Source organism: Bos indicus, chromosome 22 (assembly GCF_029378745.1).
Source record: "Bos indicus isolate NIAB-ARS_2022 breed Sahiwal x Tharparkar chromosome 22, NIAB-ARS_B.indTharparkar_mat_pri_1.0, whole genome shotgun sequence".
Classification (NCBI taxonomy): domain Eukaryota; kingdom Metazoa; phylum Chordata; class Mammalia; order Artiodactyla; family Bovidae; genus Bos; species Bos indicus.
The window spans coordinates 54,238,469-54,811,357 of NC_091781.1; the positions used below are offsets into that span (position 1 = coordinate 54,238,469).

The following is a 572,889-nucleotide window of genomic DNA, read 5'->3' on the forward strand; positions in this document are numbered from 1 at the left end:
CCACATGGCTTGCTGGATAACCATCTTATTTATTCAAATGTCACTTGCTCAGGGCCTTTATGGTTTCCTCTATGTTTGAAAATACAGGGAATTCCCTAGTGGTCCAGTGGTTAGGACTTGGTGCTTTCACTGTTGGGACCCAGCCTTGATCCCTGGTCAGGGAATTAGGTCTTCCCGAAGGAAATGGCAACCCACTCCAGTATTCTTGCCTGGAGAATCCCATGGACAGAGGAGCCTGGTGGGCTACAGTCCATGGGGTCGCAAAGAGTCAGACATGACTGAGTGACTTCACTTTCACTTTTCCTCATTTAGTTTTTCTTCTCACCATTATCACTTTCTAAATACACATTTTATTTTAATTTTGCTTGTTATCCGTTCTCTTGTTTAATTTTCCGCACTAGAATGTAAGGATATACGCTGCAAAAATTTATGAATTTTTTTTTTTTTTGCTGTGGTTTCCCTGGAGCCTAGATCTGTATCAGTCATATAGTAGGTACACAGTAATATTTGTTGAATGAATGAATGAACAGCTATAAAACAGATACAAAGAGACAATGCACAGGGTTTTGATGCTGTACTGTGTGTGGTGAGATTGTTGGAACTAGAGTTTAGGGCCAAGAAGAAACCGGGACCTAAATATTCATCAATAGTAAAAAATTGGTTAGTGTTTTTAAAGTTATTGACAGAGACCATAATAGTAACCATTTTTTCCCCTTGCTTAATGTTTGCCTTTCTTAACATTATGTTGTGTGTATTAAAAAGGGGGTTATGATACTTTAAAGGAGGGTCAGGTTAGAATGCGCTTCCATCATGAGTTCAAGAAAGAAAGGTCTGGAACACTGCTATAGGACAAGACTGAAGGATTTGTTTTTAGAAAGAGAGAGAAAGGAAGGGAGGAAGGCAGGCAGGAAGGAAGTGATAGGGACAGAGTAAGGGATGAGGTCATTGTTTTGTCATCGTTCGTGCGCGTGCTCAGTCGCGTCCGACACCTTATGACCCCGTGGACTGTAACCCGCCAGGCTTCTCTGTCTGTGGAGTTTCCCAGGCAAGAATACGGGAGTGGGTTGCCTTTTCCTTCTCCAGGAGATGTTCCCAACCCAGGATTGAACACATGTATCCTACATCTCCTGCATTGGCAGGCGAGTTCTTTACCACTAGCGCCACTTGGGAAGTCCAGGTAATTATTAATAAATAGTTGATTCCACTAGGGGATTCTAGTAAAGAAAAAAGTACGGGAGACCCCTGTAAGTTACTGATCACTGAAGAAAGCAGGCTTGTTCAGCAACAAAACTGTGCACCATCAGCATGAGACATGCCCGAAAACAATCAGACAATTGTGGCCTGAGACCCACATCCTGCCCCGTGAGCTCAGTAAATTAATGATTCCTCTGCGCACACTAAAAACAAACATATAAGGGAAAGGTGATATACTAAAACGTGAGACGATTTACCGTTTCAGTCATGTGCCGCTGCCTTTTCACTCATTTCCATTGCGCAGTGACAGTCCTGGCTTGACATGTAGGGACAAGGAAACTCCTCCTCTCACCCGCCTGTCTGTAAGCCTCACAAGCGTCCTATTGTAGTAAATCACTTCTTATCTATCGCTTTGCCTCTTGTAGACATGGATTTGATTCCTGGTCCGGGAAGATCCCACATGCCGCGCAGCAGCTAAGCCTGTGTGACATAGTTATTGAGCCTGTGCCCTAGAGCCTGGGAGCCGCAACTGAAGCCCACGCCCCAGAGCCCGTGCTCCACAAGAGAGACCACTGCGACGAGTAGCCCCTGCCTGCCGCAGTTAGGGAAAAGGCCGAGCAGCAATGGAAACCCAGCACAGCCAAAAATAACTAAATAACAGTATTTAAAAAACAAACAAACAGAAAGCCAGGAGTCCGAGCAGATGGCAGACAAGGGTTGTAGAGAAGCATCTTACTGGGGTCTGCATTTGTTTATTTTTTTTATTTATTATAGAACAAAGAAAAAGCGGGCTGAGGAGCCGAAGAAGACCAGTGAAAGTGGTTGCAAAGATGCCCTGGTTTAGGCCTGACACCGCGAGGGAGTGTGTTAAATTCTTCTTGCTGTCAGCCATTCCCAGGTGAACTGAATAAAGGTATTGTAGTTTAATCTTCAGGCACATCGGGGGAAGGGTTCCCAGAGAGGAGCCGCTAGGAACTTATATATTTTAAGCTTATATATTTTAAGCTATAGGCAACATCCCTTTAATGACTAACTTGTCGCAAAAGCAATAGAGAACAAAGGCTAAAGTAAAAGAAGCAGACCTATTACAGAGGCAGATTTATGGATTACCTAATCCAGCCTAATTCATTTCATGAACTTTTCCTTAGGTAAAGGTTATTCTGCTGGCCTGGATGTAAATAACCATCAGTTTGTCTTCAGAATCATGTCTGAATTACCACAATATATTGAGGCTTTTCTTGCTGCATCAGAGGAGCTAATGAAAGGCAGTTCTGATCAGGCCAAAGATAAAACTGGGAAACTCACTATCATATGGAAAATACGGGGGCACCATAACTGAACTTGGTTTCATGGATTTAAGAACAGCGAGCTGCAGGATATTCTGATAGAGAGGCATGTTGTAAGAGATGAAGGGAAATTCTGGCTCTGAGGAAGGAAGGGCCCTGTCCAGAGTCTGTCAGGATAGACTCAGCAGAGCTTGAACCAAAGTGATTGTAAGAGGGTCCTAGATCCGGTGTTTGTATGCTATTTATTTTTATTACTTCATGCTTCTATTCAGCTACTGTTTTTGAAGCCCTACTATGAGCCAGTTACCGTTCTAAGCACTGTGCATATATCGCATTAAAAACAATCCCTGCTTTCTTCCCTTCTAAGGAGGGGAGACTGATATTAAGAAATAATTTACACGTGCAGAGCTGGGCTGATAGATTGAGAGCAGCTGCGGTGTAGGTGGGACTCGGCGAAGGGTTGGCTCCGAAGCTCAAATCTGCAGGGGAAGGAGGGGTGAGGAGACCAGAGGAAAGAAGACTCTAGACTCAAGAGCGAGCGAGTGTGAGTCTCCAAGGAGGGGCCACCTGATCTGTTTGAGGAACGCTGGGAGGTCAGTGTGGTCAGAGTCCAAGAAGCAACAGGGAGATTAGCAGGGCGGCGAGGAGGAGCCCAGACTTAGAGGGCCTTCGGCTGCTTGAATTGTGGACAAGGCCTGATGCCACGTGAAGACCTTGAATGGTGTATCTGAGAAGGCCCAGCCCGGCTCCTGTGTTCATGGTAGGCATCAGGGTATGAGGGTGGAAAGAAGGGGCTTGTTTGAGGTTCCTGTGGGAAGCAGGCAAGGGAGGCTGGGGGATTTGACCAGAGCATCAGTGAAGGGTCGTGTGAGGGGTACTCAGAGTTACTGACTGGATGCTTGCTGAGTTGGAGGAAAGGAAAGAGTTAAAGGCGTTTCCATAGCTTTTGTCTTGAGAACTAGAGGAATGAAGCTGGCGTTTCCTGAAATGTGTGTTGTGCTCAGTCACGGCTGACTCTTTCCGACCCCTTGGCCTGTAGCCCTCGGAGCTTCTCTGTCCATGGGATTTTCCAGGCAAGAGTACTGGAGTGGGTTGCCATCTCCTTCCAGGGGATCTTCCCGACCCAGGGATCGACCCTGCGTCTCCTCCATTGGCAGGCAGGTTCTTTATCGCTATGCCACCTGGGAAGCCTTCCTGAAATAGGAAGACCCCATGAAAGGCAAGTTCAAGTCATCTCTTTTAATATAGAGTTCCGTGTGTGTGTGTCTTCCCTTTGTAATTTATTGCTTACCTGTTGAAAAACTAGATTGTATGATGTATATGGTTTTCCACAATGTGGATTTTGCTGATTATTTCCCTGTGGTGCCGTTTAACATGTTCCCCTTTCCTCTGTTTTCTAGAAGTTGCCAGGTGGGGACGCTTGATGAAGTTCATGTCTGGTTTGTGTCCATTTCACCGTAGTGCTGTGTGTGGCCTTCCGCTCTCAGGCTTCTCAGTTCACGTGTGGCTGTGTTAGCAGCCGTGGATGTCCTCCCTGCTGTGTTCAGTCACTCAGTTGTGTCCGACTCTTCACAACCCTGTGGACTGTAGCCCTCTGTCTGTGGCATTCTCCAGGCAAGGATACTGGAGTGAGGTGCCATTTCCTTCTCCAGGATAATCCTCCTTCAGTTCAGTTCAGTTGCTCAATCATGTCCAACTCTTTGCGACCCCATGAATCGCAGCACGCCAGGCCTCCCTGTCCATCACCAACTCCCAGAGTTCACTCAGACTCACGTCCATCGAGTGAGTGATGCCATCCAGCCATCTCATTCTCTGTTGTCCCCTTCTCCTCCTGCCCCCAATCCCTCCCAGCATCAGAGTCTTTTCCAATGAGTCAACTCTTTGCATGAGGTGGCCAAAGTACTGGAGTTTCAGCTTTAGCATCATTCCCTCCAAAGAAATCCCAGGGCTGATCTCCTTTAGGATGGACTGGTTGGATCTCCTTGCAGTCCAAGGGACTCTCAAGAGTCTTCTCCAACACCACAGTTCAAAAGCATCAATTCTTCAGTGCTCAGCTTTCTTTATAGTCCAGCTCTCACATCCATATATGACTACTGGAAAAACCATAGCTTTGACTAGATGGATGTTTGTCTGTAAAGTAATGTCTCTGCTTCTTAGTATGCTCTCTAGGTTGGTCATAGCTTTTCTTCCAAGGAGCAAGAGTCTTTTAATTTCATGGCTGCTGTCACCATCTGCAGTGATTTTGGAGTCCCCAAAAATAAAGTCTCTCATTGTTTCCATTGTTTCCCCATCTATTTGCCATGAAATGATGGGACCGAATGCCATGATCTTAGTTTTCTGAATGTTGAGATTTAAGCCAACTTCTCCACTCTCCTCTTGCGCTTTCACCAAGAGGCTCTTCAGTTCTTCTCTTTCTGCCATAAGGGTGGTGTTATCTGCATATCTGAAGTTATTGACATTTCTCCTGGCAATCTTGATTCCAGCTTGTGCTTCATCCAGCCTGGCATGTTGCATGATGTCCTCTGCATAGAAGTTAAATAAGCAGGGTGACAATATACAGCCTTGATGTTCCCCTTTCCCGATTTGGAACCGGCCTGTTGTTCCATGTCCAGTTTTAACTGTTGCTTCTTGACCTGCATTCAGATTTCTCAGGAGGCAGGTAAGGTGGTCTGATATTCCCATCTCTTGAAGAATTTTCCACAGTTTGTTGTGATCCACACAGTCAAAGGCTTTGGCATAGTCAATAAAGCAGAAGTAGATGTTTTTCTGGAACTCTCTTGCTTTTTCAATGATCCAGCAGATGTTGGCAATTTGATCTCTGGTTCCTCTGCCTTTTCTAAATCCAACTTGAACATCTGGAAGTTCATGGTTCATGTACTGTTGAAGTCTGGCTTGGAGAATTTTGAGCATTACTTTGCTAGCGTTTGAGTTGAGTGCAATTGTGCGGTAGTTTGAACATTCTTCGGCTTTGCCTTTCTTTGGAATTGAAATGAAAACTGACCTTTTCAGTTCTGTGGCCACTGCTGAGTTTTCCAAATGTGCTGGCATATTGAGTGCAGCACTTTAATAGCATCATCTTTTAGGATTTGAAATAGCTCAACTGGAATTCTGTCACCTCCACTAGCTTTGTTCATAGTGATGTCCTTTTCATCATAGGGGACTGGAATGCAAAAATAGGAAGTCAAGATACCTGCAGTAACAGGAAAATTTGGCCTTGGAGTACAAAATGAAGCAGGGCAAAGGCTAACAGAGTTTTGCAAAGAGAACACACTGGTCATAGCAAACACCCTCTTCCAGCAACACAAGAGAAGACTCGACACATGGACATCACCAGATGGTCAATACCAAAATGAGATTGATTATATTCTTTGCAGCCAAAGATGGAGAAGCTGTCTATAGTCAGCAAAAATGAGACTGGAAGCTGACTCAGATCATGAACTCCTTATTGCAAAATTCAGACTTAAATTGAAGAAAGTAGGGAAAACCACTAGACCAGGTATGACCTAAATCAAATCCCTTATGATTATACAGTGGAAGTGACAAATAGATTCAAGGCATTAGACCTGATAGAAGTGCCTGAAGAACTATGAGCGGAGGTTCATGACATTGTACAGGAGGCAGTGATCAAGACATCCCCAAGAAAAGAAATGCGAAAAGGCAAAATGGTTGTCTGAGGAGGTCTTACAAATAGCTTAGAAAAGAAGAGAAGCCAGAGGCAAAGGAGAAAAGGAAAGATACACCCATCTGAATGCAGAGTTCCAAAGAATAGCAAGAAGAGATAAGAAAGCCTTCCTCCGTGATCAATGCAAAGAAATAGAGGAAAACAATAGAACGGGAAAGGCTAGAGATGTCTTCAAGAAAATGAGAGATACCAAGGGAACATTTTATGCAAAGATGGGCACAATAAAGGACAGCAATGGAATGGACCTAACAGAAGCAGAAGATATTAAGAAAAGGTGGCAAGAATACACAGGAAAAAAAAAAAAAGTCCAGTGGTGTGGTTAATTACCCTAATAGTCCAGTCTGCAAAGTGCAGGCAGCTCTGAAAGTAAAATGCAACCACTTGGTTTTCTGGGAAAGGAAGCTAAGAATGCATGATTTTAAAAAATTCCACTGTTTCTATAGATTTGTTTTCAATTTTCTATGCGTGTGTGTGTGAGTGTGTGTGTGTGTGAGTGTGTGTGTGAGTGAGTGTGTGTGTGAGTGTGTGTGTATGAGTGTGTGTGTGAGTGTGTGTGTGTGTGTGAGTGAGTGTGTCTATGCTTCTGGTAGTTGTTTTGGGCAAAAATTTACCAGAGTTCCTTGTGAACCTTCAAGTAATTCCCTTTGAGTTATTCATTTCTAATTCATGTCTTTGGCAGATGAAAGAATTCCAGAGCTGTCTGCAGGTAAACAAATAGCACACAGAATAGAGAGTTTAGAGCTCTTTGTTTGTTTGTTTAAGTGTTTATTTGTCTGCATCGAGCCTGTGCCATCTCCCTTGTGTCATGTGGGATCTTTGGGCTCCGCAGTTGAGGCTCTCGGGCTTAGCTGCTCTGTGGCGTGTGAGATATGAGTTCCTGACCAGGGGTCGAACTCAAGTCCCCTGCATTGAAAGGAGGATTCTTAACCACTGGATAAGCAGAGAATTCCCCGGGCAGTTGATTTTAAGCAAGTGTGAATGTCAGAATTTGCATGTTGCTTGTCACAATGCTCATTGCTGTGATTCTGACTTGGTAGAACCTGGTTGAGGCACAGGAATGTTTGCTTTTAACAAACATTCTGTGACCATACACTGAAAAATGCCATCTTGGGTTCACGGCGTGAGGTCTCTCATGTTGGATTTTAAGGTGGCAGTCCTGCATGTAGGACAAGGTTAAAGGGAACAGTAGAACTTGTCTGACCAATTGAAATAAAATGGCATATGTAACTACCTGTCCCTTCAGCTAAAATATAGTGGCGTAGCGGTATTTTTAAAATCCTTTTCAGAAACTAACTATTGTGCAGTGAATTTCAGCCTCCCCTTCTGAGTCATTTTTCACATCCCAATTCTTCTTTCCAGGCTAATTAATCAGTAGAAACCAGCTGAGACCACAAGGCGTGGTTGATACATCAAGTTTTCCTGTATTATTGTATTCTATATGTGTCATGGGGCTTTCCTGGTGGCTTAGATGGTAAAGAATCTGCCAGCAATGCAGGAGACCTGGGTTTGATCCCTGTATCTAAGTGGGACGGAACATGATTTAATATAAATCTTTAATTTGCTGTTTTAAGGAGCTAATGTTTGCTGTGATTGCTTTTCTCCCCCTCTTTCCTGGTAACATGCAATTTTAAACATCCATTTACTTGTTCTTGAAACTGCTGTGGTAGTACTTGTGACATGTGTTTGAATACAAAGTATATTTATCAGCATTGTGGCAATTAAAGTGAATATCAAATGGGTTTGTAATAGCACTTAAAATGTTATTGTTTTAAGAGTGTTACCATCAGGACTTCATTTGGGGTCTATAGTTTCTCTCGATGCTAATGATAAAGACTAGATTTTGTATGTATATGGACTTCATTTTTATTTTGATAAGTGTGTGGTTGTATCATACCATTAGCTAACAAATGTAGATTTACTCATTCATAGTTTCTCACAGCTTTTACAAGGATGGTAATACATGCCCTACAGTGTATTTCTTCTTCTTGTTCAGTCGCTAAGTCATGTCCAGCTCTTTGTAACCCTGTGGACTACAGCACGCCGGGCTCCCCTGTCCACCACTCTTTTTATTACTACAAAATTTTTAAAAAGAATCAATCTTACACTAATGATTTTGTCATTCTTAATGGTCATATCTAGTCTTGCAATGTAACTGTGCATTCCATTGTCCTTAATCAACTTTATAAAAGACATAGAAACAAGACAAAGTTATTTGACTTCATATTAGTTTGAAAATAAATCGGTTCTTCTTAAACAAACAGAAAAACATTAATAGCTGCCCCAAACCATAGGATATCAACATGTTTTATGTTTCTATCCCTAGGACTGCAGATATACTGATACCTAAACTTAATAAGGAAATGGCAACCCACTCCAGTGTTCTTGCCTGGAGAATCCCAGGGCCGGGGGAGCCTGGCAGGCTGCCGTCTATGGGGTCGCACAGAGTCGGACACGACTAAAGCGACTTAGCAGCAGCAGCAGCAGACTTAATGAAAGGCAGAAACAATGAAATTCTCTAAATAATTCTTTATAGAATGAGATCTACTTCTGAAATAAATACCTTAATGACTTGAATTTGATAAAGTAGACACCAGGAGAAAGTTTCCTGTAGATCCTACCTGAGTCAAATCTTAGTCAATCACCCTCATGCTTTTAGATGGCAAAATTATTTCTGTGTGTTTGGACAAGACCTCTTAGCCTGATTTAAAATGCTTATCTGTGTTTCTTAGATGCACTGTTGCTGTGTATTTGTTCTATGAAACATTATTCTTTTTAATTAACAGTTTTCTGCTGAAGTATTTATTCCCTACATATATAAATATTTATTTAATTGCAGAGGTATAAAGTTGATATGTTTTCTATTTTTCTGACTATACTTAGTGTTGTTTTCATTGGTTCCCAGTGTTTTATGTCTTTTAATTTCTCCCTGTACTCTTGTTCTCATAAGTCATAGTTTTATTACTACATCTGTTAAAAGAAGCAATATAAATTTTCCACCCCTTTGGGTAGTTTACTATTAGATTTTGTGTCTATTGAAAAGGAGTTATGTTCACAGTTTTTGCCTGTAAAGTAAGCTGCATAAAATTCAATATACATTAATAATACCAACTGTGATTTATTGTCATCCAGAAGAGATGAAAACATGACTGTGACATTGTATATTTTTTTTGTCATTCCACTTCCTGGCCTTGTAGTTTTAGCAAAAAATTTTAGCAAAAAATTCTAAACTTTGGTGAAGCGATCAAGAAAGTGAATGTTCTGTTTTTCATATGCATTTTAAGAAACTATGATGTTTACCTCTTGAAAGAACATAGATAAAACATTGATCAACTGCACCTAAAGACTGGCATTTTCTGTGAGATCTATTATGACTAAATAGTATGTTAATCAAAAGATTATTTATCTAATTATTTGTTAAATCATTGTACTGAGATTGGAGGGTACAAAGAAATGGGACAAGCCAACAAGAGAGTAATAACTACAAGATAATATTAGAGAATAAAATCTAGTAATATTCCACACCCAGGCAACTAGCATCTTCGTAGAGGATACCGCAGTTAAAAGAGACAGCACAGAGGAGAATAGAGGCTGTTATAGAAGTTGATGAATGTCTCAGCTGGAATAATGGATGAATCAGTCCACAAATATTTTTTGTTTCTTGTGTATCAGGAATTGTGATGTCCCTGGAGAGAAAAGAGAGTATGAAGTTTGCAAAGAATGAACACCTGCTTGGAGAAAGGAGAAAAAGGAAAGGGTGTAGATTTTCATTAAATTCTATTGATCAATGCCATCCTTCACATTTTATCTCATTTAACTCTAAAAGTTATGCAAGTGGATTTTCTTATCTCCATTTCGCAAAATGGCTTCCTTGTTGGCTCAGATGGTAAAGAATCTGCCTCAGTGCAAGAGACTCGGGTTTGAGCCTTGGTTTGGGAAGATCGCCTGGAGAAGGGAATGGCTACCCGCTCCAGTATTCTTCTTTCTTGGAGAATTCCATGGACAGAGGAGATGTTGCAGAGTCTGGCATGACTGAGTGACTAGTGCTTCTGCAAAAACAGTGCTTGAGGGGAGAATAAACTCACGGAAAGTCACTAGGTCTTAAAGAGGGAAAGCTGCGATTCCAATGTAAATTGATCTTATTATAAATATTTCTTTCTGGAACGTTAGGAAAGTATGAACACAGGTCCGTGTCCCGCCATCAAAGTGAGAGTTGAGCTAATCGCTGAAGTAATTGTACTCACCCCATCTCTTCAGCAGTCCCTGGTTTGGGAAGATCCTGGAGGAGGGCGTGGTGACCCACTCCAGTATTCTTGCCTGGAGAATCCCCGTATACCGAGGAGCCTGGCGGGCTACGGCCATGGGGTCAGACACGACTGAGCGACTAACAGCACAGCGCGTCTCTTCAACCACCATAAAAGTACATTTTCTCTCGTGTCACTTAGTTTTTCTGCCTGTGATTAGAAATAGTCCATTTCAAGTGACCTTTGGTCTAGTCCAGTGTTTCTGAATAAAAAATTAAATCTTAAGGTAAGATTGTGATAGACTGCAGTTGCCAGGGGAAAGGGATGGAGGCAGGCCGAAGGGCTGAGGGTTGTTGTTACAGCAGGTGTCCACTGGAGGGCGCCAGAGCACTGGCGAACTCAACCTGCGGGTCCAGGGCGAGACCTCAGGGCTAGGTGATGAGCTTGAAGGAACCCAAGGATGCGCCCCGAGGAGACAGGTTGTTTAGGGCGCACTTCTAAATCCCTGGCCCAAAGTGCCTGCCCTCCACAAGGGAGCAGGGATGGGCCTTCCGCACGCACTGGGGGCTCTTCCAGCCTGGTTGGGTGGCCTCATGGTCTGACTATGGATTGTTTCTCCAGAGGCAGAAAAAACCTGCCTTAGACTTTCCTGGTGGCACAGTGGATGCGAACCCGCCTGTTACTGCAGGGGATGTGGGTTCAATCCCTGGTCCGGGGAGATTCCACATACTTCAGTGCATCTCAGCCCAGGTGCCACAGCTGCTGAGCCCACGCTCTAGAGCCTGCAGCCTGCGAGTACTGAGCCTGTGTCCCACGACTACTGAAGCCCGTGGGCCCTCGAGTCTGTGCGCCACAAGAAGGGAAGCCACCTCTGTGAGGGGCCCGCGCCCCACAGCTGGGGAAAGCCCAAGGGCCCTCGAGTCTGTCCACAAGAAGGGAGGCACCTCCGTGAGGGGCCCACGCCCCACAGAGAAGAGTAGCCCCGCACACCACAGCTGTGGAAAGCCCATGCAACAACGAAGGGCCTGCAGAGCCAAACATAATTTAAAAAAAGACATACCTGCCTTGACTTCTTGTGAACGCACAGTAGAGGCTCAGTAGTCATAGGGTTAATGACTATGTGCATCATTTTCCAAATAGAGACTCAAATGTTACAGTCTTTGTTCCATAAACCTTACTGTGCTAGCCAGACATGGGATCCTTCAGGACAGGATGGTGGTCTTTAATGGAACCAACAGTAGGTGTCGTGCGATTAGGTGTTTGGTGGAAGGAGCTGAGGTGTGGCATGTCTGCTTTCTCTAGTGCTATTAAAAGTGGTCCTAGGGGAGCAGCATCTGCACAAGGAAGAAGCTTGTTAAAGATGCCAGTTCACGGGCCCCACACCAAAGCTGCAGACTCATAGCTTCTTCCTTGTGTGCTAGAATGCTTTGTATGCATGTTAAAGTTTGAGGGGCAAGATTTAAAGACGTGCTTTTCACTCTAGGCTTGCCACAGAGATGACACAGTGAGTTTTAAATACTATCACCTGTGACCTCCTTCACACATTCTGTGTATTGATCCGGATATGTAGTTGAAAATGGATAACCAACAAAGACCTGTTGTATAGCACGTGGAACTCTACTTACTGTTATGTGCCAGCCCAGGTGGGATGGACGTCTGGGAGAGAATGGATACATGTATATGTGTGGCTGAGTCCCTTGGCTGTTCACCTGGAACTATTGCAACATTGTTAATTGGCTGTATCCCAGTACTACATAACGGAGAAGGCAATGGCTCCCCACTCCAGTACTCTGCCTGGAAAATCCCATGGACGGAGGAGTCTGGTGGGTTGCAGTCCATGGGGTCGCTAAGAGTCAGACACAACTGAGCAACTTCACTTTCAGTTTTCACTTTCATGCATTGGACAAGGAAATGGCAACCCACTCCAGTGTTCTTGCCTGGAGAATCCCAGGGATGAGGGAGCCTAGTGGGCTGCCGTTTGTGGGGTCGCACAGAGTTGGACATGACTGAAGTGACTTAGCAGCAGCAGCAGCAATACAAAATAAAAAGTTTAAAGTCTGAAAAAAAACCGTAGTTGACACACAATGTTGTATTTGAGATGTATAACCTAATTTCCTGTGAGCGACATAGTTTATAGAGAATGAAAATAAATTTGTTTTCATCACATTTTCCAGGCAATTCCAGGGTGAAACCAGGGTTATGCAAGAGGGCTCTCAGATGTTTTTGTGGTGTGAGACTTGAGTCCAGCCTTTGGTTCAAGGAAAGGTAAGAGTCTGCGTGGGTGGGTCAGTTCCGTGCAAAGCACACGGCCCATTGCTGCAGCCTTAGTGGCTGACTGTGAGAGGGAAGGGCATATGAAAACAGGGAAGCAGAATATCATGTTTTGGTCTCCATGCAGGAGCTCATTTCTTCATGCCTCTGTCATGTGACAAAGGATAGGGTGCTCCACTCACGTCCATTGAGTCGGTGATGCCATCCAACCATCTCATCCTCTGTCATCCCCTTCTCCTGCCCCCAGTCTTTCCCAGCATCAGGGTCTTTTCCAGTGAGGTCTTCGCATCAGGTGGCCAAAGTATTGGAGCTTCAATTTCAGCATCAGTCCTTCCAATGAATATTCAGGGTTGATTTCTAAAGGATTGACTGGTTTGATCTCCTTGCAGTCCAAGGGACTCTCAAGAGCCTTCTCTGACACCACAGTTGAAAAGCATCAATTTTTTGGTGCTTAGCCTTCTTTATGGTCCAACTCTCACATCCGTGCGTGACTCCTGGAAAAACCACAGCTTTGACTAGACAGACTTTTGTTGGCAAAGTGATGTCTCTGCTTTTTAATACACTGTCTAGGTTGGTCATAGCTTTTCTTCCAAGGAGCAAGCATCTTTTAATTTCATGGCTGCAGTCACCATCTGCAGTGATTTTGGAGCCCAAGAAAATGAAGTCTGTTGCTGTTTTCATTTTTTTACCCATCTATTTGCCATGAAGTGATGATGGCATGATCTTTGTTTTTTGAATGTTGAGCTTTAAGCCAGCTTTTTCACTCTCCTTTTTCACCTACATCAAGAGGCTCTCTAGTTCCTCTTCACTTCCTGCCATTAGGGTGGTATCATCTGCATATCTGAAGTTGTTGATATTTCTCCCAGTAATCTTGAATAAAGCATAACTCTCAAATTTTAGGTTGCCTGCATTTTTTTAGTTTACAAGGTGAAAGTGCTGTGCTGATGCCTTCAAAGATGTACTGGTGTGGGGCTTCCCTGGTGGTCCAGGGACTAAGACTCCACACTTTGAATGCGGTGGGCACAGGTTCAATCCCTGGTCAGAGAACTGGATCATACACACCGCAACTAAGTGTGAATGCCAGAACTAAAAACAGAAGATCTCCCGTGCCAAAACTAAGACTGGGCACAGCCATATACATAAAAAAAATTGTTTTTAGTATTAAGTTAAAAAAAAACATGTACAGGTGTGATAATATCACCTGAGAGAGAGACCTAGGAATGGAGGAGGGAGGGGAAGAAACAGTAGGTTCTCATGTAACATTTGCGATTCAGATCAGCAGCTCCGTCCCCATTTCTTCGTGAAATCCCATGCATTTAGAACTGGTATAAACATTTACTTTTCTAGCTCTGGTGGTCCTGCCTAACAAATTCTTTTTTAAAATATAATCTCTTTATTATCGTGCATTTATTTATTTAAAATAGTGGTGCAGTGAAATCTTGGGGTGCATGTGTTTTTTTTTTCAAAATAGGGTTTCCTCCAGATATATACCCTGGAGTGGGACTGCTAGATCATAGGGTAGCCCTATTTTTAGAGTAAAAATTTTTGCAGATTGTTCTCCATGGTGGCTATTACCAGTTTCCATTCCCACCAACAGTGCAGGGCAGTTTCCTCTTCTCCTGCCCCCCTTACCAGGATTTATTTTTCGTAGGTGTGGACCTACTTGCTCCCTGACTTTCTAGATGCTGGTCTCTTCAAAAGGGCTTTGCATCGCAAGCTCCATGGCAGCCCGTCATAGCCCAAGAAGCTCTCTGACACCCCAAAGCAGCTCTGGGCAAACAAGCGCTTGGTAGCTGTGGAAGCAGTGTGGGCCTGAACTTGTCCCAAGTGCTTTGGCAACTCTGAAACCTTCAGTGGAAAAAAGGGGGAAAGGTGAGTGAAGCCAGCCTCTGACCTACTGGCCTGCCCTTCCCCAGGGAGTCCCAGGATGGCCGGAGGCTGAGGAAGGACAGTCAGGAGGGGTGATGATGGACTCCCGGCCCTTCCGTACCTTGCAGGTGGTCAGCGCAGCACAGGGTCAGGTACCCCTGGAGCAGCGTCCAGGGCAGAGTTCCCCCGGCGCAGCTGGCTCTGGGAGCGCAGTGATGTCTACCCTGCCCCCCAGTCAGCTCCCCGTGCTGTGTCAGGTTCAGGACGCACCAGCAGCCCCAGGCTCCTGGAAATCCAGAATGAGGACCTGTGTCCTGGGGCTCCCGCTGCAGTCGTTCCTCCTCCCCCTCCAAAGGAGGCCTGGTTCGGAGCTTCCGGGGGCTGCTTTCCTCATGGGGATCCCCTCTGTGCCCTGCCAGACCCCTGGAACAAACGGTGTGTTTCGGGGAGGGCGCCTGCAGCCTTAAGAGGCACCCAGTCCGCTTTACGGACTGCGAAGCCCTTTCCCCTTGGCTTGAGAGGTTGGATGTGGGTATTTTGGTGAGAGGATAGTTAAAAAAAAAAAAAAAAAGATCTCAAGATCTCTGGGGGCTTCCCAGATGTCTTCATGCAAGCTGGAAGACGCTAGGGGATGACCTGAAGTTCCAGACGGGCAGTGTTCCAACTGGGCAGCGCTTTGAGGTACTTTAAGATCCTTGCGCTGACATTCCGCTCCACCCAGGTGACTTGAGATGTCGGTGGGGCTTCGAAGTCTTTAAATAAACCCCAGGTGCTTGCGATCAGCAGTCAGGCTGCAGACTCCTTGCCAGAGAAGGTGGATGGTGTGCCCCAGAAACAAAACCATATGTATTTTATTGTAAATTTAAGGAATTGGGACTTGAACGTTGAAGCACAGAACCAGGAAAAAGAATTTGGTTCCTGGTGTGACTTTTCACCAGGGTTACGGCTGCCAGGGCGCTGGGGTCTTGTGTAGTGGGTTTGTTTTGGAGGGTCCCCTTTAGTTCCCCAGGGGGAACACAGAGGAGGTCTTCATGTTTACTGGGAGCAGACTGAGGGGTGCTTCGCGGAGAAGGTGCATTTCATCCATTTGGTTTACTTTAACTTTAAAAAGGGGGTTAATTAAAATTTCTCAGTGCGGGAGTGTGTGTGTGTGTGTGTATGTGTGCGAAAGATGATCATGAGTTTGGAAAGGTTGAGTCTCTTGCACTCAGTTAACACTTTGCTGGTTCCACACAGGAGAAGAGCCCTAGCTTACGTTGCCGGTTACTGTGTGAGCGTCATCCACCTGTTTAGTCAGGTTTTGGAGAAATAGTTACGGAAGGCCTAGTCTGTGCCACGCAGACTTTCTGGTGGTTTGGGATTTGCTCTTTAGGTTTTGGAGGTCTGGGCTTTAGAGGTGAGGAGGTCTGTATGTCGGGGAGGGGAGGCGGAGTCTTATTTGGGTGGGGCCGGCGGCTCCTGATAAAGTCATCAGAAATAAAAGCAGCGGGGAGGAAAGTGGTCTGTCCTTAAGCCTCTGCTCAGCGGTGTCTCACCTTGTCACCAAGGAGTGCGGCTGTGTTTGGCTCTGCATCTTGGCTGGCAGGCTCTTTCCTTAGGGGAAGCGTTCCAGGTGTTCCAGTGCGGACTTCACCGTCAGAACCTTTGAGTGGGCACGCTGACGTACTAAAGAAGTAATGGTGAGCTGAAAACCTTTGAAAAAGAATAATGAGTATGACCGAAATATAAATCAGGCAGCCAGAGGCTGCTTTGATGTTGCCATCTGTCCTCGCTGCAGTTTCAGTGGTCTCGGGTGCCCACGGGTAGAAGGATCAGTTGGTTAAACTTCAGTAAGAGGGTCCAGAGATGTGGAGGGGTCTTACTTAGCCTTTCAGGTGTGCTGCTGTTGCGGAAAGGTTGGGGGTCCTGCTGCTCAAAACCAATAAACAGGCCAGGGTGGTGGAAAGGAAAGTTTGCTTTATTTCGGATGCTGGCAACGGGTGGGGGGCAGTGACGGGGGACATCAGCTCCCCACAACGGACAAGCAGTGGGGTAAGAGATTTTTTAGGCTGAGAGAGGCGCTCCATGCAGAAGCGGCATGGTCAGCTCTGTAGGTCGTCTTCAATTGGTCATCTTGTTTTAGGTACAGTTAATCTTCAGTTCCCGGAGAAGGCAATGGCACCCCACTCCAGTATTCTTGCCTGGAAAATCCCATGGATGGAGGAGCCTGGTGGGCTGCCGTCCATGGGGCCTCTAAGAGTCAGACACGACTGAGCGACTTCCCTTTCACTTTTCACTTTCATGCATTGGAGAAGGAAATGGTAGCCTACTCCAGTGTTCTTGCTTGGAGAATCCCAGGGATGGGGGAGCCTGCTGGCTGCCATCTATGGGGTCTCACAGAGTCGGACACGACTGAATCGACTCAGCAGCAGCAGCAGCAGCAATCTTCAGTTCCAGAGTTAGTTTGTTTCTATCTCTTGAAGCCAGTTGTCAGAATGGTGGCTGCATATGTCATGGGTACCATCTGGTCATCACCTAGTTAATTTCTTCCACCTGGTGGGCATTTCCATATCTACAAGACAGCTCACAGGGCATGGCTCAGAATATTGTCTGTTAGCCATTGAGAAGGAACTAAAGGAGCTTGACTATGCGCTTAATGAGTACGTTATTACTGTTTGGTCTCCTTTGACTGTTCTCCTTTGTTTTTGCACGTTCTCACTTCTCTGATAAACGTATTCTTTGCCTAAAGTTTTTCATAGACAAAAGTCAGGCAGAGCACATGTGGGTGAGGGCCCTAGGGTCCTGCTGTTTCACTGTGTCCTCGGCTCGAGGTGTCAGGTGTGGCTGAATAGAGAGGTGAGGGTGTGGCCTCTGTTCGGGGTCTGATCCAATGGCAGAGACCCTTGTCTGTATCTCAGGCCTAAAGGTTCTTGTTTCTCACAGTTGGCTTACTGGCAGCCACAGAGAGATGAGGAGCCTGGTCCCGTCTCGGGAGTCCTAGGGTTCTGCCCCCTCTTGCTCTGCATCCTAAGCGCGTGCGTGAGGACTGTGTGCTGAGCACTGCGTCTGAGGTGGAGCCGTGAGATGGCTTCTGAGGAGCATCCAGTCTGGAGGGAGGGCTGAGAGGTCACAGGACTGACTCAGGATGTGGTTTGGTGGAGCGGAGTCCAGAATGGAGCTGAGGAGCCTGGTCAGACCCGTGGGTTCTTACAGAATGTTGAGTGTAGTGTCCCCTGCTGCACAGGAGGGCCTTGTTGATTAGCTGTTCTATAGATGTGAGTGTGTCTGTGTCAGTCCCAACATCCTCATGTATTGCCACCCCTTCCCTTTCCCCTTTGGTGACCTTGGGAGTGGGATTTCCAGACCCTATGGTAGCTCTAGTCTCCAGGACGTAGTGCTGTGCAAGCGAAAGCACTGGGCAATTGTGGAAGCAGGTTGTGGACTTGGAAGCTCAGTGGAACAAAGGCTTTGGTCAATCTTGGGATCTTCTGGACTTGTCCCATGTGCTTTGGGAATCCAGACATTTGGGGTGCTTTGGCATCTCTGAAACCATGAGACATGTGATGGATAATGGAAAGGAGGGGGGAAGTGAGTGAAGCCAGCCTCTGGCCTGCCCTCCTCCAGGGAGCCCCAGGATGGCTGGAAGTGGACGAAGGGCAGCAGGCAGGGGCAGCGGTGAACTGCTGGCCCCTTCTTTACCCTGCAGGTGCTCGAGGCAGCCAAGGTCAGGTCCTCTGGGAGCAGCTCATGAGGTGGCCAAAGTACTGGAGTTTCAGCTTTAGCATCATTCCTTCCAAAGAAATCCCAGGGCTGATCTCCTTCAGAATGGACTGGTTGGATCTCCTTGCAGTCCAAGGGACTCTCAAGAGTCTTCTCCAACACCACAGTTCAAAAGCATCAATTCTTCGGCATTCAGCCTTCTTCACAGTCCGACTCTCACATCCATACATGACCACAGGAAAAACCATAGCCTTGACTAGACGGACCTTTGTTGGCAAAGTAATGTCTCTGCTTTTGAATATGCTATCTAGGTTGGTCATAACTTCCTTCCAAGGAGTAAGCGTCTTTTAATTTCATGGCTGCAGTCACCATCTGTAGTGATTTTGGAGCCCAGAAAAAGAAAGTCTGACACTGTTTCCACTGTTTCCCCATCTATTTGCCATGAAGTGGTGGGACCGGATGCCATGATCTTCATTTTCTGAATGTTGCGCTTTAAGCCAACTTTTTCACTCTCCACTTTCACTTTCATCAAGAGGCTTTTGAGTTCCTCTTCACTTTCTGCCATAAGGGTGGTGTCATCTGCATATCTGAGGTTATTGAGATTTCTCCCGGCAATCTTGATTCCAGCTTGTGTTTCTTCCAGTCCAGCGTTTCTCATGATATACTCTGCATAGAAGTTACATAAGCAGGGTGACAATATACAGCCTTGACGAACTCCTTTTCCTATTTGGAACCAGTCTGTTGTTCCATGTCCAGTTCTAACTGTTGCTTCCTGACCTGCATACAGATTTCTCAAGAGGAAGATCAGGTGTTCTGGTATTCCCATTTCTTTCAGAATTTTCCACAGTTTATTGTGATCCACACAGTCAAAGGCTTTGGCATAGTCAATAAAGCAGAAATAGATGTTTTTCTGGAACTCTCTTGCTTTTCCCATGATCCAGCAGATGTTGGCAATTTGATCTCTGGTTCCTCTGCCTTTTCTAAAACCAGCTTGAACATTAGGAAGTTCACGGTTCACATATTGCTGAAGCCTGGCTTGGAGAATTTTGAGCATTACTGTACTAGCGTGTGAGATGAGTGCAATTGTGCGGTAGTTTGAGCATTCTTTTGCATTGTCTTTCTTTGGGATTGGAATGAAAACTGACCTTTTCCAGTCCTGTGGCCACTGCTGAGTTTCCCAAATTTGCTGGCATATTGAGTGCAGCACTATCACAGCATCATCTTTCAGGATTTGGAATAGCTCAACTTGGAATTCTGTCACCTCCACTAGCTTTGTTCGTAGTGATGCTTTCTAAGGCCCACTTGACTTCCCATTCCAGGATGTCTGGCTCTAGGTCAGTGATCACACCATCGTGATTATCTGGGTCGTGAAGATCTTTTTTGTACAGTTCTTCTGTGTGTTCTTGCCATCTCTTCTTAATATCTTCTGCTTCTGTTAGGTCCATACCATTTCTGTCCTTTATCAAGCCCATCTTTGCATGAAATGTTCCTTTGGTATCTCTGATTTTCTTGAAGAGATCTCTAGTCTTTCCCATTCTGTTGTTTTCCTCTATTTCTTTGCAATGATTGCTGAAAAAGGCTTTCTTATCTCTTCTTGCTATTCTTTGGAACTCTGCATTCAGATGTTTATATCTTTCCTTTTCTCCTTTGCTTTTCGCGTCTCTTCTTTTCACAGCTATTTGTAAGACCTCCCCAGACAGCCATTTTGCTTTTTTGCATTTCTTTTCCATGGGGATGGTCTTGATCCCTGTCTCCTGTACAATGTCACAAACCTCATTCCATAGCTCATCAGGCACTCTATCTGTCAGATCTAGGCCCTTAAATCTATTTCTCACTTCCACTGTATAATCATAAGTGATTTGATTTAGGTCATACCTGAATGGTCTAGTGGTTTTCCCTACTTTCTTCAATTTAAGTCTGAATTTGGCAATAAGGAGTTCATGGTCTGAGCCACAGTCAGCTCCTGGTCTTGTTTTTGCTGACTGTATAGAGCTTCTCCATCTTTGGCTGCAAAGAATATAATCAGTCTGATTTCGGTGTTGACCATCTGGTGATGTCCATGTTTAGAGTCTTCTCTTGTGTTGTTATAGTTTATATTTTATAACTTATATATAATTATTTATAACTTATATAAAATATATTTTATAACTTAGTGTGCCCGTTGCAAAATATTTGAAAAGTAGACAAATGTGTACAGATCGTTTCCTGTTCCATCAGGATGGTGACCATGACCATCAGGAGACCTTTTCCTCCCAGTAAGCTTCATTTACTCCTGTGCTTTTTCAGCTGGCTTCCTGGGGAGGACAAATTCTCCAGCCCAGCCACAGTTTCTGTCCCCTAAAAATTCTTCCTTCTTAACAGTTTTGAAATTCAGATGTGTTTTGAAATTCATATTTTTAATGTTGCTGTGCCTTGGAAAATTGCAAGGAACAGTTGGAGGCATGTCTTTCAAACACCTGCCATAGAATCAGGAACATGTGGGCTGTCTCTACATGGTTTTTAGAAAACTAGGAAAATTAAAATGAAAAAGTAGTAGTCACAAACCTTTTTTCTACTGTGAAAGTGTTCCTGCTTCATTAAATATGCTTTGAAAAATAGGCTTTTTAACAGCTATGTAATATTCCACCTCAAGGCTGTACTAGTTTGATTACTTAAGGAAAGATTTTTTAGACGTAAAAATTAAATGTAGGAATTAGAATCCTTTGCTACCTCTTGCCTCTGGAGGGGCCCAGGGCGGGTGGCTGTGTTGGTGGGGGGTTCCCACCAGCTCTAGATACTGGATCTAGCTTGTCTAGACTTGGCGAGCAGTCTATGCTCTTGGTTCCCTTAGTTGGAATCACAGATTCAGCATGAGTTACATCGGAATTGGTATTGGCTCACTGCCACCGCTCTGAGGGGAGGGAGTGTAAGTGTTGGATCTGAAGGTCTTGTCAGGTGAGCACCCCGGACTCAAAGTACCCAAAGCATCTTTTTATTTGATGCAGTGATTCAAACACGAATTATATTCCACAATTGAAAAAAAATCCATGGAAACATTAAGTTGAAGATGACATAATTTGTTTGTAAATGAATTAGTGTTTTCTTTTTTTCCTTAAACTGATCTTGTTAAAGGAAAGAATAAGTTCTAGCCCTATTTTTTCATTACAGTTACTAGCAACTTGTATATTTTACTACTGACGACTTTTAAGGTAACTAGAACTTTTAAAAATGTAATACATCTGTAGGTGTCCACCTGGAAGAAGACCTGATTTTGGTTAGGAAAGCAACTTGGAGGAAATGTGTGTAGTACTCTTTCCACACACACACGCACACCTTCCCAGAGTCGGGCGTTGTGCAGATGCGTGTATGGATGGCAGCGTATGTGTAGGAAAAGCTGTGCAGGGTGATGGATTACCTCTTGGGAGTGGGGGTAGAGGAGGGGGCAGTGAAAGGGAGGACACTCAGCTGGTAGTGGTGGGCGCCGCCCTGGCCCTGGAGCCCCAGATGCTGTGAGCACAGCCTGGGTTCAGGTTTCAGTCGTGGTGCTGGAGCTCACCAGCTGCAAGTTACATGACCTCGTTTGGAGCCTCGGTTTCTTTGCAGGATGGGCTAAGAGCAGGATCGCTCCTAAGGTGCTCGTGAGCATTGCACGTTATAATACATCTAAATACTGCTACCACCTAGGAGGGCTGTCCCTGGTGGCTCAGCTGGTAAAGAATCCGCCTGCAATGTGGGAGACCTGGGTTCGATCCCTGGGTTGGGAAGATCCCCTGGAGAAGGAAATGGCAACCCACTCCAGTATTCTTGCCTGAGAATCCCATGGACAGAGGAGCCTGGCAGGCTACAGTCCATGGGGTCGCAAGAGTGGGACATGACTTAGTGACTAAAGCACCACCATCACCACCACCTAGGAAGCGCACAGCGTTAGCTATTACTATTCTGCCTGCAATTCGCGAGACCTGGGTATGATCCCAGGGCTGGAAAGATCCCCTGGAGAAGGGAAAGGCTACCCACTCAGGTATTCTGGGCTGGAGAATTCCATGGACTGTATAGGCCATGGGATCGCAAGGAGTCAGACACGACTGAGAGACTTTCATTTTCATGCATTATAAAGTTTAAGAACAAAGAATCGGACGCAGTGGGGGTTGCCCACTGCACTGGCTGCTCTGGGGGTAACCAGAGTGACCCTGACCCACAGGCATTGTCCCCCTGTCTCCTCCCAGGTTTTCGAGAGGCCGCTGCAGCTGGCCGTGTCTCTAAGGAAGCCCTTGGTGATCCACTGCTGAGATGCGGAGGACGATCTGCTGAAAATCATAAAAAAATGAGTGACTCCAGACTATAAGATTCACAGGTGAGAGCCTAGAACTTCAGCAGGCAAGTGAAGTGAACAGGCTCCTCAAGCTAGGATGTTACTGGGAAGAAGAAGCTGAGCGAGGAGAGCATTGATAATGTCACATCTTTATATAGAATCTTTTCCCAAGATTAACTATCAGCTTGATCCATGCAAAATTTAAGGTATTTGATTCTTTTTAAATCTAAAAAAATGGCAACTTCATTTGGTTTGAGCTGATATGCTAAATCATTGTGATCCCCATCCAATGAAAGTGTGAAAAAGGGAAAGTGTTAGTTGCTCAGTCGTGTCTGACGCTTTGTGACCCTGTGGACTTGTAGCCATGCCGTGAAGCAGGCTGAAATGGGGGCTCGGTTCCCAGAGATGAGAACTGTTGCTCTTGGGAGAGGCTGGCTTCAGGGCACCTGAAAAGAAACTTTGTCTCCTACTTTGAATTGAAAAAACTCATCCTTCCCTCTTTCCCCCCTTGAAGTCCAGGATGTCTCTTCTCTAAATGGTATTTCAGTTCAGTTGCTCAGTTGTGTCCGACTCTTTGCGACCCCATGCACCACAGCGCACCAGGGCTCCCTGTCCATCACCAACTCCCGGAGTTTACCCAAACACATGTCCATCGAGTCCGTGATGCCATCCAAACATCTCATCCTCTGTCGTCCCCCTCTCCTCCCGCCCTCAATCTTTCCCAGCATCAGGGTCTTCTCAAATGAGTCAGCTCTTCACACGAGGTGGCCAAAGTATTGGAGTTTCAGCTTCAGCATCATTCCTTCCAGTGAACACCCAGGACTGATTTCCTTTAGGATGGACTGGTTGGATCTCCTTGCAGTCCAAGGGACTCTCAAGAGTTCTCCAACACCACAGTTCAAAAGCATCAATTCTTCCACACTCAGCTTTCTTTATGGTCCAACTCTTACATCCATACATGACCACTGGGAAAACCATAGCCTTGACTAGATGGACCTTTGTTGACAAAGTAATGTCTCTGCTTTTTAATTTGCTATCTAGGTTGGTCATAATTTTCCTTCCAAGGAGCAAGCATCTTTTAATTTCATGGCTGCAGTCACCATCTGTAGTGATTTTGGAGCCCCCCAAAATAACATCAGCCACTGTTTCCACATCTATTTGCCATGAAGTGATGGGACCGGGTGCCATGATCTTCATTTTTTGAATGTTGAGCTTTAAGCCAACTTTTTCACTCTCCTCTCTCACTTTCATCAAGAGGCTTTTGAGTTCCTCTTCACTTTCTGCCGTAAGGGTGGTGTCATCTGTATATCTGAGGTTATTGACACTTCTCCCAGCAATCTTGATTCCAGCTTGTGCTTCATCCAGCCCAGCATTCACATGGTGTGCTCACATATGAGTTAAATAAGCAGGGTGACAATGTACAAAATGGTGCTTAGGGGTCTTTAGTTTGGTAAAGTCACCGACCCCCGCATCGTGTGCCTGTTTTAGGTGTGGGCTGGGCTTGGGGAGGAGGGGCCCCGGAGGAGCTGTGAGAGACGGTCAGCTGGTCCCTGTCCCAAGGACGTGGGGCTGATGTGGACACTGGGTGCTCTGGGAGCCAGAGGAGGGGCCCTTAGCTGTGGCTGGCTACAGTAAGGTCAGGAGTGATGCCCAATTGGTGCTTTCAGGAGGGGTGAGAATGGGTTAACTGAGGAAACAGGGAGTCTGGATCTCAGGCCGGGTCATGACAGGTGGCTGAAGCGGGTGGGGCTGTCCGGTCACTAGACGCCTGCCTCCAGGGTCCCTGGGCCGGGAAAGTGTTGCCTCTGACCGGAGCCTCCATCAGAGACACGAGGCGTGGGCACTCAGCCCTTGTGGGCTGACGTGTGTTGTACTAAGAGTGCAGACGGGTCAGTTCAGAGAAGAGAATTCACCTGTAGGCCAGCCCCCCGTGTTCAGCTTTATTTCCTTCTCGTTCACTTGACCACGTGGACATAGTGTTTCCCTGCTGTCGTGATCCCGAGGGACTCGGGTCGTCCACTCTGCCCCTGACTGCGTGGACTAAGAGTCCGTCCCTGGGATGCGGTCTTTCTGTGTCTGACAGTTTACCCACCGGCAGTCCCATAAGCGAGGTGACGGGTCTGGAGGAAGTTGGGGCTCTGCAGAGCGGGTTAGGAGGGAGCCCCAATCTGGAAGTGTCCTTCTGCAGGCACTGCTTCACCAGCACTACCGGGTCGTCAAGCCGCTCCTGGAGCTCTTTCCCAACATGTCTGTGGGCTTCACGGCCATCCTGACCTGCTCCTCTGCCAGCGAGAGCCGGCAGGCTGTGAGAGAGGTCCCGCTGGAGAGGATCGTCATGGAAAGTGACGCCCCCCATTTCCTGCCATGATAGGTAGGGCCGTCTTCAGGCTGAGCTGAGGCTCTGAGGGGAGAGGGTGGGAGGCGGGCGGTCACCACGCGGGGCCGGCAGGACCCGGGCCACAGTACCTTTCCAGGTGCCCCGCCCCCACACCTTGGCTGTGTAGACGCCGCCTCTGTGTTGCTTTTCAGAATCAGAGTCTGGGGGACCGAGAAACTGAAGCATAGCTACTCTGTTCCAGGCGGTGCAGAGCCCCACCCTATAGAGGGTCGACCAGGGAAGCGTGGGACCTGCTCACTGGTGCTCCCATGACTGGACTCTCTGCACCTGCAGACAGGGGCGTCTACACAGTGTCAGAGAGGCCCTGCTGGGGGAGGACCGGGGAGGGGGTCGGACGTGATGGTCATGCCCGGAAGGTGGAGCGGTGTCCTGAAGGCTTGGTGTCTTCCAGGTTCTCAGGAGCGTCTGCCAGTGCGCCCACCCCGGCCTGGCTTTGGCCACAGTTCGAGAGATCGCCAGGGTCAAGGTCCTGTCACTCAGCCACACCCTGGCCACCCTCCGCGAGAACGCCTGCCGCCTCTACAGCCTCTAAGCCCAGACGTGCCATCAGGAGTCTCCCAGAAAAGGTGACGAAGGTCACGTTGCTAGGTTTTAAAATCCAAGACAAAGTGGCTGGGGCTCGACGTTTGAAATGGAGAGTGTGTAAACAGAGGGTGAGCAGCGAGCCCGGGGTGTCTTGAGTGACCTCGAGGCTGACCCTTGTCCCCATCTCTTCCCCGACCAGCGGCCTGACGAGAGGAAGGCCGTGTGAGCTAGGCCTGCGTGTCCCCCTCGAGGGTGTGTGAGAGCTCCCCGGACGGGGTGCTTCCTGAGACCTCGGTGGGCGCTCCCCTTCAGGCTGGCAGGGGTGGGGGGCGGGCAAGGGGTGCTTGCGGGGCTCCAGGGCCCTGGAAGAAGAGGGGAGGATGTGAGGATGTGGCGAGCTCGCCCGCCAGCGGTGTCTCTGCAGCTGGTGGTGTGAGTGGTCTGTGGATAAAGTCACAGCCCTTCTCAGCTAAGCGTGTGGGGGCGTGTAGCGTGGTTCCTGGTTTCTCCACTCTAAACACACCTCCCCGGTGGAACTCTCCTTTGGGGGACATTTGCCGGAGACCACTCAGGCGGAGAAGGAGCCCCTCATTTCCCTGGATGACCCTTCGGTCCGATCCTCAGTGTTACCATGTCAGCTCCCAGTCAGCACTGGCAAAAGGACCTCAGCCACTGGCCTCACTGGTTCCACTGCCGTCGATTCAGTGGGGCCAACGGGCGCTCATCATCCAGGGCACGTCCTGGCCGAGGGAGCTCCCGACAGACTGGGGGACCTGAGGAAAGCCTGCTTGAGCAAGAGGACCTCAGGGAAGGTGCTCCTACTCACAGATCCCCCAGGACTGCAGCCTACCAGGGAAAACCAACCGGGCCTGCGTGCCAGGATGAAGAGTGAGGCTCCAGTGGAGGTCTCTGCGCCCCTGCAGGCTTCCCGCAGAGTAAAGCTCACGAGGCTGCACACTTGTGTCTCCGGGTTTAGGCTCCTCGTTCCTGTTACACAGTGCACATGACCTGTGAGTGTGAAAGCTGGTTGGTGTTGGTTCTGATCTAGTTTTTGTGTGGCTGACTGGGTTGTTTTTGCTGTGCTGCCGGAATGCCTCTGTGTCTCTGCCCCCTCGCCCCCTTTGACCACCACTTTCTGAAGATAAAGTGATGGACCCATGGCCTCCACGTTTGTGCATCTTACTCAGGGTGTTACCAGTGGTTTGGTCATCGACTAGCTCAAGAATCCAAAGGTCTGGAGGCATTCTTGAATATGTATGTGCCTTAGCACAGTAAACAAGCATTCCTGGTCCCTTCTTCAAAGTTCTGCTGCTGGACTTACCTAGTGGCCCAGTGGCTAAGACTCCATGTTCCTGTTGCAGGAGGCCCGGGTTCGATCCTTGGTCGGGGATCTAAGGTCCCACATGCTGCAGAGCAGCTAAGCCCACGGGCCACAACTCCTGAGCCCATGTGCTGGAACTACTGAAGCCCGCGTGCTTTGGAGTGTGCTCGCCACGTCTGAGGAGAGTCTGTGCAGTGCAGCGAAAGATCCTGCTTGATGTGATGAAGATACCATGCGTTGCAACGAGACCCAGAGCAGCCAAATAAATAAATTTTATTTTAAAAAGAAAGTTCTGCTGCCTTTGAGCATTAACTCTCAATTTACTGCCTGGGAACACCCAGATATACTTGTGCTTCTTGGCCGTGAGAAATAGATACTTTCTTTGTTCCAGAACGGTGCAATAGGAGGAAAAAAAATTGAGGGCCCAAGGGTGTCGTTGATGACTCAGTTGTTCTGTGGGCTTTGGACTGTGAGCTCTGATGCTTCTGGGCAAACTGACTGCAGGCCCTGAAACAGAACTTCCTCCCGTCTGCCAGTGCTGCCCTGAGGTACCCTTGGACACGAGTGCTCAAGCCAGAAGTGAACGTGCCAGAGGGAGGCTCTGTTCCAGGAACAGCGAACACATTTGAAATCTGTGGCGGCCTCCTCTCGGACGCACAGCCGTTGGTTTCTGTATTTCCAGGACGTTCTTCACTCAGTCACAGCCAGACACACGGCAGCTGCATCCACCTGACGCAGCGCCAGCCTCTGTGTCTCGGGAAATCTGCTCTCGGCCTTTCTGAGGTTTCACATCCTTCTCTCTGTGTTAAGTTTGGGACCAACAGTAATCACGCTCTACTGCAAGCTCTTAGTAATGCAGGCATTTTGGTCTTTGTTTTGTTTTCAGTTAATTTATTTTTCTATTGAAGGATAATTGCTTTACAGAATTTTGTTGTTTTGTGTCAAACCTCAACATGAATCAGCCATAAGTATACATATATCCCCTCCCTTTTGAACCTCCCATCTCCCTCCCCATCCCAGCCCTCTAGGTTGATCAGATCAGATCAGATCAGTCGCTCAGTCATGTCCGACTCTGCGACCCCATGAATCGCAGCACGCCAGGCCTCCCTGTCCATCACCAACTCCCAGAGTTCACTCAGACTCACGTCTATCGAGTCAGTGATGCCATCCAGCCATCTCATCCTCTGTCGTCCCCTTCTCCTCCTGCCCCCAATCCCTCCCAGCATCAGAGTCTTTTCCAATGAGTCAACTCTTCGCATGAGGTGGCCAAAGTACTGGAGTTTTAGCTTTAGCATCATTCCTTCCAAAGAAATCCCAGGGCTGATCTCCTTCAGAATGGACTGGTTGGATCTCCTTGCAGTCCAAGGGACTCTCAAGAGTCTTCTCCAACACCACAGTTCAAAAGCATCAATTCTTCGGCACTCAGCCTTCTTCACAGTCCAACCCTCACATCCATACATGACCACAGGAAAAACCATAGCCTTGACTAGACGAACCTTTGTTGGCAAAGTAATGTCTCTGCTTTTGAATATGCTATCTAGGTTGGTCATAACTTTCCTTCCAAGGAGTAAGCGTCTTTTAATTTCATGGCTGCAGTCACCATCTGTAGTGATTTTGGAGCCCAGAAAAATAAAGTCTGACACTGTTTCCACTGTTTCCCCATCGATTTCCCATGAAGTGGTGGGACCGGATGCCATGATCTTCATTTTCTGAATGTTGCGCTTTAAGCCAACTTTTTCACTCTGCACTTTCACTTTCATCAAGAGGCTTTTGAGTTCCTCTTCACTTTCTGCCATAAGGGTGGTGTCATCTGCATATCTGAGGTTATTGATATTTCTCCCGGCAGTCTTGATTCCAGCTTGTGTTTCTTCCAGTCCAGCGTTTCTCATGATGTACTCTGCATATAAGTTAAATAAACAAGGTGACAATATACAGCCTTGACGAACTCCTTTTCCTATTTGGAACCAGTCTGTTGTTCCATGTCCAGTTCTAACTGTTGCTTCCTGACCTGCATACAAATTTCTCAAGAGGCAGATCAGGTGGTCTGGTATTCCCATCCCTTTCAGAATTTTCCACAGTTTATTGTGATCCACACAGTCAAAGGCTTTGGCATAGTCAGTAAAGCAGAAATAGATGTTTTTCTGGAACTCTCTTGCTTTTTCTATGGTCCAGCGCTTGTTAGCAATTTGATCTCTGGTTCCTCTGCCTTGAGCTCCTATTTGAGTTTCCAGAGCCATACAGCAAATTCCCGTTGGCAATCTATTTTACATATGGTGATGTAAGTTTCCATGTTACTCTTTCCATACATCTCACCCTCTCCTCCCCTCTCCCCATGCCCATAAGTCTATTCTCTGTGTCTGTTTCTCCATTGCTGCCCTGCAAATAAATTCTTCAGTACCATTTTTCTAGATTCTGAATATAGGCGTTAGAATACAATATTTATCTTTTTCTTTCTGACTTACTTCACTCTTTATAGTAGGTTCTAGGTTCATCCACCTCATTAGAATGTGTTCCTTTTCATGGCTGAGTAATACTGTATTTGTGTGTATGTACCACAACTTCTATATCCATTCATCTGTCAGTGGATATCTGGGTTGCTTCCGTGTTCTAGCTGTTGTAAGTAGTGCTGCAGTGAGCAGTGGGATACATGTGTCTTTTTCAGTTTTGGTTTCCTCAGGGTATGTGCCTAGGAGTGGGATTGCTGGGTCATATGGTGGTTTTATTCCTAGTGTTTTAAGGAATATCTATACTGTCTTCCATAGTGGCTGTATCAATTTACATTCCCACCAACAGTGCAAGAGCGTTCCCTTTTCTCCACACCCTCTCCAGCATTTATTGTTTGTAGACTTCTTGATCATGGCCATTTGGACCGGTGTGAGGTGATATCTCATTGTGGTTTTGATTTGCGTTTCTCATAATGAGCAATGTTGAGCATCTTTTCATGTGTTTGTTAGCCATCTGTATATCTTCTTTGGAGAAATGTCTGTTTAGGTCTTTTCCCCACTTTTTGATTGGGTTGTTTGTTTTTCTGGTATTGAGTTGTATGAGCTGCTTGTATATTTCAGAAAGTAATCCTTTGTCAGTTGTTTCATTTGCTATTATTTTCTCCAGACAACATTCTGAGGGTTGTCTTTTCAGCTTGCTTAGTGTTTCCTTTGCTGAGCAAAAGCTTTTCAGTTTAGTCAGGTCCCACTTGATTACTTTTGTTTTTATTTCCGTTTCTCTAGGAGGATCTTGCTTTGATTTATGTCGTCGAGTGTTCTGTCTATGTTTTCCTCTATGTTTTATAGTTTCTGGTCTTACATTTAGGTGTTTAGTCCAATTTGAATTTATCTTTGTATATGGTATTAGGAAGTGTCCAGATTTCATTCATTTACATGTAGCTGTCCAGTTTTCCCAGCACCATTTATCAAAGAGGCTGTCTTTGCCCCATTGTATATTCTTGCCTCCTTTGTCAAAAATAAGGTACCCATAGGTGCATGGGTTTATTTCTGGGCTTTCTATCTTGTTCCATTGGTCTATATTTCTGTTTTTGTGCCAGTACCATACTGTCTTGATGACTGTAGCTTTGTAGTATAATCTGAAGTCAGGAAGGTTGATTCCTCCAGCTCCATTCTTCTTTCTCAAGACTACTTTGGCTATTCGGGGTCTTCTGTGTTTCCATATGAATTGTGAAATTTTCTGTTCAAATTCTGTGAAAAATGCCTTTGGTAATTTGATAGGGATTGCATTGGATCTGTATATTGCATTTGGTAGTATAGTCATTTTCACAATATTGATTCTTCCTGCCCAGGAACATGCAATGTCTCTCCATCTGTTTATGTTGTCTTTGATTTCTTTCATTAGTGTTTTATAATTTTCTGTGTACAGTTCTTTCATCTCCTTATGTAAGTTTATTCCTAGATATTCAATTCTTTTTTTGTTGCAATGGTGAATGGGATTGACTCCTTAATTTCTCTTTCTGATTTTTCATTGTTAGTATATAGAAATGCAAGTGATTTCTGTGTTTTGATTTTGTATCGTGCAACTTTGCTAAATTCACTGATTAGCTCTAGTAATTTTCTGATACTATCTTTAGGGTTTTCTATGTACAGTTTCATGTCATCTGCAAACAGTGAGAGCTTTCCTTCTTTTCCGATCTGGATTCCTTTTATTTCTTTTTCTTCTCTGATTGCTGTAGCTTGGACTTCCAGAACTATGTTGAATAATAGTGGTGAAAGTGGACACCCTTGTCTTGTTCCTGATCTTAGTGGGGATGCTTTCAGTTTTTCACCATTGAGAATAATGTTTGCTGTAGGCTTATCATATATGGCCTTTACTATTTGAGGTAGGTTCCTTCTATGCCCATTTTTTGAAGACTTTTAATCATAAATGGGTGCTGAATTTTGTCAAAGGCTTTTTCTACATCTATTGAGATTATCATATGGTTTTTATGTTTCAATTTGTTAATATGGTTTATCACATTGATTTATTTGTGTATATTGAAGAATCCTTGCTTCCCTGGAATAAACCCCACTTGATCATGGTGTATGAGCTTTTTTGTGTGTTGCTGAATCCTGTTTGCTAGAATTTTGTTGAGGATTTTTGCATCTATGTTCATCAGTGACATTGGCTTGTAGTTTTCTTTTTGTGTGTTGTCTCTGTCTGGTTTTGGTATCAGGATGACAGTGGCCTCATAGAATGAGCTTGGAAGTGTTCCTTCCTCTGCAGTTTTTTGAAAGAGTTTTAGAAGGATAGTTATTAGCTCTTCTCTAAATGTTTGATAGAATTCTCCTGTGAAGCCATCTGGTCCTGGGCTTTTGCTTTTGGGGAGATTTTTGATCATAGCTTCAATTTCAGTGCTTGTAATTGGGTTGTTCATAATTTCTATTTCTCCTTGGTTCAGTCTTGGAAGAGTGAACTTTTTAAAGAATCTGTTCATTTCCTCCAGATTATCCATTTTATTGCCATATAGTTGTTCATAATAGTCTCATAATCCTTTGTATTTCTGCATTGTCTGTCGTAACCTCTCCTTTTTCATTTCTAATTTTGCTGATTTGATTCTTCTCTCTCTTTTTTTTTTTTGTGATGAGTCTGGCTAAAGGTTTGTCAATTTTGTTTATCTCCTCAAAGAACCAGCTTTTAGTTTTATTAATCTTTATCATTGTTTCCTTCATTTCTTTTTCAATTATTTCTGCTCTGCACTTTATGATTTCTTTCCTTCTACCAATTTTGGGGTTCTTTTTGTTATTCTTTTTCCAGTTGTTTTAGGTGTAAAGTTAGGTTGTCTGCTCGATGTTTTTCTTGTTTCTTGAGGTAGGATTGTATTGTTATAAACTTCCCTCTTAGACCTGCTTTTGCTGCATTTCACAGGTTTTGAGTTGTTGTGTTTTCATTGTCATTTGTTTCTAGAAATTTTTTGATTTCCCTTTTAATTTCTTCAATAACCTGTTGGTTATTTAGAAACGTGTTGTTTAATCTCCATGTGTTTGTGTTTTTTTTTTCAGTTTTTTTCTTGTAATTGATATCTAGTCTCATAGCTTTGTGGTCAGAGAAGATGCTTGATACGATTTCAGTTTTCTTAAATTTACTGATGTTTGATTTGTGACCCAAGATGTGGTCTGTCCTGGAGAATGTTCCATGTGTACTTAAGAAGAAGGTGTATTCTTCTGCATTTGGATGGAATGTCCTGAAGATGTCAAGCGTTTTCATTTTTGCATCAGTGATTTCTGTTAGATCTGGGCCAGTGTCCACTGAAGTGTGCGATGCTTGAGTGAAGTTTCCAAGACGGCAGGAGAGCCGTTGGTCTGTAGCCAGGCAGGCTCCTTGCTTGCTGTCCACGCTCATCTGTCAACACCGTGTGGACGTGGATTCAGACCAGAGGGCGGTAACTAAGCTTGGGTCTCTCCTGTTGTGTCTGTTCACCATCGTGAGAGAATTTCTGACACCCCGTCAGCGTGCAAGAGGTTAAGTTTATGTGCTATTATGCTAATGTACCTGGTGTATTAGTTATAAAACACAAAAGTTTGGGTTTTTTAAAGTCTTTTTTTAAAGGAGGTTGTTTTCTCCTATGTGGCAAATACCTTGCTCAGCCTGGGGATAAGTTCACCAGCTTCAGAGCACCGGAGTTGGTGTCGAGGAGGGACGTGTGCAGGAGCAGGTGTGAGCAGGCTGACGTGGGACCAGGCTAGAAATGCTGTGTATTCTCAAGTGTGTTCCCTGTGATCAGTTTTTCTGCCAGTTATTGACTTGAAATTGTCCTCAGCCCACCCCAAGCTGACCCCATGTATTGTGAAGGAAAATGAGAAATAGAAACAAAAGGAACCCCTGGGACCTCAGGCAGCAGGGTCAGGCAGTGATGTTGGTCACCGAGTGTGCAGCTGAGTGTGCCAGTGTGGCCTGAGCCTGTAGCTCTGGGTGAGTCAGAAACTTGTTTGCTCTGTGGCCTTGGGAAGTCGCTTAATGCCTCTAGACTTCAGTTTTCTCCCTCATAAGTGGTTTTTTTGTGTGAAAATAACTTAAAGTACACTAAATTCATGTAAGCAGTAAGTGAAAGTGTTGGTCGTTCAGTCGTGTCTGACTCTGCAAGTGAGTCATGTCTGACTCTTTGTGACCTGAGACTGTAGCCGCCAGGCTCCTTTATCTACGGGATTCTCCAGGCAAGAATACCGGAGTGGGCAGCCATTCCCTTCTCTAGGGGATCTTCTCCAACCCAGGGGTCGAACCTGGGTCTCCTGCATTGCAGGCAGATTCTTTACCATCCGAGCGCCAGGGCTGCCCAGGAAGAATGCAGCAAACGCGGCCGTTAAGACAGTGTGCGGGTGTCCCACCGGGAGATGCTTGGATCATTCTTGACAGTGGCCAGTGGGGGTGGCGTTGCACGTGGGGAGAGCCTGCACAGGTCAGCGTCGTGGGTGGATCCGGCAGCTGGTGTTCACGTTCAAGCCTGAAGCCTGTAGCTTTCCAGCCCACCATGCTGCCTGGGCCGGTGAGAGCGCCCAGGGCAGAGTAGGTGCTTATCATCTGTGTGTGGGGTGAATGACCTGGGCGAGTGGGAGAGAAGGCTGGTGTGGCCCTTGAGGAAGGAGTAAGGCCTTGTCTCTGAGGAGGGGGCAGCCGGTGACCAGCGTTCCCTGGGGCCTGACACCCGTCCTCCCCTGAGCCCCATCTGGCTGCTTGTCCATCAGGTCAGGAGTGGGTTTCTTGGGCCCTTTGAACATGTTCAGGACTTAGGTCCTCCTCTGGGTGTTGAGAAGAGGGCGGTGGGCTAGGGTGGCACCCCTGCTCAACTTTGGAGCTGGGATGTGACTCAGCTCCAGGCCCGCATGTTGGTCTCTGAATCAGAGCGAGGGGCTGGAGGCTCCAGCTTCCTCCCTGCCTCCCCCAACCCAAGCCGTTCACCTGCTTTCCAGTACCTTAGATTCCTCCTGTGGGGACAAAGCTTTTCAAACTGTGATCACCACTTGGATGCAGATGCTTTCATAAGCAAGGGCTCGTTGAGCTGTTACTGGGCGGTCAGATCGTCAGTGTGGGGTGCTCTGAGAGATGGAGAAGTATGTGTGTTGCCCGCCCGATGGACAGGCCTGGCGTTGACATCAGAGCTGAGGCTTAGAGGGCTGGGGGGCGGGGGGAGGTGAATCAGAGAGGAGGCAGGACAGCTGTTTCCCGTGCGCTCAGTTTTGTTGAGGTCCACTGGCCAGGCCTGCATTTTCTTGTCACAGGAGAGTCGACACTTGCTCCAAGCCAGGTGGGGGACTGGGCTCTGCTCGTGAATAGGACCCTGTGGCCTCTAAACCACTTTATATGCACCTGGGGGTCTTGTTAGAAAGCAGATCCTTACCTGTCCTGGGGTGGGGGCGGGGCCCCAGACTGTTTCTAAGAGGCTTTCTGACACAGTGATGTTCCTCAGACCACAAGTGGCTCTTCGCTGAGGGATGATGGGATGGGTTCTGGGTGCCCACCAAGTGTGATCAGTGGTTAGTGCTTTGTCTTGAGTGCCTGGGGGGTTCCCTGGTGGTGCTAGTGGTAAAGAACTCACCTGCCAATGCAGAAGATGTAAGAGAGGCGGGTTCAATCCCTGGGTCGGGAAGATCCCGTGGAGTCAGGCATGGCAACCTACTCTAGTATTCTTGCCTGGAGTAAGTACAGTCCATAGGGTTGCAGTGAGTCAGACAAGACTGAAGTGACTTAGCATGCACACATGCTTGATTGCCGGGTGGGCAGAGCTTCACTGGAGAAGGTACTTGGCTCCTAGAGGGAGTTCTCTGTGACCAAGGTTTTTCCCAAGTGTGGCTGTGGCCCTGGCTCCACAGAGGGGTGTCCTGCATGTTGGTGATGGGTGTGCATGTCAGGTGGGTGGCTGGGTGGTGCTCCTCCCCCGTGATTGCCCACCCATCGCCACCGGCTCTTGAGTCAGCTCACATGTTTGCACCGAAGTGCAAGTGAGTGCTAAGTGACATCCCTTCCATGAAGACTGGGTCTTCGCTGGAATTAAGTTGTGTGCTTAACGATCAAGGCTCATTCAGCCCTGAGCTGGGGTCACAAGTGTGTTTGGACATCAACTTCATGTCCCAGATCAACAAAGGGACCAAGGCAGTGGTCAGTCTCAGCCACAGGAGGTGGCATCCGCTGCGCATTGGGTGAGGAGGAGGGAGGGGTTAGGTCAGCCATGTCCAGCAGTGGCCGTCACCATTGTTAGTGCCCCACTTAGGTCCAGCCTCAAAGTCAGGCTTTCCCTTTCCCAGCATCCTGTCTGCGTGAATGTCAGTTCAGGGACACTGGCTCTGATGGCGTCACCAGAAGTTTCCCTGTGCACACAGCCCTTGCTGGTTGTTAATAAGAAGCCCCCATTGCAGCTTTGCCCCTGGGAAGCTCTGCTATTTAAAGGAACTTTTGTCTTTTTCTTTTCCTCCTTCTTGCCCCTCCTTTCCCCTTCCTGTTCCGCTGTCTCCTCCACCTCCGCTCCTACAATCCCCCAGCAGCCGTATCTGCTTGTAGGAGTGGATCTGGTTTGGTTTTCTCAGCATTCACACCTCCTTGCTTTATGCTTTTCCTCAGCCTTCTTCTCTCTATTGACCACAGACCAGGAATTGCGGGGGCGCGTTGGTTTTCATTGAAATGTGAAATTTCTGTCTTTGGTGAAATAAACATTTTGAACCTTTGCATCCATCTGAGCATTTATTCACTGCCTACTCTAGTACCCCTCAGAGCCCCACGTGGTCTCGGAAGTGTCCCGGAAGCCAGGTGAGAGCTTCTGAGGGTGGGAGAACGGACAGGTGGTTGGTCCCAGGGCCACTCACTCGTTAGCCAGGGTTTCTGAAACGCAAGAGGTCAAGTCAAAGAGCTGTGTCCGGGACTTCCCTGGCGGTCCACTGGTTAAGACTCCATGCTTCCACTACAGGGGCACGGGTTTGATCCCTGGTTGGGGAACTTAAGATCCCCACGCTTTACAGTGTAGCCAAAAAAAGAAAAACCACCAAAAAAACCTCAACTGTGTCTGCTCTCCTCCCGTTGCCCTCCGGTTTGGCTTCCCTTCCACAGGGGGCGGAGGAGATGTGCTGTAACGGCGAGAGGAGCGGCCCAGAGTTGGACTGTGCCACTTCGGCCCGTCCCCTAAAAGCTGGGGCCCTGGACCCAATCCCCCACGGGTACTGAGTGACGACTCTTTGGGAAAGAGGAATTAGAAGCTCTTTTGAGAGGCAGGGTGGGGAATGAAACCTGTTTTGTTACTCATGGGCAGGCTCCCACTGGGACTCAGGCGAAGCTTGGAATTGAGCTGAGCTGGGCAAGGACTTACCTTCAGCTTCTTCCCAAAGGATGTCCTGAAGAAACTTCCCCAACGTCTGGCCATGCTGGAGGGACTGAGCCCCTGCTAGCTTGATCCCAATGTTAAAGGGGGCGTTGAACTAGGAGGAGGACCACCCAGGAATTGTCAGAGGTCACCTGCACCCTCCCACCCCTGCCCCCTGCACCCCCACCCCAGAAGAGGCCCTGTGCTCTCAGGAGGGGAAGAAGGAAAGGCCTGGGGTCTGACAGGCCCCCCGAGGGGTGGCTTAGCCAGTTTGCTGTCCGTCCCGGGCCTGATCTTACCACTCCACGATCCTTAGGAGGCTCACCTTGTACCCTCTTTACCTGGCTCTGAAGAGGTTACTGATAAAAGCTGTAGGGTCCCCTAGATCGGAAGACGTCAGACGGAATGGCCAGTGATGGAGGTACAGCTGGGAGCATGATGTGGGGTCAGGGCTCTCCCCGGTGGACGCAGCTCCGGCCCGGGGGACGGTCTCTGCACCGCCTCCCTCCCTTCCCAGGAGCTCTTCCTCTCGACTGCACTGGCCCTTCCTTGTTCCGTGTTGGACCAGATAGGATGTTGACCTCTTCCTCGATCGATGCTCCGAGCCAAGGCTGTACTTTCTGTGCCTCTGTCTCTTCCCTTCTACAGGGGGATCAGCCCACATCTCCTAGTTTCTCGGCAGCCTATGAGACGACTTGTTGAAGCTCAAAGATTTGGGTGACCAGGAAGGAACTCTGTTTGCAGCCACATGGTTGTTTCTCTCCAGAGGAGTGGAGACCGTGCGCGCCTCCGCTCATCCAGTTCCTGGCCATGTTGGTGACAGAGCTCCTGGGTGAGTCCACGAAGGGATCTTGGGGCCGAAAGGGAGCCCTCGGTCCTCCTGCCCCCAGCAGGGGTGCAGCCCTTGCCCTGCTCAGGCCCGGGCTGAGTGCCTTTCTCTCTGCCTCCCGTTTCACAGGTGAGCAGGGGTGCTCTGAGGTGTTGTTACAACAACAATAAAATGTGGGTTCCCTTTTAAAATCTGCCTCCCCCTCTTGCCTCCACCGTGAAGATGGAGCTGTGGAGATGACGTAATTAATTCGGGGGGAACTGAGGCCCCTCTGTTCTCTACCTTCAGTAAATATTCATTTCCTCTCCAGCCCTGTGGCCGATGCGAGTGGTCAGGTGACCCTAGCAGACTTTGGGGTTCCGTGGACACTGAGCTGGGGACCTGCTGGGCTGGTCTTCACCCTGGAGCCGGGCGAGGGGCAGCTGACAGGAGGTGAGGCAGCTGTCGGATGGGAGAGAGCGCGGCTTCGAGGGGCTGGAAACGGGCCCCTTGGCCCCAGTGTCTAACTAGTCCATGGGTGACCGGTGGGGCGGGACAGGACTTGGTCTGTAAGGCGTTCTGCTCTGAGACTCCATTTCAGGAAAACGTTTGGAGCGAGTGGAGGGGCCTGCGGTGCCTGAGGTGGGACCCCGGGACTGGAGGCTTTGGGGCACGCAGCCCACACTGTGTGGCCTGTGTCTCAGGCTTCCCCCACATCTGGTGGGACCCCCCAACTCTGGACATCACGCACTCCTGGTTCCAGCTGAGGCAGGGCCTGCTGTTGCCTCTGTGGAAACTGGACAGTCCCAGCCAAGAGTGGGACAGTTGCCCCATCTGAGCGGTCCCAGGGCTTCCCTTGCCCCGCTGGGCCTGGCAGTCTCATCAGGAAAGTTCCCTGGTTTTAATCTAAGAATCTGCAGGCCGCCGTGAAGTAGGAACATGACGGGTGGGGTCTCACACGTGGTGGGGGCGGCGCCTGGGGAGAGTCAGGGGCTGGGGGCTGGGGATTTGACCTCTGACCGGAGCAGAGGTGGGCAGAGGAGACTTCCCGGCACTTGCTCTCTCTGCCAGACCGGCGGTGGAGACCGAGGGCTTGGGGACCCGAGCCCCCCAGGCCGTGGGTCCCACCTCGGCACCTGCAGGCGGTGACCTCTTGGGCCAGCGGGTTCCCCTGGCTGAACCTCTGTTCCTCAACTCTACACGAGGCCACAGAGACCAGCTGTACTGACCCCACCAGTGGCTGTAGAGATTCAGTGCCAAGCAGGGTAGAAGGGCTTCCCAGGTGGTGCCAGTTGTAGAGAACCCACCTGGCAATGCAGGTGATGTAAGAGACATGGGTTCAATCCCTGGTCGGGAAGACCCCCTGGAGGAGGGCATGGCAACCCACTCCGGTATTCTTGCCTGGAGAATCCCATGGGCAGGGGAGCCTGGTGGGCTACAGTCCATGGGGTTGCAAGGAGTCGGAACAACTGAAGCGACGGAGTACGCTCACGTGCAGGAGGGCGGAGCCGTGGAAAGTGAGGCCGAGAGGGTGCGGCAGCTCGGTGGTGACTGGGCACCTTGGGGGACACTGGTCGCCCTGCACGGAGATGCCCATCTCCACCTAAACCCTTGTCAGTCCTTTCCCAGGACCACAGCCAGGCCCCCCGGCAGGAAGGTCACGTGGCGGGGGGCCCATAAAACGCCTTCATGCCCTGTCTCTCCTGGCCCTCCCGTTCTCTCCCAATGGCGCCCTTGCCCTGTGCAGGATTCCTGAGCCCAAGCAAGCCTGCAGGGCTCCATCCTGGCCTGCAGGTGGGGTTTCCCCATCCAGGGTGCCGCCCTGCCAAGATAGGGTAAGGTCAGGTCCGAGAGGGCCCTGAGCCCATCGGAAGGTTTTCTGCGGGGAGACACCTGCAGCCTGTGAGCAGCTCCTCCTTCCTGACTATCTGTGAATACTCGCTGGCAGGCCCCCTCCCCTCTGCTGGGGCTCATCCTTGTGCAGCAGATTTCCTTAGACATTGGCCTGTTGATGGCAGAGACCTAGCAGAGCCAGGGGTGTGGAGCCTGCTGTTGTCCTGCTGTTTGATGTCCCTTGAGTAGCTGCTAAGTGGGTGTCTGTGGGTAGCCGCCCTCCCCACCCCACCTCCTACTGCAGAGGAACCCACCCGGATTTCCAGCTCGTCCTCTGCACCTTCCGCCTGACTTCCCACCTCCGGGTCAAACTGGCCTTCCAGGGTCCGGGGCTTCAGTCTGCCTGATGGCTTCTTAGCTTCCTTTCTCTGCAGGAAAGAGGAGGTGCTCCCCTCAGGCCCTGAATCCCCGCTCTCCTCCGAGAAGCAAGGTGAGGTGTGGACTCACGGTCAGACCCAGAGCCCTCCTTCGGGCTCGGGGAGAAAGCTGAAGCTCAGACAGGGCGAGCCACTGCCCAGCTCACACGGCTCGGGGCATTCAGGACATGGGGCTCCTGGGGTGGCGTCTCACCTGCAGTTTCTGATGTTCGGGGCTCAGAAAGCTGGAGCCCGCCATGGCCAAGTCCATGCAGAGCACGCTGAGCAGCAGCAGGCTGCAGATGGTCCACGGGGCGGGCATGGCTCCCTGGCTGGAGGCAGATGGACCTGGAGGAGAGAGGGTCTCTGGGCCGGGCAGAGAGATGGTGGCTGGTGGACCCGGGGTGCCTGCTGTCTGGAGCAGCTCTCCCCCAGAAATGCCATCTGCCCACCTCCCCAGGTAGGAGCATGAGGGCTCCTTCCCAAGACTTCTCTCTCGGGGGCGGATGCTTGGCAGTGGGACTGTCCACATCCTTTGTCCCCAGCCCTGAGAACCTTGCACCAAGTTTCTGGAGGAGGGCTGAGGAAGGCGAACTGGCCTCCCAGGAGACACGGGGGCACCGGGGCCGCTCCCAAGTCCAGCTGGGAGCAGCCGGGTAGCACGGGGCCCTGTGACCTCCCCGTGTTCAGAAGGGCCTGCGGGTGTTGCCGTGAGTTAGACCCGTAAACAGAACCCCCATATGCAAGCGTCCCCAGAGTGCCTACCTGGGGTTCCGGGCGGAGGTGGCGCCTGGCGGCCGTCTGGTTCTTATATAGGGCAGTCTGTGTTTGTCTGAAACCAGCAGCCGTCTCTCAGGGCAGCTTGGCATCTGGGGGCTGAGTGCCATTCCTTGGGAACTAAAAATGCTTGCATCACCCACCTGGGAGACGTCACCAGCAGAGGTCAAATGCCCTGAGAGATGGCTGAGTTGGCTGGGGCGGCCCCGTGGGGCCACCTGCCCCTCCTGTGCCCAGGAGTGCCCGCCTCGGCTTGGGCGGGAGGAAGGAGAGTGTGCCCTGGGGCCAGCCCGGCGTTGCTGCTCAGCAGCTGTGACCTGCTGGCCTTTCTGCTCCCCTCCTCCTCCTGGGATAGAACCAGGTCGGTTGCTGTTGTTCAGTTGCCAAGTCGTGTCCGACTCTGTGACCCCATAGACTGCAGACCTCCAGGCGTCCCCATCCCTCATCCTCTCCCCGAGTTTGCCCAAGTTCATGTCCACGGAATCGGTGATGAACCAGGCACCGTCGCTTGATCTTGGGGGCTTGTGCTGCCTCGGGCCTCGTGAGGGACGCTGCTCTGGCTCCCATGGCCTCGAGCACGTGAGAGCCTGCCTCCTGGCATTCTCAGGCCGCCCGGAGGGAAGCCCCGTTTTTCAGATGAGGAAACTGGAGGAGCGGGGCAGGGACCGTCTCCAGCAGGGGCTGAAGGCCCGTCCTCGCCTCTGGGAGGAAGGGGGTGATGGCTCCGCTCTGCATGGTCTTTCTTAACACATGGGCTTGTCTCTCCTCCCCCGGCCAGGCCCTGAGAGGCAGCAGAGTGGCCCCAGGGGTGGGAAAGCCAGGACCCAGTGCTGCCAAGGGTGACCACATGCACGCTGGCCTCAGCAAGGTCACTGAGCGTCCCCTGCACATGGCTGCTTCTCAGAGTGCCTTTGAGGATGGACCGAGGTGACTGATGTCACATCCTTTGTAAGCTGTCAAGTATCAGACGGTAGCTGTTCTTCGTACCTTGGCCAGCCTCAGCCACATCCCATGTTCCCCAATGACGAGCTGCTCAACCACACGGGGGCTTCCTAACCTGCCCGGAGCCCTTCGTCCCACTGGATGCCCAGGCGGTGACTCCTGAGGGCTCGGTGTGTGGTCTGCGTAGACGTTCTAGTGTCAGTCAGAGCAGGAACTTGCTTCTGGCCGCGCTCGAGCTGGGAGGGTGGGAAGGCCGCCCCCGTTGGGGCTGCAGCAGCGGGGCCAGGCTGTGAAGGGAGGCCCGCTGCGGGCAGAGGGCCGGAGCGGAGGTGAGCGGCAGGCGCGGCTGTGAACCGTGTGCAGCCGCCGGCCAGGAGCTGGGGTGCTTGGAGGACGGCGGCGGGGTGGGGAGGAGTGGGTTGTGAGGAAAGGCCTGGAGGGAGGGGCGGGGTGAGGACGAGCACCCTTGGGAAGCTCCTGGCACCAGGCATCTGGGCTTTGATCTGGAGGAGGGAAGACGTTGAAGGCTCGTGGGCAGTGGAGTGAGCGGTTGACCTTGAAGACTTGGGAGGCTGCACCTCTTGTTTCATGGGGAGAACTGACTGTTTAAAGGGGCCACCCTTGCCCCAAAGCCACGCCGCCCTCAGTGGCTGTGTGGGCTGCCAGCGGGCTCCGAATCAGGAAGGGGCTGGGGCCGCCAGCAGACCTTTGGCCGTCAGATGCTGACCGGATGTAGATGGACCTCAGGGAGATGGACCTTGTGCAGACTCTAGGGACGGGGGACCTGGGAGGGGCCGGACTGAGCCCCACAGTGCAGTGTGGGGACCAAGTACCTTCTGCTGGAAAACTTCTACCAGGAGGCTCCATCAGTCCCAGGAGAGTGTAAGCGTGTCCCCTGGAGACCTTCCCCTTGTGAGCCCCCTGAGCACAGGGCTCCTGACCTTGGGCGCCCAGAAGGGCTGAAGGTGGAGTGAGGTGGGGAGATGTTCGAGACAGCCGGCAGCTTTTCCAGAGCCTCTCCTTGCCAACCCCAGCAAAAAAACAAAAAACAAAACCCAAAGCGTCTATGGTGACCAGGCCCCTGCTGCGACATGAGGCCTCCCTCCACCGTGGAGACGGGAGCTGCGGGTGTTGATCTTAGATAACAGCCCCCGCGAGCAAACAGAACACCCTTGCTCCCTGGTCCCCTCGCCCTCTGATCCTGGGAACAGGAAAGTGCAGAAAGGAGGCCTGCGGGTGCAGAGCCCAGGCGAGCTGGGGAAGGAAGGGAGGGCGGAGGGGCCGGGGAGGCTGCGCCCGGGAAGTACCCCGCCGCCCACCCCCTGCTGTGGAAGGGGGCGCGGACTGGGCAGGGCACACGCAGACCCGGCCCCAGAGTTCTCCGGAGGAGGACTGTGTCTCCAGGGAAGGACTGGCCTTCCCAGCTCATGATTCCCGTCGGAGTGCGGATGACGCTGAGGCCAGCCTGCACCTGTCTGTCTGCCCCGCAGAGCGTTCCCTGCCCGCTGGGTGGTGCTTCCCTTCCTGCCGCACGGCCTTGAGGGCCCGGCCTCGTGAACAGACAGGGACGCGGCGTCACCCAAGTACCTGCCGTGTGTAAATGGCATCTGAGAACAAAGTGTGTACACGGTCCACGGTCTTTTGTTTGTACCAATGGTTAGCTGGCTTATCAGGCACTTTTTGCATCAGTGTAGCCCAACCTTGGTGTGACCGAGGCAGAGTTTGGGGTCTAGAAACAGGTTTATTTTGTGAGATAGGGCTCTTTGGGCCAGCTTCTTCTTTCTCTCCTTCTGGCTTCTGAAATAGAAGTATCATGCAAGCCATGAGATGGAAAATTCCTTCGAAGTCACATTAAAGAATGCAGAAAGAAAGAGGTAAAATCAATTTTAATAATACACTTTAATGTACCCCAAACACTGTCAATTTGGCACGCAGTCAACATGAAAATGATTTACATGGTTGGTACTGGTTTTCTTTTTACTAAATCCTCAGAGTCTGGTGGGTATTATATTTCTGCAGCATTTTTCAGTTCAGACTTGCTGCATTTCTGGTGCTTAGTAGGGACCCATGGCTCCCAGCTACTGTACAGGGTGAGTATTAGGTCAACATGGGTGTCGCTTTTTTTTTTTCATTTTTTATTTCTATTTCTTTATTTACAGTCCATAGTAAAGTCACAGCTGTAAAATAAATGCATTTAAAAAAAAAAAAACAGAAGATACATCTGGATGACAAAAAATAGACGAAGATTGAAAATCTATGGGATTCCCCAATAGCTCGGTTGGTAAAAAATCAGCCTGCAATGCAGGAGACCCTGGTTTGATTCCTGGGCCAGGAAGATCCGCTGAAGAAGGGATAGGCTACCCTCTCCAGCATTCTTGGGCTTCCCTGTGGCTCAGCTGGTAAAGAATCCACCTTCAATGCGGGAGACCAGGGATCAGTCCCTGGGTTGGGAACATCCCCTGTAGAAGGGAAAGGCTGCCCGGTCCAGTATTCTGGCCTGGAGAATTCCATGGACTACATAGTCCATGGGGTTGCACAGAGTCGGACATGACTGAGTGGCTTTCACTTTTCACGAAAATCTACGGTATACTTTGCCAAGGGCAGCAGAATGCAACATGATAGGAAAAACTCAATATTCAAGTATATCCTTAACAAAAACTTCCCTCATGAATAGTAAAATCATCTAAGAAAATGGTATGTTTACATAAGTGGACACTTTTTTAAAAAGTGGGGTACGGGGTGCTCGATAAAAATATGTGGGCACCAGGAACTCAAGATTAATCTTCTAAAATGAAGGTTTATTTAAGAATAAAATGACCGTTTCTAACATGATAATCATATGAAACCCTTTTTTTTTTCCTTTATAGAAGTGAGATGGGCACTTAACAGGAAGAGCTTGGTAGTCATGAAGAAGAATGGAGACACCACAGGTGTTGCTCTTAACACATCACCTTAGCCAAGCGCTCTCGCCGCTCCTTTCCCACTGGGGCGTCCCTGCTCTCCTGCCATCGTGGGGCTGGAGCCCCAGATGCTAGTCTTCTGTCTCCAGTCTTTCTGTCCAGCAGCTTCCACCCTCAGCCTTCAAACACGCCCAGGTCTCTCACCCTGGGAAGGTCTGTCAATGCCCCCTTGCCCTCACGCTGCCGTGTCCAGGCAGAATTTCCTTTCCCTGTATCCTGTTCCTCACTGGATAGGCCAAATTGTCTAGCTCACACCTGCTCACCACTGTGCTGAAACGGCTCTCGGAGCTGCAGGTGGCGCAGCCTTAGTCTAGGGGTCACGAAGAGCCGTGGGACCTCGGTGAGGCCCGTGGGGTCACCTGATCGCAACTGCTGGGCGCAGACTTGCGCTGCGCTGCAGTGGGTTCACAGGGGAGGCTGTAAGAAAGCCGACTTCCTTACGCTTCATCTTCCGACTCTGATCGAGTAAGTCTGCCGTGGGGCCGAGAATGTGTATGTTCACGAGGGTCTCAGGTACTTCCTTTCTGATTACAAAGTCATGTTTCCAACGGAAAACTTGGCCAAAAGTTTTCCAACAGAAACCTGTGTAAGCTAAACTCTCTCCAGATATATTTGAACTTATTCTTCTAGAAAATTTCAAACATACAAAGAAAGCAGAGAGAGTAATCCCACGAGTCTCCAAGCACCTGTCATCAGTTTCAACATATATTTGCATCCTCTTTCATGCACTCATCTCTCATGTTGGTTTTCACTGGAGGGGAATGAAGAGCAAATCTCAGCAATCACGTGATCTCAGTCTTAAAAGCTTCAGTTTGTATTTTCACAGATGAAACACGCTTTCTTGGTCGACCACAGCCCCCTTTCGTTGTCCTTGTTTAGTTGCTAAGTCGTGTCCAGGCTTCCCTGTCCTTCACTGTCTCCTGGAGTTTGCTCAGATTCATGTCCATTGAGTCACTGATGCCGCCCCTTCTCTTTTTGCTTTCGGTCTCTACCAGCATCAGGGTCTTTTCCAATGAGTCAGCTCTTTCCATCAGGTGGCGAAAGAATTATGACTTCGGCTTCAACAATTTTGTTTCATGGCAAATAGAAGGGAAAAGTGGAAGCAGTGAAAGATTTTATTTTCTTGGGCTCCAAAAATCACTTCTGATGGTGACTTCAGCCATGAAATGAAAAAACACTTGCTCCTTGGAAGGAAAGCTTTCACAGAGCTAGACAGCAGGACAGCTGTTTGGGGTCCAGACATCAGCCCATTTTGGTGAGTGTTTTAGACGCACTTGATGCGCTTTAAGAAGAATGTTCTGTGAATGCCAGTCAGGTCCAGCTGACTGACAGTATCCATCACTTGGCTGTTTCTCAGGGCTCTGCGTGTTCTACTGCTAAAGGACGGGCGCTGAGATCACCAGCCAGAACTGGAAAAGACTTCTCTTCACTTCTGTGAGTTTTTGTTTCACATATTTTGAAGTTTTTCCTCACCATAAACACATCCAGATGTATATGAACCCAAATAAACGACTATGCTAAGGGGTTGTTCTTAACAAAGAGGATGACTCTAAGCTTAGAGAATGTAGGTAGGAAGCTGAACACCAGAGAATGCAGAGGCCATTTCACTTTGAAACTATTTCTGGTGGATGGTCACTTATCTTTGGGGTCCTTGAGGCTGGGGTTAGATTTAAGAGAGTGGCATGTGGGACTAAAATAAAAGACCGAAGCAGAAGTGGGAGGCCCTAGGGTACAAGGGGGGATCATTTCTGCCAAAACCTCTACAGCACGCTTGGATCCAGGATAGTCTAGGCTAGGGAACCAAGCCTGCTTAGGCCTGGGACACCAAGCCAGGGGACCCAGGCTGCGGGGAATATAATAGACACTTTTAAAAATACTTCAGTACTCAAGTGTATAAAGACAGACTTGATCTCCACGTGCATGCTGTAGATGCACTGTTCAGGGGTACACGTCTGCACAGCTCTCCGTGCGTAGACTCTTCCCCCGGGAGGATTTTAGAGTGCTGGGTGGACTGCATGTGCCGTGTAGTGATGGAGGGTTGATGTTTTATGTAGCAGTGTGAACTGCTCGTACCTTTTGTCCCTGCTGCACGCACATTTTGTTTCCAGGACTCTAAGACTGTTTCTGTTTTCTCAGAGGGTTTATTTCTGTCCAGTTTGAGACGACAGCACTACACCATCCTTTGGCTGCAGCCCTTACGTAAGTTCCCGAGTCCAGAGATCTCTAGGTCCGTCCTTGTTGCCAGGCATGGTTTTCTTCTTCACTTCACAGCGGAGTCAGTTCCTGCGGCATACGTGTCCCAGGTCGGTTTTCCGTGTGCAGGTGGTCCTGGCCGCTGGCTTCAGTTCCGTATTGAGTACTGTCCATACTCCCGCAGCGTGCGTCTTGATGCCCGTGTCACTTCAGCCCCTAGTTTCTCATGTATGTCCGGGAGCATGTACTGGGCTCACATGGAGCTGTGATGTCCCTTTCAGAAGCCTGAGTGTTCTTTTCCAGAGTGGCCCGTGCCTGTGTGCAGTGCCAGCATCAGCATGGAGGTTCCCTCTGTCCTCGATCTGCAGCAGTTACTGTTTGCAGACCTTTGTGCTGGACATTCTGACTCAGGGCAGATGGCAAAGGGTGTAGTTTTGACAGTCTGTGTGTGAGGGATCTGCACATTTAATGTGCCTTATTTCTTGTAAATATCTGAGGAAACTTTCCTTTTGAATAGGACTTGTTGAAAGTCCCCCTGTTTATGGGTTTTGAAGTTTTTACTTACTGACCTGTGCCGGGGTGCTTCTAGCTAAGTGTTCCTCATTTAAGGCCCCGCAGCCCTTTGATTGTGCAGTGCCTTGAAGCACGTCTGTATGTTGTAATAACAGGAAATGGCCACAAGGTGGCACTACTTTTCCATGCCCAACCCAGGTCAGTGGGGAGGCCAGAGCTTTAGGAGTGCGGGCTTTGGGTGGTCCATGTCCTTGGAGCACGCCCCACAGACCACAAAGGCTTGTGTCTCATTCCTCCTCCTGCTTCACCCTTGACCCGCAGGTACTCAGAAAGCCCTGGGAAACTGCTATGCTGCATTCCTGTCCTTTGGAAGTTAGGGGGCTTGAAGCTAAGGGGCTGCAGGTGAGCCTGTGCAGGCCGTATGAAAGTCTGAAGTGCTTTTCCCCCCGATCGTGCGGAAGTGAAAATTACTCCGTCGTATCTGACTTTTTGCAACGTCCGTGGCATTCTCTAGGCTGGGATACTGGAATGAATAGCCTTTCCCTTTTCCAAGGGATCTTCCCAACCCAGGGATTAAACCCAGGTCTCCCAGGTTGCAGGCGGATTCATTACCACTTGAGCCACAAGGGAAGCCCATTTCTAGGGTAAGTGTTTGTTATTTAAGGCCCCACAGGAGAAGGCAGTGGCACCCACTCCAGTACTCTTGCCTGGAAAATCCATGGACAGAGGAGCCTGGTAGGCTGCAGTCCATGGGGTCGCTAAGAGTTGGACACGACTGAGCGACTTCACTTTCACTTTTCACTTTCATGCACTGGAGAAGGAAATGGCAACCCACTCCAGTGTTGTTGCCTGGAGAATCCCAGGGACGGGGGAGCCTGGTGGGCTGCCGTCTATGGGGTCGGACAGAGTCGGACACGACAGCAGCGACTTAGCAGCAGCAGCCCTTTGATCGTGCAGTGCCTTGAAGCACCAGTTTGTACGTTGTAATAACAGGAAATGGCCACAAGGCGGCACTACTTTTCCACGCCCAACCCAGGTCAGTGGGGAGACCGGGGGCTTTGGGTGCCAACGTCTCTGGAACATGGAAGCACAAACCCCAAAGGCCTGTGTCCTGTCCCTCCTCCTGCTTCGCTGCTGACCTGCAGATATTCGGACACCCCTGCCAAACTGCATGCTGCAGTCTTGTCCTTTGGAAGTTAGGGGGCTTGAAGCTAAGGGGCTGCAGGGAGCCTGTGGAGGCTTTTCTCCCGTTAATGCAGTATCTCTTGGGTCCTTTGGCTGAGATTAGCGTTCAGGGTAGGTCTCCTGAGTAAAACTGAGGCCCAGTCTGGAGGTGAGGAGGCACCAGAATTCTACTCCAGGGGAGGAGCGCTTATGCCAAAGCCTTACAGCAGCCTCGGACCAGGTGGGTCGGCCTGGGGCCAAGCCCGCTCAGGCATGGGGACAGCGACCCTCTTCACGCTGTTGTTTCTTGCCCTGGATTTTAGTAGTTACGGGCTGCACACAGCACAAGGCAGTTTCTCCCCTTCCTGCGGATTCCCTCCGTGGTAATTCCGGATTTTCTGCCTCCAGAGGCGTGACATGCAGCCTGAAGAGATCTCAGTCATCGCAGTGAGGGGTATGAATGCTCATTCCATTCGTGGTCACAGGCGCTTTGAGGTGCTCCTCCGTGAGGGTGAGTAAGGCCCTCTGCCCGCAAATGGGTGTAACTGGAGAGGGCAGGCTTTATCAGCCCGTCCAGAGCGCAGGGTATATACGCAGGGGACACAGCCCAGCCCTGAAGGTCCAGGCCTGGCGCTCTGAATCGCAGAGCTCTGCAGGTGCCTGACAGCTGCGTGCGGCTCGGCAGGCCCCCGGCCACCTGGCCTGCATCTGTGCTCTTCCAGGACAACTATTGTGAAAAGCTCGGTTTTAGGTGGGTTAGGAAAATGCAGGGAGAGTTATAAGCAATACGTGTTTATTTAATTACTCTGGAAACAAGCCCCACAAATGACGCCTGAACATAAAGGTACGTAAAAATGACCAAAATATCTTAAAACCACCACCTTCGGATCTTTTCGTAGTTTTTCCCTCAGAACAAGTGTGTGTTCAGCTGGACGGTAAGTCACAAACCATATCAGCTCACGTCGAGGCACACGATGACCCTGTTGTGTCTGGGGCCCCAAGGGGGCGCGGGGCCTCTTCCTCGCCGTCCGGGCTGCTGGCCCAGGGTCTGTGTGGGTGGAGAAGCGGGCCCGTGTGCTCACTGGTCGTTCTGCTGGCCCTCCGTGACAGACGTGGACACGGGTCCCTGGCCCTTGTTGACGTCGCTGATGCACACCCACTGCCCATCGACCGACTCCTTCCACAGGGTCACCTGCAAGCAGAGGGCGGCACCCACTGGAGGCGGCACCCCGCCCTCCTCGCCCGCGTCTCCAGGAGGGGCGCACACCCACCTCCTCAGAGAGCACCGCTCCCCATCAAGGGCTAAACCGAGCACTTACGTCCTGGTGGTTTCAGTGGAGGAACCAAGGTAAGTAAAGGAATAAACACACACACAGGAAGACAGGGGTGGGGAGAGTGATGTCAAGAAGAGGATGACTCCAGCTGCTCCTGGATTCATCTCCCTCAGATGAAGAACTGAGAACTTTTCATGGACATGATGTGCCTGAACAAATCCTACACCACAGCACTGAGGCTGAAGTGCCCCTCCAGCCAAGACAGCCTGACTCCATGACACGGTAAGAGGTGTGGCCAACGTTTAGCCCAGGGCCCCTTTCCAGGGCTGGCAGAGCACCACGCAGAGAGGCTTCTCCTGAGGCTCTGCATTGGAGTGAGAAGAGAGCCCTCTGCTTGCAAAGAAGTTATTACTTTGCAGATCGGCTACTCTGGTTTGGCTCCACAGAGATGAGGCTCTGCTGCTGAGACACTAGCTGTGCAGGGTAAGGCCCACCACAGCCAGCGCCGGATCTTGGGGCAGGAGTCTGTTCCTACAGGGAACGTGGACACACTGAAGGCTCGAGATGAGGTCACAAGTAAGTCATTAGTAACCTACAGCACTACTTGCCTGATGGCTCAGTGAGTAAAGAATCTGCCTGCAATGCAGGAGATGCAACTTCGATCCCTGGGTGAGGAAAATCCCCTGGAGAAGGAAATGGCAACCCACTCCAGTATTCTTGCCTGGAAAATGCCATGGTCAGAGGAGCGTGGCAGGATATAGTCCATGGGTTCGCAAAGAGCTGGACATGACTTAGTAGGTAAGAAACCTTGGAGCTGCTTCCCAGGCCAGGGACCACTTCCGACCACCCAAACTACACTGGCACTGTGTAGAAAAAAGCGAGTAGCCTCACGTACCCAGAAGTGCACACTCTTGCTCGGAAGCTCACCAGAGCGAGAGCCAAGCATCCTTTGGACCCTGTCCTGCTGCAATGCCAGGACAGGGACGTTGCAGGGTGAGCTGGGGGAAGGAGCAGGTAGGCAGTGCTATCCACATGCTCTAAAACTGTGCCACAAGGAAGTGCTTCAACAGAAAAAAGGTGTAAATAGAAAGTACTATGTTGAGAGGCTCCCAGGTACAGAATCTGAAGTAATGAGTGCTAGAATTGAACCCAAATGTTACCAGATATAGCACAGAAATACATGGTCTAATACATAGTTAAAGGACAAAAGAAACAGGAAATTAAGGAAGAATCCCTCGCAATTAATAAAAAGGGCAATAGTAACCTAATGTAAAAAAAACAATCTCAAGAGTATCCTAGGCGGGTAAATCAGGAGGTTGGGATTCAGACAAACTTCTATTAATAAAACAGATCATCAAAAAGACCCTATCGTAGCTCAGCAGATCTCTACTGAACACTGCCCCTCAGCTAACCAGGTAAAGAGCTGGAGAAGGAACAGGTGTGTGCATGGACAGGTGCCCAGCACAGTGTTCTGAAACTGACACGACACTGTAAATCGACAATACTCCCCGATAAAATGAAGAGGAAAAAAGGAAAACCTGAGAGACTGCTGTCTACTGTGCTGCGATGAGGGCTCTGGAACCGGGGCTAACGTCCATCCCTGGAGCCTGAGCTGGCCGGGAAACAAGGCTGGAGAATGCAGGGGTGGAGAAGCCGGCAGGGAGGGACCCGCGACGAGGCCCTCCTGGACCTGGAGTCCCTGGCGCCTCTGGAAGGCACCACAGTCACAGGCTTGGTGGGTGATGAGGAGGATACACACGCCCCGTGCACCCGAGAGGGAGAGGTTTGAAAAGCCCACGAATCCACAGGCCTGGCTTCTGTGGAGGGCTCCCCCACCTACACGGGCAGCACCTGTGCACTGCGGCTTCCGGGTTTGAGTCTATTCGTGTGAAGGGTAAGGAAGGAGACAGGAAGCCTGGGGTGTTGGTTCTGCACCCTCCAGTCTCAGTGAGAACCCAGGAACCCGCTGTTCCCTGCGGTGTGGAGGCCGCATTAACCACAGTCAGGCAGAAGAAACGCTGCCGCCCTGTGGCCATTGCCCAAAACAGCACTAAAACCGCCGCTTCAGGGCTCTCAGACTCGCCAGGCCTGTTGGGTTGTAAAAGGCACCCGCCTTTAAGAAACATGCTCTGGCATCTCATGGATAATAATCTGAAACAGAGGCCGCTTTCCCAAAGCAAGTTGCAGAGATACATTTTCCTCACACGGCTTTCAACAGTAGTAGCTAAACACATACTCTAAATCTCCAATTAGTAGAAAGAATCAACAGGAAACTGAAAGACTCAGTCCCAGCAGGAGCCTGGAAAGAAGGAACCTCCTAGTCTGTTGGTGGAAGTGTAACCTGGTAGACCTACTACGCAGAACATGATGGAGGTTGGTGAAAAACTGAGAAGGAAGCACAGTCACGTGAGAAAGAGCCCTTCGCATACAGGGCCTGCAGACAACCGAACTCAAAAGATAACTGTACCCCCAACTCCTCCGCATCATTTATAAACAGGAAAATGATAAATACCAAAGACAGATGAACTGGTAAAAATCGTGGTACAGATATAATGAAATTACTTCCTCATCCATGGAAACAAAGGAAAAATGTTCATTGCAGCTATGTGGATGGACCCAGAGGATCCCACGAACCATCTAATACAGATACAGACAGACAAATATTTCGTGATTTTCGTAACATGTGTGATCTAAATAGTGTGAAATGTGAACTTCAAAGAGAAACAGGCTCAGTGAGGGAGAAAGAAAACGAAAGGAAGTATAGTACAATACAGTGGGCGGGTACCTGAAAAGGTTGGGATTCACATACATAAACTATTAGATTCTCTAATCAACAAGAACCCACCGTAGGCAGCGAGAGAACGCCAGTGAACACGGTGCCCCAAGCTATCCCGCTGAAGACCCTGAGAAACCACAGGTTGTGCGTGTGTACAGGTGACGAGCACCCAGTATTCTGAAGCTGACACGACACCGTACACCAAGGATACTTCCAGATAAAGAGGGAAAAAGGGAAACCTAAAAGAGTATTACCTAGTGTATTGCGATGAGGCTTCTGAAACAGGGGCTAATGTCCATTCCTAAAGCCTGAGCTGGCTGGGAAACAAGGCTGGAGTGTCCAGGGCTGAAGGAGCTGGGGGGAGGGACCAGCAATGGCCCACTCCTGGACCTGCGTGCCTGTTCCCTGGAAGGCCGCACAATCATCAGACACGGGTGGGTCACGCAGAGGCTAAAGCACACCCAGCTCACCCAAGAGCTGAGTCCTCTGGGCCCGACAGGTATGGAAAGAGCCCGAGTCTCCACAGACGGCTTCCGTGGAGGGCTCCCCTCCTCTAGCCTCAGTCCAGGGGCCCAACCCCACGTATGTCGGGCACCAGGGCTGAGGTTTCCCGGGTCGGCACCTCTTGGAGTGAGGGGTAAGGGGAAGGGAGGAGACAGGAACCCTGGGGTGTCTGTGCCGCACCCTTCAGTCTCCTGACAGCCCAGGAACATGTAGTCCCCCAGGGTTCTGGAGGCTGGAGTGACTACAGCCAGGCAAAGAAACCTGCCACCTTGTGGCCACGTCCCCAAAGAATTAATTAAAACCGTGGTTTCAGGGCAGTTCAAACTGACCAGGCCCTTGGAGCCGTTAAAGACAGTTACCTTCAAGAAATATTGCCCTAGTATCTCATGGATAAAGAATTCGTAACGACCCATTTTCCAGAAGTGGGTTGCAGAGAAAGATTTTCCTCCACTGCTGTCAACCTTAGTACAGAAAGACATGGTCTGCATTCCCAACTGGCAGAAAGAAGTCACCCCAAACACCAACCTGGAATCCCATCACACCCACAGAAGGACAATCCTTACAGTGTGAAAGGCAACCCCAGAGAGCACCTGGGAGGAAGGGAACCTGCCTACTCTGTCGGGGGGAACGGAACTGGTAGACCTACTCGGCAGAGCACTATGGAGGCTGGTCAAAAATTCAGAAAGAGATCTACTACAGTCAACTTGGAAAAAGACCTGCTGTCACAGGGCCTGTAGACACCAAATACGAAAAGATTTCCTGCACTCCAGTGTTCACTGCACCATTATTTACAAACAGAAAAGCGACAAATACTGATGACAGACGAACCAGTAAAAAATAAATGTAGTGCAGGCGTACACTGGAGTACCGACTCATCTGTAGGAACAAAGGAGTAATGCCAGTTGCAACAATGTGGATAAACCCAGAGATGATCCCAGGAATGATCTAATCCAGACAGAGACACACAGATATTTTACGATTTCAGTAATAGGTGGACTCTAAACACTGTTACAGGTGAACTTGAAAGAGCGTGTCAGTGAAGAACAAAGAAGAACAAGGAGATGTTAGTGCAGGGTATGGTGGGCAGATAAATGAGAGGGCTGGGATTCACATATATAAACTCCCATCACTGAGAGAGATGATCAGCAAGACTCTACTGCAGCGCAGAGAGAACCCCAGTGAACCTGTGTCCTAAGCTATCCAGGTAAAGAATTCAAGAGGAGGGATGTGCATAAGCATAGGTGACCAGCACCCAGCATTCTGAAACCGACACGACACTGTAAATCAACAAAACGTCCAGATAAAATAGAGGAGAAAAGAAAAACCTCAGAGAGTATTATCTACTGTGTCGCGATGAGGCCTCTGAAGCCTGGGGTAAAGTCCATCCCTGGAGCCCGAGCTGGCTGGGAACCAAGGCTGGGGTGGCGGGGGGCCAAGGGAGCTGGGAGGGAGGGGCCGGCAACAATGCCATCTTGGACCTGAGTGTCTGGTCCCTCTGGAAGGCACGGCATCACCAGATGTGCGTGGGACATGCAGAGCGTTAAGCGCACTGAGTGTGCCGAGAAGAGGTGAGTCCTCGGGGCGGGAAGAGGTCTTGATGGAGGGCTTCCCATCTCTAGTGTCTGTCCAGAGACTCAACCCCACCCACGTCAGTCAGCCACCTGTGTGCTGGGGATCGGCAGGGGTTGGTATTTTGGGTGCTGAAGGGTGAGGAGGAGGAAGAAAGGAGGAGGAAGCCCTTCAGTGTGTGTGTTGGCGCATACTGTCCCCTTGACAGCCCGGGAATACGGCTTTTCCTGAGCTTCTGGAAGCTGCAGTAACCGCAGTTGGTCAGGAAGGGAGGTTGCTTCCTTGTTATCGTTTTCTATAACAAGAACTTTAAATCCACTGCTTAAGGAAGGGTCATATTCCAAAGACATGTTTGCTTCTAAATGATACCTGCTGTCAATTAATGACTTTGGGTAGGTAATGTAATAACCATGAAAACAGGGCCCACTTTTAATAAGGAAATTTCAAAAGGTACATTTTACTCACACTGTGAAAAAAAAAAAAGATATTCAACCTAATATCAGACATTTAAATCAAGGTGTGGAAATAACAAATACAGGAAGAGTGTTCAGAGAAAATGGAGCCCTTGTAAGATGCTGACAGCAGTGCAATTGGTAACAGCCTCTACAGAGAACAGAACGTGGTTCCTCAGAGTCAAGACAGACCCACTGCTGGGCCGTTTCAGGCTCTGGCGAATAGGCACGTGCATGACTACTGCCTCATCTGTGCAACGGCCTCCCAGAGACAGAGAATACGCTCCTGGTTGCCAAGATGGACGGGGTCTACAGGAGCGATGGATGGGGATTTACCATTAGCAGATGGAAGCTATTATACACAGAATGGATTAACAACAAGGTCCTACCACAGAACCGAGGGAACTACATTCAGTATTTTGTAACAAACCACCATGGAAAGGAACATGAAAGAAACATGTGTAACTGAATGACTCTGCTGTGCAGCAGAGATTAATACAACATTGCAAATCAGCTATATGCCTCAATTCACAACAGCAACAACACAGACACCACGCTAAGTGAAACAAGCCACTCACAACATCAAATCCTTTATAACTCTACTTCTAGGAGGTGCCTAAATGCTCCATTCATAGAGACAGAGAGCAAAATGAGGGCTGCTAGGTGCTGGTGCAGAGGTGGGGGGTCTGAATACCACAGAGGATGAGATGGTTGGAAGGTATCACCGACTCGATGGGCATGAGTTTGAGTGCGCTCCGGCAGTCGGTGATGGACAGGGAGGCCTGGCATGCTGCAGTCCACGGGGTCACAAGGAGTTGGACGCGACTGAGCGACTGAACTGACCTTATTGTCTCCACCAGAGACCGCCAGGATGTTGGCTGTGATGGACCAGCTGACATGCCACACAACGTCGTTGAACTTGTGCAGCAGTTTGGGAGACCACGTGTTGCCCGAGGCATCGTCACAGGTCCAGACGAACACCCGACCGTCCTGGGAAAAGAAGGCTCGAGTCAGGAGGTGGGGGCGGCAGGCCTCCCCGGTGACGTCTTCTCCATCTGCATCTGTGCTGGGCCTTTTCAGGGACGGGGAGGGAACCAGGGCAAACCACAGCCAAAGACCTCCTGGCTGTTTCCAGCTTTGACAACCGATTTCCAGCCCGGCACCCCTGCCTGTATCCCTTCAGCCCAGGAACACGCCTCAGGCTGGGCAGGAGTCTCCCAGGTCCCTTTCCTCATACCGGTTTCAGGGATGGGCTTTGTCAACACTGCTGTTTCTCAAATGTTCCCTGGGACTTTCCCACATGTGCCAAGTCACCTCCTGGTTTTGGTTTCCAGTAGCCCCGTACTTTCTCAATGGAATGGGTATAGGTGTTTAAAAAGCCAAGCTCAGAGAATGAGAAGCGACCAAAAAACCACACAAAAATACACACACACAACAAACCAAAACAAAACCATCTTTTACATCATTTGAACCTCTTATACCTGGTCCTCTCAAATTTAGGACCAAGTAGAACAGGCTCGGAGGAGGGCACGGCAAACCCACTGCAGCCTTCTTGCCCGGAGAATTCCATGGACAGAGGAGCCTGGCACATTGCAGTCCACAGGTCACACCAGAGGACACAAGTGAAGCGACTTAGAACACGTGCACGCACAAGAACAGGCTCCAGTGATGTAAAAGGCCTGGCTTAACTCGCATCTTTGGTCAAAGTGTTAGTCACTTCAGTCCTGACTCTGCGACTCCATGGACTGCAACCTGCCAGGCTCCTCTGTCCATGGGATTCTCCAGGTAAAAAGACTGGAGTGGGTTGCCATGCCATTTTCCAAGGCATCTTCCTGACCCAGGGATCAAACTCAGGGTCTCTCGTATTGCAGGCTGATTCTTTACCATCTGAGCCACCAGGGAAGCCCCCTCATCTTGGATGAGTGAAGTGAAAGTCGCTCAGTTGTGTTTAACTTTTTTGTGACCCCATGGACTCTACAGTCCATGGAATTCTCCAGGCCAGAATACTGGAGTGGGTAGCCTTTCCCTTCTCCAGCGGATCTTCCCAACCCAGGGATCAAACCCAGGTCTCCCGCATTGCAGGTGGATTATCAGCTAAGCTATCAAGGAAGCCTCATCTTGGGTGGTTGCATATAATTAAAGGCTTGTCCTGGGTCTTTTCTGTCTGGGAAGCATGAGCAAGGAGATGAGCCCAAGGTCTTAGGATTTCCCACTGATCCTAGTCCTTGCTTGGGAACACTCTTAATGCCCAGGTAGCTCCAATCCCTTTCCATAAAAGGGTCAGGAGGGGAACTAGTCCTGAGTCTGGTCTTGCTCTTGGCTCAGTGGAAGAAAGCCACTGTGGCTTCTGGTCAAGACCTCACTGGGAGGCGAGCGGGCTCCAGAAGCGCTTACCTGCAGTGGTCCACAGGGGCCAGCCTCCTGCCCCTCCAAGCACTTTCCCCAGGGGACTGTGAGGGCCGACGGGACTGCCCGAGATTAACTAACGTGGGCCGCCTGCATGGCTCTGAACTGACCTGAGAGCAGCTGGCGATGGTGCTGGTAGGCAGGCCGATGGAGGGGGCCCAGGCCACATCTCGAACCCAGTCACTGTGGGCTTCCAGCTTCTGCTCTTCCTTCCACTGGCCGTCCTCCTCCTCCCTAGCAGGGGAGACGGGAGGGAGAACCCAGCAGGCAGAGTCCAGGCACCATTGCCTCACCTCCCTTCCTCCCCCGCCCCAAAGGCTCCACAGGGGTGGAGAAGCTACTCCATCTTTCTGATAGCATTTGTTGAGCCAAATAACAGCAGTTAGGAAGAGTCAAAGCGCCCGAGGAAAGGGCAAGATTTTGACTTTTTTTTAAAATAAAGGATGTCCTCTGACAGACTGAAGACAGTATTCAATGGGCAGAAGGGGAAAAGGTGATTCTGTTTCTGGTGAACTGAGGTTGAGTCACGATGGACAGTAGACAGGGTAGAAGACTCCCCTTAAAAAGGTCGCCAGCTCCACTCACTTCCACAGTTTGATGAGGTTGTCACAGCCGCCTGACGCAAACTTCTTGATGTAGTTGGGCTTCTGCCCGGATGGCTGGTCTATGAGGCTTCCGGGTACGACAGCAGGGGCCCAGCTGACAGCATTGCAGCCGATCTGCAGAGAGAGGGTCTCGTGCTGACTCTGCCCCTTGGCCCAGCGACAGGACACTGCTTCTGCAGACCCAAGGCTGGTGATCATCTCCTCTCCAATTCTCAGGACTGGATTATGCAGGACAGCTCTTTTAATGAACTAAGGATTAGCCACCCAGAACTCTGCTTCAAGGATTCCTTACAGTGCACGTCTTTCTCAGCAACATGCATTTAAAGTAGGAAGCAGGGACTCTCAGGAATTTAAAAGACAGAACATATTCCAAATATACGAAGGGAGGGCACAGATTTCAGAAAACCACACAAAGTAAATACATGGATTCATCAATCACTCTGAAGTACTCCTGCAGTCACTCCCAGGTCAAAAAATAAAATGACCATTTGCCCAAGAAGCTCTGTCGTTCGTGTCCTACTTGAATCACAGCTCCTCTTCCCCGTAAGTAAACATTATTCTGATTTCTATTTATTTTAGCACATTCATCACCCAAACGCGCATTCCGAGGCACCAGTGTAGTTGTGCCATTAAAAATATATATTTGAATTGCAGTATCTCTTTTTTATTGAAAGGTAGTTGATTTGCAAGACTTGTGTTAGTTTCAGGTGTAGCAAAGGGATAGTTACATATATGTTTTTTCAGATTTTTGTCCACTTTAAGTTATTAATATTACAAGATACTGAATAGAGTTCCCTGTGCTATACAGTAATTCCTTGTTGGCTATTATTTTTATATAGCAGTTGGTACATGTTAATCACAAATTCCTAATCTATCCTCGCCCTTTTTCCCTTTGGTAACCATAAGTTTGTTTTCCTTTTTTGGGTCACGCTGTGCCGCATACGGGATCTTAGTTCCCCAACCAGGGATCACACCCACGCCCCCCGCACTGGGAGCACAGTCTTAACCAACGGGCCACCAGGGAAGTCCCGTAAGTCTGCTTTCTATGTCTGTGAGGCTGTGTTTTACACCAATCTTTAAATATGAGAGATATCATATGGTGTTTGTCTTTCTCTGACTTTATTTTTATAATAATCTCTAGGTCCATCCACGTTGCCGCATATGGCATCATTTTGTTCTCCGTATGGCTGAGTAATATCCCACTGTATGTGTGTGTATATGTGCGTGCCGCATCATCTTCATCCGTTCCTCTCTTTACGGACGTTGACGCTGTTTCCACGTCTCGGCTAATACAGTGCTGCTATGAGCAATGAGGTGCGTGTATCTTTTCAGAGGAGAGTTCTCACTTTTTCTGGATACATGCCCAGGAATGGGACATATATCCCCCACACGGTAGCTCTAGTCTTAGTTTTAAAGGAGTCTCCACACTGTTTTCCATACTGGCTGCATCAATTTGTATTCCCAGCAACAGTGCAGGATGCTTCTCTCCTTTTCTCCACATCCTCCCTAGCATTTATTTTTTTTGTAGACTTTTTGATGATGTTTATTCTGACCAGTGTGAGTAAAAACATTTTTTTGATGTTTCTTGCATCTCTCATTTATGGATTCTCCCTATGATCTTACTGATCAGATTCAGGTTTGTTTCCTTTTGCCAGGACTACAGAGTATGGTGTACTCCTTCAGCAGGAGGCACACGACCTCAGACTGTCTCTCTCTCTGTGTTATTACCACGTCAATAATTTATGCCTCTTTTAACTCACTGGGCATTCCAAAATGGCGATACTGTCATTCTATCCTTTGTCATTTATTACATGGAATACTCCACACAGGGGCTATTTCATTCACTAATGTTTGCTTCCCCCCAGGGGTGCAGATCAGGTAGGAAAGGCAGCATAAACACTTAATCCCTTCTGAACCAGTTTCTTGTTATTCTTCAAAGATGACTGATTCTTTTTTATTAAATAACTATCAGGATGAAGGCATGGATTTAAGCATATTTGATGGCTTTTGGTTCATTGCAATCATTCTCACTTTTTACACTCAAACTGCCCATCTTCGGCACTTTGAGCCTGTTCAAGGTGGCTCCTTTGACATAACCTTAGTATGTCTAAGTATGTCACTGATTTCTTTTCTATCTGGCATAACAAGATGTTTGTTCCTTTCCTGCCTCAAAACCTGGGATTGGCCATTTCCAGAAGAGCTCTGGATTCTTTCAGTGAGAAACTAATTCAAGTGTACTTCTGGTGCTAAGGATGTTCACTGACAGATGATTATTCATTTTATTTCATTTGACACACAGCAGGATGGTCTCAGAATAATAATGCCATCAACATGATACCTAGTAGTATTTGTATCAGTCCATGGGGTCGCCAAGAGTCAGACACGACTCAGCAACGTAAGAACTCCATTCTCCCACTGTTTTGTTTTTTGGTGAGGGGGTGTTTTTGTGTGGATGGTACCAACATGAAGAAGTCTAGATCTCCAGTTGCTTGTGCTGCACACCATTTTTAAATAGTTATACTCTACCTATCTTAGCCGAGCACATGACCAGGACTCATTCAGTTTAATACTGAACGGTCTTCACAACTAACTGTATATTTATATGGATGTCTTTCTAGCCATTTTTGTTGTCTAAAACTTATTCTCTCTAGTAGATACCTCAGAATGGCTTATGAAAACAACAGTCCCTGAGTTTTTGCATACTGATAACACTTTGCATTCCTTACACTCCAACCTGTAAAGACAGCTTTGAGATCTAACTGCTGTTAACAGCACATAAACTGCACAAGCTGATTAACTTTGACATCAGCATATCCTGTAAAGCCATCACTACAATCAAGATATCAAATGAATTCAAAGTGCTGAAAGAAAAAACCCTTCCAACCAAGAATACTCTACCTTGCAAAGTTACTGTTCAGAAGTAAAGGAGAGACGGTTTTCCACACAAGCAAAAGTGAAAGGATTTCATCACCACTAAAGCGGCCTTACAAGAAATGTTAAGGGACTTTTTTAAGCTGAAAAGAAAGGGTGCTAATTAGTAACAAGAAAACATATAAAAGTATAAGTCTTCCATGTTTTATGCTCATAATATAAAAATATATTAAAGGTAGTGGATTAATTGCTTATGACGCTATTATGAAGGTTAAAAAAGTAATAAAAATCTGTGACTACAGTAATTAAAAGGATACACAAAATAAAAAGATGTAAAATGTGACATCAAACAAAAAGTGGGTGGGGGAGGGTAAAAATATAGAGCTTTAGAATGGGAACAAATTTAAGTTATCAACTTAAAATAGGCTGTTATTAATATGAGCTGTTCTATGCAAACTCCATAGTAATGACAAAGCAAAAATGTATAGAGCAGATACACAAGAGACAATGACAGAGGAACCTGAACGTGAGAGTGACGGCGTTAGTCACTCAGTCGTGTCCAACTCCTTGTGACCCCATGGACTGCAGCCCACCAGGCTGCTCTGTTCACGGAATTCTCCAGGCCAGAAAACTGGAGTGGGTTAGCCATTCCCTTCTCCAGGGGATCTTCCTGACATGATCAAACCTGCGTCTCTTGCACTGCAGGGGGATTCTGTACTGTCCGAGTCATCATGGAAGCCCAAGGATAAAGGTCATCAAACTACAGAGTAAGAGAGCTAAAGAAGTAGAAAAGCCACAAAAAACAGTAACACAGCATGAAGTACATACCTATCAATAATTACTTTAAATGTAAGTGGACTAAATTCTCCAACTAGACATGGAAGGATGGCTGACAGGAGAAAAAAACAAGATCATCTGTATGCTGCCTGTAAGAGGCTCACTCCAGACTGAAAGACACACACAGCCTGAAAAAGAAGGGATGGAAAAAGATGTTCCATGCGAATGGAAACCAAGAGAGCTGACTTTAATACAGAGCCCACACTAAAAGACAAAGAAGGGCATTAGATAATGACAAAGGAGACAATCCAAAAAGAGGATGTAACATTTGTAAACATTTACGCACTCAACATAGGAGAACCAAAATACATAAAGCAAATATTAACAGACTTGAAGGGAGACATAGGCAGTATTACAGTAACAGTAGGGTTATGTCAATGGCAGATCATCCAGAAAATGGCCTTATGGGACACATTAGACCAGAGGAACTTTACAGAGATATAGAGAATGTTCCACCCAAAGCAGCAGAATACAGGCATGTCTCACTTTACTGTATCTTGTTTCAAGTTGAGTTCTTCACAAACTGAAGGCTGTGGCAACCATAAGTCGAGCAATTCAATTGGCACCATTTTCCCAATAGCATTTACTCACTTCCCATCTATGTGTCACACTTTGGTAACTTTGCAATATTTCAAACTTTTTCATTATTACACTGGTCTTGGTGATCTGTGCTGAGTGATCTTTGATGTTACTAACGCTAATGTTATTTATGACTTGCTAAAGGCTCATATGATGGTTAGTTTTTTTAGCAGTAAAGTGTTTTTTAAAGTATGTACATTGTTTTAGACATAATGCTATTATTGCATACTTCAGAGAACGAGATGGCACCCCACTCTAGTACTCTTGCCTGGAAAATCCCATGGATCGAGGAGCCTGGTGGGCTGCAGTCCAGGGGGTCGCTAAGAGTCGGACATGACTGAGCGACTTCTCTTTCACTTTTCCCTTTCGTGCATTGGAGAAGGAAATGGCAACCCACTCCAGTGTTCTTGCCTGGAGAACCCCAGGGATGGGGTAGCCTGGTGGGCTGCCGTCTATGGGGTCGCACAGAGTCGGACACGACTGAAGTGACTTAGCAGTAGCAGCAGACTAGTATAGTTTACATATAACTTTTATGTGCACTGGGAATCCAAAAATTCAGGCGACTCCTTTTATTGTATTATTTGCTTTATTGTGGTGGTCTGGGACCAAACCCACACTATCTCTGTGGGACAGTCTTCTCAAGTGCACATGAAACATTATCCAGGACAGATCTTATGTTAGGCCACAAAAAAGTCTTCATAAATTTAAGATGACTGAGTTACTGGTTCCAAATAGGAAAAGGAGTACATCAAGGCTGTATATTGTCACCCTGTTTATTTAACTTATATGCAGAGTACATCATGAGAAACACTGGGCTGGAAGAAAGACAAGCTGGAATCAAGATTGCTGGGAGAAATATCAATAACCTCAGATATGCAGATGACACCACCCTTATGGCAGAAAGTGAAGAGGAACTAAAAAGCCTCTTGATGAAGGTGCAAGTGGAGAGTGAAAAAGTTGGCTTAAAGCTCAACATTCAGAAAATGAAGATCATGGCATCCAGTCCCAACACTTCATGGGAAATACATGGGGAACAGTGGAAACAGTGTCAGACTTTATTTTTGGGGGCTCCAAAATCACTGCAGATGGTGACTGCAGCCATGAAATTAAAAGACGCTTACTCCTTGGAAGGAAAGTTATGACCAACCTAGATAGCATATTGAAAAGCAGAGACATTACTTTGCCAACAAAGGTCCGTCTAGTCAAGGCTATGGTTTTTCCTGTGGTCATGTATGGATATGAGAGTTGGACTGTGAAGAAGGCTGAGCGCCAAAGAATTGATGCTTTTGAACTGTGGTGTTGGAGAAGACTCTTGAGAGTCCCTTGGACTGCAAGGAGATCCAACCAGTCCATTCTGAAGGAGATCAGCCCTGGGATTTCTTTGGAAGGAATGATGTTAAAGCTGAAACTCCAGTACTTTGGCCACTTCATGCAAAGAGTTGACTCATTGGAAAAGACTCTGATGCTGGGAGGGATTGGGGGCAGGAGAGGGGGACAACAGAGGATGAGATGGCTGGATGGCATCACTGACTCCATGGATGTGAGTCTGAGTGAACTCTGGGAGTTGGTGACAGACAGGGGGGCCTGGGTGCTGCGATTCATGGGGTCGCAAAGAGTCAGACACGACTGAGCAACTGTGATCTGAAGTCCAGGAGTCTCTGGTGGAGGCGTCGGTTGACAGTGGCCTGCCGCGGGGCCAGGGGCACTGAATACAACTGTGATGGCATAAGTCCTTTTGAAGGAGGTTGCCATTATCACCACTGTTTGCCACCATAGTTTGGCCTCAGTCCAAACAACAGGGAGGGAACACAGCCCCGCCCATCAACAGAAAACAGGATTAAAGATCTACTGACACAGGAGGGCCAACAGGAGCTACTCCACGTTCTTCCACGTTCAAGGTCAGGAGGAGCGGCCATGAGGAGATACTCCTTGTCCAAGGTAAGGAGCAGTGGCTGCGCTTTGCTGGAGCAGCCGTGAAGAGATACCCCACGTCCAGGGTAAGAGAAACCCAAGTAAGACAGTAGGTGTTGCGAGAGGGCATAAGAGCACAGACACACTGAAACCATAATCACAGAAAACTAGCCAATCTGATCACACGGACCACAGCCTTGTCTAACTCAATGAAACTAAGCCATGCCCATGGGGCCACCCAAGACGGGAGGGTCATGGTGGAGAGGTCTGACAGAATGTGGTCCACTGGAGAAGGGAATTGAAAACTACTTCAGTATTCTTGCCTTGAGAACCCCATGAATAGTATGAAAAGGCAAAATGATAGGATACTGAAAGAGGAACTCCCCAGGTCAGTAGGTGCCCAATATGCTACTGGAGGTCAGTGGAGAAATAACTCCAGAAAGATTGAAGCAATGGAGCCAAAGCAAAAACAATACCTAGTTGTGGATGTGACTGGTGATAGAAGCAAGGTCCGATGCTGTAAAGAGCAATATTGTATAGGAACCAGGAATGTTAGGTCCACGAATCAAGGCAAATTGGAAGTGGTCAAACAGGAGATGGCAAGAGTGAATGTCAACATTCTAGGAATCAGTGAACTAAAATGGACTGGAATGGGTGAATTTAACTCAGATGACCATTATATCTACTACTGCGGGCAGGAATCCCTTAGAAGAAATGGAGTAGTCATCATGGTCAACAAGAGAGTCTGAAATGCAGTACTTGGATGCAATCTCAAAAACGACAGAATGATCTCTGTTTGTTTCCAAGGCAAAACCATTTAATATCACAGTAATCCAAGCCTATGTCCCAACCAGTAACGCTGAAGAAGCTGAAGTTGAACAGCTCTATGAAGACCTACAAGACCTTTTAGAATGAACACCCAAAAAAGATGTCCTTTTCATTATAGGGGACTGGAATGCAGAAGTAGGAAGTCAAGAAACACCTGGGGTAACAGGCAAATTTGGCCTTGGAGTACGGAATGAAGCAGGGCAAAGGCTAATAGAGTTTTGCCAAGAGAACACACTGGTCATAGCAAACACCCTCTTCCAACAACATAAGAGAAGACTCTACACATGGACATCACCAGATGGTCAACACTGAAATCAGACTGATTATATTCTTTGCAGCCAAAGATGGAGAAGCTCTATACAATCAGCAAAAACAAGACCAGGAGCTGACTGTGGCTCAGATCATGAACACCTTATTGCGAAATTTAGACTTAAACTGAAGAAAGTAGGGAAAACGAATAGACCATTCAGGTATGACCTAAATCAAATCCCTTATGATTATACAGTGGAAGTGACAAATAGATTTAAGGGACTAGATTTGATAGAGTGCCTGATGAACTATGGATGGAGGTTCATGACATTGTACAGGAGACAGGGATCAAGACCATCTCCATGGAAAAGAAATGTAAAAAAGCAAAATGGCTGTCTGAGGAGGCCTTGCAAATAGCTGTGAAAAGAAGAGAAGCAAAAAGCAAAGGAGAAAAGGAAAGATAAAAGCATCTGAATGCAGAGTTCCAAAGAATAGCAAGAAGAGATAAGAAAGCCTTCCTCAGCGATCAATGCAAAGAAATAGAGGAAAACAACAGAATGGGAAAGACTAGAGATCTCTTCAAGAAAATTAGAGATACCAAGGGAACATTTCATGCAAAGATGGGCTCGATAAAGGACAGAAATGGTATGGATCTAACAGAAGCAGAAGATATTAAGAAGAGGTGGCAAGAATACACAGAAGAACTGTACAAAAAAGATCTTCACGATCCAGATAATCACGATGGTGTGATCACTGACCTAGAGCCAGACATCCTGGAATGGGAAGTCAAGCGGGCCTTAGAAAGCATCACTACGAACAAAGCTAGTGGAGGTGATGGAATTCCAGTTGAGCTATTCCAAATCCTGAAAGATGATGCTGTGAAAATGCTGTACTCAATATGCCAGCACATTTGGAAAACTCAGCAGTGGCCACAGGACTGGAAAAGGTCAGTTTTCATTCCAATCCCAAAGAAAGGCAATGCCAAAGAATGCTCAAACTACTGCACAATTGCACTCATCTCACACACTAGTAAAGTAATGCTCAAAATTCTCCAAGCCAGGCTTAAACAGTACATGAAATGAGAACTTCCAGATGTCCAAGCTGGATTTACAAAAGGCAGAGGAACCAGAGATCAAGTTGCCAACATCTGCTGGATCACAGAAAAAGCAAGAGAATTCCAGAAAAACCTCTGCTTTATTGACTACGCCAAAGCCTTTGACTGTGTGGATCACAACAAACTGGTAAATTCTTCAAGAGATGGGAATACCAGACCACCTTACCTGCCTCCTGAGAAATCTGTATGCAGGTCAAGAAGCAACAGTTGGAACCAGACATGGAACAATGGACTGTTCCAAATTGGGAAAGGAATACGTCAAGACTGTATATTGTCACCCTGCTTATTTAACTTATATGCAGAGTACATCATGCAAAATGCTGGGCTTGATGAAGTATAAGCTGGAATCAAGTTTGCCAGGAGAAATATCAATCACCTCAGATATGCAGATGACACCACCTTTATGGCAGAAAGCGAAGAGGAACTAAAGAGCCTCTTGATAAAAGTGTAAGAGGAGAGTGAAAAAGCTGGCTTAAAACTCAAAATTAAAAAAATGAAGATCATGGCATCCTGTTCCATCACTTCACGGCAAACTGATGGGGAAACAATGGGAACAGTGACAGACTGTCTTTTCTTGGGCTCCAAAATCACTGCAGATGGTAACTGCAAGCATGAGATTAAAAGACATTTGCTCCTTGGAAGAAAAGCTAGGACAAATCCAGACAGCATATTAAGAAGCAGAGACATTACTTTGCTGACAAAGGTCCGTCTAGTCAAAGCTGTGGTTTTTCCAACGGTCATGTATGGATGTGAGAGTTGGACCATAAAGAAAACTGAGCACTGAAAAGTTGATGCTTCTGAACTGTGGTGTTGGAGAAGACTCTTGAGAGTCCCTTGGACTGCAAGGAGATCAAATCAGTCAATCCTAAAGGAGATCAGTCCTGACTATTGACTGGAAGAACTGATGCTGGAGCTCCAATGCTCTGGCCACCTGATGCGAAGACCTGACTCACTGGAAAGGACCCTGATGCTGGGAAAGACTGAAGGCGGGAGGAGAAGGGGACAAAAGAGGATGATATGGTTGGATGGCATCACCGACTCGATGGACATGAGTTTGAGCAACTTCCCAGAGCTGGTGAAGGGCAGGGAAGCCTGGCATGCTGCAGTCCATGGGGTCACAAAGAGCCAGACATTACTGAGCGACTGAACTGAAGTCCTATTAAGCATCTTTTCTGACTACAATGATATGAAACTAGAAATAACAAGGAGAAAACTGGAAAATCCACAAATACGTGAAGAATAGACAACATGCTACTGAACAGCCAGTGGATGAACAAAGATATTAAAAGAGTAGTAACAAAAACACCATCGGACAAATGGAAGCAGAAATACAACACACCAAACTTTGTGGAATGCAGTAAAAGCGGTTTTAAGAGGGATGGTCACAGCAATAAATACCTAAAGGAAAAAAAGTCTCAAAAAACCCCAAACTTTATACCTCAAGATACCAGTAAAAGAACAACAAATGAAGACCAAAGTTAGTGGAAGGAAGGAAGGAACAAGAATCAGAGTAGATATAAATGAAGTAGAGACTAAAAAGACAACAAAAAGATAAATGAAACTAAGAAGTGGTTCTTTGAAACTATAAATAAAACAGACAAATGTTTAGCTATACTCACCAAGAAAAAAAAGAGGGCTCAAATTTCATTTGATAAATGAAAGAGGGGTAACTGACACCACAGAAGTACAAAAGCTCATCAGAGTAACCAAGAAAAATAATAATGCAAACAAACGGTAGCAGAAGTAATGGATACATTCCTAGAAACATACTGCAAGACTGATTCACGAAGAAACAGAAAATAAAATTAGACCATTAACTATGAACACAGATGATAAAATCCTCAACAAAATAATCAGCAAACCAAGTTCAACAACATAATAAAGGATCACACACAGGATGAAGTGAGATTTATTCCAGGGATTCAAGGCTGGTTTAACAGCCAATCAGTACAGGTGTTTACACGAGGTTAACAAAATGAAGGAAGAAAAAAAAAACCACATAATCATCTCAGTAGATGCAAAAGAAGCATCTGATAAAATTCAATACCCATTTATGACAAAACTCTCAACAAAATGGGTATGGAAGGCATGTCCCTCAACATAATAAAGGCCATACAGGACAAGCCTATAGCTAACATTATTCTCAATGGTGAAAAGCTGAAAGCTTTTCCTTTAAGATCAGGAAGAAGACAAAGATGCCCATGCTTGCCACTTTCATGCATCAAAGTATCAGAAGTCCCAGCGAGAGCAATCAGACAAGAAAAAGAAATAAAAGGCATCCAAACTGGAAAGGAAACAGTGGAACTGTCAGTATTTGGAAATGGTATATTATATACAGAAAATCCTCAAGATCCACCAAAAAATTATTAGCAACAATAAAAGAATTTAGTAAAACTGAAGGATACAAAATCAATATACAAAAATCTCTTTACATTTCCATATACCAATATGAACTATCAGAAAAGAAATTATGAAAACAATCCATTCACAGGTGCATCAAGAAGAATAAAATACCTAGGCACAAATTTAACCACTGAGGTGAAAGACTGGTACACTGAGAACAACGATGAGAGAAACACAGATGAAAGGTATCTGTGCAGATGGACTGAAGAACACTGCTGGAGCGTCAATTCTCCTCAGCAATCTACGGATCTGATGCGATTCCTATCAAAATTCCAATGCCATTTTTCACAGAAACAGAACAAACATCCTAAAATCTGTATGGAATCACAAAAGACCCCGCAATTCAAAAATGCAGTGATCAAAACAGTGTGCTCCGTCACTTCAGTCATGTCCAACTTCTTGTGACCCCACGGACTGTAGCCCAGCAGACTCCTCTGTCCATGGGATTCTCCAGGCAAGAACGCTGGAGTGGGCTGCCATTTCCCTCTCCAAAACAGTATGGTTCAGTTCAGTTCAGTTCAGTCACTCAGTCGTGTCCGACTCTTTGCGACCCCATGAATTGCAGCACGCCAGGCCTCCCTGTCCATCACCAACTCCCGGAGTTCACCCAGACTCATGTCCATCAAGTCAGTGATGCCATCCAGCCATCTTATCCTCTGTTGTCCCCTTCTCCTCTTGCCCCCAATCCCTCCCAGCATCAGAGTCTTTTCCAGTGAGTCAACTCTTCCCATGAGGTGGCCAAAGTACTGGAGTTTCAGCTTTAACATCATTCCTTCCAAAGAAATCCCAGGGCTGATCTCCTTCAGAATGGACTGGTTGGATCTCCTTGCAGTCCAAGGGACTCTCAAGAGTCTTCTCCAACACCACAGTTCAAAAGCATCAATTCTTTGGCGCTCAGCCTTCTTCACAGTCCAACTCTCACATCCATACATGACCACTGGAAAAACCATAGCCTTGACTAAACGGACCTTTGTTGGCAAAGTAATGTCTCTGCTTTTGAATATGCTACCTAGGTTGGTCATAACTTTCCTTCCAAGGAGTAAGCGTCTTTTAATTTCATGGCTGCAGTTACTATCTGCAGTGATTTTGGAGCCCCCAAAAATAGTCTGACACTGTTTCCACTGTTTCCCCATCTATTTCCCATGAAGTGATGGTACTGGCATTAAAAATAGACAGACAGTACTTATAACACTGCTCCTGTCTACATTTACTTATGTACCTGATACTTTCTACCCTTACTAAAATGTAAACTCCAAATAAATAAAACCCAACCAGACACATAGATCAATGGAGCAGAACAGAGAACCCAGAAATAAACCCATGCCTACGTGGGCAATTAATTTATGACAAAGAAGCCAGGACTATACAATGGGAAAAGGACAGTCTCTCCAATAGACAGTGTTGGGAAAACTTGGCGGCCACGTCAGGATGGAACTGAACCACCACCTTACACCATACGTAAAAATTACTTCAGAATGGATTAAAGAAGGTGAGCCCTGAAGCTATAAAACGCGTAGAGAAAAACTCAGGCGCTCAGCTCCTTGACACTGATGTTGGTGTTGATTTTCTGCACCTGATTCCAAAAGCGAAGGCAACAAAGAAGACGGAAACAAGAGGGAGCACGTCAAACAGAAGCACAGCGAGAGAGATCAGCGACAAGGTGAGAAGGCACTGTACAGAACGGGAAAAAATATCTGCAAACCGTGTACCTAGTAAGCAGTCAGTATCCAAAATAGAAAAGAACTCATAGAACTCAACAGTAAAAAGCAAATAATTGAACTCAAAAATGGCAGAGGATGTGAATATATGGTTTTCCAAAGAAGATACACAGACGCTCAGGTACCTGAAGACGCTCAACATCACCAGTCATGAGGGAAATGCAAATCAAAACCACAGTGGAGAGCACCGCACAGCTGTCAGAAGAGACACTATCGAACAGACAAGTGCTGGTGAGCACGCAGAGGGAAGGGCACCCCTCGTGCCCGGCTGGTGACGACGTAAGCTGGTGCAGCCACTGTGGAACACAGCAGGGAGGAGCCTCAAAAAATTAGAAGTAAAACTACCTAGATACAGCAGTTCCACTTCTGGCTATTTATACCAAAAAACAAACAAACAACAAGGAAACCCTCCATTAATTTGAAATATATCTGCACCCCCCATGCTCACTGTAACATTTATAAGAGCCAAGAATGTAAGCAAGCAAAATGTCCATCAACAGATGAATGGATAAACAGGTGGGGTATGTACACACACACAGAATATTATTCAGCCAAAAACAAGAATGAAATCCTTCCATCTTCAGCAGCATGGATGGACCTTGAGGCTATCATGCTAAGTGAAGAAAGAAAGAAAGAGAAAGACAAATAGTGTATGATCTCACTTCAACACGACACTAATAAAAAAAAAAACCCCAAGCTCACAGATACAAAGAACACATTGGTGGTTTCCAGAGGTGCTGATGAGGGATTAGCAAAACGGGTGAAAAGAGGTCAAAAGGTACAAACTTTCACTTATAACAGCCTGCAGGCTCCAATGCTGGGACATCTGAGGCCAACCAACCAGCAGGGCAGGAATACAGCCCCACTTATCAGCAGACAGGCTGCCTCAAGCCTTCCTGAGCCCACAGCTGACCCTGCCCACCAGGGGGACAAGACCCAGTTCCATCCACCAGTGAGTAGGAGCCAGTCCCTCCCACCAAGAGGTCTGCAGAAGTCTGTGAGACCAGCCTCCTCCAGCAGGGGCAAACAGAAGAAGAACCTGCACCCTGCAGCACAGAAACCAGTCACAGAGAGCTGGGCAGAATGAGACAGCAGGGCATGTTCCAGACGGAGAAACACGACACAGCCCCAGAGCCACAGCTAAGCGAAGTAGAGACAGGCAATCCACTCCAAAAAGAACTCAGGGTAATGACAGTAAAAATGTCTTAAGGTCTTGGAAAAAGAATGGAGGCACAGACTAAGACGACACAAGAAATGTTTAATAAAAAGCTAGAGAATCTAAAGAACAAAGAGAGATGAAAAACACAATAAGTGAAGGGAAAAACACACTAGCAGGACTCAGCAGCAGAATCAGGAATGCAGAAGACTGGACAAGTGAGCTGCGAGACGGAATGGGGGGAGTCACGGCCGTGAAAAAGAATGAAAAGAAAGGAAGACCTTCATCATAACATTAAACACACAACAGTCACATTATAGGGGTCCCAGAAGCAAAGAGAAAGGACCTGAGAAAATATTTGAAAAGATAATAGTTGAAACTTCCCTAATATGGGAAAGGAAATAGTTACTGAAGTGCAGGAAGCAGAATCCCAGGCAGGATAACCCAAGGGGGAAAAGGCTGAGACACGTAGGAATCAAATTGACAAAGAGTAAACACAGAGAAAATATTAAAAGCAGCAAGGGAAAAGCAACAAGTAGCGTACTGGAATTTCCATAAGGTTAGCAGCTGGTTTCTCAGCAGAAACTCTACAGGCCAGAAGGGGGCGGCACAATATATTTCAAGTGATGGAAGGGAAGAACCTGCATCCAATAATAACCAGCAAGGCTCCATTTAGAGGCTCGAAGGAGAAATCAAAAGCTTTACAGACAAGCAAAAGCTGAGAGAATTCAGCACCATGAGACCAGCTTTGCAACAAATGTTAAAGGACTTTTTCCAGGCAGGGCGAAAAAAGGTCCCATCTAGAAACAAGAAAACTATGAATGGAAAAACTCACTGGTAAAGGGAAACATAAAGGTAGGAAATCATCCACAGAAATATGGTATCAAAATCAACAATCGTGAGAGTACAAATGCAAAATATTGGAAATGCATTTAAAATGAAAAGACCAGCAATTTAAAACAATCTTTTTCTATATAGACTACTATATCAAAACCTCATCGTAACCACAAACTGAAAATCTACAGTAGATGCACAATATAAATAAGAAAAAGGAATCCAAACACAGCACTAAAGTTAGTCATCAAATCCCAAGAGATCGAAAGAGGAAAGCCCTACAAAAACAAGCCCACAACAATGAGCAAAATGGCAGTAACAACATACATATCAATAATTACGGTAGACGTACACAGATTAAACGCTCCAACCAAGACAGACTGGCCGAATGGACACAAATCTTCAGGTGTAAAATAAGTATCTGACGGGGACGTGATGCACAGCGTGGTGACTAGTTAACACCTCCACTAAAAAGTGATTAAAAACAGTAAATTATCGGTAAAAAGAGAATGAATGCATCTGCCATCTCCAAGCTTACAGTCCGCCTCTGCCCCGCCAAGCTCAGCAACCACCAGCCTGCCGTCACTGGAGTTCGCTTCTGCGTACTGTGGAATCAGAGTATGTACCTTTTGACTAAGTTTTCTCCACTCAGCATTTTAAAATTCATTTATCTTGTATCAGTAGTCATTTCTTTTAATTGCTAGGTAACATTTCTACTGCCTCACAGTTTGTTGGCCCACTCACCTGCCGATTCACATTTGGGTTATTTCCTAAAATCTGGCGAGTAAAGCTGCTGAGTCTGTGTGAACTTGAAAGTCAGTTTCGCTAAGTTAAATCCTTGGCTCGCACACTCTTTCGAGCGTTGTAAATGCGTTCTCCATTTTCTCTTGCATGATCATTGCTGTTGAGAAGTCTGATGATGTTCTGTTTCCCCTGTAAATCACATGGTCCTTTTGCCTAGATGCCTGAAGGATTTGTTTTAAAAGCCAGTAATTTCACTATTCTTAGGTCTTTGGCTTGTGATTCTGGGTTGATATTCTTAAATATAAGGTATACTCTCTCAAGATGTAGTTTCAAAGAGAGTTTTTGAATTTTAAAGTAGTTTTTCTTTAATCAATTTTTAGTATTTGTTCTGACTTCTTCTGGACTCCTAATATTCACATTTGATCTTGGCCTGTCTTCACTTTTTGTTAAAATCTATTTATAGCTTCATCTTGGGGGGATTTCCCCTTCTTTTCACTGTTTATCTTAAGGCATTATCTGTTGTTTATTTGTTCTTACACTCTTAAATTTAGTCTTTATTTATAATTTTAAATTTCTTGAGTCCTGTCACTTCATTTTTTCTGAATTTTTCTAATTTTCATTTATGCTATTTTTTGTCTTTTGTCATTTTAAAAGAAGTCTTTTCAGCTTGATTTGAAATAGATGACAACTGGTTCAATTTTTGTGGGCGTGTCTTTCTCTCACTGTCTGTAAGGGTCTATTCCACATATTCTTTGTTTCTTAAAGGAAAATTTTGTATGTGATTCACTTAAATACTTCTCTGGTATTTTTATGTGAAATTAGTTTTCCTGATGGTGAGGTTCAGGAAAGCCTCCCTAAGTTCAGAAGTCTCTTTCTGTGTCGTGTTAACAAACGTGACACTTGCTTTGGGGATTTCAAGGCTGTGTTCCTCTCGCCCACTCTGGTCTACATGCTTCATTCTGTGTCTCTCTCTGGCTCTGTGTCCCTCTGCTCAAGAGGGGCACTGCCGTGGAAGCAAGCCCAGCGGGTCGCGAGGGCCGGATTTCCCCAAGCCCCTTTTTAGTCTTTCTTCTTGTGGGTTCCCTCTACTCACATAGTATGAGACAGTGCAAGCCCACTCCCCCGATCAGTTCTCCAAAGAAGATACACAAATGGCCAGTAACATGTGAAAAGGTGCCTAACGTCATTAGTCATTGGGGAAATGCAAATGAAAACCACAAGGAGGTACTACTTTACAGCCACTGGGATGGCTATCATCAAAAAGAAAAGGAATGTTGGCAAGGATGTAGAGAAACTGAAGCCCTCATACACTGCTAGCAGGAATGTAAAATGGTGCAGTTAATTTGGATAACAGTTTAGCAGTACTTCAAAAAATTAAACAGAGCTTCCCTTACTTGGCAGTTTCACACCCAGGTAGTTACCCAAAAAAATTAAAACCACAAACTTATACACAAATGTTTGTAAGTGTTATTCATAATGACTGCTAAATGATGAATAAAAATGAAATAAATGCAAAATAAAATGTGTGTGTGTATATATATATATTCACACAATAGAATATTATTCAGTCATAAAAAAGGAACGAAGCAGTGATATATGCTATGATGTGGATGAAACTTGGATAAACCTTGAAAACAAGCTAAGTGAGAGAAGTCAGTCTTCTGTGGACTGTACTGCATAATTCCATTTACAGGCAATGTCCATAGGCAATATGCAATATCCATTGGCAATGTCCAGTGGGCAAATTCACAGTTAGAAGGTAGACTAGGGTTGCTTAGGGCTGGGGGTAGGGTGGGGTGGAGAGTGACTGCTAATGGGGTTTCTTATTGGGGTAATGATGATGGTCTGGGTATTAGTGGTGAGAGTTGTACAACTTTGTGAGTATAGTAAAAACTATTGAACTCTATTTTTTAAAAGGGTGAATTTTCTTGAGTTTAAAATGTTACGAACAGTGAGCACCTCCTGCTCTTTGTGGGTACTCCGCAGGTGCCACTGGAAGGCGCTGCTCACCACTTACCTCCTCTCTTGCTCGCATGCCAATACCACGCAGTCTTGGTGCTGTATTTATTGGGTCCATCCCTCTTCACTTGTATTTTTGAGTTCATGGAAATACCTTTTTACCAGTTCTGCTGTTAACTACTGCTCAGAAAATTTTGGTTTTGCTACCTAAGTTGCTCGGTTGGTTTCTATGCAGAGATGTGGAAGAGACTCAAGCACTATGATGTCATTCCCTGCCATCTTTCCAGAAGCCTCTAGGCCTATTCAATTTTATGTTAGTCAGCAGATGTGGGTCACAGGGTCCCAAGTAACAAGAGCCACAGACAGGCTCTTGGGGCCCTGAAGGCTGGGCAGGCTGTGGATTCCCAGGATCTGAGAACTGTGAAAGTACAGGGTTAGACTTGGGGCTGCTGGCTTCCGTCTGGATAGCTTTCAGAAGCGCTAGGGCCATCAAGGCTGGACGGCTGTGTAGACAAGAGGTACACGGATTCCAGTGGTCTAACCCAGCATAGTACCTCCTCTAATACAGTTATCTGAGCCTCACGTATCTATTCACAAAATGAGAACAGGACTGGTGACCTCAGGCATCTGTACATTTGTTAGTTTTTTGATTCACAAACATCTGTGAGGATTACATGACATACACTAGAGGCTCAAGAAATGTGAGCCCTCCCACCCCTGTTCAGTGCTTCCGTGACTGTTTCAACTTTACACAGGAAGCAGAGAACTACTTCCTATGATGCTTTTTGTAACACCAATCAGTTCCAGGGCTCCCAATGGTCACTGCAGGCCATGTCAACTTGCGGTGTGCACAGCAAGGGTGGCAGGTGGGCAGGCTACTGCTGCCACCCTGCCAGTGCCCTGGCCCTCCCTGACTTGAAGGAACCAGTGCCAGCACTGCCCTGGGCTGAATGAGGCAGGTGCAGCCTGGCCTCCCTGGATGTAGCCTCTGTCTGGCTTTGGCACAAAGAGGCTCAGACCTGCTCTCCCAACAGTGTCTGCTCAGCAGCCCTCCTGTGGCCCACCGCACAGCAGGGACACCGCTCCTGCCCTTCTCTAAGGAGTGAATAGCAGACACGTGGTGAGGCCGCAGAGCGGCCCCTACCCGCAGGCAGGGTGTGGACTTACGGTGTGAGCATTGTTGATCTTCTTTACTTCCCACTGGCCCAGCCCGGTGTAGGTCAGCAGGGAGATGGCCCCGTCCGAGCTGCCGCAGGCCAGGATGAGGCCATAGTCGTGGGGAGCCCAGCATACGGAGTTTACTGCAGGGAGGAAGGAGGCACAGTGAGCAGACTTTCATGTCTGAGACTTACTGTTTAACTAAATTTCTTAAAAAAAAAAAAAAAAAGGAAAATCGTAGGGATCACCATGGGGAAAGTTGAAAAACCCATCACCTACTAATATCATCGTCACCATAAACTAAAGCCTATCTTATAGTCTCAGAACAAAGACCAGCACTTAAAATGAATAAACCTTAAAGAAAAAACCAACCCACCAAGCTTACTACCTTGTCTTTGCTGTCCTTGTTGCGCTCTGTGCTGGCTTTAGCCTTAGGACCTTGCCTGCGCTGTGGACAGACCCTCCCGCCGCGGCCCCTGCCCCACCCGCCCGCACTGTACCTGACGAGTCGTGTCCTGTGTGCTCGTGGGTCTTCTCCCAGGTGCCATTCTCCTCTTTCCAGATGATGACTTTCCGGTCGTAGGAGCAGGACGCGAGTATATTGCCATACATGGGGTGGGCCCAGGCCACCTGCCACACAGGACCCTCATGGCTGCAGGCGAGAGGGCCAGAGGCTGTTCAGATGGGCAAAGGAAGGCAGGGCACTCTGCCGGCTGTTCAGATGGGTAAAGGAAGGCAGGGCACTCTGCCGGCTGTTCAGATGGGCAAAAGGAAGGCAGGGCGCTCTGCCGGCTGGTCAGATGGGCAAAAGGAAGGCAGGGTGCTCTGCTGGCCACTACTTTGGACAGAAGTGAATGGCTTCTCAGGAGAGAACTGCTGAAGAATTTCAAAAGGGATAGAGGTGAATAATGTCACTCCAAAAGGGAGTTTCACTGGACAGTGAGGACCCTGAGGCTGAAAGCAAGTCAGCCCCTCTGTCCTGAGCCAGCAGAGCCCTTGAGGAGGCTGTGCTCTTGAGCAGGCAGTAAATGTTTCATCTTAGTACTTTCAACTACTCTTTAACTTTTTCAAAAGGCAGGTCTCTCTCTTCCCTTCCCATCTCTGTGCGTTCACCTGGTCACTACTGTTTGAGCATGTGCCCTGTGCCAGGCTCTGTACTGGGTCTGTTGCTCAGAAGAGAGGGCATCCAGCACACAAGAGGTGGGTAGCACAGAGCAGATGGGACGGGCTCTTTCACACCCATTCCCTACTCACTAGCTGCCTGACTTTGGGTCAGGGCCGTTATCCTCTCTTTGGCTTGGTCTCTTGAGAGAGATGTCAGCGGGACTTCTTTCACATGGTGGTCATGAGGGAAATGTCTGTGATAACTCATTTAAAAGTCTGCAACAGTGCTTGGTAAAAAAAAAAAAGGAAAAAACACAGGTTCGACGCCTGTGTGCTGCTCCCTGCTCATCCATTCACCCGGGGCTGCGGACACTCAAGAGTCCACCTCCCTTAGCTGGGATGATGGTCCAGGCGCAGTCTCCACAAAGGAGCTGCTAATGCAACTCCTGGAGACTCATCGTCCTACAACTAGCATAGTGTTAACTGAGGGAGCAAAGAATGGGGGCACGAATTTACCCTCCAGTCTTTTACGTACTTTGAGCAGAAAGGACCAAGTGACAGTGGACAGTGTGTCCAAGCCAGTACTGGCGGCCAGGCCTCGCCCTGTGAGCTCTCAGCCAGCGGCCGTGGGGCGGGGAAGGCGGCACTGGGCTCCTCAGGCACGCGACTCCTGACACCCACGAGGAGGGGAATGTCTAGGCCTGTCTTCCTAAACGGCTACTGACTTAGCTGTGTTTTCTTTAATCCATTCACAGACATGCAGTGAGTACCCACTTGTCAGGGATTCTTACCCTCTCCTGTGTAGTCTGGTGAAGGCTAAGGTCCCTTCTCAGGATAATCAATAAAATACATAGAGTGAGGATTATACACGAAATCCATTTATACTGAAATCGTCATCAAAAGGTTAAAGAACAATTTATGTTATTAGTGATATATGTGCTTCTTTGTTAATACATTAAGTAACAAACTCCAGTGGCAAGTCTAATACCCATTCTAATTTCACAGGAGCGATGAGCACCAGTGCTTGAGAAAGCTACAACTGTAATGTGATATAAAAAATATCTGTGACTTCTTCTGGTAACAAAGTGACAGGTACTGGGGACTCTCCTGGTGGTCTAGTGGCCAAGACTCCGAGCTCCCACTGCAGGGGGCCTGGGTTCAATCCCTTGTCAGGCAACTAGATCCCACATGCCACAACTAAAGATCTGCATGTCTAAACAAAACAGAAGATCTCAAGTGGCACAACTAAGACCCAGTGAAGACAAATAAATATTAAAAAAAAAGTGACAGGTACCATGCATACTACTGTGATTCCTGGCCTATAGCCGTAATTGAAGCAAATGCTGCACATCAGAGTCACTGAAAATAAAGATGTGATTTTTCCCCTTCCCGAGTTCACCATCCCCTGAATTCTACCCACAGAACCCTTGGAGATTCATGGAACCTGGATTAAGAACACTATCCATCTGAGGTAGTGAACTGAGAGGGAAAAACACAGTGTGGCCACAAAAAAGAAAACTAGGATCTCAAGAATCTCCACAGGGAGAAGGGTAAACCAAACATCTGTAAATACTCACTGAGTACCTGCTGGGGCAAACAGGCCAAACAGTGGGATCCACATAATTACGATTATACTCTGCGTCACTTTAGATCATGTGTGCTGAACGTGTTTAAAAAGGAAAAGAAAAGGTCGTTTCCCACTTTTGAACACAGCAGTAGCCACTAAAGACCTGTGAGCGGACACTGCCCAGGCGGACACTGCCCAGGCCTGGGTCGGGGGTGAGCAGGTGAAGATGGAGGGGTAACCTGACTCTCACCCCAGGGCTGTCTGTGGGCATCTGGGCGGCAGAGGTGGGATTGGCTCCTGGCCCATTAGCCCAGGACGCCTGCTGAGGCAGTCAGGTGGCCGGGACCAGGAATCCTCTCCGCCAGCCACCCCAGGGGCTGTGCTGATCTGGGCTCTCAGCCCTTCCTGCCACGTCTGCGGCTTTGTCCAGGGTCGGGGGCACTTACCCCCTGAGGTCGGCGACGAGGATCTGCCCCCCGTTGCGCACATCGAATATCTTGACGGACCTGTCTGACGAGCAGGTTGCCAGGCGGGTGCCGTAGTAGTCCATCTGGGCGTCATGCTGCAGAGGGAGGACAGGACCTGAGATTAACTGAACCTCAGAGAATCATCACTATCCGGCAGGAACCTAGCTTGGTGACATTCTCACTTCTCTCACAGGCAACTTCCTTCTGAAAGGGACAAGAGAAACCACACCCAGCTGCTTTCAGACCCTTCACAGCACGGGGAAAGGCCTCCCAATCCCCATCGGCAGGGGGGTGTGGGAGGAAAGCTCGCGCAGCTTCTCTCTCCTTCCTCCCGCCCCACTGTGTTGAGGCTTCCTATGCTACCAGGGAGGTTCAGCTCAGTGCCAGAACCCGGGGCTAACACTGACTCAGAGAAGCAGGCCTCTGACCACCAGCGGGCCCCAGTGAGGTCCTCCACAAGGCACATCTAGCCAGGACACAGGGTTCCATTCGGCCATTTAGGCCCCTTCCTCCACCCATGGCCCTGGATCCTCTGTGGACCTTTGTTCCTGGGTTTTTAGCTGACCTTTTCCCCAGTAGTGTGCCCAGGACCCCGAACTCTCCACCCAGCACTTCAGCGTCCTTGTCCATCTGGGCGATGGCTCCTCTGAGTCCACCTGCCTGCTGCCTCGCTGAACTTACTGGCCCTCCCGTTTGCTGGCCCTGCTATTCCAACGGATAACATGTCTTCCTCATTGTACCTTTGGGGTTTCAACTATCAGCTGTCATGCTGTGGTCATCAGGAGCAATTACATCCTTTCAAAGGGAAGCAATTATTCTGTCTGCTTAGACATTCCTTCCTCATCTCTCTACCCAAGGACGACATCCTGATTCCTCTTGGGAAGTCAAGCGTCCCCGCCACTCCAGGTCTTGGCTCCTCAGAAGGCAGGCAGGGCGGTGCTGAGACAGAGCTTCTAGGTAAGTGTGCTTCTGAAGCACTATTCCTGCAGGCTGCCACACACTTTGGGAGGAAGTAGGGCACAGCACCAAGACTCCAATCCTATCTCAAGTTGCCTGCCGTGCAACCTCGGGAAAATGTCCTAATGCCCTGGAACCTTAGTTTCCTTTAAACGGAGCTGATAATGGCCTCAACTTCATGAAGGTTAAACGAGACACTGAAGAAGCAGAATTCAGCCGGGGGTGGGATGTGCCATGAGCATGCAGATGCTCCCCATTACTACCCTGTCTCATCTGTTCCCCAAGATGAACCCGCCCAGAGAGGGGGCACACCCATGGCATTTCCCATCTCAGCTACGAGAAAATCAAGGCTGGCTCAGAAAAGTTAACAGGTTGACGAGGGACCTCACATTGGATCATCTTAAAGTTAACAGATTGATTGGGGACCTCAGATTTGACGGTTTTACCCAGGTGCCACGCTGTCTCCAAAGATGACCACATCCAAGCAACCACTCGGAAGCCCAAAGGCAACAGCTGGAGGGAGGTGGTGAGCGCAGGACGCCTGGGACGCAGTGCTGTGGGCTGACTGACCTGGGTCTTGCTCAGGCTTCCTGCACTCCCTGCCCTGCATGAAGCAGAGTCTGCATCCTTTGCTGGAGACTGTAACCTCTGGACCTTCTCCCACAGCCCGGTCCTCGTACACTAAGCAGGTGTTCACCTCTCAGGACACACCCTGAGTTAATGCTTCTGGTTCAAAGGGCACCGTCTGGCCCGCCGTCTGTGGTGGTCCTACCTGGCTCTGCCTTTTTATTGAGTCATCTTCCTATTTCTTTCCTTCTTTTTTTTTTTGATCACCTCACACAGCAGGCAGAACCTTTCCAACTAGGGATCAAACCTGTGTTCCCTGCATTGGAAGCATAGTCTTATGCTTCCAATGCAGGGAAGACTATGCTTCCAATAAGCCTAAGTCTGGACCACGAGAGAAGTCCTTATTTTTCCTTCTTTAATCCCCTTTTCAATGGGGCTAAGAAGTGACAGCAGGAGGAAGATAGGTGGGAAGACTATTTCAAACCTCTGCACCCACTTCCATCCCATTCCAGAGCCAGTTACTTTTCTGGCCAGGAGACTAAGTACCTTGAGCTGCAAACTGTTTCTGGGTTTCTCCTGACTTCGAGTGATCAGACTGTCACAGCCCTGTCAATTCAGAGGGCCTGCTTGGAGACTGACCATACCCCTGAGGTTACAGCCTGACTGGCAAAGGCTGCAGGGCCACACTGGATTAATAAATCATCAACAGAGATGCCCACGTCCTCAGCATGTGAGGAAGGGCTAAAGGAATACTTACAATCATGTCCTCATGGGAAGTGTCCACAGTGTTAATTACTGACACCTAAAACCAAAGATATTGTTGGTAAATGAACTGATGGTAGTTAGAATGCAATCATTGCATTAAATCCACCACTTTTAAAGTTCTTGATAGCATCTGATCATTCATTCATTCAGTAAAGATTCACTCTAAGTGCCTTCGTTGTGCCAAGCACTGTGCCAGGGACTGGAGATGTAGACCTAGAAAAGAGGTACTTCTTTCCCAGAGAAGTCTGTATGGAAGTAACTCCAACAAGGCAGGATGAATATTTTAATGGGGTTAGTACGGGCTATAGCAGTCTGAGGGGCTGGTGGTGGTGGACAAAAACGGGCTCAGATGAGGAGGAATTTGGCAGGTGGCTTCCCTGGTGGCTCAGACGGTAAAGAATCTGCCTGCAACGCAGGAGACCCGGGTTCGATCCCTGGACCAGGGAAGATACTCTGGAGAAGGGCATGGCAACCCACTCCAGTATTCTAGCCTGGACAATTCCATGGACAGAGGAGCTGCGGCCTATAGTCCATAGAGTTGCAAAGAGTTGGACAAGACTCGAGTGACCAACACATGGGAAAAAAAGTACAGTCCAAGCAGAGGGAATAACATGAGCAAAGATGGGGGTAGTGGCACAGGAGGTCCTGGCTACGTGTGGGGGTGAAGAGGGACTCCGAGGGGCTACAGCTGGACTATGGAGCAGCCTTCCTCAGGGACAGAGCCTCTGATGTTCCAGGCAGTTTTCTGCATAACAGGATTTTCACCTGAAGACTTTGATTGACTGATTCAATTGATTCTCTTGAGGCTGCTCCCTGGTTCACCACCTGTGACAGAGTCCAGTTCGCAGGGCTGGCTGGAGTACAGTTACCACACCTTCATATCCATTCTCTGAGGCTCAGCTCAAATTATGACCACACCCCGCCCCCAACACCGGGGCTTGAAGATTCCCAGATGTCCTGACTGGCCAGACTCCTCTGAATATCAACGCTGAATGTCTACACTTCAGACGCTTCCTTCTCCCAACTAGAAGGCGAGCTCCCCAGAGCCAGGGCTGGTGTCATCGACAGTTCTGCATCCTCTCACATCACCCAGCAGTGTTTTGCAACCAGAAGGAACTCAGTGACTATCTGCTGAATGAATAAGTCAATGAACAAAAATGGACAATTTGACTATGTTCCACCACTAGTCTCTCAAAACTCTTGGGATAGAAGAGAGACTGAAAAGGAGGTTTCAGACTGGAAACGATACTCTTCTTACCGTCTCCCCCATTTCTTTTCCCAGCACGAGTCCTGCAGGTTTAAAACCTGACCCGACTTTTCAGAAAGGAGAACGCCGGGAGAGGATGGTTGCAAAGCAGTGCAAAAGGGGCGCATCAAGCAAACGCAATTTCTCTCATCAAAGCCTAGACGCCCGGCAAAGCAGGCCCCCACGATCCGCAAAGGCAAGAAAGGAAGAGAAAGAGAAGCATACCTGCAGCAAGCTGCCTGGGCTATAAAGTGCTTTCATGTGTGCACTAGGAAAGCCAAAGGGCAGAGTTCACAGGAGCTGACTGAGGATATGAAGCCCAGAGAAAGGAAAACACCTGCTCCAGGGCTAGTCAAAAGTGGCGCTGGGAGAAGAGCCCCCACCTGCTATTAGTAATGCCTACCCCACAAAGCTTTCCACCCCACTAGGGTGCCTATCCAGGCGTCACATCCAGTTGCCTAAGTTAATGGCCCGATGCTGAGTACACAAGAAGATAACTTCCTGGTAGTTTCATACTAGTTCATCAGAGAACCCTGCAGATTACCAGCCTTTATTTTGAACCCACTTTCTGTCACCAACCAGGACTGATGAATAAGTGCGTGGTGTTTTTTTTTTTTTTTTTTTTAAGCTACTTAAAAAAAAAAAGTTCATCCTTCCGAGCACCTCAAGTTGTCTGGTCTTCACTGGGTAGTAAAAGACAGCCCTCAAAATAAGTCACCTCTTCAGAACTGCTGAGTTAAAAACTCAGTTTTAACAAAAGCTGAATGTCACGGCATAAGGACCCCAACTCTACTCAGTACCTACTCAGTAAGAGGCCAAGAAAAAACCCCAAGAAACTTAAAACCCAGTCTCCTGCAGAGCAAGGACCAAACCCAGCGTCCTGACTTGTGGGCTCACCCAGCTTTCCTCAAAAACCTAGGCACAGACATTTCCCCGAGAACACTGGCTTAACGGAATCGACTGCACGGGGCTGTGGGCAGGCTGAGATTAGGAACAATGCTTGGAACCCGCTAAGGGCTCAGAATACAGCGGCTCCTACGGTGTTTAGGATTTTGTTTTCCATTGTTGCGGGAGGAGAAGGAAAGGAAGGAGCAGGAGACGCGGCAGCTAGGCTGTCCGCAGAGTTCTGAGAGGTTCGCGGCCTCCCTCTGACCACCCCCCAGAGCCACCCCACTTCAAATCCGAAGCGGTGCGGGAGAACTGTACGGCCCCAGAATGGGGCTTGAACTTCAGCGCGGCGAGGACCCGGGAGGGCCGCGACCCCGACCCCAACACTTACCATGGTTGTAGCAGCAGCAGCGACTTCAGGACTCAGACGTGGCAAGACCCGGCGTCGCTTCGGAACAGCTCACTTCCGGCGTCGGGCTGGAAGCCCGTCGGGTCCCGACGCGGAGCCTCCGGGCAGCAGCAAGCTCCACTCGCACAAACGTTCCGTCCTCTTCTGAGCGCCACGGCTCCTCCCCTTCTCCGTGCGTAGCGCGCGAGACCAGAGCGGGGTGGGACTCTCGTTTCCATGGCGACCCAGACCCGGGACTTGTAATCTGAAGCTTTAGCCCGTCTTCCCTCGCGACCCAACCCTTCCCTTTTCCTGAGAGCCCACACAGGAAAAAAAGGGACTCCTAAGGAACGTTTCTGGAGAAGGCAATGGCACCCGACTCCAGTACTCTTGTCTGGAAAATCCATGGACAGAGGCGCCTGGTAGGCTGCAGTCCATGGGGTCGCTAAGAGTCGGAAACGACTGAGCGACTTCACTTTCACTTTTCACTTTTATGCATTGGAGAAGGAAATGGCCACCCACTCCAGTGTTCTTGGCTGGAGAATCCCAGGGACGGGGGAGCCTGGTGGGCTGCCGTCTATGGGGTCGCACAGAGTCGGACACAACTGAAGCGACTTAGCAGTAAGGAACGTTTCTGCGGTTCTGGGTGCGACGGGCCTTACAATGAACATTTTAGGATGATTAATTTGGGGGTAGTGGCCAGAATGGTCCTTGTTCTTCCTTGTTAGTGTCTCCTCAGGACCCAAGCTGGGACCAGGGGCAAAGAAGCCTAGCAAATAAGCCCCTTGCCAGGAGCTGAGCCTGTCTCTCTTCCTGCCCTCTCCAAGCCGGAGGATCCATGCCTCCGAAACTGCCTTTTCCATCACGGCTCTGGGACCCTGTGAATCTGGCCCACCGGCTAGATGCCCCAGGCAAGGAGGGATCTCAGCTCGACTCCTACAGCTAGAGCCCAGGACCCAATCGCCAGTTTCCCCAACCCTTAGGTCCCTGGCTTCTCACCTGCACAGCGAGAATGCTGTAGCTGGACAGAGCCCCTGGTGGGGGTTGCCCTCAGCCTCACATGGTCTGGCAACCCTGAGCTTCTCATGGCTTTTTAGAACTTCAGTGACCCAGGATGGAACCTAGACTCCCCTTGGATGAGTCAGAATCCCTGTTTCCTCTCTTGAAACTGGAGGGAAGTGTCCTAGCAGAAGATGGTTCCTGCTGGAGGGATAATGTTAAGACCCAGAGAGTGTGACAGGCCATCAAGGAGCTGGGAGAGGGGGCCGGAGAGTGGGGTCTTACAGAACTCAGGGCTGGACCTGCAGATTGCAACTCACACTCCACTCCCACCCCAGCTTTCAAGACCTCCAATTTCCCTCTAATGGGAAAATATTCCAGAGGTTTGAGGACTGGTGTTTATGATGGAAAAAAAATGTTGCAGGGAGCAAAGGGGGAGGGGCTCTTGGGTCTCCTGTTGTTCCAGGGACAGGCCCTGATCTTAGATCTGTAGATGATTCTCTGAGCGATAAAATCATGTCGCTTCTTTCTGAGCCCGACTTTCCTTGAGTATAAGATGAGGACAATGACACACCAGATATAAACGCAATGCATGGGGCATAAGGAACTCCCTAGTGTTGGCACTGCAGTTGGAGAGACTGAGGATTTGGGAGAAACGGTGCAACTGTATCCTATTCATTAAGGTATTTGCTGGTGGAACTGAAGTTTTGAGTGCCGACCCTGGCATCAAGATTGCCAGGTATCAATACTGTATCTCCTGCTTACTAGGTGGGCACACCCTTCACCTCTCTGAACTGCTGTCTCTTCTTCTGTTAGGTGGAAACTGTAATAAAACCTCTACAAGGTTGATGCTGGGAGTAAATGGACTTTGGATGCGAAACTGGGTTTGGGTTTGGAAGCTGACTGGGCCTGTGGTGCTTGTTCTGGGAGTCCCCTGAGAAGAGCTGGGATTGTGTGTGCGTGTGTGTGCACGTGGGACCCTCAGCTTTTGAACCAACACTGGACTGTCTCTTGACCTGGGCACGTTCCTGTTCTTTGCTAATGTTCACCAGAGGTGTGCAAAGCTCAGACTCTTAGTGAGCCAGGCTCCCTTCTGCATCCCCCTGTCCCCAGGAGGGGATGATACCTACATCCTTTGTCCATATCTCCCATCACCTCCCTCTGGTTAATCCCAGACCCCAAGTCAGGCCACTGTTAGCTTTCCTTCCTTGGTGCCCCTAGAACCTGAATCTCTACCTCTTTGTCCTCCCGAGGTCTCTTCCCCCAAAAGTCTGGCCGTCTGGGCTTGTCAGCTATTCCTCATGGAGGTTTAATGACTCACGGAACACTGAACTTGCCTCCCTCAAATGGTACAGGAAGGCATGACTCAGTGGAAGGAGAGAGACTGCCCCGGCCCTGTGCACCCTCAGGCAAACTGCCTTTCCCTTCCAGGCACTCAGTTTCCCTCTGAGTTCAAGTCCACGGAGGGCGGGGACCCAGCCATCCCGCGGAAAAAGGCCTTGTGATGTGTACTGTGTCTACATTTCCACGTGTGCATTTATTGTTATTGCTCAGTATAGTGTTGAAAAGGCAGACAAATCCCATTAGTTACAAAGAGCACAAGCCAGAGATACAGAGAAATCGAGAGTGTACAATAAGAGCACAGTCACTTCCCAGCCCCGATTGTCCCAGAGCCCCCCAGAGCCCGGGCAGCTCAGGAAGCTGGAGGCGGCACCATTTCCTTGCTTACTCTGGTATAAAATATGTGCACACAAGAGTTAGCAAAGTGTGGCGACCGACCCTCCCGAGAGGAAAGGTCGGGAGGGAGAGCACCACAGGCGTTACAAGACTTGGGGGAGCCGAGATGGGCGGTCCCAAAGCAGCCTTAAATATCTTGTTTTCATTGGAGGGGGTGATGGCTGATGCCCAGGGCTTGGGATTCCCCCTCCCCTACTTGGGCAGACAGGATCTTTATGTCAAAATCAGGAGAGCTCGCTTTGGGACTTGAGAAAGACCTGGGGATTTTCCGCTATTGTTTGATTTTGGCCTTGGCTCTGGAGGACCCAAAAACCTTCAGAGAAATGCAGCCCGTCCCATCCTCTCCCCACACCTTCTAATGGTGGGATCTTGGGGCCCCTTGGAGAGAGTCTGGGGCTGGGAGGCATGTCACAGTGTACTGATCTGACAGCCTCCTGCAAGTAGAGCAAGAACCACTAGGGGGAGTCAGGGTGGTGAGACGGTCCAGGCAAGAAACGGCTACATCCCGGAGGACCTATCACGGACCTGCTGAAAACTGTCAATAAAGAGCAAGGGGTGACCCCCTCCCCACAAAAACAGCTCAGGAAAAGGAGCCAGGAATAAACATTTCTCCATGAGGAGAATTGGCAAGTGGGGTACACGTTCTGGTAGCTCTGAGTCTGGGAGAGAACCTTCTATCTCACCTGGACTGGGGCGGATGGAGGGTCCACCCCATCACAGGCAAGGTGGGTGATTTGGGGGCCCACACTGATATTGGGTGGGGGCTCAGTGGCCTCTCCTGACAACACCCTGGCTCAGGGGACAGGTGAGATGATGGGAGGAGTATCAGGCTTCCCTCAAGAGCTAGGATGCCCTTCTTATTTCTCCTTAAAGGGCTATTTAGTGAGCCGGAGTGGACAGTGCTTACAATGGCAGCATGACGTTTGCACCTGTGATGAAAGGGCCCAATATTTGGGGTGAGAGGAGGGCAGAAGGATGCAGGACTTGGCAACATTTTAAATTTACTTGGAAGAATAGACGTGAGAGAATAACCAGGAAATTTTGCTTAAAAAAAAAAAAAGCACGAAGGGTATTTGTCCCACCACATAATAAAAACATCATATAAAGTGACAATAATCAAAACTAGGTGGCTGGTCAGATGAGACACCCTGATGAGGAAACAGAGGGGAAATTCTAGAAATAGACGCAAGTCTCTCTAAGCTGCCAGCGTGTGGGAAAGGGGCGATTTCAATGTGGTAGAAGGGTGGCTGTTCAATCACTGGGCTGCCTGGGCTGAGACAGGCCCAGGATCCTCGCCCCACCGTAGTCACCGCCGTTGGTCTGTGCTCAGAAGCAGGGATCCCTCTTTCTTGTCCGCTCTCTGCTCTGGTTGGGACATGGGCACAAGGGGCCATGGGACGGGGGGTGGGGGCTGGTGGGAGCAACCCAGGCTGCTGCTGAGTTAGGAAGGAAAGTCTTCAGTTTCCTCCCTGTCCACCTCCAAAGGTGGGTGGCTCACTGAATGGGCCCCCTGCTCGTCCCTCACCTGTGGAGGGGTAGACAAATTGGTGAGCTTAGACCTCAGAACCGAGTCTGCTACCTCCTTCTGGAACCTGTCCAGAGAGCAGACAGGAATCTAAGAGGATGGTGCAGTCCCTGACCAGTTAAAAAAAAAGTATATATTACAGAGTGTATAGTCACTGTGTTCTGTTTGATGTTGTTTTTTGCCTTTTTTTTTTTTAAGACCACAGACATTTCAGAACCACACTGCAGGAGTAGGAAGAGTCAGCAATCGAAAGCATCACCATTGCATAGTATTAAATGAACAGAGATGGTGAGTTCTTTATTTACAATTATTGTCTAGATTAAAAAAATTCATAAAAACAGATGAATGGTCATAAATTATTTACCCCCTAATGGGGTGAACTGCCAAACGTACCCCATGCTGCTAGATATAGGACGCCGAGTGCAAGCTTTATGTACTACAGTGAGTTCTGACAAACCAGTCATTTCCTCTGTGTGTGGGTGCAAGTGTGAGGGTGAGGGTATGAGTGTGTATGTGTGTGTGGGCATCCATCATTCCTGACAAGAAAAGACCAGCACCGACATGGGGGCAGTCTAACTTCCATGGCTCCCTATTCTCCCTGGAGCTGAGCCCCGCTCTGGGAGACCCCTCCTGCTTCCCTTGCGTCCTGGCTGAAAATGAGCAGGAGGCCTCATGTGCAAGCCGGGCTTTCCTGGCGTCATGGAATGAGGTCATGGACACACGGTGGGAACACAGGGGGAGATGGAGAACCTCAAAAAAGGAAACTACAAAAAACAACAGAGACGAAAAAAACACACCACGTTCCAAAGCTGCCCCAGGTTCTACAGGAGCAGGTCTTTCTCGAAGGAGAGCAGTGGGCGGTGTGGGCGGTGTTGGTCTTGGAATCCAATAAACACGTCTGAGGGCTGGTCACCCCTTCAGGGGACGCAGTTCCCTCTGCTGGCTACATTCAGAGATGCTGCTTCTCGACATTCAGGAGATGCTCTTGCTCAAAAAAGGTCCTCCTTCCAGGAAGGTCTTGCTAGGTGGGATGGGCTGTCTTGGGATCCCAAACCCTCGGGTTTCTCCACAGCCGTCCAGACACATGCCCTCCCAGCTGACTATGGCTCTTTTCCCGAGTGGCTCTCAATCTTGTTTGTGGAAGAATTCTCTGGGCCTGGAGAAGGGAAGGGCCCGGGCTGACACAGAGCAACCGTGGGAAGGGTCAGTATGAAGAATGCATTTTGCAAGCGAGGCGGGAAGCGTTTTGGTTTTCCTTGAAGCATGGGACATCATCGGTCATGGTATTCAAAATGTCTTTTGCACTGTACAAGTTTATGGAAAAAGATCGTATGCTGAAAAGTCTCAAAGCAAACTTTGTATTCAATACAAAAGTTCTTTTATGAAAAAAGCTGATACCCACAAAGTGCTTAGCAGTTAAGAGGCTGACATACAATTAAATAAGCTCTTATTAAGTGGGATTACTAGTGCTGTTATTGTCTCAGGGGCGGGGGAGAAATAACCACCTTTTCTCACCTGTGATACTGCAGGGTTTCAGAATGGCTTTCTGTCTGGGAAAGCAAGACTTGCTGTTCAAAGGCTACAGTATATATTGTGACTACAGGAAGACGATTTGGTTTAAAAAAAATCACACTGAATACATCTCAATATACACATCATAAGGTTCTTTCGGATCTAAGTAGTGCAGAGCAAAAGGCTATTCTTCTTCAAAAATAAAAATAAAAGCAGCAAGCCTTAAGATCCTCATCCAATCGGCCATCAGCACATTTGCTGCAATCTATGAGGAAATAAGCCTCTAAATTACTAACTGAAAAGAAAATCAACACAACAGCATTTATAATATTGCCGCACTACCTCAGTCTCTGCACAGACAGCGCCAGAGAGAACCTCTGTCGGAAGTGCTCTCAGTAAACTCAAGTGAGTTTCATTGAGAGAAAGTCTTCACTCAGTGCTTGCGGACCCCGCGGCCCTGCGGCCGGCCGGCCATCAGTGCGTGGAGCCCACGAGGACTTCTCTCCGCCTCCCGCTTTGTCTACCGAGCGCGCTGATGGACCCCTCGGGATGGATACCCGCTCACACTTGACTCCTGCCTCCCACGGTAGTGACATTATCGAACGGAAATAGCAGGCAAAAGAAAATCAGAGCATGGCTATCGTAAAACATCGAGGGGTGCAATCCAGGGAGGTGTCTGCCAGGCTGAGCTGTTTTTACAGCATCTCAGCCCCCAGTGTTCTTAAACCATACAAATAGCCGAAGACGTTATCTACAGGTTTGTAAACAAATTACATTCTTCTTTTAGGACATAAATAAGTTAAAATAGAGCAATTTAAGCGGAAACAAGGCAACATGCCGGCAAAAAAATTTTATATATCCATGTATATATATTTATATATATATATGTCTACCTATCTATATGGACGCATACAGTCTCAGAGAAGTATACGTTGATATAGATACAAAGAAATGGATATAACCTTGTGAGTGTCTGAAGTTCTTCGGTTCCATTGGTGCAAATTTACCAGGCGAGTTAAGCTCTGCAATTTCAAAAAGTTGTGAAATTAACCTGTACAACTGAGACCATGCTATGCAAGCATCTCAAAAACTTCACAGACCAGTGGATTGGATAAATAGTCTCAGAAAAGAGTCTGTTTTGCAGTTCCCGCCTAAGAAAAGAAACAAAACAAAACAAAACAAAACCCCTCCCCAACCCCCCAAAAACCAAACCAGGGGAGGACCGGAAGTATGCAGTACATTCATGCAGGGATGTGGCTGGCGCTGGGCAGGGGGCATGGTTGGTCCATGTCAGGCGGGAGCCAGGAAGGGCTAGTTCTGGGAAAACCCCCGCTCACTCCCTTAAGCCCCGCTCCCCACGAGATCCCGCCCTCGCCTCAAGGTGAAAAAGAGTTCAAACAGCATCGCAGCCAGAAAAAAAAAGGGTCTGCTGGGTGGAATCGGTGTTCTCGCCAGTATTTTTTTGTTGGTTTTTGTTTTTTTTTCCTGCTGTTGCTCGCTGCTGCTTGGGTCAGTCAGGTGCCTGGATGGGTGGCTGCCCGGGTAGGGGGTGGGTGTGGTGTGGCGGCGGGGTTGGGGTGGGGGGGTTCCTCAGCTAAAGCGACGTCTCCAGGCTGTGGATGGGGCTCCCTGGACTTGAAGAGGTAGCTGATTTGCTTGTGTCGGTCGTCAGGTTGATCCCGCTGTCGATGGCGCTGTTGTTTTTGTTGAGCGACGAGGGCGGGCTCGAGTTCTGCTTGAGCGCGGCATCTTCTTCCAGGTCGGTGTCGTCGATGAGGGGGATGTGGGGCTGCGAATCTTCGATCCGGAACTCAGGATGAGCCATGAAGTTATGGATGGAGGTTCGAGACTCAGGCTTTTCTAGACCTTCATAGAGAGAGCTACGAAACGCCTTCACGACGCGGATCTGCAAGGGAAGGGCGGGGGTGAGGCGCACCACCGGGCGGGCGGTGGTCAAGCTCTGGGGGTCGGGGGTGGGCTCAGGGGAGGGGGGTGGGGAGGCAGAGGGGGCGGGGCACAGCCGGCGGCTGGAATCCACGGGACGGGAGCCGGAAGAATGGAGGAGGGAGGGGGCTCAGGTTATGTGCATCCGAGAGGTCTTTTTTGTTTGTTTGATTTTAATTGATCGGTTTGGGGACAGACTACAGTATTAGCACAGAAGGAAGGAAGCCCCGCCGTAGAGACGACGGGGAACAGTGGTTAGAGGAAGCTTAGTCCACTCCATTGGGCACCCAGACCTAGTGAGAGACTGAGCCTTGTTAACTGGAAAGCAGAGCTTCGACCATGCAGAAGGGTAGCGGGGCCAGGTGGGAATCAAGGAGGAAGAAGGAGAGGCTATTTGTTAAAAAAAAAAAAAAAAGAAGAATTCATCTTAGAAAAACCACACACCGTTAAGGAACCACACGACATGGAACAGATAACGCGTCACACACACAAAAGGAACAGAGAGGACAGATGGCTGGGTGAGCCGGGATGAGAGGGGGGACACATGAGGGCCAAACAGAGAAGGGGACATCGAACCAAAGCAGCAAAGCAAACCGAAGCCAACTCAGGGCTTTCTGGGGTGCAGCAGAGGCAGCCAGAAAGCGCAGAGGAGCCGGCGGCCGATGACATTCGGGGCTCGGGAGCATGCTGCGGTGGGGGGACGGGAACCACACGGCACACACAGACAGACACACGGCTACACTTGGAAGCCTGCACAATGTGAACGGAGGTCGTTTGTACCCAACGCTTCTTTCCTTCATGCATTTGGGAGGTAAACACTCGAGTATAGACTCAAAGCTCTGGCCAGTCATTGGAGTTGGCTTTGGGGTCCCTGATTTCCTGGTTTTTTTTTTTTCCCTCTTTCTTTATTTGTGCTTTGAAAACACAAAACCCCAAAATGAGGCCAGAATCAGAGGGGCCGACTCAGCCCCTGGGTAGGATGCTAAGAGGGTTCGGAACTAAGCCACAGAACAGCCAAGATCTTTTATTGTCTGGGTCTCAGTTGGAAGCTGGGTTCCCTGCTGAACGGAAGGAGGCCGGACACGGAGGCGTCCGGACCAGCGGACAGAACAGTGGACACGGAGTCAGGAAGGCCCGAGTCTGCGTCTCGGCTCCCCCACTTCTGGCGCCTTGACTGCAGGCGAGCCAGGCCACCAGGCTGGCAGCCCCGTCCCGCCTCACAGAGGGCACAGGAACGGAACCCTCGCTTTGAAGAGAGGGTCCCGTCCCTGAACTCCTGGGAGGGGAGCCCTGCCTGCCATAGTGAGGGGCCGAAGGGACAAAAGCGCCTCCTCCTCTCTTCCCAGCCCCCACTCAGAGCAGAGCCAGCAGGCGGAGGGAAAAACAGGCATCGATGATGCCTCGGGGGAGCAGACCCTCAGCAGAGGAGGTAGGGGTGCTGACCCGGAGAGCTCGGCCTTCCTGCCCCACATCACAGGCCTGGGGGTGGGGGGCAGAGGACCGGACAGGGTGGGTGTGGGAAGGCCCTCGCAATCCCGGGATTTGTGGCACTAAACCCAGGTTGGTGGGGTGCGTGGCGGGAAAGCCCTGTCCATGGAAGTGATTTTTCATGATGACTGTGGCTGATGGTTTTAAGTGTCACAGCTCAGGGTTTACTCGACTATTGCAGAGAGGAGTCTTTGCAAAGCACATCATAAGCTCCTCTGCCTTCTAATTTAGAGAACACAGAGAATTTAAGTTTGTCAGTGAGCCCTCTTGGTATTATGTAAGACTCCAAAGTTTTGATTTTTTTTTTTTAATTTTTCTCCTCTGCTGCCAGCCATCACTTACTAGTTCTGACTCTTCCTCATCTTCTCAAAACCACCTCTGTCTCTGGTCCTTCTTATGTGCTGTTGGGCTGGGGATTCTGGGGAAATCTGCCTGGTGGGATCCTGCTTTCAATAAGGCGTTGGGTGCTAAGCAAGAGCCAGACACCATGTGCTAGCACTGGCCCTCCGTGATGGCCATGTGGCTGTTCAGAGACGTCCTTCTCCCTGGACACCCTATCTGTGGCCTGTAGAGATTATGCAGTATTCTGACCTCCTGATAACTGGGCCATTACTCCCTTGGTTAAGTGAAAACAACAAAAAAGATGTTGTAGGCCTCAGTCTTCCCAACTGTAAAAGGGGGACACTAATGACCACTGTAGCTGCTCAGCCCCGTGCCCAGAGTGTTCGGAGGCTGAGCTGCAATGAGACGGCAGCCGGGGAGCGCCTGGTGGAGGAGGGGGGATGGTGGCAGGACCCTGTCGTGTGACTGACAACGCGGAGGGGACGACACACAATGAGATGCAGGCCCCTCGCCCTCCCCCTGGAATGGAGACGACAGAAAGAATGGACTGCTCTGGACAAAGACTGTGGGGACAAGACTTTCCGGGACACCCCGCCACGGCCGTTTCAAGTCTCCACTGCGGATCTCTCGCGGCTGAAATGGAAAACAGTATGGGAAGAAAAAAAGCTCTTCCGTCTCCCCTTCCCTGCCTGCCCTGGGGATGGGCCTGTGCTGGCGTGAGCCGCCCTGGGACGTGGGGTGAGGGGGGAAGAGAGGAAGGGTCTGGGGTCTTCAGGTGTTTTGGTTTCATCAGCACACGGGGCGGGGAGGCGGGGTGCTCTAAGGGGGGTGCACAGGTCCCGGTCTGGGGTGGGTTGGACATACTCGAATGTTTACCCGGCTTCAAGGAAGCCAAGAGTCTGGGGTTGATTCACATTCATTTCAGGCTCAAGGTTAAAGACTCACAACCTCTTTTAATTTCACTCTCTCTTGCTGAACTCTGTGTCCAGGGTTCTCTAGCCCTCTAGGGAAACAAACACATGGAATATTCAGACAGCGGAGAGGTCTGGCTCCCCCCCACCACCAACCAGAAGCAAGCCATTTCCTCGCCAACCCAAGTTGCACTAAATTAGTTACCAGGATACTAATGAGAGCTCTGGCTTCCTTTCCTTCTCTTCTCCATATCCCGCCTAAGAGACACAGACTCCTCATCCTAGTGGTCCTCTGAACCTGGAATCTGCAGGGGGCTGGGAGGGGGCATGCCCTCTCTAGACTGGGAAGGCATGGGGAAAGTGGCCCGTCTGGGGTTAGGAGTCTGATGCTCTGGGCCTGGTTGGTTTGAAGGAACAGGAACTTCACTCATGAACATGGAGCATGCTACGAACTTGCTGAATATGAAGACGGCCTGAGATGGGTTAGGAATTTGTGGGAGTAAGAGAGAGAGGAGCCGTGGAGGTTGGCCTCAGATCCTAGAGCTGAAAGCTAACTCTTCCTGATCGCTGATGGGAGGACACCCCCACCCCAGTCGCTGCCAGGCTGATGGAAATCTCAAGAGGAGGAATGGCTTCCCTGGCTCCCTGGCCCCCAGAGCACTGGCTGCTTTTCACTGGATGTGGCTGTGGGCGTGGGCACTGGTTCCACGGTGGAAACTCAACCTCTGTGGGCTTGTCTGGCAAGTGGTGTGGGTGGTGGGTAAAACGCGGGACTCTGGAGTCAGATCTCTTGTCACTTACGTGCTGTGTGATCTTGGCCAAGTCAGGCCACTTCTCTGAGCCTCAGAGACTTGCTCACTTAAATGGAGGTATTGGCAGATCCTCCGTCTTTGCATTTCAGTTGTGAGGTACATGTGGAGTGGAGGATGTGGGCAAGTGCTTTGGAAAATGGTGGGTTAGGCTCAAGTATCAGGGGCGTGCCATTAAGTTTCTAGGTGAAAAACTCGCTTTTGAGTGAATCGGAAGAGGAAAGCGAGGTCGTGGGCCAGAGTCTCCTTCTGATCATTTGAATGTCAGTCTGACCACACTCTCCGGTCACTGCAGGGCATCTGTCTGCTGGGGCCCCTCTGTCTCACAGTGGTGCTGGGGGAGGGACATGGGACTTGCTGGGGGTGTTCCAGAAGTCAGCTTCACAGACACAGCCCTTCCCTAGGTCTCTGTGGTCACTTCTGATAGCCCAGGGGACCGTGGTTGGACTCCTTCCAAGATTGGATGGTGTCACCGACTCAATGGACATGAGTCTGAGCAAAATCCGGGAGGTGGTGAAGGACAGGAAAGCCTGGGGTGCTGCAGTCCGTGGGGTCGCAAAGAGTCGGACACGACTGAGCGACTGAACAGCAACAAAGGTACAGAAAGCCCAGGTGTTCTTTGCCTCAGCAGGCAGCCCTCCTTTACCCAGAGTCCTGGGAGGGAGATCCTGCTCGGCGGAGGCAGGGGCAGCCCATGTCTCCATCCACCCCATGTGGGGCCCTGCTTCCTGGCCACCTGCTTCACAACCTGTGCCAAGAAAGCCTCTGGGCTTCTGGAGGGAACTGCCTGGTACCCAGAGGGCTCCTGGAGTCCCTGGAGACCAGAGGCGGCGACATGGCTATAGAAACTATTCAAGCAAAGGAGAAACTAAGGGGTATATGTTTAGAGTTCACGTCATGACTATGTTGACCCAAATCTGTGTGTTGAGACCACAAAGGCTTTGATCCCTTTTGGAACAAGTACCCTCGTGCAGGGGGATGCTCAGGCTCTTTTTGGAGACCTGATGCCCAAGAAAAGGTCCTAGTAGGACCCAGAGTCACAGGCTGGATTCTGCAATCACAGGTAGGAATGCAAGATCCCTAAGGAGGCGTGATGCCTGGAGAGATGCAGGATGGTGCTTGGGCAAGGGAGTCATGCTTAAGAAGCCCCTTTAGGGTCCTCTGAGAAAATGACGGGTCATGGGCAAGACCTGTAGGCTCCTTCTCAAATGCTGTTCCAAAGCTGGGTCACCTCATGGGATAAAGGGATCAACTTGGCCTGAAAGGAAGCTGCCTTAGAGAAAGGGAGCGAAAGGCAGGTGGAGATGGGCATTTCTCTGAAGGAAGAGTGTTGAGAACCAATTGGCCCAGGACTAGCCTTACTGAGTGGTTTTATAAAGAACAGAAGAAAGGACTCGAGACGACTGCGCTCTTTCCTCGAGACCGTGAGAGCTAAGATGTGAGGTCGAACAAGGGAGAGGCTGCGGGGTGGCCAGGAGCGCAGTGAGCTCTGTGCTGGCCAGGACGAGTGGGGCCCCACGCTTCAAGAAAGAGACCGAGCCAGGGAGGACAAAGGACTGGACCTGGAGATGACCTCCTGGGAGTCAGACCAGCTGGAGGGATGCAGGAGGGATGTGGGAACGGAGAGAAAGGGACTCTTCCCCACTGGCTGTCCAGCCCCGAGCACTTCTGGTCTCCATGCTTGGAGGTAGGAGGCACCGCTGAGCAAGGCCACGGCTTAGCTGATGTGGGAGTAAGGCCGATGGGTGCGGGCCTCCTGCTGAGGAGGGGCCTCTCTGGTGTGAAGGGAGAAGAGGGTGGGATCAAAGTGCCTCCTGCCCAGAGAGAGCCTGGCACTGACTTCCGGTGACAAGGCCTCCTGGAAACGAGGCTCAGGCACCATCTGCTCAAACGGCCCCACTTCACCTTGGCTCCTCTGGTTTCCCCATCGCTGTGTTTTCATGCTGATGAACCAGTACAGGGTTTTGCCACGTTTCTGCATGCCTCCTGTCATCTCACATACCTGGTGGGACTGTACCCACGGAAGGGTTCATGGGACGCACCACCAACAGCGCCCTGTGACTTGTGCCTCCTGCCTGAGGGCTCGGGCAGCATCGTGCCCACCCAGCACATGGTCCTTTCTTGCCTGGTGGCAGAGGATGTGTGTTTGGGTCTTCTGTGCTTAGAAGAGGACAGAGGTCCCTTATAAACTACAAGAGATGAGGCCTGGAGTCTCATGAAAGAAGCCCGAGGGCTGGGAGTGAGCACACAGCTGGGAGAGAGGGGACCAGACTACAGCTCCCCCATTGTTTGGGAGGGGCTGACTAGAGACCAGGGAAGGGAGGCAGGTGGTAAACAGAATCTTCTCATGCCCTCTGGGGCCCGAGGCCATTAGGGGGTTCAGAAAGATCTAGACAAGGCCAGAGATGAGTGACCTTGGGCGGAAGCCACGGTATAAGGAGATGAGCTCGTGGGAGGAGTTCAGAGTCCTAGGCTGCCCCTTTGATGAGGAAGGAGGAAGCTGAGGCTTGGACCAGGTCCACAAGCCTGCCGGCAGCCAGCCCAGATAAGACCCCGCCGGGTCAAGGGGAATGGGGTCAGGAGCCTTGACCCTTCCAGGGAGGGCTCAGGCCTTCACTGTGCTCCAAGCCCTGCTGCAGGGAGAAGAGTATACGAGGCAGCCGGGGCTGTCAGAGGCACAGGGCAGAGGATGGAGGGTCTGCACGACGGGGCACAGGGCCTCGGGCTGCGATCCCCGTGGGGGCCTGGGTCCCCTGACCGACTGTGATCCCTAACCTCCAGTGCGCCCTCTGGGTGGGTCTCGCTGTGGCCGACCGTGACCCCGAGAGCCTTTTCTCCCTTGACCCACAGTGACCCTCGGCCTGACTTTGACTGCAAGATTGTGATCTGCTGGCCAACTCTGACCCTCGTAAGCCAGGCTTTTCCTGACCCTACACTGATTGGGATACCTCATACCCCTTAGCTGACTGCATCCCCACTTGGCCTCCGTGACCCTGTGGGGGACTGTGACCATTCGATCACTGAAACCTCCCTGAGTGACGGTGCTCCTTTGACTGACCCAGACTTTCTGACCACTCATGACCCTCCCGACCCCACAACGGCCTGGTCCATAACCCCTAACTCTGACTCCAGACGCCTCTGACCCACCAAGGGACTGCCACCCCGTGCCTGGCTGTGGTCGGCTGATCATCTGGGACCCTCCTCCTCAATGGCCGGGGCCCCTCAGCTCCCTGGGCCTAACCATGAGCGGCTGGCTGCCCCCCAGCCCCTGCCCGCCTGCCCCCCGCGGCGCTGGCAGTGGCGGCTCCCGAGGCGGTAAGGGGGTCACACTCACGCCCAGCTGCAGCAGGAGGAAGGCTGGTCGGAGAGGAAAGAGCATTGGACAACGACACGCGACTAGGGCTAGAGAGATTGGCTACGTCCTGGCTCTGGCTGGTGACGGAGGATTGTCTCCGCAGGGCCCCCTGAAAGGAGGCTCCGCTCTTGAAAGTATTGACTACTTCAATCTGCAACGGAGGAGAGAATGAGACAAGTTGCAAAGAGAATGGACACGACAGCTTCACGACTGACAGGTGCCACGCCACGAGGACAGCCGCAGCCACGGCAAGACGACACGCCACTTACACCAAGACGACAATACCAGACACGTCCAAGGCTCTGAGAGACGTCTGCTCAGTCGGGCACCTGGGCTTCCGGGGCCCGGGGACAGCGGGGAGACCCAGGGCCCGGCAGCAGCACCGATCTAGTGGCCTGGGGGCTGGTGGGCTGGGGGATGTTAAACGTGGGGTTTGCAGGCAGAGGGGGTGCTCAGCCCCTGGGACCAGGCGTGGAGCCGGAGTGGTGAGGAGGGGACTCCGGGGAGGACCGACATTGGCCCAGATACCTGCTCTGTCATGTACGAGCTAGGTGCCCTTGGACAGGTCACTGCCCGGAGGCAGTTTCTTGTCCTTCAGAAGGGGCAGTGCCACCAACCTACCTGGCAGGGCTAAGCTGTGAGGGACAAAGCACTGACCCACTTAGTGGTCCGAAAGAGTCAGGCTGGACGGGACTCGTGCCTGCTCAAGAAACTACAGTCCTTGGAATCCTCCTGAAGGGCTTGGCGGCCGGGCTGGGTGTCAGCAGGTGGGTGTCTCAGGGCTCTGTGTGGCAGCTGCCAGCCCTCGAGGGCAGTGGGGGGTGGGGAGGTGGCCAGGGGCCACCGGGAGGGCTAGTTCCAGCGCCCACAATGCTGGCCGTCAGGAGGCTCTGGGTTTGCAAGCTGCTCCCTGCACCCAGCGCTCACAAAGGGCTGTCTCCCAAGCGTCAGTTACCCCTAAAGCTAGGTGGGGGGCTGGAAAGGCCCAGGAGATGTTTGGGACAGCGCCCTGTGCAGGGTGAGGCAGCCCAGGTGATCTGTTTGTGTTGCGAATGGGTGGAAATGCAGTGGTCTGCCACGTGGGGCTGCGCACCCAAGGTTGGGGGCCCCTGACGTGCTTCCCAGAGGGTGTGGGGTGGGATGGGGCGCCATGACCTTCCCAGGCCGGCTGGGCAGGAGACTGCCCCACTCTTGGTCTCTGGGTCTTTTTGTTCTTCACCACACAGGGCTGTGAAAGCACCCTGGGAACTGTAACGCTGACCCAGGGAGAGGGATGCTGTGAGTGTGGGGGCCCCACCTTCTTGGTGTGTGTCGCCTGGTGGCAGGCTCTGTTCTGTGGGGAAGAAATCTGCTCTTGGCTGAACACACATCCTGCACCGGTGCTCTACGTCTGTGTCCTTGCAGTGTGTGTTTTAAAACCGAACTTTGTTCCCCAAAACTGACTCAACGCCCCAGTGGGGGCTGGGGGAGTGCCTGAAGCACCCGCCCCACCCCCCCACCCCCAGGAGGAAGCTGTGTGCAGAAGAGCCTCAGGGCTGACCCCCTGGCTGGGAGAATCTGGGGCCCACTCTGGCCTCAAGCCGCCATCGTGGCCTCCTGGTAGCCACCCGGCAGCCCTGATCCACCGCCCCCCAACAGCCCTGAAGGGAGCCCCCCCCTCCTCGGCCCTCAGAGCCACCCCTCCCCACAAAGTCCACTGTGGGCGTGACCCTGGTGTGACCCCCCTCGCCCAGTGGACGGGGAGGTGGGACATCCCCTGGCACAGCCAGGGAGAGCGCACGCGGGGAGCGTCGGTGCGCCCGAGGCTGATCAGAGGGTGGGCTCTAGGCCCGCCCCTCATCTCCGTCACCGCCCACCCGGCCCCCGGGAGCTGCCAGTACCTGCGTCTGGATCCGGTTCAGACCTCGGAACCACAGGATCTGGCCCCGCCGCAGCTCGCGCTCGGCGTGGTCTATCTCCTCCACGTCCTCGTTGAGCTCCTCCTCGGGGATCTCCTCCTTCTGCGTGAGCCTGCCCGCCTCCTTGAGGAACTTGAGCCTGCTGGTCGGGATGGTGGCGATGACCTGCGGAGGGGCCCAGCCATTAGCGTCAGCATCCGTGGAGGGGTCGGCTCCTGTCACTCACTCACCTAGTTACCGTCAACTCACCTCCCCTCTTCCCCAACCCAATCTTTAGATTTCTTTCTAATTCCCTCGCTTATCCAGAGTCAGCAGGACATGGTGGGAAATCTTGGGAGTTGGACATACACGTGACTTTGACTACCCCAGACTTCACTGGTCACGTGACCTTGGGCAAGTCATGTAACCTCTCTGAGCTCTAGCTTTCCCTTCTGGAAAGCTTGGGGGCCAGTTCTCAGAGTTGGACATGGTGTGTCTAAGTCACTGGCTTAATTCTTCCTGAGGTCCCTGGGGTGCCCAACCCTGGGCAACAGGGGCTCGGAGCTTAGGTGCCTGGGGGCAGTCAATGCTGGGAGACTCTTGGAATGTCTGCCCTCCTGGAAGGGAAGGCAATAGGGGAAGGGGCTATGTCTTCCTTCTTACTCTTCCTCCAAACGGCTTGTCCGTAGGGCTGAGGCCTGAGTGCAGGCCCCATGGGGTAACTGAGGTGGCTGGGGTCAGAGGCCGCTTACATCTTCTCTAGGGACAGATAGGGGCTGGCCTGGACACTCTCAGGGGTTCCCTGGGAGTCTGAGGTGGCATCGTCCTTAGGGGTCAGGAACCATCTTGTCCAGATGCCAAGGGCTCCCTGAGGGAGCAGGCCCCCATGAGACAAAGATGTCCAGGCTCAAGGGTGCCCGGGGAATGGGCTTGCTAAGTCAAATCTAGTTTATCAACTCTCCAAAGACACTCTGAAGTTTAAAGAAGGTTATTTTGAGTGAAACTAAAGTTCCTTCTTGACCTTCTAGTTAATTTCTGTCACTGGAGTTTCCCACTTTAGCCTGGAAACAGCTTGAAGGCAAGACCAATGTCTTAGGTCTGCCGAGGCCCTCTGCCTAGATCCAGCTCCAGACACCATGTCCTCTGAGCTGCAAGCTGTGAGCTCGAGATGGTGCACGTGTGTGTGTGCGTGTGGCTTGGTGGGGGGACGTTCTGGAGAGGAGCCAGCCCAGGGTTCCCCAGAGCCTCGGAGGGTCACAGATGGCTGCAGACAGCACCACGATGCAGCGGAGGTCACCCCTCTTACATTCCCTCGGAGCTCTCTGCAGGACCTTCTGCTGGGTGCCACAACCCCTGTGACACCCTTTACAGCTGGCCGCCTCGGGCTCTGAGCCTTGGCTGGTCATGACATCTAGTTAGAGTTTAATAACATTGATCATGTTACTTTTTTTTTTATCAGTTTCTGTTTATGGCAAATAATACTTATTTTCCTATCAGTAATGTAAGTTGCCTTTTGAAATAAATTTCAGTTAAAAAACCAGACAGGATTAAAAGAAAATATCAAACAACAGGATCAGTGGTGTATGTGTGCACGCGTGTGTGCTCAGCCGCTTCAGTCGTGTGTGACTCTTTGAGACCCCATGGACTGTATGTGGCCCACTGGCCTGGTTTCTCTGTCCATGGGATTCTCCAGGCAAGAATACTAGAATGGGCTGCCATGCCCTTCTCCAAGAGACCTTCCCGACCCAGGGACTGCACCCTCGACTCTGGCATCTATCTGCGTCAGCAGGTGTGTTCTTTGCCACCAGCGCCACCTGGGAAGCCCCTCGGCAGCGTATAGCTGGAAGCAAAAGTCATAGTGGCGATACCCACGTGACCATCATGTGAGACCAGGGTCAACCCCCGTTGCTCCAGCCCCCAGAAATGGGGGCCAGACAGCTAGTCCTTGCAGGAGCCAGGACCTATGGGTGAGGATCCTGGACTCCCCCAGCCAGTGCTCTCTCCAGGGCGTCCCTGCTGAGGGGCCCCTCGCGCTGCCCACCTGCAGTACTCACCTGGCCCCAGACAAGCTCTCCTAACCCGATGAATATGCACCACATCCACTGGTCCAGCTGCAGCGGGGAGCAGCTGAAGGGCTTCCCCCCAAACTGCACGATCACTATCTGGAGAGAAAGGGGGCAGAGAGAGACAGAAAGGCCATCAGGGGCCAGCTCAGAGGTCTGGGCTCCCAGGGCATTGCTGAGGGGCTCCGGCTGCCTGATGCTGCCCCCGCCAGCCAGGCCAGCATGGGGGCCTGGTACCTGGATGGCAAAGGTGCTCAGCCCCCCACCAGCCAGGCCAGCATGGGGGCCTGGTACCTGGATGGCAAAGGTGCCCAGCCCCCCACCAGCCAGGCCAGCATGGGGGCCTGGTACCTGGATGGCAAAGGTGCCCAGTACGATGGTGCAGAAGATGGGGTTCCGGAAGATGCCGTCGAAAACATTGCGCTCGCCGTGGATCTTGCGGGCATTGATTTCGTTGAAGAGCTGCATCATGACGAAGGTGTTGAAGATGATGGTATAGTGCTCAGAGGGCGGCGAGTGCAGGGGTGCGTTCCTCCCGCTGTCGATCTGGAACATCTTCTCGCCTGCCAAGTCAAGAGGGCGGGAGCTGGGCTGAGGGTCGGGACTGGGAGGGACGCCTGGCCCTGTGTGGAGGCCTCTTCTGAGCAGCCAGGAGGGTCACCCAGATGCGGGAGGCACTCTCTGGACACTGGGGGGCTAGGTGGGCCTGCGCCATGGGGTGTAAGTGAAGGGGTAACAGCACCCTTTCTTTAGGGGCCAAGTGCCTTGGGTGAACTTTCTTCCAGTGTTTTGAGGAAATCTAATAAAGGCGGGAGGCCAGCTGTGCTTCCAGGCAACAGGGCTTATAAAAAGCGGCCCCTGGTTGGCAAACTCCTCTGGACTGGGAGGACAGGGCGTGGCCTTGGAACGTTTGGCGGGAGGCCTTGGCTTTCTGCACTTGTGTTGTTTCTCAGTTACTCAGTTGTCTGACGCTCTGAGACCCCATGGACTATAGCCCTCCAGGCTCCTCTGTCCTTGGAATTCTCCAGGCAAGAATACTGGAGAGGGTAGCCATTCCCTTCTCTAGGCGACCTCCTTTACCCAGGGATTGAACCCAGATCTCCTGCATTGCAGGCAGATTCTTTATTGTCTGAGCCACCACGGAAGCTGTAGCTTTGGGTTCCCCCAAAAGTGTGGCTGCCTGTAACTGAGCATGTCCTTGCGGAGACCTCTGGGAGCTCAAGGGGCTGTTACAAGACAGACCAGTTCCGATATGGATGGTGAGCCTTCCAGGCCAGGCTGGCTCCAGACCCACCCAGGTGGCCTCCCTCATTCTTTGTGAGGGCTCAAAGAATGACACCACGGGGGCTGTCACGTGGTGGGGCAACACAGCTCCCGGCTGCTCTGCGGACACCGCCCATGGCATGCCTGATGCCATCCCATGTCCTTTTGCAGCGCCGCACAAGCTGGTGCTGGGAGGGCTTGTGGGGTTTTCTGACGGTGAGAGTCTAGCTGAATCCAGAAGCACCCAGAGCAGATGCTCAAGTGGGGAAGCCAGTGAGTCAACCAGGGGCCTCCTCCTCCTTTCTTCCCCAACTGACAGCTTTCTCTGTGAGTCTCTGCTGCTCTGCATTCCCGAACATCCTCTAAGGCTTCTCACGATCATCCTTACAACTATCCTGCCGGCACAACGAAGAAGAACTGCCCTTTGAGAAATGGGTTCCTGCCCCAACCCCATCCAGGCTTGCTGGCGTCGAAAGCCCAGCTCAGGGATCTGAGGGAATCCCACTGGCCCCAGTTTGTTGTGTGACCCTGGGCCACCATCTGCCTGCCTCTGGGCACCTCCAGGTGCCAGGGGTCGGATTACCTTGGAAGCACCCTGGAAGCCAGGCCAGTCTGAGTTCCAGCCAGGTCTCTTCTCAGCCCAGGTGCCCCCTCAGGCTGGCTGCATGTCCTTGGGCAAGTCACCTCCCCTCTCTGTCCCTGGTGCCTCATTGTCATGGGGGTGGTGGCACAGGTGCCCAAGAAAAGTGTGGAAACAGCTGGCTTGTAGGCAGGTGTGTGGCTCTTTTCCAGGAGGCCTTGGTGAGGAGCCTTCTACCGGGCAAGGGTCACGTGTGGGAGTGCTGAGAACAGGGGCCGGTCACTCCCCCTAGTGTCTCGGGCTCCTGGGGGGGCTGGCATGATGCCCTGCCTTGCACAATGTGTACGCAGTGTCCAGAGTTGTCATCAGTGGGAAAAGCCCAGTCTTTGGGGTTGCCAGACCTGGGCCAGGGCCTGGCTCTACCCAAGATTTGCTGTGTGACCCCAAGCCACTAACTTCACCTCTCTGGGCCTCCATTACTTCCTCAGCAAACAGGCGGGTGACTGGGAGTCCAGAGCGGCCGGGTCTGGGCCATGGAGTCCTGGGTGGGCAAGGCAGGGGACTCACCGACGAAGAGCAGGGTGAAGATGAGGGTGAGCTGGTAGACGGCATGGCCCAGGATATTCTTCATCATGGTCCGAGAGATGAGGGGCTTGTTGCGGCCATACGGCTTCCTCAGGAGCAGGGTCTCGGTGGGCGGCTCAGTGGCCAGCGCCAAGGAGGCGAACGTGTCCATGATGAGGTTCACCCAGAGCATCTGCACGGCCTTCAGGGGGGAGTCCTGGGGACCGTGGGTGAGACGGTAGTGATGAATACCTCCTAGATATTTATCACGGGAGGTTGGCCATCCACTGCCCTGATGTGCCTTGCGTGGGGCTCATCGCCAGAGTGTAAGCTGCTCCCCTTGAGGCCAGCTCTGCCAGTGTGTCTCCCTTGGCTGGCCAGCCCAGCCCAGGGTTCCAGAGTGGGTGCTGAGAAGGTTTGTCAGGCCTTCCGTGGAGAACTACCCAGCCCTATTCACCTCAGCGCTGTCTTTTCCCCCAGGGAGAAAATCAAGCCCCAGGCATCACGGCCACCACTTCCACACCCTGTGCTTTGTAAATATAGCCACACCCCCGCCATCTTCACTCCTCCCCTCCAGCCCCCATTGGCCATGTCTCGTCCAGGCTCAGGTCAAGTGCCCCCACAAGCATCTTCCACACAGACCCCAGCTCCCCTGCTTCCTGCTGCCTCTTTCCCCTTGACCATCAGTGAATCAATGACTCGGGCTTCTCCTTCTCACAAACAACGCCTGGCACCCTGTCCCCTTTTCACTACCATCCAATTTCTCCTTCAGTTCAGTTCAGTTCAGTCGCTCAGTCGTGTCTGACTCTTTCTGACCCCATGAATTGCAGCACACCAGGCCTCCCTGTCCATCACCAACTCCCACAGTTCACCCAAACTCATGTCCATCAAGTCGGTGATGCCATCCAGCCATCTCATCCTCTGTCGTCCCCTTCTCCTCCTGCCCCCAATCCCTCCCAGCATCAGAGTCTCTTCCAATGAGTCAACTCTTCGCATGAGGTGGCCAAAGTATTTCATTCCTTCCAAAGAACACCCAGGACTGATCTTTAGAATGGACTGGTTGGATCTCCTTGCAGTCCAAGGGACTCTCAAGAGTCTTCTCCAACACCACAGTTTAAAAGCATCAATTCTTCGGTGCTCAGCTTTCTTCACAGTCCAACTCTCACATCCACACATGACCACTGGAAAAACCATAGCCTTGACTAGACGGACCTTTGTTGGCAAAGTAATGTCTCTGCTTTTGAATATGCTATCTAGGTTGGTCATAACTTTCCTTCCAAGGAGTAAACGTCTTTTAATTTCATGGCTGCAATCACCATTTTGGATTTTTTTTTGATTTTTGATTTTGGAGCCCCCGAAAATAAAGTCTGACACTGTTTCCACTATTTCCCCATCTATTTTCCATGAAGTGATGGGACCAGATGCCATGATCTTCTTTTTCTGAATGTTGAGCTTTAAGCCAACTTTTTCACTCTCCTCTTTCACTTTCATCAGGAGGCTTTTTAGTTCCTCTTCACTTTCTGCCATAAGGGTGGTGTTATCTGCATATCTGAGGTTATTGATATTTCTGCCGGCAATCTTGATTCCAGCTTGTGCTTCTTCCAGTCCAGTGTTTCTCATGATGTACTCTGCATATAAGTTAAATAAGCAGGGTGACAATATACAGCCTTGATGCACTCCTTTTCCTATTTGGAACCAGTCTGTTGTTCCATGTCCAGTTCTAACTGTTGCTTCCTGACCTGCATACAAATTTCTCAAGAGGCAGGTCAGGTGGTCTGATATTCCCATCTCTTTCAGAATTTTCCACAGTTTATTGTGATCCACACAGTCAAAGGCTTTGGTATGGTCAATAAAGCAGAAATAGATGTTTTTCTGGAACTCTCTTGCTTTTTCCATGATCCAGCGGATGTTGGCAATTTGATCTCTTGTTCCTCTGCCTTTTCTAAAACCAGCTTGAACATCAGGAAGTTCACGGTTCACATATTGCTGAAGCCTGGCTTGGAGAATTTTGAGCATTACCGTACTAGCGTGTGAGATGAGTGTAATTGTGTGGTAGTTTGAGCATTCTTTGGCATTGCTTTTGTTTGGGATTGGAATGAACACTGACCTTTTCCAGTCCTGTGGCCACTGCTGAGTTTTCCAACTTTGCTGGCATATTGAGTGCAGCACTTTCACAGCATCATCTTCCAGGATTTGAAATAGCTCAACTGGAATTCCATCACCTCCACTAGCTTTGTTCATAGTGATGCTTTCTAAGGCCCACTTGACTTCCCATTCCAGGATGTCTGGCTCTAGGTGAGTGATCACACCATCATGATTATCTGGGTCGTGAAGATCTTTTTTGTACAGTTCTTCTGTGTATTCTTGCCACCTCTTCTTAATATCTTCTGCTTCTGTTAGGTCCACACCATTTCTCTTTACCACCACCCGATTTCTCTTCACCTTTTTTGTTTACATGAAGCAAGTACCGTGTGTCTCAATAAGTCCACTGCTGCTGCCAAGTCGCTTCAGTCGTGTCCGACTCTGTGCGACCACATAGACGGCAGCCCACCAGGCTCTGCCATCCCTGGGATTCTCCAGGCAAGATCACTGGAGTGGGTTGCCATTTCCTCCTCCAATGCATGAAAGTGAAAAGTGAAAGTGAAGTCGCTCAGTAGTGTCCGACTCTTAGCGACCCCATGGACTGCAGCCCACCAGGCTCCTCCGTCCATGGGATTTTCTAGGCAAGAGTACTGGAGTGGGTTGCCATTGCCTTCTCCTAACTCCACACACACACACAAAAATGTTGTCCTGGTAGAAACTTTGGGCAAGTAAGGGACAGAGGAAGCCAAACCTCATCAAGGATCTCCCCACTTATGGGTTTCCTGCCCTCCACATTCTGGGGTGGGTCCTTCCCCATGTCTCCCTGGCTGAGACCGGGATCACGTATTCCTACACGTCTGTGCACAGTCGTCTCCTGTGGTCTGTGCTGCCTGAAGGTGTGTAGACCCCATCCTTTGTCCCCCATCCTATCCTCACACCTCCACACCCCCCAAAATGCCTTTCCCCAAGGGCTGCACCACCTTTCTTGTCACAGACTGAGGCATTCTTTTCCAGGCCCGTCTCACTGAACCTCGAGGAATCTGACTGCACCCTGACCCCTCTCTGGGCGCCCTTCTCTCTGACTCCTTCTCCAGCTCCTTCCCTTACCTTTTGAATTTGTGTTCCCTGTGACCCATTCCTCGGTCCTACCCCCGGATGCAGTTGCTTACCTCTCCCCACATCACCCTCCCTCCAGCCCAGACCTGGCCCTGTGGCCGCAGCCTCGCCCACAGGTGGACACCTCCTCCAGGAAGGTCACAGGCCCTGTACACCTAACAGCCTGGGGTGGGCTGTTCCTTGCCCCTGGTCCTCTCAGTGTGGCTCCTGAGGCCCCACCGCCTACACCTCACACCCTCATTCACCTCCTAGATGTTTATCACCTCCCCTCCCCCAGGCCACCCCTCCCACCTCCACCCCAGCTCAGTCACGCTCCCCACTCCCCTCAGCTTCTTCCTGTCCATCAGCCTCCTCTGATTACATGCACCTTGGGGTCAGGGCCCCTCTATCCTCACCAAGGCCTTCACAGCCCTCAACTCAATCCAAGACCTCAGGCAAACCGTCCCTTCGGCACCTCAGTTTCCCAGTGTGGCTCCAGCTGGTCTCCAAGAAACTTGGCGTGAGTTTCCCTAAACCATCACTAGAGGGAGCCTCTTGTCCACAGAGCAGGAGAGAAGGGCCTGGTGAGCAGAAGGGACACCACCTCCCCACCTCCGCTCCAGCCCAGGGCTCTCACTCTCAGGGCTGGGGTGTTGGGAGCTGCCATATGCGTCCTCAAGAGCCCAGAATACAACAGAGGGAACAGTATTCCCTGGGCTACACAGCTCTTCAGGACAGAGGTACCGGTACCAACAAAGGTCCGTCTAGTCAAAGCTATGGGGTTTCCAGTGTTCCAGTGGTCATGTATGGATGTGAGAGCTGGACAATAAAGACAGCTGAGCACCGAAGAACTGATGCTTTTGAACTGTGGTGTTGGAGAAGACTCTTGAGAGTCCCTTGGACTGCAAGGAGATCCAACCAGTCCATCCTAAAGGAAATCCTGAATATTCTTTGGAAGGACTGATGCTGAAGCTGAAACTCCAATTCTTTGGCCACCTGATGCAAAGAACTGACTCATTAGAAAAGACCCTGATGCTGGGAAAGATTGAAAGCAGGAGAAGGGGACGACAGAGGATGAGATGGTTGGATGGCATCACCAACTCGATGGACATGAGTTTGAGTAAACTCTGGGAGTTGGCGATGGACAGGGAGGCCTGGCGTTCTGAAGTCCATGGGGTCGCAAAGAGTCAGACACAACTGAGCGACTGAACTGAACTGGGCAGGTACCCCACGGGCCCCTCTGTCCTCCAGAGCCTCTGGGCTTCTGAGGGCTCCTGTGGGCAGGAGCTTGTCTGCCCACATGGTTGCTGGGAGACGCCTTCCCTCTCCTCCCCAAGCGAGGCTGGTCAGCCCTTGGCCACAGGCAGGCAGGAGGCTGCGGGAGGAATGGCAGGCACCTGGCTGGTCCATCCTCTGAGGCTCAGTTTCTGCCTCTGTGAAATGGGGATCAACACAGTTCCTATCGCACGAGGGGGGTGAGGAGGCAGTGAGGCTGCAGGGGCTGGGCCTGCCTGTCAGCTCCACAGGGCCCAGGACACGGGGCTGCTACAGACCTGGCTGTAAAGGTGGGGCCGACTCCTGCTCTCCCAGTGACCAAGTCCACCCAGCCCAGGAACCCAGGCACTCAGGCCTTCCCTGATGCACTCCACGCCACGGCTGGGGCTCCCAGGGCCGCACCAGCTCCGTGATGCCAGCTGGCTGCCTGTCTGGTGCCGGCCTCTCTCTGCCCCTTTACGTGGCCAGGGGCCCTGCCTTCCTGGAGGGGGTCCCTCTCCTGCCTCCTGGAACAAGGGCCGGTATCTCCACTGGCTGGCTGACCTTGGGGTAGTCCTGCCACCTCTCTGAACCTCCTTTCCTGCACTCTGTGCGGCTGGTGCCTACGTGGGTGGCTCTGTGATGCGGTTCCTGGCCCTCGGCATGGAGCTGTGACAGCCTGGGACAGCCCCTGTGCGTGGTGCCCGTCCTCCCCCGAGCTTCAGCTGCCCCACCCCGCCCACCCCTGGAGGACCCACCTGCGTGATGCAGGCGCCCGTGAAGGCCACGATCACGGCCACCACGTTGACGGTCAGCTGGAACTGCAGGAACTTGGAGATGCTGTCGTAGACGTTGCGGCCCCACATCACCGCCTTGACGATGCTGCTGAAGTTGTCGTCCGTCAGGATGATGTCCGAGGCCTCCTTGGCCACGTCTGTGCCTGCGATGCCCTGTGAGGATGGGGACAGGAGCCTGGCTGGGGCGACCGGAGAGGCGAGCAGCTCTAGCAGCACCATCCTCACCCCCTGACCACCGCCCACATACACACACGAATCCCCAGCACTGCAGACCACACGGGAGCGTGTCTGCCCACGTGGTTGCTGGGAGAGGCCAGGCCTCAGAACATGTGCCCTCTCCTCCCCAAGTGAGGCTGGTCAGCCCTTGGCTGTGGGGAGACAGGAGGCTGCCTGTCCCAGTGGCAGAGTCCAGCTGGCCCAGGAACCCAGGCACCACACCAAACACACACATGTACGTGCATGTGCGTGCACACACACACACACACACACACACCCCACCCCTACTCTTCAAGACCCAGCCTTGAGGCCAACCTCTGCCTTCAGAAAGGGGGCCCTTCCACTCTGTCCCTTCCCTTTCCTAGACCCATCACTGCAGGAAGCTCTCTCCTCCCTTCTTGAAGCCAAGCTGAGCGTCAAGACCTCTGGGAGCATCAGGTGGACAGAGGGTGGGCGGCGTGAGCACCGGGGTTCCTGCATCCCCCCGCTGGAGGCTGGTGGTCCGTGCGTCCCCCTTAGCCCCTGCCTGCGGGCTCCTGCCAGCTGCCGCCCCAGCCCCCGTGCGCTCCTACCATGGCGAAGCCCACGTCGGCCTTCTTGAGCGCAGGCCCGTCGTTGGTGCCGTCCCCCGTCACGGCCACCACCTGCCGCTGCTCCGTGTGCGTGCTGTCGATGATGCCTGTGGGCGGGGCGGGCGTGTGCTCAGGGCCCTGGGACCCCCCCGGGGCCGGGGGCCCAGGCTGGCACAGCCTCCTCTCTGGCCCCTGCCCCGCCACCCCCCTGACTCTGTCAAGCTTCATCCTAGCTCCCAGCACCTGCAGGGGACATGGGGCCCTTTAGCCCAGTGCTGGCTGCAACTAACACCCTCTCGTCGGGGCCTGCTGCCTCTCCAGCGTCCTCTTTGCTCTCTGCAGCCCATGGCCACTGCAGTGACCACCCTGGCCGAACTCACCTTCCCTGTCCAAACTCAAATCCCCTGTCCGAACCACAGGGGCCTCTCTGTTCTCCAGGGGAGCCAGGTTTGGCTGGGGGGCCACCCATCTGCTCCGCCAGCATCTTGTGCTTGGGGAGCCAGTCACACCTGAGGAGGCCTGGGCTCTGCCATCTGCTAATGACCACTCTCTAGATACTCATCCTTAATAAAACCTTCAGCAAGTAGCAGTGACAGATGACATGTGGCTCGCATCACTGAGTGAGTGAGGGCCAGAGGAGCAGGACGAGTGAAAGAAGTCACCTCTGCCCACCGCTCAGGTGGGAGTTACTGGGGTTTGGCAGCTCCTCTAGTTCCACCCCCATGGGGCATACAGACACCACCTTTGCCTTCAGCGGGGCCGGGCCTCTCTCCTGAGCCCTGAATCCATGGACACCTCCCCTGGGATGTCAGAGGGCCTCCAGCCCAGCCTCCTAAACCACGTGCATCCATTTCCCCTCAAATCTGTCCCTTCTTGTGCGACTCCAGACACCCAGCTGCCCCCTGTAAACTTCGCAGCAGGCTCTCAGGCAGGAACACACTGAGCAGTCCTGGACTCCCATCTCCCCTCTTCCTCCACCCCATCTGGGCCAGGCCTGACCCCCACAGAGAGCTCTCAGACCTGTCCACTCCCAGCGCACCTGCTCTGTCCCCAGCCCGCCCCCAGCATCCCCTCTCGCAGCTGGACTATCCCAGCGGTCCCTCCATTTCCAGGCCGCTCTCCACTCAGCAGCAGGGAGGGAGATTTCTAAAACACCGCTTCTCCATCGAGGCCCTCCTGCAGCTCACCACCTGGGCTAGCAGTACAGGTCACCACCGCGTGTTCAAGGCCCCGTGTGATCTGAGGATGAGACTCCCTTCTCCAGCCCTTCCTCTCGTCTCCCTCTCTCACTGGAGGCCCCGGGCCAGCCAATGAACTTCCTCCCACCCCTTGAAAGCGCCTGGAGACCTTTTCCTCTGGACTTCCACAGTGTGGTTCCCTGTCCTGCCTGAAACACAGGTCCGCCCCCTGGACCCCATCCCTCAGCCTGCGATCTGACAGCACCGCCAGGTGGAGTGAGAGGCCAGCAGGGGGCCCCAGGAAGCCTCCTCTTCCACTGCTGTGGCCTCTGTGCAGGGCAACGACCTATTCAATGTCTACTGGGTGAGACCTGGCCATGAAATCCAAGAGGGAAGGGTCATGTCGGCCAAGAGATGGGCCTGACACACAGTAGATACTCAGTAAACATTTGTCAAGAGAATGAGTGAATGAATGAATAAGTGATTGAATAAAAAATGGAGCTGGGTTGGGGGTCTCCTGCAGTTCAGGGGCTCAGTGTTTCTAAGGCCAGGTCTGCCTCCATTGAAGTCTTTGGGCAGCACCTTTGGAAGACGAATCTAAGATGCCCTGTGGCTGACCTCAGTCAGAAAACTTCCCCTTATGGCCATTCAACAGACGGAAAAATTGAGTCCTGGGGCTGGACACTTGCCAAAGGCCACAGAGCAGGACAGGGGGCAGAGCCAGGGTTTTAACTCAGGCCTGTGTGACTCTGCAAGTGCCCCGCATCTGGCCAGTGAGATGGGCTCAGTGAGGGGTGTGTCCTCCCCCTGGAAGGAGTCAGGGAAGAAGGACACTGGCTTTGGGCCTCATGTCTCAGATCGCTGTTCCCAGGGCAGCTCATGCCTGGGGTCCTGGTCACACACATGGGACAGCGTCCTTAGAGACCAGGCAGGCCAAGGCTCTCAGACTCACAAGGTGCGGGCCAGACTGGGAACATACGCAAAGGAAGTGGGCTGAGTGTCAGACCTAGTGGTTAAGACAGCATCACATGGGAACAGCAGGGTCTGTGTCCAGTCATTCAACCTGAACATTAACCAAGATACACCACCCAAATCAGCTTGTCGGTGGGCTCCTCAGCCCTCAGTCCCATTGCTGCCCATGGGAGGGGGGACCTAGGCCAAAGGCCCACCACCTCCTCATGCCGCTGTGGCCCTTGGCAGGCCTCCTAGGGCATCCCCAGGTATGGGGCGTCCCCAGGTATGAGGAATCCCAGGCGGGAGCCGCTGTCATCCTGGAAAGAAGCTGAAAGCGCTAGGTCAGGAAAGCCCCAGAGGCCTGGTGCCTGGACCTCAGCACTGCCTGGGCCCACCCAGGTCTTACCTTTGACCAGGGTATGCTTGTCCGTGGGTGAGGAGCGAGCCAGCACCCGCAGCTTTGGCCAGATCTTATCGATCCGCTCCTGCTCAATCTGGAAAGGGATGCGGGAGGGGCAGGTGAGTGGGGTTGAGGAGAGAAACCGAGGCCCAGGTAAGGGAGGGGACTTTCCTAGACCACTGGGCTCTGAGCGGCATACTGGCTGGCTACCATGCACGCCCGTGCCTCCTGGGCCCCCATTTGGGCCCAACCCTCCAAGGACCCTTTGCACTGGGCCACGTACCTCCCCTTTCTCGTTGCGGATCCTTCGGTTGAACTCCTTGCCCTCAAGGCACAGGAAGTCCTCCCCGGGGTGGATGATGCCACACTTGATGGCGATGGCCCGCGCTGTGTTGATGTTGTCACCGGTGACCATGCGGACCGTGATGCCTGCTCGCTGGCACTTGCGGATGGCTTCCGGGACCTGGGAGGGAGGGCAGGAGCCATGGAGTGGACGGCACCTAGGGTAGGCCCTCCCTGCCTTTATGGATTCCAGAGCCTGTTCACAGGCAGCACTACGATAAGGGGGTCTAGATGACTGGGAGACCCTGATGGCACGCAGACCATCTCCTCCCTTCCTGTGCCCATGGCAGGCATTGCTAATCAATCCCAGCACACTCTGATTAAACCCTGATGTGGTCTCACAATTCTTTCCTGCAGTGTCCCTGACAGCCATCACCTATCGACAGTGACCGTGCATTCTAAGATAAGACCGTTGACTATTCTGACCTGGACAAGAACTTTAAGAAACACTGCAGTAAACACCTTCTTGGATATGGTCCCAGGCAGGAGTACAGAACACTGCATTACTGCACAGGATATTGTCCCTGCTTTATCCACATGCACATTTCCTGCAAATGCAATGTTAAATACATTTGTGTACTTTGGGGTTTTTTTTTGGGGGGGGGTGGGCAGTGGAAAAACATTGCATTTTAGGGCATATTATTTACATAGTGTTACACTGCCTTAGATAAATGCAAATGACTAGGCTTCAGGTAAAACATGACATCTCCCTGGGAGAATAAGGACTTCCTACTGCCCTTGTTGTAATGATAGACTGACATCTGGACCAATTAGGACAGAGCAGACCCAGCCAACCAGGAGCCAGCAAATCCCCCAACTCTGCCCTCTAATCCCTACTCCACCCCTACTCCCCACCCCACCTATGCAGAGCTCTGGATCTGTCTAGCAATTAGGATGCAAAAGCCAGCCTGGGAGCTTCCCCGGTGGTCCAGTGGTTAAGAATCTGCCTTGTAACGCAGGGGTCATGGGTTCGACTCCTGGTCCAGTAAAATTCCACATGCCATAGAGCAGCTAAACCCCTGCACCACAGCCACTGAGCCAGCACTCTAGAGCCCTCAGGTCTCAACTACTGAACCCACACACCTAGAACCCGTGCTCGGCAACAAGAGAAGCCACGGCAATGAGAAGCCAGCACACCACAACCAGAGAGCGGCCCCACTCGCCACAACTAGCAAAGCAAGCAGCAGTGAAGACTCAGTGCAGACAAAAATAAAGTAAATATACAAGTATTTTAAAAAACCAGCCTGGAGCTGCTGTGGCCCTTTATACACAGCACAGATCAACTGAACAAGTGATTCTTACCCACGGGCAGTGACAAATCGCACAACAGTAAAGCAATATTTGCTGCCAAACGTCCTTCAGTGGGAGAGGACATGTCGAGGGCAGAAAACCCAGTTCTACTGAACGACAGAAGTACTTTCGAATCTTAGACCTGGCGATTGAATCCCACGCCCCCTCCTCTTGCACATTCTGGGTCTAAGAACTCACTTTCATCCCTGCCTACCCTGACAAGTCACTGCTGAGAGAATTCAAATATGTTGTTGTTGCTGTTCAGTTGCTCAGTCATGCCTCTTTGCGACTCCATGGACTATAGCCCACCAGGCTCCCCTGTCCATGGGATTTCCCAGGCAAGGGATATAGAGTGGGCGGCCATTTCCTCCTCCAGGGGATCTTCCCAACCCAGGGATTGAACCCGTGTCTCTGGCATGGGCAGGCGGATTCTTTACCCCTGAGCCACCTGGGAAGCCCCCATCCTGCAGTGGAGGGAGAAACAAACATTCGGGAGAGGCAGGGCCCGGGTCAAGGCTGGGGAGGCCTCTCCAGCTCCCTGAGTTCTCTAAGAAGCCCGTGGTGACAGGGAGTGCTCTCTGTCCTTTGAAGGGCTGGAGCGGGACACGCTGACCAGGGGCCGCCTCTGGGTGTATTCCCAGGGTATGAGGAGGAGCCTTTTGGTGCCCACGCAGGGCTTGGGACCCCGTGAGCAAGGCCTCTGCTTTGCGCCACGGCGCCTGCTCACATGAGCAGACGTGACCTCTTTTTACAGAGCTGGAGGGAGTGGGGATGTGGGAGGTCCGAGATCCCGTTTACATAATTTACCAATGTCCTCACGATGGCTGTAACCCGGCTGCGGCCCCCCACTGTCTCCTGCCCCAGAGGACACGAAAGAGCCACTGTTCTTCTGGGAAAACATACCTTTATCTGTTTCCTGCCCGGAAAGGAGTAATTTAGGTTTTGTGCTTCAGAGGCACTTGGAGTTGGAAGGGACTCTAGGTGGTGACTCTGACCCTCTGCTAATTGCCTAGATCCCCTCCCAGGCATCCCCTCTGTTCCATGCCTCTGTTGACAGGGTGCTCACCCCTCTAAGGCTGACTGCCCAATGGTAGAGCAAGTCTATCGTATCCTTTCACATAATCCTTTTTTCAAATAAAAGAGAAGTTACACACTCCAGTATTCTTGCCTGAGAAATCTCATGGACAGAGAAACCTGGTTGGCTACAGTCCATGGGGTCACAAAAGAGTCAGATACAAACAACTGAGTGACTAAATAACAACTCTGGGTCAGACCCACTCTCTTGTACAGAGATAGACTCTTCAGTAAAGATCTGTACAGAGGGCTTGGGGAGCACAGAGGAGGACACAGCTGCTTAAGAAGGGCGTGTGTGGGGAGGAGAAATCTGGGAGGGCTTCCGGAGGAGGGGATGCTCAAACTCCCTCTTTTTAGCCAACACTAACTAAGGCTTGGATGCCTGGCTCTGTGCCCATGCTGGGGCTGCAGAGATGACCACTTCATTGTGGTCCTGGCTTCAGAGAACTGCCCATGAGGTGCGCAGGCAGAGAAAGGGAGGATGCTGCAGACACTGCTGCAGGTGATGTGGGGGGACCTTACGCCCAGGGAGGGTGAGAGGTAGGGGCTGGCTGCTGGCCATGGAGCCAGAGACGGGCTGGAGGCCCAGAGGTCTGGGACCCAGGGCCTCGCTCCTTCAGGCCTGGAAGCCATGGCAAGTTCTGAACTGGGAATGAGGTGATGGATACCACGTTTTAGAAGGACTTCTGCTTTCAAGATGGTCTCAGGGAGCTGAAATTTGCCTGCGTGTAATCCCTACCATCTGAGCTTCACCCCAACAAGCCAGACTGGGACAAAAGGAGGAGGTTAATTCTTATGGCCCCCACACTTGGCTCTGTACAGTGAAGGCACCTCTGCTTTGGGGAGAGACGGCTCAGGGACCAAAAGGCTGAGCTGGGCTTTGCCCAGGCTCCCCGTTGAGCCTTGGTTTCCTCATCTATAAAATGGGACGGTAGTTTCCACCCTTCACTGCTGCTGCAGAAATCTGTGACCTGCAAACGGCACCAAGCTCAGGGCCAGTGCCTGCTGGTGATGAGGGGGTGGGGGAGGCTGGCGAGACGCCTCACCTCAGGCTCCCTTGTCTGCTCTTTCTGCTCCAGAGCGGTGAAGGGGGTGCAGAGCGGGGGTGCAGATGTGGGGGTGGGGTGCCGCGGGCACCTGGAGCACACATGGGAACAGGTGCTTGGGGTGGTGGGACAGGGTGGGCGCCGCACCACGGCTTTTGGGTCAGGTATATTAGGAGTCTTTGACCTGCCTTGACTGGGGGCGGGGACCGGGGGCAGATCTGGAAACCCCTGGCCACTGCGAGATATACTCTGCTTCCTTTCTGAGCAGTGCCCCCCACCTTGGACATCCTTGCCGTGTTCTCTTATAAACTCAACCTGAGGGGGGCTTCTGTGGTGGTCCAGTGGTTAAGACTTGGCCTTCCAATGCAGGGGATGTGGGTCCAATCTCTGGTTGGGGAGCTAGGATCCCACATGCCTCGTGGCCAAAAAAACCCACCCCAATCATAAAACAGAACCAATATTGTAACAATCAATAAAGACCTTAAAAATGGTCTACCTAAAAAAAAGATTTTTTTTTAAAAGGAAAAGCAACCCATCTGGGGTTTTCAGGAGTCTCCAAACACCCAGCATCCCATCCCACCTCCCTGCCTTTGCCTGTGGTGTCCCCTCCACCAGGGATACCCTCTCTCCCTGAATCTCTGTGCCCACAGATCTGTGCCATCCTGCACATGAAACGTTCTCCACTCAGGAGCCACCCTTGGCCCCTCCAGCTCAATGCTCTGCCTCCTGCAGCTGCTTAGCCCTTCCTTTTACCACCTCACTCATTCATTTATGTGACGCACAGCTAAGGAACATCTTACTGTTCTGGGCAGGGACGATGCAGAGAGGATAAAGACTCAAGCCCCAGAGGCATCGATCTGGTTGAAGTGTGCTTTCCCCATAGATACAATAGCTGTAAAAAAAAAACAAAAAAAATTCCTTCTTCCACTAAAATTATCCTCGATATTTCTCGCTGAGGAAAACCAGCCAGGAAACGGGCGCTTCCTGTTTTCATTAAATAAAGGCTTTAAAACATCTGTTGTTTCTGGTGACAGCAGTCGTCTGTGACTCCAAGGGCTCCAAACACCCCCGGATAACACGGCAAATCTCCAGCCGTGGCTCTCCTGACGGCTTTATCCTCGCTGGCTTCCATCAGCCTTGGAAAATGCACTGCGGTGGTGTCTTGGGGGTGGGAGTCGGGTGGTTGGCAAGCCTGTTTTAACCTGTTCTGCCCTTTGTCTTTTCAAGGGAGGAAGGTAATGAGAGTTTCTCCCCCTGACAGATGGGGAAACTGAGGGACACAGAGTTTCTTTTCCTGCAGCAGCTGCATACGAATCTGACCAGGCTTGTAGGACCCTAGATGTGGTCCAGGTGGGGCCATTCACTCCGGCCGGCCTCACGGCTGTCCTGGGAACTTTCACAAACATTCTCCCTGTAGGCAGAGACACTCCTCCCAAAGGTTAGGGTGAGGGCTTCCCAGGAGAAGCTAGTGGTAAAGAACCCACCTGCCAATGCAGGAGGCATAAGAGACGTGGGTTTGATCCCTGGGTTGGGAAGATCCCCTGGAGGAGGGCACGGCAACCCACCCCAGTATTCTTGCCTGGGAAATCCAATGGACAGAGGAGTCTGGCGGGCTATAGTCCATGGGGTTGCAAACAGTTGGAGATGACTGGAGTGACTGAGCATGCACGCACGTGACCCTAACCTGAGACACCGGTGACCGTGGCTGCCTTTGTGGTGGGGACTGCGGGTCTGGGGCTGGCATGGGGGCTACTTCACCCTGTCCATGCCGTTTAACCTGTTGAATTTGCCTCCATAAATCACCTAGCCTAAAGTACCCAAATAAATCAAAACACATACTTGCCAGTCTCCTCAGGCCCTGCATCCCACCCCCGCCTCACGGGAGATGCTGAGTCAACAGGTGAAGAGGTTCAACACTTTCACAAGCATCGCCAGGAACCCCACCGTGCCCCTCACATGAGGATGTCTAACTTCCTCATTGTTCAGATGGGGAAACTGAGGCCCGGGGCAGCGATGTACAGGAGGTCTTATGGGAAGGAGGAGCAGGGGCGGGATGAGAACCCACTTCCCTCCAGTAAGCCCCCTCCCTCCAGCACAGTTCCAGCTTCTAAATTCACATCCCAGGGTGAGCCCTGGGGAGACGGAAGGTCGCCACAGGATGTGTTGACTGAAGGTAAGCCTCCCAGGCTGCTGGCTCAGACGGGGACCTGGGGAGTCCCCAGGCCAACCGCTCATTTTACAGATGAGGGGACTGAGGCATGAAGCGGAGAAGTGTCTTGCTAGTGTTCGAGCTGGGGTTGGGATCAGGCCCCCTTTCTCCAGTGCGGGCTGACTGTGCACCCAGCCCTGCAGGGTGGACAGCGTGCATGCGTGCATGCTAAGTAGCTTCAGCTGCATTCTATTTTTTTGCAACATGGACTATAGCCGGCCAGGCTCCTCTGTCCATGGGATTTTCCAGGCCAGAATACCGGAATGGGTTGCATGCCCTCCTCCAGGGGATCTTCTCAAACATAGGGATCGAACCTGAGTCTCTTAGGTCTCCTGCATTGGCAGGTGGGTTCTTTACCACTGGCGTCACCCTGGGAAGCCCACACCCCCTCCCAGTGTCTGCGCCTGAAGCCAGCTTCTCTGGATACAGAAAACAGCAGGGACCCCGCTCAGCCCTCTCGGGCCCTCTCTCCTCTTCTCAGCCCCCTGACCCACAGCTACCTGCCCTCTCATTTTTGTGGCCCCCAGGCGCAGGCTCCAGGCAGGAGACCTGGATTCACTCAGCGAGACTGTGGGCCCCTCACTGGCCCTGCTTGGGTCTCCGTGTTTCTTCTGCAAATTGGGAGAGTGGGAAGGTGTCTGGACTAGATCAGCCTTTCAGACCTTGAGTCTCGGCCCTTTAGTGGATTGTGAAATCAGTTCTGTGGGTGGTGACCAGTGTTTAAAAAAATGAAGGAAGAGATAGGAGAGAACAGAAAATACTTTAGTGCATCACATTACTCTGTGAGAGTCGTATCTTGGTTTAGTGTGTGTGTTTGCTGAGTCCTGACGTAAGATACATTTCTCATCACTGGGGGTCACGACCAGGAAACAGCATATTGTGTGTGCAATGCTGCTTTCCACTCTGCTTCAGGGTGACAAGGCAGGAGCTCGGGCATGGGGGTTGGAGGGGGCTCTGGGGACGGGAAGGCCCGGGGAGCCGCAGGCCAGCTTCGTGCACTGTGCATCTCAGTCACCTGTAAGGGTATAACACATTACAGCAAAGCCCAATCCCATTAGTAGCTGGTAATGAACAGGCACTCCCCCAGGGAGACTGGTAAATGGCTGTGTGTCCAGGGAGAGGTACAGGCTGTAGGCAAAAGCATACAGCTCTGGTGCCAAGCCCCAGGGGCACTAACTGCCTTTGCTGTTTTAGGCTCTGGGTGGGAGGAAGGAGGCATGTGTGTGTGTGTTTAGAATACTATTCTTATCCCCAGTCTTCGGATGAAGAAATGGAGGCTCAGAGATGTTATGTAACTGGACCGAGGTCACACAGCTGAGGGACTCAGAAGCCCAGGTCTGTCTGATGCCCAAACTCACAGTTTTGACCCATCTCCCTGTTGCCTAAATGTGAAAGGCCACGTCTGTGACCTTCAGGTTTCACTTGGTCTTTAGAATGCAGAATCTTACAACACAGAGGCCAGGAGCTTGGAATTCAGCCGGGGATTGGCAGGGTTGGGGGGCAGGAGCTTCTTTGTTCCCCCTTCACTTGAAAGAAAGGAACATGGAGGCTCCAAGAAGAGCAGGGAACAGCCAGAGACGCCCCCGAGGACGGTGACAGGGTAAGTGGGGCACCCTGAAGTTGCCCTCAGTGGAGGAAGGTGGCCCCGAGACAGGCTGCAGCCTGGGACCCTTTACTGCAGGGCTAGCACCTGGGCAGTCATCTCCTCAAGCAACAGAATATAAAGAAACCATAAAGGTACTTCCCTGGTGGTCCAGTGGTTAAGAATTTGCCTGCCAATGCAGGGCACCCTGGTTCGATCCCTGGTCCAGGAAGATTCCACATGCCACAGGACCACTAAGCCCGTGTGCCACAACTACTGAGCCCACGTGCCTAGAGCCCATGCTCCACAGCAAGAGAAGCCACCACAATGAGAGGCCTGCACGCCACAACTGGAGAGTGAGCCCTGCTTGCACGCAACTAGAGAAAAGCCTGCACGCAGCAACAAAGATCCAGGGCAGCCAAAAATACATAAAACAAATTAAGAAGAAACTGTAAGGGACAACAAATGACTGCATGCATGCCCAGTTGGGACAAATTATAGACAACAAGATACAAAAAAGACCAGGAGAACCCTATTGCCACTTGGAAGAGTTGGGAGCAAAAGCAGGGTGCTGTGCATGCGCCCTGTTCACAAGACCACCCACGGGGTGGGCGATCCCCTAAAGAAACCTGTTACTTGTTCTTGCTCCCCTCTGCTGCATCAGGGGCCCCAACAAAGCCTTGCCTGAATGCCTTGTCTGGTCTCGTATCAATTTCTATTGATTAAGGGGGCCGAGAACCCTGGTCTGTAACACTCCCAAGAGGCCATCACCAAATCCCACAATCAAAGCCCTTCCGGCCCAGCAGTTGCGTTAGTCCTCAAGGAAGCAGAGGCCACCCGCTCCTGTGTCCTGCCCCCACTTCCAGCTCCCAGGGTGAGTGAGTGCGCTCTGCCTGCCCACAGTGGTGTGTTAGAGATTCAAGGCTGCTCTCTCGTCGTCTCACACCCCCCTTCCAGCCTGGGCAGCCCAACTGATCATGCACGTCCCGTCTTCCCCCAACCCTGCAAATCTCCAGCTGAATTCAGATTCAGCTAAAGAAGACGGAAGACCCACTGTGTCAGCCGAGTGCCCCGACAGATGCACGTGTTACATCACTTCCCTCGGCCTTTGAGGGGAGGGGACACAGTCATGCCTCCTCCTTCCCTTCGGCTTGAGAATGTGACCTTCAGTTAACTTTCCCGCTCTGTTGCCCTGGAAACCTGATGAAGGCAGACTGCCCGATGCATCACTAGGGAAAACTAACTGGGAACCTCGGTCTGCATGCAGAGAACTCTAAACTGCTGACGGGGATGCCCATGTTTGGGGTCTTCTTGAGTGCGGTGACCTTTGTTAGTGGGCATCTCCTTTGCAGGGACCTTGGAATTGGGGCCTGTGGATTTTTGACAGGAAATCCTGACTCCTCTGAGGCTTCCAGGGCAAGGCAGGCCCCATGCCTGTCCCCAGAGCCCCGGAGAGAAGGTCTCTGGGTGATCGAGTGGACTGTTCCAGGATAGACCCCACGGCAGAGTGACACTGCCTGCCAGGCTGTGGGCTCTGCCCTGGGGCCCAAGCAGACAAGTGTGGCTTTGCTGGTCTCAGCAGTCTGAAAGTGTAGGAGAAGGTCCAGAGGAGACCAGCGGGCCTTGCAGGGACACTGAGGCTCAGAGCGGTCAGGTGGTGTATGCCAGGTCATCCAGCAGCAGGCTGGATGCCCCGCCTCACCCCCTCCCTGGGGTGCCACGGTGGGGCACCTACCTCAGGCCGCACGGGATCCTCAATGCCCACCACGCAGATGCAGGTGAGCTCATTGAGGATGTCGTTCTCGTTGTCCCAGTCAGGCTCAGGGCTGCTGGGGAAGTCGCGGTAAGCCACGCAGATGGTGCGGAGCCCGTCGCAGGCCATGGGCTCGATCACCTTCTTCACCATCTCGTCCCGGTCGCGGGGCCGGAAGACCCGAGGCTCACCTACCCCGTTGAGGATTTTGCAGCACCTGGAGGAGGCGGGAGGGGGGTCGGTAAGGTGCAGCCAAGGGCCCAAGGACCCTCCCGCCGATGGGCTTGGCGCGCACCCCCACATCCCAAGTGACGCCCTGCACTGGCCGGGGTCGGTCATCCAGGGCCCGTCCAGTCCCTCTCTCATAACGCTTGGGGTGGTCCTGGCCACTGGGCCCCAGGCAGGTTTGAAATCTGCTGCTGCTGATTGCTGCTTCAGTCGTGTCTGACTCTGCGACTCTATCGACTGTAGCCTGTGAGGCTCCTCTGTCCATGGGATTCTTTAGGCAAGAATACTGGAGTGGGTTGCCATGCCTTCCTCCAGGGGAAATTCCCAACCCAAGAATTGAACTGGGATCTCCTGCATTGCAGGCAGATTCTTTACCAGCTTGGCTACCAGGGAAGAACTTGAAATCAGGACCAACTAAAAAGAAATCAGGTGGCCTGGTTGCTGTATCTGCCCTCAGGCCATCCACCAAGAACCTATCTACTTTGTTTCATTTTCACAAGATATCATCTGAAAAGGTAGTTTCACAGCTAAAATGGTTTTCAGAGGGCATAAAACCTAGGTGAGGGGTTTCTGACCTCACCAGTCACATCAAGATGGCTCGGGGGAGCACTGAACAAATCCCCACCTTTGAGCCTCAGGTCAGAGGTTCCAATTCAGTTTGTCTGGGGCGAGTCCAGGAATCAGCGTTTGTTTGTTTAGAAATCTCCTTGGGGCTATTCCAATGTGTAACAAGGGTTGATTCCCTTTCAAGGTACAAATGGGAAAACGGGTGCAGAGATGGGGCCTGACTTGCTTAGTTCTCCGAGTTTATTTCTGACACCTGGAGTCAGATGAGACTGGCTAACAGTGAAAATCGTGTTGTCAACCAACTCCACACTCAGAGAAGTGACAGGAGGGGGCTCCAACAGTGATAATAGGGAGAATTTCCCGATGAGACAGTGACTTAGGGGGGAAAGGGAGAATTCTCTGCATGAACATTTAAGAGGTTGTTCATTGCTCAGTTGTGTCCGACTCTTTGTGACCCCATGGACTGCAGCACACAGGCTTCCCTGTCCCTCACCCTCTCCCAGAGTTTGCTCAAACTCATGTCCATTGAGTCGATGATGCCATCCAACCATCTCATCATCTGTCGCCCCCTTCTCCTCCTGCCCTCCCTCTGTCCAAGCACCAGTGTCTTTTCCATTTAAGAGGAAATAGCAGCAAAAGCTGGAGAAGGCAATGGCACCCCACTCCAGTACTCTTGCCAGGGAAATCCCATGGACGGAGGAGTCTGATGGGCTGCAGTCCATGGGGTCACTAAGAGTCGGACACTACTGAGCGACTTCACTTTCACTTTTCACTTTCATGCTTTGGAGAAGGAAATGGCAACCCACTCCAGTGTTCTTGCCTGGAGAATTCCAGGGACGGGGGAGCCTGGTGGGCTGCCGTCTATGGGGTCGCACAGAGTCGGACACGACTGAAGTGACTTAGCAGCAGCAGCAGCAGCAGCAGCAGCAGCAGCAGCAGCAGCAGCAGCAGCAAAAGCCCTGGGCGTCCCGGCCCCGCCCACAGCACCGCCCCCGGCCTGCGCCAGGCCCCTGCGTAGACCGCGGCTCCCTTACTCACTTCTTGAGCACGATCTCCGAAGCGCCCTTGCTGTACATGCGGAAGCTCTCGTCCGGCAGCTTGATGACGGTGCTCATGGACTTGCGCACGGAGTTGAAGGTGTAGACCTTGTACAGCTTCTCCTCGGGCATCTGAGCGCGCACGGGCTCGTAGTCTTGCTTCAGGTCCAGCACGAAGCCCAGCAGGCCGCACTCCGTCTTGTTGCCCACCTGCCGGGGCAGGGCGCCCTCCTTCTCCGGGGGCTGCGGGGAGAGGCGGGGCGGCTCGCTGGGATGGCCACCTGGGCACTACGGGGCGGCGGGGCTGGGTGGGGCTGCTCCTACGCACTCCCGCACTCGGGCCTCTGCATCCCACCTCTCGGATGATGGGAATTAACCAAGATCGGCTTTTCAAGACTTACGATTTCAAACATAAATCGGTGACAGAATAAAAAAAAAAAATTGTGCTCAGACCACCCAGCTCTGCAGAACCTGAGGCCTTGTTCGCTTCAGAGTTTTCTTTTTTTTTAAGAAGTCAAGCCTAACAGATAAAGTTGAGTCCCCCGTGTAGCCCTCTGCATCTGTATAACCCACTCCTTGTCCCACAAGGAAACTCTTAAATTTGGTATTCATCCTTGCCCTCTGTGTTTTAACTTTTTGTTTCGAGATTCATGCTAGATTCACAGGCGACAAGAAATAATACAGAGAGGTGTCCTATGCCCTTCATCCTGTTTCCCCAAGTGCTCACTTCCCGAGCAACTGGACCACGCGAGAACACAACCAAGGTGTTGACGATGGTAGAACCGACCCGGCGGGATTCAGATCTCACCAGTACTAAAGCACTTCTATGTGTGTTTAGGTCTGAACAACAGCATCATGTGTAGATTCCTGTGACAACCATCATCAAGGTGCACAGCTGTTCACCACAACACTCCCCTGTGCCATTGTTTTTTTTTTTTTCTGGAGATAACCATTGTAAAAAATTTAGTGCCTTTTTCTATGTGGATATAAATTTTAATAAAATTTAAAATTTACTGTCTATGGTTTGTTTTCCTAATTTATTATAATGAATTTTTACTGGAGTCTAGTTGCTTAACAATGCCGTGTTAGCTTCTGCTGGACAGCAAAGTGAATCAGCTAGACGTATACGTGTGATTCTTGTTGTTTAGTTGCTAAGTCCTGTCTGACTCCTTGTGAAGCCATGCACCGTAGCCCGCCAGGCTCCTCTGTCCATGGGATTTCCCAGGCAAGAATACTGGAGTGGGCTGCCGTTTCCTTCTCCAGGGGATCTTCCGTACACATACATTCCCTCTTTTTTGAACTTCCTTCCCAGTTAGGTGACCACAGAGCCCTGAGTGGGACTCCCTGTGCGATACAACAGGTTCTCACCAGGTATCTATTTTGCGCATAGATCAACAGCATAGATGTATCAATCCCAGTCTCCCAATTCTTCCCACTCCCTGCCCCTTGGTGTCCATATATTTGTTTTCTGTGTCTGTGTCTCTGTTTCTGCTTTGCAAATAAGATCATCTATACCATTTTTCCAGATTCCACATATATGCACGAATCCATATTTTCTGACTCACTTCCCATGCTGCCCTTTCATGACTGCGGTCATCTCTGTCCCTTCCCCCTCCCTGCCACCTGGCAACGCCTAATCTGTGCTCCAGCTCCGTAATTCTGCCATGTTGTGCAAGTTATATGGATGGAACTGTACAGTATGTAACCTTCAGAGGTTGGCTTCTTTTCACTCAGCACAGTCCCCTGCTGTCCAGGCAAGTTGTTCCATGCCTCAACAGTGTGATCCTTTTCACGGCTGGGTGGTATTCTATGCTCTGAATGTAACATCCTTTGTGACTTCAGCTGAGGTTGAACCAAACGCAACAGCTAATTTTGTGTCACAGGGGCCAACCATCGGCAATTTCATGTAGTTTAACTTACGGTATATATGTGCAGTGCTGTTTTACATGTTGCAAAGGTCAGGTAAGGAGGCTGTACACGTTCTTCTGTAACTTGCTTCATTCTCAAAAATATTCAGTTTTTGAGTTATCCCCATTTAGGGCACTAGTTTGTTCTTTTTTAAAACTTGGAATATAATTGTTTTACAATGTTGTGTTAGTTTCTGCCATACATGAATGGAATCAGCTATACGCATACATATATCCCCACTCTCTTGAAATTTCCTCCCACCCCCACCCCCATCCCACCCCTCTTGGTCATCATGGAGCACCGAGTTGAGCTCCCCATGCTACATAACAGCTTCTCACTAGCTATTTATTCTACATATAGCAGTGGACATGTGTGGATGGATCTAGAGCCTACCATGTAGAGTGACGTTAAGCCAGAAAAAGAAAAACAAGTATCGTATATAAACGCATGTATGTGGAATCTAGAAAAATGGTACCAATGAAGTTATTTGCAGGGCAGGAATGGGGACGCAGACGTCGAGAACGGATGTGTAGACACAGCGGGGGAAGAGGCGGGTCGGATGAAATGGGGGGTTGCTCCTTTCTAACTGGGCTGCAAGGACACCACAGCCTCTGCCCTGAACCTCAGTGAAACCACCACCCACATCTCCCCAGTGCCTCTCACTTCCTCGCGTGGCTGCCGGGACAGAGGCTGTTGTTTCTCCACCCTGTCCCTTCAGCCCTGCAGTTCCTGCCTCCTTTCCCTGCCAGGCAAACTCCCCTCGCCCTTTAAGGACCAGCACAGGTATCTCCTTGTCTTTGATGACTTTGTCACCCCCTGAGTAGGAGCTGTATTCTTCCATCCCCTGCCCAGGTTGTCAGGGCCAGCACAGAGACCGGCACACAGTAGGTATTTACTCATTGTTTGCAAGATGGCTCAATGCAGACCAGCCCTGGGGGCGGGGGGTGAGAGGCACAGGTGGCCAGGTAAGCACAAGGTGCTCCACGTGAGCGCTGACGGCAGCTTTAGCAGGTGGCTGTGGGAAGTTCACGTGGCAGGCAGGCTCACCTCCCACAGCTGCCCCCCCCCGCCCCCACCCACCACACATGCAGACCACTTGTATAAAATCAGTGTGCAGCAACCCGGGTGGAGGTGGCTTTGGGAGCGGTGAGAGCCACCATGGACAAACGCAGACCCCAGAGAGACACTGAAGAGGAACACTGTCTGTGAACATGCTGTGTCCCTCTCCTACCCCACGGGTGGGTCTCTGCGGGTCTCAGACCAGCCTCGCACAGGAGCCCTCCAAACCCTCACTCTCAGCCTTGTTGGTGGTGTTCATACGAGCAGCCAGGTAAGAGGAAGGCAGACCCCAGAGGATGCTGGCATGGATGGGCTGGCAGTGCGGGGGGAAGGATGGCAACAGGACCTGTCCCTGGCCGGCCCCCTCTGCCCCACAGTCAGGGCTCAGGCCCCAGGAGCAGACCTGAGACACGGCGGGTCACGGGCACTGACCTCGCCATATATAGCCGTGGACCCTAAGTCGTCAGCCTCAGGGTCCCCACGTGTCACATGGAAAGGCTGGAGCAAATGATTTCCAGCTGAGAAAAAAAAATCAACCCACTCCTTCAGCTGCATCGTGGGCCGTAGTGAAGGATGGCAGAACAAGGCGGAGCTGCGGGTTCCTCCGAGGGTTCTGGGGGCCGTGGGTCCAGCTTGAGAATACCCTCCCTGCTCCATGCCACGTCCGACTAGGTCCCAGCACTGTGGGCCTCGGAAGGCTCCCCACTCCCACACTGTGTGGATGTGACTTGAAAGCAGAAGAATCTGACAGCTCCCTCTTCCTGATGTTTGGGAAAAGAGACATTAAGCACTCCTCTTAGTCTCTGCAGCATGTGGTTATGTGTGCTTTGAAAATTTACATATTTATTTACTTTTTTTTTTTTACAATTTTATAATTAACCTTCTGGTGATTTCCAGAGTTTTATGTGTCTTCCACACGGTTCCCCCCACACCCTGCTTATGAAAGAAGATGATGATACAGAGGACCGAAATAAAAATGGCTAATTACTTATTTGCCCAAGAGAGCTGAGCAGTTATGCCTGCAAACACACGGCATTTTATTACCCTCTATGAAATATTTTAATTTTCCCCTAAAAGGATTTCAAACAATCCATGGCTGCAAAAGGCAGAGCTGGCTCCTCCATAATTCAATTTGTTTCCGTGAACTTGAGCTCTGAAATCGCCTACGTGTATTATTAAGAAGTAGGGACTCGCCCCTTTTTTCTTTAGGCTTTTTTTTTTTTTTTTTTAAATCTCAACAAACCCATAGGTTTTGTTATAACTGTAGACTTCCCAAGAGCCTTTGCTCTCCAGGGCTCTAAGTCTGTAAGAGAGTTAAGGCATTGGTTTTGAGGGGAAGCAGGCAGGCCTGGGGGGAAGTGATTTGCTACTGGTCAAAGACCTCCTGCAAAGACTGGTCAAAGGCCTGGGGCTGCCTCCAGTTCCTTTCATTCCCAATGCAGTGCTGTTTACTGCACATGTCCCTGTATGAGCACTAAGCCCTTTGGGGGTGCTGGGTGCAGCTAACTTTGGGTGAGCTGGGTAAGCATAACTTTGATAGGGCAATTCATGCTCCTGTTTTGGGATGCTTGGAAGTGACTGGAGCTCAGACACAAGGAATGATGACCCGAAGAGCAGCAAGTTATAAATAACATCTGAAAAAATGAGATTTAAAAACATACAGCGAGCAGGTACCACCTCACCCCCATGAGGACGCCGTTATCCAAAATAAAATAGGAAACAAGTGTCGGCAAGGATGTGGAGAAACTGGAAACCTTGGCGGGAATGCAGAATGGCGCAGCTACTGTGGAAACCAGCAGGGAGGTCCCTCAAAAATTAAACACGGAATTACCATACAATCCAGCAATGTTACCTCTGGGTATATACCCAAAAGAACTGAAAGCAGAGACTCGAGAAGACATTTGTATACCCACGTTCACTGCAGCGCTGTTCACAGCAGCCAGAAAGATGGAAGCAACCCAACTGTGCGTCAACAGGCGAGTAGATAAGGAAGATGCGATCTACACACACAGTGGAATGGTATTCAGCCTTAAAAACGAAGGAAACGCTGACACATGTTCCAGCGTGGATGAACCTTGAGGACATTATGCTAAGTGAAATAAGCCAGATACAAAAGGACAGATACTGTGTGATTCCACTTATTCGAGGTCCCTAGAGCAGTCACCTTCATCCAGACAGAAAGTAGGGGCGGGGGGAGGGGGATGGGGAGAGTGTAAAGGGAACAGAGTTGCAGTTGGGGAAGATGGTAAGTTCTGGATGCAGGTGGTGGGGACGGTTGTACAATGTGACTGGACTTAATGACACTGATGTGTACACCAAAATGGTTACGGTGATCAATTTTAAGTTATATGTCTTTTACTGAAATATTAAAATACCCTCAATACCCCCTCTCTGTCCCTCAAAACCCAACAGACATAGCACGGTAAACTTCAGCCATGGCCACAGGACGACACTTGTGAAAGCACATTAGAAAATGACTTTTCACTCTCTGATGGGCTCTGGCAGTTGAGCCCACTCTTCTCACCCCTTGAGGATGGGCACTGGCAGTGGAGCCTCCCCAAGGCCTGAATGGACCACCAGGAGCCTCGGCAGCTGCAGCAAGGACTGTGTGCCAGATGCCAACTCCGCTTGCCCCTTGCTAAACTCTTCGCTAAGCATGCATCTTCAGTTACATCCTCATGGCTTCCTAGGGGACAGACTGTTACTATTCCCAGGTGCATGCGGAGGCCTGGAGAGACCGGGTCTCACAGCTCGTGAGTGGCTGAGATAGTAGGATTTGACCCTTGCTGGTCTCAGCTCTGTGTCCACACAGAACGCTTTCCCAGCAGCCCTGCCTGTCTTCCCTAGCATTTCAGATGGTTGGTTAACGAGGTTACTGGTGGGTGACTGGTTTAGAGCCCATGGTGGGGGCGGTGGGGAGGGCTGTCTTGCTTATCTCTGCTTCCCACTGTGGGTAACCAATGAATATGTGTTGAATGAATAAATGAATAATTTGGTGTTTGTGGGTGTGGAGCGCTGCCAAGGGGAGGCCAGATGGGATGGGATTTCGTCAGAATGTTGGTCTCCAGAACTGTTATCTGAGGCTCTGCCTCCCCAGGAGCTTCTCAGGAGCTAGGCCTTGAGGGGCAGGAGGGCAGAGCCAGGACCTTCACGAAGGCTACAGAGGCCCAGGTCAGTGTGTGTGTCCTGGATGACAGCTGGACAGGCTGAAGCACGCTGGGGAGACACACCCGTGAGAGCAGACTCCCCGGGGGCCTTCTTGAGCTCGCCACTGCACTGTGTATGCGTGTGTGTGGGTGTGTGTGCATGCATGGACGTGGTACGTGTGTGTACACACGCCTGTGTGTGCACTGTGTGTAGTGCAGTATATGTGCATGCAGGGTGTGTGTGTGTGTGTGTGCAGGCACCTGTGTGGGCATGGTGTACGTGCTGTGTGGTACGTGTGTGTGCACATGTACAGTGAGAAGATAGGATACATGGATTAACAGTTCTGTTAAAAATTAGACTCCCCCATCCAGGGTTACTCGCTTTAAATTGTTCTCCTAGGGACAGTGTTTTCAAAAAGAACAAAAACAAAACCAATGAACAGAACCAGAACAGCTGTTGAATTCAACACAAAGGCACCGTCACTTCACAGACCAGGACGAAGAGCAATCCCACCTCCCCGTCTGAATGCCCTGGTAAGTCACTTCCAGGGTCTTCTGTGCCTTCTGGAACCACTGTCCTGGCCAGAGTCCCTTGCAGAACTGGCTTGACTCAGGGGGTTTGAGGCTCCTTGGAACATTCAGTTGCACCCTGGGTTTGGAGCTAGATCTGAGTTAAAGGGCTGACTCTCTGCTTTCCAGAGTTAGCGCCCCACTTCACCCTCCTCCCAGGAGCTCTAGCTCTAAGATTGATGAGACATGCAATCAAGCAGATCCTTCCTGCCTTTTAGGTTTTACTGGGGCTCTTGGGGGTATAGAGGCACCTCAATTTGGTAATGGGGTAGCACCTGTAATTTCTAACTAGGTGAGTGCATGTTCAGTCGTGTCCAGCTCTTGTGACCCCTATACACTACAGCCCGCCAGGCTCCTCTGTCTGTGGGATTCTCCAGGCAAGAATACTGGAGTGGGTAGCCATTCCCTTCTCCAGGGGATCATCCCGAACCAGGGATCAAACCTGGGTCTCCTGCATTGGCAGGCAGATTCTCTACCACTGCGCCACCTAGGAAGTCTCTACGTGGTGAAGTTTGCCTTATTTATTCAGGAAAACCATCCTGCCAGGAAAATCCTTCCTGCTCCTTCCCTGAAGTGAAAACCACTTCAGGGACTCCAAGGAGATTTGTTCTTCTTTCAATAGTTTATGTTACCAGAATATATGCCATAAACTTCCAACAGTTTGACTCCACAAGTGCCCATGTTCATTTTAATAATTCAAATGTTAACTGTAATGTCAACCTACTTTAAAAGAGGTCTCATAAAATAAAAAAAAATTAAAGTCCGCTTGGGTGGTTTCAGAGCGCAGAATAAACGTGGGCGGAAAAGGAGAACGTTCTCCCAAAAGAAAGCACACTTCTAAAGTCTGAGGAAGGAGCTATTTCCATCTGAGAGCTCAGCTGCGGCTCTGGGAAGCAGAAGGGCGACAGGAAGAAGCAGCTAGTAGAAGTCTCAACACTCAGAGAGTTAGAGGCGACAAAGCCAATCTGAGGGTGCGCCAGGATTTCTGAGGCAGGGAAGCCATATCTGACTAAAAGATGATTCATGTCGCTTGCCTCAGAGGGCAAGTTTAGTTGCCAGTGATTAGAAACAGGAGTGGAAAGAAGAGAATTCCGGCGTCCTCAGAAGGGATGGGGCATGTGGTTGAGGCTGGCCCCCTGAGAGGGACCTCCTGGTCCCATTTCCTGGTCTCCCCCAGCAGCCTCCACTCTCACACCCAGTGCCTGGGTGATTCTGAGCATTGTGAGGAGAAAGGCCATGAAGGGCGTAACTGCTACTGCCCCAACTCGCCCTCAGCCTTCTCAGCCTGAGCCTTCTCAGCCTCACCTCTCATCACTCTGACCCTGGGAAATGCCCAGGCCACAGACTGTCTCATCTCTAAAAGGTCTCTGGGCCTTGGAAAGGCTGTGTGGCCCTGCCCAGAACGCCTCCTCACCCGCCTGGTCAACTCCGCCACAATTCTCTGGGCTCAACTCTGTCACCTGGTGTCCAGAGCAACCTGGGTCAGGACACCTGCTGTTTATGCAGCTCTGTTGTCTCAGCTGCAAGATGAAAATGGTCATATGCCTTGATTACCTGGAAGGGATGTGGAGGGTCAAGCTAGACAGTGGCCGGAAGAGCAGGCTATGGAGGCTAAGGCTCAGAAATAATAAAGGAGGTAATAAGAGCAATAACTGACATGGATGGAGTAGCTGCTACATGTCGGGCGCTACACTGGAAACCACACATACATCCTCTTATCTGATCTCACAGCAGCCCTGGAACTTCTTACAGCAGCCCTGGGAACTGCCTCAAGGCATGTATACAGCCAGAGGAGCTGGACATGGAGCGGTGGTGGTGGTGAGCTGTGCAGGCTCTGGACTGGACAGACGTGGGTTTGAAACCTGGCCCTGTTCTTTAGCTTCTCTGGACACGCTCTTTAATTCCTCCCAGCTTCGTTGTCCTTATTTACGAGTTGGAGATGTGACATTGCCTATTTCATGGAGTCTTCATACAAGCCAACATGGGTTAAGCACTCAGCATTCTGTCTGGCTAAGTGAATACTAGCAATTATGATTAACTCTACACTCATTTAACAGATTGGAAAGCAAAAGCTTAGAGAGGTTAGGTAACTGGTTCAGGGTCACATGGGTGGTAAGTGCTGGAGCTGAAGTTTGAACCTTGGTCTGTTGGACTTCAGAGCCAAAGCTCCTAAACTGCTTACTGGATTGGGAGTCAGGAGACATGGATTCTAATGGCACAAACCCACAGGGTGACTTGGCCCATGTCCTTTCCCATTTCTGGGCCTCAGAGTAAAGTGAGGGGGCTGGACCAGGTGGTCCCTAAGGTCTGTGAATCCATGCAGATTACACCTATACAAACTACCCTTGCAAATATGCATCTAGTTTTTTTTTTTTTTTTTTAATCTTTTAGAATAACAGCCATTAGTTACTTTGGAAGTCTCTGGATCAATGGAGAGTAGAGAGTTGAGGGCACTTTCAGAAAAGATTTCCTCGGCATGCTGGAGGTACCAAGAGAGCCTGGGTGTTGGCCTTAGACTGGGGCCAGGGCCAACTCCTACTTCTTGCTGCCACAAAAATAGGAAAATAGACCATGGAGGTAGCCCTATCCTGAGCCTCTTATCAATTCAGACTCGTCCATTCACCACCCACTCATTCATCCATCTGCCTGCTCATCCATTTACTCATCTATCAGCCATCCTTCCATCCATCTTCCATCTGTCCATCCATCCCTCTCCCTACCTAGTCCCCATCTCACTGATTACATGTGCATATATTTATTCACCAGTCAATTCACGTACGTCACCCGCCCAACTAGTACTTCCCAAGAGCCTACACTGGAGGGAGCAGAGATAACTCAGCTGTGTCCCAGAGCACACAGCCTGCAATCAGACCACATGAGACACAGAAGAATCGGCACCCTCCTGCAGGGGGAAACACAACCTTGGCCAGGATCTGTTTCCCAGGCCAGGCTCATTTCCCAGTCTAGCCTGGTAGATATTGTGGGGACACTGTGCACCTTTCCTGTCCATCTCCTTTTGCGTGGTAAAGATATTCCACATCTAGATTTCCCAGCCTGATCTGGAGGGTGGCTGGACTTCTACTTGGACCGAGAAGCCCATGATGCTTCTCAAAATTCCTCTAGGACTACAAGGGCAGGTCCTGGGAGCCCCTTCTCTCCATATGGCTGACAGTCCTGGCTGTGAATCTGACTCTCTGAGTTCCAGGCCTTCCTTCCTGAGACCAACCAGTACTAAAGATGCTGCATGACTGGTTTCAAGGACCAAGAACCTAATCTGGGCACCCTACTTAATAGCTGGTTTTAGGGTGTCTGCAAGTTGGCTTTGCCACCAACTTTGAGCAAAACCCTTTCTTCTGTAACCTTGATGTCTCTGCTGTCTATTCATTTATTGATTAGCCTCTGCATGGCTACAAATGGGTGATTTTACTGCTAACAACAACAAAAAATGCTAATCACTCTGAGTGCTGAATATGTGCTAAACACTTTCCACTTAGTAACTCATTTCATCCTCACAATAATCCTATCATTTCCCCTAGGAAACTGAGGCACAGAGAGGCTTAGTAACTTGTTCACAGTTACACAGCTAGTGAGGGATTTGAACCCAGGCTGTCTGGCTCCAGGGTGTGGGCTTTAACCACCATCCAGTCATGCCAGGCGCCTCTGCTGTCCCTTCCACACTGATTGGCTATTAGCTCACAGAAAGGAGAACAGCCAGGGTTCTTTCAAGGAAGCCCCAGAAAGAGAGGCGCAAGGTTTCAAGGCACAGAAGGGGACACTGGTGCTTGAGAGGTCAGAGACTTGGTCTATTTACAAACCAAGAATCCCAGTTCCCGGGTCCCTGAGCTCTCTCCAGTCTTGGCAGTTAATACCCCTTTCCCCTAGGTGGACTTGAGGACCCCTGTCCTTGAAGCCACTGGATACCATCTAGTTAACCACATCTGGAAATGAACTGTGGCTCTGCCACTGGCACTGTGAAACACTGCCTAATAGAGCCTTCTTGCTGCAGAGATGTTCTGTGGCCCCTCCTGGCAGATCCCAGAACTCCTTTTTTAACTGTAATTGCATAACATACATCTTCATCCAAGCCCATTTTGCAGGGCTCTGCCCACACAGCCGCCCCCACCACCCGAAGCCTGCTCTGGGAATTGCCCTGTTCCCTTCTCTGCAACATCTACAGGACGAGATCATTAACGGCATCTTGGTTATTTTAGGAAGGCCTGAGGAACAGAATAAAGCCTCGCCCCACCTCCCTTGATTCCCAGATCTGGGCTGGGAGGTGGGGGGAGGGGTGGAAGGAGACAAAAACGCCGTCATCTCTGGCATCCCCCCCCCTCCCCCGCCCCCAGCATTCTCTGTCACCCATCTGCACGCTTTCTCCCGACCTACTTTCTCCTCCTGTCAGGGCTGCTTCCCCAGCCCTCCTGCAGCTCTGGGCTGATGGGGCAGCTGCTCAGCCACAGTGGACGGGACAGTTCTTGCAGCCCCAGTGTCTGGAGGCAGAATCTGCCTCCCTCCAGCAAACGCACCCCCACCCCCTCCGCCCCCAGCCCTCGGCCCTCGGCCGGCCGCTGACTCACTCTCTGGCACTCTGCAACCCAGTCTGATCCAGAAGGTTCAGGCTGGCTCAGGGGCAGAAGGAGGGGTCAGGGCCAGGGCACATTGGCAGGGCAGGCAAAAAAGCTCAGCTGTCCTCTCAGACACTCGCTCTGCAGGAATGTCCTGCATCTGGGAGCCGACAGAACTCTGGATGGACTGGTCTGTATTTCTCTTCACTCAAATGTTGGTTAATTACAAAACAGCAACCTGTGCTTCTGAACCAAACAGGGATTCTAGCATGATGACTCTAGGTGGCTGAGACAGGAATATGAGCGTTTTTTTTTTTTCTTATTAAAACTAGTAATGCCCCTACTATCACTAATAACTACACTGTCGCTGGTGGTAGGCTCTGTAAATGGCCACAGTGAGTCCCCTCTCTGAATCCATGCCCTTTGCAATGTGACACTGGGGTCTATTTCCCTGCTCCTTGAATCTGGACAGGGCTCTCGACGTGTGTTGGCCAATAGTACGCGGCAAAATGACGTGAAGTGCCCAGCCGAGCCTGATGGAGGAGGTGGGACCACACAGGGCAGAGATGAGCCATGCCAGCTGAGGTCATCCCAGATCAGCCTACAGTCCTGCCAAGATCAGCAGAGCCGTGCACGTGACCCAGGGTGGATGCACAAGGGAATGCGTCCGCCAGCTGAGCCCGGCCTGAGCTCCCACCTCACAGAACTGTGAGCTACAGACACAGCTTGCTTTTGAGCCACTATGTTTTGGAGTCATTATATAGCAGAAACTAACTAATAAAAAGATTTTTTTTTTTTTTGTAGAGAGGGAAATGATAGGATCTAAAAAACACAATTAACAGTCATCTCCGCCACCACCCCCCATGGGTGGCTCAGATGGTAATGAATCTTCTTGTAATGCAGGAGACCTGGGTTTGATCCCTGGGTCAGGAAGATCCCCTGAAGAAGGCAATGGCTACCCCCTCCAGTATTCTTGCCTGGAGAATCCCATGGACTGAAGAGCCTGGTGGGTTAACAGTCCTTGGAGCCACAAAGAGTCAGACACCACTGAGTGACTAACACTTTCACTTTTGGGGCTTCAGGCGGTGTTAGTGGCAAAGAACTCGCCTGCCAACTTCAGAGACATAAGAGAAGTGGATTTGATCCCTGGGTCAGGAAGATCCCCTGGAGGAAGGCATGGCAACCCACTCCAGTATTCTTGCCTGGAGAATCCCATGGACAGAGGAGCCTGGCACGCTACAGTCCATAGGGTTGCAAAGAGTCAGACACGACTAAAGTGACTTAGCACACGCACACACAAGCATCATAGCTGGGTCAAAGAGAAACAACTGCTTACTATCTGACCACCCAAAATACATCAGCAGGATTTAAAATTACGAATCGCTCTGCTCTGCCAGCCAGGTGCTCCTGCATCACCCCCTGGATGCCTCCCCACTCACCAGGATCTTGGTGGTGTAGGCGCTGTTGATGGCGATGGCATGGACCAGCAGCTCCATGGTCTTGGCATTGATGGAGCTGGGGTCGGGGATCTCCTTGTAGTGGATGTCGCCCACGTAGGCCTGCACCACCGTCATGCGATTGGTGGTGAGGGTGCCTGTCTTGTCCGAGCAGATGGCCGTGGCGTTGCCCATGGTCTCGCAGGCGTCCAGGTGGCGGACCAGGTTGTTGTCTTTCATCATTTTCTGCAGGAGGGGGCAGGGGAGACGGGACAGTGAGGAGAGGGAGCTGGGGGCTGGGAGTGAGGGCACCGTGTAAACACTCAGTAAATGAGGCGCAACTGCCCCTCTGCTTCACTCCTGGGCAAAGGATCTGGGTTTCAAGAGCGTCTGGCATCTGGGTTCCTTTTTTGTGTACAGCACTTTCTCTTTCTCCTTTTACATTACTTGAGCCATTTAAAAGAGCTGATTAGTTGACTTTATTAATTTGAATTACGGATGTAGTCTGTATTCTTTATGGAAAAGATAGTGAAAAGGATGATAAATGAAGGCTGGGTCCTCTTTGAGCACTTCAGATACTTTCCTTTTACATCCTAACATAAATAAGTTCTTAATTTGATTATGGGTTTTTTCTTTTCCAAAGGTACCATCTTTCACTGGTGCGTGGTTTTCACGGTCACTTTGGTTTCATGAGAAGTGAAGAAGTGTAAGTTATATATGTGTTAATAGACATAGGAGACTATGGGGAAAAAACAAAATTATTAGTGTCATCGTTTCTGAGAGAGACATTTATAGGAGATTGTTATTGCCTCCTTTGAAAAATCTACAGCTTCCATTTTCCTACAATGACTACATACTATAACTTGCATAATAAAAATCACAAATTTCTTTTAAATATAGATACGCATGAAAAAACAAGTCAGTCATAATTCTACCATCGAGCACTGAAGTATCTTACATAACAATATCTTTTCTCTTTAAATTTAGAACAAAAATGAAATCCTACTCTACAACTATTAATTGCCTTATATTCACCTTCTTTTCTCTCCTCCCAGCATCACACTCCTAGCTTCTTCCAGGTTCTCAAGCAAATAATGCAAATAAAGTGATTCTTAAGGAACCACCACTCTTAACTGCAGGTCCTCCTGACACAGTGACCCTACTGGCAAGAACACATGTGAAAAGGCGGATTTAGCTGAAGGCTGAGTCAGATGTTCTAGCCTGAGCCTAGGGATCTGATTCCATTTTTCTTGCTCCTCATTATAACTGTTTATAACAAGGGTAAAAAAGAGTGCAATTAGAATAATTAAAAAAATGTTTTTGGCTATGCGACGTGTGGGATCTTATTTTCCTGACCAAGGATTCGAACCTTCGCCTCTGCATTGGAAGCACAGAGTCTTAACCACTGAGCTGCCAGGGAAGTCCCTAGAATAATTTTAATAGCAGGTCATGTTCCTAAAAAATGAATATTGGTAGAATTCAGTGCTCCTGCAGCTTCTCTTATCATTTGCTGCTGTTGTTTAGTTGCTAAGTCGTGTCTGACTCTTTGCGACCCCACAGACTGTAAACTACCAGGCTCCGCTGTCCAGGGGATTTTCCAGGTGAGAATACTGGAGTGGGTTGCCATTTCCTTATCCAGGGTATCTTCCGAACCCAGGGATCAAACCCTGGTCCTCTGCATTGTAGGCAGATTCTTTACTATCTGAGCTACCAGGGAAGCCCGTGAAATGTGCTACAAGAGTAAATTTCACATCCAGGTTTGAAGGCTGATTATGAAAAGAAATGTAAAAATCTCACCAATCATTTGTGTATTATTAAATATTACATGTAGGCTTGATAATAACTTGGACATATTAGGTTCAATAATGTACAGTATTAAAATGATTTCTACCTGTTTCTTTCTGTTTTGTCTTTTTCATGCAGCTGCTAGGAAGTTTAACCTCATCCATATGTCACGTCTCTATTGCACAGTGAGGGTCTAAGTGTCACCACTGTTCTTTGGACGGTGGACCCTGGATAGCTCAGTCAGTAGAGCATCAGACTTTTAATCTGAGGGTCCAGGGTTCAAGTCCTTGTTCTGGCACTTGCTTTTGTGGGGATTCCCTGGTGGCTCAGTGGTAAAGAATCCATCTCCCCAGATAAGGAAGACCCCCTCTGTATTCTTGCCTGAGAGACATCCCATGGACAGAGGAGCCTGGTGGGCTACAGTCCATGGGGTCACAAAGAGTCAGACACGACTGAGCACACACGGCCAAGGGGTAGGTCCAGGCTCAGAAAGTGGAGAGTTTGCCTCTCTCCTGGGTGGCGGGCGGGGGCTGTACTCAGTTTATCAAGTGACTGTATAAGTAACACTACCTAAGGCAGCTGAAGGCACAGGTGCTGGAGACACAGACCACAGGTGTAGAGGCAACAAGGTCTCTAAGTGGACCCCCCGACACCATTTATGACCTTTAAGGGGACCTGGGTCCCCACTGGGTGGGGTGGGGTCCAGACTCATAGCAGCACGAGGTCTCCATCCTCAGGCCCCCGGATCAGCCTTGTGTTGTGATCTGTTTGGGCTTTGGTTTGTGGGATGGAGTTTCTTAGAGAACCCCAAAACAAGGAGACGATAAGGACGGTGTCCTTTTACACAGACCTGCCACTTCCTGGCACTGCCCTGAGAGCTCTTTTCTGTATGAAATTACATCGGCCAGCCAAGCCCAAATTCCAACTTGGAAACTGACCATGCCCTCGGTCGGCTCTGCCAACGACTCAGAGTGAATGCCTTGTTTATAAACAGCCCTGGCCTCTGCTCTCGCAGGCACATCCTGGCCTAGGGGCCCTGGGAAACAGGAGCACAGGGCCCTGCCCATCGAGGTGGGGCAATCATTGGGCTGAGGCAAGATGAGGAATGAGGTGTGGGGATCTGGGGATGAGCCTGGCTTGCAAGTGCCCCCAAGAGGGTCAGACACCTGTGCTCACGAGATGATGCCAGCCCCCACACCCCCGTGTTTGGGCTCTGCCCATGGCCACGGGCCTGGGAGCAGGGGAACGTGGGGCTCTGTTATCAGGGTGGCACTCAGGAGCACCCCCAGACCCAAGGCACTCCTGGGCCCACTTGCCCTTTATTGGCTTCCCTGCTGGCTCAGTGGTAAAGAATCCGCCTGCCAGGAGACATGAGTCCAATCCCTGGGTTAGGAAGATCCCCTGGAGCAGGAAATGGCAACCCACTCCAGTATTCCTCCCTGGGAAATCCCATGGACAGAGGAGACAGGCGGGCTTCAGTCCAGGGGGCTGCAAAAGACTTGGGCACAATTGAACGACTAAGCACGAGCCCTTTATTGAACTACTTTTAAGACCTCCTATTTTTAGCCCATCTCTTGAGAGGAGGGGCTTTCTTAAAACCAGACATCCTTTTTATTTTAGGCTTATCTCTTTCGAACTTGAGGAAGCAAACTCCAAGCTTAGTCCCACAAGTACTGTGGCTAAGTGGGGCCTACAGCTGTGTGATGACCACACTCCAGCCAACATTTGATGGGAAGGGATGAGTGTGGGTCTGGCTTCCCTGGTGGCTCAGATGGTAAAGACTCTGCCTGCAATGCAGGAGACCCGGGTTCCATCTCTGGGTGGGGAAGATCCCCTGGAGAAGGAAATGGCTACCCACTCCAGTATTCTTGCCTGGAGAATCCCATATAGACAGAGGAGTCTGGCGGGCTACAGTTTATGGGGTCGCAAACAGTCGGACACAACCGTACAGGGAATACCTGCGTCTAATTTACTGTTCAGACCTGAGTTGATTGTCAGTGTTTAAAAGTCAGGAGGGCTTATATGAAGTCCAGCTTTCTGGCTTCTCTTAGAAAAATGTGAATATCTGGCAACACTGGGCCCCATCACTACAAGGGGACACCTGGCTGGGCTGAATAACGGCTGTCCCCTTGGCCAGGGTGCGGCTCTCCTGGAGGCCTGTGAGTTTGGGGCTCCCAGATGCAGCCTCTCTCTCTGAGCTTCCAACGTGCCCACTCCTTTCTGTTTAGCTCTCCTCGCAGCCCCCGGCACTGGCCCTGCCAGCCACCCCTCAGACTCCCAGCTAGGTGGCATCAGCCGGCCTGTCCTGCTCCCCACTCCTCACCTTCACCGAGTAGGCCAGGGAGATGGTGACGGCCAGAGGGAGCCCCTCGGGCACGGCGACCACCAGCACCGTCACACCGATGATGAAGAACTTGACGAAGTACTGCACGTAGACAGGTGTGCACTCAGGGAGCCACGGCTTCTTGTTGACCACGAAGGTGTCCACGGTGAAGTAGAGCACCAGGATGATCACCGTGATGGCTGACATCACCAGGCCTGTGACACGGCGGGGAGGAAGCCTGTCAGGGGCCCTCCTGGGGGCAAGGGGCCCTGGGAAGGGAGATGTGGACCCAGCCAACCCTTGGCTCCAAGGGCTCTGGGGTCAGACAGGCCCTAGCTCACATGCCAGCTCAACCTGGTGGCCTTGGGGCAAGTGCTTGATCCTCAAAGAGCCTCAGTTTCCTCCTCTGTACAGTGGGGATGTGTATTTATCCCATGTGGTTTTATAAGAATCAAATACAATGAATGGATGTAAATTGCCGGGTACAGTGTTGAACATACAACAGGTGCTGAGTGAGCATGCGAATAAGGAATGCTAGCACAGAGTCGGACACGACTGAAGCGACTTGGCAGCAGCAGCAGTAGCACGGTGCTCTCGCACTGCAGGATGTACAGAGAGCACCACCTATTTCCTCCTTCATTCAGGCACACACTGTTTCCTATTCTAGGAACAAGGGACGAGGTAGTAAAGAGACAGAGTCCCTGCCCTTGGGAAGCTGAGATTCTAGAGGAGGACACAAACAAGAAACAAACAAATACACTAAGAGGATAACTCCCGTGGTCACGTATGGATGTGAGAGCTGGACCGTAAAGAAGGCTGAGCACCGAAGGATTTATGCTTTCGAATTGTGGTGCTGGAGAAGACTCTTGAGAGTCCCTTGGACTGCAAGGAGATCAAACCAGTAAATCCTACAGGAAATCAGTCCTGAATATTCATTGGAAGGACTGATGCTAAAGCTCCAATACTTTGGTAACCTGACGCGAAGAGCCGAATCATTGGAAAAGATCACCATGCTGGGAAAGATTGAAGGCAGGAGGAGAAGGGGCAACAGAGGATGAGATGTTTGGATGGCATCACTGACTCAATGGACATGAGTCTGAGCAAACTCCGGGAGATAGTGAAGGACAGGGAAGCCTGGCGTGCTGCAGTCCATGGAGTCACAGAGTTGGACACAACTGGGTGACTGAACAACAGCAGGGAAGGGAAGTGATGTGCCCGAGGCCACAGGCCAGGGAGGCACTGTCGAATTAGTACCTGCAGGTAGCTATTCACCCAGATCCCTCTTGCCAGCCCCATGTGCCCAACCACCCCCATCCACCTCAGTGCTGTGCAGGTGTAGCTGAAGCTGCCCACACCTGCAGCCTCTGCCAGAGGAGACTGGCGTCTCCTTGTCAAAAAGTGCGTGGCAGTTCCACCCAGCCCAATCTGATGGCCAATGCCCAGGGGCTGACGTGGGGGTCCAGAAGCCCAGCCGCCTTGCTGCAGTGCGGGTTGGGCCCTGTAGAGGTTTTCATGCTCCAGAGCTCCCTGTGGGATCAGGTGGGGACTGGGATTTCTCCGGAAACCTCGGCTCAGTCTGAGTCTTCCTAGGCTCTGTGGCATTCCAGACCCTTTCCAGGTCTCCCCGTGAGAGCACCCCTCCCCAAACCCTGTGCCCACCCATCTCAGGCTCTGCTTGCAGGGAATCCATCCCAGGAGAGGAGCAGAAGTGGGATGTGAACCAGAAGGGTGCGACTCTGTGCCCCACGCCTGGCAGGGCTGACTGAGTGGCGGAGGGGATGAACCAGGACAGGGAAGGCCATGGGATGCTTCTCACGGCTCTGCTCCCTGCCCTCCAGCACCACGCTGCCGTGGAGCCTTCCCTGTGGTGGGGATGGAGGAAATCCCCAGACCCATTGCCGCCCGCCCCCACTGCCAGCTGTGGAGTTGAAGAGCCAGCTCGAGCCCCGTCTGACAGTCGCAGGGGCGGGATGCCAAGCTCCCGGCAGCCGGGAGCTGTCACCAGGCCCCTGAGTTTAAATATAGACAGCCAAGCCTGCAATTTGCCTCTCTTCTCCACACTGCGGTGCCTATAATTAGAGCTGGGAGACAGCCGTGGAAGAGCAGGCAGCCAGGTGGGGAGGCCGTGGTGTTTGCCATATCCTTACCCAGGAGGAGAGGCCAAGACCATGTCGGGCGGGCAGGGCTCACCGTGTAGCCGGGCTCGGCTTTGGGGGCCAGAACGGCCGTCATCAGCTGTCAACTGTAGCTATCAACTCGGTTGGGAAACCTGGCTCGTGTTGTTGTTCAGTCGTGTCTGAGTCTTTGCGACCCCATGGACTGCAGCACACCGGGCTCCTCTGTCCTTCACTACCTCCCGGAGTTTGCTCAAACTCGTGTCCATTGAGTTGGCAATGCCATCCAACCATCTTATGTTGGGGCTCAGACAAGGGGCTTCTCCCTGGGCTCCTAGCACTGCCCTCGATCTTCCCAATCTTTCCTGTGCATGGCAGCTGGGGGTGGTCATCATAGAGCTCAACTCCATCCTTGCTCACACCTCCTCCAGGGCTCCCAATGTCCTCAGGATAAAGCCTGCCTGGCCAACTCCTACAGGGTCTGCCCACATCCAGCCACCACCCTTGCCTGTACATGTAAATAATCTCCTTTACTCCTCACAGCAACCTGTGAAGTGGGGGCTACAGGAGCCCAAGTCCACAGACTGGGAGTGGAGGCTCAGAGCTTGGTGAAGGTACTTGCTCAAGACCTCAGAGCTGGAGCTCAACGAGAATGCAGGCAGGCTGCCCCCAGAGCCCACGCTTCACTCTTGCGCCTAAGTGCCAGCTGAGGTGCCTGCTATATCAGGACTCAGACTGGTTGCCATGGCTGACAAGGGTGGGTCTCCTGCAAGCCCCTCTTTGCAGATGAGGTAGCCAAGGCCCAGCCAGGGGCAGGGCTCTGCCCTGGGGATCCCCCTGCATGCCCTGTGTCCCCCCAGCCCCATGCCATCCGCCAGGGCGCACGCTCACCCGCCTTGCCGATCTGCACGGCCAGCTTGGTGAGCTTGCCCTGCAGCACCGACTTCTCCTTCTTGTGCATGTTGGCCTTCTTCTTGTCATCAGCGTCTCCCCCCTCGGCACTCTTGAGGGGCTGCATCTCCATGGCGGCCGCCCCGTCCTGCTGTTTGGCTGCAGGGAGCAGATCACACACATATGTACACACGCACACACACGCACACACAGACACGTGCACACACACAGACATGCACACCCACAGGTTAGCCTGCAGGGTGCGGGTGTCGGCACCCAGCCCCCTGCCCAGGGGAGCACGGTGAGAGCCTCACTCCCCCGCCTGAGCCCCCCTGCATGGCCGGCACAGATTCTGTGTGATGAGGGGGTCGGCCTCTCTCTGCTGGAGACCCTGGACCCAGGGCCACAGAACACAGCACGGAGTGACACGGCTCCACCCTGGATTTGCAGCATGAAGGGGCTGGGGGCGTCTCTGGGCCTGAACAAGTCTACCAGCCCTTTCCCAAAGGGCTCTTCAGCTTTTCCGCATCAGACAAGACACAGGCTTGGGCTCTGCCCAGTTGGTCCTTGGGCCGTGTTGCTGGAATATTGAGTAGTCACTAGACAGAAGGGACAAAAGCGGCTTGAAAAGTGGAGGAGTGTGTCCTCATCCACGGGTTCCAAGACCCTGCTCCTTCAGCACAGCCCTGACTGGTGGGCTTGGAGCCCGACCCCTTGGCCCCTGAAGATCCTGAAGAACCAGCTTCAAGCCTTCAGCTGAACGGGGATACAGCTCAAAGCAGGGGAGACACTGGCTTGCGGGTGGACTGTCGTGAGGACAGTGCCACTTCCATTTGTCCTGGTACCACGAGATCACAGCTACCCCCCCGCCCAGAGACGTCAGGCGCCCACAGGTGTAGACGTCTGTCTCTGCTGTGGCCCCTAGAACCGGCAGGGAGGGGCCGCAGGGACCAGGTTAATACAAAAGGGTTACCTTTGCTCTGGCTGGCGTCCGCATTGCCATCCTGCATTTTACCTACACGACAAAGAATTTGAACAGACGACAGAGAACAGACAACACACATCGGTCACCATGAAGACGCAACAGGGCCACGGACGTTCATGTCAGTTGGGGGGTGGGGAGGGCCGAGCCGGCTCTGCCCTCAGTACGGGGATGCCGGGGAGGCCCCCCAGGCAAGAGCAAACCTGCGGGGACTGCAGGGTCTCTCTTGATTCTCTGAGGGTGTAGAGCGGGGGCTTCCGTGGGGATTATGTTGGCCATGAGTATTTTACAGATTAGACAGCAGCCTTTAGGGTAAAGGGACCACACAAGCAGAAGGAATAAGAGATCTCAGGTTCCCAGTGATGAATTTGGAATTTGGTTGGTGCTTTATGTGGGCTGAGAAGAGGCAAAAGGAAACAGAGAGAGAGAGAGAGAGGTTGATTCTAGAACAGGGAGGCGTTTGGTCAATGTGCTCCTTAGCTTCTGGCTCCGGGAGAGATGATTCCAGCTCCTCTTCCTCCTGGTGGTGGAGGACGAAGCCACGACATGGACAACCCTCCCCCCGACCCTCAGCCTCACTGAGAGTGATTCAGGCAAAGGGTGTGCAGAGGTTCCCAGCAGTGGGCTCGGAGGCACCCACAGGTGTTTGGGGCCATGCCGTAGCGCCCGAGGGGAAGCTACCCCACCACACCCCTCCACTAAAGTGTGTGCTCGTCACTCGAGGTTGCCTAGTTCGGGCCACAGCAGAGAGGTGAAGTTGGCTTGGTGGGAACCCCTGGGTGCCCCCTACCCTCAGCTCCATCAGTCAGATGGTGTCTAGTGCTGAGTCTGGGGCTCCCCACCCTGTAAACGGGCCACGTGGGAGACTGCCTCCCCAAGTCAGCCCAGAGCATGTGGGCTGCATTCACAGGGCGGGAGGTATTGGTGACTGCTACCTGGTAATGAGACACCTACCCGCACCTGCTGGTCCTGCAAGGATGGGGGCATCCTCCTGTCCCCTGGCTCACCCTGGGCTTCGCCCGATGGCTGGCCACCTCAGGAGGACTCAGAGAAGGTCGCTGAACCCCTCACCACTCCTGGATAATCACCGTGAAGGACGTCCTCACAGTCCGTGGGCCAGGCCCATACATGACCTCCGTGATTTCAGCTGGTCCTCACCACATGCCTACTGGGGCGCTCCGGATCATACCCACAGATAAAAAGCTGCGGCTTGGGGAGGGACGCTCAGCGGGGGCTCTGCCAGCTCTCTGCAGGTGAGCGGACAGCTGGCCCCAAAGTGTATGCACATTTTTGCCCCCCCTTGGGAGAAAGCAGCTACCCACCATCCCCTGAGCCTGAGGTAGGGTGGGCACTGACGTGGCACTGGTGGGACTGGGCTCCTGAAGCTGCTGTTTCAGGAGCAGCTAGCCCTGTGACTTCACTGCTCCCAGCTTGGCTTCCACCTCCGTGACAAGGGGCTGTCATCTTGCCTCCCGGAGCACCTAAAAGTTACCTTTTAGTGAGAACCACCCGCCCAGCAGTGTTTGGCCGTTTGCAAGTGTCTCACGTCTTGTCAGTTTTCCTGGTACCCTGTAGGGTGGGGCGGGAGGGGCTTTCATCCCTCTCATTTTACAACGAGGAAACTGGGGCTGAGGGAGGTTCAGAGGCAGCTGTCATTTACAGAGCATCCTGACGACCCTCTAAACACTGTGGTCCCTACACCACATCCACGTTACACCGACTGCCTCAGAGGGAAGCAGCAGCTTGCTGGGTGCCAGCTCCATACGGTCTCTGCAACAGTGCTGGGCTGTTCCCATTGAGCCTGCTAGCAAAGGGTCAGTGACCTGCCCTGGGGTTGAAAGAGAAAGGCCCTCATCCCTCTATTCTAAAATCCTTTCTACCAGATTAAGAAACAACACAGAAGAAGGCTTCTCGGAGCCGAATGGAATGAACTACAACAGTTGTTTTTATTTTTAAACGTAATTTTACTAACTGGGCTAAAAGGCACCAGAGGACTCGGCTTCAGTAGCTGGTGTGCGAGGGCACAGAGGGACCTTTGTTTGCACTGCACATTATCAGATGCAATAGCCCACGTGCGCCCATTAACCAAGCTAGCAATTTCCTCTTTTATTTCCATAGCGATCATGTGGCCAGAAAAATAATCAACAATGCATATGTTTGAGGGAGGGAGCCGTGTCCTGGGGGCACTTGGGCGCAGCTGGCCCGGTTTCTTAGAAGCAAGGGCTCATTTGGGGGCTCTCCTTAGCCAAATCGGTGCTTGCCTGGCCCTGGAACGGTGGTGGGGTGCTGCTCTGGCCCCCCATGGGACCTGGAAGATGGGCTGATTCAGAGGAGTTGGGATGGAGGACAGGACCCAGGATGGGGGACCGGGGTGGAGACCCAGAGGCCTCTCTGCATCAGATGCCAGATACATTTCTACCAAATGGATCGGTCCTCTCTGTGCACTGTGAGGGTCATGGGCGCAGAAAGCCTCGACGTGGAGGGTCCATGGAGATCCCATAAACAAGCTTTGAGGAGACAGACTGCTAACTAGGAGAACTGGGAGGCGTCACTTCTCTTACCTGTGCCTACATTTGTGCCCCTGTGAAATGCAAAAATTTCAACCAAGGTGATGCTTATGAAAAGCACTGCAAAGTACCCTGTAAGTGTCCAGTGTTAAGAGCAACGTGTCACTTAAAATCATGATTAAAAGTGATGTATTCAATAGTGATATATCAATAAATGGGTTTCCCAGCTGGCGTTAGTGGTAAAGGACCCGCCTGCCAATGCAGGAGACACAAGAGATGCTCATTCTATCCCTGGGTCAGGAAGATCCCTTGGAGGAGGGCATGGCAAACCACTCCAGTGTTTTTGCCTGGAGAATCCCATGGACAGAGGAGCCTGATGGGCTGTAGTCCATGGGGTTGCAAAGAGTCAGACATGACTGAAGCGACTTAGCACGCACGCACGCATGTCAATAAATATAAAATAAATAATAAAATTAAAATGGCAATTATAATGCCTCCAAAATGAATGGGACACCCCTTAGTGCTCAGTTGGGAGGGGCTTGGGGGGAGTGGAGCGAGGAGGGGGCATCCTGCCAGCTGAGTGTGTCTTCCACATCCAGGGCATCTTGACTGGGCTCAGATCAAAGAGTGGAAAGGAATGGTCCATTCTCTCACTCACAAAGCTCAGCTTAGCCCCCTCAGCCTTCAGTGCCCTCTACCTGGAGCCTGGAGGGTGCGTCAGAAGGCAGGTTCTCATTCGCTAGGTCTGGGTGGGGCCTGAGAGTCTGCATTTCTAACGAGCTCCTGGGAGATGCCCAGGAGCATGCGGGCCTCCGGTCACAATTCGAGTAACAACAGCTTAGAGCACCGGCTGCACCGGCTCCAAAGTATTTTGGGGGGGTCTACCAATCCCACGACATTCAGCCAGGAAGGGTCCTGCAGCCACGTCAGTCTGGGAAGCCCTGTGTGACTCTAACTCTATCCCACAGCACGATAGAGGCTGTCTTTCTGCAACAAGAAGGAAACCAATTCTACCCAGTGGTTCTCAAAACAGTTTTGACCACAGGATCCTTTCCTTGCAGGGGAGACTTCTTAATGTGCTTGTGAAGTTTATTTATTTATTTTTTAAAGCTTTTCTTTTTTTGAGGATGTGGACCATTTTAAAAGTCCTTATTGAATCTGGAACAGTACTGCTTATGTTTTGGTTTTTCTGGGCGCGAGGCACATGGGAATCTTAGCTCTCTGACCGGGAATTGGACTCGCACCCCCTGCATTGGAAGCTGAAGTCTTAACCCCGGGACCGCCAGGGAAAGTCCCTACATCATGTGAAATTTACACCAGGAAGAGCGGCACACACTTTAGAGCCAGGTAGGCCTGGCTTCACGTCGCAGCTTTGCCACTGCCTAGCTCTGTGAACTTGGACTAGTGTCTTGATCTCCATGAGACTCAGTTTCCTCATTTTAAAGTGGGGACAAAACACTGACCCATAGGGTTATCATGAGGATTAAATGAGACGCTTGCAAGTGCCTGGTGCACAGAAAGTGGGTAAGAAATGATGTTTCCCCATCTTTTCCTACAGTTTTTCTTGGGAATATATGGACGTTTTTGGCTTGAACTGGAAGTGAGGCTCCTGCCTTTTTGAGACCCACCAGTCTGGATGTGGTCCCAGCAGATTCATCACCCAGGAGGGGTGGGGGGAAGCAGGACGTCACTTCCTGTTTCCTCCTTCCCCTCTCCCTCCCCCACATGGATTTGCCTATATTATTTCTCCCTGTTAGGGCTTCTCTGGTGGCTCAGTCTTCAATGCGGGAGACCCGGGTTTTATCCCTGGGTTGAAAAGATCCCCTGGAGAGGGGAATGGCAACCCACTCCAGTACTCTTGCCGGGAAAATCTCACGGACAGAGGAGCCTGGCAGGCTACAGTCCATGGGGCGGCAAGAGTCGGAGAAGACTTAGCAGCTAAAGCACCAGCACCGCCCCTCCCTCACATGTGACACCTCCCACGCCCCAGGCTGTCCTCTTTTCTCTTCCTGTGCCTGAAACAGACCCACACCCGAATTAGCCCTTCCTGGCCAGGTGCTGCTCACAGAGGGGTGTTGCCCAGCCCCTGACATCTGCTAGCTGCTTCCAGCTTGGGTCACTTTGAATCCGAGTGGCTCGGCCAGAGGCGTGGGACAGGGGAGGCAGAACCACAGCTCCATGTTTTCTGGGAGTGGTGAGGAGTAAATGACATGATGGATGCTCAGTTCCTGGGATGAGCGACACTGGGGAAAGAAAGAGCTTTCCCTTCCCTTCAATTCTCGGGGGCAATGGTTTCATGACCGAGCCCTAAAAGCTCTTAGGAGCAGACCAGGTAACTTTATGCCACCTGACTTGGGGACGGGGATGACCAGAGAAGATGGGAGGGTATAGAGGTGTGAAATCTTCCAAAGGTGCGGAGGCCAGTGAAAGGAGTTCCTTCCTGCCTGTGTGTAAGGAGGGTGAGATGCAGACCCAAGCTACAGGGGCAGCCCTTACCCCCATTGCCCATCCCCGAGAGGGCCGGTAAGAATGCAGAGACTCAGGACAGATGCTCCAGCGCAGGCAACAGCAAGAAATACCAGTCCACACCCGAGGGACAGAACTGGGCCCAAGCCCAAGCGAACCCCCTGCCCGTTCACTCCACGAAAGAAGAGAAGAACGTGTCCTAGTGGCTCAGCCATGCTACAGGGCGGGGCCCAGGAGCTGAACGCAGGCCTGGGTCCCCCTGCCTCGAGGGAATGGTTAGAGTCGAGGATGGGAGCCTGCACTGGGGACCCAGAGGCCAGCCTCAGCCCGGGTCCTGACCCCGGGCCTTCTTCCCCCAAGCCGGGACCAGGAATGTGCTTAGGAGAGGGCCACGCAGGGAGGGACGCTGCTTCCAGGGAGGGAGAGGGGACCAGATCTGAAGCCAAGGTCACGTCCCTCTTCCGGGCTCACCGGGGATCAAGGCCCCAACGGTGACCACTGCTGGTGGGAGCCGAGCTGGTTGCCCGGGGGTGGCTTCTCTCTTAAGCACCTGCCCTGTGTGTGAGAGGACGACCGTCCCCGAGCTGCCCATGCACATCCAAGTCTGGGCCATCCCGAACAGGGAGAGCAAAGCCCAGAGCTGAGGGTGGGGAGGCGCCCATCGCCCAAGACCGAGAGCTCCCCGGGGGCGGGGTGGGAGACGTACCATTGACTAGGCTGGTATTTGCACTATCTGCAGCATTTGAACCTGCCGCACCATCGGCCGCTGTGGGGGTGGGAGGGATGAAAAATGCAGCGGTCAAAATGGAGGAGAGCAGCAGTGCAGACAGCAGCAACAGTAGACGCGAACCAACGTGCGGGGAGTGACGTGACTGTGGTCAGAAACACACATCTCTGCCGGAAATCAAGAAACTCAAATGTGGGGGTGGGTGGTGGGTGGGTGAAACGTTCCCGTGGAGATGACACACAAGTCGGTGGGGAGAAACTCAGACATGGAGGGTCTTTGAAATAAAATATGGAGGATGATCAATGTGGGTAGGTGGGATGGTCGGTGTGAGGTCTGGACCCAGGCGTCCCGTTGGCCCAACCAACAGGGCAGGTCTCTCTGTCAGTGAGGGTTCTATGAAGGTGCGGGAGGGCACTGGCTGACCATCACGGCCAGAGGGACCCATGGCCAGGAGTCGATTCGGCACGGGTGCAGTAATAGCACTGACCGTTCCGAATGGGCATTTGTTGTGATGGTTGCTGTGTCCTGGAAGGACATCTTTCACTGCAGTGACCTCGGATGCGTGCGTCTGACTCAGGCCACTGCCCGTGGCCAACTCCTCCTTTCCTGACTGATGCTCAAAAGGCTGCCTTGGTCTTGCCCGTAGGAGATGTCCCACCACTTAAAATATGACATCAGGCATGTTGCATCTTGTGCACGAGACAGAAAGGGTACTAGTGAGATTTCCTTAATTTAGAAATCAAAAATGATATGAGATGCTCAAATTCGCTCTGGCTGTTTGCTCTTGGGGTGGGGGGAGACGGGTTCTGTGGGAAGGAGAGGGAATAGATGCTGGGTGAGTTGGCCGTGCTGTGGGGCGAGGGGCTCTGTGGGGTCACGTGGGGCTGAGCGCACATGGCGTGCGGCTGTCTGGGATTTGGAGGCAGTGGGGGCACCATCTGCCCTGGAAGCACTGGAAGGGCAGCGTGGGGTGCTGGCCTGTCCTGTGAGGCTGGCAGCACATGGGGCCACAGAGGAGTTTTGGGGTTGGGGGCAGAGCCCCCAGCCATCGGGTACCCTTCTAGCTGTGTGCTGGGGGTCTGGGGCCAGGGCTCAGGGGTCAATGGCTGCTGCTACTTCTAAAAGCCCCTTCTACCCTGGGGGGTGTCTTACTGTACCTGGTAGCTGAAGGCCATCCCCCTTCTTCACACCTGTGTGATGATTTTTGAGACATGTTAATGAAGGAGAAGCATGTACAGCCACATACACGCCCGCCCACACATGCACACACACACACACACACACACACACACACACACACTCTGACATGCCCAGAGTCATCCTGAAATGGAGGGCTGTAAGCAGTGTCCCTGGTGGGGGTGATGGGATGGAAGTGCTAAGGGGGTCCAGCCCTGGGAACCCCCCGGGTCTGCTCTCAGGGGCCTGAGAGGCTGGGCTGCCCCTCATCTTCCTCTGCCGTGTCCCCTCCATATCCCACCTCTTCCTTCTGCACTGCTGTCCGCATCTCGTCGATGGGGCAACATTCAGCGAGGGACTCTGACCCATGACGGGCAGAAGAGGCCTGTTTTCTTATCGGCATTTTAAAAAACACCAGTCTGGCCTGTGGGAGCTTCTGGGCATTTCTGGCCCTCACCCGGGCCCCAGCGAGGCCAAGGGAGTGGGCACAACTGCTACATCCTGCCCAACTGCCTGTACCGGGGGCCGCTGGTGGCCACAGCTGCCACCTCACTGTGTGGACGCTGTCCTGACGCGCTCTGTGCCTCAGGGCCAAGACTTGTCCTCAGTTTCAACCTCAGCTCGCACAGATCACAGCTTACTGCCATTGTTCCTGCTGCTGCGGCAGCCATAATCTTAGGAGGACCCCAGTAGGAAACAGGTTTTGGCCCTGGGAACAAGTAACCTTTGATTGTGTCCCAGGCCAAGACTGGCTGACCTCTGAGAGCTGGAGGTTAGTCCTGTTGTCCCTAAAACCAAAAGCGGGGTCTTCTACTATCTCATCTCCTTCCCCTGGGTTCCAGAAGGTCTGGATGTTGGGGACCCTCCTGTGGGGCTTGGGGAAGGAGACAAAGGACTGAAGACTTTGTGAGAGGGGGAGGGTCCCCAAGACCGAGTGTGAATGTCGGGTAAGTAGCTAGCTGTTTTGGACCAGAGGCTGGATGTTAGATTTGGGCCTGGTCTGATGGGATTGGGGCTCACGTCTCCCAACCAGCCCTCCTATGCTCTGAGAGGCACTTCTAGCCCAAGATGCCAACCTGCTGCACCAAGGGGAGCCCATGGAGTGAGGACATTTGCTTCTGGGAGAGGAGGAGACAGAACTCAGCTGAGATGGCAGCTCCAGGGGCATCAGAGAGGGGCTCACAACAGATGGTTTGGAGGCACCTTCCCCAGAAGCTCCCCTATCATTTCTGGATAGAGTCTCCACTGAGTGTGCAGCTCTGCCCAGTGGAATTGAGAGTAGTGAAGGAATGTGCCCAGGTGGGGTTTTCTACTCAATATCAGGGCTGATGATGGGACCAGGTCACACTTGAGGCTGGAGACTGAAGAAAAGGCTCCGCACCCTTGGCCTGGCTCGGAGGGGAAGGGGAGCCCCCCCATGACATGACTCGACAAGACAGAGACTGGGACAAGACCCTGGAGATGGAACAGACAGAGCCTCCTGGCCCAAGCAGGGCCTCGAGGATGCAGGAGGCAACTGTTGGCACAGGGTGTGGACATAAAAGGCACTCAATAACTCACTTGTTGAGTGAAAGAATCAACAAAAAAAAATGTGGCCTTAAGAGCTCCTCTCCTGGTCCATGAGGGGGCTGGGCTTACCTTTCTTGTCTTTCTTCTCTTCCTCTTCACCACCGGCCCCCAGCAGGGTAAAGATAATGCCAGTCTGAGAGTTCACACCCACGGCAGTCACCACCATCCGTCCAGAGCCCTCCATCACGTGGGTACCTAGGGATGGGGATGAAAGCCAAGTTACCATTGCACAGCCCAGACCCCCTCCCCCAAGGAGTGGGAGGAATCTGGTCCCAGTCTGCTCCTGGCAATCTGCCTGTTGAGGTCCTGGGGCACCACCTGCAGTGAAGTTTTAATGTGTATCATCGTAGTGGGTCCTTTAAAGATGACTATACCTTGGGACAGTGCTATGATCAGCCAGGTTCTCAAACACTGCTGTACTCAGCTCTTAGGCCCCTGGAAAGCTCAGGCTTATTCTCTCCTACCCATTCCTGGTGAGTTCCTTCCTCTCTCTTCTCTCTCCCCATTCCTCCTCTCCCTGCCTTACAGGTCAAGCAGGGACCACCCTTGTCTTTTCCTTTATTGATATATCTAGAACCATACCTCATTCTACTTAATTCTGCAACTGGCAAGAAAAATGCCAATTAAGCCCTGGGCAGGACTGCCTAAAATGAAGTCCACTTCCTCCCCAAAGATCTGAGGAAAGAATTCAGCGCTCCGAGAACTTGGATGAGGAAACAATGAAATCTTTATTTTCACAGACATCAAACTGAAATTTAGCATTTTTCCTCCATTAAGAACAAAGGCAATAAACTCCAGGAGTGTCAGTGGTGCCCACAACACCATTACACATGTTACAAAAATCACAGTTTTTAAAAATATCTCTTTATTTTTGAAATAAAGAAAAATATCTCTTACTTTTTGAAAGTGAAAGTGGAAGTTGCTCAGTCATGTCCAACTCTTTGTGACCCCATGGACTATACAGTCCATGGAATTCTCCAGGCCAAAATACTGGAGTGGGTAGCCTTTCCCTTCTCCAGTGGATCTTCCCAACCCAGGGATCGAACTGGGGTCTCCTGCATTGCAAGTGGATTCATTACCAGCTGAGCTATCAGAGGTGCCAGCAAGATAAGATACTTTTTAGGCTTATGCTTATTTTATAACTAAGGCTGTTATTATATTGATTGCTGGATCTCGTTATTCAGTATACTAATAAAGAAACACATATGTTACTATAGCACACATTTATTCTTTTAAAATTACTTTAGCTATTTCAATATAATTGACTTCCTTTGTGATCCAAGGTATTTCATGTATTTCAAAGCTTTATTCTGAATAGGGGTGGCCGACCCCTGGCTTCATCTCAGAGGAACCAGAGATCAAATTGCCAACATCCGCTGGATCATGGAAAAAGCAAGAGAGTTCCAGAAAGACATCTATTTCTGCTTTATTGACTATGCCAAAGCCTTTGACTGTGTGGATCACAATCAACTGTGGAAAATTCTGAAAGAGATGGGAATACCAGACCACCTGATCTGCCTCTTGAGAAATTTGTATGCAGGTCAGGAAGCAACAGTTAGAACTGGACATGGAACAACAGACTGGTTCCAAATAGGAAAAGGAGTATGTCAAGGCTGTATATTGTCACCCTGTTTATTTAACTTATATGCAGAGTACATCATGAGAAACGCTGGACTGGAAGAAACACAAGCTGGAGTCAAGATAGCCAGGAGAAATATCAATAACCTCAGATATGCAGATGACACCACCCTTATGGCAGAAAGTGAAGAGGAACTAAAAAGCCTCTTGATGAAAGTGAAAGTGGAGAGTGAAAAAGTTGGCTTAAAGCTCAACATTCAGAAAAAGAAGATCATGGCATCTGGTCCCATCACTTCATGGAAAATAGATGGGGAAACAGTGGAAGCAGTGTCAGACTTTATTTTTCTGGGCTCCAAAATCACTGCAGATGGTGACTGCAGCCATGAAATTAAAAGACGCTTACTCCTTGGAAGGAAAGTTATGACCAACCTAGATAGCATATTCAAAAGCAGAGACATTACTTTGCCAACAAAGGTCCGTCTAGTCAAGGCTGTGGTTTTTCCTGTGGTCATGTATGGATGTGAGAGTTGGACTGTGAAGAAGGCTGAGCGCCGAAGAATTGATGCTTTTGAACTGTGGTGTTGGAGAAGACTCTTGAGAGTCCCTTGGACTGCAAGGAGATCCAACCAGTCCATTCTGAAGGAGATCAGCCCTGGGATTTCTTTGGAAGGAATGATGCTGAAGCTGAAACTCCAGTACTTTGGCCACCTCATGCAAAGAGTTGACTCATTGGAAAAGACCCTGATGCTGGGAGGGATTGGGGGCAGGAGGAGAAGGGGACGACAGAGGATGAGATGGCTGGATGGCATCACTGACTCAATGGACATGAGTCTGAGTGAACTCCAGGAGTTTGTGATGGACAGGGAGGCCTGGCGTGCTGCGATTCATGGGGTCGCAAAGAGTCGGACACGACTGAGCGACTGAACTGAACTGATGATGACCCCGGACCTTCCCAGGAGTCCATGGTACAAGAAAAGTTACAAACTCCCTTCCTAGAATTTTAGATTTTTCAAACTGGGTTCCAAAGGGTCCTGGAATTCTTCCAGGGGCCTGAGGGGAGCTGTGGGGAAGGAGGGAGGGAGGCCTTTGAGCAGAGTAGCTCCACTTTTACTCATCTTCGGGGTCTTTGTTGTCAACTTCTTCTTGACAAGTGGGCACTCTGCTTAGTAAAGAACCTAGGGAAGTGAAGTTTGGCCTGTCAAGCGCTTGTCTTTTTGTGATTTTTCCTTTTTACTGCTCTGGCTAGAAAATCCTCCATACGAGCATGTAGCTCCTCCTCCAGCAGAGAGGTAAGAATCCAGTCCTGCATGGTATAGGGTCTCCAGCCGTCCTCAGGCCGCACAGGAAGAATTATATCTGGTCTATCAGACAGGCGGCCATGACCACCAAGCCCAGACACCAAACACCCCTGAATACTTGTTTCTCAAACTCCTTCTGCTGTTTTCAGATTTTCCTTGTTTCCACTTACGATCAATGGTCGTTTCTTCCTGTTTTCAGGGTCACTTGTCACTAAAGGCCTTCTCCTTGTTCTCCCAATTTGCTTCAGACTTGAAGTCTAGGTGGACAGACTCATTAGAATTGCATGTAAAATAAGAGTCAACAGGTTCTAAGTCGGGGCAGAAAGCACTTTCCTTAAAGCAAGGAATCTATTTTCACGTTTCAAGAGGTTTTGTCCACTCCTTTCCTTTTTCTCCTAGGACCTGAGCCATGTTTTGAGATGGTGTCTGTGCGTGTATATGTTTGCACACATGTCTGGTTGTGTGTGTGTGTGCGTGTTTGTGGGGCTCCAGCCATTTGGCCTCTAGGATGTCAGGATCTTAAAGTGCTTTACAGACAGACAGATATCCTCCAGTAAGTTCCTTTGAGGTGGTAAAAGTTGGTTTGTCCATCCATGAAGGGCAAACGAAGTCATGAAGACTCCCAGAGGCAGCCTGGAGCTTAGCAAGCCGTACCAGAATCCAGGCTCTCAGGTGATGCCCTCTGCGACTGGCTCCATGCCCATCCCCAGGCTCCACACCCATCCCCAGGCTCCGTGCCCATCCCCAGGCTCTGCGCCCATCCCCAGGCTCCACGCCCATTGCCAGGCAGGGGAACAGTGGGGACCACAGAAAGCTCTCGAACACTGACTCCAGCTGGAAGGCCCAGGCCTGGTGTCTTCCCATCACAGGCAGACGCCGGAGCGCACTCTCCTCACGAGGGGCACACGCACGACCTGGGCCCCATTATGGGGCTTTGGGAACTACAGTGACTTGCTGACAAAAAGCTTTCTCAAGCGCGGGCTCAGCTTGTGTGGGGGCTGGCAGGATGGACTATTACGTATCAGCTATATTAGATGAGGAACTAAGGCGCAGAGAGGTCACCTGTGGGTGGTGTGAGGTCACTGCAGATCTTTAAAGGTGAGGGGTGAGCACACTTCAGTGCACTCACAGGGCGTAGACGGCAGGGACGGAATCAGCACGACCTTCTGCAGGACACCTACTCCACGCCAGGCCCCGTGCCCTCACCCCGATCCTAACCCCAACCTTAACCCTGACCCTTCACGTGCAATCATCTCGTCAGCTCTCACGCTGGCCCTCAGCTGGCAGAGGAGAAACCCGGGGCTCTGGGAGGAGTGGCCCGTCCAGGGTCCCTGGCTGGTGAGGGACAGAGCCCCCTGCCGGGTTGGTCAGATGCTGCACTTCCTCAGAAACAAGGCCACACACTGGTCCCAAACACGTTCGTGAAAAAGTTGGCTCGGCCTGGGTGTCGACAGAGAAGCCGCTCCCCACCTCCCCGGCCCTGGGCGGGATGGAAAAAGACACAGGGGGCCAATTTCCACCCAAGATAATCAGACCCCAAATCACCTTCTGATCTAATCACTCCCAGCTCAGCAGGGAGCTGGCAGCTCTGCACCAGGAGGCAGGGAGGAGGGGGGGAAGGAAGAGGAAGCCAGAGAGGCGGCCTCCGGACACGGGGACACGGGGACACAGGGAGGTCGGGGAGAAGGGCTGGCCACCTCCCACCCAGCCCCGGGGGTCCTCCAGGCCTCCGCATTGGAGGGGCCAGAGGAGTCGGGGGCATCACCTCCCCCTCTGGTCCCCCCTCCCTCCACACCTCAGCAGCACGCCCAGCCTCAGCTCTGACTACCGTCCCCCAGCTCAGACACCTTCCATAGCTCCCCAAAGTCCAGACGCCTTCATTAGCAACCCTTGGGTCAGCTCTCACCCTTCTCTGAGCCCTGGACCACCGACTCCAGCCATGCGCCTCCTCCCTGGGGGCAGCACTGGGAGCGGCCCTTCCGTCCCGCCGCCGACCCCAGCCCCACGCCCATCTCTGCTCACACAGTTATCACCGCCTGAATGCCCTTCTTCCACTTCTTGTCCAAAACCTCCTCTTCAAGGCTCAGGACAAACGCCCCTCCTCTCAGGCGACTTCCTTGACCCCCACAGAAGGATGTCACCTCTCTGGTCTCCTCTGCCGGCAGTCTCCCCAGGGGCTGCCTCCTGGCCCCTGAGCCCCTGGGGGCAGGATCGAGCGCATTTCCTCTCTGCCTCCCACAGCTCTGTTGCCACTGCTGCCTCATATTCTGTATTTTTCTTGGTGGGCACGTGTTACATTCACAATGGAGGACCCACAGCCCCTCCATAAGCCACTTCATGGTTTTACAAAGGGTCGACTTCATCCAGCCCAGCCCTCCTCCCCACAGCTCCCTGGACTGCCCACCCGCCTCCCCTGCGAGGACCTCAGAGCCTGGCTGCCCCTTCCTGCCAGAGGAAGAACCAAGTGGACCGGGCCACCCAGCTCCAGGATCTCCTGCAGGGGACGAGGTTTAAGCCCAAGGGCCGAAGCTCCAACAGTAGAACCAGAGGCATATAAGCCACAGGTCTGTGGGTGTGGACAGAGACCCTTTTAGGGAGGGGCATCCTGACTAGGCTGTGCACCAAGCTCCCATGTCCACGGTCCTCTGGACACCATCCTGTGGCCCCCACCTCCTCTAAGTCCCCAAGGAGCCCCTCAGAATACACTGCTCAGGAGATGGTCGATGGAGAGGCCCTGGGCTGAGGAGGGAGGGCCCTGGGAATCAGTCTGGGTCTGCTTCTGGTTTGCTGAGTGACCTGAGGCCAGCCCTCTCCTTGGTGGACCTCAGTTTTGTCCTCTGTTAGAGGTCTGGCTTCAGTCATCGCCTCTCAGCAGTGAAGTCTGGGAACCCAGGTCTCCTGGAGATGAGGGTCCCTCCCGGCTGGAGGAGGGCAACCTCTATTAAAAGCAGCATCTCGGGGACTCTGGAGGGGCGGGCGGAGGCTGAGCGGACAGACTGACCACGAGTCGCTCCCTGTCCGGGCTGCGCTTGTTCACTCGACGGATGGGTGTGGTGGGGTCCCGCTCTGTGCCAAGGGGCTCCCGGTGGTCCCTGTCCTCCACCGGCTCACAGTGTAGTTGGGGGAGCAGACAGGCACACAGATGAGCAACAACACAAGACAACAGAGACCCAAGGGCCTCTAGACCAGCGGGAGCAGGGAAGGCTGGGGCCCCGCTCAGGCAAAGGCAGGAGACGGCCACGGATCAGCTGGGCTGAAGCTCAGGGCTCATGAAGGGAGCGGCGGCCTGAGCAGAGGAGGGCTGCAGGGTTGGGTGTCTGTTTGGGGTTCACTGGGGAGCCACTGGAGGTGTGCTGAGGGAGGGAAGAGGAGAACCACTATGCACAGAGGGTCTCTCTGTGCCCCACACTCTGTGGCCTGCTCTTCCCTCTCGGTGGCCATGGACCCTGGTGAGGTCACCATCGTCACCCGCATTTCAAAGCACGTTGCTCGGGCAGCCGGGAGGCTCAGGCTCCTATTCTCTCCCCCTTGCTGGGGGTGGTGGGGGGTGGGGCTTGTGCACAAAATCCGAGGCAGGGCTCTTTGGGGACACGGCCCCGAGGAGTGAGAGGGAAGCAGGTGAGTCAGGGGGAGCCGTGTCAGCACCCGTCTGTCCGTCCATCGGTGAGTCAGAAAGGAGCCTGGACCGCGAGAACTCTGCAGGCTCTAGCCAACAGGATGGCCTATCCAGGCCCCCCACCTGAACCTTCATCTCGTCCCCCTGGAGGTGATTTCTGAGCTGGCAGCAGAGTGTGGGCCAGAACCTACCCGACTGCAGGCTCAAAGCCCACCTCTGCCTCAGACTTGCCCCAGACCTGGTCCAGATGGCATCTCAGGGCACAGGCTCTGGAGATGACAAGTGGGGTGCACTGAGGCCCTGCGGGCAGGCCTAGTGAAGCCTAGCTTTATGAAATGAAGCTTCTGAGCACAGAGAGGTCAAATGGCTGAGAGGCTGCACAGCACACGAGGCACAGAGCTCCTCACCCTCCAGGCTTTGACTTCCGAAGCCTCTCTCCGGACAGGGAGAGTGGAGAGGCCGGGCCGTCTCAGAGGCCTTTTCCTGAGAGTAGAGATGTGAAGAAGGATGGAGGCCCTGTCTGGGAGTTATCACCTGCCTCCAGCAGAGCACCAGGCCAAGCCCATGCGGTTCCCGGCCCAGATGTGGTGCTGTCGCCGTTACTGTTACCGACGCGGTTAACAACAGCAATAACTCAGGCCCACGAGCACTCCAAGTCGGCAGAGCGTTGCAGCACCCACGAGCCCGTCCCCCTCACAACAACCCAGTGAGGCAGGCCTTGGTGCGAGTGCCAGCCCCGGCCCCTCCGCCCACCTGTGGCCTCCCTGGCTCAGAGAGGTTGAGCGATGGCCCAGGGTCACAGCTGTGAGAGGTGAGCCGGGACTTGAACCCGTGCTCTATCCACTACACCCCGCTGCCTCTCGTGGAGAAGAGGCAGGGTAGTGTAATGGAGAGAGCGCGGGCCGCGTGGCAGACGGGGCCTCCCTGCGGTCACGGTGTCGTCCTAGGCTCCCTGGCGGCGGCAGTGGCGGCAGGTCCGGCTCCCCGTGCCTGGCCTTGCGCTCGGCGGGCAGGGTGGGCAGCGGGCCCCAGAGGGTTGTCGAGGTCCTGGGTTACCTCGTGCCGTTCGGGCTCTGGTTCCAGGGGTAAGGGAGGAGGGAGAGGGGGGTCCTTCAGGGGGCTGAGCCGAGGGTCTGCTGGGGGTGGGCGCCGCGGCTTTTGAGGACAGCGTGCTGGTCCTGCCTAGTCTTCGGTTTCCTGTGGCATTCACTGTGTGTGTGTGTGTGTGTGTGTGTGTGTGTGTGTGTGCGCGCGCGCGCGCTTGTGGGTGTGTGTGTCGGTGTGTTCATCAGTCCTTTCTGACTCTTTGTGACTCCATGGACTGTAGCCCACCAGGTTCTTCAGTCCATGGGATTTTCCTGGGAAGGATACTGGAGCGGGTTCCCATTTCCTTCTAAAGGGGATCTTCCCGACCCAGAGACTGAACCTGTGCCTCTTACATCTCTTACACTGGCAGGTGGGTTCTTTACCTCTAGCGCCACGTGGAAAGCCAGGCTGCAAAGAGGCAAGTCTGGGCATTTATTTCTAATAGGAGGGATCACTGCTTTCATGGGGGTTCATGACCCAGAAGGGCTAAAAACCACTGGCTTTCCAGGAAACGCTGCAGATCTGCTCGGTGTTAAGGGAGTCTGAAGAAGCAGGATGTCTAAAGGCTGCAGGGCATCTGCGCCGGGCCCCAGCCTGGGGGATGCTGTGGGGACTGGCAGTACACGTGAACGAGGATGGTATGTCTGGTGTGCTTCCTGAGTTGACAACTGTGCTGTTGTTACTCATGAAAATACCTTTTCTCGGGAGACACACCTGAAGGAGGAAGGGGTCCTTGCAAGAAGAGCGTATGGCTCCTGAGAGCGAGGGCAGCGGAAGGCCATAGCAGTTTTATCAGAGGGAGGGCATGCAGGCGTTCATTATGCTACTCCTGCAACTTTTCTGAAAGTTTGAAATTATTTTAAAATACAAAACTAGAAAAAAAAATAGGCTGAGTTCATGGGCCCCTGCACTCCAGGGCCCATTTGCATGCTGTCTGACCCACACAGACTTTTAAAGAATTGAAATTTCCCCCCAACATCTTAACCAATTGTACGTGAAGTGTCTGAAACTCTGGGTCACCTTGCAGAGTGGACATCACAGCCACACTGGTGGCATGTGGGCGGGCAGTAGGGGGAGAAGGTGACACTGGGTTTGTTGCCCACCACCACCCCCACCCGGCCCCGTGGACAGAGGATCGCCCTGAGATTCCTGCTCGTCTGCTCTGCCCAGGTAGAAGACACTGCAGACACAGGCCTGCGTCCTCCTGTCTGTGCTCGGGGCTTTAGGATTTCCTTTGTGCCCTGAGTGCTAGAGATACAGCTGAATCTTCCTGAAGGCTGGTCTGCCCCCATTTGTCAGATGGGGAGACTGAGGCCCCAAGGGGCCGAGGTCATAGCGGGAGCTGATGCAGAGCAGGAACTGGGGGGTTCTGCCTCTGTGTCTGATCCACATCACACAGCGTCTCACAAGCACACCATTCACAAAGGATAGTCCCACTGGTTTAGGCATGTGGTCCCCAAAACAGCCCTGTGCCTAGGCAGATGTGGGGGGGCCCGGTGACTACACAGACGTGGACCTGGAGGCTCAGAGACAAAGCAACCTGGCCAGGGTCACGGGCTGGGCCACTGGACCCAGAACCAAGCATTATTTGCCTTCCTCAAGGCTGAGCCGGGAGGAGGAAATGGCAACCCACTCCAGTATTCTTGCCCGGAGAGTCCCGTGGACAGAGGAGCCTGGTGGGCTGCTGTCCACGGGGTTGCACGGAGTCGGCCATGACTGAAGTGACTTAGCATGCATGCATGCATTGGAGAAGGAAATGGTAACCCACTCCAGTGTTCTTGCCTGGAGAATCCCAGAGACAGAGGAGCCTGGTGGGCTGCCGTCTATGGCGTCGCACAGAGTCGGACATGACTGAAGCGACTTAGCAGCAGCAGCAGCAGCAGGCTGAGCCAATGTGCTCGATGCGATGTGTGTGTGTGTGGGGTGGGGGTGGTTCCTCAACTACCATGAGGACCCTGCAGGTGCCCCCAGGCTGGTCTCTCTGTATTTTCTGAGGGTCATCTGACCAGAAGGCCCAGCAAAGCCTCTAGCACAGGGGAAGGGTGTGAGAAGTCTAGTCATGTTCCCACTCCCCAAAAAAGAGTGCCCAAAGGACAGTTATGCAGAGTTGAGAGCATTGGGGAAGACAGCAAGCCAGGGGGACTCCCTGGAGAAGGCAGGCTCATGCAGGCTGTAGGTGGGGAGGGGTTACACGATGGAGAGACAGGGCCAGCCCAGAGAGGGGGAACGGTGACACATTCAAGATGAAGGAAGAGGTGGGAAAAGGACACATAAGCTGGAGTTGTTCTCCCATTTTACAAGTGAGGGAACACAGGCTCAGAAAGAAGCTTGTCCAGGGTCTCCCAGCCAGTGAAGGGCAGAGTTGGGATTTGAACCCAGGCCTAAGTCACTCCCAAGTCCAGGCTCCTTGGGAGGAGCAGGGAAGGGACCCAGCCCACCATGGGCATCCCTCTGGCTGCACCATGCTAGGTAAGGGCCTCACCTACGTCACACACCAGGATATCGCTATTGTCCTCACAGGTAAACCGAGGCTCAGAGAAGTGAAGCGACGTGCCCAAGGCCACAGAGTGAGTTCACTCCAGAGCCCAGATCTGGCTCAGCCTGGCTGAACTCTGCTCTTTCTATTACGCAGTGCAGCCTCCCTCTTCACTCTCACACACACTGCCTGAACCCTAAGGGGTGCAGGGCCTGGGGTGGAGCTGGGCAGACCTCCTGGCAGCCTCAGGCCTGGGCTCCCACACACTTGGACCGGCCAAGGATGGAAGAGCCCATAAATGTGAGACCTGTTAGATTTGTTTGGGTGGCGGGACTGTGGATAGTCTCGCTGTTTATCTGAGATGCTCTGCGCAGCACAAAACTCAATCAGCATGACAGCCTGTGCCCAAATGGCCGAGTGTTGTGTGATGTCGCGGGCCAACACAAGGGTCCCAGGCGGTGCTGGGGTGCAGGCCAAAGGTGCAGACTTCGTGGAGGAGGGGGCACTGAGCAGATGGGCAGGAGTTAAATGTGCAACGAGAAAGGAAAAGGGCCACCTGGGAGGAGCAAACGGCCCCAGTAGAGGCAGGGCAGAGGAAAGGAAGTAAGGCGGGTCTGTAGCAGAGGTGCGGGTGAGGACGGGTGCACTGAATCTGTGACTCTCACCACAGGGAGGGGCATTGAAGGCAGTGTCTGCTCAGGGCTCTGGCCTCCTCTACAACCACCCCACCCCCAGTCTGTCCAGGCCCTACATACATACAATCAGTGGCGGGGAACTCACTACCACACAGGCAGCCTCTTTTGTTCCTAGAATGGTTCTGACTGTCACAGAATTCTCTCCCCAATAAGCTTGCTTTCCATCGGGCTGACTACGCCCCTCTCTCACCGTCTTTCCCCCGGAACTTGGGCTGAGCCGCCGCCCTCCCTCCCCCTCACATTTCAGGGTGTCGGCTGCAGCTCAGAGTCCATTGCATTTTCTCGAGTCTAGTTCGCCCTGCACTCTGGCCACCTTTCATGGGTCCTGACCCTCCCTGGGTGTGTGGGCTCTGCAAACTTGATGGGCACACTTTCCGTACTGCAACAGGACAGAGCTCGAGGAAGCCTGCTAGAAACCTCCCATCAGATTGCCAGCAACGAAGTGTCAGCACAAACCGACCGAGATCCCCTGGCCTCGGCACACCCTCTCTGTTCTGCCCACAAAAGACATCACAGGAGACCCTGGCTCCTGTTTCCTGACACCCAGAGGCCCAGGGTCTCCTCCATTTGTCTTGACTTCCCTCCAGGTGGATAGATTGAGACTAGAGTGGCTGACCCTACTTGGGCTGGCCAGCCGACTTCCCATCCACCTCTACCCTATTGCTCTTTTCCAGGGTCTCCACATCTGTCCACCCTCATGGCTGCGTGCTGATGCTTCGTTCAGGTCAGTGATCCTGAACATTTTCTCTCCCCAGCCTCCTGCCAGGGAACTACCTCTCCTCTCCTCCAAACTGTCTGGAACCTTCATTTCCCATCCACTCATGCCCAGCACCTCCCTTCGACTTGCACTGAGCCTCATAACCCACGGAGTCACTTCTCTCAAGGGTAACCACCTCTCTGACAATCACTTCAGCTCAGAGGTCAGAACCAAGGCCATAGGGCGATGACCATTTACTGAGCTCCCACGTGGCCCTGAGTTCCCAGAGGGCATTTATGGCTTTCCATGATCACTCGGCCAGACCCCCGGCCCTTTGCACTTACTGTCCCTCTTTCTGGAATGCTCTTTCTCTCACTGCTCTGCCTTTAGCTCAAATGCAACCTCTTCACACACGCTTTTCCCTGATCAACTAAGATTCCCATCCCCTTCCTCAGGGTCTCTTTCTCACTACAATGATGTAATGTCTTCACCTGACTTATCCCTATCCGAAACTGTGGTACATATCTGCTTGTTTGTTCCTTTCTTGTCAGTCTCTTTTACCAGATTCTAAGCTTCAGGAGGGCAGGAACCTTGCTTGTTCCATGAACCACTGGCACACAGTAGGTGCTCCATAAGTGAATAATTGAATAAGTTCTTGATAAATAAATGCCCCAGACCCGATTCTCAGTTCTTTTCACCATCATACCCTGTAGACATGCTCCTCTTCCTCTTTGTAATATTTCTAGGAAATTCCACCCTCCTTTAGACCGCTGTGCCTCTGCTAGGAGGACCCTTTCTCCACAACTCTGCTTGGTGGGCTCCTACTGATCCTTTAAAACCCCGCTCAATTCTACCTCTTCTAGATGGTTCTGTTCCCTTGGTTTCCTCACACCTTCCTCACTCCTCTTCTATGGACTTAGCTGTTTGCAAGTCTACTCCCTGCCTCCATGCTCCTGCTTACTCAGGTTGGAGGCCTCCAAGGGTGGAGGGTGAGTCTGGATCATCGTGGGGTCAGGGAGGGAGGTATCTCACTGCTCAGCCTGGCTCAGAGCAGCTGCTCAGATGATGTGTGCTGAGCACTGCTGGACAGGAATGCCTTTTTGGTGTCCTGTTCGGAGAAGGTATTTCACCTGACTGGTACCTCGCCTCTGCAGGGTCACCCCTCCTCTCTTGCCATCCCCACTGCAGCAGTCAGACCAAGATCTTAAAAATGTAAACGGGATCAGCTTACTGCTAATTCTAGAGAGCACTCATAACATTCAGAACATTTATGAACTCTTGAGCACGGCACACCAGGCCTGACATCTGACCCCTCCATCTTGCTCCCAGTCCTGCCTCAGGGCCTCTCCACTTCCCATTCCTGCTGCCGGTATACTCATCCTCTGGAAAGTTGGAAGACCAGCTCTGTGTCATCATTCACACCTCAGCTTACAGGCCTCCTCGACCTCCCCAGCCAGCTGTACTCCATTGTCCTGTTTTATTTTCATCAAGTATCTATCGTTGCTGTTATTCAGTTGTTCAGTCATGTCTGACTCTTTGCTACTCCATGTACTGCAGCACGCCAGGCTTCCCTGTTCTTCACCATCTCCCAGAGTTTGCTCAAAGTGATGTCATTGAGTTGGTGATGCCATCCAACTATCTCATCCTCTGTCATCTCCTTCTTCTGCCCTCAATCTTTTCCAGCATCAGGGTCTATTCCAATGAGTTGGCTCTTCACATCAGGTGGCCAAAGTACTGGAGCGTCAGCTTCAGCATCAGTCCTTCCGATGACTGTTCAGGGTTGATTTCCTTTAGGATTGACTGGTTGGCTATCCTTGCTGTCCAAGGGACTCTCAAGAGTATATCTATTACTCTCTGGAATTTTCACACTGTCTGACTCCTAACGATACCACAAGCTCCTCAAGGCCGGGGCCTCATCTGTCTTAGGTCCCAGCCCCCAGACCAGTGCCTGGCACACAGTATGCCTCTAAAACAATGGTCACCAGACTGGTTCTTTCTTGTCCCTAATGGGAATAGACTTCCATGTTCAACTTTCAGAAAACCAATTCGCTAGAAGGTAAGTTCCATGGTGGCGGGGAGGGCAGGAATTCATTGTCAGTTTTATTCACTGGGCTCACCCCAGGGCCTGGAGAAGTACTGAGTACACAGTAGACTTAATGTATGTGTTCTGGGGAAAAGGAGGGAATTCTTGATTGGGGCCGAGCTGGCCAGAGATTTGGAGCCAAAGACCAAAGGCTCTGAGACCCTCCAGCCTCATCAAGGGGATACGGGCGCCCCCGGGGAACGGGGGCAGGAAGCGGCGACGGGAGTGACCCACGGCGGCCGCAGCTCACCTGACAGCAGCATGGGGTCCTTGTCCACCGACTTGCGCACCTGGTCAGACTCCCCCGTCAGGGAGCTCTCATCGATCTTGAGGTCGTTGCCCTGGATGAAGAGGCCATCAGCAGGGAGGAGGTCGCCTGGTGGGAGGAAGGGCAAGGGGGGCCGTCAGCAGGGTCTCAAGGGCTGGAGAGGCTGGAATATTCCCTTCAAGCAGGATTGCAAGGAGGAGTCGCCTTCTGGAACAGGCTGCCTGGCGCTCCCAGGGTGCAGGAACCAAGGTGGCATCCATCACAGGCCAATGGGTAGCTGAAGCCTGGGGCCTGGGTGAAGGGCAGGGGGCCTGGAGCGCTGAGGTCGGGTCCTGCCTCTATCTGAGCTCAAGTGGGCATGTCCCTCAGTTTCTAAGGTGCTTCTCTTGGCATGGCATGGATTTGGGGCCCAGTTTTCTCAATGACTCATTCTTCTTTGGCCTCAACTATGGTTTGGGGAAATTCTTTGGGAAGGGCCTGTCTTGACTAGGCTGAATAGACCCCAAGACAGGAATATTATCGGAGGATAATACGGCTGGTGAGAAGGGGTCCTCCAACCTTTCCCCCTTCTCTTACCTCTACTTACCTAGGACATATCTCAGCTAAATCCCCTTTGGCACCAGCCTGCTCACTTTCTCCATGGCAGCATCACGGGCCTAGAATGTTTGCTCATTCGTGTCCACTCCTTATAACACCTTCTCTAGCACAACAACCATCCACCAACAGCCAAATCAGAGAAGGGAAAGGGAGTTCCCTTCATCAACCCACTCTGAGTGTTAGTGTTCCTTGGAGTGCTGGGCTGAGAAGTCATCTGATGATGTTATCTCAGCTTTGAGCTGAGATCAACTAGTAATGTCTGCTAAGGGTAGCCGTTTGGAGAGTGGTGGTACATGTGTCATGCATTTGCCATTTTATGGTTTAAATACATTCTGGAATCCTACCTCCTCCAGAAATGAGCCTTCCACCTCTCCAAGAAGCTCAGAAAATATTTTAGCTTGGGGTCAGCCTTCAGGAATCCACCCTCTGCCCTGGGCCTGCTTCTCTGGGTCTGCCTGGCCCATTCCCACCCCTGCCTGGACTCCAGTTCTAGCACCCAGCTCAACAGTGGGGTCACTTACCATATTTTACCTGGGCGATGTCCCCAACCACGATCTCAGCCACAGGGATCTGGACCACCTGGCCGGCCCGGACCACAGTGAACTTCTGCTCCTGCTCAATGCGGCTCTGCAGGCCCCGGAACTGCTTCTCTTTGCTCCAGTCATTGAAGGCGGTGACCAGGACCACGCAGATGACCGACAGGAGGATGGCAGCCCCCTCGATCCAGCCCGCCTCTGCCTCCCCTTCATCCTCTGCCCCGCCCTGGGCCGTCGCACATCCTGCACAGAGCGGAAGGAAGCAGGCAGGGCGGGTGAGCCAGGCAGAAGGGGCCTCATGGTAATCTACAGTGCAAGTGCTTTAGGGTCTAAAAGGCAGCTTTGCTGACATCCTTTCCTTCCATTCTTCCAGCAACTGTGAGGCAGGCCTCTAGGCTGGGGCGGGACCTGCTCTCCAACAAGCTGGGTCCGAACCCTGCTGCTGCCCCTTTCTGGTCCTGGGTAAGTCCCTGCCCTCCCTGAGCTGCAGTGTGCTCGTCTGCAAAGCGGGAGTCACTGAGGCCAGGCTCCAGGGGAGGAAGGTAAACCTCCAGGCAGCGCTCGGCACACAGGAGGGTCTTACTGGATCTGAGCCTCCAATACACAGTGAGGATACTGATACCCTGAGCCACTTGTGTGACCTACAGTCTGATGACTACATGGTACCTACAAGGGCAAGAAAGTAGAGGTGTGGGTTCCTTTCACCACTCGGAGCCACCAGACCCTGAGAACACCTCCTGCTGCTCTGGGGCAATCGGGGGAAAGAGAAGAGGAAGGGGAAGAAAGAGAGGTGTGGGTGGGTCCTGCTGAGGTCACCTCTGGGCTCCCTTGGACTGGGGCAGGGACAGGATCTGGGGATTGTGACCACAGGATCTGGGGAAACTGCAACTGCCCTCCTCAGACCCAGGGCTTTCTAAGGTGTGTCTGCTCACTGTCTGTGTGACTTTGGGGAACCCACTTGGCCTTCCCTCTAACTGTTGATCAGTAAACTGGAGAAACTACTTCTGAGGTGGTTACCAGGGCCTGGCATCAAATACGGACTCTCAAAACTGGTCAAGTCACAAACATTTTCTAAGCACCTATTATGTGCTGGGCACTCTGCTGGCTCTCTGGCACTAAGGGAGCTGTCACGGCAGGGAGCTGGGAGCAGGGGTTATGCCTATCCTAGCCCTGCCATGAAAGTGCTTTGTGACCTCCAACAAGTGTCTAGAGGTCTCTGAGCCAAGAAAGCAGACAGGGAGGGGTTCTGGGTACTGCAGGGCAGTCTAGTGTTAGTCCGTCACCAGCACTGTTTTACGGCTTCCCAGGTGGCACTAGGGGTCAGGAACCTGCCTGCTAATGCAGGAGACATAAGAGATGCGGGTTTGACTCCTGGGTTGGGAAGGTCCCCTGGAGAAGGGCATGGCAACCCACTCCAGTATTCTTGCCTGAAGAATCCCATGGACAGAGGAGCCTGGGGGGGTGCTGCAGTTCATAGGGTTGCACAGAGCTGGACATGACTGAGCAACTTAGTACACAGCATCACTTTACACGTAACTGATGCAGCCTACGTCTGCCATGGTGGGGGTGGTCCAGGCACCATGGAAGGTTCAGAGCGCAGGCTGGGGCCTGGGTGTCAGGGAGGAGTGAGTCACAAAGTTCAAGAACTCCGTTCTGTAGGAGAAGAGTGTATTCAGCTGCCCTTGTCAACCCACTGTGGCCTAAGCTGGTGTCTCAGCCAGAAGAAGTGAAGGGCAGTAGAAACAACCAGAAGCTTGGCGTTCCAAACCCAGCCCTCCTGCCACCAATCTGTGTGACCTTAGGCAAGTCCTTCCCCTCTCTGGGCCTTGGTTCCCATCTCGCTAGGATGGAGGCGACTCCAGGCATCTGAGAGCAGGGTTGTGGGGCACCACTCCGGGAGCCTGATCTGTGTTCCCACTGACCCCCTCTCCCCGCTGCCCGCTGAGTTCTAAGCTTGCACTACACAGGGTCACCTGAGGTCACTTATCCGGGTGGCACTGACTCAACCTGGTCCCTTTCTGAGGAAAGGCAGCCGACGGACAGGCACGCGGGCTCGGGGGCCAGAACGCCTTGGTCTGAGTCACGGTTCTGCCGGTTCCCGGAGTCTGCCCTCGCAAGTCATTTAGCAGCTCGGGGCCTCGGTTTCCTGGGTAATAAGAGTATCTGCCCACAGGGCTGTTGTGAGGGTCAAGTGAGTATCAAATGAACTTTTACCCTAAAAGCTCCCAACTAGAGGTGGCTCTAAAAACAGTAAGAATTACCCTCCTTATCATGCTTTTGTGTTGCGCCCTTAGCTTTGTTCGAACCTTATGCAAGAAGCAGTGTACCATCTTCTTCTCTATTTTCTACAAAATTTCTGCAAAGAATGCTGCCCATTATGCATCTCTCATAATGGCCTGGGCTTCCCAGGTGGCACGTGGTAAAGAATCCACCTGCCAATTCAGGAGATGTAGGAGACACCGGTTCAATCCCCTGGATGGGGGAAGATCCCCTGGAGGAGGACGTGGCAACCCACTCCAGTATTCTCGCCTGGACAATCCCATGGACAGAGGAGCCTGGTGGGCTACAGTCCATGGGGTCGCAAAGAGTCGGACACGACTGAAACAACACAGCACGCTCGCACATAAGGTCCTGTGTGTAAGTTCATCCCACAGTTCATTGTCAGGGGGTGTACTATCTTCTCAAAGAACTACCTTTCCTCCTAACTGATAACTTGAGCTATGCAAATCACCCCAATTCACTTTCTGCTTTGGTTGCCAGGCAGTTCAAAGTCAAATTTATATCTCAATCAAGGGAGCAAACTTATTTGCTTTAAATCCTCTTTGGAAAGAGGTGATGCAGAAAAAAGGAATCAACTAGTAATATTCAGTTCAGTTCAGTTCAGTTCAGTTGCTCAGTCATGTCTGACTCTTTGTGACCCCATGAATTGCAGCACGCCAGGCCTCCCTGTCCATCACCAACTCCTGGAGTTCACTCAAACTCATGTCCATCGAGTTGGTGATGCCATCCAGCCATCTCATCCTCTGTCGTCCCCTTCTCCTCCTGCCCCCCATCCCTCCCAGCATCAGAGTCTTTTCCAATGAGTCAACTCTTTGTATGAGGTGGCCAGAGTACTGGAGTTTCAGCTTCAGCATCATTCCCTCCAAAGAAATCCCAGGGCTGATCTCCTTCAGAACGGACTGGTTGGATCTCCTTGCAGTCCAAGGGACTCTCAAGAGTCTTCTCCAACACCACAGTTCAAAAGCATCAATTCTTTGGCGCTCAGCCTTCTTCACAGTCCAACTCTCACATCCATACATGACCACAGGAAAAACCATAGCCTTAACTAGACGGACCTTTGTTGGCAAAGTAACGTCTCTGCTTTTGAATATGCTGTCTAGGTTGGTCATAACTTTCCTTCCAAGGAGTAAGCATCTTTTAATTTCATGGCTGCAACTAGTAATATTAGGTAAAAAAAAAAATTAAAGGCAGCTGACCAGATAGACTTGGTTATCCAGTTTTTCAGGAAATTTTGGCATGGGAGAGAGTGGGGTAGCAGCTGTACAAGGAACCTCAGGGACCACCTCCTCGTTTGGGCAAATGAGGCCCATAAAGACTATTTCCTATATTTAGTTCTCACTTTTTATTTGCTTGCCTGAAGCAGTGAACCTAGAAGGATCATCTATTTATGAAGCACATTAAGATGCCTAATAATAATTAATAACAAAGTATTTGTACTTTTCTACTAATGCAAATCAGATTATAAAAATCTAACAGCAAAACAATATATCTTATGTAATCCTACATAGCCCGTGGCTTATGTGTATATATTTATCAGTCTGCCTGTCTTTCTATTTACGTATAGATGTGTAGAGGGATTCAGGCTTAAAAACCTTCGCCATGATAAAGGGAAGCTGCATGGAGTTGGTGAAGTCTAGCCCTTGGCAGGTGCTCAGTATTTGGAATGAAAGGAAGAATGGAGGCTGAGGTTTTCTTTTCTTAAAATAGAAGTCTAGTTGATTTACAATGTCATGTTAGTTTCCGGTGTATAGCCCGGTGATTCAGTTATATGTACATATCTATTCTTTTTCAGATTCTGTTTCCTTATATGTTATTACAAAATATTGAGCGGCGTTCCCTGTGCTGTACAGCAGGTCCTGGTTGGTTATCTATTTTAATGTCTATTAGTGTGTATATATTAATCCCAACCTCCTCACTTATTTATGAGGTTTTCCATTAGGGCTCCCAAGTCCTGACTGAGAAAGTAGGTTTACTCCAGAACCCTCCCTGGGTGAGTGGGGCAGTACTTCTTCCACCCACCAAGCAATGGCCCCATTCAGAACCCAGGGCACATTTCAGGATGTCCTCTCAAGCCCGAGATGCGTCACGTGGCCAAGCGTGCTCAGCATCAGCCCCACCAGGGTGTGCTGGCCCTGAACCAAGCAAAGGATCGTGGCTGAGAGTCCTCCTCCTGCAAGGCACCGAGTGTGAGATCCCCGCCTCACACTTGCAGGGAAGGAAGCCCAGGGTGGTCCCCCGACAGCGGCAGCAGGCCCAGCATCTTTGGGCGCCCTCTGTGTGCCAGGCTGTCCACATGCCCCTCCACCACCTCCTTGTTAGAGCCCCTCCAGGTGAGGTCTGTTGCCCTGTTTAGCAGATGGGGAAACTGAGATTCACAGAAGGAAAGTGACTTGCTTAAGGGCCACACACAAACAGGATGTGGCCGTGCTCTGAAGTTTGCGATCCCTGTTCCAGAATATCAGCTGCACAGGGCTCTGACGTCATCATGGCTTTTCTCACAGTTGGGGGCCTCTGGGAGCCCAGTGTCGGAGCTGAAACAGGATCACTCAGAAGCTAGAGCACCCAGAGGGCAAGGGGCCCGAGGCTGACACCGTGTCCGATGGAGCATGGATGCTGCCCATAGGTGGGCGATTCGGAGGGTCTGTCGTCAGCTGTGAGAGTGAGGAGCCCACAGAGAGCAGCTGGATAGAAGTTTGGGGTCACTCTTCCTTGGATTCCATTCAACATAACCAGAGAGTGGCCATAAAGAAAGGCTGAGCGCCAAAGAATTGATGCTTTCAGAACTGTGGTGCTGGGGAAGACTCTTGAGAGTCCCTTGGACAGTAAAGAGATCAAACCAGACAGTCCTAAAGGAAATCAACCCTGAATATTCACTGGAAGGACTGAAGCTGAAGCTCCAATACTTTAACCACCTGATGTGAAGAGCTGACTCATTGGAAAAGACCCTGATGCTGGGAAAGATTGAAGGCAGGAGGAGAAGGGGACGACAGAGGATGAGATGGTTGGATGGCATCACTGACTCGATGGACATGAGCCTGAGCAAGCTCTGGGGGATGGTGAAGGACGGGGAAGCCCGGGGTGCTGCAGCCACGGGCCGCAAGGGCAAGGAATGGGACACGACTGAACGACTGAACAAGAGCGTGGTCTGGGCAGTGGTGTCTTTAACAAGCCCCACCGCAAAATCTCGGGGCTCTTTCTTAGCTGGGTGACCTGGAGCAAGTTAATGCACTTCCCTGTGCCCAAGGCACATCTTTAAAATGGGCGTAATCATGGCCCCTATGTCATGGGGTTGTTAGGAGGACGGTATCTCGGCCTGGAGTTCGGCACACTAAGTGCTCGACAAACGCTCACCCTGACGTGACCGTGGTTGACCAACCTCTGTGTTTCCCACATGGGAGAAGGGGGGCCAGGCACTCTCAGCCCCGGTCCAGCTCAGCCACCCACTGCCCCTTGGCCTCAGTTTCCCAGCCTGGAGGGAACGGTGGCCTTGAGCCCCCAGGTCCCCCGAGGTGTGGCCGGGCATGCGTGCTTCAGGCCAGGAGCGGGAGGTCCCAGGTGCCGTCTTACCTTCGTTGCTCTCGCCGGGCGGGTGGTAGAAGGAGAGCCCCAGGGAGATGATGGCGGCGATTTCCAGAATGATCAGCGTCACGTCCTGCAGGGCCTCCCACACGAGCTGCAGGAAGGTTTTTGGCTTCTTTGGAGGTATAAAGTTTTGCCCAAAAATTTGCTTTCTCTTCTCCAGGTCTGGAGCAGTGCCCGGCAAACCTGAGGACAGAGTGCAGAGAGGTTGGCCTGGGGGTCCTGGAGAGACACACATGCCCAGGAATCACTCCGAGGGGGGCGGCCACGTGGCAGGGGGAGAGAGGCAAAAACAAGGCAGGAAACCAGCAGGAACCCACCAGGAGCCGGCGCCCAATGCTAGCTTCCACCCAGAAGATCTCCTGAATGGCATCACAGCGTGCTGGAGTTGGAGGACTGGGGCATTCTGCTGTTCAAGTTGCAGGGGCCCCAGGGTCCAATATCTACCATCATAGACAAGCTATCACATCACAGGGCCTAGGACTCCAATAGTCTTTTGTTCATCCCGTTATTCATTCAACCCGTGTTTCTCTGCACGCCTGCCCCATGCGGGTGCTGGGGGAGTCCTGCGAAGGGAAGAGCCCCTTGCTCAGGAATATAGGAGCTTGGTGGTCCTGGGATCCTACAGTCTGTGGTTCAGGGGTACAGGAGATGGACATGCCTCCGAAATGGGGTTCTGGGTGCTGAGCCTCTTCTGATGTTCATAGTAAGACACCCACCTACTGCCTCCAAGAGCCAGACTGGCTGAGAGCTGCAGAAGAGCCTGAGGGTGTCCTGTTCCCAAGGAGACCTTCCCCCATCCCACTGGCCTTGCCTATCCGTACAGGAAGTGCTGAAGATCCACTGTCCTGCCTGTGCAGTGGGAGGAAGGGAGCTTGAGCTGGGTTATGCTTCTTTCATAGATGGGGAGATGGAGGCCTTCATGAGACCCAGCCATGGCACACTCTTGGGACCGGAGGACCCAGGCTGGCCCTGTTCTAAGCACATGGAAAAGTTGCCCCCAGCCTCCCATGCTGGAATGGCTAATATGTGTTCACAGTGAAAAGCATTGGTCTGTCAGGCACGTCCAACTCTTTTGCGACCCCATGGACTGTAGCCTGTCCATGGATTCTCCAGGCATGAATACTGGAGTGGTTTGCCATTTCCTTCTCTAGAGGATCTTCCCGACCCAGGGATCGAAGCTGCATCTCCTGCACTGCAGGTGGGTTCTTCACCACTGAGCCCCCAGGGAAGCCCTCAGGTGAGGATATTGGGTCATTGTTGTTCAGTTAAGACAGTGGTGTCATTAATCACGACATCCTGGAGGAGTAAGACTGAAGAGATGAGTTTTCAGTGAGAAGGAGAGGAGGCTGGTCAAGGAGAGGACAGGCACAGCGGAAGGGCTGTGTGACTGCAGACAACCCACTTCTCTCTGGACCTCAGTTTCCTCATATACAACATGAAGGATGGACTTGGCTGAAGGGCTGAAAGTGGGGACTGGTGGCTGTGGCAACCTTATATCCAAAGACAGTTGTTATGGAGACCTACAGGTAGGAAAGTCCACCTGGCCCAGGCCACTGGTCATGCCCTCCCCAGGAGCAGAAATTTAAAGTCTCCTCAGCCTCAGGCTGAAAATTAACAGTGCCTATTTTGGGAGGAAAACTACCAGGCTGGTGTGAGAGATGAATGGTGCTGGAGATTCAATTTAGATTAAAGGGCATCTCACCATTTAGTATATTAAAAATTAAAATACTGTGTCAAATATCCGCGGGACAAAGCCAGGAAGGCCTTGAAAATTCAGAGACCCAAATGCAGTTGATAGCAGACACTGTGTGGAACCATAGATTTTCGAACCTGAGTTTCTCTTTGTACAAGGGTGAGGAGTCAGGTTTGCGGATGAACTTGGGCTGGTTGTTTCATCCCCTGGAAACTCAGTGTTCTCATCATTAAAATGGGAGCAAAATAAGCCCGAGGCTATGGTAAGCTGTACTCCACAGAGGAAGGGGCGTGGAAGCTCTCTGTGAACAGTATAGGTGAGGGAAGTGTGTCCTCACGGTGAAGAAATTAAAAAATGCCCCAGCACGTGGCTCAAGTCTTCTGCTGGAGTCAGAATTTGTATTCTATTAATTATGTACAAGAAGAGAGCTGAGTGCAGAACGTGGGTTCTTGCGCTGAACAGGAATGATTTGTTGTATCGGCCGCTTGTGTCATTGGCTACCTGAGGAAGCTTTGCCCCCAAAGTGCATCTCTGTCCAGCTGTACTGGACACACACTGGCTTTTCCCCCAGGCTCTGAGGCTTTGCCCTGGCCAGGTTCTTGGTCACATGCGGAAGCAGCGCCCCTAGTGTGTGTGCGCACATGTAGACATGGCCCATGATGAGATCAGCCGCTCGTGAGCACCCACAGACACTGTGTCCCTCCAGCCTTCGTGATACACACGGACATACATCTCTCCACGGATTTAAGTCCCTGAGTTCAGCTGCATCTCCACCCCTATCTCTGCTGTAGGAATTCCTAGACCCATGAAACCTCTCAGCTCACGGCTCTAGAATTTCTATGTGAACAGGAAAGTGGGTGTTGGTGGGAAGGTTGGGATTGGGTGGTGAGGATCTGGTGGGAAGGTGGGTGGCCAGGAGTTGATCTAGTAGCTGTGAAGATATCAATTATCTGCATCAAAGAATTGAGGGGTCCGGTGGAGGTGAAGGTGCTGAATGGGGTTGCCGGACAAAATACAGGATGACCAGTGAAATTTGAATTCCAGATAAATAGCAAATAACTTTTAAGTTATGTCTCCTATAATATTGGGGACACGCTAATAAAAATTATTTTTTTATCTGGAATTCAAATTTCACTGGATATCCTATACTTTTCTTTGTTAAATCTGGCAACCCTATACCAAAAGCACTCCACCCTCTCCATCCCCTGCCCCAGGTTCCCCCTTTGCTGGAGCAGGACAAGTCCTGTGGTCAGCCAGTCTCATTCTTCCATTTGGCAGGTGGAAAAGTGAGGCCCAGGGATGGGGAAGTATCTTGACTCAGATACAGTGATTCAGCTGCAAAGCTGGGGTTGGACTCCTGACTCCTGGCCCAGGCCCTTTTCACCAAAAGGTTCTCATCTTGCTCATTAGCTTAAAAAAAAAAAAAAAACTGAGCCTTAATGTACACACAAAATTATGGACATTTCACATTCTCTCTCCATCAGCATCGTTTAAGAGATTTGATTCAAACTGTCCTTTGGTGACCTCCGAGTAGCCTTTATCTCATCCTTTTGGCAGAGAAGACAAAGGCTCCCCACTCCAGTCCTCTTGCCTGGAAAATCCCATGGACGGAGGAGCCTGGTAGGCTGCAGTCCATGGGGTCGCTAAGAGTCGGACACGACTGAGCGACTTCACTTTCACGCATTGGAGAAGGAAATGGCAACCTGCTCCAGTGTTTCTGCCTGGAGTATCCCAGGGACGGGGGAGCCTGATGGGCTGTCGTCTATGGGGTTGCACAGAGCCGGACACGACTGAAGCGACTTAGCAGCAGCAGCAGCAGCATCCTTTTGGAAAAAAGGAGGCCAGAAAAGCCGCTGTTCTGTCCGTCTGTGAAGGGGTCTTGATGGTTGAACGCAGACATCCGCGATGTCATCACGAGAGGTGCGACATCCCTGTTGGTCCAGGACGGGGCGCTCTGCTGAGCAGCTGCCTGCAGCCTCAGGGAAGCTTCCAGAAGCAGAGGGACCAAATTCTAGCCTCAACCTGCCACTTGGGCAAGTGACACTCCCTCAGAACCTCAGTCTCTTCAGCTGTAAGTTGGGGCAGAGGGGAGACTCGCTGTTTCTGCCTGCTGGGGTGCAAATGAAAGGCGCACAACTATACGAGAAGTGCCTGGCACACCAAGGGGCCCAGAATCCGGGCAGAAAGCCTCTGAGCTCAAATGCACCCTCACACGACACTGACAGCAGCGACAGAGTATTCACGTCTTTTCATTGTCTGTGACCTCGAGTGACCCCTTTAGAGATGCAGGACGAACTCGTCTGCCCCACCCCACACCATCACCCCATTCCCTCCAGTATGCTGGGGCTGCAGACAGAGGGGGGCTAAGTGCACACATCTGTGCTCTGGGGGATCATCACTTAGCACATGGAGCTTGCATTCACCTCTGGCCAGTCTGTAAGACAAGGATTACAAACTCCATTTTGTGGATGGGAACACTGAGGCTCAGAGAGCTCAAGTGACTTGCTCAAGGCCACACAGCTCAGCCGGGACTGGACCCCAGGTCTTTGAGAATCCACAGCTGGGCTATTTCTATGTCATGCCAGGGCGCCTATTTCAGGGCCCAGCAGCTAAAAGTCAACAACTCCACCATTTCCCCTGTTCTGGACACAGCCTTGAGCTATAAACACAGACTTGGCAAACAGACAAGAGCTAACTCCCAGGGATTCCAGGCACCTGAAGAAAATGGGAAAATTTAGTCACCAGGCTCGGAGTTGTTAAATATTTGTGTTGTCACTGCAGTGTGGGTACCTCCATTAGCATAAATAAAAGTCTTACATTTTGAAAGGAAAAAAAAAAAAAACACGAGTCCTTCAAAAGCTATAACATTTATAGAAAAATGCATTTCCGTCTTTGGAAAGTGAGTGGGCTAAATCCACTGTGGTGCATCCAGTCCATTAAATATTATGCAACAATTAGAAAACACAATCCATTTATATGCACTAATATAGCAAAACTGAGTGAAAAAGGCAAGTTGCAGAGCAATGTGTACAGTTTGATTCCATTTATGCGAAACAGAAAACTCAGTAAAGCCATAGTTTATATTTCCTATAGGTACACATATATGTAAATATGTAGCAAAGGTTCTTTAAGGATCTGCTCCAAACTTATGATGGTGGAACTTCTGGGGAAGAAAAAGGCAATCTGATTGGTTGCAGTGGCTGGGACTCTAACTTGGACTAAAATATTTTTATTTTAACCCAGGAGAATGTATTCATGTTTTATTTGAACGATTCAAAGTTTAATTTACAGGGAGAAATCAATACGTACTATAAGAAAATGTACACTTATTTCCACACAACCTTTTGATATGAGGGGCTTTCCAGGTGGTGCTCGTGGTAAAGAATATGCCTGCAAAGCAGGAGACAGAGTTTGAAGATCCCCTGGAGAGGAAATGGCCCTCCTTTTAGATATGAGCTTGGAGACAAATATTCCTGGGTTAAAAACTTGGCTTCATCACTACTACCTGTGTGTCCCTCCACTCAAAGGAATACTTAACTCTGATCCGACCACTCCCCTTCACTGCCTGCACATCAGTCCAGGAGGACTTCGGTTAGGCACCTTCAACCGATTCTCCACCTAGTGGTCAGAGGGATGTTTTAAAAGCATGAAGTGCACTGTGTGAATGTCAAGCCCTTGTTGAAGATGCTCCAGGGGCTTCCGTTGCACAGACAGACATCTACTCTCCTTGCCAAGATCTGGAAGGCCCTGGACAGTGTGACCCCTTATTTCTTCTTAAGTCTTATTCCCTCACCCTGCCAACACACCCCAGCGCCACCAGCCTCTCTAGTACAGCTTCAATACAGGTGCTCTCCTGCCTCAGGGCCTTCGCACATGCTGTTCCTGCTGCCTGGACTGCGCTTCCCTCTCATTCACATTGAACTCAGCTAAACCTGTCTCTCTGTCCCCTTCAGATTGAACCTGTTTCTGAATGTTCTCATAGCTCACCGAACATCCCTTTCATTTTTATTACTTTAATCATTAATAGTGTGAAAGTGAAAGTTGCTAAGTCATGTCTGACTCTGCGACCCCATGAACTATACAATCAAAAGAATTCTCTAGGCCAGAATACTGGAGTGGGTAGCTTTTCCCTTCTTCGGGGATCTTCCCAACCCAGGGATCAAGCCCAGGTCTCCCACATTGCAGGCAGATTCTTTACCAGCTGAGCCACAAGGGAAGCCCAAGAATACTGGAGTGGGTAGCCTAACCCTTCTCCAGTGGATCTTCCTGACCCAGGAATTGAACTGGGGTCTCCTGCATTGCAGGCGGATTCTTTACCAACTCAGCTATCAGGGAAGCCCCATTAATAGTGTAATTGAGTGCTAAGTCACTTCAATTGTGTCTGACCTTTGCAACCCTATGGACTATAGCCCGCTGGGCTCCTCTGTCCATAGTATTCTCCAGGCAAGAATACTGGAGTAAGTTGCCATTCCCTCCTCCAGGGAATCTTTCTGATCCAGGGATCAAACCTGCGTCTCCTGCATTGCAGGCAGATTCTTTGCTACTGAGCCCCCTGGGAATCCTCCAAGGGGATAACTGGTCCCTATTTCCTCAGGTGATGAACATAATGGATGCAGCATTGCACTTGGTGCAGGGAACATCTCGAGGAATGAAAACCATTGCTGGCACTATTATTATCTCATAAGGAACTGTGGCAAGAGTTTTTGTGCCCCAGCCCCTTGGTCCTCTATGACTCCACACTGCAGCCAATGGCAGGCAGCTCCGGAGCACGCTGGCCACACCCTTCACGTGTCCTCCAAATCTGTCTTCAGCTTCAGGGCTCTTCCTGCAGCTGGGGGTTCATCGGGTGCCACTAAGCAGGGGGCCCAGAAGTGACGAGAATTACCCCAGACTCCAGTGGGACTGGGAGTCAGGATAGATGCTCCTGTACCCTTGGAGGGACAGTTCTCAGGTGCTTCCCACATGCTCCCTGCCAAGGTCAAGTGGGCCATAGCCCTGGTCCCCTGCAGCGTAATCAGGTCACCAGCACACCCCCAATGGCATTTCTCTCTTCCCTGCTTTCTTGCTCTCTCACTCCCGAGATGACTCCTAAACATACCACCTGCATCCCACCCTTGGCTCACACTCTGCTTTTGGGGAACCCAAACTAAAAACTTTCCCTGGTGGCTCAGATGGCAAAGAATCCACCTGTGATGTGGGAGACCTGGGTTCGCTCCCTGGGTTGGAAAGATCCCCTGGAGAAGGGCATGGCAACCCACTCCAGTATCCTTGCCTGGAGAATCCCCATGGACAGAGGAGCCAGGTGGGCCACAGTTCACGGGGTCGTAAAGAGTTGGACCTGACTGAGCGATTAATACACACAAAAACAGGTCGTGAGGAGTGAGTATGTGAGGCTGGGGCCTGGCGTCCCATCTTGATCTTCCTCTAATCACTCACTGGCCATGTGACCCCGCTGGGCCTCTCCTTCCTCTCGACCAAGGAGCTTGGACTAGTCCTCTAAGGGCCCTTGTTGCTCAGAAATTCTGAGATCCACTTCTCCTGTAATTGTATCATTCATTCATAAAGCCATTAAGCTTCCATGAGGGGCCTTCTAAGCCTGCCGGGTGAGCCTGTGGCCCGACAGAGGTGCTGCCCACTGTCGGAGGGGGCGAGCCTGCCCTGCGTGAGGGGGCAGGACAGCTACAGGGCAGCCAACTGAGGAGGCCACTTTGACGGCAAGCCTCTCATCTCGTCTCGCTGCCTCCAGCGTGCCTGCGCTCCCTCGGCCTGGCCGTCTGCATGCCTGGCTGCCTTTCTGGCCTCACCCTCCTGGGACGGGTCACAGCACCTTCCTCAGGAAGCTGCCCCTGGCTGGCCTTACTCTCATCTAATGGCCCTTCCATGCAGCTTACCTCCCCCACCACCCCCCTTACGGAAGTTATTAAGTGGTATTTCAACTGACTCCTGGGATTACTTAATTTTGAGCTCCTGAAAGGCAAGATCTGCATCAGTTCATTTTGTGTCCTTGGTTATGGCTGGCAGGCAGGAACCACTCACCGTGTGCCCGTGGAGGAGGGAGCGGGGGAGGAGGGAAAGGGGGAAGGAGGGAGAGGGGGGAGGAGGGAGGGGGGGAAGAGGGGGAGGGGCGGGGGTCCCAGCTGGACCCACACTTGGTACTAGCAGAGAGCAAACAGCACGGAGCAACAACTCTAATGCTAAATAACAACACAGACGCGAAACCCTCTGGCTAAACCACTGGTCCTCGCCATCCTCACAGGCCACACTTAGTGCTTACTCCATGCCAGGCTCTAGGCTAACAGTGTTCATGTGTGCAGACTCACTTAATCCCCAGCGTGGCCCCTTGAAGGGGACACTATTATCATCCCGTCTTACACACAGGTAGGAAGCGGCAGAGTGGGAAGGGACCCCAGGGAAGCTGGCCCGAGTCCCGTCCTGAACAAGAGCGTGTGTGGCCTGACTCCTTCCTTCATTCGCTTGCCGGTTCCTTCGCTCGCTGAACGGTGGCTGTGCACCCGCCCGCACCGGCATCTCAGCAAGCACCAGTCACACACTAGTGGAGCAGGAATGGCACTCCCACCCTCCCTGGCTCTTCTACACCCACGTGGTCGTCTAACCGTGCAATGCTGTTGCCACACACAGACTCAAGCTCTTCTGGCAGTGGGTGAGACACGCACTTATTCATTTTGACCCTCTGGGCACTGAGTTGTGTGGTCACGGCCTCAAATGACTAACAGTGGCTCCAGCTGTTCCCCTTTCCGCAGCTGTGTGACCTGGGACAAGTCACGCACCTTCTCTGGGCCACTTGGGCTATAAAACAGGGAGATCCCGCAGGCCCCCAGAGACCTGAGGAGAGGGCTATCTAAGGCGATGCCTGGCCCACAGTGCTTGGCATAGAGTAGGCACTGGTGACATAGTGGTAAAGAATCCACCTGCCAATGCAGGAGGCACAAGACATGGGCCTGGCCCCTGGGTCAGAAGATCCTCTTGGGTAGTAAACGGCAACCCACTCCAGTATTCTTGCCTGGAAAATTCCATGGACAGAGGAGCCTGGCGGGCTACAGTTCTGGCTTACAGTCAGACAAGACCGAACATACACACACACACACACACACACACACACACGTGTACGGGTTAAAGGACTTCAGCTGCAGAAGCTGATAGCCTTGTAACACCCCATGGAGGAGGGAGATGATGAAGAGGCCTGACTGAGTGCATGCAGCCATCAGAGGCATGAGTAGGACAGTAGGACTGGAACCCCAGTCTGGAGATGCCAAGACCCCACGCCCCTGTTGCTCTGCGACACAGGCTTCTTCAGGACAGCCTAAGCATTTGCACCGGGAACCTATCATTGATGCTGTTGCTTCCCCACACTGTCGGGCATTCTTTTATACTTTAAATGTTCTGTGTGTCTCTCCAATAACTTGACAAAGGCCACCTCTGTCACTGCCCGTGCAACAGAAGAAGGGTCAGCATCACTGTTGTTTCGGGGGCCGGGTACTTCCTGTCCCTTTGCTCAGGGGACTGGTGTGTGGTGCCAGGTGCAGCCTCGAGCTGGATAAAGATGCTGGACTGACCAAGTGTTAGTTGCTTGGTTGTGTCTAACTTTGCAATCCCATGGATTGTGGCCTGTCAGGCTCCTCTGTCCATGGGATTCTCCAGGCAAGAATACTGGAGTGGGTTGCCATTCCCTTCTCCAACAGATCTTCCTGACCCAGGAATTGAACCTGGGTCTCCCGCACTGCAGGCAGATTCTTTACCATCTGAGCTACCAGGAAAGCCCATGCTGGACTGACCAAGGCTCAAGCTAATACTGAGAGCAAGGGGACAGCTGTGAAAACACACCCAGTGACTTCAACTGGAGCAGCCATAGTGATCGTCACACCATTTACTGAGTCCTGGCAAAACCCAGTGAAGTTTCTCTCTAGACATGCGCCATGTTCTCTATGAAGTGTGTTCTTATTTAGAAGTGTGTTGTTTTGGGAGCATGTGCTTCCCTTAGCAAGCCTTTCTGCAGTTGTGCTAACCCCAAGCCCGGGAGAAGTCACTTGTGTCTGCTTTTGGGAACCTCATTCCTGTGATGCTTGAGGGCGGCCAGGTCCTCGGCCAGCCCTGCCATGCCAGTCCTGCTGGGGGGTGAGTCCGCCCTCCTCTGGGGGAGAAGGGGCAGTTGCTCTGCTGACCAGCCATGCAGAGTCGGGAGCAGGCATGCTGGCAGGTTGACTACAATGTTTTCTTGGAAGATAACAGAACACACTCTTTTTCCAGCTGTTAAGCTGGCTGTGAAAGAGGAAGGGTCACCGGGGCTGGTCACTGGTGAGACCATAGCTGGCTCTGAGGCTGGCTCTTGCCCTAATTTGCTGGGAGCTCCATGGTGAAGACTGTCCTGTTACCTCGAATAGAGCCCAACACATAGTAGGTGCTCATGAAGCAGGTGCGGCATGAAAGGCTGGCAGGCTACAGAGTCCACGGTAGGAGAAAAGTATGTTCCTTAGGACCTTTACCAAACAATAAAACTGAAGTCGATTGAGACTAGTCAGGCTTCTCAGGAAAGCTGTCAAACTGTACCTTCAGAATATTATTCTTCATAAGAATGGATGCATTGTCACTACTTGGGACAAATGAATAATAATAGCTGGGTGTGTGATGCGTGCTAAGATGTTTCAATCATATCCAACTCTGTGACCCATGGACTATAGCCTGCTAAGCTCCTCTGTCCATGGGATTCTCCAGGTAAGAATACTGGAGTGGGTTGCCATGCCGCCCTTCAGGAGATCTTCCCAACCCAGGGATTGAACCCATGTCTCTTAAGTCGCCTGCATTGGCAGGAGGGTTCTTTACCACTAGCTCCACCTGGGAAGCCCAAGAGCTGGGTGATTTTGCTTAAAAAAAGAGTTCCTTTAATACAGATGGTAATAAACACATGAAAAGATGCTCAACATCGCTCATTGTTAGAGAAATGCAAATCAAAACTACAGTGAGATACCGCCTCACACTGGTCAGAATGGTCATCATCAAAAACTCCACAAAGAAGTGCTGGAGAGGGAGTGGAGAAAAGGGAACCCTCCTGCGCTGCGGGGGGGAATGTAAATCGATATAACCACTATGGAAGACAGTATAGAGACTCTTTAAAAAACTAGGAACAATAATAAAATGTTGGTGCTGTTCAGTCGCCCAGCCGTGCCTGACTCCTTTGCAAAACCACCATTCAACCCAGCAATCCCACTTCTAGGCACATACTCTGAGGAAACCCAAACTGAAGAAGACACATGTGCCCCATCGTTTGCCGCGGTTCTAGTTACAGCAGCCAGGACATGGAAGCAGCCTAGATGCCCATCGACAGATGGACGGATACAGAAACGATGGCACACATATGCAATGCAATACCACTCAGCCATGAAAAGGAACGCACCTGAGTCAGGTCTAGTGAGGTAGGTGAACTGAGAGCCTATTATACAGACTGAGGTAAGTCAGAAAGAGAAAGACAAATATCGTGTATTAATGCATATATGTGGAATCTAGAAAGATGGTACTGATGAGCCTATTTGCAGGGCAGCGGTGGAGATACAGACATAGAGAACAGATTTATGAACAAGGGTGGGGGAGAGGAAGGGGAGGGTGAGATGAATGGAGAGAGTAGCACGGAAGCATACACACTGCCATATGTAAAATAGATCGCCAATGGAAATCTGCTGCATGACTCAGGGAACTCAAGCCGGGGCACTGTGACAACCTAGCAGGGAGGGAGGGGACATAGGGGACACCTGTGGCTAATTTATATTGACGTATGGAAGAAATGAAACCAATATTGTAATGCAATCATCAATCAATCAAAAATAACTAAATACAGAAAGCAAAACAAAGTTCTTTAAAAACGAAAACCTCTTCGAGAGTTTAACTGTTTAAACTCTGTAAGCCTTCAGAGTCTTTCTTACAGAGGGAAAATGTCATGATTCTTACCTGGACCTCGGGTGGCTTATATCTGACCTTAACTTTCAGGCCTCACTGCTCCCTCATTACCCCTTTCCCTCTTCTGATTCGGCTTTCAGAGAATAGTCAAATCTGAGGGCTATCCTTGCCACCTCTCAGACAGGAGCCACAAACTAATTTCATCTTGCAAGTCAACTGTGACTTATTAGCAAGGGCTACCTGGAGTTGAGTTTGAAGAGTCTGCGTATCAGGATTGATTAGTGATGTCTGCCCCAGATTTGTTGGAAGAGGGTGTTTGCTATGACCAGTGCATTTTCTTGGCAAAACTCTATTAGTCTTTGCCCTGCTTCATTCTGTATTTCAAGGCCAAATTTGCCTGTTAGTCCAGGTGTTTCTTGACTTCCTACTTTTGCATTCCAGTCCCCTATAACGAAAAGGACATCTTTTTTGGGTGTTCTAAAAGGTCTTGTAGGTCTTCATAGAACCGTTCAACTTCAGCTTTTTCAGCGTTACTGGTTGGGGCATAGACTTGGATTACTGTGATACTGAATGGTTTGCCTTGGAAACGAACAGAGATCATTCTGTCGTTTTTGAGATTGCATCCAAGTACTGCATTTCGGACTCTTTTGTTGACAATGAAGGCCACTCCATTTCTTCTGAGGGATTCCTGCCCGCAGTAGTAGATATAATGGTCATCTGAGTTAAATTCACCCATTCCAGTGCATTTCAGTTTGCTGATTCCTAGAATGTCAACATTCACTCTTGCCATTTCTTGTTTGACCACTTCCAATGGAGAAGACTCTATACATGGACATTACCAGATGGTCAACACCGAAATCAGATTGATTATATTCTTTGCAGCCAAAGATGGAGAAGCTCTATACAGTCAGCTAAAACAAGACCAGGAGCTGACTGTGGCTCAGACCATGAACTCCTTATTGCCAAATTCAGACTTATATTGAAGAAAGTAGGGAAAACCACTAGACCATTCAGGTATGACCTAAATCAAATCCCTTATGATTATACAGTGGGAGTGAGAAATAGATTTAAGGGCCTAGATCTGATAGATAGAGTGCCTGATGAACTATGGAATGAGGTTCATGACATTGTACAGGAGACAGGGATCAAGACCATGCCCATGCAAAAGAAATGCAAAAAAGCAAAATGGCTGTCTGGGGAGACCTTACAAATAGCTGTGAAAAGAAGAGAAGTGAAAAGCAAAGGAGAAAAGGAAAGATATAAACATCTGAATGCAGAGTTCCAAAGAATAGCAAGAAGAGATAAGAAAGCCTTCTTCAGCGATCAATGCAAAGAAATAGAGGAAAACAACAGAATGGGAAAGACTAGGGATCTCTTCAAGAAAATCAGAGATACCAAAGGAACATTTCATGCAAAGATGAGCTCGATAAAGGACAGAAATGGTATGGACCTAACAGAAGCAGAAGATATTAAGAAGAGATGGCAAGAATACACAAAAGAACTGTACAAAAAAGATCTTCATGACCCAGATAATCACGATGGTGTGATCACTGACCTAGAGCCAGACATCCTGGAATGTGAAGTCAAGTGGGCCTTAGAAAGCATTACTACGAACAAAGCTAGTGGAGGTGATGGAATTCCAGTTGAGTTATTCCAAATCCTGAAAGATGATGCTGTGAGAGTGCTACACTCAATATGCCAGCAAATATGGAAAACTCAGAAGTGGCCACAGGACTGGAAAAGGTCAGTTTTCATTCCAATCCCAAAGAAAGGCAATGCCAAAGAATGCTCAAACTACCACACAATTGCACTCATCTCACACGCTAGTAAAGTGATGCTCAAAATTCTCCAAGCCAGGCTTCAGCAATATGTGAACCGTAAACTTCCTGATGTTCAAGCTGGTTTTAGAAAAGGCAGAGGAACCAGAGATCAAATTGCCAACATCCGCTGTGTTCATGGATCATGTGTCCATGATCCGCTGGATCATGGAAAAAGCAAGAGAGTTCCAGAAAAACATCTATTTCTGCTTTATTGACTATGCCAAAGCCTTTGATGGTGTGGATCACAATAAACTGTGGAAAATTCTTCAAGAGATGGGAATACCAGAACACCTGATCTGCCTCTTGAGAAATTTGTATGCAGGTCAGGAAGCAACAGTTAGAACTGGACATGGAACAACAGACTGGTTCCAAATAGGAAAAGGAGTTCGTCAAGGCTGTATATTGTCACCCTGTTTATTTAACTTATATGCAGAGTACATCATGAGAAATGCTGGACTGGCAGAAACACAAGCTGGAATCAAGATTGCCGGGAGAAATATCAATAACCTCAGATATTCAGATGACACCACCCTTATGGCAGAAAGTGAAGAGGAACTAAAAAGCCTCTTGATGAAAGTGAAAGTGGAGAGTGAAAAAATTGGCTTAAAGCTCAACATTCAGAAAACGAAGATCATGGCATCCAGTCCCATCACTTCATGGGAAATAGATGGGGAAACAGTGGAAACAGTGTCAGACTTTATTTTTCTGGGCTCCAAAATCACTGCAGATGGTGACTGCAGCCATGAAATTAAAAGATGCTTACCCCTTGGACGGAAAGTTATGGCCAACCTAGATAGCATATTCAAAAGCAGAGACATTACTTTGCCAACAAAGGTTCGTCTAGTCAAGGCTATGGTTTTTCCTGTGGTCATGTATGGATGTGAGAGTTGGACTGTGAAGAAGGCTGAGCGCCAAAGAATTGATGCTTTTGAACTGTGGTGTTGGAGAAGACTCTTGAGAGTCCCTTGGACTGCAAGGAGATCCAACCAGTCCATTCTGAAGGAGATCAGCCCTGGGATTTCTTTGGAAGGAATGATGCTAAAGCTGAAACTCCAGAACTTTGGCCACCTCATGCAAAGAGTTGACTCATTGGAAAAGCCTCTGATGCTGGGAGGGATTGGGGGCAAGAGGAGAAGGGGATGACAGAGGATGAGATGGCTGGATGGCATCACTGACTCGATGAACGTGAGTCTGAGTGAACTCTGGGAGTTGGTGATGGACAGGGAGGCCTGGCTTGCTGCGATTCATGGGGTCGCAAAGAGTCGGACATAACTGAGTGACTGATCTGATCTGCCCCAGATTTGGGTCTGGAAGTGGGGGCTTGTGTTTCAGGAATTTGCTGTCCTGTCCTCTTTCTCTTTCAACCCCTGGCTCAGGATGTCAAGAGGCCCACAAGTTAGACCCACCTGGATGTCTTATTTATTAATGCATCTCCAACTTGGGAGGTCTAAGACCAAGCTCTTCATTTCGTTGAAATCTATCCCCCCTTCTGACCATACTGGCCAGCCCCCCTGGGATTTCCTGGATCTGACCTTTCTTCTTCAGACCTGAGATCAACATCTGATTCTGGGGTCCTGGCATCTCTCATTTGGCTGTCCCTGCAATGGCTCCTTAGTGGATCTCCCTTCCTGAACCGTCATCCTCTGACTCACAGTGAATGATGCTCTGATCTCTCCTAAGTGCCCCTCAGACCCGTATGTCCCCACCCTGGAAAGTGCATTGGCTCTAAATGCTCAGCAGTGTCTAATATCCCCTCTTCAACAATTAAAACCAATCCCTTTCTCTCACTCACTAATCCATTCATTCTTAGATTCCCTTTTACTCTCTGTTCACATATTTGTTAAACAAACATTTCACGATTGCTGCATCCACAATGTCAGGTATGCATTGTCTCGTAAGGACACAGAAGTGAATTCTTTCCTCCACTTCAAATTCTGCGGGTGCTGATGCAGTCCTGCTTTCCTTTGAGAAATAAGTCCAGTCCAAGGTATGTGAAACTCACAACCCTTCCCAGGTTATTACGTCCCTTAATGAGGAGCTTGCAGTCTAGGGTGGAGACAGATGTGTAAAAATTCACTCTAATCCCAGGTGAAATGCCTCTCCTTCCAACTTTGGTTCCTTTTCCAGGTCTGGGTCTGTCTCCTTTCCTCTGGGGTCTTCCTCAACACCATCCTCTCCCAGCATCTTTCTCTTCTCTCACAGTAGCCACCACTCTAGTAAATAGTTCGATGGCCAGCTTGGGTCTATCTGCCTCCACTCCTTTTCCTCCAGTTCTTCACCTCATTTCTGTATAAGGGAAACTGTCCAGTGCACAGTAGGGCCACGATAAGAACTGAATTGATTCAACTCCAGTTTTTGAGTAAATCTCTCCTGTGTTCCATTTCTCCCTGCTGACCCCCAGTCAGGTCTCAGGCCCACCCATTTGTTTTGGTGCTGGACTTGGGGCCAGATCACCTGCTTCTGACGCTTTTTGTTGCTGTTGTTGAGTCACGCTAAGTCATGTCCGACTCTTTGTGACCCCATGGATCACAGCATGCCAGGCTCCTCCGTCCTTCACTATCTCCCGGAGTTTGCCATTGAGTTGGTGATGCTATCTAACCATCTTATCCTCTGCCGCCCTCTTCTCCTCTTGCCTTCAATCTTTCCCAGCATCAGGGTCTTTTCCAACAAGTCATCTCTTTGCACTGATCCATGAAGGGGTTCTGCCACTTACAGGCTGGACACAACCCCCAGGTGCTTCAGTTTTCCTGTCTCTAAAATGGGAATTTTGACAGTACCTCCCTCCTAGGCTTGCTGTGAAGATACAATGAGTCGATACTTGTTAATGTGCTTATGTCGAGGTTGTATATTGCCACTCTGGTTATTTAAGTTATATGCAGAGTACATCATGTGAAATGCTGGGCTGGATGAAGCACAAGCTGGAATCAAGATTTCCAGGAGAAATATCAATAACCTCAGATATGCAGATGACACCACCCTTATGGCAGAAAGCAAAGAGGAACTAAAGAGCCTCTTGATGAAAGTGAAAAGAAGAGAGTGAAAAAGCTGGCTTAAAACTCAACATTCTAAACATGGCATCTGGTCCCATGACTTCATGGCAAATAGATGGGGAAACAATGGAAACAGTGAGAGACTTTATTTTCTTGTGTTCCAAAATCACTGCAGATGGTGACTGCAGCCATGAAATTAAAAGATGCTTTCTCCTTGGAAGAAAAACAATAACAAACCTAGACAGTATATTAAAAAGTACAGACATTACTTTTCCAACAAAGGTCCATCTAGTCAAAGCTATGGTTTTTCCAGTGGTCATGTATGGATGTGAGAGTTGGACCATAAAGAAGGCTGAGCACCAAAGTATTGATGGTTTTGAACTGTGGTGTTGGAGAAGACTCTTGAGAGTCCATTGAACTGCAAGGAGATCAAACCAGTCAATCCTAAAGGCAATCAATCCTGAATATTCATTGGAAGGACTGATGTTGAAGCTGAGTCTCCAATACTTTGGCCACCTGATGCGAAGAGCCAACTCAATAGAAAGACCCGGATGCTGAGGAAGACTGAAGGCATGAGGAGAAGGGGACGACAGAGGATGAGATGGTTGGATGGCATCACCGACTCGATGGACATGAGTTTGAGCAAGCGCTGGGAGATGGTGATGGACAGGGAGGCCTGGTGTGCTGCAGTCCATGGAATCACAGAGAATCGGCCACATCTGAGTGACTGAACAACAACAGCAACAATATGCTTAGAGAAGGAAGAATGGCAAGAAAGGAGAGGGGATTGGCACCCCACTCCAGTATTCTCGCCTGGAGAATTCCATGGACAGAGGAGCCCAGTGGGCTACAGTCCACGGGGTCGCAAAGAGTCAGACACAACTGAGTGTCTAACACTACACTAATGTGCTCAAAACAGTGTTTGGTACATGGTAAGAGTGAGGGCTGACCTTTCCTGCATATTGGGATAGGTCCTCCACTTTAGTTTTCCTTTAGGCCTGAACCTATTTACTGTTGGTTTGGAATTCTCACCCTCTCCTGTTTACACTTACTTTGCATTCTGTCCCCCTCATCATTGAGTCCCTGGAGTTCACTTGCCTGGCTGACAGGGTCTGGATTCAGGGGGCACTGCAGAAAGGGGAGGGTGGGTGGACCTGCCACTTCTGTCTGGGAAGAATCATCACCCCCAGCATTCACTGGGTCACACCTGGTTGCCTAGCAACCAGCAACACACATCTCTGCCTTGGCTCACAATTATATGGAGAAACAAAATGTTCCAGATGAACCCTCAAATCACACATCATTAAGTTCTGTTCAGCCTGGGGCTCAGCAACAAAGCCATAAGGAACAGAACAAAGCAGCAAGAGCTTTGGGGGATGGAGTACCGTGCTAGGAGACTGGGGCTGGGCTTCCAGCCATGCTGACCCCTGGTTGGCTAGGTGATACCGAGATCCTCACCCAGGTCCAGGTTCAAAAAGTGGCCCTGTCACCTCCTCACTGGCTGAGCCATACCCAGTCAGTGCCCTGGTATCTCCTCACCTGCTGGAGTTCAGATTTGGTCCCTGCTCTGCAGGGCATGGTGAGAATGGATGAGATAACACACTATGTCCTTCGCCTGTTCTCAGCTCTCCAGCATCCACCCCACTAGGGAGGAAACCCCACAGTTCTGGTGCTCCCCTGGTCGTCCAGCCCCTGCTGACTTCCCCTCAGGCCCCACCTCCAAGCCTTTGTCCACGCTTCCCCCTCATTCCATGGCGCAGCCTCCCTTTCATTCTGCAGGTCCTCTCCGCCTCCTGATCTCAGGATCTCCAATGACTGTTCTGTTCTTCCTCCCCCGGCCCTTGCGTGTTTCCCCTAGAGCCGTAATGACAATGGACGATCTCAATTATTTCTCCATTTTCTTAGCTTTTTTTCTTGCCACCCATACTCAAACACAAGCCCCATAAGAGCGGTGACATTTTTTATTCTGTTCACTGCTGCATCAATTCCTGGGGCCCAGAACTATGTCTAGCACATGATAGGTGCTTAAGGACCATCTGCTGCATGAATCGATGAACAAATGAAGGAATGGTTCCAATGCCTGGCACTTAGTAGGTGCTTGGGACCTTCTTGCCTTTTGTTTCACTTTAGGCTTTTCTACAAAAGGAGTTCGCCGACACCCTTAAACCCTGTATGCTTGGCCCTGCATTTACTGGAGGCAATTCTTTCTTAGATATTTACAGCAAAAGGTAAAGATATCCATTAACCAAGAAACACGCTAGCATGAAATCATCATTCTGTGCACTTTTCAGGGACAAAACTTCAGGACCTGTCATGAAGGACTCTGAAATTTAAATACACAAAACAGGGAGAGGAAATAACATCTAAGATTTGCCGGCCTCTAGAACACACTGGAGAGAGGGGACTTGGGCCAGGCTGGCTTGGGTTCAGATGTTACTTCTGCAACCTGTTGGTGAGTGACCTTGGCCTTGACACTGTGTCTCAGTTTCTTTGTCTGTGAAACGGTGATAATACTAGAAAGAGATACCATATAAACCGCAAGTCCCCCCCAACCACTCTCCACTGTTCAGAATTAAACCTGGGGGCTGGGACTCACTGCAGCCCCATGGGTGGTCTCCATCAGCCTCCCACATGGCGGCTGCATTTTCTTTGCTACTGTGCTGAGGCCGGAAACACAGCTGGCTCCCCAAGATGGTAATTGTTCGGACAATTTAGGAAACCTCTGGGGGAGACAGAGAAGCTGGCAGTTCCAAATCAAACAGCCAGCTTTCCCGGGAGCCCGTTGTCAGAACATCAGAGGGACGGTTTTGCAGCCTGGCCTCATATTAACTGCGGCAGTCAGAAAATGGATTATTCCAAACCCCGGCGTTCACTCACTCGACACTTTCTCCTTGTCTGGGTAATTAGATCTCCCAGGACTTCAAGAGGATGCTGGCGGCTTCATGCCAGCTCACATGTCCTTGAGGCTGGCAAGGGGGCAGCAGGGTGTGTGTCTCTGTTAGATCGCAGCCCCTCTGGGGCCGGCCCCCTCCCCCCAGGTCCTAAGCTGAGCGGGCTGTGGGTTCCGTTTGGGGCAAGTGGACTAGGGAGCCCTCAGCATGCCCACACATATCATCATCACTCGTATTTTCATTTATGTAGAATCTTTGTTAGGTGCTAACTTTTCAGAGGTGCATGAGACTGCCCTTGTCCTCAGGAAGCATGAAATCCAAAAGTCTAGATAACTAATGAGAACCTACTGTATAGCTCTGTATACAGTACTCCCTACTGTATACAGTAGGGAGCCCTACTCAATGCTCTGCATTGACCCAAACAGGAAGGAAATCCAAAAATGGGAGGATATATGTATGTGTAGTGGATTTACTTGGCAGTACAGCAGAAACTAATACAACATTGGGAAGCAACCAGGCTGCTGTTGGTTAGTCGCTAAACTGTGTCTGACTCTTTGTAACCCCATGGACTGGAGCCCGCCAGGCTCCTCAACCCATAGGATTTCCCAAGTAAGAATACTGGAATGGGTTGTCATTTCCTCCTACAGGGGATCTTCCCAAACCAGGGATCAAACCCACGTCTCCTGTGTCTCTGCACTGGCAGGCGGATTCTTTACCACTGAGCAACATAGGGGATCAGAAAACTCCAGAGAGCCGGAGGCCTACCAGAACTCAACCTTAGCCAATCTTGGCAAGTGATTCATAGGCGGCCACTCCAGACTCCCAAGGGTCCCCATGCAGCCTCTTCTACCTGCAGGGCTGCTTGGGAAGACTCTGCCCTGAGATACTCTCCCACTGGGATTTCTGTTCTCTTGGGAGAATCTCTAGGGTGGGCTCAGCAGGGTGACGGGGAGCTGAGTTCATTTCCCTCCCTCCCTGAAGAAGGTAGGGGCCAGCTGGGGCAGGGTGTACATGGTGTAACTGTTTTAAGCCCCTATACAGGGTGGCTGGTTCCTTTCATTCACTGTTCTCACAGTTAAGCCCTGGATCCTCTTTACAGGGTTTCCCTGGTGGCTCAGATGGTAAAGAATCTGCCTTCAACGTAGGAGACGCAGGTTCGACTCCTGGGTTGGGAAGATCCCTTGGCGAAGGAAATGGGAGCCCACTCCGGTACTCCTGCCTGGGAAATCACATGGGCGGAGGAGCCTGGCGGGCGACAACCCCTGTGTTGCTCCGTGTTTCAGGCCAGGCCATCCACAAGCTCTCTCCTTGGACCCGGAGTCAGCAATGCAGTGGGATCAGCTCCCATCTTCTTGTGAGACCCTGTTGCTAAGTATTCAGGCACTTTTGTGAGCTGGCTGTTAGAGGCAGCCGTCATGAGGAGTCAATGATACAGAGTTCCAATTTCTATAAATCATATTTAAAGGGGGAACAAGTGGCCCATGCTTTAAAAGGGGAACAAGTGGCCCCTTCCTAACTATTTTCCTGCCTGTCACTATGCTCTGTTCTCTGGAGCCCACCGAGTCTACCCACAGAAACGCCACGTAATGGTGTGGACTGTGGGTCGTCTCCCAGTCTCACATTTTGTGCCATCGTGTTCGTGACGCTGTAGGAACACTTACGCCATGGAAATCAGCATGCGCCACAAACGAGGACTCCTTACCACCCCAGAGGGCTGTGTGCTAACCACCCACCAGCCCAGCGCTGCCCGAAATAGGGAACAACGCAAGGACCCGAAACAGCGGGAGTGGATTTCTCCCAGCCTGCGTGCCCCCCAGGGGCATATATTCCTGGTGTCAGTCCCGCCATCCAGCCCCTCGCATCCCAATTTCCCTCCAGAAAACCGAGCTCGGTTTTCCAGCCTCTGGTCTGACTTCGGGGGACCATGCCCGTTCTTCCCTCGGATCTGCCCCACCACTCCTGTTGCTCATGACCAACGCACCTCAGCTGACCTGCCTTAGGACAACGTCCCCACCAACGCAGAAGGACAAGTGGAGAGAGAAACCATCACCCTGAATCTTACCCATAACCCCAACACTGGCACTTGCCTCCCATCTGTTTCTACGGAGTTGCTGCAATGTACCATGCTGAACACGGCTTTTTCACACTGCACCGCATCACGAGCCCCATACACGTTGCTTCATGCTCTTTGCAACAACAATTTCCCACGATGTTCCATCAGGCATGTGGAGAAGCTGAAGGCGGCTTAATTGCTCTCCTAATGTTAGGCATTTAGGAATTACTTAACATCACACAGGGAAACGGTTAAGAAAAAAAAAAAAAAAACTGGGACTTTGGGTCAGGAGAAGAGTTCTCATGTGGTTTTAGGCCAGAAGGCTGTGTGAGTTTGGGGCAAGATCTTTCCCTCTCTGTGCCTCAGCATCTTAAACCTATAATATGTAAATAATGATGATGATAGTAATAAGAGTAATGGCAGTTTCCGTTCCCTGCAGGCTTCCTGTACTGAGCTGTGTGTTCTTACAGCAGCTCATTTATTCCTTACCATGGATCACGAACAAGTACTATTTCACAGATGAGTAAACAGGTTCTGAGAGGTGAAGTCATTTGCTTGGCACAACACGGCGAGTAAGTAAGTGCACAGCTGGGATCAGACCCAGGACGCCCGCTGCTTAACGCGTAGGCTGCCTCACTGCTTCCTAACGCCCACTGGGATGGGCGCTCGGAGACGCATGCATCCGCACGGTAGAGAGCTCGTCAGCTCTCACCACAGTCCTCCTCTGTCCCCCCGTGCACCCCCACTTTACAGGAGAGAAACTGGGGCTTCAAGCACAGAAAGGATCGTCTCAAGTGAGAATGTTCTGGGTGGATTGTGCCCCCGCCCAAGTCATAAGGCCTGGAAACTCAGGGTGGGACCATATAGAGCCACCACAGAGGGGAGCAGTTGCTCAGTTAGGATGAGGTCTTGCGGGTGGGCCCTGTTCGAGGATGACCTGTGTCCTTACGTGGAGGAAATCTGCAGTCAGAGACAGACACACACAGAAGGAAGATGGTGTGAAGATACGGGGAGGACGGCCACCTACAAGGTGAATACCAACGAGGCCTGACCGGTCTACTGTGCCATTTAAAGCCTGTGCTTCCTTATTACTTTTCTACCCGGGTGATCTGTCCGCTGGTGGAAGTGCGATGCTCAAGCCCCCCAGTACTGTTGTGTTACTGTCGATGTCCCCTTCTCTGTCTGCTACCATTTACCTTGTGGATTGAGGCACTCTTACGTTGGGTGCATAGATATTTACAATTGTCACGCCTTCTTCACCGACACGGTGAAGGAGAGAGACCTGGGACAGATCCTCCCCTCACAGCCCTCGGAAGGAACTGGCTCTGCCGACATCTCGATCCCAGACTTCCAGCCTCCAGAAAGGTGAGACAACACGTTTCTGCTGTTTAAGCCACTCAGTTTGTGGTCCTCGGTTATGGCAGACCCTGGAAATGTACACATCCATGCAGCAAGGCGGGGATGGATGAGAGCTGAGGTTGTGTGGGGAGGTGGGGAGCCTGCACGAGGCAGGGGGCGGGGAAGACGAACATCTGCCCCCTTCACCACGTGCAGGGATGCCTTGGGGCCCCTGGTCCTGGGTGAGGACCTCACCCACCGCACACCTGGGCAGGTCCCTTCCCTCCTGGGCCTCAGTGCATTCTGGGATTGCTGGATGAGATGGGCCCTGAGAGCCACTCCAGACCTGTGGTCCCCACGGGTCTGAGAGTCCCTCCGGCTCTTGTCCCAACCACCCTGGCCCGACTGAGCTGGTGTGTGTGGGGGCAGCCCCAGGGAAAACACCATTCTGCTGTTTTGTCCAACAGAGGTTTCCCAAGAGCTCGGGAAGCAGCCTGTGCCCCGGGCTGTTACTCCTTCACTGTCCTCTCTGGACCCTTCCTGGCAGCCTTTATGTCTGATTGCCTCTCCAGTGTCAGACACCTTGATCACACCCTGCCTGCAGGTGACTCTCTCCTCTCCTCTCTGACTTCTCCTGCTTTGCTGGTTGCCTTCTCCCTTACCAGCTGCAGCTGCACTTGATGAGCACCGCAGGAGAGTTCATTCCTGTATGCTCATGGAGTGTACTCTGTGCCCAGCACTGCTCCAGGCACTAGAATACGGCAGTGAACAGCACAGGCCCAGACCTCTGCCCCACTCCCCCATGCAGCTTTGGGACTTCTTAGCAGAGTCCCCGGAGAAGGCAATGGCACCCCACTCCAGTACTCTTGCCTGGAAAATCCCATGGACAGAGGAGCCTGGTAGGCTGCAGTCCATGGGGTCGCTAGGAGTCAGACACGACTCAGCGACTTCCCTTTCACTTTTCACTTTCATGCATTGGAGAAGGAAATGGCAACCCACTCCACTGTTCTTGCCTGGGGAATCCCAGGGACAGGGGAGCCTGATAGGCTGCCGTCTATGGGGTCGCACAGAGTCAGACACGACTGAAGTGACTTAGCAGCAGCAGCAGTAGCAGCAGCAGAGTCCCAAACTTCTCTGTTGTCCCAGGCTTCTCTGTAGGCATCTTTGTCATCTAGCTGCTCCGCCTCCAGGCCTGCCATCCCATTCCTCAGGGCCCAGCAGAAACCTCTCATTTCACCACAGCCTTGTTCCTCTCCTCGCTGTACAGTCTCTACCGCAAGCAGCCAGCTCTGTCTTGAAAACCGAGTCTGCACGACCCTCTCTTGCCCTTGACTGTCCAGTGCAGCCTGGGTCCTCCTCTCCGCCACCGGTCCAGCCAGGTCCAGCTGTCACCTCTCTTTCAGATGCCTTTTCCTCCCTCCCCGCTGGCTTTATTTCATGGGTTATCTCCCCATCCAACCCAAACCCACGGCTGCCAGCTGTTCCAGCTGCACTGTTCCTCTGCTTGAGGACCGTCACGGCCTCCCTCCTGCCTCTTCATTTAAGCACAGAGGTTGTGGCTGAATATGTGGAGTCCTGGCGTGGACTCTCGAATTGCTGGGTTTGACTGTCACGCCTGGTTTGGATTCCTCCACCCGTTCGCTGCGTGACCATGGGCAAGTGATTTGCTGTCTCTGTGCTTCGGTGTCTTATGAAAATGGGACTACTACCAGTGCCTACTCTGTAGGGTTGTTGGGAGGATCAAATGAGGTGACGACGCGTGCAAAGCTCTGGAAGAATGTCTGGAGCATCTACACTGCTCTGCTCCTCTTAATTATTATCACTGCTGCTGTGGTTCCCTTCTCTAAGCCCCAACCAAAACAGAATAATTGGCTCTTCGTTTTACATAGCCTTCTGCTCTGCCTCTGTCCACACTTTTCCCTCCACATGGAGTGCCCTGCTCCAATGCAAACCTTGCATATCCCTCAACGTCTTGCTCAAATACCACCTCCTCCATGCAGCCCTCCAAGATCCCCCCAGCTGGAAGGGTTCACTTCTGCTTCTCCGTTCTCTGGCGTCTTGTCCAAAGCTATCCTAGAGAAAGAGCAGAATCTTCTCTGCTCAGAAACGGTCCCTTGGAACATTTTCTGGGACCACAGAAATTTGTAAGGGGCCTCCCTTTGGGGTGGAGGTTGATGCTGGCAGGTGGGTATGAGAGAACCATCTGTGGAGGCCCTAATTTCCACTAACTATAATAACTACAGATCTGAAACCACAGCAGGGCTTGCAGTGTGCCAGGAGGAGTAAGATAATCATTGTGGAGGTGAAGGGGAGGCTGTTTAAGTAACTCACCTGCCCCACTGAGGCCTTCCCTGTGACAGGCAGGCCCAGAGGGACAGGTGGCTTTAGACCTCTTGAGTTTTGTGGGACCCAGGCCAGGTGGACACCTGACATTGCCCTAATGCTAAGACAGCCCAGCCTGTGGTTGCTGAGCAGCATCTCTCATCCCTCAGCCCACTTTACAGACGAGGAAACTGAGGCTCAAGAAGGCAAAGTAACCAGAGACTGGTGTCCAGGGCTCTGGGCTTCTGAAGCCAGAGGCAGACTGCCCGGGACCACCCATGGAGCCAGTGTGAGCAGGACTCTGAGATTGCCTGGTGGAGACGCTGGGGGCGGGCTTGGTGCAGGGCCAAGGGCACTGCCCCATCAGGGCTATGGTGGGCCTGCCACACCCTAAGGATGGACGTTACAGTCTGTCAAAGGGAGAGGGATCTGGGGACTGGCTCTGAGCCACTCACCCTTTGGCCAGTGTGACGTCTGCACCACTGGGGGTAGGTGTTGGCCCCAAGGACCTGGAAGAACCTGAGACCACTAGACTTGCTGTCTTCATTGGCACTCGGGCTTTATCAATTGGTAGTCTCAGTCAACAGGGGCCAGAGTGAGGCTGGTCCCCACTCCAGGCCTTCCAGCCCTGTGAGTTTCTTACACAGGTGAGAGGGCTACACACAGGAGCCCAGGCTGTGGTCAGTGGGGCGGGTGCAAGACGAACCTCCCAAGGTCCCACTGTGGGCCAGGCTCTCTCCGTGCATTTTCTCTTTCAATCCAGAGACCAGTATGGATTCCGGGGGCTGGAGATTACCCATTCCACTTAACAGATGTAAAAACCAAGGCACTGAGAGTTTATAGAGCCAGAGCTCCCACCCAGGCTTTAAGATACTGCAGTTTAGTATCTTTCTATAATATTAGAGGTTTTCAAATTTTTTTCTTTTCTTTTTAAAAAAAAGTATCCCCCACCTTTTTTTTTTTTTTTTTAAAAGAAAACTTACTAGATGCTTCACAATGCAAAACAGATTTTTAAAAAAAGAAGAAGCTGCTCTGGAACACAGTGGGCAGGAAGGCCAGAGCCCCAGCCACTCAGCATCTGCCTGTCCCCTGGGGCACTTCCATGGAACCCCAGGGAAACCAGTGTGAGAACCGCCTCATCCAAATCTCAGTCCCCCTGCCTTTAGCGGGCTTTTTGGCTTCCCAGGCCCCTGGAGAGGAGCTGTTCTCAGGCCTCTCTCATGGAGCTCATGGCCCACTTCACATTCATGTGGACAGCACAGCATAGACAAACGTAGCCACGATCAGCAGGCTGACATTCTGCACACACGGCATGAACACACCGGCTAAAACCCAGTCCGTGGACCGGTCCTCTCCCCTTGAGACACATGCTAGGTCCCAGCCGCGATGAGTCCCTCATCTCTCCCTGGGCACGTTCTGGCCCTTTGCTCAAGCGGCCCCTCTCGCTGAGAACACGCTCCCTCTCTGGTCACTGCGTGCTCAACTCCCCCCACCCTGCCTGGGAGGAGACCCAGTTCAAAGGACGCCTCTCCTCACTCATCTCCAGTCGGGCAGGGATCACCCCCGCCTTTGTCTGGAAGTGCCCTCCCTCTTGCCATAGAGTTATTCTCAACAGCAGCCAGAAGATGAAGGGGGCTACCTGGGTACATTTGGGTGCCAGCCTGTCTGGGCACCCATCCTGGCTGGGCCCCTTGCTAGCGGTGGGGCCCTGAGCCCCAATTTTCTCATTGGAAAGCTGGGGATATAAGTAGTTCCTGCTTCACATGGGTTTGAGAGGATTAACGAATATACTGTCACGAAGCCTCAGCAGACGGGCTGGCCCTCTATGAGCAGTCAATATGCGTTAAGGAGTCTCTGGGGCCACAGCTGAACCATGTATCACAGCTGGACCTGGAATCACAGCTGTACCTGGAATCACAGCTGGAACTGGAACCACAGCTGTGCCCATGACCACACCTACACCTGGAATCACAGCTGGACCTGGGACTACAACTGTGCCTGAAATCCCAGCTCTATCACAACTGGACCCGGGGTCACAGCTGGACCTGGGATCACAGCTGGACCTGGAGTCCCAGCTGGAACTGGGATCACAGCTGGACCTGGAACCACAGCCGTACCTGAAATCACAGCTGTATCACAACTGGACCTGGGATCACAGCTGGACCTGGGATCTCAGCTGGACCTGGGATCACAGCTGGAACTGGAACCACAGCTGGACCTGGAACCACAGCTGGACCTGGAACCACAGCTGCACCTGGAATCCCAGCTGGAACTGGAATCTCAGCTGCACCTGGAATCCCAGCTGGACCTGGAATCAGCTGGCAGTTTTATCACAGCTAGACTGGAAGAGTCCTCAAGGCAGAGGGATTAACAACCCAGCTCTGCACCTCCATTTCCAGGAACTCTTTGGGCAGCTCTGGAGCAGAAGGAGGTCAAGAAGGGGCTCCTCCATCCCAGACCCTGGACCAATAGGGAATGGAAGGCTGCCCCACCCCGGCCCTGCCCACCTGACTTAGATAGAGACGCTGCCCGAGCAGCAGACAGAACCCAGAGGAGCCACGTGGCCCACGCTGGCGCACAGTAGGTGCACAGCACACATCTTTTCAGTGCATGCCTGTGTGTTAGCTTCCACCTCTGCTCAGTACGACAGATGCGGGGTAAGAATTGGACAACCTTGAATAGTACCTGTATCCATTGGTTCTGGAAGGTGGGTGTTCTTGTCACATCATTTACAGACAGGAAAACTGTGGCCCTGGATCAAGGGCCCCCGGGTGAAGCTCTTCCCCTTCCTTCTCTTTTCTGAGGACAGAGTAGGCACTCAGTGTTTAGGGCACATTCATTCTATAAATCAAAGGTGCCTTCAGAGTACAAATCAGGACCACCTTCCTCTGTACGCCGTGGTTTCCTGCACACAGGGCTGCTGGGAGGCCCCAGTAAGAAAGACTGGCCCTGAGAAGTCTGCACCCAGTAAATTACAGCCACTGGTTGGCCTAGGGACGCAGGCTTTTTGGATGGTGGGCCCACCTGATGAGAGGCCCACCTGCAATGCGGCCCCTACCCCGTATCCTCCCTGCCCCTTCTCTTTGCCTGATTACGAAGCACTGACCAGGCCAAGCAGTACTGGTCAAGGTCAAGGAACATGCAGTTCCTGGAAACCCACCCCCTCACACCCCACCCCGACCCCCCCATTCACCACCCCAGCCAGGAGCCCCCAGGAGTGACAGGTCAGGCCCCTTCTCTAACTGTTCTGCACTCTCCTGGCCTCCCCTGAGCCTATACAACTGTCTGTCCAGCATCGACTCTGCTGCCCCAGCCTGGGAAGACAGAGAGCACCACGTATTAATCAACACATGGGTTTATCTCATGGATGATTCAGAAGGATGTGCAGGTGGCATTCTGGAAGGCGTCTACAGGAGATTCATCAGACTTTCACGGAAAACTGTGCTTCTAGGGGATTTGTTTTTCCTGATGGTACTGGGAGTGAGGGGAGGGGATAGAAGCATTGCAAGTCAAATACAGGGCTCACTTTTGGAAACCCACAGACTCACATGTGTTGCTTAGGCCCCTCACCTGCCCAGAAAAGCTGCCTCTCTCTTCTCTACCCATGTGAACCCAACCTGTCCCTTAAAGTCACCCAGAGCCCCAGGCTGACGCTGAGATCGCACCTGCCATGTGCCAGGCACTCGGCTCTTGACACACTTTACCCCGACGCTGGGAAGGACTGGACGCAAAAGCAGAAGCGGGCGGCAGAGGATGAGGTGGCTGGATGGCATCACCGACTCAATGGACGTGAGTTTGAGTAGACTCTGGGAGATAGTGAAGGACAGGGAGGCCTGGCATGCTGCAGTCCATGCGGTCACAGACTCAGACACAACTTAGCAACTGCACGACAATGCTCTGATCCTCCCAGCAACCCCGTGAAAGAGGCCCTGTTATTTCCTCCGGTCACAGATGAAGCAACGAAGGTACAGAGAGGTTAGACAACGGCCCAGTGTTCCACAGCTGGATGAAAATGGAGCTGGGACTTGACCCTGACACTGAGTCAGCCCCTTCACTTCTGGGACACTGGCCAGAGACTCCCGCCCCCCAGCCTGGATGCAGCCAGCTTCCACCTGCTTCCCAGGTGTAATTATTAGCAGTGTGTGGTTTGGCTGTGATCACTCCCCAATTGGTGCTCCCAATCCTGCCTTCACTCCTCAGCTGCCTCCTTGAGTCTATCTGTTCTCCCCATCCTCCAGGGCGTGGAGCATGCCTGCCATTCCTCTATACCTCCCCTGCACACAGTAGGACTGCACCCTTCTGGGGTGAGCATGTGACCGGATCTGACCAATCAGACTATTCCCACCTCCAGCCACAGGGATTGGTTCAAGAGCAGCTCCAGGTGGCCCTTGAGGGAGTCTGTTCTGATACTTCATGGAGTGGTGGGGGGGCCCTGAGAAAGAGGTGACTTTGGCTGCTGGGGCCCTCATGGGGTGAGGGCCTGTCTGAGAAGGAAGCCAACACAGAGGACAGTGGAGGCAGAAGACAGCAGGAGAGGGATGAACAAGCCCTTCTCAGCATCAGAGGCCCTGGGTCCACCCATGCCTGAGGCCGGGACAATCCCTGGACTTCTCAGTTGCACAAGCCAGAAAAAAATCCTTTTTTTGCATAAGCCAGTTTGAGACACATTTCTATCAAATAGAATCCTCTGTCCGTGGGATTCTCCAGGCAAGAATAGGGGAGTGGGTTGCCATTCCCTCCTCCAGGGGATCTTCCCAACCTAGGGATAGAACCTGGGTCTCCTGCGTCTCCTGCATTGCAGGCAGCTTCTTTCACAGCTGAGCCACTGGGAAAGCCCCAAATCGAATCCTAATAGATAGAAATACTCAGTAAATACTGAAAGATGATGACTTCTTTGGTAGAAAACCTTCAAAGCACTTCCAACTCAGTGTCTCCAAACGGTGGGAGAGGGAAGTAGCACAGTCCCATTTTACAGGTGAGAAAACAGGTCTGGAGAGTCTAAATATCTTGCCTAAAGTCACGATAGCAGTGAGGCCAGAACACCTCCCAGGGTGTCATGCCGGCCCCTCCTCTGCCCCTGGAGGTATTCAGAAAGTGGTTACATTTCCTCAGCCTCTTACATACTTGGGTGAGCTCTGCTCCTCCAGGCCTTGCAGCTGACAGAGTCCCGGGCAGCTTTGCGTGAAGACCAGGGGTGGGGGTGGGGGAGTGAAGGGGTGTTAGTGGGTCGGGGCAGGGAGATGTTTCCCCTTCTCTCTGGCCAGGCTGTGAATTCCCCGAGTGGATCCTGTGTCTGCCTGGGACTCTGCTGCAGCTGGGTCTGCCTCAGGTTCCCTGGGGTCCCTGGGGAGACAGAGTGTCACGGTGGCAAACAGGAGACCCCCCCCCCCTGCCTTCCTGCTCTCCCCCGTGCCCAGTGGGCGGCGGCCCCGTGGGCAATGTGGGCCCCAGCGGGTCCGAGGGGCGTCTTGTCCATCACCGCGTTCAGTCCACGTGGGGTCCCATCCCTCACCGTCTGTCCTCCTGTCCTTCTCTCAGCCCCTGTCTCTCCCCAACTCGGGCAGGGCCGCAGGATTCATACAAAATTAACTGGAGGTTCCGTCTCACAGCACCCCGCCGGATCCAGTTCCCAACGCACCCCGCGGCTGCCCAGTCTCCTCGGTCCCCTTTCTCCCCCACCATGAAATATGCAACGCGGGGAGCACCGTGCGGGGCCTCTCTGGCCGCCCCAGCTGACAGCCGGTGGTGCAGGATCCAGAGTGAAGGACAGCGCCAGGCGAGCTGAGTGGCTCCGAGCACTGCCGCCCGGGGCTCTGCAGACTGAAGCCGAGTGTCCCCTCAGGGAGGTCCTGTCCCCGGTCTGCAGCCTTCCACACCCCACAGAGAGGGACACAGAACATCCACTGCTACTTCCTCCTTCCCTTCATTCTGCCAATATTTTTGACCCTCCAACTGCTGGAGCAGGCGCTGGGGACACTGGAGAATGACAAGCAGCTCCTGCACCCCAGGGCTCACAGACCACCCCAATACCCACTACCCAACTTTCTGGATAATTCGAAGCCACCTCCTCTGGGAAGCCTCCTCTGATAGCACGTTGACTCGATGCTGGGCACCATCTCATTTGATTGCCTAATTCTTGCACAGGGATGGGGCCAGAGCATGTTGTTTTTTAAAAAAGAGACTATTTGGGTATGATAATAACAATGACAGTGATCATCATTTTGTGTCTAGGGGCTGCCACACACAGGGCTAAACCCTTCAGATAGGTGATCTGATTTAATCCTCACACATTCCATAAGGAAGGTAGTGTTATTATGCCTATTTCACAGACATGACAACTGAGGCTCAGAGAGGATTCACTGAGCTCTCCCAGTGTCTCTCAAAGAGTAAGCCAGCCAGGAGTCAAACCTGAGCATCAGGGGCTTTACTGCCCTAGGCTGGATGGGTGTGCAAGGAGGGGGAGGGTGGAGGGCACCAAGGGAGGGGCATCACCAGGATGGAAGAGGACCCACAGTGGGAGAGGAGAGCAGGGGTGCTCGGTGGCCCAGAGAAATATCCAGTATTGCCAGGCTGTGGGCTCTGAGCTCGTGGTTAGGGTGGGCGGCAGGTGGTGCCCTGGGTGGAAGTTGACCTCTATGGTTTCAAATCCCCTCGATCGCCCTCAGCAATCTTTTTGTCTAAAAGTAGCTCGATTTTCGGGAGGACTGGGGCACTTTCCCAGGTTTTGACTCAGAAGCTACCCCCTGCTGACGTCAGCAGATGAGGACAGAGGGTGTCGGGAATGGCCCACCTGGGCCTCTGTCTGGAGCCAGGGCAGCCCCGGATCACGGGGCTTTGGAGCCAGAGGCTGGGGTGGGAGGCCAAGCGTTGCTCTGAGTCAGAAGAGAGCCACCCAGGGCAGGACAAAGGCTGCAGGGGAGAGAGAAGACGGAAAGTGCCCTGGCGGCTCCCCTGGCAGACAGAGGGCACCTTTGCAGGACGGTACCCAGGTTACACACGCGTGGCTTGGGGCTGAGGCATGGCTGGGCGTGGAGCCTCACACAGTTGTGTTCAAAGTCGGCTCTGCTGTGAGCCGTGGTGATGACTTCAGCCCTCTTGCTTCCCATCTGTGAAATGGGTGACATCACCTGCATGCAGGAAGGTGGGTGATAAGGATGCAGAAGAGCCTGGGAAAACATGTGTAACACCAGCTGGGACACGGGCCAGGGTCCCGGAAGAGTCGGATTCTAGCCTTTCTGGAAATCACTGCTACTTCTTCCAAAGTAGTGACAATCATACTGGAAACAACGAGAGCTGATGCTGGCTGAGAAGGACGCACACGCTGGGCCTCACTCGTGTGCCCGACCTCACTCGGTGTTCAAAATCTGTGTAACTGACGGGGAAACGGAGGGGTTCAGTCTCTGGGGCTGAACCCTAACACAGCGCTGTCCTTGCGCCTGGTGGATGCTGTGTTAAACTATTTCACTTTATCCTCATCACAGCCCTGTGAGGTAGTCACTAGTACTTTCCCATTTTTTCAGACGAGAAAACTAAGGCACAGAGAGGCTGGGTAACTTGCCCAGAAACACACAGCTGTCAAATGGCCCAGCTGGGATTTGAATCCCCGTCATCCAAGTCCAAGGGTGGCATTACATGCGTTAGTCCTTCCTCAAACCTCCCCCAGCCCCGTCTGCAACCTGGGAGATCCCTCAGGGCAGCGACGCAGCCCTGGTTAATCCCACTATGGGCGGCTTTCCCCCTCCTCAGGGACCTTTCAACCATCAACCATCTCACTTGATGCTCACGAAATATTAGGAAAGCTGGCAAAGTCAGATAAGTCTCAAAGGCATACAAATGACAGGTGGCAGAGCTATAGCCATTATCGCTTCCATTTTACAGATGAGAAAACGAAGTCTCCTTTATTTTTCTTTTCACATAATGGCTCACTTCTTGCAGCGCACCAGCAGTCTGGGGAATTCCACCTAACAAATGCTGCTCTGTGCCACATCACGCGCTTTCCCTTTCCTTTCCTCCTCCTTCAAATACCAGGAAGTCCACCCACCTCACTTCTCTGATCCCTGGGGCCCTTGGCTGCAGTAGCTCTGGGATTTGCTGTTGTGGCTTGCTCAGCCACTTGAGAGCTGCTCTCTGTGGGCCGGGGACTCAGTGGCCACATCTCAGGGTTATCAGGGACAGTTACCCACCCTTCTCTATGCCAGGCACCAGGCTGGGAGTGGGGTGTCCAGAAAAGGGCAGGACGGGGCTCCTGTCCTTAGGCACGCACCTGCTGCCCCGCCCTGGAGTGTGGCTGTGAGCCACTCAGCATCCCAGAGCCTGTCAGCTGGGAGGGGAGGCTGGGTTTCTTAACCCGGGGTCCAGGGCCCGGCTTTGAAGAGCTCTGCGAACCTGCTGGCAGTGTAGACCACACTGCGGCACGCTGTTGGCTGTTTTTCTGGGCAGGGGACGGGCCATAGCTTCCATTGGGTTTCTACAGAGTCTGGGGGTCCAGAGACACTTAAGAATTTCTGACTCAAGAGAATCTCCTGGTCCCACTCAAAAGGCAAAACCATTGGGACAACCCTGTCTCCTAGCAGGCTAGTTGCGCCAACCTGATGGTGGAGGACAGCACAGACCATTCTGCCATGGGTAGGTGTTCACAGGAGGCTGGGGCCAGGAGCCCCCCAGGCCAAGCCCACTCTCAAGCCCTGAGCTAGAGTCACACAGCGAAGAAAGGATGCTTCCTCTGTTTCTACTCTCCCCACCAAAACCAAACCAAACAACATCAAAGAAGAAAAAGGTGTTTCTACACTTCTGCCTAGACTCAGCAACATGGGCAAAACGTCAGCGACAGGAGCCAACCTGGGAAGAAGGACTCATCTGAGCTTTGCCTCCTGACCTGAGAGAGGCGGGCCCCAGACCAAGAGAGACACTGAACCCCAGCACCGCTGGGCACATGGATGCCGGTACAGTGAGGGACCGCCTGGCCCCAGCAGAGCGGCGAGGCCCACGGGCAGCCTCTGCAGGGAGCGGGTTCAGGGTTAGTGCCCAGCAGTGCCCAGGGCACGGGGGCTGGAGTTGGGAGATGGTGTGGGAGTGATCTCCGGCCTCAAATTTGTCGCCTGTCAGTAGGGGTGAGATTTCAGACACTGCCTGCCTCCCAGATTGTGGCCTATCCCTGGAGGAGGATTGTCGTCCACTCTCTTTAGAATAACAATGCCTGCCACACATTGAGCACCTACTGTATGCATGCTCGGGCTTCCACTAGGCACTGTAAGATAAGCATTAGCCCCATTTTCCAGAGGAAGAAACTCAGGCAGCCTCTTTGTGCAAAACTGCAGCACCAGGGCAGAGTGCCTCACACCTGAGCCTGAGGGGTGTATGTCGCGAACGCTTCTCTCTCGTGGTGAGGGGAAGGTGACTGAGGGGAGGGGACCCAAACTCAGAGCTCTGGTGCCCAGGCTAGGCTGCTGTCTTTCCTCTCTGCCCTGCAGCAGACAACCTGGCCTTGGTCCCCTCCAGGGGAGCCCCCAGGAGGCTGAAACCTCCGCTCTCTGGAGATCACAGGCCTGCTCATTGGTAGCGCTAGTGGTAAAGAATCCATTCACCAATGCAGGAGACATAAAAGATGGGGGTTCGATCCCTGGGTTGGGAAGATCCCCTGGAGAAGGAAAAGGCAACGCGCTCCGGTATTCATGCCTGGGAAATCCCATGGACAGAGGAGCCTGGTGGGCTACAGTCCATAGAGTTGCAGAGAGTTGCCCACGACTAAAGCGACTTAACACGCATACACAAGAAGGCCCCATGCCATCTTCGAGGTATGACACACACGGGCGTCGTCACCTTGCCCATGATGGCCCAACTTCCTGCCTATCTGTCATCCTAGAAGCTTCATGGCTGCCCCAGACTGAGGGATCCCCAATCAGGGTCTGGACATGCGAGAGTCGGACATGACCAAGCCCAGTGGCAGGGGGCTGGGGAGCTGGAATCGGCTCATTGGTTGCATGCTGAAGCCTGGATACAGAGATTCCTGGGGCCCGAAGCAGGGAGCCCAGGGTCTCATTGACCCCTGAACCCAAACCCCAGGTGGGAGCCTTCCGCACCTACCTTCGACAGGAGAGGTTTTGAGGCGTCGGCAGATGGCGTCAGTGTCCCCGTAGGTCTCCTTGATCTTGACCACGGCCTCGGTGCCCCGCAGCTCCATGAGGGAGCGCAGCTCCTCCATCGTGCACCCAAACTCGCCCCCATGGCTCGACTCGTTTCTTTGGTTTTTGGAGTAAAAGTCGCTGTTGGTCATGTCACCCATGTCTGCTGCAGTCCCCGCTCGGGGCGGGCCCAAGGGTCAGCGCTGCACAGGAGGCCGCTGGCTGATGGCTCTGCGTGTCTGTCCCCGGCACAGCCTCACTGGACAGCTGTGGCTCCGGGCGGCCAGCTCCAGGGGGCGGCCGAGGTGGGCTGGCGACAGTGGCGGTGGGCTCCGAGGGGCGTCCCCAGGCGCGGGGCGAGGTCCAGGGGCCGGAGGGGCTCAGGGCTGCAGACCCAGGAGTCTCCATTCAGTGGGGCCCATGCTGCTTCCGGGAGCCGGCATCTACATGGTCAGGGGTGGGGGCTCCTGCAGGGACAAGCACAGAGAGTAATGAGGGTCAGGCACTGGAGGCCTCAGGGGACAGGTGCTCAGGAAGGTACTCATGTGCCAAACACACACACACACACCCTACCCCAGATTAACACCCACTACACGTACACACACCTGGATACTGATGTTCATATAACACCCCACCGTGCACCAGCACACACCGTAACCCAAACGCACTGATGCCCACCGGGCACTCCACGCTATCCCTCCCCCAGGTACAGCCTTATGCATCCTCATAACACACTCTACACCCCCAACAGCCCACTGTGCACACACTGACCTCATGACACGAACCCCGGTATACACACAGCCTTCGACATACAGCTCAGGGTGCAACACCCAACCCGCCTACTTTAGGACCTAACCAAAGCCACACACACTCCCCAACACAGGGCCCCCCTTCGCACACACCCTGGTGGACACCCCTCCCCACATGCACACTGTCACACGTAGTCACATCTACAGGCATCATCTTAGCCCCACCTCCTCCCCTCAGAAACACCCGTGCTCACAACCCTGTTTGCACACATGCCATGCCCACACAATCGGGGCACAACCCCTTCCCCCAAAGTTCACAGCTCCCAGGCTCCTTCCCCCAGCACAGATGTTTTCCCCATCCAGGTCTCCTGTGTCTGCTGATACGCACTGTTCTCCCCATAGGCATGGGGATGGAAGAAAGCCCCCCGCCTCCACCCGCAGTCCGCAAAGCACACTGATCAAGGCCCTCGTGTCCTGGTGAGAGGATCCAGCTCACGTACATTCAACAGGATGTCACCGTGGCCGTCAGCATGAGCTGGGCGCCACAGAACCCTCACCTGGGGGCCCCGCAGTCCAGCACCACGGACAGCGGCTGCCACGTCCCTCGGGGAGCGCCGAGCACGGGCGGCTTCTCCCTGCCCGCCCGGCCACCCTTGCAGGAGTGTGGCATCTGTGAGGCTGCCAGGAGAGAACCCAATCCACCCAGACACCCAACACCGGTGGCCAAGGCCCCGGCAAGCGTTGGGTGACAAAGGGCCTCTGCTGAGCTCGGCCGGGCCTGGCACGGGGACTGGCCCCGCCCAGCAGGGATGGACAGCTGGCCATCCGAGGCCCAGGACAATGAGGGTGAGGTGGCGGCAGGCAGATGGGACCAAGCCCCCACCCGGGCCCCAACCCCAGCCCCAACGTGTCCCTTCCCCTGCCCCTTCTCTTTCCTTCACAGTCCTTTCCTGTTGCACAGGATTTTAGAGCTGGAGGTGATTTCAGGGTTCCTCTCATTTTCCTAGGGAAGAACCTGAAGCTCAGAAAGGGAAAAGAACTTGTCCAGGGACACAGAGCAAAGGTGGATGTAGCCCAGAGGTGGCCTGGATCTCCCGGCTCCCAGCCCGTTGCTCTTTCCCCTCCCACTAGGGGGCGCTCCCTCCTTTCTCGCTGAAGACCAGGACCGATGGCGGAGGAGCAACACAGGATTCCAAATCACAGCAATCCGGGTTCAAACCCGGGCTCTCTCACGTCCTGGCTGTGGGGTCCTGGGTGAGTCCCTTCACTTTTGCGAGGCTCGGTTTCTTCGTCTATAAAAGAAGTCAGTCTGCCCTGGCCCCTGTGACCTCTCAGTGTACTGGAAACTAATTATGAACCCTGTTCAAATCCAGTGCGTGTCCACTGGGGGTGCAGGGCTTCCCAGCCTGGGGCAGGGGGTGCTGGAGCCACAGGAGAAGCCTGTCATGCCTCAGAGGGGGGCCCTTCACTCAGGGATGCCGTGGAAGCCTGGTTTTTGCACTGGGGCTGACCCGTGTCACGTGGAGTAGAACTTACAATGGAGCCGATGCCTTAAGCAGAGGCACGAGGCACCCAAGTGTGTGCTTGGGGCTCCCGCCCACAGTCCTGCAGGAGCGCTCAGGGTCCTCGGCCACCCAAGCACACCCCGCCCCCAAACCCATGAGTTTGGACCCCAGTGATACATCTCTGAGAGGAGCAGGTGAGGCAAGGACCAAGCAGGGCTGTGTGCAGAGATGCTGTAGAGGTTAACTGGAGGGGCTCTGGAAGACACAGCCTCTGGGTTCAAGTTCTGCCATCTCTCAGCAGAATGGGAGGCAAATTAACTTCAGTTTCATTATCTTTAAAAAAAAAAAAAAAAGCAGGGAGGGTAATAGTATCTACCTCGTAGGTATTATGAGGCTTACATGCATTATTTAATGCAGAATATTTAGAATCAAGACAAGCACATGGTAAGCACTAATGATCATAACTATCCACAAGCACTTTTTGCGACAGATAGTCTTCTTATTCCCTAGAACACACACAGCGACTGAGACCAAGAGAGGTGAAGTCACTCATCCAAGGTCACAGAGTTAGTGAGTGGCAGAGCTGGGATTTGAACCCAGGAGATCTGGATCCAGAGACATATTCTTAATCAGGAGGCGATGCTGCCTTCCCTGGTAGTATCTCCCTCACGGGGCACTTAGGATGCTTAAATGAAGTGCCATATGTGAACAACAGTGCTTCGCAAACCATGAGGGACTCTCTAACCCCGAGGTGCTGTTTTCTCTCTGTCCTCTTGCTACCTGCGGCGTGGCTTACAGGCACCGATAATTACCTCTCTGACACCACGAGCTACGAGAACCGTTAGCAGTAATTATATCTGTGACAACAACAGTAGGCATCAGTTAATGGGCGACTGGTGATTTTAATGGCTGTTGTGTGAAGAGGAACAATGATCTTCAACCATTTATGCATCCACCCTCCCATCCATCCATCCATCCATCCAATCATCCATTCATTAACTGTGCTGTGGGCACCTACTTTGTGCCAGGCAGTGGATAATCCAGACATGGGTCCTGCCCTCCAGGAGCTGACAAGGGGCAAGAGAGACAATCAAAAGACCTGTTATAACATGATGGGTTTGCCACAGCAGGCAGTCAGCCCCAGATGCTGTGGATATCTAGAGCAGGAAGATGTGATCGGGCCCAGGGTATCAGGGAAGATTTTTCTCTTAATATGAGCAGGGAATATAGTCTTCCCCTGCAGGAAAATGGGCTGTGTGACTTTGGAGAAGTCACCTAACCTCTCTGGGGCTCATGTGCCTGGTGAGGTTGGCCCATCTGCCTTACTGGCTGCTGTAAGAACCCACAGAGACCCGGTGTATGGGTCTTTCTGCAGCTCCTGGCCCCTGGAGCAGACGCTCTGCAGTAAACTGGCTTCTGTGCCTCCTCCCACCTCCCTCCTACCTACCCCTCCTGTTGCTGGTAAGTGTACCTCCCTCAAGGTTGCAACGAGGTTCATTTGCAGCCAGCTCTCAACAGCACACTGACAGTGCCCCTGTCCTAAGTAATGGGCACACAGGCTGCTGTGGACTGAATGTGTCCCCCTGCCCCAAGTTCATGTGTTGAAGGTCCTAATCCCCAGTGTGATGGTGTTTGGAGGTGGGGCATTTGGGAGGCAATTAGGTCATGAGGGTGGAGCCCTCATGAATGGGACTAGTCTTCTTATAAAAAGAGACTTGGGAGAGACGATCTTTCTGGACTGTGTGAGGACAGTGAAGAGACAGCCATCTGTAAGTCAGGAAGTGGGTTCTCACCAGGAACTGAATCTGCCGGTAACTTGATCTTGGACTTCCCAGCCTCCAGCACTATGAGGAAAACAACTTCTGTTGTCTAAGCTGCTCAGTCTATGGTATTTTGTTCTATAGCAACCCAAACTAAGGCATGGGCCTGGGCAGGGTAGAGAGCCAGTCCTAGGCCCAGAGAGGTTAAGCAACACACTAGGGGTCACACAGCCAACTGGGGCCACAGCCCCTTGAAAAGCTCCTCCCCGTTTTCCAAGCTCCTGCTGGGTGACCAAGCCTCTTTTCTGCCTGGGCCTGTTTCCCATGTGGAAAGTGAAGAGACTGGAGCAGTGTTCTCTGGGGTCCCTTCTGGCTCTGATACAACAGCCCCTTTGGACTCCAGGAGAACGTTCTGACAATATTGGGTTTGTGCATTTCAGTTTCATCTTCTTAGCATTTAAATAACTCTGTACTGTTATACTTCAATGACTCAAGAGTAGGTTAGGGGCACCTTAATAAAAAATCTTTGCCAGGAGAGACTGGCAGAGGAAGGAGCAATTTTTTTTTTTTTTTGGAGTTAATTTAACAAAAAAGAAATCCATCTTTCAAATGAAGGATTTTATTTTTTTAAAAAAACACTCCCAAACCTAAACCAACAGCTTTTCAAACCCTAACTGAAGGATGGTAGCTGGGACACTGCAAATGAATTAGGCGCTAAAAATAACTTTCGGATGCCGAATCCTTCTGTTTTCAGATGTGCTGAATTTAAATGCCACCTTAATATGTATTTATAAAGTCACTCTTTAGTTTGAATCTTCCTCGGCACCAATGAGTGAGCCATGTGGGGACACAGACCCCATCTGGAGATCCCTGATGACGAGGCCTGACGCTGACAGGTGGGGGTTCTGAGATTTGGGGTGAGGTGGGGGCAAGGCTCTTCACCCCTCCCTGTGCATCCGTCTCATCTTCCTGGAACAGAGCCAGCCCCACAGCCTCCCTCTTAAGGCCGGGTGAGGACTCAACTGAGATGGAACTTGGCCCAGTGAGAGGGAGACTCGTTAAACAGTGACTGTTCTGACGACGCTAACTTAACTCACTCCCCTCCTCTAGCTGCTCAACCAGACTGTCCCCACGCTGCTGTCCTTAACACAGGTCTCAGGCTGACGGTGCCCGCAAGCCTCCCAGCACAGCTCGGAAGGCTGGGGAGGGCCCCCGCTTGTAGGCACAGGTCAAAGGGCTAGTCTCCCTTCTGCTCTGGTCTTGACTGATCCCCACAGGCATCCCCTCTCCTGGATGGAAATTCTGGCCTCTCTGTAGCCCCTCCCCACACTCCACTCCAGCCAAGGGGACCCTCCTGCTGGGTGCTGACCAGGGTGAGACAGGGGAACTCAGCTGGCAGCTGGGGACAGAGGGACAGCCTCACGGGACAGTCAGGGGAGGGGCTGTAGTTCTCGCCTCAGCCGCCCCTCTCTGAGAGGTTTGTCCTTTAGGTTTGCGTGTGCGCGCGCATCAAAGCTCACAATGACGGTCTCGGCTCTGAATTCTCACAGTCAAGGAGAGAGAACAGGGAAAGAGGAAGGGAACTGAAAATGAATGCCTCAGAAGCCAGTTTAGTGCTATTTTTAGAAAACTCCTATCCTGTTAACCAGAAAAGGAAGATCTAAAAAAAAAAAAACCCCACAGAAACAGCCACGCATCGGCCTCAAAGGCACAGATGGCAGAAGCAGGGACGGGGGTGGGTTGTTAGGGACTTGGGGTTTCTCACATAGCTTCCCAGCCTCCTGCCTGAACTGAGGGAGGGTGGATCCCCTGACCACCAGGGTCAACTCTCTCCACTGCCCCCTGCTCTCCACAGGAGTTTCCAGTGTTAGATGGTAGGGGAAACCCCGCATTCCTGGTCCTCTAAGTGCCTCACATACCCACTCATCCATCCATCCATCTACCTACTCAATAAAAAGCTGCATCTCAGGCCCTGCCTCAGGCACTGGGATTCTGGAGAGAGCAAGGGAGGTGCACAGACCACCTTTCTAGCTGAGGGTCTGCTTACTCTGCCACAGAGAGCCCCCCCAAACCCCATGGTCAGGGTCTGTTGACCAAGTTGAATGATTCCTGCACCACTCTTGCTTCAGGTTTTGGGGCAATGTAATCCAAATGGCATCCCTCAGTTGGTAAAGAATCTGCCTGCAATGCAAGAGACCCCGGTTTGATTCCTGGGTTGGGAAGATCCACTGGAGAAGGGGAAGGCTACCCACTCCAGTATTCTGGCTTGGAGAATTCCATGGATTGTATAGTCCATGGGGGTCACAAAGAGCCGGACGTGACTGAGCACCTTTCACTTTCAATCCAAATGGCACTTGCCTGGGAACTGCATCTGCGGAGCTCCAATCCCGTCTTCGCCTCCACTATTAACATGGATTGCTTAGCACACGCTTGCATGGGCTGTTCAGTATCACTGTTCCCACCTTCCAGGAGAGAGAGCTGGGCTCGGAGGGTTACAGACGGCCAGTGCCTTACAGATGGGTGCCTGCTTGAGTCCAAAGCCTCTGTGTCCCATTGCCTTTCACCAACTCACAGAATAGCCTCAGACCACTGCCTTCTTCCCTGTGCCTCAGTTTCCTTCCCTATAAAGTGAGGGGGGATTGGACAGATCTCAGTCTCAGAGAGCCACTTTAGCACCATCCTCAAGGATTCTCCCATCACCAGATACTTGCTGCTCAGGACAGAGGCACTTCCTGAGCCTCTTGCTGCCCTGCTGTGCCCAGCAGGAACATCATCCTAGCTCTAAGCCAAGTCCTGCTTGGCTGGAGGCTGGAGGAAGGAGAAACATCCTAGAACCTAGGGATCACAAGCAGACAAGAATTCACCTGGTGCCTTTGACACCCACTGGCCTCTGCATGGAAGTGCCTGCCTTCCAAGATTCGTACCCTTTATGTGCTCCCTGTTATACACCTTCCCTTAAAAAAAAAAAAAACTTGGAGGGTTTTCTGATGAAAGAAAAACAGTAAAGTTTAAAAAAAAACTTAGGAGGGTTTTCTGATGAAGGAAAAACAGTAAAATCATCAGCAGATAGAGGTAAGAAAGCTTAGCTGAGGCAGAAAAGTGTTGGGAGAGACCTCATCTTACCTCCAAGAGAGGGTACATGCAGTTCGAGGGCTCGGCCTAAGATGGATCAGCTACTCTGTTCAGCATCCTCTGCGTGCGTGTGTGCATACTAAGTCACTCAGTCATTTCCAGCTCGTTATGACCCCACGGACTGTGGCCTGTCAGGCTCCTCTGTCCATAGGATTCTCCAGGCAAGAATACTGGAGTGGGTTGCTGTGCCCTCCTCCAGGGGAGCTTTCTGACCCAGAGATCGAACCCGAGTCTCACGTCTCCTGCACTGGCAGGAGAGCTCTTTACCGCTAGGGCCACCTGCAAAGCCCACAGTGTCCTCTGGTTTCAGTCAAATGTCTTGGCCGCTTCCCCAGTCTCATCTCTCACCCTGCCCAACTCTCCCTACAGGTGCACTGACTTCCCTGGCTGTCCCCAGCCTCCAGATCCTAACTAGCTGGAGTGACACCATCCCCTTCGGGCTTCATCTGCCTCCCTCTCTCCTGCCCCCAGCTTTGTCCTCACAGATTACAAGCGGAGGGCTGAAAGGACAAGAACAAACAAACAAACAATAAGGGGGACACTTGGATCACATGTGTCCAGCACCATTGCATCCACTCCACCTTTGTTATCTCATTTAATCCTTCACGACAACCCTATGACACAGGTACTGCCACACTCTTATTTTACAGAGGAGGAAACAGGAAGACTGCAGGGACTGCATGAGGTCTTTGGTTTGGGGGCGGGAGGCAGTCAGTTCTCAGACACATGCACACAGAAACTCTTAAGGGCCCAGTTACATCCTTCTTTCCACCAGACCAGGCTCCTGCCTGTTTTTCTGATCTCTGTAATGATACACGGGGTTCTGCCATGTCAGTGCTCTGACCATAAACAACAGGTCACTGGGTCCTTGGGGCTCAGGGAACCGTCTCCAGGGATGACGTGCTGATGGATGGATGCAGGTGGGTGCTAGGGAGGGATTGGGTAGCTAAGGCCAGGGAACCTGATAACCGTAGGGCCCCCTCTCTCCCCTTGCCGGCTGACCAGCAGAGGCTGGGCGTGAGTGCTGTCCATGTGGTTGTGGTGCTGACAGCCCCCCTGGGGAGGACAAAGAAACAGGCACTGGGGAACTGTCTCCACTGGGAGCTGTCCCCAAGGCCACAGTACTGATTTGGGATCTGGGGTGTGTATAGGGACCGCGTGTCAAGGAGCTGTCCGTGTTCTGTGGTGCTGACATAGGGCAAAGGGTTATAAGTGCCCCTAGAGCTATCCAGGATAGCAGTGCTGACTGACAGAGCACAGGCTTGGGAAGTCTGAGGAGCTGGGTGTGGGTGGAGTAGGGAGGGCACAGGGCATTTTTCATGAGTTCTGTGATCAAGCATGGGTAGCTGACCCCAGGTATTTGGTGCTGTCGCTCAAAGCCAGGTTGTCAGGCAATGGGGTGTCCCTGTGAGTAGGCTTGAGCCAAGAAAATGGGACTAAGCAAAAGTCGTTTGGGGCCAACTGCATGATTATAGAGAAGACTCACTTTGACCCATCAGTGCCATCTGTCACCAATGCCAGAAACCCCACCTTTACTGATCCATTCTCTTGTTCTGTGCTTTATCCTTTCCCTCTGGTTCCTGCTGTATTTACGTGGCTGCAACTCAGTGTGTCTGAGTTTATAAAATTCATTCCTCCATGGGATGGGGAAGGAAAATTCACCCACAGAAGTGCCAAAGAATTAGTTTAAGTTGGGAGACTACTTTTGAATCGCTAAGTTCTTTGGGGTCCAAATCAGGGAAGCAGGCAGATAAGGCTTGAGGAAAAGTCATTCTATGCAGCCTGAGCACACAGAGGCCAAGAAATAGAACTAAATAGAAAATAGGGAAAGGCAGAAAAGCAGGATACCCAGATTCAGAGGAGGAGGGGAGTCAGGCTGATGCGGGCACTGGCAGGAGGTGGTATTTGTATGTGTTGGTATTTGTATGTGTTGAAAATGTTTTTCAGATTTTATTTCTCACTACTGAAGTGAGTCTTCTGGGCTCAAGAAGAACTATCCCTGGTTGGTGGCTGTGCACCCATTGCCTTTCATGCTCCACCCCAGGTCACCTCCCTCCGTGACTCCTTGGTGGATAGCTAGCGATCTCTGTCTGGACGCTGACTTGGCCTCAGACCTAAAGGCAATGGATCAGAAGGCCTGGAAGCCAGAGGAGGAGCCGAGAGTAGGAGCAGGAGTTTCCTCTCCTTCCTCTCTTGATAAACGCTTCTCTGAGTGGAGCTCAGGACCCCAGGGCAGGGCTGCTCAAAGTGTGGTTGCCCAGGCATCACCTGGGGATTGGCTGAAACATAGAGTTCCAGGCTCAGGCCTGCAGAAATGAGTCAACCTCTGGTACTGGGGCTGGGAATTTTTAAACAGGCAGAACCACTGCCCTAGAGTTCGAGGGGATTCCATTGCAGTCCTTCTTTGGGGCTTTCTTCCTCTTGTAGCCAACATTCCACTGGTTCTGGGTTCTAGACTCCTGTCTTGCTCTTGTAACCCAGTCTATGGCTCAAAATCACCTCCAGCTCCTGCTTTCTCAAATGTCACATTCTACTGGGTTAGGCGGTAGGATCTTCTGGGAATGACTCCCACCAGCCACTCCAGGGTCCTTCTGTCTCTACACTCTTGCTCACACCTGATGACCCGATCCCTTCTTCCCACTCTATGATAGCTTCTCTGAACAATTCTGCCCAGGGGTCCATACCGCTTCTCTGTTCTGGGCGAACTCTGGGCTTTTCCCACAGTCCTGCCCTTGACCCCCTTAATGCCTCACCTCTCCCTGGCAAAGCCACCCAACTGACATCAACTTGCATCCTAACGTGAGTGGTTCCCAAACTGACATTTCCACCCGGCCCTTTCTCCTAAGCTCTAGAACCAAACTCCCCATGACTACCAAATGTCACCTCTGAAGGTCGTCCAGGCTCTCAGACTCTCCCAAATGTCCCCATCCTTCTGTGACCTCTGTGTCAATAAAAAGCATCCCCCCAGGGTTGGACCATTCAGTTCACTCCATTCAGTTGCTCAGTCGTGTCCGACTATTTGCTACCCCATGGACTGCAGCACGCCAGGCTTCCCTGTCCATCACCAACTCCCGAAGCTGGCTCAAACTCATGTCCATCGAGTCAGGAGTTGGACCATTAGGGTTGCTCTTGACTCTGTTCCCTCTTTGTACTCAATCAGGTGCCCGAGCCAGGGGGCGGTGGGGTAAGAGCTCAGGCTTCATCATCTTCCTCCCTGGCCTGGGCTCCTGACCCTGCTCGGGTTCCTCATTCACAGCCTCTTGACTGGCTCCTCACCCCCTTCACAGTCCCCAGTGTGATGCTGGGAGGGACTCCTACTTACTGAACGGCTCTGAAAACATCTGATTCCACAATAAGCCCATGACGGAGGCATTCTTATGCCTAGTTTACAGATGAGGAAACCAAGACTCAAAGAGGTGAAATAACACCATGTCCAGGTCACATAGTTAATGAGCGGCTGAGCCAGGAGTAGAGTTGGGACCTGTCTGACTCTAAAACCTTTCAGATTTGAGCATGCCATGCTTTGCATTAAAAACATCACTGGCTCCTTGGTGCCTGTTTAAAAAAAACAAAACAAAACATTTTCACGACCACTGCATCCAAGATCCTGCTTCACTGGCTCAGAGCCAACTTCCCTGGGCTCTGGTGTGAGTGAACTCCTTGCGTTTCCTAAACAACAAACATGTGCTCCTCCTCCTCCCCCCCACCACCCTCTGTACACACTGTCTCCTCTCTCCAGGATTGTCTACACCCACTTCGCCACTATTCAAAACCTTCCTTGCAGGGACTTCTCTGGCAGTCTGGTGGTTAAGACTCTGCCTTCCAACGCAGGGGGTGTGGGTTCCATCCCTGGTCAGGGAGTTAAGATCCCACATGTCTTGTGGCCAAAACACCCCACACATAAAACAGAAGCAATAGTGTAACAAATTCAATAAAGACTTAAAAAATGGTCCACATCAAAAGCCAGTTTTTTAAAAAGGACAACAATAACAAAAACATCCCTTCCTCTCTAAGGTCCAGCCTTAACGCTAACTTCGCTGTGATGTATCACTTGTTCAGTTGCTCAGTCGTGTCTGACTCTCTGCAACCCCACTGACTGTAGCCCGCCAGGCTCCTTTGTCCATGGGATTTCCCAGGCAAGAATACAGAGTGGGTTGCCATTTCCTTCTCCAAGAGATCTTCCCAACCCAGAGATCAAACCACGTTTTCTGAGGCTCCCGCATTGTCAGGCATTCTCTAATGCCTCTGTTAAACATTTGAACCCCCCTTCCCTCTTCCAGCCCATCACATGTGGCTCATTCCTTGATTTTGCACCCTCCACCCTCAGTCTTGGGGTGGGTTCTGCCAGCTTGCCTCCCCTACTAGATTAAACTCCCTGAGAACAGAGCTTCCCTAGCACCCAGCACAAGACCTGTTTCCACCAGTGCTGGTTCCGTGGCTGAGGAAACAACCTGCCTGGAAAGACAACAGATCTGGGGTGCAGTCTGCATTTGGAAAGTGGAAACTGGTCGGCTGAGTGGTCGCACAAGTGGATGCTGAATGCAGTCGGGGGAAGGGGGGAAGCGTTACAGCCAGCAAGCTGGCAAATTGGCACCTAAGACTTGGGAAGCAGATACTCCAGTATCCCATTTCACAGACGGGCAAATGGAGGCTTTGCCAGGTTAAGGAAGTTGTCTAGGGTCACATCACCGTTGGATTTGAGCCCAAGCAATGTGCCATCAGAAGCCTTGCCTAAGTCCCTTCTGCGATGACTCAGAAGCTGGGCAGGTGGTGGCAAAGGCAGCGGGACACGCTGGGGTGTCCCGGGTCCAGTGGGGAGACGCCTCCGCCCGTGTGGAGCACACGGTCAGGTCCGCGTCTTCGGCCACGCCCAGTGTTACATCCCACCAGGGATCCTCGCGGTCTGGCCCTCATACTGTCCTCCACCCCCACGCGTCTCTGTTCTCTACCCAAAGCTGGAGGGCAGGGGTAAGGTCAGGGCAGGGCACTCAGAATCCGTCAGGAGGTAGATCCAGGCTCAGGCCCAGGGACCTGGTGGGGTGCTGGGAACACAGGGCACCCCCACACCTAGCCTGTCCTCCACGCTGACTGCCCTGGCCCCAGAGCCATGGCCCTGGCGGTCCAGACCCCAGACCCCAGAATCCCGTGCCTCGTGCGCCCGCGGCCTCTCTTTGGCTCCCGCACAGGGCAGGTTGGCTCTGCAGCCCTTCCCCTGACACAGCATGGCTGTCCCGGCCACTGCGGAGACAAACAGAATCTGCCCGGCACCTTGAACAGATGGTGCTGCTTCTAAAAATAACGCTCCCCTGCGCAGCCGGTCCCGGCGACAGAAGGGGGTGCGGGTGGGGGTGGGGGGCGCGAGTTGCGCTCACCAGCCATCTGCACAGAGACAGATGCGAATGCAGCCTCCCCAGGGACGCGGGCCCGGGGGACCCCAGCCTCATGGAAGCTGTTGCAGAGCCTCGGGCCTGCTGCCGAGGTGCGGCCCTGAAGTGAACGCAAGGAGGCTAGGCGGGGGTGTGCCGCCTGGCATTCCCACTCGGAACACCGCTCTTCTTCGCCTGTCACCTTCGACCCCATGTCTCGGTCCCTATGCCCACAATCCCTAGTGCCATCTTCTCTAGGGAATTTCCTTCCACTCCCAGGAAGCTTCTCCTTCCATCCATAGAGTCTTTAACCACTTTTCACTGGACTCACAACCTAGCCGGGTCAGAACCCCTTTGTTTGAGGCTGAGCACCAAATAATTGATTCTTTCGAACTGTGGTGCTGGAAAAGATTCTTGAGAGTCCTTTGGACTGCAAGAAGATCCAACTGGTCAATGCTAAAGGAACTCAACCCTGAATATTCGTTGGAAGAACTGATGGAAGCTGAAGCTACAATACTTTGGCCACGTGATCCAAAGAGCTGACTCAATGGCAAACACCTTGATGCTGGGAAAGACTGAGGGCAGGAGGAGAAGGGGGTGACAGAGGATGAGATGGTTGGATGGCATCACTGACTCGATGCACATGAGTTTGAGCAAACTCTGGGAGATAGTGAAGGACAGGGAAGCCTGGTGTGGTGCAGTCCAGGGGGTTTCAGAGTCGGACACGACTCAGCAACTGAACAACTACTCTTTTCCCAGCCCCTTGTCACTAAACAAGAGAGTAAGAGAGATCTGGGTGAGCACCCTCAATCTGCCAGCCCTGAGTGATCATGGGTAAATCAGGGCAGCTCTCTGGCCTCAGTTGCCACATCTGTAAAATGGACACAATAATCGTCCCTACCTTGCAGGGTGGCTAAGGAGATAGCATGAGTTGATACCGGGTACAGGGTTCAGGCCAGGGCCTGGCCAGCGAGAGACACACAATCAACAGGAATGATAGCGATTTCTAGATGAGGAAACAGAAACCCTGAATGGAAGACACTGGCCCAAGGCCACAGAGCAGGTGTTGGCAGAGCCAGGTTCAGGCCCAAGGCCTCTGCCAGGGCTTTCACCCCCTGAAACAGCCCTCTCTAATGTTCCAGGGATGTGCCTCACCTTCATGTTTGTGCAGGATTTTCCCTGAGTGCTAGTCCATCTCCAGTCCCAGGAGCTGGCCAGGAGGCCTAAGGGACTCCTTGAAAACACCTCCTCCCCATATCTTGCAAAGAACCAGCCCTGAACCGCAGCCTGACCCTTCCAGCTTCTCAAGGAAGTTCAAGTCCTGCCAGAAAGTTTAAGAGCTCAAAATCTAAAGTGCTCCCAAGGCCCCAGGAGACCCCAATCCTTGGACCCTGGAAGTACCCACCTAGGCAGACTTCTCACGACGGCCCCCGATGGCTCTGCCCCCTCTGATTTCCCAGCCTTGCAGGGGCTCTCCTCCTCCTCCCAAGTCTGGTGATGAGGCTACCTGGCAGTGGTGGGGGTGAGGGGCTCTGTCTACTTCCTTTTCCCTGGGCATGGCCCAGCACTCCCATCACCATGAATCTGCTTTCCAAAGGTCCTCCTCCAGCCATGGCTGCCCTTCCCCTCTCTGCTGGGGTTCCCCATGGCTCTGGAAGCCTCCCAGAAAAGGAGGGATACAGGGACTCCTGGAGGTACTAATGTCTCCTAGATTCCAGGCCTCATGTCACACTGCCTCTAGGGCCTGCTTTCTGTGGGGTGTACCGCAGGGCAGTTTACGTTTGGGGTCTCAGATGCAGTCAAAACTCATGTTCAAATCGCGTACAACTCCAAGTCCCGGAAGCTTTCTCCAGGCCCCCTCACTGACTCCCTGCCTCTCTAGACACTTCAGTCCCTGCCACCTACTGCTAATCAGGGCCTTCCTTTCCCCAGACTCCTTGTTACAACCGACTGACCAGCCCAGAGCTGCCGCCTCTCTCTCCCTCTCCAGGGTCAGGCCTGGCATGAAACAGGTGCCGGGTTTTTTGGGGGGGCTTCTACGTGTGCATCTTTAGAGGGGGTTCACAGACCCCAATGACATCAGACCTGCTCAGAGCCGGTTCTTGTCCACCACATCCTGGACTCTCCACTCCAGGAAGCCGCTCCCCAGAAGAGGTTGTTGTTGTTCAGCAGCTCAGTCGTGTCTGACTCTTTGTGACCCCATGGACTGCAGTCTGCCAGGCTCCTCTGTCCATGGGATTTCCCAGACAAGAGTACTGGAATGGGTTGCCATTTCCTTCTCCAGGGGCTCTTCCTAACCCAGGGATCAAACCTGCAAAACCCGTGTCTCCTGCCTTGCAGGCAGATTCCTTACCACCGAGCCACCTGGGAAGCCACTGTTTGTAAACCTCGAGCGAAAGCCGGAAGAGGCTCTGATTCCCCAGGCTTACTTGAATCCAGAGACCAGAGGGCCCTCAGCGGTCAAAATCCCTGTGACACCCAAGCCCCTCCATAGCACCTATGTATAGTCCTGCTTGTGCTCGCGTGCCTCCCTCGACAGGGGTTTCACTCTCTCCTTCCAGCTGGGGCTTCCCGCATGGCTCAGTAGGAAAGAACCCACCTGCCAACCAGGAGACCCAGGTTCGATCCTTGGGTCGGGAAAAATTCCCCGCAGGAGGAAATGGCAACCCATTCCAGTATTCTTATCTGGGAAATCCCATGGACAGAGGAGCCAATGGACTACAGTCCGTGGGGGTCACAGAGACTGATTCGATTTAGTGACGCAACACCACCAATGCTGGTAATTCCTAAATTCTTTCGGTCGAGCTGAAATCTTGCTAACATTCTTTGTTTGTCTGTTTCACGGTTAATGGACTCACACACAGTAACCCCGCTCCCTCTTCTCCTTTGGATATTCATAACTGTGGGCGCGTACCTGTGTGTGTGCCAGGGCAGACTGTGTGACTGGCCATGCAATCCTGAATGTACACACAGGCGTGTGTCCATGTATGTCAGGGAGGGGGAGCACACATGCGGGCTGCATCTCGGTATGTATAAACTTGCTTTAACATGTCTGAGTGCGGGCTGTGCTGGGACGTGCAGAAATGTGTGCATTTTGGAAAAAACAAGACTTTAGGTATAAGGGGCTGTTAGGGAGTCATGAGTCATGGCAAAGAGTTTTATCACTACCTTGAGATTACCTTAGCCTCCCAGCTTGGGAGATGGGTGGGTGGTGAGAGGGGGCACCCACAAAGGCTCCAGAACAGAACAGAAGGCCAGGCTGTAGCAGAGGCCTTGTCACTGCCTCAACGGCCAACTGCAAGGTGGCCCTGAACCTCTGAACCCCACAGCACGTCACCAGATGACTTTACCTCTCAGGGAACTCTGCCATTAGGGCTTGCCCTGAACAAAATGACAGTGACCACAAAATGCCATTTATATAAGAGCGGTCGTAAAATGCTTTCCAGCTTGAAGTTCACAAAGGATCCACCAATTATTTATATTTCACGAATAAAGAGGAGAAAGACACAGGGGCCTGTGGTGGGGGGCCCGGCAGAGAGTGACGTCTCTGGGGGGAACCTAGGGGCTCAGAATCCTGCACAGAACATACAGCTCCAGGGCTGGTCACCCCAGCCATGGTGGATGGGCCGCGGGAGGTCTGCCCTTAGCTGAAACTGTGCCACTGGTCTTACCTCTTTGAAGCTGAGTTTCTCCATCTGTAAAATGAGGAGGTCAGACTAGACGGCGTCTAAGAGACCCTCGCGTGCTGGCTTGTGCTAAGTCTTGGACACTGGATCAGGCCCAGGGAGGGGGCCCTCTGTGGTTCTGGAATCCGCTCCCCAAGGGGCATGTTTGCCTTCAGCTTGGCCAGAGTCATCTCTGGACCCTGGGACATCTATGGGGGTGGGGAAACTTTCTGCTTTAAAAAATAAAAAAAATCAACTCAATGCTGCCGTGTGAAAAATCCATCCTGGTTTAGCACAAGCTCTTCCCTCCCACTTGCTTCTTCTCCGTCTGCTAGACTCCTATTCACCCTGCAGGGCCCCACTCAAGAGAGCCCCCTCCTCAGTGAACACTATGCTGAGCCCACTCTCCAGGCAGAATCAGTTGATCCCTCCACCAGGCTTGACCGTTCACACCAGGGGACTATGTCCACCCCTCTCCGGGTCCCCAGGGTATCTGACAGGGTCAGTGTCTAACAGAGGCTTGCTGACTGACCACAGAAACCCGCAGCTTGACCTCAGAAACAGAGAACCAGAGTGCCTGGGACCTGGGCTCATCCACTCCTTCCACAGGGGCTTGCTTTTGAACACAAAGGCAGAGAGCATGCACTGAGAACCTACTGTGTGCCTGGCCCTGGATGGTGCCTCCAGGAAGGATGGCTCCTGCAGCCCAACTAGAGGAAATGAGATCACCTCCCTGGTGGGGAGGTGGTCACAGTAATCATGGCATCAGAGCAGCAGTAACAGCAATGGAAGGAATCATGTGTGTGCCAGTCATGTCTGACTCTTTGTGACCCCATGGCCTACAGCCCATCCATGGGATTCTCCAGGCAAGAATACTGGATCGGGTGGCCATTTCTTCCTTTAGGGGATCTTCCTGACCCAGGGATTGAACGTGGGTCTCCTGCACTGCAGGTGGATTCTTTACCATCTGAGCCACCAGGGAAGCCTAATTTTATTACAAGTGAGTGCTGCTCTTTATATTTAATTTTTTCTATGCACAACCTTGTTCACACCCACAACAGCCCCCAAGGTCAGAATTCTGATTTTCTTTCCTCTACAGAGGAGGACACTGAGGTTCAGATGGTGGGGTGTCTGGCCAAGGTCACACTGGGTTTTGCACTAGGGTCTGACTCCCAAGGCTATACTCTTGACCTTGGCACGCAACAGATTCCCAGACCTGGACCCAGTGGATGTCACAGGAGTGGAATGTGTTGTTCTGCAGGAGAGAGAAAGCCAGGACCACCCTGTTCCCCTGCCTCAAGGAGGAGGATACAGTGCCTGGCCTCCAGGTGGGCTGCGGGCTGAGGGCTGGGAGGAGGCCCCTAGGCTTGGCCAACTTCAGCATCTGTAAGGAAATCCCCAGTGGGATTCTGGTCCATTCCATTGCTGACAGGTGCGAGGCAGGGTCTTTGGCTGACCCGGCAGGCTGAGTATGAGGGGCTGGTAAGCAGATGGCAGTCCCTTCCTGTGTTTGGAAGAAGTCAAGGGTGAAATCCTGGAGCCGCCAGCCTGGCCGCGTCACCTGCTGTTAGAAACCGCCCCCGGGCCTGGGGGCTGGCGGCCACCCAATGTGGGTCTGCTGACAAATGGGAGGCCTGGGGAGGCACCAGCCCAGCCCTTTTCCATGCATAGCATCACTATTTTATAATTCAGGACTGTTGCTGGAAGGAGTTCTTCATCGTACAACCCCCTTGGTCTCACCCGTGACCCTGGGGCAGAGGAAGCAGGCTGCCCATTTTAAAGATGAGGAGACTGAGGCTCAAGAAGACAAGCAAGTTCTTACACAGGCCCCTAAGACACAGTGCTGGGGTGGTGGCGAGGCAGGGGAGGCCCCCAGGGTACAAAGTGCAAGGCCGTGCTTGTGGGTTCCCACTGCTCTGCTAGCTGTCTGCCCTGCAGTTCAAGTCCACCTGAATTAGCCATGCATCTCCCTGCCCTACCCCCACAGCAAACACAGGGCAGAGACTGAAAATCCACAGAGGGACTTCAAACCCACTTTGGCAACTTTGCGGATGATGCAGCCAAACATAACAGATTCTAAGAAGCACCCAGAATTATAGAAGAAGTTTAAAGCCGATGTCGCAGCAATCAGTTTGCTGAGCAGCAGGGGATTTGGGGGCAAACAGTTCATTTCTCACTTCCACTCATTTAGCAAACTTTTGCTCTGGGTCCGCTATGTGCCTGGACCTGTGAGATGTGACGTGGATGGTGAGGAATAGGACACAGCCCTGTTCTCAGAAAAGTTGGTGGTGTTCTCCCCCTGTGCAGCAGGGTGCCTGCACAATTTCTTACAAATAATCATGATAAATTAGCATTTATGCAGCATTTTCTATGTGCCAAGCTCTGTGCTAAGTATTTTATACACATCATCTCATTGGGCTCCAAAATCACTGTGGATGGTGACTGCATCCACGAAATTAAAAGACACTTACTCCTTGGAAGCAAAGCTATGACAAACCTAGACAGTGTATCAAAAAGCAGAGACATCAGTTTGCTGACAAAAAAAGGTCCGTATAATCAAAGCTATGGTTTTTCCAGTAGTCATGTACGGATGTAAGAGTTGGACCATAAAGAAAGCTGAGCACCAAAGAAATGATGCTTTTGAATCGTGGTGCTGGAGAAGACTCTTGAGAGTTCCTTGGATAGCAAAGAGATGAAACCAGCCAATACTAAAGGAAATTAGCCCTGAATATTTATTGGAAGGACTGATGCTGAAGCAGAAGTTCCAATACTTTGTCCCCCTGATGCGAAGAGCCTACTCATTGGAATAGACCTGATGCTGGGAAAGATTAAGGGCAGGAGGAGAAGGGGACGACAGAGGATAAGATAGTTGGATGATATCATTGACTCAACGGACATGAGTTTGAGCAAACTCTGGAAGACAGTGAAGGACAGGGAGGTCTGGTATGGTGCCGTCCATGAGGTCGCAAAGTTGGACACACCTTAGCGACTGAACAGCAACATCTCATTGGATCCCCATCACAACTCTGAGGCAGGTACTCTCATTATCCCATTTTGCAGAAAAGAAAACTGAAGCAAAGAGAGGTAGAGTAACCTGCCCAAGGTCACTTGGGCAGAACACAGCAGAGCTGGGATGCAAGTTCAGTGAAATGTTTGGTGGGTGAATGAACGAAGACACAGGGGAGGCCATGCGGGAGGCCTGACGACAGACGGGCGATGTGCTTGGCTAAACGTGACCCTGCAAAGTGCCCTCAGAGCTCCAGGAAGCAGCATCAGGCCTCCTGAGGGCGGGGCTCGGAGCAGGTCAGGGAATCAACTGTGCTTTTGGGCAAACTTGGGCTGCAGGCTTCCAAGCAGAGGGTGACAGTGACAGCCGCCGTATCAGTTAGCAGAGCAAGGAAGCTCCGATTTCTCCCTTTCTGAGTCTGACCACGTGACCTGCCTATAAAAATATCCCAGGCCCATGGCCCCTTTTACCCCGAGAAAAGTGGGCTCTGAGACAGGCTGGCCCTGGGCAGGTATGAGAGGAACGGGAGGCCGCTCCCAGACTGCCCTGGTTCAAGTTCCCATCCCTGAGTCCTCCTGCTTCCCGGACACACAGTGACCACAGTGACGGGGCTCCAGTCCCTCAGGGAGGGGGCTGCAGCTGGACACCCTGACACCCAAGCCTCCCCGGCTCGCGCCTTGGTTGCCAGGCAACTAGGCAGCTTAGGTTTCGGGGGCTGAGGACAAGGCTCGGGTGAGGGTGTCAGTTAGTAATAATAGATATGGCCCAGCCCAGTGGGGCCGCTTGAGATACACAAATCTCAGACCTGGGCAGGACTGGGGTAGTCCTGTGGCCATTTTGCAGATGGAGAGACTGAACCCTGGGAGGGAAAGGGAGTTGTCTGAAGTGAGCAGTGAGTTAGTGAAGAAGGCAGGATCGTCTCGCTGAGAAGACTGGAAGACAAGTAACAATTCAGAAAGTGATGGCAAATGCAGCTGCCGTGTGCAGGGCACTGGCTGTGCACCTGGCACCATGCCAGTGGCTTCTCCCGCCGCAGCCCAACTCAACCTCAACACAACAGTGAGGGGCAGATGCTTGTTTTCATGCCCATTTTGCAGATGGAGAAAACGAGGCTCAGAGAGACTGTGCAGCCTGCTGGAAACCGTCAAGCTGGTGAATGACAGAGGCCAGTCAGAGTGACTCTGAAGCCTGCAGGCTCTGCTCCCACTGGTGCTGAGGAGGACGAAGGAGAGGACAGGTAAGGACTGAGGGACCCGCCTCCAGAGGGTGGTCTCTGATCTCTGCAGCAGACCCCGGAGAGAGAGGCGTAACAGTCTTCCCGACCCAACTCTGAGGATGCTGAACCCAGAGGATTAAGTGATGGTCCCCAGGTGACCTAAGTAGTAGGCAGACATGCAGGATTTGAACCCACGTCTCTCTGGCTTCAAGGCCTCGGCTGACCTACTTTGCCCAGTTCACTGGCAGCACCCTGCTTCCAGGCCTCCCAGCCTCAGCCATCTCTGCCCCACCCCTCCCCGGCAGCGTGAGATTTCTGGGGGACAGGACCCCATTTTCCAGCCCGCAAGAGAGCCAGCAAGCCCCAGCACTGAGCCATGACCTTTGATTCCAGCAGACCTCTTTTTTCAGTGGCCCATACCCCCCACCTCCAGCAACCTGAGCCTGGGCTGGATGGAGACAGGCGGGTTGCCATGGCGACAGCACATGGATACTGACCTGGGGACCCGCCGGCAGCGCACGGGAGGGGGAGGCCTGGCCTCAGAGGGATGGCTGGAGGGCGGAGGACGACGGGGGGCCCGGGGGCCCTGTGGCGGCCGGGGCTGCTCTGTGGGCCAGTCCCGGCACACGCTGCTATTTATAATTCTGCTGAATGGGCCCAATGACTTGACCCGCCGTCCAAGGGCCGGGAAGCCCACAGCTGCACAGAGGGGAGGAAACAGCTCAGGAACCTCTCCACCCCACTACCCCACCTCCGGCCCCCAGCTCTGAGTGCAGGGCTGAGGGAAGTGGAGGAGGCCGGGACCTCTCCCCTACTGCCTCCGTTAGCCTCGACACCCACACGTCTGGGCAGCCCTGCCCCATCTCTGTGTGCTGCACCAGGCTTGGCCAGCGTGGGAGACTGCGGGAGAATGCTGGGCTCAAGAGCATGTGTACAAGTGCGTGTGCGTGTGCAAGTGGGTGTGTGTGTGCATGTGCGTGTGCGTGTGTGTGTATGTTCCAGGATGCCTCCCACTGGAGGGGGAGGAGGGGCGTGGAGGGGGAAGAAAGGGGAGAAAGAGAAGCTGTAAGGCAGAGAGGAACTTGAGAGGCTGGGGTGGGAGGGGAGGAGGGGGAGGAGGGGAGGAGGGGGAGGAGGGGAGGAGGGGGAGGAGGGGAGGAGGGGGAGGAGGGGAGGAGGGGGAGGAACAGAGGTGGACTTAAGAGCAGATAAGGAGAGAGAGTGAGAGAGAGAGGAAGGAGGGGGCCGGGAGGTGGCCAGGAGGAGGAAGGAAGAGAAGGAGAGAGAGAGAGGGAGGGAGGGACACGGACAGACGGACACGGAGCCAAAAGGACCGACGCAGAGACACAGAGAAACTGGGACGCCGGGTGACACAGCGCGGAAGGAGACGGAGGAGCGGGCCTGCGTCCTCTCCGCCCCGGTGGCTGAGCGGCCGGACCAGAAGGCGAAACGCAGACATGTCCGCTCTCACGGGGCGGCTCCGGGTCCTGTATCGGAGAGAGGGGGCCTGGGCCATGTGCCCGCACTAACTCCCCAGCCCCCTCGGCCGGGGGCCCCCGTCTCTGGCGTGGGCATCCCTCCCTCCAGCCCCTGGCCAGCTGGGGGCCCAGGGCAGGGCAAGGACTGCTCCAAGGTCGCCGGAGCCCAGCCAGGAGAGGGCTGGTAGCGGCTCCCGGGGCTTGCCGGGCTGTCCGCCCTCGGATCCGGGTTATTTTGGGAGCTGAGGAGCCAGAACCCACCCCCTCCTCCCTTGTTCACGGGCCAGTGGCTGCTGACTCAAAAATATTCTCTCAAGGAAACTGTCTCCCCAAAATCCAATGTCACTTCTGCCGGGAGGCCTTCCCTGACCTCCGAGATTAAATTCTCTGCTCACACAGGCCCTGGCTGGTCCATCCGGTCCAGCGCTCATCCTGGGGACCCACGGTCGGGGTGTATCTGTCGATCTCCCCCATCAGACTGTGAGCTCCATGTCTACTGAGCAAGAAAACATGTACACGCGCCCTCCCATGGAGCCTCTCGGCTGCTGGACACGGAGGCTTCAGGAAGAGGCCCTGGTTTATAGAGGAAGAAACCGAGGCACAGGGAGGCTGAGGGGGTTTGCTGTGGTTTCACGTCTGGAAGTTGCAGAACCAAGGTTTGAGCCCAGGCAGCCTGATTTCAGAACCCAGTCACGTGGCCACCTGGCACACGGCCTCCCCGCTCCAGGGATCACTCCACTCCCAGGGTTCGGCTCCGGATCCTTCCATGGCTCCCCAGTGCCTCTCAGGTCGAGTCTACACATCCCCCGGGGAGCTAGTTCCTTCCTCTACTTGTCCTTTAACCACCCTCTCAGGTTCTCTCCCCTGACCTCCTGCTTCTAGGCCCGCTTCTGCTCTGGCCTTCTCTCATTTACTAACTCAAGATTTATTTAATGAGCACCTACTGTGTGCCAGGCACATCATAACTTGCTTCTGTAGGAAAAGACAGGTTGTGAAAAGCACTATGAAGTGACGACCACATTACGACCAACTGCCGGGGGAACTTGTTTTGCCAAGTAGACAGGCAAAGGGCTGGGGCCAGCAGGTGCCAGGCAGAGGGGACAGTGGAGGCAAAGACCCTGAGGCAGCAAGTGGGGTGGGACACGCTTTTAATAACCCAAAGCATGACTGAGACTTGTGAGAGAGGCGAGTTCAGAAAAGGGCAGGGGCTAGACTGTGTGAAGCTTCACGGCGATGGTGAAGAGGCTGAATTTTATTCCAGGTGCAGAGGAATACCTCTGAAGACTTTTAGGTGGCAGGTTAGCACAAGCCTTTGCTTTTTGTAAAACCCATCATCCTTTGGAGGCGACAACGTCGGGGTGAGAGCGGGAAGAAAGAGCAGCTACTGCGTCATCCAGGCGGGCGGGGATGGGGCGCCGGCTGTAGGGGCGGCAGAGCTGCTGAGGACACGTGGGCAGGTGGCAGATAGGAAGCAGAACCCAGAGGACGAGCCGGGGAGACGGAGGCGGAGGAGCCTGGCCGATAAGGGCTCTGCCTGTAGGAGGAGGCAGGGTGACGGTGCCATTTACTGGGATGTGAAGCTGGGGAAGGAGTGAGTTTTTGGGGGGTGGGGGAGGGTGAGTGGGCACGATCAAGAATTCTTTTTGGACTTGTTAACTTTGAGATGCTTGTGAGATGTCCAAGTAGAGGTGCCAAGTGGCCAGTTGGATGATGAGCTGGGAGTGCAGAAGAGAGACGCGGGCTGAAGATAGAAATATGGGCATCAGCAGCTTAAAAGATGGTATTTAAAGCCATGGGGCTGGATGAGATCACCAAGGGAGGAGGACAGAGCCACGAAGCCTCCTGGCTGACCCGTCGGGTGACTCCCTGCTCAAAGCCGTCAGTGGGTCCCTACTGCCCTCAGGACAAGGCTCGTCACCTGTAGCTTGACACACGTGGGTCCTGCCAACTTCTCCGGTCTCACGTCCTTCGGCTGCTCACTCAGATCCTTCCTCCCATCATAAGAAGCACCCTGTGAAGTTTCACACCTCCAGGCTTTAGTTCGGGCAGCTCCCCCGCCTAAGTCCTCCTTTAGGCAAAGGCTAATTCTAACTCTGGCTCTTCTAAAGCGTTCTCTAACCCCCCGGGCAGACTTCTTTGCCACCCTGCCTCTGTGCTTCTGTGGCCTTCTGGACACACTATATTATCACTGTCTTTCTGGGAGCCCCTTGGGCAAGGGGGCGGAGGCCGGTCCATCTTGCGTCTCTGGGGCTCAGCACGCCCGAGGCTCACAGAGAGCCGCCCTGCACTAAGCACCCATCCCTGCATCACCCATGAGTCGCAGGAGTGCATCTGATCTATGGCGGTGGAGATGGGGGTGGGGTGCTGAGAAAGTGGACTTCATCCCATCCTTTCCACCCTGAGCCTGGGCTGCGGCTCTGAACAGACTCACAGGAAGGAAGCTGCACACAGGGAGGAGGTGAGTGGGCGTGAGAATGAGGGGCGGCTGCTGGGCACTCCCCGGGCCTCTCACCTGCTGTTGCGGCAGCAAAGGGAAAAAGTGAAAAGACAAAATCGGAGCGAGGTGCAATCAGGTTCTCTGTCCTCACTGCTGCCTCGCCCCAGGACTAGAGACTCAACTGTGCAGGAAATCAGAGAGGCCTTGGGGGCGGGGCGTGTCTGGAGGGGTCACAACAAAGCTTCCGCACACTCCCAAGCAGCCGCACAGTCAAGTCTGATGCTTTGCGACCCTGTGGACTGTAGCCGCCAGGCTCCTCTGGCCGTGGGATTCTCCAGACAAGAATACTGGAGTGGTATTCTGGAGTTACCATGCTCTCCTCCAGGGGATCTTCCCAACCCAGGGATCGAACCCGAGTCTCCTGAATCTCCTGTACTGCAGGCAGATCCGTTACTGCTGAGCCACCAGGGAAGCCCCCTGCGTGCTCCGAGGTCATTTTTATTCTGTCTTGTGTCTGATGTTACCACCCACAGACTCCTGCAGAAAGCCCCCTCTAGCTGGTGGGCTGGGGTCGGGGGGAGGCACCTTGGCCATTTAATGACCGCCTCGTAGGTGTCAGGCACCATGCGTTTGTTCAAGGGCACAGACCTGGACTCTTGATTCGAGACCAGCTACTTCTACGTGGCCTTGGGCACATCGCTGCCTTGCTCTGGGCCTCCGTTTCTTCATCTACAAGATGGGGACATTTTCATGTGTGTGCCCAGGCTTTGGGGGAGGCAACGTGTGACAACGGCTGTGACACATCGTGCAGAGTCCCTGTCCCACAGCTGTCTCCTTTCATCTTCCCAACAGCTGTCAGAGGAGTGTCGATGTTCCCATTTTACAGACAGGGAAACTAAGGCTGGGAGAGGCCCAGATCACAGAGCTAGGATGGACAGCACTGATGACTAGGAGCATCTCTGTCTCCAAGGGCCAAAGGCCCCTCTCTCTGCAACGCCCCATGCATTCTCTTACTTGTCATTCAGTCAGTAGGTTCTGGGGCCGTGAGTTGGATGCTGGGGACTCAAAGGTTATTCAGGCAAAAGCTCCACACTCTGGGGGTCAAGCCTCTCACCACCAACCACTTTATACCCCTTCCTCTCGCTCAGAGAAACTGGGGATGAGAGGGTGGGGTAGGAACTCTCAACTGTACCGAGAAGAAACAGTCTGGGAATTCCCAGCTCACAAGCCCAGTTACTCCTTCCAGGACCAGGCAAGCAGTTAGGGTTACTCCTCTGAATCTCAGTTTCTCCATCTGCTAAATTTGCATGAATTATGTGTCCCCCTGAAGATAATCAGAGGGCAAAGCAGAAAAGCATTAGGGTAGCCTTGGCACCCTTGCAGGGAGCCGCAATCAGGCTGCCTTTAGCTGAGGTCCATGTAAAGGTCGTTTGTAAAGGTCTGTGTAGATTTACATTTTTTTCCCCTAAGAGGAAGCCTGCGGCCTTCACCAGCTTCTCAAAGCAGTCCCTGACCCCTCTGTCCCACAAATACCCCGCTGGAATCACTATATGGTGGGGCCAAGTCAACTCCCTGCTTTGCCAATGAATGCCATGTAGGAACAGTATCAAGATGGCAGAGCCAGGAAATCCAGGGGCCTGGGCATGGTTAGAGAGAGCAAGATTTGAGGCTGCAACCCCAGGTTTGGGGGCCCTCAGCAAGGCAAGGCTACTTGAGAATCACGCCAGAGTGCATTGAGCAGAAATAGCTCAGATACTGGTCTTACCCAAGACCAGTATCTAATTCTTCCAGATCAGCAAGTTCCTGTCGCCTTAATTGATCAGCCTCTAGTTCGAGGAAATGAGATTTCATCTGACTCCTCCATCAGCCCCGGGGATGGGCGTGAAGGCAGCAGTGCAGTGCAGAGAGCTCTTGTCACAAATGCACCCTAATGGCCCGAGAAGCAGACGGACGGTGTAAGCCACAGCCCAGTGAGATGGCACTCAGAGAAGATACCTTGAGAAAACACGCAGGGGTTCATCTGCTTGGACATCCACAGCTAGACCCATTCTAGAAGTGGCCCGAAGGCACTTATTCTAGACTGGCGGGTCATGTGGGTGACCCCACTGGGGGCCCCGAGGGCAGACTGTGGCTGGAAATATCAGCTGACTGCGGGGGTCTCACGTGTGGGTCCTCCCGCCCAGGTCTCACTACAATCGACAACCAGCTTCGTACCTGGCCCCGCTACCCCGATGTCCCCACACGTCACGCTCAACCCATCTCGAGTCCAACTTGTCTGTTTCTTCTCTTATGATAAACACTTTTCTGTGTCTTTTCTGAAAATTATGTTTTATTCCGAGGTGGTGAAGAGGTCCTCCTGCGTCTCCTTCTAGAGGCTTTAGAGTTGCAGCGTTTACGTTCAGATCTACGTGTCGCCTCAACGTTTCTCACCTACTCCTCCTCCTATCGCGGTGAAAACAAAAGTTTTCATTTTAACCATTTTGAACTGTACAGCTCAGTGGCACTGACATTCACACTCTTGTACAACCATCACCACCATCTGTTTCTAGAACTTTTTCATCTTCCCCAGCTGCAACTCTGTGCCCATCAAATACTGTCTCCCCACTCCCTCCTCCCCGCCAGCCCCTGGCACCACCATTCAAGTTTCTGTCTCTACGATTTTGACTATGCTAGGGACCTCATGCCTGTGGAATTGCACAGTATTTGTCTTTTTGTGCTATATTCCACTTGGCATCTTCAGGGTTCATCCATGGTCCAGCATGTGTCAGACTTTCCTTCCTTTTTAAGGCTGAATAATATTCCATCATATGTATAAACAATATTTTGTTTATCCTTTCTTCTGTTGGTGGACATGTGGGCAGCTTCCCCAATAATGCTGCTATGGACATGGATGTGAAAATATCAGTTTTCAGTTCTTTGGGGTATATATCCAGGAGCAGAATTGTTGGATTGTCCGGCTACTCTAGGTTTAATTTTTTGAGGAACCACCATACAATTTCTTATAGCAGTTATACAACTTTACATTCCCACCAAGAATGCACAAGGGTCCCGATTTCTCTACATCCTTGCCAATACTTGTAATTTTCTGTTTTGTTTTAATAGCCATCCTAATGGGTGCGAAGTGAAACCTCATGGTGGTTTTGAGTTGCGTTTCCCTAATGATTAGTGATGTTGAGCATCTTTTCGTGTGTTTATTGGCCATGTGCATATCATCTTTGGAGAAATGTCTGTTCAAGTTCTTTGCTCATTTTCGATTTGGGTTGTTTGGCTTTATTTTTTTGGTTGAGATGCAAGAGTTCTTGATATAAGTCCCTTATCAGAGATATGATTTGCAGGTATCTTCTCTTATTCCATGGATCATCTTTTCACTCTGTTGATAGTATCCTTTGCTGCATAAAACTTTTTGAGTTTGGTGAAGTCCAGTTTAACCAGTTTTTCTTTTGTTGCTTATCCTTTTGTTTTGGGATGAAGAAATAATTGCCAACCCCACCCCCCCCCCCCACACACACACTCTGTTTTCTTCTCCCTCAGTTCAGTGTGTGCATGGTGTGAGATAGGAGGTCCTATCTGAAATCCAAGCCTTAACCTTCTCTACCCCCACCTCATTCTCCCGTGGGGTTCACTGTCCCCATGAAAGGCCTTGTCCTCTCTCCAGGTGGGCAGCTCAGAACACAAGAGTCACCCTGTCCCTTTCCTCTCCATCATCCAAGTCCTGTTGGTTTTGCCCCTTCCAGTATTCTTGCCTGGAGAATCCCTTGGACAGAGGAGCTTGGGGGTCTACAGTCCATGGGGTCGCAAAGAGTCGGACACGACTGAAGCAACTTAGCATGCACATTTCCTTGAAGCCACTCCCCGCACTGCGTCTCCACAGCCCCTGCTCTAAGTCTTTCTCATCTCTTGCTTGGGTGAGTGCAGGAGCCCCTTAACTGACCTGTCCCCTTCCACTTGGAAAAGCAAGTCTGTTTATACCACATCCTCCTCATCTTGTTCTTAGGATAAAGACAAAAGTCCTCACTGTGACCTTCGAAGCCCCAGGTGGCCCACCCCAGGTCCACCAGCCCCACCCAACACCGCATTCCCTCACTGTCTCATTCTCCAGCCACGCTGCTCACTCTCCCCACCAGGCCTTTGTCTGTTCTGCTCCCGGGCCTGAATGCTAATGCTGCTCCCGCCCCAGAAGCACCCAGCAAACTCCTACTCACCCTCCTATACTCTGCTCAATCCCACCTCCTCGTGGGGCCCTTCCCGGACTCACCTACTATGTACTCTGGTTGTGTTTCATACGCATTCGCGTGAGTGTTGGATTAATGTTCGACACTAGACCACTGAGAGCAGGGCCCGTGTCTGTTTTTTAATCACTGTTACACATTCCTAAGGCCTCACACAGTGTGAGTATGTAGTAGATCATCTGTAAATCATTCAGGAATAAAGGAAAGAAAGAAGGAAGGGAGGGAGGGAGGGAGGGTGGATGCTTGGAGTGAAAAGATTGATTGCCTTGCTTTACAAGATTCTTTCTAAGATGGGAAGCTGTGATACTCATCATTTCTGGAGGGCAGGGGGGAGCACTCATTTTGAACTTATTATGCATGACAAACACAGGCAGGCCCTTTCTCAGGCTCAGTTTCCTCATCCATAGAGTGGGGATTACAACATTCCCTTCTAAGACTGTCATATTAGAAGAGATGATGTATGTGAAAGTGCTGAGCCCCAAACAAGCGCTCTGGAGACGACCCTGAGCCCAGCCATGCCCCCAGATCCAGCCACTCTCCTAGCTTCTCTGTGCCTTAGTCTCTTCAGTTCATTAGTTGCCAGGTTTGGGCACAGACACATCCCTAGAATGATACATGGAGACCCAAGCCCCCTTTGAGGCATGCAGTCTTTGGGAATTGCCCTCAGGTACATGCCTGGGAGGCTTAACTCAGATATACTTTGATCTAGCCATACCTGAAGCCCAGTAAGAGCAGAAACCTTAGAAAAAATGCTCATGACTTATCTGCTTGAACATTTGTTTTTTTTCTTGTTGAAAGTTTGGAAATGGCATGAGACTTACTCTAGCCTGGTGAGTCAGAGGTGGGTGGGCCCACACTGGGCCCACTTCCCACTACAAGCCTAGATCCTAGGCAACTCTTATCTTGCATGAGACTTGAGTAAGTCCCCCTGGGAGGCAGGGCAGACCCCCTGAGCTGCCCTTAGGCACCAAGAGGAGGCCAGGCCAGGTCCTGAGAAGCTCTGGGGCCTACCTAGGACCCTGATGTTGCTTCACAGGGGATATGTCCTGCCATGGACCCAGCAGTGAAGGAAGGGGCAATGAATGGCCATGGCTGAAGGAGGGTCTTCCTCAATTCTGGGCTTCCTGCTGTCTGCTGGGTGGGCTGCCTGCCCCCCTCAACTCTCCTTTCCTCAAGCTGAGGAAGGGGGCTCCAGGCTCCAGGCTCAGTGGGCCCCTAACTGGGAGAGGAGTCCAGAAGGACTCCTCCTGCTAAGGGGGCTCATGCAATCTGGGCAAACAGGCCCTACCTCTAGGGGCTGCCTGTCGTCTTGTCCCTGACACAGAGCTCCCTCCCACACCCCAGTCCCTTCAGGGCTGAGACTCTTCCAAGTCTCTCCCAGTGACCCTACTCCCATCTCAACCCCAGGTTTGTCCAGGCTCTCTTCCCAGTGCTCCCCAACTCCTGGTCCATCTCCTTCCCTCCACCTCTACATCCATCATGAAAGCCCACCTGAGTGACCACACTAGCCTCCTCATCGATTTCTCTGCTAATCCCTCGCTCTGACAATTGCTTCACCACACAACGAGACTGACAATTCCTAAAACATAAACTGGATTAGGTCACTTCCCTGTTTAAAACCTTCTATGGCTTCCAGCACACTCAGAATGAAGTTCAAAGTCCAGACTCTACAAGACTGGACCCAAGTGCTCTGGCTCTGCAGATGGCTCCCTTCCCCTCCCACATATTTCTCTCTCATGATCTCTGCCCAGCCTGCTCCCATCTGCCATGCTGGATCTTACAGCAGAGCATCTTTTTTTTTTTTTGCAGTTACAGACACATAGGTCACCTAGCTGGGGCTGCTGTGACCTTCTTGAGAATGACGATAACACAGATGCAAGCAGAGATGACGAATGAGAAAAGTCGTTTGAGCGCCAGGATACAGCCATGCCTGAAGTCAACACGTCTATTTTTCTTAAGTTAACTTGAGTTGACATTTATACTACTTGCTTCTGAAAGGAGCCCCGATTAATTCAAGGCCAGCCCTTCCTCGCCCCACTCTCCATCTCCTCTTCTGCTCCTCTGACACGCCAGCACCCCCACCTCAGGGCTTCTGCCCATGTAGCTCCCCATTCTCCCAGATATCACACGCCCCAGGTCCCTGCTCAAATGTCACCTCCTTAGAGAGGCCTGCCCTTCCCACCCCATCAACAGTGACAAGCCTGATCATCACCCCCTACTCCCTTACTCTGGCTTATTTTAAAAAAATAACTGCTTCAACCATCATGAACAGTATGTGTTTACTTACTGTCCATCTCCGTCCACTAGGGTAGAGATTGTGTTAGGATGCCCCACTGTCCTGATTAGCTTGAGAATGGGCGGTGGGGTGGGGTTGGTTTCTGAGATGCAGGACTTCTATTTCTAAGGCCAGAACGCCCTGGACGATTTGATCACCCGTGACTGCTCAGTTGGTTTACTATAAAACCCCATTTCTCAGACCAGGGCTGGTGCACAGCAGGTAACCAGTGCCCGGCTGAGTGGGTAAATGAGTGCCAGCCCTGGGCCAGGCGGGGCCACCCTGTGTTTACGCGGACTGTTTTGTTTCCCCCTCATGAGCAGCCTGGGAGCTGGGCTCTATTATCCCCATTTTACGGACGAGGAGCCTGAGGCTTGGGCACCTTGCCCAGGCCACACGGCTGGGGAAGCAGGACTGGAATCCATCTGAAAGTCAAGCCCGTCACTGTACCGCTGTGCACACGCCCCAGTCACAGCTCGCTCTGCTGATGCCAACTGACCCTCAGCCTCGGCCGTGTCTGGGCCCAGAGCAGCTCAACCCCTCACCTCACCCTACCCAGAGGGGTGAGAACTAACCCAAGAGCAACCTGCTCTCGGCCAGGCTGGTGGTGAGAGGAAGGAGAGAGTGGGCGGTGCAGGGGCTGGACTCGAGGTGCGCTGAGACCAGAACCCCCAGCGTGTGGCGACTGCTGCCCCGACCTGTGCGTCCCCAGGCATTTCCGGTCCAGACCCCCCTGGCTTTCTGCAGGCCTGTCAATCACAGCTGCCTTTGCAGCTGGTCCTCAGCCCTGTGACTGAGCTGGAAAAGCCTGTCTTCTGCCCACCCACTGGGGCCTAACTGAAGCCTCCTTCCCCCCACAGTCAATAGAAAGGCCCCTCTGCCATCACAGACTTGCTGCCTTCCCTGCCCCCCAAGTCACTATCAGAATCAGCGGAACAACAGTGCGGGGTGGGGTGATGCTTTCCCCAGGCCAAGGACTCTCATCCGGCCCCTGCAGGCAACCCTGGTGACGGGAGCTCTTTCTCATCTCCATTGCATGCGTGAAGAAACTGAGGCCCAGAGAGGCGAAGTCGCCTGCCCCAGGCGACACAGCTCAGAGAGACAGAGTCAGGGCTGTCTCTGCTGTTCACAGAGCCTGGAATTTCCCACACGCTAGTTCTCATTCCCACTTTGCACGGTAGGTATGTCTGCTATTTAGTTGCTCAGTTGTGTGTGACTCTTCATGACCCCATGGACTGTAGCCCGCCAGACTCCTCTGTCCATGGAGTCCTCCAGGCAAGAGTACTGGAGTGGGTTGCCATGATCCACTTCTCCAGGAGTGGTAGGTACAATCGTGTCCATGTTTTGGAAGTCAGACAGCACCGGAGTGAGGGGACTGACCAAGGTCCCATGGTCCGGATGTTTCCTAGGGAAGCCCGTCCTATCGAATGGCTTCCCTTCCTCCTTTCCTTCTACACTACCCACCCACCTATCTACCTGTCTCACCACCAATCAGCATTCACTGACCGACAGTGATGTCGACACCAACCCCAGCTCCTGGTGCAGAACAGCTGGAAACCCCTTCCGGAGAGGCTGCCGGGACTTTGAACCACCATCTCCTGGGTCCTCCCAGTGATCTACTCGGGAGTCTCTCGCTGGGGAGTTCTTCATTCTGGGATCTAATCTGCTCTCCCCCTGCCTGGCCACCAAGGAGTTGTTTTTTCATAACAAAGTGGGGCGGCAGAAGGGCCACAGGAGGTTTTCATAATTCCATCGTTGGAAATTTCCACGGTGGTGGAAAAGACCTGCTGGCCACTCTCCAAACACCTCTCCTGAAAAGACTTCCAAACCCAAATGGCTGGACTGGGCCCGCTGCAGTCCTGGCAGACGCTGGAGCCGCCCACGGTAGGGCCCCGGGCCAGCGTGTGGGCATCGGCCCCCCAGCATGGAGCTGGGCACCAGAGGCCCAGGGCTCAAGGAAAAATGGGGAGCTTTTCCTCTCTTGGAGGGATGTGTGGAAGAACAAAGCAGTCACTTCCCCGGACGCCCGTCACAAGCCTGGAGTCCGTTTCCTCTGCCACCCACTCGCTGTGTGACCTTGAGCAGTTACTAGACCTCTCTGAGCCCAGTTCCTCCCCTGGGAAAGGAGGCAGGGGGTGGGCAGCTCTTTAAGGTCTGAAACACGTGGTGATGTGTGGCTGGCTTTGACACTGGGTCTCCTGAGTTCTGAGGCCAGGAAGGGAGCAGAGAGACTGAGCCCATGGGAACTCTTGAGCAATCTAAAGGGCCCAGAGGGAGAAAAAGGACCCACAGGTCCTAGAGGGTGGGAGCGTGTGGGTGAGATCGCAGCCTCCTCACCACCCAGCCACTCTCTGCCTCTTCCACGGGCACGCGGTTCGCCCAGCTGCCTTCTGGGAAAGGAAGGGACAGACAGCGGGGTCTGGACAAAGGTGAGGAACTTGGGGAGGCGACCCCCGCCCACAGCCATCCCTGGGGGTCTCGGTGGCAGTCTGAGCTCTACACACCCACCCACTGCACCCGCTACCCGCTGCTGCCTTGGTGGTTCCTGCCCACTGTCCCCAGGTGCCCCACTCCCCGCTCAGACCTCACGCCTTTGCTGGGCTGACCAGGCCCTCACCCTGTCCTGCAGAGGCACCCAGGGCCCCAACTCCCTGCTACGTATGGTAGGAGAGGGCGCAATGACCCAGAGGATCACCTCTCCCTCCCACTGCCTGCAACCTCTCCTCCCAATGCTGGAAACTCCCTTATACATCAAGGCCCATTGGAGACCACAGCCTCCAAGATAGCCTAGGAAGAAACCCTGCAGGTTAGGGACAGTGGCGACTTCCTGAGCAGACCTGGGTTTCTGCCCCCTTAGGCAGATGCCTTCACAGCTCAGAGTCTATTTCCTCAGCCATGCAGTGGGGGTGGCAGCCCCGGCCCTTCTACTGTCGTCCTGAGGGTGGGAATGAGAATGAGCTAGGAGCGCTGGGCCCAGAGGCTGGCCTGGAGCAGACCCTAGGCAGACCCGACCCGGGTGGACCCCCTCTGTGAAAGCGCCTGGGTCAGGACCCAGTCAGACGAGGCGGTGGGGCGGTGAGGTGAGGCGGTGAGGTGTTAGGAGGCTGGGTGGCCATTATCATCCCTGCCATCAGAGAAGCACTGTCTACTTTTTAAACTGAGCACTTGGTATGTGCTGGGCTTCCAGGTGGCGGTAGCGGTAAAGAACCCACCTGCCAATGCAGGAGATGCAAAAGACACAGGTTCAGTCCCTGGGTCGGGAAGATCCCCTGGAGGAGGAGATGGCTCCCCACTCCAATGTGCTTGCCTGGAGAATCCCATGGACAGAGGAGCCTGGCGGGCTGCAGTCCACGGGGCCGCATACATGCCAGGCTCTGAGGTTAGGGCCTCTTGCAGCTCCCTCACTAAAGTCCTGCCTGGAAAGGTTTATCAGCTCATTTTACAGCTGCTGAAACTAGGTTCAGAGTGGTGAGGCCACCTGGCTGGTGGGTGACACGGCCAGGGCCTTTACCCCTGAGCTGTGCACTGAGGAGGGTGCAGGTGGGGAGCAATGGGGTGGCAGGGGGCTTAAAAGAGGAGGCAAGGGATGGTTTTGTGCCCCCTTCCCCGGCGGCTGCTCAGGGCAAGCTGAGTGCACCTGGCACAGCCCCTCCTGGCTGGGTGAACCCTCAGCAGGCTCCTCTCCTGCCTCCAGCCACTTTTGCTTTCAGCTTGTCTCCTTGTGTCTAAAGCAGGCCCTTGTGATTACAGCAAAGAAACCAAATTTACTCTGCCTGTCTCCACATTTTCTCCAGGGGTGGACAGGGATGAGGGTGAAGTGGGGTTGGGAAGAAAAGGGCTGCCCATCCCCACTGCCCACTCCATAGAGTCACAGAGGCTGGCTTGTGGACCCCCTGTCTTGGCCTGCTTGCTCCCCTGGTCCCGGGCCAGTCCCTCAGCCCAGGATCAGCTCTCAGAGCCTGGGAGTTGGACAATCAGTCTGCAAGGCTGCTGTGTGCCAGTGGCGGGGGAAGGCCTTTGCAGAAGTTTCTGGCAGAATCTGCTACCTCTGGAAATGGGGCTGAGAGGTGGTGAATGAGATGAGGGGGACACAAAGATGCACAGGGCAGGGGCCACATCAGCACCCTGCAATCCCACCTGCATCCCACCGTCCCCCCATCCAGGGGCCTTGTGTGAGTGCCCGCTGATCACGTGCAGGACTTGGTCATGCAGATGCGGGTTCGGAACCTGCTCTGTCACTTACTAGCTGGGCAACTCAGTTTCTCTGTCTGCAAAATGGGAATTTCCTCAACAACTGCTCAGAACTGTTGCAAGGATTGAATCAAATGAGAACCTCTTCCCACACAGCAGCCAAAGGGGCCTGTATGTGAGTCTCACCCCTGCTTAAGGCCCTTCAGCTGTCGTTCAGTCTCTAAGTTGTGTCCGACTGTTTGTGACTCCATGGACTGCAACACGCCAGACTTCCCTGTCCAACACCATCTCTTGGAGTTTGCTCAGACTCATGTCCATTGAGTCGATGATGCCATCCAACCATCTCATCTTCTGCCCTCTTCTGTCCTCAATCTTTCCCATTCTCAGGGTCTTTTCCAATGAGTTGGCTCTTTGCATGATGTTGCCAAAGTATTGTAGCTTCAGCATCAGTCCTTCCAATGAATATTCAGGACTGATTTTCTTTGGGGTTGACTGGTTTGATCTCCTTGCTCTCCAAGGGACTCTCAAGAGTCTTCTCCAACACCACAGTTCAAAAGCATCCATTCTTTGGCATTCAGCTTTCTTTATGGTCCAACTCTCACATCCATACATGACTACTGGAAAAATCATAGCTTTGACTATAAGGACCTTTGTCAGCAAAGTAATGTCTCTGCTTTTTAATATGCTTTCTAGATTGATTATAGCTTTTCTTCCAAGGAGCAAGCATCTTTTAATTTCACGGCTACAGTCACCATCTGCAGTGATTTTGGAGCCCAAGAAAATAAAGCCTCTCACTGTTTCCACTGTTTTCCCATCTATTTGCCATGAAGTGATGCGACCAGGTGCCATGATCTTAGTTTTTCGAATGTTGAGTTTTAAGACAGGTTTTTAACTCTCCTCTTTCACCATCAAGAGGCTCTTTGGTTCCTCTTTGCTTTCAGGGCAAGGATCAAATTCAAAACCCGTTCCATGAACTATAAAGCCCCTAGATCCGGTCCCCTTACTTTTCCTTCTGCCTCACCCACCTCTCTGCCCTCTGAACACTCTACCGCAGCCATGTGGCCTCAGTCTCTGAACACGCCTAGCTCCTTCCTGCCTCAGGGCCTTTGCACATGCTGGCTCCTTTGTTGGGATTGCTCCTCCCCCTGATGGTGGCACGGCCAGGTATTTATCATCTCAAATGTCACCTCCTCAGTGAAGGTCTCCCTGACCATCCTACTCAAGCTGCCCCCGTGGCCCCTTCAACTGCCTGGTTAATTTTGTTTGTAACACTCACTGCTGTATGGAATTCTTTATTTACTAGTGAGAGCTTCCCTGTATCATTCACCACTGTATTCCCATTGCCTCAAACAGTGCTTGGCATGGCGCAGAAGTCCAAGAAATACTTGTTAAGTGAATGAATGTGTAATGAGCCTGAAACACCGTGGGCATTAAATGCTGGTTCCCTTCCTTTTACCCATTCCCAGCATAGCCTTTCCTCCCAGGCAAGTGCATGTTCAGTCACGACACACACCCCCGGCGTGCTGCAGTCCATGGGGTCTCAAACAGTCAGGCACAACCCCCCAACCCCAAGTAAATATCCAGATGAAACCAAAGAACACAATTCTCAAACAAGAAAACTCTGAGCTGGAAGGAGGATGCTAAGGTCTTGTCTGGCTTACTGGAGGGTCCCCACTGAGGCTACAGGAAGCCCAGGTCTCCGGAAAGAGCGGAGAGCAGCCCTTTCCTTCTCAGCATGAAGCTGGGGGGCCACTGAGCCCCAAGAGTAACTGCATCCTCTCTCTGGGTCTGAGACACTCCCTCCCCACCCCGTGCAGGCTGAAAATGTGTGCTGTGGGCAGAGACCATGTCTGGTTCATTCACACCAGGCCCCCAGTGCCCTCACGGAGCAGATGCGCATAGAACACCTGTAAGTATAAATGAATGAAGACAGAGGGTTGGGCAGCAGGCGACAGAAAGGATTGATAAATCGGCGTCCACAGAGGTTACCAGCTTGGGACATGGTGCAAACACTGCCCAGAGCCGCCATCTGATGGTGCCTCCAACAGTCCTCACGTTCCGTCACGCCCCTGCTCAAGAACCTGCGGTGGCTCCCACTGCCTCGGAGAAAGTTCAGATTTCTTAGTCTGGCATTCGAGGCCTGCCTCCTTTCCTCTCTCCCTGCTTGCATGCGTGCATCCATCCATCCTCCCCTCTAGCTGCCCATCTATCCAGCTGCCTGCCTGTCTACCCATCCATCCCTCTGTCCTTCCACCTACCCACCCACCTACCTGTACTCTTTCCTCCCTCTCTCCATTCCTCCACCCAGACCTCCACCCACCCATCCATCCTTTCATGCAACGTTGACTAAGTGGTTCCCAGGTTCTAGACAGCGTGCTAAGTGCTGGGGTTAACCTAGATCTTCAACTCTTTAATAAACCTGTTTCACCAAATATCGATCTGCAGATCCTATCTGCTTTACCTTCAAAACACACCCATGTGACCACGTCTCATCACCGTCACAGTCCCTAGCCTGGGCTGAGCCACTGTCTTCTCGCAGAGTGCTCACTGAGGAGGACTCCTCCCTGATCTCCCTGCTTCTCATCCCCTCATCCCACCCCAGCCTGTTCTAGACACATGGTCAGAGATGAATCAAGTCCTCTTGTATTCAGAACCTTCCTGTGGTTCCTGCCACTCTCTGAGGAAAACCCGAAGTCCCTGAACGGCCCACGAGGCCCTACATGATCTGTACCCCTCCCCTACCCATTACCTCTCCAACCACATCCCCCCACTCCCCCTCACTCACTCCCCTCCACCCCACTGGCTTCCTCCCTGTCTCTGAATCCACTGAGCATGCACCCACCTCAGCGCCTTTGCACTGGCTACTCCCGCTTCCCCAGACAGCCACAGAACTCCCTCAGGTCTCTGCCCAAATGCCACCTTCTCAGGGAGGCCTTCCCTGGCCCCATCCTTGAAGCCACCCTCTTTATCTTCCTCCCTTTGCCTTATTTCTCTCCATCCATGGACCACTCCCCGACGCGCCGCCCACTCACATCTTTGTTTACCGTCTATCTCTGCCCCCTCGAGTACAAACCATGGGGCAGTGAACGGGTCCGTGTTGTCCCAGTGTGGCCTCTGCAGTGCCTGGCACACAGCACGCCCTGCACGGTGTTTGTGGATGGAAGGAAAGCCCACCTTTAGGTACGGGTGGGGGCTGCCATTTTATGAAGGACTTTTGCATTCTTCTCATCAGTGGTCAGAATCTGATGATTGTCTCTGTTCATAACCAACCCTCTGAGCGCTCATTAAACAGATCCACAGGTTCTCCCTGACCTGCTTGCCCTCTCACCATCGGCCCCAGTGACCCCACTGTCAGCAGGGACCCAGCGTGACCTCCCATTTCTGCCCCCTGAAGTCCCCAAGCCTTGTCAGCTCACCCTGCCTCCTCCCCCCAGAACCTGCCCCTTATTTGCCCAATGCCTGTCCGGCCTCCAGCCTCCTGGGCCTCCAGCCTCCTCTCTGCAACCCGTTATCCTCAGTAGGGCCATGGGATTTCCCCAAGGGGCCCGTCTGGCCACACCACTCCCCAGCTTAACACCTGCCCTCAGCCTGGCCCCGCCGCCTCTTGTGCTCCCCACCCCACCCGCTGCCTTTGGCTGTGGCCTCTGCTGGCGTCTCTGCCGGCTCAGGCTGCGCCTTCGCCTGGGGCACCCTCCCCACCACCTACCTTCCTTCCAGCTGGCTGGCTCTCGTTTACCCTTCTGCTCGGTTGCGACTGGCCGTGTGGGGCCCTCTCGGGGCTGTTCCCCGACAGCACCGGCAAGTGGCTGCCTTCCCTGGGCCCGCATCCCTGAGGCTGCCCTCTCGCCGGGCTGTGAGCACACACTCACTGGTCTGCAATGACTGGTGTCCCTGCGAGGCCGAGCGCTCGGGGACTGGAGGCCACTGGCCTCCCGGTCAGGCTCAGAGCGCTGGAGCCAGCCTGCTGGCTTGGCGCCCTTGGGCAGGTCACTGTATGTCTGGGGACCTCACTCCCTGTTTTGTAAAGTGGGGGTAATGATTGCCAGAAGGATGCTGTATTCAGCAAATCCCCCCCAGCACTTAGAGCAGAGTCTAGATGTGAGTCAGTTGACAGCACTCAGATGCAGAAACTAGAGGAGGGAAGGAGCCCAGGGCCCTGGCACCTGGCTGCCATGGTGGGGGCTGGGACTGGACCAGAGGATCACCTTGACCTGTACCTGCCCTCAGAGGATCACCTTCTTCTTACTAAGAAGCCTCTACTTGCTTCAGCTGACTTTTTAAAATGAGCCTTATTTGCTTTGGGGGTGAGAAGCTCTTTGCAGGTTTGTGGTTAATGCCCTTCATTCTTCTCTCCTTCTGACCTTTGTGCCTGTTATTCTGATTTCACCTCCTGCCTTTGTTTGCATGTGGCTTTTTTTAGCTGACCTTTTGCATCCAGCCTTTTTGTTTGAGCTCAGGCTCCCTGCCCCTCCTCTGGGTCTCAGGGCAACGATGTCTCTGGTTGGGGCAGGAGCGATGATGCCAGTCCACACTGTCCACATCGTGGGGGCAGAGGAGGGGGAAGCACAATCCCCGGGCACCCACTTGGTGCCAGCTTGTGCTGGGCACTATGTGTGAGGCGCTGGGGGCACAGAGATGCGGCACCACAGTGGGTGGATGGCAGGGTGAGCGGCTGCCAAGCCCCTGTCACCTGCACTAGCCTCTGTGCCCCTCAGAGACTGCCCAGCCACCAGGAGGGCCACAGCACCCTAAGGGACACAGCAAAGCCACGGTACAAACAATACGACTCCAAAGAAAAGAAGCAAATTCCCTCCAAACTTGTATCTACCAGTATGTGAATATATAAGCAAGGGAAGGAGATAGCAAATTGCCAGATTTCCTCAAACCTAAGTCAAATTGTAAGGTGCACCCCAATCTTATGTACCACTAAGGGGGGGTGCTTCCCAGGTGGCTAAGCGATAAAGAATCCGCCTGCCAGTGCAGGAGATGCAGGTTTGATCCCTGGGGCAGGGAGATCCCCTGGAGGAAGACATGGCAACCCACTCCAATATCCTTGCCTGGAGAATCCCACGGACAGAGAAGCCTGGAGGGCTACAGTCCATAGGGTCCCAAAGAGTTAGATAGACTGAACAACTGAGCACACACACACAAGTCAAATTGTAAGCTGTACCACAATCTTATGTACCAGTAAAGAGGGCTTCCCAGGTGGCTCAGCAGTAAAGAATCCACCTGCCAATGCAGGAGAGGCAGGTTCAACACCTGGATCAGGAAGATCCCTCTGGAGAAGGAAATGTCAACTCACTCCAGTGTTCTTGCCTGGGAAATCCCATGGACAGAAGAGCCTGGTGGGCTACAGTCCAAGGGGTCACAAAGAGTTGGATGGGACTTAGTGACTAAGCAGCAACAAAGAAAGGAAAAGAACTTCCAGCATAAAACTATACCATGATTCAGGTTTTTTGTTTTTGTTTTTGTTTTTAGGTTACGGTGTATACCTGAAACCAGCGCAATACGGTAAATCAACTATACTTGAAAGACAGCAACAAAACTATAAGGTGTTATCAACTCTCTATGTACAACATGTATCCCTTTCTCAGGGCCGTGAAACCATGCATCCTAAAAGCTACAAAACAGGGTTCGGACCGAGGTTACATCTGGTGACTGTGGGATGTGTAGATACAGACCACTCTGTATCTTTCTGTCTGTTTCAGTAAGCAAACCATTATTTTTGTAATGCAAATGACTGAAGTTTAAGAAAAGGAAATCGGTTTTCGGAGCAGTTGCTGCCTGGTTTCTTTTCGGGCACCTCATGGGTTGGGGACACATTAATTAGCAGCTCTGGGTTCCCTGCTGGGGGGAGAAGGTTGGAAGGGGGCAGGTGAGCGTCAGGCACGCACTTTCCAGAGCTTGTCCTAGGCGGGTCTAATCAGCAGAAATTTCCCTTTATTAAGGCCTGGGCCCCAAACCCATCATTAAAGGCTCTTCAAGTCTGATCGTACACAGTGGAGCCACCAACAATGCGACAAAGCCTAATTTCTCAGAGCAGGGGGCAGCCGGGGGCTCTTCCTCCCGCACCGTCCTCTGCTGTGTCTGCCTCGCACCATCACTGCTACCTGGCGTCAGACCATTCCAAGGCCTGGCGGTCTGCGTACTGCCCTCTCTCCAGCAAAACGCAAACAGAAGGAGGCTACACGTTGCACTTGTCTCGTTTGGGGCTACACCTCTCGCTCACTCTCTCTCTCTCTGCCCCCTCCCTGTTCAATCGACTAAAGGCAGGCAGGGTGAGCATGAGGTTCCCAGGCAACCCCCACGATCACGTCTGCTATATCGAGGGTCAAGAGTGATTCTAAGTAAGGACACTGTTTTCCCCTTCGAAACAGCCGATCAAAACAGGAGCCCTCCCCCACTGAATGGGACGGATGCACCTCCCGTCTGCCGTGGGTGGGGGAGCCAGACGACAAACAGGAGAATAAACACTGAAAAGACTACGAATTGTGACAAATGCTATTAAAAGACAAGGGCCATGACCGGGAACACTCCCTTTAATAGATCAGGGAGGATCTCAGTGGGGGTGCCTATGAGATGGAGCCTATAATAGAAAGAGAAGGGTTTTGGGCAGTCTAGATCGGGGAAACAAGTGCAAAGGCCCTGAGGCGGGAAAGAGGCCGAAGAGCTTGAGGACTGGAAAGACGACCGGTGAGCTAGAGGAGGCGAGTGAGGGGCGAGGGGTGTGACGAGGGGCCCACAGGCCGTGGGACGAGTCTGGGTTTGATCCTGTGCAGCATGGCGGAGGACTGCAGAGACTGAAGCAGAAAGCACCACAGTCTGGTCGGCATCATTAAAAGCATCCATCTGGCCACTTAGGGAGAACAGATGATTTGGGGTGGTGGGGGGGAGCAAGAGAGGATACGGGGGACCAGTGAGGCAGGTCATCCTTTCACTTGTTCCACACGTGTTTATTCAACAACGTTCTGACGAAATCTCAGACAAACACACAGATGGAAACAAACAAGACTCATTAGCTGGGGCCTGACTCCAGAGGTGCAGGAGCTTACAGGAGGAGCGTACAACAAACGGAGAGGCAGGAAGTCTTCCTGCATTTCAGGAGGCCCTGAAGGATGGCTGAAGGGTGTTCAGGGATGGACACCGTCCGGGCAAAGGCTCAGAGGTGGGGAAAGGTTGGTGTGAACAGGAGCTGTACTCCTATCTGTACTGAATGACTCGTGTACTTAGTGGATGAAATAACTAACTGAGGAGAGAGGAATGGGAAGAAGGTGAAGCTGGAGGGAGGTGCTGGAAGGGTAGATGGGGATAAATCATGGTAGCGCTGAACAGGGGCCAAGGAGTCTGAGCTCCGTCTGCTTGGCAACAGGGAGCACTGAGCCCTTGCCCACAGAGTGGCTGGCCAGATGGACGTTCTGAGCAGGGCCCCCTGGTGGCCATGCACGGCCAGGGAGGAGGCTGGAGGCAAGACTGAGGGAGAGACGGCAAAGCCTGGCTCCCCCGTCCCATTCTGATGATATGATTAATAATAATAAATAGCTGACACTTTATAGAGCTTCCTAGGAGGCAGGCATTGTTCTAAGCTCTTTATACCCATTAACTCATTGAACCAGCAGGACTCCAGAAAAGTTGGCGCTACACTGTACTCTGGTGTGCAGGGAAGGCGACTGAGGCAGAGAGAGGTTACGTCACTTGCTCAAGATCACACAGCAAGGAAGCACTCGGGCTGGGAAGCAAGCCCATGTGCTCAGACTCCAGGGCCCACTCTTAACCACTGTCCTTGGCTGTCTTCTCCACCTAGGATCCCACAACTCTACATTCGGGTAGAGAAAACCCTCACACGATGCCCCTGACTGCCTGCTGAGGCCTCAAGAATATGCCAACGAGCCCCTCAAAGCACGAGAACTGACCAGCTCCTGCTCATGGCTCTACTGCTGATCTGCCAGACCAGAGTGAGTCCCTGGACATCTCTGAGGGACACCTGTGTCTGGTCTGCAAAGCGAGGACGAGAACGCCTTCTTCACAGGATGGACAGGAGAACCGCGTGTTTCGAGCCAGGGTGATACCCACATTAGTGAGGAGGCAGCCGGCAGGAGATGCACAGGGCCTGCGAGTCACGCCTACCCTCTCCACGATGGCTGTGGTCACTTCCCCATTTCAGAGGCGAAAACTACGAGGCTCAGAAAGCAACAGCCCACCCAGGGGACGCAGCCCCTCAGTGGCAAAGCTGGGGTCTGAAGTGCCCAGGAGGCACTTAAGGAAAGTAGTCACCGCTCTGGCCCAAGGGTGGCCCCATTGTGGCTCCGACCCTACCAGGGTCACCAGGCATCCTAGAGGGTGAGAATGAAGAGCAGGCCGCGCTTGACTCCTGGGGCCCAGGCCTGGCATTGCCGAAGTGTCAGCGCGCAGGGTCTCCTGAATGTCCTCTGCACCAGTGGGCAGCTGTGTTGGGTGCACAGGCTGTGTGTAAGTGACCCTGTTCTTGGCTTGATGTCTGGCCCGAGGCCTCACCCTTTCCCCTGGAGGATTGGGGTGGTCTTATGACCTTTGGGGGTGGCGGCCAGTACCATGGACAGAGTCCTGGTGTTCTGGCTGTCACTGGGCAACCTTGGGCGACTCTGCCCTGGGCCCCGGTCCTCCGAGTCCAATGCACACAGTAGGATGATGGGGGCGGGGAGGGGGCTGGCTTCCTCCCAGGGGTGCCCTTCTCAGCTGGGAGAGCTGGCTGGAACTGCCACACTCCCCCCAGCCCGGGTGTCCCTCTGTAAAGGGGTCCAGTCACGGCCACGAGGGGTGAAGGGACACATGTGGACGGCGCTGCGCACAGAAGCCCTTGGTTAATGACGCTGTTACCGGTAATCTGGTTACCATGGGGGCTGTGGTGAGGCTCGAGGAGGTCCCCAGGGGAAAGCTCTCGGGTCACTGGTCAGCACCAGCCTCCATTCACCTTTACTTGCCGTGGTCCCACTGTCTAGCTCTGACCCTGGAGCTCAGAGATTTCTGGAGAAGCTTCTGAAGGTCCCAGGGTGAGGGAAGCTGTTCCCTCTGCCTGCAGATGTCTGGGCAGACCCTGGCCTCCGAGAGGGCAAAGAAACACCCACAACCAGCCTGGACCTCAACCCCCAGTCACCCTATATTCTATTCCGACTGACTGAGTGTGGGTGGCTACAGCCATGGCTCCTCCCAACACTGGCCGCATTTCATAGATGAGGAAACTGAGGCCCACTGAGGCGCAAGGACCATGGTCGGCGAGGCCACACCTTGGGCACAGCAGTTACTCGTGGTCCAGCCAACAGCTGGGCGTCTGCTCTCACCTACCGCCTTCTACCTGGGGCTGCACCTGGCCTGACACATGCTAAGTCCTCAGCCAATATTGGTTTTATCGATTTCTATTCTCTTCCCTTTTCAAGATCCTCCCTCTGAGCTTGGAAACTTGAAATTGGCTGGGGGTGGGAATGGGGAGAAGGGCCTGGTTTTAATCTGAAGTGAGTCATGTAAGTTGATAAATTTAGAAGTGGCCTTAAGAGTTCTTAATCTCCTGCCTTCAGATAGTTGCTAGGAAGAGGCTGGTTCTCAGCGACCTCCGCATCGCAAATATACAGGACTGCAGGGCCGCAGTTGGTGCCCCCGCCCCCTACCAGCAGACCCTGCTCCCCAGTGCTGGGCTGTTAGACCTTCGGCCTGCCTCCTCCTCTGGAATCATCCTGGGGTGAACAGGAGCGACTGCTGTCTCAGGCTTGCTCCCAGGAAGCCCAACCTCAGATCCCCAAGGATGTGCACACAGAGCCACAGGCTCCTTCTCTTCCAGCCCCGGCCCTTCCCTGTAACCTTGACTATCAGCAATGTCTGGGAAATTTTGAATCTTAGACATTTAAAGTCCCAGGGGGCCCATCTGGCTCCTAAGTCCTCATTTCAAAGGTGGGAGATTGGTGCCCAGGGAGGGACCGTGACGAGTCCAAGGTTACTTGGAGTGTCTGTCAAGGGCCAGCTGCACCCCGGTCACAGAATGGATTGGGACGGGAGAGGGCGAGCAGAGACCGGGGTGCAGCTGGCCCTTGACACTGTGACCCTGGCACAGCTCGGCATCTGGACCAGCTGGCCAGCGGGGCTTTAGCTCCCTCCAGGAGGGAGCTTTGCTGTGTCAACTCTGCAGCGGTCCCCAAGAAGGCGCTTAGAGGCCAGCAGGGCTGGCAGGTAGACCCGCAGGGTGACTGGGGTGGCAGGCTCTGTAGGCCTTGGGCTTGGCTCAGCTCAGCCCCATCCCCTGCACCGTGGGGAACAGGCAGAGGCATAAAGGAAGAAGAAACCACTTCTGATGGGAACCCCAACCTGGAAGACACTGCATCTGGCTGCCGTTTCTTCTTGAAACCCACCCTCCCCCGGGCAGGAACCTCGGTCTCCATGAGAATCACAGAGTTCCAGACTGACACGGGCCAGGAGGAGACATCAGACTGGTGCCTGGAGCTGGGGTCAGGTTCCTGCTCTGGGGAGGGCCAGCTGTGTGACCTTGGGCAAGCTGACGTAAAACCTGGACCTCAGCCGTTTCATCTGTAAAATGGGTGCCGTCTGTCTTGCTAGTATTTTATTGAGCCCTGTGTCCATTTTCACTACCATTTATGGAACTAGAAGAGACTCATTAGAAGCTCATTGAATAATAATTGCTTACACTTCAGTCAAGCACTTCCTCCAGGCACTTTAATTCTATTTAATTCTCACAGCAATCGAATGAATTGGATACTTCTGTTACATCCATTTTAAGATGGTGGGACCAAGGCACAGAGAAGCTATGAAGCTGGCACAAAGTCACACAGCAAGGAAGCGCTGGAGCAGGAGTTGAAATCCTAGAGTCTGGGCTTTAAACTCCTCCCTGTACTACCATCTTCGTTGTTTGCTCTGAACTGGCAATTTTTAGGCACCTACTGCATACGGGTACTCTGCTGGGCACGTGGTACACACAGGAGCTTGTTAACTTCTCACGACAGCTCTGGGAGGCCGGGATCATTTCAGAAGAGGAAATGAGGGCTCCCGTGAGATGCACAGAAACACCCAAGATTCCACTGCGACTGAGCTGGGCATGCAGGTGGGAGATGGCTCTGTTCTCCCCACCTGGTGGCCCTGTCCAAGTCCCTGATAGGTTATTATCTTATTCACCGTATTTCAGTGAAGCTAAGATGCGTCTGCTGGAAGAAGCATCGCTACTTTATGTACGCGTCAGAAAGAGAGGGGCATGGCTGGGTCTACTGCGTGCCCTGATTCAGAGATGTCAAAACGTGCACCACGCCATCCCCATGAGACTCAGCTTTCACCACCATGCCCTACCAGGGAGGCGCTGCCCCCATTGACAGCTGAGGGCACTGAGGCCCAGAGGGGAAGGGCACACAGCTGGTCGGCACTTGGTCCTGAACCACCGTCCACATCACCGCTCAGCCAGGCCATGTGGGACCTCCCCCTGCCCCCCTCTCCCCCTGGCGCCTCAGGTCGAGGAGCAGACTCGGGCAGCTGGAGCCCAGAGCCCCTTGTTTCCCCAACAGCCTCCCCAGGATCCTCCTGCCCTGCCCGGCCTGGACAGGAAGTGGTGGCAGCTCAGCTCCCGAGCTACCCTGGAGCGGGCACTCAGTCTAGGGAGGCCAGGCTGCAGCGATGCCTCTGGGCCAAACTGCCCACAGCTCCTGCAGTGCAGCCCCTGGGCAGCCAGGCGTGGGCGGGTGAAGCGGCCTGGGCCGGCATGGAGAAGTCCAGACCTTTGTAGACAACTTCCCTTGCAGTGGCAGGAGAAGCCTGGAGAGGCCCGCTTCCTTCCCCAGGAGCTACAAGGCTCCTGGACCCCACACACGGCCATCCACTCATGGCTTCCCCCGACAAGCTCTTCCAACCCCAGGCTTCACTACAGCACAGCATCTCTGGGTCTTTGAAAATCAAATCCACTCCAGCCCTGGGACCAGGATTTGCCCCTTCTGCAGATATCTTTAAGGAAGTCCTCTGGGGGCCCTCCCCCAAAAGCAGGACAGAAATGCAACGTCTTTCAAACACCTGATGCGGTGGGGGCTTCACTTGTGACAGTTTTCTGTCCATCACATCATGCACAGATATGTTTGTGAGATACGGTTCTTCAAGCTCAGAGAGGCAAAGCTCAAGGTCACACAGCAGCAAACGCTGGCACTGGGATTTCAATTCAAGTCTACCTGATGGCATGAGAGGCGATTACTTTAACACTGACCTCTGGGCAGGCCCTGAGCTGAGCGCTTCCTTTGCATTACTTCACCAAATTCTCCCACAAGCAACAGTATAATAATAACAACAACACTTTTCTTACTCCCCATCATACAGATGAAGAAACATCCTCTGGGCCCTCAACTGCAACACAGCACAAGGCGCTTGATTTGAAACCCATTTGCCTCTCACAACTGAGAAGGTGGCTACTGATGTTACCCCCACTTAATGGAGGAGTAAACTGAGGTTAAGTCACTGGTTCAACCACACACGGCTATTTCACGGTGGAGCCACTTGTTAGCATATGGCTTGGATTAAGCAATTACCCTCCCACACATCAAGTTAAAAAAATATTTGTAAAATGCTTGAGGATACATTTTAACTATTAGAAATGACTATTAGGATTAGCATTTTAGAACTTGGCTATGATCCCACAGACTGAGTGGCTGCTGTCCCATTCTCCAGAAGAGAACCCTGAGGTTCACAGAAGGGACTGTGGGATCTCAACCTTCTGCCCTGCACTGGTCTTCAGGGGCCAGCAGGGCTCACTCACGCCCCGCCAGCTACCCTGCCCACTCTTAGCTCTTCTCTCCCCAAGGCCCTGTAGGCTCTGGGTGAACACAGGGCTGGCTGGAGGTCTTGCCCTGTGGGTTCCTGGCTACGTGGAGCCTCCGTTCAGCAGCTGTACCAAGGGAGGAAGGAGAAAGTGCGCTGGAGACCTAGGTACATTCTCAGCTCTGCCCCTCTTTTGCTGGGTGACTTGGGCACTTCTGAACTCCCCAGGCCTCAGTCTCTTTGTCTGTAAAATGGGTAACAGTGAGGAAATGCAGCAATGTGCGTTGGATTCACTGGCAGTAAAGGGGCTTTCTAGTAGCTCAGATGGTAAAGCATCTGCTTGCACTGCAGACCTCGGTTCGATTCCTGGGTTGGGAAGATTCCCCCAGAGAAGGAAATGGCAACCCACTGCAGTATTCTTGCCTGAAGAATCTCATGGACAGAGGAGCCTGGCAGGCTACAGTCCAGAGGGTCGTAAAGAGTTGGACACAACTGAGCAACTAACACATACATGGCAGTAAATGCTCAACAAATACAGTCATCCCAAGACCCCCGGCAAACATAGAAACTCGGGATGCTCAAGTCCCTTCCAGGAGGCCCTCTGTATTTGGGGGCCACACACCTGCAGGTACAGTGGCTGGCTCCATTCGTGACTGCAATGGGTTGCATCGTGTCTACCCAAATTCAAGCCTACTTGGCACCTCAGAAGGTGCCCTTATTTCGAAAGGGGGTCTTTGTAAATCTCAGTCATCCTTGATTTAGGGTGGGCCCTGTATTCAGTGACTATAAAGAGGAGGTGAAAGGGGAGAGGACACAGGGTGAGATGAATACGGATTTGAGAGGGAGTGACGCGGCTGTAAGCCAAGAAACGCCTTGTATCGCCTCTCTCGGGGCCTCTAGGGCGAACTGGCCCTACCAACACCTTGATTTCAGACTTCCAGCCTCCAGAACTGTGAGAAAATAACTTTCATTGTTTTAAGCCATTAAACAGTTTGTGGTCGTTTGCAACGATGGCCACAGCAAACACACACAGCAGTTGTAACTGCTGCGGTTGATCACGCCTCCGACTCGCCCTGGCTCAGCCTCTTCACCCCGAGGGCCGGCTGGCAGGAGAATCTGCTCCCACTGAGGACATGAGGCAGGCGGGATCACGGCCCCCGCCTTCCAGGGGGAGCATGGGACCAGGGTGCCATCACAACTTGCCCAAAGTCACTGATCCATGCCAGAGGTGGGCCTGGAAACCCGGTCACTCAATCCTCAGACCAAGGTCATCTCCCCTACACCCGGGGCCTCTGCAGCCTCAGGGACCCCAGTCCTGGTGTCCCTTCCCCTGACCACATCTGGCCCGGCCACCTCGCCCTGCATGGAACCCTGCAGAGGCTTCCTGAGTTGTGCAGGATGCTTCCGAGGGCTGGAGGGCAGGGTGAAGCCCTCAACACGTCACCCGGCAATCACATTACTTCTTCTTTTTTAACTGCTGTCACCCTGCAGTCCTATGAAGTGGGCAGACTGGGAAACACAGTCCCACTTTACAGATCCAAAACCGAGGCTCCAAGAGGCGGCAGGGCTGACACAAGGGCACGCAAAAGCCGCGGAGGTAGGTTCTAAGCTCACACCTTCCGGTTCTCAGTCTCCAGTTTCCACTCACTAAGCCATGAACACAAGCCACATCCTGAGCCCAGCACCCTCTCACTCGCGCTTTACCGCAGCCCGGGACGTGGGTACCATTGTCATCCACTCCACAGATGGGTGAACTGGGCAATGGTGGTCACCTGGAATGCCAGGACACACCGCCTCCATCCACTTTCAGCTCTCAAAAAGTGACACAGTGAAGTCACTCAGTCGTGTCCGACTCTTTGCAACCCCATGGACTGTAGCCTACCAGGCTTCTCCATGGGGTTTTCCAGACAAGGATAACTGGAGTGGGTTGCCATTTCCTTCTCCAGGGGATCTTCCCCACCCAGAGGATCGAACCCAGGTCTACCTGCATTGCAGGCAGGTGCTTTACCCTCTGAGCCACCAGGGAAGCCTCTCAATGAGGGGTAAAGCCAGACACCCAGTTGTCTCCACCCAGGAGAACATTCTCCCTAAATACCTTGTTTCAGGCTCCTACAGAGAGAGAGAGGGATGAACTAGCGCAGGTTCAATATTCAGACTTTGGAGAGAGCAGGTTGGGCTGGTGGGGCGTGGGGGTTGAGATTCCAGGCATGAGGCCCGCCTGGCCTCCCAGTCTGCACTGTGTGCTCCAGGCAGGGCTGGGGGAGGCGCCTGTCCACCCCTACATCGTGTGTGTGCATGTGGCACCCAGATCCCGCACCCCAGACAGCTCTACCGCAGCCCTTTGGGAACTAAGGAGGCTGAGAAGAGCTGCATTCTGTAGCCCAGGCTCCTCCACAGCCCCAGCCTTGGCTGTGCACCTACTATGTGCCAGCTGCTTCTCAATATCAATCTGAATAAACCGTGCGTGCTCAGTTGTGCCCAACTCTTTGCCACACCATGGACTGCAGGCCAGCAGGCTCCTCTGTCCATGGGATTCTCCGGGCAGGAATACTGGAGTGGGTTGCCATTTCCTCCTCCAGGGGATCTTTCTGACCCAGGGATTGAACCCGTGTGTCCTGCACTGGCAGGCAGGTTCTCTACCTCTGAGCCACCCAGGAAGCCCTGAGTTAAGCAGCCCTGCTTTAAAACTATCTCCGTTCTAGAGAAGGGCAGAGTGGAGTTACAGATACGAGCCTTGTCACCACTGTCAGGACACGGCTGGGGTGAGGCATCCCCAGGGCTCAGGGCTAAGGCCCAGGGAGTCTCCTTGGAGCCCTCCTCCCAGCCACATGGGACCTGAAGCTTGCCTGGCTCCCAGAGAGGCCTGATTTAACTGTGCACGTGGAAGTCAGGGGCTGGGGGTCGGACGGAGGACTGGAGGGCTGGACAGCCAAGGTTCAGTCTCCTTCTGCTGCCAACTTGCCAGGCACCCTCAGTTTCCCAGGAGGCGGTGGTGGCTGGGGAGCCGCCTGATGGCAGGCACCCCCAGCTCCAAGAGTCCGTGAGCTCCAAAAGCTCATTCTTACGCCCCTCAGCTCCTCCCTCCCCGGGGTCTCAGAGCCGTAGGGATGAGAACGCAGGGACTCTGATGAAGAGGCAGTCCCCAGGACCTCCTGACATACTGGGGGACCCAAAGATCTGCCCCCACAGGTGATTCTTTAGGTTCCCATCCTTGTCTCCGCTCCTGACCTTGGCCGATCACAGCAGCAAGGTGCTCTGCTGCCCCGGCTCCTGGCCTTGACTCCAGGCATGGCTCTGTACACAGCTCTCTGCGGGAGTCCAGGGCCCCGGCCAGCTGCGGGCCAGGCAGGGCAGGGACAGGTCTGCCCTGGCCACACGTGAAGACACTGAGATGCTGAGACAGAGAGACTTGCCCAAGGTCACACAGCTTCCTGGGGAAAGAGCCTGGGCCTGGCATGGGCAGCCTTTTACCTTAGACTCAAATATCTGGGGGAAACCAGTGGCCCAAACAGGCCTCTGCTGCAGGGTGCCTGGGACCAGAGGGGGTTGGCAAGACTCCGCACTCTCCACTGAGCACAGTATGACCTTGGACAAGTCCCTTCCCCTGGCTGGGTGTAGGTGTCAATTCCGTGGGGTCACGGGGTGGCAGAGGTATCCGGCTGCCCAGGACAGGGCCACACCTGCCTGGGGAGGGTTCCGCCTTCAGCCACAGGAGACCCTCTGGACCTTTTCTTGGAGCCTCACCCCCAGATCCTAAGATCTTGGCTGGCTGGCGCTCAAGAGGCTGGCAGCCCAAATTGGAGCTGGCCTTTCACAGGACGGGAGAGGAGGAGGGGGTCTCAGGGGTCAGGCAGGGATCCTGGCGGCCTAGCCTACCCCCCATCTCTGCCACGTTCCAGCTGTGTGACCTTGGGTAAGTGCCTTCACTTCTCTGTGCAGCTTCTTCATCTGGGATTTGAGGATAAGAAGGCTATGGGAGGCCTCACTGAAGTGCCAACCACGGAGTCATTAGCTCCGTGAAGGCTAGCAGGCTTATTATCATCTGTCCCGGTGTCCTTGACCCGCACCTGTCCTGGGCGGAGAGAGAGAGGGTGGGGGGAGGGGTGGGTGGTCAGTGGGAAAACAGAGGGAGGGGACCAGCCACGGGCAGCTTTTCTGACTTTCGGATTGAAGAAGACTTTGGAGGCTGCCAGAGGCATCCCACGCCCCAGCTCTCAAAGACCCCACACCAGCGTGCCGGTTTTCAGGTGCCCAGAGAAGGGGTGGCGGGGCTAGTCTGGGCTCCTGGTGGTCTGGGTCATGGGCAGAGGCCACCCTCGCCTCCTCCTCTGTTTCCTTTCCAATTCCAGGCACTTCTGCAGAGCACCAAGAAGCCAAGATGGCCTTGCTGAGCACAGGCACGGCTTCCTGGGAATGTGGGCTGGCCCTCCCCTCAGGCCTGCATGGGGCCAGGTGTCCCTCTGCCCCACAGGCAGCCCCCTGGGGCGCACCCAGGAGGTTCCTGCACTCCCACGAAAGATGCCTGCCTATCGAGGGGCCAGTGTGTGCTACGTCTCTGCCTGGGCCATCTTAGCACCCGGGCAACACACATTCGCCCATGGGTACACTCCAGCAGGCCCCGCACCTGCCAGTGCATGGATGGGCATGCGGATGGCACGCAGGACGCCACACGTGCGTGCCTGTCACTTTCACAAGCCACAGTCACGGCTGCTACGGGGCCTGGCGGCGTGGGCCGATTCACCCATGGGCAGCCTATGGCATTTCTGGGTTGGCGCTGCTCACACGCGTGTGAGGGCATGCTGCCCTCACAGGTGTGAGTGTGTGTGTGTGCACTTGCAGGCACATGCATGCTGCAGTCGTGTAGATGCTGTATTCTGCAGGTGAGCAGGTGGTATTCAGGGCTGTGAACTGTGTTCACATGTGCTGGGGTGTATCTGGGGGCACCGGCACGCCATATGTGTGTGTATAATTTGAACACATATGATGCACTACTCTGTGTACTATATTTGTATATGTGCATCTGTGCAGATCTGTGGATGTATGTGTGCCCTGACGAGAACGGGACTAGGGGGGAGTATGAAGGTGGCTGAATAATATGGGCCACCCGCCTCTTTCCTGGACACCACCCCCCTCACCAGCAGGGTTCCCCCAGAGACACAGCCCCCTCCCTGCCTCTGCTCTTCCAGCGAAGTTAACAGGCGGAGGGCCCCGGGGCCTGAGCTCCAAGCCCCCTCCTCGTGCACACGTCAAAGGAGAATTTCTCCGGATGGCGCCCGCCGCTCCTGGAGATGCCCCAAACGTCAGCTCTGCCTCCTCCCAGCGACCTGGAGAGCAATGCAGGCAAGGAGAGGAGCCCGCTCCGTGCCGCGCAAGGGGGCTTCAGCGTTGCGCCTAGACCCTCTGCTGGTGGAGCCTGCCTGCTCACTTACCCTTCTGAAGGTCGAGCCAGGTTGGGCCGACCCCTCCCCACACGACCTGGGTGAGCAGAGGACAGCCGTGGCGTGGACCGGCCACTGGGCTAGAACGGGTGGCTGCCACGCTGCCACGGCAGCTCATCCTAGGGGCATGCAGAGGCCCCCTGCTGGATTTCCCAACCTTGACCCTGCCTGGGGGCAGGGAGGAGGCCCCCTGCCCGATGCCTAGGGCTCAGCCAGGGGCCACCGAGGCTGGCTGGGGCTTTGGTGCAAAAGTGCCAGCTCTACCACCCAGCATGACTGCTGCAAAACGGCTGGGCATGCCACTCCTGCTCCTCACCAGGCGTCTCAGGAACCCGGGGGACTTGCCCCTGCCACCACACGCCCGGCTGGCCTGACCCGGGGCGGGGTGGGGGGGGCTCCCCAGTACTCCGCAGCAGCCCACCCCACCGAGGGGACCCTCCACGGGGGCCTCCCTCTGCCTCTTTCCCGGGACTCTGGCCGCGGCGGGCAGGGGGCAGCCTCCGGTCCCCTGCGTCTCCCTGGGACGAAGCTCAGAAGGAAAAGAACCTTGCCCCCACTGCCTGCCGGCCGGCCCTTGCGTAACGTCCATTAGATGCATCCGCTGCCCAGAGGCAGCCAGAATGTGCCTGAGACCCCGGGCATCCGCCTGTCCGAGGCCCCCCTGCCCATGTCCCTGGCGCCCCAGCCCTCCCCCCACAGCACATGGACCCTCACACTAGTGTCTCCCTCAGCGGGCCGGCTCCTAGTGCAGCCTGAGCTGCTGTCAGATAAACAAGCCCGGCTCTTACCCACCCCCCCCTCCCCCCACCAACGCTGCCACCGCCACCACCATCAGCACTGGAAAAAAAAAAAGAAACGAAATGAAACAAAATAAAATGGATGAGGGAGGAAGGGGAGAGCGAAATGGGGCGCTTTTTATTTTTTATTTCTCATGCTGGGGGATGCCGGTACTTACTTGGCTACGAAAATCGCCACAAATCCGGCACGGTTTCCAGGCGGGCAGCCCCGGAATCGCGGTGCGGCAGCTGGTCCCGCGGCTGAGCCCAGCCGGCGTGCCCGGGTCCCTCTGCAGACTGTACCATCCTGCCCGAGCAGGTGGGGGGGCGGGGGGGAGGTGGGAAGGCGCCGGCGCCGGCTTCTAGGAGAGCATCTAGCCGGCAAAATGCAAGATCTCGGGGGAGGTGGAGGCCGCCCCTGTCGCTGCACAGCCGCCCAGGCTGGGGGAGGGGGCACCGGAGGACGAGGGAGGGGCGCGGGGAGGGCGCGTTCTGATGGGGGGCTGGGGGAGGCGGGGGGCGGGGGCGGCGGTGCGCGGACCGAACCACCACCGCCACCGCCACGGTGTTGTCTGCGGTTTTAATTCTCCCCGTGGGGTCATGAGGAACCGAAGCTGGCAGAGTCCAGGAATATGCCCGCTCCCCCAAGCAGGAGGGGATGTCAAGGGCATGGTGGGGGTAGGCTCGGGACTGCGCTGGAGGGGAGGGGGTCCTTCGGGTGAGCGGTGGACGTGCGGGGCGGGGCGGCGGGGGCGGGGGGGGGGGGGGCTGATAGAGAGGGGAGGATTTTGCCCATACCGCCCTACTTTCCCTTACTTTCCGAGGGACCCATTCAGCTAGGCAGGGGCTCTGGTACCCCCTCTTTTTGAACAGGACACCCCCAGACCTGGGGGGGCAAAGGTCACATGGGGAGCGGGTGGACTCAAGACAGACTAAACACAACTGTGGTTGTAGGACCAATGGAACCAAGCCGGCAGTGAGCTCCCTGCTGCCATGGGAACACAGCCCCAGGACCCCCACAGCCCCTGGACCCACCGCAGCCCCACTGCGGGCTGGGAGCACCCCCACCTGCCTAGGGGCTGCAGGTCTGCAGAGGACTCTCTCCAGGGGCCATTTCTCCACTCACAAGTGCCCCCTGGCAAAGGGCTGCATATGCCTTGCACCTCTCCAGAATTTGCAGGGTGATGAGCTGGGGGTTGATGGTGTCCAGAAGACCCCAGAGACCCCCAACAAGGAGTCTGCAAGAATGGGATTCCCCCAGCCAGTTGCCGGCTTCTTCCCACCTCTTCTCTGCAGACCTGCTGCCCATTTACCTCCTGATGGGTGAGGAGGCCAGCCCTGGGAGCAAGGGTAGGAGGTCACAGTGCATGCAGGGGCCTCTCTTAGATTCCGGAGCCTCCCCCTCCACCGGCCTCCTCCCTCCTCCTGCTTGGCAGGAGCCACTGAAGGCGGAAGGACCTTTAGGACAGTGTCTCGGGGCACCTGTCCGCGCGGAAGGGGTGCTATAGGGGCAGGGTGAGGGCTGGGGGTGCCCTGGGAAGCCGCTCCAGACTTCAGCTGCCTCCTTCCCCTGCCCCCTCTCCCAGCCCACTTCTGAGCTGCCCGCTGGAGCGTCCCGAACTGCCGCTCCATCCCTGGGCTGGCACAGAATATCAATTTGTCTCGTTAAGCTGAAAGTCTGCACTGCACCAAAATCAGAACCCGGCCCGGGCAGAGGGGCCACGAGAGGCAGAGAACGGGGAGCACCAGCAGCCACACAGATACCCCCTTGCCCTTCATCACAACCAGCCCCGCCGGGGTCCCCTTCTGCCACTGGGCCAGGCGAAGTGCGATGCAGGAGGCTGGTGAGAAGCTGAGGGTGCTACGCGCGCGGGGTGGCCTGGGCTCCCCTGGGGCCAGCAGAGGGGGCACTGGGCTGCGTTCCAAAGGAACAGCCCTGGACGCCGCTCAGGGAGGCTGGGACGTCCCGCCTCAGCCCCTTCTCAGGGGGTGCCGACAGGGGTACTCCACTGGTCCCCCTCCACTCAGACTCCTAAGACATACTCTACTTCAGGAGGGGCCATACCAGGAGTACCCCCTTCTCCAGGGCCTGGGGCGGGGGGAAGCCTTTGCCCCCCAACATGGGGCCAAGTAAAAGTGTTGGAGGTGCTGGGGTGAGGGTGAGCGCAGAACGGCAGAGGGGAGAGGCCCACTTCAGCTCCTGTCCGGTGGGAACAACGGTGTCTGGGCCAGGAATCCCACCTTTATGACTGTGAGATGACTGGGGGCACACACGGCTCTTTCCCTGTGATTACAAAGCAAACAGCCCTGCAAGGGGCCGCTTATAAGCCACCATCCAGAAAGAATAATCCCCTCCGTGTCCAGTGTGTTTTAGTTCTCAGAGGCCACCTGCAAAACAGTAAATCACTTACTTCTCACAAGTATGCTGGAGAGAGCACCCATATTACAGATGGGGAACCTCGGTGGGCCCGAGGCATTGCAGTGGCCAGGGCAAGGTCCCTCAGTTGGGAAGGGGGCAGACGGAACCCGTGCTTCAAGCCTGAGGACTACAAGCCCAGGGCTCCCTACACATGAAGGCAGACACAGGCCACCTGAGGGCCCACACTCATCCGCTTGGCTGTCCTAACAGGGACAGCCTGTTACCTGACCCCTGTGAGGGCTGGGCTGAGCCTTCAGTAAGGGATACCAAACTCTTGGGAGCTCATGGGTTTTGGTTCTCAGGATCTAAGCCTAGCACGGCATCTGGCTAAGCTCCCATCTCTTTGGCATTTCAGGCCTGTGTACTTCAGCCTCTGCATCCATGCCCCAAGTACAGGATACTCCCTAACTTTTGAGGCAGTCCAAGTGTTAAATGGCAGAGTTTGGAAGCTTTCCTTATGTTAGGCCCACAGACTCCTACTCATCCTTCAAAGTCCAGCTCAAATGCCCCTGCCTTACCCCTCCCCTGGAATCAATTCTGATTCCGGCAACAGAATTGGTCCATAACTCTGGCCCAGCTCTGACCACATTTCACATCTGTCTCCCTTCCAGGCTTGTGACCACATCAACTCTGTCTCCAAGTTCCAGCTCCCAGCACACGGTAGGTGCCACAATAAAGGCTTGAGTGAATCTGCTGTTGTGTGGTTTTACGTTATCAAATACCGCAGCGTGAAAGACGCTTATCCAGCTCTCCTGTTTTATAGCTGAGCAAACTGAAGCCTCAAGAAAAAAGGTGTCTGGGGCTCACCAAGGTCATTCCTAAGGGTGAAATCTGGCCACAGACATTCATCCCTGGCCCCCTTTGCCTCCCCCTCTGACAGCAGACACACCTGGGGCATCTGGCCTGTCCTTCCAGGATATGTTGGGGGTAGGAGGTACTGGACAGGCAGAGGCGTTGTGAAATCAGACAAACAATGAAACTAGTGTTGCAACTCTGGGAAGGTTGGAAATGACAGGTCAGGGTCACCTACAGGGAAGTGGGAGAGAGAGGCAGGGGCCAGCCAGGAGGAGTGCCCATAGCTTCTGCCTCCAGCATGATCTCGCTTGTGGGGAACATGGCTTGAGGTCAGGGTTGGGGGAAGATCTGAGAAACAGGGTAGGGTTCAGGGGAGAGCGGTTCCAGTGGGATTTCAACTGGTGTTTAGGTGGCCAGTTTTCTCCCCGGTGGCAGATCCCAGGGCCGAAAAGACAGGGGAAGTGGAGAGGGTCCGTCCACCCAGGGATGAGGGTGGGAGCCTGGCCCAGGCATTTTTCACAGGGGAGGCTGACAAGGTAGGTCCAGACAGGTCTGAGGGAGGCAGAGTGGGATGCAGTCTGAGGCCCGCTGTGTCCCTTCTGGAAGGTAACAGGCTCTCTGTGGCTTTCCCCCCTTGAGGGGAAGCAGAAATGAGAACTACGCTTGCCTTGGCCTTGCCCAGCTCAGGGTCTCCTGAAGCCTGGCCCGGGGTCCTGGGGCAGCTGCCATCACAAGGAGCTGCTGGCTGGGCCCTTTGGGGGATGAGAAGCTATTTCCAAAGGCCCCTGCCATCCCTGCCTTGTCTTACTAATCACTCATGGAGAGTTTGGGCTTCTTCCCATTTTACAGGAGAAAACTGAGGCCTGGAGATTTCGAATGACTTGCTTAGGAGTTACAGGGCCAGGGAGGGCCAGAACTCAGATTCGAACCCAGATCTGTGCCACTCGAGATTTGAGCCCATCCATCTGTCCTTGCCTCAAGCCACCCAGCTCTGAGGCCCATGACTCAGACTCTCCGAGGCCCCTGGTCTTTAAGGGGCCACAGAATGTTAGGAGGCCTCGTGGCCCAGCGTGGCCTAACTCTTCCCTCGACCACCTTGGGGTCCTCCATCCACTCCCACCAAGGTCCAAAAGTCCCTTGAGACAACCTGGTCTTGGGCTGAGGCTTTGTGGTCAGACAAAGCTGAGTTCAGATCCTGGCTCCTTCATTTACCAGCTGTGTGACTCTGGGCAAGTGACTCAATCTCCCTGGGTCCCCATTTTCTCATCTGCACAACAGGGACAGTAATACCTATCTGGCAGGTCTGCACGCTAGAGTGAATGGCAGCTGTTGTTCATAGAAAAAACACAGGGGTCAGCTTCTTTTCCCAACCAGGAAAAGAAGTGGGGGAGTGGGCCTCATGTAGCCCTTCGTCCCACTGGCGAATGATGGTCCTCAGATGCCACCGGCGGGGCCTGGGCAGGGCCAGCCTCCAGGACTCTGAAAGCCCAGTCAGCCCTGCTGAGTTGCAAACCCGGGTCCCTGCTTCCCGGCCTTCCCCCGGGTCTTGCTCCCTCAGTAAGGAGGGTGCAGGCCTGGCCCCTGGCTACTCCAGCTGCCATTCATACTGACGTCCTACTGGGTGTCTCCCCTGTTGTGAGATTTGCCAAATCCTGAGTGCTAACCCAATTTCAGTCGTGTCCAGCTCTTTGTGACTCTATGCACCATAGCCCGCCAGGGATTCTCCAGGCAAGAAAACTGGAGTGGATTGCCATGCCCTCCTCTAGGGGATCTGCCTGACCCAGGGATCAAACCCACGCCTCTTAATGTCTTCTGCTTTGGCAAGCGGGTTCTTTGCCACTACTGCCACCTAGGAAGCCCTTTCTGGGAGGTAGATCCTATTTTTATCCCCCCACCCCCATTTTACAGATGAGGAAACTGAGGTTCAGAAAGGTGAAACGATGTCCCAGGTCATAGAGTGAGTGGGGGAACTTGGGCCTGAAACAGGGCTGTGTGAAGGCCCCATGCTGAGCCCAGGGTCTGTGGGAGGTGAGCGTAAACCCGACCCAGGAAGTCATGTGGGACCTGAATTTCCCACAGATCTGAACACCTCAGAGGACCTACCCTAACCCTCCAGCAGAGTGGAGCAGGTATGCAGCCATGGCTGACTGCACCCCCCAACCATGAGGCCAGGAATAGGGGCTAATTAGGGAGTGGGGACTTTCCCATCTGATAGAACAGAGCCTGGTGAGTCAAAAGCTACTCTGGGAAGACTCCCTGGGGGAGGCAGCCTTTTCCGGGCTTGGGAAACCACGGTCTCATTCCTGTTCATCCTTCAGGTTAATGTGACCGTGTTAATGCACAAATATTTATATACTGCCCACTCCCATCTGCTCATCCTGCCTCCTCACCTTGGTCTCCCCCTGCTATCCTCCTCTGGCTTACCCACCCCTTGCACTCTAAGGCCCTCCCTCAATTACTCTAAACCCCTCTTTGGCTTCCCTGTGCCTTCAGCATAAAACCTAAATTCCTGATCACGGCTTATGAGGCCTGGATGACTGTCCCAGACCCCTCCCTTTATCTTCTGTATATCAAGCCCTTCTTGCTTCTGAAACACACCCCTGCATTTCCATGCCTCTGTGTCTCCGCGTGCACTGTCTGATCTGCCAGGAGAACTTCTACTCATCCTTCAAACTCAGCTCCAGCAATTCCTCTTCCAGGAAGCCTTCCCTGATTTCTTCTCCATCATCTCTGCCTCCCCCACTTCCCCACCAATAGAGTCATTGTAATTAATTTTTTTATGTATATCTGTCTTGTTCATCACGGAGCAGGGGGGCCGGGTTCCTTGGGGATAGGGAAGAAGTCTCATTTGCCTATTGTATCCCGAGCACTGGGCACACAGCCTTAATAAATATTGATTGAACTGATGAATACAGGTTTGTTGAATGAAAATGCAATTCCCCTGGTGGTTTTAAACTGGCATTTGCATCTCTCTATGGCTCTGGAAATATTCTTTGGGCTTGCTTGGAGGTCCTGATTAAAGGTTGCTATGTCCTGAATGGGTCAATGAATGGGATTCCCTCTGCCTGCCCATCTTGGGAAGGGGAAAGGAAGACCCCCAACTTCCCTCGGATACCCTGTCCAGAGATGTGTCAACAGGCTTGGGATGCCTCAGCCCGGGCCTGGACTCAAGGTGAGTTATGCCCCCAGGGAAGAGCCCTTGTCCCTAAATGCTCTCTCCTAGATATCCACAGCCTGACATCTCACCATTAGTAATTCATTTCTTTGGATTATTCAGTCATCAAATATGTATTCAGCCTTCACTGAATGTGAGGTACTGTGCTGGGGTCCCTATTTAACATTTATTTGTGTGTATGTGTGTATATATATATATATATATTTTTTTTTTTTTTTCATTTCTACTGGAAGACTGACTCCCTGGAGGAAGAAGAGGAGGAGAAAGGAGAAAAACAGAGAGAGTGGGGATGGTGAATCCAGGAATGTCAGGAGAAGAGGGAAGAAAATCTGTTATTTGCTGAGCCCCTACTATGTGCCAGGCACTTAACACAAGAGCTACCATTTTACTCCTCGTCACCACCCCAGGAGAATTTAGTGTTCTCAGGCCTCAGTTTAGAGGAGAAGCAGCAGCCCAGAGCGGGTGAGTAGCTCGCTTAAGGGGACACAGCTGTGTGGAACAGGATCGAGCATTTGAACTGAGCACTGTCTGTGACCTCTGTGGACGTCTTCCCACCCAGGAGGCTGCCCTGACCCAGCAGGGAAAAAGGACAAGGTCAGAGGGGTGACAACTGAGATGCTCCAAGCTGAGAGGCCTGCCTGCTGAGGGACAGGGAAACTGGACGCACGTCTGGGGTTGTGACCAGTGAGAAGTTCAGCCGTGAACGTGGCCTGTGGCTCGCCACAGTGAAAGGCTGGCTGTGGGGGCCACGTGGGCTGTGTGTGAGTGCTCTCCTTTGTGCCAGCGCACAGTCTAGGTACCCACAGCTGACCTGCTATGTGGAGAGGATCGCTCCGGTTTTACTGATGAGAACACTAAGACCTGGAGAATGGGGAGGGTGTTTAGTCCAGGACTGAACAGCTGGAGCCAGAGGCAGAACTCAGATCTCTTCTGGAAGGCTCGTGGAAGGGTGGTGGGCTTGGGGGTTCACCCTTAGGAGCTTTCCAAGCTGCCAAGGCTTTCAGCAGAACGGAAGCCCCCCTTCTTGACCTGTCACTCAAGTCCCCAGCTTCTAAGATGGGAAGGGGCTCCTCTGCTTCAGTCCCCCCTTGCATGCAAAGGCGGCCAGGAAGTAGGGGTGGGTACCCTGAGTTTGGGCACCTGAGCCCAATGGACTAGCCCCAGTCCTGCTCCACCCTGATGGGCTGTGTGACTTTGGGCAAATCCCGCCCCTCCCCATCTCTCTGGCCTCAGGCTCCTTATCTGTAAAACAGGCACACAGCACTATCTGCTTCCTGCCTCCCTGACTGCTCATTTGTTCAACAAAGATATGCTGATGCCCCCCACTTGTCAGGCTCCTTGCTAGGTGCTGAGGATACAGCGGTGACCAGAAAAGCCCATGGTAGCCACTCTCAGGAGGGTTTAGAGACAGCCGTGAAATGAAAGGACCACACAAACCGACCTGCATGTAAAAGGGGTCTGCGATGAAGGAGCAGAGGCTGTGAGCGCCTTAGGCAGGAACGTCTGGTAGGAGTGAGGGAGGAGCTGAAGAAGGTCTCCCTGAGGGGGTGGCGACTGAGCAGGAGCTCACTAGGTAAAAAGTGGTGTTTCTGGCAAGGGGAACGGCATGTGCAAAGGCCCTGAGGCTGGAAAGGGTTTAGCCGTTCTCGAGGGGTACAGAGGCAGCTGGATTGCTAGCCGGGGAGAGTAGGCAAGGGGCTTGCGGTGGGGGTAGGGCTTGTGGACCAGTTACAGAATGCTGGGAATAGGAGGGACCTTTGAAAGGGACTTGCCTTGTGGCTCAGCTGGTAAAGAGTCCGCCTGCAATGCGAGACACCTGGGTTTGACTCCTGGGTCAGGAAGATCCCCTGGAGAAGGGAAAGGCTACCCACTCCAGTATTCTGGCACTTCCTCGTTGCCTTTGGATGCAAAGGGGGACTGAAGCAGATGAGCCCCTTCCCATCTTAGAAGCTGGGAATAGGAGGGACCTTAGGTTTGAAGAATTAATTAAATGGGATGAGGAACATCAGGCCCATGGCAAGGGCCTGCCGCCGGAGAGAATTGCACAGTGTCACGGGACAGCCACACTGCACGTCACCCGCCTTCCCCAGGGAATGTGTTCACTCAACAAACTGGGACCAGGGCAGACCCTGGGCTAGGGACACACTAGCGTCGACCGGGAGGAAAGGAGGAAAAACACATCCAACAGACACGTGCAGACTCCCACATGTGCTGGGAGGGGAGGGGAGCCACCCGACAGGAGGAGAAACAGACCAGGAGAGGTGAAGTGGGGGCCCCCACCCCCGGAGTCATAGGCGACTGAGATGGGAGCTTTGGGCTCAGTACTTTTAGTTCAGTGCTCCCGCTAGGGCTCTGATGCTTGCCCTGCTGGGCAGAAGAGACAGTATTACTATGAGTCATAAATCGTACTAATGAGGTGGCATTGGCCGAACAATGATTACTAAATACTGAGTATGTTTGTTCTAAAAAATGATCATGTTTGGGCTCATTTAATTCTCACTCTTTAAGGTAGTTCTGACTATTATCCCCATTTTACAGATGATAAAAACTGAGGCACAGAGAGGTCAGGGACCTTGGCCAAGGTTGTTCAGTAAGTGGCATTGGGATTTGAACTCAGACGTCTTCCTACCCTGCTAGAGGCCTGGGGGATGCTTGGGCGCAGCTAGGCGTGTCCAGCAAGTGGCCCAAGGGAGCAGGGTGGAAGTGAGCTGTGTGGAGTCAGAGGTGGGCTGAAAAGGGAGGTGGGCTGATGGCCTCCAAAGCCGTCCCCATAGGGGCGTCCCGCTTTGTCCCAGAGGGAGTTCTCTCTGGGACCTGCCTGTGGAGCTGGTTCGTGTGGAATCGGGGCCTGTCGGGGCTGGAAAGTGCTGCCCTGCCCCTCCGTAAGCCTAACCTTCCATTTTACGGCGGGGTGGCGGGGCGGGGGGAGCTGCAGGCCTAGGCAGGCAGCTGGCTGCCTTGGACACCTGCAGCTGAGTGTGTGCTGGCTCCGGGGCAGCCTCTAACCCTTTAAGAAATCTCTCCTGTCGTCTCGTAGGGCCTCCTGATCCACACCCGCCTTCATCAGATTAGGGGTCTGAGAGCACCTGCATAGGGGCCAGGCCACCCTGTGAACACCCTGCATCTGTGGGCCTCTGTGGACGGGACTGCTCTCAAGGCTGGGCCAACATCTCACTCCAGGGCCACCGACAGGCTTCCCTGGGAGGTGCAGTGAACCCTGGACCAGGAGCTGGCCGAGGTGGGACTAACTGCCGTGAGCCAGGGGGCATTCCGATCTCCCGAGCCCGCCCTCTTCTCCCCCAGCCTCCTGCTCTGCTAACCCCAGGGGCCAGTTTGCTATGAAGAAAAATCCAAGAAGAAAATAGACCAGTCTTGACAAACTGTAAGCAACTTCTTGGACAAGGGCTGCTGTTTCTTTCTTGGTGGGTTTGGGGGGTGGTGGTGGTCACAGCACAGCAGAGAAGAGTGGATCAGAGGCTTGGGGGTCAAAGACATGGGATTGAACCCCAGCACTTCCACTTACTGGTGGGTAGCTTTGAGTTAGTCATTTGACCAATCTGAACCTCAGTTTCTACACCTGTGAAATGGGAATACCAAGTCTTGCAATTGTGAGAGTGTCGGGAAGCATGAATGACTAACATGTATGCTTGTGGCACATAGTAGGTGCTCAGTAAAGCCTGGCTTGCTTCTCCATCTCTTTCCTGCAAGGTGATACCAATTTTAGGCACAGGAATTCTGGTGACTGATTTCAAACAAAATGAGAGAGAACCGGAAGGTATCGCTGGCTTACTTCTTCAGCGCGAACTGAACACGTGCCACATGCCTGCTGGCATGATGACAGCTCCTGGGGCAGATGGAGAGGAAGGAAGCGGGGAGGGAGGGTCTGCGGAGTCCTGGGTGCTGAGTGGTACCTCTGCCTTAGTGAGGGTTACTTAGGGCTCCACCCACGTGGGGCTGTCTCCAACCTCTCAGGACCTCCCCCAAGGGGTGGTCCTGTCCCAGGACACTACCCCAAGGGTAGTAACCATCTCCTCTGGGCCTTGGTTAGGACTCTCAGCTGCCAGCCCCACACAGGAACCCCATAACCTCCTGCCTGAAAATCCAACCTCCACTCAGCTCCCAGAACTACCCTGGGGGCTGGAGGCCGAGCGGTTTCCAGCTCGGGTATGGGCTCTGAACTCACACACCCCTGGGTTCAAACCCAGACGCCATAACTCACTGGCTGCGTGACCTTGGGCAAGTCACTTCACCTCTCTGAGCCCCAGTTTCTTCATCAGGAGGATAGAGATAATGTCGAGCTCAGAGGATTGTGCTGAGAATTCACTGAGATACTGCGTATGAAACACATCACCCATCCACAGTTAACAGTAGCTTAAAAGGGTGCACAAGGCCCCCTCTCTTTCCTTGAAGCAAGAGGGGCATACGTATCCCTCCCTGCAGGTTGGCATGGAGCAGTCTTGCCCGGGGTGGACTGGCACATGGACTGCGCGTGGGTATGACCACCGCACACTGGTGGTCTGCAATCTGCATCTGCCCCACAGACACCAGCAAACGCTGCACAGCAGGGCACCTGCCTCCCTGTGAGCCGGTCTGGCACGTTCCCCAGTTCACCCCCAGGCCCAGGCCAGGACGCCACACTGCTTGCCTTTAGTGTGTTCCTTCGGGGTCTTGGGACCCCCTTCTGCCCTGGTTCCCTCCCACCTGCTCCTCTCCCGCCACCTGGCCGCTCTCATGCACCCCAGTGCTGGCAACCCGCTCTTGGGTCTCTCACTCCCTGCCGCAGGGCTGGCCATGGATGGCCGCTCCGCCCAAAGGGACCTCAGTGCCAGGTGAGGGGAGCCTGGTGAGGTCCAGCCCTATGCGGCTGGCGGCTAGTTACCTTCTCTCTTCCTCGCCACCTTTTCTGAACCTTCACAGCCTTCTTCTCAGCCTCCAGCACTCTGGCCACCACCTTCTCGCTCAGAATTTTCATTCCACGACACCCGGCACCCACTCCTCTGATCCCTGCACAACCACTTCTTCTTCCTCCAGCCCCGTGAAGCCCACTAGCAGCCAGTGAATACTGCATCTGGAGCCAGGTGGCCCCGACGTGGTTCTGGCTCGGACCCTTTCCCCCTGTGACCGCGGACAAGCTACTCGGCCTCTCGGAGACCCCTCGCCGAGGGCAGTGATACAAATCAGGCCCTTGTCACGGGTCAGGCACATGCCCACGGCTCCCCTGGCCTGGCTCATTCTTGTCCCCTCATCTGCAGGATGGGGAGAAGTCTGCCCCAGGGACTTTCACTGTGATCCCCAGCCATAGCTGGGGCGAGACCGGCCCTGGTTGTAAAGTGCCATGCTAACACTGTGATTCTGCTTTGAAGGGCAATGCTTGTTGAGATCTACAATTTTTAGATGTGTTAAGGAAAAAACAAAAAACAAAAAACACGTCACAGGCAGATTATTTATAGTCAGCTCCCGTACAGGTTTTTATCATTCCCTGCCTGCTCGGCTAAAAATAACAAATGACAAAGGTCGCATCTGCTCCTACCTATTGGAGGAGTCTTCAAAGACCGAGGCTTTTGATTCACTGCCCGGGTGAAGTGAAAATCATGCTGCCGCAGACCCTGGAATTCCTCCCTGGGTCTTGCTGGGCAGCTCGGGAGGCCTGCGGTGTCTCACTGGGCAGGTGAGCCCGCCTGGCTGCAGTCACCGCCTTCCCCAGCCCTGAGGAGGGAGATGGCGGTGGAACAGCAGGAGATTGGGCCCCGGTTCCCGGGTCTCAGTTTGCCCGAGTTCAAAACGAGAGGGGCGGAGTCAGTAGGTGCTGAGAACTTTCTCCTGATCCTAAGTGCATGCGTGCTAAGTCACTTCAGTTGGGTCCGACCCTGTACGGACGTACGGACTGAAGCCCGCCAGGCTTCTCTGTCCGTAGGATTCTCCAAGGCCAGAACACTGGAGTGGGTTGCCAGGCCCTCCTCCAGAGGACCTTCCCAACCCAGGGAAGAACCCGCGTCTCTTACATCTACCTGCATTGGCAGGTGGGTTCTTTACCACTAAGGCCACCTGGGAAGCCCCAGTCCAAAGGGCAAAGATACCCTGTTCCTGTTCCCTTCCCTTCCACCCTGTACCACCGTGGATTCCCTTACCGAATATCCACTGGCCCCTGGTGATGGCAGTTGTGCTGAGGATGCTAATAATCAGGGCAGTGTTTGTGGAGTGGTAACAATATAGCAGGCATGTGCGCTTACATGGAGGGAACTCACTGACTCCATGCCCCAGCTGCCACCCAGCGGGAGAAGGACAGTTGGGGTCCCCACCTGACGGGGACACGGACTGGCACATGCATGGACTGGCACCAGGCCCTGATGGCTGCCGGATGTGACCTGTGTCTCCCTCCTGGGTCGGCTCCAGGCAGTAAGCTGGGCAGAGCAGGTAGGACAGAAACCCCTTAGAGTCTACTTTTCCCATCGCTGGGGGAGCCATGGTCCCAGACTCGGTGACTCTCACACAGGCAGGGAATGGCTGTGGATGGACAAGGGCTTACAGCAGCCTGGGGGAGGTCCCAGGGAAGACCTCATTTTTCCTGGTCCTCGCCAGGAAAAGTGGGTGGGAGAGGCACTCCAGGCAGTGGGTACAGTGAGACTGGAGGTGGGGCCGGGTGCAAGTGCCTGGGATGTTTGGGGAGGGCGGGGCTGGGCTGTGGGGTGAGAGTGGCCGAGACCACTGGAACCCCACAGTGGGTGGGGGAGACTAGCAGTCTGCCTGAGGACCAGAAGCCTGTACCTGTCAAGAATGATGCTCGCCAGCTCCATGGGTTTTAGCACACACTTCACATTCTTCTTTAAATCCACTCCCTTTTAAAAAAGTATACAGCATCTTGGGCTTCCCTGGTGGATCAGATGGGAAAGAATCTGCCTCCAGTGCGGGAGACCTGGGTTTGATCCCTGGATCAGGAAGATCGCCTGGAGAAAGGAATGGCAACCAGCTCCACTATTCTTGCCTGGGGAGCCCAGGACAGAGGAGCCTGGCAGGCTACAGTCCACGGGGTCACAAAGAGTCAGCACAGCTGACACGCGCACAGCCTTCTCAGTACAGCCTTAGGCATTGCCACTTGTGTTTCTCCCCAAACAATAAAATAAGTGCCCACTCCCCAGAAAGCGACCTGCGCCTGCCCTTGGTGAAGCGCAGCTGTGGCCTCGGCCGGCGGGTGGGTTTGAGGCCGTCGATCTGATCTGAGTTGCAGGAGGGTTTTTCAGGGACCACAACGGGCAGGAGAGGCATTCCTGGGGTTGGCCCTCCCGGATGACGTGAGCCCGGTGCCAGCAAGCCCCTCGCTGGGACACACTTGTTGCCCTCCCCCTCCTCAGCTCCACTCTTGGGGACAACTCACTCCTGGAAACACCTTTTTTCAGAAGAGAGCTGCCGCGGCCCGGGTGACCTCAATGATTAGCACACATTCCTGGCCTAGTTAGAAAGCCCCTCGCCTCTCGTATTTATAGCCACCTCTGGACGCAGCTTGCGGCTCTGAGGGAGGCCCGGCTCCTCTCTCGGCACCTCTGTGCTGTCCCAGCCCCGCTGGTCCTGACAGGCGCTGTCAGACCTTCCCCCTTTGGACAGAGCCAGGGAGCTGGGACCTCATTGTGGGCAACCGGGGCCAGGGAGTTCCTCCTACCCGACCCTCATCTATAAAACAGGCACCATCATATGGGCTAAGCTGGGCTTTGATGAGCAGTCAGTGAACTCGCCTAAAGTCTTTACGACAACCCCTCTCTCATGCCCATTTCACAGAGGAGGAAACGGAAGCACAGAAAGGTTAGGTAACTTGCCTGAGATCACACAGCTCGCTGGGATTCAAACCAGACTCTAGAGCCTGTGTCCCCCAGCGCTCTGCTGAGCTTGGCACGTGACGTGGGTCCTTAGCCCCCATGCGTTATCTGCCTTTGGGGGTCTCCTTAGTTAGCTGACCGTGTCCCTCACTGTCTGCAGTCAAGTGGCCACTGAGTACACAAATAATGATGGCCACACGCTGGTCCCGGACACGGGGGCCCGAGAGGTTAGGAGGACACGGCTAACCAGGGTACAAAGCAGGATGGGGCTGGGGATCACAGGTGGGACTCGAGTCCGGGGGCCCTCTCTACAGAGGGAATGCTGAGGCCCAGATACAAGAAGCTCATGCGATGGGAGAGGACCCCTCAGTTCCATCCCTACAGCCACGACCCACTCCTGACCTCTCTCACCCTCTCATGTCAAAGGGGGAACACACACGATAAGTGTATTCACACCAAGCGTATTCACAAAAGCATATACACCTTTCCCCAAGAGTGTGTATAGTTACAAACGAGGGTTTTCCAGGAAGGACAAGAGAACGACTATCATTTTGTGTTTGCTCTGGAAGCAGCACGGGGCCAGGCGCTCTGTAGTCACTCCTTCATTCAACAGATGTTGGCTCAGCCCCTGCTCCACAACGGCCGCTTTATGTTACCCGGGAGAGACTGCCACCCACCTCACCTCCTCGGCTCTGGCTGCACCCCAGTCCTTCAGGCCCACCCCCCGCCGACCTGCTCCTGCCGTGGCGCCCTGACCCAGGGTAGAGGAGCAAAGGGGGAGGTGTCCTGTCCTGCTGCTCATCCTCACATCAGCCCTGAGAGGTGAACCCTGTTCTCAGACTCAAGCTAAAGCTGCTGCCATGGAGTGGAGTCAGATCAGAATCAGAGGCTGTGGAATCCTGGAAGGGAGGAGAGGGCTCGGGTTGCCTGTCCTTAGCCAGGAAATTGATGGCTGACCCTGATTTAATTAGCTTTTCCTTAGAATGATCGAGGGAAGCCTGTAATTAGCTCGGGGGCCCGGAGGGAGAGGCTGGGTGCAGGAGCCAGGGCTGGAGCAGGCAGTGAGAGGGGGTAGGGGCTGGCTGTAAGCTTGGATGCCCAGTTGTGCAGGTGATGGGGGTCGGGTGAGCCCCCGGATGCCCGTGGGAGGTGAGTGGAGAGAAACCCAAAGTAACACACAGAAAGAGATGGGCTGGAGAGGTCAAGAGTGGGGCAGGGATTGTGCCTTAACGTTGCGACTGAAAGTGAAGTGGAAAATGTTAGTTCCTCAGTCGTGTCTCTCTTGCAACCCCACGGACTCTAGCCCACCGGGCTCCTCTGCCCATGGAATCCCCCTGGCAAGAATACTGGAGTGGGTTGCCATTTCCATCTCCAAGGGATCTTCTCGACCCAGGGATCAAACCCTGGTCTCCGGCACTGCAGGCAGATTCTTTCCTGTCTGAGCCACCAGGGAAGCCCAAAAATGATGGTTGCAGAATGATTATTGCCTATGACTGATGCTGAAGCTGAAGCTCCAATCCTTTGGCCACCTGATGTGAAGAGCTGACTCAATGGAAAAGACCCTGATGCTGGGAAAGATTGAAGGCAGGAGGACAAGGGGACGGCAGAGGATGAGATGGTTGGATGGCATCACCGACTCAATGGACATTGAGTTTGAGCAAGCTCCTGGAGTTGGTGATGGACAGGAAGGCCTGGCGTGCTGCAGTTCATGGGGTTGCAAAGAGCGACTGAATGACTGAACTGAACTGAACTGATGGAACCTGATACCAGCTATGCTGTGATTACATTGGACCAAACTGTGTGGTGACTTTTCCAAGTAACATATCACCAGGGGCTCAGGGGTTGGCACCGAGGCCCAGGGGCTGCAGATAGTCTCCTTGAGGCCATGGGGCTCCTCCAACAGTGCTGGGCATTAAAGCAGGATTTCCCAGCTAGTAACAGGGCGAACCCTGTTCCCAGTTCTGAGGGGAAGGCTCATAGAACAGGGTCTGCACTGAATGTAGGGTAAGTGCGCGTGCGCCAGGCACACACAGGGTCTGGCCTGAGACCCTTGCCAGCTTCAGGCCTCAAGGGCACACACATCCCAAATGGGTAGGGGGTCCCTCTCTGGGTCCAGCCCCCACCGGCCGAAGCTCTGTGGGCTTCCTGCTGCGGGGATCAGAGCCAGCGCCACCTTTCAGGAACACGGCCTGACCAGGATATGCAGGAGAAGGACCCATCAAGAGTCAGCTGAGCAACGCTGCAGGGTTTCCAGACCATTCTCAAGAGTAAGACGTCGGAGCTGGGACCACAAAGCCCACACTCATGAACTCTCAGCCTGAGGACGTTCATAGACCCTGATGAACTCTCACATCGCCACGGCCAGAGGATGCTGTTGGCCCTTGTGGGTGTGTGTTTTAGTCCCCGAGGGTGGTTTATCTCTTGGTCTCCAGGGATTTGCTCTCTGATGCTCATTTTCGAGGTACTTTATGGACCTTGTTAAGCGCACCACGTCCAATCAACATCAGAGCAGGGTGGGAATTGTGTACAGAGACGCTGGGAACAGGGGTGACACTCCCTCTTTGCTGACCTGTCCAGCCTAGGTGCTTAGGCTGTGTCATCTGAGCTGTAAAGACAAATCACGAACGCCCTGGGGTTCTGTTCCTATTCTGCTTAAAAACAGAGTAGCACGTGCTACGCCGGGGAGGGATAGGCGGCATTGCCCACTGCCACTGTCGTAATGCTGACTGTGTGCCAGGACCATGCGAGGTGCTTTCCCACACAGCCTCTCCTATGTGAACCCTGCCGGGGGGAGGGGCAGGACCAGCCCGTTTACAGAAGAGGAAACGGAGGGTCAGAGAAGGGAGGTAACCCGCCCGAGGCTACTCAGCCAGACGGGGCAGATCTGAACCCCCATCTGTCTGACACCAGAGCCCATGTGCTTCCACGCTTCACAGAGGCGGGTGGTGGGGTTGGAGATGGCAGGACTCGGGGAATTAAATGGGCGGGTTTGAGGCAGAAAGGAAACTGGATGCGTAATTCAGTTTGTAAAATCTAGTCTGTGCCCTGGTTGGGAGCCAGGCCACCGGGACGAAGAGCGCCTGCCCTGCAGCTACTCGTGGGTCAGTGTGCATGCCCTGCTAAGCCCTACTTGGCTGACGTGCCTTCCCAGGGTGTGTGTCCTGCTAAATCCTGCGTGAGCCGTCTTCCCTTCCTGGGTTCAGGAGCGACCCTTCTCCCCACCCTGGCCCTGTGGCTGATTTCTGTCCTGCTCCCCACTCCATCCCCTGTAAGGTCTGCTGCCCCAGCCTTGGACCTGATACTTGTCTCATGGGATGTCAGTGGATCCTCGCGCTGTGCTTGTCAGCACCCGGGCTCAGCTCCCCCATCATAACCATCCTCTGCGCGAGGCTCAGAGGGCTTAGCTAGCAGGTTGCTCAGCTAGGAAGTGGAAGAGCCAGGATTTGATCCCACATCCACCTGATGCTGTAGTCCTGAGACCTTCTGCATGACCCTGTCCGCCCTGCGGCCATCATGCCCACCTCCCTCTGCTTCCCAGGTCACTGCACTGGAAGCTGCTTGTTTTAGGCGTAGCCTCTGCTGAGGCCAGCTCTACACTTGTCAGACGGAGAGAGGAGACGCGTTTTGGAACCCACCCAAGGAAAAGACACTTGGAATAACTCTCCTCCGAAGCTCTTGCTCCCCAAACGCCCTGAATCCTGAATGGGATCGGGCCTCTGCAGGACTCACACCACTGCTGCCCGTCTGCCTGGGATTCGCAGCTGACAGTGCACCCTCCAAGCCGTGCCTTCACCGATCCTCACAGCAGCCCCGGGATGGGTGTCCTGAACCTCCTTTTACAGACGAGGAAGCTGGAGGCTCAGGCAGGTAACGGGGAGTGCTCGGGCTCAGGTCCCCATGTGGAGGTGACCTCCCAGAGCCTCAGGTTCTTCATCTGCAAAGATGGTGGGGCTGTTGGCTTCCCAGGGCTGCTCTGAGGGGTAAGGAAGACAAAACAGGGGGCAGGGTCTGGCGTAGAAGCTGACCCACAAGAGGTGCTCCACAGCCGGTGGGTGCATTTAACTCTCCAGGCAAGGCCACGATCACAAACGCATGGAGAATCGGGGTACAGGAAGGCCGGGAGCAACAGCGCCTCTGGCCACCACCTGGGCAGAGAGGCCGGCAGGCCGCGGCTAACAGCGACAGCCTCGCTGGCTTCTACTGCTTAATCCTCGGCACGTGCTGTCTCATTGCATTCTCATCACAAGCTGCAGGAGGTCAGGACAACGTTTATCCCCATTTTACAGCCGAGGGAATGGAGGCGCAGACAGGTTAAGAAAGTGGAAACCAAAGAGCAGCTTTTTAACAGAAAAGAAAAAAATATGACTCAAGCTCAGAGTATGACAGGCCTGCAGATCAATTGCAAACAAAAAAATTACCCTTCCAAGACTTTAGAACATGCTTCGGGTCTTTCCTCAACCCCATGAGTTCTCACTGAGCGACTTTCTTTACTATAGAGTATATTGCTAGCTCTTTCCCAAAGCCTGAGGGTCAGGAACCCCTTGGAATCGTGGCCTCCCATCTGCCAGTGCTGGATGCAAAGATGGGGATCCTGGCATCCCTAATCTTTGCGATGGCTTTGGAAGTTGGGAAACTCTGCTTCATATCAGCTGCTCCCGAAGGCATGGCCCAGCTGGCATGTGGTCAGCAGACATTAGAGTTCAAATATGCCCCTGGAAGAGCCCAGGCTGGGGGGAAATTCCCTCTGGAGTCGTGTTCCCTCACCTGCTGCAAAGCCTGGTGGATTCCCTGGGGAGTCCTGCATTGCTTGTAGCCAGGAGAAGGGAACGAGGAGACTGCCTCATTCACTGCCTCCACTGAGTGGTCAGATACACAGGTCCAGGTGTGCCTCTCTGTGCCTCAGTTTCCTTTTCTCTAAAACACAGGGCAAGAATAACAGAAGAAAGCCAGCTGGCAGGGCTAGACTGGGGTGGAAGCTGTAAACCAACGGCTCAGGAGAGCAGCCAGCTTAAAATACATTTGTTTGTTTGGCTTAGAGCTTAAAATAAAGTTGAACCAAGTGCCAATGTTTAAAAATTGGGGACTTGTGTGTAGAATCTAGATTTCTGGCTTCTCTGAAAATATGGCAAGCATTGCTCACCCCGGGGGTTGGCCGGAGGGGGTGGAGGCCATAGCGACAGGAAGCCGGTCAGCAGTTTGGCCCTCACCATGTCTGGCTTTGTGAAGGGCAGCTGCCTGCCTGGATTCAGGAGGTAAGAGAATTCACAACACCGGGAGCTCCATCTCTCGAGTGAGACAATGCCCTCCAGAGAAGGAAGTGGATTTTTGGTATAAAACCTCTCCCAGTTATTTAACAAATACTGGTCATATGCCAGGAGCTCCTCTGGTGGCTCAGATGGTAAAGAATTCACCTGCAATGCAGGAGACCTGGGTTCGATACCTGGGTCGGGAAGATCCCCTGGAGAAGGGAATGGCAACCCACTCCAGTATACTTGCCTGGAGAATCACAGGGACAGAGGAGCCTGGGGGAGCTACAGCCCATGGGGTTGCAAAGAATCAGACACGACCAAGCAACTAAGATTATATGCTAGAGGTCCCAGGGGGTACACACATAACCAGACAACTACTTAATTCTCATGACAATCTCATGAAACAAGTACTGCAGTAATCGCACCTGTGTTACAGATGAAGATACGGGCGCACACAGAGGTTACTACTCTTGCCCAAGGCTACATGGCTAAAATAGTAAGGGGTGGGGGGCCTTGGGCCTGGACTCCCGGCAGACCAGCTCACGAATCTGTGCTCTGATCACCGTGGGAAGCTACCAAACCTCTTCTCTGGGTCAGTGGCCAGTCCTGTGGCTTCGTCTAGGTTTCCACGTCTCAATATGAAAACAAACTCATCACCCCTCCCCCCACTCTCCTTCTCTCCTGGCCTCTATTTATCGCATCCCTCCCTCCCCTGGTATGTCAGTCGACTCCTTTAACCCTCTCTGCACTCCTGTAGGGCACAGGAGCCACCATCAGCTCCGCCATTTGATGAGAAGTTTGAGGCACAGACAGGTTAAATGACTTGTCCAAGGTGTTGTGGCTGGAGCGGCAGGGCCAGTGTCTGACCCAGGCCATCTGGCTGCAGGGTCTGCACTCCTGGCCCCCTCTCCCCTACTGCCCTCTCCAAATAGCCACCCACCCCTGCCGTTCGTTTCTTCCCTCCTTCATGTCTTCACTCACCCATCTGTCCAACAAACACTCAACCGAGGCCCCGGGCTGGCCATGGGGACACCTCTCAGGTGCATGGAGACAGGCGGGAGTGGGAAGACGACACCCTGCTCCCAGAACAGGAACTGCTCGTGACCACTCCCTCTGGGGCCGAGGCCAGTGGGAAAACTGGTTTCCAACTGACAGCCCTGGAGAGCCCGGGAGGAAGCCAGTGGCACCTGGCAGCTTCCGGCGGGGCAGGCCCCCAGCCAGGACCCAGGACCCAGGGAGACCCCGGCCGCCCTGCACCCGCGCCCCAAGCCCCTCCCTTACAGCTGGAGCACGGACCAGCCTCTGCCACTGGCCCCGTGTGGGGCCCTGGAAGAGCGCCCTCCCTGTTGGGGGCCCCAGGTTCCTCATCTGTAAAGTAAGGGCATTAGACCACTGGAGGTCACAAACGGGCAGCTCAAACACAGCCAGACCCAGTCCATGGATGTATTTTCCTTAAATATCTACAGAACACCTTTTTTTTTTTTTTTTAATTTTAAATAAACTTTTTGTTTTAGAACAGTTTTAGGTTTACCAAAAAATTGCTAAGAATAGTACAGGGAGTTCTCACCTACCCCACTTCCAGTTTCCCTTATTATTAACAGTTTACATTAGTATGGTGCATTTTTCACAATTAGTGAATCAATATTGATATGCTAATATTAACTAAAGCCCATACTTGTTTCACATTTCTTTAGTTTTCACCTCCAGTCCTGTTTCTTTTCCAGGATCCCATCCAGGATATCACAGTATATTTTAGTCATCATGTTTCCTTAGGTGCCTCTTGGCTCTAAAAGCTTTGCAGAATTAAAAAAAAAAAAAAAAAAATGTATGCCCGAGAAGCAATGTTTGCGGTACTAGAAATATTCTCTATACATTTTTATTTGGGTGGTATAAATATGTGTAAAAATCATCAGATGGTACAATTAAGATAAGTGCTCTCTGCCCACTTTAATGTACGTGTGTGTGTACCTGCTCAACCACTTCAGTTGTGTCTGATTCTTTGTGACCCCACGGACTGTAGCCCGCCAGGCTCCTCTGTCCATGGGACTCTCCAGGCAAGAATACTGGAGTGGGTTGCCAGGGCCTCCTCCGGGGGATCTTCCCGACCTGGGGACTGAACCCGTGTCTCTTACGTCTCTTGCCTTGGCAGGTGGGTTCTTTGCCTCTAGAGCCCTGGGAAGCCCTTCTGTGTATCGTGACCCAGTTAAAAAAACAGCTGCCTTCGTCAGTTGTCTCCAGTGTGCCACAGTCCTTCGCACTCACTGGGATCCCACTGAGTCTGTCCTGCTTTATTTCATCTGCTTGCCATCCATAGCTACCACACAACATATACATAGGACTCATCTATAAAATGGGTATCGTAATATTTCCTACCTGATATGGCTGTAGTCAGGTTAACTGAAATTATATATCTATATATAAAGTTCTCAGCAGGGTGCCTGGTGCACGTGTGCCAGCTAAGTCACTTCACTCATGTCTGACTCTCTGCGACCCCATGGACTGTAGCCCGCCAGGCTCCTCTCTCCAGGGGGATTCTCCAAGCAAGAATACTGGACCGGGTTGCCATGCCCTCCTCCAGGGGATCTTCCTGAACCAGGGATCGAACCCACATCTCTTACATTTCCTGCATCAGCAGGTGGGTTCTTTACCACTAGCGCCACCTGGGAAGCCCGTCTGGTGCATAGCAAGTGTTCAATATGTGGGAAGCATAAGAATGATTATTGTTCATGTAATATTTATATTATTAAAACAAGTACATAACTCCTGTTTCTCCTTAAAGCAAATTCCATCCTCTCCCTCCTCAGCCTCCTTTTGTGTCTCTGTCCCTTCCTGCCAGGAAAGGCTGAGCTCTGATGGCTGGAAGGTAGAGAGACAGAGGCAAGCTGGCACAGGTGGCCCAGATTGGCTAAGGAACCAGGAACCCCCTGAGGATGACCCTGGATCTGACCCCAATATGCAGGGAAGCTTTGGTGGAAGTTGGGGTCCCAATCCTCCCCTCCCTAAGGAGCCTCTTGGGGAACAAAGGAGTCAGCCCCCAAAAGCTGCATCCTGATCCCCTCAGGGATCCCCCTGGCCAAGGATCCCTGAGGACAGCAGGGAAGCTGGGGCTTTTGGACGGGCACTGTAGAAAGCACAGGGAGAAGGTAGCCTTATCAGCACACTGATGGCCCAGCATCTTGTCTCGGGGGATGTCAGCTTCCCCTGTGTGGTGACCCCAAATCTGTGCCCAGAAGCAACAAGATCAGCGAGAGACAGGTCTCAGATGCTTCGGGGGGACCTCTTGCAAGGGGAAACCAAGCTCTAGGCAGGATGGACTGAGAGGCAGCAAAGACCAATGAGATGATGAGGGAAGCAGGAAGAACGGGGACTGGGGGTTAGGAGGCCAGGGCTGGACCTGTCTTGCCCTCTGACTTGCTGTGCAACTGCCAGCAAGTCCCTTTCCCTCTCTGAGTCTCCCTTTCCTCACAACAACATCGTTTTCAACAACAACAATAACAATAACCACAGCGATGGTGGTGCTGGTGCTGGTGGTGGCTCCCAATTTTTGTATGAAGTACAGGATACACCTTTCATGTGTGAGGCATGATTTCAATCCTCACAGATACCCGCATGAAGTATATCCACTACAATCATCTCCACTTCACATATTGAAAAATGGGGGTCAGAGGGTCAAGAACTTCTCTACAGCTTGTCTGCAGACTCAGGATTCAATCCACGGCCTGTCTGGCTTGGAGTCTGGGGCCATGACCTAGATCATCTCCTCTGCAGTTGCGCCTGTGAAATGGGCAAGTAGCCTACAGGTCTCTTCATTTTCCTTCCAGCGCTGACCCTGTGGGCTCTGAAGGTGTGCCCCATGCTTGGGGAGTGTTGAGGGGCAGGCAGCGGAGATGCTCAGAGCTATGGGGCTGCATCTGCCATCTTGCTCGATCTTCACAACAGCCTTATGAGATCAGTCCTGCTCTCACATCCCCATTTTACAGGGTGGGAAACTGAGGCACTAGTAAACACGCACAGTCTCACAGGGACCTGGATTTGAACCTGGCTATCTCTCACGCTCTCGCTCGAGTCAGCTGTTCTCTGCAGGAAGGGTGCCCAGAGAGCTGAGTGAGGCCAGAGACCGACCCCTCGTGGCTCCTCATCGACTTCCAAAGGGTGTGCCTACCCTCCAGGCTCCCTCCGGGCCCAGGACTCACGGCTCGAGGTCCCTCCTCCACACTGAGTCGCCTTCATCCCAGCGCCCCCTGGCCCTGGAGACCCAGACCCTCGAGGGGCCCAGGCAGCGCAGGACTGTGGGCGGTGCTGGTGAACGCCCCACCCACACCTGGGCTGGAGATGGTGGAGAATCCCCAAGGGTCTCCCCTGCAGTGCTAGTGAATGCCCCACCCACACCTGGGCTGGAGATGGTGGAGAATCCCCAAGGGCCCCCCCTGCAGTGCTAGTGAACGCCCCACCCACACCTGGGCTGGAGATGGTGGAGAATCCCCAAGGGTCCCCCCCTGCATACCAGGCCAAGGACACAAACCCCTACCCTGACCTCTTGGCTTCAGCATGGATGGCCCCTGCTGCAGAAGTCTCCAGCCTGTGGTTACACCCTATGCGGTGGCCAGTCCAGCTGCCAGCAGGGCTGAGACCTGCCTTTCTGGTCTCGGGACCAGCGAGGAGCAGGCCAGGGTGAGGAGGGGCGGGGGAGCATGGCCGGCCTCCGCAGTGCCTGTGCTTGCCGAAACAGCGCCTCTGCCAAAAACAGTGGGGGTGATGGGCGCTTCTCTGTGGCCCCGGCTTCCTCCTGGGCCGCCGTTCACTTGAGGCTTCCAATCCTATCAGCAGCACGCTGGCTCCAGTCCTGTTATCTGGAAGTCCTTTTGTTCTGAGGACTCCCGGTACGACAAGCTGGTGTCGAGTGGCCCTGGGATCATGCGGAAAGGGTGGCCACCATCTGTGCATCTGGCCAGACCCTGGCCACAGAGACTGCCAATGAAGAGGCCACGTGAGTGTGAGCGCTGGGGAGAGGCCAGGTAGTGGGGAGGGCCTGGACCAAACAGCCCGGATCTTGCCTCCCCCAGGAAGCCTTTCTCGATTAAAGGGAAAAAAAGATGACACAGCCCCCCACTCATCCTGTCTCATGTCCCCACGATACTCCTTGCCTGTCCCATTATAATGTGCCCGATTCCCTTCTGTCTGTTGACAGAGAGCAGGAAGAAAACACGTGTGTTTCCTGATGGGCAGAGAGATAGACTTTCACCAGTGTCTCCGGAGAAGGAGCACTTCCACTCGAGTGCCTACCCAGCTCCTGTCATTCTCCCCTTCTCGTGCTGACAGTCTCCTTTATTTTAAACATTTCAGGTGTAAGGAACTCGCCCTTGACTCTGTTTTTCTCTTTTTATGTGAATTGATATTTTGCTGATCGCAACGGCTCCTATTTGACAAACAGTAGAACGTCTGTGTGGCAAACATATTATTTAGTCAACCCAGCGACTTCCTTTGCTTCCCAGGCTTTTGCTTTTTAAAACACAGGTTAAGTCGCACAGGTCCTAGACGAGCACTTCCCTGGCGCAGGGACCGAGGTGTTGGCAGTTCCCTCGGGCTGGCTCCTGGGTGGTGGTGTGAGTGTGCTTCCCTCTGCTGCCCCTTCGCTAAGGAGCCCTGGACCGCTGCCCGTGTCCGGTCCTTGAATCTCATTTTCCTGTTTTGTCTCTTGGCTTCAGCGCTGCACACTTCTAGCAGCAAACTCCTCCCCTGCAATGCAATGACTGACTGCACTCACAGCTTCCTAGCACTTCCTCTATTCCACAAGGGCTCAGCGCCCACTGTGGGTCAGGGACTAGGGATACACAGATAAACAGATGTGGGTTCTGCTCAGGGAGGGGATTCCCTGGTGGCTCAGTGGTAAAGAATCTGCCTGCAATTCAGGAGACCTGAGTTCGATCCCTGGGTCGAGAAGATCCCCTGAAGTAGGAAGTGGCAATCCACTCCAGTATTCTTGCCTGGGATATCTCATGGACAGAGGAGCCTGGTGGGTTACAGTCCATGGGGTCACAGAGAGTTGGACTCGACTGAGTGACTAAGTATGCATGCACACACAGGGAGCGAGGATGATGAAGACTCTGACGTGATCCATGTACTCAGAGAGGCTGGATCACTTCCTCTGGGTCACACAGCCAGCAGGGAATAAGGCATGAAAGTCAGACCTATTTGACTCTCAGGCCCAAGCAAGCTCTTTCCACTGCCCCCCACTCTTGGAGACTTTAGAGTCTAGCGAGAGAGCTCTAACTGAACAACCAAATAAAACACAACAGGATACCTTCTACCACAGAAGAGGCATATCTGAAGAGCTGCAGAGCATGAGAAGGAGAGTGACTGATTTCCATGGGGGATGGTTCCAGGAGAGGTGAAACGTGAGCAGGGTCTTCCATTCTCAAGCTTACGAAACCACATAACTCGTGTGGTTAAAACTGTAAAGTAAGAGCCACGATGCCCTGAGTGAGGAGTACTGGGTTTATTTATGTGTAAAATGCCTGAGAACGAGCTGCACGAACTGGGGGTCACCTCTGCTCTTGGCCACAGAACAGGTGGTGAGGTCCCTGTCCCTGGAGGTAATCAGCAAGACATTTTGAAAAGGTGCCAGTCACTGCATGGGGTTGTTGAGGAGTTCTTTGGTTCCTTCTAGTAATAAGATGTTACAAGTTTTATTCTTTCCTAGTGAAGGGAAGGCGGGTCCCTTTTTAGTTCTCCCACTGACCCTGGGGAAGGGTGCCCTCAACCCCAGGCACCCAAGGCTGAGAGCGGGCAATTGTTCCCACTGGGGCCACTGGGACCAGAGACCCACTGGGCAGCTGGTGACACTCCACGCCCTGAAATGTCCTCTCCCACCCAATTCTTTCAACCGTCTCAATGTGGAGGGCTTCTTACTCCCATTTTAAAGACATAAAACTGAGGTGGCAGAAATTTAAACACCTTGCTAAAGACTGCACGACTGGGACCTGAAACCACCATGGGAGAAGTGTGCAGCCTGGCAGTCCTCACCGTGCCCGCCTCCCCAGACAGAACCTGTGCTGAGTGGCCTCAGGGTGTGGAGTGCACGGCCCCAACCTCTTTGCTCCATCCCTGGCATTCCAGACTCTCGGACTGCCTGGCCAGGGGAAGACAAGTCACAAATTAGGAGAAAATACTTGCAATCATATGGATAACAAAGGATATATTCATAGACAATATATACTATAAAGAGGTGGCTTAGAAAGTAAAGAATCTGTCTGCAGTGCAGGAGACCCAGATTCAATCTCTGGGTCAGGAAGATCCCCAGAGAAAGGAATGGCTATCCACTCCAGCATTCTGGCCTGGGGAATTCCATGAACAGAGGAGCCTGGCGGGCTACACTCTATGGGGTCACAAAGAGTCTGACTCGACTGAGAGACTAATGCTTTCACTTTTCAGAAAACAAAGGAGGCATTCATAGAAAACATATACTATAAAGAACCCAATAAGACAATTCTGGTGTTTAGTTGCTAAGTCGTGTCCAACTCTTTGCGACCCCATGGACTGTAGCCTGTTAGGCTCCTCTGTCCATGGGGTGTTCCAGGCAAAAATACTGGAGTGGGTTGCCACTTCCTTCTCCAGGGGATCTTCCTGACCCAGGGATCGAACCCACATCTCCTGCATTGCAGGTAGATTCTTCACCACTGAGACACCTGGGAAGCCCATCCAATAAGACAAACAACCTAACAACAAAAGAGAGGCAAAAGACTTATAGAAACATTTTGAGTACTGTTACAGCCCTCGCGTGCACACGTTTTCACATATCACACGGCACTTCTGCACGCACTGTCCCCTGGCGCCAGCACTGCCCCTCAGACAGGAACTGCCATCCACCTCTGAAGAAGGGCTGACCTGCTTTGTAAACTAGCGTTAGTTCCTATGGCCTAAGACGTTGCTCTGGTGTGGAAAGTCTGCCAGTTGGATTTATTTATAGAGAAGGATGCCTGTAGTTTTTGCTTAAAAGAGGTTCCACTGGGACTGTTTGGGGGGTTGTTTCTGAGCAGACTTGGGGTAGACATTTCTCATGGATGTGATCTGACTTGATGACCCCTCCCTCTTGTTTCACTGCTCTCTGGATGCTCTTGTCAGCAGAGAGTGTGGTGGGATGTCTCCAAGATGACGTCAAGGAGCTGAGCCTGCCTGTGTTGGCTCGTCTCTGCTTCTGCAGGTGGGTCAGGCTCTGGGAAGCCCTCTGCTTTGGCCACTGAAGAGCCAGCGGGCTCTGAGGGGGGGGGACAGTCCAGCCCTTTGTGATTTCCCACGGCTCCTGGAGTGCCTGCCCCACTCCCCAACATGGCTGGGACTCTGGCCCAGCCAAGGCTTGGCCCCAGACTTGGAAATGCAGATGGAGCCAGGTTAGGTTGTAGGTGGTCAACGTCCCCCCAACTTACACTAAAAGCCTGGACTCTGGAGCTAGAACTCCTGGGTTCAAATCTTGGCTAGGGAAAGCTCTGTGCTTCAGTGTCTCCGTCTGTACGATGTGGATAAAGGTCGTGCCTGCCTTATAGGCTGTTGTGAAGACTAAATGATGAGAATTTTTTTTTTTTTTTTAATGAGGATCACTTTAAAAGTCTTTACTGAATTTGTTACAACCTTCCTTGTTTCTGTTTTATGCTTTGGTTTTTTTACCTCAAGGTATGTGTGACTTAGCTCCCCCAGTGAGGGATCAAACTCCCACCTCCTGAACTGGAAGGCGAGGTCTTAACCACTGGACCACTAGGGAAGTCCCCAGTTAGCACTTGTTAAAGCATTTAGAATAGGGCCTGGCATGTAGCCAGCACTGTATTAAGCAACTGCTCTCGTCATTGTTAGCATTGCTACTGTTATCATTTCACTCAGCCACCGTGGATGGAGGGCCATATGTATGGAGTCAGATGGACGGGGTTCAAATCCCAGCTTTGCCATTAACTCGCTGAGTGACCCTGGGCATTTCACTTAACTGCTCTGTGCCTTGGTCCCCTCCCTCTTCTGTGAAATGGAGATAATGAACATACATATATAACAGGCTGGTGGTGAGGATAAGAGGCTCAGACCAGTGCCTGGCTCACAGCAAGTGCCTGGTGAATCCTAGGTACTATTATTATCATCGATATCTGAGTTACCATGACTTCTGCCAGGTCAGGCCAGGCCCTCCACAGCTGCCCTGGGAGGAACTCATCATCACCTTGGACAGATCCACTAGCACTTGGGGCCCCCGCAGCCCCTCCTTGGATTCTCTCTGCCCACCCCCAGCACTCCAGACCTAGAACTTTGACCCAGCCCTTCCCAGCATGCTGCCACTCCCCAGTCCTCTCCTAGCTGCAGAGGGGTGTTTTCCTAACACTCATCAGATTGCTAGAGCCCTCCAACAGCTTAGCCACTGCATGTAGACTGCAATTTAAACTTCTCTTGGGGGTCCTCTAGGCCTGGCCCAAGGGCCCTGCTGAGGAGGTATCCCCTTGTCTGCAGAGTCTACTTGGGGGCCTCACTCACCCCTCCCCAGCACACTGTCTTCCTCATTCTTCCTTAGCTCCATCAGGGTCACTTGCCCCTTGCCCCCACCCTCATCTGCTCAGAACGCTCTCCCCAAACCTGCCCCCCTCACCACCCCTGTGCCTTGACCCAGACCTCTGCATGGCTGGCTGCTTCCACCATAGGGACCTCTGGCCAGAAGTCCCCTCCTTAGGGGCTGCCCAGCACTCCCACCCTGCTGCTCTGCTTTGTTTTATTCAGTGCTAGTCATGTCCAGAAGCCATCTTTTGTATTTATTTGCTCAACTGTATGAGGAGCGGGTCTCGTGTGTTTCATTCTCAAGGGTACCCCAAGGTGAATCAGAGCATAACAGAGACTGCACATAGAAGATGCTCAATAAACACTCATAAACAGATAAAGAGGTAGTTGAGCAAGCCCTGCCCCAAGCATCCTTTGTTGTTGTTGGGTCACTAAGTTGTGTCCAACTCTGCGACCCCATGGACTGCAGCATGCCAGGCTTCCCTGTCCTTCAAATTCCCAGAATTTGCTCAAACTCACGTCCACTGAGTCGGTGACGCCATCCAACCATCTCATCCTCTGTCGTTCCATTCTCCTCTTGCCCTCAGTCTTTCCTAGGTCTTTATCCCACATCAGGGTCTTTTCCAGTGAAGAGCTCATGCATCCTTGGTATTATGTAATAAAAGAGGTTGAGCCCCAGTGGTGAAAACACTAAATCTTTGCCAACCTTGTGAGCCTTGGAAGCTTTTCAACCCGTCTTGGGAAGAGGAGGAGGGGTGGGTGTCACCTCCTGTTCCCGTGGATGGCTCATAGATGGCTCTCCTCAACCTCCTTCTGCACCCACGCCTGTCAAAAGCTGCCGGGTTTAAACACCCATGTTTCTGTTCCGCATTATCGATTGTTTAATATTCAAGAGATGGCATTAAATAAATATGTGCACGATTATGTAATGTGTTTGGAAACAATCTGGTTGGTCCCAAAGTGCTTGGGCAAGAAACAGAACTTCAGTGAGGCGAGAGATCTGGGTGATCTCTGAGGGTTGAGGACAGAGGCACGTGGCCCATCTGCCTGTCTACCCCTTCCCCTGTTTGGGTCTGGACTTTCTCATCTTTCTTGGTGCAGGCAGGGTGGGGTAAGTAGGAAGTGAGCTCAGGATCTCTGAGTTGCACCCCAGAGCTCCCAACTCCTGGCTGGTAGTTACTTCTCTCTGGGTCTCAGTCTTCTCACCTGTGAAAGGGGCTGATGACACCTTCTGAGGTCAGAGGAGAAGCTGACTTGAGCTCTGGCTCAGGGGCTGTTCTTTCGGAAAGTAAGTTGGGTCCGATGCTCGTACCTGAGCAGCGTGACCTCTGGTCCCTGACAGGTGTGGGTCTCGGGGAACAAGCATGGACTTTGAGGTCCACAGGTATATAACGCAAGGCGGATCAAGCAAGGCATTAACAGAAGCCCAAAGAAAGGGATTTGGGAAAACAGAAGATGTGGTTAATCCCAGCTAGGAGCCAGAGAAACCTCACAGAGCTGCCATAGGGGCTGGCTCTGGAAGGCCGGATGGCACTGTGACCCTGGAGAGACAGCTGCCCATTAACTAACACGCACTAGACAACCAGGCATCTATTTATTCAACTGAGCACCTACTATCTTCCAGCTACTCTGCTAAGCACTCATCTCTGGATCATCTCTGCTTGACCTTGACAAGAAAGAAACGCTGCTGCCGCCCAGTTTCACTGACGAGGGACTCGAGACTCAGTTCTCTATGTGCAGGGATCCTGCCTTCCTTCCATGAGGCTTTCTCATTCTGCTCTCCATTCAAACGCAAAGACGTGAGGGGGAGGTTCCCACACCTGCACCGTGGTGCATAAATAATTCACGCGTCCCCACCAGAGCGGAAGAGGGAAGGCGGCTGCTGTCGACCACTGCTTTCCTGCTTAGCGGACCCCCATCAGCACCCCTACACCAGTGCTATCCTCCCAGGTCTCCCCCACCCCCAGCTCCCACAAAACCCCAGTCTCCAACTCACCACTCCACGTCTTCTGGTTAAATGAAAGGCGTCAGGGTTTGGAAAATGGGGCCCATGTCTTGCCGCCTCTGGGGACTGGGTGACGAAGTTCAGCTCTGGAAAAGGGGAGAAGGCATCGGTTAGGGGCAGGTGACCCCACAGGGACTCAAGTCAGGAAGGAGCGGGAAGGGAACAGTGGTGGGGCGTGTCCCTATGTGTCGGCACTGGGCTAGCGCCAGGGTCAGGGGGTTGGAGCTGGGAGAGAAGCAGGAGGACTCTGCCCCTGCCTTCTCCATCAGGACTTGCTTGGGTGGGCTTCACCCTCTCCCAGGTCCCATCTCAGGGGAACCAGTCTACCCGCCAGGAGAGTGTTAGGGTGAGGTCTCCCTGTCCTCTGTCTGATGGCTGGTGTGGCCTGCGAGGGCAGAGGAAGTGAGGCAGAGTGGTCATAGGCCTGTGCTCAGAAGGACAGAGGCCCTGGGGCTGGTGGCCGGACTTTTCCAAGCCTCTGTTCCCCATCTGCAGGACAGAGATAATAATACCTATTTCTATGTGCATTCATGGCGATGTGTGTGAGCAGTTTTATCACATGTGCAGTGTTATGTAAGCACAGTCACAATCCAGATACGGAACTGTTCTGTCACCATAAGCTTCCTTGGGCCGCCCCACTGAAGCCACCCCACCCACCCGCACCCCTTGTTGTTCAGTTGCTGAGTCGTCTCCGACTTTTTGCCACCCCATGGACTGCAGTCCTGGAGTTTGCTCAAATTCAAGTCCACTGAGTAGGTGATACTGTCTAACCGTCCCATCCTCTGTCATCCCCTTCTCCTTTTGCCTTCAGTCTTTTCCAGCATCAGGGTCTTTGCCAATGAATTGACTCCTAACACCAGGTGGTCAGAGTGTTGCAGCTTCAGCTTCGGCACGGAGCCACCAGGGAAGCCCCTGCACCCTCAACTCCTGGCAGTCATGAATCTCCATAATATTGTTTCTTCAAAGATGGCTATAAATGATATCATGCTATATGTGACCTTCTGGGATGGCTTTTTCATGCAGCTCAGTTCTGTGGAGGTTCATCAGGTTGTTGTATGCGTAGCCAGTTCAGTGCTTTTTAGGTGAGTACCACTGCATGATGTGGGGGGATCACGGGTAGCTTAATCAACCATTAAAGGACATCTGGGTTACTTCCAGTTTTTGATTAATATGAGTAAAGCTGCTATAAACCTTTGTGTACAGAGTTTTTGTGTGAACATAAGTTTACATTTATTTGGCATGAATGCTCAATAGGACAATTAATTATTGGGTCATACAGTAGTTCTATATTTAGGTTTTTTTTGTTTGTTTGTTTTAAAGAGACTTTCAAACTCTTTTTTAGGGTGATTGTACCATTTTACATTCCCATCTACAATGTACGAGTGATCCAGTTTTTCTGCAGTTGGTGTGATCACTTTTTATTTTAGCTGTTCTGATAGGTGTGTAATAATGTCTCACCGTGGTTTTAATTTGCCTCTCTTTGATGGCTAATGATGTTGAACATCTTTTCATGTGCTTGTTTTCCATCTGTATATTCTCTTCATAGAAATGTCTCTCTACGACTTTTATCCATTTTATAATTGGATTTTTTTAATGGTTGAATTTGGAGAGTATTTTTTATACTTATTAGATATCAGTACTTTGTTAGATTTTGTGGTTTGCAAATATTTTCTCCCAGTCTTTAGCTTTTCTTCATCTTCTTAACAAGTTTTTTTGTTTGTTTTTGCAGATCGTGAGCTTTTAACTTCGTGAAGTCCCAATTATCTTTTTTTTTTTTTTTTTTTATGGGTCATGCTTTGGTGTCAAGTTTAATAATTATTTAGTCTTAGATCCTGGAGATTTTCCTCTTACATTTTTCCCCTAAAAGTTTTATAGTTTTACATTTTATATTTAAGACTATGATCCATTCTGAGTTACTTTTGTATAAGGTGAGAGACTTAGATAGGATTTTTCTCTTTTTTTTTTTGCCTGCTGCTGCTGCTGCTGAAGTCACTTCCGTCGTGTCTGACCCTGATGTCCAATTGCTTCAGCATCACTTGTTGAAAAAGTTATTATCTTTCCTCCATTGAATTGCTTTTGTATCTTTGTCAAAAATCAGTTGGGCTTATTTGCATGTGTCTTATCTCTCAATCTTCTATTCCCTCATTGACCTACATGTCATCTCTCTGTTGATACAATAAAGTCTTGATTTCTATATAATAAATCTTGAAATCAGGTAGACAGACTCTTCTTACTCTTCTTTTTCAAAATTGTTTCAGCTATTCCAACTTCTCTGCTGTTCCACATAAGTTTTAGAATAATCTTTTCTACATCTATAAAAATTTTGTTGGGATCTTAATAGGAATTGCAGAGACTAACATTTTTACTGTGGTGAGGCTTCCAATCCATGAACACATATGTCACTTCATTTATCTATATCTTCTTTGATTTCTTTCATCAGATTTTTTAAAAAAACTATTTCTCAGCATACAAATCTTGTATGTTTTGTTAAATTTACACCTAATTATCTCCCTTCTGAGTTATTGTAAATGGCACTGCATTTTTAATCATGGTACACCCACGTTCCCTGCTAGTATACAGAAATACAATAGATTTCTGTAGGTTTATCTAGTACCCTGTGACCTTCCTGAAATCACTCATTAGCTCCAGGAGGTTTTTCTTATTTTCCCTTTGATAGATTCTTTGGGATTTTTCTTGCAGACAATGAAGTTATCTACAAATGGGGACAATTTATTTCTTCCTGTCCAACTTGTATTCCTTTTCTTGTCTTGTCTTACTGCATTGGCTAAAATTTACAGCACTATTTGAATATAAGTGGTGAGAGCTGACATCCTTGCCTTATTCTGTTTTAGGAAAAGTCATTCAGTCTTTAACCATTAAGATAATATTAGCCTAGTTTTTTGCAGATGTTCTTTATCACATTGAGCAAAATCCCTTCTATTCCTATGTTTCTGAGCATTATACCATGAGTGGCTGCTGAATGTTATCAAATGCATTAGTGGATATACTGCATGGTTTTTCTTTAGACCATTAGCCTGGTAGATTATGTTAAATGATTTTTTATTTTTGAAAGAAATACTTTTATTTTACATACTTTTGTTAAGATACTTAAAATCCATGTGTTAAATTTAGGAATATTCAACATTGATAAACTGGTACAAAGTAACATGTCACTGATCTTTGCTGTAACCCAAGAACAAGTTCATTTGTATGAAGTAAGCAAACATAATTTAGAAAATTCCTTTGGGAAATTATTTAACATGAAACTTTGTCTCTGAGTTTAATACATAGGAAGGTGGTGAAGGTGAAAGTTGCTTAGTCGTGTCCAACTCTTTTGCGACCCCATGGACTATATAGTCCATGGAATTCTCCAGGCCGGAATACTGGAGTGGGTAGCCTTTCCCTTCTCCTGGGGATCTTCCCAACCCAGGGACTGAACCCAGGTCTCCTGCATTGCAGGGCAATTCTTTACCAGCTGAGACATAAGGTAAGCCCTTATTACATAGGAAGCCACTCAGTTCAGTTCAGTCGCTCAGTCATGTCTGATTCTTTGCCATCCCATGAACCGCAGCATGCCAGGCCTCCCTGTCCATCACCAACTCCCGGAGTCCACCCAAACCCATGTCCATTGAGTCAATGATGCCACCCAACCATCTTATCCTCTGTCATCCCTTTCTCCTCCTGCCCTCAATCTTTCCCAGCATCAGGGTCTTTTCCAATGAGTCAGCTCTTCACATCAGGTGGCCAAAGTAGTGGAGTTTCAGCCTCAACATCAGTCCTTCCAATGAACACCCAGGACTGATCTCCTTTAGGATGGACTGGTTGGATTTCCTTGCAGTCCAAGGGACTCTCAAGAGTCTTCACCACAGTTAAAAAGCATCAATTCTTCGGCACTCAGATTTCTTTATAGTCCAACTCTCACATCTGTATATGACCACTGGAAAAACCATAGCCTTGACTAGACGGACCTTTGTTGGCAAACTAATGTCTCTGCTTTTGAATATGCTATCTAGGTTGGTCATAACTTTCCTTCCAAGGAGTAAGTGTCTTTTAATTTCATTGCTGCAATCGCCATCTGCAGTGATTTTGGAGCCCAGAAAACAAAAGTCAACCATTGTTTCCCCATCTATCTGCCATGAAGTGATGGGACTAGATGCTATGATCTTCGTTTTCTGAATGTTGAGCTTTAAGCCAGCTTTTTCACTCTCCACTTTCACTTTCATCGAGAGGCTCTTTAGTTCTTCTTCACTTTCTGCCATAAGGGTGGTGTCATCTGCATATCTGAGGCTATTGATATTTCTCCCGGCAATCTTGATTCCAGCTTGTGCTTCCTCCAGCCCAGCATTTCTCATGATATACTCTGCATAGAAGTTAAATAAGCAGGGTGACAATATACAGCCTTGATGTACTCCTTTTCCTATTTGGAACCAGTGTGTTGTTCCATGTCCAGTTCTAACTGTTGCTTTCTGACCTGCATACAGGTTTCTCAAAAGGCAGGTCAGGTGGTCTGGTATTCCCATCTCTTTCAGAATTTTCCACAGTTTATTGTGAGCCACACAGTCAAAGGCTTTGGCATAGTCAATAAAGCAGAAATAGATGTTTTTCTGGAATTCCCTTGCTTTTTCGACGATCCAGTGGATGCCTGCAATTTGATCTCTGGTTTCTCTGCCTTTTCTAAAACCAGCTTGAACATCTGGAAGTTCACGGTTCACATATTGCTGCAGCCTGGCTTGGAGAATTTTAAGCATTACTTTACTAGCGTGTGAGATGAGTGCAATTGTGCGGTAGTTTGAGCATTCTTTGGCATTGCCTTTCTTTGGGATTGGAATGAAAACTGACCTTTTCCAGTCCTGTGGCCACTGCTGAGTTTTCCAACTTTGCTGGCATATTGAGTGCAGCACTTTCACAGCATCATCTTTCAGGATTTGAAATAGCTCAACTGGAATTCCATCACCTCCATTAGCTTTGTTCGTAGTGATGCTTCCTAAGGCCTACTTGACTTCACATTCCAGGATGTCTGGCTCTAGGTCAGTGATCACACTATCGTGATAATCTTGGTTGTGAAGATCTTTTTTGTACAGTTCTTCTGTGTATTCTTGCCACCTATTCTTAATATCTTCTGCTTCTGTTAGGTCCCTACCACTTCTGTCCTTTATTGAGCCCATTTTTGCATGAAATATTCCCTTGGCATCTCTAATTTTCTTGAAGAGATCTCTAGTCTTTCCAATTCTATTGCTTTCCTCTATTTCTTTGCATTGATCACTGAAGAAGGCTTTCTTATCTCTCCTTGCTATTCTTTGGAACTCTGCATTCAAATAGATATATCTTTCCTTTTCTCCTTTGCTTTTCACTTCCCTTCTTTTCACAGCTATTTGTAAGGCCTCCTCAGACAGACATTTTGCTTTTTTGCATTTCTTTTTCTTGGGGATGGTCTTGATTCCTGTCTCCTGTACTATGTCACGAACCTCCATCCATAGTTCATCAGGCACTCTATCTATCAGATCTAGTCCCTTAAATCTATTTCTCACTTCCACTGTATAATCATAAGGGATTTGATTTAGGTCATATCTGAATGGTCTAGTGGTTTTCCCTACTTTCTTCAATTTCAGTCTGAATTTGGCAATAAGGAGTTCATGATCTGAGCCACAGTCAGCTCCCGGTCTTGTTTTTGCTGACTGTATAGAGCCTCTCCATCTTTGGCTGCAAAGAATATAATCAATCTGATTTCAGTGTTGACCATTTGGTGATGTCCATGTGTAGAATCTTCTCTTGTGTTGTTGGAAGAGGGTGTTTGCTATGACCAATGCATTCTCTTGGCAAAACTCTATTAGCCTTTGCCCTGCTTCATTCCAAATTCCAAGGCCAAATTTGCCTGTTACTCCAGGTGTTTATTGACTTCCTACTTTGCATTCCAGTCCCCTATAATGAAAAGGACATCTTCTTTGGGTGTTTGTTCTAGAAGGTCTTGTAGGTGTTCATGGAACTGTTCAACTTCAGCTTCTTCAGCGTTACTGGTTGGAGCATAGACTTGGATTACTGTGATATTGAATGGTTTGCCTTGGAAACGAACAGAGATCATTCTATCGTTTTTGAGATTGCAACCAAGTACTGCATTTCAGACTCTTTTGTTGACCATGATGGCTACTCCATTTCTTCTAAGGGATTCCTGCCCACAGTAGTAGATATAATGGTCATCTGAGTTAAATTCACCCATTCCAATCCATCTTAGTTCACTGATTCCTAGAATGTCAATGTTCCCTCTTGTCATCTCCTGTTTGATCACTTCCAATTTGCCTTGATTCATGGACCTAACATTCCAGGTTCCTATGCAATATTGCTCTTTACAGCATCGAATCTTGCTTCTATCACCAGTCCCATTCACAACTGGGTGTTGTTTTTGCTTTGGCTCCATCCCTTCGTTCTTTCTGGAGTTATTTCTGCACTGATCTCCAGTAGCATATTGGGCACCTACTGACCTGGGGAGTTCATCTTTCAGTGTCCTATCTTTTTGTCTTTTCATACTGTTCATGGGGTTCTCAAGGCAAGAATACTGAAGTGGTTTGCCATTCCCTTCTCCAGTGGACCACATTCTGTCAGACCTCTCCACCATGACCTGTCCATCTTGGGTGGCCCCACATGGCATGGCTTAGTTTCACTGAGTTAGACAAGCCTGTGGTCCATGTGATCAGATTGGCTAGTTGTCCATGACTGTGGTTTCAGTCTGTCTGCCCCCTGATCCCCTCTCTCAGTGCCTACTGTATTACCTGAGTTTCTCTTACTTCGGATGTGGGGTCTCTCTTCATGGCTGCTCCAGCAAAGCACAGCCGTGAAGAGGAAAGCCATTACATAATCAGTAACACATATCAGATATACTTAATACTAGCAAAGTAGATTCAGTTACTGTTTGAGATTTAAATTCTAAACACAGAGGTGTAGCTGGGAGTTAATTGATTTATAAATGTTGAGCCAACTTTGCATTCCTGGAATAAACCCTACTTGGTCATGATGCATAATTGCTTTTACATATACCACTGAATTTTATTTGCTAAAGTTTCATTAAAGATTTTCACATCTACATTGATGAGGAATGTTGGACCCTAGTCTTTTGTGTGTGTGTGTGTGTGTTGTATTTTGTTTTTCTGGTTTTGATATCAGGGTCATTCTAGCTTCAAAAAATGAATTGAAAGGGTTCCTTCTTCTGCTACTTACTGGAAGATGCTGTGTAGAACTGGTGTTCATTTTTAAAGCATTTGGTAAAATTCTCCAGTGAAGCTATCTGAGGTTTTCTTTTTAGGATATTTAAAATTTAAAAATTCAAATTCCGCAATAATTATAGTGCTACTCAAATTATCTGTTTCATATTGGGTAAATTGTAGTTTTCATTTTTTGAGAAATTGGTTCATCTCATTTAGGTTGTCAAAGTCCTGTGCACAGAGTTATTCACAATATTCCCTTACCCTCCAATTGTATATCTGCAATCACATTTCATTTTCAATTTTGCTAATTTCTCTCTTTCCCTCTCTTTTTTGCCTGTTAAGTCTTGCTAAAGTTTTGTCAATGTTATTGATATTTTCAAAGATACAAGTCTTCAGTTTCACTGATTTTCCTCTATTCATCTTCTGTTTTCAATTTTATTGATTTCTGCTCTTATCTCTATTATTTCCTTCCTCCTTCTTGATTTGGGTTTATTTGGCTTTTCCTTTTCTAGCTTGTCAAGATGGGAACTTAAATCATTGATTTCAGGCTTTTCTCTTTGCTGACTATGCATCTAGTACTATAAACTTCCCTCTCAGCACCACTTAGGTATGTCACACACATTTTGATATGTGATATTTTAATTTTATTTTTTATTAGCTCTGGCTGCACAGCATGTGGGATCTCAGTTTCCTGACCAGGGACCAAACCTGTGCCCCCTGCATTGGATGCAGAGTTTTAACCACTGGACTGCCAGTGAAGTCTCCTGTGATACTTTTATTTTAATTCAGTTCAAAATAGTTTAAAAATTTCAAATTATACTTTATCATTGACTCATGGATTATTTACATGTGCATTATTTAACTTCCAAGTAGTTGGGAGATTTTTCTGTTTTCTTTCTGTTACTGATTTCCAGCTTGATTTTATTGCAGTTGGAGAACACATCCTTTGGATACAAATTCTAATTTTGCTGAGGTTTGTTTTATGTCCCAGCATATGGTCTATATGTTGTATGTTCTGTGGACACTGAAAATAATGAGTTCTATAAATGTTGCTTTGATCCTGTTGGTTGATGATGTTGTTGAGTTCTATATCCTTGCTCTGGTATTCTGTCTAATTGCTCTGTCCATTATTGAGAGAGAGGTGTTGAAGTCTCCAGCTATAACTGTGGTCAGTTTCATCAGTTTTTTTTCTTCACATATTTTACAGCTCCGTTGTTTAGTGCATATATATTTAGAATTGCTGTATCTTCTTGGGGGTTGGACTCTTTATCATTATATAATATTTCTTCCCAACTCTAGTACTTTTCTTTGCTCTGAGGTCTACAGTATCTGATTTTTAAATAGTTACTCCTACTTTCATTTGATTAATGTTGGTATGATATATATTTCGTTTATTCTTTTACTTCCAACCTGCCTCTGTGTGTGTATGTGTCCACATGGGTGCTCAGTTGTGTATGACTCTTTGAGACCCCATAGACTGCAGCCTGCCAGAATCCTCTGTCCATGGAATTTTCCAGGCGAGAATACTGGAGCAGGTTTCCATTTCCTACTCTAGAGCAGCTTCCTGACCCAGGGATCAAACACACGTCTCTTGCATCTCTTGCATTGGCAGGCAGATTCTTTACCACTAGCACCACCTGGGAAACTCCCCTCAACCTGTCTGTGTCTTTATATTTGAAGTGAGTTTTTTATAGATAGTATATAGTCAGGTCATGATTTTCAAACCACTTTGTCAATATCTGTCTTTTAATTGGTGTACTTAAACGGTTGACATTTCATATCATTATTGATGTGCCAAGTTTAAGTCTACAATTTTAACTTTTGCTTATTTGTTCTTTCGACATACACTTAAAACCACATCAGAAAGTGTGACAATTTTTGTTTTAGTCATCGAATATAATTTAGAAAAGCCGAGAAGGGAAAAAAGAGCCAATTGCATTTACCCACATTTTTGCTTACCATAATCTTTTTTCTTTCCTGATATTCAAAGGTTCCCTTTTTATTGTTTCCTTTCTGTTTGGAAACCCTCTTTCTGCATTCTTTTAGGGTGGGTCTTCTGGCAACAAATTCTCTGTTTTTCTTCATTCTGAGAATGTCTTGACTTCCCCTTCATTCTTGAAGAATATTTCCCCTGGATATCAGGTTCTGAATGGACAGTTCTTCCCTTTCAGCATTTGAAAACTGTCGTGTCACTTCCTCCTGGCCCTGTGGCTTCTGATGAGAAAGTCATTGTCATTTGAATTGTTTCCCCCTTACAGAGGAGGTGTCATTTCTCTCTCACTGCGTTTAAGATTTTTTCTTGTTGTTCTGTTTTTCGTTTCAGAAGTTTAACTATTTTGTATCTTGGTGTGGATTTTAATGAGTTTATTCTCTTTGGAGTTTTGCTCAGCTTCACAAACCTGTAGATTCATGTTATTTGCCAAATCTGGGACATTTTCAGCCACTATTTCTTCAAGTATTTTTTTTTTTTTCAGTTCCATTTCCTCTCTTGTTTGCTTCCAGTAGTCGAATGACACAAATATTAGATCTTTTGTTATAGCCTCACAAGTCTCTGAGGCTGTGTTTTTCATTTCTCTTGTGTCTATTTTCTCTTGGTTATTCAGATTAGGTAATTCAGATTATTTCTATTGTCCTATATTCCCATTTAGTGATTCTCTCCTGTGTCCCCTCCAGCCCTCAATTAAGCACATCCAGTGATTTTTTTCTTTTAAATTTCAGTTTTCATATTTTTCAGTTCTAAAATTTCCCTTCAGTTCTTCTCTATCTTTATTTTTCTTTGCTGATACACTGTATTTTTTTTTTTTCCATTTGTTTCAAGTGTGTTCCTAGTTGTTCCTTGGAGCATTTTTATGATGACTGCTTTAAAATCTTTGTCAGTTAATTCCAACATTTCTGTCATATTGGTGTTGGCTTCTATTGATTGTCTTTTTTTTTTTCATTCAGTTTGAGATCTTCCTCATTCTTGTTATAAGTGAATTTCTATTGATACCTGGGCATTTGGGGCATTATTATTCTATTGATACTTGGGCATCCAGACTCTGGGATCTCATTTAAACTTTGTGTTTTAGCTGGCTTCCTCTGATACTACTCCAGCTGAGAAAGGGGAAATCAAGCTCCCCATCAGGCCCCCATTGATACCTCCATGGCTGAAAGGGGTAGGTCTGCCTTGTTACAGCTCCCAGTGTGGTCTCTCCACCAGCACGACAGGGACTGGGGTGAGGTCTTGTTACCACCCAGTGGGGAAGGAAAGTCTTGGATCCCTACCTGGCCTTCTCTGACACCACCCCCGTGGAGCGCTTGAGATGCTTCTTTACAGTCTGGTGAAGGGGGAAGTCTAATCTCCCCACTGGATCTGTGCTGGTGTGGGTGGAGCCTCAGTGCTTTCTGTGGTGTTTGGTTAGAGCAGAGCAGTTTTTGTTGGTAAGTATCTGTTCTGCCGGGGCTTTCCAGGTGGCGCTAGTGGTAAAAGAACCTGCCTACCAATGCAGGAGACTGAAGAGACACAAGTTCAATCCCTAGGTCTGGAAGATCCCCTGGAGGGTGGCATGGGAACCCACTCCAGTATTCTTCCCTGAAAAATCCCATTGAGAGAGGAGCCTGGAGGGCTACAGTCCACAGGGTAACAGAGCTGGATGCAACTGAAGTGACTTTGCACACATGCACATCTGTTCTGCTAGGCTACCCTTTTCTTGCCTTTTCAGCTAAAGAAGCCAGGTTTCTGTCAGGGCGCTTTTGTTTGTTTCTTTGTTTTTTTTTGCCTGCCCATTAGCATTTCCTCATTTCTAGCTTCTTCAGCTCCAACTCTGGGCTGTATGAGGCAAAAAGAAACTCCTCATTCACCAGGATCTCATCACTATGCTGTTTCTTGGGTCCCCAGGTCCCAAGAAGCAGGTCTGCCTTCTCTCTATCTCTTAGAGTTTTCTTGTGTTTAATTTATATAAATGTCTAGGGTTCTCAGTTGTGCCTAGGGACAAGTACCTCTATTCCACTGTCCAAGAAGCAGAAGCCTACCTGAGCCCTCTTAACAAGTGCTTTTAGCTCTCTGGAGTTTTCCAGGACCACCTCTATCTTCTTAACACGGCTAAACAGATCAGATATTCTAAGATGCCCATTATTTTCCATGGACTCCCAGCTTTCTACCTGACCCAGGTGAACGCCTACGTGTCCAGTCAGGGACAAGAAGAACTCTAGGCTTTTAGGAGGCCTTTTCTTTCAAAGCTGTAGGTGGCAATGGGTGACTTGGAACAGAGCCCCAAAGATGGTTGTTAAAACTAGAAATCCAGTTGAGTAATCTGTTTCAGGGTCTCCAGGTCCAACCTTATGAGGTCTTTCCAGGGGAATGCAGGAATCTGGGCAGTGTCAGTAACCAAAAACTACTTAAGCCAGGGTGTTAAAGTTCATAACTTTGTCTCATTCCCCACCATGGCTGGCTCCTCCCTCCAGGACTGTGTATTACCTTTTACAAGAGGCTCTCAAGTCTGCACCTGATTTCCTTCTCTACCCAGCTCTGGGAGGCAGCAAGCACCCACCACCCTTGATGTCCTAAGTGCCTGGCTTTCAGAGGTCAGGGACCTACCCAAGACCGCTTAGTTCCATACTGACAGAGCCAGGCTCACACCCAGGTCTTGTGACTCTGGCACCAAGGTCATTTTCCAGGCCCCAAATCTTCTCTGTATTTTTTCATCTAAGTCAAAATGGTTCCCAAAGTATGGTTCACATGCCCGAGGGTTCCCCCAAGATTCTTACAGAGGGTGCTGAGAGATCAAAACCATCTTCCGAGTAACACTTAGATCTTATTTACCACCTTCACTGGATTGCACTTCTGGTGCAAAGGCAGGAGTGAGTAAAACTGCTGGTGCCCTAGCAGGAATCCAGGGAGTGGCACCAAATTGTACCAGTCATCATTGTATTCCTCATCACCACATGTGGGCAGTAAAAAATGCCAGCTTCATCCTGGAATGTCCGAGATGAAGCGGTAAAAATGACTAACTTTATTAACTCTTGCAAGAACACGGAAAGGGAAGTATTTGCATAAGCCCTTACATTGTAACTCAAGTATGACGTCTGCTGGAGGAGAGGCTCTCGTGTGAGCATTCGCGTTATGAGCTGAAATTGCCTATTTTCACCAAATGCCATTTTTTTTTTAACATAAAAAGAACAACCAACAGACACATGATGGTTATTTAGACTTGGGTATTTGGCAGACATGTTCTCAAAAGCAAACAAAGTGAGCCTATCACTTCGAGGAAAACAACTGGCAGTATATGTTGCCAATGATAAAATGTGAACTTCCAAAGTGAAAATTAGAATTGTGGAAGGCTTATGTGTGCCATCATGAACTTGACAGCTCCCTGCTACCAAGAGATATTTCTGATGAGGTCAGTGGTAAGACAAAAAATGTTCTTTTTTGATATTGCATAATGAAATGTGCAAACATTTGGAAGATCTGCATAACGCATTGAGCCAATATTTTCTAAATGACCAATGCAGGAGTAAAAAAGACATGCATGAGTGAAAAACCATGCATGAGTTACCAAACCATGCATGAGTAAAAAGAATTAATCAAAGTGTAAGAAAAATGGATTAGAATGTATAATACAAAGAGTTCATTGACATTGCTTCAGATTCTTCATTGCAACTAATTTTTAAGATTCTGATTTGAATTGTGTCCCTCCTAAAGTTCATATTTTTCAGTCTTTACCTCCCAGTACCTCAGAATATAACTGTATTTGGCAACAGGGCCCTTTAAAGAGGGATTAAGTAAAATGTTAATGCTTCATGTTTAAGCATTAAGTAATGCTCAAAATTCTGCAAGCCAGGCTTCAGCAATACGCGAACCGTGAACTTCCAGATGTTCAAGCTGGTTTTAGAAAAGGCAGAGTAACCAGAGGTCAAATTGCCAACTTCCGCTGGATCATCGAAAAAGCAAGAGAGTTCCAGAAAAACATCTATTTCTGCTTTATTGACTATGCCAAAGCCTTTGACTGTGTGGATCACAATAAACTGTGGAAAATTCTTCAAGACATGGGCATACCAGACCACCTGATCTGCCTCTTGAGAAACCTATATGCAGGTCAGGAAACAACAGTTAGAACTGGACATGGAACAACAGACTGGTTCCAAATAGGAAAAGGAGTATGTCAAGGCTGTATATTGTCACCCTGCTTATTTAACTTCTATGCAGAGTACATCATGAGAAACACTGGGCTGGAAGAAGCACAAGGTGGAATCAAGATTGCTGGGAGAAATATCAATAACCTCAGATATGCAGATGACACCACCCTTATGGCAGAAAGTGAAGAGGAACTCAAAAGCCTCTCAATGAAAGTGAAAGTGGAGAGTGAAAAAGTTGGCTTAAAGCTCAACATTCAGAAAACTAAGATCGTGGCATCTAGTCCCATCACTTCATGGCAGATAGATGGGGAAACAGTGGAAACAGTGGTTGACTTTAGTTTTCTGGGCTCCAAAATCACTGCAGATGGTGACTGCAGCCATGAAATTAAAAGACGCTTACTCCTTGGAAGGAAAGTTTTTACCAACCTAGATAGCATATTCAAAAGTAGAGACATTACTTCGCCAACAAAGGTCCGTCTAGTCAAGGCTATGGTTTTCCCAATGGTCATGTATGGATGTGAGAGTTGGACTGTGAAGAGAGCTGAGCACTGAAGAATTGATGCTTTTGAACTGTGGTGTTAGAGAAGACTCTTGAGAGTCCCTTGGACTGCAAGGAGATCCAACCAGTCCATTCTAAAGGAGATCAGTCCTGGGTTTTCTTTGGAAGGACTGATGCTGAAGCTGAAACTCCAATACTTTGGCCACCTCATGCGAAGAGTTGACTCATTGGAAAAGACTCTGATGCTGGGAGGGATTGGGGGCAGGAGGAGAAGGGGACGACAGAGGATGAGATGGCTGGATGGCATCACCGACATGATGGATGTGAGTTTGAGTGAACTCCGGGAGTTGGTGATGGACAGGGAGGCCTAGAGTGCAGCGATTCATGGGGTTGCAAAGAGTCGGACATGACTGAGCAACTGAACTGAACTGAACTGAAGTTTAAATGTTAAGTTCCCCTTAGACTGCAAGGAGATCAAACCAGTCAATCCTAAAGAAAATAATCCTGAATATTCATTGGAAGGACTGTTGCTGAAGCTCCAATACTTTGGCCACCTAATGTGAAGAGCTGCTTCACTGGAAAAGACCATGATCCTGGGAAAGACTGAAGGCAGGAGGAGAAGGGGACGACAGAGGATGAGATGGTTAGATAGCATCACTGACTCAATTGACATGAATTTGAGCAAACTCCAGATGTGGAGGACAGAGGAGCTTGGCTTGCTACAGTCCATGAAGTTGCAAACAGGTGGACATGATTCAGCAGCTGAACAACACAACAAGTTAAAATGAAGACATTAAATGGGCCCTAATCCAATCTGATTAGAGTCCTTATAAGAAGAGGGAATTTGGACACACAGAGAGACACCAGGGCTATCTAAGCAGAGGAAGGACCCTGTGGGGAAATAGCAAGAAGACAGCCATCTGCAAGCCAAGAAGAGAGGCCAGCATGCCTTGATCTTGGACTTTTAGCTGCCATAACTATGAGGAAACACGTTTCTCTTGTTGAAGTCCTTCAGTGTGTGGCGTTTGGTTATGGCATCCCTGTAACTGAGCAAGATCCTGCGGGGCCTTCTTGGGGACAGACACCCCTGCCATGCTTCCCTCACCCTTACTTATCAAAAAGCTTTAGTTTCTTAGGCCTTCGCCAAATTCCAAGGAACAGATTCAATCAGAGAAGTAAGAAAAGGCAGCCACAAAGGAAAACAGTCAAGCAAGACAAAATAATAGTTCAGCCATAATACCAAGTCCAAGACCTTTAATTCCTCTTCAAGGGGTCTAGGTGATATCCTGAGCCATACCCTTGGGCTGTTCTGCAGACACTAAAATCTTCTCCAGGTAGAAGAAGCTAACTGCCTGTTGACCATCAGTACCCAGACCCCAGGCCACTTGGAACCAGAAGGATGATGAGGTTACCTCCTGAAAAACCATTGTATTATCTCACCACTGTCTAATCAGAAGAATGTCCATGAGCTGGACATTCTACAATCCTCACCCTTAATAAAGACTTTCAAAACCCTTTGCCAAAAGCCACTGAGGAGTTCAGAGCTTTTGAACATGAGCTGCCCATTCTCCTTTATTTTTGGCACTACATTGAGTGTCTTGCAGGGCTTCCCTAGTGGCTCAGAGGTTAAAGCGTCTGCCTGCAATGAGGGAGACCTGGATTCGATCCCTGGGTTGGGAAGATCCCCTGGAGAAGGAAATGGCAACCCACTCCAGTATTCTTGCCTGGAGAATCCTGTGGACAGAGGAGCCTGGTGGGCTACAGTCCACAGGGTCGCAAACAGTCGGACATGACTGAGCGACTTCACTTTCCCTTTCACTTTCACTTTGGGTGTCTTGCAATAAAAGCTATAGTTGCTTGTATGCAACCTGGTGTCCATAGACTGGCTTATTAACTGTGTGCGGATGAGTGGGGCCAAGCTTGGTTGGATACCAGCCATAACTAACATATCACTTGTTGAGTTTGGGTGTAGTATCAGAGGAGAAGATCTACAATTTTCTGAACAGCTATTAGAATCCTCCTCCCTTTCCCACAACATATCTCTGTGAGGCTGGAATTTCTTCATAGTAACCAAAACATCCTATGGCAACAGACTGAATGCATAAGCAGATGAAAATCCAGCTGTCTTCAATTAAGTCATTAAAGAGACACAAAAACATAAACAATACTACTGTTCTAGGTTTCCTTTTTTTTTAATAGTTATTTTTCATAAAGTATGTTATCATAATGGATTTACTATTGCTATTTTTAAAAGAATTAATACATAAGTATCATTACTATCTCCATTTTTACTTCAAATATGGTAAATATGGAGAGACAATATTCATGTAATCACAACTCTTGGAGGTCCTCAGTCATTTTTAAGAATGTAAAAGGTCCTGAGACAGAAAGTTTGAGAATGGCTGATTGAGGTCAGTATTTCCCCAATTATGTCAATCAAACATGACTGTCAATATGATTACTATTCTTTAATCAATCTCATTTTTTCTTAATAGCTTGCTTGATTAAAACTTAAACACATTTATTTTAAAAGGAAAACCAGGGACACTCACCACAAATAAAAAACAACCACAACAGAAAAATTTTAACAGGCTGTCCTGATGTTTAGTGGATTCTATTGCCTGCCCGATACTCTAAGTCCAAAATCTGTTTGCTATCTACCTAGAGTTTAGCCGGGAGAAGGCAATGGCACCCCACTCCAGTACTCTTGCCTGGCAAATCCCATGGATGGAGGAGCCTGGTAGGCTGCAGACCAGGGGGTTGCTAAGAGTCGGATATGACTGAGCGACTTCACTTTCACTTTTCACTTTCACGCATTGGAGAAGAAAATGGCAACCCATTCCAGTGTTCTTGCCTGCAGAGTCCCAGGGACGGGGGAGCCTGATGGGCTGCCGTCTATGGGGTTGCACAGAGTCGGACACGACTGAAGCGACTCAGCAGCAGCAGCAGCAGCTAACATAGGAGACCCAGGTCCGATCCCTGGTCTGGGAAGATTCCACATGCCTTGGGGCAACTAAGCCCATATGCCATAACCACTGAAGCCTGTGGGCCCAGAGCCTGTGCTCTACAGCAAGAGAAGCCACTTCAGTGAGAAGCCCGCACACTGCAACTAGACAGGGTAGTCTATGCTCACTGCAACTAGAGAAAACCCGTCTGTGGTAAGAAAGACTCAGCACAACCGAAAAATTAAAAAATAAAAATAAAAAAGAGCTTACTCTAATGGAAGTACTTGGAAATGCAAAAATATTTCAACCATATCGATGCTGATCATGGTGTTTTTCTTTTTAAATCATGGCAATAATCTGGACACAATCTAAATTTCTAATCTAGAAGGTTAGTTACGTAAGTTACTGGGAAGTCGTTGGTCAGAATATTATGCATCTATCAAAGAAAAATCACATTTCCAAATACTTTTTAATGGCCCAGGAAAATAGCTTAATAACTTGAAGTGAAACATGCAGAGTAGGGAACAGAAATAAAATAAGATCTTGATTTTTATGACCTACAACAAGCAATTTATTATGTTTATCACCTAGAAAAGAAATAATAATGTTTAAAGATGTACTATTTCTCAAACATCAACACTGTGGGGCTTAAGATTTTGGTTCTTCTATGAAATGTCTCTGTTTCCCTGTTTTCTTTAGTAAACATACGTGGAGGAAAACATGTTCAGCTTCTTACTCAGTCATTTTGCTTCTTGAGAACTTATTCTAGTGACTTCCCTGGAGGTCCAGCGGTTAAAATGCAGCAGATCCCAGTTTGCAATCCCTGTAAGCTTGCACATACGTCAGTCAGGAAGAGGGTCTTGCCCAGACTAATGGGCTTACCCATTCTGCAGCTCCCTCACAGCCCCCTCCCCTCAAATGATTATCCCACTGTCTCCTGAGGCTGAAGCTTATTAGTCTGAGAAGCCCCCGTCAGCCTGACTCCACCAAGGGGCAGAGGAGGGAGAGCAGGAGGCCTCATCACATCCCCTCCCTCCTAGTCTTCAGCCTCCCCACTGAAGACCAAAGACCTTCTAGGTACCCCTTGCCCACTTCAGTCTGATCCTTCCTTCCCTGGGCCCACCCTACCCTGTTCCTTTGTCCAGAGTCACCTACAGGGAACAGAGGAAGGACCAGGTCCCCAGGTTTTCCTGGCTCTGCCCCAGCCACTGGCCCACCCCACCCCTATATGGGGCCAATACCTGGGACGGCTCAGCTCCAGGTCCCAAAGGCGGGCCTCCACTTTCCCATCATGTCCCCTCCCTAGAGATGGAAACCAGCCCCCAAAGTCCTTCTCCACGTGTGCATCTCCCCCATCGATGAAACCCATGACATTGATGAGGGACGGCCTCTGAGCCTCACTGATCTGTTTGACAAGTGGGGAGGTGGAGGCTCTCAGAGGGAAGACTGCGTATCTGAGGGCACACAGCAAAAGGTGGCCGAGCCGGGATTTGAACCCAGGCTGCGTGCGTGGCTCTCAATGCTGGTAGATTCTGCTCCCCACGCTCCAGACCCACCGCCCCTACCGGCGAGCACTGTGCACTTGTGCAATGTCCTCTTCGAATCAAAAATAAACCGACGCTCAGTTCTGCTGTGCCATCTGCCGCACCAACTCTGCAGCAGGAATACTGGCTTGCTGCAGAGAGGGCACGCTCCCACGGCACGGTCAGAACTGAACAGTGAGATGCCCTGGCTGGGAGCCAGGGAGGGGAGAGGGCCTTGGGGCAGGGTAGGTGGCAGAGGGGCCAGGGCAGGCACAGTCCTCAGTAGATGGTGGGGGGAGAGCTGTGGGCTGTGTATCAGCATTCCACGGTCAATGCTGACCACCACTGAGGCTGGGTATCCTCGGGCAAGCCCTCTGCCCGCCACTGAGTCTCAGTTTCTCCACTACAAGAGGTTGGGTCATTTGATTCTTCTCAGGCTTGACAAGGTCATATTCTATGGCTGCAGGTCTTCCAGACGCTGCCTGCCCATTCCTGGTCCTTTGGGGTCGACAGCAGCCAGCAGGGAGGAGAGAGGATTCTTAGAGAGAGGGACCGGCTGGCCCAAGGTCACGCCATTCCTACCAACATCAACAACCACGATAATAATGTGGTAATCTCAGAGATGACACTCGCAGCCTCACAGGGGTCGGACTGAGGTGGACAAGGGGCACACTGAGAGGGTCTTTGGTCTTCAGCTGAAAGCCGGAAGGCAGGGGATGTGGTAAGCCCTCCTGCCTTCCCTCCTCTGACCCTTGGTGGAGTCGGGCTGATGGGGGCTTCTCAGACGAAGATCCAGCCTCAGGGGACAGTGGGATAATCATTTGAGGAGAGGAGGCCGTGAGGGTAATCTAGAGATGGGCACTCGGACGGCGGTGATTTTCCTAGAGTGATGTGGAAAGCTCATGTCTGAATCCAGTACTGTGTAGTCTCAGACGTTTTGTTCGAATCACCACACACGCCAGGAAGAAAGAACTAAGAGTGAGACTGAAGATCTAGTGAGAGAATGGCGATGGAAGGACATTCACTCACTCACTCCATCTTTCATGTCACGTCCTAGACTGGGTGCTGAGGGTACACCAGTGAAGTGCACCAGCTCTGGAGTTCTGGGGGCCTGGGCTCAAGCCCAGGTCCCAAACGTGCCAGCTGCGTGACACGGGCAAGTGATTCGACCTCTCCTGACCTCTGCTTTGTTGTCTAATGGAGGATTATGGTGAAAGTTGTGTCTGATGCTTTGTGACCCTGTGGACTGTAGCCCACCAGGCTCCTCTGTCCATGGCTACTGGAATGGGTGGTCATTTTCTTCTCCAAAGGTTCTTCCCCACCCAGGCGTTGAACTCAGTTCTCCTGTGATGCAGGTGGATTCTTTACTATCTAAGCCACCAGGCTTGTTGGGAGAGTAAGCAGGCACATGTGTCTGTATAGGTGCTCACTATGGGTCAGCTATAAGATGATGGTGAAATCAGCGCTGGACACTGGGCAGTGATAGGTGACAGTAATACTATTGTTTTCTTAGCCTGTCTTATCACTTAGGCCAGTTGGTGGTTAAAATAAATAACTATGAGCTCCAGAGGAGTTTAAATTTGCATTTTCCCCTACTTTTCCTTCCTCTCTCTCTCCTTCCCTCCCCTGCCTTCCTTTTTTTTTTTCCCCATCCACCCAAAACCCCAGCCCTCTGCTCTTTGCCAGATTCTGTGCTGGGCACAGGGACATAGAGATGACAAGACTCTGCCCTCACGGAGCTCTCAGGACCCAGGAGGGATTGAGGAGGTAGACCAGGGAATCACATAGCTCAGTGAGGTGGACGAAGGCCAGCATGACAGCAGGGGAGTATGAAGCGGGGCACTTGACCTTGCTCAGTGATACTGCAATTAAGGGAAGGGACTGCAAGAGTCAGAAAGGTCAGGTCACCTGCTTCAGGCCGCATTGCAAATAAATGCTTGTCCTGACTCCAAATTTCATGATTTCTGGTATCCTTCCATGTGGTCACAGTCTGTTAACAGCCTCAAGGAAATAATAATAACAATGACTTCTATTGCAAGCTAGGTCTTGGGGAACTCAGCCCAAGGGAGTCTTTAGTGGCTGACTAGCCACAGAGAATAGAGCCTCTGAAGTTTCAATAGTAAGAGCAACTGAAAAGTTGAGACCAACACGAAAGCAATAAATTTCTTCTCAGAATTAAAAGCTAAGCAGATAGTAGAAATGTGACAAGACACTTTACTGACGAATAAGTTGGCATGTAGGGCATTTTACCTTGCTGCAGATGATTTTTTTTTTTAATTTTCTCAGTCATCTCAAGATTAATTTAACCACATAACAATCTCTTTAACTCAGAAATAAATTAGGTCCTAATTCTAAAAATCGTATTTTTGTTTTGTTTTCAGAAAGCACATTTTTCTCATTTCTCTGAGATTCTTTCTTCTCCAAGATCTGGTGCAATCTGAGATGCAGATCTTTTATCTGTTGGGCTTAAAATCTTCTCCCTTCCAGGACACATTCTAAATGCTCCAGTGAAAGTTAACCAGAATCCAGGTACTGATATACAGAAATTCACTTTATAGAAACCCTTGCAAGACTTAATTCCAGGAACTCAAACTGTCTGGGCATCAACATCACACTGCTGTTCAATTGGTGGGGATCAATGTCACCCCCGAAGTCTACCCAATGAACTGCAGAAGAATTTTAAATAGTAGGAAATCCATGCCGGGTGAGGTCATGGTGAAAGGGAAGGGGAAACGTCCACAGTCGCTCTGGGAGAGAAGGAAGCTGTTAGGCAGAGAGGCCAAGACCTGATGCAGAGCAGAGCACAAACTCCAGTCAGGCCAGGCGGCCGGCAGGATGTGACTCAGACTGCTGCTCCGTTGGCTGAAAGGGCAGTCTGGCTTTTCTCGACCCAGGTCAAGCAAGTTTAAGGTTCAGAGAGGACTGAGCTTGGTGGGAATGCCTGTGGACCCTGCATGCCCCGTCCACTCTCATCTCTGCCTATTTCCCCCTGGACTGAGCAAGACAGCACAGCGTCTCATCGAGCAGACTCCAGCCAGAGGCAGCCGACATGCAAAGTCACCAGGGTGACTATGCAAATACTTTCTATTCTCCCCTCACCCCCACTCATAGCTCCCAAGCAGAGCTCTGACTCCTAATTAGTTCACAGGACAGGAAGTCAAATACCCGATGGAAGAACAGTTAGTGAATTCTGTGGGGAAAGAGGAAACACAGCTCCCTAGAGAAGCAGGTGGTGTGGTTTTAGGACCAGGCAAGGCAGAAGCGAGGGGCTTCCCAGGTGGCTCAGTGGTAAAGAAAGCGCCTGAGGATGGAAGAGAAGCAGGAGCAGAGGGTCTGATCCTTGGGTCAGGAAGAACCCCCAGATGAGGAAATGGCAACCCACCCCAGTATTCTTGCCTGGAGAGTCCTATGGATAGAGGAGCCTGGAGGGTTACAGTTCATATAGGGTCGCAAAGAGTCGGACACAACTGAGCAACTGGGCACCCCAGGCAGAGGCGAATGGATGCCCATATACTGCAGCACAGTAGAGATGCGGCAAGAGGGCCAGCCTCAGCAGCTCAGCTCTGAGGACCTGCATCACCGTGGCTGCCACCTGCAAAATATGATCCTTAATACCACATCCTTTCCCTTCAATGCTCAGTCCCCACGAGCATCCTCCACGGGCCCAGCTCTGCAGTACGAAGTAGTTTTGAATTTTTGTATAAAGAAACATTCCCCCTAAAACGTGTTTCTATTTTATGTGAGCTTGTATTCAGAAATAGATTTTTCTTTCTTCTTATCAGAAATCAAGAGTTCCAGTTTCTAACCCAGCAACCGGATACAACTGCTCACCATTATGCTGCATTTGAAAAAGAAGAAAATGTATCATAGTTACCTGTTTTGCTTTGTCTAAGGACCCAGCTGGCCGTAGAGGGGGAGTTTTGAGGGCTGGTGCAGAGGGCTGGGTCTGTGAGCGTCCTGGCCATGCGGCCACAGCCACAGCCCAGTTTCCCCACCTGTAATGTGGTGGGGACGCCAGCCTCTGCCTGGCTGCAGGAAGCAAGACATGAGGTCTGGGCTGGGCCGGGCCGGCTCTCTAGGGCCCTCAGCAAATGGAAGCAAAGGAACATTAGCCTTGTTTTTGAACAATGTCACAAAGTTGCATAAGGAGGGTAGCTGCATTTATCCTGGGGCCTGATTCTGGCTTTCTGGAGCAATCCTGTGCAGCGTTCCTACAGCCTGAAAGGGAACACCCTTCCCACAGCCTCAATGCTGGCTGGTGACTCAGAGTACTGTTAAAAGGTGTGGCTGGGAAGCCACTTAGGCATCAGTATGGAACTGGACAGATTTGCCTCCCATGGAGCTGCTCTGGAAAGGAAAGGGGAAGGGGGCCCTGCCCTCTCCTGCGAGGTGAGTGGGGCACCAGGAAGCAGCTTCCATCAGAAGCCCCTCCCTCCCAACGCGGCTGAACGCAGAGCCTAAAGCACATGGTGGCCCAGGCTCCCGGGCTGGCGGGGCTGGGGTGGGGTGCGAGCCCCATCGGGGGTGCTCCTCCCTCCGGAATGGGCCCAAAGCACCCCGCACCTGACACTCATATCGGGAGCGCAATATGGAACACGCATGGCCAGGGCGCTGGGTGCTCTACCAAGGCTTGGCCCACCCTCGGGACGACGGATTCTTACGCCCATTTTACAAATGAGGAAGCTGAGGCTGAAAGCCTGTCACACCGCCACCTGGAGGCAGAGCTGGGATTCCAACAGAATGGTCCCAGTGTGCTGAAAACTTTCCGAGACTCCCAAACGGGTGTCTGTGGGGAGTGGGAGAAACGCAACTGCTGGGGCCACGACGGCTCTGGGTGAAGGCGCACGTGTAGGGCAGGTGCCATTTTTTAAAAGGACTTTCTGTGTTGTCTCATTTACGTTTTACGTTCTCTGCAGCGGGAGCTGGTATTTTTACCTCACAGGTGAGGAGGCGGATGTTAAATTGCTTCCCAAGGCCACCCAGACACTGTCCTGACCGTCCCCTCTGCGACCCCTGGACTCCAGCTCCACCTCTGTGCAATGGGGACTTGAAGTCACAGCCTCCGAGAAGGTCAGGGTTAACTGAGGGAACGGAAGGGAAACGCTTTAGCGACTGCAAAAGGCCGCCCGAATACTAAGGAGTATTATTATTTACTAAAATAGCTTCGTGGGGAGAGTGCAAGCAAGGCTGAGAACGACAAGGTTCTGGATTCAATCCTAGCTTTGGCAGGATGCGTAAGCTGTATTCCTCCTAGAGCTGGAAGCCCCCACGAGCAGGGGCCCTATCTGGTTTGCCTCAGTCTTCCCAGGTCCCAGCTCTAGGTATGGCACAGAAAGAGCCCTTAAAAAATCTTGGCTGGACTAGTCAGGATTAATTCAGGACAGCGGCAGAGGGTGGAAGGGAAGAAAAATAGACTCAAGGGCTGGAGGTGGCCTCAGGGTAATCAGAAAATTGATCTTCCAGGTGGGGTCACTTCTGGGAATAAAAAGGACATTTTTAGTAGTCATGATACGCCAGGACTGTTCTAGGCCAACCACGACATACGGTCACTCTGTTTGCTGATCATTTCATCTGGTCCCCATGTTGTGAGGGAAACTGAGTCCCAGTAGGAGGCACCAGAACCTGATGCTGGGAAAGACTGAAGGCAAAAGGAGAAGAGGGCTGAGGATGAGACGGTTGGACGGCATCACCGACTCAATGGACATGAACTTGGGCAAACTCCAGGAGGTGGTGATGGACAGGGAGGCCTGGCGTGTTGCAGTCCATGGTGTTGCAAAGAGTCAGACACGACTGAGTGACTGAACAAGAACAACAACAGGAGGCATGAAGCCAGGTAGAACCCAGGGTTCCTGGTACCCTCACGGGTCTGCTCTCAAAAGAGCAGCTAGGAATGGGTGGAGCTTGCTTTTCAGGCCTGCAGCTCACTGGAAGGAATTGGGTGTTCTCCATATAGTCCAAAGTTTCTGTTGGGTAAATATCAACCCTTCTGGGCTGGTTACTAAGGGCCTGAGCAGTTGCTAAGCAGCCACATGACCTCATGGGGGCTATTGTTCAGCAGTCAATAGGCATCCTTGAGTAACATTCTTCTACTCCCAAATCCCAAGGGCTCCTGGGGTTCTCTGTAAAGAAGCCAGAGATTATCAGGCGCAGAAGCAGTTGACAGAACCATGCTTGCTTTCTGGGGTGGGGGTGCACTGCAGCCTCTCAGAGCAGAGCATAGGAAGGCTGGGTACCCAGTGAGAACCCATCAGTAGCTGATATGAGCAGCAGAAACAACACAGGAATAGAGACCTAACCCATGAGCAGCGACTGACCCTCTCTCATCCACCTGAACACACACTGCCTCAGTTTGGTCCCAAAGCAGCCATATGGACGGGAGGGTTGCAATGATCACCCCATTTCAAAATATAGGAAGCCGAGGTCCAGAAAGAAGAAACAGCTGCCCAAAGCCGGCCCCAAACCCTCACCAGGTGTAGGGTACAGAACAGCAGCCACCCAAAGACATCCGTATTCTAACCCCTGAGCCTCTGATTATGTTAGGTTGTGCGGCAAAGGGGAGTGGAGGTTGCAGCTGGCCTGAAGGATGCTCATCGCTGACCTGAAGACCGAGGACAGGCCCATGAGAATCATGGCCGCTTCTAGGAGCTGGAAAATGCGGGGACTCAGATTCTCCACGAGCGCCTGCAGAAGGGAACACAGCCCTTGGTGTTAGCCCTGTAGACTTGCATCAGACTCCTGACTTAGATGTGCTCAGTCGCTCAGTTGTCTCTGACTCTGCCACCCAATGGACTGTAGCCCACCAGGCTCCTCTGTCCATGGGCTATCCCAGGCAAGAATATTGGAGTGGGTTGCCATGCCCTCCCCTAGGAGGGAGGGATCGACCCCGGATCTCTTGCATCTCCTGCATCAGTATGTGGATTCTTGATCGCTGAACCAAAGGGGAAGCCCTTGACTTAGAGAGCTAGCTGGTACATGTTAAGCTACTTGGTTTGTGAGAATTTGTCACAGCACCGACAGGAAACTACGCACGAGGGACAGAAGTCCGCAAGGTCTGAGCCAAAAGGGGGCTTTGGAGGTGGTTCAGCTAACTTAGAGTTAAGGAAATGAGAGGCCCAGAGAAATGAAGTGATTTGGTCAGGGTCACAAAGCAGGTGACACATAACGACAGAGACCTGCTGGGGACCAGCCCCAGCTGATCCAGGGTATTTGAAGGAGAGACGGCCTAGGCGACTATTTATATGCTAATTAGAGATATAGAGAACAATAGAATGAGGATAGCTCAGTAGGAAAATTCAGTGGAGAAAAGAAGCTGAGTAGCTTGGTTTACGCGGGAGACCAATAAAACTTCAAGACAAGAAGTTTGCACCACTGACGTAGGCCGCAGGCGCCCTCTCGAATAGCGGAAGGTGCCTCACCCTAGACACCTTCTCGAGTGGGTCTTAGAAGCCCAGGCATAATTAGTAAGCGTGGTGGGTTCCGCGCTCCAGATGGAGACTCAGCTGGAAGTTAAAGGGAAGAATGACATGGGGAGACCAAGCGCTGGTGAACAAGGCCCGTAGCTTTATTTTTAACAGGGGCTTTTATACCCTAAGTTACACACAGAGGATAATAGGGGATGCAAAGTCAGCAGTCTTTGATTCTTATCAAAAACCAAGGTTTCTTTCCTGCAAATTTATCGTATACAAATGGTTTAGGTGATTTACATCATCTTCTGGCCAGAAGGCCTACTAACATTTTATGACTCTTGACAAGGACTTATCAACAAAGACTTATTTTCTCTAAGAGTAATTATTTTAAGGTTTGGCACCATCTTCCAAAGATAAAATTGCATTCCTATAGGGCGGATGTGTAATGGGTTTACAACAAAGGAAAGAATTTATTACCTTAAGGGTCTAAAGTTACTAACACCAAGGCCCCTACTTATTTTTTACTATATACCAACTATTAATTAATACACATTCAAGGATACCATTCAGGGGATGTGAAAACTTAGCAACAAGCATTGACTCATCAATGAAATCCTTTACTAGTTTATTCTGACAGTTTTTAACTCTCTGAGAGGCTCTAAGCTATTTGAATATCTTAAGCTTCCCGTGCCTCTGGAGGCTAGGAGACTGTAAACAATCGTATGCATAGCTGCAGGAGTCCGGGTAAACTTGTCAGGCGAGTTAGAGAGCCATCTGAGGGGTTTGGATTTGAACACTCCTAATTGCCCAGGAACTTTATTAATTGGAGCTGTAAGTTAACTCTTTGACAGAGAGAGAGTGAGATGGTGGTAGGGGACAGCCCCTAGTAAAGTCAGAGGTGAGAGCACAAAACAATAAAGTAGGCAGACTCTGGTTTTTTGGGGGAAAATGCTCGAGAATATCCGGGCGGACTCCTGAGGCTCGATCCCGCCTTTGCGTATGCCGAGCCTCCTTCCTCATGACCTTTGTCATGAGCAGAATGCCTCACCGGCTCCCCGCAGAGACCTGCAGGTGTGCTCAGCCCTCCTCAAGGCTCCTGACACTGTCCACCGAGGGGCCTGTGTTCCAGGCAGCTTCTCTGCTGATTCTCTACTACCAGTCTCACTGGAACCCTGGACCTCAAACCCCGTCCCCTTTGTCTCTCTCAGCCAGAGGCAGGTGGGTGGCCCGTTTTATGATAAGCAGGAGCCGCTTTCCTCCTGTGTAGGAGGTGGTGGCCTGGAGTCAGCACTCACAGCCCACAGTCTCGGAGCCTCAGTTTCCTCATCTGAAAATGGACACAGCCCCCCTCTGCATCAGCTGGAGGGAACACAGAGCAGAAGGTCAAAGGGAAAGCCTGTGGCACATGCCTGGCATGCAGGTGGCACTCAGTGCCTGTTCCATCCTTTTTCTCAGTCAAGCCCAGGCCTGCCCTGGGTCCCCCACAGCCACTGGCTCTAAAGCCTTTGGAATTCCAGGGCCTCCTTCCCAGAAGAGCCTCATCTCTGCCTGGCACACAGAAGGTACTCAATGAATGCTGGTGGAATGGACCCCAGGACTGGGGTCCATTGAATGTTCCTCTTTCTCTGTTTTGCCTAAAAGGCCCCGTATGTTTCCATCAAGCTCCAGCTCACATGCCCCCTCCTCCAGGCAGCCTTCCTTGATCCCAGGGTGCAAGGTCATGCTGTACTCTTTGTGCTGGGTTTTCAGCTTCCCTGTGGTACTGTGGGTTTCATGTTTAGGGCTCAAGCATGCTATCAGACACCTCCGGGCTCCAGTCCTGGCCTTGCCTGTGTGGTTCTAGGGTAGTTACGCCTCCTTTCTGAGTGGTTTCTCCTCTGATCAGTGGGAATAATGACAGCACCTCCATCACTGGGTTGTCAGGAGGAGCACAGGAACTGCTGCATGGAAAGGGTATAGCATAGCAATGGCACTGAGCGGGCTTGCAGTAAGTGGCTGTGTTTTCAGGAGAAAGGTTATCATTCTAGATGCTTCCTAGGGTAAAATTGAGGTCCCCAGGGCAGGGGTGTGTCTGATTTATCTCTGATAGACCTCAGATCTTTACCGAGTACCTACCCTGTGCCCAGCTCTCCTCTAGACCTGGGAGGACAGAGGGGAACAAGGCCCTGCCTCCTTGAGCTGACTTTTCAGTGGTGGGGGAGGCAGACATGATACAATCTGCCCAAGTGAAAATAGAAGGTACCAGGGGCTCCTGTGATGGTCCAGTGGTTAAGAGTCTACCTTGTAATGCAGGGGACAATGGCTCAGTGCCTGGTCCAAGAAGATCCCACATGCCTTGGAGGAGAGCAGCTAAGCCTGCGTGCCACAAATACCGAGCCCACGTGCTGCAGCTACTGACACCCGAGCGCCCTAGAGTCCATGCTCGGCAACAAGAGAAGCCTGCACACCACAGCCAGAGAGTTGCCTCCATTCGCTGCAACTAGAGAGAGCCCGTGCACAGCAACACAAATCCAGGGCAGCCAATAAATAAAGTTATGAAAACATTTAAAACCAGAATATACCAGGCAGGGGTCAGGGAGTCATTGCAAATGATGCCTGGAGACACAGCAAGGGGCAGGGAGAGATGGGAGAACCTCTGCTTTGGGTAAGGGGCCGAGGAAGGCCTCTCTAAGAAGGACATATTTAAGCCCCTATCAGAGTAAAGGGAGTAGAGTGAGCCATGTAGACGCATTCCTGGAGAGGGAACAGAAAGGGCAAAATCCCCAGTGAGAAGAGTATGTATCTGGTGTGTTTGAGAAACAGCAAGGAGGCCACGTAGTGTGTGCTCAGAACACATATACACAACTGACATGTTATCACATTATTTCTACCATTTTATAGAAAATATTTAGTTATGCCCATTTATTTATTCTTTCCTATTAATCAGAAACTCATATTCAGTGAGCCTCTTCCAAGTATTATTAGGTCATAGCAATCCTTTGGGGTGGGTACAATTGTCCCCCTTTTTGTGCAAAGCTAAGGCTCAGAGAGGTAATGTGCTTTGCCTAAGGTCACACAGCAGGTAGGTTAAGTCAGGATTTGAACCCAGGACTGTGTGATATTTCAGTTCTGGCTTTTTCTCCCAGGATAGGCTTGGGAGGTGCTCACGCTCCCTGATTCCTGCTGCCCCACCATGAGTTACTCCCCGCCCCAGAGGGTGCCTCCCTCCTTCATTCCTTGGTAGCATATCTATAAACAGTCTCCAGTCTGGGTCTCTGTTCTGAGACCCAGTGGTGAGCGTGTAGAGTTGCCCCTGGGATGGCCACTGTGGCCTCGGGAAGGCACTCCCAGGGCCTAAGATGCTGGAGGGTAGGCAGACCCTTGGGGAGCGTGGATTTCTAAGAAGTAGACCAGGAAAGTCAAGTCACAGATGCTCCACAGGCTCAGTCCCGGTCTCTCAAAGCCAGGGCAGCCTCTGGGTGCCTGGATGAGGCTGGATTCCCAGGGAGGTTGTGCCTCAGTGATGCAAGGGAAGGAGACAGAACTTTCTAATAGAAGAGCTGACGGAAGGAGATGGCAGAGAGATCCCAGGGCAGGGCTCCAGGACAGACCAGGCTGCAGGGTGAGGCACAGAGTGGCCGTGGAGGGTACAGGATTCACAGAGGACAGGGCCCAGTCCTGGCGTCAACTTCACAGCGAGGGAAGAGAATGGATTGGGCACTGAGGGGGGTACCACAGACCACAGTCACCAAGGGCTGCATCTAGAGCAGGGCGAGCAGTCAGAAGTCACTGGAACAAATGTTGTATGTGTGTGTTCAGTCACTCAGTTGTGTCTGACTCCTTGTGGCCCCATGGACTACAACACACCAGGCATCCCTGTTCTTCACCATCTCCCGGAGTTTGCTCAAATTCACGTCCACTGAATCGGTGATGCCATCCAACATCTCATCCTCTGTCGCCCCCTTCTCCTCCTGCCTTCAATCTTTCCCAAGAAGTGTTGTATCAGAGGGCAATGTTCTGTACCATTATTCTGCTTTTATCCTTCCCCCTGCCATCATTTATCTCAGTCAGTGGCAGAGCAGGGACTCGAACTCTGATCTGTGTGAGTGCGAAGCTCAGGCTGTTTATATGCTATCCTGACAAGTAGCAGCGGGTGGGTCACGGTGGTGAAAGGGTCAAGGTGCCTGGGGAGGAAGTGCTGTCAGATATCCAGCAGCAGGACTAGGAATGCCCCGAAGCTGGGGGTGTGGCCGGTGCCTGCTGGCTGAAGACACTACTGTGAAGGCAGCATGGCAAGGGAGTAAGTAATCCGCGGACATTTCCCCCATATTCGGAAGTAAGGCAGTACCAGCAAGGAAGGACAGAATCCTAATCGGCTACTCGGCAGAATGAAGTGGGCTGCCTGGCACGGTGATGCCTGTGGGGTCTCCTCGGGGTCAGGCAGCCTGGATTGCCCTAGGAAATTGCTCATTCCTGACTCTCAGACTGTGGGACTTTGACGGGGCTCCCAGGATGGGTGTGAATCCCAGCCTGGGCCAGACAAAGCTTTGCAGTCCCCACCTGGTGAGCAGTCTGTGGATGTGTGCGTGACCTGTGAGCCACCGGAGTGTCAGTCTTAAGACTCTGTAAGCTACAGGGAGTGCTCTTTTTCTCTTGGGATGGCTGACCTGAAGCTGCTGGGGGCCACCCATGCCGCCACAGAAGGAGAGAATGCCTAAGGGTGCAGCCCAAACAGGGAGAAGCAGAAAAGAGAGATGGAGAGAGAGGAAGATAATAAGTTCTGCTGACATTGTATCACCCCCTGGATCCAGCTGTACCTGAAGCCTATTGCCCTAGGACTCCTTAGTTACACGTCAGTAAATTCCTTTTTAGACCGGCCAGTTTGAGTCACTTTCTATAAAAAGGCTCTTGACTTACATAGCTTTAACTTCCTGGGAACAAAAAAGAGAGAATGGAACTCAGAAGAAAAAAGGAGAAAGATGGGTGAGGGGAAGAAGGAGTGAGAATTACTGTTTCATGGTATAGAATCTGAGTGTTGCAAGATGAAAAGATTCTAGAGGTCTGTTCCACAAGCATGTGAAAAAACTTAACACTGCTGAACAGTTTTTCCAGTGGTCATGTACGGATGTGAGAGCTGGGCCAGAAAGGAGGCTGAACGCTGAAGAATGGATGCTTCGGAACTGTGGTGTTGGAGAAGACTCTTGAGAGTCCCTTGGACTGCAAGGAGATGAAACCAGTCCATCCTAAAGGAAATCAATACTGAATATTCATTGGAAGGACTGATGCTGAATCTGAAGCTCCAATACTTTGGCCTCCTGATGTGAAGAGCTGATTCATTGAGAAAGACCCTGATGCTGGGAAGGACTGAAGGCAGGAGGAGAAGGGGACGACAGAGGATGTGATGGTTGGATGGCACCACAGACTCAAAATGGGCATGAATCTGGGCAAACTGCAGGAGATAGTGAAGGACAGGGAAGCCTAGCATGCTGCAGTTCATGGGGTCGCAGAGTCAGACATGACTGACAACAACAGAAGGGTACGCTTAAAAATGACTGAGGGAGTAAAATTTTAAAAACTAGCATGTAAAAAACACGGGTGAGGGGAGACCGGAGAACAGAGAGGGGAGGAAAGGGAGGCAGGAGAGGAGAGGGCAAGAGAGGAAAGAGGAGAGTGACAGAAGGTGGCCCTGCAGCCCCCAGGAGTGAGGCCAGCTGCTCCTGCCACCTACTCCGCTATTTTTATACTGCGTGGCTCTCAAGGTAACTTCACACCTGTCATGCCTGTCCTTCAAATCCTACTTCGTTTTCCAACATTTTAGAAACCCCTTCCTTCCCCGAGAAACTCTACCTGCTTCACTGAATTCCTTATTTTTTTGAAGCGCGTGTATTCCTGGGAGGGGTAACAAGCAGAACTACGGGTATGGGTTTCCCTGGCGGCTCAGTGGTTGAAGAATCCGCCTGCCAATGTAGGAGATGTGGATTCTATCCCCGGGTCGGGAGGAGGAGGAAACAGCAACCCCCTCTAGTATTCTTGCTAGCATAATTCTGTCGACAAAGGAGCCTGGAGGGCTAAGGTCCAGGGGGTTGCAAAGAGTCAGACACAACGACTGAGAATGCACACACGCAAATGCTGGTAACCTCTGGGGCCCCGCCGTTTCTGTTCATGAAGCACTTTCACACTTGACATCTTGTGGAGGCCTCTCAGACACCGGTGAGGTAGTCAGGGATGCTATCAGCCCATTTTATAGATGAGTAGATCTAGTGTGAGGACATGCAGCGGGGTGCTGGGTTTGCATCTGGGTCCTCTGGCTTCCAGTCCTGCCCTCTGAGACGTGGCAGGGCGGGGGAGGGGGGACACGGGGGACCCGGGTGGGGCGGATTGGAAGCTTGGAGCTCATCTGCAGACCTCATCGACTTCTCAAAGTTCATTCTGGGCTTGATTAGGAAGAACCTCCGAGGAGGCACAAGACCCACAGGTGACGTCCCCGTGAGTGTTCCCTCATGGGGAGCTCAGGAGTCCTGGGTATTCCATTTCCAAAGCAAAATGATTTAAAGATGCAGCAGGCAGTTCAAATGCAGGCAGGAACTGCTTAACATTCTTCCTTTCAAGTTTCCGTGCTGGGCGATTTGGTTTCCGTCTGGGGAGGAGTGAAGTTGCTCCTGCTTAAAGGCACTGCTGATAACGACAATGCTGTCCTCTTGCAAGGCTTTGATCACTGGGTGCATTTGACTCTCACTTCCCAAACCTGAACAGCTGGTCCAGGCCCTTTCACATTCAGCAGGCAATTAAATTTTCACAAAAAGAAGGTGAAACTCCAGGGATAATGAGATGAGAGCAAAGCAAAGGCAGCAGCTGGGCTTCTGAACAAACCAGGGGAAAAGCGCGATGTGGTGGACACCTCTCTAACGAGGGGTCGCAGACAGGCCAGGGTGGGGCGCTGTGGGACCCTTGGTGGGGACACACCAAGCTTCTGACACGGCTGTGGACAGCCAGGACCTGCCCTCGGAGGAGGGACACGGCTCAGCAGGTGCCAAGGCAGAGGCTGACAACTTGTGCTGTCTCACTGAGGCTCACTCCCTGATGCATTCAGAATAAAAAGGAACCTCCCCACGGCCTTATAGCTGAGAAGACCCTTAAATGCCCCATGGGCCCAGGTGAGCCCCATGCTTCTTTTCTCCTCTTCCAGTCTCAGGAGATGGCTCCCAAGGCTGGTCGACCAGCTGCCTGCCACCCACCACAGGCTCACAGCCAGCCCCCTGCCCCAGCCTGTCTGCAGACCGTACCTCTCACCCGTCTCCCTTACATGGTCACCCTCCTCATCATGCCATGGTCATCCACCATCACTGCTGGCCTGAATGAATGTCATACCCTTGGCCTGGCCTCTGGCCTCTGGCCTCCACTATCACCCCTTAAGATCAATCCACTCTCCAACAGAAGAATCTTCTGGAAGCTGGATCCCACAGCAGGAAGCTTTGGTCCTTTAATGGCTCTCCTGCAGTTACGATGACGTCCAAACTCCACACACGTCCTGCTGGCCCCCTACCCTCCCTCCTCACATCAGCATCTCCTACTTGGGCTCCAGTCACCCTGGCCTTCCTTCAGTGTTCCCAGGGCATGACACTGGGTCTCACCTCAGGGCCTTTGCATACCCTGCTCCCTTTGCCTGCACCCCTCATGCCCTGTTTTATTCCCAACAAATCCTTCTGATCATCTAGGTCACCACTGTGGAATGCTCTTCCCCGACCCTCTCATCAGAAGCCATTCTCAATATGCTCACGTAGCCCTGGGTTGGTACATGACCTCATGGAGCAGAGCCCCATGTCAAGCTAATAGCATCCACCTGTTGCCCTAGAAAAATGCTTCTATTAATAGCTTGCTTAAGCAGCAGTACTTGGGGGGCCTCTTTGTTACAGCAGCACTGCCTTTATTGCACTAATACATACTTTTGAGGCAGTAGGTGGTCCGGGAAAGGGAAGTGACTGGTTTCAAGGTCACACAGACCCCTGTGATTTCTACTGCTCCCCCCCTCTCACTTGGGCTTAGCCACTGGGTCCTGACAACTGGAATTCTGGAAGCCTTCTGAATCCATTCTTGCTTCTGTGCCACCTCAGCTGTATCTCTGATTCAGTTCCTCCAATGGTTACTACAACAGCCTCCCCCCAAATCAAAAGCCTCCCCATAGGTGGGTTCCCCTAAAACCTGGCCATTACTTTGCTGGGTGTATTGTCTTGCTAAACTCAGAAGGATGGTGTAATGTCCAGACTTACACAAAACTCTCTGCCAGCTCCCTGGTTGCCTGAGGACAAGGTCCAGCGTCCCGCGACATTCACTATTGATTCCAGTGCTATTCTCCAGCCTTCAGCCCATCAGGGTAGTAATAAGTCAGGCAGACTCAGCTTCAAATCTTGGCCTAACCCATTCCTAACTGGTAACTTGGGCAAGTGACTTCGTCAAATGTAAGGCAGTGATTAAGAGAATGGGATCTGAGGTCAGACTGCCTGGGAGTCCTGCAGACCAGCTGTGTGACTTTGGGAAAGTGAGTGAACATCTCTGTGCCTTTTCTTCCCCCTTCCCTCATTTCATCCACTCGTCCTTCCCCCCAACCACCCACTCACCTGTCTGTCTACCCATCCATCTTCCCATCTGTCCACCCACCCTTCCATCTGTATCTGTCCAGTCACTGCATCTGTCCACCCATTGGCCAACTGTTTGCCCATCAGGCCATCTGTTCACTGCCTGACTGTCTGTGGGCTCACCGCCACACCCCCATTTGTCTACCCATCTGTCCACCTATCCCTCTTATCCATCCACCCACCCGCCCACTCATCTGTCCGTCCACCTACCACATCCATCCATCTACTTGCTTCTTCATCTCTGTACCCGCCTACACATCCATCCATCCATCCACCCACCCACCCGCCCACTCATCTCTCTGTCCACCTACTACGCCCATACGTCCACTTTCTTCTTCATCTGTGCACCCATCTGCCCATCCATCCACCCACCTGTTGGTTCATCCAAAAGCCCATCATCCGTTATCTGTCAACACCTACTGCTCACCTGCAGTCCAATGGCTGAACCAAGTTAAAACAGATGACATCAGAGGCTGGGGGTAAGAGCTAACGCTCATGCTTGTATCCCAGGTCCATGCTAATAGGGGCAGGGCACCACCCATAACAAGTGGTTTCTGTCCACCATGCCAGTGGTTTGGGGGCCCATCTGATCCAACACCCCTTTTACTATCTAGAAAGCAAATTCACAACTAATACGACCTAGCAATATATGTAATTAAAGGGCCTATAATGCCCCAACTGCAAATACAGGGGAGAAAAGAAAGGAAAATCATGTGTGCATGTCCACATCACAATGTCTCGCTGTGACGGCTCCAGAAGATACGATGATACCATCGGACAATGGGTCCTACTGGGCATGAAGGTTTGGAAGAGAAGACACCATTCAACCGAGAGTTGCCAACTCTTTTCTTCATGTTGGGCATTTTGAAGTGAGGGCTAAATAAATAAATTCATACGTATATGCATATACATATACATACACATGCTGAATCACTGGAAATGTGACAGCTACTAGCAGCTACTGTGGGGCTATTCTATCAGCACCAAAATATCTTAAAACCACAGGTGACACTGCTGGTCCTGGGTTTTAAACTGGGGACGCAGCTCTTAGTGGAGTTCTAAATAAAATCAAGTACAGGTTTGCCCTGATTTACTTGGTGAGTTTGCTGCAAATTCCCTTATGTATCAAGTGTCAATACGTAACACAGAGTTCAGTTCTGCGCTTACATACAAACGAACAGGATCTTCAGCAACATCAACATTCAATGAGAAACCACTGTCAGACACAGGACAGGCCCACGTGCATAGCGGGGTCGTCACATCCTGATGGTCGTTGATCAGTTGCTAAGTCATGTCTGACTCTGTGACTCCATGGACCGCAGCACTCCAGGCTTCCTTGTCCTTCACCATCTTCTGGAGGGAGTTTGCTCAAATTCATGTCCACTGAGTTAGTAATGCTATCTAACCATCTCACCCTCTGCCACCCCCTTCTCCTTTTGCCTGCAGTCTTTCCCAGGATCAGAGTCTTTCCCAATGAGATGGCTCTTTGCATCAGGTGGCCAAAGTATTGGCGGTTAGCTTCAGTCCTTCAGTGAATATTTCGGGTTGATTTCCTTTAGGACTGATTTGATCACCTTGCAGTCCAAGGGACTCTAAAGAATGTTCTCCAGTATCACAGCTCAAAAACATCAATTCTTCAGTGCTCAGCCTGCTTTATGGTCCAACTCTCATATTGGTGTATGACTACTGGAAAAACCAGAGCTTTGACTACATGGACGTTTGTCGGCAAAGTGATGTCTCTGCTTTTTAATATGCTGTCCAGGTTTGTCATAGCTGTCCTCGCTCATAAATGCCAGCAGGGCCCGGCCACTGTGACAACCCTGAATGCTCACCATTGGCAGCCAGACCTGGCCCCTTCCTTTCAGAGTCGGGTCTTCTGGAGCCAGTGCCTCCTACCAGCCAGAGTTGGCGAGGGCCAGGGACCCAAGGCATACGCTGCAACCCATGAGGCTCCATCTTAGCCACAGCTGATCAAAGCCCAGAAGCACTAAATGCCCTTTTGGAATGAATGGGCTATATGTCACAGTAAGAGGAGTTTTGTAACTGGAAGTGCTAAAACCAAAGCCTCACCTGGGTGACCTGAGGGAATTCTACTGGCCTCTCCAAGCCTTGGTTTCTGGAATAACTAAATCAGAATAATAACATCTCTTGTGCTGGGAGGAGGCCAAATAAAACCTGTATTTGCTGATCCTGACTCTGTTCACACTGACAGGAGGGACACAGGTTGAGAGAGGGCTCGCCAGCCGGGTTTTAGGCAATCAGCCTTTGTATGCTCAGTTGCTCAGTTGTGTCCACCTCTTTGAGAACCCATGCAGCCCCGCAGGCTCCCCTGTCCATGGTATTGAGAACCCATGGACTGCAGCCCGGCAGGCTCCCCTGTCCATGGGATTTCCCAGACAAGAATACCGGAGTGGGTTGCCATTTTCTTCTCCAGGGGATCTTCCCGACCCAGGGATCTAACCTGCATATCTTGCATCTCCTGCATTGGCAGGGGGGATTCTTTACCACTGAGCCACCTGGGAAGCCCTTTGGCCATCTGAGGGCACCCCTGGCCTTGGGCAAGAGGCATGACTTCTCTGAGTCTCTGTTTTCTCTTCTATAAAATGGAGATGATAACAAGATCTGCCTCACAAGATAGTTGTGAGATTTTCATGAGAAAATTCATGCAAAGGGCTTTGCAGAGGTGCTTCAGCCGGCGCAGGTTCTCAAGAAATGTGAGCTCCAGCATTGCTGTCACTCCTATTAATGATGACCATAAGCATGAGGAATATGTGCTGGGCTTGGGAATGGGATATGGTGATGGAAACAAGGACAGTGGGCGCTCCCTGCAGGCCAGGACTGTGCTTTATCCACAGCGCCTAGCAGGTGCTCAGGGAATTGTGAATGGCTCCCGGGTGCAGGCAGAGTATCACTGAGTGGTCCTTGGTACCCAGAGGGTCGTGGAGACGGAGGGAATGGTGTGATGGAGGCGGCATGGACTTCCTGAGAAGCCTTTCTGAGAAGGGCTGAGACAGTATCTCCTGTTTGACCAACTCCCAAAATTAGGCAAGTAGAAAGCTTGGGGAAGAGATCGTTTATTGCCAAAGCCAGGCTCTGTCCCTCAAGGAAGTAAGGAGAATCAAGAGGGTGGGCTGGTCCTTTCCAGGGGAGGCCCAAGGCCCAAGTCATGCCCCTGACTCCACTGCAGGCCCTTCCAGCATCAGGGGTAGAGCTGCTGCTGAATGAGGGGCAGCCCTTTGCTTCTGCTCATCCCTCAAGGGGGAGACTCGGGAGGGTGGCTGGGGTATTCCTGGACCAGGATACCAGAGCTAAGTCAGCTCCCACCTTTCTGCTGCCCACATACTGCAAAGACACGTGGGGCTGAGCGGAGCTGCTGAAAGCAGGCCTGGACTTTGAGGCCCTGGCGGGATCAGGGATTGGGTGGCCTGTGCTGTGAGAAGCCACATATCTGACATTCAGAGAGAGAAAAATCTCCTGGAAAACCTCCCACAGAAAACCTAAATACTCCAAGATCTAAACAGACACAGGTTCACGTGGCTGGAGCTCAGGGAAAGTTTGCTTCCCACACTTCGGCTCTGATTGTTGAACAGTCATTTTACTAGCAGCTATTTTTGACTCTCTGCTTCAGAAATGTCCTTTTGAGAAAGAGGCTTGGAGCCATTGCCTCCTGCTCAGTTTGAGCACCACACGTGAATTCTTGGATAAGGTCAGACAACATCCCCTAAGAGTAGCTCCAGTGATGCTCAGAATGCCCAACTCTAAAACCATCTCCTTCCATTCGCACTCATGTGAGCCACTCAGTTGTGTCTAAGTCTTCCCAATCCCATGGACTGCAGCCCGCCAGGCTACTCTGACAATGAAATTCTCCAGGCCAAGAGTACTGGAGAGGGTTGCCATTTTCTTCTCCTAGGGGTCTTCCTGACCCAGGGATCATATCCGGGTCTCCTGTATTGCAGGTGGAGTCTCTACCATTTGAGCCACCAGGGAAGCCCTTCCATTCGCATGGTTCCCACTATTTAGAATGAGGTGTGTAGACTTGGTTTTCTATTTTCCCTGTCTTGTTTTGGTTTGAACAGCAGACAGACAAGCTAAGAACCTACCAACTGACCAGTGTCAGGGAAAGAGAAAGAGAGGAGAGAGCCTTGCCATCAGCAGGAAACAACAGTCAGGCCAACTACAGCCACATGCTGGTAGTCACAGCGCCTCCCTGTTTCGACTGTGCCTCCGGTTAACTCTCTTTTTCCAGATGAGGAAACCCGGGCTCAGAGAGGTGACGGGAGCTGCTGAGCTCACATTCCAGGGATGTTAAAGAGCCGGGCATCACATCCTTACGTGGCTCCAAAGCCCACACTCCACCTGGGAGTGATAGTGACAAAGCTGACCAACAGTGGACACAGCAGCTGCTCTTTACTGAGCACCTCACGTGGGCAAGGCACTGGCCTGCTGTACAGGTGATGCAGTTTAATTGGCTCCACGCATCACTCACATCCCCCTGGGAACCATGCAGCCTATTTTGTAGGTGAGGGGACATAAGCTTAGAGAGATGAAGTGAATCACCCTGGGTCCCAACAGGGAAGTGGTAGAAATAGGAGTTGATTCCTTTCCTCTTCCAAAGAGTGGTACAGATGCTTTTAAACACGACCCTGACAATCAGTTTTTCTTATTTCAGTTGTTATGGATTATTTGCATGAACCAGAAACAAAACTTAACTAGAACGTAAACACTGACCTCCTGGAAAGAGGAAGAGAAAGAAAGGATAGAGATTATTATTCTGTATTATTCCTTATGACAAAACTAAGAATGATATTTAACAGAAACAGACATATGGACATAGAGAACCGACTTGCGGTTGCCAGGGTGGATAGGGTGGGGAAGGGATGGATTGGGAGTTTGGGATTAGCAGATGCAAACTAGTATATAGAGGATGGATAAACCACAAGGTCCCACTGTATACCTAAGGAACTATATTCAATATCCTGTAGTAAACCATAATGGAAAGCCATAATGGAGAAGTTTTATATATAACAGAATTACTTTGCTGTTGAGTAGAAATGAACACATTGCAAATTAACTATGCATGTGTGCTCAGTTGCTTCAGTCATGTCCCACTCTTTGTGATCCTATGGCTCCTCTGTCTGTGGGATTCTCCAGGCAAGAATATAGGAGTAGGTTGTCATGCCCTCAATCCAGGAGATCTTCCCAACCCAGGGATCAAACCTGCATCTCTGGTGTCTTTTGCCTTGCAGGAGGATTCTTTACTGCTGAGCCACCAAGGAAGCCCCCAAATTAACTATACTAAAAAAAAGAAAAGAGAAAAAAATAAATGATGAAAGTGAGAGAGTTCAAGGAAAAAGGTTAAGCTGAGCCTTTCAGAGCATTGTGCAGTGTCTGAGTAAGAAGAGACTCAGGCTCAGCCCTTGGGGGTGACAGTGGAGGAGGAAAGACCCAAGAAACGAAGGGTCCTGGGGAGGATCAGCAACTCCAGGCCTCTGGGGTTCACAGCACACACTCCTCTTTACAATCCCTGGGGCTGCCTTTACCTATGGACTCTATTTTACAATCTGGGACCCTGGGCTGGCCAAGAGACTTTGGGGAAATTTCCAAGCATGAAAAGAGAGAAACTAAAATTGGGAAGGTGAACTAGCGGCCAGGAGGGAGGGTGCATTTTAATTTTACGGCTCATTTGAGACACAGGAATCATGTCTAAGATATAGCCTAACCCAACACATTGCCCCTGGGACACCTGCCGTTTACTTTGCCTGGTACCTAAACTCTTCCCTTTATTTCGGGAGCTGCCCATCTTGTGACTCAGAACCCACCATCATACTCAAGAAGCTGAAAATGCCTGTGGATGGCTCCCCCGCCTCTGCCGCACAGGGTCAGGCACGTGACCCAGGCTCCACTGGCCAAACAGCCCAGCCCCGGCATCTGGAGCGAGGGGGTGCAGAGGCAATGACCTTGGGAGTGTGGTCTTCCCAGGCTAGTTCTATTGTAAAGTGTGGGGACATGATCCTGGCCAAGCAGCCTTGAACCTGGTTCTCAGTATTTGCTGTGAGTTCCTTCAAGGCCCAAGGTGCTTTAAATTAATTCCTTTTCTGCCCAAATCATCCAAGTTCAATTTCTGTTGTTTGCAGTCTAAAATTGAGGCAGATCCAGCACTTTGTGGGTTACTTGCCCGGGGGCATTTGCAATTAAAATAAGAGGCCCCCTAGAAAGAGGTCAAGGAGATCAAATCAGTCAATCCTAAAGGAAATCAACTCTGAATATCCATTGGAAGGATTGTCACTGAAGCTGATACTTTGGCCCCTGATGTGAAGAGCTGATTCATTGGAAAAGACCCTGGTATTAGGAAAGACTGAAGGCAAAAGGAGAAGGGGGCAACAGAGGATAAGATGATTGGATGGCATCACCTATTCAATGGACATGAGTTTGCGCAAACTCAAGGAGATAGTGGAGACAGAGGAGCCTGGCGTGCTTTAGTCCATGGGGTCACAAAGAGTCAGATACGGCTTAGGGACTGATCAGCAGCAACAACAACCATGTTCACTCTAGAGGCTCTAGGGGAGAATCTATTTCCTTAACCTTAATCGCATCCTTTTACCATGTAAGGTAACATACTAATAGGTTCTGGGGATGAATTTGTGGGCCATTATTCTGTCTATGACAGGTTGCCCTGTGGCCCACTAAGATTCATGTCTATACCTCATGCAAAATACATTCACTCTATCTAAAGGTCCCCCCAGTTATCATTTCATTACAGCAGCAATTTGAAGTTCAAAATCTCATCTGAATCTCATCAGCTCAAAAGTCTCAAATGTCATCAGCTAAATTATGGAAATTGGGACAGGGCTCTTGTTATGATCCATCCTGGAGCATAATTCCTCTAAAGCAACAAGTTACTTGTTCCCTATATAAGATGATGAGATATCAACATGAATCTGCCACAGGTATATATGGCAAAACCAATACAATATTGTAAAGTTAAAAAATAAAATTAAATTAAAAAAAAAAAAAGATGATGAGATAGACACAGAGTAATAGACACTCCTGTTTAAACACAGGAGACAATGGAAGGAAAAAAAAAAAAGGTCATTGTTCCTAAGCAATTCTGAAATCCAGCCAGGCAAATCTGTCAGGTCTCAAGGTCTAGAAATAATCCTCTATGGCTCAGGGATATTCTATATGGGCTCCATCCTCTGAGTCATCCTTCCTTTCTCATGCAAGGTAGCAGGTATTTGCAGATAAGCAGTTTTATCAGTCTGGGTCTTGTCGGTAGCCTTTTGGGCATCTGACAGCCTGCTTTCATTTCATATTCTCTTTCAGTCCAATCTGGCAGTGTTTCTGCTGGAATAACGTTCTCAGTAACCCCATGGGTCTCCTGTGTATGTCATGGGAATTCACTCCATTAGACAAGAGGCTCTTCAACATGTCTTTCCTAGAAAATCCCTCCCTCATTTTTGGCATTTGCTGAGATGGCTTAGGAAACACACACCCTTAAGCTTCTGAGATACTCTTGGGTTTGATTGAAGGGATCTGTGACTCACACCCTTAATCTCTTCAAAGAGCCTTTTGTGTGACTGAATACTTTGAACTTTTGGTCTTTCTAAGGTATTAGCAGAAAGTTGTACAGCTGCACACAAAGCCTTTTCTCTGGAGCATGATTTCCTGACAGGGAACCTCTCAATTTTAGCATCTTTTCCCAGTAAGACAGGCAGAGAACTCCGCAATTATCAAGTCCTTCTTTCTTTCTGTTTAACAGTTCTTCTCTCAAACTCATCTGTTTCTGCTCACAGTTTTCCATAAGCAACAGGAAGATCCCTGCCAACCATACCTTCTACACTGGCTTGGAAATGTCAGCTAAATATCTAAGCTCATCACTTATAAGTTCTGTTTCCCACAAAACTGCAGGATACAGTCCTTCTAAGATTTCTGTCCCCCCTGACAAGGATCCCCTTTCTTCCAGTTTCCAATAATATGATCCTTATTTCCTCTGGGTCAACACTAATTAAGTTGTTAATAATCATAGTTCTACTAACAGTAGAGTCTAGGCAAACTACATTTTTTTCCCTCTCTCTACCAAATGTCTCAAAACTCTTCCAGCCTCTGCCCACTGCCCATTTCCAAAACCACTCCACATTTTTAGGTATTTTTTAAAGCAACAACCCACTCTGGGTACCAAAGTCTGCATTTTTTCTAACTGTTGCTGTCATAAGAAATTACCACAAATGTAGAGGCTTCAAACAACACAGATGCATTATCTCATAATTCTATAGGTCAGAACTCCAACACAGGGCTCACTGGGCTAAAACTAATGTGTTAGCCAGGCTGCTTTCTTCTCTAGAGGCTCTAGGGGAGAATCTATTTTCTTCCCTTTTTCCAGCTTCTAGAGGCAGTCTACATTTCTTGGCCAATGCCCACTTCCTCCATCTGCAAAGCCAGCAAACATCACATCTCTCTGACCTCCTTTCCATTACCACAGATCTCTGACCAGATAAGAAAGCAGTTCTCTGCTTTTAAGAACTCCCATGATTAGACTGGGCTAACTTGGATAATCCAGGTTAATCTCCCACCTAAAAGTCCTTATCCTTAATCACAGCAGAAAAGTCCCTCTGGCCACAGAAGGTAACTCATTCACCAATTCCCAGGATTAGAGTGCTGACATCCAAGGCAAGGGAGCAGGTTATAATTCTGCATGCCATATTACCCAACTCTCTGACCCTCAATTTTCCCATCTATCAAATGGGGATAACATCCCTCCCAGGATTCTCATGAGGACTGAATTGAGGGAGCTTTCAGAAATGGAGAATTTCAAGCCACACCCCAGACCAAGTGACCTAGAATATCCATTTTCAGCAAAATCCCTGGTAGACTGAGATACCCAGGAAAGTCCAAGATACACGGGCATGTAGAATTTCACACTGGACAGAGAGTCTCACCACCTGGACTTGAACCCTGCTCAATACGCCAGCAAACTTGGAAAACTCAGCAGTGGCCACAGGACTGGAAAAGGTCAGTTTCATTCCAATCCCAAAGAAAGGCAATGCCAAAAAATGCTCAAACTACTGCACAATTGCACTCATCTCACATGCTAGTAAGGTAATGCTCAAAACTCTCCAAACCAGGCTTCAGCAATACGTGAACCGTGAACTTCCGGATGTTCAAGCTGGTTTTAGAAAAGGCAGAGGAACCAGAGACCAAGTTGCCAACATCTGATGGATCATGGAAAAAGCAAGAGAGTTCCAGAAAAACATCTATTTCTGCTTTATTGACTACGCCAAAGCCTTTGACTGTGTGGAGCACAATAAACTGTGGAAAATTCTGAAAGAGATGGGAATACCAGACCACCTGATCTGCCTCTTGAGAAACCTATATGCAGGTCAGGAAGCAACAGTCAGGACTGGACATGGAAAAACAGACTGGTTCCAAATAGGAAAAGGAGTACGTCAAGGCTGTATATTGTCACCCTGCTTATTTAACTTCTATGCAGAGTACATCATGAGAAACGCTGGGCTGGAAGAAGCACAAGGTGGAATCTAGATTGCCAGGAGAAGTATCAATAACCTCAGATATGCAGATGACACCACCCTTATGGCAGAAAGTGAAGAGGAACTCAAAAGCCTCTTGATGAAAGTGAAAGTGGAGAGTGAAAAAGTTGGCTTAAAGCTCAACATTCAGAAAACTAAGATCATGGCATCTGGTCCCATCACTTCATGGGAAATAGATGGGGAAACAGTGGAAACAGTGTCAGACTTTATTTTTTGGGGCTCCAAAATCACTGCAGATGGTGACTGCAGCCATGAAATTAAAAGATGCTTACTCCTTGAAAGGAAAGTTATGACCAACCTAGATAGCATATGCAAAAGCAGAGACATTACTTTGCCAACAAAGGTCCATCTAGTCAAGGCTATGGTTTTTCCAATGGTCATATATGGACGTGAGAGTTGGACTGTGAAGAAGGCTGAGCACTGAAGAATTGATGCTTTTGAACTGTGGTGTTGGAGAAGACTCTTGAGAGTCCCTTGGACTGCAAGGAGATCCAACCAGTCCATTCTGAAGGAGATCAGCCCTGGGATTTCTTTGGAAGAAATGATGCTAAAGCTGAAACTCCAGTACTTTGGCCACCTCATGTGAAGAGTTGACTCATTGGAAAAGATTCTGATGCTGGGAGGCATTGGGGGCAGGAGGAGAAGGGGACGACAGAGGATGAGATGGCTGGATGGCATCACTGACTCAATGGACGTGAGTTTGAGTGAACTCCGGGAGTTGGTGATGGACAGGGAGGCCTGGTGTGCTGCGATTCATGGGGTCGCAAAGAGTCAGACACGACTGAGCGACTGAACTGAACCGAACTGAGAGAGTCTCACTGCCTGGACTTGAACCCTGCTCAGCTATGAAGTCACTCTAAAATACGAGGCCTCTTCAGGTATCCTCTAAAAGTACTCTGCCAGGACATTGAATTAGACAGGTTCCAAGGCTAATTATAACCTCGGAACCTTAACATTTTATGATTTGATGACAAGTACTGATGCTGGAACTGCAGGCGGCAGCAGTTTGGTGGGTGGGTGGGATGTGCTGCAGGAGGAGCTTCCTGGCACCCCTCAAGCCCCATCACTAAGGTGACTACCCACTCTGCCTAGCCATGAGGTCAGCTTGGTCCATTGTTTGGGATTTTAAGAAACCAGTGTCTTCCCAGAAGGCTGGGCTAGAGCTGTAATGGATCCTAGTTGTTGCACCTGAACCAATGAAATAGTTGTCAACTATCCCAACTGATTTCCTCCCATGTTGCAGGTGAGGGGAAGAAGGTAGGTTCCTTATTTTCTCTGGCCAAAATTATGTGAACACAGAGGCTGCTTCTTGGTGAAGAGAACTGCATGGAAACCCCCCGGGGTGTTGAGCCACCAACTGGCCCACGTCAGCCCCACTGGAGCCCAGCCTGATGTTCCACTGGCCGGGAGCTAAGGGCTTGCTGCCCCTCCAAGGACAGCCGGCTTTTCCCACAACTTCTCAGGATGCAACACATCCTGCCACCTTGACCCAGGCCTGAAAGACCCTCCCTCAACTATGCCCAGAGAGGCCCACTTGGCCCACTGGAGCCCACCCTGCTCCTGGGTCCTTAATAAATTCTCCCTGTCATTACTGAAGCACACACGCAAAGCTGAGTTTAAATATAACATTCTGGGTCAGCGAGCTGGCCTACTTCATCCTTTTTGTCTATCTCGGGCCCCAAATGAGAAGAGAGGAATTTCTCCATGTTTCCCTTGCTCTAAGAGATTGGTCTGACACTCGGGCTGTGGTGGGGGTGGCATTGACAAGCGGAGATGTCTGGAAGTTCTGTACTGTGCTTACCCAGGTGAAGGTGAGGAGGGTATTGCCAAGACTGACTTGGTGCCCACAGTCAGTGCCAATCCCATGGGGTTCTCCAGCTCCCTGAGAAGGGCAGAAGCTGGGGAAGGCCCTTGCCTGAGGCAAGAGGACTGCCCAGTGGTGCCAGGGACAGAATCTTCAGCAGGGGTACCAGAGCCGGGGCAGGAGTCCCATGGGCTGTGAGAGACCATGCCGCTCAAGGCCAGGGGAGGCCGGCTCTCCACCTGGAGCCCCCAGTGACAGACAGCCTGGAGGAGAGGACTCTGCCCTGGACCCGGGTGGATTCTATGAAACACGAATGGAGGCACAGACATGGGTGTGCAGCAAATAGTCTAGCCAAAGCTTGAACTCAGGGGTAGGAGAGCCAGAGAAACTTGGCCGGGCCCTTCAAATCCAGCTCCCAGCACTGAATGCCAAGTTAAAAGCTTTGGATGGAGTGGTAAACTGTTGAAGAAAGCTGAAACCACTGTGGTGGGGGCACCCTTATTTAAATGTACCCTGGATGACTCTTGTTTAAAAGAAGTGTCGGCCTCCTCCTCTGCACCCAGTGGGGTTCTCTGCATGACCCCTCCGTGACCTCCTGGCTGACTCCTTAAATGACCCGTGAGGTAGGAGTTAGTAGCCTCAGCAATGGAGCTAAGAAAGGTGGTACCACTGGCTTGTATTCTTTTTTTTAAACTTGGGTATAATTTTTTAAATTTATTTGTTTTTTATTCAAGGATAATTGCTTTACAGATTTTTGTTGTTTTCTGTCAAACCTCAACATGGATCAGCCATAGGGATACATATATCCCCTCCCTTTTGAACCTCCTTCCTATCTCCCTCCCCATCCCACCCCTCTAGGTTGATACAGAGCCCCTGTTTGAGTTTCCTGAGTCACACCGCAAATTCCCGTTGGCTGTCTATTTTACACGTGGTACTGTAAGTTTCCATGTTACTCTTTCCATACATCTTGAGCTTGCCCTGGATTCTTGCCTTTTGTTAACTGACTTTGCAATTACTCTCATTTAAGGAGTGCAGTCAAATTCCTCGCCCTGGGGCTTTACATCCGGCCATGTGACTTGCTTTGGCCAATGGACTGAGGGGTGCCAGTTGGAATCTAGACCTTAAAAGCTTTTGCAGGCTTCTATCTGCCCCCTTGGGCCTCTGCTATCACCATGAGAAGAACATTCCCTTCAATGAGTTTGCTGGCTCCACGCAGAGGCTCAGACACAAATGGAGCCAGCTGCTGGATCAGCCAACTCCTGGACCACCTACAGACTTGTGAGCTAAAGAAGTGCTTATTATTGTATCCACCTGAGGTACTGGGGTTGTTTGTTACACAGCATTATTCTGGCCGTGTTTCACTGATACATTGGGATAATAACAGACCCTATCTCTCGGAGTTATAGTGAGGATTCAATAAAAATAATCCACTTAAAGCTCTTAGACAAGAATTTCCGTCGGGAAAATGAAACTTTCTAGAGATGGATGATGGTGATGCTTGCACAACACTGGTTGAGCATGATGGAACTGCATGGGTCCACTTATACCCTTATTTCTTTCAATAAATATAGTACTATGTCCGTGATCGATTGTTGGTCTAATCTGTAGATGTGGAACACAGATAAGGCGGGCCAATGATACGGATTTTGGTATCCAAGGTAGGTCTTGTAGCCAGTCCCCCGTGGATATCTATGGATGAATGTATATTTAATGCCACTGAACTGCACGCTTAAAACATGGTTAATATGGTAAATCTGACATTAAATATATATCTTACCACGGATGTATGGATGTGAGAGTTGGACCATAAAGAAGGCTGAGCACCGAGGAACTGATGCTTTTGAATTGTGGTGTTGGAGAAGACTCTTGAGAGTCCCTTTGACTGACTGCAAGGAGATCAAACCACTCAATCCTAAAAGAAAGCAACCCTGAATATTCATTGGAAGGATTGATGTTGAAGCTGAAGCTCTAATACCCTGGAAACCTGATGCAAAGAGCTGACTCATTGGAAAGGACCCTGATGCTGGGAAAGATTGAGGGCAGGGGAAGGGAGTGGCAGAGGATGAAACGGATGGATGGCATCACCAGCTCAATGGACATAAGTTTGAGCAAACTCCAGGAGATGGTGAAGGACAGGTAAGTCTGCCATGCTGCAGTCCATGGGGTTGCAAAGAATCGGACACAACTTAGCGACTGAACAACAACAAATCTTACCACTTAAAAAAAAAAAAAATCAACATTTAGTCCCTTCCACATAGCAAGTGCCTGATAAATGTTAGCCGTTATTAGAAGGCAAGAGGAGGTGTGTGGTGAACTGCATACTCTAGCCACAGTGCAAGGATGATCAATGAAGCCCCCAGGGAAATGACTCTGAAGTGACTGGCCTCTCTACTCACTTCTTAAAGGAAGAGGCATAAACTCATTCATACTAATAGGCTGAAGGGGCATTTGCAGTGGTCACATGATAAGGAGAACACAGTCAGAGCTGGAAGACTGTTGGGCAGTGTCTAACTTAGTCCCCTCACTGGAAGAAGGCGAGACTCAGAGAGGCAACTCTGAGGTCACTCAGGAACTCGGTGGCAGATCTAAAATTGGAATCTGGAGGTCTTGACTCCAAGTCCAGTGCTCTTTCTGTTCTGCCACAGACGGGGACACAATAAAGCTTCATCTAACCACTAACTGTGCACGCTCAGGCGCCTGCAGACAGGACCTGGGGTTTCCTGGTGCAGCTCAAACCACGAACACGAGACAGAGCACAGAGCAAGTCCTACCTTTGGGCTCCTTTAACACGTGGTAAGGAGATAATAGTTTTTCCCTCTCTGCCTTCTTTTTTTAATTAAGCCAAATATATTTCTGCTTGGGAGCTTTACTCCAGTTTTGGACAGGGTTAATTAAAAGAAAAAATATACATATTAAAAGGCCAATTTGATTACTGCTACACATTAGTAATGCGATGAATAATTGATTGAATGTCTATGTTAATTGCTTCCTGAATCAGTGATTCTGCTACTGAATACTCAAGAGCTGTTGCTATTTTGAAATAAGTAATAATTTCATTGCACTGGGATGGCAGAATGTGCCACACGAGTGTCCTCCTGGGTTTAAAGCTACCTCTACTTCCTGCTCACTCTCTTCATCCTGACTTCTCTATTTCTTCCCTGTGTCCCAGTCTAACACCCACTCCAGAGACCAGCGGTTCTCAAGCGTTGGTCTACATCAGACTCCCAGGAGAGCTTGTTGAACTACACATTCCCACCCTCCGGGGTTTGACCTGGCAAACCTGGGAATCTCTATTGTTAACCAGCATCTCAGGGGCAGGGTTGGGGGTTTGCTTTTGAAAAGAGCTGGCTGGACTTCCCTGGTGGTACAGTGGATAAGAATCCGCCTGCCGATGCAGGGAACACGGGTTCGCTCTCTGGTCTGAGAAGATCCCACACGTCGCAGCACAGCTAAGCCCACGCTCCACGACCAGTCCACGAGCCACAACTAATGCAGCCCCTGTGCTGCAGCTACTGAAGCCCGCCCACCTAGAGCCTGTGCTCTGAAACAAGAGGCCACCACGATGAGACACCCATACACGGCAACTAGAGAGTAGCCCCTGGTCTCTGCAACTAGAGGAAGCCTACATGCAGCAATGAAGACTCAGCACAGCCAAAAATATAAATAAATAAATAGCAGTGTGTACATGTCAAAAAAAATTGTTTTTTTTAAAGAAAAGACCTGGCTGAGGTAGAGACGCACCATGAGGGGCCATGCTCCAAACTCTGACAGCAATGGCTTCCTCGCACTGGGTTTCAACACTCTGCTGCTTGCTGTTGGATCTCCCTCCAGACCAACTCGTCTAAAACTAATCTGTGGGCGTTCCCTGGTGGCCTAGTGGTTACAATTGCAGGCTTTCACTGCCATGGCCCGGGATTCAATCCCTGGTTGGGGGACTGAGATCCAGCAAGCTGAGTGGGGTGGCCAAAGAAATAAACAAAAATAAAATGAATTTGCGATTGTCCTCCCACAACCTGCTTTTCCGCGGTGAACTGCTCAGCAAATATGGGCTCTGCCCAGCCCTACCTGGTCAAGCTCAGAAGCCTCTTCTGTTCTTGCCAGCCCTTTCCCCAACATCCATGCAGCAGCCAGACCCTGCCTGTTTCTTCCTATTTCAAACCCCACTGAAATATTCTTTCTGCGACTTTAGAAGCAGGTGTCCAAGAGTCCTTTTTGTTCTCCAAATGGTCCTTCTCTTGCCTCTCCGTTTCATAGATGCAGTATTTACCTCTCTGAGATGTTAATTACGACGGTTCCTGGCAGTTAGCTTCTGCTTCTTACATCGTCTCTATTGCCTCTTGGTTTTTTCTCTCTGTTTTGTCCCTGCTTCCTTCAGATGCCTGCTGAGCCTGGAGGTCTATTTCCATTTAGGGAGAAGTACAAAGAGCTGACAGGGAGCTCTGTGGGGTGGGGGTGAAGTGGAGGGTGGGCTTCACTGAAGGTGGGTTGTGCACTGGGAGACCCTGACATGGCAGCATCTGTGGCTGTTTGGAGGGTGCTGAGTTTCCTGAGCAGAATCATCTAGTCTTCTGCCTGGCTGTGGGCAGTCTCAGAGCAAACTAGGCCAGGGGTTTTCCCCAAACAGACCTTTTCTTCTACTGACTTAACACACCCTTCTAATATGGCCTCTAACACCACTCCCACCCTGAGCTGAGCCTTCAACACACTTTTCACTGGCGCCTCCAACCACCCCTGCTCCCTGAAACTACAGAGTTCCAGCCACCATGGTGTGGGCTCTTCCTCCCCTCCAGGCCGTGGTAGACACCCACTTAAGGACCCAGCTCACATGCTCCAGCTCTGGGCTGCCTTCCCACCACTCCGGACAGCCCTGTGGCCCCTTCTGAGTCTCATGCGTCCAGCCAGGTGGCCAAGGGCACTGGCTCTGGAACTGGACTGCGGGATTCAGGGTCTGGGGCCTGTCAAGTGCTGGCCCCTCTGGACCTAGTTGCTGCCTTGCAAAAGGAGTATGACAGCTGCCTCTCCCCCGAGAGGGCAAGAGGAGGGGCTGTGTGGGGAACCCAGCACCACACCTGGCGCAGAGCATGCCTGGGAAACGCCAGCTCTTCCAGCCGCTGCTGTTAACATTTTGACTTTGAGCTGAGCACGCGACCAGCTTGCACTGTTCCCTGAGAGGGAAAGGTCTCGTGTGTGGACAGATGGTGGACACAGCCCGCTGGGGACAGAGTCTAGGGATCATCTGCTGTTTTCATCTCTAGGGATGAGGGAGAAGAGAGACCATACATCATCATAGAGACCAGGGCTTCAGGGAGACCCTCAGAAGCACCAAGCAGGAGCCAGGCCCCTCTCTTTCCTTTGAATGGGATTCTGTTTAGTGTAGAACACATCCTACAGCCCACAGATACACGGAATACAGATGAAAGCTCCCTGACGGAGGCCTCATCCCATGCTCTCTATGTTCTTATTAACTGAGAACACAGAAAGAAAAACAACTGAAAATACTTTGCTTCAACTCATTGTTAAAGACTTCACCAATTGTCAGAGCTAAAGATCCCTTGCAGGATAACTGAGAAGGTGGGGAAACTGAGGCCCAGAGAGGCCAATGGGCTCGTCCAAGGTCATACAGGGTGGCTCACGTGGTAAAGAATCTGCCTGCAATGCAGGAGACCATGGGTTCTATCCCTGGGTCAAGAAGATCCCCTGGAGAAGGGAACAGCTACCCACTCCAGTATTCTTGCCTGGACTATCCCATGGACGGAGGAGCCTGGTGGGCCACAGTTCACGGGGCTGCAAAGAGTCAGACACGACTGAGCAACTAACACTGTCACTTTCTTTCTCTTTCAAGGTCACAGAGAGAGGGGTGCAGAGGTGAGAGGAGAGCCTGGGTGCCCAAATGCCAGACCCACAGCCACCCTGGCCTGCTCACGTCCCCACTGCCCACCTCTCCCTCCAACACTGGTTACCACTGTCTCTGGAGGCTTTCATAACTGAGCCCCCTCCCTGCCCCCGGGTCCTCTCCAGCCTGTCCTAGGAAGGGAGAAGGTTAAGAGGCGAACCATCCCTAGATTTACTCCCAAAGATATGACTGAGGGCACGTGGAGTTTGTTTCTTGGGTTTCCCAGAGGGCGCAAGTGGTAAAGAACCCACCCGCCAGTGCAGGACACAGAAGCGATGTGGGTTCAGTTCCTGGGTTGGGAGGATCCCCTGGAGGAAGGCATGGCAACCCACTCCTGTATTCTTGCCTGGAGAATCCCATGGACAGAGGAGCCTGGCAAGCTCAGGGCATTTGCACCTGACTTACTAGGTACTGGGCCCCATGTTCTGCCTGTAGGACACCATTCCTCCCCCAACCCAACTCTGCAGACTCCGCTCCATTATCATCCCCACTTTACAGATGAGAACACTGAGAAATGAATCAGAGAAAAACAATTGGTCATATTCATAATGCTATCTGTATAATAAAAGAATAAGGAAAAGGCCAGAGGGGAATGCAAAATATAATCGTGGTCATATTTTTTCTTCTATTTAAAACATTTCTATAGTGTTGATTTATTACCTCAGTGTGGGATCACAGAAAACCACCAGACAGGCCCACTGTGTGGCCTTACATGAGTCAGTGTGGGGGTGTGCCTCAATTTCCCATTTGACATATGAGTGAAATTTGGGGGTGATTTATATTTTCTTTTTTTCCTTATCTCTAATTTCAAACTGGTCTTTAGTTTCATTATGCCTGTACTACTTGGATAACAAAGAGAAAAGACATTTAAAAAGAATATCTACTTTTCATGATGTTTTAAAGATTAAATTAGGTCATAAGCATAAGGAACCTGACAAAACATATGATATTCATTTAAAAAAATAAACAGGTCTCAGCAGCGTAGGGAGGGTTGCCATATTTATACCAATAGTTAACATGTTCATTTTAGTGCTTCCCTGGTGGCTCAGCCATAAAGAACCCACCTGCAATGCAGGAGATGCGTATTTGATTCCTGGGTGGGGAAGATCCCTAGGAGGAGGCCATGGCAACCCACTCCAGTATTCTTGCCCGGAAAATCCGATGGACAGAGGAGCCTGGCAGGCTATGGTTCATGGAGTCACAAAGTGTTGGACACGACTGAAGCAACTGAGCACGCAACATGTTCATTTTATTGTATGTTTGGCAAAAGATATGCCTGGTACCTCAAACCAGAGGTTCATATATGTTACTGCTTAAGAGAAATCTAAGTTTTTTAAAAAGCATGATTTAAAGAAACCCATGGATTGGGGGAGAAGTTCCTGGGCTCTTGCTACTCAAAGTGTGGTTCTCAGACCAGCAAACACCATCAGTTGGGAACTTGAGAGAAAATCCAGGTGCTCAGAACAAACCCACTGAATCAGAATCTGCATTTAGCAAGATCCCCAGGAGTATCGTACGCACATTAGAGCTTGAGAAGCACTGAGTTAAGTGATAAACAAATGTGTCAAAGCCACCAAGTTGCCACAGGAAACCCTGACATAGGCCTTCGCGCTCCAGACACCAGCCCAGCCTCTCCGACTTCTTAGTCAGTCTCTCCACTTTATGCATGGTGATGGGGCTCAGAGAGGAAAGGCGCCTTACCAGACATCACCCAGCAAGACAGGAGCAAAGCTGGCCTAGGATCTCAGACTTCTGGTGTCTCAGGCCCCAGCCTTAGTTTCCAAGGCACACCCAGGGGAACACAGGGCTCTAGAAACCCACGGCTGGGCCAGAGCCGACCCGGTGTCTCCAGTGGCCCAGGCATGCTGGTTAATCCCCTGCCCTTGGACTGGGATGTTTTCCTGAGAGGAACAATCAGTGCCTTTGGGGACAGTAGAGCCCCTGGGACAGGGACTCTGAGAGAGCCCGGGGCTGCAGAATGCAGACTGTGTCCTGCCAGCTTGCAAAAGAACAGTCTCTCCTGGCAAGCTCATGGGGACGCGTTCCCAGTGGCGCGGCGGGGACGAGTGGAGTTACCAGGGAGCCCGGGTTCTCCCTGGGGTGGCTGGCGCGGACCCAGGGCACTGTGCCACTGGGCAAGAGCACCAGCTGGGCCCATTGCTATCACTGGTGAGCGTTCTGGTTTTCAACCATCCACTTCGTATTCAGAAAACACTTATTCAAATACCTCTTCTGTTCTCACTCTGTCCCATGCTCTATGCCTTGAACCCTGGGCTGTGACACAATTCCAGAATCTCACAGAACCCCAGTCTCTGTTCCAACGTCAGTAGCCATGTGGTCTGGGGCAAAGGGCTCAGCATGTGTGAGCCTCGGTTTCTGCTTCCAGGAAATGGATATGGTGACACACCTACCAGAATGGTTAAAAGGAAAGGGGTGGATTTTACCAAGTGTTGATGAGAACATGGAGCCACAGGAAAACTCTCTGACGTTGCTGGTGGGAGTGTGAAATAGAACAGCCTTTTTGGAGACAAGCGTTGACAGTTTCTAGGAAAGTTAAACCTATACCTACCCTGCGACTCCCAAATCCCACTCTGAATGAGGAAAATGAAAACACACATCCATATGCAGACTTGAATATTCACAGAGATCTAATTCATAATAACCTTAAATGAGAAATACGCTACATGCCCACCCACAGGAGGACAGACAAACCTCCTATAATGGACTCCTACAGGGGACTTCTAGGCAGCCCTGAAAAAGAAGCCCCACCCCCGTGCATGACAACATGAAGAATCTCACAGACATGCTGGTGAAAGAAGCCAGGTCAAGACGAACACCCCAAGGGATTCTACTGATCGAGCCTTCAAGAGTAAGTGGAAGTGATCCCTAGTGATATAAGTCAAAACAGTGTGTACCTCTGGGTTCAGCAGTGAAAGGGCAGGAGGGGGCCCCCCAGGGACCCGGAAATGTGCTGGATCTGGGCTGCAGTCACCCAGGCATAAACCGAGGGAAAAGTTTACCCACTGTGCACTTCAGATTTGCTCACTTTATGATGCAGTTTTACTCAATGGGGGAAAGAGAGAGAGAGAGTGCATGTGAGAGATGTGGGGGAAGATTCCTCCATCACGGGAGTGTTCCGAGGATAAGGCTAAAGGAGAGGATGTGCAGTTGCTAGGGGATTCACAATCAGTGATCACTGTGGGTAGTCAGGCTCCTTGCAAGCTCTTGGGCTGTGGTTTCTTGCTCTGTAAAAGGGGGAACAAGGAGGGCTCATAGCTCACTCATGGGGATGAGGCTGCAAAGGTGCCCAGAACAGGGTCTGCCACTGGGTGGCCGGGACAGGGGTGGTCTCTGTCTGCCCTGGGAGAACAGTATTGCCTGTGGGGAATACTACACAGCCATGAAAAAGGCTTGGACTTAGAAAGTTTCCCCAAACTGCTTCCCTTCCCCGGTCCCCTCCATGGATGTGGTAGACATCGATCCATCAAGCTTAATGAAGTCACTAACACCCCCCTGACACGTGGAAGCTCTGGGTGCCTTGGTCACAGAGAGGCCTAGGGAGGCTCACATAGCCACAACCCAAAGGCTCTAACAGCGAGGACAGTCCAAGGTTCCAGCATCCTGTGTCAATGGCGGGAAGCACAGATTATGGGCCTCACAGAAGTGAGGGGGTGGGACGGGGGTGGGCAGTGAGGCTTGAATCCAGGTCAGAGACCCTAAATCTTGTGCTTATCCCACCACAGCAGCAGTAACCCTGGAAATACACTTCATACAGAAGGACAGTTACCAGCTATGGGACTCCCGGGAGGAGTTTTGGGGCTGAGTTTCCCTCCTTTGGAGGAACCTAAGCTTTTGTGAGGGCAGGGGTTTCTGTGTGTCTTGTTCTCCTGTGGCATAGGCATACAACACAGGATGTGGCACACAGTAGGTGTTCGGGAAATAGTTCTCACACAGGATGTCGGTGATTCTCTGAATGCACATGCCATTCGAGGTTGGCTGGCCAGACCCCCTCCCACTTCACTTCTGCACAAGGAGCCTCCTACCTCCACCCTGTGCTTCTGTCTGTGGGCCTCAGCCCGGTCCACAGCGCCTCCTCCCGGCCACCCCTTTCCGGTCTGTCTGCTCCCATGCATTGCTCTCAGCCAAAACTTTCATGCCTGGACGGAAAGTCACAGCCTTCTCTTTTCTGATCTTTATAGCATTTCAGAGATAAGAGGGCCACTCGGAAGACCAGGTATGGACCAACCCCAGTTCATGGGTTAAATCTGGCTGCCGTCTGTTTTTGTAAATCAAGTTTTAATTGAACACAGTTACTCTCCTTTGTCTATGGCTGTTTACACACTACAACACCAGAGTTGAAAGGCTGCTGCTGAAACTGACCCGCAAAGCCTAAAATATCTACTACCTGGCTCTTTGCAGAGAAAGTTTGCTGAACTCTGACACAGGTTAAGCACAGATCTTACACATAATCTTTTGTTGCATCTTCACAACAACTCTATAGGAGCTTGGAAACCACTTTTATCCCCATTTTATGGATGTGGAAACTGAGGCTCAGGGATGCAGGGTCTTGTCCAAGGTTGGGTATCCAGTAGGTGGCAGTACTGGGATTTGAATCCACCAATGTCCCAGAGTCCAGGAACAGACTAATTATTACTACAAACAGGATGAGATGGTTGGATGGCATCACTGACTCAATGGACACGAGTTGGAGCAAACTCAGGGAGATGGTGAAGGACAGGAAAGCCTGGGATGCTGCAGTTCATGGGGTCGCAAAGAGTCAAGACACAACTTAGCAACTGAACAACAAGCAGAGCAACACAATGAGTCTAGTTTGCAAGATGCAAGGAGGTTCCACAAGCCCAGGAGAAGTTCTGTAGATGAGGGTAAACGAGGCCAGAGCAGCCCAGAAGGCCCCTGGAAGCAGCAGGATCTGCCTGAGTCATTCAGGGAGAGGAGATCTAGCCGGATAGGGGGAGGAAATATGGAAGGGTGGGCCAGCTAAGTGGGACAAGGCAGGGCACGAGCCAGCTGGGGAAGCTTGGCCCAGAGCCGGGGTACTGGGGAACTACAGAAACACACTCTTGAAATGATGCTTATCTGTCTGCCGGGCCCCAAAAGGCTGCCAAGTCCACAGGAGAAGGAGAGACATGCTGCAGGAAATTCCATACCTAGGCATTGTGAGGATTCTGAATTTCCTAAAAAGGACAGAAGTGAAAGCTGGGTACCTTTCGGCAGGGCGGGTTATAAACAAGGTTTTCCTTGTGGCCAAAATGTTGGCGAAAACTCCCCAAGGGCATGAGTCATGTGGACTTGGGTGAACACGTGAACTCTGTGACTTGACGTTCTCAACTGTAAATGGGGAACGCCACGGGCTGGTGGAAAGGGTAAAACACTGATATTCGCAGAGCGCACCAAACAGTGCCCGGCAGACTGAGTGCTATAGAAAGGTTCGCTAGGTAAACACAGAACATAAAGAAGGTCTGGCTTCAGCAAATACCAACTCCCAATTTTTTCGCCCCAAAATGATTCACGGGCTGTTCGGAATTCACAGTGCCTGATGTGGTTAATTTAAACACTGCCGCAGAATGGCGAGCCTGAACGGCATTTCAATGAACACAAACCTTATTTTTAACAAGACACACTCTGGCACTTGCAAGAACATTTAAAAATACCTTCCTCATTCCAAAGCTGCAACCAGGTCCGGGGATGAATCCTCTGTTTTGGGGGTCACTATTTTCTCCAGGAGCTAGGCTCCAGAGTTGCTGTAGGAGCTGCTATAGGTATCCAGGGGGCTGAAAGTGGGAAAGAGAATTTGTGGACTGTTGATTAAACATCCAAGTTGACACCTATCGGTCTGCTTGCTCATCTGTGGACTTGGGGTGGGGTGGGGGGTCCTCAGACAGAGATTCTGCATCTTCTTTCATTCAGCAAATACACAGGGATAACTACTGCCCTGTGGACACAGGGATGGGTCCTAAGTCCTGGGGCTCACTTTCCAGGAGAGAGACAGACAATGAACGTGGAGATGAATAAATAAGCCAATGAGATCATTCCAGGGGATTATATGTACTTTGGAGAAAGTCAAAGGGGAAAATGGGACCCCTGTGTGCATGGGGGGTAAGGGTATTAGGATAGTGGGGGAGGGCTTCTTGGAGGTGGTGATGTTTGTGATGCAAATGGAATGAGGAGGAGGACCTGTCCTGTAAGATCTGGGGAAGAGTGATGAGGGCAGAGGGAGCGTGGAGCCGGGTGACTGAAGAACCAACAGGACCGTGGGGTGCTGGAGTGTGACGGGCCACGAAGAGAGCGGCTGTGATGCAGGGACCCACGTGAAGGCCCCGCGGGGCTCATGGTTACAGACGCTGCGTGGACAGCACTAGGGTGGGACAGTGGCTCAGGGAGCCGTGGGGAAGCCGCTGCACAGCCCCCACTGCCTTCCTATGGACGGTGCCCCTTGCATCACTTAATCTGGCAGTTCTGTCGGGCCACCGTGCCAGGCACACGGTAGATATTTCATAAATGTTTAGTGAACAGTCCTAAAAACCAGCTTTGCTTTGACGTCTGTGACAGGCTCCCAATCTCCAGCAAACCTGCTTGTTTTTAAACGAAGCGTGTGCTTCGCCTATCTTCTTTTTCAGATGGTTCTTGTGTGTTTCTTCTCATCACCTTGGTTTGCCAGACTACTGGACCAAAGGAGCACCTGATGAGATCAAGACTGATGAGACCAAGACCCCAGGGCTGAGAGGACTGCAGTATGGTCGACGCTTGGGGTTGCAATGAAACACTGAGGTGCAAGTGTTCAAGGAGCAACACATGGAGGAGAGTCTACCCACTAACCAACCATTTCCTCCAGCACCTCCTGGACTCCCACAGCAATGCCGAGGGCGTGCTGGGTCTGCACCACAGCATGTCCAGAAGGCTGATGAAAGAGACCGTGACTCCTTGACCCTGTTCATTCCCAGTCTGAGAATATCCAATTCTTTGCAGTGAGAGATTCTGAGATTGTAAGCTCCTGTTCCACCTCTTATCCAGGCATTTCTTTTCTTTCTTTTTTTAAAAAATATTTACTGTGCTGGGTCTTAGTTGCAGCATGTGGGACCTTTAGCTGTGGCATGTGGGATCCAGTTCCCTGACCCGGGATTGAACCTGGGCCCCCTGCACTGGAAGCAAGGAGTCTTAGCCACTGGACCACCATGCAAGTCCCCAGGCATTTCTCACTGCAGGTGACTGACTACAAAAGATACAGGTTGTGCTCAACGTATTTCATGAACAGTATCAGGCAGCTTTGCAAACGTGACCTCGTGAAATCCCCGCTGTGAGGGAACCGGATCTACAGATGAGGAAAACCGACGCCTGAGGAAGTTATACGAGGAACAGGATTCGTCTCTGGTGGCCTTCAGATCCACCTGGGTCTTCTGTCTCCACTCTGAGGGGCCAGCACGAATGTGAAAGCAGAGTGCAACGTCATGAACTGGGCGGGAGCCGCGAGGGTCACCGAGCCTCGGTTGCCAGCAACCCCTCTACACTGACTGGAAACGAACGAAGCAGCTGTGGCTGGGACCCCGAGGGCAGCTGCTCAGGGAATCCAAGTCAGCACGTCACGGGTCAAGCCAAGCTGCTGCTTGCTGGGCCCTGGAAATACGGCAGCAAACTGGACAGATTCAGTCATGGCCCTCATGCAGTGGATGGGATGGCTGGATGGTGGTTAGTAAGCCAAAGGGACTTGCTGGGAAGGGAGCTGTGAGCTTGGTGTTGAGGGAAAAGCAGGCCCTGGTCAGGTGGAGACGGTGAGAGGAGGCAGAGGGGAGGAGGGGCCCGCAGATAGCAGAGAACAGAGGCTACTATGGGGAGACAGGAGAGGAGGGGGCGCCAGCAGGCAGGGGTGAGGCTGGCCTGGCATTTCCTCCGAGGGGTCTGATGGCTAGAGGAGGCCCCACAAGGCAGGAGGATGCGTCTAGGGATCCAGCTCACCCACTGGACTGGGGGCTTTGAATTCAGACAGAGCTTTCCCTAGCAAATTTTCTTGCTCCCCTTCTGTTGGTCTGATAGAGCCTGAAAGTGAAAGTCATTCAGTCGTGTCCGACTATTTGCGATGCCATAGACTATACAGTCCATGGAATTCTCCAGGCCAGAATACTGGAGTAGGTAGCCTTTTCCTTCTCCAGGGGATCTTCCCAACTCAGGGATGGAACCCAGGTCTCCCGCATTGCAGACAGATTCTTTACCAGCTGAGCCACAAGGGAAGCCCCTGATAGACCCTACAGGGTTCCAGATGGGGGGCTCCTCAAATGACCCCTGGATCTCTATGGGCTTCCTGACATGTGGGCCCTTGTGTACCCAGTAGAATCTGCAAATACCACAGAGCCAGAGACACACGGATCGAAGTCCTGAAAAACCATGTAGAGCTGAGCTGGCCACTCTCTCCTGAAAGAAGGTGACGTTTAGCTCATGGCTGATACTCACATGATGTTCTCACGACCATGGTTCCCAGGGGCTATGTTCCCTGAACATCCTACCTTAACTCCCTATTAATTACTTCCTACTGCTGGGTGATCCTAAGGCTCTAACTTTCCATTCCATCACTTTCCAGCACTCACCCCTGATTCCACATATACAATCCACATGCCTGCTTGGCATCAAGGCTGGGATAACTAACATGAATGCTAAAATGACCCCACCCCAGCAGTCCTTCTCCTCTGGGCTCCCCACCTGCGCAAACAGCCACAGGCACCTTCCCAGGTGCTCAGCAGAAAAGCAGAAATGCCATCCTTGACTCCTCTAGTTCTCTCAGTGTTTGTACCCAACCCCTTGGCAAGCCCCAACAGTGCCATCTCCAAATATATCTCAAATCGGATATATTTGGGATATATCCGACCCAAATATCCTTCCCACCTTCTCCCAGCCACATTCAGGTCCAAGCCACCATTGTCTATTGCAACTCTCTCCAGCCTTCAAACCCAGCCGGGTGCAGCAGCCGGAGCAGCCAGAACGGGTCTTTTCACAGATTAAATCATGTTATTCGCCTGCTCTTATCTCTCCAATGGTTTGCACTGTAATTAGAATCCAGGGTAAGATCCATTCTATGGCCTGCAAGACCCTTCCTGGTCTGGCTCTGCTCACCTTTCCAGCTTCTTCTTTGCCTCTCCTCCTCAACACTCTTTATATCTATCTGCCTTCTTTCCACCTCACCAGCACACAGCTTTGCTATGACAAACAGACGGCATATTAAAAAGCAGAGACATTTCTTTGGCCACAAAGGTCCATATAGTCAAAGCTGAGGTTTTTCCAGTAGTAAGGTAAGGATGTGAGAGTTGGATCATAAAGAAGGCTGAGTGCCAAAGAATTGATGCTTTTGAACTGTGGTGCTGGAAAAGACTCTTGAGCATCCTGTGGACTGCAAGGAGATAAAACCAGTTAATCCTCAAGGAAATCAACCCTCAATATCCATTGGAAGGACTGATGCTGAAGCTCCAATATTGTGGCCACCTAAACCGAAGAGCTGACTCATCGGAAAAGACCCTGATGCTGAGAAAGATTGAGGGCAGTAGGAGAAGGCAGCGACAGAGGATGAGATGGTTGGATGGCATCACTGACTCTATGGACATGAGTTTGAGCAAGCTCTGGAGAGAGTGAAGGACAGGGGAGCCTGGCATGCAGCAGTCCATGGGGTTGCAAAGAGTCGGACATGAGTTAGCGACTGAACAGCAGCAAACAACAGGATCTTTGCACTTGCTGTTCCCTCTGCCTGGACGGCTTTCTCCAGAGGTGCCTGCCTCCCTCCCAGGATTCTGATCCAAGGCCAACGTTCCTCTTCACAGAGGCCTTCCCTCACTGCCTGTCTGAGGCTGCCTCCCCATCACCTGCTATCACCTCACTCTCAAATCTGGCTTCTCTATTTGTTTTGCGTCTAACGCCTCTGTAGTGCCAAAACAGTGTAAGCTCCATGGGAACACATCCTTTCCGTCCTCTCTGTTTAGTTGCTGGGTACCTGCAGCATCCAAAAGGGTACCCAGAAAATATCAGGTACCCAGTGAACACCTGCCGACTCACTGACTCACTCGGCACCTTTACTCAGACTGTTTCCTCCTCTGCAGGGCTTTTCCCTTCGCAGTTATTTTTATGAGCCCAACACATGTTGAAAGAAGACAAACGGTGGCAGTTGTCTGCTTCTGCTCAAAACCATGGCATCGTCGCCTTTGCTTGGGATGTCGGCATGCTGCCGTTGTTCAAAAAGTGGTGTTGGAGAATTTGTTTGGCTCACATTCCGCAAACTTTGGCCCCTTAACTCATGTTACCAGCAAGAATGAGAGAAGGATGCTGGGAACAGAGGGAGGAAGGGCACCTCCATGTGCCAGGATGCACGGCAGAGCTTCCCTAATATTATCTCACCTGAGTCTCCATCACCCCGGGGGATGAGAGTTATCGTTGCCATTTTACAGATGAGAAAGCTGAGGCTCAGAGAGTTTAAGCAACCTGTCCAAGGTCACACAGCTGGCAGGTAGTGGGAGTGGAACTCTAGACTGCCTCCCCAGGGAGAGCACCTCTGCAGGTCCTCGAGAGAACCCTGTCCCCACCTTCCAAGGTCCAGTCTTTAAGTAACTGTGCATCCTTCCGGTCCTTCACAGAGGAAGAAAATGCCATCAGCCTCTCCTCAGAGGTGTCAGAGCGAGCATCTTGATGGATTGCACTTCCAAAATAAGAATTCCTGCCATTCCTCCGAGTGTAACAGAGACCTTCCAGAGAAGAAGTGGAACTTCTGCTTTAAACACACATGATGTCCACACCGGGTCCATTTATCATGTCCTGGTCCCCAGCTCCACTCAGGTCCCTGTTCAAAAGTCACATCCTCCGAGAGGTCTCCTCCCATCAGCCCTTCATCACGCCCTCTCCCTGCCCTGTCTTACCTCTGCTCATCCCACTCGTCAATACCAGCTATTCTGTTGTATTATAAATATCACGTATTTGTACGTTAAGTCCTTAATTGTTTTCTTCTGCTGGAACACAAGCTCCAAGAGGGCAATTTTATCTGTTTTATTTTATCTGTTTTTTTTTTCCCCCCACTGTTGTATCCCCACTTACTGGAACCACGCCTGCCATATACCAGGGGACCAATCAACACTGTTTAAACGAATGGATGAATTGAATTACTATATGACTCAGTACACATGTTATGCCTTTCTGACATGATCCTGTTTTTTCCTCCTTAAGTAAAATTTTCATCATACAAGCTCTGCAAATCCAGAGTGGGAGATTTTTTAGAAATACAGAAAAGCTTTGCAATATTGGTTTGATTTCTGCCATACATCAACATGAATTAGCCATATGTCCCCTCCCTCTTGAACTTTCCTCCTGCTCCGACCCTTTCCCACCCCTCTAGGTTGTTACAGAGCCCCAGTTTGAGTTCCCCGGGTCATACAGCAAATTTCCATTGACTATCTGTTTTACATATGGTAGTGTATAAGCTTCCATGCTACTCTCTCCATTCATCTCACCCTCTCCTTCCTCCACCCCCCTGCCCTTATCAATTATCTTTCAATTAAAAATAAGTAAGTTAAAAAACATTATCAAGAAAAAAAAAGTTTGACAGTATTATGAAGGATCATAAACAAACCACTAAAAATGCAGATGAGCAAAGAGGAGAGTAGGACTCCTCGGTAATCCCACCATGTCACTGGCACATTTAGGAGGACTCTCTGCATCCACAGATGCCATTGCAGGATCACTGCTTTCCAGGCGTTGTGTGAGGCACTGGACTCCTACGAGGCCCTGGATCAAGGCAGGGTCCTCAGCCATGGCACTGTGGACATTTGAGCTGCGAAATTCTCTGTGGTGGGTGTTGCCACGTGACTTGGTCTCTAACCACAGGATGCCAGTAGCTCCTCCCCAAGTCATGACAATCAAGAATGTCTCTAGAACTTACCAAATACCCCTGAGGCAGGAGGTAAGGTGTGCAAAAACCACCCCATTGAGACCTGGCAGTCTAGAGGAGGAGACAGATGTTTCAAAAGGGTTACACTGTACCTTGCCTTGAGTGCCTAAGAGTGCTCTTTCATCAGTATTTGTGAACCAATGCCCAAGTCCTCAGACTCACTTCTGATGGCTGTGTGGCCGTCTACACTGGCCACAACTGTTCTGACAATCTACACTACCACCCCCACTGCTGGACACTGCTGACTCTTGGTTCAAAAGCAGAGCCCAGAAGAACAGGGGGCCCCTCTGCCTAACTCTGGACAGCCTCACCCAGCCTAACAGCCACCAGAGCCACCACGGAGGCAAAGGTCTCAGGCCCTGTGTCTCTTGGCTACACTGGGCACCAAGCCCCCAAATCCTCCTCCGGAGCCCCCTCATCACATCTACTTATTCCCTGCCCTACAGAAGGAACAGGAAAATGGAACCTGAAAAGGAGGGAGTTGTGAGAGCAGGAGCAGCTAGTTGGGACTAACTTGTTCAACATTCCCGTTTTACAGATGTAGAAAACATGGCTGGGATTAGGTGAGGCTGGTCACCTCCTGGCATGAATGTCCTAAGGGGATTTTGGCACTGTTTTCTTTTTTGTTGTTGTATAGAAGTCATTTTATTTTCTACAAATGCATGTGTGTGTACATGTAATTTTATAAAATTAAATACCTTGATGCAGACCCCCCCATTAATGTGAATTCTGTGGCCCTACATGGGAAGCAAATAAAGGTCATCGTTGCTGTCTGTCTGCATTGACAGGTTCCCACTGTGACTGCCATCTGTGACTCATGAAGCGAGACTATGACCTAAGTATGCAGTTGGCACCATTTTCTGAGGGCCACAGTGAGACTCAAGTGAGACGGAGGCAGGAGGGGAAGGGGCTGCAAGGTGACTACTCTCACCCAGCACAAGCACTGCCTCTGGGGCCCCTCTGCTGAGCAACTCACTGTCTTACCTCACTGAATCTCTACCACAATCTTTAGAGGGACAGATGCTTTAGCTTTTATGTCCAAAGCTCCCCTGGTGGATCAGATGGTAAAGAATCCACATGCAATGTAGGAGACCCAGCTTCGATCCCTGGGTTGCGAAGATCCCCTGAAGAAATGCATGGCAACCCACTCCAGTATTCTTACCTGGAGAATCCCATGGACAGAGGAGCCTGGTGGGCTACAGTCCATGGGGTTGTGAAGAGCTGAACACGATGGAGCAGCTAACAATTTACAGACAAAGTGAGGCTCAGAGAGGTTAAGTGGCTGTAAATGACTGTTAAGGAGGGAAAAAAAAGGACCCAATAGGAAATAACCTCCTTTTTCACATTCAAGTGCAGTCAGATTCCCAAAGAGTCAGATTCCCTTGCCAGTGGCTGGCAATACCTTGTGAGCCTGTGTATCAATAGTAGGAGGGGCTGAGAGGCAGTAGCAAGTTTCCCAGCTCCTGAAGTGTCTCCTGGACACAAGCTGGGGCAGCAAGGGGAGGAAACAAAGCCCACAGACCTGGCAGGGGGCCATAGGCTTGGCAGTGAGATGCCACATCTTGGGAGGACCTGGGGGTTTGGCACAGTTCAGGGTGGGACCCCATGGAGGGTCCAGCTGACAGGGCCGTCCACGCCTGGCCTGGTCTTCCTGCCCTCTAGCTCCATCTTCCCAGTGGCTCCCACTCTAGGGGCCGAGAGTGGCCAGGGAGGCTGCTGGAATCCCGGGAAGGACTGAGATTCCTCTAGTGGGTCTCAGCCTTGCAGTGGGACCTCATACACCAGCTGCCTCGCTCTTCTGCTGGGTCTGCCCCAGGCCTTGAGATACAGACAGGACCAGAACACAGCCCCTCAGGGGGCTCATAGACCATCAGAGGAGGCAGACAGACCAAGAAATGACCGTTGGGGAGGGCAGAGGGAGAGGTGAGTCTGGACTGAACCCGTTTTCCTGTGGTGTGAGCGAGTGTCGATACTGTCCCCACATCGGGGCAGAACCTCTCAGGTTGGCTGAGCTTTGGAACACACGGTGGAGTTTCCACACCCTGGGCCAGCTCTTGTCCTGCAGGACCTTGGAGACTCCTCTGGGCCTCAGTCTCCAAACCTGCAGAACGCCCAGCATTTGATGAGATACTGTGCATCAAGCACCTAGTTCAGTGCCTAGCACTTAGCAGGTACTTGATAAGGCCCCCAGTACTTATCAATGGCTAAAAATAAGCAAAGAAATAAACAACGACAAATACCAAGTGCTGGAGAGGATGTAGAGCAACTGGAGCTCACGTCCATTGCTGGTAGGGGTACAAAATGGGAAAAAGACCTGGAGAGTTCCTTACAAATTAAACAGAAATCTATCACACAATCCAGAAATCCCACTTCCAGGTATTTACCCCAGGAAAACTTACGTTTATACAAAAATAAAGTGACTTTATTTATAACAGCCAAAGCCTGCAAATGGCCTGAATGCCTCTCAAGGGATAACTGAGCGACTGGGTAAACAGTGTGTCCTGATGATGGAATACCACTCAGTATCGGAAAAGAGTGAACTGCTGAAATGACAGAGTCACGATCACCGTGCGGAGTGGGAGAAGCCAGGGTCAAAGGTCGAGTATTGTGCGATTCCTTCATACGCTGTTACGGAAAAGGCAGATCTATAGATTTGTGGTTGCTGGGGACTTGGGGGAGGGGAAGAGGCTAACTACAAAGTGACAGGGGAATTTCAGGGTGTTGGAAGTCCTCTATGCCGATTAAAGAGGTGGCTACACAATGGTGTGCATTTGTCAAAACTCAGAACTGTACACTAAAACAGGGAAATTTTACTGTATGAAAATTATACCTTAATGTTTAAAAATTAGGGAAAAAAAACCCTTCTAGAATGATTTTAGCCTGCTGTAGGCTCTAGGACCACCCCTGGACTAATTCTTCCTCCCCTGGACCACCCAGGGCTGGTGGGTCCTGGCTTCTTCCTGCCTGGAAGCCCAATCTTCCCCACCCCAAGGTGGAGAGGGATTCACTCTCCCCATCCTTACTTAGCCTGGGACTTCCCCCCAGCAGCCGCCCCGGCCCATGGGAGCAGTGGGTTCTGCAGGTTCGCCTATTTGGGGCCCTGATGCTCTCTGCTCCCCTGTTTAAACCAGTGAGCCTGAGGGAGAGGTGGCTGTGCTCACAGTCCTGGCCTCATGAGAGAGGGGGGTCGGAAGCATGCGCACCTGTGCACCTGCCTTGGACTCAGGGACTGGGGAGCAGGTTTCAAAGACCAGCTGGCCATGTCCAGTGACACTAAGGCTCGGCTCCTGGACTCCCTCCCACTGGTCTCCACACTTCACAAGCTGTGAAGCAGTGACACTGGCCAAGAAGGGCTTCCTGCTGAAGGGTCAAAAGCGCTTCACTATCCCTGGTGACTGTCCTCAACAGACAGCTCAGCTCAGCTCTGGGAGGCAGTGAGGAGCAGACACAGTCCCCTTCGCTGGAATTTCTCCAACCCTCCTCAGTAGGTCTTCTCAAGCAGTCTTGCCCTCCCCATGGCAGGCATGACCACACCGCCTCCCCTGTTCAAAGTTCTCCAGGGGCCTCACTGATTTCAGGATAAGGTTCAAACACACTAGCTAAGCCCCAAGGCCTCTGTGACCAGGGGCCACTGACAGTGAGCCTCACACGAGAGCTAGCCTCCGTGGGTGCCCCTGCTGTCCTCTCCCCCTGAATCATCCCCTGTTCCTCCTCTACTGGGCCATTTCCCTCATGTTCTTGAGCATGCTGTATTCTAGTCCATCTTAAACACACACCCTCTCTGGACCTCAGGCTGCTCCTGCTCCACTTCTGTTTTCTTTGATTCCTACAATCCCTTTCTACAAGGCTTTTTCTGAAGGGGATGAAGAGCAGAATATCAGCACTGAAACAATCCTCACAGCTTAAATTTTGCAAAAGCACTTTATACATGAAGGCAGTACTATTCCAGATGAGGACGCTGAGGTCTGAACTGGTGAAGTCCAGGTAACTAGGGTGATAGAAACCTGTGTTTCCTGACTTTCAGTTCCATGGCACCTTCCTCAGCCCTAGGATCAGGACAGACCAGAACTTCAACTCCCAAAGGTGAGGGGTAACTGGAATAATGGGCACCGAGATCCAGAAGGTGAGTCAGCATGTGTGAGGAGAAGGCAGATCTGAGAAACTCCACTTGCAGAAGGAGACCTGAAGGCCAAGTCTGCACTGATCCCAGGCTCCACCAGGAGTGAGACAGGGAAGAAGAGAGAACTCACACTGAGAACAGCCGCGGTCAGGACTTCATCTCTCTCTTCACCTTCCCCGATAGCCTGTGCTCTCGATGTCACCATCAACCCAGATTTACAGCTTAGGGAACTGGGCTCAGAGAGCTGAATGCTTTTGCCACCCAGCTGATTTGTGTCCCTGCAACAGCAGTAGGAGGGAGGGAAATGGATGGGAGGAGGTTTATCAAGATTAATCAATGCTTAAGAAAAATGATTCATCAATGGTTGATAATTACTGCCGCTAGGTAATGAGTATATGTGGCTTTGCCATTCTATACTACTTGTTGATATGATCGAAATTCTCCAAAATTATAAGTTAAACATCAAGTTGCCCAGAAAAGTGGTGGAGCAGACATCTGGGTGAAGTAATTTTCTCTCTGCCCACAGGGACTCTGCCCACCCCAGCTTCATGCTTTTCTGTTGGAAAAGTTTCAGGCACTCAAAGACACACAGCTTCATTCTTTTTCCCCTGTGAATATGGAAACTTTAGAGACAGACCTTATAAACATTTTTGTTCTCACACTCCAAGGGCTCTATGACTTCTGAGAATAGATCTTTTTCTTGGGGGTCATGACCACGTAACTCTGACAGTCGTGTGCCATAGACTCCACCTAAGAGCGAGTGGTTATATCTGCTCAACTCAACGCACCCATTTTCATTTCACCCTGTCACACTACAACATGACCATTTGCTTCCATTTACTGCCTGCCCCCTTTTAACGGAGTGCAGGGAAACATAAACCTGCTGTTAGGTTAGAGATGGACTTCAAATTAAATTCTATTTTAAAAAGGAGAGGAAGGTCACCTGAAAATTCAATCCAAATCCACAAGCCTTTGTTTGGTGCTTATTAAGCTCTAGCTATTAGGCCCTATTAAGTATGCAAGATTAGCCCTGTTTAACAGGTGAGTGTCTTAGTCACTCATACTGTCAGGGGAAAACTGGAACTTATATGAGGTCTGAGGGACCTCAGAATCCATATTCTTATAACCAATCCTGTGATCTACAATAGGCTTCTCTTGAGAGTTCACTGCCTAGGCAGAGGGACGTCTACTTAATGACCTATTAATCTGGAATTGTTTTAGGTTCTTTCAATGCTTTCACTCATTAACTCATGCAAGCCAACACGAAACAGCTACCACCACCCCCACTTTAAAGATAAGGGAATGAAGGTTTAAGTGGTTAAGGTCATCAGCTGGTTAGAGATTTTAATCCAGGTCTGCCTGACCCCAAATGTGGTTATTTCCCCCCAGATACTCATTTTTGGTCCAGATGTGATAACTACAACCCATTTCTAAGACAACGCAATTGGAGTCACAGCTATACACTCTAAGGTAACTGCAATATTCTGGGAGCACCTGCTGGTCAGGACCCTGGAGAGCTCCAAGTGCTTCATGCTGATTGGCTCCAGGATGCTGACCTCAATGCACTTCAAGATTCTCACAGGTCTGCCTTGGACAGGTCCCTCTTGCCACAACTGGGAAGCAATGCATGGTAGGGCTGGCATCTTCTAAGAGGGCCTTTAGTTACAGAGCTTTGTCAGGTGTCTGGGGGCCTCTGAGGGACCGAGGGGTGCTGCAAGTCCTCAGGGCATGAGGTCGGATGCTAGATACTCTTCTTTGATATGCTCCCTGCTCACCTAGGCTTTAAGTCTTCCAAGATCATTTTTTTTTTTAAACATCTCTAGTGGGCATCTTGGAGAAGGCAATGGCACCCCACTCCAGTACTCTTGCCTGGAGAATCCCATGGATGGAGGAGCCTGGTGGGCTGTAGTCCATGGGGTTGCTAAGAGTCGGACACAACTGAGCGACTTCACTTTCACTTTTCACTTTCATGCACTGGAGAAGGAAATGGCAACCCACTCCAGTGTTCTTGCCTGGAGAATCCCAGGGACAGGGGAGCCTCGTGGGCTGCCGTCTATGGGGTCGCACAGAGTCAGACATGACTGAAGCGACTTATCAGCATCAGTGGGCATCTGCTCCCCTAGATAGCAATGTATGGTCCTAACTGCTGAGAGGGGTTGCAGTGGAGAATTCTCAGTGGAACCATACACGTTTCCAGCTGCACACCACCTGGCAGTCTATAAAACGCTTTTCAGTGGCATTATCATTTTTCACTTTCACAATAGCCCTGTGACTCCAGTATCACCCCTCTGCTCAATAAAGAACCAGAGGCTCAGAAATAGTAGTAGATGACCTGCCGAAGGTCACACAGCTAGGAAATCTCAGAGTGAACCTTGAGCCCTGTGATCATTACACCAAGTTGCCATAATTCATGTAAAAAGACCCTGTCATCTTCCATTGAGAGTATTACCTTCATCAAAATTATGTTTGCCAGATGCATGAAAATTTTGTGAGAACAAAACGGTAAATGTGGCCATAATCCATCATCTTTCCTGAATTCACACATCACTTGTTAATCAACAGAGCATGCAGTCTACTTAATAGAATGAAAGCCAAGCTCTCTGCATGGCCGACCAGGTTCTACAAGACTAGCCTATGCCAAGCTCTGACATCATCTCCCACTGCTGTCCTCCTCCTTGCCACTCCTTGAACTCACAAGCTCGTTCCCAACTTGGCAGTTTTTGCACTGACTATGTATGCCATCTGCCTGAAATGCGTTTTCCTCAGGTCTTGGCATAGCTGTCTGCTTGTCACTCCCCTCTCAGCTGGCAGGCCCCCTCTCTACAGAGGCCCTCCCGGACTACCTGAGCTAGGTGTCCTCTTGCCACTCTATCACGGCACCTTGTGCCACATCCTTCTACTCGGTCTGAAGTGATCGGCTTGATTTATTAGTGCAATATCTTTCTCTATATATAGAACTAAGTTCCATGAGGGCAGGGATTACCTGCCCTGGATCTGGACATCCCCATAATTTCAGCATCAGGCATAGTGTAGACACCCAAGAAACACCTGCTGAATGAATAAACTTCATCATCCATCTCACACAGTGATCACAGTTTTAGATTTTGCAGCTCTAGAGCGTGTATGATAACCTCCAGGGAGGTGCCAAGGCTTTGAAAACAAGTTCTTCCTTTCTTTCTTTATTTTTAATGAGCATGCCCTATATCACAGGTGTAAAGTAAGAGGCTGTCACTTTAAGATGGTTGAGAGTCACTTTGGTAGTCAAAAGAGCTCGTATTTTTTTTTTTTTCCAAAGAGGAAAACACAGTCCCAAGCAGGATTGTGAATTTCTTGGCTGTCACTCTTCTGTGGCTTAGTTTCAAAAGAAAACTGGAGTTTCCTGAAGAAGGCTCGACTCGTTCTGAAGGACCACGTCTCCCTGTCCCTTAAGATGAAAACCCGACAGTCAGCTGCCAGCCTCAGCCCAGGGACAGGAGAAACACACAGTCAGGAAAGTCTTCACCCCAAGTGAAGGAGGGAGTCAGAGAGAGTCTTGGTGCAGGTAGCTTCCCCGGGCACAGTCTATAAGGAATCTCAGCAAAGTGGCACATGGCACATGGCAGGCATGAACACACACACACACACACACACACACACACACACACACAGAAGTGAGTCTTCTCAGGGACGAACAGCACTTAAACCAGCACCTGTAGTATGTGGGGTTCTGTGATGGTAGGACAGTCAGTTACAAACCCTAGGTCGAGAAGGAAAGAAAGAGAAAGACACAAGCGGAGCTGCAGGAGGGGTCAGTGAGGAGCAGTCAAGTCGTCCCCTAGTGTTTGCCAAGTCCTTTGTGCGCCTCCCCGCCAGCCAGTTGGGTGGCGACTGGGTGAAATGGTTCAGGGTGTGGGCTCTGGAGCCAGACTTCCTGGGTCTGAACCTCAGTTCCAACTCTCACTAGCTGCGACCCTGGATAAGCTACTCCAGAACCTGGTGCCTCAGTTTCCCCAAGTTCCAAAAGGGAATAACAATATCAGTACCTCTCACCTGTACGCAAGCTCGGCGTAGTACATTTTAACTGCTGCGGTTTTTATTATCGCCATTGTCCTCGAGTCTTTGAGTCCCGATCCCTCCTCTGTCAAATGGCCCTCAAGCTATCAAGCCTCAGAAGGAAGTGGCAAGGATTAAATGGGAAAAGGACTTACAAATGGTAAGGAGTGTTATATAATAAGGAGGGGAAGGATAAGAAAGACCTCATATTAGACTCCAGGCTTGGATCCTGGGAGAAGGGGTCCAGACAACACAGTTCTTCTGAAAGGCAGGTAACAGGGGAGAGAAGTGATGAGACCACCAGCAAAGGAGCCTCCTCTGAATGCACAGGTGTCCTTGGAATTTGGGGGAGGGGGACAAGATCCTCTGGGATGTGGGTTCCAGAAAGGCCTCACAAAGAGTAAACTGAGCACAATGTGGGGGTGAGCTCAGCTTGCTGCCCTGCTCTTAGAAGGCCTGCTGTGGTGACTCAAAATGGGGTTTGTGGGGGCAGAGGTCCTGGGTTCAAAACGCAGGCGCTCTGCTTCCTCACTGTGTGGCCCTGAGCAAGGGACTTACCCTCTCTGAGCCTTAGCTTACCTACCTGTGAAATGGAGGCAATTACACTCTGGCTTTCATGAGTTGTTATAAAGATTAAGAGATGACACATGTTGAGCACTTAGCCTAGTGCCACAAGCTCTATATTTTTAATGACAAAGACGTGGGGTGAACACAAAGAAATTTGGGTTTTTACGCCTTTCAACTGTTCACTCTCCTGAGAAAAAGGGAACTCGGCCCCAAGGCTATAAGGATTCAATATAAAAGAGCCTTAGCCTCCCCTCCAACTAATTTCAAATGTATTCTTAGCTCTGAGCCTCTGCCCATGGAGCTTCCCCACCCACCCAACCTCCAGCAGGATCTGTGGCTGAATACAGTAAATAAGCAAGCAAACAAAACCTACATCGACGTTAAGCAAGTGGTTCATTGACTGACTGTACAACATGCACTTAACCAAGAGGATGGCATTTCCAGGTGCCAGGGGTGATGACCTGGAGCCCCCAGGCCTGGAGAACACACCCAGGGCACACTGACGCAGCACCTGCCCTCTCAGCCACCTATTCAGGAGGACATTTATCCCCTTCAGAGGAAAGCGTATCTGATAACAGGTAAGTGATCCCCCTGCCTGCATTTTATCACCCAGCCCTCTGCAGAGGTTTGGACTGACAGTCATCCTCAGAGAGGGGCCCAGTGCCTGGCATCATATTCCATTTCCCTGGTGGACGCGAAAGCAGGCCCCAGTTCCTCTGGGGCTTCAGTCCACGCTCCCAGCTGCTGCTCAAAGAATGCTCCTAAAACACAGCTGCTGGTGCCCTGCCCCTGCTGAATAACCTTCAACAGCTCCCTACCGCCTTTCCAACAAGCTCTGGAGCCTATGTGTGTGTATGGGGGAGGGCATCTGAAATGCCTTCGAGAAAGCTCTTCACCAACCCTCCGACCCCAGGCTTCACCACTTCTCGCCACTGGTTCTCAGAACGGCCTCACCCTCTCAGGCAATCCACCCTCTTCTCTCCCAGCTAGACTGCTGCTCATCATCCTGGATGGTCCCCTCCTCCAGGAAGCCTCCCTGGCCTTCCATTACAGACATAGTCCACTGAACTGTGATTTCCTGTCTGTCTTCTCCTGTGCTGAGAACCTCTTGAGGGCAGACGTCGTGCTGACTTCATCACTGTCCCCCCAGTATAATCCATCGCGGGGAATGACAGAGCAGAACAGGGGTTCAGGGAACCTCTGCTGGTTGGATGAGCCCCAGAAAAACAGTCATCATGATAGACTTTCACGCTACTGAAATTATGTCATTTTTTTATCCTAAACGAAATCAACCCTGAATATTCATTGGAAGAACTGATGGTAAAGCTGAGAAGCTCCAATACTTTGGCCACCTGATGCAAAAAGCTGACTCATTGGAAAAGACTGATGCTTGGAAAGATTGAGGACAGGAGGAGAAGGGGACAACAGAGGATGAGATGGTTGGATGATGTCACTGACTGAATGGACATGAGTTTGAGCAAGCTCTGGGAGATAGTGAAGGACAGGGAAGCCTGGCGTGCTGCAGTCCATGGGGTCTCAAAGAGTTGGACATGAATGAGTGACTGAACAACAACATGTTTTTAAGTGGAGTCTTTGCCCACAGATTTTACCCAAGTGTATTCAGTCAACCACTGCTGAGTGTGTGATCTGTGTCAGGTGCTGAGTGAACGAAAGAGACAAAGCCCTTGTCCTCCTGGAGCTTATATCCTATGGGGGAGAGATGGCCAATTCACAAGAATTCAAATTTAAAAAAAATGTTTTTAGAGGGATGGGTTACAGCAAGTGTGGGATGTTAGGGGATAATCCATATTCTGGAGGGCTTCCTGGAGGAAGAGCCATTTGAGGAGGGATTCTATGGACCAAGGGCAAGCCAGGATGGGCAGACTGGGCTGGGTTTTCCCACAGGTGCCTCGACTCAGAGTTTGGTCTGGGCTGGCTTGCTGAACAGTGGACTCCTTCTGGGCAAGAAGCCAGCATGTGGCAGGCAGAGAAGATGGTATCAGAGGGCATGACGGGCTGGGGTGGGGGTTGGGGGGGACAGGCTGCCCACCAGCACAGCCAGCCATCAGCTCCGTTCTGAACCCCTGCTGGACCGGTGTGGAATCAGAACATATCTCTCCCCTGCCCTTGGGTTTAATTTCCTAAATGTGTCCCTGAAGGTGCTGTTAAGGGGATACCCAAGGAGGGCTGGATTCCGGCAGGGTGGACTCCTCTGCGTTCACATGACCCAGCTGCCGAGGGCACATAGCTGCCTGCCCAGGGCTCTCAGCCCCACCCCCTGCTCACCATTTTCCAGCCAGGGTGGGGCCCCCACTGGCCTCTCCCGAATCGCTTCCTCTGGGCCCTGAGCAGAGGGTTCAGGCAGCATGCTCAACCCCCATCTTTGAGTATTTAATTAAAATGGAATCACTGCTCACCCAGGAACTGCGGGTGGGGGGAATGTAAAACAAAAGGCCCTTTCACGGTGGGAACTGGCTCGGTGGCATCGGTGGCGTTGGGGACAGCTTCACTCACAAGCCTCTGGTTTCTGACTCCAGACGGGCTGGTTCTGTGGCTCTCCATCTGTGGGATCTGCTGCCCTCTCCCCACCCCGACCCAGCTCAAGCCAACCCTGGCTCTGAGAGCCTGGGGGTGCTTGTGGACTACACACCTTGCCCCCCAGGAAACCAATCTTTTTCCTCCCTGGAAAGAGGAGGGGGCCTGGGAGGATGAGGTGGAATGCAGCGGGTGGGCAGGGGCTGATCAAGGAGAACAGACAGATATCAGGCAGAGACCAGACAAAGTATCAGGGGATGAGAAAACTAGGGTTTTCCCTGGGTGAGAGGCAGGCTTTGCAGTTGCAGTCAAGGCCCTCCGTTCTGCAGTGGAGCAAGAACCCCCCAGATTCCAAGACCTGACACCCTGAGCTGCAAAACCCAGCTGCTCTGAAAGGCCAGGTCCTGGTGCCCATGGGAGGGTGTCCTGGACGGTGAGAGGGGTCTCCTCCGGTGTGCTGGTGCCTCCTGGCTTTGCCAACTTACCCAGGGGAAGTCATTTCAGAATCTCTGAAGATGGAGGAGACCTTGCGTGTCATGCTTGGCAAAGGGCAGGGGAAGTGGCCACAGTCTCCAGGCAGAAAGAGGGAAGGTGTCCCCAGAGGCCGTGATCAGAGGAGAGTATGAATAAAGATATTCCTAGAACAGACTCAGCACAGATAGGGGTCTAGCTGGGTTGAACCCTGAGCACAAGGCTTTTATAAGGAGAACACCTACATGGTACCTGGCAGGTCCCAAGGATGGGCTCTGAAGCCACTCACCCGCCCTTTTGCGAAGAGGAATTATGCAGGGAGAGAAGCCTAGGTCAGGAGCCTGCGGTCTGGCTTGGCTCAGCCCCAGACAAGGCGGTCAGGCCTTCCCCTCCCTAGGTCTCAGTTTCCTCATCTGTAAAAATGGAAGTCGTACTTGCACCTGTGGCTGCGGAGTAACAGTGAACTAGAAGGTCTCTTAAGATGCTTTTGATCGAACGTTCTCTCTCTGCTCTTGGTTGATCAGAATGCGTCTCCCCCTTTCACCCCCAACCCCCCTCCTCATTAAGGCCGGGAAGTGGGCAGAGCCCAGTAGGGAAGGCCCCCTTGGAGGCCAGGCGGGGACGCTCACGAGCATGCACACTCCACACCTGCCTGCACGCAACCTCAGGGAAAGCTGAAGTGGGGACCCCCGACCCCAGAACCTGGGCAGAGCCCACAGGGAGGCTGCCTGGAGCTCAGCATGGATGGGATGTAACATGACTCTGATCCCGTCGGGAGCAATCCCCCGGTCCCCCTCCAGCCTCCCAGGCAGGGAGATGAGCTTGCTTAGTTTAATTTCCCCCAACTCAGTCAGTTCTGGGGCACATAAATTCATTAATATGGGATTACAGGGATTACAGGCTGCCTCACTCTGCAGGTGACTGAGGGCAAACTCGAGGGGCCTTCCTCCCCACCAGGTTGGGGAGGAAGCTGAGGCTCCAGCAGCAATCCCTGGAGGGCAGAGGGGGTGCTGGGCAGAAGCCCCCTAGGAACCCCCTCTGCCCCTACCCACCCTCATCAAAAGGCAGAAAGCATGGGAAACGTGCCCACCTCCTTGTCACAGAAAGCAGGGCTCGTCCTGGAATCCCACCCACTCCTGCCCTCTTTCTAGTATCTCCTGTGGCTTCTCCAAACCAGACCTACCCAGATTCAATTGTCAGTGCATGATTTCTGACCCGGCTTTCTACAGAGCGTGACCCCAGACACTAGGGCTCACAGGGGTGATCTCAGGAGGCACAAAACGCTGCCCTACGTGTGGAGACAGGCTTCGGGTGGCTACCTCGAGCAGCAAGGGCTCAGCTCGGGGTCAATGGGTTTTAACACCCACCCCTGATGAGTCACTTCTCTTTAACAGAGAGAAAGAGAGAGAGAAGAGAGAGAGAGGACTCCAGGCCACACAGCTGGAAAGAATTTAATCAGATAAATTATTATTTTTCATTTATTTGTGTTCAGTTTGATGGTTAGCCTCTGTATATGACAAGTGATATTCCAGCCTATTGAAAGTGCACAATAAAGTTTATCTTTAGAATAATCGAGTAAAAATGCTGTTTAGTTGCTAAGCTGTGTCTAACTCTTCGTGACCCTGTGGACTGTAGCTCGCCAGGTTCCTCTGTCCATGGGATTCTCCAGGCAAGAACACTGGAGTGGGTGCCATTTCCTTCTCCCGAGTAAAAAAGGGAACTGACAAAAGAAGAGCATGTGGAAAGTACAGGCGATTCTCAGAGACGGTGATACTTGTGAAAGGGACACGAATGACCCACGTTGGGGAACGTTGATCTGGAGGACAAACTCCTTTGCAGACGGGTAAGCTGAGGGCTGGAGAGGACAAAGGAGCTGCCCATGGGGAATTCTCAGCAGAGCTGGGGTGTGGACCAGGCCACACCCGGTACCGGCCCTCAGAGCCCTCTCCTCCTCCGCACGGAACTGGGCCTCCTTCTCCTGACCTCTCAGACCCCTCTCTCTATCCTTTCCCTTCTTTCCCCTGCTCTCCAACTCCCCTGAGGGTCTATATCAGACCATCCTTGCTCTGATGGAGGGACAGAAACCTGAATTGGGGAGAAAGCACCCCGAGATGCAGCAGAAAGAACTTGGACCTTTCGTGGTCCCCAGAAAGAACGTGGACCTGGTGGGGACTCTGCACCACCGCTGAGCATGCCTGCACCCTCAGCTCACCTCCTCTGGGTTGGCCTCCTTTCCTCTGTAAGAAGTGAAAGGCCACCCCTCTGGAGACCTGCAAGAGCCTCAGAGGAGCCGGAGGCTCTTCCATGCCCGCACGGGCACCTGGGGTGTGTGAGCAGCTCCGTAACCGTGAGCTCCCTAACAGAAGAGTTTATTTTCAGGAGGAGCGCAGCGTTGCTCTGAATGTCCTTGGTAGGCTCTGTGACACTCTTGACGGCAGATGAGAAGTCTTAAACTGCTTTAAAAATAGATAAGGAGTCATTTATAATTTGTACACTCATTGTTGGAATGCAAATGCTGCCGCTAAAAGCCTGCGCTCATAAGTGGGCTTGTTAAACCATCAATCTGCTTAGCAAATCCTTTTCTTCTCTCAAGTGCAGGTAAAACCCTGTCGCGAGGGTTCAGGAGAGTGGAGCTCGGGGACTGCTCCTGGGGTCACCCTGGGGGTCTGGGGAGCCCTGCATTCTCTGCCTGTCCTCCCCCCAGCTGCCCGCATCATGGGGTGAGGGTGCGGATCAGAGCTGATGGATTCACAGACCAATGTTCTGGCCTTGCGTCTCAGTCTGCTTTCTCCTTCCTTAGGCTTTCTAGGAACAAAACACAAACCGACACCCAGGAAATAAACTTCTCAACTCTCAAACCGCAGAGCAACCATAAAGAGAACCAGGATCTCTGGGGCTCCTGGAAAGAGGCTGCCATCCGGGTGGCGTGTGGTTCTGAGTCTTTGGCCCTTCCTCTCTTGAGAGCTGGCCCCATGTCTGGCCCCGTGACACCTCTTCACTTGGCTGTGCCAAGGGTATCTAAACTTAACATGGCCCAAACCAGGTTCCTCGCTCCTCCACTGCCCACCTACTTCTCCCGTCAGGTTCCCTACCTCAGCGAGATGTACCCGAGACCTCCACGTGGGGGGGGAGCTGGGGCACCCTGCTTTTCCTCTCCAGCACTCGCCAAGTCCATCTCTGCGGAACTGACTCCTGTGGAATCCGTTCTCTCCTCTCACCCCACAACCCTGGTCCTGGCCACAAATGCCTTATGTCTGGAGCCCTGCTAAGCATCCTGACCCATCTCTCTGCCTCCCGTCTCCCCACTCCAAGCCAGCCTCCATACGGCAGGTGGAGTGATGGCCATAAATACTCATCCCATCACCTCACCCTTCTGCCTCAAACCTCAGCCTCCCCTAACCTTCCAGATAAAGCCCAAACTCCCTGACTCATCCGCAGAACAAGGGTTGACTAGGCACTGTCCGTGTACCAGGTCCTGGCCCCAATGCCGCACAGCACAGGGTCTAGAATCCATAGCCCCACTTCCTCCGGTGCCACCATCCATAACCACCTTATGCTCGGGGCCTGAACCAGAGGCTGCCAACTGGTGGTCCCTGGGTATATTTTGTTTGACTTTCCCCTTGTTGGCTTAATCTTTCAAAGTCAGGAAATTTCACATAAAAACCTGGCATCTCTTGAAAACTTGGCAGACACGGGGCCAGCTCTCATTCATAGCAACTATTGCCTGGAGCTAAGTCCCACTTCCCCTTTAGAGACGTCAAGTACCCTCGTGTTGGCCACAGTCCCCACCACTCCATACTGTCTTACCCTCGCCTGCTTCTCTCACCCAGCTCACATGCTCCGACCCTGTGGATATCAGGACCTGCTCCATGTACACTTTCTCCAGTGCATCTCACTCTTCTTGTCCTAAACTTTGGCTTCTACTGGTTCCTCCTCCTGGAATGCCCTTCCTCGCTCTGATGGGAAAATATCCACCTCTTGGACGGCTTCACTGCAGGGCTCTACTCGCTTCTTGACATCATGTACCTTCTGTGTTGCCCCCTGCACCCCATTCAGACCCCCTTCACAGCATCTTTTGCACCAAAGTACCTTTATTCATTAATACTTCCACTTCTCCCACTGGAATATAAGCCTGCCCCCATGTGTCTAGAGCTTAACACACTTACTCCCCCATCAGATTGGCCCACAGGAAATCACGGACAGGTAAATGAACAGATGCCAAGAATAATGAAACAATAGTACCACCCCCCTGTGCTGGGCTCTAGGTTAAGCACTTTATGTGCTATCTCATTTAACACTGAATAAAATCCAATGTGGGTGCTATTATTATCTGCAGGTAATGGCTAGGACTCTGAGGCGGGGGCGGGGTCGGGTGTCTGTCTGCAGAGCAGCCTGTTCACCATCCATGAGCAGGGCCTCCTCGCCACTCTGTAAGGCTAAGTCCTTCCTTCTTCCCACCTGACACATCACTGCCCAGAGAGGCCAGGCAGCAGGAAACTGGACGATGGTACTGGGAACCAGGCCTGAGGCATCAGGAGAGAAGCGCTCCATGTCCCAGGAGGCCTCGAAGTGTCAGGAATGTATAGGAAAAGCCCGAGGACTCCACCACCCACGGGGGCTCCGGGCATCGGGTCACCCTGAGCAGCACCTGCTTTGGGCTTGCTGATTTCAACGAGGGATTCAGGGTTCAGGTCTGCTACTTGTGAACTGTGTGAGACCCTAGGCAAAAGGCCCCATCTCTCCGAGCCTCAGTTTCCTCGCCTGTAAGATGGATCCACCTCCAGGGCTGGAGTAAACGTGAGAGGAGACAACACATGCCAAGGGCCCAGGGGTGTGTTTAGTGGACAGAGGCGGTGATGACTCTCAGTAGAGCCCCCAGCAAAGCTGCACCGGTGTCATCAAGCCCAGGAGCTCTGGCCCTCGTGTCATGACGGGTGGGGTGGAGACGGGCCTGGGACTGAGGTCCTGTGCGGAGCTCTAGGGTGAAACGGGACGGCCTGCACTTCAAACCCTCTGGCTAGCACATCAGGCGGAGGGGTCAGTGCCCTCTCCTGAGTTGGTTCCCAGGGTGGATGAGTGTGGGGGGTGAGCAGGCACTGGAGCGCAAGTCTGGGGCAGGTACGTGGGTCTCTGTGAGGCCAGTGTGCTTTTCCTCATGACATGGGCTCAGAACACTAACGTGTGCACACACGTGTGTTCGTGTGCTTGTCCAGACCTGCTCGTGTATAAGACCCCGCCCCATATGCCCGCCCGTGACTCCCCAGGAGCCCAGCCAAAGCGGGGCTCAGGCACTGCCGCATCCGCTGCATCGGGTACATAGCACTGTTGCTCAGTCCTGTCCTACTCTTTGCAGCCCCGTGGACTGTAGCCCGTCAGGCTCCTCGGTCCATGCGATTTCCCAGGCAAAGAATACTGGAGTGGGTTGCCATTTCCTCCTCCAGGGGATCTTTCAGATCCAGGGATTGAACCTGTATCTCCTGCCTTGCTGGTGGATTCTTTACCCGCTGAACCATCTGGGAAGCCCAAATACACTTATGTATTACTGGCACACAGTAGGTGCTCAATAATACATAAGTGTGACAGTGTGTCTATACACACAACACACACACACACACATACACACACACACACACCCCTCAGCTGCTCCCAACCAGTCGACATCTTTAAGAAAAACACTTAATTTGGTTATTCAAGGATGAATCTCACCCTGTTGGCAAATGTTCTATCTTTCTCAACTTTACCCGGAGACCAAGGTGCACCACTGGCATGGCAGGGGTGGAGGGGAGGAGAAGCCCTGCTCCCGGCTGGGCCAGGCTTGGGCAGGAGCCCAGCTCTGCCACGTACTGGCTGTGTGACACAGGCCAGTTGCTTCACCTCTCTGATCCCCATGTGTGAAGAGAGAATATGGTGAATAAGGGAAAGGCCAGCACAAGAGTTCAATACAACAGAGTTATCTGTCCCGGCAACTCCCCATAAAGCCAGGCACCCCCAGATCTCCAGCAGTGCCGCCTCCCACCTCAGAAACGATCTGTATTTCCTGTTTCTGTTATTCATTCTATTTATTTATAGTCCCTAATCTCCATTTCTATTTATCCTAACCCCAAGATCTTTTCCAAAGTCAAGTAGGATCCAGGAAGGGGTGAGTGGGGAGCCAGAGTAATTCTCGACCAGTGAGACCCTAGTCACCCCTCCTTCACCCCTCTGCCACCCTGCCGAGGGTCTCCGGGCAGGTAGCCAGCAGGCCAGGCTTTCTAAAGCCCTGATTTCCAGCCCCAGCTCTACACCGCCAGCCTGGTCAGCAGCATCCCATTCACATTTGGGAATCTTCCAGACGGAGCGTGGTACTCCTCTTTCATACACGTACCCAGGGTGAGTCACTCCCAAGCCCTGAAGATCAGGCTAAGCACACAGTAGGTGCAAGGTTAAAATCTTACTGCTTGACTGATGGCCGCTGCACAATTCAGTGCCCTGGGTGGAGGACCAGGAATCTCAGGGCGTGGGGTCGTAAATCTGGCTTTGACTCAGCATCTCCGGAGGTGTCACCATGGAGCCTGCGGGGATAAGGGGGTGAGGGGGCCTTGGGTGCCGCCATCTTAAAGCCATGTCCCCCCAGCAGCTCGGTTCAGAGGCCACATTCGAGCTCATCACTTGTCCTTCCTGTGCTCCCCCCACCCCCCACCACCTGCTCCTCGTCCTCCATTCCCTCTCTCATCGAGAGGGCCCAACACCCAGCCCATCCCCACAGTCCAACACGAAATCACCCCAGCCTCTTCCTTTTCTTTTATTGTTGACTTTCCAACCTGTCTTCCAGCTCAAACTCAGACAACAAACAGCAAAGCTGTCCCCTGTCCCTCACTTCCCAATGACCTTGGTCTAGAGCACTAGCCCCTAAGAGTTGCAGGACACAGCTGTCTCCTCAGGGATCTTCCTGTGTCCCTCCTCACCCTGTCTATACGGTAGCCAGACTGAGTCTTCTAAGATGCAAAACTGACCACATCACATCACTGCTTTAAAAACTTCATCTCTCACCTGCCTGCAGGATCAAGTCCGAACTCCTTCACCTGGCATTTGAGGCCTTTCATGATATGGCCCTGTCAATCTTTTCTGCTTACTTTCTGCAGTGCCTGCTCAGGCCTGCCGAGCTTTTTACCACCTACTATTACATTTTTGTGTGTTCAGATCTCTTTGCACGCACTCATAACATCTTGGCTGTCTCTTGTTCCTCGAAGAACTCCTATTCATCCTTCAGGACCCAATCTGAATGACGCCTTCCCTGTAAAATCTTCTCTAGCACCCTGAAGTCCAGTTGGCTTCTTCCTCCCCTGGACAGACCCTTTCCTATTATCCACATGACAGGACAGTTACTTAAGCAACCATCCTCCTGGCACATCTAGGGGCATTGCTGGGTAAAGGCCTCATTCCTGTCCTCCTTGAACACCCTGGTGCCCCGCAGGGAGCCTGGCATGTACACGGCCTTCAGTCAACATCTGGCAAAGAATGAGGAAAGGAGCTAAGGTCCTCTGGGGAAGTCCTATGACCGCCCTGCTTTGGCTGTGAGTCAAGGGCAGCCTTCCTGCCCCAGAATTCCAGGCCACTTCAGGTCTGAGCAGGGTCAGGTACTGCTGCCACCTCACGGAGTCACCAGGAGCGGGCTCTCGAGCGGTCTCCTCTTTCAGTCTCTGCAGCAATGGCTTTATCAGCTTTGCTTTTCTACAAGTCCCAGAACCCGTGCTTCCTTCCCAGCCTCCAAGGGTCCATGGCACTCACAGCCCCTCACTTACCCCTCTGAGAATGTCCTGGGCCAGCCCTGCCAGAGGTGTGGGCCTCTCTCCAGTGCCCCAGGCTCCAGGCCGGAGGGGTCTGCAGGGTGCAGACCTGTCCGGAGCTCTGGCCGCCAGCAGCAGAGGCAGGCGGCCGCTGCTACAGAGCTTGCAGCCACCCCCACCCAGGACTGTGGCTCTGGCATCCACAAGGAGCCCTCCAGCATCGATCAGTCCGGCTACTCCAACCCTCCTCAGCGCGCCTGGCTGAAGCTGGGGGCTTTGCAAGTGTGCATAAAAAGAAAGAGAAAATTAAAGGCAACCATCTAAGAAAAGGCCATTGGTGGGGGCCTGGAACACCATTTGCCAATACAGAAATGCCACTGGCTGGGGTGCAGGAAGGCCCCCGATCATCCGTGCAAGGGGAGGAGTGGCAGGGGGACTCCAGATAAATGAAGGTTAACCTACTAAGGGCCAGCTCCCTGCCTACCAGTTTCTGGGTTGGCTTTAATGGGAATTAACTAATCCACACTGTAAACATAAGTTGCAGCAGAACCCACTTGTAATGTAAGCATCTTTTGATGACTCAGAGCTGATGAAGTGAACACACGGGGTCACTGCAGTGCCTCCGCTCTCGTCCCGGGTGAGTGGGCTGTTCGGTCAGACACTGAATGACCGCCTAGTGCTGGTCACCCCTGAACCAACTGAGCTCCCTCCCTTTGTGTCCAGAGCTGCTCCTGATGTCATCGCCCACTCCCAGTGGACGCATCACAGGTCTAGAAAAACCTGTGACTGGTCTACCCTCCTGGACCACACACGGTTCCTCTGCCTCTCCCGTGCCCAGTTCATTCTTCTTGTGTCTCTCCCACCTATCTATTGATGCATCCATCTATCTATCATCTATCATTATCATTTTTTTTGCCCACTATTCCAGACTCTGGCCTTGAAGACCTGATGATCACATTTCTGGCAACCAAGGGCATGAGCCTTCCTTCTGGCCGATCCCTGACCAATCAGTTCTGACGTCTAGACTCCAGAAGCCCTCTCATTCTCTCTGGTTATTTTCAGAGTGGCCCAATTTGGGGGCTTTTCCAGGACTTTGGGGATCTTCCAGGATTAGAGCCAAGGGAGTCCCAAAACAGGGTCAAACATGAACTGCCTTTGAGGAGAGCGGGCCCCTGGGATGCTACAAAGATAGTAGAGAGGAGTGAGAAAGGAACAGCCAAGCCAACTGAGGGACCAGCCTCGGAGACTCAGTTGAGGGTGTGCACGTGGGGAGCAGCAGGCAGACTCTGGACCCAGGCTCCGGGTCCCATGGGCCCAGCTTCCCATCCTGCTCACCTGCTTGTTCACTGGATCATCCAGGCAAGCCCTTCAGCCTTTATGTGCCTCAGTTTGCCTGCCTGTGAAGTGGCACAAGCCTGCAGTGAGACAGCTCACACAAAGCTCCCAGCTCGGCACTGCTTTAGAGACGCGCCCGCTCCCTCCTAACTGCCCCACCTCAGATCTCCCCAGAGGCGTGTGGAGACACTGAGAATCAAGGAAGGAAGCTCCAGAAAAAGCTCCAGAAATATGACCTGCAGCCCAAGAACCAGCCAAGCAAGTTTGAGAGTCAGGGTTTCTGGAAGGCAGCACAGAGCCCCCGGGAGAGTTGAAAGGGCACTGGCTTTTCAAGAACTGGCTCTGTGGCTCCCCGTGGAGGGAGGGCAAAAAGCAGGATGGGCCAGCGACCCCTCAGACTCATTCATCATCTGCTTCTAGATCCCAGACATTTTCAAACCCAGGCCCCTGGCCCACAGTTTTTCGTCCTTTCCAAGTCATGGGGGTGGTGGGACGTCATGCCCTCCGCCCCACATCACTCGGTGCTTGTCTCCTTCTAGATGCTTCTTTCCATACAACCTGAGACCAAACCACCAGCGTGCTCGCTGCACAAGGAGAATCAAAGAGTGGAGTCACAGACTTCCAGGTAAAGCGACCGGCTTGACAGGGTCCAGACTGAGAATGTTCTAAGACTCACTAGCTCTCCAAGTGTCTGATGGAGTCAGGATTCCTAGTTCCCTTCTTCTTGAAAGCCAAGGTGAGCCTCCATCCTCCCGAATCCGCACAGCACCCTGGGCCTCACCCCTCTCCCCATCTCCGCTTTCCCTCCCTCCCTTCCCTTACATAGGAATATTTAGGTAGGAGATAGTAACAGCTGCCAGAGGGAAGCTTGGCCCAATCTCTCCTGGCTTTAGCCCACTCCTCTGTGAAATGGGAGGTGCGGGGAGGGCCCTGCTGGCTGGGATGCGCCACGTGTCTGTCAAGCCCAGCAGAGCCACATACACGGCTGAAGGTACGGACGGAAGAGCCCCTGACGACCACAGAAGTTATCAGGGTGTATCCTGCCCAGCTGGGCTCCTTGGGCTATCTCTCTCAACAGGTGGCATGAGCCCACTCAACCAGGATGCTCCCATTTCACGGGTGGGGAGCCAGGACCTGAGGCTGCCAGGTGTGCCTCTGCAGATCTGAGGTGCTTCAGATCAAGCCGTTGCCAAATCCCACCTCAGATGGCAGTCTCCCGACTGCACCATCTGGCTGTTAGGACAGGGTTCCCATCCACTCCTGAATGAGGATCATCGCTCCTGGTTTCTGCCGGGCATTTCTGCAAAGTGCCTTTCCCCTACATGTTAAGTGGTGACTGTGCACCCTGACAGGGGTGGGCAGAGCCCACTGTCCCCATGCCATAGATGAGGGATGAGAAGGCTGTGAGCAGAGACATGCCTCCACCGTGGGAGAGTGTGTGGGGTGGGCTGGGGGGCCAGGTAGAAGCCTCTAAGCCCACTGCTCCTCTGTCTCCTGGGCTGGCTCCTTGCTCCCCAAACACTGTGCTCCCCAAGCACAACCCTTGGCTCTTTTTTCCTCCCTAACGACTCTTACTTCCTGAATTAATCTATCCAGTCCTACTGCTTGAAGTATGATCTATATACTGATCTCTTCCCCGAGCTCCAGACTCATAGATCCAACTGCCTCCTCCCCACCTCCACTTGGATGTCCAATGAGCATCTTAGAGTCGATGTGCTCAAAGCACTACCCTTCATTTCCCTCACCAAACCTACTATTTCCAGCCCCCACCCCTGGCCTCCCTCTTTCTGCTGGTTTCAGTAAATGGCACCAGCATCCAGCCTGCTGTTTAATAAAAAATTAAACTGCCTTTGTCCCTGGTTCCTGGGAAGGAGCCTCTCAATTCTTGGGATTTCCCAAGAGACAGAGGTGTCTCTGTTGTTCATGAGCCCCTGGGGTCACACCTGAGCTTATGCTAATGAGCTGAGTCAGGATGGGGGCTGGTCACCGGAAGGACCAATCAGGGAAGTGGAGGGGTGGGGCTTGAGCCAGCCTCACCTCCAGGGAGGAGAGGGATAGAGGTGCAGTTCAATCATGACCGCTCTATGTATCTCTTCATTCGGCTGGTCTTGACCTGTAGCCTTTATAATAAGACTGTAATTGTAAGTATAGCATTTTCCCAAGTTCTGTGAGTCATTCTAGTGAGTCACCAAGCCAGAGGGGTTGCAGGAGCCCCCAGATTTGTAGCCAGCCCAGTAAAAGTATGGTAGCCTGGAGACCCTACTGGTGGCTGGCGTCTGAGGTGGGGATGCTCTCATTGGGAACAGTGTTCTCCGTCTCGTGGGGTCCGTGCTAACTCTGGGCAGTTAGTGCCAGGTTTGGATATCAGCACTCCAGCAGCGTCAGAATGACAGTGCTCCCCCTACCCAGAGTCACCCATGATTCCTCTCCTTCCCTCTTCCCCCACATCCAAAGACAGAGTGAGTCCCATGAGCTCAACCTTCACATCTGTTCAGTACACAGCCACTTCTCCCCACCACCACTGCCCTGACTGGGTCCAGCCACCAGAGCCTCTCACCTGAAATTATGGCCACCACTGAAGCCTTCTCCCTGTCTCCCCACTTTCCCCTCGCCTCTGGCTGCCTACTCTCCACACAGCAACTGGGGGCTGCAAGATCGCCACACAAGCCGGTCTGAAATCTCGCGTGCCTGCCCCCAGAGTCTTTGCCATATGGCCCTCACCTCCCTCCCAGACGTCACAGCCACCTCGTGTTCCTCTGCTCTGTCCCTTTGGCCACACTGGCTTCTCCATGTCCCCAGATAAGCTTTGGCCTGCCTCAGGACTTCTGCTTTTCCCTTTGACCTGGAATGTTCTCATTCCTTACGTTCAATCGGAAGGGCCACCTGCTCCAAGAAGCCTTCCCTGATTACCCTCTATAAAAGTGCCTCCCTCACCTCCTCTCCCTGGCTTGAGTCTTGCTTGTAGCCTGAACAGCCTGAGAGGTGGCATCTTGTTTTGTTGTTCACTGTCCTGCTCCCTTATTGGAACGGCAGCCCTTGAGGGCAGGGGCCACATCTGCTCTGTCTGCTGCTGTCCTCCCAGCACTCGACTCAACAAATGACTGTCAAATGAATGAAGAAACAGGTGCCACCAAGAAAGCTGGCCAGACGCTGGGAAGGGTATTGTACCAATGACGTGGTGTCTCATTCAGTCTTTTGCTTTGCCACTGGTTGTTCTAAAGATGTATTCACAGGGATGTGGAAAGAAGCACAAGAGGGCCGAACAGTTAAAACAGTTTGAGTGAAAGGAAAAGAAATGTTTTCTTAGTGAGTAACCAACAGATGCTCTGAAAGCAAAACGTGCCGGGTCATTTACTCCAGAAGTTACTGAGAGGTTAAAGGCAAAAGAGACAACTGGGAAACATTCACAGAATGTGGACTTTCCCGACTCGGGTTTTGGTCACTTTGGGTGAGGGATGTCCTCCCGCTGAGCCTCAGTTTTGTTATCTGTATAATGAGGAGGCTGCTGATAACCCCTCCTGGCCTGTGTCCCAGGGTCGCTCTGAGGATCCCTGAGAGGCAGATAGAAGCAGACTTGTCAGCTGCTACTCAGTCCACTCCTGTGCTAACATCCACCAGGACAGGAGGACCAGGACATTTAGGTGAGAAACAAGGTCAGGGACTTCCCTGGTGGCTCAGTGGTGAAGAATCCACCTGCCAATGCGGGGAACATGGGCTGCATCCCCTTTCCAGGAGGATCCTACATGCCACGGAGCAACTAAGCCCATGCACCACAATGACTGAGCCTGTGTTCCAGAGCCCAGGAGCCTCAACTATTGAAGTATGATCTGTATACTGAAGTATGATCTATATACATTCCCTAGAGCCCGTGCTCCATAACAAGAGGAGCCACCCCAATGAGAAGGCTTCACGCTGCAACCAGAGAGTAGTCCCCGCTCGCCGCAACTAGAGAAAAGCTCACAGCAACGAAGATCCCGCACAGTGAAAAATAAATAAATATATATTTTTAAGAAAGAAATCAAGTCAGTACCAAGTGGATCTCTAGGAATAATGGCCAATTTTTTCTCTGTCAGGAAAGATGCTGAAGGAAGAGACTTTGCTAAATTAGAGGAAAATGCTAAACCAAGTTGTCACGTTTTGTGGGGCCAAATTTTCTCATTCAATCATCCCCTCAGCAACTCTGAAATCCTGGGCACAGCCCTGGAGCCCAGCCTGAGCCCTGACATGGGACCCCAGGCAGGCGGTCTCCCCCGTCCCCGGATGCTGAGGTCCCTGTTGGCCGACCTGCCGGGGCTACTGTGAGTCAGGGCCCCCCTGAGTGGGCAGCAGTTGGACTATCGGAGCTCAGTGTGGGGTGAGAGTTTGGCAAAGGCACCTCCAAATATCTCTGCAAGTGCCCTCCTGTCTGCCTTTGCCTAAATCGCAAAAGTGTGCTCACTTGTGACTCTCCTCCTTTCTACCCACATCGTGACTGTCATTCTCTTCTGTTTACTTCCCCATGGCCACCATCAAGTCCAGGCTACCAGGATGACTGCATCAGCCTCCCAACTGTTCCACCGTGCCCCCAGCTCCCAGCCACTTATTCACTCCACAGCAGCAGCCAGATCATTCCTATTTGAAATAAATACTCAAGACATGGAAGCAACCTAAGTGTCCACTGACAGAGGAATGGATAAAGAAGATGTGGTACATAATATACAATGGGCTATTACTCAGCCATCAAAAAGAATGAAATGATGCCACCTGCAGCAAGATGGATGAACCTAGAAATTGTTATACTGACTGAAATAAGTCAAATAGAGAAGAAGAAAGATCCTAGGACATCCCTTATATGCAGAGTGGAAAAAAGAAATGATACAAATGAACTTATTTACAGAACAGAAGCAGACTCACAGACTTCGAGAACCAACTTATGGCCACCAGCAGGGAGGATGGAGGAAGGGATAGTTGGGGAGTTTGGGATGGACGTGTACACACGGCTATATTTAAAATGGATAACCAACAAGGACCTGCTGTATAGCACAGGGAATTCTGCTCAGTGTTTTGTGGAAGCCTGGATGGGAAGGGAGTTATGGGGGAGAATGGATACATGCAGACGTATGGCTGAGTCCCTTTGCTGTCCACTTGAAACTATTGCAACATTGTTAATTGGCTACATACCAATACAAAATAAAAAGTTTTTTTAAAAGTCTGCCATCTTCCTTCCAATAAATTAAAAAAAAAAAAAAAGCAGAGCATGTCCACCTTTGGCAGATCTTTAATCCTTCCCCACTACCGCCTTTTACTTCTCCATCTAAACTTACCTGCCCATTTCTCAGCTCCCCAAACCCTGTCATCTGCTGAGGCTAATCTGATCAGAGAGCTTCTACAATGGACATACATGCCCAAGGCTTACTAGACCACTCCAGATAGCAGAGTAAAACCAATGCAGTAATTCACACTTAGTATGTGAAACTCCGAAAACACAGAAAATCCAAATCGCCCATTCTCTTGTAACTAACCTACAGATGACACTTGGACAGAAGCTTTCAAAGCTCCCTCATCCTTTCCCGGGGGTGACGCAGATGGTGGCCATGTGGGCACTGTGGCAGGTCGGCGGGGAAGGGTGTTGGTGGACACGGCTGTCTGCTATCAAATGCCCTGGTATGCGTAGGTGCTCAGTCGTTCAGTTGTGCCCGACTCTGTGCGACCTCTTGGACTGTAGCCCGCCAGGCTTCTCTGTCCATGGGATGCTCTAAGGCAAGAATACTGGAGTGGGTTGCCATTTCCTACTCCGGGGGGATCTTCCTGATCCAGGGATCAAACCTGCATCTCCTGCATTGGCAGGCGGATTGTTTACCACTGAGCCATCTGGGAAGCCCCAAATGCCCTGGCGTGACTGCTGATTCCACCGAGCCCTGCACACACCCACCCCGTGAAAGGACGATTTCTCTGATTGCTCCGAGGTTGCGAGTGAAGTGGCAGCCCATAGCCGTTGACAGAACTCCCAGGCAGTCCCCCAGGCAAAGGGGCTGTGTCTCTTAACGTTTGTAAATGAATGGACAGTCATGAAGCTCCAAGAAGGTCCTCTGTGGGCTTCCAGACCCTTGTTCTATTCCAGGCCCCATGGAGGCTGAGCCAAGGCCCTCCCCACAGGGCTCTCCCTTCTCAAGTCCCCAAGTCAATAATACCTCCTCAGTGTGGCTGACCTCAGTCACATAATAACTGGAAAATAATCTGATGGTGTTAAAAGATACTGAAGTGTGAATGACTGAAATGAGAGCTGTGTAACCCGCCCAGGAACATGGGTCTTTATCTCAAAAGGACATGGGCTAGCCCAAGTGCCCCTCTGTTTTAGAATGTCACGGCGAGGTAAAGCAGCAACACGCAGGCCCTGCAGGACATAAGGGAAAAGTCAGCCGCAGGAAATGTGTCCAAACCGCAGCTTCCTGTCTGCTTCTTGCTTCCTTTTCCTCCCCCGCTACCTGCAGGTCCACAGGGGTCGAGGAGTGAAGTGTTGGTGTCGGGAGGGGCCAGGGAGGCCGGGGGTGGCTGACTGTACAGACAGGTGGTTTGCAACCCAGGGGTTTCCTAAGCAGGGCCACTGTCGGCGCTGAAGTGTAAATGGGATGCAGAGTGCCCCAGGTGAACCAGGGGTCTCAGTCTCACACTCACCTGTCTCCTGGGCCGTCCTCAGTCCACCCTCCAGGTGCAGGAAGCCTACAAACAAAGACCAGAAAAGCCTGTCAGAGGGACCTGTGTTTCCTGGGCTCCAGACCGGTGGCCAGGGATCTGAATCTGACTGTTTGAAATTTAGTATTTGCTTAAATTTTCATATTTGAACTGATCCCAGTATTTAGAAACCGAGGATGGTAGATGTTAACGGTGAGTGCTCAGTCGCACCCGACTCTGCCACCCCAAGTCCAGTAGCCCAGGAAGTGCCTCTGTCCATGGGGTTTCCCAGGCACAAATAGTGGATCGGGTTGCCATTTCCTTCTCAAGGGGATCTTCCCGACCCAGGGATCGAACCCGCCTCCTCTGCATCTCTAGCAGATTGATTCTTGCAGGCAGATTCTTTACCCCTGAGCCACCGGGGAAGCCCAGGAGCTGAGGGACTGCACTATCTTTCCGACTGCTCCTGGGAGAGCTGCACTCTGGGCCACGTGTGGATAGGACAGAGATGGGCTGGGCCCGAGCAGGGCTGTCCTCTTGGTCCTGCCGGGCTTCCTACCCGATCTTTCCCTTCTCTGCTCCAGACACACAGACAGAGAATACCGGGGCAGGCGGTGGGGGCAGGGGGGAGATCCCAGGTCCATCCGTTGGAGTAATCAAGGGTGAGAAGACTGGATCAGATTCCAGGTGAAGTCGGGGTCCAGGGTCCTGCCGCCCCCTCCCCAGAATCCCTCTCTAGCGCCTCTGTTCTGCGGCTCTGGGGAGCTGCAGGAGGCAGGGTCTTGAGAGCTTCATAAAGGGCCTCTGGACAAAGCTGCGAGAAGTAGTGGTGCAGTTCCCTGGGGGGAGCAAAAGGCTCATCACTGACACCCCACATCTGGAAGCAGGTGGGGGGAAGAAATAGTTTCCAGACCCAGGCACAGAATGGGCTGCAAGGGAAGACCCCTGGTGGGAGCTCCCACCTGCGGGCAAGGCACACAGCCAGCCCAAGGGGACCCCCAGGGGACAGCTGGAAGACTAAACACTTCAACAGCTCCCTGCTCCTCAATCTAGGGCTTGCCAGGGCTCCCCACTGGCAGAGCCAACAGGAAGCTGGGGGGGAGGTGCTGAACGGATGCAGCCCTCTGGGTCCACTCCCAGCACAGGGCGGGGAGAAGGGCGGCCAGCGGGTCTCCAGGGGTGAATGGCAGCTGTCCAGCCCAGCGGCCCTGCCTCCTGCTCCCCTGCCCTGTTCACAAAGTGGATCCATACCTAAGCCAAGGCTGACCAGGTCCTTCAAGGTGTCAGAAGCTTGGTTCCATCCCAACAGCCATTAGCTGTCCCCAGTTTGTGCCAGAGCCTCTCTATTTTGCTCACCTGGCCTTGCCTGAATTTTCTGCCCCTCCTCTAGCTGCCTCCCTATCCCCTAGCACCTGGACCTCCGTCCACCAACAAGTTCAGGGCCCTGAGCTCCCATAGCCACCCCAACCTGTTCTCTTTCACTGGACACCATCGAATTCCCCTCCCTACAGAGCCAGGCTGTGCTCTTCCCGGAAAGACAGCCCAGCCCAGGGTTCCCAGAGATCGGGGCACAGAGCTGCAGGGGATCCACTGGCACGAGGCTGACACAGAGCTCCAACCCCCAAACCTCTTCTGGGAAAAACTTGAGCCTCACAAGGGGCAGCCACCTGCAGGCTTTCATGGAAGCCAGAGCAGCCAGAAGGGACCTGGGAGATCACCTGCTCTATTCAGAGGAAGAAACCGAGGCCAGGAGAGGCGGGAGGCTTGCCCTGGTCACACGGCCAGAAGGTGGCAGAGCCCGTGTCGTATTGTCCTGCCAGGCTGTCCCTGCCTCCCAGTCTGGGACACATGAGGGCCCTGCCGAGTCAGGAGACGGGTGTCAGGCTCAGTTTCCTCAATAACGATTTCACTAATGAACAGCAACATTAAGGGGTCCTGGTTCATCCTCTCCTCATCCCAAATCTGTGAGGCGGGTCCTGCAGTGGTGCTACAGAAGAGGGAGATGAGCTCCAGAGGAGTTATCTGCCGTGCCTTAGACCAGCACGGCAGGTGAGGTCTGTCGCCGGGGCAACAACACTGATGACAATAATATTAAAAAAGAGAGTTGCCAACTAGGATGTTTTTCCAAGCTGGCCCCTTATGGAGGGCTTCACACACATCATCCCAGGAAGTGTTCTGTTGGTGTTGGGAGTTTAACTTTTTCTAACTTTGGTTAGAATGTGGAGGGTATATACATTTCCAGCTTTACTGAGATATAATTGTTGTATAACATTATGTAAGTTTAAGATGCACATGGCATTAGATACACATTTATTGCAAAGCGATGATCGCTGTAGCAATAGCTAATACCTGCATCATGTCACACAATTACCATTTCTTTCTTCTGCTTGCTTAGCAACGTTCTAGCATACATATACCCCATAGTTTTAACTAGACAGGACTTGTTTTTGTTTAGCTGCTAAGTCATGTCCAACTCTTTGCAACTCCCATCGATTGTAGCCCACCAGGCTCCTCTGTCCATTGGATTTCCCAGGCTAGAATATTGGAGTTGGTTACCAATTCCTCTCCAGGGGATCTTTCCGACCCAGGGATTGAACCCACATCTCCTGCACTGCAGGTGGATTCTTTACCATTGAGCCACCTGGGAAGCCCCTAGCTATGGGTTGTTTACCTGGTTCCTGACTATTTAGTTCCACATACTCATTTTCTGAGCCTCTGTGGGCCTCTCCCTGACATTTAGCCCACGTGAGGCAGAAAGCAGAATCAGTGACCGGTCATGACGAGTGCCCTTCGGTGATGTTCTAGGGGCCTCCCCAGGCTGGGCTGGACCCACCTGCTCCCCACTCAAGGCCTCATGCACACGGTGGCCAGGGCCCAGGCCGGACTCATGAGCGGGCAGCCAGGACTGCCTCACGAGTGGTGCCCTGTCTTCTCCAACAGGGACTACGAGGATGAAAGACTGATGAGCAATCTGTCCTCGCTGGTGAACCTTTAATTACGGAAGAAAGGAGACCCCAGCCCCCGGCCCAGGCAGGCCTGCAGGGAGAGTGGCACTTGGGTATCACCAATGTTAACATTCTGTCCACACGGACACAGCTATAAACCCTGCATCCATGTTTTCTTGTCCATAAATAAAGGTGAAAGGGTAGGATGAGGGGTGACTGGTGGGAAAACCGCCAGACTCCCAGCCTAGGAAGTTCTGCAGAGACATGAGGATGAGTGAGACTAGGTGCACAGGCCTGGGGCAGGTCCGGGCACAGCGGCAGAGGGTGTGCAAGCCTGAAGGCCAACAACTGTCAGTCTATGACTCCTGCACTCTTACGGTTCAGGTGACCGCACCTCACATCCCAGATCCTCTTACAGTGAACCCGCAGAGACAGGGCTGAGCTTGGAGCATGGTGCTTGGGTGGGTGGGGGTGGTCCCAACCCCCAACCTCAGGTCACTGGCCCCAGAGAGCAGGGTGAATGTGGGAGTGTTGTTTAGTTGCTCAGTCGTGTCTGACTCCTTTGCAACCCCCATGGGCTACAGCCCACCAGGCTCCTCTGTCCATGGGATTTCCCAGGCAAGAATATTACAGTGGGTTGCCATTTCCTCCTCCAGGGGATCTTCCCAGAACAGGGATCAAACCCGTGTCTCCTGCACTGCAGGCGGATTCTTTACCACTTGGGAAGCCTGCCTGTGGGATTACTCACAACCCAATTTCATCCAATTTTACAAGCCAGGCCATAAAGAGAAGTGAAGGCCTGGGTTCAAATCTCTACTTCATCGCTTACTTGTCCATGTTCTCGAGCAAGTCACTTCTACCTCCCATGACTCAGTTCTCTCTTCCATAATATGGGAACAGAAATAGCCCCTGGAGAGAGCCATGATGGAGATAAAATGAGACAATCCAGGGGGAAATACGGAGGGCTGGCACACGTGTGCCTGGCACATGGTGAGTTCTTCATGAGCATTAACAATAACGAAGAAGAATGAACCAGTAGCTCTGCTCTCAAACTGCTTACGAACTAGTGGGGATCTCACACTGGCTAAGCACAAAACTCACAAGAAAGATGAAGGGTAGAACAACACTACAAAACATCCGGAATGAGAACTCAGGGTGGGGGCATCATTTTGATTTAGAGGCAGCAACCGGGGTGGGGGAGAGCTTCCTGGAAGAAGGGACCTAGAAAACACACTTCCAAGTGCGTCCATGTTTTTGTGAGCTCAGGGAGATTAGTATCTCCTCAGGTGAGAGGCCATCCCCATCCTGAAGTCCCTTTTCAGCAGATTGGGCATCGATGAGGTTCTAGTGTATACCTGGTTCTCAGTGATACCACTGTATGGTCAATAAAGTCACAAAGCGTTGGCATGCGGAGGCCTCAGACTTTCTAATACACATCCTGCCTCCTCCAGGAATCTCCCCAGGATTGCTTCAGCCCACGTGGATTTCACACTTTTCACAGGGCACCAGCAGCCAAAGCCCAAACCACATGCCCTAAACAGCTCGCAGACAGGGGAGAAGCCCTGGATTCTGGTCCCAGCTTGGCCCCCTACTCCCTGTGAGACGTTGCCCAAGAGCCAGGTCTTTCCAGTGGTCATGTACCAATGTGAGAGCTGAACTGCAAAGAAGGAAAGCGCCGAGGGACGGACGCTTTCTAACTGTGGTGTTAGAGAAGACTCTTGGGAGTCCCTTGGACTGCAAGGAGATCCAACCAGTCCATCCTAAAGGAAATCCTGAATATTCTTTGGAAGGACTGATGCTGAAGCTCCAATACTTTGGCCACCTGATGCAAAGAACTGACTCATCAGAAAAGACCCTGATGCTGGGAAAGATAAGGCAGGAGGAGAAGGGGGTGATAGAGGATGAGATGATTGAATGGCATCACTGACTCAGTGGACATGAGTTTGAGCAAGCTCCAGAAGATAGTGGAGGATAGAGGAGTCTGGTGTTCTATAGTCCATGGGGTTGCAGAGTTGGATACAACTTAGCGAGTGAACAACAGCCACTCTCTGGGCTGTCTGTGAAACTGGGCCTCAGTTTCCTTATCTGTGACCAAGGGGTTGGACTAGAGTATGATCCCCCTGAATAAACTCTAGGGAAGCACTGGCCTTTTGCGACGCTCCCTAGAACAGAGGACTGCGGTTCACACCTCAGCCCCTCCCACCCTTGTATATTTCACAAAGCGATGAACAAGTGAGGCTATGATAAGTACTGTAACCCAGAAACTGACTGACTTGGCTTTGCTTGACACAGCATTTACCAAACTAACCTGACTTTCAGACTTTTTTGAGGGAGCAGTGTCTATTTGCTGTTGTTTAGTCTCTGTGTTGTATCTGACTCTTCTGCGACCTCACGAACTGTAACCCGCCAGGCTCCTGTCCATGGGATTTCCCAGGAAAGAGTACTGGAGTGGGTTGCCATTTCCTTCTCCAGGGGATCTTCCAGATCCTGGGATTGAACCGAGGTCTCCTACATTGGCAGGTGGATTCTTTACCGCTGAGCCACCAGGGAAGCCCTTTCCTGATATAATGTTGGGTTATGTACCCGCTCAAACTGTACCCGTGGAGTTGATCCTATTTGAGCTGGAAGGAGGATGGGAATAGATGAAGTATAAATAGGACACTTTTCCAAGGGAGGAGAAGAAAAAGCAGAGTGATCATATCACCCACAAATCTAGACATTTTAGGGGCCCACAGCAGGCTACCCCCAAGTATGTCACAAGGGCATATTGATTATTTTGAATGTCTATTAACACCCACAAAACTAGCATTTCTCAGAACCCACTTTGGGAATGCTGGCCTCAAAGAGTTCTCAGGTACCCTCCTGCTCTGTCAATAAGGGGATTCAATGAGAGTCTGAGGTGTGAAATTTCACCCTCTGGGTAATTGCTCCAAAATGTCTTGGCTGCATTTCTGGCCAAGACGGGAGGGCGCCCTCCTCCAGCTCCCATGGCAGGTCCCGTGTCTGGGTCTCTGCCACAGCCAGTCTTGCCCTGCAACCATGGGTGTGTCTCTTCCAGCAGAGGACCACAAGCTCTTGAGAGAGTGACCACATCTGGACACCAATGTGCTCTGGGGCTTGACAAGCTCAGTGCCTGAAACACACAGTGTGTGTTCAATAAATACATTTGAGTACAGGGGTGATGTTTAAAATATTTTACAAGGGGTGTGTACCAAGAGGGACATGAGCTATAAATAACCTACAGGTGCTTGTCAGTCAAACACCAGCCTGCTGGAACGAACGAACGACTGAATGAATGATAAGGCCTGCATGAGAGAACATAATTATTAACTAGAGAGAAAAAAACACTTTCTAAGACAAAGCCCAGACTATTTTTTTTTTTTTAACATTTTTTCCCCTTCTGTGTTTTTCTGGCTTGGCTGTTCAGATCTGGGTGGTGGGGGCTGGGTGTTATGAAGATGACCCCTCCTCCAGAGCCCCAGGCAGGAGCCAAGTCCAGAGGAAAAAGTGGGCTTTCCTGTGTCTTCAACAGAGCTGGCAGCAGGTTCAGCATTTCAAATATCCTTCTGAAATCTGAATCCAAAACAGAGCATTTTTTCAAGTAAATAATACCCTTGAATTCCGTGGCTGCGGGAGGCACCATGGCCCTCCAGATTTCAGAGGTGAGGCAGCATAGGGAGCCGTTGGAGCACAGTGCACCCCAAACTTGGGTCTCCTGGCTCCCCCAGGCTGCCTGTCTTCCAGGGGTGAGAAGAGTGGGCACACTTCAGGCCTTAGAGTAGCTAAGAGACATTTTTCTCTGATCAGATCTGCTAATGCCACAGGGAGATTCAGGAAGGCTTCACCCTGGGGGTGGTCATGGGCTTTGGGAGCCCTGGGTCAAGGGAGGGCGGGGTTGGAGAAGATGGGGTGGAGGAGTCTGGTGGCCGCAGGTAAGATTAGAACGGGCCAGGGTCCTCTCTGTGACAGGCAGCACCTGACACCGCTGAGCTCGCGGATGGCACGGCTTCAGATTTCCATATTGGTTTCTCTCCTGCATCAGGATTTGAAGCAGATACCCGCTGGCTTGAGTTACAAAATCCGGCTCACGGCTTCCTGACCCTTGGCTTCTGGGAGGCTTGCAGAGGAGGTGTGAGTGGCTGGGGAGGGGCCAGGCCCGGGGCACATTCAGAGGGCACAGGAGAGAGAGGTCAGGGAAATACCTCTGTGAGGAGTGATGCTCACACCCACGGACCCTCCAGGGGTGACCCCTCTTCACCACCATCCTGTGCTACCCAGGCACACTGCAGGGAAACTAGTCTGTATATGGTCTCCGCGTAGTCCTGTCTCACCCCTAACACCTGCCCAACCTCCCTCTAAGCTCTTTCCTAACCAGACCTGCAGGCCTCCACCAGTGGGAAGCAATGTCCACCCCGAATCTAACCAGCAGTTTGCCTTCTTCTTCTTTTTTTTAAGTATCTTTATGGTTACTTTCTATTTATAACAGCTGTTACCACTTTTTCCCATTTATGATAGGCAATAAAGTTTCATTTGCCAGCATCAGGGTCTGTTCCAATGAGTCCCTGATGCTGGGAAAAATTGAGGGCATGGGGAGAAGGGGGCAACAGAGGATGAGATAGTTAGGTAGCATCGCTGACTCAACGGACATGAGTTTGAGCAAACTCCAGGAGATAGTAAAGGACAGGGAAGCCTGGCATGCTACAGTCCACGGGGTTGCAAAGAACTGGACATGACTTAGCAACTAAACAACAACAAGGTTTCATTTTGGATTTTTAACAAAGGGAGTTCGTTTGAATAAAAAGACAAACTAATTTTCAGGACAGGTGATCTCGTGTACAGGTGAGGAAGGGGCATTTGAATGACTGGAGTCTGGGCAACTTTCATCTAGTCCAACCTGCCCACATAACAGATGGAAACACTAAGTCCAGAGGGCAGGGGCCTTCCCCAGGCACACACAGCCAGTTAATAGCAAGGGCTGGGATGAAGAACTCAGGGTCTTTTTGTTGGGCCATCTCTTCTTTGTGCAGCCAGGCTGTGAAGATCTCCCTGAGTGTGGTCCTCGCCAGGGAGGGGAAATGTGCCCTCATAGACCTGTTGCCTCCAGGGTACTAGGGCCCTGAAGAGGCTGGACCTGAGCTGCATTCATCTCTCTACCCCACAGCCAGGCACAGAACTGGTGTTCAGTGAGAATGTGGTCAGAGGGATGGATGGTGGATGATGGGTGGATGCGTGGATGGGTAAAAAGTTCAGTGGGTGGCTGGATGGAATGGTTGAAGAGACAGAAAAGTGGATAGATGGGAGAGAAGGGGATGGATGGAGACATTAATGATTAATTCCGTGGCTGATGACTTACACTCTCCCTCCCCACTTCACCCATCCAACGGTATCCACTGTTAGAGAAATAGCAGAAATTTCTGTAAGACAAAGAAATTTATGGTGCAGTTTCAGATACCGTGACAGACTGGTAGAGACAACGACCCTTTCCCTGTCCCCATTTCACCAGTAAGACTTCAAGGCAAAAGTGAGTAACACTGCCCAGGGAGCCCAGAATCTCAAGTTCTCATTTTGTTTTAGTCTATGACCTTGGATGGATTTGGGCTTCTCTGGTGGCTCAGCTGGTAAAGAATTTGCCTGTAATGTGAGAGGCCTGGGTTTGATCCCTGGGTTGGGAAGATCTCCTGGAGAAGGGAAAGGCTACCCACTCCAGTATCAGAATCCTGGAGAAGTCCATGGACTCTATTGTCCATGGGGTCGCAGAGAGTCGGACAAGACTGAGCGACTTTCACTTTCACTTTGGATGAATTCACTCCCTTTGCTGGCCCTCTCTTTTTCCTGTGTAAAATGGGTGAGGAGTTATGAGTCAAGTGAGTCCTGCTATCTCAGCATCCTGTGACCCACCTCCCTCCCCCGCCCCGAGACCTATCAGAGGCCAAAGCCTTCCTGAGCATGACCAACACTGCGAGTAGGAACAGCATCCTTCAGTCAGACTTGGTTTTTCTTGGACATGAGCTATGCTCAGTCGCTCCGTTGTGTTGACTCTTTGTGACCCCATGGACTGCAGCACACCAGGCTCCTCTGTCCTCCACTATCTCTCTGAGTTTGCTCAAATTCATGTCCATTAAGCCAGTGATGCCATCCAGCCATCTCATTCTCTGCCACTCCATTCTCCTCTTGCCCTCAATCTTTCCCAGCATCCAGAGTCTTTTCCAACAAGTCAGTTCTTCGCATCAGGTGGCCAAAGTATTGGAGCTTCAGCATCAGTCCTTCCAGAAAACCTTCAGGGCTGATTTCATTTAGGACTGACCAGTATGATCTCCTTGCTCTCCAAGGGACTCTGGCTAATACGTAGGAAGTAGTGACTGTGAGGCCTGCTGGTATATCCCATCACCTTTCAATGTGACTTCTTAAGGCCCTGAAGCTCAGTCTCAGCCCCGTGGATAAAGGCAGGACCTCCCCAGAGTCTTCAGTGCAGGAGGACTACCCCGGGAAGGATGGCCGTGCGATCAAGTCATGCCATTTACAATGCCTATGTGCAGACTTTACAGTCTACAACCACCTTTCATAGCCTTTATCACATTTCATCCTCACAACTGCTGTCAAGCTGGGAGAACTCCAAGCCCAATCTCTTTCTTGACTCCCTTCTGAAGAATAAAAACTATCATAATGACAATAACTAGATAGACAGTTGATTCTTGTCATTAGTGGTGGTTATGTTCTATAAAATCTCTACAAATGCTGAATGAGTGAACAGTGAACCACTACTCCAGGGAGAAATACAGGATCAGGTTCCTGCAAGCTTAAGTTGACAACCTTTTCATCAACTGATCCACACACAACCTTGATTTATGTGTGTTTCTATATATGCATCTTATTAGTACCTCCTGTTGATTAATCAACATTGGACTCATAGCCCACAGCACTATAACTCACATCTGAACAAAGCCTGTCTGACATATGTATTTTCTCCATAAGACCGAGCACAGCCTTCCTGGCTTAAACACACACTGCGCTTGGGGGTCATTTAAACCAGCAAAATCACCAAGAGAAAGTGCAAAAGCGTGGAAAGCGTGGCCACAAGTAGACCACAAGGAAGCACACTGGTTGACATGTGACAGCTGAAACACAAAAGCAGAGTGGTACCCGCTGAGCTTCAGCTGGAAACTCGCACACTGGGGGACTCAAATTTTGACCACGCCTCACGTTTCTGCCAATGACTGCAAAAGCACCGCTGAGTACTGATTTTGGAGGTTACAAATCAAGTGTAGTCAGTAGACGAACTTCAAAAGTAACGTGGAGTCTGTGACGCGTGATATCCCGTGGCCCAGGCCCTTCAGGTGCTGGGGGCATGCAGCCTGCTCCCCCGGGACTGACCCTTCATTTGTGGAGCACGTGCGGCCTGCCAGGCATTGCACAGTCTCACCACCTAGCGATGGTTATTCTGAGAAGAGACGGTTAGTTTTGGCTGCAGGTGCAGAGGCCCACGGTGGGGACACGGCCCAGCATGGATGAAAACCATGGACGCTTCCCTCTGGGGCCCACCTGCGCCCCTAAGCTTCATCTACATGCCCTCATTCTAGAAACTGTTTCTACATCAGGTTTCTTAAAACCCTGTTCATTTCCACCTTCCTGCCAAGTAAGCAGTTCAGCTCACAAACTATATTAATCCCTGGCATAAATTCATTCAAACAAAATATTGCCAAGCAACACAAAGGCAGAAATCCTCTTATGACCTACATGGGTATCGATGCTGTGCATTGAGGAAGGGCTGAGCCTCTTAGCACTGACTGTCAACACACCCGAATCCCAGAGCAAAGAGTCCAAGCAGGGCTACAGGACAGGCCTGAGGGACACACCACACCCCCAGGACAGAATGCCACTTGCCGTGGCAGGAGGTGGGCACTGCTCTTTGTCTACTGGTTTCATAGGATCTGGGCTTCCCAACAAAAAAGTGTGAAAATAGGATTTCCCAGGTAGCGCAGTGGTATAGAATCTTGGGTCGGGAAGATCTCATGGAGATGGAAAAGGCGATCCACTCCAGTATTCTTGCCTAGCAAATCCCATGGACAGAGGAGCCTGGCGGGTTGCAGTCCATGTGCCTGCAAAGAGTCGGACACGACTGAAAGACTGAGCATAGAGTCATGCACTTCACAGGATCCTCATAGACGAAGGAGGGCAGTACTTAAGGGCTGGATACTTTTAGTGAAAACCAGCTTCATGATCCTGACTAATTAACTTCCTCGAATACAAATACTGCACTTAAGACTTTATAAAGCACATTCACATAGATGGCTGACTCCACTTCCCTCCAACTGAGAGGCAGGTGGTGATACTAGCCCAGTCTAGAGACGAGGAAAGCAAGGCTCAGGGGAGGGGAGTCACTTGCTTGATGTCACACATCTGGGCAGGAGGCAGAGCAGGGATTTGATCCTCTGTCTTTTGTCTCCTACATGCGTACTCAGTCATTAAGACATGTCTGACTCTTTGCGGCCCCATGGACTGTAGCCCGCCAAGCTCCTCTGTCCAGGGGATTTCCCAGGCAAGACTACAGGAGTGGATTGCATGGAATCTTCCCAACCCAAGGATAAAACCCACGTCCTCTGAGTTGGCAGGCAGGTTCTCTAACAATGAGCCACCTGGAGAAGGAATTTAGCCTCCGAAGGCAAGTCTTTCATCTGCTTCCACAGGTAGAGGAAGAACAGTTTCTTCCCCTGAGTTGGTCAATTGCAAGATGGAGATTGTGTCTCAGCAGTAACACAGCAGGAAAGGGGCAGCTGACAGTGGTGCACACAGACCCTACCCCGCATGGATCAGCTCTGCAGCCCAGCCCGCCACCCGTCAGCTGCGCATCCTGGAGCAGCTTACTTGCTCTGGTGTCTCAGTTGTCTCCCCTGGAAATCTTTAAAGAAGTACCTGCCTCAGAGACTGGTTCCAACCATTAAATGAGTCAATATTTGTAAAGTGCTTAGCCGAGAATTTACCACTTAGTAAATGCTATATAAATATTTGTTAAAATTCAACAAAATTAACCTAGGTATAAGTGAGAAGGGGAAAGTATTTGCCAGATCTGTTGTTGCCCCAGATTTTCTGTTTCTAATTCAGGCGAACTCCATGTTTATTTGTTGTGATTAACATTACTATCAATAGCCCAGTGAGAAGTCCATCTTTCCTACCTGTAGCAATTAGGTAGGCATGTGCGTGCTCGATTGCTCAGTCCCGTCCGACTCTTTGCAACCCTATGGACTGTAGCCCACAAGGTTCCTCTGTCCATGGGATTTCCCAGGCAAGAATACTGGAGAGGGTTGCCATTTCCTTCTCCAGGGGATCTGCCTGACCCAGGGTTCAAACCCATGCCTCCTGCATCTCCCACATTCCAGGCGGATTCTTTCCAACCAAGCCACCAAGGAAGCCCTAGGTAGGCACGGAGTTACTCTATAACTCTGTGTGTAAATACTATTTACCCGTTTTACAGAGGAGGACTCCTGAGCTCACTGAGGTGACGGGACTTGTTCGAGGACACATAACTGGTAAGTGGCAAAGCCAGGATTCAAATACAGCACACAGACCTCTGACTCGCATCTCATCGGTGATGCCCAAGCTCCTGCTAATGGAGACAGGCTACTGGAGGCCCGGGCTTGGGGAGAGAAGGTCGCTGCCAGGGGGCTGCTGTGGACACGGTGTGACAGACCACGCAGAGTGGCCTCTACTCCTGCCCCCCACAGGAGAATTTTGGACTTCATGTACCCCATGAAAAACAGGCTCTGTCTCCTTAAAGAAGAGTACAGGCCCCCTCTATTCTGGCAAGAAGGAGTCAAAGTGGCTCCATGTGAAATACAACTTCAGGATTAAAACTGCAGAACACTCTTTGGAAGGTACTAGAAGATTTAACATGGCTTGCTGTCTATTTCCCAATTTGCTTCTTACAGAAGTTTCAGGAAGGCCATATTTCTCACCCTAAGTGGTTTGTGCCCAAAGCTAAAACATCGTACCACATCCAGTAGAGAGAAGGGACCCTGAAGTTAATGTGAAGCAGGCCCATGAGGTCTCCCACTTGGATCAGGAGACTTGGGTTCAAGACCTGGCTCAGCCACTATCTTGCCGTGTAACCTCAGGAAAGTCCTTTCCTTCTCCGTGCCACATGAGCAGGGTTGTTGTCCAGTATCTCAGTTGCGTCCCACTCTGCGACCTCATGCACTGCAGCACACCAGGGTTCCCTGTCCTTCGCTATCTCCCAGTTTGCTCAAACTCACGTCCATCGTGTCAGCGATGCCATCCAACCACCACTGAGCAGTGGGGCAGTGGCCAAAGGCTGCAACCAGTCCGAAGACGACTTTTTGTCGTTGGCGCAGAGACAGTTTTAAAAATTAGCAAACTTAGGGCTTCCCTGGTGGTCCAGTGGTTGAGAATCCGTCTCGCAATGCAGGGGATATGGGTTCAATCCGTAATCCGGGAAGATCTCACCTGCCGCAGGGCAACTCAGCCCACGCACTACAACTACCGAGCCGAGCTTCAGAGCCCGTGCTCCGAAACAAGAGAAGTCACTGCCCTGAGAAGCCCGCAGACCGCAACTAGAGAGTAGGCCCTGCTCGCCGCAACTAGGGAACACCCACAGGCAGCAGTGAAAACCCAGTGCAGCCAAAAGATAGATAAATAAAGAAATAAATATTTTAATTAGGAAACTTACATATAAGAGTGCAGATTTCTGGATTTTCTTAAAATCGGGAATACCTGGCTCCTGGATCTCAGCCTCCCACAATGAGACCTAAGTTCCCTTACAGACACCGCAGTCCCCAGCGCTCCTCACTGTTTCGCCCCTCCCCTCCCTCACCTTCACACAGCCTGGCACCGGTCTTGCCCTGGGGACATTTGAGTTTGCCATCCATGGGGTCAGCATCCTCTGTGCACCCTGTAAGCACTAACATTTCCTGGCTTCAGTGGCATTCCCCCACCTTAGCTGTCATTATTCTGAGGCCCCATGGGAAGAGGGACCCCACCTCCTCACCCTGGTTACCCCAAGACCCAGGACATGGCAGGTGCATCCCAACGTTTCTGATGACTTCTGAGACAGAGGCGACTATGGAAAGAGTCCTGCATGAGCCAGGGGGCCTGGCCTCGAGCTCTGCCCTGCCACAGAGGGACATCTGACTCAGAAGAATCCCTGTCTGTCTCCTGGGCTTCTCTTTTCACCTCTTAAGAGGGCGGGCCAGCTCTGCCAGGCCCCTTGTAGGTGGCTCAGGTGAGAAGGTCCTCCAAAGGTCTGGCCTCTGAGGTCCTGGCTTGGTGCCCCCAGGGTCACTAGGCACTTGCTCTGTGACAGTCCAGTGGACCTGCTGCCGCTGCTCCCCCGACCGGCTCTCCTGTGCCCCCCTCCCCATGTTGGCTGGCCCGAGGGGCTCAGCACTGCCCCAGAGCCTGGCCTTGCTGGGGGCTGTGGGCTCCTGGGGAAATACGGGCACTCCAATGCAGGGAACAATGTCTTTGTATGACTACTGACTGGGTTCCCAGAGACTCGGGCTAAGTCAGGGCTCCTTTGAAATGAAAATGATAAAAGACAAGGATGTGCCGAGGCAGGGTAGGACCCGCGGCCCCAGGCCATATGGCACCTGGTTCCTTCCTGACTCAGGAGACCTTCCACTATCAGGTACGTATTACTTTAGTACTCTCAGTTATATATTCTGTTGTTTAGTTGCTAAGTTGTATCTGACTCTTTGTGACCTCGTGGACTGTAGCCTGCCAGGCTCCTCTGTCCATGGGATTTCCCAGGCAAGAATACTGGAGTGGGTTGCCATACCCTAGGGCATCTTCCTGATCCAGGAATCAGACCCTCTGCTTCTGCATCTCCTGCATTGGCAAGCGGGTTCTTTACCACTGAGCTATCAGGGAAGCCCCATATATTCTGTTACCTGCAATCAAAATGCTCCTTCTTGATGCTCAAGGCAAATGAGGCCATGTGCCTGAATTATGGCCAACTCCCCGTTGCCTGGTGGTGGTGGCTACGTGTGAGACCCTGGTTTCCGCAGTTTTAGTGTCTGCCACAGCACCATATCCCAAGGTGACCTCGTTGGGCTCTCGCCCAACTTAGCCTGGGAGACATTACCAGCCTCCCCCCAACCCCACTCAAGAAGTGCCCTTTCCATGGCTTATCACAGATGCACAAAGCTAGTCCCCAACCCCAACCAACAGAACAATCTCTCTAATGTGAAATAGACCCAGGACCTTCTCTTTGTGGCCTTGAGGAAACATATCTTTTTGGGGCACAGTGACATTAAAAAAAGACAGAGCACATCCCTTTGGGAGCCTCCAATCATGGGTTTTGAAGGCTGAGAGAGTCCAGCCCAGGCCATTTGGGTCATCCTCCTGCCTCCAGAGGGATGGCCTGTCGCCTCCAAGGAAGAGAAGCATAGGACTGCCTTATGCACCGTGACCCCATGTCTGGCCAGCCTGGCCACCCAGAAGGACTCTTTCCCCCAAGTACCTCCCCTTTGAGTCCCCACAGCACCACGGGAATCCCCTGAATCCACGGGAGCATGCCATGCCTCGAGTGTGAGGCTCTGGCCTCTGCCAACAGACAGACTGCTCCACTCTTTCTCGGACCAAGTTTCAGAGTACTGTCTTGAGGGGCAGCTCTGCTGGGGCAGCCCCATCACAGGGGCAGCCAGGGCTCAGAGGTCTGAGCTGGGTGTCAGGGAGCCACAACAGCATGTTACTCAACTCAAGGCTGTCACAGAGGAAAGGGAGACGACCTCTTCAGCGTGGTTTCAGGGACCCTTGAGTGGAAACTAGAGGGGGAAGGCCCTGTGGGACAGAGAACAGGGCCTTCTAACATCCACAGGATCACCAGGCGAGTGTCCATCCACAGGAAGTGGTGAGTTCTCACTTGCTCTCCTCTGTGGGAGGCGATGGGGAGTGATGAGAGCTGAGAGCTTACAGAGTGGCTGTGACTCAACTCACAGTTGTCCGAGCTTCTAACTTTTCAAGAGAAGCTGGAAATTCAGGTTTTTCCATGACATCTCTCAGTGTGGGAATTCAGAAAGCTAATTCCAGTAAAAAACAAAAGGTGGGATAACGCAAAGTATATAGAATTGAACATGCATGCACGGCATTAGCCTGAAGACCTCCATTGGGAGGCTCTGAGTAGAAAGTTTCAGGGTTCAGGAAGGTTGCAGGTCAAGCAAACAAGAAGCAGCTCTAAAATCCACTTGCAGAGCTCTTCCCTCCACCACCAACACTCTTGAGGACACCAGGCAATACGACCTCTTTTAGGCTAGAGTACGGTGCACGGTGTATGAGGTCAGATGTATGGTGGTGAGTTTCTCCATCTTACCCCTGGGCCATTTCCTCCTGTGTGTGCACACTCTGAAGCCCACCCCATCCACTCTCCCGCCCTCTCCTATGGTCTGAGCACTTGGGATGCAGGACAGACAGGAACCGGACGCTGCTTTCAGTACAGTCTGCCGTGATTTGGCCTTGGTGGGAAATTTCCCTGGCTCCTCGTAGGTAGCACTTTGCACACAGCAACAGCACAGCACCCGTGGGGGCTCTCCCACAAGGCCCTGCTCGTCCCTGACAAGGACAGCACCCTCTCAGTCGTCTTCATCAATCCCTGCCGGCTCTGCGGGCAAGACCGGCCTCTGCAAACAGCCCCCTGGGGGTGTTTCACTCAGCACTTCCCGCCTCAGCTCAAAAAGATTCCTGCAGTGAGGGAGGCTATGGCGGTGACACCGAGGGTCACTCCCAGGTCTTCCTGCTGGGCCTCCTGGGACACGGGTGAGACGGGAAGGGGAGAAGGACCTCAGGGCCACCCAAATTAAAGCCTTGGGCCCCAGAACTTGAACCTGTGCCCAGAGACACAAAACATGCCACTTAGCAACTGGGTGACTGCCCGCAGTTTCAGCCTCTAAGAAGGGGATAAAACCCTCGGTCTGCTGAGCCCATGGGGGCAGGATGTGGACAAGCCAGATGCAGGAGTGCTATTCCAATGTAAAGGTGATTTCCCCTTCCACCGCCCGTGGTGTGGCCACTGGTGTCAGTAAAGAGCTGCTTCGCTCACCCCAACGCTCCCTGCCTCTGAGAGCCAGGGATGAGACAGACAGAAATGAGAGGTGACAGTGGTGGAGGCTGGACCACCCTCCAGGAGATCCACAGGACCACCCTCCAGGAGATCCACAGGACCACCCTCCAGGAGATCCACAGGACCTGCAGGACTGGCTCTGTGACCACGCCACCTTTCTTGGCTGGAGGAGGCTGGGAAGATGAGCTCACTCAGGCAGAGGGGCCCAGGTGCTTATGGCCCCAGGGAGACTAGAAAGAACATCTAGAAACAGGATTGTCCTAAAAGGTGAATCTGGCCTATTGCCTCCCTGATTTAAACTGCTCAGGGGACTTTCACTTCCAGTCAATATGCAGTAATAGAGACCAGTTACTCTTGTGGCTGTGAAGAACAAAAAGTGGGCAAAATATGCAAAAGAATAATTGGTCTGCCACTTTACATCATACAATGACAGACAGAGGTAACCAAAAGATGAGAAATAAGAGGTAAGCCCAGTGACTGCCCCAGCTTACTGCCTTGAGAAGTTTCCAGATCATGGGGGAACCCAGGTAGAAACTGGTAGACTCCTTGAGTGGAGGAGATGGAGCTGAGGATCCAGGACAGAACCCTGGAGAGACAAGAGGAGGTGTGGTGAGATCTGGAGATAGCAGAGGGTACCCTGCAGTATGCAGCTGAGTATCAATCTGGCCTGTGTGTGAGGACACTACTTAGGGCCGAGGCAAGAACCACCCGAAAGGACTACAGAGAACAACGCCTGACACTCAGGCAGGGCTGGAAACAGTGTCTGTAGCCATCAGCCAGACTGGCAAAACCCTCAGGATTCATGGGACACTCAGTCAAGTACTCAGGGCAATACTTAGCTCCAAACTGAGCACTGTTCTGGTTGCATCAAACAAATACTCAAAGCAAGGCTCAAAAGGATCTACTGTTCTACTCAAAACTGCTTCCAAGTAGCTTAACTGCATCTCAGACAGAGCTCAAAGATATTGAGAGGAAACAAAAACATCAAGCACCCAAGAAGGTAATACACAGTATCTGTTGCTGCTGCTGCTAAGTCACTTCAGTTGTGTCCGACTCTGTGTGACCCCATAAACGGCAGCCCACCAGGTTCCCCCATCCCTGGGATTCTCCAGGCAAGGACACTGGAGTGGGTTGCCATTTCCTTCTCCAATGCATGAAAGTGAAAAGGGAAAGTGAAGTCGCTCAGTCATGCCCGACTCTTCTCGACCCCAAGGACTGCAGCCCACCAGGCTCCTCCATCCCTGGGATTCTCCAGGCAAGAACACTGGAGTGGGTTGCCATTTCCTTCTCCAATGCATGAAAGTGAAAAGGGAAAGTGAAGTCACTCAGTCATGCACAACTCTTCTCGACCCCAAGGACTGCAGCCCACCAGGCTCCTCCATCCATGGGATTCTCCAGGCAAGAGTACTGGAGTGGGGTGCCATCGCCTTCTCTGTATCTGGAACCCAATAAAAAAGTATCAGGTATGCAAAGAAGCTGGAAACTATAAACATACTGAGAAGGTAAAGCAATCAAAAGTAAAGGTAAAGCAATCTGACCCAGGCCAGACCCAGATGTCAGAACGAACAGATAGGGTTGCAGTAACAGTTATTATAACTGGATTCCATGTGTTTAGGAAGGTAAGCAGAGAGAAAGAAGATATTCAAAAAGAGACAGGTTTAACTTCCAGAGATGAAAACTACAATGTGTGAAAAGAAAAACACACTGGATGAGACCAACAGCAGATTAGAGAGTGTGAAAGGAAAGATTAATGAACTTGAAGACAGCAGTAGAAACTAAAAGGAAATACAATGAGAAGAGAGAAGAAAAAAGAAAACAGAACAGAACAGAGCATCTGTAAGCTGTGAGACAACTTTAAGTGGCCCAATATTTGTGCAACTAGATCCTTCAAAGCAGAGGAGAAAGGGGTGGGAATGCAACAAAATATTTGAAGAAATAATGGCTGAAAAATTTACAATATTTGATGAAAACTATAACCACACACACTCGGAAGCCTAACCTAAGGGATCCCAAGCACAAGCCACATAAAGAAAACAAAATCAAGTTTCTCAAAACATGTGATAAAGAGAAAAATCTTTAAAGTAGCCATAAAAAAAATAGATGCATAATATACAGTGAAACAAAGATGATGACAACAGACTTCTCACCGGAGAGAATGCAAGTGAGAAGATAGTGGGACAACATCTTTAAAATATTGAAAAAAAAGAACTGCAAATCTACCAGCAGAAATAGCTTTCAAAAACAAAGGCAGAACAGACATTTTCAGATACACAAACTCTGAAAGAATTCATTACCAGCAGTCAAACCATAAGAGATGCTAGAATTCTTTCAGACAGAAGGGTAATGACACTAGATGTGACTACAGATTCTTACAAGGAATGAAAAGCATTGGAAACGGAAACCACACAGGCAAATGTGTAGGCTATTAAAATTTATTTAAACCCCTTAAAAAGGTACTGACTGTTTAAATGAAAATAATAAAGTAGTGTGGTGTTTATAATATATTCCACCCTTGAAAACTGTGAGGGCTAAGGGTGCTGACCCCATGAAGTAAAAAGTCCATATATAATTTTATAGTTGGCCTTCCATATCCACAGTTCCTTATCCACAGACTCAACCAACCAACCAAGAATTGTGTAATACTGTGGTGCATACTTATTGAAAAAAATCCACTTCTAAGAGGACCCACGAACTTCAAACCTGTGATGTTCAAGAGTCGACTGTATACCCAAAAGTAAAGTGATTGACAATAAGAATACAAAGGTCCAGAGGGGGAGAAACGGAAGTATACTGTTATAAGGCATAGTCTGCGTGAAGTATGAAGACAGACTGTGATAAGTTAAAGATCTATCCCATAAATACTAAAGACACCACTAAAATAACCAAAAAAAAAAAAAAAAAATTAGAGTTAGTAAAACAACAAAGGAAATTAAATAGAATCATACAGATATTCAATCACTCCAATGGATGCAGAAAAAGAGGGAAAAAGAACACAAAGAACAGAAGGGACAAACAACAAGATGAGAGATTTAACCTTAACTATGTCTCTGATCTCAATAAATATAAGTGGTCTAAGTTCCCCCAATTAAAAGGCAGAGATTGTCAAATTGGATTAAAAAACAACTCTAGGCTGCTTACAAAAAATGCACTTCAATACAAAAACACTAGTATGTTAAAAGTAAAAGGATGGAAAAAGATACATCTAGCTAGCACTAATCAAATGCCAAAGTGGCTGTATTGATATCAAAGTAGATTTTAGAGCCAAGAATATCAGCCGGGATAAAGAAGGTTATTTTGCAAAGATAAAGGAGTCATACATCAAGAGGACATAGCAATTCTAAGTGTTTAAATATTTAAAATAAGATGAGATAAGAGAGCTTACAATACACTAAATAAAAACTGATGCAAATGCAAGGAGAAATAAATTCACAATCAGAGTCAGAGATTTCAACACCCTCTCTTAACAACTGGTGGAACCAGGGACAGAAACAGGAGAAAACTTCCACAATCTTAGGCAAAGATCCAGAGGAATATTTCTTAGATACACAACCCAAAGCACCATCCATAAGAGAATGAATTTACTTTGATACTTGGACCTTATCAGAAGTTCTCACTTCTGCTCTTTGAAAGATACTGCTAAGAAAATGAAAACTCAAGCCACAGACTCAGAGAAAATATTTGCAAATCATATATTGGATCAAGCACATGTATCTGGAAGATATAAAGAACTCTCAAAACTAATAAGAAAATAAACAACCCTCATACAAAATAGTAGAAAGATTTAAACAGACACTTTACCAAAAAAGATATATATTTGGAAAATAAATACATGAAAAGATGCTCAACATCATCAGTCATGCATGCATACTAAGTCGCTTCAGTCATGTCTGACTCTTTGCAACCAACCCTATGGACTGTAGCCCACCAGGTTCCTCTGTCCATAGGATTCTCCAGGCAAGAATACTGGAGTGGGTTGCCATTCTCTCCTCCAGGGGATCTCCCCATCCCAGAGATGGAACCTGCGTCTTTGATGTCTCCTACATTGGCAGGTGGGCTCTTTATCACTAGTACCACCTGGGAAGCCCCATTAGTCATGAAAGTGAAAAAGTCACTCAGTCGTGTCTGACTCTTTGTGACCCCATGGACTATACACTCCATGGAATTCATTAGGCCAGAATACTGGAGTGGGCAGCCTTTCCCTTCATAAGGGAAATGCAAATTAAAACCACAGTGAGTACCACTATTCAAGTATTAGCATAACTAAAGTAGAAGATTCACAGCATCAAGTGTTGCTGACAATGTGATGTAACTGGACTCTCATAAACTGGTGGGGGAACATAAGAAGGTACCACCACTTTCGATAATAGTTCAGCAGTCTCTTAAAAAGTTGTATCTGCCTATGATATGACCTAGCCATTCCACTCTTAAGCATCTGTGCAGGAGAGATGAAAATATGTATGTCCACAGCCAGACTTTTACATGGAAGGTCATGACTGCATTATTTGTAATATTCCCAAGGAGGAACAGACTCAACTGCCTATCTATAGGTGTACAGATTTAAAAAGTATGGTATATTCCCTACAATGAAATACTACTCCATTGTAATAAAAGGACATGAAGTATTAATACAGGCTACACATGGAGGAATCTTAATTATGTTTAGTGAATGAAACCAGGCCAAAAAAAAAAAAAGAGTACAAATTGTAGGGTTCTGTTTAGATAAACATCTAGGAAATGCAAGTTAATAATTTGTGGTGGAACTCCCTGGCGGTCCAGTGGTAGAGAGTATGCCTACCTGCAGGGGATGCAGGTTCAGTACTTGGTGCAGGAAGATTCATCATGCCTCCAGGTAACCAAGCTTGTGTACCACAACTACTGAGCCCACGCTCTGGAGTCCACTCGTTGCAACTATCAAAGCCCACGTGCCCCAGAGCCTGTCCTCCACACCAAGAATAACCACCACAATGAGAAGCCCCAGCACTGCAGCTAGACAGTAGCCCACCCTCGCCGCAAAAAGAGAAAGCCTGCACACAGCAACAAAGACCCAGCGCAGTCAGAAACAGATAAAAATAGAATTAAACAAAGTAATTTATGGCGACAGGAAGCAGATTAGTAGTTGACTGGGGCTGGGGCTGCTGGGAGTTGCAGCAGGGAGGGTGTTAAAAAGAGACACAAGGAAACTCTTTGGGGTGATGGAGGTGTTCCTTATTGATGATGGCAGTGGCTTCATTCGTGTACACATATCACAAAAGTTAGCAAGTCGTACACTTAAAACGTGTGCAGTTTACCATACGTCAATTATACTTCAAAAAAAAAAAGCTGTTAAAAATAACATAAAATAATTTTAAAAACTAAACAAAATAAAATATTCCTCAGGGCACCTGCACAGCCCTCAAGCTGAAACCGATACCTACAAGAGCCCACAAGACCCTAGGAGGCAATCTGTCGCCCAGTGCCCTGCGCAGCCTCACCATGGATGCTTCCCATCTACCCTCACACCGAACCTCACACACCAGCCTCTAGCCACACTCAACTTCTGCCTCTTCAAGGCAACGCATTCTGTCTTGTCACCAGGCTTTTGTGTTTGCTGCTCCATCTGCCAGGTACACCCTTCCCACTTTCCGATTCACCCAGATAACTCCTGTTCATCCTTCAGTTCTGGAAACGCTCACTAAGTAACACTCCTGGGATCTCACATTTACCCATGCACATTATAATCACCTGCTCAATTTATTTATAACATCATGTTCTGTTAACGCTGCTTCCTAGGCGACTTGGTGGTAAAGAATCTACCTGCCAAGCAGGAGACGTGGGTTCAATCCCTGGGTCAGGAAGAACCCCTGGAGAAGGAAATGGCAACCCATTCTAGTATTCTTTCCTGGGACATCCCATGGACATAGGACACTGGTAGGCTACAGTCCATGGGGTCATGAAGAGTTGGCTATGACTTAGGGGCTAAGCAACAACAACATTCCATTCTCCATCTGTCTGTGTTGATTACAAGAATCCCAGGCTGCCTCCAGACCATGCTCTCCTTTCGTGCAAGGAGCGTGTCTGGTTGGCTTATCTTGGAATCCCAGCACCAAGCACATGCAAAGAGAACTGACTACGTGCCAACCCGTGTTCCAAGCACTCTGCAAGGATTAACTGGTTTAATCTTCACAGCCTGCCTCCCAGGTAGACACGATTATTGTTCTCATTTTCCAGACGAGAAAACTGCAGCTCAGGAAGCCTGAGTAACTTGCTCAAGCTCACACAGCCAGGAAGTGTGCAGCCAGCACTTGGACCTGGGTGGTCTAGGGCTTAATGACAGGGCGAGGCTGCTGAGGAAGTGAACAAATGAAGAGCGGCAGAGGCTTCGAACGTGAGGCCTCAAAGCTGCTTTGGAGTCAGAGTCCAACCTCTGGCTATGCCCCGTGGTTCCAGGGAGCCTGACACCTCGCATGCCAGTGGGGCACCAGGCCCAGCTGATCAGGTCATCACATGCCCCTGGCCATGCTGATTGGTTAGGAGTGGCCACATGACCCAAGCTTGGTTGATCAGGCTCGATAAAACCAAATTTCAGAACTTAAGCTGGAGCTACTGCACAAGAGGCACTTGCTTTCTTTTGGGGTCTCTGAGCAGGTGAGACATAAGCTTAGAGCTACTGGGGTCCATCTTTAAATATTAATATCATGAGGAGATTCAGAAGAAATCAGAGCTGACAGGTGGATGCAGTCAAGTTAGTGGCAAAAGAGTTGGTCCTCTGGATCCAGCCTTGCCTGAAACTATACAGTTTTAGTGTTCGGAACCTATATAATTTTTTTTTTTTTTAATTTACAACAGTTGGAACAGAATTTATACAACTTTCAACCAAAATGATCACATAATGATACAAGGCAAGATACCACTATAGGCTGTTGTAATAGGAGACATGAGAATTTCAGACTGTCAGAGCTAGAAGGGATCTTAGCATTCTAAGTGTGTAATATACTACTCATCACACCTGCCAGCCACACTGGCCATTCAACTCAAGATGGGTGTTTTCTAAACCAGTATTAGTGGTCATGTATGGATGTGAGAGTTGGACCATAAAGAAAGCTGAGCACCAAAGAACTGACACCTTCGAACTGTGGTGCTAAAGAAGATGCTTTGGGGTCCCTTGGACAGCAAGGAGATCAAACCAGTCAATCCTGAAGGAAATCAACCCTGAATATTCATTGGAAGGACTGATGCTGATGCCGAAGCCCCGATACTTTGGCCACCTGATGCGAAGAACTGACTCATTGGAAAAGACCCTGATGCTGGGAAAGACTGAGGGCAGGAGGAGAAGGGGGTGACAGAGGATGAGATGGTTGGATGGCATCACAGACTCAATGGACATGAGTTTGAGCGAACTCTGGGAGATGGGGAAAGACAGGGGAGCCTGGCGTTCATAGGGTCTCAAAGAGTCGGACATGACTTAGTGACTGAAAAACAACAACAATTAAGTCCTGCACCCTGGTTCTGGCCAAACTTCCAGTAGACACAGTGGCAGTGCTCAGAGATGGCTTCTCAAATTCAGCTTTGACTAACAAAAAGGGAGTGCCTAGGAAGTGTTACCAGGCTTCCCAGGTGGCTCAGTGGTAAAAAGAATCCACCTTCACTGCAGGAGTCGCAGGAGAAGCGGGTTTGATCCCTGGGTCGGGAAGATTCCCTGCAGAAGGAAATGGCAACCCACTCCAGTATTCTTGCCTGGAGAATCTCACAGAGGGGTCTGGGGGGCTACAGTCCATGGGTCACAAAGAGTCGGACACAACTGAGCGACTGAGTGCTATCACATCTCTATTTCACAGACGAGAAGCTGTGCTGACTCAGGCAGAAACCTATCCTTTGCGTCCTCTTAGCAACCTGCAGATGGAAAGGACGAGTGGAGGGGCTGCTATGGGGCCAGAGGCCAGGACAGAAGCTTCCAGGCGGCAGTATTTGTCACTGATGTTCACTTGGGAACAAACAAGGACAAAGAAGCAGCATTTCCTGGTCTAGATGTACATCTTTGGGGTGAATAGGGGTCCTCATGTGGCTCACAGGGCAGCGAAGGCCATGAAGAAGGTGTTGAACCACCAATCAATCACCTCTTTGGAAAAAAACACACACTGGCCAGCAGCCACTGCAGGAGTTACTGTTATTAACTCCATTTCACGGATGAGGAAACTGAAGCTCAGAGAGATGAAAGTGTTTGCCCAAGGCCATACAGTCAGTAATTAAGACTTGGGACCCACACTGCGACTTTCCTGCCTGTCAGTCCAGTAGACCTTCTAACACTCAGATAAATAAGGTGACAGCCAGAAATCAGCATGATGATAACAGTAACAACAGTCAGCAGATTACTGAGCACTCACCACAGGTGGGCCACTGAGCTAGTCCCCTATTCTCACCTAGAACACTCCTGTCTTCTCTCCCAGGGCTCTGCGGGCAAAGGAACAAAAGAATTGCATGGGCTTGTGCCGGGAGCTAGCATGAGGAACTCCGCCCGTGGCAAAGGTCATGAGGAAGGAGGCTCGGCATACACAAAGGCGGGATCGAGCCTCAGGAGTCCCCCTGGAAATTCTTGAGCATCTACCCCAAAAACCAGAGTCTGCCTACTTTCTGCTTTGTGCTCTCACCTACACCTCTGACTTTACGGGGGGCTGTCCCCCACTACCTCTCTCTGAAAAAAGAGTTAACTTACAGCTCCAGTTAATAAAGTTCCTGGGTGTGACAAGAGTGTTTCAACCTACAAACTCCTTTGGAAGTCCTCTAGCCTGCCTGAATAGGTTTTTCCGGCCACATGTGATTGTTCGGAGCCTCCCAACTCTGAGAGGCGTGAGATGTTCTAAACTGTCTAAATACAGATTCCTTTGAGCAGTTAAAAGATTGATTAGAAATTGTATTGGTGAAGGGTTTTTCACTTGTTGGGCCAATGTTTGCTGCTAAGTCTCCATATCCCTTACCTACTGTGTCCCTGGGCAGTGTATTGATTGATATAATTGGTGTATAGAAATGTAAGTAGTAGCTTTAATGTTTGTAACCTTGGACCCTTGAGTTAATTCTTTTCTTGTTACAGCCCACCACACCTTTGCCCTATAGAAATGCAACTTTGTCTAATGCTTTTGGAGGGTGGCGCCTGACTTTAGAATAATCACCTTTAGAGAAAAATAAGTTTTCTGAAGAAAGGATCTTAAAATTTTAACAGGCCTCCTGGCCAGAAGATGATGTAAATCACCTAAACTTTTGCATATGATAAGTTTGAAAGCCTGGCTTCGATTAGGATCAAGGACTGCTGTCCTTGCATGACTCTACCCCTTCCCCCATTATCCTCTATGCACAACTTAAGGTATAAAACTACTTTGGAAAATAAAGTGCGCCCTTTTGTTCACCGAAACTTGGTCTCCCCATGTCGTTCTTTCTCTCACCTTCTGGCTGAATTTCCATCTAGGGCGCAGAGGCTCGTCAAGCCTACTAATTTTGCCTAGGCTTCTAAGATCTGACCGGGGATGCCCTAGTGTCTCTTCTCCTTCGGGAGAACGGGAGCATGCCTGCGGCCTATGTAGGTGATACAAATTCCTTATTTTGTAATTTTATTAGCTTTCCACGTAAACCAAGTTATTCAGCCTCTTTTCTCCACTAAATTTCCTCACTGACATATCCTTATTTAACCACTCTTTATATCTTTAATTAACATTTAAATAAGCTATTGTTTCCTGATCTCCGACGCCGTCCCTGCTTCGAATTCCCTGGATCCACGGGGGCTGGACCCCGGCAGGCTTGGTGTCTCCTAATGCTTCTGAGAAAATGTTGGAGAAAGGAGGACCAGTTTATAGAACAACAGAGAGCTTCATAGTTTCCAGATGGCCAAATGAACTTGGAAGCATTAACCAGACAGGTGTCTCTGACAGCACATGGGCTGGCCCTGTGCCTGCAACACACTGACCATTGATCTGGAGGAGAATGACCAACAGTGGAGAGGGGAGGGGTGTGACCCGAGGCAGACAGGATTAGGGAACTCCTACAGCGAGTGGCAACCTCAGACTCTGAACTGAACTCAGGACAACTAACAACCCTGGGACCTCAAGTGAACGGAAGTAAACACACAGAAAGGGAGCAGGACCCACTGTGGGAGGGGTGCAGGGGGACGCCCGGGCAGGATCACGCTTGTAGACGACAATCCACTCCACAGAGTCAAAGGGGAATACTGCAGCCAAGAAAGACTTGGATGCGTTGATAAGGGGCAGTGTCCGACCAGGGATTGTAAACTCAGGTCCTCCAGGGGCCAAGGAGACCACAAGTGAGGAGTGATGGGTGATCAGATCAGATCAGATCAGTCGCTCAGTCGTGTCCGACTCTTTGCGACCCCATGAATCGCAGCACACCAGGCCTCCCTGTCCATCACCAACTCCCGGAGTTCACTGAGACTCACGTCCATCGAGTCAGTGATGCCATCCAGCCATCTCATCCTCTGTTGTCCACTTCTCCTCCTGCCCCCAATCCCTCCCAGCATCAGGGTCTTTTCCAATGAGTCAACTCTTCACATGAGGTGGCCAAATACTGGAGTTTCAGCTTTAGCATCATTTCTTCCAAAGAAATCGCAGGGCTGATCTCCTTCAGAATGGACTGGTTGGATCTCCTTGCAGTCCAAGGGACTCTCAAGAGTCTTCTCCAACACCACACTTCAAAAGCATCAATTCTTCAGCGCTCAGCCTTCTTCACAGTCCAACTCTCACATCCATACATGACCACAGGAAAAACCATAGCCTTGACTAGACGAACCTTTGTTGGCAAAGTAATGTCTCTGCTTTTGAATATGCTATCTAGGTTGGTCATAACTTTCCTTCCAAGGAGTAAGCATCTTTTAATTTCATGGCTGCAGTCACCATCTGTAGTGATTTTGGAGCCCAAAAAAATAAAATCTGACACTGTTTCCACTGTTTCCCCATCTATTTCCCATGAAATGGTGGGACTGGATGCCATGATCTTCGTTTTCTGAATGTTGAGCTTTAAGCCAACTTTTTCACTCTCCACTTTCACTTTCATCAAGAGGCTTTTGAGTTCCTCTTCACTTTCTGCCGTAAGGGTGGTGTCATCTGCATATCTGAGGTTATTGATATTTCTCTCGGTGATGGGTGAAGACAGCAGCAAATGGACAGCCTCGAGTCTCATGTCACAGATAGCCAATTCTCAGCCCATCTCAAGGTGACCCAGCAGATACGAATGCCCATATTCTCCAATCTGCCAATTTTTCTTAATGAGAAGGTGGAAATCAAACTTTGACATAACTCTCCTATTTTTAAATACTAAGCTTTGCTTTGTTTTAATGCTCTGTGGGTCAAACAGAACACATCCAGGTGCCAGATCTGGCCCTTAAGTTGACATTTAGTGACCTTTGGTCTACACTAAGGATGCTAGCTGTCTGTCCTCTCTTTCTCTCTCTCTCTCTCGGTGCTCAGCTATAACTGTGAGTGCATCTGGGGCTGCAGTTCCAGGAGAGATGGTATGAAAGGGAGTGAGTTTCAAGGGAGCAGGAAGGGAGGGCATGGATACACTCCTAGTGAGAAGCTAGGTCAAAGAGAGCAGGGGAGAAATGGATGAGCCACCATGTATGACTGATTCATCTACCCATCCATCCATCCATCCATCCATCCACGTACCGACCCACCCATACATCCATTCATCTACTCATCCATCCATCCATCCACCCACACATCAGTCTCCATCCATCCACACACTCACACATTCATCTACTTCTCTATCCATTCATCCACAGGCCCATCCATCCATTCATGTGCCCACCCACCCATACTATTCATCCATCCATCTGTCCTCCCACACATCAGTCTCCATCCATCCACCCATCCATCCATCTGTCCACTCACCCACACATTCATCTACTCCTCCATTCATCCATCCACCCACACACCCACCCATCCATCCACCTACCCACCCACCTACCACAATTCATCTACTAATCCACCCACCCATGATCCACCCATTCCACAGTATATCATTATAGTTAAGAGCATGGATTCTGGAATCAAATCTAGCTTTGCCATTTTCTGGACATGTGAACTTGGGCAGGATACTCAACCTCCCTGAGCTTCAGCTTCCTCATCTATAAAACAGGGGAGGTACAGTAGAGTCACCATGAGGACCGAAAGAGTTAATTCACGTAAAGCACTCTGAATAGCCCCTGGCATGTTGTACGTGCTCTGTACACGGGAGCTACGCTTGGCTACCAGTGCGCATTCAGTGGTCATTTACAGAATTTTGGGCATGTGCCAGACACTCTACTGGGTGCCAGGAGGTGAATAAAAGAAGCACAGTCACTGACGTCAAGGAGCCTACACACCTGGAGGAGACATATTAGAAAACATCACATACTGTCCAGCCTGTGTAAAATGTAACAGAGCCCTGTGCTCACATATCATCAAAATAATGTTTCAATATTTAAAGAATAAGTGATTTTTCATGACCCAGTAGGCCTCCTCCTATGGAAATAACCACAGACCCTACTGGGTCTAAACATGCACAGAGATTTAGCTAAAAAGAGATGCAGCATGAAGTGGTGCCTGAGGCCAGTTGACTCGAGTACTTGCCACGGTAGGCTGCGTGTTCCACACTTGTGACCTCAGAAGGGGGCTGCAGCAGTAGGGCGAGGGAGGGAAGCAGCTCTGGGTCCCACACCCTCCGCACTGCACGGAGGAGGCCTGGCAAAGGTGTGCGCTCGCCTGTGCCCAGACCTTGCTCTCACTTGCCATTTTTCTCTAAGAGGAACCGCAGATCCCAGGAGAGATGGCTGACTAGGGTGGGATAGTTTCAAGATGAGCCCAGGAGGATCATGTTGTCAAGCCAGACAGTTAAGGAAGTAACACACACACACACACACAAAACCTCAAACTAAGAACAAAACAGAGATGGAGGCAAGTAATAAGAACACAAACACCAGCTTGTAGGGGGCTCCCAATGGCCAACTCTGGGATGAGTTGAGCACCAAACTAATTAAATACAGTAGCAGCAGTCCCCAACCTCTTTGGCACCAGGGGCCGATTTTGTGGAAGACAATCTTTCCACGGACTGGAAGGCAGGGGTGGGGATGGTTTCAATATGATTCAAACACATTACGTTTATTGTGTACTGTATCTCTATTATTATTACATCAGCTCCACCTCAGATCATCAGGCATTAGATCTTGGAGGTTGGGGACCCCTTTGGTAATGAATTATAAGACCTTGGGGTGAAAAACAGGGATTCATGAATTCACATAGAAAAACTGATGAATCAATGAATCAGTGGGAAGAAGGGAGCTTAGAGTGGGATGCCTGGTCTACCTGGGAAATGCAGAGAGGGTACTAGGGTTGGACACTGAGAGTTTTGCAGTCATAGTAGTAAAGAATGGATCAGGTAAGAATTATCAGTGGATGCTAAGTCCAGGGGAAACTGGAGAAGCAGGATGTGCACATGTCCTTCAAATGGGGAGCAAGAGGCAGGGCATAAAATAGTAAGGGTACGCTGGACAAATTAAATTATACCTTTCCCAGGTAATCAAAATGAATAATTCTAATGCTAGGTATATGCCCCAAAGAAATGAAAACATGTAGCCAGACAAATATATGTATAGCTATACTCAGAGCAGCTCTATTCGCAATAGTCAAAAGGTGGAAACAACTCAAATGTCTGTCAACAGAGGGATAGATAAAAAAAGACAGTTGATCCACAGAATGGAATATTATACAACCATGAAAAGGAATGGAGTTCTGACATACACTACAAAATGAATCATTACACTCAGTGAAAGGTGCCAGACACAAAAGGCACATATTTTAAGATTACACTGATATGTACAGAATAGATAAAATCTATAGAGAAGATTACCAGGGGCTAGAGGCGAGGAAAGAGGAGAAAACTGCTTATGGGCGCAGGGTTTACTTTTGTGGGTAATACAGATGTTTTGAAACTAGACAGAGATGGTGGTTGGACAATCATATAACATCCTAAAGGACACTTAATTGTTTACTTTAAAAATGGCTACTTTTATGTTATGTGAACTTCATCTCGAGAAAAATTTTCTATCAGGGTGAATCTTTTGGAGCATGTAACTGTAATGGGGTATTATGTAAGGGAAAGTCCCTCTTAGGAAACATACACTGAAGTATTTAGGGGTAAAGGTATATGTTGTGTGCAAGTTACTCTCAAGTAGTTTTAGAAACAATGATCTGTGTGTAGATGGAAAGGTAGAGATATTTTGTGTAAATGATAAAGCCAGGGGAGTGAAACATCAACAGGTGAGTCTAGGTACAATCTACAGGCGCTCTCTGTAGCATTCTTCAGACTACTCCATGCTCTTGAAATTATTTCCAAATAAAAAGTTAAAAATTAGGAAAAGAAGGGTGTGTCCTAAAAAGAAGTCAGGGAGAAAAGCTTTGAGGAGCATCAGTGGGGCATTTGATATGTGAATACGGACAGCGGATTAAGTGTTGGTACTGGATTAATGTTAAATTTCCAGATGTTGGCAAGTGTCCTGGCTCTTTGTTCTTAGGAAATATCCTGAAGTGATCAGAGGTGACATGCAGGGAGGTGCACCTTGCTCAGAAGATGTGGATGTGTAAGCATGCGCACACACACACACAGAGCAAAGGAGGGAGGAGATAAACGATAGGGACTTGTGAGCAAACGTCGTGATGCTGCTTTATATTATTCTTGAGATTTGAAATGATACCCCAAAAAACTTAGAAAAAGACAGAGGCCATCATGGACACAGGCGTGAGAATCAAGGTCTGCAAGCTGGTTTGCGTCTGTCTGCCCTGACACTGCCCTGGACGGCGCCTAGAAGCACAGTCAACACCTCCTCCCTCCACAGTCCCCACCTCTCCTTCATCTGTGGCTGCTCCTGCTGGGGCAACAGTCAGGGTCGCCTTTCATCCCAGGACATTTCAGAGCCTCCTTCTGTGACTAGAATAGAGTCAAAGTGGGAACTGGGAGTCTCACCCTCCTGTGTTTGCGGGATAATGGTGAACACAGGCTCTTTGATGTGGCTCTGCTGAGCGTGGGACAACCTGCCTGACCCCTGGCACGGTCCCCACTGCAGAGATGTTGAGGCACAGAGCCTTGCTCAGGATCGCTTGGCAGATGCTGTCAATCACAGGCGATTGGGAGACCCTAGCACCACCTTCCCTCAGAGACAAGCACCCAAATCCCACCTTCTGCTTCTCTGGATTCAGATGCCATAGCATATCAGGGCCTGAGGGCTGCTGCAGTGACAGATGTGGGCATGGACTGGCAAGAGATGGGACAGTAAATGGATACCAAGAGGGCTCCGGCTGGTGTTCTTGTGCAAGTTTCCATTTATCAGCTGGACAAGGTGCCTATTTGGGAGACATTGATGGCCCTCCTGAAGTCTATGGACTCCTGCTGCTGCTACTGCTGCTGCTAAGTCGCTTCAGTCATGTCCGACTCTTCGCGACCCCATGGACTGCAGCCTACCAGGCTCCTCTGCCCATGGGATTTTCCAGGCAAGAGTACTGGAGTGGGGTGCCACTGCCTTCTCCGCTATGGACTCCTAGGCTTTTCCAAATCTCACCCGTTACTGACCTTCCCACATGGTCCTGAGGCTGCCTGACCAGGCACAGAGGCTGCAGTGATGGCCCTAGCCGCTGCATCACTTTGCTCCACAGCGTCCTTGCCAGAAATCCCTTCACCTCCTCCTGTCCCAACCCGCCCCCCGCCCCCTGCCCCTGCCGCCATCCAACAGATCAACCCAAACCTCTCAAAGTCAGCCTGGACGACCAGAGCACCTCAGGAAGACACTTCCATTTCTCTGCCTTCCCATGGCTCTCATGGTTCCTCCACTCATCCCTCAGTTCCATATATGCCTCTGTGTCTAGTCATTTCCCGAGCATGTCAGCCTCATGGTGGCGGGGGGGCTCTAACAGCTGTTTCTTCACTCGCTTCTGCTGCACCCCTCCAGTCCCCAGCCAGTACCACCCACCCAGCAAACACTCAACAATGCTGGCAGACGGCATGGAGGGAGCCAGATGAGTTACGTAACGAGAACAATCCTCGAGAAAGATTTTTCTGACAGCAGCATAAAGGATGGGCTGGAGGAAAATCAACAGCAAGCCCATCCATCACCACGCACTTATTGAGTCTCTCCTGCATGAGCCACTTCTGCTAAGAGCTCTGGAGCATTCAGAGACAGATAAGGCACCCCTGCCTACTCCCTGCCACCTCCCCACCTCCCCTCCGGAACTTAATTCAGGTTGAAGAGACAGCAAGTGGGGAGTTACATAATAATACAAGGGATGAAGCGCCCTGCAAATCAGCAGCATCAGAGCTGGGACCCAGCAGGATGTGATTAATTGCCAGGTGAGTGACGGACTACAAAGGGACATTATATGATGCTGTGATTCAGCAAGGCAGTGGGGCTCTGGTGCACAGTGGGGCTCTGGTGCACTGTGTGTGGTGGGGATGGTGGGGGTAAGAGTGAGTGTGGGCTGCTTCCGTGGTGCACGGATTTGGGAAGGGGAAGGAGCGATTCAAGCTGTGTCCAGCCCATGGGGAGGGTTTCTGCAGGAGAAGTGATCCTGGCTGAGAACTGGGCCCATAAAGTGAACATGGGGGTGGGGAGGAGGTCTGCTCAGGGTCATTGGGTAGATCAGTCTAGGAAAGGGCAAGGTGAGTGGTGGGAGTCAGGCTGGGCCAGCAGGCTGGGGGCTGGAGGATGGGAAAGTGCCCTCACATCCGACTGGAAAATTGTCTTCTCTCTCTCTCCCAATCATCTAAGATCAAAACTTGCCATCACAGAAGCCGAGGAAAAGAGCTCCATGGAGAAGAAGATGGATGAGGCTCCCCCTCAACACGTGACCACAGCTGCTGTGGGGAAGTGCGGATGATGGACAGGAAAAGGGTCCCCGTTGTTTGTCCACAACGGGGTGGGGGCCCTATTGGGGGTGCTGGGCACAGATGGAGAGCTCTCTTTTAGAAACTCAGGCTGGAGAGGGAAGGAAGCTAGAAGACAATCCTTGGACAGTGAAAGCCTCAAGGGAAGGAGGATTTCTTCCTCAGTAGAGGAAGCCCGTGCATATCTGAGAAGAAAACAAAGGGAGTTGATGGAGATCAGTAAAACAGTGGGCTGATGAGGGAAAAAAACTCAGGATGAAGTCCAGAGAAGTACAGAAAATGAGATGCCCGCCTTCACAGAGGCAAGGGAAGATGAATGTCTGGAAAAGGTGTAAAGACGATAAGGTTCACGTGCAGTGGTCTTCATCATTGATTCTAGGCTGCTCTCTCCTTTCCGCCACCATGTAATCCTGAAAAGATGGCAAAATACGGGAAAGTGAAGGACTTTCAGCCAAAGGGGTGCCTTTGGCTGCAGGGATGTGTGCTCTTGGGAGCCTAAGTCGGGAGAAGGCTGAAAACAGCCTTGTCAGCAAATCAGCAAGGACGTCAACATGAAGGCTGCTGGGCTAACTGAGGGGCTGAGACAGTAGTAGTGGTAGGAGCCGTAGAGGCAGCAGTCGATCAAGAATCGGCTCCATCAGATGACTCTCTCCAGCAAACCTGGCCCAACTGAGGACCTGAGATAGGGGACGGTGATGACCTGTAGACAGGAAGGACCTGAGATAAGGGACGGTGATGACCTGTAGACAGGAAGGACTCCTCACGTGGGCATTCCATGGTCCATGTTTTGCTGGCCAGTCTTCCCACAGGAAAAAGTCACCTGTGTGCCTTTAAATCCATGTTTGAAAATCCTACTGGATTTATGCCTGCCCAGTACACCCAGCCATTTCCGGGAACTGTATCTCACTTCACTTTACTCATGTGGTTAATGAAGGTGCTGCCATATGTACATAGCAGGACTCCACATCCTGGCAAAGCTGACTGGTTGAGGGGTGGGCACCTGACCCAACTAGACCAATCAGATTCCTTCCCTGAGATTTCAGAAACTGAATTGAGAAAGAGAAGTTAGTTTCTCCTTTCTTGTGGTCAAACTTAGGGCTGATAAACTCACATGTTCTTGATGGCTGGATGGAGTGGAGAGAGATGAAGGGCAGATGATGGTAAGAGCAAAAGATGAAAGACTTAGAGAGAGAAAAGAACAGAACAGGCAGAGTCAGAGAATCTTTCAGGATTCTTGCCCCTCTTCTCTATGTACATTCACCACCTAGATGATGTCACCCCAACTTTAGGCTTTCTCTATACTGATGACTCCCTGATTTATATCTACAGCCTGGACCTGAGGAAGCACCCCTCTTCATTCCGCTGCGTTTGCCAGAGACCGGGGGTTATCCTGATGCCTCTGCCTCCAAATCACTATATCATTTGTTGCCAAGTCCTGCTGGTTTTCCATCCCTAGTCTTTCCTAAATCTCTGCACTTCTCTCCACCTTCATCTGCCTAGGCAACCAGTCCTCCTCTCTGGACCACTGCAGAAGCCTCCTCACGGGGCAGCCCCTGCATCCTCCCCTCCTCTTCCCAATCCATTCTCCACTCGGCAGCCCCAGAAGACTGTGATTGCGTTGATTCACCCTTTGCTAAAACCCCCAATGTGGCCTCCCACTGTTTTAGACTAATTGAAATAAAAGCAGTTCAGTTTCTTAGTCATACTAGCTACATTTCGAGTGCTCGGTAGTGACAGGTGGCTAGTGGCTAATATACTGGACTCACAGCTATAGAACATTTCCATCATCATATAAAGTTTGGTTGAACATCATTGGTACCCACATGACTGTGTGGCTGGCCCTTGCTCATTCCTGCACCCTCATCTTGTGCTCATTGCCCTGGTCTAGCCCTACTGGCCGACAAACTCCCTCCCACCACAGGCTCTTTGCACAGGCTGTTCCCTCAGCCTGGCACACTCTTCCTTTCATATTAGGCTAGTTAACTCATTCATGCTCAGACCTCAGCTCAGGGATGAACTGGACAGATGATCAGATGGGCAGATACCACAGATGTATGGATGGTTCAGCGGGTAGGTGCATGGATGAAGGTGGTAGGAGATTTAGCTAGCGTCAGGGATGGTAATCTCCTGAACAGTCCCTGCCCATTGAGAGACGGAGTCCTTTAGCTTGATGGCATTCCACACTCCTTCTGTCTCACTCCCCTGCTTCAATCTGGGGCTATCTTCTGATGTCCACCTCACCCAATAAGCCAGGAGAGAACACACAGATCACGTCAGCTCCAGATTTCAGGTCGGGGTAAGAATGGCTCTGTGGTTAATCATTCAATGTCCATCAATGCTGATTTGGTTTCCCAAAGAACCTAGGGCTTCAAGGAGAGGATGTGTTCAGTTACTCAGTCATGTCCGACTCTTGCCACCCCATGGACTGTAGCCCACCAGGTTCCTCTGTCCGTGGAATTCTCCAGGCAAGAATACTGGAGCAGGTTGCTATTTCCTTCTCCAGGGGATCTTCCCCAACTAGGGATCAAAACTGCGTCTCCTGTGTCTCCTGGATGGGCAGGCAGATTCTTTACCACTGAGCCACCTGGGAAGCCCCAGAGCTTCAAGGAGAGACTACTCTGATCCAGAAAATGGGGTTATTTTTCATCATCAATCAATAAACGAGCCTTCTTATGTCCACTCCAGCCCCAGATGTGGCCTGGCTGGTGTGAACAGCCTTTGAAGGCTGATGACCACACACACTGCCTAGAGGGGCAGGTGCTCCAGCCCATCCTCAGGAAGAAAGGTCTCCTTCGCTTCCAGAGAAATCTATCACACGTTCATAATTACGTCAAGGAAAATAAAAGATGCTAATCCCCTCGAGGAGTCAGACATGAGGTGAAGCTGTAAGGGAAAACCTTTCAAATCCACAAAGCAGACAAGTCCCACTTCTGATTATGTTCATTTTAGCCAACTAGACTTTAGTTTCAACTCAGGCACATGCGGGTTGCTATAACACCGCATCCTGACATCACAGGGTGACCTGAATCCATGGTGGCCTTCCTTGGCTGGACAAGTACCTGGAGGAAGGCAGCAAAAGGCAGGCCCCTTGGTGCAGCCCCTGTGGGCCACAGTACTGCGTGGACTGCAGCATGCCAGGCTTCCCTGTCCTACACCGTCTCCTGGAGTTGGCGTAAATTCATGTCCATTGAGTCAGTGATGCCATCCAACCATCTCATTCTCAAAAAGTCCCAAGCAACATACCACGTGTTCCAGCATTTCACTCCCAGGTATATACACAAAAGGACTGAAGGTAGGAATCCAACAGGTACTTGCACAGCCACATTCACAGTAGCACACTCACAACAACCAAAAGACAGACGCAAGCCTAGTGTTTATCAGTGGATGAATGGATAAACGAAACGTGGTCTGTGGATGAACGAAACGTGGTCTGTGGATGAACGGATAAACAAAACAAACAAAGGAATATTATTCAGCCTTTAAAAAGAACACAATTCTGTCACGTTACAGCAAGGATGAACCTTGAGGACATTATGTGACGTGCAGTAAGTCAGTCACATAAGGACAATACGGTGTGGCTCCACTTACATGAGGTCCTTAGAGCAGTCGGACTTACAGAAAGTACAGTGGTGGGTGGCGGGGACTGGAGAGCAGTGAATGAAGAGTTAGGTGTTTAATAGATACGGAGCCTCAGATGGGGAAAATGAAACAGTCCTGGAGATGAGTGGAGTCCTGGTGACGTCTGCACAACAAAGCGAACATGCTCAGTGCTGTGTGTGCTCAGGCACCAGTCGTGTCCTAGTCTTTGTGACCCATGGACTGCAGCCCACCAGGCTCCTCTGTCCATGGGATTCTCCAGGCAAGAGTACTGGAGTGGGTTGCCATGCCTTCCTCCAGGGTTTCTTTCCAGCCCGGGGATTGAACCTGTGTCCCCTGCACTGGCAGGTGGATTCTTTACCACTGCACCACCGGGGAAGCCCCAACTGGATGCTGCTGAGCTATATATTTACAGTGGCTGCAGTGGTACATTTTATGTTCTGTATATTTTACCACAATATTTAAAAAGAAGAAAAGAAAACAGTGTCTGCTACTGGGCACTTCCAAGCAAGCACTCAGAGTGCCAGGCAGGCAGGAGCCCCACAGCAGGGCTGCAACTGCCCCTCACTGCTTGGCCCGGAGCAGGCAGGGCGGAAGGCTAGAGACAGTGACTCTTATGCCATCAACCCATCCCACGAACATTCTTTTCAAGACCTAAAGGTGCCCAATTTTCACTGGCTGTCTGTGGGTGAATCTACTTTCTGAAGACTGCAAAGCCATCCTTAGCCAGGTCTGCCAGAGACAGGGCAGGATGGGCAAGGAAGGTGCCAGAGTAGGGTGACCCTTTTATGGGAAGAAATAAGGTGGGGCTATAATGCAACGCTATCCACAGGCTCCTATGAGGCTTGTTCAACTCACTATCAAGGTAAGACAAACGCCATCATACTGCACAAAACGACCACTCCAGGACGTGTCACCAGGGGCTCCTCAAGCCAGGGAGGGCTTAACGGACTCCCTTAGTTTTTAACTGCTGCCTCTTTAGCTTTCCCAAGAGCTAGAACTAGTAAAGAAAAGTACGAAGGTCTGACAAGTCACCAATAACCAGCTTGGCCACAGGTCAAGGTACAATATTTAGAATAATGGTCAATAATAAAATAATACAAACAACAATACCCAAAAGAAATAGAATAACGGTCAAATGAAAATGCCCAAGCTGTGTATTTGCTGGATATTCAACTTCACTTAGCTTCAACTGCAACCAGTCTTTTTAAACAGGTGCTCTAAATATGCTTTATTTAATGTATTCATTTTAAAAAGTGTTTTGCTGCACTGCATGGCACGGCACGCGGGCTCTCAGTTCCCCAACCGGGGATCGAACCTGCGCCCCTGCTTTGGAAGCAGAGTCTTAACCACAGGACCTCCAGGGAAGTCTCAGCAATCACTCTTAGCTTCTCTTTGCTCCTCCCTCTCCTTCCCCACTCCAGGTTTCTCCCTCTGCTATGGGGACTTGAGTTCCTATATGACAGCTTGGCCTCTCAGTTCTCAGCTCCCCCGCCTGCCCTTCCTCCCCAGGACCTAAGTGTGGTCCGTGTCCCAACAGCATCAGCCCCACCGGGGAGCAGTTAGAGGTGCCAACTTTCAGGTCCCATCCCCACCCGCTCCATCAGAATCTCCAACATTAGGACAAATGAACTCTACTTTTCAAATTTCCCAGGTATTCCAGAAGACCCTAACCTGGCCGCAGCCACCACACTCTGGTCCCCTAGACCCCGGCTACTCAACTATGGTCCACGGACCAGCAGCGTCAGCATTACCTGGGAGGCACCAGACTGGCAGCCCCCAGGGCCCACCCCATCGGCCGTCTGGACCAGGTGGCTCAGACCCCACGACACTCAGAGAAGGAGGGCCCCACATTCCCTCCCTTCTTTGCAGTCACCTGCCCACGTGGCCCTCTCAGTACCCGCCCTCCCACTTAGCCACTTTGGAAGTGAGTCTCTGTATTTCCTCTTACCGAGAGAAGTTCCTTCCTTCCTTCCTTTTAAACAGCCAGACTCAATCCATGCTTTTCCACAGTAACAGGAGAAAACCTCCCCACGATAAACCGTGGAAAGCTGATTTAAACATCTATTCGCACCACAAGCCACGTCCTTCTCTGTCAATGCTTGATTTACAATTAATTGGTATCCTTGATAACACTTCCCAACTCGTTACAAGCCAGTGCCATGAAAGGACAAAACCTTTTTCCTCCTGGAAACATATCTGAGGGCGAGGAAAACAAATCCTCGATCGATGAGTCCAAGCAAAACAAGCTTTTAGCTGCACAGTGGTGTCCTCCGGGATGGGTTAAAGTTTCTAGAGAAGCTTGAATAAGGCATCTGACTTATTGCATAGGCAGCAGAGGCTGTGTGGGGTGGAGGGCTGAGGAGGGAGGGTGGGGGAGGAGATGGGGGGCAGTGTCTGGGGAGCAAAGACATGGGGGCTCTAGTGGGAGGCTGTACCTCTCCATGGATCGGGGCCACCTTCCATCCACCAGTTCTCCTTTGCATCCCCTAAAATAGGATGGGGTTGGAACTGAGCCCAGGGCGAAGTGGCCAGCCCATTTTAGGACTGAGAGCCAATGCATCGGTCTCTGGGCGTCTCAGAAGCTCCCCAGGATGCTCTTCTTTTCCTTCCTCTCAGTAGAGGAGGTGGCAAGAGGCAGTGGCCTCAACCGGATGATGTCCAAATGCCTTACCTCGACATTCAAAGCCTTTTATCACCTAGCTCAGGCCCCTCCCGCCACTGATCCTTCCACACACACCAGTCAAATGCAGCAGTTATTCCTGAGCACCCAATACGCGCCAGGCACTGCTAGAGGCACTTGGGATAAAGAGGTGAGACAGATAAGGTCCTTGCCCTCAGACAACTCACATGTCTGGAAACACGTGAGATAGACGAGAAAACAGTCAAACAAGCTAAGTGACTGGAGTTGCTAGAAGCATTATGAAGGAAGCTAACGGGCAACAGGCTGAGGTGTGACCTCCCTAAGGCATGACATATACTGAGACCTCAAGGGCAAGAAGAGAAGCCAGACTTGTCGAGATCTGCAGGAAGAAATTTTCTTCCTGCAGAAGAGAGCACAGTAAGTGCAAAGGCCCTGGGGGCAAGAAGCAGCTTACAGTGTTCAGAGAACAGAGTCGGCCAAGACAGCTGGAGTGTGTGAAGGCAGGCAGGGCAGGAGGTGGGGACAGGGGCAGGAGCCAGATCAGCAGGGCTGGCTGGACATGGAAAGATGCTCAGGGTTTGTTTTGCTTTTTTGTTTGTTTTTAGCGGAAGAATAAGTCCTTGAAGGTTTTGGAGGAGGCTCAGTGAGACATGATCAGATTCACATTTAAGAAAGTCCGTTCTGGCTGCTTCTGTTTGGAGAACAGAATGGAGGGGCCTGGGGTGGTGGCAGGGAGACAGTCGGGAGGTGAGAAATGAGGCTGGAAGAAAGGGGCACATGTGCTTCCCCAGCAAGCAGCGTGTTTCACACCCCGGTGCCTTTGCACACGCTGCTCCTCCTCCTACCATGCCATTCCCACCATCTCCATCAGGAAAACTCCACCTGGAAACTCCACCAGGAAAGCTTCCCAAGGGCTTCTCAGTCTCAACCTCACACTGCCCTCCTGCCCAAACACGACAATCTGCTGCCCCTTCCCCCGGCCCCATCTGGAAATTGATCTCTCTCCCTATTTTATCACACACTGGGGTATGGGAAAAAACCTGGGCTGTGGAGTCAGACCACAGTTGGCCCAAAGCCCAACTCAGCCACCATTGGCCAGGGACACCTGAGAACGTGGCTGAGACATCCTCAACCTCAGTTCCCCTCATCTGCAGAATGGGAAACCAGGGGCACTGACTACAGTCCCTAAGAGGAGGATTCCCCTGCGAGTGATGCATGAAGAAAGCGCTCCGGGGAGAGACCAGGTAGGGAGGGGAAGCAGAACAGGGCAGGAAGGGGTGAGCATGGGTGTCACCTCCTCCATCGGCGGCTCCAGCATGGTGCTGCCGGGAGCTATGGGCAGGGGGTAGGGGTCACACCTCGGGGGGCCTGGTCCAGGAAAGTGGCTGGGCTTTCACCCTCCCACACTCACCAGGCACCACCTAAGCACCGCCTACCCCACCCCGCCTCACACACCGGAGGGGACATACACTCCTAGGCATTTTTGGTTCCATGCGTGCTAGCAAGGCTGTTCCAAAAACCCACTCAAGGGTATCCAGCGAAAGAGGAGTCATGGTGCAGGCATTTGAAGCAAAACTACAGCACGGCCAGGGAAGGGGAGCGCAGACACCGCAGGGACACAAAGGATCCGGCTTCACCCACTTCACCGCCCACCCGGCCTGACGTTGCAAGGATCACTGCCCGTTTCTCCCCACCCCCCGGGTGAGTGGAGGCTGAGCCATGACCCTCCTATCAGGGGACTCTGGGCTGTCTGAGGACAGGACAGGGTCCCCTCCGTTGCTGTCCACGCAAGGACATGAGAGATGCCCTGAGGTCACTGATAACTTTAACAAAGACGCCAACTCACCCCAGAGCCCATGTGCCAGAAAGACAAGTGAGTGGTGTTACAAGGGGGCTCTGTGACTGCTCATGGCTCTCCTGAAAGTTCAATAGAGCATCGCCGCCCCCCCACCCCTCCACCCCCCACTCCAGCATGCTGCAGATGAGGAAACAAGCCCAACGTGGTTGGGCAAGGTCCCAGAGGCAGGGAGCGGACCAGGGGTGTGGCTGAACCCTGAGCTGTTTCACTCTGGAGCCGGGACCCTGCCTCCTTGCATCTTGGTTACCTGTCTCCTCCCTAGCAACTGGTGGGATGATTCATCTCCCATCCCCTGAAGGCTCCCAGGGCCCTGTGGCTGCGAGGATTGATTTGTTCTTAAAACGGAGCAGCCTCTGGGGTCCCCAAGGAGACTCTTACCCCACACATCTCCTCCCCACAAAGCAAAGCCCCTCTCGCCTGTCCCCACCCCAAGGCTATCGAGCTACTCACTCGTGAAGGCCGGAGCTTCCTTTCTGAAAAGACCGGTGTCCCTGCCCAGCTCCCTGGTCATGGGACTCGGCTTCTCTGCAGGTTTAGGCCCCCCTCCGCCTGGCATGACCCCACGAGCTTTGCTGGGACTTAGGGACTAATCCTATTTCACCAAGACTCTTTTGTGAGCCTCGGACCTGGGTCTGTCAGGCATGTTTTTCATTCGCCTTCTCTCAGAGGTAAGGGAGATGATAAAAGATCTTTGGAAACACAAGAGCAAAGGTATCTGATCTCTCAGGTGCCTTGAAAATAGGAGGAAATGGAGAAGGCCGCCTCAGGGAGGAAGAAAACATTCATCTTTTCCCACAGATTGTAGTCTTCTTCTTCCAGCCTCCCCGTTGCAGGAAAAGGCTCGCGCAAATGCCCAGATATGGAAACCAGAAAGCCAGAAGCCACCGGACACCGCCTCCTGCCCCCCAGCCCCCATCCCAGTCACTCCACCATGTCGTCCAAGTTGCTCTCAAGACCAGCTGCTCCCCTCCGTTCCTGTCAAGCCACTGCACGCGTCCAACTCTCTTGCCCAGGTAACTGCGGTGGCTCCTCCCTGGGTTTCCTCATCCTCCTCAGCCCTTTTCCACCTGAGCTTTGGGGGTCAGACTGGTCTGTGTCTCCCCAGAAGCCTCTCCCTTGCTCCAAACACCTGCAAAGCTTCCCTTTGCCTTGGGGATGAGGAAAAAACTCCATATGGGCCTACCAACCCCAGGTCCAGCCCCACCCATCTCAGCCTGCAACACCCCGTCCTGTCTCAGCTCCAGCCACAGGCCCTTCGTGCAGGCTGACCTGCCCCTTCATTCCCCCCTTAGCCTGGCTAGCCCACCCTCACCCTGCAGGTCTTGGTTCAGCATCACTTCCTCAGGGAAGCCTCCCCTGACCACAGTGCCCACCCGCACCCCTACAATCCTCTCCTAGGCCTGTACATGGCATGCAGGCATCTCTCACCAGAGACAGAACCTCACACAGAGCTCTGTGAGTCCCTGACTGAGTCCTAGACTAATGTCTGTCTCCCGGCTGCACTGGGAAGGGAACTTCATCTGGTTTTGCTCATTGTTTTGTCCCCAGCACATCCCCAGTGCCTGGCACATAGTAGGGCTTCAGAAAATATTGCCTGGACGAGTGAGTGAAAGCAAAGATGCGGGAAAATGTGACTGAAGCAACTTCTGAGTTTGCACAGAGGACCCGCCAGAGGTTAAGATCTTTAAAATTCAGGTTCCATATCCCCTCCTGACATCTTAAGCTCCTGAAGGAGTGACAGGCATGGGGTCACCTCTTGCTGAGGGGGTCCACCCACCACAGCCCGGAGAGAGGTAGAGGGAAACCCACCACAGAACAAAGAACAGACCAAGGGCTCCTCCTGACCCACTAGGGGAATTGTCCGCTTCTGTCCTCATTGTCAGGAAAACCTAGAGGACATTCTTTAGGATGGAAGAAGCTTCTAAGAGCCTCTTGAACGGCCCCCACTAACCATTTCATAGAAGAAGCAAAAGTCAGATACGTTCACGACTTGCTTCTGACTTGAAGAAGCCAGTGGCAGAGTCGGGGTGGAATCTAGTTTAAAGGGTTCCTGCTGTGCGCTGCCTCCCTGGCCACTGGCCAAACACACTCACACAGAAGTGCCTGAGGGGTTTGGTGGGTCAGAGGTTCCCTCTCCTCTCCTCCCCACCCCCAGCACTGCTGCTGGGGAGAGGTAGAGCTCTCCAATGGCCACCTCTTGCAGGAAGCCCTCCCAGGCCATCACTGCTGAGGCTTGGCCCTCACTGGCTCCCAGTCCCTGTGAACTCTTGCTGTTCACTAGGAATTTCCACGTGTACACCTGACTCCCCAGATGAAGGGACTCTGGGCAGATCCAACGGTCTCCTCAGTCTGCTCCCTACATGGTCAGTTCAGCTCAGTCGCTCAGTTGTGTCCAACTCTTTGAGACCCCACGGACCACAGCACACCAGGCTTCCCTTTCCTTAACCATCTCCCTGAGCTTGCTTGAACTCATGTCCATTGAGTCGGTGATGCCATCCCACCATCTCGCCCTCTGGGTACTCTACATGGTACCCAGCTGGAAGCCCAGAGGAAGAGAGAGTGAATGGATGGATGGACAGGTCCAGCTCCCCAGGGAAGCCCCCGGCCATCCTTCTCCCACTCACCTCCCAACCTCTGCAGCCCCCACGTGTGCTTAACCTCACTCCCCAGGAGAACCCACGTGTAGCCGAGTGACACGGGCTCTACCCCAGACACGCTCTTCTCCAGAGCCCCGAGGGCATGGCTGGCTGGGAGGAGAAGGTCTCAACCCTTGGAGAACACGGAGTTCTGCCCACACTGCTCTCTGAGCTTTAAAATTCCACCACCTGATGTTTTCCAGGCTTCCCACTTCAGTGGGGTTACCAGGCAACGAGGACTATTTCTTCCCCCCCTCTTTAGACTCCTGTGATCATCCAGGCAGCATTTCCACTCTCACTGGGGCTCTAGCAAGACGGAGGCCTAGAGATTCAGGAGACCCAGCAAGGCCCCTGATAGGCTGTGTGACCTTGAACAGGCCTTCCCCCGTCCTGGGCCTCAGTTTCTCCATCTGAAAAATGCAGGGGCTGGGCAGGGCCCTCTCAGAGGTGGTGCCCCCAACACTACTGCTTGCCGGGCACCATCCAGAAGTCCTATAGACAATGGACCTAGAGGATTTAGACTTCCGATGTTGTGGACTGGGAAGCGGAGTCAGGTGGACGAAGGCACTGGCCGGGTTGGCAGCTGGGGGGCTCAGCCTGGGCCTCTCTGGTTCAGAGCTGTCTGTGCTCTGCAACACCACAACGCGGTGCCCTGGGTGATTCCGAGGCATCTTCAGGAGCAGGGGAGCCAGAACGGTTCTCAGGTCAACACTTTTTTAGTATAAATCCCCCAGAAGCAAGCCAGCAGGGAAAGATAGCTTCAAGCATGGTCCTTCTGAGTGTCCTGCCTTAGCATGTCAACCTGGGCTGCATGCCACATCCTGAAGAGCCATCAGAGTGCCAAGTGCCACCCGAATGCTCACTTGGTGAGCACAGGCCAGGGACTTTCCTGCACCCCTAGTCCTCAGTTCTTCACAAAGAGCCCCTGAGCTTCCGGTCAGCCCATTCTACAGATGTGGGAAGGAGGCCTGGAGAGGGCAGCTCCTTGTTAAAGCCTCCATTCGAACCCAAATCCTTGGATCTGAGATCCAGCATACTCCGAACAGGAGCTACATTCAGAAAGAACGGGATGGAGAGACGGGCAGACACGATTGGTGGCCAAAAAAAACCTCTCAGCTCAGGACTCTCTCCAGTCCTCTGGGTAAATTCCAAGCTCCCTTCCTCACTATGCAAAACAAACAAGTGAGACAACCTAATTAGAGGGAGGAGAACTCTGAGTGATCTATTTTCAAAATCAAGGGCTGCTGCTTCATTTTAAAAAAGAAATAGCTGAACTAGGATAGAAAGTGTGGGGGTGGGCGGGGCGGGGGGGCCTCGCAAGCCCTTCTGCTAGCTGTTGGGGCCCCACCCTGGCTTCCGGCTTCCTGGGGCATGTCACCTTGGGCAGACAGGTGGCAGCAAGCGGGTAAGGTAGGTGGGAGAGTGACTCTGGGGTCTCAGAGCAGCCCCCTAATGCCCACACTTTAGGGTCAAGTCCAGGCTCCTGTGCATTTGATCCCCACGACAAACTTGAACTATAGGTCTTCTTGTTATCACCACTGGGTGGAAGTTCAGAGAGGTTAAGTGACTAGGCCAAGATCACACAGCCTGAGAACTGCAGAGTTGGGATTCAAACCCAGACTGATCTAATCCCAATTCATGCTCTAACGACCACACGATTCAGAAGTGAAGTGCTATGGCTCTACCAAGATTATCAACACTAATAAGGACATTAATGCTAACATGGAGCAATTAAATCACACAGGATCTGCCCGATCACTTTAAACGGACCCTCAGGCGTTCCAGGCTGGATTCTGATTCCTACTGCTTGTAAAAGCTAAATTCAGCCCCAGGAGGCGAACAGCCAACAACTGAGATACTACGAATATGAGAGGGGGAACTGACCCACTGTTTGGAATCAGGAAGGGGGGACCTGCAGGAAGCCAGGGTGTGGTGCTATTTGCCGAACGCTTTTTCTCTTCTTGTCCCAGAGTGGACTCAGTTTTGGACCCCAGGCAAGACAATGACGGCACTTCAAACCCAGGGCTGCGTCTTTAGTTGGGATGGCAGAGATGCTCCAAGAAGTTGCTAATAAGCAGGGCAGAGCTGGGTGTGTGTCTGCGGCTGACCTCCTCCACCCTGCCCAGCCCCTCTGGACCTGTAGCCCATGCCCATTTTCTTGGGCATGTAGAGGGCTCTACTTCTCCCTGCCCCTCATTTCCCCTCACCTCCCAACGCCTCCCCATCCTGGGTCCTGGGCTCACCTCCTTCAGCCCTTTAAACTGCAGATTTTAACTTTTGGAAGTTACAAATAGGAGGCAGGGCGCTTCCTCCAGGTTCTGGGTCCCTGAGCTGGGTAGATCCATGTGCCTGTACTTCTGGCAAGCTCCTGGGCAGTCATAATGAGGGCGAGCCTCGCTGAACAAGGGCTCCCTGGGAGACCGCTTTGCAACTCTGTCCTTGGTTTTCACTCCCCTCTGTGCCCTGGAGATGAGTCCTCATTTTACAGCCAGGCTGTAAACCCCCTGAGAGACAGGGCCGTGTGTCACACTTGTATCCTCTAACTCTGACCCTGAGTGCTCAGTAGGTGCTCAATAAATTCTCAAGGGTTGGCTTAGGTCAGCCCAGTTGGGAGAGATGACTAATTCACATCGTAAAAGATTCGAGAGCCAAAATTATCCCCAAAGGCAAAATTCCTGGGCCAGACAGTCAGAGGATGATACTCAAGGGTAGATGAAAGACAGGCGTCTGGACTCAGAATTAAGTACAGATCAGCAGGGGCTTTTACTTGGTAGTAGTGTATGTGACAAAGATGTGAGAGGCATACCTGACCGAGTTAATATTAATACAGGCTAACAGTGTGATGTGATTGCTGTAAAGTAAAAAATCCAAACAAAATTTGGTTGCATTAAAAGAGGTAGAGTATCTAGTCAGGGGAGGTGATGGTGCCCTCTATTTGAAGCCAGCCTTAGCTAGAGTGTGAGATTTGATCCCCTTGAAGAGGGAAACTGACAGGCGGCTATCACTCTGAGGATAATTACGAGATGGCAGTCTGGGGCTGCAGGGCTGAGGAGGCATCTAAAAATCATCTTACTCAAAGAACAAAGTAAAAATAACCAGGAAAGTTTACCCTGGAGAAGCTAAGTCCTGATATGTTAGTCCCTCAATTGTGTCCGACTCTTTGCGACCCCAGGGACTGTAGCCTGCCAGGCTCTTCTGTCCATGGAATTCTCCAGGCAAGAATACTGGAGTGGGTTGCCATTTCCTCCTCCAGGGGATCGTCCTGACCCAGGGATTGAACCCACGTCTCCTGCATTGCAGGTGGATTCTTTATCATTTGAGCCACCAGGGAAGCCCATGTTTCTAAGTATCTAAAGGATTCTTGTGTGGAAAAGGGTCTGGACCTTTCTAAGCTACTCCAGAGAACAGAAGTAGGATGGGTGGGTAGAGATTGCCGCAAGAAGGAATTAAATCTAATATTGGAAACAAATACAAAAATAATTCATGTTTTCCAACCATGGAGCTGTGGTGTTGGAGAAGACTCTTGAGAGTCCCTTGGACTGCAAGGAGATCCAACCAGTCCATTCTGAAGGAGACCAGCCCTGGGATTTCTTTGGAAGGAATGATGCTAAAGCTGAAACTCCAGGACTTTGGCCACCTCATGTGAAGAGTTGACTCACTGGAAAAGACTCTGATGCTGGAGGGATTGGGGCAGGAGGAGAAGGGGACAACAGAGGATGAGATGGCTGGATGGCATCACTGACTTGATGGACGTGAGTCTGGGTGAACTCCGGGAGTTGGTGATGGACAGGGAGGCCTGGCGTGCTGCGATTCATGGGGTTGCAAAGAGTCAGACACGACTGAGCAACTGAACTGAACTGAACTGAACCATGGAGCTCATGCCCTACGAGAGAGTGACTCTGAGCAGCAAGAGTCTAGCAGTAGCCAGGCCCATCTTTGTTGGGGTGGTCTGGAATTCCAGAATCCTTGCTCCCTCCTCCACGAAAGAGAGGAAGAGCTTGGGGCAAATAGGTGCCCCCATGACTTACAAATGTCCCTTCTTCAAACTGGGAAACTGACGAGGAAGCTCTGAAGCTGCCTAGCATAGGATGAGATGGTGACTGCACTCGCCGGCCTGGTTAACAGGAGCCCCTAGGACACTGGTGGCATTGGATGGGCCCTTCTCTTGTAGAAAAAACACCCCCCACTCGAAGTACCCAGGATGCATCTTTCTCATGAACCCCAAGTAATGGAGCCGAAGTAGCTGGGACCTCTGCAGGATGCACTGTGGGTGGGGGCCTGAGGTACATTGTACTATTTGCACAAATGTCTGTATTTGCCTGTCAGAGAGCCTCAGAGCAAAAGCAGTCTGATCTGATGCAACATGACAGCCAAGCAAACACTCGACAAGGTGTTTGAGGCCTGCAACCTTTCCTTGGAGATCATAAGTGCCCCCACTGGTTAAATCACACGCAACAAGATGCTGAAAGCCCACGTCTGCACAGGTTTTCTCAAACTCCTGGCACTTCACTCTCCAACCCCGTAAACAAAGTGTGGACAGATTCATGAGTTCAGGAGAGGCCCCTGGATTTTGTCCACAACAGCTGGGTATGGATGGAGCCCATTCTATTTTTGGTTCCTTCCTCTGATGAGGTGGAGGAAGAGAAGGTTGCCGGGGGAAAGGTCAGGCAGGTGGGGCTAAGCTCGATCAGCAGCGGCTCTAATGGGCTCTCTGAAAATTCTCCGGTGTCTTCCGTTCCTGCTCTTTCTAGGATTCCCGGCCCAATGGCCTGCGTCAGGAAAACAGCTTTGTGCTCAGCACAGGGCAGTTTGGATTAATCATTCTCCATGCCATTCCCATCACTTGGAACAGGACCCCCGGTGCGGGCCCAGGCACAGTCACTCCATTTGAAAGGTTTGCAGATTACTGGCCAGTGAGCGGTGACTGGACCAGATTGTGCAGAACAGGATTATTAGGGTCATAAATTTTTATTAAAGGTCACCACCAGATTTATAGAAAGCACTGTAAAAGGACACTTGCTTTTATTAGCATGGGTTCCAGACCTGGACAGAGAGTGCCTGGGCCGAGGCAAAGCTGGAGGTCTTTCTCTGACGACAGAGGGGCGTTTGATTCAAGTTCTTATCACCCACAGGGGAATCGATGCTGAAAACCCCGGGGCTCTCTGTGAAGTGGGTAGGATGCTCCCAGGATTATTCGAAGAAGGCCTGGTGGGAAGTTCAAGGCCATAATGTGTGGTGTGCTGTCACAAGGCACCTGCTGGATGGTGACCTGGCCAGGCATTTCTCCTTCAGAGCCCCAGTCTCCTCCTCTGAAAGATGGGGGTGGTGGGGGAGGTTGCAACGTCCACGCTTAGGAGGGTTGTGACTGCCGACATGAGCAAGTCAGGACACGCAGTGCTCCCCATCAATTCATCATCGTTGTTTCCCTACCCACTGCAGTGTTCTTGCCTGGGAGATCCGATGGACAGAGGAGCCTGGTGGGCTACAGTCCATGGGGTCGCAGAGAGCTGGACACAACTGAGTGACTAACAATTTTCACACAAGTGTCGGTTGCCTGACAGATGCGGCTTATCAAACAGTAAAGGTGGATCTGGACGCCTGCGTTGGAAGGAGCCAGCCTCACATTCAGGCTGGAACACCCAGCCTCCACCTCCCTCGTGGAGGGTGTCCAGGTAGCTCAGAGGTCTTCATAAATTCTCGTATTAACATCTAATTTCAATATGTTTTCTATGTATAAGAAAAAAAAAAGCCATGGCAGATAAAGAAAGATTTGAAGAGAATATACAAAATGATGGTGTTGGAGTGGAGTTTGGGTGCTCTTTGTCCTGCATTTTCTCCAGACCATTTGTAGGAAGAGAAGTGGTGGTATAAACACAAGGGAAGTGTAGGCTTTGGGGACATGCAGACCCAAATTCAAGTCCCAGCCTTCCTGTCCTTGTGGTGAGACCTTGGACAAATTGCATAATCTCTCTGAGTCATGGGATATACACAGCGGGTAAGACCATCTGCCTCACGGATTACATGCAAGCGTGGAAACCACTTTGGAGAGGAGTCCAAGCACCCTCTCTTTCCTCCCTTTGGGGAATTTACACTCTTCCTGATTGGTCCTGGCAGCCATCAAATGCTCAGGAAGGGAAAGTGAGTCGGAAAATGAGGCCGAACTATAAGAAGCAGAGCCTAGACAGACAGGTCCTGCAAGAACAGGTCCTTGATCAAGCCTGACCTGAAGTTAGAAATCCTTGGCTTATTCAGCTCTATGGCCCAACAAATATCCACTTCAGTTATTTGGTTGGATTTTTTTTTATTCCTTGTAAAGGCCTACCTGACCATGAGATTATCTATAATATATATTAAAAGCCTAGCAGGCATGGGACACACAGCCACAACTTTTTAAAACTCTTTTTGAAAAAGAGAAGGACGATTTCCTTCATTATTTTATTTCCAAAATTTTTGGTTTAGAAAATTTCAATCCTACACAAGATCTGCAAGAATAGCTCAGTTTGTGTTCACCTCCTTTTCACTTATTACACCAGTTGTTAATGTTTTACCCCTCTTATGGTGTGTTTCCCTCCTTATCTCCCTCCCTTTCCCTTTTATTGAGACATTGATCCATTTCAGTCCTAAGGATTTGAGCATTACTCTCCTGAGAAGAAGCACAAGCTGGAATCAAGATTGCCGGGAGAAATATCAATAGCCTCAGATATGCAGATGACACCACCCTTATGGCAGAAAGTGAAGAGGAACTCAAAAGCCTCTTGAGGAAAGTGAAAGTGGAGAGTGAAAAAGTTGGCTTAAAGCTCAACATTCAGAAAACAAAGATCATGGCATCTGGTCCCATCACTTCATGGGAAATAGATGGGGAAACAGTGGAAACTGTCAGATTTTATTTTGGGGGGCTCCAAAATCACTGCAGATGGTGACTGAAGCCATGAAATTAAAAGACGCTTACTCCTTGGAAGGAAAGTTATGACCAACCTAGATAGCATATTGAAAAGCAGAGATATTACTTTGCCAACAAAGTTCTGTCTAGTCAAGGTTATGGTTTTTCCTGTAGTCATGTATGGATGTGAGAGTTGGACTGTGAAGAAAGCTGAGTGCCAAAGAATTGATGCTTTTCAACTGTGGTGTTGGAGAAGACTCTTGAGAGTCCCTTGGACTGCAAGGAGATCTAACCAGTCCATTCTAAAGGAGATCAGTCCTGGGTGTTCATTGGAAGGACTGATGCTGAAGCTGAAACTCCAGTACTTTGGCCATCTCATGCGAAGAATTGACCCATTGGAGAAGACTCTGATGCTGGGAGGGATTGTGGGCAGGAGGAAAAGGGGACAACAGAGGATGAGATGGCTGGATGGCATCACCAACTCCACGGACATGAATTTGGGTGAACTCCGGGAGTTGGTGATGGACAGGGAGGCCTGGCGTGCTGCAATTCATGGGGTCGCAAGGAGTTGGACACGACTGAGCGACTGAACTGAACTCCTAAGAACGAAGATATCCTCCCACACAACCATGACTCCAGCTTCCCACCCAGAAAGTCAACTCTGTATCATCCAACTCTCAGCCTGCATTCAAGTTACCCCAGGTGTTCCTGTGTCTTTACAACTCCTTTTTCCACCCAGGGTCACATCACTTTAGTCTCTCTTAATTTAGAATAGTTCTCCAGACCTTTTGTTTCTTGCAGTGTGGACAGGATTCACCTCATTGTTTCCCACAACTAGATTCATACTAAACATTCCAGGCAGGAGCACTACACAGGTGACTTCGAGTGAATGGATTTAGTTGTAGTGAACGTTGTATTAAAGTGTCACAGACGTACATTGAAGTGACTAGCACTGCACTTTCACAAACTGAAAACACACCTATATGTCCAGCCCTTGGGTCAGCACACAGGAATGGCCAGCCTCCCAGAGGGCGCTTCCTGCCCTGTGAATTCTGTTATCACAGATTAGCTCTGTCTGCTCTTGACCTTCACACAGAAGGAGGGATCGTTCAGCATGTTCCCTCTGGGTTTGCCTTCTTTCACTCACCATCATTTTGTGAGATTCAGGCACATTGCTACATGGATCTGTGCTTCACAGCATTTATGATGATTGATTTATCATTTCTGTAGGAACAAAGGGTGAATCAGGTCACACTTGTTTTCACCCATAAGAACAAATTGGAGGGCCTGGAGCTGTCCTGGCCCTCTAAGCTGGCCTGGCCAGCCACTTACTGGGCACCTCCCTGCTCATAAGTTGAGCAGCTGATGCTGCCAGGGGTCCAGGCACAGCCCAGGACGCCTAATGATGTGGCCCTGGTCTACCCTCAGTTCACATCGACTTCACTCAACTCAAATTTTGGCCTTGACCCTGAGCTGGGCCACCCATCCCAGCATCCCTTGGACCTGATGTTCAGAACTACAAGGCCTGGAGACCTGCCCAACTTCCCTTCTCATTCACTAGCACCTCAGCCGGGACACCCCAGCCAGCCACACTGGCCTCCTTTCAGTTCCCACCTCAGGGCCTTTGCACATGCCGAGCTTTCTGACTAGCATGCCCTTCCTCCACCCATTTTCTGTGATCATCTTTCAGGTTTTGGTGCAAATGCCACTTCCTCAGACAGGTCTTCCCTGATGACCACAGTGAACATCAGGTCACCATCACACCCTCCCATAGCACCCTAGTGTGTGTGCATGCTAAATGACGTCAGTCGTGTCCGACTCTTTGCGACTCTATGGACTGTTGTCCACAAGGCTCTCTGTCCACAGGATTCTCCAGGCAAGATTACTGGAGTGGATTGCCATGCCCTCCTCCACAGGATCTCTCTGATCCAGGGATCAAACCCGTGTGCCCAATGTCTACTGTACTGAAGGAGGATTCTTTATGACTGAGCCACCAGGGAAGCCCATAGCAGATTAGACCTGGTAACAAATGGTACTTCTTTATTTGTGAATGTATCTATTTTCTATCTCTTTTATTAGTTCCATGAAGGCAGAGATTTGCTTTGTTTTTATGGCCCATTTGACACTTAGCACAGGTATTGTCCAAGTTCAATGAAAAAGGAGGAAAGAGAAGAGAGAGGAAAAGAAGAAGAGAGGGAAGGAGGGAGGGAAGGAGGGAGGGAAGGAGGCCCTGGTCACTGATCCTCAGCTGGCTCATATTGTGGGTTCCAGGCACTACTGCACCTGTCTGTGAAGTCTGGGGAAGGGGTCCCCTCTCCCCTCTTACAAATGTTGAGAGGTCCTGGAGGCAGAGAGAAAACTCCTACTCCCAAGACAGACTAGAATTGAATCCCAGCTCTACCCTCCTGATGGATATGTGACCCGGGTTAAACAATTCACTGTGCTGAGTTAAAATGGTGATAGTAATGGAACCAATCTATGATTCGCCAAATTCTAAATGGCTTATCATTTAGATAAATTCCAACCCCCCAGTATACAAACCCTGAATAATTCCCTCCTCTTCAGTGCGGGCAGGGTCTGTGGATATGACGGGCTATCACTCCTGTGGTCATGGTACAAAGGTATAGAGCAAAGGTGATGGGGTTCTGCAGATGCAATTAAGCTTCCTAATCAGTTGACTTTAAGCCAAAGGGAGATTATCCCTGGGTGGGCTGGAACTAATCAGGTGACCCTTTAGAAGAGGGTCTGGTAGTCACAGACGTGGATTCCCTCACCCACTGGCCTTGGAAAACCAGTGGGCTCTGTAGGTGCAAGGAAATTAATTCCGCCACATGAGCTTAGTAGAGGACCCTGAATTTGCGTGAACTCCGGGAGATGCTGAGGGACAGGGAGGCCTGGTGTTCTGTAGTCCATGGGATCGCAACCAGTCAGACATGATTTAGCAACTGAACAACAACAACAGCAACAACAGAGGATCTTGAACCCTGTAGACCACCCCCCACCCCTAGCCCAGACTGTGAGTCCCTGAGCAGAGGACCCAGGTAGGTCTGGCCTGGTGTGCAATAAACATTAGTTGAATGAGTGAATAGTCTTCGGGCCAGATTATCCTCTATTAGATCCTAAGTGAAAGTCGTTCAGCATGTCCATCTCTGTGCAACCCCAAGGCCTATACAGTCCAAGGAATTCTCCAGGCCAGGATACTGGATTGGGAAGCCCTTCCCTTCTCCAGGGGATCATCCCAACCCAGGGGTCGAACCCAGGTCTCTCAATTGCAGGTGGATTCTTTCACCAGCTGAGCCACCAGGGAAACATGCATCTTAAAACAAAAAAACACATAAAACCTTAAAGGTCCCCTGGCCCCAGAGACATCCCATCTCCAGCCACTAACTTCCCCGAGGCCCTCATAGCCTCACGTTGCCATCTGTAAAATGGGGCAGTGGAGGCTGCATGAGCTGGCCTTCCTCCCGCTGCAGAAGTCTGGTCTCTCAGGCTTCCGGAGGCCCAGGTGAGTGGCAGGTCGAGTTTGGGGTTGTCACAGTCTAGTGCAGCTGAGACCTGTCCCTGGGGGATTTCTCCTTTGATTGAGACTTTATCATTCCTTGCAGGGCTTGGGGCAGACTTTGCTGGGAGGTTCCAGCTCCAGCCTTTGCTAGTGATGTGACCTTGGACAGGCTGACTATCTCTAGATGCCTTAGTGCTCCAGAAAAGGGAGGACTGCAACATCCTCAACCTGCCAGTCAGAGGCTGTGACCAGTGAGGACAGCTCTTTTGGTCCCACTCCATGCCCCCCAAACACAAGGACCAGTACAAGGTTCGTGGAGAACAGAGGGTGCTCTCCAGAATCACCCCAGGCCGACCCCCTGCAGGTGGGATGGCTCAGGCAGCAGGTTCCCACAGCTTCCCCAGCCCTCCCTGACTGGCCACCCTCCCAGGCTGGGTCCCACGCTGGAGGCACATCCCCAGGTCATTTGTCCCTACAGCCAACATGATTGCAATCTCTCCATTGGGTACAGGGCACCTCCCTGTTTCCAAGGCGCGGTCACGGCCCATGCGCCCCCATTAATCCCCACAACAAGCTGGGAGGCAGACTCGTGTCCCTCTGTCCCATGTTCAGGGGGATTCGTGTGCAGAAGGGCAACGTGTCCAGCTCACTCGCTCACGCACTCTACTGTTCACACAGACATTCACGGGGCATCTGCTGGGAGCAGGGACTGTGTTTGATCCTCAAGACACTAAAATGAAAAACAGTCTCAATAACAATGATAACAGTTATAAGCACCAGCTACCTGGCAGCAGGGCTCCCCAGGGGGCGCTAGTGGAACCCGCCTCCAAAGCAGGAGACTCAAAACACAGGTTTGATCCCTGGGTCAGGAAGATTACCCAGAGAAGGGCATGGTGACCCGCTACAGTGTTCTTGCCTGGAGAATTCCACGGACGGAGGAGCCTGGCAGGCTACATTCTGCCAGGTTTTGGGGCTGCAAAGAGTCGGACACAACTGAAGTGACTTAGCATGTACTTGGCAGCAATTATTGAACACCTACTATTAACTCAATTGTTACAACACTCTGAGAGGTGGGAACTATTTTTTGGCTCATTTAACAGAGGGGGAAACTGAGACTTATCAAGGTTAAGAAATTTGTCCCAAGTCATCCTGCTACTAAAATGGAGGAACCAGGATTCAAATAAACAGTCTGGCTTCAACGCCTGCAAAGTTAACTGTTTTGCTAATCTGGACCCTGTCTTTGAGAGTTCACGGAGTAGACCTCAGAAAGTATTTATTAGATGAATGTGTAACTGGCAGTGTAGGATGATCAGACATATCTGAGGCAGTCAGGGAAGGCTTCCCTGAGGAGGAGGCACTGGACCTGGGCCATGAAGGATGAGTAGGAGTTCACCAGGACTCCACATCCAGATTCCCTGCTCTTCCAATAAGCCACACTGATTCCATAACAATAAGATACTGATGGGAAGGGATCTTAGGGGTACAAGATTTCCATTCATGCCTTATAAAGGTCTGCCATGAAGGACTTTCAATCTGTCTCCATCACCAGATCTAAAATTTTCTTTGCCCTGTATCTGACAGCAAGTTTGGAGCACTGAGTTGCATTTAAATGCATATGTTACCTCAGAAGGACGGGTGGCCCCCAAGACCAAAACTTAGGACAGGAAGCATGAACCAGAGGTGCAGAATCAGACACTAGCCAAGAACATGGGCTTTGGAGGAGACAGACTTGGGTTCAAGTTCTAACTTTCCCATTAATTGGATGTGTGACCTTGAGGAGGTTACTTAACTCCTCTGTGCCTCAGGTCCTTCCCCCATAAAATGAAGATCACAACACAGCATACCTTGTAGGGCTGTGGTGGTGGTTAAATCAGTCAGCAGATGTAAGATGTTTACAGAGTGCCATGGGAAATGCTTTGTGAGGACAGTCTGTCTTTTAAATCAATATTCTAAACCTGGGAGCTTTCTGGGAGGACAGAACAGCCGCATGAAGGTCTTTGTAGACGACAGACATGGGGATGAGGGGTCCCTGTGGACTCTGAGTATGGGGACTTCTAACGAGGGCAGAAGCAGGGTCATGTGGGAGTTCTGGGTGAATAAATCCATGAGAAACACAAGAAACTCCAGAATCTGCCATTCATTCCTAGACTGGGCCTGGTTAAAGATGGATTGAGGGCAGAAGGCCTCAGGGGTCAGGTCGTGATCCCACTGGCTTGAGACCGGACAAGCACAGGGCACCTGGCAGGAGACAGCTTTGCAACTGGGATGAGGGCTGGAATGGAAGGGTGGCCTGCTCTTTGTGTGTGCGTGGTTCTTGGACTGTAGACTGTGCCCTCTCTGTGGAACCTGATATATTAAAAGATGGGGACACAAAATGAATGTGGTTACTAAGAGTGGTCAGACACATGCCCATCGAGTCTTTGCTGTGTGCACTTTGCCTCCATTATCTCATTTACCTTCACAACGTCCCTTCCTGGTACCATTATTAGGTCCATTTTACCGATGAGAAAATTGAGGCTGAGGGACGTTGAACCACTAAGGGGTAATTCTGGGATTAGGACTCTGTTTTGTGTCAGGGCCTGTGTCCTTAACCATGCTCTGATCCCAAGGATGAGTCAGAGAAAGAGGCACAGGAGGGCATTGTGTAAGAAGGTCCTGCTGCTGAATTAGGAGAGTGGAAAACTTCCCCATGGGTGGGGATGATGGGAACAGGTGTCAGTGCTGGTTAAAGACAAGTTTTTCTGACTTTGTAGCTCTGCCCATTTCTTCATGTGGAACAGAGGTCAGGGGGTGTGGTGACTGGATAATATGAACAACCTCAAGATTCTCTGCCCATCAAAACAGTTCCCAGGACAAGGATCACCCTCATTCTTTCTAGGCTGCTACCACTGAGAACATCACTGCCAACACCCCTTCCAGGTCTGATGAGTCATACAAGGAAATATGTCTCCTTACTTCACTTCTCATTTTGACCTGAAGCCTTATCACTAGATTTCTCATCTCTACTAGACTGTCCTATTGACATCTCTCCCTTTTCAGAAACCTCAGCCCCCCTGTAGTGAACAACTACAATCTGCCGAGCCCCAATGTCCGTTAAAGAATGGTTCCTTCCTCATCCCACGGGGCTTGGGTGAAGCTATCAATCCATCGTGCCTACCCTAGCCAATGAGGGAAGCCCATCTCTCTGTTCACAGTGACAGGTCTTAAAGGGAAGGCATGTGACCTAAGCTGGGCCAATCCCAGCCCATCCATGAGATTCACTTTCTGGACAAAGGAAGGAGAAGATCATTCTTTGTCTAAGCTTGTGAACTGACTGGAAGAACCCCATCATCCCAGAACTACTGGTGGCTATCTGATCTACCATGAGGAAAGAACATGGGAGAATGAAGCCAACCCTGGCAGCAGCATTGAGGGAAAAGGAAAAACCAGGCCCTAGTAACATGACTTGAGCCCTGGATTCAGCTGTGCCTGCTGCCCTCACCCTTGTACTTCATAGTCGTGTAAGACAATGCATTCATTTTTTTTTTTTTTTTCGCTTAAACTAATTTGTGTTGTGATTTGGCTACTGGCAACTGAAAGATTTCTATTAAATAGCAGCCTCAAAGGATTCATCAATTAATTGCCTCATTCAACAATGATCTATTTAGAACCCACTCTGGGCCTGGCACTGATATGCCATCTGCCTAAAAGGAAATCAGGATGAAGATTTATCATCTTAGAGTATTTAGGGCAATGGGACCTAGGCTCTGCAGGCAGTTTCTAAAGAGAAGCACCCAATAGGCCTGGGGTGAGGTCCAGCTCTTAGGAGCAGGTTTGCAGCAGTGATGACCACAGCAGGGATCACACAGCACCAAAGGCTAATGGAGTGTATGGCAACAGGTTCCCAGAGAGGTCACTGTCAACTGGCTATTTGGCCTGGGACAATGACAAGTCAAGACAGTGGTTGAGATGCTGCTGTTAGGAGTTCATTAAGGAAGATGGTGGGTCAGGACGGAGGTTCAGGTCAGAGGTAGCAGGGAAAAGGAAGCTAAGCCTACGAGACCGTGAATGTTCACACTTCGGAAAGGATTTTGCAGCAGCTAAACTGAGCTGTAGAATCACTCAAAACCAGATGGCAAGCTCTTTAAATTCAGACCACCCGTGACATGCTCTGAAGTTCCTGTCCCACAGCCCATTTCCCCATCTGTAAAATAGGTGTATCAGCTCCCTTCCATCTAACCCTCAGGGCTGCCATGAGGATCAGATGAGGCGCCCCGGAAATGGCAAGATCCAGGCTTGTTTTCCAGTGAAAGCAGGTACTTGACTGAAGGAATAAAATCTGTGCTCTGGAGTCAGATCAGTAAGTGTGACTGCTGGGGCCGGATGGGTCTTGAAGAGGCCCAGAAAAAAACAGATTATCTTCAAGAAGGTGGCTGAGCAAGCAGAGGGAAGCTGTGGGTTTTGTAGAAATGACTCTTGGAGAGCCAGGCTTGCCATGCCTCATGGGGAGAGTCCAGCTGCACAGTCTCCACTACTCTGAGACATTACCAGCCCTCAGCTGATGGTCTCCTCACCACCCGAGAAACAGTGTGGGCGGGGGGGAGGGGAGACTGCGGGGGGTCTGCTAGCTAAGCAGTGTGCCCAGAGCCTGCTTCTGCCCAAGGGGCACTTTTTCCTAATGCACACAGAGGTGCCCTTTGGTCTAATGGCGGGCGTGCACAGGCGCATGCACACGCGCACACACACACACACACACAGGAGCACAGACGTGCATGACAGCCGCAGGGACCTACGTGTGAGGGACAATCTTTGACAACCAGAATCCTAGCTCCATTGTTCGCTTCCTTGTCCTTGAAGCCCCAAGTCAAAGGCTTTCCATTTCTAAAGCGAAATTCCTTCTTACACGACATCTTAGATTTTTTAGCTAAAGACACCAAAGGACAAGCTTCCACCAAGCAGGTCCCCATGCAGCCAGGGTCACTTTGTTCTAAAGCCACTCATTCTCTCATGGCTGAACTGTGAGATGCAGATTCTGTCTCTTCCTCCCTCCTGGGTTCCTCATGTCCCTCCCCTCTCTTTCTGATTCCCACTAAACGGACACCTCGCTGGAACCCCCAAGGGAGCCACGCGGGATGGGAGACTGAGTTTGTCTAAGCAGAGAAACCAGGGCCCCTCTGACAAAGGGTGCTCAGGCTCACATGGTTCGCCACAGAAAAGCACCAAGACCCCAAACTTTGCACAGATTCCTCAAATAGATGCTGGCTTTCTGGAGGGTGGGGGCTGGGTCTCCAGAGCTCCATGAAGGATCTGTGACACACGGCCCAAGAGACTAGAACCAACTCTGTTTTTTAAGGTGAGCAATTCTCATGCACTCATTATATCCCGGGGGGCTTGTTGCATTCTCACTGCATGGTCACAGTGACCTATTTCACAGTTAGGAAAACTGACAGCATTTTCTGAACAGTAGTTCCTATGCTCTCCAAAAAATAACTGAAGAATAGAAAGCTTTAGGCTGGATTCGTGTAGATGTCTGCCTATTTCTGGAATGTTGGGGTGGGGCTGATGCCACATAACCAGCTCACTTTACAGGTGGGGAGGCTGAGGCCAGAGAGGAGCTGTTAGGAGCCAGGGCTGAGGGCTGGACCCTATCCTCTGAGAGCACACGGAGCACTGACCACCCCAGGCCACAGCCAACATCGCTGTGCACAGCTCACAGCAGTGGCCCCACATGAACCCCCCTCTCCCACCCCGGGACACACACGCCTTGGGAACTAAAGACCCTGGGCTTGGAGACTCAGTTCTGCCTCTCACTGGCAGCCTTGGGTAAACAATCAACCCTGTGCACTCCAGTCTCCTCACATATAACATGGGAACAATACAGACACAATTTCCCTCAGAGTATTGCCGTGTGGATTAAGTGAGCTAATCCACATTAAGTGCTTACTGCAGTGCGTGGTGCGTCCCAAGCGCTCAAGCATTGTTGACTTGTGTTATCTCGGTGGGCCAAAGAACGCTCTTCACGCTTCTGTGACACAATGAATCGAATAGAAGATGCCTCTCTGATGGCATTTTGGGCATGTTTTCTTCTGTTTAGAAACTTCTGGGAACAAGTTTAGAGGTGTGTGCTCACTCAGTCATGTCCGACTCTTTGCAATTGCATGGACTGTAGTCCGCTGGGCTCCTCTCTTCATGGGATTCTCCAGGCAAGAATACTGGAGTGGGTTGCCATGCCCTGAGGCAGGGGATCTTCCCAACCCAAGGATCAAACCCGTGTCTCTCAGGTCTCCTGCATTGGCAGGCAGGTTCTTTGCTATCTGGGAAGCCTGGTTTATATATAGTAGTAGCAGCAGTGTTAGTCGCTCAGCAATTCTGACTCTTTGTGACCCCATGGACTGTAGCCCGCGAGGCTCTTCTGTCCATGGAAATCTCCAGGCAAGAATACTGGAGTGGGACAAAAAAAAGTAGAATACTGGAGTGGGTAGCCATTCCCTTCTCTAGGGGATCTTTCCAACCCAGGGCTCAAACCCAGGTCTCTCGCATTGCAGGCAGATTCTTTACCATCTGAGCCACCAGGGAAGCCCCGGGTACACGTATATACACACACACATATACATTCATTATGGTTATTCATATCACACACTCATAAAATTCTCACCATGACTCCTGTGACGAAGGTGTTGGGTATTTTTCCCATTCACCTCTCCAAGCCTCAGTGTCTCCAGTGGTGCGAGAGGCCAGTGCACGCTGGTCCATCCCACAGGGTTCCCATCCATCCATCATCCATCATCCAGCCACTCATGTACGCATCCATCTGTCTATTGGGAATACCCAAAAGACAAGGCATGTGAGGCTGCTTCTCAGACACAGAGTCCTAGAATACCATGAGAGCTGGTCAGTGCCGCCGGATGCCAGCCATTCCGAGGGGCTCTGGCCACAGCGGGGGCTGTGGGAAGGACACCCCAACTCCAAGCTGTGGCACCCAGCGCGAGGGACCCTGTCCTCAGCAGCAGCTGGCCCCGACAGCACACACCTAGGGCAACAGGCGTGCCTGACTTCTCAACGCTCTTCTGTACGTCCTTTGCCTCAGACTCCTAACTGTTCAAGATCAGACGGGAAAACATTTTGTTCAGAAATTAGCCTGAGTCCATTTTCATTTAGATTTGTCCCTGTTGCTTGACCCAAGTCCTCCGAGAGAGCCACCAGGGAAAGAAAATCTGCTCTCAGAGGGGGAGGAGGTGAGGCAAGCAGACCTCCACAGCGGCATGATTTATCCATCGCGAGGCCACCTGCAGCCCACAGAAGCAGCCAAATCAGCAAAGTCATTTTACAAAACCCGCAAAGCGCTTACTCACCAGATCGCAGGCCATTATTTTCCCCTGGACGCCAGATGGGCAAAGATGTAGGCCCCGGCTTGACGAGGGCGGAGCAGAGGAAAGAGAAAGGGATGCAGCCCTGAAAGGTGTTGGTGGGGCTCTTGGTTTAAAAAGGCAACGTGGAGGCTCACGAGAGCTCTCTCTCCATAGTTCTGATGTGGAAACCACCTGGGCAGACGAATGTGCTGCCATTACCAGGGGAGAGGGGCTGAGAAGGAGGGCAGGTCCATGACTAGTGGGGGGGGGGGGCGGGGATCCACTCTGCATTCACGGAATTGTCAGCAACTACAATTCAAGAAGATAGTGAAAGTGAAGTCGCTCAGTCGTGTCCGACTCTTTGCGACCCCAAACTGTAACCTACCAAGCTCCTCTGTCCATGGGATTTTCCGGGCAATAGTACTGGCGTGGATTGCCATTTCCTTTTCCAGGGGATCTTCCCAACCCAGGGATCAAACCCGGGTCTCCCACATTGTAGACAGACGCTTTACCGTCTGAGCCACCAGGGATAAGCCCCTCCCAAAATAAGGTAAGCAAACTCTGGGAGATAGTGAAGCCCAGAGAAGCCTGGCATGCTGCAGTCCATGGGGTTGCAAAGACTCAGACACCACTTAGCGACTGAACAACAGCAAAATGAGGTATCTCAGGGTTTCCTAGATTTTGAGATATCCTGGACCAGTAAAATTTAAAAAGCAAAACAAAACCAACCAACCAAACAAAAAAAACATTAGGTAAATCAATCTAAAATTACCAAACTTTGAGAGAAACGGACCTCCTTCTAGCATCAGCACGAGAGAAGAAAGTCCATTTTTAACACAGAAAGAGTAGGAAGATTGAAATCCCAGGACAAAAGGACCTCCTTTTCTCTCAGCTTTACGGAAAGCTCCCCACCATTGTCCAATTTGCCTCAGATCAGAGAACCTCGCTGAGGACCAGCACTGGCCTCAGGTGGTTGCCAGGAAACCACCGAGACGATGTGCTTGGCCCCGGAGGGAGCCCAGTGGATATTAGTATTCCGTCTTATTTCTCACACTCTGCCATGCTGTTAAGGTATTTGCTGCACATCCTCCCCTCCCCACCCCATCTGAGTGGTGGGCTTTATGTGGGCAGGACGCAGGGGCTCAACAGAGTAAGTCCTCAGTGGGGGCAGAGTGAATGGGAGAAGGAAGAACATTCTAGAGAGAGCAGAGGCCAGTCCCAGAGATCACGCAGAGATCAAAACTAAGGGAGGGGGCCAACCCCTCCTCCCACCCATACACACCAACCCACCCCCGCAACCCACCACCTACAGAGCATTCTGTCTTCACACTGCAGAGTGAACCACAAAGGCTCTGGGGACAAAGTGCGGAAATAATGTTCACATCAAAAGAACAAGAGTCTTCATTCTGAAAGGGCAAATCAGGAAAGGGGACTGGGAGGGCGCTAAGTCAGAGCTACGACTGTTCATCACTGGGGATTGACACAGAAGAGAATACACCCCTGATGCCTGAATGAGGCCCCTTTAAGATCAATAGAGCAACACCCAACCCATGGGGTGAGCTACCACTACCGTGGAAACTTGTACCATCATCCTCTGAACAGCGGACACTTAAGAGCACTCACACAGACCAATATAACTAAAAGCAAAAGTGTCAGTCACTCAGTCGTGTCCGACCCTTTTCACCCCCATGGACTGTAGCCTGCCAGGCTCCTCTGTCCGTGGGATTCTCCAGGCAAGAATACTGGAGTGGGTTGCCATTCCCTTCTTCAAGGAATCTTCACAACCCAGGGATCAAACACAGGTCTCCTGTATTACAGACGGATTCTTTATCTTCTGAGCCACCAGGCAAGGCCCACCAGTATAACTAAGTGATGGATAAATAGGTGCATGGATGGATAGATGGATGGATGGGTGATGGGTGGGGAGATAGATGCATGTGTACATGGATGGATGAACAGCAGATGGATGGAAAGATCTATACACAGATAGGGATAAACAGACACACACACACACACACACACACACATCCATGTCTCAGTATCTCCTTACAAAAGGCACTATCTCCTCTATTTAATAGAGGAGGAAACTGAGGCTTCTAAAGTTTGCCACTCTAGTCACTCACTCAAACCGTTAAGCAATTTTTGACTCCCTACGTTTTGATGATTAAACTGCGTGAGGTAGATGCATAAAACCTGTCTCAGAATCACCTCCAGGGACAGAGAAGTGACTCTACACCTGTCAACAGTGATCCTGTATGGAGAGGAGAAGGGCAGCAAAACCCGCTCCTAGAGGAAAATCATTCCCTCAACTCTGGCCAAGATGCTGGGAACTTTCCCATAGAGTATCTCCCTTAATCTTCCAACCTCCACTTTTTAGTTGAGAAAACTAATGCCCAGAGAGCTCATGTGACAGAAAGTGAGAAAGTCAAGATTTGCACTCAGGTCACTCTGATCTTAGTCTGTTTGACTGGCTGGCTCAGAGAACGTTTTGATGAATCATACTAAGTTAGAAAGAGAGAGTAGGGATCAATCCTCACAGTAGCTCTATTTTCTTTTTATTAACTTAAAATCTGCATATTTTTACAAGATGTACAAACTTGAGGAGCTTGGAGCTGGCGAGCAAACAAAACCCCAGCCAACATGACTTTGATTCCTGCTCAGAGAGCACATGGAGTTAACACGCAGATGCACGCATTAGGCTCTGCTTTGGCGGAGTGCGCCCGAAATAGCTGCTGTCCTCTACCCGCCTCTCTCCCCAGCCATCATTCATTAATTTCTGCTTTGTGGGCGCCGAGGCTCATCGGTTGCAGACAAGTCATCTGGCCTCGCAGCCTTTTTCTGAAACTGGGTGATAAATGTTCAAGGGGACCCAGTAGGCAATGGATGAGGGGACATGTTGAGGTCATGATCAAGGCTGCCAGATGCCCACATTCCGGGGGATCCCTGGTCTGAAAGGATTCCCTTGGTGACCCCAAGAGCATCTTCATGTTTCGCTGTTTTGGCTGGCACTTGGAAGGATGGTTTGTGGTCCTCAGGAGGGGACAGGAAGGGGTGAGAGTAACTTGTGTGCTGTGACCCTCCTGGTATGCAGGTTCCCAGGCGACACTGGGTAAACTGCCTCTGTGCTTTCCTGTCCTGAGAATGGCGCTGGGTCAAACCACACATTCAGGACCAGCCACGGGCTCTAACCAGAGCCTCAAGACGTGTTTGGTGAATGAATGAATGAGTGAGTGAATGAATGAGCTACTTTGAGCATCTGTGTTCTCACTCGTTATCCTACCACACAAACTCTCACACAGGTTAAAGGAAAGAAACACGCTTTTCCCTTACCTTAAAAGCTAAATGCTGAACAGGTGTTCCTTGTGATTGACAATTCAGCACTTGCCTTTAAAGAAATCTCAACTTCTATCAACCCAGCAAGCATTCCCAAGAGTCTGGTGCTCCGTTCTAAGCCACATACGGGGCTGATAGAGATGAAGAGAGGCAGCGGGCTGCAGAGGAGCGACCCCCCTGGACCCCAAGGCAAGCATGGATTCTCTGAGAGGCTGAGGGGGGAATAGAGAGTAAAGAGCATGTGCCCCCCACAAGGCACTCACGAAGGCTCCAGGGAAGGCCTATGTGTCCCATAAAAGACTCTCTTACCTCCAGTCATCTAGAATCCTGTGCCTAAAAACTTACAGGAGGGCTTGGGGCCCGAGATCAGATAGAAAATGTGAGAACATCCACTTTCCCCAGAACAGGATTAATAGGAGGATTAAATGAGATAATGTCAGCAGGCACGCCTGACACACTGTTCAGTTCAGCTCAGTTGCTCATTCGTGTCTGACTCTCTGAGACCCCCATGGACTGCAGCACGCCAGACCTCCCTGTCCATCACGAAATCCCGGATCGTGAACCAAAAAAAAAAAAAAACCGTGACCTCATTCCACAACCAACAGCCAGTGTGGATCAGAAGATCTAAGACTTGACAATTTCAGCCTCCTGTGGTTGGGGTGGGAAATGGGTGAAATAAAAGTATGTGGTAGCCTCAAAGTCAAGGGTATTTGATCCACACCTCATAGCTCAACGCTGGACTGGAAGAAACACAAGCTGGAATCAAGATTGCCGGGAGAAATATCAATAACCTCAGATATGCCGATGACAGGAGAAGGCAATGGCACCCCACTCCAGTACTCTTGCCTGGAAAATCCCATGGATGGAGGAGCCTGGTAGGCTGCAGTCCATGGGGTCGCTAAGAGTCGGACACGACTGAGCGACTTCACTTTCACTTTTCACTTTCATGCATTGGAGAAGGAAATGGCAACCCATTCCAGTGTTCTTGCCTGGAGAATCCCAGGGACCGGGGAGCCTGATGGGCTGCCGTCTATGGGGTCGCACAGAGTTGGACACGACTGAAGTGACTTAGCAGCAGCAGCAGCAGCATGCAGATGATACCACCCTTATGGCAGAAAGTGAAGAGGAACTAAAAAGCCTCTTGAGGAAAGTGAAAGTGGAGAGTGAAAAAGTTGGCTTAAAGCTCAACATTCAGAAAACAAAGATCATGGCATCCGGTCCCATCACTTCATGGGAAATAGATGGGGAAACAGTGGAAACAGTGTCAGACTTTATTTTTCTGGGCTCCAAAATCACTACAGATGGTGACTGCAGCCATGAAATTAAAAGACGCTTACTCCTTGGAAGGAAAGTTATGACCAACCTAGATAGCATATTCAAAAGCAGAGACATTACTTTGCCAACAAAGGTTCGTCTAGTCAAGGCTATGGTTTTTCCTGTGGTCATGTATGGATGTGAGAGTTGGACTGTGAAGAAGGCTGAGCGCCGAAGAATTGATGCTTTTGAACTGTGGTGTTGGAGAAGACTCTTGAGAGTCCCTTGGACTGCAAGGAGATCCAACCAGTCCATTCTGAAGGAGATCAGCCCTGGGATTTCTTTGGAAGGAATGATGCTAAAGCTGAAACTCCAGTACTTTGGCCACCTCATGCAAAGAGTTGACTCACTGGAAAAGACTCTGATGCTGGGAGGGATTGGGGGCAGGAGGAGAAGGGGACGACAGAAGAAGAGATGGCTGGATGGCATCACTGACTCGATGGATGTGAGTCTCAGTGAACTCTGGGAGTTGGTGATGGACAGGGAGGCCTGGTGTGCTGCGATTCATGGGGTCGCAAAGAGTCGGACACGACTGAGCGACTGATCTGATCTGATCTGATCTGCCAGTATATCACTGCTAAGGACCTCATGCTTCTCTTGGCCAATCTGTAAAATGGGTATGTGAAATAAAAATATCTCCTGCCATATCAATAAACAACAACAACAAAAGTCACAGCCATCAGTGATTTCCGGCCTCCAAAGGTGAAAAGGGCTCCCAAAATGGTGATCCAGCGGATGCTGCCACCCCCCACGGTGACTGCTGAGATGCTGGGGAAATGCCAGCAGCAAAGGCGAACAAGGAAACAGGACTGCCCCAGATGGCTGAGGCGCATGTGAAAGGAATGGAAGCAGTGAGCCCAGAGGCTTGCAGATGCCTGACCTTTGCCTTCAGACTGCCTGCTCCCTTTGTTGCGTAGGGACCTTTAGTGCATAGCCTGACGTTGCCTCCTGCCTCCTTGGAGCAGTTTTCTCAGAACTTCTGAGATACGGCCTTTCCAGGCTAGGAATCCTACACGTGCCCACAAAATAAAATAACTCTCTACGTTCAGGTTGTGACTCTGTTTTTTAGTCAACAGGTACAACTCACTCCTTCCTTCAGCAGATAATCGGCGTGCCTCTCCGTGCCAGAACTGCACTTGGAGGGGTACGTGGGCAAAAGAGCCCCGACTCCCCACCCCCGTGGGCCTTCCATCCTGGGGACAGGGCCTTCTAACAGCCCGCAAAGTGCACGCCAGAGTTTGGCCCTTTCTTTATCTGACTGTGCTTCTTTTCTAAAAAAACATCACACCGAATGCCTGATTCTGCTTCTTGCTCTTCTCTCTCAGCGATGTGGTCTGGAGACAGAATCGCACACGTCCACAGAGACTGGAACCCCCCTCCTCTCCCTGTTTCTGTTACCTGGGATCCCTTGGGCAGCTGCCCTGTGGTCGAGTCAGCTCCCTGTGGTGAGACAGTCACACAACGTGAACTCACCTGGGCAGAGACTTGGACTACTCTGCTCACGGCTATGTCCCCAGAGCCTGCAAGGTGACCGGCTCAGAGCAGGCGCTCAGTAAACGGTTATCAGGTGAAAGAAGGCGTTCAGGTTGTTTCTGAGTCATTTCCAGTCGTCTGATAACAAAGAGCGTTCGGTGACCACCCGCATAAGCCTCCAGGTGCACAGGACCACGCGGCACACTGGCATCGCTCTGGACTCAACTTCTTATTTGGAAATAATTATAGATGCGCAGGGGGTTGTTAGGAAATGAATAGGGAACACCCAGAAATCTTTCACCCAGCCTCTCCCAAAGTCAAGATCTTGCATAGACAGAGCACAATGTCAAAACCAAGAAATAGACATTCCACAACCCCTAGAGCTTAGTTCAAACTGCACCCACCATACAGGTGTGCTTGTGTGCGTGCACGTGTAATTTTATCACAAGTGTGTGATTTTATCACAAGTTTGTAATTTTATTACAAGTGTGTGATTTTATCACAAGTGTGTCTTTGTGCACACAACAGCCCCTCCAAGACACTCAACTGTGCCATCCCCGCAAGGCCCCCTGCCCTCCCCTGCATGCCACACGCCCTCTCCCCATCCCTGACCCCTGATCACCACTAACTTGTTCTCCAACCCTAAGATTATGTTACGTCACCAAAGTTACCCAAACGGAGTCATGGAGCAAATAAGCCTGTGGGACCGGCCTTTTTCATGCCTCGAGGTTCATCTGGGTAATTGTGTCTATCAGCTATTCATCCATGATATGGTCATTCCATACTGCGTTTAACCCTTACATATATTTTCAATTCTCAGAAATACAGCAGATAATTACAGCTGGTTTGCATTGTCATACGGCAGAAACCAATGCAACATCGTAAAGCAATATTCCTCCAATTAAAAAAAATTAAGTTAAAAAAAAGGAAGAAATACAGCAGAATTGCCCCCTTAAATGCCATGGAAACCCTGACCAGCCATGGATACAACATCTATTTCCCCCACATCTTCACCAACACTGGAGGACATCAAACTCTTTAATTTCTGCCAGTCTCATGAGTGAGTGGGGGCTTCCCTGGTGGCTCAGTGGTAAAGAACCCACCTGACAATGCAGGACACATGAGTTTGTGGGTCAGGAAGATCCTCTGGAGAAGGAAATGGCAACACACTCTAGTATCCTTGCCTGGAGAATCCCACAGACCAAGAAGCCTGGTGGGCTACAGTCCATCAGGGCACAAACTGTCCAACACGGCTGAAGTGACTAATCAACAACCCAAGTGCAAACTGACCTCGCGGTATGTGGGAGCCCATACTTTCCTTATTCCACAGATAAGACTCAGAAAACTCTGCACGGCAAGGGCCTCCTTGGCATAGGGACGACTATAAGGAAAGACAGCCACCTAATGTGACAGCCCCAGAGGGCAACGCTGAAGCTCACCTGTGTGCACACCGAATGGAGGGGTTGGTGGTTCCAATTAAAGGCCTGCCTGGACCCCAGCCCTTTTCAGTGTGACTCTGCCATTCAAGAAGTACCATCATATTTCCCCAATCCTGGAATTGGGATGACCTCATAACTTGTTTTGGCCAACAGAAGGTTTCCCAGGTGGCAGTAGTGGTTAAAAAAAAAACCCACCTACCAATGCAGGAGATATTAGACGTGGGTTTGAACCCTGGGTCAGGAAGATCTCCTGGAGGAGGACAGGGTAACCCATTCCAGCAATCTTGCCTGGAGAATCCCATGGACAGAGGAGCCTGGCAGGCTACAGTCCATGGGGTCACAAAGAGTCTGACACGACTGAGCAATTGAGCATGCACGCATGCACTGGAAGTGACCTTGTGCCAGTTTTGAGCCCAGGTCTCAGTGACCCTTGCATGCTTCTGTTTTCTCTCACAGCCCTGCCACTGCCTCTCCAACAGACTCACACGTGCTGCTGGAGGAGAAGACACAGCGCACAGCAGAGCTAAGCTGTCCCATAGAGACTGTCCTAGGCCAGCCCCGAGCCAGCTGACCCCCCACACCTGTGAAAGAGCCCACCACGGTCAACAGAGCTGCTTACGTGACTGACAACAGACCACAGACATGTCAGGGAATCCAGCAGGTCCAGAAGAACCATTCAGCTGAATTGTACACTCATTGCCAATAATACAAACCAACTGCTTCAAGACATCAAGACTGGGGCAATTTGTTACCAAGCAACAGCTAACTGATACAGCAGTGTTGGAGAAATCTCCCGCCAGGCAAATCTCCCTGGGCACAGTGACAGCATCACAAGATGGATTTGAAGGAGTCTCTGGCAAATTAAGATCTATCTCTGTTCCAACATACAAAACTCCCAGACAAGTTCCCCCGCTCATCCCCCAGCCCCAGGCCACCCACTCTGAGTAAGGAACTTTAACAACTTCTGTCAAAGACAGTTGCCGTCTTAACACGACAGTGGGTGGGAAACCCAAAGTGGTAAAACTGCCTCTTCCCTGGTCTCACCCAAGGAGACAGGGGTGTTTGCAGTTAAAAATACCCTTTCCCCTTTAAAACATGGAATCTGTCCAGGGTCAGCCTCCCACACACTTCCACTCAATTTCTGACTCTGGTTATAAAACCTTGTGCCAAAAATAGATTTCAAGGGGATTTCATAGACATGTTCTCAGGCATAATTGCAGTGTTCCTGCAAACTTTGGAGAAATTCAATTTCAGTCTTTGAACACACACACTCTTCAAAGCCCTGCCTCCCAGGTATTAAACATCAGGAAGAACTATGATTGATCGCTCTCTCTCTCTTCCTCTCTCTCTCTGGTTCTGCCACAACGCAGGCAGGTGTCAGACGCAGCTGTTCTCAACGAGCTTCTGCCTGGTCGGTTTCAGCAGGCTGCCTCTGCTCCCCTCCAAACTGTCCGGCCACCGGCTGTCCGGCCACCGGTTTGCACACCTGCTCAGGCCTGGCTGGCTGTGCACCTGCTCTGGCTCCTCTCTGCTCCTCCTTCCCACCTATGCCCTTCCCTTCCTTTGCTTTCCCCGAACAAAGGCATCCCCAACACCCCCTCACTCCATTCTGATCCTGTTTGTCATTGCAGCCTCCCCCTTCCACCTCACACAAGTGCAGAGCTTGGAACAAAGAGGAAGCTAGAATTAAGCTGGCCCACCCCCTCTTAAGTTTGCAGAGGAAGCCTGGAGAGCCAGGCTGGGTGCAGGATGCAGTCAAGGTCAAATGTGTGGGTGGTGATCAAGGCAGAGCTGGAACCCAGGACCCCCACACCAAGGGAGTCACCTCAAAATGTGATCACCCACCAGGCTCTAAAAGAACAGCAATAATGATATTAATAATTATAATAGCTCCATTTATTAAATTCTCCTTATGTGCCAGGCACTGGGTACATACTTAATTATTATTGTCATTTTATAGATGGAGAAACTGAGGGATGGAGAAACTAAGTGTCCCATCAAGGTCACAGCTATTAGCTGGGAGATCAGGGATGTGAGGTCAGCTCTGATGCCAAGGATCATGGCTCCTCAGGCCCACCCTGAATCCTGCTGCAAGCACCTCTTCCACAGGGATGTCTTGCTCCCTCATTGCACAGCGCCAAGCTTCTCGAGGCCCTCCTTGCCAGTTTACAGGCTCCCCTTTCCCATTCACTCCACAGTCTGCTGGTCTTAGGTGGGCCCTCAAAGGCCATCCCAGCCCCTTTGTAGAACGGAGCCAGTGTTTCAGAACAGATGTGCTTTCTCAGCCAAACTCCACCACTTCCTGGCCCTGTGATGTCCGACAAGCAAACTCACCCTCTGAGTCTGTTTCCCCATCTACAAATGGGACAGGATGATCCATTTCATAGAGACACAGGAAAGAGTGGATGAAATAAATACAAGTATGATGCCCAGGACACAGTAGGCTCTCAGGAATGAGTCCTCTTCAGGACCAGCTGGTGCCCTCACTGCCCCGTATCCACCACCCTCACATCCAGTCTCAGAGCACACAGGCCACCACCCACCACTGCCCTTCACAGTATCTGGTCCCTAGTGGGCCTTGTCCTACTGTTCTGGGCTCCTATGGAGGCATTTACCTTCTATGACATGTCTAGTCAGTGCCACCATCCAGGCCCCGATTCTACACATTACTCAGGCTCTAGTGTTCTCCCCACTGCCAAATTACCACAACTTTGAGGAGAAAGCCATTCCTATACTCTCTGAAATACCTAAACCACCCCCGGCCCCAGTCGATAGATCACTGGCACTGTTGGTACACAGAGATTTCAGGGTCCAATGCAATCTCCGGCAACACCTACTGATTTGTTTCATTCATTCATTCAACCCATAGTTTGCTCAATATCCACAAGGTGCCAAGCCCTGTGCTAGCCTGCAGAAGACACAGGAAGGGGTAAGCCCCAAGCCCCTGTCCTCTCACAGCTCCCAGCCTAGCAGGGGAGCTGGGATTGTGAGCACACAGTTGAGCAGACCCTGGGAGCTTCCTCCCCAGTGGTCATTCCTTTCCTGGCTGGCAGAGCCCTGACTGTGTTGGGCACCTACCTCTGCCCTTAACTGATGCAGAGATAAGTCCTAGTCCTTTAAAGCCCTCAGTCACATTCCCTTGGCAGTGATTGGTTTAGACACGGCCATGTGACCCAATTCCAGCCAATGAGACAGAAGGGAAAGTTGGCTGGGGGCTTCTAGGAAAGACTTCCTCCCTGATAAAAGAAACAGAGAGCTGCCTCTGCCTTTTGTCCCCTGGGTCCTGTGGCATCTTCAGGGGATGCTCAGGACAGCAGAATCCTTTTAGAGATGATAGCAGAGGAGAAGGACAGAAAGACTGTGGGTTTTGATGGCATGGAATGAACTGCTAAATTAACTTGACTCCAGAGCTTTGGATCATGTGAGATAAGAAAGGGTCTTACTCTCTGTCAGTCGAGTCAGGGAATCCAATTCACTGAAGCCACGGAACCAGGCTCCCTGGTTCAACAGTGAATACTCAATACCAAATAACACTTTGGTGATGCCTACAGGACATCTTTCTGAGCCCTGAGCAGTTCTGCCTTACTTTGGGGGGTTGACTGGGGTGGATGAGGAGCCATGAAGAAAAACTTCATAAAGAAGTCACCTACGATCAGTCTTCCTTTCCAAGAGCTGGCTGAGATGGCGTCTGCCAAGACGGGAGGCATGAGCTAGCCAGGGTGTGTGCAGGCGAAGGGTCTGAACTCTGCAGGAGCCCACACACTGCAGATGGAGACAACAGCACCTTTGCTGCGTCCTCTCCAGGCCTCACCTTGTTCCTCTGTAAAATGGGGACAGAAACCTTCCTTGCAAGGTGGTGGTGGGGCTCTGCTGTGCACATAAAAGCACTTGTAACTGCCTGGCTCTAGTAAGTCTTAGCTGCCGTCACAGTTGGCCTCTGCCTGGGGAACGGCTCACCCAAAGATGGGACTGAGGGTCTAAATCCAGCTCCCTCCATGTCCTCCCCTTCTCTCCCACTGCCTCAGCCTTCCAGACCAGCCACCGTCTCCCTTTCATCTCCCTCCTTTCGGGCCCTTTGCAGGCTTCCCTCCTGCCAGAAGTGGTTCCTCTACCTGATCATACCACGGCTCTCATCTCTTCTTTCGTCCCAAACTGTTTTGCCTGAGCCAGTTGATGTCACTTCTAGGAATATGTCCTCAGGAGGTGCCTGAACACAAGCCCAGGGGTCCACAGACAAGACATCCATCCCAATGGTGCCCCTAATGGCACAATTCAGGAACAACCTCCAGGAAGGGATCCATTAAATAAATTACAGCAGAGCCACTTATAAAAGACAAGGTAGAGAAATATTTACTACTATTTAAGATGCCCATACTCTACTACTGAGTGACATAAAGATACAAAAACAACAATAACAACAAAAATCTATCTATTTACCTATAAATCATAGAGAAACATCTGGAAGGACATTATCTGGAACAAAATGTTAATGGATGTTAGCTCTGTTTTATAGCATTGCATTTGAGTTTTACTTTGTACTTTTTGATATCATTTGTAATTCTATAATCATTATGTAACCAATCTACAATTGGGAGGGGGAGCTATTTTTATTTTTAAAAGGGAAAAAGAAATAGAGAATTATGGCCAAGATCCACCTTATTTGGACAATCCTCACCTAAAGTCATGTGCAACAGGATTGGAAAGTTTATACTAGTTTTGACGACTTGAAATCTCCACCATGACATCCCACCCCTACTTGGAAACTTCCTAGTGTGATGAGCTCGCTACTGTGCCAGGCCAGGTCCTAATAGCTAGAAAGCTGTCTCACACTGAACAGGACTCTCACTCTCAGTCCTAATTCTGGTCTTCCGTGCCACACAGAACCAACCCAACGCTCCCCTCTCCCTCCACCACAGCCACTCATCAAGTGACGTGACTTCCCGGGGATGCCCCATTCTAGCCAGAGCACAGGCAAAGGCCCGGAGTTCCTCCAGCACACATGGCCCATTTCGAGGATGCTGCAGACTTGTCTGGCAGGACCACATGGGAAAAGCAGATGAGGCTGGGGTGAAGTTGGAACAGTTCCCATAATCTGTGCCACAAAGACTGATCTTTACCTCACAGAGCAGTGGGGCTCACCCATTTTGTATCCACAAGACCTTCAAACACTAAAATTTTAAGCATTACATGCGAAGGAATGAAAGACAAACACATCTCTAGAGCTTCCCTGGAGGACCAGACAGTAAAGAATCGGCCTGCCATGCAACAGACCTGGGTTTATCCCTGGGTCAGGAAGATCCCCAGGAAAAGGGAATGGCAAGCCACTCCAGTATTCCTTCCTGGAGAATGCCACGGACAGAGGGCTATACATCTCTAAACAAGTTGTGGTTATTTTAGCTCGTGCCCTACCTGTATCAGTCAGGACAGGACAGATTATGCTGCAGTAACAAATAAGAGCAAAGTGTCAGTGTCTTAACAGCAAAGGCTCACTTCTCACTGATTGCTGCACGTCCATCATAGTTTGGCAGAGGGCTCTGCTCCGCATCATCTTCACTCGGGAATCACACTGAGGGAGGCTCCAGCTCCATGCTGCCTCAGTTGCTGAGAGAGGAAAAGGGGACAGTGGCTAACAGCATGCTAGTTATTAAAGCTTCCGAGATGACAAATGTCACTTCTCCAATTTCACTGGCCAAAGCAAGATACATAGCTGTAACTAATGACAAAACAAGGAAAGAAGCTCCGTTTACCACCTACCTAGAAAGTAAGGGGCTAGAAATACTTCTCTAGCACTAATGACTACCTCAACTAATACAGATGAAGAGAGAAGAAGAGGGGTGGGTGAGAAAAGAGCAAAGAAAGGAGATGATATTTATGACCCAGGCTTTTTTGCTAAACACTCTACAAATCTTAATCGGACCCTCTTTATACCCTCGCCCTTCACAGCTCATCCAGTTTCCTCACACAGCATCAAAAGCATGTTTTTCTGACATCACTCACACGTCGATGGCCCAGCTGTGAGTTGTGGCCGGCAATCGCCACTTAGGCAACGCGGCCTCGTCCTAGGATTTTGTTGTTGTTGTTGTTGGGTTGGGGACAGTGACTGTTTGCGTTTGATAAGAAATCCATTCATCCAACACATTTATTAGGCACCTACTATGTACCAGGGCCTGAAAATGCAAAGTTAAAAAAAGAAAGGCCCCACCTGTGCCACCTCTAAGAAGCATAGTGATAAAGGGGGGCTCTGGCCGCTGAGGCTATTTCCCCTTTCTGGGTACCCTCTCCTTCCCCTCAGATCATCCTCTCCCTGACACATCACTCCTCTCCAGTCTCCCAGCCCCTTGAAACCAGGAACAACATCTTCATACCGGTGGGTTTTCAGCTACTAGAGCAGGCGCCATGCAGTGAGGCCAGCTCGGAATTGGAAACCCGAGGACTGGGTTTGAGACGTGGCTTCATCAGTGAGTAACCACCTTATGGGGAGAGGAAGCTGGTTTTTATGGAAGCATGTCACAGGGCTTGCTGTGAGGAAAACTGAAAGATACAAAGACATGTGAAAAGCTACCTAAGTTAAAGGATGATGAGGATGGTAACAGTAGCAACTGTGTGCTAGGCACTGTTTAAGAATCACGCGTCTTAATTCCTCTCATTCTCAGGAAAGCACCCACGAGGCAGGCGCTGCTGATATCCTGTCTCACAGATGAGGAAACGGGACTGAAGCAGCTTAATCCCCCAGGAAGCCAGGGACACGAAAGTGATGGCGTCAGGACGGTGGGGCAAGCAGGAAGGCTCAGGTGGAGACGCCTCTGTGTATGCTTGGGACTGCTCTCTCCCTCAGCGGGGATTGATTTTTCTCTCTCAGCGTGGACCGAACAGTTGTCATTTGCTCCTTCTCAAGAACGTTCGATTCTTCAGAGCTGGTATTAACCTTGGGGTTAATACTTGGGGCAGAGAGGAGTTCATTCTCGGCCCAAATCATTCACATTCACACAGTCGGGTTCACTGCGGCTGTGCATGAGGCTGTGTCCTCCCTGAAGATACACTGGAGCCCTAACCCTGCACCTGTGAATGTGACCTTATTTGGAAACGGGGTCTTTGCAGATGTGATCAAGTTTAGATGAGGTCATTCTCAGTGAGGGTGGGCTCCATTCTAATATGACTGTTGTCCTTATAAGGACAGAGAGATGTGAAAATGAGACGCGGCAGAGTAGGGGGTCAGCCGTGTGAAGACACCGCAGAGACAGCAGTCACGTAGTTACAGGCTTACGAGCAGCAGAGATTGTTGGAAACCATCAAAAGCTTCCCTACAGGTTTCAGAAGGTGCGTGGCCCTGCCGGCCCCTTGATCTCAGACTGCTAGCCTCTAGAACTGTCTTGCTTGCTCACTCAGTCGTCCCCGACTCTTTGTGACCCCATGGACTGTAGCCCGCCAGGCTCCTCTGTCCATGGGATTTCCCTGGCAAGAATACTGGAGTGCATTGCCATTTCTTTTTCCAGGGGATCTTCCCGACCCAGGGATCAAATCCATGTCTCCTGCACTGCCAGGCAGATTCTTTACCACCGAGCCACCAGGGAAGCCCCTACCAAACCTGAGTCACATAAAATCTACATTTTCAAACAGGGACGACATCACCCACCTCATAGGATTGTCAGAAAGACGAAAGTAGGGGAACACGGTAAGTGGCCTCACATAGCATCTGGCACATGGCAGAGGCTCTAGAAATGTTACTTGACTTTCTCTCTCCTCATCTCTATTTTTCCCCCCTGCCCCCGCTGTCTTCCCGACCCCCACCTCCACCCCCACCCTTTCTCTCTTCCTCTCTCCCTCCCAGGATGGGCTACATAATTTGGAGGATGTAGTGCAAAGTACCAGTATTCTTGCCTGGGGAATCCCAGGAACGGTGGTGCCTGTGGGCTGCCGTCTATGGGGTCGCACAGAGTTGGACACAACTGAAGCGACTTAGCAGCAGCATCAGCAGCAGTGCAAAGTGAAAATGTGGGCTTCCCTGTTCAAAGTTATTAAGGATTTCAATATGTGACCACAGAGTATTGAATCAAGTTGTGGGGCCCCTCTCACCACAGAATCCTGTGTCATTACATAGGTCACACACCCAGCTGGCCCTGCTCCTTCCCCTTCCCTGCCGTCCAGCAAGCTCTCCTGCTTCCCAAATCTTCCTAGCCTGATTTTCCAAATTCAAGGCCCCAACAGTTGACCCGCTTTTCTGGTACTGTTCTCTGCTAATGGATTCAAAGTTTCAGATAGCATAGAGCTAATAATTCCACTTCCTTGGCAGGGAGAGGAAAGGAGGCCAGTCCGAATTAGTGAAAAGCCTGAGAAATAAGATTTTATTATAATTTTCTATATTACTAAAGAAATTCAATTTTATGACTTGCAGATTTCTACGGTGGCAGAGGTGACATGGAGAGGAGGAGCGAGAGGAGGAAGTTCTGCTATTCTGGATGTGACTGAGCAAACAGAAAAGATTTAACTTATAACGAGCACATTCCTTATTTGCAAATGATGCTACTACACACTGTGTCCCTTAAGTAGGTTAATATTCCTCTTGCCGGCACTCACTTTGCCTGGTGAAACCTTTCTGCTGTGATAGACGCTGGTAAGAGTCTTCTGCAGTGGTTCTACATAACAAGATGATTTCCCTGACCTTGCAGGCAACCCATAGTATAGACTGGGTTACAGAAAATTCCTGTCAAAGGGAAAACCAGCACAACCAATTCTCTCTCTAACACCTGCCTCCAGAATAGTCACATCTTCAGAGCATCCTTGTAAAACGCCACAGCACACCTGCTTTGGACGCAATCTTCGCTGGCTCTGCTGTTTCAGATCTAAGTCTTGTCCTGTCGCAGTTAGATTCAGACCTATTTGGGGGATGGTAGCGCCAGGGATGGGGGAGCCTGGTGGGCTGCCGTCTATGGGGTCGCACAGAGTCGAACACGACTGAAGTGACTTAGCAGCAGCAGCAGCAGCGCCAAACAGTTCACATACCCCACACCTCAAAGCCTCAGTTAGTTACCTGGGCCTGGAACGCCCTGCCCCAAACCGAGCAGTCCATCAAAATCCTTATTCAGGTTTCAAGCTCCAGCTTAAAGGTTCTGTCCTTCAGAAAGCTCCCTCAGACTCTTTCAGGCAAAATCTGTGCCTCCGTCTGCCCCTGCGGCACATCTATTACAGCATCTGTGTTCCTAACAGTCATCTGTGAGCTTCTTTGATAGAGTGAGAGTGCCCGTGGGCCCTGGGTCTTGTCCATCTCTGGGGAGACACTGCGACTCAGCAGTTAAGTAGCAGAAGGGGTCCCAGCCCCACCACTAACCAGCTGCATGCAGATGGTAACAGCAGCTTCACAGCCCTGGGAGGATTAAATCAGATGATAACTCGAAAGGGCTTAACAGAGCCTGGCAAAAAGCAAGCTCAAAAAAAAATGAACAGTTCTCCATGAACACTGGTGTATAAATACGAGGTCACAGGATGGCCATGCAACCCGGTTTGGCTGGACAGTCCCTGTTTATGTCCGCAGTTCTGGTGTTATCATTAATAATGCCCTCTCTCATTCTCAAAATTATCTCGGCTTGGACGGCAAATCACATGGTCACCCTAGACAACTGGGATCAGGTCTGTTTTATTTACCAATGTCTCCCTGCCACACCAAACAGTGCTTAGCACATATTAGGTATTTAATAAAAATGTGTCAAATGAATGAATGTGTCTCCAGGGAGCAGGAGGCACCTAGCACCTGGCAGGAGCTTCATAACTGCAACATATGGCTGATATTTCTCAGTGCTTCCAAGCACCCCTTGACCCAGAGAAGGCATGACTCAAGGCTAGGCAAGGGAATGAATGAATGAGTTCCTCCTGCCTCGTCTCCTCTGCTGCCAATAGTACCTCTGAGGGAAGGAATGACATCGCACAGAGGTAGAGAGAACAGTGGGTCAGATGGAGAAGGTGAGGCTGATGTTCGCCCATAAGACTGTGGAGGGAGGGGGGTGATCCTCCTGGGACTACAGCAGGGCACCCCCGTCATCATCTCCCAGCTAGGAATTAGCGACTGTTCTTGCCATGGAAGAAGCAAGAAACCACAGCCTGCAGTAGCTGGACCAGTAGGTCCAGAGGGCTCTTGAGGGTCTGGGACTCTTGCCACCACGAAACATTCCACACAAGGGTTCAGGGTTCTGGCAGGTGCTGCCCCCTAGCAGCCCACAGAGCCACAAGGGAGAACCCATCGAAATCTAGATGCTGGAGCAGACTGGAGAGGATGGGAACCGTTTTTTCCCTTCTGAGCCCGGAAAGGAAATTTCACATGTTGGTAGCCAAAAAATTTTTGGATACAGACCATGCACTAGGCAGGGTGGTAAGAACTTTAAGAACATGAACACAGCCATCGGAACAGCCCTGGGAGATAGCTACCCCCATTTTACACATGGGGAGAGTCAGAGGGGAATTGACTTGTCAGAGGTCACACAGCTAGTAAGAGACAGAGCCCAAATCCCCCAGGAGTAGGAACCAAACAGGAGTACTCTCCTTCCCTCTCAACCCATTTGGAAAAAAAAAAAGCCCAGTTCTTGCTCCTTTCACAGGTTGGCTGTGTGACCTTGAGGTTGGATCGCCCTCTCTGGGGCTCACCTCCCATCATTAAGAATAACGTTCTAGGATGCTAAGACACACACCCGATGGCCAGGACAGAGTCTCCTCCTGAGACCACAGGGCTTCAGGATGACCAGGCCCTGGGTGAGTCCAGGTGTGTGGAAACATATTGATCCACTTTGGGGCCCTAGGTGGGGTACCTGCCTAAATCCTCTTTCTCAAGGACCCTTTGACGCTAGACTGAAAAATCAAGCTGCAGATCTGAGAGCCTGACGAGAGTGTGGGGCTTTGGAGCCCTTGTGGCACCACGTGGGGGACTTCTGGAGCTTGGGCAAGGGCTGCGGGCAGAGCGAGGGGCGCCAGGGAAGAGCAAGGCCGGAGGTGCAGAGAGCACCTGGCAGAGGGTCCCGCGGCGCTTAGGCTCTTGGAAGCTCCGAAAGCGCCTTTGCGGAGGAGAGAAGCCCCCAGCCCCGGGTCAACGTCCACAGCTGCGCTCCTGTCCCTAGCCTGCAGATACCCGGACCTGGAGAAAGGGGGGACCCCGCAATACTGGGGAGAAGCCAGGCAGAGAAGTCAGAGACAGCTGGGAAGGAAGAAATCGGGGGGTTCTAACGCCTTGGACGACCCCGGCCCCAGTTCCGGGGCTGTTCGGATCCCCGGAAAGTTTGCGCGCGGCAGGCGGACGGCGCGCCCCCTCCCCGCGCCTGCAGGCGCCGGGTCCGCAGGCGCCCACCCCGGCCAGCCCCGCCCGCGCCGGCTGCCCGCTCAAGGTCACCGCTGACAAGGCGCCTGCCTCCGCGGGGCGAGTGGACCCGGGACGCGCTCCGGCTCGGGCTCTGGCCGGGCAGCGGTTCCCGGGGACGAGCGCCCGAGGAAGGGAAGCCAGCCGGCAGGAAGAGCGAGACCGAAGGAGAGGGGAGGAGGCCCAGAGCCCCGGGCCCGGCCGCCCCTGCCTCACCTGCGCCGGCTCCGCGAGCGAGATGCTGCCGCTGCCGCTGCCGCTGGTGCGCGCCCGGCCCGGCCCGGCCCCGCTGCGGCTGCGGCTCCTCTGCCGCCGCTGCCCCGCGCTCGCCTCGCCCCGCCGCCCCGCCGCCGCCCGCCCGCCCGCCTCCCTCCCGCCGCCGCCGCCGCCTCTGCCGCCGCTGCACTGCGCTCTGCCCGCCTCCCTCCCTCTCTCCCTCCCCTCCCGCTCCCTCCTCCCCCACGCGCTCCCCCTCGGCCCTCCCCAAACTCCGCACGGAGAGCGCCCTGCGGGACCCGGAGCTCGCGGTCCAGCCCGCGCCCCACCGCGCGCGCTGGGGGGCCCAGGGAGCGGGTGTCCGGCCTCTCCCGGGCTTGGTCTTCAGGTACTTCCATCAGCACCAGCTCGTTACCGCCCCCGCCCATCAGCCTGACCCTTGGAGGAACCCTTTCCCCTGGGTCAGGGTACCCCAATCCCATTCCCAACACACAGAAACCCAAGGCTGGGGTCATGCAGTGTGGGATTACTAAGGTGTGGTCGGGGTATACGGGGAGACCTAGCTTTGAGGGAGAGGGCTGGCTGGAGCAATCCTAGGGTGTTGAGCCCGAGGGCACTCAGACTGGGAGAAGAGATGGGGGTAGGGCGGGGGCACCTGTTGGCCCCCAGCCTCCAGCCCTGGCTCAGTCTAGGGCCTAGATTAGGCGGGCACAGAGGAGCAGAAAGGTGGACGCCCCAGGCACACACGGAAGCACTTCCCCAAAGCAGGCTTCCCCTCCTTGGCACAGGCCCCAGGTCGCTGAAAAGCCTAGCTCCACCAGGAAGCTGGGCCACCTGACTCCCAGCGCCTGGGTCTGCTCCATGCCATCAATTAATCATGCCCGCTTGCTTATTTATTTATCGGCTTTATAAAAAGCCAAATGCACTGCTCTGCTCACAGGAAGAGAGAAGAAGAGGGGCCCCCTTGGGGCGGGGGCAGGGAGGGCCTAGACCCTGGTAACCACCCACCAGCCCCCAGGCTTTGGTCTGTTGAAACAGGAGCTAGGGCCTGGGGAGACCCTGGGCTGGGCCAAATGCACAATGGCCTGTGCTTTGCAGCCCTAGGATGGGACGGAGGATATTCACTCTCGGGGGCTTAGGCGTAGAGGGGAGAGAGGGGGCCGGGGAGGCCATCAGCGAAAGGAAATCCGGCAGGTGTGAGAGGAGGTGTCTCCAGGCTCTTGGCTCAGAGCGCTCCGTTCTCACTGCTCCAACTTGGCTTGGCAGGCGTCACTGCATCTCCTGCTGCAGGCCTGCCCTCTCCCGTGGGTGCCCGGAGGACATCTCCGCACAGACACCCCACCTTCCCCATCCCAGTGAACGGCACCGTGGGCCTCCAGGTGACCAGCTCCAGGCTCTCCCATCTCCAAGTCCTCACTGAACAGGCCTCCACAGTTCCCCCTGGAACCTGTTGAAGGGCCCCAACATCTCTCTTCTGGATTCTCACAGTGCCTCCTGTCTGCCTGCATCCAACTGTCACATAGGTTTCATGACGCCAGACATGGTTCACGGCTGCTCCTGCTCTAAAACCTTCCATAGCTCCCTAGTGCCCTTAGAAGTTCCATAGCTTCAGACTGCCATTCCAGGTTTCCTGCTTTGGCCCCAAGTGCCCTTTCTACTTCGTTCCCACCTTGGTTCCCAGCACCCCCTCGTGATGTATATTTAGCCCTACACCACATCTCTCTCAGTGTTCTGCTCCTTGGATGGAAATGCCCTTCTCCCTCTCTCAGTCAATTCCTGTCCAGTCATAGTGTCAAGGCTCAGCTTCAGTTACTATTTCTTTTATGAAACCTTCAGAAACCAGCAGTTAAGTTGAAAGGCAAAAGGGATAGGTGTGAAAAGCTGCAAAAGGTGAGGCAACTCAGTGCAAAAGTAAGGGCCACCACAAAAGTCCTGATGACAAAGTCATCAGTTGGATGACCTTGAACATGCCCTCGACCTTTCTGAGCCTGTTAGTTTATTTGTGTGTGGGTTAAGTTGCTCGGTCATATCTGACTCTTTGTGACCCTAAGTACTGTAGCCTGCCAGGCTCCTCTGTCCATAGAATTCTCCAGGCAAGAATACTGGAGTGGGTTGCCATTTCCTCCTCCAGAGGATCTTCCAGACCAAGGGACTGAACCCATGTCTCCTGCATTGGCAGGCGGGTTCTTTACCACTAGCACCACCTGGGAAGTCCTTCCTACCTTTATGTTTATTTAAAGGGTGATAAATTCCATAGCCTTCTCCAAGGTAAACACACCCCCCCAAAAAAACAGTAGCTATTGTTATTCTTCACACCTATTGTGTGCTAAGGCCCTGGGATTTACAAAGATGACTTGGTAGGGATTTGAAGGACAGGGGAGAGAATGCCTATGTGCTGTGCTGTGCTGTGCTGTGCTGTGCTTAGTCGCTCAGTCATGTCCGACTCTTTGCGACCCCATGGACTGTAGCCTGCCAGGCTCCTCTGCCCAGGGGGATTCTCCAGGCAAGAACACTGGCATGGGTAGCATATCCCTTCTCCAGGGGACCTTCCCGATCCAAGCATCGACCCAGGGTCTCCTGCATTGCAGACAGATTCTTTACCAGCTAAGCTACCAGGGAAGCCTGAGAATGCCCGTAAGGACCAGCAATACTGAGTGGGGTGGGCTGGTTAGGCCTCCCAGCTCTCTCCTCTGGAATCTCCCAATAATAAAAAGCAACAGTGTTCATGCGGTGACAGATAGGAGCTGACAGTGGCTGTGCTGGGGGAGGTAATAAGGAGTGGTGGGGACTCTGGCAATCTGTCCAGTCAAATGGATACAGCCACCACTCAGCTCCACCTGACTGTGGCCAAGCCGGGATGTGAGTCTAAACTGCCAGTTTTCTATTTTTTTTTTTTTTTAAGAAAAGCTGGACATCTGGATTTTTAGACTCATACTCTTTATCTGTAAATGTCATCAACAGTTTTTTTTTTTTAATTTAAAACCCTGTGAAGGGCAAACACAATATAGCTGTGGTAGGTTTTTTGGCCAGCAGGCTGGCAGCTTCTGACCTCTGGATTAGCAGGAGAAAGATCAATGTTATCTGTTTACACACAGGCACACATAGGCCCCTTCTCTCTCCCACAGAATACGTTCATGTCCACCTAAGAGGCACACAGGGTCATGGGAGTGGAGAGGACAGGATGGCGAGGGGGTCGGGGGGGCACATGGGATCCTATACAACCCCCGTCTGCTCGCTGAGCCTCAGTTTCCTCATCTGAGAATGGGGGGGGGGGGGGTGGAATTGCTCGGCTGTGGCAAAGTTTACATGAGGTGACAAGCATGTGACAAGTGAGGACATGGGCTTCCAGTGACAACATAGAAGAGCATCTGGTAGCGAGCGAGCTTTGGCAATCTGGACGCCCAGAAGTCCCACTCCACTAAAAATAGGGCCCTTCCTGCAACTTGAAGACTTCTTGTGTGATGGAACCGACCGCAAAATAAGGTGGGAAACGACCACTTCCCTCTCTCTACTGGACAGGAAGAAGAGACAAAGAGACCGGGAGGTGACCGACGCCTGGCGAGCGGGTGGGCATGTCACCTCTGAGTTCGCAACAAGAAGAGAAAGAAGCCTGGGTCCCCCAGGGGTCTGTTGTGAGGCAGGGGCCAGAAGTGGCAGAGAGCAAAAGTGACTAAGACTGCATGATCCGGGGACCACATGAATGTCCCTCAAAAGTGATTTTGCTGGGAGGAGATTAAAGCCGACTTTTATTTCCCAGTCCCTCACAATGACCGTGTCTTTACTATTTTTAGTCACAGTAGAAGTCATTCAACGCACACTCACACCAAATGATAATCCAGGGGAGGTTGGAATAAATCAGTGAGCAAGGTCCTCACTGACAGAAGCCACCTTTCAAAAACTGCATCCTCTCAGACAAATTTTTATCTCATCTACTGGAGAATCTGCTTCCAGAATCTCTAAGGAGATTGCTGGACTGACTCAGGTCAGGGTCGGAATCTCCAAGGAGAGAAAGCTGAAAACCTCCTGCCCCACCCCCATCCTGTCCTCTAGAAGCTCCAGCAGCAACTCTGGGCTAAGCAAACTGTTTATTGAGCAGGGGAGAGGAAATGGCAAGCCGGCTCCCTCCCATTAAGGGTCTCTAAATGCAGCTGGGAAAGCCCAACTCCCCAAATACAGGGCAGGTTGATCGATAACACTTGAAACATGACATGCCACCGAGGGGAGTTTCTCTGGGGAAGACTGGAGGGCAGAGAAAACGTTCTGTGTATCCCTTGTATGTTTCAGGCTCTGCCAGAACCTTTTACACTAACGATCTCCCATGTTTTATTTGTGCTGTTTTAAAACCTAAATGAGAAGGGAAAACACCCCGTGCTGAGGCAGCAGGGGAAGAGATGATTAATTCTCAAGACAGCCAGTGAGGAAGACTTCGCAGGTGGAATTTTCCTGGGTTTTGAAGCAAGAGGACAAATGATAGAAAGAGTCGCTGAACTCTAGTAAAAGCGTCGATTACTGTTCTTAGAATTTTGAATAGCTTGATTTCATCCTCCCAACGAGTCTAGCAGGCAGTATTTGTTAGCAGGTGCTGCCGGCGTGCCACCCTGCCCTCCACCTGGCAGGTGTGCCCAGCCCCTGGCTCTCTGGGGGCTGGCTTCTCACACCTGCGCCCTTCTCTGGAGGATATGGTCCTTGGCCAGTGGGAACCACTAGGTAGCAACAGGCTATATGGTGCAAGTCACCCCCCAGGACTCCCCAAGGGCTGAGGCTGAGGGTGCACTTGTCCTGAACCCTGAACCCACGTCTGCCAAGCGCCTTTCCCTTCCCTGCCCTGCCCTCATCCTTCCCAGGCAGGTTATTCCGGGAGCACTTAGTAAATTCCATGCACGAGCATGCCTATCCCAGGCTCTGCTTCTGGGGAACCAGACCTCAGAACCTTTTCTTATTCCCATTTTGCAGTTGAGGACGTGAAGGCACTGATCTCGAAGAAGGAAGAGCCAGATCATGGGCCTCTTCTCCATCCGCAGAAGGATTTTTCTAAGGGGACAAGGGAGCAGCATGTCAAGGGCTCATGTCAGAGAGAGAGAGACGAGAGAGAGACGGGGCATGAGAATGTGGGGGTTAGAGGTCTGAGGTGGGTGGAGCATGGGTGTGTCAAGTGAGAATGGGCAGCGAGGCAGGAGGGATGATGACTGAGCAGTCACTGGCTCCACCTGACACTCATCCCTCTGTTTATCTGGTATGTGTGCCGGGTCCTTGCACGATGTGCAGGATTCAGAGATGAATGTGTACGAATCCTTTTCCTCAAGAGGGGCTGGTGGGATGGGAGGGGATCAAGGAAACGAGACAGACCCAAACCCAAATGCTCAGCAAAGCAAAATCAGACAATGGGAGCTGGTTCCACAGTAAGAGAAGGGAGCCACAGAGTGAGACAGAACAAGGAAGGTAGAAATAAGGGAAACGTGTTCAACTCCATCTCTCTGTGAAAGAGAATGACTCTTGGGCTGACCGTGGACCAGCCTGGCCAGGAGGGACAAGTCTACCCCCCCATGTTATTGTTGTTAAGTCACTCAGTCGTAACCGACTCTTTGCGACCCCATGCACTGTAGCACACGAGGCTCCCCTGTCCTTCACCATCTCCCGGAGCTTGCTCAAACTCATGTCCCTTGAGTCGGTGATGCCATCCAACCATCTCACCCTCTGTCGTGCCCTTCTCCTCCTGTCTTCAATCTTTCCCAGCATCAGGGTCTTGACTATAGGCTAAATAAATGCCAGCGTGGCTGCTGGGAAAGTTAATGCAGTTGGAGGCAGGAAACCCCGGTCAGGGCAGGAACTGCAGCACAAGCTGGGGAGTGAGAGGAGGGCTCTCAGGCCACAGCTATGGATGGTGACTGAGCAGAGAGACCAGATTCGTCAACAGGATTTGGGAGGGCAGGATAGGGCCCCCAGGAATCTGACTGCAGTCCTGCCAGGGATGACCCTCCTACAGAGGAATGCCCTCACAGAGTCAGAAGGTGCAGCAAGTAATCTCTGGGGTTTCCTCCAGCCTGGACCTAGGACAGGGATCCACACCAGACCTGGAAGGCTAGCAAGGCCCCAGGAAATGAGAGCAAGAGGGTGTGGGTGAGGAGAGCTGCCAAGCCCGGGGGAGGGAGGAGGAAGGCCTTCTCTCCTATAAATATGTGGTCTTTAAATGTCAGCTTGGGAGAAAACACAGCAACCTTTTGAGGGTGAGAGTCTGAGTGGCATCTGAAAAAGGTGCTGGTAGTGCCCCACTGCGTCCCCCCGGCAAATGCAAAGTCCTTGCTGAGAATGTCTGCCTGACCGTGGGAGCGCCAGCTTACACGCGGGGCAAGGCAGACAGGCTGGAGGGCCATCCCCCACCCCACCCCGCCCAGGAGCAGCCTTCACTAGCTGCTGACGAGAGCTGGGCGGTGAGCTCTGAGGCCCCCACACACGGCGGGCAGGACAACTCTGAGCCCGTGGGTCTCCACCAGCTCCCAGGCCAGCTCTGCTGGTCCCCGGGGTGAATGGTTTGATGAGGACGCTTTGCTGGCCTCCTTCTCAGCCCTTCCCTGTCTCCCCTCCCTAGCCCCACCTGGCTTCCTGGAGTCACCTCCCAAGTGAGCTACTCAAGCTTGAGTCTTGGTCTCAGGATCCGTTGGGGCGAACCCAAAGTTGGAAAGCATTACAGTGTTACTTGATGGGCTGTAACATCACAGGGGCTTTGCAGTCAGAGGACCAGATCTGGCCTTCACCTGGACCAGGTATTTAACTTCTCCAAGCATCCATCTCCTCATGCTTAAAATGAGGATGGGGTGATAATTGTGACTGCCTCATACATTTCACGTGAGCATTCATTCATTTCACAAATATTCACTGAACGCTTACTAAGTACCAGGCACTGTTCGAGCTCTAGGGACACAGCAGAGAACAGAACTAAATTTCTGAGCTTGTGATGTTTACCTTATTGAGGAAATCAGATACTAAATAAATATGTAATATCAGGCAGTGATAAATAACCAAGGAAAAAACTAAAGCTGGATAGAGAATGATGGGCGTTATTTTAAATGTGAGTAAATTAAATGAGAGAATTCACACCGTATTGAGCATATTGCAAGATGTACAATAATCATTCAATAAATGTTTGCTAATAAAATCTCCAGGCTTCCCTGGTGGCTCAGTGGTAAAGAATCCACTTGCCAATGCAGGAGACCCGGGTTCGACCCCTGCATTGGGAAGATCTCCTGGAGAAGGAAATGCCAACACACTCCAGTATTCTTGGCTGGGAAATCCCATGGACAGAGGAACTTGGTGGGCTACAGTCCACAGGGTTGCAAAAGAATTGGACACGACTTAGCAACTAAAACAACAACAATAAAATCTCTGCCACCGTCGCCACCATCACCTCCTCTTCCCTCCCACCCATGCCATTCGCTCATTGACTCAGATGAGAGATGTATGTACTGGTCCCTCCTCAAGGCCTGACCCTCTGTGGGGTGCTGAGGATCCCGTGGTGAGCAAAGCAAACATTATGGTGACTTTCGTGGACTCATGGTCTAGTGGAAGAGAATAATAACAAATAATAGTAAATATTGTTAGATGTTTACATGCTAAAATCAGTACCTGTACGGGAGAATACAACACACCCAGCAGAGTGAGAGCAGGAATGTGAACAGCATATGCAGAGGTCCTGGGTGGGGTAGGAAAAGGACAAGAGGAGGAATCAGAAAGAAGGTAAGTCTGAGCAGACAGAGCAAGAGGGATCGTGGACAGGAAGAGGGAAGTAGAGGACAGACCGCTCCAGGCCATTCTACCATTTATCAAGTGCCAATCGATATGTCAGCCTCTGTTTTAAGCTCTTTGTATATATTATCTCATTAAACCTCAAGCAACTCTTTGAGCTGAGTATCTTTATTAGAAATCTTATACTCCCAAAACCCTGAGTCTCAGAGAGGCAAAATAGCTTGTCAAGGCCAGAACCTGAATCCACATCTCTCTGACTCCAGAGCTAAACTAGAATAATGATCTCCATCTTCATGTTAAAAGCATCAAGGAACAGTGATTCAAGATAGTGCCGTGGGGGTAAACTGGGTTTCAAAAGCTACACAGGATGTCTCCTATTTATTGCAATTGCATGCAAATCTACAATTATTTCAAAATAAAAAGTTTAAGGAATTTTTTGAAAAACAATAGGAAGCCTTTGAGAGTTCTTAAGCAAGAAGTTGCCCTGATCAAATACGGCATTTTTATAGGATCTCATTGGTTTCCCCGAGGATCAGAGCGGGGAGCAGTGCAGAGGCACTGAAACATCAAGTGAGAGATGACACTGGCTTGAATCCTGTGTGCGGGGGAAATACAGGGAATTAAGGCATGTTTGGGAGGTTTATGGTGCCTCCCGTAAATGGTTTGGCTGGGACGCTGGGTGAGAGAGAAGACTCGGAGGCTGGTGGAAGATCAGAGAAATAGGCTCAGGCTCCAGTTCTCAGCCCAGAGTCTGACTTCCCAGGGACCTGGGGTGCCATCACTTCCTTGGGGCTCAGTGTTGTCAAGGGTGAAATGTGGGGGTGAGGTGCGCCAGACAGCTTCCAGGGAAGCCCACTGGAGGAAACGCTGCACGGTGCTAACCTCTGCATCAGGAAAGGGACGTGTGGACCAGAAAGGCCCTGGGGCACAGCGCGCCATACGGAGTGCTGTGCTGTTGGTGTCCTCCCTGTCCACGCAGGCTCCCGCCTGGAAACTCAGCTCTCCCAGGGCAGCTGGGAGCCATTGCCGTCCCCTGGCACTGGGCTCAGGGGCTGAATGGGGATCAGGCTCCAAAATGTTTGCCAAATGCTGCACAGCTCTTACAGCAGCCTGATGGTTAAGAAGAGCTGATGGTCATAAACCAGCCCAGACTTACAGAAGGATCTCTAGGCTCAACAGAAAAGGCTTTTTTCCATTGCACAGTCTTCAGTTCAGGGTGGACTCCAAAGGCAGGGCAAAGTGCCCTCCTTGTCACGTTGACAGAAGAAAGAATAACAGGCCTCCCATCCCACGTTCTGCACAAAGGGAGGGAACACCCCCCAGATACAGGAGGGCTGAGTCCATGGGCTGAAGTCTAAAAGGGGAAAGGAGAGGCCAGTCTCTTGGGGCTCTTGAGTGTCTGGGGTCCAAAGAGGAGCACCCAGCCCTGAAAAGACACCCAAATTCACTGCAGAATCACCGGTCCAAGGCCCAAGACATCTGGGAGGAGTCTGGGAGAAATGCTAGAAGGCTGGAGGCAGGGGAATTGTGTCTCAATTTTCAAACAAGGGAAAAGGTGACGTCCAGGAAACTACAGCCCTGTATGCTCACAGGCAACCTCTGTGATGAGACGGACGAATGCAGGTATCAGCGGCCTGCCCCATGCCAGGCCCCACCCCAAGCACCCTGGGTGAGCAGTTATACAGGGCAAGACCCTGTTTTTACTGAGCTTGCAGTCTGTCAGAGGCATATGGGGCATTAAGAGCAGAGGGGAAAGGAAGTCCCATTTGTTTAAGGATCTTGAAAAGCATCTTGAGGAGGCGGGTTTAAGTTGGATTCATACCATGAAACCTCAGTCATTAAACCAGTGTGATACTGGCAAATATGGCCGATAGGCAGGCATACCAATGGAACAGAAGAGAGTCCAGAAACAGGCTCAAATCCATACAGGAAGTTGGTAAAAAGGAAACATCTCAAATCACTGGGGCTCAAATGGACTTGATAAATGGTATTGGGATGAATGGGCAATCATTTAGGAAAATATATGATTAGATCCATACCCTATACCATACACAAAATGGATCAGGAAGTCGAAATCCTGACTTAATAACCAAACATGAACCCATAAACTATCAATATCAAGCTTGGGCAAACTCCTTTAACATTTAGAAATGGGTAAGGTCTTTCCATCACCCAAAATTCAAAAGTCAGAAAAGATAAGACTGTCGAATTTAACAAGATAAAAAACCTTTAACAAGATTTAAAAAAAATCTTTCACACGTCTAAGTGAGGAAAAAACATAAAATTACAAGCGGCATATGACAAATAGGGGAGGAAAAAAGTGTATCTTATGTCATAGACCAAGGGTTAATTGCCACAATATATAAAGTACTTCTAGAAATCAAGATGGAAAAGACCAGCAATGTAATAGGAAATGGGCAAAGGACATGAATCGGCAGTGCCATCCCCCATAAACCTAAAGGGCTCTTAAATATATGAAAAGCTGCTCAACCACACTCATCAGAGAAATTCCATTTAAAACTGCATTGATAAAGCCTGACGCCAACTGTAGGCGAAGCTTGGGGAAGCAAGTACTCTCATGCACTGGGAGTGGGAGTGAAAATCAGTACAACTCTCTGGACGGAGGCTTGCAATATCTGTCAAAATGACAAATAGAGCTACCCTCTGACCCAGCAATCCACTTGTAGGAATCTGCCCTACAGTTACCAGCCCACACAGGGAACATGTTATTTCTATAGCATTGTCCAGAGAAGCAGAGGACTGGAATGATCCCAAGTGTCTGTCAGCTGCAGCCATGGTAAACAACCATGAAACATTTACACAGCGCAATCCTCTGTGGCTACATCAAGAATGAGGAAGCTCTGCAAATAGTGATGGGAAGAGAGCTCCAGGCTATACTGTGAAATGGGAAGAGCAAGTTACAAAACAGTCTGTATCAGTGACTGCAGCGTCCTAAAAAAAATGGATTTGTTGAGATACCATTTGCCTATCATAAGGTTCATCTGTTTAAGGTGATGATTCAACGGCTTTTAGTATATTTAAGGGTTATACGACCATCGCCATAATCTAAACTTTATAACATTTTCATCAAAGTTCCAAAAGGGACCTTAATACTCTACATTTTGTATAAGAGGAGAAATAAGAAAACAGACACGCAGGCAGGCATCTGCACCCACAACACGCATATCTGCATGTGCCTGTATAACCCTAGAAGGGCACACGAGACACTAACACACGTGTGACGGACACTGCAGTCGTGTGATGTGGCTGCTGCTGTGTGCATGGGAAGGGCTGGTGGGAAACGGCCCGGGACAGGCCAGCCGAGGTGAGATTGCTTAAGGCCTTAAGTACCAGGCTAACCAGTTTGGATTTTAGCTCATAAAGTCCAGCACTGTCCAGACAGAGCTTTTGGCAGTGAGGAAACATTCTATACCCACACGTCCCAATATGGTGGCCATGTGTGGCTCCTGAGCACGTGAGATGTGGCTCACAGGACCAAGGAAGTGCATTTTATGTTGTATCTCACATTACACTTTAACCCACATCTAAATGGCCACCTGTGTCTAGGGGCTGCCTCACTGGACAGCACAGAGTAGACTGGGAAGCCATGGAAGGTTCCGCAGATGGGGAAAAACACAGCCTGAGTTTAGTTTGAGGGGGTCTGTAAAGGATGGATTCCAGGGAAGCCAAGAGGTTGGAAATAGTTGGAGGGGAAGGGCTACAGCAAGGTCATCCAGAGGGGAGGGAAACTGACCCTGACCTTAACCCAAAGCAGGGGCCCAGGGCTGGATAAGAGGGGATGGGCTTGAGAAACTTCTAGAAGGGGATGTGAACAGATGGTGAGGCTGAAGGCAGAGTTGAAGATGACTCTGCAGTTCTAGCTTGAGTGGGGAGGAGAAGAAGGAAGGGGCCCTGGTGGGTGGACCAGGTGAGGGTGGGACCAACCAAGAAGCTCACACTGGGTCTCATAGCCTCAGAACAACCGAGGGCGTCCGCCTTTAGAACACAACCTCAAATGCCCCACAGGGCACTGGGGGCCACCAAGCTCTGGCCACCACCCACCCCTCCACGCTCATCTCCCGCTGCCCCAGCTTCCACTCATGCTGGCCTCCATTCCGTTCCTCAAGACACCAACCCCCTCCCACCGCAGGATCTCTGCACCTGCTACTCCACTTATCTCAGGGCCTGGCACACAGTGGGTCTCAAAAAATGCCTGGTGATGAGCGGAGAAGGCAAAGGGCCAGCTTCCCCAAGAGGACTTTCCAGAGACCTGGGGGGGAGTGCCGCAGCTACCATGGTGACCACTACTTGTGCTGACCACTCGGGGGACAGGGTCCCGGCCTTCCCAGCCTCACAAGACCGAGAGCAGTGACAATCCGGAAAATCAAATCCACGCACCTCACCAAAGCCGTTGCTGCTTGCTGAAGAGGGTGGGCATGCCATCAAAGTGAGACCTGCACGCCCATCAGAAAGAAGGCCCAAGGAGGACAGACCAGTGTGAGCATCGCAGCGGCCAGTGGAAGTGGAGGTGAAGAGAGCTCTGGCCCTGGTTCGATTCGTGCTCTGCCTCTGGCCAGCGTGGGAGCCTGGGCCTCAGTTTTCTAATCTGAAAAATGGTGGTAATAAGACATATATTGAGGGACGGTGGTTAGAAGTAAACACAAAAGGCTTGAAACATAGTAATGAGTTAGTCACTCAGACTCCTTGCAACCCCATGGACTGTAGCCCACCAGGATCCTCTATCCACAGGACTTCCCAGGCAAGAATACTGGAGTGAGTTGCCATTTCCTTCTCCAGGGTATCTTCCCAACCTAGGGATCCAACTTGGGTCTCCTGCATTGCAGGCAGACTCTTTACTGTCTAAGCCACTAGGCAATCCCCTGATACATAGTAGAGCTATAATCTCTACTACATGGAGTTTCCGAAACTCCATGACCTGTCAGACCCCAACCCATAATAAAAAAATGTCACAGAGAGTGCAGTTGGGGAGGAATGAGGATATTCTGCCTAGAAATGACATGTCATAGTAGGAGAGACAATAATAAAAACAATGACAATGATAAATGGCAATTATGTAGCTCTTATATTGTGCCATTTAAAACAGGTTTTAAGTGATTTAAGTGGTTGGCTTTTATCAATTCATTTAATCCTCATGAGATCCCATTTCACAGATGAGGAAACTGAGACATGGAGAGCTGGAGATTCTTGCCAGATCACAGCCTTTAAGTGGCAAGATGGCCCCGTCTGTGTTCTGAGCCAAGACTCTCCTGGCCCCCAGGAAACAGGGGCTTCAGGTGTAGGACCCATCTCTGCCCCTGAGCTAGACAACTGGGCCTCCGTGGGCCTCAGCCATCTGGTCGGTCCTGTGTGTTGGACAAGAACCAGCCATTAGGCTGGAGTACAAACACTGGTGTTGTTCAGTCGTTCAGTTGTGTCTGACTGTGACCCCATGGACTGCAGCATGCCAGGTTCCCCTGTACTTCACTATCTCCTAAAGTTTGCTCAAACTCATGCCCATTGATTCAGTGGTGCCATCCAACCATCTCATCCTCTGTTATCCCCTTCTCCTCCTGCCCTCAATCTTTCCCAGTATCAAGGTCTTTTCCAGTGAGTGGGCTCTTCGCATCAGGTGGCCAAAGTACTGGAGCTCCAGCATCAGTATCAGTCCTTCCGATGAATATTCAGGGCTGATTTCCTTTAGGATTTACTAGTTTGATCTCCTTGCAGTTCAAGGAACAAGATGGACACGACCGAAGCGACTTAGCATGCATGCATGCAGGATGGGATCTGAGATGTGAGCTACCGTGGGGAAAGTCTGATCTTCACTGCATCGATCATCAGTCTGCAGAACTCCTGGGGTACCAGGCCCCGTGCTGGTTGGAAGGAAACCCTTTCCTTCTGGTCCAGCACTCACAGGGCTGTGTGAGATTGAAACCAGACAGGACTGACAAAGCATGGCCAGAGAGGCCTCTGGAAGGAGGAGAGAGCTGGAAGAGTTCAATCTCAGGTGACAAGTAGGAGTCACGCAGGGCGTGCGCATAGGAATGAGTGGGTGGAAGGGCGGGCCTGGCAGCAGGAACAGCAGGAGCAAAGGCAGTGAGGTGGGAGGCAGCCTAGTGCGTGGAGGCAACTCGAGCAGCTCAGCGTTTGGATGGAGTGGGAGCTTGTCGGAGGGGAGATGAGGCCTTGGAAGCCCTGTGAGGATGGCAGGATTCCACCCTGAGGGTGTCAGGAGCGGTGGGCGGGTCTAAGCCTCAGTGACAGGATCACAGTGACAGCGATGCGGGTTTCTGGGAGGGCTTCTGCCACCCCACACCCCTGTGCCTCCAACGCTCCTGAACGCCGCGGCCACACGTGTGGCCTCAGGACTGAAGTCTGTCCTGTGGGTGTCCACACCCCCCTGGCGATGGCTGCCACCCACGACCTGACGTAACACAACCTGAAGAGTCTTGACGTTCAAGACTCTGGGTTCTGTGGAATCAGTGACCTACTTCTTCTACATGACGTGAGAAATTTGATGAAACAGGTGCCCCTGTAGATTGTCCCGGTAAAGACGAATGGGGCAGAACGAGGGTGTGTGAGTCTAGAGCCAGGAGGCAGATGTGGAGAAGGCGCATGCTCTCATGGTCAGAGCTGGCCGGCGACCAAGTGGTCATCCTGGAGTCACCCAGCAGAGGTGCCTGGCAGAGCCGGCTCCTGGGCTTCCAGACAGGCCCTGGCTGGGCAGTCATCCGCCAAGGCAAGCACCGGAAGAGGGGGTATGACAAGGAGTGCACACAGACAGAGCTCTGCCTGGTAAAAAAAGGATCACCTTCACCAACTCCATGGCTCCACTTCTTCAAACTGCCTACTGCTTTCAGAACAGAACCTCTTAAAGATTTGCTAAGAGCAGACCAAGACCTGTTAACAAGTCTGAACCCACTTGTTAAAAGTAGTTTGTTGAAAAGTGAAGCTGATTCTCTCTCTCTTTTTTGTTTTGCTTCCTACTGTATATATTTTTTATCTCCTCTGGCATTCAACTAGACCAAAAAAGAAGTTGACGGGCGAAAAAGGAGAACTCTGAATAACAAGTTCTATGTGGGGTGGAGGAAATGTTCATTTCAAAAATAATCAGAGAGCATGGAGAGACAGTCCTCATTCCTCAAGGACAAGGCGAAATCTAAGTGACTCTCTTGAGTGTCCCATAAACTGAGTCACATTTAAAAGGCGCCTCCATTCTTCACCTCTCATCGTAAATGTAGCTGTTTTCCTCAGTCCTGGGCTTCCTTCCCGGACAACATCACACAAAGTGGGTGGTACATGCACTCCTCTGGCCACTGCCTGGCTGCCTCCCAGCCTTTCCCCATCTCTCCTCATGTTCCCAAAGAGTCTCAGGTTTCGTCCCTTCTCTGTCTTGAAGCCCCTGGACCACTGTGCCCGCAGGACATCTGGACCATGGTGGAAGAAGCACTACAGCTGGAGTTAAGAAACAAACCCAAGTTTGAGTCATGGCTTTGCCCCTTGGTAGCCATTTGACCTTGGACCTTGGAAAAGAGGTTGGCCACACTGAGCCCCAGCCTCCCCAGTGGCTGAGTGGAGTTCGTCACCCCTCCCTCCCTGTGGTGCTGGAGAAGAGCATGACGGAGGAGGCTGCAAAGCCTCAGATGGTTCCAGGCATGCATGCCAGGCTGCTCGGTGAGCCCGAGCGGGATCAGAGAGGGCCACCCACTGGTCAAGGCTTGGCTGCGGAGCAGCAGTGAGAGGCTCTGAAGAGTCCAGGGGCTCCCCTCCTTTGCCAGCCCACCTTGCCATCAACTTGGGGCTGCCATGACCAGCCCTGGCGGATGGATCCCAAGCTATGGGGATGTGTGTGTTTCGGGGCTGAAACAGAGACAAGAAAATGCCCCTCCCTCTTCTCTTCCTTCTGTGCCACAGACATTTGCAGGGCCACAGTGGAGATGACCAAACCCAGAGGTCCTGGAGTCACCAGATGGAGAAAAGACTTTCCATGAGCAAGAAATGTACCTATTTAATCCAAAGCCACTGAGATTTCAGAGGTTTGTTTGCTCCATTAATTAACATACCAGGTAAACCAAGCAACATTTATTGGGCAGTTATTGTATATAATGATTTCCCAGGTGGCTCCGTGGTAAAGAATCTGCCTGACAATGCAGGAAACCCAGGTTCGATCCCTGGGTTGGGAAGATCCCCTGGAGAAGGAAATGGCAACCCACTCCAGTACTCTTGCCTGGGAAATCCCATGGACAGAGGAGTCTGGCGGGCTACAGTTCACAGGGTCGTAAAGAGTTAGGCACGACTGAGCGTGCACGCACGCATCATACATAATACATGCCAAGCACTGTGCCAGGTATCACGGTTACAGCAGCAATTGAGGGGTGTGTACAACAGCAGAATCGCACATGACATGGGGGTTGGGGAGATGGAGCCTAGGACGGGCACTGGAGCCAGACTCAAGCTTTCCCTGGAAAATCCTAACCGTTGCAATGGTTTGGAGAGCGGAACTCTGCGTGGGTTACTCTTGGGTCCAGTAGAGTTAGCAAACCAGGGAGCCAGATGAGAGGGAGAGACACAGGGGAAAGACCCCACATGCAGGGGCCTGGTTGTTCCAAAACTTTGAGGTGGCAACTGCAGACGGCACATGAGCGTCCATCTGTCTGCACCTGTCGGCTCTGTGCTCATACAGACCTTCCAGGCACTGCTCGCTCTGATGGATGTTCCTGTGGGTGGAGCTAGGGTGGGCATCTAAACAGAAATGAGTCAAGTGTAATTCCACGCCATTGTCCCTGCCCCCGGGATCACAGAGCAAGGGGTCGCCTCCAGGCGAGATGAGGTTTATTTGCATAGGTTTCTATGCAGCCCATTTTTCCACGTGGGGTTAGGTGATGATACAGTCTTCACCACTGCAGAGGGTACCCTCATCTCTCCAGTGATCACATCCATGAGCCTGTCATGGGTACCAAGGATGGAGAGAGGTCAGGGAGCATCTTTGAGACCCAGCGACTCTGCCCTGAGCTCAGGGACAAGGATAAGCTGGGAGCTAACTGACACCCCATTGTGCCCCCTCTGTGAGCTAAGAACATATAGACGGCCCCATGCAATTTTTATTCACTGCACAGAGTCCACCACCAAACCCAGAAGTGCCTGCCCTCTGCTCACTTCCTAGTTCCCAAAGAGCTTTTCCATAGCAAGACTGAAGTCTCCATCTTGCAAGTGGGAAGATGCACCATGGAGCAGTCATACAACCAGCTGGCAAGACCGTCAAGACCCAAGTCCACGCAGTGATTCGTAACCCAGGCTTCTTTCTAGTTTACCAAGAAGGAACCCGAACCTCAAACCTGGATGGAAGAGAAGGCGGGCCCTGCCCTCAACCCTGCAGCCTCTTATTTACACGAGGGAGTGCCCAGCCCTAAAGTTAGCAAAGAGAACCACATCCCTGCCTTTAGCCTCCTGTTTCAAAGTGCTCAAGGGGCCGGATCTTTTCTCAAGCACCCCAGAGGCCCTGGGACATAAGGTACTATTTGCAGCCTGAATACATTAATCATTTAAATGCCGAGATCCAGTTTGGAGAGTGGCTGGGTATCCACTCATCCATCCTCACAAAGCACAGCCCAGGTCGATGTGTGTCTTGGAGCCAAAATCGGAAACGCAGCCAGCCTAACCACGCAGGCCATTACTGGGAGCAGCTGAAAGTGGAAGGATTCAGAGGCTGCAGGCCCTGGGCGGGGGCCGGTCCTCCATGGTAACACCCTACAGTAGCACCAAGCGCAGGCAAAGCACCCTCATGCTTCAGACCTGTTGTCATGGGTGATCCTCGCAGCACCCCCGAGAGGGTGAGTGTCACCAGCCCCTCAAAGATGAGGACACTGAGGTTCAGAGAGGCTGGGGGACTCCCGCAGCCACACAGCTGGTCAGTGGAACAACCACGGCAAACAGGGCTGAGCGCCCCACTGCCCTTCTCAAAAGGGTCCACAGTGGCGCTCCCTGTACCTGCCCCGTCACCCGTGGGTCATCAGTTATAACACTGCAATGCGCCTGTATCATGGGCAGAGCTGTGGATGCACCACGGTCCGGGGAGGAGCTACTGGAGCTTCACACGGGCCCACGGTGAGTGGCCTCATCCCACCCTGGCTCCTCCCAACATCCCTAGGTGAGCCGTGGAACTGCCAGGGCCAGGCTTTGAGAGAAGGGCAGGCACTGGACTGAAAGGTGCTTTGGGGGCACGTGGGAGACAGCCGCCAGTGGGAAGGCTGGGGTTTGGGAGGAGGGACGTGTTGGTTGTGACTGTGTCCCGGGGAAACCCCTCCAGATGCACGTCAGGGGCCGGGCCAGAGGGGGCCAGGTGGTGGGAGAAAGAGAGAGAGGGGCAATAAGAAGCTAGTGCCAAGCAGTGTGACCTGGAGGCTGGAGGGTCAAACAGGAGGCTCTAGAGGAAGCATTGGACCGCCATTGAGGGTCTGTGTGAGAGGAGAAAGAGCGGGCAGAAGGAGCTGAACACCACGCCAACCTCGGTTCCAGGAAAGGAAGAGGTTGGAGAAGCAAATTCGCTCATTCAAGCAGATTTCCTGAGCACCTGTTCTGTGTTGGGTCCTGAGGTTAAGAATTCAGTCTAGAATAAGAAGACCCTTAGAGAGCAGTCGGTTGAAACCCAACATCACACAGGGAAACACAGACTCAGAGAAGGACGGACATTGACTCAAGCACACAAAGCGGAGGGACCAGACCGGAAGAAACAGCTCCCTGGACCCCAGACCAAAGCCCTCAGTGCCACCCCAATGCATCCTTCTCAACACACCACCTGGTGCCAGACGAGGATTTCTGGAAGGCATTTCCAGGTCTTGGATCCAACCCAGGGGGCTCAGTCTCTGCAGCTATGCAAAGATCCTGTGTTTACACACAAGCTTGGTGTCATCTCTCTGCTTCTTGGGTACAAGACGTCTTTGCCTGGAGGTCTCAGAGGATCAGCTCCCCACGCTCCCCGAGAGAGGATTCCAGTTTTGCTCCTCACTGGGGTTTTCTGACCTACCTGCCCTCTGCTTCTTTCATTCCTGCCTTGGAGCTGGGATTCACACCATCTCCCTGTTGGGTAAATAACCTGAGGGGGAAAAAATAGAGGAAAAACTGGGCTATTTCACAATCCAGCAAGGTGAGCTCAACCAAATTACCTGCTTCGGGCCACAGACAGGTTTCGGAACCTGTGTTTAACGAGGTCTATGTTTTTATGAGATCTTTCGAGCCAGAGATCCTGTTTGGGTGGCCAGGTACTTCGCTGTGCCAGGCCTCAGCTTCCTCATCTGTAAAAGGAGGGGAACAGGGCCAGCACGTCTGCGGATCCCAGAGCGAGCAATCACGGAAGGGTTCAGCCCGGAGCCCGGCACATGGTCGGGTCCCGGTGGATGCAGCCCTTGCTGGGACACGCTAGGACCTCTGTCAGAGGCAGGCTGCCCGCCAAAAGGCTGGCTGTTCTGCCGGTTCTCGGTGCCATTTCCCACACGTTAGCCTGCCTAAAAGTCATCCAGGGAGACTGTGAAAACCTACAACCTACAGACTTAGATCTTCCCACCCCCAGAGTCTGGATGGGGACAGAACCTACGCTTTCACCAGCTCCTCCTGGGTGGCTGAGGACGCCAAAGGCCAGGCTGTGAAAAGGCACAATGTAGGTCACTGCATCCTCGGGTGACCCTGCCATGACGATGTGGCCTTTGAGAAGCAGAGTGCGCCAGCCTGATTCCACATCCTCCCATGACGAGGTGACAGGACAGGGAGTGGACGGAGGTGGCCTTGGGCACGTGTTCTCCATCAAGGGGGGAGGAAGGAACTGGAGAAGCGAGGACATTCGGGACCCCGCAGCTGAGTCACACCTGGGTGCCAGGGCGCTTCCTCGCTGGTCTCGGGGACCAGCTGTGACCACGCCTTGATTCCCAGGCCCCACAGGACAGTCATTTCTGTTGAGCCCAGTGAGGCTTTAGGACCCAGATCTGTGCTTGGTTTCCTCATTCTGTCACTCACTTGCTCAATCAACAAACACAACCTGAGCCTTTCCTTGGCACCTGGACTTACACGTGTTTGATGCCGGACTCTGTGGCAACAAAAGCAACGTGACCTTCAACTTGTCACTTCTGTGAACCACCCGTAAAGGGCAAAGCGACAACATGCTCCAGAGGGTTGCCACGAGGGTTCTGTGAGATGACGCATATGAAGCACTGGGTCCAGGGTCCCACCCCCTGAAAGTCAGGACTGCTCACGATTCCTGAAGCACATGCTCCCCACGTGCCATCTCATCCATCCACCGAACCCCTCCAACTCTCTGTATCCCAGAAGCAATGAATTCTGCTCAGTTCCTCGGGGGATCCTGTTCTCTCTTTCCTCCAGACCTTTGCAATGCTGTTCCCTCGGCCAGGAACACTCTTTCAGCACCCCCAAGTTCCCTTTCCATAGATGTATTCACTGCCTGGCCAACCTAACCTTGAGGTTTCTGTAGTTACTCCTTCCGGGATGCCTTCCCTGACACCCTCCTTCCCAAGTTGAGGACCCCTGCCCTGCTCCTATGGCAGTGTTTCTCAACACTGGACTTTTGACATTTGGGGCCATGCGATTCTTAGTTGCGGCAGTTGCCTGTGTATTACGGAATGCTGAGCAGCACCCCTGGCCTCCATACACAAACCCCAGTAGCACCACCATCCCCCCAACTCCTCACAGCAAAGCTGTACAACCAAAGGCATCTGCAGACATGACCAAATGTACACTGTGGAGGCAGGGCTGTCCCCAGTTGAGAACCACTGTGTCAGCGCCTTGTTCCTCCATCACGAACACACAGCCTGCAGGTTGCTAAGAAACCGTCCTGAGAGACTAAGCTCCATGAGGGTAGGATCTGGAACTGCCTTTCCTACTGATAAAATCCTCAGCATACAACTCACTTGCAGGCAGAGAAAGTTCTCAAGAAATACTTTTTGAATGGACAGACGGACAGATGAAGGATGGGTGGATGAAGTGATTTGCCCAAAGCTGCACTCAAGCAGACAGCCCAGCTGGACTTTGAACCCACTCTCTGCTGGTAGGACCCACAGTCCTTCGACCTCACCAGAAGTTGTTTCCCTGCAACCCTAAGAGATGGCCTAAACCAGAACAATCTAGCTGAACCTTTCCTGATTACCTGACCCACAGAATCCGTGAGAAAGAGCAAACTTATTATTTCAAGCCACTAATTTGGGGGTGATTTGGCCCATTTTCAACTCCACAGCTTTCTCATTCTGTCCCTTCTGCCCGGTATACTCTCCTTTTCTTTTTTTCCTTTCACTACTTCTTCACCAGATTCAACCATCTTTCTCGGAGGCCCAGCTTGGGTTACTCCTCTTCCATGCAGACATCCCCGAATGCTTCAGTTCTTGGCCTCACTCCCTACATTACTCCCCGTGGCACTTACCATCCCTTCTATTCATCTGCACTTAGCAGATGGATGGCTTTTATAATCACTGTCTTTCTATGTTCATTTTCCTGCCCATCTTCAGGGACCAAATCTTTTCTGGCCATCCCCTGAGACCAATAGCAAATGAGTTCCATTACCCAGTGCTGCCCGGGAGTGAGATGCTCCCTCCTCCTCCCCCACTCCTGCATAACAGTGCCTGTGTGTCCACAGCTCGACTCATGCTTGAAGGTCATGGAGAAATCAAGAGAAGCACAGAAAATCCTGCAGGTGACTAGAGGGGACAATCAGCAGGTCCTCTAGAGAAAGAGGAAAGTAATGAGGGTCACTTGTCCCAGACAAGAAGACTACAAAATAATCCATACAGGTTTCAGCTAGCAGTGAACTGGGCCGAGGGGGACCAGCCCTTAGAGATATATGATGCTGTAGCTCTCAGCTACCTAAATAACATGGGGCATTTGTTAAATTACAGTTTTCTGGGCCTCTTCCCAGACCTGTGATGGAGCCTATAATTCTGCATTTTAAATAAACATCCCAGTTGATTCTTACAAGTCTGGCCAATATTGCTCCTTGTTGAGAAGACAACATGTACAAACTAGAGTGAGAGGTGGCAAGCTTTCATTCATTTATCAAGCATTTAATGAGCACCTACTCTGTATCAGGCCCCATGTTAGGCGCAAGGGAATGAGCAACAAACAAAACAGATAGTTTCTCCCTTCAGGGAGCCTATAGTTTAGTGGACAAGACTTCAGTGATTTAGTGACATAGGTCACTAATTAATAATAGCTAAGAAGAAGTCAAGGTTACTATAAGCACGCAAGCAGGAAACCCAAACAAGACAGATATTTCTCATCCATAGAGAAGCTGGATTCTATTTTTTTCAGCACATGATGTAAATCCTACCAATCAAATGTTCTCACTTAGGAGTTCTTTTGTATCTGGAGTGAGGGAACCAAGGAGCAGAGAGAGTGTTTCTTCTTGAAGGGGCTGGAGGTAAGCATGGATTATCAGTCTAGTGAGCAGAGCTTCCCACAGTGGTTGCATTCTGTAATTGCTATCTATTGCTCCATAACAAATTACCCCAAACTGAGCAGCTTGAAAGAACACACATCAGTTCAGTTCAGTTCAGTCGCTCAGTTGTGTCTGACTGTTTGCGACCCCATGAATCACAACACGCCAGGCCTTCCTGTCCATCACCAACTCCTGGAGTTCACTCAGGCTCATGTCCATCGAATCAGTGATGCCATCCTGCCATCTCACCCTCTGTCATCCCCTTCTCCTCCTGCCCCCAATCCCTCCCAGCATCAGAGTCTTTTCCAATGAGTCAACTCTTCGCATGGGGTGGCCAAAGTACTGGAGTTTCAGCTTTAGCATCATTCCTTCCAAAGAAATCCCAGGGCTGATCTCACACATAACAAGGCTTAAAGGACAGCCTCAAAGATATCAAACTGTTTCTGCTAACTTAACTGCATCTGAGGACAAAGATCAAAAATATTTAAAGAAAATTAATAAATCCATCATCCAACATTAAATCCAGAATAACTTAAGAAAAGTACTAAGCATGCAAAGAAGCATAGAAAAGTGTGAGCCATAATGAGGAGAAAACTCATTCAATTGAAACAGATCCAGAAATAATGTAGGTGATAGAGGTAGTAGATTAACATTAAAACAGCTATTTAAAAATAGTCTATATATACAAGAAGATAAATAAAAGCATAGGCATGTAAAGGAGAGATATGGAAGATATAAAAACTCCCAATCAAACATCTAGAGATTAAAAGTAGAATGTCTGGAATACAGACAGGATTAACAGAAAGTTTGTTCCAGCAGAAGAAAATATTAGTGAACTTTATGAATAGTGGTGGAAACTATCCAAAATGAAATACAGGAAAAGGAAGAGGAGGAAGAGGAGGAGGGAAAGGGGCTGAATACAGCATTGTGGGCTATGAAGCAAGGGGCCTAATATTCATAGCACTGGTGTCCCCAAAGGAGAGAAAAAAGAAGCTGATGGAAGCACCGAAAAAAATATCCTAAGAAATAATGGCCAAACATTTTTAAATGTCGATGAAAATTATTAATCCACAGAATCGAGCAGCTCAACCCACTTGAAGCACAGGGAAGATAAAAATACAGTATAAACAAACTGCTTAAAACCAATGATAAAGAAAAACTTTAAAAGCAGTGAGAGAGAAAGCACAAGCTGTAGCGAGACAAGGGAAAGACAAGAACAACAACAGACTTTTCACTGGAAACACTGAAAGCTAGAAGAAAATGGAACAACATGACCAAAAAGCAGAAAGAAAAAAACGTCAACCTGTTAATTCTATCCACAGTGGAAATGTCTTACGAAAATGAAGACAAATAAACAATAAGGGATGGTAAAGATGCAGAAAACTGGAACCGTGGGACATTGCCAGTGAGACTGAAATGGTACAGGTACTGTGGAAAGTAGTCTCATTTAAAGGGTAAATACAGAGTTACTACATGTGTTCATGTTAAGTCACTTCAGTCGTGTCTGACTCCTGGCAACCCCATGGACTGTAGCCCACCAGGATCCTCTGTCCACAGGATTTCCCAGGCAGGAATATTGGAGTGGGTTGCCATGTTATTCTCCAGGGGATCTTCCCAACCCAGAGACTGAACCTGTGTCTCTTAAGTCTCCTGCGTTGGCATGAGGGTTCTTTACCACTAGCCACCTGGGAAGCCTATGACCCAGCAATCCCACTCCTAGGTATACACTCAGGAGAAATGCAAACAAATTCCCATATAAAAACGTGTACATGAGTGTACATATGTAACAGAATTATTTGTAGTAGGCAAGCGTGAAAACAACTCAAATCTTCATCAGCTGATGAATAGATAAAATATGGAATGCCCCTATGATGAAATATTTTGCCATAAAAAGAATGAAGTACTGATACATGCCGTAACATGGACAGATGACAAAAACACACTAACTGAAAGAAGTCAGACACAAAATGCCACATACTGTGTTTCCAATTACATGAAATGTCCAGAGTAGGCAAATCCATAGAGACAGAAAGTAGAACAGTAGTTGACCAAGGTTGTGGAGAGGTGGAGAATTAAAGGTGGGTGCAAATGGGTATGGGCTTTCTTTTCTGGGTGACAAAAATGTTCTAAAATTAGATAGTGGAAATTGTTGAATTATACATCAAACTGCACATTTTAAAAGGGCATATTTTATATGTAAATTATGCTTCAATGCAACTTAAAAAAAAAAAAAAAGACTCTTTTCAGACACACAAAAGCTGAAAGACCTCATCACAAGCACTGAAATGTTAAACAAACTCCTTTAGGAGGAAGGAGACTTATAATCAGATGTAAAATATGGACCAATACAATGGAATGAAGAGTACTAGAAATGAGACACAAAAGGGTTAATAAGAAATATGCTTTAAAAAATCTCTTTAAAAGACAACTGACCATTTGAACCTAAGATAGTAATTTATTATGGTTTCATAAAATAAGGAGAATAAGATGCACGACAGTAATAGCTCAAAAAGCTGATGGAGAATGAAATGTCCTATTGTAGGTTCTTCCATGACACGTGGGCATACTTGAATATAGAGACTGTAATAAGCTGAAGACGCAATACAGCACAGTGCTAAAGAATCTGCCTGCCAATGCAGGAGACACAGTTTCAATCTTTGGGTCAGGAAGATTCCCTGGAGAAAGAAATGGCAACCCACTCCAGTATTCTTGCCTGGAAAATTCCACGGACAGAGGAGCCTGGAGGGCTGCAGTCCATGGGGTCAGAAAAGCGTTGAACACGACTGCTTGCGACTGAGCACGCACACATGCAAACCTGAAATCAACTGCTTAACAATTGGGCATGAAATAAGCCAACAAGGAACAGAAAATAGAACCATAAAAGTAGTTGATTGGCCAAAAGAAAGGAAAAGCAGAAAAAGAGGTGAGGGTAAGATAAAGACTAGGTAGGACGGATTGAAAGCAGACAGCAAGAAGGTCGATATAAACCCAATCATACCAATAGTCACATTAAATTTAAATAGCATCCACACAGGAGGTAGATATTGTCAGACTGGATAAAAAAGTAAGACTTAGCCATATGTTGTCTACAGCAACCCACTTGGAATATAAAGATACAAATCAGTTTAAAAGGAAAGTACAGGAAAGGATCTACCCAGCAAACACTAATCTAAGGAGAACGGAGGTAGCTATATTAATATCCTGCAGGGAAGCAGGATTCCTTGGGGTAAGCTGGTGTAAAAGTGGCTTCCTAGATTCTACCTGGGGACCAGACCACTCCCATAGGGCTAGGAGGTAGTGAGCCTTGAATGTCTGGCTAAGGAGCTGGCACGGAGCAGGCAACAGTGTCCCTGCTGGGTTTGGAATGCATGCGGGCAGTGTCTCTGGAGACAGAGCCAGTTAGACAAGCATGATGGAGGCCTGATCACTGCAGAGACAGCTAAGGTCGTGATGTGCTTAGAGACCACAAGGGGGTGCTGAAGGGCAGAAGGCGGAGGCCAGGAAAAGGAGACAATCTGAGGCAGGGAAAATGGGAAAGTGAGGAGGAGTTAGCAAGCAAGGAGATTGAGACTGGAGAAAGGATGCTGATCCATTCAGCGCTTACTGTGCATCTGTGGGGGCTTCCCAGGTGTCACTAGTAAAGAACCCTCCTGCCAATGCAGGAGACTTAAGAGACGCAGCTTCAATCCCGGGGTTGGGAAGATCCTCTGGAGAAGGGCATGGCAACCCACTCCAGGGGGTATTCTTGCCTGGAGAATCCCATGGACAGAGGAGGCTAGCCAGCTACAGTCCACGGGTTCGCAAACAGTTGGACACGACTAAAGCAAGCAACTTAGCGTGCACACACATGCATGCGTCTATCATGTGACAAGCCCTGAGTTATTGGCACTGGAGAGAGTTCAGAGACAGGGAAAGCTCAGAGCCCAACTTCCAGAAGCAAAATATGTCCATGTGACCAGCATCTGTATTATCTCGCTCTGCATCAAGAATCTCGAAGAATGCTCCATCATGCAACATGTCCCAAACTCATTCAACCATCTGAAGAGCAGAAGCATAGGAGTCGTCGTCAGTCACTGAGAACTTGTGTCCCAGGAGATTTCTCTGTAGCCGGGCTTTCAGGGCATCTCTAAGATGTCAGGGCTCCCCCTCACAAAGCCCCAGTGGCACAGGTCTCATTCCTATAGATGTCCTTCTTCCCCCACGACAAGGTGTTGGAAGACAGGGGATAAATGTCAAGTCCTGTTGGGAGGAAAGAGATGTCAGCTCAGACAGACAAAGCATCCCACTGGTGAGCCCAATTGAGTTAGGGTCTCTAACTCAGCTCTGTACACTCTGCAGTGGGTCCAGGAGTCCCCTTCCCAATTTCCCAGCCACTGGTCACCTGCTGGTGCTGGTGGTGTTACATCATCGGCAGCAAAGTGAGCTCCGGGAGACAGCCACCTGTGTTTAGGAGAGGGCTCCCTCATTTCCTCCCCTTTGAAGCAATAGGACAAATGTGCCCATTTTACAGATGAGGAAAGACTCCTGGGGGTTTGAATGAGTTGCCCATGGAAACAGTAAGTGGTGGGATCTGAACCCAGGTCAGTCTGACTGCAGAGTCCAGTTTCTCCCCTCCTGCACTGTGAGGCTTCTGAGGGTTGGCGTGTTAGAGCAACAGGGTTTGAAAGTGCCCCTCTGCAGGACGACAAATCCACATTTGTCATAAGTAGAGAAAACAGGGGCAGGAATATAAGATCAGCCTGCAACACCCTGTGCGAGAAAGTAAAGTGTCAGTCACTCAGTCGTGTCTGACTCTTTGTGACCACATGGACTGCAGCCCGCCAGGCTCCTCTGTCCATGGGATTCTCCAGGCGAGAGTACTGGAGTGGGCTGCCGTTCCCTTGAGTTGCCATTCCCTTCTCCAGGGAATCTTCCCAACCCAGGAATCAAACCTGGGTCTCCTGAATTACAGGCTGATTCTTTACCATCTGAGCCACCAGGGAAACCAGAAAATAAGGAAGTATATAAAGCATATGGGTGCACGTCTAAAGCACACAGGAGGCAGTGTTAAGGAGCTCCCACTGGCCAGACCTGGGACCATTTGAGCATCAAAATAAACAATCAGAGTGACAGATCATAACCTATTAAACACAGTGGGAATCCAGGCGTCCACACTGAGTCCACACATCAATGACTGAGTTACTGGGAGAGGAGAAAGCTTTTCCTTATAGTCGGATTGCTGATCGATCCATTAGAAGGGATGGCAGAATCAGAAAATCACCATTTGGCAACTGTCATAGTACTAATGCTTGATTCAGGGTAACATCAAGTATTGATTCTGATGTGGGGGCTTGAGGTGAGGCAGATACAAACTGTTTTGTCGCTCCCAAAATATCTAAGGTTGATAGGGTATCACATTAGCAACTTACTTTCAAATGGTTTGGTCCGGGGGTGGGGTGGGGGGTGGGGACGGGGTGGAGATCTTTGTACTACTGCTGCAACTTTCTATACAATGTGAAATGATTCCAAAAAAGAAATGGAGCTACTTTGGGGGAACCTTGCTGAGCTGTCAGAAAAGGAAGGTGTCTGCCATGGAAGGAGGAAGGGGACTAATGCATGCGTGCATGCATGCTAAGTTGCTTCTGTCGTGTCCAACTCTTTGAAACCTCATGGACTGTAGCCTGCCAGGCTCCTCTGTCCATGGGATTCTCCAGGCAAGAATGCTGGAGTGGGTTGCCATGCCCTTCTCCAGGGGGTCGTCTCAGCCCACGGATCAAACCTGCTTCTCTTATGTCTCCTGTGTTAGCAGGTGGGTTCTTTATGGTTAGTACCACCTGGGAAGCCAAGGGGCCTATCTAACTGCTGCTGCTAAGTCGCTTCAGTCGTGTCCGACTCTGTGCGACCCCAGAGATGGCAGCCCACCAGGGTCCCCCGTCCCTGGGATTCTCCAGGCAAGAACACTGGAGTGGGTTGCCATTTCCTTCTCCAATGCATGAAAGTGAAAAGTGAAAGTGAAGTCGCTCAGTCGTGTCCGACCCTCAGCAACCCCATGGACTGCAGCCTACCAGGCTCCTCCGTCCATGGGATTTTCCAGGCAAGAGTACTGGAGTGGGGTGCCATTGCCTTCTAAGGAGACCCATAAAAAGGCTTTCCCTTCCCCTCCCCAGCAGGCAGAAACTAGGGGGCTTCCTAGGTCCCTCCCACCTCAGGAAGCACCAGCAGCTGCCAAGGGTGGGTCAGGAAACCAGCAAACTGCAGATATCTCAGGCAAAGTCCTGGGGTTCACTCCGGAGACCTCGGCTTGAGGCCAGCCTTCTTCACTTGCACACCTATAGCAATGCAGAGCTCACCACCTGCATGGTAAGCTGACTATCATCGTCAGCAAGTTCTTCCTCCTATAACTGACAATCTGCGCCCTAGAAGGACTGGATCCCTTCTGACTTAAGCATCAGGTCAGTTTCACTGGGAAGTGTTCCGAGTCCTTCAGGCTCTCAATGTGGGGGCTGCAGTGATGGCGCCCCCTTGTGTCCAAGAAAGGATGTGCAGTTGCCTCAAGCCAAGATCCTTCCAGGGGAAAGGCATGATACCTCCCTATTTCATGGGAAATAGATGGGGAAACAGTGGAAACAGTGTCAGACTTTATTTTTCTGGGCTCCAAAATCACTACAGATGGTGATTGCAGCCATGAAATTAAAAGACGCTTACTCCTTGGAAGGAAGGTTATGACCAACCTAGATAGCATATTCAAAAGCAGAGACATTACTTTGCCAACAAAGGTTCGTCTAGTCAAGGCTATGGTTTTTCCTGTGGTCATGTATGGATGTGAGAGTTGGACTGTGAAGAAGGCTGAGCGCCGAAGAATTGATGCTTTTGAACTGTGGTGTTGGAGAAGACTCTTGAGAGTCCCTTGGACTGCAAGGAGATCCAACCAGTCCATTCTGAAGGAGATCAGCCCTGGGATTTCTTTGGAAGGAATGATGCTAAAGCTGAAACTCCAGTACTTTGGCCACCTCATGCAAAGAGTTGACTCACTGGAAAAGACTCTGATGCTGGGAGGGATTTGGGGCAGGAGGAGAAGGGGACAGCAGAGGATGAGATGGCTGGATGGCATCACTGACTCGATGGACGTGAGTCTCAGTGAACTCTGGGAGTTGGTGATGGACAGGGAGGCCTGGCATGCTGCGACTCATGGGGTCGCAAAGAGTCGGACACGACTGAGCGACTGATCTGATCTGATCTGATCTGATTGTCCCCATCCCAAACTTACTCCCCCTTGGACTAGCCAGGCCACTTATTCCCATTCATTTAGGCATTAATTCTTTATTTTTCTTCATTTATTCATCCATTCAAGCAATCACTGCTCTCTAGGGAGCTGGCTGTACCTCACCTAGGAAGTACATACTTGGGTCATTCCTAGGCCTTACTATCAAAGAGTTCTCAGTATGATAGAGGGACAGAGTACTACACCACAGCAGAGTCTGTGTCTCACGACTGGTAAGTGCAAGGGGCTTTGTGAGCACCCAAAACAATCTGGGAAGTCTTCCAGGAGGAGGTGACCACAATTCAGCTCCTTTCTGTCCCCTGCTGCCATCTGCTGGGGGCTCTCCAAAGCTCCCTGCCCTCTCCTCCCAGGCTTCTGGATCTGTCTAGGCCTGGGTGAAGCTAATGGAAGCAGAAGAGATTAAGGAGAGGTAGCAATAATACACAGAAGAACTATACAAAAAAGATCTTCATGATCCAGAGAGCCACGATGGTATAATCACTCACCTAGAGCCAGACATCCTGGAGTGCAATGTCAAGTGGACCTTAGTGTTCATCACTGTGAACAAAGCTAGTGGAGGTGACAGAATTCCAGTTGGGCTACTGCAAATCCTAAAAAATGATGGTGTCAAAGTGCTGCACTCAGTATGCAGCAAATCTGGAAAACTCAGCAGTGGCCAAGGGACTGGAAAAGGTCAGTTTTCATTCCAATCCCAAAGAAAGGCAATGCCAAAGAATGCTCAAACTACCACACAATTGCACTCATCTCATACGCTAGCAAAGTAATGCTTAAAATTTTCCAGGTTGGATCATTGAGAAAGCAAGAGAGTTCCAGAAAAACATCTATTTCTGCTTTATTGACTATGCCAAAGCCTTTGACTTTGTGGATCACAACATACTGTGGAAAATCCTTAAAGTGATGGGAATACCAGACCACCTGACCTGCCTCCTGAGAAATCTGTATGCAGGTCAAGAAGCAACAGTTAGAACTGGACATGGAATAACGTACTGGTTCCAAACTGGGAAAGGAGTATGTCAAGGCTGTATATTGTCACCCTGTTTATTTAACATATATGCAGAGTACATCATGTGAAATGCCAGGCTGGAAGAAGCACAAGCTGGAATCAAGACTGCCAGGAGAAACAGCAATAACCTCAGATATGCAGAAGACACCACCCTTATGGCAGAAAGTGAAGAGGAACTAAAGAGCCTCTTGATGAAAGTGAAAGAGGAGATTGAAAAAGCTGGCTTAAAACTCAACATTCAAAAAACGAAGATCATGGCATCTGGTCCCAGCACTTCATGGGAAAAAGATGGGGAAACAGTAGAAATAGTGTCAGACTTTATTTTGGGGGGCTCCAAAATCACTGCAGATGGTGAGTGTAGCCATGAAATCAAAAGATGCTTGCTCCTTGGAAGAAAAGCTATGAACAATCAAGACAGCATATTAAAAAGCAGAGACATAACTTTGCCAACAAAGGTCCATCTAATTAAAGCTATGGTTTTTCCAGTGGTCATGTATGGATGTGTGAGTTGAACCATAAAGAAGGCTGAGAACTGAAGAACTGACGCTTTTGAACTCTGGTGTTGGAGAAGACTCTTGAGAGTCCCTTGGACTGCAAGGAGATCAAACCAGTCCAGCCTAAAGGAAATCAGTCCTGAATATTCATTGGAAGGACTGATGCTGAAACTGAAGCTCCACTACTTTGGCACCTGATGTGAAGAACTGACTCATTGGAAAAGACCCCGATGCTGGGAAAGACTGAAGGCAGGAGGAGAAGGGGATGACAGAGGATGAGATGGTTGGATGGCATCGTCAACTCAATGGACATGAGTTTGAGCAAGCTCCAGGAGTTGTTGATGGACAGGGAAGCCTGGTGTGCTGCAGTCCATGGGGTCGCAAAGAGTTGGATATGACTGAGCGACTGAACTGAACTGAATTGAGGCCTGGCTGACAGAAGCCTGCTCTTCCAGGGTCCTATACTCAGAGGTATCACAGTTCAGTGAGTCGCTTCAGGCAGCCCAGGGACATAATTTCCCCTGCTGGCTATAGTACTGATGACAATGATATTGATATTAATAATAGCAGCCGACATCATTGGAAAAGACCTGATGCAGAGAAAGACTGAAGGCAGGAGGAGAAGGGAACAACAGAAGATGAGATGATTGGATGGCATCACGGACTCAATGGACATGAGTTTGAGCAAACCCTGGCAGATAGTGAAGGACAGGGAAGCCTGGCGTGCCATCCATGGGGTCGCAAAGAGGCAGACACGACTTGGTGACTGAACAACAACAATCATTTAGTGAGTCTTGGTTTGTTTCAGGTGCCATGCTCAGAACTGTATGATACTATGTCAGGTAATCCTCACAACTACCACCAAGACTGCGCCCATTTTACAGATGAGGAAACTAAGGCCCAGTGAAGTTAAGGGGGGAATCTCACCAATCACCTTCCAGGCACTGGGTCTACAGCTGCACGTGGTCTGCAACCATTTTCTCCCTGCTGCTCCGTCCCCTGAAGGTCTCCACTCATCTCAAAGTTCAGCTCTGATCCCATCACAGCGCATGCTCTGGGGGCCAACCCTGCAGTATTTGATAAGCTCGAATAGTACTGGACGTCTCCTCCCATCACAGAGGAGACTGGGCGGAACCACAAACTGGTGAGAGCAGGGCTGGGACGTGCACTGGAGACGAGAACATTGCGCTTTCCCGTGCCCCCAAGTCTGTCCTCCTTATGCAGGCTCAATCCTCATTTGCTATTTCAGGGAAACTGCCTCCTGTTGTAACACCTCATATTGGTCTAAAGCCCTCAGAACTTTTATTTCTATTAAGAGTGCCCAAGCTGACTTTGATGTTTGGCTGGACTCCTACGATGCCAGGAGGTGCAGAGCTTGCATCTCAGGGCAGCGGTGGGCATTTCCCAGGGCTGGCCCGTCCCAGACTTGGTTATGTTCATTATATTGGTAGTTCCTCACCACAGCCCTTCCATGGAGGATCATGGTGTCCCGGACACCCTCGGATCTATATTCCAGGCTGCTACCGTTCCTCCTGCTCATCTAACACATGCTCAACCCTGTGCATGGCCCTGCCCTCTGCTTGGCCCCCAGAACCGTGTCCTGACCGGCTCCTGCCTGTCCTTCAGGTCTCAGCTCATCATCCCTGGCTCCAACTACCCTGCCTGTCCCACATCCCCTTCTGCCTCACCTCCCCGTTCAGCCTGCTCCGTGGCTCCAACCACGCACTGAAATCCTCTTGTGTTCCCTGCCTGCTCGCTCACTGCCTTTATCTCCTGCAGGTACACGAACCCCATGAGGGCAAGGCCTCTGCTATCCACACAGCCAGGGTCTGGAGCTGGGCTGCCACATTGTAGGTGCTCAGGAAGTATTTGCTGGGTGAATCAACTTGCTTGCAATCCCTGTGCACCTGACTTCTGACGACTCTTTCACAAGGACCCCTCTCCCCAAACACACACACCTCTCTTGGCTGCCGCTCTAACCACAGCCCTGACCACCTGTGACATTTGCAGTAGCTACTCAGGTGTTCAGTCCAGTCTACAGAGTTGTCTTTCTGATCACACTTATGCCCACACACCTCCTCTCTTCAAAAACATTATTATCATCATTATCATTAGGACTCTTCTCTGACGAAGACTGAATCTGCCATCATCGTTGGATTAAAAATCCCCCCAGTGCCTCAAACTTTTTGTGATTTCGTTTCACAGACAGGGGCCCAGAAGTTCAGAGAGGTTAGCAACTTGACCAAGGTCACGCAGCGACTAAGTGGCAGCACGGGGATTTGAGCCCTGGCCAGCGTGCTTCCCAAGGCCCCACTCTCTGCCGCTGTATTCTTCTAGAGCTCAGCCCTTGCCACCGTCAAACCAGGGCATGCATCAGGATCCCTGATGCCTGGACCTCAGCCCCTGAGTGTGTGACTCAGTAGGCCTAGGGCAGTGCACTTGCTAACAGGTGCCCGGGAGAGGCTACTCCTGAGGGCTCACACTACAAGAACTACCAACTTAGAAACACCGTGTCTGTGATTTCAGCAGGTTCTTGGACCTCCCATAATCCCTCCATGCACTTCGGGCAGCGGGAGGGTCTGAGGACCACTTCTGAGTCTCAGTACTGCTCGTTTGGCAAATCAGACTCTTCCTTAATAAAAGTGAGTTATCTGACCTTGAAACACACCATAGCTGACACTCCATGGAAAGGCCTCTGCTTATCTTAGCAATGCGATGATAAATATAGGGCCCGGAGCTTCGTGTCAGTATTTTAATAATCGTTGAGCAGAGCCTTGGGAGCCAATTACAGAACTAGGACAGGTTTTTTTTTTCTTCTTCTTCTAAAACTACTTGGTTTCCAACTACTAAAACTTGTGGACATCTAAGACTGATGGGTCCAGAAGGGTTTTGACTTAGTGTCCCCCAAGTATGAGTGCTGCACAGAATTTGAAATCTCATTCCAGTAGAGCAGATGCACTGATGCGCCCCTCTGCCAGGCCTCCTCCTCCTCTTCTTCCTCCTTCTCCACCTCCCTCACCTCTTCTTCTCCTCTTTCACCAGCTTCCTCTCTGAAGCTGAGTCAGCCCAGGATCTGAACAGGTGGGTGCAGTCCTGCCTGTCACCAGCCTGCCTCCTCCTCCTCCCACGTGGCCAGAAGCTGAGAACCAGCGCTGTCTGGAGGTGGGAGAGGGCTGGGGGGCCGGGACCCTGGGGAGCTTGCCTGGCTTACCTCTCCTCACCTGCAGACAACTGCATCCTCCCAGGCCATTGTGGTGGTGAGGGTGGAGCTGTTGCTGACTCAGTACAGACCAATAACCGGCACTGGTTCTCAACGCTCCCACCCTCCACTACCCCAGGAATAAAACAAGCCTCCCACTTGGTCCAGCCCCCACCACTCTCGCTGACTGCACCTCCCCTGTGCTCCCTCTCAAACTGTGCTCAGACACGCTGGCCTCCTTGCTGCCCTCCAAGTGCACCAGGCAAGACGTGTCTCAGGACCTTTGCACAGCCTTTCCCTCCTCCCCAGAGACCTGCACGGCTGGTTCCTCACATGATTCAGGTCTCTGCTCAAAGGCTACCTTCCACATACCCCCGTGAAGAACTCCTCCCAGCCCTCTCCCCACACCCTGCTCTCTCTTCCTGGAGCACTGGTCACCACCCTCCCTGCAGGACTTGCTCTGTGTCCATTATTGTAATCTCTCTCACCAGAGTGTAGGGAACGCAGAGGCACAACAACCAGGCTTGGGCTCAGCTCAGCACTGTATTCCCAGGCCTGGACTCACAGGGGACGCTCAGTAATCGTGAATGAGCGAACGCCACCACCGATGGAGGACAGCATGAGTGCTAGCTGGACGATTTTATGTCTATCCTCTCACCCATGCTGCAACGTAGGAGTCACTGCCCTTTTTTTCATGTGATGATGGCTCAGCTAAGCAACGGGACTGAGTTACCCAGAGTCACACAGCAGTAAGGGGACCTGGGCTCGGAACCCAAGTCTGTGTGCCTGCAGGCCCAGGGATGGGGAGTCGGCTGGACCCAAGTGAGGGAGTCTCCCAGGATGGGACCAGGCCCGTAGTGATGGAGGGCAGGGGGGAGGTCAGAACATGGAGTCAGGCAGCATGGGGTGGCTGTGGCCCTGGGTCTGGGGGGTGCCCATAGAGAGAGACTGAGGGCTGAGGCAGGACCCCAGATGGACTTCACTATAGGACTTGGAGCAAAAGCTTAGTTCTCCAGAGTGGGGAGGGGGCTTGTAGAGACTATCTCGGGGCTAGGGTTGCCCAGGGTGGGCTGGCCCCAAACCTTTCCAAGCCCCACACACATGATTTATGGAGCTGGGCTTCTGACATGACCCTGTCCTGCCAGGATGGGATTGGGCAGGACCAGTGTAAGAGATGGGGTGTCAGCAGAGGCCAGAGCTGGGATCATACACCCTGCCAGAGGACTGTCAGCTCCCAGAGAGGCCATGGGGTCTCAATGGAGATGACAGGGATTGGCACCGAGTGGAAACAGTGCCCAGTGGCAGGATGACAGACAGGCACATCTCCCTGGGAGATGGAGAGGTAAGACCAAAATGAACCAGCTCAGAATGACCTGACCGGGAGGGAGTGGGGACCCGTCCCAGATTCAAGCCTCGGGGACTGTGGGCAGATTAGCAGGAACTGCAACAGCAGCCTGGCCGGGTGGAAGGCAGCCGCCCTCTCCCGTTCCTGCTCCTGCATATATGCGCTTTCCTCAGCTTCCTCATCCCTGAGACAGGACAGCGACCCCAGCCTTGAGGGGGGTGGTGTATGTGTCCTAGGACATATGAAAGGTGTCATCACGGTTCCTCACCCACAGTCGTAGCTCAAACCATGGTTATCCTACAGCTTCCTTTGGTCCCCCCGGGAGGAGAACATCCGCTTCACTCCCAGAAGCCCCTGGCTCCCTTCGGAGAACTCATGTTCCAAAGCACCTGCAGGAGCGGGGCTCGGGTGTCAACTCCAGGTCTGTGCTTGAGGCCCGAAGTGAAGCAGGTGCGATTCTGCCTCAGGAGTCCCACGACTGGTGGAAGGGGTCTGCAAGCAAATTAATGATGACGTCGAATTCCAGTCCCTTTGAACATATTCAGGACATGCAGACCCCACCCTGCAGCTATGGATTCAGTCCTTGACCACTTCAGTCCCTGGGAGCCAAGGCCAGTGAACAAGGGGCATGACCCAGTTCAGAAACTCTGAAAACTGTGGGCATGGGCCCTGGAGTCAGACCTGGGTTCTTCCTCTGGCTGGAAAAGTGCCCCAACTTCTCTGAGCCTTAGTCTCTTCTGCTGTGACATGGGTGCTCCCCTGGACTGTGCAGCTGGCAGCAAGGAGATGAGATTAAAGCTCCGAACGCTGAGTGAGCCCATGCCTGTCGGGTGGTGAGGGCTCTTACAGGTCCCAGCCTTTCTTAGGAAGTGAGAAGCCTGAGCCCCCGGGTGGGCACAGAGGCGGGGGAGGGCAGGGCAGTGGATGAGTGTGGGAAGCGGAAGGGCAGTGCCACGCCAGCAGAGCCTCCTCACCGTGGGGACACCGTGGGGGCACTGGTGGCCTTAAAAGCAGGACAAGCCTGCCACCCAGTGCCGCTAGGTGCCACCACAGCGGCAGTGCCAAGCAGCCACCTCGCCTGGCTCCAGCTCCATGCTCTCTAGCTCAGGCCTGGGTCTGGGAACTACAGTGGCCTTTAGGGAGCTGATGACCCAAGGCTGCCACTGCCCATTCTCACCTGAGAAATCACTCTCACGTCTGATTCTCCAAACAACTCACAAGTCCCCAGGGAGGCTTAAGACTCCATGCAGGAAGCCCAGCAGGTGCCAAGAAGGTCCTGCGTGGCTGGAGTGACTCCCCACAGGAAATGACTAAGGATCCAGAGCGGCTGCTTCCTAAGGCGGCTCAGTGGTAAAATAACCCACCTGCCAGTGTTGGAGACTCAAGAGTTATGGGTTCGATCCCTGGGTTGGGAAGATCCTCTGGAGAAGGGAATGGCAACCTACTCCAGTATTCTTGCCTGGGAAATTCCATGGACAGAGGACCCTGGTGGCCTACAGCCCATACGGTCACAAAAAAAGCTGGACGCAAATTAGCAGCTAAACCATCCACATTATTTAAATTTTAATTTTTCCTTCTTTTTTTTTTTTTGGCTGCACCATGCGGCTTGTGGGACCTTACTTCCCTGACAAGGGATCAAACCCACACCTCCTACACTTGAAGTGTGGAGTCTTAAGCACTGGTTCTCCAGGGAAATCCTACTCTTATTTTATGATTAATATTGCCCAGAACTGTTATAGGACTTTGAGACACATTATCTCATTAATGCTCACTCCCTGACCTGAGAGCTAGGAGCCATCACTTACCCCACTTTACAGATGAGGAAACTGAGGCACAGAGAGGTAAAGTCATTGGTCCAGTGTCATGGAGCCAGGAAGAGTCAGAGTGGGGATTTGAACCCTGATCCTGGCCTGTTATTGCAGCTTCTAAGCTGCAATAACACAGAGGCTTCTGGGTCTTACAAGCTTCTTCAGATCACCAATACAAATCCTGGAGGAAAAGACAGTTTCTTGAAAAAAAAAATTTTTTTTTAAGGTCTGGTAAGAAACAGTTCCATACATCGCTTCTTTAGTCATCCTTTATAAATAGTGGGTTGCTGAGGGTTGGACAAGACTGAGCGACTTCACTTTCACTTTTCACTTTCATGCATTGGAGAAGCAAATGGCAACCCACTCCAGTGTTCTTGCCTGGAGAGTCCCAGGGACGGGGGAGCCTGGTGGGCTGCCGTCTATGGGGTCGCACAGAGTCGGACATGACTGAAGTGACTTAGCAGCAGCAGCAGCATACTATAATTTTAACGGAGACAGAGGTGGGGAAAAAGAGGGAAATCACCCCCACCAACAGAACTAGTCCACAGTGGACTTGTGGAGGGAATGCTGACTTCTGACCCTCTGCCCTGTCTTTGGCCCTTTTCTTCCCTCAGCAGGGTCCTGTCCCCATCCTCAGCCTTCCCTCCTCTTACTTTTTAAACACTTGCTCTTGGGAAAAGTCCTGTTCAATGGATCAAAAAAGAGAGGGGCTTTCCTGGTTGTCCAGGTGTTGGGACACTGAGCTTTCACTTCAGGGGGCACAGGTTCAATCTCTGGTTGGGGAACTAAGATCCCACATGCTGCACACAGACAAAAAATATGGGGAAATAAGAGTGATGGGAAATAGGCTTTAAAGGTGGAATTCCAGGCAGAAGGCGGGAGGCAAGAGAGAGGAAGACAGAATGAGAAGAGGAGGCCGACAAAGAGGAAGGGAGTCTGGGGTTTACTGAGCACAGACGTGGTTCCAGATACATTCTCACATCCCCTTATGTAAGGCCTGCTGCCAGCCTATGGAATGGGCACTGCTCCCATTTAAAAGATGACAGGACTGAGGCTCCCAAGGGTGCAGGGATAGTGTGAGGTCACCCACTAGGAAGTACTAGAACCAAGACTCATACCCAGTCTCCTCGACTTCATGTGTGGAGTCCACTGGGTGTTCTCTGAGCCCTGGAGTGAGCCTCGGGCATGCTGGGAGCTGGGGTGGGGGGCGTGGGCAGGTAAACGAGACCTAGCTCCTGGCCTTCAGCAGCGTGGGCTGAAGCCTCATGTCCAGTGAGGCTCCGATGCCTGGACTCCTGGTTCAGACTGGGCCAGTCCTGGCTTTTGGACTATTGGAATATGGAATATTACACACCCAGCAGAAAGATTCTTAAGACAATGCTCTCCACTTGGACACTAAAAATCTAACAAAGGAAGAAGTGGAGCTCATGTTTAAAAAAAAAAAAAAGGAGGTGAGATTCAGTGTTTTAAGTGACTCTGCCTTGATTAGCTGTGTGATCCTGGGCAACATATTTGGGCAACTATCAGTCTTGGCTAAGTGTCTTCATCTGTAAAATGGGTCAGTGCCTTGGCTCAGGCTACTCCAGAAGGCTGGGGAATAACATAACAGATATGTAAGCAATCTGTAAGTTGAAAAGCATTTCACTACACTGATGATATCACACTAATAAAGAATCATTGATTGCTTTCTGAACTTCTCCTGTCAGTGAAGCTGCTTGTAAGAACTTGATCATTGGACTATGAGAATCTGAGAGTGGTCTGGACTTTGGTGACCCTCACAGGGGCTCAGAAACACTGCAGAAGTGTTAAACCCTACACTTGCTCCCCAGCTCCCATCATCGAAAGTGCTGATACTGCTACACTCTCCAGTGCAGTAGGCATCTCCTCCAGTTCTGTAGATGGAAAAACTAAGGTCGACTTGCTTCAGCCTGTAAGCTACAGAGTCCAGACACACCAGATTCCCTGCCTCTTTCTACACCTCCTCCCACTCTTCCCCTCTCCCTGCCCCCATCCTTCACAAGGATGAAGACAAGAGGCAAAGCTGACATGAAAAGGCAGCCCAGTGGCTAAGGACCAAGATCCCAGCGAGCAGAGACCTCATTTATAAAACCAAAGAGAGTCCTGAGGAAAGTTAATTGAAGTGAACGAAATCCTGAAGAATTTAGCACTCAATTTGAGAGGCTATTTTTGGCTGAACCAAGATGAAAAGACAAAAGAAAGTGCACCAAAATTGAAGAGAAACTAATTTGGAAGACATAATAGGGAGCAAACTTCTCAAATTTCCTCAGAGCCCGGGAGACGTGATTATTCAGGAAATAATTAGATGCTATCCTGGGGGTAATAAAAGCTAAAAATGAAGAGGAAAGAAATTGAAAACCGCCAGAAAGGTCATGGACTGCTCTCAATATTTTTTTTTCCTTTACAGATTTGAAGATGCAAGAATTAATTTGCAAAAGAACAACAAAGCAGTACAAACTAATCAGAGAGGAAATTGAGTTGGGAGAATCTAAACACCTCGCCCATCTGTTCGGGATGACTCTGCTGGGAAAGGTACAGCTAGATGTGTCCTGAGTCTAAAAAGGATGGCAGTCCCTCCTGAAGGTGCTGGAGGCACACAGAACCTTGACACTGCCCCAAAGCTGAACTGCCCCCGACCTGAGGGTTCAGCACACTTCTGTAAAGAGCCAGATAGTGAATAACTTCAGTTTTGAGGGCCAGGTAATGCTGCAACTAAATTCTGCTGGTGTAGCACAAAGGCAATAGCAGTCAGAATGTCAATAAGTGGGCGTGGCCATGTTCCATATAAAACTTTATTTATAAAAACAGACAGCAGGCTGGATTTGGCTTTCCAGTGACAATCTATTCCATCCCACCTGAATTAGCACACCTGGTCTTATTTGCAGTCTAATCCTGCTTCTATTTACACAAAAACACTGCCGATTAGAACATGCTTTCTAAAACCCAACAAATAGTAATAATAATGACGATGAAAAAGATAGCTGCTAGCATAGAAGCACAGAGTTTCTGGTATACGCTGGTTGTGGTTCTTGGCACTTCAATAACACCTACTATCTTCACAATGACCTTTATGAGGTAGGTACAATCTTACAGATGGGTACTGATGCCCAGAGAGGTGAAGTAACTTGCCCAAGGTCACATAGTCAGTGAGGGTCAGAGGCAACATTTGAACTCACAGCGAGTCCATGCTCTCAGCCACTATGATGTATTGCCTCTAATAAGTTGGGTCCAGATTCTTCAGGAGCTTCCCACTGCCTACAGAATCAAATCCACATCCATTAGCTCAGCACACAATGGCATCTGTGACTTAGTATTACATCTCACCTCTCTAGCCTCATCTTTCTCCAAGCCTCACCCTTGCCCCATGCATCAGAACTGCGCGAAGAACCCTATGTTCCCATGCCTTTATTCATGCTGTTCCCTCTGCCTGCAACTCTCTTCTCCTGCACTAATATCTGTTCTACCTTCCAAACTCAGCACAAGTGTCACCTCGAAACAGGTGTCTGCTCCAGGTTGATCAAGTCACTTTCTCTCTTTGGGTCCTAGTTCCAATGCCTTCAGCGTAATTGGTGGAAAGTAGGGGAATGACTGATTCCCTAGTAGCCATGAACACTTTAGTATAAATTAGACTATCTGATTAGCTTCGTTTCCTAGAAGCATCTTTGCTTTTTTTTTTTTTTAAGATTTTTTTGATGTGGACCATTTTTAAAGTCTTTATTGAATTTGTTAAAACATTGTTTCTGTTCCATGGTTTTGGGAGATATTTGCTCCAAGGCATGTGAGGGCTTCCCTGATGGCTCAGACAGTAAAGAATCTGCCTGCAATGCTGGAGAGCTGGATTCAATCCCTGGATCAGAAAGATCTGCTGGAGAAGGGAATCACTACCCACTCCAGTATCCTTGTCTGCAGAATTCCAAGGACAGAGAAGCCTGGTGGGCTACAGTCCACGGGGTCACAAAGAGTTGAACATGACTGAATGACTAACACACACACGTGGGATCCCAGATCAGGGATCCCAGTTCCCTGATCAGGGATGGAATCCACACCCCCTTAGAAGGCAAAGTCTTAACCACTGGACCACCAGGGAAGTCCTGCTAGGAGCATCTTGAAGGAATGAGATACAGAAGAAATAAGCCCGAGTGTAGGAGAGAAAAAGATTGTTCATCATATGACTCAACTTAGGTTGAAAGTTTTGATTCTACCCAAACAAGCCTGACAACTTCTCTCTCCAGCCTATATTCTTCCAGGACACTGAGCTCTGTTAGCCTGAGCCCTGAGCTCTCTACCTGCTTAAGGAGAGCGTCCGCTTCACCAGAACCCAGATTCCTTAACTCCAAGAACAGTGCGACTTGTTTCCAACCCCATACTGCATAAAGAGCCGCACTTGTCAGGACAGGCAGCTTGATTAAAACATCCCTTCATGATGCCAACTCCTGCTCTAATTCCAATCCTCCAAGGGAACTTTGACCTATAAATTGGTTTTCATCCATAAATCTGATTCAAATTATTCCCCCGTGCACTACTCAAAAAAAATTTTTTTTTACTCTTTCACACATTCTTCATTTCAAAGTAACTTTGAACTAGGAGTGTTAACTCTGATGCTAGCATATTATCCTTCTGTCTTCTATCCATTCATCCTTCTATATAGATAGACAGACAGACAGATAGAGATGGCTGCATCAGGTCTAATTGTGGTACTTGGGCTCTCTAGTTGTGGCACATGGGCTTAGTTGCCCTGTGACATGTAGGATCTTAGTTCCCAGAGCAGGGATCGGACCCATGTCCTTGGCATTGGAAGGCAGATTCTCAACCACTGACCCACGAGGGGAGTCCCCATCCATCCTTCTTTCCATCTCTTCTTCTACCCATCTGACCTCCCATCCATCCTCCATCCATCTATCCTTCCTTTCATCTATTCTTCCATTCATCCTTCCTTCTACCCATCTTTCCATCCAACCTTCTTTCCATCCATTTCATCCATTCACTCACTCAAAAACAGGTTGGGTGCCCACTGCAAGACTGGCCCATTACTGGGGCTCAATGGTCAGTGTTTCACCCACAGGGAAGGACTTGACCTCTTGGGGCTTACCACAGAAGAGGGATGACGTACGGGAAGAAACATTTGTTCTCCTTCTGTCTAAGCATCTCTCCTCCTGTGCCATTCTTTCCATGAAGTGCTGCGTCCTGTTTCCTGGAGGCACTTGAGGTCCTGCCTGCTCATCCTCACCCTCCTTCACCTCTTACCCTACATGTCTCTGAGCCTCAGTGGTCTGTGTCTTCTCCACCCCTGCCGCACTTCCCTTTCTAGGTGAACTCCTCACATGCCTCCCTTCAGTCCCTTCATCTCATTCTTTCCTGCCCTCTGCAGCCCCTTGCCTTTCCATTCACCACCCCACTAATTATTTTCACATTCCTGGCTATATGATGTTTATATTCAGCAACTCCTTCTCTGGTCTGAGTCCCTGGGACTCTGGTCTGGATGCTTGAAGAGCTGCCTCACTTATCTCTCTTGCTGCCCTGAAGTCTTAACAGGATAGCCAAGGTTCTCCACATAACATGACAATCAGGCATTAATATCTGTCTGCTCCAAACCCTCCACGGGAGCCCATTTCACTCCACGTAAAATCTGAAGTCCTGACAAGATCCCACCCAGCCTCCTAGGATCGCTGACTCTCCTGCCGCCCTCCCCCAGCCCCACTCCTCCCCCAGGGCCTTTGCACGGAGGTTCCTCCCACTCGGAGCCCTCTCCTTTCAGCTTTCCCATGGTTCATTCTCCCTTCATTTGGGGACTTACTCAAATATTCCTCAGGCTTCCCTGGTGGCTCAGATGGTAAAGAATCTGCCTGCAATGAGGAAGGCTCAGGTTCAACCCCTGGGTTGGGAAGATCCCCTGGAGAATGGAATGCCAACCCACTCCAGTAGTCTTGCCTGGAGAATCCCATGGACAGAAGAGCCTGGAGAGCTACAGTCCATGGGGTCGCAAAGAGTCAAACACGATTGAGTGACTAACACACACACACACATACACATACACATACCCCTCATCAGCAAGGTTTTCTCAAACCACCATCACAAAATAACACCCCAGCCTTCATCACTCGCTATCTCATTTCCCTGCCTTATTTTCTCTCATGACATTTTCTACCACTGGGCACACAATATATTTGGGTATCTCTTTGTTGCTGTCTTCTCCCACGAGGATGAAAACCCCTGAAAGCAGGGGCCTTTTTTGGTTTTGGTCACTGCTCTACCTGCAGCATCTCTCACAATGCCTGGCATAAAGTAGGGACTTGATACTTCCACAGAATGAATGAACGCAGGGAGGAATAAATGTCTCCCTCTCTAGCGAATCTCTCCACTCAGCCTGCAAACACGTCCAACCCTCTATTTTTTTTAAAACAAAATTAAACAAAATAAAAACCTCCCCTTGCCTATGTAGCTTATAACCTTTGTTTTTCCTTTCACCACCAACCAGAGGCAGAACTTTTCCCCCCATAATTGCTATCAATGTGCATGGCCAGTTTGGAGCTCCCCTTTCTCAGCTCACCACCCCTGTATATGTTGACTGATGTTCTGGATTCAAGGTGGCTTGGGGGAAGGCTTCCCACAAGTCTCCAACTCTGGATCCACTTCCCAGCTTTTGCTACATCCTTAACACTCCCTTTACACTCTTTGATTCAGTATCTTTCTTGAAACAACTGATCTATTTATTTAAGCAAGGTTATTTGGAAAGAGATCTTATAATGCAACCAGAAATAGAAAATCTGGGTGACTAATCATAATTGAGATGAAACCGCAAAAACAAAATGAAAACAGTGATTAAATTCTAGATGGAGGCTGTCACTTGCTGGGGGCTCTGGGCTAGAATGTCCCTCACCTCCTTTGCTCTTTGTGGAAAAAGAGCTCAGAGGGACATCAGAGACACCGTGTCAGGCCTGTTCTATGGTGACTGCCGTAAACAGTGCTGCCCTGGATCTTGGAAGTTAGCGAAGGGAGATCTCAAAACATATATTACTTAACCTGTAACCATTTCCCAGTGCATACGTATATCAAATCAAAGCGCTGGATATTTTAAATACATACAATGTTATTTGTTATTTATGTCTCAATACAGCTGGGAGGGAAACAGGACCTGGGAGTTCCCTATTAGTTGGAATCACCAGGACCAGAGGAGGACCTGGGAAGTGCCCAGACATTCTCAGCACCTCTCAATGGTATTTAATGTCCCTGAATTTATGGCACTTAATGTCCTGCCTGCATGACCTCCCCCACTTCAAACTCACTTTCTGAGTGAGGCATAAGCCTCCCCCTTTGGAAGATTCTAGAATGGTGGAAAGGGAGCTGGACTGTGAGTCACCCTGAGGCCAGTCCTTGCCCCATTCCAGACCCGCATGCAATCTCAGAGAACTCACTTCTCTCTCCAGAATGTGCTTTCCATGCCATTAACAGTAGGAGTTGATATTGAGCATTTTAGACATTTATAATCCGCTGAGACCTTATGTTTATCATTTTAGTGATAAATTTAATATCCCACTAAATTAATACATCACAACTCACTTAACCCCAGCATGAGACATTCATATAGTCTTTGGCCTTTCACAGCTCTAATTCACACTGTTATAAATGTGTTTTCCCATTATACCAGCCTTTTCCTTATTTCTGAGTTATTACATAGGATAAATGTCCAGAATTGGTATTCCTAGACCAAAGCATGTGGGTCTAATCCTCTCTGGCCAACGACCCTCCCGCAGGCTTGGACCACTTCAGAACCACACACACAGAACCAGGGAGTGGCTCTGGGAACTGACCGCAAGTGTTAGCAGCAAGGATATCCCCTTTAGACATCTTAAACATATGGAAGTTTAGGAAGATGTGAATTTAAAGGGAAGAGCTAGTCCGTCTTCAAGCAAATTTGTGATGTGGCTCAGAGCAGATCCCTTGAAAGCCCCAGGGGCCTCAAACCCTCCCCTCCCTATTGGTTCCACCTTCTCCCCAACTGTCTGATGCCTGGAAAAAACAAAGCATTCTGGAGAAAGAAACTCTTTCCCCTTGCTTTTTCTCCTGTGAACCTGTCACATCACCTGCTTCCCTCTAATGAAGAGGCCCACAGCCTGGGTGCCTCTTATACCCACCAAGATGGAAATCTGAAACTTCACCCTTTGAGATCTCTGTGGAAGTCTGGGAGCATCTTATTCTTAGTTTTGAAGAAGGAGGTGTGTTTCTTCTATGTGAGTTCTCAGCTTCATCCAGCAGCAGATCATATTGACACTACCTTCCTCCTGAGGGACACATGTCAGCTCCCTGAGGGCAGAGATTTGCATCTGTCTTATTCACAGCTGCGGTTTCTGAATCTAGAGCAATTCCAGATTCAGAGTGGCAGCTCAGCACATACTTGTTGAAGGAATGGCTGTTGCAACCAACTTCTTCCACTTAGAGTTGCATCTGGTGTAGGAAGTGGGTTCGAGCCATTCCAAGTCATATCTTTTCAGCTCCAATGGGCATGACGATGATCTAATAACATGGCAGCTTATGGAGAAATACAATGTTTCTAGTCTGAACAAATGTAGGATTATTTAAGTTCAAATCCAGACTGAATACAGTGAAGTCACTGAGAATCATTTTTTTAAGAAGATGATTAGAATATTCTTTCTGCCCCTGGAGGAAGTGGATATTCATTCTGAGAAGAAAGAGAAAAGAAAGAGAAAGGAGAAAGAGGGGGAAAGAGAGAGAGTGAAAGATGAAAGGGAGAAGAGACAGATAAGAGAGGAGAATATGTGACTCAGTGAACAAATGCAATCTAAGAATAGAAAGTTTAAAAGTTCCAGACCTATGTTGAAAACATTTGTTCACTAAGTCAGTTTTAAATATTGGCAGGGAAAGGTAAAACAAGGTTTTAAAAATTGGGTTTAAAGCCTATTATTAGGTTTCTAAATGCATTCCAGGGTGGTGTGGCAGAGCTGCCCCCGAGCCCTGAGCCCCGCTGTCAGGAACCTGGATGGAGGAGCTGGCCTCCAGGGCAGGGAACCAACGCCAGAGCCAGGTCAGGACCCTGGAGAGCAGCGAGCCTGCAGGAGGCTGAGAGGTGCTCAGCTTGCCCAGTAAGGCAGGATGAAGAAGGCTCCTTTCCTCAAACCTCTTCTGAGGATTAAGGACTGGACCCCTTCCCTCCTCACTGGGGACCTGCGACTGGGGGATGTGGAGACTGAAAAGCAGAACCATGGGGCTGAAAACTGATTGTCATGGCTCTCCTTCTGAGATTCCAACCTCAGATCCAACTACATCACAGATCACTCCTCCTCACTGCCGGCTTCTGGGTTCTGTATGTACTTGATTCTGGACACCATGGGTCCCCTAGTCTGCCCATAGTATAGGTGAGAAAACTGAGCTTCAGAAAAGCGAAATCAAAGCCACCCTGAGAAGATACCTCACATTCTGAAGGGGAGGCAGATATGCAAAAAAGGTTTTGGGGCCTGTTGGATGATGACTCCTCCTCAGAAGGCAGTCCTGGACCCTTGGGGGTTCACAGATATCCCTGTCTAATAGTCCCAGAGCAGTGGTTCACAAAGACGCTAGATTCTAAAGTTCTTTGTATGTCACTTTATCTTGCCTTTCCTCTTTTCCCTTCAGAAAGCCTGCAACAGAGAAGCTAAGTAAAAACCAGCAAGGGGTTTACTTTCCATAAGGAACAGTTGCTGTGCTTGTCCAGGTTCCTTGCCAGTTGAACAACTTATGAAACCCCACACTGCCCCCACATTTTCTCTGCTTCTGGTCTGGATAAAGCTTAGTCCCTTCTGGAGCTCATCGCTGGGCAGCAGTCAGTGGTGAGTGCAGGAAAAGCTAGGAGGCGCTGGTGACCACAGCAGTGCCAGGTAGCTGGACCCTGACGCTGGCCCTCTGAGGCTAGAATCACAGTACGGCTTAGAGAGAGAAAATGCTGAAGGTCAAGAGCAAGGACACAAGTTGCTGACCTAGCGCTGTGGACAGGGACCGCTCTGAGCCTGCGAGAGAGACTCATGTCTCAAAGCAAAGCCGTCAGTACTGGTCTTCAGGGGCCTGTGGGATGCTGTTGAGTGTCTGGCACTGGGCCTCATCCCACTGCATGTTATGAGAGCCATAACATGAAGAGACTTGTCTCTGAGTGCCCCCTCCTCTAGGCATGATGAGGTCAGAAATCCCACTCATGCATACGGCAGTCTTTCTTTTGCATTGAGTCTTGCTTTTCTCTCTGCGCTCATTCGGAATGCAACTAGCACCTCCTAGATAAGACTTCCAGGGCTGGGTCTCTAATCTTGGGAAGTGAGGTAGTGCACTAGTCAGGATACTCCAGAGAAACAGAACCAATAGGACACATATAGAGAGTATATATACAGATATAGATAGATAGGATATTCTATCTATATATTTATCCTTTATGCATATAAATATATATATATACACACATATATATATGACAGATAGATAACAGATAGATACATGTCTATTGATTCTGTTTCTCTGGAGAATCCTGACTAATGCACTATCCCACTACCCAAGGCTAGAGACCCAGCCCTGGAAGTCTTTTATCTTGGAGGTGCTAGTTACACCATCTATATATATGTGTGTGTGTGTGTGTGTGTGTGTGTGTGTGTGTGTGTGTGTGTGTATCAGCTCAGTTCAGTTGCTCAGTCGTGTCCAACTCTCTGTGACCCCATGGACTGTAGCACGCCAGGCTTCCCTGTCCATCACCAACTTCCAGAGCTTGCTCAAACTCATGTACATTGAGTCGGTGATGCCATCCAACCATCTCATCCTCTGTCATCCCCTTCTCCTCCTTCCTTCAATCTTTCCCAGATCAGGGTCTTTTCCAATGAGTCAGTTCTTCACATCAGGTGGCCAAAGTATTGGAGTTTCACTTTCAGCATTAGTCCTTCCAATGAATATTCAGGGCTGATTTCCTTTAGAATTGACAGGTTGGATCTCCTTGCTGTCCAAGGGACTCTCAAGAGTCTTCTCCAAAACCACAGTTCAAAAGCATCAATTCATCGGCACTCAGCTTTCTTTATGGTCCAACTCTCATATCCATACATGACTACTGGAAACACGATAGCTTTGACTAGATGGACCTTTGTTGGCAAAGTAATGCCTCTGCTTTTTAATATGCTGTCTAGATTAGACATAGCTTTTCTTCCAAGGAGCAAGCGAATTTTGATTTCATGGCTGCAATCACCATCTGCAATGATTTTGGAGCCCCCCAAAATAAAGTCTGTCACTGTTTCCATTGTTTCCCTGTCTATTTGCCATGAAGTGATGGGACTGGATGCCATGATCTCAGTGTTTTGAATGTTGAGTTTTAAGCCAACTTTTTCACTCTTCTCTTTCACTTTTATCAAGAGGCTCTTTAGTTTCTCTTCACTTTCTGCCATAAGGGTGGTATCATCTGCATATCTGAGGTTATTGCTGTTTCTCCCGGCAATCTTGATTCCAGCTTGTGCTTCTTCCAGCCTGGCATTTCACATGATGTACTCTGCATATAAGTTAAATAAGCAGGGTGACAATATACAGCCTTGACATACTCCTTTCCCAATTTGGAACCAGTCTGTTGTTCGATGTTCAGTTCTAACTGTTGCTTCTTGACCTGCATACAGATTTCTCAGGAGGCAAGTAAGGTGGTCTGGCATTCCTATCTCTTGAAGAATTTTCCACAGTTTGTTGTGATCAACACAGTCAAAGGCTTTGGCATAGTCAATAAAGCAGAAGTAGATGTTTTTCTGGAACTCTCTTGCTTTTTCAATGATCCAGTGGATATTGGCAATTTGATCTCTGGTTCCTCTGCTCTTTCTAAATCCAGCTTGAACATCTGGAAGTTCATGGTTCATGTACTGTTAAAGCCTGGCTTGAAGAATTTTGAGCATTACTTTGCTGGCGTGTGAGATGAGTGCAATTGTGTGGTAGTTTGAACATTCTTTGGCATTGCCTTTCTTTGGGATTGGAATGAAAACTGACCTTTTCCAGTCCTGTGGCTGAGTTTTCCAAATTTGCTGGCATATTGAGTCTAGCACTTTAACAGCATCATCTTTTAGGATTTGAAATAGCTTAACTGGAATTCCATCACCTCCACTAGCTTTGTTCGTAGTGATGCTTCCTAAAACCCACTTGATTTTGCATTCCAGAATGTCTGGCTCTAAGTGAGTGATCACACCACCGTGGTTATCTAGGTCATGAAGATCTTTTGTGTACAGTTATTCTGTATATTCTTGCCACCTCTTCTTAATATCATCTGCTTATGTTAGGTCCATACCATTTCTGTCCTTTATATATATATATATATTTATATATATATAAAATAAATACAAAATATATATAATATATATATTTACATATATATATATATAAAATCTGGGATATCTATCTATCTGTCTATCTATATCTCTGAGCAAGCAAGTGAGTGAGAAGGAACGGGGGGTGGTTATTATGAGAAATTGGCTCACATAATTATGGACGCTGAAAGCCCTAGGATCTGCCATCTGCAGGCTAAAGCTCCAGGCAAGCCAATGGTGTAGTTCAGTCCGAGTCTGATGGCCTGAGAACAGGGAGCTGATGAGGACAGCCCCAGTCTGAGGTCCAGAGAAGATGAGATTAAACGAGATGCCCAGCTCAAGCTGTGAGAATCTGAAAAGGGACAAATCCCTCCTTCCTGCACCTTCTGTTCTATTTAAGCCCTCAGCAGAGGGCAATCTCCATCTACTTGACTGACTCCAATGATCCAAATGCTAATCTCACCCCAAAACACCCTCACAATAGGCCCAGTATACTCAGAAAAAATGCTTAATCAGGGCACCTGGCGATCCAGTCAAGTCGACACAAAATTAGCCATCACAGGCGGGGACCAGACCCTGTCTGGGTCCCTCCCGTCCGCGCCCCTGACGCTGACGGCAGCTGCTTCGTCCTCAGCCCCACGCAGTGCTTCTCCTCTAATGACAGTGCTGCTGCGCTGTTTCCATTGTCCACGCGAGTGGGAGGTTTGCCCTGAGGCTGCACATGAGAACCACAGGGCTTCTGAAAGCCCCAGAGCTGTGGCCACACCCCGATCACCTCTGATGTTAAGGCCATCTGACCAAGCCTGCATTTATCTGGGCATTTCCTACGCTCCAGGTGCTACGCCAGGCGCTTTATTCCCATTAGCCCATTCGCTGGATCACCCTATAGAGCTACAATCCTCCCCATTCTACAGAGCAGGAGCTGAGGTCACTCAGTGCCAGGACCAGGACTCAGGTATCTGACTGCAGAGACCCCGCTCCTAGCTCTGCCCTGGCTCTTCTCGGAGAACCGACCTCTTTAATCACGCTGGGGTTGCGCGAGTATATATATAACACATACAATCCCTGCCCGCGTGGAAGCTGCAATCCGGGGGTGAGTGCAGTGGGGGGATTTCTGAGCATGTGCACTTTGCTTACATTCTCCCAGTTGTTTATATGACAATCCTAAAAGGTAAAGGCATGATCATTCCCATTTGACACTCTGAGGCAGGGCTCAGAGAGGTCAAATAACTTTCCTCAGGGTCACACAGCTGGGTCCAGCAAGACACGGGAGGGGCAGGTGAAGAGCCCACCTGTGGTGTCTGGGTGACAGGTGAAGGTGTGGATGTGAGTACTGGGGCTTTTTCAAACCACCCTGACTCCCTGCCCCTTCCAGAACTGGAGTCCACTGAATCGCAGCAGGGGAAGGCTGGTGTCTTCTTGCTGTAATCTGGAATTCCTAGAGGCAGTTTCCCTGCCCCCAGTTGGCTGTGTGGCTTTGAGCCCTCTGAGTCATCATGCCGCCCTCCCGGCAGGGTCAGTGTGATGGTCAAATCAGACAGACCATGGACGTGTGGTAGCAGACAGGGGCGCCAACACATATCAGTCAGTTCTCCCAAACCTCAGGACGGCGGTGAGGTCGTGGAAGATCCACACCCACCACTGGGAAAACCACTAACTGATAAAGGGCATGCTAACAAGTGGCCCCAGGCCCAGAGATGCAGCCTCCTGGACTCAGCATTGGTTCTCCGGCGTCTGTGAGCCCCTGAGTACTGCCCAACGGGGCTCAAGGGGCAGAGGCCTTTCTAACACTAGTGCAATATTCACCTTGGCCACAGGAGGGCAGCATGCGCCCGTGCAATGCCCTGCTCCTGGGAAAGAGATTCTGGGGCAAGGAGCGCTTACTGCTTCTCCCAGGGGAAAGGGGAGCGGAGCTCATGCACAGAAATTGGGGAGAGCCCTCCACCCGTGCCCACCCACCCAACTCTGCCCAGTGTTCTTCCTCCCTACCCTCCTGCTTCACAGATACCACCAAGTCCTCTCTGTTAGGTAAGTGCTTAGTTTAAGATTTACAGACACAAGGTAGTCTATTACCACATTCCATTCAGCCATTTTTCACTGAAAACCTGCTTCATGCCACTATTCCAGGTGCTGGGCGCTCAGCAGTCACAAGCTAGGCAAAGATCCCTGTTCTCACTGAGCTCACAGTCTGATGCCAAGTTATTAGCTGCTTCCCCTCCACATAATATCTTATTATGAAATTTTTCAAACATGCAGAAAAGTTGCAAGAACTGTCCAGTGAACACCCACAGACTCACCACCTTTATTGCATATCTGTCCATTTATTTCTTCCTCTATTCATCCATCCTATTTTTTTTTTTTTTTTTTTGAGCACTTCAAAATAAGCTGTGAATCTCTCTCTCCCTGCTGCAAAGCATGCCTGGAGTTCATGCTCTTTTAAAGGTAAAATCGATACATAGTAAAATGGGCAGGTCTTAAGCGAGCCAATTCACGAGTGATGACCAGTGCACACGCTTGTGCACTCACATCTAACCAGGGCAGAAACCATTATTCACTGCCTTTTATTACTTCTGCAACTCTGGGCTGCTTACTTAACCTTTCTGATTTAGTTTCCTCAGTTGTTTTTTTTTTTTTAAAGAATTAACTTGTTGGGCTTCCCTGGTGGCTTAGTGGTAAAGCATCCATCTGCTAATTCAGGCACACAGGTTCGACCCCTGATCTGGAAAGATCCCGCGGGCTGTGGGGCAACTAAGCCCATTTGCCAAAACTGTGGAGCCTGTGCTGTAGAGCCCGGGAACCACAGCTGCTGAAGCTCACTGAAGTGCCCTAGAGTCTGGGCTCCACATCCAGGGAAGCCCCCGCAGTGAGAAACGTGCATCCTGCAGGGAAGAGGAGCCCCCTCTCACCTCAACTAGAGAAATTTCCACTGTCCAGCAATGAAGACCCAGCATAGCCAAAAATAAACAAAACCACATTAAGAAAGAACCAACTTGCTGAGAGCATGAAATGAAGTGATAATATGAGAGTCCCTGGACCATGATAAACACACAGTTACACAGTCAGCCTGCCTGGCATGGATTCACTCTCTTCTGGCTGTGTGACTTTAGGCAAGTCGCTTAACTTCTCTGAGCCTCTACTTCCTCCTCTGAAGTGAATCATAAAACTAACCTTTCAACAATAATCTTAACCCTAGGTGAATGCTAGGATCACCTGAGGAACTGTTAAACATAACCTACATGTCCCAGGTATTTGGAAATGTACAAGTATACTTTCAGGAGAATGACTAGAGCCAGGAGAACTGAGTTCAGGTAACTCTTCTGCAGATGTAGCCCGACCTCGGGTAAGAAGCACGTAAGGTCTCTGGGCCTCAGCTTTTTCACCTTTGGAATGGCCAAATCATGGGCTCCTTATGAAGTACAGACGAGCTAGTGGATAAGAGAGGAGGCTGGGAGCTGTAGCGCATTCCACACCTACACTGCTGTGTGTTCAGTTGCTCAGTCACATCCTACTCTTTGCAACCCCGTGGACTGTAGCCCATCAGGCTCCTCTGTCCATGGGACCTCCTGCAAGAATATTGGAGTGGGTTGCCATTTCTTTCTCCAGGGGATCATCCCGACCCAGGGATCAAATTCGTGTCTCTTGTATCTCCTGCATTGGCAGGTGGATTCTTTACCACTGAGCCACCCAGGAAGATTCTACACCTATGAGATGCAATTATTTAGGGACACTGGGAGTCAGAAAGGATCTTCCAGGTCTAGTTTGACAGATTCAACTGTTTCAAAGAAGGGGAACCAAAGCATAGGGAAGAATCAAAAAAATTTTTTTATTACATATGAGTAAATTCAATCTGGTCCAGATGATATCTCAGACCCCAGGGGTTGCAGTGACCCCAGAAGTTCACCTCCTCCCTTCCTCAGGCAGCCTTTCCTAGGAGACATCAGTCTCTTTTCTCTGTTGTCTGCCTTCACAGTTAGGGACTTATAGAAACTCCCGTGTTTTCCATTGTGTTCAGTTCAGTTGCTCAGTCATGTCAGATTCTTTGTGACCCCATGGACAGCAGCACATCAGACTTCCCTGTCCATCACCAACTCCCACAGCTTGCTCAAACTCAGGTCCATCGAGTCGGTGATGCCATCCAACCATCTCATCCTCTGTCATCCCCTTCTCCTGCTTTCAATCTTTCCCAGCATCAGAGTCTTTTCCAATGAGTCAGTTCTTCGCATCAAGTGGCCAAAATATTGGAGCTCCAGCTTCAGCACCAGTCTTTCCAATGAACATTCAGGGCTGATTTCCTTTAGGACTGACTGTTTTGATTTCCTTGCAGTCCAAGGGGACTCTCAAGAGTCTTTTCCAACACCACAGTTCAAAAGCATCAATTCTTCGGTGCTCAGCTTTCTTTACAGCCCAACTCTCACAACCATACATGACTACTGGAAAAACCATAGCTTTGACTAGATGGACCTTTGTTGGCAAAGTGACGTCTCTGCTCTTTAATATGCTGTCTAGCATATTAATTTTTCTTCCAAGGAGCAAGCATCTTTTGATTTCATGGCTGCAGTCACCATCTGCAGTGATTTTGGAGCCCAAGAAAATAAAGTCTCTCACTGTTTCCATTGTTTCTCCATCTATCTGCCATGGAGTAATGGGACCGGATGCCATTCCATGGTGTAGACACAGAGAAATGAAATTTGTGGCACATGGACCTTCAGTAGCCACTCCTGTGCCCCAAAGAGACCTGAATAGCTGATCACTGAACTTCTCCCCACCTAGTCCACAGCTGCCTTAGACATACATCCATACATCCACACTGCACTGAAGCCGACACCACCAGATAATCAGCATTGACAGCCGAAATGAAACCTCTTTGCTCTTTTTCCTGATATGAAGTTTCACAAGCCAGACATGCTCCCCTGAGCATGATACAGGATGAAAAAGTCACCCACCAGTGCCTGAAGACAGTGAGAGCTTGATAAGCACTTGTCACTTCATCTGGCAGCTAATGCAGGTATTTGTTACTGCAAAGGTGGCAATTTCTGGGACACAGCTAGATCAAGAAAAGCTGGAGTGAGATTGTGTCTGGGGAGCTCCTGGTACCCAGTAGAGAAGGAGGTTGAGGGCCTGGCCATGCCAACTGGCAGGAGCAGGGCAGGTGTGTCTGGGGAAGTACTGACCTGGAGATGATGGGGAAGAAGGCAAGGCTGGAAGATGGGGCAGTGAGACAGTCCCATCCAGATGAATGAAGGCAGCAAGGGGAAGGTGCCTGTGGGGGTCCCAGCAGGTGAGACAGAGATACCTGAAAGCAGGTGATGGGCACGGGTCCAGGCAGTTCGCGGTCAGTTGGTATTCACTGAGTTGGACCATAGAGAAGGCTGAGCACCAAAGAATTGATGCTTTCAAATTGTGGTGCTGGAGAAGACTCTTGAGAGTCCCTTGGACAGCAAGGGGATCAAACCAGTCCATCCTAAAGGAAATCAACCCTGAATACTCACTGGACTGATGCTGAACCTGAAGCTCTAATACTTTGTCCACCTGATGCAAAGAGCCAACTCACTGGAAAAGACTCTGATGCCAGGAAAGACTGAGGGTAGGAGGAGAGGAGGGTTGACAGAGGATGAGATGGTTGGATGACATTACCAACTCTATGGACATGAGTTTGAGCAAGCTCTAGGAGAGAGTGAAGGACAGTGAGGCCTGGTGTGCAGCAGTCCATGGGGTCACAAAGAGTCAGACACGACTGAGCGACTGAACAACAACAACTCACTGACTGTGGAGGTGTGGAGAAGAGTCAAAGAAGAACAGGAGAGAGTGGAGCACCCAGCCGGGGCTTGGCTCTAAGAATGAGGCTTCCTCAGTTCAGCTAAATCAACAAGAAAAGTCAGGAGGCTGGGTCATATGTGCCTGCTCCTGGGATCGGCAGTCGCTGGGGGCCGTGAACCCACCCCTCAGCTGCCCTCGTAGCTCTCAAGGTGCCTCAGCCACCAGCCTGGGGAGCTTCCCCAAGCAGCCCCCTCCAGCCCACAGAGCTGCATAAACTCTGCCTGCCTCTCCATCAGCAGCTGTCAGAGCACATCTGCCATCATAGCGTCATCTGCACTCCAGGAAGCCCGGGAGGCTGGGCACTTAAGGGAATGGCCAGATTTAGTGATGCTTCAGATCTCTGGATGACTTCAGTGGACTCGTGTCCTGGCTAAAACAGGGGAAGCTGGGACTCAGTGGGCTTCCAGGGGGAAAAGGGAAGAACAATCTACTCAAATGCCACTGCCTTGGTCGCAGTGGGCCTTCCAAACACATCCTGAATGGAGTAAGAGCTGAGATCCCTCCATTCTTGTCCTCTATTCTGTGATTAAGTTGCTGTGTGCTACAATGGTGTAGAAATCGGTTCAGCCACATCTGATTCTTTGCGACCCCATGGACTGTAGCCCACCAGGCTCCTTTAATTGTGAATTTCTTCAGACAAGAAAACTGAAGTGGGTTACCATTCCCTTCTTCAGGGGATCTTACCGACCCAGGGATCAAACACGAGTCTCTTGCATTGCAGGCAGATTCTTTACCATCTGAGCTACAAGGGTGGTCTCCCCATCTGCGAAATGAAGACAGCTACATGTGCCCTGATGAATGGGGCAAAAAACGAGTCTCAGATGTGAGTGAGCTGTTTGGAGAACACAGACGGATGGACTAGGGACAACCAAGTTGTTCTCCTGGGTGTCAGCTCTGCTTGGCAGTGGCTCCCTGATCACTGTTTGAGAAGGATTCTGAAGCTGAGGTCAAGCCGGACCAGAAAGCGTGATGTGATGGTTTAGCTGTATCTGCTGTGGTGTGAGACGGGAGGGCACCCCCTCCTATGCAATCTTCGCACATGTGCGTGCTCAATTGCTTCAGTCGTGTCTGACTCTTTGTGCCCCCATGGACTGTAGCCCACCAGGCTCCTCTGCCCCTGGAATTTTCCAGGCAACAATACTGGAGTGGGTTGCCGTTTCCTTCTCCAGGGGATCTTCCCGACCCAGGGATCAAATCCACATCTCCTGGGTCTCCTGCCTTGCAGATTTTTACCACTGAACCACTGGGGCAAGTCCCCCTCTGCTATCCACTTGCTATTTTTGTCCTAAATAGCTGTAAGATATCGTTATTGGCATTTCTTCTTTAGGCCACTGCCAAAACCAGTCTGAGAAGAGGCCAATATGCAGAATTCACAACTCAGAGGCAGTCCACAGGCCCCCTTCTGGGCAGTGAGTGGGGAGCAAAGGGCCTGCCACGCTGAATCACATCACATGGCTCTCCAGCCCTCACTTGCCTCATTTCCAGCTACATCCCTTCTTCATTCCAGTTAAAAACAAATATTTCAGCTACTGTCTATCACACTACACACTTTCAGGCCTCAAAACTTGTGTTTCTGCCTGGAATGCACTTTCCTTCCCTGCCTGGCAAACTCCTACGCATCCTTCAAAACCCAATGTCCATGACAGTTCTTCTGGGAGGTCTCAGGATAGAACAAATCTCTCTCTCCCTCTCTTTTTTTTTTTTTTTTTTTTTTTTGCTGTATTAGAATGAGACTGGAGAGGGCACGCATCCCTGGCCCACACATAGTAAGTATTTGGCTAGCACAGGGATCTGCACCATTACCTCGACCCCACTCACCCAAGACTGGCATGTGTTCAGCTTTCAGAACACAACACAGGCTCTCTCCTGACTGTTTACAAGCCCTTGATTTGCGTTTGGCTTGGCCCATGTTCTCCCAGACACCATGGAGCAAGGCCGTACCGGGGGAGCCACGGGATGCTGTGTTCCTGTGTGCCTGGGGTGTGCGGGAACAGAGGGGGCAGTGGTCACGGACGAGCCAACTGGGAGCTCCGAAGGCCGCCCATTGCCATGGAAACGGGGCCCCGTGGGCCAGCCAGGCCCGGGCTGGTCAGTGAATGAATAAACGTGGCCCATTTTTCTGCCTTTGTTAGGAGCCTCCCTGGGGCTTCCTGCTGTCAGCCCCAGCTGTGGGGAAGGCGGAATTTGCCTGATATCGCCGGGCCTCCGCCTGGCAGCGCTGAGCCCAGCCCGGGCTGCCCCACGCCAAGATTCATGCCCGGCTAACAAGCCCCACTTTGTTCCTGTGGGAAAGTCCAGCCCCTCAGGAAAGAGCCCTCTCTCTCCGGCCGGCCCCTGGTCTGGGGACTCAGTGAGCCAAACAAAGCTCCATCCGCTGGCGATGATTCACAGGCCCCAGTGTCCACCTCCGTGCCCGGCGAGGCCAGCAGACCTGCTTGGAGAGGCAGAACTCCGGTGCATCCCTTTCCTGCTTCTCCAGGAGGCTGAGGTGGGAGCCACTCGTTCCCAGACCTGGTCCCAGGTCTCCCCACTCACCTCCGCCTCTGGTCTCCGAGTGAGGGCTGTGTGAAAGGCAGGTGGGCCTGGGCTGGGAGCAGCAGGAGCAGAGCTCAGCTGGTGCACATGTGAGGCGCGGGGGTTGGGGCAGGGGTTCGGCCTGGCCCCCTACCCTCTCCCCAAGGTTGAGGTTCAGTGGACTCGCATTCTCCCCCTCCCCTGTCCCAGGGCCGTGTGGGGTCCTGACCCAACCACCGTCCACACGAGTGGCCTTGGCCTTATCATGTCGCCTCATCAGCCTCAAGACAAGGATTCTGATTCTGGCTGCCTCCCAAGATGTCATTGATAGAGGCTGTGATTAAGGAACAGCTGATGCTCCTTTGCCAGGCTCTCTGCAAAGGGCACCCATGGGCTATCTCATTGCAGCGTTTCTCGCGGTGAGAATTCACCAGCCCAGACGTCCATGGGGAATAGCGGGCAGATAAATGAAGGAGTGCAGAGTCCAGGGAGGGGACAGCAGGAGCTCCAGGAAACAAGGGTCCTTGCGGATCCCTATACCACCTACCCAGTCCATCCCCAATGACTTAGAGCCGACAACTGTTACCATGTGGGGATGTGGGTCCAGCCTGGTTGGGTCTTCTGACCCTCCTTACAGGAGGTTGGAAAGGTGGGTTTTGATGAGAAATCCCAGGAGGCACAGGGGTAAAGAATCTGCCTGCCAATGGAGGAGACTCAAGAGATGCAGGTTCAATCCCTGGGTTGGGATCAAACCCAGTATTCTTGCCTGGAGAATCTCCATAGACAGAGGAGCCTGGCAGGTTACAGTCTAAGGGGTCACAAAGAGTCAGATATGACTGAGCGCACATACATGCCTGCATCTCAATTTGTGAAAATGCGACACGAAACAGTATGTCATTGACATCGAGAGTAAAACTATGACTAAGGATGAGATGATATGCACAAAATTCATCACAGTGGTGACCTCTTGGGGGTTGCTGGGGAGTGAGGATCCAGGGGTGCAGCAGTCTTGTGGTTGGTTTATTTCCGAAGCTAGAAGGTCGGTACGTAGATGCTTATTATATGAATCTTTAAACAAACATCATATACTTTGGAATGCATGACACAGACTCCACAATAAAATTTGAAAACTACCTGTTTGCGCTAAGTCGCTTCAGTCTTGTCCGACTCCGTACAACCCCACCTCCTGTAGCCTGCCAGATTCCTCTGTCCATGCGGTTCTCCAGGCAAGAATACTGGAGTGGCTTGCCACTTTCTCCTCCAGGGGATCTTGCCCACCGAGGGATCGAACCTATGTTTCCCATGTCTCCTGCATTGGCAGGCGGGTTCTTTACCACTAGCACCACCTGGGAAGCCCTAAACTATCTGGAGACCAGATAAAACCTACGTGGAGGCCACATCCGGCCGTCAGGCCTCCTGTTTGTGACACCTGCCCTGTGGCTCAGGTAGCATTATCCCCATTTCACAGATGAGGAAACTTGAACCCTGAGGGTTGAAGCCACTTGTCCAAGGTCTTACAGCTCTTACTGACTGTGTGCTTTGGGTGCTCCCAGAAGCAGCCTGAGCCAAGGGTTTCTGAGCAAGTGTTTTTTGGAAGGTGAGACCCAGAAACACAGCTAGGGAGCAGGAAGACAGACAGCGAAGGAAGCCAGACCATCAAGCAAGTGACCCCCATGGGCAATTGGAGCTCAGTCCTGCCAAGAACCTCTGGGAGACAGCATAAAACATTTACCCCCAAGCTCTCTTGCCCAATGGATGAGGGAGTTGGGTTATTTATGAGTGCTTAGTCGCTCAGTCATGTCTGACTCTTTTTGACCCCATGGACTGTAGTCCACCAGGCTCTGCTGTCCATGGGATTCTTGAGATAAGAATACTGGAATGGATCGCCATTCCATTCTCCAGGGGATCTTCCTGACCCAGGGACTGAACCCGGGTCTCCTTCCTGCATCACAGGTTGATTCTTTACCATCTATTGTTATTGTTCAGTAGCTAAGTCGAGTCCAACTCTTTGAGACTCCATGGACTGCAGCACACCAGGCTTCCCTGTCCTTAACTCTCTCTCAGGGTTTGCTCAAACTCATTTCCATTGAGTCGGTGATGACGTCCAACTATATCATCCTCTGTCGTCCCCTTCTCCTCCTGTCCTCAATCTTTCCCAGCATCAGAGTCTTTTCCTATGAGTTGGTTCTTTCCATCAGGTCACCAGAATATTGGAGCTTCAGCTTTAGCATCAGTCCTTCCAATGAATGTTCAGGGTTGGTTTCCTTTAGGATGGACTGGTTTGATCTCCTTGCTGTCCAAGGGAGTCTCAAGAGTCTTCTCCAACACTGCAGTTCAAAAGCATCAATTCTTTGGCGCTCAGCTTCTTTATGGTCCAGTTCTCACATCCGTACATGGCCACTGGAAAGACAGTATCGTCTGGTATTTATACCCCCTTCCTATCAGCATTGGTTCAGGACTGTTCTTAGGAGGTGTAAGTTCCCCTGGCTCTCTGTTCTGCTGTTGATGAGTAAGCATGGCTCTGGGACACAAGAGTGTCCTCAAGAAAGGGATGCAGGGCTGGCAGGTGGAAGTCAGGCAGGTGTGTGCTAAGAGATCAGGGCGGGGCCTGGAGCAGGACTCTGATGACTGTGCTGGGACACTCTGGTGGCTGAGCATCCTACACTATGATGTCATCGCCTGCTCAAATTCACTTGCTGAGGAGCTCCCTACCCTATAGCTACTGAACATGAACTTGAGGGGAGGGGAGAAAGGATAGGCAGATGTGTTTTTAAGATGATCCCATGTAATCCTCTTGCATTAACATCTTGGCTGGGGAGGCTCTTTATATCCTACCCTGCCATTCACACTCAGCCCCCACCCCTGCCTTTCTGCCCCAGCCCCCTAGGCTACAGCCCCCAGGCCCCCTCAACCTGCCCAATTATCTCTCCAAGAAACAGCCGGCCCAGGAAATGCGATGCTTGCAGAAAAGTTCATGTGCAGCAATTTCAGACTCTGAGGATTTAAGAAACTGCCCAAATTGAGGGTTTCTGAAATTACTCCACTTATCTCTTCTTGGCCTTACGACTGCTTTTTATAAATTGAGATGATGGAAATGTTTCTCTCTTCCAAAGAGAGGCATAAAGGGAACCAATTCCATTCGGCAACCCAAAACAGAGGCCTTAATTTTCTATTTCCTCTGGAGCCACAGTAAAGCTGTTAATCTTTAAACCTCCACTGATGTTCTCATGTGGATGTCAAAGGAATCTGAAAGCTCATCCTGCCTCCCTGGAGCTTATCCGAATTCAGCCCTGTAAACAGACATGGCAACTGAAGCCTTGAGTTCACTAGGGGTCCTTGGAGCCTGGAGGTGTCTCTGCACTGTGTTGTCAGCATTGACTGAGCAGAAACTATGTGCCAGGCATGGCGCTGGGTCATGGGAGTGCCCGGGTGAGTGCACAGCAGCCCTGACTTGGGGACCTCAGCATGGTGGGTGGGGAGCCAGATGGAGCAGCAGATCACGGGCTCACCACTTGGTGCATGTGATGCCTGATGGGGTGATGTCTGAGGGGCAAGGGCATGACCCTGACTGGAGCCCTGGCACCATGAGGACACCACCCTCACCTGGGGGTGAGTCCAGGTTGAACCTTATGCAGAATCCACCCACCGCAGTTTCTACACTCACTCCCTTCTCCCTCTTTCCAGACACATTTTTAAAGATCACTGATGAGAGGAATCTGAGCACAAAATGCTTCAGAGACTTGAGCCTGTTTTCCACTGGCTGTTCAACGTTTCTGATGCCTTGAGGATAGTACCTCAGTTTGGCACTAAGGCATCTTTAATACTCTCCTATTCTACCAGAGCGCGCATGTGCTCTATCACTCAGTCCTGCCCAACTCTTTTTGATCCCATGGACTGTAGCCCACCAGGCTCCTCTGTTCATGGGATTTCCCAGGCAGGAATATTGGAATGGGTTGCCATTTCCTCCTCCAGGGGATCTTCCCGACCCAGGGATCAAACCTGCATCTCTTGTGTCTCCTGCATTGGCAGGCAGTTCTTTCACCGAGGCACCTGGGAATCCCTTCTACCAGAGCAGGGCTCAGCCAAACGGGCATTTAAACCAGTCAGGCATTCAGTCAAAATCATCCCCTGGAGGTGACACCTCATCCTTCCTGCCAGAGAGGAGTGCCAAGGTGACATCATTCAAAAGAAGAAGAATGTCTCCTTAAGTGGGCTCCTAAGTTCTCCTTATATACTTCCACACAAGCTTATTCTATGGGGCCAAGGGGTCCGTGGAACACCGGTGCCCCATGCCCTCCAGCAAAAGGTTTATGATCCAATGAGTCTGAGAACCTACAGGGGTCTCAGCAGGATGGACTGGGATGGACTGAAAGACACCAGTGACGTCATGAAGAGTCCAATGTTTCCTTAGAGGCAAAGGCCATAGGAACAGACTGGTTTCATTTGGAGTTCAGAGACGAATCTGGGGCTATTCCGGCACATGTCTGGTGGGGACTCCAGGCTCCTTGCACTTCTAAGTTCCTCCCAGAGATGCCAGGTCACCTGTGCTACCAATTATATAGTAGAAGTTTTCTGTCAGCATTTCAACATTAGATCATCAGTTTCTTTGGGGTAGGTATATTCCTCTTATATGTCTGAACCCTCCTGAGCATTCTGGCTTGAGCTTGTCTGCTTAGTAGATGAAAGAAACTGCTACAAATCAGTTGGCTGCCAGATCAAGCTTGTGCAAGGTCAATTCCCAAATTTATCATCCACCTGGAAGTGAGCTGCCATTGGAATCCATGGCTGCCAGGGGAGTGTTGAGAAGCACGCACACGGAATCCCGTAGGCCGTGGGTCTAGCATGTGGCCTGCACATTAGGCTTTCTTTCAAATCTTCCCAGATGATTCCAGTGTGCAGCCAAAGTCAGGAACACTGGCCTGGAGGGACCAGGCAGTAGGCCCAGTTGACGCTCTCCTTCTTCAAAGGCAATTCACATGCTATTAAAGATTCTGAGAGCCGCTGTCTTGAAGACCCCTCTGTAACCCAATGCGTCCCAAACTTACTTAACCACAGAACCTTCTGTCTCCCAGCACTTACTGACATTGGAAAAATAGCATTCCACACAACACACTGAGGATGTGCCAGCAACATAGCATTCTACAGGGGGAAAGGGTTCATGGGGTGCTGGGAATAAAGGGCCAGCACCTTTATGGAAGACAAAAGATCATTCTGAACTTTGCCTACAATGAAAGGTTGAATAATTGACCAAAATATTTGGTGTCTCTACATTGACCTCTGGCGTGGCCATGAGCTCTATCCTGGCCAACGAAACATGAGAGGAAGAGACACATGTCCTTTGCCAGCAGAAGGTTTAAGAGTCATTGCCTGGTGTCACTGAGTTCTCTCTTTCCCTTTTGCTGTGAAACAGAAAGTGTTAGTGGCTCAGTCATGTCCGACTCTTTGCAACTCCCTGGACCACAGCCCGCCAGGCTCCTCTTCCATGGAATTCTCCAGGCAAGAACACTGGAGTGCTCATCCATTCCTTCCTCTGGGGATCCTTCCAACCCAGGGATTGAACTCTGGTCTCCTACATTGCAGGTAGATTCTTTACCACTAGTGCCACCTGGAGACAGCGATATTTCAGACAGGGATGTTCTGTGAGGCTGGGTCGTACAGTGAAACAGACATGACACAGACCCACAGCCAATCCCCAGTGGACAAGTAGCTTGAGAAAGACATAAATCGTGGTGGTTGTAACCACTTAGATCTCGGGGTTACTTGTTACCAAGCATAACTTAGCTTATGCTGGTTGATGAACCTATGGAAATGGTGCTGGTAACATGCTTGTTCTTGCCATAAATTCCTGAAAAATTAGGCTGGGTATTCAGATCTTCTGCTTTACTTGAATTTTTACTCTCAAGCATGTATTTCATTAAAAAAAAAAAAAAAACGGATTTACAAGTGTTTCAAATTTTACCCTCATATTGACCTTTGCAGATGGAATCTTTCTCCTGCTCAGGCTGGCAGGGTCAACTGGAATCTTTTTAAGGACATTATTTTGCTCAGGCAAGACAACAAAATGCCTTTCCTGGAGGAGATGCCTAACCTTTAAAAAATATCCTTTTGGAACTCGGATGTGCAGAAGGGAAATGCTCTGGGGACATGGCTTTAAAATCAGTGGATGCTATTTTTGGTCTCTGCCCAACATACATAGGACCTGGGTCACCCACCTGGAGGGGAAATAGCTCAGTCAACATGTCAAGGCAATAACTTCCACAAGACCTTTCGGTTTCCTTCTTCAGGGACAATTAGGCAGTGGAGAGTAATGTATATCCACCCTCTGGAAAGACATCCAAGAGCAGCATGGCGCTCATCCTTTCACTGGTCCACTTGAGTCAGCTGCAGTCCCCTAGGGTGGACCCCCTGTGTGAACATCACTCAGTCACTACTGTGGTGCCTGTAATCCCACCAAGGAAGCTTTGCTCCTTGCAGCCTCCCGCCCTGGCCTGTGATGGAGCCAAACAGAGTGGGACAGTGCACCTGCTGTCTCACGAACAGAGGTGTGCAACTGCTATCAGGTTAGAGGGTCTAAAGGGTAGATTGTGAGCTGGAGGAGTTGCCTGGAGCTGTCCCTTCCAGAACCAGGCAAGACTGAGGCTAAGACAGGGATAAGCCTGACACCACAGACCTGGTCAGGGCTGAGCGCTGAGCAAACCCTGTGCAACAACATAGGAATCACATCCTCAGGTCACTAGCTGCTGTCCTTGAGGGTTGAAGCTCTAACAGTGGGATCTCAGGCACAGTGACCAGCGGTGGGAAGGACCCAGCCATTCTGTCTGCCCCTGCAACCCTTCCCTCCATCTGTTGACCAAAAGGAGTGGAGCCTCTTGGGCAGAAGATACCCTCAAAGTGATTTGGTTTCTATCAGCTGAACAGAAGGCCCATGGGACAGGAATGTAGGTGGTGGACACCAAAAAGGGAAGAAGAGGCACAGAGGGAGGTAGAGTAGGGAGGGGGCCCGAGACAAGGCTCTCTAGCTTCTACGTGCAGACGAGCACATTGTACTCTGAAGGGGAAGTGGCGGCAACAGGCTGGGAAGAGAATGTCTCTTGAATGCTTGTACTCAGTGGGTTTCCATCAAGATCAGAGCTCCTGATGTACTCAGGGTGAAATGTCTGGGAGACAGGCAGGGCTTCTAAAGCCCTAAAAACCTAAAGAGTATCCAAAATATACAGAGAGTTCCTACAAATCAATAAAATGATAGCTAGCCCACTAGACACTGGGGTAAAAGACTTAAATAGGTGGTGTACAAAGAGAATGTCCACAACGTCCCTGATGGTACAGTGGATAAGAATCTGCCTGCCAACAGGTTTGATCCCTGGTTTGGGAAGATTCCACATGCTGCAGAGTAACTAAGCCTGTGCACCACAATTACTGAGCCCAGGCTCTAGGGCCTGTGAGCCACAACCACTGAGGCTGCATGCTGCAATTACTGAAGACCATGCACCATACAGCCTGTGCTACACCACAGGAGAAGCCTCGCAATGCAAAGCCGGTGTACCACAACAGAGCGTGGCCCCCACTCGCTGCCACTAGAGAAAGCCCGTGTGCAGTAACGAAGACCCAGCACAGCCGAAAATAAAATAAGTGCATTTTTTAAAAAGGGAATATCCAAATGCCCAACAGGTGTATATTAGGAGGAATGACCTCATTACTGATCAGAGAAAGGAAAATTAACACCACGATAAGGTACCTCTGCACACTCACCATGATGACTAAAATGCAAGTGTGGGTGTTTGCAAGGATGGGCTGACCATGTTGGAAGTGTACGGATGGATCTCACCAACACAACACTGAAGGAAGGAAGGCAGACACCAGCACTATACACTCTAAGAGTCTGTTCTTATCCGGTTCCAAAGCCAGACTCGGGAGAGTGTATTGGGAAGGACATGATGGGGGCTTCTGGGATGGTGGTTCTGGTTCAAGAAGCTTCTTAACACGGTGCTGGTTTCATGGATGGCATCAGCTAGTGAAATTCATGGAGCTAATCATGTGCAATTTGTGTGTTTTTCTGCATGTCTATAAGACTTTAGTAAAAATACCTTTAAGAAAGTATTTCTGTATTCATTCCCTCCATTAATTCACCTATGTCTGAGGACAGAAAAAGCATTAAGAGATACCTATTTCCTGAAAACTATTTACCTGACTACACTTCTGTCCCTTTACACAACAATGAAAGAACCACCACGTCTAGCTAAAATATGCCTCTCGGAAAAGACTGCTCGGTCTGCAGAATCTCTGTATGGAGGGGTGAGAGGGCTCTGCAAGTAACCAGCACCCACAGTGTTTGAGAAACTTTTGCCCACAGGATCTCATGTCACACTCCCAACAACCTGTGAAGGAGAGAGGATGACCCACATTTTAACAGATAAGGAAGCCAAGGCTCAGAGAGGGTGGACGGCATTCACAGGGCCACATGGTCACGTGCCAGACTGGGATGGGAGCCCTCGGATGTCTGGCTCTGAATCTAGCCCTACTCTATCCCAGGTCACAGCTGCCTGTTCACATTAGAGCAAAAGTTCTGAAACTTGAAAGGAAATTCTAAATCAAACACCATCTTTCATTAATTATAGATTGTTTCCCTTCCAGCCGTCTATTCCTGTTGAATGCACACAAACACACATGCAGCCCTGATCAAAGAAGTCTGGGGGCCCTCGGGGCCCCAGGAATCCCCGGGTTGTTGGGGTGGGTCATGGGGAAATGCAGACCAGGGTCATGCCCACACGGTCTAAGGGCAGTTGTGGCTTTTTCCTCCAGGACAGCACAGACCGCCTGCCCAGGGGCCTCATATAATCTGCAGAGCAACTCTGGATGTCAAGTCCAGACAAAACTGGAGGGCAGGACTCTGTCCCACCTGGAGAAAGCGGGGAAGGGTTTTCTGAGAGTGAGTGGTGGCAGGGCAGGATGCCTGGGATCAGGCACCAACTCCAGCCTCCCAAAGGTTGGGGGGGCTTCAAGCTAGTGAAGTAGTACCTCCATTTCCTCGTACCTTCTCCAGGTACCGAGAACCCCACACCCCTCTCTCCTCTGGTCCTCACAAAGAGACAGAACCACTCTGGTGTGAAACCTTGGCCAAGTCTCCATCGCACTGTAAGCCTCAACCTTGTCATCTAGAAAATGGAAAATCTGGACAATACAAATCTCATAGCCCCTTTCAGTTTTCATGTCTGGGCATGTCTCAGACCTTAGTGAAAGCAAAACACACAGGCCCCCAACCCTGAAGATTCAAGGCGGCAACCAGGTTCCGGTGCAGCTGGAACTGCTGTGAGTTTCAACGTGATCCCTGAGCACCTTCGCTAGTGCCTGTTGACTCTCTAAGACCACGGGCCCCAGACGTGACTTGAATCTATACTTTTAATCAGCTCCCAGAAAACCTGCCATGGGTAGAGGTGTGTGAAACGTTGGGCCCCAGTTAAGACAACCGCTGCTGGCCTAAGCTCCCCTAATTGGCACCCACATCAAGCGACCTAACTGTGCCTCGGTTTCCCGATCATACTGTGGAAACAGTGGAGGTTCACTAGAGTTCCTGGAGCGGCGCGGCAGGCGCCAGACCCCAGATCCCCATCAGAGAGAATTCTAGGCTGTATCTCCTGGACGAGGCAGGGTCGGGGCAGCAAGCCCAGCCCCACCTCATAAATCAAGAGCCAGGAAATGCTGAGCAGAGCCCTTGCCTCCATATATACCACATATTAGATGCTTCACTGGTGCCCCACAAGGGAGCTTTGTGAGGTGCGGGCCCCTGGGAAGAGGGGCAGGCAATTAACATAAATAAAACCGTGGGCCAGCTCTCCCCCAGGGTCCTCCAGCTCTTCAAGAAACCTCCTCACACGGGGGCTGGAAACACAGCTTTTTTTTTTTTTTTTAATTGGAGGGAGAGCATTTGGCTCTGAGTTTGAGGGCACACAAAAGGCTCTCAAAAAGGAGACAGAAATCTATTACCCGCCTGGTCAGAAATAGCCCTGTTGGAGGCTGGGCTGAGGCCAGGGGCTGAGAAGCCATCCCAGGGGGCCTGGGGAGGCCTCTGAGGGGGGACCAGGGGGTCACTCGCCAGGTCCCCGGGGGGCTGCCAGCTGCAGCCTTGAGGGTGCAGGGATGGCCTTGAGGGTGCATCTTCCCTCCGGAAACCGCAAGCAGTGCGTGTGCTCTCGGGCTTCCCACCAGCCAGGCGTCCAGCTGAAGAAGGACTCAGGGCATCTCTAAGGAGTGGTAACTCGGGGGCATCAGTTTTCAGGGGTGAAGCTATGTCCTGAGCAAGTGCCAGGCCTGGGGTGGAGGAAGTTGCTCTGGTGAGGCTGAATACCCAGCCTGTGCCCACCTCCCACCCCCGGCCCCAGAGGGGCCACCTCTGTCCACTTTATCTGCTCAGGGGGCAATGCTTCACCCCATAGAGACAAAGGCTCAGTCTAGGTGGCAGGAGGCCCTGGCAAGTTTGTTTGGTCAGATTAACAAAGATGGTGCCCATTTTGGAAGTAATTTCTCTGTGGCAGGCATTGGAGGCCGCTTAGCCTACTGGTAAAGAAATATCTTTAGAGTCAGAGCTAGCATTTCCTAGCTGTGTGACCTTGGCCATGTCACCTCACCTCTCTGTGCTAGGGTTTCTCCAGCTTCAAGACGCAGTTAATGTGACTGCCTTGAGGATTCAATAAGACCATGCAAGTAAAAAGGGACAGTACTCAGTTGTAAAAAAGACAGTGAGTGCTTATTAGAGTAGAGGTTCTCTGTGTTATCTTTTTAGGTTCTTTACAACATGGAGATATGATTATGTATTGGTTAACACAATGCCAGCTGCTGTAACAAATAAACCCCCATGATTCAGTAGTTTAACAAATATTTTTACTCACATGCTCCAATGCTGGTGATTCTAGTTGGCAGGCAGCTTCGCTCCACATGGTGATTCAGGGACCCAGGCTTAGAACTCTGCATCTAGGAGGAAGTTGAGAGAGATGATGCAGAAGATACGGCTGCTTCTTAACCACACTGGGCCTGGAAGCGACACACATCCCTTCCACTCACATTCTGTTGGTGAGAACCCATCACCTAAGAGCAGGAAGCACTGAAAAATGCCATCCCAGGCCTGGGCGGCCTCTCCAGCTCTGTTGCAGAAGAGGGTGCACAAATCAGAGGACAGTTACCCTTCTCTGCCCCCTGTCATACGAGGCTAAAAATGCTGACTCTCAGAGAGATGGACTTGCTCAAGCAGAGAAGTTTGTACATGGTGGTGCTGAGACCTGAGCTCAGTTCTGTCTGCCTCACAAACTCGTCCTTCCACTCACTGTGCATGCAGCCCTGCCTCTGCCTGGGGCATCGCATCTCCTCCTGGCTGAGGGAAAGGGCTGGGACTTGACTCTGAAATTGTGGCTGCACCAGCCACATGCTCTGAGCAGACTCAAGGGTCTTAGTGGATGCTGGAAAAGGCTGCCATTGCAATCAATGGAGTAGGACAGAGGGAACTCAGACTATGAGCAATGTTTGAGGTCTCAGCAGGCGAGATGCTAAATGGGAACCACGGTCTGGGTGGTGGGGGTGCAACAAGTGAGAGAGGAAGGGTAGGGAGACGAGGCTGAGCCCTTTGGGCTGAACCAGCACGTGTCTTCCGGGGAGCTGGTCTCTGAGCTGGGAGGGGCAGCCAAGAGACTCTAGCAGTGCTGTGGAGTGTGTCTTACTTTGGTTTTCCCAGAAATAGACTTGAGGCAAGTATTCAAGCATAGAGTATCTGGACGGTGATTCTAGAAAATTTCAGTAAGGGAGGTGGGGCAGGGGACAGGAAGGGGAAGGCTGTTATGAAGCAGACGACCCCCATGGGCAACGAGAGCCCAGTTGTGCTGGAACTTCTGGGGGACAGTGTAGAATACACCTCAGAGATATCCCAACACGGCTTTTAATCCACCAGTCCCCCAAGTAGGCACCGTCAGCCCACAGGTGGGTACCGGTAGCAAATCAACAGCATCTGCTCCCTGGGTACTGTCCTAGGGCTCAGAATTATGCAGAGGGACCAGATGTTGGTGCCAAGGCAGCTGGTGTATTTCCTGCCTTGGCCAGGACTGGCTTAGAAACTGGGGTGAATCCATGGCTGTGTGCAGGCAGCAAAGGGCCAGGCATGACCCTATGATGTGGGAGGGAGGGAAGTAACAGGATCCTCCAAGGAGGAGGATGAAGGCATGGAGGATGCCTGAGGCACCCCAGCCACCGCCCTGAGGCTCACCATCAGCAGGACACATCCCCTCCCACCCTCCCTCTACACTTTTCAAGTCCACATCCAGATCGCCAGACAGCCCAGAGCACGCAGCAATTCAACACTCGGCACAGCAGGACAGCCAGGCTGGCACCCACGCAAGCCAGGTGGCCAGGTGGCCAGGGCACCGTCCTCCTAGGGAGCCAGCCCATTCCCAAGGCCAAAGGCCCTTGAAGTCACACCTGTGAGGACTTTTCTCCCCTCGTTCAAAAGGGTCCATGGAAGACATCAGTCAGAACGAATGCTCAATTAAAAGCACTGAGAGGCAATTAAGTGCCATTTCCCTGCTGGAAATGCAAACACAGCTTCGGGGCTGGTGGGGACAGTGGCATCTTTCAGCCAATCCTTGGGGTCCCAGATATGTGGCCAGGGAGGTTTGAAGTTTGGGGGAGTGGAAAGGGTTGTGGGCAGGAGCCCATGACTCTGTCTCCCCAGAAGAGCACAGGGATACCCAGAAGGTATCTTGGTGCTCCATACAGAAGTGCAGGCTGACATCCAGGAGTGTCAGTACTGAAGCTCTTCAGCCTGCACACAGGGAGCTGAGATGGGGGTCTGATTGGAGACGGGGGTTCAACTTGGAGAGAGTGCTCATGGTAAACCCCCAAAAGAGACAGAGCTTTGGATCAAACATCCAATGTTTCATTGATTATAAGGTATCTGACTTTGACCAGCTGATGTCAACTCTTGAATCTGTTTCCTTAACCGCAAAATGGGAACTATGCTAGTAGTACCTACCTTCCTGGTGACCAGGAGGATTGAGTGGGACAGGCTACAGAAAACGCTTGATACATAGTGCGTGCAAAGCCCTTTCAGTCGTGTCTGACTCTTTGTGGCCCTATAGACTGTAGCCCGCCAGGTTCCTCTGTTCATGGGATTCTCCAGGAAAGAATACTGGAGTGGGTTGCCATGCCCTCCTCCAGGGGATCTTCCCGACCCAGGGATCAAAACCAGGTCTCCTGCATTGGCAGTTTTTTTTTTTTTTTTTCCCCACTACCAAGGAATATGTAGTAGACAATCAATTACTTATTAAGGAAGACAGACAGCTGTGATGTAACACATGTACTAGCATCTTGTGGAGTACCTACTCTGTATGTGCATGCATGCTAAGTCGCTTTAGTCACGTCCAACTCTTTGCAACCCCATGGACTGTAGCCCGTCAGGCTCCTCTGTCCACGGGATTCGCCAGGCAAGAATGATACTGGAGTGGGTTGCCATGCCCTCCTCCAGGGACCTACTGTGTTTGGACACTGCCAAATACTCTTTGGCCATTTGTTTGTTTTCTCCTCTAAAGCAGGAGGCTGGGCTCAGGTAGAAGTGGAGATTGGACAAACTAATGGAGCCATTAGGGTGGGTCCAGGGCGATGGCCAGCAGAGGACAAGTGGGCATAGCCCACCTGGGCTTGGGGGCAGCAGGCAGCTGTGTCAGAGGAGCTGCCTCTGCGGGGCGAGCAGGAGACCCCCGGTTGCGGAGACATCTGAAGTCTAACAGGCAAGGAATGTGGCTTAACTGGGACGCCAAATCTGGGAACTGCTGCCACCACTCTGCAGCCTGTGCCTCTGGCAGACACGACTAACCCATCACAGAGTGGTCCCTGGAAGTCTCCCAATCCTTCTCAATGAGAGCTGTCAGATGAAGTTAGTTTGCTGTCTTTGTATCTATAGATGAACCCTTGGAGAAGGGGTAGGTGTGAGAGACAAGAGTCCCTCACGTAACACTTGGGGTGCTGTTCTTGGACCGAGCCTTAGATGAAGTGTGGCTTCATCGTGCTGGCAGGGAAGAGATACCTAAGACCTGCTTCCCCACACATACCCCTGTTGGCCAGGATTGACTAAGAAAGGTAGCGTGGGCTGAGTCTCCAAGTTCAAGAGCACTGGGACTGCAGCTGAGTAAAGGCGGAAGGTGGTAGAGATCACTGACAGCCTGTGAGCCGAACGGGGCTGCAACTTCCCAACCTGGAAAATGCCTTGGATGGAGTAAGCTCTCCAACAGCCTCCACTTTACTAAAACCCAGCTGGCCAGCCCTGCTGCAGGCACGCCTCCAAAGATGCTTGTGGCAATGAGCACAAACTTAAGTCTGGCTCCCAGGGAGCTTCCCTGGGAAGAACTGAGGGTGCAGAGCGGAGACTGGGAACCTCTGAAAGGTGGACAGAAGCCAAGCTTCATCAGGCATGTTACGGCCGTCTTCTCCAGTCTTCTCTAAGTGTGAACCGTTCGTTTAACCTTTTCCCGGAGCCGTCATTCAATTAACCAGCCAGCAGGGACCACCTGCTCCATGCCACCTCGAGCACCATGTAGGAAGAGCCAGAAACTGGTGCCCTGCAAGGACCAGTGTTCCGTCCGTGTTCTGCTTTACTCAGACTCTGCCTATCTCTTCTCCCTCACCTCTCTTCTCCACATGTTGTCTTCGGTATTTCTTTGATCCGCACGACTGAGCATTCTCCCCTCCCAGTTGCACAACTGTGCCTTAAATTCCTCTGCTCTGTTTGCTTTGTGTACTTTCTGACTGCTGATGTGTGTGCTGATGCCTTCTTACAGGCTCTGTCAGAGAGTCAGGATGAGCGTTTTCACGGGTTTTCAGAAAGCAGGAGAGAATTGTACAGAGCACAATGTTGAAGTCATTACTGAGTGTTTGAAGTGGCAAGTCTCTCCACTTTATATCTAAAAGGTTCTTGCTCAAGGCCTCTGGCTTTCTGTCTCCCCTGGGTGCCTCTTCCTCTTACACCTGATCATTACCCGCCCAGGGTGATTTCTGCCTCTTATCATCACCTGGAATCAGATCCAGGCGGCAGTGAGCCAGCTGCGGCATCATTACAGAATCAGAAGGGAAAGGACTCTGGTTGTAGCCAGGAGAAGATGGAGTTCAGAGGCCAAGGTCGAGGGACGAGGGGTGTTTAGCTGAGAAGGCAGGGCCACAGCCACAGTTAATCAGTTGCTGAGGCAAAAAAAAACGAGCTGGGTGATGAAAACCAAGAAAACCGCACGTCTTGTGGTGATGTGCTGTGCTCGGTCATTCAGTCGTGTCTGACTCTTTGCAACCGCGTGGATTGTAGGCCACCAGGCTCCTCTGTCCATGGGGATTCTTCAGGCAAGAATACTAGAGTGTGGTTGCCATGCCCTTCTCCAGGGGATCTTCCTGACGTCTTCTGCATAGGCAGGCAGATCAAACCCTTATCTCCTGCATCTTCTGCATAGGCAGGCAGATTCTTTTACCACTGAGTCACCTGGGAAGCTCCCTTGTGGTGATGTCTGAGAGCAAAGCCTCCAGGACCACCTCCCCACGCACGGACTTTTCTGCGAAGCCTGGCCCCACCAAGCAGTCAAGGGGTGTCTGTGAGAGCAGAGCCCAGCAGGTCCATCCACACGGCAAGGAGGTCTATCGGCCCGACTGCCAGTTTTCCCACTTGTGTACATTTCGTCTTATGTTGTTGTCCGGTCACTGAGTTGTGCCCCACTCTTTGTGACCCCATGGTCTGCAGCACACCAGGCTTCCCTGTCCTTCACCATCTCCCGGAGTTTGCTCAAACTCATGGCCATTGAGTCAGTGATGCTATCCAATCAGCTCATGCTCTGTCATCCCCTTCTCTTGTCCTCAATCTTTCCCAGCATCAGGGTCTTTTCCAATGAGTTGGCTCTTCACATCAGGTGGCCAAAGTAGAGGAGCTTGAGCTTCATCGTCAGTCCTTCAGTGAATATTCAGGGTTGATTTCCTTTAGGTTTGATTGGTTTTATCTCCTTGCAGTCCAAAGGACTCTCAAGAGTCTTCTCCAACACCACAATTCGAAAGCATCAGTTCTTTGGCGCTCAGCCTTCTTTATTGTCTAACTCTCACATCCATACATGACTACTGGAAAAACCATAGCTTTGACTAGATGGACCTTTGTCAGCAAAGTAATTCATCTTATGAGCCAGACACTAAGCCTGGAGTGGGAGGGTAGGGCCCTGTTTTCTTTTTAATACCCCAGGAGGTAAGTACAGAGGACAGTAGATGTACCTGGTGTTCAAGAGCTGGCATGGGCAGGTCTGGTACCAGCCCTGGGATGCTCGGCAAACCTGAAGCACCAAGGACAGAGTCAATGGCCTTCCCTAGACCCAGGAGTGCTGTAAGGCCCCCTTGTGCCAGTGTGGGAGTCTCAGGCAGCTGCATCAGTGCTCAGCCTCTCTGTGCACATCCCAGCCCCACGGGCCCTCTCACAGGCCTGCTGCACTGCTCACCCAACATGTTCTCTCCTGCCTCGTACCCACCCCCTCGACCTAGACTCCAAGGATGCCCACATCCATATTTCCCACCCTGACCTCTCCCACAAACTCAAACCCACAATTCCAAGAGCCTGCTGGACACATTCACTGGCTATCCCACTGGCAACAGACACTTTCACGTGTCAGCACCAAAGTTCTCATTTCCCCTTCCTGCCTGTCAACTCTTTCTCCAGGGTCCCCCAGCTCAGGGCTGGCCATCCATCCAGCTGCCTCAGCAAGGACGCGAGGACCACCCTGGACTATTCCTTCTTATTCTTTCATCTCCCACCTCTCTTCCTCTCTGTCCCTCCCTAGACTGGACCACTGGCATCTGTTGCCAGGACAACAGCAACACTCCTTCCCTGATGGTCCTCGCCTGGATTGGAATCTCTCTCCTCACTGCCATCCGGGGTTTTTTTTCCCCAAAACATAAAGATGCAATGCAATCATTCTCCTGCCTAAACAAGTTCAGGTGGACTAGATGATAAGTTTCGTGGGAGTGGGGACCTCATCTGCCATTTGTATGAGTCCTGGGAGGAGATGGATGGCACCCGTGCCAAGCTGGGTAACTGAGGGCAGCTTAATGAAGGGGCTACTTAGAAGGGTGTGTAGAGTTTAAGGAGAGCAACAGAGATGGTGCAGCACCCCAGACAAGAATCAGCAGGGAGCCATCGCCAGCCCAGATGGGCTGAAGGGTCAAGGGGAAGGAGTGGTTTCCAGATCCCCAGAGATTTATGTGGCGAGAGCAGAATGACAGCAGCCATGGGCTGAGAGATTTGGGTGCTGTAACCCCACAGGCAGGGGACCAGGCTGACAAATACCCTGATCTGTTTCCACCTTCACCTTCTGGTCTCTTGCTAGTGCTCTAATTTCCCACCCCTAACCAGCACCCAGGAGGCTTCCCAGGTGGCTCATCTGCCGGTAAAGAGCCCACCTGCCAATGCAGGAGGCGCAAGTTTGATCCCTGGGTCAGGAAGATCTTCTGGAGGAGGAAATGGCAACCCACTCCAGTATTCTTACCTGGGAAATCCCCATGGACAGAGGAGCCCGGTGGGCTACAGTCCCTGGGGTCACAAAGGGTCAGACGCAACTCCGTGACGGGGCATGCACACACACAACCAGCGCCCCAGCTGATGCAGTCTGCATGGATCAGCCTCCTGGGGATCAGGGCAGTGCAGAGGAAGGTTCCCGGTGGGCCTGAAGGCACTAACGGGAGATCCTAGCGCACCGCTGGCTCCACTGGCACCCAAGGGCCAACCACTCAGATAGCGCGATAAACCAAGGAACCAGTAAACGTTTCCACACACGCACGAGGACGACGGAGGCCTGACTTCTAGGCCAGGTGTTTGAAGACTCTCACACATCTGATCCAAACCCCCTTTCTAATTGTTCCACTTCCAGTGATGACACTGGTCCTTATTGAAGGCGCTTCTCAAATGCCACTTCTTCTGGGAAGCCTTACCTCACTTCTCCGGAAAGTTATCCACTCAATACGGACCTCATTTACCGTTGCCTTTATTACATCAGGCTTCCCCAGTGGCTCAGCTGGTAACGAATCTGTCTGCCAACGCAGGAGACACAAGAGACGTGGGTTTGATCCCTGGGTTGGGAAGATTCCCCGGAGAAGGGAACAGCAACCCACTCCAGTATTCTTGCCTTGAAGATTCCACAGACAGAGGAGCCTGGCAGCTACAGTCCATGCGGCCGCAGAGAGTCGGACATGACTGAGCACATATGCCTTTATTACATCAGGCCACGCGCTCTGTTCAGATCTCTTCTCATCTCTCTCTCCATCAGCAGGAGCACCATCGTATTTCTCTCCACATCCCCAGCATCTGGTCCACATTAAGTTCTCAACAAAATGTTCAGTAGTTAATAAGACAGTGTGACCTTGTGAGATATGATCATTCCTAGCAACCCCACTGGAGATAATGAGCTTTTCTAACCATTGCCAAAGACAGTGAGGGTTTTTCTACCTTCTGATTTTTTTTTTTTCAATCAATGTGCCATCTTACAGACTTGAGATCAATGCTGATGTAATTTTTTACTGTATAATAACCGAGGTAAAAGATGAGTAGGTGCTTCAGTTCGTATCTAAGCAAAGCCAAAGCCAGTGAAGCTAAAGCCGGAGAAGCTGGCAGCGAGGGAAAGTTCCCCACTGCAGGGGAGTGCCGACAGCTCAGCTCCTCAAGCCTCATAAACTGACGGAAATGAAAACCACCGCTTGGAAGCAGCGTTTACAGTCCACTGACCGATGGAGAGGTACTTTGTGAGCACAGGCAGTGAAACTTGTTTTCATCTTCAAGTTTTAAAAATCTAATTTCCATGCAAATAGGAGAGGATGCATCAGTGTGGAACTTGGGATGTTTGAGCACCAGGCGGCATGACTAATATTTGGGGCTTGGAAAGTGGCCAAGGACACTTAAGGAATCCCAGTGTTACAAAGGAAACCAAATATGTTGTGATTAGAGCATTCACTGTCCCAAGCAAATAAATGAGCTGGCTCAGAAGAGGAGCCGCTCTGCACTGCCCATCGGCTTCTGAGCCATTCTGCTCCCAAGAACCTGTGGTCGTGTAAGAAGAACCACTGTTCAAACTTCAGTTAAAAACTCATGTATTCAAATGTTTTGAAAATAGGTTTTTAAATATTCAGAGGAAGGAAAAAGGGGGAAATGTTAGCCTGAGGGACAGGGACCTAACTGAGCTTTAAAAAGTAATCTACTTTTGTATTCCATCATGGTGAGCCTGATGCTGGGAAAGATTGAAGGCGGGAGGAGAAGGGGATGACAGAGGATGAGATGGTTGGATGGCATCACCCACTCTATGGACATAAGTTTGAGTAAACTCCGGGAGTGGGTGATGGACAGGGAAGCCTGGCGTGCTGCAGTCCATGGGGTCTCAAAGAGTCAGACATGACTGAGCAACTGAACTGAGCTGATGGTGAGCCTGAACTTGAGAAGTGAGAAGGGAGAGGTAAGGATTGAGATGCCTGGAGTCTGTCTCCTGACTAAAAAGGGAAAGAATCATGAAGAATCTGGTGTAAAGATTTACGAAATCCCCAGGTTTTAAGAAATCATTCTAGTAATGCAGAATTCAGCTTGCCTTCAAATGGGACGCAAAAAGGATAAGAAAGCAAAAGCCGCTCAGTCGTGTCCGACTCTTTGCGACACCATGGACTCTATAGTCCATGGAATTCTCCAGTACAGAATACTGGAGTTTAGCCTTTCCCTTCTCTGGGGGATCTTCCCAACCTAGGGATCGAACTCAGGTCTCCCACATTTCACGCAGATTCTTTACCAGCTGAGCCACCAGGGAAGAAAAGTTATTTGAATAGGGTGGGGCTGGGGTAGGGTGGGATGAGGCGGGAGAGATAGCATAGGAAGTTCTCAAGCAGAAATAGTTTGAAAAGGGCAATTACCTCATTCTATCTGAAAGAGCAAGTGAATAGTTAACGACTTAAAATAATCAATCTGAAGTCTCTACAGAGAAAAGCAAGATGTTGAGCTGGGGATTCAGGAGGCCCAGAAAGCCACTGTGTCTTCCTAATGCCACACCAAGGACCAACTTGAACGACAGATACTGAAGTTTAATGTAAGAAAAGATGCAACTTGGATCTAGATGTTTGTAATTTTCTCTATCTTGGCCCAAATCTGATATCGCAGTTGAACCATATTCCTATTGTTGTGATAAAGAGCTAGACCTGTGTGTGTGCAAAGGGGAGGGAAAGAGAGAGAGAGAGGGAATTATATATATGCTTAGTCACTCAGTAGCCCACTGGGCTCCTTTTTCCATGGAATTCTCTGGGCAAGAATACTGGAGTGAGTTGCCATTTCCTTCTCCAAGGGATCTTCCCAACCCAGGGATCGAACCCAGGTCTCCTGCATTGCAGGGGGATTCTTTACCATCTGAGCCACCAGGGAAGCCCATATATATATAATAGAGTGTAGACAGTGTTAGTTGCTCAGTCGTGTCTGACTCTCTGCAATCCCATGGACTGTAGCCCGCCAGGTTCCTCTGTCCATGGAATTCTCCAGTCAAGAATACTGGAATGGGTTGCCATTTCCTTCTCCAGGGGATCTTCCTGACTCAGGGACTGAGCCTGGATCTCATGCATTGCAGGCAGTTTCTTTTACCATCTGAGCCACCAGGAAGATCTCATATATATAATATATCTTGATCCATTGCCCCAAATCTGCAGTAATCATTACCTCCCCTAGTGGCTGTATCTATAATTGCAGGCCTGCATCTGCACAGCCCCTCGGCGAAGCTGAAGAGTTTTGTTTTACAGTGATTTCTGGTCTATTGTTTGTCTCAGGGTACAAATGACATGGGAACATGAGTAACAAATGCTCCGAAGGTTCCAATTAATAGGACTGTGATTTCCTTATCACGTGCCTGGGACTTAAAGTGGAACTCTTGGCTCTGGAAGGACTGAGCAAGGACTCACAATTTCTTTCTGACTTCTTGGCACACAGCACCAGAAGTACTGCTACAAGCCCCTTCTCTGTCCCAGGAGGAGAACCACATTCATTAACGTTAGGTCTCCTTAAAGGGCTAGACAGCTATCGGTCCTATCTTCCCACACCAGAAAAGCTGGTGGTACGCAAAAGATCTGTGGCCTGACATCTACTGATCTCAATTTTTGTTTCATTCCTATTTATGCTCAAACAACTCCTAGTTTGCATTTCTGTCGCTGTTTTAGCCTAGTATCCTGGCAACCACCTCCAAGGTTCTTACTGTCTGACAAGAAAGGCGGCAAGGAGGGAGGAGTGGGAGAAATGTGTCTTAAGTTGGGGGGAAGGGGAGTAGAAGGTAGACATGAGGGAGGGTAAGGTGGAGAGAAGGGAGAAAAGAAGCGGAGGAGAGATGAAGCAGGAGTGATGAGAAGGGAGAGAAAACATGAGTTGAGAAAGAAAAGGGGATGAAACGGGACTGTTAGGGGAAGGAGGTTTGTATCCAGCAGGATAGAATTTCCAGGGCCCTGGAATCTCAGTGGTGACCCCAAGACAAGCAAGTGGATAAATGAAGTGATGTCCTAACATCTGACCCACTCTAGCGAGAGATGGCTAACTTGGTGACTCTGGAATCCAGGACAGCCTCTGCTCCCTGAGATGGGGTGATAGGAAGGCTACCCATCAGGCCCCTCGGTTAGGAGGTGACTTTAGCTCAGAGGCTCATGGCCCCACCTGGGCCTCACCCTGACTTCACTGCTACCTCTAGTCCCCACCCAGATTCTGGAGAATTCTTCGGGTTTCTGACTCATGAACTATTTTTCCTGGCTCCAGCTTCCAGGGAGCTGCTGATTGAAGGAAGTGATTTCCAGTGAGGTGTATTCACCCCTCAAAAGGAGCTCTAAATCCTGGCTACCATGAACCTGGTGATGCAAACATCTATACCAGTTTTCCTTGGATGCTAGGAGACTCTTGTTGTGTCTGAGTCTTTGGGACCCCATGGACTATAGCACACCAGGCTTCCCTTTCCTTCACTCTCTCCCAGAGTTTGCTCAAACTCATGTTCTTTGAGGAGACTCTTAGCAAGCTGTATTTTCCAATCCATCTTAGCACAGCACACACACACACACAGAGCAGATAGACTTAGCCAACAAGCATCTCAGGCATTCCAAAATATGTTTTTACCTCACTAAAAACCCAACAACAATCTGTATGCATTCACTTAACAGCATGTAAAGTGTAGTTGAAAGTGAAAGTCGCTCAGCTGTATCCGACTCTTTGCAACCCAGACCAGGATACTGGAGTGGGTAGATGTTCCCTTTTCCAGGTGATCTTCCCAACCCAGGGATTGAACCCAGGTCTCCTGCATTGCAGGCAGATTCTTTACTGTCTAAGCCACCAGGGAAGCCCAAGAATACTAGGATGGATAGCCTATCCCTTCTCCAGCATATCTTCCTGACTTAGGAAACAACCGGAGTCTCCTGCATTGCAGGCGGATTCTTCACCAGCTGAGCTACCAGGGAAGCCCGAAAGTGTTGTTACACGCTACCATAATTTTTTTCCTAAAGTGGTGGGATGACTTTCCTGGTCTTGCCTTTGGCCCGTGGGTATGCTGATAAAATAAAACTGACACCCTCTGCTGCAGGAATCTTTACATGAGTGGATGTTCATGCTGCTAAAAGGGGAAATTTTATGCCATCATTCTTTGAAAAAGATAACTTGCCAAAATGAAAACAGGAAGAAACACTAGATCTGAATAGTCCTATATTCTTTCAAAAAGACAAACAAGTCTTTCTACATGTTTAAAAAATGCCAATATACATCATCTTGTCCCCCCAAAAAAAGGGGGGAATTTTCTCAACATTTTATTTTGAAACCAACTCAACCCTGGTACCAAAACCAAACAAGGATATTACAAGAAAATAACATTACTGGCCAATACCAGTCATGAATAGAGATGCAAAAATGCTATACAAAATATTAGCAAATTGAATATAATGATATATTTTTTAAAAGGATAATCTAGCATGACTGAGAAGTTTATTTGAAAAATACCAGTATAATTTAATACACAAATATCAATCAATGGATTTTGCCATGTTGAGAAAAATCATATCTCAAAAGATTATTAAAAACACTTGATAAAATTAATGCCTATCTATATGAAAATTCCTCAGCACTAGGAATAGAAGGAAACTTCTTTAACTATGTAATGAATATGTGTAAAATGCACGCATGCACACTAAGTTGCTTCAGTCGTGTGCAACTCTACGGACTTCAGTGTGCCAGGATCCTTGGTCCATGGGATTCTCTAGGCAGAAGTACTAGAGCGGGTTGCCATGCCCTCCTCCAGTGGATCTTCCCGACCCGGGGGTTGAATCCCTGTCTTTTACATCTAAATTGGCAGGCAGGTTCTTTACCACTAGTGCCACCTGGGAAATAAGACATCCACAGCTAAATTATAGTTAATGATGGAATACTGCGTTCTTTCCTCCTGTGGTTGGGAACAAGATGAGGATGTCCACTGTCTCATTCACATTCTTAGGAGCAAACTATTATAATTAATAAGTGAAATTTTCAAGGCCACTAGATACAGGATCAATGTAAAAATCAATGCATTTAGCATTTCCTTGATGGTCCAGTGGTTAAGAGTCCACCTGCCAATGCAGGGGACACAGGTCGGGAACTGGTCCAGGAAGATTCCACCTGCCGCAGGGCAAGTAAGCCGTGTGCCGCAACTGCTGAGCCTACCTGCTGTGACTACCAAGCCCAAGCACCCTAGAGCCCATACCCTGCAACAAGAGAAGCCACTGCAGTAAGAAGCCAGTGCACAACAACCAGAGAGCAGCCCCTCTCACTGCAAACGAAGGTGCCAGAAATTAATTTTTTAAAAATCAACACATTTAAAAGAATTTAAATAACATCAGTTATGTTCTTAAACTACAATGGAATTAATTTATAAATCAGTAACAGATCTGGAGAATCCTCAAATATAGGAAATTAAACAACACACTTCTATTTAACTTATTGATCAAAGAAGAAATTTTAAAAAATAAATTACAAGGGAAATGAGAAAATGAAAGAAAGTAAAAATACAACACATCGAAGTTTGTAGGATGTGGCTAAAATAGCACTTAAAGGTAAATTTATAGTAATATATCCTTAGAGTAGAAAAGAAGAATTTCAAATCAATGCCCTTGGTTTCTAAGTTGATATTCTAAGCAAAGTTATTCTGAGAACAGAAACTTAAATCTAAAACGAGCAGACAAAAATAGAGAAAAAAAATTAATCATCAGTGAAACTGAAACTTAAAAGTAACAAAGAAAAAGAAAATTATTCAAGTTGACAAACCACTGGTCAGAGTAATCAAGGAAAAAACAAAGATGACACAAAGTACTAATACCAGGAATAAAAGGTCATGACTAAAAACCCTACAATGGGAAAGGTTAATGGGGAATATTACGTATAAATATATAACAATATACGAGGGCTTCCCTCATAGCTTAGTTGGTAAAGAATCTGCCCGCAATGCAGGAGACCTGGGTTCAATCCCTGAATTGGGAAGATCCCCTGGAGGAGGAAATGGCCCCACCCCAATAGTACTGCCTAGAGAATCCCATGGACAGAGGGGCCTGGAAGGTTACAGTCAATGGGGTCGCAGGAGTCAGACCCAGGCACCCTAGAGCCCCTATCTTGCAACAAGAGAAGCCACTGCAATAAGAAGCCAGTGGTTTAGCGACTAAACCACTACCGTATAACAATAAATTAAGCATTTTTAATGAAATGGATAAACTTCTTGCAAGATACAAATTACCAAAGCTCACTCAAGAATAAATGTGTATCCTACATAGCCCTACATCTAGTCGAAACTTCTTCTGGTAGTTAAAACCCTTCCCACTCCAGGGCCAGATGGCTTCACTGGTGAATTCTATGAAACCTTTAATAGAGATCATCTCAATTTTACACAAATTCTTCTTCAAAATCAAGGAGAAGGAGCACTCAATTCCCAACAAATTCTATAAGGCCAACATCAACCTGATAGCAAAGTCAGACAAACACATTACAAGGAAAAGGAAAACAAAACCGTAGATCTGTATCTTTCATGAATGTAGGCACAAAAATATGAAGTTTAGTAAATTGTAACTATAACATGTAAAAGGAATGACCAAGTAGACTTTATCCCTGGAATGCAAGATTGGTTTTACACTTAACACAAATACAAATGTGATTCATCATACTTATGGAAGAAAAAGAAGAAAAAAAGCATTTATCATCTCAAAAGATGTGATGAAGAGGAAGAGGAGAAAGAAGAATAAGGAAGGGGGAATAGGAAGAGGAGGAAGCAGGTACAACAGCAGTATTTGATAGAATCCAGCAACCAATCATGACAGAAACTCTAGGCAAACTAGGAAGAGATGGAAACTTCCTCACCCTGATAAAGGTGATCCATAAAAACACATGGCTATTAATAATATCATCATACTTAATTGTGACAGACTGAATACATTCCCCACAAATATCAGGGGAGAGGCAAAGATGTCTATTCTTAAAACGTATATGACATTATACTGGAGGGTCTATCCAGTGTAACAGACAAGAAAACTACGAAGACATGTATAATTTCAAAAGGAAGAAATAAAACTGTCTTTATTTGTAGACAAAATTATAAGAAATATTGTCTATTTTCTGTCCTTAGGGCAGAAAATCCTAAGAAATTCACCAAAAATGTTGAAATAAGTGAACTTAGGAAGGTAAAAAGATACCAAGTTAACAACAACAACTAATTATATTTATATTTATACATATTTATATGTATAAATACATATAAATTTATACATAAAACTTATACATATTTATATGTACCAGAAAAAGACAATTCGGAATTGCTACTTTTAAAAAACAATATGATAGCTTCAAAAATATAAAATACTAACCAAATCTTTAGACAAAAGTTACACAAGACTTGAACGTCAAAAACTTCAAAACACTGCTAACAAAAGTGATAGGAAATCTAAATAGATGGAGAAATACATCATGTTTAAGAAATGGCAAAATCAATACTAAGATAGCAATTCTCAGCAAATAAATCTATAGACACAGTCAATCTCAATCAAAATTCCAGCAGGTTTTGTTTTTTGTGGAAATTGGCAGCTTGATTTTTAAATTTCTATTAAAATCTGAAGGACCTTGAACATGCAAAATAATTTTGAAAAAGAAGAACAAAGTCGGAAGGCTTAGACTACTTGATTTCAAGATTTATTATAAAGCAATTCTATAAAGGCAGTGTGATATCTGCATAAGGATACAATAACAGTGAAAAAGAACGGAAAGTCCAGAAACAGACCCACATCAGTTCAGTTCAGTCGCTCAGTCGTGTCCAACTCTGCGACCCCATGAACCGCAGCGTGCTAGGCCTCCCTGTCCGTCATCAACTCCTGGAGTTTACTCAAACTCATGTCCATTGAGTCAGTGATGGCATCCAACCACCTCATCTTCTGTCGTCCCCTTCTCCTCCCGCCCTCAATCTTTCCCAGCATCCAGATTTGATTTAAGTCATACCTGAATGGTCTAGTGGTTTTCTCTACTTTCTTCCATTTAAGTCTGAATTTGGCAATAAGGAGTTCATGATCTGAGCCACAGTCAGCTCCTGGTCTTGTTTTTGCTGACTGTATAGAGCTTCTCCATCTTTGGCTGCAAAGAATATAATCAATCTGATTTTGGTGTTGATCATCTGGTGATGTCCATGTGTAGAGTCTTCTCTTGTGTTGTTGGAAGAGGGTGTTGGCTATGACCAGTGCATTCTCTTGGCAAAACTCTATTAGCCTTTGCCCTGCTTCATTCTGTACTCCAAGGCCAAATTTGCCTGTTACTCCAGGTATTTCTTGACTTCCTACTTTTGCATTCCAGTCCCCTATAATGAAAAGGACATGTTTTTTGGGTGTTAGTTCTAAAAGTTTTTGTAGGTCTTCATAGAACCATTCAACTTCAGCTTCTTCAGCATTAGTGGTTGGGGCATAGACTTGGATTACCATGATATTGAATGGCTTGCCTTGGAAACGAACAGAGATCATTCTGTCATTTTTGAGATTGCATCCAAGGACTTCATTTTGGACTCTTTTGTTGACTATGATGGCTACTCCATTTCTTCTAAGGGATTCCTGCCCACAGTAGTAGATATAATGGTCATCTGAGTTAAATTCACCCATTCCAGTCCATCTTAGTTTGTGGATTCCTAGAATGTCGACTTTCACTCTTGCCATCTCCTGTTTGACCACTTCCAATTTGCCTTGATTCATGGACCTGACATTCCAGGTTCCTATGCAATATTGCTCTTTACAGCATCAGACCTTGCTTCTATCACCAGTCACATCCACAGCTGGGTATTGTTTTTGCTTTGGCTCCATCCCTTCATTCTTTCTGGAGTTATTTCTCCACTGATCCCCAGTAGCATATTGGGCACCTACCTACCTGGGGAGTTCATCTTTCAGTGTCCTATCTTTTTGCCTTTTCATACTGTGCATGGGGTTCTCAAGGCAAGAATACTGAAGTGTTTGCCATTCCCTTCTCCAGTGGACCACATTCTGTCAGACCTCTCCACCATGACCCATCTGTCTTGGGTGGCCCCACACGGCATGGCTTAGTTTTGTTGAGTTATACAAGGCTGTGGTCCATGTGATCAGATTGGCTAGTTGTCTGTGATTGTGGTTTCAGTTTGTCTGCCCTCTGATGCCCTCTCTCAGTGCCTACCATCTTACTTGGGTTTCTCGTACCTTGGACATGGGGTATCACCTCATTGCTGCTCCAACAAAGTGCAGCCGCTGCTCCTTACCTTGGACGCAGCGTGGCTCCTCTTGGCCACTGCCCCTGACCTTGGACGTGGGGGTAGCTCCTCTCAGCCACTGCCCTTGATCTTGGACGTGGGGTAGCTCCTCTTGGCCACTCCTGCTCCTTGCAGCCCCAGCTCCTACGCCACGCACATAGACCCACATACCTGTGGTCAATTAATTTTCAACAAAGGTGCCAAGGGATTTTGATAGAGAAAGGATAATCTTTTCAACAAATGGCTCTGAAACAGCTGGATATTTGAAATAAAAAATTAACCAGATAAGTACTCAAACCATATATAGAAATTACTTAAAATGTATCATAGATCTAGGTGTAAAATCTTAAACTATAAAACTTCTAGAAGAAACCATGAGATAATACCTTTGTAATTTTATATTTGGCAAAAATTATTAAATAGAATACAAAAAGCATAAACTATAAAAGGAAAAATGATTTAAGTAATGTCCAGCAAAATAAAAAAACATTTGGTCTTCAACAGATAGTGTTATAAAAATGAAAAGGCATGCCACAGACCAGGATAAAATATTTGCAAAGCATAATCAACAAAGGATTTGTATGTAGAATATGTTCTTAAAATGTGTAACTCAATAGTAAGACAAACAGCCCAAAGAAAATGGTAAAGGGTTTGATCTGATATTTCAAAAAAAGAAGATGCCAAATAAGTACATCAAAATATGCCTCACATCATTAGTCATTAGGGAAGAGTAATTCAAAACCACAATGAGACACCACTTCACAATCTCTGTGACATTGTATATGCACTGTGTACATGCTCAGTCATGTCTGACTCTATGCCACCCCATGGGCTATAGCCCACCAGGCTCCTGTGTCCATGGCATTCTCCAGGCAAGAATACTGGAGTGGGCTGCCATGCCCTGCTCCAGGGTATCTTCCCAATCCAGGGACTGAACTTGCATCTCTTATGTCTCCTACATTGGCAGGCTGGTTCTTTACCACTAGCACCATCTGGAACTAGGATGGTTCGAATTAAAAAACTGACCACTCCACGTGTTAGTGAGGATGCGGAGCAAGTGGAACTTTCCTGCTCTGCTCATGGGAATATAAAATGGTATGGTCACCTTGAAAATCAGATTATAGTTGTTTAAAAAGTTAAAAATACCTCTTCCTTTCCTGTTTGGATTCTTTTTATTTCTTTTTCTTCCCTGACTGCTTTGGCTGTGTGTACGCTAGTCGCTCTGTTGTGTCTGACACTTTACGACCACATGGACTGTAGCCCACCAGGCTCCTATGTCCTTGGAATTCTCCAGGCAAGAATACTGGAGTGAGTTTCCATTTCCTTCTCCAAGTGACCTTCTCGACCCAGAGATTGAACCCGAATCTCCAACATTGCGGGTGGATGCTTTACCATCTGAGCTACTAGCGAAGACTGACTGCTTTGGTTAGGACTTCCAAAACTATGCTGAATAAAAGCATTGAGAGTGCATATCCTTGTGGTCTTCCTGATTGTAGAGAAAATGCTTTCAGCTTCTCACCACTGACTATGATGTTAGCTGTGAGTTTTTCATATATGGCCTTTACTATATTACAGTATGTTACCTCTATACCCATCAAATTGTCACTGTTTGCGGGTGACGTGATACTATACATAGAAAATCCTAAAGACCCTACCTGAAGACTATTAGGGCTCATCAATGAATTTGGTAAAGTTTCAGGGTACAAAATTAACATACAGAAATCTGTTGCATTTCTGTACATAAAAATGAACTATCAGAGAAATTAAGGAAACAATCCCAATCAAAAAGAGTAAAATACCTAGAAATGAACTTACATAAGGTAGGGAAACTCAGCTGGGAAAGAATCCACCTGCAATGCAGGAGACCCTATTTCATTTCCTGGATTGGGAAGTTCTCCCAGAGAAGGGATAGGCTACCCACTCCAGTATTCTTGTGGCTCAGATGGTAAAGAATCCACCTGCAATGTGGGAGACCTGGGTTTGATCCCTGGGCTAGGAAGATTCCCTGGAGGAGGGCAAGGCAACCCATGCCAGTATTCTTGCCTGGAGGATCCCCATGGACAGAGGAGCCTGGTTGACTACAGTCCATAGGGTCATAAAGAGCCATACACAACTTAGCAACTAAGCATACAGCACAAGGTAGTAAAAGAACTGTACTTGGAAAACTATAAGACAGTGATTAAAGAAATTGAAGATGACACAAAGAGATGGAAATGTATACCGTGTTCTTGGATCAAAAGAATTAATATTGTTAAAATGACCATACTACCCAAGGCAATCTACAGATTCAATGCAATCCCTATCAAAATACCAAGGGCGTTTTTCACAGAACTAGAACTAATAATTTTAAAATTTTGTAGAAAAACACAAAAGACCCCAAATAGCCAAAACAATCTTGAGAAAGAAAACAGAGCTGGAAGAATCATGGTGCCTGATTTCAGACTATACTACAAAGTTATAGTAATCACAATGGTATGGTGCATGCTAGGTTGCTTCAATAGTGTCCAACTCTTTGAGAACACATGGACTGTAGCCCTCCAGCCTTCTCTGTCCATAGGATTTTCTAGGCAAGAATACCGGAGTGGTTTGCCTTGCCCTCCTCCAGACTATATTTCTGACCCAGGGATTGAACCTGCATCTCTGTCTCCTGCATTGACAGGTGGGTTCTTTATCCCTAGCTCCACCTGGGGAGCCTGAAAAGCAGTATGGCACTGGCATAAAAACAGACCCATGGCTCAGATAGAATGTAGAGCCCAGAAACAACCCACACAATTACAATCAATTAGTGGAAACAGTGTCAGACTTTATTTTGGGGGGCTCCAAAATCACTGCAGATGGTGATTGCAGCCATGAAATTAAAAGACACTTACTCCTTGGAAGGAAAGTTATGACCAACCTAGATAGCATATTCAAAAGCAGAGGCATTACTTTGCCAACAAAGGTCCATCTAGTCAAGGCTATGGTTTTTCCAGTGGTCATGTATAGATGTGAGAGTTGGACAATAAAGAAAGCTGAGCACCAAATAATTGATGCTTTTGAACTGTGGTGTTGGAGAAGACTCTTGAGAGTCCCTTGGACTGCAAGGAGATCCAACCAGTCCATCCTAAAGGAGATCAGCCCTGGATGTTCATTGGAAGGACTGATGCTAAAGCTGAAACTCCAGTACTTTGGCCACCTCATGCGAAGAGTTGACTCACTGGAAAAGACCCTGATGCTGGGAGGGATTGGGGGCAGGAGGAGAAGGGGACAACAGAGGATGAGATGGCTGGATGGCATCACCGACTCAATGGACATGAGTTTGAGTGAACTCTGGGAGTTGGTGATGGACAGGGAGGCCTGGCGTGCTGCGATTCATGGGGTCGCAAAGAGTCGGACATGACTGAGCGACTGAACTGAACTATGACAAAAGAGGCAAGAATACACAATGGAAAAAAAGACAGTTTCTTCAATAAGTGGTGCTGGGAAAGCTCGACAGTTACTTGAAATAAGAAGATTCTCTAACATGATATACAAAAAAAGAACAAAAACAAAACTTCAAAATGGATTAAAGACCTAAATGTTAGACTGGATCCTAGAAAACCCTCAGAGGAAAACTTAGGCAGAATAGTCTTTGACAAAAATTGCAGCAATATTTTTTTTTGGATGTCTCTTAAAGGAAATAAAAACAAAAATAAACAAATGAGGCGTAATTAAACTTAAAAGCTTTTACACAGCAAAGGAAACCACTGACAAAATAAAAAGAGAACCTACTAAATGGGAGAAGATATTTGCAAATGACATGATTGATAAGGGGTTCATATCTAATGTACGTTAACAGCTCATACAACTCAAAAATTTTTAAAAAAATTAAAAAATGGACAGAAGAACTGAGTAAACATTTTTCTAAAGAGGAAATGTAGATAGCCAACAGGAAAAGATGTTAATTATCAGGGAAATGCAAATCAAACTCACCATGAGATATCACTTCAGACCTGTCAGAATGGTTATCATCAAAAAGAATATAAATAAAAGATGTTGGCAAGTATGTGGCGAAAAGTAGGCCCTCCTACACCGTTGGTGGAAATTTACATTGGGGCAGTCACTGTAACAGCATGGAGGTTTCCTAAAAAACTGAAAATAGAACTACCATATGACCCAGCAATTACACTCCTGAGTGTGTATTTCAGGAAAAAAAAAAAAACAACCAGTTCAACCTGATACATATACCCTAATGTTCACAGCAGCATTACTTACATTTGCCAAGGTATGGAAGAAACCTAGGTATCCAACAACAGATGAACGGATAAAGAAGATGTGACATATTCAATATACACTGGAATACTACTCAGCTATAAATAAGAATGGAATTTTGCCATTTGCAACAACATAGGAGGACTTGAAGGATATTATGCTAAAAGAAATAAGTCAGACAGAGAAAGACAAATACTGTAGGACATCACGTATACACAGCATCTAAAAAATACAACAAACTAGTGAATATACCAAAAAAGAAGACTCACAGATATAGAGAACAAATTATTAGTTACCAATGGGGAGACAGAAGTGGAAAGGGGCAATATAGAGGTAACAGAAAAAAAGGTTACTCCTGGATGCTATGAAAGCATGTTTGTGAAACTTTTACAAATTGTATAGCACTATAGAATTTAAAGACTCTTTCATTCAATAAAAAATTAAAGTATCATTTAATTTCCATATAAAAAAGTTAAAAATATCATATATTCCATCCAATTTATACTCAAGATGTGAGAAATGAAAATAAATGTCTGCAGAAAGATTTGTACATAAATATTTGTAGCTGCTTTATTTGCAACAGCACAAAACTGAAAATAGTTAAAATATCCATCAACTGATGGGTATGATGAAGATGGATAAATGAACTGTGTTACATGTATGTAATGAATACTAACTAAACAACAAAAACAGAAGACAACTACTGATACATGAAGCGGGACTAAATCTCAAGATAATTATCTTTGTTAAAGAACTCCTATTCCCCTCCCCCAAATAAGTTCATATAATATGAATTGCAACTTCTATAAAAATCTATAAAATGCAAATTAATGTATATTGACAGAAAGCAGATGGCTTGTTGCATGTGACAGTCTAGGGAAGGAAGATACGGAAAGCATCGTGATAAAAGTTTTGGGAGTGACAGACATCTTCATTATTTTGATTATGGCGATAGTTTCACTGTATATATGTATGTCACAACTTATCATTTGTACACTTTTTCCTGTGGTCATGTATGGATGTGAGAGTTGGACTGTGAAGAAGGCTGAGCACCGAAGAATTGATGCTTTTGAACTTTGGTGCTGGAGAAGACTCTTGAGAGTCCCTTGGACTGCAAGGAGATCCAACCAGTCCATCCTAAAGGAGACCAGTCCTGGGTGTTCATTGGAAGGACTGATGCTAAAGCTGAAACTCCAATACTTTGGCCACTTTATGCGAAGAGTTGACTCACTGGAAAAGACCCTGATGCTGGGAGGGATTGGGGGCAGGAGGAGAAGGGGACAACAGAGGATGAGATGGCTGGATGGCATCACCGACTCGATGGACATGAGTTTGAGTAAATTCCGGGAGTTGGTGATGGACAGGGAGGCCTGGCATGCTGCAATTTATGGAGTTGCAAAGAGTCAGACACGACTGAGGGACTGAACTAAACCGAAACATGTACAACTTACTGTATCTCAACTGTACTTCAAAAAGCTGTAAAAAAAAATCAATTGTGTCTGAATGTGTTTTCATGAAACAAGAAATGGGAAAAAGATTTTAAATACCATCTCCAACCATCAGATCGGGAAAGGAGAACGTCAAGGCTGTATATTGTCACCCTGCTTATTTAACTTACATCCAGAGTTCAGTTCAGTCACTCAGTCGTGTTTGACTCTTTGTGAGCCCATGGACTGCAGCACACCAAGCCTCCCTGTCTGTTGCCAGCTCCTGGAGTTTACTTAAACTCATGTTCATTGAGCAGCGTACATCATGGGAAATGCTGGACTGGATGAAGCACAAGCCGGAATCAAGATTGTCGGGAGAAATGTCAATAACCTCAGATATGCAAATGACACCACACATATGGCAGAAAGCAAAGAAGAACTAAAGAATCTCTTTTTTTAAAATATAAATTTATTTTAATTAGAGGCTAATTACTTTACAATATTATATTGGTTTTGCCATATATCAACATGCATCCACCACGGGTTCCCCATCCTGACCCCCGCTCCCACCTCCCTCCCCATACCATCCCTCTAGGTCATCCCAGTGCACAAGCCCCGAGCATCCTGTAGCATGCATCGAACCTGGACTGGTGATTCATTTCACATATGATATTATACATGTTTCAATGCCATTCTCCCAAATCATCCCACCCTCCCCCTCTCCCACAGAGTCCAAAAGACTGTTCTATGTATCTGTGTCTCTTTTGCTGTCTCGCATACAGGGTTATCATTACCATCTTTCTAAATTCCATATAAATGCGTTAGTATACTATATTGGTGATTTTTCTTTCTGGCATACTTCACTCTGTATAATAGGCTCCAGTTTCATCCACCTCATTAGAACTGATTCAAATGTATTCTTTTTAATGGCTGAGTAATACTCCATTGTGTATATGTACCACAGCTTTCTTATCCATTCGTCTGCTGATGGACATCTAGGTTGCCCTCATGTCCTGGCTATTATAAACAGTGCTGCGATGAACATTGGGGTACACGTGTCTCTTTCAATTCTGGTTTCCTCGGTGTGTATGCCCAGCAGTGGGATTGCTGGGTCATATGGCAGTTCTATTTCCAGTTTTTTAAGGAATCTCCACACTGTTCTCCATAGTGGCTGTACTAGTTTGCATTCCCACCAGCAGTGTAAGAGGGTTCCCTTTTCTCCACACCCTCTCTAGCATTTATTGCTTATAGACTTTTGGATAGCAGCCATTCCGACTGGCATGAAATGGTACCTTATTGTGGTTTTGATTTGCATTTCTCTGATAATGAGTGATGTTGAGCATCTTGATGAAAGTGAAAGAGGAAAGTGAAAAAGTTGGCTTAAAACTCAACATTCAGAAAACTAAGATCATGGCATCTGGTCCCATCACTTCATGGCAAACAGATGGGGAAACAATGGAAACAGTGACAGACTTTATTTGGGAGGGCTCCAAAATCACTGCAGATGGTGACTGCAGCCATGAATTTAAAAGACGCTTGTTCCTTGGAAGAAAAATTATGATCAACCTAGACAGCATATTAAAAAGCAGAGACAGTACTTTGCCAACAAAGGTCCATCTAGTCAAAGCTTTGGTTTTTCCAGTAGTCGTGTTTGGATGTGACAATTGGGCCATAAAGAAGGCTGAACGCTGAAAGAGTGATGCTTTTGAACTGTGGTGTTGCAGAAGACTCTTGAGAGTCCCTTAGATTCAAGGAGATCAAACCAGTCAATCCTAAAGGAAATCAGTCCTGAATATTCATTGGAAGGACTGATGCTGAAGCTGAAACTCCAATACTTTGGCCACCTGATGCGAACTGACTCGTTGGAAAAGACCCTGATGCTGGGAAAGATTGAAGGCGGGATGAAAGGGGGAAGACAGAAGATGAGATGGTTGGATGGTATCACTGACTCAATGGACACGAATCTGCGTAAGCTCTGGGAGTTGGTGACGGCCAGGGAAGCCTGGTGTGCTGCAGTCCATGAGGTCACAAAGAGTCGGACACGATTGAGCAACTGAACTGAACTGAAAACCATCAGAAATGTCAAATACCAAAGAATAAATCCACCAAAACATGTTTAAGACCTCTAGACTGAAAATTACAAACATGATTGAGAACAATCAAAGTGGAACTGAATAAAAGGAGAGAAATTCCATATTCATGATAAGAAGACTCAGTATTGTTGAGATGTTAATTATCTTTCATGCGATTGCATTTAGTGCAATCTACATCAAAACTCCTAATTGGTTTTTTATGGAAATTGAGAAATTATTTTAAAAATATATATGGAAATGCAAAGGATCTAGATAGCCATCTTGAAGAATCAAACAAAGTTGCAGGACTTATGTTACCAGATTTCAACTTGTAGTAAAAAAAAATTATAACAAGTAAGACAGCATGGTATTAGCACAGATACAGACAAACAGACCCATGAAACAAAACAGAGGGTCCATAAAAGATCCACACATACATGGTAACACAACGGAGTCACTGCAATTCAGTGATGAATGCATGATCTTTTTAATAAATGCTGCTGCAGCAATTAGATTACCATCTGAGGAAAGAAGAATACTTCTAGCTCATATCATACACAAAAATAAATTCCAGACGGATTGCAGATCTACATGTGAAAGATAAAACAATATTACTTTTAGAAGAAAAATGAGAAAATACCTATATGCCCTTAAGTATGCAAAGACTTCTTAAACCAAAAATAAAAGCACATAAAAGTTATTGCAAAGGAAAGCCACATAGTGGGAGAAGACATTTATGATACGTGCATCTGACAAGACTCATATCTAGAATTTAATAGGAACCCCTAAAAGTAAATAAAACAGCAAAAAAACTCAGTGGAAAAATGGGCACACAACCTAAACAGCATTTCACAAAATAAAACATCTAAATGTTCAGTAGACATGAGAAAAGTACAAAAAAATGTAAAAATGAAAATTAAAAACCCAATACAATACCATTATTCACCCATCAGAATGGCTAAAATTAAAAAGGCAGAAAATGCTAAATATTGGCAAGAATGTAGAGCAGTTAGTAGTAGTCTCATATATATTATTGGTAGAAGTGTTAACTGTGTAACCATGTTGAAAACTCTGCCAGGATCTATTAAATCAAACATACAAGTACCCTATGATCCAACATTTCTACTTAGGAGTATATCTGACAAGGATGTGTGCATATGTTCAAGCGTGCATGCTTAGTCACTCAGTCATGTCTGACCTTTGCCACCTCATGGGCTGCAGCCCTCCAGGCTCCTCTCTCCATGGGGATTCTCCAGGCAAAAATACTGGATGGGTTTCCATGCCTTCCTTCAGGGGATCTTCCCAACCCAGGGACTGAACCCAGGTCTCCGGCATTGCAGGTGGATTCTTTACTGCCTGAGCCACCAGGGAAGGCCAAGAATACTGGAGTGGGTAGCCCTATCTCTTCTCCAGGGGATCTTCCTGACTGAGGAATTGAACTGGGGTCTCCTGAATTGCAGGTGGATTCTTTACCAGCTGAGCTACCAGGGAACCCCAAAAAGGAGATGCTGTAGTTGCATGGGCTTGGAATATGTTTTGTATATGTTCAAGACATATACAAAAATGTTCACAGAAGCACCATTCCTCATAGCCAGAACTGGGAACAACTCAAACGACCATCAACTGTAGAATTAATAACAAACAAGCTACAAACATATAGATGAAGGCTACGCTGATGATACTGAGTAAAACAGCCAGCCAGACATGTAAAATTACATGCAGTAGGACTCATTTCTATCAAGTTCATAAGCAGGGAAGGGTAACATACACGTGCTGAAAGTCAAGATAGTGGTACTCTTAGGAGCAGGAGCAACTGAGACGGGGCAGAAGGGGACCTCTAGTACTGTTCTGTTACTTGATCTGGGTGCTGGTTATGACGGGCTCACCCTGTGAAATTCACCCACCTGTACACTTATGAACTGAGTATTTTTCTTATGAACGTCACACTTATCAAAAAACAGTGACCCTCTGAGTGCAAAGGGCTTCCCTGGTGACTCAGATGGTAAAGACTCTGCCTGCAAGGCAGGAGACCCAGGTTCGATCCCTAGGTGGAGAAGATCCCCTGGAGAAAGAAACAGCTACCCACGCCAGTATTCTTCCCTAGAGAATTCCAGGGACAGAGGAGCCTGGTGGGCTACAGAACATGGGGTCGCAGAGTAGGAAACGACTGAGCGACTAACACTCTTGAGTGCATGATGAAAACCAATAGAATTCTGGAGAGAGAATTTGGGATGTTTATTTATCTGTATTTAAAGACAACTAAGATTATGATATCTGGTCCCATCACTTCAAGACAAATAGAAGGGGAAAAAGTGGAAGCAGTGACAGATTTTCTTTTCTTGAGCTCCAAAATCACTGCAGATGGTGACTGCAGCCATGAAATTAAAAGACGCTAGTCTTTGGAAGGAAAGCTATGACAAACCTAGACAATGTATTAAAAAGCCGAGACGTCATTTTGCCAACAAAGTTCCTTATAGTCAAAGCTATGGTTTTTCCAGTAGTCACGGACAGAGGTGAAGAGTTGGACCATAAAGAAGGCTGAGTGTCACTAAAGAATTGATGTTTTTGAAGTCTGATGCTGGAGAAAACTTGAGAGTCCCTTGACTGCAAGGAGATCAAACCGGAAAATTAACCCTGAATATTCATTGGAAGGACTGATGCTGAAGCTGAAGCTCCAATACTTTGGCCACCTGATTTGAAGAACAGATTCACTGGGAAAGACCCTGATGCTGGGAAAGATTGAGAGCAGGAGGAGAAGGGGGCAGCAGAGGATGAGATGGTTGGATGGTATCACCGACTCGATGGACATGAGTTTGAGCAAACTCTAGGAGCTTCTCTGGTGGCTCAGATGGCAAAGCATCTGCCTACAATGCAGGAGACCTGGGTTCGATCTCTGCATTGGGAAGATCCCCTGGAGAAAGAAATGGCAACCCACTCCAGTATGCTTGCCTGGAAAATCCCATGGACCGAGGAGCCTGGTAGGTTACAGTTCATGGGGTCGCAGAGTTGGATACGACTGAGCGACTAACTAGGAGATACTGGAGGACAAAGGAGCCTGGAGTGCTGCAGAGAAGCCCGGCATTCATGGGGTCTCAAAGAGTCAGACATGACTTAGCAACTGAACATCAACAACAAATTATGACATCCTGGAGTCCTGACTTTGGCCCTCAGCTATCTTCTCTCTGCTACCGGAAAAAAAGAGAAAGATTCTTTCTTCAAAAGCAATCACTTGTCTGGTTAGTCACCCTTAGCTGTTCACTACTTTTCTTCAGTATAGAATAAGAATGAGCAAACCACAGCTCATGGAAAGCTCAGGCTTTCCCCTGGCAGACAGCCTGTTTGGGGAAAGTTTTATTGGTTGACATATTGTCTACTGCTGCTTTGTGCCACAACAGGAGAGCCGAGTGTTACAACAGACTGCATGGGCTGCAAAGTCTAAAATATCTGCTGTCTAGCCCTTAAGGAAAAAGGCTGTGACCCCTGGGTATAAAGCTTCAGTAGTGCTTGGGCATGGTCATCAACCCCGTGTATCCCACTGTGTCCTCCATCTCTGTCAGTCTCCCAACACACCACACCTACTAGTGCAGTTCCTTCCACAGATTCACCTTCAATCCCCTTCTTGTGAAAGTTATAACAAGTGGGCTGTCTGCTGTGTCAGCCACCAGCCACGGGCCCTCTCACCACCCAGGCACTGAGGGTTCTCGCTCCAACAGCCCATGACCTGCCTTCTCAGACCAGCTCTGGCACCAAATGTTGGAGGTTCTCCAAGAGTAGATGCCTGGATAGAGTTTGGGGTGCAAGATGACCCTTTTGCCATTTTTATTTTTAACCATAATATCTATTACTCTTTGGTATTATTTATTTTTCATTCCTTACTACAAAATAAAGAAGCTTCTTGAAAAGAGGGGCTCTGTCTGATTTCTTGACCACTGTTGTCAAGTGTCTAGCACAGGTCTTGGCATTTAAAGGTGATCAATAAATATTTCTGAATTAAAAATGAGTACGGGAGGAATTTCCAAAGGATCTGGAAGAGGACAAAGGCAAAGTGTGCTGCTGCTGCTGCTGCTAAGTCGCTTCAGTCGTGTCCGACTCTGTGTGACCCCACAGATGGCAGCCCACCAGGCTCCCCCATCCCTGGGATTCTCCAGGCAAGAACACTGGAGTGGGTTGCCATTTCCTTCTCCAATGCAGGAAAGTGAAAAGTGAAAGTGAGGTCGCTCAGTCGTGTTCAACTCTTAGCGACCCCATGGACTGCAGCCCACCAGGCTCCTCCATCCATGGGATTCTCCAGGCAAGAGGACTGGAGTGGGGTGCCATTGCCTTCTCTGCCCAAAGGTGCTAGACAGACATAAAACACCAGCTAGAGCATCCACCATTGAATTCTTACTGATTCATTTTTAGGAAAATCGACAAAGCAACTGCTTTTTCAGTGAGCAATACATACATACATAAATAAAAGTCAGTGATAGGTCAGTGATCTCTGGTTTCTCATCGATTTCCCTGACTGGCCTGAGACCTTCTGCTTGCTTAGCATCTACTAGAGCCCAGTAGATAGTAGGTGCTAAAATAAAGGCTATCTTTTAATCCAGGTTCTGAAACAGGAACGTGCATTCAAACAACCTACTGCTGGTGTTCAGTCTCCAAGTTGTCTCACGCTTTGTGACCTCACGAACTGCAGCACACCAGGCTTTCCGGTCCTTCACCATCTCCCGAAGTTTGCTCAAACTCACATCCATTAAGTAGGTGATGCCATCCAGCCACCTCATCTTCTGACACCCCCTTCTCCTTTAGCCTTCAATCTTTTCCTAGTATCGGTGTCTTTCCCAATGAGTCAGCTCTTTACATCAGGTGGCTGGAGTACTGGAGCTTCAGCTTCAGCATCAGTCTTTCCAATGAATATTCAGGGTTTATTTCCTTTAGGATGAACTGGTTTGATCTCCTTGCTGTCCAAGGGAATTCTCAAGAGTCTTCCCCAGCACCACAATTCAAAAGCATCAGTTCTTCGGCACTCAGCCTTCCTTATGGTCCAACTCTTACCTCCATCCGTGACTACTTGAAAAACCATAGCTTTGACTATACAACTATACAGACTTTTGCTGGCAAAGTGACGTCTCTACTTTTTAATACACTGTCTAGGTTTGTCACAGCTTTTCTTCCAAGAAGCAAGTGTCTTTTAATTTCTATTACCTGGGAATTTGTTAAAATGCAGGTTCTGATTTTAGTAGGTCTGGGTGGGGCTGAAGAGTCTGTATTTCTAACAAGCTCCCAGATGCTGCTGCTGGTGTGAACCATGCTGTGAGCAGAAAATCTCAGTCTACTAACAAGAAATCTGTGGGCATCTCACAATACAAACAGGTAAAATGAAGAGCCAAGAAGACCTTTCCAGAAAGAAACATGGTAGGAGGGTCATGGAACCCAGATTCTAATCCCAGGTCTCCTGTCTATGAACCTGTGAACTTGGACAAGTTTCTGCACCCTCTGAACCTCACCTGCCAGGTCAGGACTCTCTGACCAGCCCCATGCTCCTCAAACACTGTCTGAGCAGAAGTACTGAGGGTGGGGAAAGGTGTCTAAGGTTGAATCAGACCCAGTGCTGCCCCTCTGAGCTCTAAGAACATAGACGGTAGCCTGCCTTGCAAGTATGAGAAAAGGAGCTAAGATCAACAAGGAATGGAGAAAAGAACCCCTGAATTCTCACTGCTGCCAGACAGCAGGTTTCATATCTAACACCACTTCATAGATCCTCGCTATCCACATGCTGGTTGTTTTCAGTCTCCTAAGGCTGCTCTCTACCACACTAGCTGGACCTCTCTCTTCAGCACGGATCTTCTGATCTCTGAATCTTACCCTACCCTCTTCCTGGAAAAACACAACACAACACAACACAAGACTCTCTTCTGCCTTTGCAGCTCCACACTTATTACCTAGATCATATTCATGTTTCCCAAAATGCAACAAACATCAACTACAGCCTGTGATACACGGACAAGTGTCACTCTGATAGTTATATTATTAAGGGGTTACCATCTGTTTATGGTAAATGCTAGTCTTTCCACTTAGAGTAACAATGTAAAATCTCCTTTAAATATAAACCAAATGAGTCTATAACAAAGAAAAGCAAATCAAAACCACAATTAGATACCACTTCACACCAAGTAGAATAGCTACAATTTTTCAAAAAAGATAATAAGTATTGAAGAAATTGTAACCCTCATACAACAGTCTAACAGATCCTCAAAAGGCTAAACATAGATTTATCATATGACCAGGTAATTTCACTCCTAAATACATCCAAGAGAACTGAACATATGTCCACACAAAAACGTTCATAGTATTAGTCACAATAGTGAAAAACTGAAAACAATCCTGATGTTCATCAAGAGATAAATGAATAAATAAAATGTGACCTATCCATACAATGGATTCCAGCTATAAAAAATAAAGTTCTGATATATGTTACAATGTAGAAGAATCTTGAAAACATTATGCAAATGAAAAAAGCCAGACACAAAAAGCCACATATTTTTATGATTTCATTTATATAAAATGTCCATAATGGGAAAGTCCATAGAGATAGAGAGCATATCAGACATTTCCCGGGGCTGGAGATTGGGTGAGCTGGGGAAAATGGAGAGTGACTGCTAAAGTATACATGGCTTCTTTCTAGGGTGATAATTGGGGTGCTCAAAAACTGATGAGAGTATACTTATATAACTGTGAATATACTGAAATCACTAAATTGTATACCTTCAATGGGAAAGTTGTATTCTGTGAACTATATATCAATAAAGACGCTATAAAGTACATAAAAATATTAGGTAACCGTACAGGTGGCATAGAAATGTGAAAAAAATCATAAGGAGACAAAGCAAAGATTAGGAAACACTGGATTAGATCAACAGGCCTAATAATCCTATGAGGCAAATGCTTTTTTCTCTTTATAAGGCAACTGGTTATGGTTTTTCCAGTAGTCATATACAGATGGAAGAGTTGGACCATAAAAAAGGCTGAGCACCAAAGAATTGATGCTTTCAAATTGTGGTGCTGGAGAAGACTCTTGAGAGTCCCTTGGATAGAAAGGAGATCAAACCAGTCAATCCTAAAGGAAATCAATCCTGATTATTCATTGGAAGAACTTATGCTGAAGCTGAAGCTCCAATACTTTGGCCACCTGATGCGAAGAGACGACTCACTGGAAAAGACTCTGATGCTGGGAAAGATTGAGGACAGAAGGAGAAGGGGTGACAGAGGATGAGATGGTTGGATGGCATCACTGACTCAATGGACATGAGTTTGAGCAAACTCTGGGAGATAGTGAAGGTTAGGGAAGCCTGGCCTGCTGTAGTTCATGGGGCCACAAAGAGTTAGACATGACTTAGCAACTCTATAACAGCAAAGGAAAATGGACTAGTGAGAGGTGAGAGTGTTCATTTAAGAACAAAGAATTTTAAGTGGATTTTGAACCCAAGCTGTTGACCCCAAGACCAGTGCTCTTACCTGACATGCTCTACCGCTTCCTGGGGTCCCAGTCCCAGAATTCAACTCCCATCCATACTTTTTCTCATGATGCCTCTCTGGGACCTGGGTCTGAACTACACCACTGAGTATCACCTACAACTCTGACCTGTGTAACCAGAATAACATAGAAATGATGGTGTATAATTTCTGAGGTTAGGTTGGATTCCCTTACTTTGGAGAATGTGTGTGTGTATGCTCAGTCATGTCTGACTCTTTGTAGCCCCGTGGACTATAGCCCACCAGGCTCCTCTGTTCATGGGATTTCCCAGGGAAGAATACTGGAGTGGGTTGCTATTTCCTACTCCAAGGAATCTTCCCAGCCCAGGAATCGAACGCACCCATGTCTCTTGCATCTCCTGCATTGGCAGGGGGGTTCTTGACCACTGAGCCACAAGGGAAGCCCCTTGGGGAATATTAGTTGACATTCTGAGGACACTCAATGAGCCTTAGGGAAAGATCTACATGGCAAAGAAAACTGAAGCCTTTTGCCAACAGTCATGTGAGTGAGACATGTTGGTAGCAGGTCTTCTGCAGTCTCACGAGAAGCCCTGAGCCAGAACCACTCAGTGAATCTGCTCCTTATTTCCTGACCCTAGAAATCGAACCCGGGTCTCCTGCATTGCAGACAGATGCTTTACTGTCTGAGCCATCAGGGAAGCCCAGAAATCATAAGGTACTATATATTTGGGCTTCCCTGGTGGCTTAGAGGTAAAGAATTCACCTGCTAACCACAAGAGACGTGGGTTTGATCCCTGAGTCAGGAAGATCCTCTGGAGAAGGAAATGGCAACCCACTCCAGTATTCTTGACTAGAAAATCCCATGGACAGAGGAGCCTGGTGGGCTACAGTCCATGGTGTTGCAAAGAGTAGGACACGGAACTCAGCAACTAAACAACAACAATTATGTATTTATGTTTTTATGCCACTAAGTTTTGGGGTAACTTGTTATTCAGCAATAGATAACTAGTTCACACTATGACTAGTTTCTGCCAATGATACATGAGCTGAAAAGTCGCACACTACTTCCAGGTCCAGGATGCGAGCGTGCCTTTTCTCCTTTCCCTTCCTCTTCCTGTGGAGACCTTTTCTTCATAGCAGCATTACTCACAATAGCCAAAAGGTGGAAGCAACCCAAGCATCCATCAGCAAATGAATGGGTAAACAAAATGTGATCCATCCATACACAGAATATTATTCAGTCTTAAAAAGAGGGAGATTCTGACAGGTGAATGAACTTTGAGGACATTATGTCAAGTGAAATAAGCCAGTCACAAAAGGACAAAGACTGTGATTCTACTTCCATGCGGTGCCGAGAGCAGTCAGAGTCCTGGAGACAGAGAATAGAAGGGTGGTTACCAGTGGGTGGAGGAAGGGAGAAGGGGGAGTTAGGGTTTAATGGGTACAGAGTCTCAGTCGGGATAGATGAAGAGTGTTCTGGAGATGATGGTAGTGATGGCAACACAACAGGGTGAATGTACTTTATGCCCCTGAACTGGTCTCTTAAAAATAGTTAAGATGGTAAATTTATGTTCAGTTCAGTTCAGTCACTCAATCGTGTCTGACTCTTTGAGACCCCATGGACTGCAGCGTGCCAGGCTTCCCTGTCCATCACCAGCTCCCAGAGCTTGCTCAAACTCATGTTCATTGAGTCTGTGATGCCATCCAACCAAGTAGGTTATATCTATTTTATCACAATAAGAAACATCATGATATGCCCAAAAGGTGTTATTCCCTCTGCTGACCCCCTAAGCACCTGAGCTAAGGTCTGAGGCTTGTGGGCTAACTCTTTTTCCATCCACTGTTTGCCCAGAGTCCTGTTGTGGACAAAAAGAGTGGGCCCCTGTATTTAGGATATAGGCTCAACTGCACAGATGAAGTATGCAAAACAACAGTGGCTTAAATGAGATGGATACGCTTTTCTCCTGCGTACCATCTGGAGGCAGGTAGTACGGGGCTGGCATGGACATTGGGCTCCATGTAGTTATTCAGGGACTCACCCTAGGTTCATGTGCTCTGCCATCCCCAGGGTAATTTTCTCAACCATGTGGCTCAAGGTGGCTCAAGACCATGTCTATGTCCTGAGCAGCAGGGTAAAGAAGGCAGGGAAGAGGGGCAAACCTCCTCTACTTAAGACATCGTCATTTGGGGTCTTTGCCCTAGAAATGGAATGCCATTGCTGCCTGATGTATTTTCCCCAAACAGAAAGTGAAATTGAAAGTGTTAGTTACTCAGTCATGAGCGATTCTTTGTGACCTCATAGACTGTAGCCCACCAGGCTCCTCTGTCCATGGAATTCTCCAGGCAAGAATATTGGAGTGGGTTGCTATTTCCTTCTCCAGGGGATCTTCCCAACCCAGGGATCGAACTCTCCCACATTGCAGGCAGACTCTTTATCCACTGAGCCACCAGGGAAGCCCTGTGACATTCCCAAACAGGATCTCAGCTGTGTTCTGTCCTTTCACACAGCCACGGGGGCTTCCCGGGTGGCTCCATGGTAAAGAATCCACCTGCAATGCAGGAGTTGCAGGAGACGCAGTTTCAATCCCTGGGTCGAGAAGATTCCCTGGAGGAGGGCATGGCAACCCACTCCAGTATTCTTGAGTGGAGAATCCCATGGACAGAGGAGCCTAGTGGGCTACAGTCCATAGCGTTGCAAAGAGTCAGACACGACTAAAGTGACTTAGCATGCACATGCACCCAGGGAGGTGACTGGCAGAGATCTTGGGAGCCCCATATTAAAATTAATAGAACCTCAACATGGGTGGAACCTGGGTCCTTGTATCACTGCACAGAAAACAGCTGAGTGGGCTTTGCATACTGAGAGCAAATCTCAAATGTATGTAAGCACTGGGGTTTCTGTGTTCATGTGTTATGGCCACCAGCATTCTCTTAACTAACACAGAGCTCTGTGATGGGAGCTTGGGAAGTGTTCATAACACAACAAGGCTGAGGCCAGGTCAACAGCCTTGGGAGGCAACAGGAAGATGGTTTTGAAAGCCATAGCGCCCTGCTTATGAGCTATGTGGGTCATTCAAACTCTTTCAGCCTGGTTCGCTCAAATGTAAATTGGAGGAGACAAAGATATGCAAAGCACACACTATTTGTGGTTGGGAACTGAGTGAGGGAATCTGCAAGAAAGACAGTTGAGAAAAATCTACTTGGGGAAGCGACAGACACCTGTCCCCTTGCCACTCTCCAAAGAGGAGAACAGATGGGCATTTAGAAATGGGCACAGCGCACCGTAACTCACAGCTTGATGAGAAGCAAATGGCCCACTGGGTGGGGTGGGGGCTGGGGGCTGATCTCTAAGTCATGGCTGTATTCTCAGCCTCAGGCAGGAAGCTGTCTCAGGCTTGGCAACAGCTTTGATTCAAGACCTCAAATGGGCCCCTGAGAGCTTACTTGGTTGGGACACAGACTGGGTTTACAGCATAGACCAGGCAGCCCAGGAATGTGAGTCTGGGCCTCTTCTCAATATATCTCAACAGGGCAGCACCGGTCTAGAAAAGCTGGGACATTCATGCTCTGGCTGCCACTCTGGGGACTGTGGCCACCACAGCGCTCACAGCAGCATTGAAAGCACAGATGCTTCGGGGACCGCACAGAGCGCTTATCAGTGTGAAGAGGCTGGCTGCCACATAACAGTGAGTGACTGGTACTCCGAGCTGTGAGGCAAATCGGGCATGCGTACAGGCTCATTTTAGCCCACAGCCGAATTAAAGGCTCAGATCTGAATTTATTGCCCTCTATGGCTCCAGTTTTTATAGACTAATAGAAATATGTCACATAAGTAATTTCAACTGTTCTAGTAGCCACATTTAAAAAGTGTAAGGAGAAAGATGAAATTAATTTTAATATTCTATTATACTTAACCCAATAGATGATTCTGATCACCAGTTCCAATATGGGTGGGGCTTTTCTGCCCCCACCAAGCAATTCTCAAGACACCAGCTCGATGTCCTACCATTCAGATCAATTTTAATGTTATCTACCCAGAAACAGCATCAGATGCTTCGACTAAGGGCTCTGTCCCACTAGACTGAACCCTCCCCGACTTCAGACGCCAACCACAAGTGCAGGCTGTCACCTGTGCTTCTGGCCAACAGGCTATAAATCCCAGGATCCCACTGCCCCCTCCTTGGGTCCCATTATTGTGCTAGAGCTCAGAGAACTCAGAGAAACAGCTTACTTACTAGATAATTGGCTTATTATAAATGGATATAACTAAGGAACAGCAGATAGAAGATAAGCACAGGGCAAAGTACGGGAAGGACGTCCTTGTGATACTAATCTAGAAGTGATCACCTGTCCATTTAGGTTTTACAGAGGCTTCATGATATAGGTCCCGTCACTTCATGGCAAACAGAAGTGGGAAAAGTGGAAGCATTGATTTTATTTTCTTGGACTCCAAAATCACTGCAGATGGTGACTGCAGCCATGAAATTAAAAGATACTTGCTCCTTAGAGGGAAAGCTATGACAAACCTAGGCAGCATATTAAAAAGCAGAAATATCACTTTACCAACAAAGGTCCATGTAGTTCCATAGCTTTTCCATGTACGGATTTGAGAGTTGGACCATAAGAAGGCTGAGCACTTAAGAATTGAAGCTTTCAAACTGTGGTGCTGGAGAAGACTGTTGAGAGTCCCTTGGAAAGCAAGGAGATCAAACCAGTCAATCCTAAAGGAAATCAGTCCTGAATATTCATTGGACGGGCTGATGCTGAAGCTGA

At 50.6% G+C, this 572,889-nt stretch overlaps 3 protein-coding genes, 3 long non-coding RNA genes and 1 other non-coding gene across 22 annotated transcripts; 4 read left to right on the plus strand and 3 right to left on the minus strand.

Annotated features, from left to right (window-relative positions):
• The first annotated feature begins 12,574 nt into the window (after nt 1–12,574).
• On the plus strand, nt 12,575–22,573 carry LOC139178703 (uncharacterized). Its single transcript, XR_011563189.1, has 3 exons — nt 12,575–12,668; nt 14,326–14,546; nt 22,445–22,573. It is a non-coding gene; the product is annotated as an uncharacterized lncRNA (long non-coding RNA).
• A 13,338-nt stretch (nt 22,574–35,911) lies between these two features.
• On the minus strand, nt 35,912–40,462 carry GHRL (ghrelin and obestatin prepropeptide). 2 transcript variants are annotated; one of them, XM_019984068.2, is made up of 5 exons: nt 40,366–40,462; nt 39,815–39,948; nt 39,499–39,612; nt 36,550–36,658; nt 35,912–36,068 (listed from the first exon to the last, which is right to left on the minus strand). In XM_019984068.2, exons 2-5 carry the CDS (start codon nt 39,920–39,922, stop codon nt 36,049–36,051), a joined length of 351 nt encoding a protein of 116 aa, XP_019839627.1. In that variant the 5' UTR covers nt 39,923–39,948; nt 40,366–40,462; the 3' UTR covers nt 35,912–36,048. The 2 variants fall into 2 exon arrangements, with proteins under 2 accessions (XP_019839627.1, XP_019839626.1); XM_019984067.2 differs by having other exon boundaries at nt 39,815–39,966; nt 40,366–40,453.
• Nucleotides 40,463–48,925: 8,463 nt separating this feature from the next.
• On the minus strand, nt 48,926–84,184 carry SEC13 (SEC13 homolog, nuclear pore and COPII coat complex component). Its single transcript, XM_019984909.2, has 9 exons — nt 84,049–84,184; nt 81,516–81,560; nt 79,214–79,329; nt 76,597–76,748; nt 76,106–76,239; nt 57,716–57,849; nt 57,241–57,364; nt 55,568–55,714; nt 48,926–49,341 (listed from the first exon to the last, which is right to left on the minus strand). Exons 1-9 carry the CDS (start codon nt 84,049–84,051, stop codon nt 49,228–49,230), a joined length of 969 nt encoding a protein of 322 aa, XP_019840468.1. The 5' UTR covers nt 84,052–84,184; the 3' UTR covers nt 48,926–49,227.
• A 4,393-nt stretch (nt 84,185–88,577) lies between these two features.
• ATP2B2 (ATPase plasma membrane Ca2+ transporting 2) lies at nt 88,578–467,293 on the minus strand. 15 transcript variants are annotated; one of them, XM_070776842.1, is made up of 27 exons: nt 467,204–467,293; nt 385,749–385,793; nt 294,794–294,888; nt 209,803–210,307; nt 174,692–174,889; nt 168,830–169,087; nt 167,694–167,819; nt 153,984–154,109; nt 152,327–152,359; nt 151,149–151,208; nt 145,461–145,502; nt 144,488–144,646; nt 141,483–141,697; nt 137,378–137,620; nt 124,692–124,933; nt 122,841–123,075; nt 113,846–114,025; nt 113,569–113,656; nt 111,031–111,137; nt 110,204–110,395; nt 105,018–105,231; nt 102,959–103,170; nt 102,599–102,706; nt 100,548–100,730; nt 98,647–98,818; nt 94,541–94,595; nt 91,646–91,724 (listed from the first exon to the last, which is right to left on the minus strand). In XM_070776842.1, the coding sequence occupies exons 4-26, from the start codon at nt 209,999–210,001 to the stop codon at nt 94,588–94,590; spliced, it is 3,600 nt and encodes a 1,199-aa protein (XP_070632943.1). In that variant the 5' UTR covers nt 210,002–210,307; nt 294,794–294,888; nt 385,749–385,793; nt 467,204–467,293; the 3' UTR covers nt 91,646–91,724; nt 94,541–94,587. The 15 variants fall into 15 exon arrangements, with proteins under 15 accessions (XP_070632947.1, XP_070632932.1, XP_070632941.1 ...); XM_070776846.1 differs by lacking the exon at nt 94,541–94,595 and having other exon boundaries at nt 88,578–91,724; nt 98,732–98,818; XM_070776831.1 differs by lacking the exons at nt 94,541–94,595; nt 98,647–98,818 and having other exon boundaries at nt 88,578–91,724.
• On the plus strand, nt 130,686–139,218 carry LOC139178657 (uncharacterized). Its single transcript, XR_011563070.1, has 4 exons — nt 130,686–130,828; nt 131,204–131,337; nt 138,018–138,080; nt 138,430–139,218. It is a non-coding gene; the product is annotated as an uncharacterized lncRNA (long non-coding RNA).
• Nucleotides 139,385–139,457, plus strand: TRNAK-UUU (transfer RNA lysine (anticodon UUU)). The gene has a single exon. It is a non-coding gene; the product is annotated as a tRNA-Lys (tRNA).
• LOC109576122 (uncharacterized) lies at nt 264,380–273,420 on the plus strand. Its single transcript, XR_002183322.2, has 3 exons — nt 264,380–264,507; nt 266,860–266,908; nt 270,452–273,420. It is a non-coding gene; the product is annotated as an uncharacterized lncRNA (long non-coding RNA).
• Nucleotides 467,294–572,889: the final 105,596 nt, after the last annotated feature.

What these genes read in the sequence shown, in the direction of transcription:
- GHRL (XM_019984068.2), bottom strand. Translation starts at nt 39,922, where the DNA reads ATGCCCGCCCCGTGGACCATCTGCAGCCTGCTGCTGCTCAGCGTGCTC. An exon ending in CCGAACATCAGAAACTGCAG is followed by an intron (nt 39,613 to 39,814) that starts GTGAGACGCCAC and finishes TCTTTCCTGCAG; the next exon opens with AGAAAGGAAGCTAAGAAGCC. An exon ending in CCTTTGGGAAGAAGCTGAAG is followed by an intron (nt 36,069 to 36,549) that starts GTAAGTCCTTGC and finishes CTTGCGTTTCAG; the next exon opens with AAACCCTGGCTAACGAGTGA.
- SEC13 (XM_019984909.2), bottom strand. An exon ending in AGATCAACAATGCTCACACC is followed by an intron (nt 57,850 to 76,105) that starts GTAAGTCCACAC and finishes CTCTCTCTGCAG; the next exon opens with ATCGGCTGCAATGCTGTCAG. An exon ending in AACCTCATCAAACTGTGGAA is followed by an intron (nt 57,365 to 57,715) that starts GTGAGTGGAGCT and finishes CTCCCCTGCTAG; the next exon opens with GGAGGAGGAGGACGGCCAGT.
- ATP2B2 (XM_070776846.1), bottom strand. Translation starts at nt 210,001, where the DNA reads ATGGGTGACATGACCAACAGCGACTTTTACTCCAAAAACCAAAGAAAC. An exon ending in CGTGCAGATCGGCAAGGCGG is followed by an intron (nt 141,698 to 144,487) that starts GTGAGCGTGCGC and finishes GCCGTGTCACAG; the next exon opens with GCCTGGTGATGTCAGCCATC. An exon ending in CCCTGGCCTACTCGGTGAAG is followed by an intron (nt 137,621 to 141,482) that starts GTGAGGAGTGGG and finishes CCCCTCCTGCAG; the next exon opens with AAAATGATGAAAGACAACAA.